Here is a 483428-nt window from a genome sequence, read left to right on the forward strand (position 1 = left end):
TATCAAACTTTTCTTGATAAGGCATTTGAGTTCATTATTTCTAATTATCTCATTGACTTAAGGGATTGAAACTGTTTTCTCTAAGAGTGGCAGCTCCCCTGTGAGTTTTCTTAGTATCTTAACACAGACAGTAACATTTCAAATAATGTAATCTCATTAAAACCCAGATGCAGCGGCTGCTGGCTTCCACCCAGCTGAGTCTGACGGTGCTCCAGGCTGACAAACATGAAGGATCCTAGATTCAGAGCTGGGCACAAATACATCATAAAGTATTTTGATACAAAATACAAATACTTGATCAAAAAATGTATCAAAATAAAATACAAAAATACTGGTCTGGAAAATGTATTTAAATACAATACAAGTATTTTGTATTTTGAAAATACAAAAATACACGCGAGATAATGCCTGTATTGAATGCTGTCTGTAAACTGAGGAATGTACAATAAATAAAAAAGGAGACAGCTAACGCTACATTCAAATCCATTTTATTTTATCCATATTAAACAGAAAAACAGATCAGTTGTTCTTCAGGACAACCAACTTCTCCAGCATATCTGGTGTTAATGACCTTCTGTGAGGCCGGTTCACTAAGCCAGCAAAAGAAAACAGGCGCTCAACCGGGGCTGAGGATGGTAGGGTTGTGTTAAATCTCACAAAAAGCTGTTTCATCAAAGGGTATGCATTTAGTGAAGCCAGGTCTTTTCTGGGATCCTCCAAAAAATGAAGGGTCTCCAGTTCCGCCTTGCTGTGGCTGGGCAAGGCCTCGGCCTCCAGCTGGTTGACTGTTCCTGTAGAGATTGAAGACAACAGAAAAAAAACAAGAGCAATCAGAGATGGCAAGCTGGCCTCTGCCAGACACTATGCATGGACAAACAGACAGATAGACAACAATCAGACAGGGTCATAGCAATACCTAGCACAAACTCCCCCCCGAGGACCAAATAATGCATTCTTCAAAGTATAAATACTGAAATTGTCACCAAAAGGTAAAACATGCTATTGTAAATTACATAATTAAGTATTTTAAAGTGTAAAGAAATTCTTCTCACCTTGATCAGTGAACACAAAGAATTCGTCATTCTCCTCTGTGCTCGGTGTGGTCCCGTCACTCTCTGAGAGAAGTCCGAGTTCGTCTGCTGAGTGCAGCATCAGTTGCTGTATTCGCCTCTTCTCAGAAGCCAACCTCTGGGGTAACCACCTCATCTTAAAGTATGGGTGTGTTGTGGTTGCCAGGATGGCCTCATTCACGTCATGCTCCAGCATCAGAAAATTGTGGAAGCGTTTTTTGAACCCTGCTATGGTTGCTTGAAGAACGTGTGAGCAGTACCTCAAGTTTGATGCTTGCAGATCCTCCAGCTTGGCTTGAATGGTGAAAAGTGTTGGCAACAGCTCACCATAATAGCATGCAGATTGCCCTTGAAGCCGATCTATTGAGATGGCAATCGGTCGTAACACTCTGCAAAATTCCTCAATGTAGTCCAGTTCGACTTCCCTGAATGGTGGAAGTTGCAGGGCAGTCATGGCATCAGGGAGCTTGTCACGCAAGAATGACAACTGACTCAAGGAGTCATGCAGAGAATTCCACCTTGTAATGCAGGGTGTCTTGAGTTGCTGCTCGATTACTTTGCCTAGCGTTTCAGCACTCTTTGGTCTGCCAGATGCTGTCCATAATGCTGAGCACTTCGCCATCGTTGAATGATTCAGCCTGCTGAGAGTTGCATTGCTAGTGATCGATTTCTTGACATCAGTAGTTGAGATTAAACTCAGAGTATGTGTCGCACACCGGAGGTGTGGTGGTAAAATGATGGAACACTCAGATGCTTCTTCTCTCTCAGGATCTATGACCAGGAAGGACAGCTCATCGTCCAGCTCTTCAACTTCATCTGGGTCATTTGTTTTTCCAGTGACACTGAACTCTTTAAAGGCCTTTGCAAAGTTGGATGCATTATCAGTAACTGTAGACACAATGGTGTCTGAAGACAGCCCATATTCTGTGTGAATCTCATCCAACAGTTCTGCTATTCGGTTATAAGTATGGGGGCTGGGAAAATGCCTAACGGCAAGAGCGGCTGACTGCCTTTCCAGCGTGTCTCCATTGATCCAATGTACTGTTGCTCCCAAATAACTGGTTTTCTTTGTTGACCAAATATCCACTGTTGTACAAACACGGCGAACATTTTTAAGCGTCTCTTTTAGGAATGCTTTTTTTGTTGCAAATTCTTCATCAATCCGTCGTCCGAGTGTCCGTCTGGACATTACATTGGCACCTGGGTGAAGTCCCTGCACAAGCTCGATGAATTCTGTTTGTTCAACGGTGGCTAATGAGTGCATTCCTTTGACAACAAAGGATTTCACAAGGGAGTCGACTTTACTTTGTGATATTGTTGGGCTAGCATGGTCAAACAAACGAGTCTGCCTTAATGATGTTTTGGCTTTCTTCTGCTGGCCACTTGCACTTTCCTTTTTGTAATTTTCAAATTCCTGTAGATTCTCTGGGTGTTTTCTTTTCAAATGTGTCTTGAAATTTGTTGTTGCTTGATAAGAGCCACAAATAATGGCTTTCTTGGTTGTGCACAGCTGACACTCAGCTTCTATCTTTCCACTTGGATTTTGAGATACTACTTTGAAGAATTTCCCATCCAATATGGCACACCTAGGCCCAGTGGTACCTTCTGAAGATGTGGTGGCTTGAGGCTCACCTGACGCCTCTTCATCATCATGATTGTCACTCATCTCAGTTCAGTGGGACATCCTCTATTTCAAACGAAATTGTCAAAAAAAAAGTTGTTAGTCAGTTACTCTTCAACAGACACACACTTAAATCACATCATAAAAAAAGGAAAAACAATTAAATCCGAAACTGACTACTATATGCACTTGCATGAAAGGGCTCTTCTAACCTGCCAAGTGAAATATTACCTAGGATACTAATGATAAAGCGTTTGGAAGTGGAAAAACTAAAAGCCAGAGGTGTCAAAAGTAAAAGTAAAAGTACATTTTCTGGTGTAAGTACAACACTAGCACGTGGTAGCCTATTACATAGCTGTTAGACCATTTACTCCATTGTACCTAATGGGATAGATAGACTGCGTTGTTACTGAAAAACACTTCTAACAATCTAACAAGGACCCACCACAAACTTGATCCAACCAGTGTAGTCAGCTGATCGTAAGACAAGTACACAGGTCTACTGGTTACTCAGATAAGTTACCTGTGTTGGAAGGAAACTGTGTTTCTTTTCTTTCTTTTTTTTTTAACTTTTACTTTTGACATCTCTGCTAACAGCTGAGCTAAGCTCCATGCACAAAACTAACTACTATGCGCCATAACAGGCAGTGACTCCAAATCTAGTGATCTACAGATACTGAATTAGTTTTCAATAAATACAAATATAAAATAAATAATATGCCCTAGAAATGCTTAATACAGCCTACTGTATTGGTCTCTAATGGACTATTAAAAAAAAAAAAAGCCAAGTGTGAATATGATTTTAGAAGCTAAATGTGTAGTTTAAGATTATATAAAAGTGGGTTTTCAAGGATCCTCCCTAGCTTTGGTTGGAGCTCTAACAGGAACTGAATCTCCATATAATTAGTTAGTATGAATCAACATAGAAGACTTAATATTATTCAGAAATGCTTAGACCTAGCCTACTGCTCTATGATGGACATTTGTCAAGTGGCCCAAGCCCCTAAACAACACAATTTTCTCACGTTTTTTCACAATAAATAAATAAGTACTTTATTGACAGGTTATAGTTATGGATCGTTCTGGGCTCAAAACATTGTTATGAGCCCAGTTTAGCCTATCTCATTCTTTCGTTTGGTAATAGAATTTGGTACCGAGTGGAAAAGGAATTCGCCAGCTCGAGGTCTTGCCGTGGGAGGGAACATGCCTGCGAGGGCTCCTACAACATCACTAGGCCGATACAGGGGCTATTACGGGTTTAAACACAAAACTGGCGTTATTTGTTTTATTGGGGGTCATAGAAACGGGTCCTTTCTCGTTTAACATCAAATAATATGGCCGTGTTCCTCTACCGTTTCATCCAATTTAAAATTGGATCTCCTAACTGTCCTCAGTGAGAGTGACTAATTTAATCACCATATCTTACGTTTAGTACTAGTTTACCTTTTGCGAGTCAAGCATTCATGTTTGACCTCTCTGGTCTATATTTGATAAGCTACCTAGGCTACACTCTAAGAAACTTGCTCAATTTCGCTGACCTAAGCAATTTGACTGACCGTCATTTATCAACCCCTGCCTATCAAACACTCATCATTCAAGAGAAAGCTAACACTCGAAAATAGTCTAGTGCTTATGGTGTAATTCTGTTGACAATGTGTGTGGGAAGACTGTAGCATTTTTTTTATACAAAACATTTCACCTTAGTGTTGTTTCATGCCTCGAAAAGCCAGCAACAGAGCCGTGTAGGTCGCATTCAAGTCTCGATTGGGCGTGTCACGTGATTTACGTCTTGACCCAAAGATCTCTGGTGATTCGCTTAGTTTTACTGATTTAAAAAAAAGGTTTTTTGCAAAGTATTTTTGTATTTAAAATACCCAAATACAGCACCTCAAAGTATTTAAATACAAACTACATTTCATTTTTTCCAATCTTGTAAAAATACAAAATGCAAAATACTGAAAAGTATTTTAAATACGTATTTCAAATACATGTAGTTAAAATACTGCCCAGCTCTGCCTAGATTACAACAGCTGAACGCACTGAGGCAAAAAACTTTGAGACGAACAGACAAGGCTGGGATAATCACATCTGTGGCTACCTCTATTTATTCAGCTTTCCGTCTTTGATAGCAGAACTGCAGCTTTGTTTTGACCAGAAGGAGTGGAAAAGCTTCTCTATCAAACACAACAGTTGCTCTCTAAACACAACCAATTAGGATGACGGATGACTTGCGCCTCGGCAAGTATCCCACGAGAGACATGAACATACAACACGAATAACAACACAAACAAAGAAAACAAAGAACAACATCAGAGAGCAAAGTGGAATATCTTTCATCCTGGGAATTTCGCTGCTTTGATTCCCTCCCCTTGGTCGATTGTTCTTTATCACGCCTGACACTCAGTTCTATTTGAGGAGATTTGCAGCGCAGGTTTTGATGCATAATGGATGGGGGCTGACTCGGAGCAGTGCCTTGTGGGAAGATGGAAGAGAGCTGGGGAGGGCGTGCCGCTGTTGCTGATTGCTTCTTATTGAGCCTGGGCGCCCTTGGGATCATGTTTATGAAGCGCTCAGCATGCAGAAGCACTGTACTGTGTTATGACTCATTCTATGACCTACATGAGTTACAGGCAGTGTATCAATGCTTAGCATGTCCACAAAAGAGCCCCTTCCTCTGATTTACACTTCAGTAATGCACCATTATCGTAACTTTGCCACGTGCTCGGACAGGGAAGTGTTCTTGAAGAAATGAACTTGTAAACAATGTTGTGATGGTCTCCATGAAAGCAAACAGGATCCTGTGTGTTCTGCAAATCTGTTAAGAAAACTCATTACTGAGAACTACTGAGCGTTACTAGGGAGAAATCTGTTTAATGAGCACAATTTACCCTGAGGACAGAATGAACAACTGAGGAATTTCAAATTGTTTTTTACTTCTATATTTGTAGATTAATATTCCAAGAGTCCGCAGTTGCTTAGAGGTTGTTCTCGTTTATTAACTCCCAGGCATTTTATCAACATTTACTTATGAACTAATAATGTATGATGTTGTGTTCAACCAGGAATTATGTTTGTATGACACACAGATTTGGTTTAAATTACCAGCGTTACTTGGCTTTCCCTCCAGCTCTTTCCTTTCTCATTTCTTTATCTTTATCCTGTCCACTTCCATTTTCCCACACAGTGGTATCTTTGTCAGTGCTGCCACAGCCTACGCAAATGCCTTTGAGCCCTGGCTCTCCTGAGAAAGGGAGTTATGTTTAGTGATGAAAAGAATTGATTTCCAATTTCCTCCACAATGACTGCATCATTTCCAGCGACTCAGGCAATTTGGCCTACATTACTGAGGCTGCCGGGGGCTGTAGATCAGTGTGACAGCTGTCTTCACCTAAGGGCCCTGCTCATTGAGATCAGAGGGAGAGAAATTTACTTTTTCGTTTCACTGATGCGGCCTCCATCAGAAATGGGTCCTGTCCTTTTAGAGAGTTCAGGATTTGAACCCTTATTGTGGACAGAAACAAATCTGCTTTTGTGTTTGTATTGGAGTAAATACAGCTCTGTAAAAATTAGGAGACTACTGCAAAATTATACTTTTCTCAGATTTTAATTATAGGTATGGGGTTGAGAAAAGATTTGTAAAAAATGTTAATCCTCTAAACTACTGACATGTTTTCTTCTGAATTCCAAATAAATGAAGGAGCTTTATAATGTTTTATTTGGCCTTTAACACATTTCTTGCTGAGACTCGGATGGTTTAATTTTACATTTGACATTTACTTGTTTATCTCGACAACGTCTGCCAGCAGTAGTCACTTAAGGCTTATCGAGGCAGAAGGAGCTGGAAAACTAGCCTGTCAAGGTCTACTGAAGGAATAACAGACAAGTACAAGCATTCAGTGCGGAACTGCTCCAAACAGTGTTTAGGAAAACCCTGCCGGGACAAATGAATAGATTTGGTAGTATATAAATCAGGCAGTCTCAAGTCTCAGCCATGTCCAAGAGAGACAAACATTCACAACAATGTAAACAGCAAAACAAACAACAAATACGCAATAAAAATGAATAAAAACAGTTATAGAAATCATAAAAACAGCAGATAGTAACATTTTAAAGAGATCTCAGTGGAATGCAGGGCTCAAGTTTGAGGGCAGTTTGCAGTCCATTCAAAAGCTGGAAAGTACCTGATACCATTATATCAACATTAGTGCATGACGGCCATTTTTTATTGACTGTAAGGAGGTCCATTCGATGTTACAACTGACCTCATTCTCCTTTCCAGAGCAGACAAGTTGAAACTGTTTTAGTCCATCCAAACTCTTAATAAAGGGAATTAAAGTACATACAATGAAATGGTGGGACCATCTTTTATGTATGTTGCTGCTATCTCCAATAGATTGTCTGAAAAGTTAAACCAAAAGCAAATCATCTTAAACTTGAATCCTCTCTTGTATATTCAGCAGCGGGCAACTTCACTGCATGCAAAACAAAGTCTGGACCCTACTTCTTACTTGATATGTTACCTCAGTAAACATTGAGTTTATTCTCTCAAATGCAATTGTTTTTGTAAAGATTGTCCTGTTTAGACTAAAATAGACGATAACGCTGCATTGTCTTGTCACTTCTGATTGCAAAAATCTCAGACAGCAACAGCTAAAAACCAATATGGTTAAAATGCCAAACCCAAAGCTTTAAAATCTTTGTCCATAAATAGTGTAACTCCGTCCACTTTTGGTATAGAGTCTGTATCACAAGCTTTGCTCACTTACCTTTTCTTTGTGAGCCCATTTGTCTTCGATAAGAGTTGAAACCCAGAGATTCTTATGCTCAATCAAACTTATCCATCTCACAAAGTTTAGATTATGTAAAGACCAGTCAGGGTTTTAAGCCCATTAATGTGAGGATGGCTATTGACTTGGTGTTGGTGAAAAGCCAAACGTGTTCCAAAAGCAATGCTCTCTTCACTGATATGTCGAGGTTAAATATTAAAAGGCTGAAATACTGAACCAGGAGGATGTTTGTAGGTCATGCTGTGTTTGTTATGGGTCCTTGAACAGAGTTGTGTTGTTTTTGTGAGAGGTTTGATTGGTAGAGTGTTGATTCGGTTTGTTTCTGAGAGTGCTTCATGGGGAGTAGTGATGGGCAGGTCCTGTGGCTGGAGATGTGTGTGTATATTTTTGGGGACTGTGGTGATGGAAGGGTTGTAGCGATCAACCAGCCTTCAACAATCAGCCTCCAGCTGTCAGCTCTCCACCAGCCTCCTTCACTCTTGCTGGCAATTCTGCAAATATCAAACTGTTAGGACAAGAGGTTCTGTCAAAACTCAGAAAACATTCACTGCATGGTTTTATTTTTTTGTAAAGGGAACACCTGAAAAATCCATCCTTGGCAATAGCCACCCAAAGGATACAGTTTCATGTAGCACACTATTGCAAGTTAAATCTCATACACAACATGAGTAACAGACAAGTCACGCCACAATGAGTATCACAAAGACCAGGGTGACCGCCCATTAGAAAGCCATCATTCAATATATTCCACACGTTACATGTTAAATTGGGTCTATAAGTTGACAGGGGCTCCTATTAGACATGGTGTGGGGATGGAGCTTTATCATAGTGCTGGAGCAGAGGGATAAGTGGGAGGCTATCAGCTATAATGTATTGCTCACAGCCATTGTTATCAAAGAGCACTTTGTCCGTTTGACGAATGGTGTGGTGAGGAGTGTTCAGCACTAAAATCCTCTTGAGTTAGATGTCAGTTTAGGCTTCGGTTCTGTATATGCCTGTTAGCGTTGATTGTTCTGAATTTCAGGACATAAAGAGTGCTTTAGTGTATCATAGGTGCTGCTACTGGATAAAGAAATTCAATTTTTGGTATCAAGACTTATGACCCAGCCTTAAAATCCAGAGAACATTATGAATATTGTTAGCCTAGAGTGTTAAAATTTAGATTTGCCTTTTTTTATAAATTGTAAATCGTCTGCATTTTTATAGCTTATTATATTTTAGCCATCCTGCTCATCGGGAGCAGCTAGGTTTCAGGTTCTTGCTCAAGGAAACTTCCCCATCCTCTCTGGAGAGAGCCAGGGACCGAATCAGAAACCTTTCAATTACAAGACTAAAACTCAGCATGAGCCATGATGCTGTAGTGAAAGCATAGCAGTTAATATTTTGATTTGAATAAATCTTTATCTCTACATGTATGGCAGCCATTCCAGTGTCTGTTGTATTTCAACACAGAGAAAAATTGTTGTAGTTTACAGAATACAATAAAAAAATCATTTAACTCAAAGACATACCTATAAATAATAAAACGAGGGAAAATGATAATGCTGAAGTGGTCTCTTAATTCTTTCCGGGGCTGTACGCATGCATTCACCACTGTTGTGAAGTATTAGCTGCAATCGTTTTGCTATTATCATTATTTTATGCATGAAAAGGAACTTACTCTGCCAGTTGTCTTGTTTTCCTAAAGGCATAACTGCAGCAGATTATTGCCTTTGGTTTTTGTACATTTAAAGACTTCACATGTAGTAATACCCCCCCCCAATGGACCACAAAGAGAATGTGATATAATTAGACCAATCCCTAGATGGCTGTAACCGTTTATCGGAAAATTCCTTACCTCTTATTCAACTGGCAACGAGTTGACAAGTCATTTTAGTGACAATTATAGAGAGCTTTAAATGGTCTAAAGACATTTTTGTTTTGATGAAGGTGCTCTTGTCTTTAAACGATTGATAGGCATCAAGAGACTGAAGTGCTCAGAAAAGTAAGCATAGTTTGATTTAACGAAAGAGACAGTCAATTAAAAGAATGGCCTATTGCAATATTCTTTTTCCTGTTCCCAAAGACACTGGACTCTCCATTAAGTCCCCGCTCATCCTTGCAATGTCCCAAATCTCTTGTACTGTTGACTAATGAGGTGGCTCATCCAGAACATGCGGCCAATCAATGTGGAAACCAGAGTCTGGTTGAATGAAGCGCTATCAACGTATCTGGGTATTTTCTGGTGGCCAAGCCTATGATTAAACTAAAGGAGGCGAGGGGGGAAAAATCAATAGTTGAATTAATTTCCCAGATCACAGGAAAGTATTAACGTTGTTAAACATATTCCACTTAAGGCAGCAGATGAGCGCTTTTCAGCCACATAAAACGAGTCATCGTTTATCTTTTAGAAGTGTGTCTCCACGCCATTAAACGCCGCCAGACCGTCATTAAGCTACGTCTCATTTCTTGTCAAATGGTCATGTTGATGGCACTGATTCATAGACGCAGACGTCTCAAAGTCTCTCAGCTGAGAGGAAAGCACCAAAGGGTCTCATCAATTTAAAGTTATCTTCGCATTGGCCTTAACTTCCCCTGCCCCCCCTCACACACTCAAAGGCAACCGCCCACAAACGCATAAACTATAGTAGAGAGCATTAGCATATACAGAAATCCTTCAGGGAATGCTTTATCCAGCTGAGGTCATATAATTAGAGTTAGGGAATTATTTTATATTCTACTTAATGTGGTCATAAACATTAACATTGGTAATCACTGTTGATTGAGGGATGCATTGCAAGGGAACCCCCCCGGAGGATCATCATCATCATCATCATCATCATCATCATCATCATCATCATCATCATCATCATCTCCCTACTTTCTGGTTAAGTGAAACCTGTCCCTGGCCACAGGGTGGTGATGTTTGCTTGTGAATAATAATCTCAGACATGATTACATTCTGCTCAGGTGCACCATTCACTTTTATGGAAAGGTTTTTCATGGCTAGAAGGGCCCAGAACACAAGTTTGCAGTTAGGCCCCTAAACATCCTGCAGAACATAACTTTTGAGGCTTCATTAGCTCAACCTTTTTTCAGCAATCCCTGCTCTTCCACTGTCATCCTATTACAATCTAGGTATGCTTAGTTAGCTCATCGATATTATCGTCATCTTTGGACATCATTTCACCTAGCTGGTTAGCAGACTGTAGCTTTTAAGGTTTCTATGTGAGCTCTAGCAGAAAACTGATTGAAAATGCGTGTATTTACGTTGTATCACTGGATTAAGTTAAAAAGACGAGATAAACAGGAAATGGAACACTAACAAATTAATTATCATAGGAGAGAAGCCCGGAAAGATAAATTCAAACGCTCAACTGGAAAGCATCACGTGACCCCAGGCTGCCAGTCTTGTGGGCAATCCTTCCGTTTATTTACAATTACCCCTCTGTTGCATCAACATGATTAGGTTATGATTTATTAATGTTGTAAAATGTTACCCACAGGAAGCAATGCAGGCATAAAGGACTTTACAACATTTAAATTAGGATCTACTATCTGTCTGTTGATCATTAACAGTCTTTACTTCCCTAACCTTCTCTCCTGTCTCGCATCCGCTCTGTCTCTGCTGTGCTTCGGCTGAAAGGTGCTGCTTAGGAAGATGTAGCAGTCGAGCGAGGCATATAGTGAAGGGCACGGATGTTGACACGCTCAGCTATCAAAGGAAGTCATGTTGATTAGGCAGGAAACATGCCACCTTCTGAAGAATTACATTATTTATTTGAATCCTCCCTCTTTGCCTCTCAGAGTAAGCAGCACAGCAATGCATCACTTCAGTTTGTGTCTTACATGAATAGTTGATGTGCAGAGGTGAAAGGCGATGGCTGCAAACATTGTTCCAAATAGGATGTGTCCAATTTAAACGTCAAGGATAGGACATTACAGGCATTGGAGTTGTGTTGATACATCGCATTGAGACTAGACATACATATGAATGAGAATATGTGTTGTATATACTGTATGAAACTGACTATAACAACTCCTGTTGTGTTAATAACTGTGCATTACATATCTGGCTGCTATACTTTTATTTTTGTGTATTTTGTAATTTGTGTGATTCTTGTATATATATTTTTTTAGTATCTTGGGTGTAATATTAAGCTGTCTTTGGCTCTTTCTGCTGTAATAATGAAAACGTCCCCTCTGTGGCACGATGAAAGGTATTCTGATTCTGATTCTGAAACAAAAGCTATGTGTTTCTGAAAGTACACATTGACCTGCTCTTGGCTCAAGAAACGTCACCTTTTTCCTTTTTTATAGACTACCACTTTCAACAAAGTAGCTCCCACCGGCCTCATCAACTGTCTCAAGCATGGGCTGGTCATTGAGGGTACAGCTCGGGACTGGTTCTCTTCCTATTTCGCCAACAGAACATTCTCAGAAGTGATCAGTTGTCCTCTATTATGGCAAATCTCCCCTACGGATTTCTACAAAGGATACTTAGCCCAATCCTTCCTCAATCTACTTGCTTCGCCAAGGTAATAAGTATCTAACGTCTCTTAGCAGTGCTATGTTGATGATACTCAGCTCTACATTGCATAATGGTCTGCCCATCAGACCATCATCATTAGGGATTGCCTTGAGGATGTCAGTGTGGTCAAATGAGTGTGCTGATAAAAACAAACCAAACCTTCTTCTTCTTCTTCTTCTTCTTCCGGTGCATGCTGGGAGATTTTCGGAGTGCGAGTTGAAGAAAGGAACGACACTTGTTGCGTTATATTTCCGCTTATTTTTGTTTATGGGTGTTAGTTTCATATAGTTTATCGGTTATAGTTTACTTTGCTTAACTTTTGGGTCTTTTGGTGGTGGGTTTGGGGTGTTTTGCGGGCTTCTCCTGCCGGTGTCTCGCCGGCCGGCGTCTGACGCCATGGTGAATGGAGACTTTGCCAAACTCACGCGGAAGCACGGCATCAAAATATCGGCCGGCTTCCCATGCACGGTGGAGGATATCGGGCTGGCTGTGGCGGAGAAGGTCGGACACAGCAGCATTAAGTCCCTGGCGCGGATGAACAGTGCAGTCGTGATCTTTCTGGACCAGGTGGAGAAAGTGAACCGCGTTATCGAGACAGGCATCACGGTGAGTGAAATGTTTGTGCGGGTTCAGCCGCTGACGCTCCCTGCAACCAAAGTGGTTCTATCCAACGTCCCTCCCTTCATAACTGATGAGTTCCTCAGTAGAGAGCTATCCAGACACGGGAAACTTGTTTACCGGGGAAGAAGATGCTGTCTGGTTGTAAGCAGGCCCGTTTCTAGGATTTTGGGGGCCCTAGGCAAAGAAGTTGTTGGGGGCCTTTAAAAAAAAAATTTCCGCAATTCTGTGCGTTTTAATCACAAAAGAGGTCAAACATACACTGAAAAGTAGCCTTTATTATTTTTTTTATTTCCTACTGAAACTGCTGCTTGCGGCCCTTGGCCTCAGCAAATGCAGACACAATCCCCTCCAAGTCCAAAGACCTGCGGACGTCACTCTCAATTGACATGAGTGCCAGTCCAGAGAGCCTCTCTTGGCTCATAGTTGACCTCATGTAATTCTTTATGCGCTTCAGAGATGAAAAGCTCCTCTCTCCGGAGGCAACCGAGACAGGAAGGGTCAGAAGTAGGCGCAGTGCAATGCTTAAATTGCTGTACAGGTCCAACAGCTTCTCACTGTATATGTAGTCCAGCATTTTAAATGGGCACCTGGATACTTCATCTGGAAAGGTGTGGACAGCAGAGTTGATCTCCAATGCCAAGTCGTCTGCATCAATATCATGGAGGGTTTGTTCCACTTTCCTGCATCTCTCATGCAATTTCCCAGTCTTGATTGTGGCCCTCATGATATCAATGCTGAACAGGAAGTCGTACAGGGCATACACCCCCTCCAGTCTGGAAAATCTGTCTTTTAGGCTGGTGATGGCAGTGTCAACCAAAGGCAGGAAGAAGTCCCTTCTGAAGGCCTCTTCTGGGGTCGATTGGGTTTCATCTGTACTCTCGTAAAGGAACTGCCTTTTCTTTTTACGTTGCCTTTTCTCAGGCAATTTCCTCTCAATTTCCAGATCTTCTGCAATCTCCATTGCATCCGTTTGGCTTGATGCGAGTCCATTTTCCCTGAAATCTTCTAGGTACTCTGTCACTCCCTCGGTTTCTTTTTTCAGTGTTTGCATTGAAACATCCGGGCTCTGGAGGAGCTTGCTCATATGGTTAACCTGATACAAAACGTTGTACCAGGTTATTGTGCACAGAAGAAAGGACCATGTTTTAAGCTCACCATGTAAGCTTTTTGCTGAGGACATGGTCTCTGAGTCCCCCTTCTCTGTAGCATATGTCTCCAGTGCTGACAGTCCGTCTAGTATTTCAGGTAGATGGTACCGCACTACCTTCACACTGTCAATTCGGGCCTCCCATCTCGTCCCTGAAAGTGGCTTAAGGGTGAGCTGCTTCACATGCTGCTTCAAAATTGCCCAGCGGTGCACAGAGGAACTGAAAAGGTTGTACAGTCGTTGCAGCATACCAAAAAAAGACATGGACAACACTGAAGACTTGGCAGCATCTGACACAACCAGATTTAGTGTGTGACTGCTGCATGGGATGCATAGCGCCTTGTTGTTCAGCTCTAAAATTCTTGCCTGCACACCCTGTTTGTGGCCCATCATATTGCTGCCATTGTCGTATGACTGCCCACGGCAATCTGAAATGCTGAGGTTGTGCTTCTCCAACTGGTCAAGCAGGATTTCACTGAGCCCTTTACCAGTTGTGTCTTCAACATGTACAAATCCCAAAAAATGCTCAGCAATAGAAACAGGTGTTTCACAGTTGACAATCCTGAGAACAACAGAAAGTTGTTCCTTGTGGCTGATGTCAGGAGTGCAATCCATGATCACGGAGAAGTATTTTGCTTTGTGCACTCTTCTTGCAATCTCCTGTAGGATTTTGTCTCCGACCAGCTGAATGATTTCGTTCTGAATGACTCCACTCAGGTAATGCACCTTTGTCTCTTTGCATTGTATTCGTCTGATGTGTTCATTCATTACCGGATCAAACTGTGCTAGGAGTTCCACTTGAGCCAGAAAATTCCCATTGTGGCGATCATACACGGTACTGGTAGTTCCTCTCAAAGCCTGGTTGCGTTCTGCCAGATGGGAAACTATGGCAATCACTCTCCGAATCACGCCTTTCCAGTGTTCAACTTCAAGTTGCATCAACTCCATCTGTCTTTGATCAATCAGTGTACTGGTTTGCAGTCTCCTCTGAAGGTCGTGCCACTTTTTCACATTGTCACAGTGCACCTTTGTGCACTCGTGTTTTTTTAGGCGATAGGAAAGGTTCTTCCATCCACCGTAGCCACAGGTCGTTAAGGCATTGTCACGCTCACGCTTCCCGAAAACAGTACAAGGGAAACAGAACACTCCATCTGTGTGGATGGAATACACCAGCCACGATCGATGTATATTCTCACCATTTTTCATGGTTCTTTTGTAACTGTCCTTGGTGAATCTTCGAGGAGGATTGTCTAAGTTTTGCGGGAATTCAATGTCCATGATTTGCACAGGTCCTTTTTTGACTATTTCACAGCGCATACTGCTTGTTAGGACACTGGGCCAACATCCTGGGTCATCACTTAATGTGGTGCTTGCAATACCTACAGGTACCCCAGTTCTGGATGGTGGGGTGGTCTCTGCCATGTCAATGTCATCTTCCTCTTTGTCCTCCTCATGAAGTGGAGATGGAGTTGATGGCACTGTTGAAAACATATAGTTGCAAATTAATTTATAGCACAATTGCCATGTGGTAAGTACAGCAACTAGGGAATGGTGATCTACTTGTATAATGCTTTAAAAAGAAAGGGTCATTTTAATACACTTTCATAGCACATGGGTGTTAGGTGATAAGTTGAAATTGTGCGGCTTAATGCACCTTCTGTTGAACCACTGCTGGGAAGTGGTGTGGATGCTTCCACTTGCTCCTCCTCAAGTCGTGATGGAGTTGATGGCACTGCTGAAAAATATGTAATTACAAATTAATTCATGGCACAGTTTCATGTGTGAAGTACGACAACTAAATGCTTAAGGTATGGTGATCTACTTGTGTAACGCTTTATAGCAAATGGTCATTTTAATACACTTTCACAGCACATGCTGCTATAACTTTGGGTCACTATGATAGGTGATAAGTTGAAATTGTGCGGCTTAATGCACCTTCTGTTGAACCACTGCTGGGAAGTGGTGTGGACGCCGCAATGTTGTCTTCCACTTGCTCCTCCTCATAAACATGTGACGAAGACGATGTTGATGGCCCTGGTGCAAAAATAAATAAATACATAAATAATATTCTTTTTATTTATATTGCACATTTTGCATGCATTGATCTCAACAACTCAGTTATTCATTAACATTAGTGAATGTCCCACATATTTGAAATGTCCAGAAGACTCTGTGGGCAAGTGGAATGAATACACACAACTATGACTTGAATTAGAAAAATGTAAAGTCATTTTGATAACATCAAGTGTGTTGATAGAAGGCACTAATAATAGGTAGAAAAGAACGTTACCTTCAGTAGCACCAGAGACAACACTTGGTAGAGCGGGATGAAGAAATTTCAGCAATGCCCCTTGGAGAAAGAATAAGTACTGTATGATTAGCTTGGTTATTTTTCAAATGCTTTTGAAATCCTATCATTTTACAGTCTGATAATTGTGGTGAAATAGATATTAAAAGCATTACACACAGTTCCTACTAGGCGGTTTAGTGGCGGTTTCTATACGACTACAGGTGAAGCACTGCTTCACCAAAAAAAAGTAAAAAAAAAAAAAAATAATAAAATCTTACAATAATCCCGTTTTCACTGGTTTGAAAACAGAAATACAGTCACTAAGACGAGCTGTTTTCCTGAAATCAATTCTGTGAGTGGCAACAGCGCCATCCCCGCACCCGTGGTGTGTCTGTGTGTGTCTGTGTACTGTCTGTGTCCCATAGAAAAAGCTCAAAGCTATCGGTACAGTTTTTAACGGTGGTCCAGTGGTATTTACAGCTATCATGGAGACCAACAACAACAAACAGCAGAATAGGTTTAGAAAAGGATTAATTGACACTAAAGTGGCTGTTTTCTTCATGTGGCTGATCTGCGCCGGGATGTTAACCGTTAAAATGTAAATAAAGTAAGTAAATCAACCCAATGGTATTCTAGCAAAATTATTGTAAACTCCCATGTTAATCTCCTATTAAATAGCTAGCTACTACAGGAATAACTATTTCACTGGTTGTCTCAAGGCTCTAACGACTGAAAACATATGTGAAGTTTATTTAGGATATTAAGAGGAATTAATCGTTGATCAATTTGGCCAGCTGATAACGTTATGAACTTATAGTGAAGTCAAAGGTAGCAGTTTAAGTTTGGTTAGCATGCTAGCATGCCAAACCACTGGTTCCTAGCTAGTCGTCGTTACAACCTCGCTACTCTAGCAAAATATGGTATACCCTGCCTGGCACAATTTTCATGTTGATTGTGTATATTCTACTTACCGGTGTCTTGTTTTCTTTTCTGCTCCTCTTCCCTTTTCTTCTTCTTTTTTTGATTGCCGGAGAGATAATTTCGCTTCATTTTAATTTTTCACTTTTCACTTGCACTTGACGCTGTCGCGCTAATGCATGGGAAAGGGGGGGCCCCCTCGAGCTGGGGTATTTCGACTACAATGTGTCGTTGCGCTTTTCGGACATCGCATGCTCTAGGGAGGCGCTGTTGCTGCCCTCGCAGTCGCAGCAGAGCCCTTCATATACAGATGACTGCTTATTATTATGAAGCTATTTAAAATCGTCATTGCTGTTGAATACATGACCTGTCTTATTGGTATGCATGTTGTTTGATTCATGTTGCATTTGTATCAGACTTTTCTTTGAATTTTGAAAAAAAAAAAAAAAAAAAAAAAAAAAATCTTAACCTGTCGTCTTTGGGGGGCCTCCTCCTACTCGGGGGCCCTAGGCAATTGCCTACCATGCCTACCTGAACGCGACGGGCCTGGTTGTAAGTCTCAGTTACTGAAGCACGTGGTGTCTCATCGCAGACAAGTCTATATGATACTTAACAATCGGAACGCGGAGCTCAACCTCCGTTTTTACGTTAAAGTAGATGATTATGACTACGTGATTTTTGCAACCTCGTCAGTTATGAAGTGTTTTGTTGGGGGTGTAAGAAATGTTCGTTTATTTGAAGCCCAGGAGTCAGTTTAAAAGAAAGAAAGCAAACCTCCCTTAAAAGTTATAAAAGGAGTGTTTAGTAATGGATGCAGTAGTAGGTTTTACAAAAGTTTCACAGCTGTGGCTCAATAGCCCGGGACACGCGTCCACAGGCCACTGACTGAGTGGAGCTCATCAGTAGTTACTGTCTGGCGGTCCGGAACAAAAGAGAACTCGATTTCACAATCCTAACATGTTTTATAGAACCACCCCTTTCCGACCATACAATAAACAACTTCAAAATAAGACGCGCTCCGCTCTCGTGCTTTCATTGGTTGGTAGCGGGGCGGGGGGGGGGGGGGGGGCTGGATCCTGTTGGCCGCTTGTCACATGGGGTTCTCCGGACTCTTCTATAGGCTGACGTCGTCGGGAGTGGGTCCTCTTATGACGTCACCGTCGCCATCTTGTTAGCGAAGTCCTGGTGCTCTCAACTACAATATTCTATTATGCAATAGCCTCGTTGCACGGTAACCGTAAATTCTACTTCCGCTGTTACTGTATGCGCTTCTAAACTTCCGGTGTGATATCGGTGAACGTCAAACATGGCGAGTTTCTACACTAGATGCCTGCAGGATCTCCCAAACATTTCCATCTCAGATGTCCACCGACTTGTTCGGATGGGCAGTTCTACACCGAAGAGCAAACGTGATAAGGGATACAAAATGTACCTATCCAGTTATATCGACAATTATGAAGGTAAGTTGTAACTATGGCACAATATTATTGTAGCTACATAGCTAACATTAGCGCTTACATAGTGATATTACTGTGGTAATAGCTTTACTTACTTTTATAATTTAACGTGGTCTTTGCTCGACTTTTCAATGTTAGAAAGATATAAGATTATTGTTTTGTATAAAATAACATGTATGCCGCGGGCGCCTCTCCCAAACACTCGGTCTAGGTGCCGATAGCTCAAACCCGTTCCAAGAAAACAGAACAGGGACTGATCCCTTTTGGAGTTTTCTTAGTCCCCCGGCTGTCACGACAAAATCTGTGCTTTTAAAGTGCCTACTGCAGACCTTTGAATGTTTCGTCGGACTGAAATTATCCCTTCGGATTCTCCTCAGCCACTCGGCCCGTACCGCCGGGTCAACGGGAAATGAATGAAAGGAAAGTAGCTTATTGTACCTCGAAGAATTCGTACACTGAGGTACACAACAGTGCAGTGCCGATGTCCCCACCCTTTGAAAGGTCAGTCGTCTTTCTTTTATTGTGAACACACTCATTGTACACTTCTAAATAGTAAAAGCCGGTTACCGGTATCCAGCTGTCAAACGCTATCATAACACGGAAGTGTTCGACCGGAAGTTTAGACGCGCATACAAGTAACAGCGGAAGTAGAATTTACGGTTACCGTGCAACGAGGCTATTCTTCTGAGGTTTATCCAGGGGTGAAAGTAGTTTTCATTTCTTACAGGTGCTACAATGTCCGGTGTGTCACTCACTGTATTATTTTAGACGGGGGGTAAGACGGGGGGGGGGGGGGGGGTATTCTTAACTACTTCACATTCTTGTGGGCCTACCTAAGTGTTCTATGTGAAAAAATGACATTACAAAATATTTCAGTTTGTAAATATTTTACTGTGAGTACTATTTTCAGTACATTTGGAACTGGACTGAAAAATGCAAAATCATGGAAAAAACTAAAAAAAATATTTTTAAAAATCAAAGTAGGCCTAATTGTCTTCTTCAGGGTGCTGGTGAGCCATGCCACATGAACAATTCAAAATGGTGGATTCCCTCCATCCAAACATATTAAAAACACATTCCAGATTAGTAACTTGACTGAAAAATACAAAATGGTAGAAACAAAAAAATATATATAAAAAATCCAAGTAGGCCTAGTTGTCATCTTCAGGTTGCTGGTGAGCCATGCCACATAACATGCAAAATGGTGGATTCCCTCCATCCAAACAAAATATTTAAAACAAATTCCAAACAGGGCTGAAGTAGTTGTCCTCTTCAGGGTGCTGGCGAGCCATGCCAGATGTGGAATGTGCTGCTCTTCTCCCTTTGGCAAGCCAGGTCTTCACATATGGCAAAGGATTCCACTGGTTGGTTGGGGGGCCAACTGTACTGATGAAGAGAAGGTTTGCAGCATTTTTGGTCGTCAGTTTGCTCCTGTACTCAGTAATGATATTGTTCATCGCGCTGAACCCCCTCACTTGCTGAGAGGGTGTCTACTGCTATGCACAACTTTTTCATGTTGCTTGGAATGCTTCTCCCCCCACTTGCCTTATATTCAACAAATCCAAGGTGTGTTGTTTTCTCATTTACATGTAGAGTATGACACAAAGCCCTCACCTCATCCTCTCCATGTCTGGGATTGGCATGATCCCATTTCTTTGGGTCAAGGGCTGCCATTTGGTTCATCAGTGTGGTGTAACTTTCTTTTCTTTGAGCTGCAACACTGGCCTGTGCTCTGTTGGCTGTGGTTGTGAAGAGCCTCTCATTCAAACTGTCTGCCACTGCTTGGATGAACTTTGATGCATCAATGATGGGGGACCTGCCGACTTTTAAATCTTCTTCCTTGAATTTCATGTCTTTCTCGGCCTGACTTGCCTCAACTGCATGCTGTCCTGGGTATGTGATAAGGCTTCCTACCCTCTTGGTGTATGTTAGCATGATGTCATGAGCTTTTGGCAGAGTGATCCCCCTGTTCTGAAGTATCTCAGAGAGATTCTTCAGTTCCATCAGGACATCAGCCATCAGAGCAAGATTTTTCACAAAGTTGATGGAGCACAACTTAGAGAGCAAGCCTTGAAATTTGGCCCTCTCTCTGCCATCTTTTGTGCGGTCTTCTGATGCTTCACGGAAGTGCTGTGCCAGTGCTCCATAGGAATACCAGACTGCATTAACAGCTCGCCATGAGGAGGCCACCCATCGGACATTGAAGACTCTTCCGATTCTTCTCAATGTGATATGGAGATTGTGGGCGCACTCACTCAGCTCCCGCATGGTTTTTGGGGACTGGCTGTATAATGTGTACAGGGCATCAAGGAACGCCTGGAAGTCCTTTGTCCCTCCAGTGGCTTCCAATGCCTGAGCCACCGCCAGCTCCAGCCTATGATTCAGGCAGTGCCATAGAACTATATTTGGGAAGTCATCTTGGAGCAGCTTCCCAACGCCTGACTTCACTCCCAGCATCACATTGGCCCCATCACTGCAAAATCCAATAAGCATCTCCTGCAGGAGCTCCATTGTGAAGCCATTGTTGAGGAGACAGTGCATTATCTTGCCTTTGATGTGAGCAGCAGACAAATTGTCCAGCTCAATCAAATCTAAGGGAAAAGCAATGGGCTCCATCTCGCCGTCAATGCTGGCCTTTAAAAACACAATCAGTGTCGATTTGTGCCCCACACTGGTTGACTCATCAGCCAACACAGTAATTTTACTTTTATTTTCAATTATCCTCCTCACAATTTGATGTTTCATTTGAGTTGATACATGGTCAATTATGTCAACACAGACTGTCTTGCTGTGCAGAATGCGACCTAAATTGAGTGAATTTGCTTCTTGAAGATCAATTAATTTCTCAAAATCTGTAAAAGGCTTGTCATGTTTGGCAACAAAATAAGTGGTCCTGAACACTTTGGCAGTGGCCTCAAACGCAGACTCCTGGCTGGTGGCATTCATGTTTAAAAGGATCTCTTTCTGTGCAGTTTTAAGAATCTTAACAGCTTCATTGTGCATAGCCGTGGGAAGATGATTTGGGTTGGGGGTGCTGAAGACTGAGAGGTGTTCCGATAGGCTAAATAAAAGACAGGCATACGTGTGCGCAATATTTAAACACCACACGATGTATTTCATTGTAAACCAGATAGGCTACTGTGATGTGAACACTAAAACAAAAGGCTACTTATTTCAATAAAAAAATGTTTACAGCTTTAAAGACGGTATTGTAAATGAGCGACTTCCGAAAAAACATTAAACCAAACAAGCATCAACAGAAACCTGCAGTGTTCTCAGGGGCAGGGAAGAATGCACAATATGTCTATTAGTATCTGTTGAGCTGTGGTGCACTACTGTTGCACAGGTAACGTTGCATTCGGAGGAAAAGCATACACGGAGAGTGAATTATCTTTAGCCGTACTTGGCGTATTTATTCGGTGTGCTCTGACACATCAGTCTCACGGTCAGAGCTACTACGGCATCAACTACTACTGAACAAGCATTTAGTTCAACCTTTTATAGGCTGTACCTTAGAATCGCACACAACTGAGAACAGTTATTATATCTCAACAATCTCAACTGACATGAAAAACAAAAAAGTCAGCGTCGAACTATTTACAGTACACTGCTCGGCGGCAGCTGAGCTGATCAAATCAAGCGCTTACCGTTGGGCCTTTCACAGTACTACTCCAAACACGGACTGACGCTCAGGCGTCATGGAAATAAAATCTCTCATGTCCACATCGTCCATAATGTCTTTGTGGACATTCATCAATGAAAGATGCGTCAGCCTCTTCTGTGTCATTGTGGACCTTAACCAAGTCTTTAACCTTCTCAAAGTGGAGAACGATCGTTCCGATGAGGCCACTGATATTGGCAGAGCCAGACATAACTGGATGACTTTCTCAACCTCAGAAAAGAGAGCTCTCGTCTGTGGATGGAGATTACAAAGACGTGCTGCTACATCTTTAACTGGTGCACCGAGACTCCTTGGTGACAGTGTTCAGCATTTTAAGCTGGAGATCAAGGCGGCAGTTGTCCAGCTCCATAGGAAGCTGAAGGCTGTCCAAGTCCACTGTTTCTCCCTGTGCTGCTGCTATAACTGCCCTCTCTCTTTTCCCCGCTAGCGTCAAAGTCTCTTGGTCGAACCTTCTTTGAAGCTCCCCTGAAACTAGATCGACAGCCTCATAGAATTCCCGTTTCCAAGAGGCTGTTGGTGCGCTGCGAGTGAGTGCTTCTGGCTCTGCAGTTTGCCTAAATCGTGCCGGGGTTCTGCTCTCTCTCGTTTCTGGCATTTTGAGATCCATTCTTGAGGAATGTTCTTCCACCTTCTGAAACATCTGCACAACATTTGGGTCGTCTCGAAGGGCCGCAATGCTGTTTTTCAGTACATTTGCGCACTCAAGTGTGCCAAGCGCACTCATTGTGGAGCTCTGCAGCTTCCGTGCCACAGCCTCACACGGTTCAAACAGTGCCTGGCAACAGAGCAGGCCGAAGAGAGTTCTGCCTTTACGGGCTTGCTTCCACAGCCCGACAATCTTTGCTCTGCTGTCACCTCTTGTGGTTTTGTCATCTTTCAACAACGTTAGTGTGGCCAGCAGAGTGTTGTAAGATGAACATATGCGCCTGATGGCTGTGGCCCGCACACACCACCTGGTTGGGCACAGGCCTAGGATGTTAACTGCAACCTCGTCGCAACTACTGAAAAGCGATTCATAAAGCTGTTTACGCTTTGACGACTCTCGTATCACACCAGCAACACCCCGCACAAAGTTTAATGTATCGGCCACTAGGCCAACTTCGCAGGCGACTTCTTGGAGAACTAAATCAAGTGCGTGGTTGTTGCAGTGAACGTACATGGACAGAGGGCACAGTTCTTTCAGACGGGCCTGGACTCCTGAGAAACAGCCGGACATATTACTAGCGCCATCAAAACAATGAGCAATAAGTCTTTCAATCGGAATGTTCAGTCTCAAAAACACATCCTTGATGCAAGAAAATAAAGTTTGTCCGGTAGAGTCAGGAGCATTATAAAAACCCAAAAACAAGCAATGCGCCTCCAGGCTGCTGTCAACAAACTGCAAACAACATGAGAACTGTTCTGTAGTGCTAATGTCAGTAGTGCCATCAGCAACTAGTCCATAAAACATGGATTCGGAATAATTGGCGACAATGTTCCTCTGAATTGCATGCGTGAACTGTTGAATGATCTCGTTCTGTATGGTGTTTGACATCCAATTGTCTCGTCTCATAATCCACTCTCTTTCCTTCGGAAGATCATATGTTCGCTCCAGCATGTATCCAAACAGTATACCATCACGTGTAGTGTCTCCCCTGAACGGAATACCTTTGCTGCCCAAAAAACGAATACTTCTGAACAGTAGTTCCAAAACATGACGAGCAGTCGCCTGTTGTTTGCAAACCGCATCAGATAAGAGAGCGTTAATCGGTGTGCCTTCCAGTGCAGCAAGTCTCTGAATGGAGTCTGTGTGCAGTTTAGATTTTTCATGTTCGTTGAATTTTGAGGTAGCCTTACGCCAGTTTCCGAAACCACCCGACAGAAATGGGTTGTCTGCACGAACACTATCAGCATTGATCAGTCTTTTTTCTTTGGCTCTCAGGCAAGCAAAACACAAGACACGATCTATCTCTGGAACATAATGTAGCCACTTCCACCTGTTAAACCAGGATGGTGAAAATGTACGACTGTACGTTTCATTCCCACAACGTCGACCAGGAAAATTAAAGTTCAACGGTTGGAAAGGCTCAGTGGGTACACATCCACTGTCAGTGGCAGCAGCATTGTGCAGAGACGTGGCGGGCTTTGGAGGGCCGTTATTACCGTCATCATTTGTGTCAGTGATCTCTGCATCTTCTGAAACGGAGGATGAACTGCTGCTGCTAGCTGGATTTGTTTCCGTTTCTCCAATCTGGAGACACTCTGGTGGTGTAGACCTACTGGTTTTAGACACTGGTATTGGTAATCCACTGAAAAAATCTGAAATTCGTTTCTGTGCCATTTTAACGTTCAGGCTGCCATTTTAGCTTAAACAATCCCGTGGCTACTTCATATGACATCTGATATAACCAGAATGCACAGCGCTATCGAAAACGTTTTGAAGATTATTTTTGTAATAATTAAGAAACTGTATTAAACCATATTACACAACATAATTTTAAATTTTAGACATTTTATGCATTTAATAGTTTATGTATTTTATCGTTAGTTTTTTTTTGTCAACTGGCGGGGCTGCTACGATATTCCAACTGTCGGGACCAGACCCCCAGCACCCCTACTTCCCACGGCTATGTCATTGTGGGCTGCAGATTCTCTGTGCTCATGAATTTTTTTGCGGAGAGATGACAGCTGCACGGTCCTTGAATGGCCACATGGGGCGATATTCCCCTCTGCCCAATTGCTTACGATATTAACACCTCGAGATGCGCTGACACCAAGGCCCTTAACATCACGGCATGAGATGCAGCCAAGCATGCCATTTTGGGCATACAACCATTCGTTTTTTGTTCTGAACTGTTCAAATTGCTCCTTTGACCAAACAGGGGGGTAAGCGGTAGACCTACTTGCAGCAGGCCCAGCATCACTTGTTGACGGTCCTGCACCTGCAACGTTACTCTCATTCACACTTGCGTTCTCATTCACTTCCTTCGCGCAAGGGACTGCATGCACTGAGCCATCTGTTTTTCTGACTTTTTCCTGATTTTCATTTTCAATAACTCGGTCCTTTCTTTTAAATAGCTCGGTTATTCTTTTCTGCATTCTTTTATCTCTCCGTATCACAATGCTTTTCTTCACAGCACGCACTTCCTCAATCAGCTTCTGAAAACATTCCCATATATTGGCTGTCTAGTTGATACACTGTAAATATTTTAACACGTGATAATGTAAATATTACAGGGAGTGAGAGGGCTCATATGAATACTTTTTAGGGTGTCAGGAAAACGCTTGCTTACTTTACAAAGCATGCTCACATTTAAATCACAAGCTTACGGTCCTGTAGCCCACTAAAGCGGACGCTCTGCTCAGCTGTGCCCCCGTTACAAACAGCGTGAACAGCCTATTTGAAGAAGAGTAATTTATTATTTGTCCGAGTAGAAGACATGTCTCAGTATGCCACCCAATCACAAAATCATGAAGTTTTTGAAAAGCCGATTTAACATTTCGCTGACACAGTTTTAAAGACGAGAGTCGAGACGACTTCATTCACTAGAACTAACTGCGGAGCAAGCGCGGGCAGGAGATGGAATCAAACGGAACGCAAGCTCCAGAAAGGCACCAACAGAAAGACCAAAATATATGGGATATTTGCAGACGTTTTGAAAACTGATTACCATAGGCTACTGGATGGCTTTCCCATTAGTACAATTTAGTACCATTATTTCCAAATATTTTTTGTTGGGGTCTGAATAGGGGTGGATTTGAAAGCGTCAGTCGATGCAATTGGAAGCTGCGCACGCTGGAGATCCTTTGACTAATGACTATTTTAAGCAAGCCAAGCTGTTATCTTCATCGGAGCTGGTCAAAAATGACATATTGTGGGTAGCCTAGATATGTTTTCTTCTTAAAAGGCGTGCGTTACTGCATTTTTTGGATTAAAAAAAAAAAAAAAAATGTATTCAACATAATAAACCCTTATCAAATCTTACCGGTGCGCCGCACCGCCGCAAAATCTTTTACAGGAACGCAGCACCGCCTCGCACCGGCTTACTTTCACCCCTGGGTTTATCAGTTATTAAACAGGCAACTGTATCATTGCAGCATCAATGAGTGAGAGGTAGAGGCGGTGTGTTTAGTATGTAACTCCACTGGTCCTTCTCCATCTACTCATATATACAATACAATATTAGCTTTATGCTATCTGAGGCTAAAAACAACATCCGGTAATACTACCGGAAGTGGACAAATATGATCCGTCCAGAAACAGTGAATTATCTTTTAAAGTTTGGCTCCAATATATTGATTATTTCTAACAATCCCTCCTTTCACACCTTTTAAAGGTGTGTATACTATAATATAATCAATATGTTCTTTATTTGAATATTGCATAATACAGAATTATATAGTTAAGTTATACATGATCATACAATCTTTTATTATTGAATACTTGTGGCTGAAATCCTGGAATGGCACCTAGAACAATAGCAGCAATTTCCTAAATGCGTAAAATCTTCAATTCCCTCCTTTCATATCTTCTGATGAGGTAAACAGATAATTTTCGATTCTAGTCCTGTGTAAATGCACTTATTCAATATGATCATGTAAAAAATAAATGAACTGTGTGTAAATCATAACAGGAATCAACTCTACTATAATACCAAGTTGTAATAAGTGATTAATCACATCTTAGGAGTAGTTTATAGAGCATTTCATGTATGCAGTAATAAGAACTTATAAGGCACTTCCTTCAGACAAACTCATCTTGCTCATGGTCTGAATAAGGGATCGGATCATCCTGCTTTTCAATTAAGAAATGTAACTGTTCTCTCAAGAGAAATTGAAATTGATTTTGCTCATTAGAGAGGACCGTGGTGACCAATCGGTCCGCTAAAGTGCGAATACATGGAATGTAACAACATTCACATAGTACCAAGATTGTATCCATTCCTGCATTGAATAACATTGCATTCATTATCGGAGTCTAATATTTACTGAACATTCTTTCTAACGTTCCTACAAAGGGGTCCTCTACTCCACTATTGTCTGCTAGCTCGATGATCAGGGCGGTAAGTCCTTCTAACGCTCTGGTTACTGATCCATCTGGGGAAGGGTTATTTGGGATGAAAATACAGCACAAGATTCCAAATAGTCTGCAAACACCCCCTTTATTAGACAAAAACATATCTAAGGCCACCCTATTTGCCAGGCCATCAGACTGGTTCCGTCCAACTGTACGTGCAGTCCTGAAAAGAATTGTTAAAGGAGCTGTGATGCTGAGACTATGTTTCCGGTGGCAACCACTGTAGAATGTCCGATTAGAACAATAAAAGGAAACGGTGTCCAAAGAAATGAGTCTTTATTGAGTCTTCACACCCACAACACAGAGTAAGAATGATCAATGTGTGATCAGAGTTTGTTTGTATTTATGTGTGTGGTTCTGAAATAAAGAAAGCAAACAAAAGACATTTGGCTAATGTCCTTGAATGACCTTACAGTTAACACAATGGTATTTAGCATCGCTAACTTAGCAGGGCTACATGTAACCTTAATAATAGTTAACTGAAACATGAGGCTAAACATGAAGCTAACCTATGGCTTGCGCCCATACATTATCAGTTAGGCTACACCTAGCATGACATAGCATTAAATAGCCAAAATTAGCCTAAACATAGCAAACCTAGCAATAGCATGCTAATCGCGATTAGCATAAATTAGCTTGAAATAGCATCTGAGGTAAAATACAAATTAACCTAAAATATCCCTATGATAGTTATGATTTTAGACTAAAAACTGATACACAATGATGCCCAAACACAAAAAACTCACCACTAGATGCACGCACACCATCAAACACAAAAGAATCAAATTACTTCAACAGTCAGCCTGCAACAGCTGGACTTCGATCCCACTCCTGAAGATGCCAGAAAAGGAAGAGGTCCTAATGAAACCTCAGCTTTATAGTGCTCAGCCATAGGTGGCCAATTAACTGCCTGACCAAAATAACAATAGCACAACTTACACATTACCAAAATAATATGAATCGATGGGCTTTTGTACAGCCGCCCCCAAATCTGTTGTACGGATTTGCTTCTAAAAGTCCTTCTCTCCATGGTCGTCTGGAAATGCAGGCAACTTAATCAGTCTAGCCACCGGGCGAAGATAGGTGCGATCCTTCACTTTAACTTCTGCTGCCCTTACTCTTCCATCGGAGCCAGGGCAGACCGTCTTCACTGTTCCAACAAGCCAGAGGGCCCTTGGAGACTGAGGATCCACAATCATTACGACTGTGCCGACGGTCAAATCGTCTTTCTCCTTTTGCCACTTCTGACGTGTCTGTTGGGCAGGCAAGTACTGTCGGATGAATCTGGACCAAAACTGGTCAGCCAGAACTTGACTGTGCCGCCATCTCCTGCGAGTGAGTAGCTCAGACTCTGGGTAGATCACCTGAGGTAGAGAGCTGTCGGGCCGCCCCATGAGAAGAGTATTTGGAGTCACGGGGTCTGGATCTGAGACGTCTGAGGATACGTAACCCAAAGGCTTGGAGTTAAGAATGCCTTCAATCTCAACCAGGACTGTCCTGAGTACTTCTTCTGGCACGGTCTGCGCTCCAACAACGGTGTACAGTGCTGCCTTTATGGACCGTATTTCCCTTTCCCAAGAGCCGCCAAAGTGGGGAGCACTTGGCGGGTTGTACTGGAAAGCGATCTGTTGTGCAGTCACATGCTTCTGGAGAGCAAATGTGGCACAGCAGGGGCTTGATGTAGTGCCGAAAGGCAGGACCTGCCACTGGTAGATGTCCGGGGGGTCGTTCCTCCTCATCTCTCTCCAAAGGAATCTCAAGAGTGGCTGGTCCTCTGGGAGAAGGCGGACTTGATGAAACATGCCCTTTATATCCGAACTGATCGCAAAGGGATGTTCACGGAATCGGATGAGAACACCTATTAGGGTAGCACCCAGCACAGGTCCAGGGAGCAGGTGATCATTCAAGCTGATGCCCTTGAAGGAGAAAGAACAGTTGAACACTATTCTATTCTTTCCATTATGGTGGACCATGTGGTGGGGGATATACCACCCCGAACTACTAGCTGCCTCATCCAGGGGTATCTTCTTCACATACCCAACTTCCACCAGCTTCTTGATCTCACCCTTGTAGGTAGCCGCCTTATCAGGATCCCCAGCCAGCCTCTTCTCCGTACTGCGCAGTTGGGCCATCACAGCTTCCTTAGGCGCAACCAGTGGGGGGAGGTCCTTTTTCCAGAGCAGAGGAGTGGCGTACCGCTGAACTCCCTCTACCGTCACCCTAACGGTCTTCTCCTCCAGAATACGTACTGCCTCTGTGTCTTGTCTTGAGCGTGTCACAAGCTTCTCACTCCGGTAAGGCAAAGTGTCTAATTGCCATAGCTTTTCGACATGACCGAGTAACTCAGCGGTGGTCGGAGTGCTCGATGTCCAAAGGCATTGCTGAGTGGTCAGGCTGTGCCTCAGCAGCTTAGAAGGACCTTGGAGTGCCCATCCCAACTTGGTCTTGACCGCAGCCGGCCCTCCCGGTGGGCCCAGGCGAACAGGTTCAGTTGGGGTTATGAGGTGTGGATGGTCCGATCCAATGAGCAGCAAGGGCTGCGCACGGTCAATGGGCTGCAGAGGTAAGTTCTTCAAGTGACAATATGACTTCTTGAGGGCCGCAACAGGGTAAGTATGGGGTGCCAGACCTAGCTCTTTGGCTGTGAATGCTCTTTGAATGTGGAAGGTCTTACTTGGTTGGTTTGCAGGTGAAACTGTGAACGACACTGTGGCTCCAGGGATGACTCGCACATCTTGACGCACTGTACGCAAGGACAGCTCCTCAGGTAAACCTTGTAGGCCGAGCTGTTGTGCCGCTTCATACAGTAAGATGGTGCGCTCCGAGCCATCATCTAGCAGTGCATATGTGTCCAATGAGTTCTCACCATTCTTTAGGATGACCCGACTCATCTTCAGTAGCACCCTGCTGCTACCAGTAGGTCTGTCCACATAGAGGGTTTCAGCAGTGGAGCTGGTGGGTTTGGCACGCTCCATGGATCCAGTTGTGGCTTTCCTGAAAGTGGTGGTCTTACCGCTACCTCCGGTGTTCACCTCATGAAGGATTTCAAGATGTCGCTTGTCGCATTTCTTACATTTAGCCTTCAAAGTGCACTCGGAAGAGAAGTGTTCGCGTCCACACTTCCAACACCTCTGATTGGCCCGGATCCATTTCTCGATCTGCTCCTTGGACAGTAACTGAAAATTTGCACACTGATTCAGATAGTGCTGAGGTGTGTTGCAAAATGGGCAGAATTTCTTGGGCTTTTCTCGTGGCTGATCTGAACTACTTGACTGTAACTGAGATGGACACTCTTTTGGCTCACTGTTGTGAAGAACCATTGTGGACTGTGACTTTCGGTCCTTGCGGTGTTCTTTGTAGCTCTGATGTTCCTTACCGTGATCACCAGTGAACTGTGAACCATCAACTTGCACCCTTACCTCATATTCTAGCCAGTCAGCTAGGTCGAGAAGAGTTGGAATGGGAGTTCTTATGGGATTGATATACCTCCTAAAGCTTGCTCTTAAATCATGAGGCAACTTTCCCAGACGCCGTGAAACATGAGATCCACACCACAGTTCGGTTCTTCCACTGCTGCCAAGTTGCTCCAACATCCCTACTAAAGCGCGCACTTTCAGTGCGAATTGACGAAAGGCCTTAGTGTCACCTGCCTTGACGTTCGGCTCCTCCATGAGCTTGGAGATGCGCTGAAGTGCAAGTTGGTGCGGTTGACCATATAACTCTGTGAGAGCCTCCATGGTGTCAGTATATGGATCCCTGCTGTGACTGTATGAATCAGCGATGAGCATTGCCTCTTCCAGTTTGAGGTGATCCAGTAGAATCTGAAACTTGAAGCGCTCTGTGGCATCGGGCGGAAGAAGGTTATCAAGAGCAACTTTGAGTCTTGCGAACTCACGAGGATCTTCATGAACGAAGTCAGGAATCTTTGGCTTCGGGCCCCGATATGAGTGCTCTCTCTCCACTGAAGGATGTCGAGAATGACGCCCAGGTGAGTAAGAGGGTTCGCGGCGTCGGCTTGACTCATATCCCCTTGGAGTGTCATATTTGTATTGGCTTGAATAGTCATGCCAATAGTCAGCAGGTATACTTGAATACTGGTGTTCCCGTGATGGAGAAGATCTGCGGGAACGATGTTGCCGGGGCCAATCCAGGTAAGGATCCTTCCGTGAAGATGAGCTGTAATGAGGAGGTGATTCTCTGCGGCGACTTGTCTGTCTGCTTGGGTAGTTTCTATCAGGAGATCTGCGGTCGCGGCTAGATGGCCGCCCCATCCTTTCTAGACCTCTGGCTATCTCATCAACTTCTCTTTCCCTTGCATGTAGCTTGCCCTCAGTCGCTGTCGGTTCTAATTTATGCCATGGAGGACGCGGATCCTGTTGATCTCTTGGAGACGTCTCCATACATTGTGAAACCGGCGAGCTTGATCTGGAGCCTGCAGCATAGCCTCTCATGCTATTACGCCTTGAAGGGGGGTAGGAAGAAGTGTGATAATGAGAATCTTTCTCCCTCATTTGGTCCAGACAGCGCCTCAACAGTGCATTCTCATCAGAAAGGATGCGGACACACCTCTCAAGCCCTGGGGAGTTTGACCTGTCTCTGTCTGGGTCTTCATGTGTTGTGGGTGACTCACTCTTCTTTGGTGTTGCCATTGTTAACTAGAGAAGTTTGCCAAATCCGGCTCGAAGGACCATGAAAAGAATTGTTAAAGGAGCTGTGATGCTGAGACTATGTTTCCGGTGGCAACCACTGTAGAATGTCCGATTAGAACAATAAAAGGAAACGGTGTCCAAAGAAATGAGTCTTTATTGAGTCTTCACACCCACAACACAGAGTAAGAATGATCAATGTGTGATCAGAGTTTGTATGTATTTATGTGTGTGGTTCTGAAATAAAGAAAGCAAACAAAAGACATTTGGCTAATGTCCTTGAATGACCTTACAGTTAACACAATGGTATTTAGCATCGCTAACTTAGCAGGGCTACATGTAACCTTAATAATAGTTAACTGAAACATGAGGCTAAACATGAAGCTAACCTATGGCTTGCGCCCATACATTATCAGTTAGGCTACACCTAGCATGACATAGCATTAAATAGCCAAAATTAGCCTAAACATAGCAAACCTAGCAATAGCATGCTAATCGCGATTAGCATAAATTAGCTTGAAATAGCATCTGAGGTAAAATATAAATTAACCTAAAATATCCCTATGATAGTTATGATTTTAGACTAAAAACTGATACACAATGATGCCCAAACACAAAAAACTCACCACTAGATGCACGCACACCATCAAACACAAAAGAATCAAATTACTTCAACAGTCAGCCTGCAACAGCTGGACTTCGATCCCACTCCTGAAGATGCCAGAAAAGGAAGAGGTCCTAATGAAACCTCAGCTTTATAGTGCTCAGCCATAGGTGGCCAATTAACTGCCTGACCAAAATAACAATAGCACAACTTACACATTACCAAAATAATATGAATCGATGGGCTTTTGTACAAGTCCCTTTACTGCATCATGGGTGTAATTTATGAATCTCTGCTGGTCATAATCCATTCAACATTCTTCTTGATTGTAGACCAGAGAAATATCAATTCGAACCCTGCGGTTATCTGATTTCTTGCTTCAAACTCGATCTCCCCGGAGCACCCCAATATGGTTAAAATAAACTGTATAAATAAAACTCCCTCCTGGAATTGACCTTTTCATTCTGCTGGTCTTGGGGTGCTGTGCAAGCTTTATTAGCGGCCTGGCTGTCATTGGTACTGCATAGAAAAGCATCACCAACTACACCAGTGCAAATGTTCCAGGCCAGTCATGTGGAATGACTGGACACAAAATTTTAGTACCACTGTACCACCAAACATCTGCCCTGGGGTATTGCATGTTAGCCACAGCAATTCCTGAAGGAAGGTCCTGGCTGGTTACTGCTGTTGTGGAATTTCACCATCGTAACGTTCCCATATTGCCTTTCGTGTGGTTCGTCACAATGCAATCATAAAGTCCCTCATAGGGAGTGAAAACAGGTGGAATGTCGTTTTCTTTTATGATGGGGTACATTAATGCAATATCTGTAGAGCCTGCTTTGTTCTACCGCATACACAACCCAATCTAACCTGCATTAGTGCCTTCATACCATGTTTCCACCGCTGTAACCCAATGCACAGTCGATGTACTCAAATATGTCACCAGTCTATTATTATCCAGTATATAAGTCTGCGCTGTTCCTATATTAGGGACTGCATTCAGGGAAGACTTCGAATCTGCCATTTCTTCGGGGGTAAAAATCGGGGACTACCTCCGCTTGGGGTTCAGCTATTTCTATCAAAACCAAGCCCATAGGAACTTTTCCAGGAACCTCAACCCCTAATAGTAGGTGAAATGAAGTTGTTTCTCCCCTTGCTTTGAATAGATCATCCAATACCATTTCATGCTTTCACCATACCAAACACACACTCTGTCATTTACCCTTTCCTCTTATTTCATGTCTCTCAGGGGATAACACTTCATTTTACCCAACTTTGTAACTGCAAGCTTTCTCTTCTTTTTATCCCAACCAGTCACATAATCAACATACTTTGACTTTCACCACTTACTCAAACCATCCTCTGGATCGTTGAAACAACCTGTATGTTTCTTATCTGTTTCAAAACACTAAATAAGTAAATAATGTAAGTTATGCTCATCTTTTCCAACTCCCATCTGGTATTATCTGTTATGCAACATTTGTTCCTGTCATTGAAAATTCCTTATGGTCTAACGTGACTTCAAAACGTTATTGGCTTGTGCCATAATTACAAAAAAAATGAAACTCCAACTTCCTTCGGTAAATTATGTTACATATTGCAATTAGCTTTGAATTTCCAATGAATATCCAAATTATTCCTACATTTTAAAATCCCCATTTCAAGTCAAAATGCAATATGTCAACAACTCTCATTTCTGGAGAAGGAAACACTGACTGTGTAGATAGAATAGGACCCAGTAAAACCATGATGCAGCCAGAATGAATGAATTTCCTGGCTGTTGTTCCTGAAAAGGTGTGGATGACATATACTTCTGTATCAGAATCAATTACCCAAGGCTTCCCTTCCTGCCAATCACATAACCTCTTTAGATGTATCAGCTTTCTCCTGTGCCAAACTCCATGTCGATCTCTGCCTGAATCGTGTGCAGAAATCCCTCCTTAGGCACCAGACAAACTGCTTCTACCTGTTAGTGTTTAGAAGTTAGAGAGCTGGGACATGAATTCAGAATTCCAACATAATGTCATCACATTTTTCCTAGGAACTTGGGTTACCTCTGTGAAATTATTGTTGTGTTTATCACCCTCCTTATAATCTCAACCTGTCTGTAGTTGAGCCTTACCCTTTGTTCCACTATTTTATTCATCTTACCTGGACCATGTATATCGAGTAGTTGGAGGAGCCTGGGATATAAGATTTACATTGTCAACCTATATACTGTATCTGCTGTGCATATTACAAACAAAACCTCTGAACCTTTGATACTTCTCAATCTCTACTAGAGAAAGGGCGCTGACTAACTTAGTTCCCATTTCATCACATGATATGTTTAGCTTAACTTTAACTATTCTTATCTCCACATTTTCTAACCCCAGGTATCATATCTGCTAAAAAAAAAAACCCATTTACAAATTCAATATCATTATCACAGGTCAACTTCTTTCATAGGTTTCACTCTGCAATCGTATCTGTCAGCAGCCTCTCGGCAACTGATTTTTCTTTTTCTGTAAAAAATGTAAAGAAATGGAAACAATATCATCATTTATAAAAAATTGAATTGTTAATCATGGAATTGTAATTTAAACAATCATGTTGAGCAAACATGTTGCCACTCCCCCTTTTTACACATCTTAACAAAGAGGTGTAACAAAAACCTGGTCGAGAAAAAGAACTTCAGTTAAGCAAAAGTAAAAAAACACATCACTCATTATTCAGACACTTCAAATCATTATTGTTAAAACATCAAACTCTCCCATTAAAGAGTGTCTCTCTCCATCCATCAGTCCTGGACGAAACAAAATCTCTGGATTTAGTTTGTGTTAGTTCAGAACATGCTCAGTTAGTCTCTGTTCCTCTCTAAACTCATGCAATTGCATTGATCAGATGCAAACATTCATTCTCACTGACACAGTCGGGTCTGGTCAGGTTCAGCCCAGAGTCAGTCATCAACAGTGCTGTTGTAAAATAACACTGTCAGCCCCGGTCAAAGGTCATTCGGTCTCGGTCTTCTGGTCACATCATGCTCTGCAGAGTCTTTAATTATTCCGTCATACTCTTCATTTACAAAAAGACTTGTACGTTTCCTTTTAATTAGTACTGTTTTTAAAATATGTCTTATCATTCTATTAGGACAGTGTCGTGGTTATGTAGAGACGTCCCGGACGTATGCACATTCCAATCTACTTATATTAACCTGTCCAATGAACATATGCCAGATGTGTAGGTCACTGCCTTTTGACCTCCTAAAGCGACAACTTTATTCCCACAATATTTAATGTCAAAACTGTTGAGATATTGCACACATCTGGTGTCGCACCTTGTGTGAAACCTTCTAAAGAATCTCAGTCCCTGCTTACTTCAAGATACTTTACTTAGATTACATTAACAAAAACTGCTTCCCTCATGTTAAGTTAAGTAATTGTTAAGCCATCACTTCCTTTTTAAACTACTGGATCTTTATCACCACCGAATTCATACAAAAATCTCTAACAGATCTTATTTCCAATACTCTTCACATACCCACTATCTTAAATCAAAACATTATTAGGATCTGTATGACTCTGCTCGATTCTCTTAATATCCTCAATTATTTATTATCAATTCCAGTCTTCAAAAATATTTCAAGTCTTTAAGCGGGAAAATAATGTGTGGAACTATGAGAGCTTTGACATGTTATAACTACAACTTCAATCCATAAGAATTCTTAAAGTAGGAGTGACTTTAATAATGGTTTTCATTCACGTGGTTAATTATATTTGACATGGTCTGTTATCTAATGTTGGAGTTATCACTATAACAAGTTTGTTTCATTTAAGTATCATATCTGAGATCAAGTGTGTACTGAATCTCTCCCTCCTTCTGTAGATCAAAACTCCCACAACTTAATTTAATTAAAGTCACACCTCGATATAGGCTCTGAAATAATAATAGGTTAACATGATTAAAATGTTCCTACCCTGTTCTCCTGACTCCTGAACAGTTTCTGCCAAAAGTGTAGTGGATCTTGCGTATCTCTATAATTTATATCTATATTATAGAGATACGCAATATTATAATCTATAATAATCACTACAATAATAACAGAGACACGTCTATTTGCAAAACTCTACGGGAGTTGCCGGTAGTTGGCATGTTGCCCGGATGGTTTGTGCGTTCTCTTGCATGTTTTCTGTCATTACCATTTGGACCTCAATGTATACTATTCAATATCTCCACCAGAGGGTTGTATTTTATTTTCTAAAATGATGCTGGAGAGACGTATTAATTCGTCCAGCAAGGGCACTGTTTTATCTTTGACCCCATCTTTATAGGCTGCTGCCTGACTAGTTTAGCCTCTCTGAACATTACTTCCAGTATAATGTCTTTCAGTTGACCTCATCTGCTCCTTTTGTACTTTCTATTTTAAAGAATGAGTGTTTAGTCTTAATTAGCTGTTCCTTAGAACACGCCTTACTGTGTTTTAAATCAATTGTTTACAGGATGTATCCTTGAAACTATTTCTTTAAAAACTTTACTTCCTCTGAAGTCTTTCTGTTAATGATTAATGCTAACAGCTATGCTAAGTTAATTAAACCATTGTCTAGAACCCCACGCGTAAGATTTAAAGACAAAGGACTTTGGGGGAGGAAAATACACACCACGTTTTCAGATCGATTCAAGCAGAACAGCACAGTTCAAAAAAGCCCAAAACTGCTTGTTTTTAAAATCTCCCTGCTTACGATTACACATAACACTTAACCTTACACTAACAATTTAGATATTCTTAATTCTCCATGCCCTAACAATTTAAGTATTTGTCAAAACAACGCGGAAAAGGGGACTCTAACCTCCTAACTTCCGGTTGACTTTGACAACATCGAACTTTATCCAATCTTGTCTAAATCTATGTAATATGCTTTGTTAAGTTCCAGAGTCAGTGCAGAAGACCGGACTCTAACCGGTGCACTCTCACTGATCACCTCCCTTCAACAAACAGTAGTCTGAGGGACTTTAACCCTGAGTACTACGCCTCTTTTGGCCGAGTGGTCTTCCTTTTAATATTAACACTATTTACCAACTATGGCTGTTCAATAACGCAACACGCTAATCAGAGACTATTGGAATGTCGTCACAACTCTCAACGTAATTCTGTCGCAAAGCTTACGTTTACTGACCCACTCACTAATCACTCTATCGATCAGGCCTTAACCCATTAGGACTTTTTTAACTTACTTTCTCACAAAATTATACTATCAATGTCGAAATACGCTCCAGAACCTTAATCTGGATCTACGCTGCCAAATTTAATTAGCACTACGTTACCGAACTCTAATCGGTATTTACGTATTAATTTACCTAAATCTCTTTCTAATTCCGGCGTAAAAAGGACAAACAAAGACAAACAAAACAAAACAACGAACAAAAAAACTTTCAAATCCCAGGACCGCACCCCAGTTAATATTTAATATATTCACTTCTTAACTTTAAATAGACAGTTCATGATTAACGACTCACCTCCAGACACTCACATATCAAAATGCTATATATGCTATGCAGATTTAGAAATCAACAGGCTCTGCTTACCTTTTTAAATGGGATCCAATCTGAGTGTCTGGGGGTTATGCCGAAACTCCGCGAAATCCCTCTCTCGTCCTGGCACTTCAAATCACGTCGGGGTCACCAAATTGTAAGAAATGTTCGTTTATTTGAAGCCCAGGAGTCGGTTTAAAAGAAAGAAAGCAAAACTCCCTTAAAAGTTATAAAAGGAGTGTTTAATAATGGATGCAGTAGTAGGTTTTACAAAAGTTTCACAGCTGTGGCTCAATAGCCCGGGACACGCGTCCACAGGCCACTGACTGAGTGGAGCTCATCAGTAGTTACTGTCTGGTGGTCCGGAACAAAAGAGAGCTCGATTCTACAATACAAACATGTTTTATAGAACCACCCCTTTCCGACCATACAATAAACAACTTCAAAACAAGACGCACTCCGCTCTCGTGCTCTCATTGGTTGGTAGCGGGGGGTTTATCAGTTATTAAACAGGCAACTGTATCATTGCAGCATCAATGAGTGAGAGGTAGAGGCGGTATGTTTAGTATGTAACTCCACTGGTCCTTCTCCCTCTACTCATATATACAATAAAATATTAGCTTTATGCTATCTGAGGCAATACTACCGGAAGTAGACAAATATGATCCGTCCAGAAACAGTGAATTATCTTTTAAAGTTCCGCTCCAATATATTGATTATTTCTAACAAGGGGAAGAGGGGCACACCGTGATTTCCTGTCCGGGGCGCGGGGACTCGACTCCGCCTGGTCCGGATGTCACTTCTGCCTCCGCGCCGGGGCCGGCTGCAGCCGTGCCGGTTGTAGTGGAGCAGCGGGCGGCTGCTGCTGCTGGGGGTGTCTCCAGCGGCGGTGTCCGCGGGTGCGGCCGCTGTGGTGGTGGGGGGCTCCCCTCCGGAGGCGGCGGCTGCTGCTGAGGGAGGGGTGTCTCCAGCGAAGGTGGCCGTTAATGCGGCCGCTGTGGTGGTGGGGGGCTCCCTACCGGAGGCGGCGGCGGCTGCTGAGGGAGGGGTGTCTCCAGCGACGGTGGCCGCTGTGGCGGTGGGGGGCTCCCCTCCGGAGACGGCCGCGGCTGCTGACAGCGCCGCTGCTCCGGAGCAGCCGGCTGTTGCTGTGTCCGACGGGGCATGCGGGGGTGTTGCACAGGGTGTGGGTGATGGTAAAGATGTTCACGAAAGGGAGGTCGTGGTTTTGTGTAGAGTTGAAGAAAATCAGGTGGGGGGAGAAAAAAAAAAAGAACAAAAAATGGTGAAAAAAACACAAGAAAAAACTGAGATAATCGAAAAAATGGTAGAGACGGGTGAAGTCTGCCAAACACAGGAGGAAAATATGGTGAAAACAGGAGAGGAGAGGAAAACATGGGGTGAGCAGGTGGAGATTGCTGAGATGGAGGATGAAGAGGTGGCAACAGCAATAGCAACAAAAAAAAAGACCGCTAATAAACGCAGAAGCACGAGGAACAACGTACCTACTGTTATAAAGAGCAGCAAAGGAGGGAGCGAGGGAAAGAAAGGAAGAGAGCAATGGCAGACAGATGAGTGGGGATGAGTGTGTGTCGGACGGCAGTGACGTGATAGGGTTCAGTGACAGTCAAAAGGAAAAAATGTACACAGCGGAAATAATTAAAAACTATCTACTCCAGACAAAGAACCAGCATGGGGTAGTTGTAGAAGAGTATTTCCCTGACTTGGTCGTTTTTTGTTCTTCGGCCAAGTTCCATCTTAGTCGAAAAGAGGAGTCTGTCTTCACAGAACAAGAAGTTTGGAGACTAAGAAAACTTGTGTATAGAGTACGAAAACAAATAAGCAGCAATGAAGTTAAAACCCCTTATGTGTGTTTTAATGAACTTATTTGTCTTTATTATTGTATGCACTACCTCACTCACAATGGACACTTTTAGAGTGGGAAGCCTGAATGTCAATGGAGCCAGAGAGCTAAGAAAGAGGGCTTTAATTTATCAAACAGCAAGAATAAAACAAGTCGACGTGCTTTTTTTACAGGAGACGCACAGCGACGTTGGTAACGAGAATGACTGGAAAAAAGAGTGGGAGGGGGAAGTCATTTTAAGCCACAGCACCTCTCTCAGTGGAGGGGTGGGCTTCCTTCTCTCCAAGTCTTTTAATCCTGTCTCACTGGAGGTCGAGCAGTTTATCAAGGGGAGGTTGCTTTTAATAAAAGCAAGGTTTGACCTTTTTACGGCTGTTTTTATAAATGTGTATGCTCCAACAAACGGTGCAGAGAGGAAGCTGGTTTTACAAAAAGTGAATGATGTTTTAAACGGCTGTGCCACGGAGGATTTTTTATTTTGGGTGGGGATTTTAATTGTACGGAAAATGCATCTTTAGATCGCAACCATGCAGAGCCGCATCCAGCCTCCCAGCATGCTCTGAGGCAGCTGGTCCACTCCCACGGCCTGGTGGATGTATGGAGAAGGATGCACACAGACGATAGGCAGTACACCTGGTCCCACATCCGAGAGAATAGGATTTCATCAGCCAGACTAGATCGCATTTATTGCTTTAAGCATCATTTTAATACTTTTAAAATGTGCAGTATACTCCCTGCTGGTTTTACAGATCACTCTTTGCTTCTATGTAATGTTTTTATTAGAAATGTTTTACCGAGAAGTGCTTATTGGCATTTTAATTCGGTTTTAACATTTGATAAACATTTTAAAGAGGCCCTTACTTATTTCTGGAGTGTTTTTAGACAGAGGAAGGGAGAGTTTAGCAGTCTTAGGCAGTGGTGGGACCATGGTAAGACTGAGATAAGAATGCTCTGTCAACAGCACACCCTCAATGTCACACAGGACAACATCAGATCTATGAAAGACCTGGAGAGTGATATAGTGGAACTAGAAGCAATAAGCGAGTCCACAGGAGATCGAGGACATATTGAAATCCTCAAAGAGAAAAAGATGGCTCTAGCCAGCCTGCTGGACATTAAAGTTCAGGGTGCACTGGTCAGGTCCCGGTTTTTAAACATAAACGAGATGGATGCTCCCACTAGTTTCTTCTTCGGCCTGGAGAAAAAGAATGGACAGAGGCGGGTAATCCACTCGCTGCTGTCAGACACAGGGCAGGAATTAACAGAGCCAAGCCAGATCAGGAGGCGAGCTGTGAGTTTTTATTCCACCCTCTACACGAGTGAATACAACGAGGACGAAACGCTCTCAGAGGAGTTTTGTGCAGAACTACCTCAGGTCTCTGAAGAGGCCAACTCACAGCTCGCAGGGCCGTTGACAACGCAGGAGTTGCAGGCCGCACTGCAAGGCATGCAGGGACGGCGGGCTCCTGGTATCGACGGCCTCTCGGTTGAGTTTTTTGAAGCGTATTGGGACATCTTGTCTCATGACCTGTTAGACGTTTTTAATGAGAGTCTGGCCTCTGGCTCTATGCCAATGTCCTGCAGCAGAGCGGTGATCACGCTGCTGCCAAAAAAAGGGAACTTGCAGGACATCAAAAACTGGCGCCCTGTGTCTTTGCTGTGTGTGGATTACAAGCTTCTGTCCAAGGCTTTGGCCACCAGGTTGGGGAGAGCTATTGAGCAGGTCATCCATCGGGACCAGACCTACTGTGTGCCCGGCAGGTCCATGGTGGACATGGTTCAACTGATTCGAGATGTTTTGGAGGTCTCCAGCTCATTGGGCATTGATACTGGTCTGATTTCTCTAGATCAGGAAAAGGCTTTTGACCGCGTTGAGCACAGCTTCCTCTGGAAAGTAATGGAGAAGTTTGGGTTCAGCGCTTGTTTCATAGCTAAGATCAAAGTGTTGTACAATAAGATTGAGAGTGTGCTGAAGTTCAACGGTGGGCTGTGTGCTCCTTTTAGAGTGTGTAGAGGGGTCCGGCAGGGCTGTGCTCTGTCTGGGATGCTCTATGCACTCTCCCTAGAACCCCTCCTCTGCAAAATACGCTCTAAATTGCAAGGGCTGTTTTTACCTGGTTTTAATGGAAACACGGTTTTATCTGCGTATGCGGACGACATTGTTGTTTTTATTAGTGACCAGAGGGATGCAGACATTTGAACCAATATTGTGACAGATTTTGGTTCAGCATCGGCAGCGAGGGTCAATTGGAAGAAGAGTGAGGCTCTCGCTGTCGTTGAGTGGCGTGGCGGTCTCCCAGTTCTCCCCAGGGAATGACATGGAAAAGAGATGGCATAAAGTACCTGGGGGTGTTTGTAGGGAACACAAATATAGTCCAGAAGAACTGGGAGAACGTCACAGAGAAGATTGAGGAAAAACTGTCCAAATGGAAGTGGCTGCTCCCGCAGATGTCTTTTAAAGGTAGAGTTTTGGTTTTAAACAACCTTGTGGCATCCCAACTGTGGCACCGCCTTACCTGTGTAGACCCTCCCTCAGGCCTACTGGCCCAAATACAAAAGAGATTGGTAGATTTCTTTTGGGATGGGCTACACTGGGTGCCACAGGGGGTGCTGTTTTTTATCTAGAGAGGAGGGGGGACAGGGCCTTGTCCACCTGGCCAGCCGAACAGCCACTTTTAGAGTGCAGTTTCTGCAAAGGTATCTTAGCGGCCCGGCCGGTTTGGTGTGGAGAGATGTGAGCAGCTGCATCCTAAGACGCGTGAGTAACCTGGGGCTGGATGCTGCTCTGTTTTTAACTGATTTAACCATTTTAAAGTTAAGTGGGTTACCTCCCTTTTATCAAGGTGTTTTTAAGTCTTGGGCCCTTTTTAACCATAAAAGGTGTCCAAAGACTGACTCTCTGCACTGGTTGTTAAAAGAGCCTCTGATTCATGGAGCCAGGCTGGACATTAGCTGCAGCGAGACACCAGGACTGGCGGTGGCGCTGCGCAGATCTGGGACCCTGAGCCTTCAGCAGGTGGTGGAAGCAGTGGGGCCGGAGCTGAGCGATGCCCGGGCCTTGGGCTCTCTGCTGGGTCTACACTCTGTCCGGGTGGCCCAGAGGATCCTGCAACTCTGGAGCCGGAGCCTCTGCGCTGAGGAACAGAGACTGTTAAGGAGCTACGGACAGGGCAGAGCCAAACCAGACCCAACAGACCCTTTCCCGGAGATATACCTGAGCCCAGGGCTCGGAGAGCTGACGGGCCCCCTGCTCAAGGTTGCAAACCCAGAGAAAATGACCATGCACAAGCGGACAAAAAGACTATATACATGAACATTGTAAAAACCATAAACAAAAATGGACTGAAGGACAGGGCCTCCACTGTGTGGAGCACTAGACTGGGTGCCGGAAACGGACCAGGCCCACAGTGGAGGATTCTGTACAAACCCCCCTTAAAGAAACGTACTGCCGACCTCCAGTGGAGAATTTTACACGGCGCTATCGCCTCCAATTCTTTTATCTCTGTCATTAATCCTGCTGTTAGTAACAACTGTCCATTTTGTGGTTTTAGAGAGACTGTTTTCCATGTTTTTACAGAGTGCCAGAGACTCACTGGTTTCTTCTCTCTTTTAACATTGGTTTTTAGTCTTTTTAGTATAGCTTTTACCGAGAGCGTGTTTATCATGGGGGCTCCATACAGAAAGACGAGCAAAGAAAAGTGGCAGCTCCTAAACTACCTTTCTGGTGAAGCTAAAATGGCTATTTACCTAAGTAGGAAGAACAGAGTGGAAAACAGGAAGGGACAAGAAGCAAAAGCGATCTGGCTGTGCAATATCAGAGCCAGACTCTGGCTAGAGCATCGTTTTTATAAAAACATCGGGGACTTGGAAGCTTTTAAACAACGTTGGTGCCATAAAGACATTGTATGTTCCGTGGTGAATGAGGATTTGCACGTTACACAAGTCTTTAAGGCAAGGCTTTTTTATTTATCTATTCTAGGTAAATTGAGTTGTGTTGTACTTGATGTAAATGTACATTTGCGAAACCTGTAATAAAGTGTTTTTGTAAAAGTCAAAAGTCTTCTTCTTCTTCAGGTTAAAAGCTTAGCAAAACTCCCTGCAAATTAACTTACAGCAATGTTCATATACTCTCCTTCTCAGATTTTGGAGTTGTCATTTGTAGAAATGTGGAGGAGACGTGGCCTGATGTGCCTACTCGTCATGGTGGCGTAGTGCTGCAAAATTGTGATTCTAAAAGCAGCAGCCCCATTTTCCTGTTCAGATTTAGGAGGAAGTTACAGGATCATGTGTGTGGTACTAGATTGTTATTGGATTCTTTTTTTTGTGGTCCATATATTGAGTGAAACTTGATTCTGTATCTTATTTATAACGCATATCAAGGCATAATCTAATCAGAATCCACCTCTATATGCAAATAAAAGGAAACGGGATAGACAACTTTTAGACTTCGTTCAGGTCTATGAAAGATAATAAATCTAAATGGTCTGTCTGAATGCCACTAACGTTTAATTTAACGATGTAATACATTTAGAATTCAAAAAAAGTTCCTTTATATTTATTAAAGTTACAATTACTTTTGTTGTAAGGGTTACCCAATTAATAAATAATAATAATATAATGGCCGGTTGCTCTTGGGATGACAATGCTGTTGCTCATCCAATACTGAAATGCTTCTAGCTGTCCTTAAATTGTGCACAGATTTTAAACTCTTGCTCCCTTGGTGCTAAAAAAGGTTATTCAGCAACCAGTCGCTGCTAGTCTTACCTTGCGTTTTTAGGTGACCCAAATGTTGATATTATAATTGAACTGTACTTTATTTTAAAGACTTGTTCTTTGATCTCTTTTAATGGTTTGTGTGATAGAGACCATGCAGTTTTCTTTAGTGTTTGTTGATTGTTGTGTGTACCCAACCAGGGACTGCAGATTGGAATGAGCTATAAGCTCAAATCTTGCATACTGTAGGTCATCTTTTCTCCTTTTGAGATTCATGTATTTTTATGCATGGTCCTTGTTCGGTAAAGACATCATATTTGTAATAATGCTTACACGATTAACTACAATGTTGACAATAGTTCACATTATAACTGCTAAATATCAAGATGTTTAAATTCAGTTTGCCACACCTAATGTAGCTACCATATAACTTTTTTCTTCTACCTCACACATTCCACATTTCTATGACTGCCTTACTACATGAGGGCAGTACTGCTGGATAGGGATGAGACAGTAAGAACGAAGGGAGATAGGTTTGGAGCTGCCGATCAGATCTGTCATTCACCGTTCAGCTCAGTGCCTCTCATCATCTGCAGCCTAATCATTTTCTTCTGGCAGATGATTGCCTTTTATTACATGCACCACACTAATAATCCAGACGAGAGCCTCCACACACTCGCCCACACACACACCGCATATCAAAGAACGATGTCTGTTGACGTCTGACAGCTGTGCTCCACTCATGATCACTCCACCATGTTGAGCTTCTGCCAGGAATCATAGAGAAAGCGTTTGATTTCTCATGCAGCGTGGGGAGGAAAGAAAGGGTGGTGAGGGACGGCGATGAAATTCATTAATTCCAGCAATTTGCCAGTCAAAGCTTCTTTTTTCCCCAACCAGACCGAACATAAACAAACACAATCAACCACAAATGAGTCCAAATGAGATGTGACAGTTCCATTGGGCTTAATTTATTAGCAGTGATTATGAAGGCCTGCTTTCCACTGACAGCCAGCAGAGACGACTGAGCGTAAATAAAAGAAATCAGCAGCTTTATGAAAAGTGGATATTATTAATAGTGATGGCTAAAGCTGCTGGCATGATGAGATTCATTCAAGCACTGATACGCTCAGCGTTTATGAAAAGAATTGTATTTTCAAACCATAGAAATGAGCTATTCATCCCCTACTCTAGGCACTATTGTCACAGCAGGGGTTAAACTGACACTATGAATTTGTAATGTAATATTTTGGGTTTCAACATAATAACACCCAGTGTGAAGAAATCTTGAAGGCAGGTTTGCAGCAGATTGTAATGTTAAGATTGCTTTTGCTTGACATTGTTGACCTCAAGCTGTTTATCTGAAAGATTTGCAACCGTAAGTGAAGACACAAGTCAGGAACATACTTACTGTATTGAGTAAAAAAACTTCAACCAAAGTAACAGAAGTGTATAACGTTGCCAATGTCTCGCATTACAAAAGTGACAAATGTTTTGTTCAGCCGCCATTCTGATCTGCTCCAAAATTAAGTGTGTTCTCCCGTGGCCTATGCTAAAACCATTCACCAAGTATCATACAAATCAGGCCAATAGTTCTCCTGTTATTCTGCAGACAAACAAAGTGTACTGAAAATGATATTGGTTCCATGCAGTGTTGGGGGTAACGAGTTACAAAATAACGGATTACACTAACGACATTACTTTTTGGGTAACGAAGTAAAGTAAGGCATTACACTAAAAATATCGGTAACTACACTACTTTACTAAACTATAGGAACGCGATTTCCTGCGTTTCCCAAGCCGTGTTTGCCTATGTGTGAAGTTCTGTTTAAGTGTTGCGTGCATGCGTGCTGCCTGTGTGTGTGCTGCTGGCCTTTGCGCGTTGCCATAGCGATCGATTTGAGTGAAGTAGCTGCTGGTGCGACGGAAAGAGGGAGACTGAGACGGAGATAGGGGGTTTTGGCCAGTGGCGATAATCTCATTACTTTCAATTTATAGCTCGAAAGGACAAAAATATTAGAGTGAAATGCACTCTATGCCCAGGCGAAAGGAGTCTTTCAACTGCTGCCAACTCAATGAGCAACCTGTCCAAGCATTTGTCATCCCTGCACGGCAATACAAAACTTGTGGCGAAAGATCCTGCTCTCCGGTCATCTGAAGGCGTCGATCAGCAGCCGACCCCGCCTAAACAGGCAAAGCTTTTTTCAAGTGTTGGAGCGCAGAAGCAGGTAACACAGAAAGGCATTTACAGGCTGGTTGCAGGGTTCATAGAAGACATGATTCCCCTGTCGACTATTGAATCGCCCAGGTTTAAAAAAATACTAGATAAAGTAAAGTAATAAGTAGGGAAGTTACTTTTCAAATGCAGTAACTAGTAAAGTAATCTCGTTAAAATGTACAGAAGTAACTAGTAATAAGTAACTAATTACTTTTTTTGAGTAACTACCCCAGCACAGGTTCCATGTAGAACTTAAATTCAAGATTCACAGATTCAAGATTCAAAGGCTTTATTGTCATCTGTACAGTAGCTACAGTGTTGACATGGCAATGAAAAACAAACAAAAACAAAAAGTCCCAGGCCCCTCTAACCATGCAACATGAATAATGACATAAAGCAAATAAACACACTAAAAATAGTGAAAGAAATAACAGAATAGAAATAAAATAGCGCGAGAGAATGTTGCAAAATGTGAAAGTAAATACAAATAAAATAGAAATAGTGCAAGAAGAGTATATATACACATAGACAGATCTATACATAAATAAATTGTAAGATGACAACACATGAATGCTTATGGAGGCACTTCCCAGAGCTCAGGTGTTTAGCAGTCTTATGGCTTGTGTGATGAAACTGTCTCTCGGTTTTAGTCCTGATGCTGCGGTACCGCCTGCCAGACAGCAACAGACGGAACAGTTTGTTGCTAGGGTGATGGGGGGTCTTTGATAATCCTGTGGGCTTTCTTCCCGAGCCGCTGGGACTAGAGGTCCTTCATGGATGGCAGCTCTGTCCTGGTGATGTGCTGTGCAGCTTTCAGCACCCTCTGTGGAGCCTTCAGTTGAGGGCGGTGCAACTGAATTACAGCCCTTCGTGTGGACTGCTGTTGAGGGGGATCATGTCTCCGTAGTGCTGCACTGTGGGATAGTTTATATTTGTGTAGATAAAAATCAAGGAGCATGCCTAAGACTTGTGCACATACAGTACATGTAACACCTCATTTGTCCTGAACTCAATCTTAAACTATAAACGCCTCTCCCTATAATCTAATGATATGCACTAGGGTTTACTGTGTGTTTGAAGTGAATTTAGACACACAAAGAGAAAAGGAGGGTGACATGCACGGCATTGATTTCACACTCTGATTACACTGCGCTGGCAGCATGCCGTTAATCATCGCGGTTGGCGTGGAGTAGCTGATAAAATGCAGCATTATCACAGAGGGCTTTCCCCTGTCACCTGGAAAACCTAATTCATTGAGTACTTGTCCATCACCACTGGGATTCCTTTAATCCGATCTCCAGAAGCACTGCCTGCACAGGGGTCTAAGATTACAGGCCCTGTGGGGGTCTACAGTGTAATATGTACACAGAATGATGGCGGACTGCAACAAAATATGCTTTTGAATTTTAGTGAACATGCTTTAAATACATTACTTTTATTGGCTGTGCTTGGACAAATAATCAATTACATTTTATCAGAGCTTTACATTTTGACCATGAGCCACAGAGTTCAAAATGACTCTCACATCATCATCATTCCACAGTCCTATCGTTATCCAATCTTTTATCTGTGCAGGTTTGTTTGACAACGTGTTTAATTTGCTGGATTAGCATAAATGCATGTTAGACATGAAAACGAACAGACAGAAGAACTGTTGAAGAGCTTTAATTAGGTGTGTGGAGGTGCTCCATAATTGCTGAAGCTTTCTTGTTAGAGTAAACAAAGTGTGTTTGTGCTTGTTCGTGAATATGTACACATCTGTTCAGACTGCACACTTTCAGATAGATGTTGGGACATTGTAGAGGGTTGATGGACAGCAAATGTGACTATTATTAATGTTTATTCATTTTAATGAGTGGGTCTTTACAGTTTTCAGAATTGTACATAAAAACAAACACACTGTTAAGATTTAGACAATAGTTTATTTTACTCTTAATGATGCTTCATTTCTATTAAAGTGCCCTAATGTGCTTTACTATGGGTGATAAAAATGTTCCTCTCTATGTTTCTGAAATGGCTATTCTTGTTCGATGCAGCAGTGAGTAGAGTCATCTAGAGCAGAGCAGACAAATGTGTCTGGACCTGCCAGGGTGTGGGGGCTCTGGGTGGAAGTGCTGCATGTCACACATATATAAAACCAGCTGAAGGTTCTTGGATCAGTTTGCTCATAATTACCTTTTTGGAGCATTCACGGTTGTTGAGTGATGAGCTTGTAGCCAAGACCTAAAACCCATTACATGTTCTGATTGTGTCAATCTAATGTGCTAATTGAATGCTATCCCTTAGCCACTTTTCATCAGTGAGGAGCCCACGCTGGTGAACTGATTTGGATATAATTTGCTCAGCGAGAGCTTCAATCGCAAGAGACAAACATTTTCCCTCTCATTAAAGAGCGCATTAAAGATTATCTTCTCTAGTTGCCACAGTGACTCCATTTAATATGATTTGCTGCGAGTCTGCGGAGAACATTTTTTCCTATGTGATCCAGCGAGACTTGTATTTTCTCTCCTGTGTTCTCTCGCCTCCTCTCTCTTCTGCAGTAAGTGGGTCTAAAGAGACCTCTTTGATCTTGTCTCATTGCTCTCAATACTCCAGACTGAATTTAGATCACAAGGACGACTATTTTAAGAACAAAGCTGCTGTCGTGCTGAACAAGGGAAAGGGGGGCTTGCTTTTATTTCTTCCACTATCCTGTCAGAACAGAATTTGCTAGATGGTAGCTGGAGCTCTGCTTGTTAGTGTGTCATTTGAATCCGTCACAGAAGCATATGAAAAATTAGTCTGGCCACACAATGTGACGGCTATAGATATGCCGTGATATAAGCTACTGTTTTTAGTTGAATTACAGAGTGTGTACATGTAGATGTAGATGTAAAATGCTTGCGCAGAGAAAGGTTTAATGTGTAAGCCATAAAAGTTTTCAGGAATCCTAAACTTTGCAGACAGTTGAAACATTTTTCTGGAATTGCGTTTGTACCAGCCTTTCTTTTTTTTCTCATGGAAATGGGAGAGTAAATCCCAGACCAGCATGAGAGGATCTTTGATATCCTCATATACGACTTATCTTGGCTTATGTCTGATACTACTTCTTGAACAGTTATTCGTGAAGTGGAGTCCATGCTGGGTGTCTTTTTATTTACTGCCTTTACCCGCTTTTAGATGGTCATTATACTTGTAAGGGTCTTAAACAGTGGAAAAGTTTCTACCCTTCAAACATTTTGGTTTGCCCAATCTGCATCTGAAGCAGTTTCTCATTATAAATGTTAAAATTTAAAATTGATCAAGGTGTTGCATTTATGTAAATGTCCTTATTGCTGAAGTAGTAGGTCCCTTGTGATTTTGTTTGTTTCTGTAATGGCTGGGATGTGTCAGCGGCAGTTGGTATCAGTAGTGTAATCAGCTCTACATGCATAACAAAACCTGTCGGCATTTAAAAAGGCATTCCCCTCTCTCTGTTCGCTGCGTGTATGAAAGACTTGCTTCTATTTTTCAAGGCTGCCCTTTTCAAAAAAGCCAGCAAACATGCCATGTTAAAGGTCAGGTAGTTGTGATACTATAACATTGAACATCTTCACATCCTCTATTCGGCTTGCCTCTTCCAGCCCCCCAATAATACATTCCTCCACTCATCCCCACAACAGTTAACTCATAAAGTACTGTCTCCAAAGCAATTCTACAGTAGACTGAAATTGTTGTCTCTCCTTCCTAACTCTCGCCATGACAGATTCTTGGCACAGCTCTTGCTTTTATTTTGCTGACTGACATGAAATCTACTGGCAGAGGGTTCCTCACTGTAAACATGGAGGGGAAAGTGTCAAAGGTGGGAGTGATGAGGATTTAAGCTTGACAAGGGATCTAAGCTGAAAGCCACATTAAAGCCCCACTCATAAAAGGGCATGGCTCGCTGTAGCAGGTGTCGAACAAGGAAGATGCATGTAATGGCTCTCAGCTGACGGACAGAACTACCAGGAGAGAATAAGAGAGCCCAACATCCACTCAAAACCTTGGGATCGTCTCACATGGGGGCAGTGTTGCACCACCTGTCACACTTCCTTCTTCCATTCCCACAATCTTCTCCCTCCTCCTCAAATGTTTTTCGTCTACCTGTACTGCAGACATGAGGAACTGCTGGATTTCAATTACCCAGATTTTATAAGCCAGATAACAACATGTTTTAGTCTGAATTAGTCATATTTGATAAACAGAGCCTGGTGATGACAGCTCCCCCTGATGTCAAATTCAGATGTTTGATTAAAGCAGCTCCGAAATTTGGTCCCATTATTTTCTATCATCTCTAAATTAACTCCATCGCTGAACAAATATGTGCCAAAAATTACAAAACTCTATTTAACCCCCCCCCCACCCCCCACCCCAAATGTTTTTAAATCAATACAAGGACATTCTCAAAGTAACAAGGGGTCCTTCAGTTAACAAACAATGCAGTATCGATTACTTCTTAAATCAAACTGGTCTCATTCCTAGATCGTCAATAACAACATTTTGTCACGTCTGACATTTGCCACATGGGACGCTCAGATAAGGACTTTTGGAAGTCAGATGACTTAGGAAAAGGAGCGACAAAGGCTGTTTAAGGAGGAGGACAAGGTGGAGGGATGAGTCGAGGTAACACACGATTTCCATCCAGGAAACATCTGCAAAAGTTTAGAAGTCAAGGTTGACTTTTGGATTCATACTGCACACAATGTACTTGCCTTATGCCAAACATTGAGGTTTTCCATAACTTAACAAAGAAACATTTGTTGGGTTTTATTTGCTTTTAATCAATTGAAGAGCCATTGAGAAAAAGGGGGAGAATTGGGGGATGAAATGCAGCCAAGGGCGATGAGTTGACTTCAAACAGGGACTCGGCATTAATACACGGGCCCCTGACTAAGTATTAATGATACCTTAAGACTTTTTTACCTCACTGACTAATGGCTTGTGTGGGATGAGTTAAGAACAGCTGGCTGCAATATAATCAAGCTGTGTTTATTATCCATATGTTGTATATATAGAAAGCCCATTACATTTATGTGTTTAAGAAAAGCTATTTTACCAGATACTTCAGCAAACAAACAGCAAAACCATATCATAGAAAAACCAAACATTTCTCCACTTCCTTTATCTTTTTTCCTCTCACTATCTCCCCTGCCTTCTTTCCTCTCCTTAAGCCTCCAATGTGAGGTTAATTATGGTTGTGATCGAGGCCAGATTGTCTAAAACCACCCCACAATGTCCTCTCACACAGGTCTGTTCCACAGGTGTGAGAAAGCGATTGCAATCTGTTTGAGTGAATCACAGCAGGCTGCTTTTCTCCATGGTTCACAATACCCACTGATTTGTGCTCTGATGCTGTGCTGTTCTCTAGGCAGTCTATGGCATCTCTCTTTATTTCTCCCCCCCCCCCCCCCCCAGCATGGCAGAAGTCATGCGAGGACAACTGCAGCGCGAGAAAACTGCAAGACATTGACAGTGGGCGGGTGTTGTTTGTTTCATTAAACATGACCCCAGTGTGCTGTGAAGGAGGTGGATCTTACTGACAGCACGTACATTTATTTTGCCGGGGCTGGAGGGAAGGAGACGCAAACAAATTGATTTGGAAGAAGCTTTAACAGCTGTGCATCTGGGTCCTAATGAGAAATGGGGATGTTTGCTAAATAAACTCAGCAGGAAATATTTCTCATATGTGGCCTGTGATTAATTTGCTCTGGCACATGGGCATAATTTGCATTTAACTCCTGAAATGTTGCCATAAAGGAACAGTTAGATTCATGACTGTGTATTACCCTTTTAAGCCTGCATGGGGTACACAAATTCAGACTGTGCCAAGCGCTGTAGTTGACCTATGTCTGTCTAGACTGGAATGCAATGTGACCTATAACCTCTCTCAAAGACATTCCTGGGAACAAAGTCCTTACAGAGCCGGATATTGTGACAAACTATTTCCAGTGTGCTCAGATAATACTGATTCAACCCTATTTTATATAACTATATTTTCTCATCTGATCAAAATATTCCCCCCCTCGTTTTGTTCATTCTTTCTCTCAATCCCTCCATCTGTAACAGCCTGGCTGGGGCTGCTGGATCACCAGGATGGATCGTGGGATTTAACGATAGACGACTTAGAGGGAAGCCATGATCAGGGAAACAGCGCTAAAATGGGGGCTTGGTTTAAAGGCTGTATATCCCCACTAACAGAAAATAAGTGAGAAACAGATAACCATACTTTGCTCTTTTTCTCCTTACTCTTATGTCCGCCTTGCTTCCCCTCATTATTCTCTTCGGGAACCCTGACATTCCTGTGTAGGAAAGTCACTGCTGGATCCTATTTCCTACAAAACACATGGAGATTGTTACCTACTCAAAAGGCCATGTAATCCAACTAGTTTCCTTTGGGACTTTTCCACCCTGACTGTAAAACATGTTTTGTTTCAATAGAGGTCTAATCTAAACGCTGCAGTGACCTCTGTGAACTAGAATGATTAGTGGTTAGATCTATCATAACCTTTCATTTTGCCCAAGGTATGTACTGCACCATAATGATGGGTGGGTGAATGCCCAGGTTATTGCTCTGGATCACTTTCCATTAGTGTTGAGGGAGCGTTGCAGAAGTAGATGACCTGTTGAAGTGTCTTTGAGAGGACATTTAACTCTTAGTCTGTCCATGATCTGGATGTATTTGACAGGATAAGAGGAAGAGTAAAACATGTAGTATGACCTGTATACAGAGAGATGTACAATAAATAGGAAGGTAGTGGGTCACACGTTCAGGCTGTCTCTCTTCTAAGGCTTTCATAGCATTGCACTGGGATGTCATAAATAGTGCAACGACTAAAAACATGAGCCAGATAAAGAAGTTTGAATTCCTTTGACAGTTTCACCTTCGTACAGCTGACCAATCACAGGTGTTTGTCAAAAGACAAAATATCTGGTGAGTCTTTTGATTTGACACACTCCATCAGACATTTAATTGTCTTTATCTAACGTATCATAGTGTTGGTGGCAGTGATGCACTCACTGGAGGAGTTATTCACTTTGAACACAGGGATGTAATTCATGTTTTGATTGGTCTCACAATGTTTTAATTGCAGCATTTTTTAGAAAATGAATCTGACATTGGCTATACAATAATAAAATTTGTTACAAAAAATGATTAAACTTTGTTACACTTCCATCCTCTTAAAATACAAAAAACATTTCCATCAGAAGTAAGTGCCCTAATAGAGAGCCTAAGTCCTTCCCTTCTACTTCCGAGCCATGGGACCGTATTTCGGAAAAAATATGTATGGTAGGCAATGGCGAGAGAGAATTATTTTTCGATCCCGTGAATTACACATATGATGTTTGTCAATTTAATAATTTTGCAAGTAAAAAAAAAAACGTTTGTTGTAAAACTGTGAAGTAACACTTATTTTTGTGTGAAACCGCTCAATGAAGTACATCTCTGGTCTCGCACAATACACGTTACCAACACCAAAAGCGAAAGAACGTGCAAGACCCATTGCTGGTATGCGTACAACTTGGTACAGAGCACACAGGCATCTTGTTAAAGTGATCTTCATGTCCCTTATATTTAGTGTAGGGAAAAAAATATGATATCAGTTCAGTCAGACAACTCAAGTGTTTCATTAATATGTTTATTAGAAACAGTATATAGTTGAGTTTGGCGTCTAGGCTCTAGGCCTCATCACTCCACATATTAACATAGAACATTGAGTGATGATTAGATAACTATCACCCGAGCGTACAGGTGGAAGCTGGGGAGGAAGCTGGGGTAGTGGTGGGGCAGGCGAGCCAACGTGAACGCAGCAGCAGCAGCAGCAGCGTGGAAACAGCAATAGTAGCAGCAGCATTAGCGAGGCAGAGGTAGGCGGATCCAACAGTTTAAATAGAGAGCCAGATTTAGGAGACTATGTTTGGTTGGCTGCAAGTGTGACGAGGGGCGTTATGTGCGAATGTATCATTGGTGCTCGAGTTGACTGCCTGAACTAGCTCGCAGGCTTCGCCCCATTTATGACATCACTTACGTGACTCTTGGATTTGTTGTATTTCTAGTTGCGTATTTTCATAGACTTATATTTCAACTGTTTTACAACAAACTGTGAGTTTCTTGAATTGTAAATTATTTTTTAAAGATTGACAAACATCCTATGTGTAATTCATGGCACAATTCAAACGGGATCAAAAAAAATATTTCTCCGAAAATAAGGTCCCATGGTGGTCCATCGGAAAGGGAGGGACGTAGGCTCTCTATTGCTATTTTTCAATCCTTTTCATATCTTATTTTTGCATTGTATTGTCTGATTAAGTGTATGCTGGAAAAAATATATATTGGATCTTCTGGCACCAATGATTGAGAACTTGAAGGACAGCAATTAGAAACTATTTTCAATGCCTTATTCATTTGTACACAAAAAGCAGGTATGCAGTTTCATCCATGCAGATATCCGTATGAATGTAATCTCAGTCTATCACCAGTGGAAAACCTGAACACTGTGTGCCTCCATCTGACAAGTGTGACTACTATTACCCTGTTCAGTGTTTGATCACCTGCTCAGGTCAATTACTGCTCACTTAATCCTCTCTAATTAAAGTATTAGAGGGTGGAATGAAAACTAACAGACCTCTCCCTCCTGTAGGACAAGAGAAGTCCATCTGTTCCATAAAACACACCCCATATAAAAACAGGAAAAGTCTTTATTACCGCTGCAGCTCAAAGCCTATTATTATCTTTTACCTGCCCCCTGTATTATAAAACAGCTGTCGTTTTGAGATGGAGTAATTGGTAATTAGACAGATACAACTGTAATTTTACACTTAGTTATTCTTTGATCCACACACACAGTTCATGTTTACATTATGTACAAGTGTGGGTGGTTCACAGCAGGTGTGTCTGCATGTCACATAACATTGGAGGATGTAATATAGAGTCAACATAAAGGCTGATTGCAGAGCATATTTCTCCCAAATCATCATACATCACACTGGTCTCTTTTACAGAAAGAAAACATCATAAGGGAGGCATCACAAGATGTTTACACTGCAAAACATATTCATCTTCCTTTAGTCTCGTTCTGGTTCATACAAAAAGATGAATGAATCACAATTTGCCGAAGCAGCGTAATATCTGCCCCGATTTTAAGTTGCTTCAAAGATTTTGCAGAACTCAAGTTAAGGCTGTTTTCCTATTAATATAAATTAACCCAAGAACCTTCTTGAAGTGAATTACTTTATTTTGGAGTAAAGTGTAATTATCTTACTCCGCTGGCAGTATCCTACTTGATTCATGAAAATAGAGTTTTATTACCCAGCACCAGTGAAAATTAAGTTGCTAAGATGGAAATGTTCTGTCGGGAAACACACTGAAATGTGTCTGCATTCCTCACAGGATGTTTGCTTGCTATCTGTCTTTGCACAGTGTTTTGCCCAAAAAGCCAATTTTGTGCAGGATATAGTGAATTCAGAAGACCAAAGGAACCTTTCCCAAACCCAATATCTCACACCTGCAGGGATCCTGAGGTTACATGTTAAAGCGCCTCCATCTGACAACTCCCTGCAAGCTGTTTGGATTTTTCTAAGACAGCACAACACCTCCAAGTGTTATGGTTGAGTAGTATAGCGTTCCTGCTGATGTGAGGGGATCGAAAGAGATGTTTATTACATATGAGGACAGTGTCCAGTGTATGTGGATTGAACATGTGAGGAGTTAATCTGTGTTGAAGTGATCTACCATCTCTATCAGTTAAAGCAGCACACCCTTCATTAACTTGAAGGCTTAATTTAATTTAATAGGTGAATGGTTTAAGTAAGGACATAAGCTATTGAGACATAAACTGTTTTCTATTTAAAGGTGTAAAAATGAGAATTTCAGCTGTAAAGTTGGCATTTTAAAGGGGCCCTAATATTCTTACATTCAGGTTCATAATTGTTTTTAGTGCCTCTGGGACATGTCTCCATGCTTTAATGTTCAAAAAGCTCTTTATTTTTCTCATACTGCCTGTGCTGCAGCACCTCTTTTCACCTGCATTCTGCTCTGGTTGGTAAGCTCTGTTGTGATTGGTCAACTGCTTACAGATTAGCCGCCCCTTAGTCTATCATGTACAATGTCCTAGAACGCTAGCCCATAGAAGCACGAGTGTTATGTAGTGATGACACTATGTCGCACAAGTAAACAAAGAAGTCCAAGGGATGTTTTAACATAGGAAGGAGAGAAACTCCCTCTGGCAGACCATTTACATGCACAAACACCTATATTCCCACTAAAGGAAAGGGAACATCCAAAAAATGTACAATAGAGTAGCAGCAATTTTTTTCTCTTCCGCAATGGCTTTATTTTTCAGACATTTTCCTAAAGGTTACAAACATGTTGATTACCACTCACACATATTTATATATGATAATTACTGTGCTGAATGTAGTGGTAACAAGGCTAATGTTAGTCTTGACAGGAACTGCATGAAGTCCATCCATCCATCCATCCATCTTCTCCCACTTTTCTGTCAGGGTTGCGGAGGTAACAGCTCCAGCAGAGAGCCCCAAACTTTCCTTTCCCTGGCCACATCAACCAGCTCTGACTGGGGGATTCCAAGGCGCTCCCAGGCCAGCGAAGAGATATAATCCCTCCACCTGGTCCTAGGTCTACCCCTCGGTCTCTTCCCAGCTGGACGTGCCTGGAACACCTCCCTAGGGAGGCGCCCAGGTGGCATCCTCACTAGGTGCCCGAACCACCTCAACTGGCTCCTTTCAATGCAAAGGAGCAGCGGTTCTACTCCGAGTCCCTCCCGGATGACTGAACTTCTCACCTTATCCCTAAGGGTGATGCCAGCCACCCTGCGGAGAAATCCCATTTCGGCCGCTTGTATCCGCAATCTCGTTCTTTCGGTCATGACCCATCCTTCATGACCATAGGTGAGGGTAGGAACGAAGATGGCCCGGTAGACAGAGAGCTTTGCCTTCTGGCTCAGCTCTCTTTTCGTCACAACGGTGCGGTAAAGCGACTGCAGTACCGCTCCCGCTGCTCCGATTCTCCGGCCCATCTCACGCTCCATTGTTCCCTCACTCGAGAACAAGACCCCGAGATACTTGAACTCCTTCACTTGGGGTAAGGCTTCATTCCCTATCTGGAGTGGACAGTCCATCGGTTTCCTGCTGAGAACCATGGCCTCAGATTTGGAGGTGCTGATCCTCATCCCAGCCGCTTCACACTCGGCCGCGAACTGATCCAGTGATTGCTGAAGGTCACAGACCGATGAAGCCATTAGGACCACATCATCTGCAAAAAGCAGTGGTGCAATCCTAGCCACCGAACTGCAAACCCCCTCCCCCACGACTACGCCTCGAAATCCTGTCCATGAATATCACAAACAGGATTGGTGACAAAGCGCAGCCCTGGCGGATGCCAACCCTCACCGGAAATCGGTCCGACGTGCTGCCGAGGACCCGGACACAGCTCTCGCTTTGAGAGTACCGAGATTGGATGGCCCTGAGCAGAGACCCCCTCACCCCATACTCCCGCAGCACCTCCCACAGTATCTCCCTGGGAACCCGGTCATACGCCTTCTCCAAATCCACAAAACACATGTAGACCGGATGAGCGTACTCCCAGGCCCCCTCCAGGATCCTTGCGAGAGTGAAAAGCTGGTCCGTCGTTCCACGACCAGGACGAAAACCGCATTGTTCCTGTTCAATCTGAGGTTCGACAATCGGCCGGACCCTCCTTTCCAGCACCTTAGAGTAAACTTTCCCGGGGAGGCTGAGTAATGTGATGCCTCTGTAATTTTTTTAACTTTGTAAAGAGAGGAACCACCACCCCGGTCTGCCACTCCTTCGGTACTGTTTCCGACTTCCACGCAATGTTGATGAGACGTGTCAACCATGACAGTCCCTCAACACCCAGAGCCTTCAGCATTTCTGGGCGGATCTCATCCACCCCCGGGCTTTGCCACTGTGGAGCTGTTTAACTACCTCAGTGACTTCCCCCCGTGAGATTGGAATTGATCCCCCTTCATACTCCAGCTCCGCCTCTAACATAGAGGGCGGAGTTGTCGGATTCAGGAGTTCCTCAAAGTGTTCCTTCCACCGCCCTAACACACTATCAGTTGAGGTCAACAGCGCCCCATCCTTACTGTACACAGCTTGGATGGTACCCTGCTTCCCCATCCTGAGGTGTCGGACGGTTTTCCAGAACAACTTTGGTGCCGACCGAAAGTCCTTCTCCATGGCTTCTCCGAACTTCTCCCACACCCGCTGCTTTGCCTCGGCCACAGCTGAGGCTGCTGCCCTTCGGGCCTGTCAATACCTTACAACTGCGTCAGGAGTACCCAGGGATAACATATCCCGGAAGGCCTCCTTCTTCAGTCGGACGGCTTCCCTGACCACCGGTGTCCACCACGAGGTTCGAGGGTTACCGTCCCTTGAGGCACCTAAGACCTTGAGACCACAGCTCCCTGCCGCAGCTTCGGCAATAGAGGCTTTGAACACCGCCCACTCTGGTTCAATGTCCCCAGCCTCCACAGGGATGCCTGAAAAGCTCCGCCGGAGGTGTGAGTTGAAGGCCTCCTGGACATGGGACTCCTCCAGACGTTCCCAGTTCACCCGCACTACACGTTTGGGCTTACCAGGTCTGTCCAGAGGCTTCCCCCGCCACTCGACCCAACTCACCACCAGATGGTGATCAGTTGACAACTCCGCCCCTCTCTTCACCCGAGTGTCCAAAACATGCGGCCTCAGGTCCGATGATACGATAACAAAATCGATCATGGACCTTCTGCCTAGGGTGCTGTGGTACCACGTACACTTATGAGCATCCTTATGTTCGAACATGGTGTTTGTTATGGCCAATCCATGACTAGCACAGAAGTCCAGTAGCAAACCACCACTCCGGTTCAGACCAGGGGGGCCGTTCCTCCCAATCACGCCCCTCCAAGTGTTTCCATCATTGCCCACGTGTGCGTTGAAGTCTCCCAGCAAGACTAAGGAGTCCCCTTCAGGAGCCCCATACAGGACTTCTTTCAGGGTCTCCAAGAAGGCCGAATACTCTGAACTGCTGTTTGGTGCATAAGCACACACAACAGTCAGAGTTTTCCCCCCCATGACCCGCAGGCGTAGGGAGGCAACCCTCTCGTCCACTGGGGTAAATTCCAACAAAGCGGCACTCAACCGGGGGCTTGTGAGTATCCCCACACCCGCTCGGCACCTCACACCTTGGGCAACTCCGGAGAAGAATAGAGTCCAACGCCTATCCAGAAGTAAGGTTCCAGAGCCGACGCTGTGCGTAGAGGTGAGCCCCACCAGATCCAACTGGTAACGCTCCACCTCCCGCACAAGCTCCGGCTCCTTCCCCCCCAGAGAGGTGACATTCCACGTCCCCAAAGCCAGCTTCTGTCGCCTGAGTCTGGTCCGTCGAGACCCTCTGCTTTCACTGCCACCCTTCTGGCAGCGCACCCGACCCCATCGTTGTTTCCCGTAGGTGGTGGGCCTGCGGGACGGAGAAGCGGAGGTGTTACCCACGTTGCTTTTTCGGGCTGTGCCCGGCCGGGCTCCATGGCAAGCCCGGCCACCATACGCTCGCTGACGAGTCCTCCTTCTGGGCCTGACTCCAGAAGGGGACCCTGGGCTTCCTCCGGGCCGGGTATCCTCGCTTCCAATTGTGTTATTCATGGAGTCTTTTTGAACCAATCTTAGTCTGGCCCCTTACCTGAGACCAATTTGCCATGGGAGACCCTACAAGGAACACAAGGTTCCAGACAACACAGCCCCCAGGTTCATCGGGGCACACAAACCTCTCCACCACGATAAGGTGCTGGTTCTCGGACAGGGTTTTCTTCACTGAAGTACAAATTGTGCATGCAGATATCCTATATGCTCAGATCTATCAACAGGGTTGTTACAGTATGATGTGCTCTATCAAAAGACTGAATTTGTGAATGGATTGATATAATCTGTTAACTCACTTCAGTCAGCCAGAGTTGAAGGTGAAGATACTTTAAACATGGATTTTTATTTAAGCTTTGCGCCATGGAGAGCACTTGGTGCACTATAGTTTAAAAAGTGTTTTTAATGCAGCACTCCTTTAGACGCAACATTCACAGAAATAGACACCAGCTAGTGTAACTCAGTTGTCCTTCCATTTGAACAGTGGGTAATAAATCTTCTGGAGAATTTTCCATGGCAACCAAGAATGTCTGTGCTTTGGCTTAATGATATGCCTCGTGGGAGAAAGTGAGAGAGCGAGAGAAATAATGATAGCCTTATGAATAATCATTAGATTAATGTCACCTACATCAACTGCATGTCAATAAGTGTGAAATGTAACTTGACGTTTCTTTTAAGAGCCATTAACAGTCAATCCAATTAGCCAATTGGACAGGGAAATGTCTCATTCTTTAATTTGCTCCTTTCCAAATCAATCTCATTATAAATCAGAGGATGAAAAATGGGCGCATCAGGCAGTACCTACTGCGTAGTCACCTTGTGTGCATGCGCAGTGGGATTGTTTCTGTGTTCTCCCTCTCATTTCTGCTCTTTAATTCAAGTTGGGCTCAAATAGATCTTAAGAGTTAAAGCTATTTTGTCACAGAGATAATGTTTCAGTTTCATGCAGTTATTTTCTGTCAGTATGCTGTACATGGTCAGCAACATTTTTAGAAAAAAAAAAGAAAATAGTTTTATCCCACGGGCCATAAGACTGTTTAAGCCTTTTTATGATAACTGCCATTAAATGTGGTAATTGCAGATACATTATAGTTCACATATTAAATACCTTAGTCTAAATAATGCCTTCATTTACATAATGCATTTAGACTATATATATATATATATATATATATATATATATATATATATTCTGTTCCATGTACTGTAAGTAGTAAAATACGTCTGCATGATTACTGAAAAACCTGTCTGTTGTTCATTAAAGTTACTGGTTCACTGATCAAATGTGTTGTAAACAATACCTAAAACCAAATAAATAAGCCTCTTTTTTTAAGTATTTCTCTTGATACTGTTTTACAAGTAAAAGTCATGCATTCAAATTATTGAGAAAATACTCAATATGCATAATATTCCATTTTAAAATTATGTAAATTATATAAAAAATGGTCTTTATTGGAGGCCTTAGTGGGCGTATTAATTACTAATGTTGCAGCTCATACATTTGGGCTAGTTTTAACTACTTCATACTGCCGGAAGCTTGTAAACTCTCCCCTGGGGATCAATAGAAAATTAATTTAGGTCTTGGTGAAGTTGGTGCAACCACTTCTTTGTTTTCCTCTTGGAAGTCAAACACACAAGGATCAGTTCTAAGGAGCTCATAAGCACAGTTTCCCTTAGATTTTATGTTCACAAAGTGCATGAACAGTTGCCAGAAGCAGAGAGCATTGTGTTTAAATGTGGATGTTGAGTGTATGTCACTCTCTCTATAAACAGTGATTCTCATTCACTTACTGACACCCCTGGGAGTCAGCGCCCTTCATTTGCAATCCCTCTCTCACTTGCTGAGTGAGGTCAGGGGTCAAACAACGTATATGCTAAGTCAACAAGTGCTACCGCCTGCCTGTTCATTAGTGCTGACCTTTCACTAGTTAAGTGGGGTCACTGAGAAGCATAAACAGAGCAGTGTCCGTTCACAGTATGTAGACTCTTAATGGCTTGTGCTAGTTGTGTGGGCTGGAAGAGCTTATTACAATATGTCCCTTTTTCGGGTGAGTCTGAACATTTAAAGCATGGAGAGATGTTATGTTATGACAGCTTTTATAAACCATTCTGATGGAACAAGTTTGTGTGCATAAAAAATGAGAAAGTGCCAGTAAAGCAGTTAATACAGAGATGTGTAAACAATAAATTGTAATCACTTGCGGTGACTTGCAATTTTTGCTGTATTTGAATGACAATGAAGCGTGACATGTTCACAGACTCTATGAGTTGTGAAACACACACACACACACACACACACACACACACACACACACACACACACACACACACACACACACACACACACACACACACACACACACACAAAGGATAGCAGTTATACTGGAAGAGATGTGGATTTAGTTGACAACAATTTACTGCTGATACAGAGGAAGGGGTGAGTGAGGGCAGATTGAGGAGTTAGCCCAGCGTAATGGCCTTCACCCGACCACCTGGCCTGATTTTACAGAGTCATGGGGAGGAGGAAAAGAGAGAGAGAGAGAGAGAGATTTTGTGGCCTGGCCAGACATGAGTGATAGGAGATGAAGATAGCGCTGATAGAGGGTAATGATTGTGATCTCTCTTTCTCTATCTTGCTGGGCCTGTGTCTGGGTTAATGGGAGTCAGGTCATGGGGGCCTGGGGCTTCAGTGTGATGGTCATCTGGTTATCTGGACTGACTCATTGTGGTACGGATGGATGCTGATAGTGTGGTCACTGAGAGGTGCAGGTGTTTGGCAAGGTGCTTGGGTGAAATGCAGCAAAAATACAGAACAGGAAAAAAGGGAGTAGAGGATTTCAGCTGCATTCAAATTCTAAACAGTTCCCCGCAATTATTATGGTCCAGTGGCTCAATAGATGTGTTTCATTTGTCTTTGAGCAAATATTTAATTTACAAAGAGTGGATATACTTTTAAACGGTGAAATAAATCAGGTATTCCATTAGACTGAGGACATAAATGTGGTCTTTCAGTACAAAAGTGCAATGAAAAAAATAACAGAATGTGATGTAATACCTGAAACATGTGAATTTAACGTCAACTAAGGATTCTGCTCCTCTGTTGTAATGAAAAATAGCAGCACATTAAAGTCACCTCCAGGCTTTAAAAGAGCACTTAACCTAATGTTTCTAGCATGTGACCATTGAGCTATCAAGAGGAAGCATAGATCGAAGAACTATGGTGAATAGAATAAGCGTTCATCCACTATAACTGGAGATACAGTTAGAGAGCATGTAATGTTCTATCTCGTAGTAGAAAAGTTCAAATGTGCACATATTCCTCTGTAATATAATTGCCAGGAAATAAAATGTTGTTACAGGCTGAGGGAGCACAGGTGTATACAGTTAGGTCTTGGTTACACGAGTACCCAACCAGAAAATCAGGCCTCATTTTCACTGAACGACACCTAAGCTCAGAGGCCGTAGTACTTCTACACTTGTTCCAAGCCAGCATGTTGAGCATTCCTCTCCTGTCTTATGCCATTAAGAAAACAATTACTCTGCTCCCCATACCTCACCTGGGCCCGCCGGCAACAGTCTCAGCCACCATGAATGCTGTTTATAACCAAGACACTGATGTAGGAGACATGTGACTCTGTACTACTGACTGTAGATACGAGGCTCTGCAAGGGATTATGATATAGGGATGGAATGTGTTACGCAGGGGGTGCAAATCCGGCAGCCATAACAAAAACTCTGTCGATTAGGATAACCCCCTGCCATTTTATAAACCATGTATCCACAGTAAAATGCTTTTGTTTGCTTAATGTAGAGGGGAATAACTAACACCAGTGTGATTTTAGTGAGATTATGCCCATCCTTGCCAAAGTTACAGAGGGGGTGTCAGCTCCAACAGCCATAACGCCAACTCTGCCAGATTAAGAAAGCCCCTTTTAAAAAAAAATAGAACTGAAGCAATTGAGATTTTAAAGCATTGACACAAGCAAGCTTGTTCCCAGCTAAAAGAAAACATCAAATAAAGTAGAGAAATAACTGTTCTCGGTTTTCTTTGAAGCCTTTCCATTGGCAGTGTTGCATCCACTTATTTTCCTTGTTTTGAGCCCCTAAGACCACAGAGTGTGAGAGCTATTAGAACCGCGGTGCTTCAAAGCAATGAACACTTTAAACTTGCCTTGTATGATATATTTTATGCCTGTAAGACTTAATTATTCTTAATGTAAAGTGGATATAAACCATGCCAAGCAGAATATGTTTTTTTTTGCAATTATACTATGCTAAATGATTAATTTAAGCCCACGATATTATTATAGATGAACCTTTTTTTTTTTTTGCACTTCCTTGTATGGTCCTGACTTAACTGAACTACCACGTGATTTTCTCTTAATTTCTCAAAAGAGGCTCAAAGAGCAAGCTCTATTAAGTGAACGACGGGAGCCAGCTCACTCCTGTGAATGAAAAAAAAGTAAAATAAACCTGAAGCTGTGCATCAGGTCATGCCACAAAGCAGGGAGGGGCGGGGTGCGCTGCTTTAACTGAACAGAGGAGGAATGCACTGAGTAGTGTCAGTTTGAGCCGCGCTAATACGATCATGAGTGGCAGCTGAAAACGAAGCAGCTTTTGGCTGCATTTGAACAATTGTGCAAACACAAAGGCTGAATACATAATTTGCTAAATTAAGCTATCATATAGAGCAGGGTCTACAAATAACCCCCACAGGCACATGAGAACTATGCATCCAACAGTTCAGTTGGAAGAAAGACGGCAGGCCAGCGTGCCTGATTCTGCCAGTGCCTCTATTCCTCCTGTTATTGCTGCTGCTACAGGATTTACCCCCCATGCATCAGGTACAAAACAAGCAACAGCAACACAGAGCTCAATAAGTCAATTTATGTCAAAGCCAATGACGCCAGCAAGACCGAACATAGGTGTTGCTATCTGCTTTGTGTAGCGTGGTTCTACAAGCAAGTCGGTGCATTCATTGGGTGGTATCAGAGAGTTACAAGGGTCTGTAAATGCAATGAAAACAATTGGCCACAGCAATTCATTGATATTAAAGTGTAATTTTTACTTTTGAATACTTCAGTACAAAGGATTTATTGATTACATTAAGTGACATATGTGTACACATATAAATCATTACTCAAATCAGGGCTACATTTGATTGAATTATAAAAGGTATATGTGGTAACATCAAAAGCCGTTTGGGAGCCAAAAGAGCTGGCTCTTCTTGGTGAGCCGAGCCAAATGATGAATGAATTCCCATCACTACGAGCCAGTCCCATCACTCCAGCAGCCGGCTTTAACCGCACCCTACTGCCACAGAGACCCATCCACCCGTTAAATCTTTTCATAGTAGGAGATTTTAAACGATACACAGCCATAACCACATTAACAAGACACTGAAGATTTGGGATTCTAGGATTTAGCCTCTTTAATTGTAATTAATCCTGAGAGCCAAGAGTTTAAAACACTGCATTTAGCCTGAGAATAATCAATGCACTATTGTAGCAGCCACTTTATTAACTCCACAGATGAGAAAAGATCAAGGACTGTGCCCTTGCAATGCAGTTATTTTGTAGGTTTATCCTGGTTCATTCTGCACTTCAAAAAGCAAATCTTTTTAAAAGGGCTTGCCAGAATCTGACTCACAACTTTATACAACTCCCAGCTGAGGTGCAGAACTCTGCCTACTGCCAGTGAGATTTACAGAACTGCGACTGTGCAGGTGTCAAAAGGCATTTTGTTCATACTACTAGCCTGAAGTGTTTCTTAAGTCTTCATCTGAGGCAGAGTGAGCCCTGAGTTAGCACTTAGCAAGACTATGAATAGAGCCCAATCATCTGAAGTTTATTCTGTAGTGATCAGGAAGGTGACACCACTGCTCTTTTTAAAGCAGTACCTCTCCCCCAGTCTTTGTTGTGAAATTCAATTTTATAGGCTGTAAGAGGAACATGGCATTATTCTCATAGTCTGTTTTTTTCCTTATATAGGAAGGTTAAGTTTCAGATGATCTTAAACATATCCAAGAATCAGGCCTGTCTTTCGAACCAAAACACATCTGTTTTAAAAAGAGGGACCGCTCCTATTTTGGGTGCTGCCTCCTGGCCAAGCTTCTTTGAGTTTTGAAGGGCTGCTAGTCACTGAAGTGAAGGTTCTTTGCCTTGGCATTGCTGCAGGCTTACTCAATAGAATGGCTTCAGGCGGCTCTAACTCCTTTTAACACAAGGGGAGTTTGACAGATACAGTTTCAGCCCAGTTGAGTCTACAGAGAATCAGAATCACTGCAGTTTACTTCACAAAATACAGGCCATGTGTGTAACTACAGATCACAATTTCTTTCATTTAACAAGGAGGTTCCTATTGACTCCATAAGGTGAGATTCCCTAGAAATATGACCTCATTTGCTCTCTAGAGAAACACTGAAATCAGTTTGATGGGCTACAGCTGTGTTATCTTGGGGTGTTGCAATCACCTTGACCTTAAATTGGTCATATAATCACACCTGTACTTTCCCTCTTGTATCATGTCAACATGTTTCTTTGAATATTTCTAGTGGGTTTATAGACCATTTTTCATACACAAATGTAATTTTAACTTTGGTGCATTCTTGTTAATCCAAGCAAGGTTCTATCCAACTTTACCCTGAGAATAGCTCTAATTACGGAAGTCAAAAACATTTTTACCCACAGTCTTTATGTTTTTATAGTATGGAACAATGCAGAAATATGTGATGCATAATTTATGTACTGGAATCATGTTGCTTCAGAAGAAGACAAAGCTGTGTTTTCATGTTTGCAGGTTGCTCCTTCTGGCTTTTGAGCATGAACACATCTGTAACACAGACGGAGTTTCCTGTATGTTCTGTTTGAGGCTTAGGACTGCAGCCTTTATTCATGCCTATGCCAGGAAATACTAAACTCTGTTAACTGCCCTACATTCACAGCCTATTCACACAATGATTCTCCTCCTGTAATGGCTTTAAAGAAAAGTCACCATGGCATTCATATGAAAAATGTTGCTCGTTCATATACATCCAAACCCTAGAAAAAGACTTCAACTGAAAGCAATGGATTCATGTGACAGGCAGCTACACTATTTATATCTAAAGCCCTCAGCCATCTATGATGGCAATCTGTTATTCCCTCCAAAGAAATTATCCATCTATTTATTATTTACCCGGTGCATGTCTGACTTGTCATAGTTTGCTGCTGCATATCAAGCTGATCGCTGGGTTAACATGTATACTATTCTTCACAATGTACTAGATAGTATATCTACGGCAATAATTAGGTGTGTTTGCTTTGGGACCGGTACATTGTCCACATGCACGGATCTGCTTTTATGCGTGTGAAGTATGTTTATGGGGATGACACTGAGTATGAAACCTGTTCTTCTGTCTTCATTAGAAAATATGTTCCAGATTGAAATAATGATGACAGCAGGAAAACTAATTTAGGTCACTAGGATTTTCCGCCCCCTATACTGTACAGGAACATATAGGCTCTTGTATGACCTCCATGTCCTTGAGATCATACAAGAGAGATTATACAAATTAAAGATAAAGGGTTGAGGTTTAATTATCAGATGGGGAGATATTTTTCACAGGGTCAAGGACAATGTTTATGAGATTGGGTTGTGAGCTGTCAATGTGTACAGCACTGGGGAGGCGTATATGCTCTTCTAATACAATAGTATAGTGTGTGACTGAAGTAAATGAGAAATACATAGTTTTGAAGAATAACACTACAATGGCAATGGATTGCAGTTCTGCTCAATATTCTGTAGATCATTTGACTTCAAATCATAATATTATTTTGTTTGATTTGGATAAACATACCTCATCTGTTTCCATTAAAATTATATTAAATACCAATAAATGCTCACAGAATTGCTATTATCCTTCTATATATATTGCATAAGTCATCTTAATCGAGGCCAACATCAATTCAAAATTTAGACGCAGCATGAAGAGGATATATTTCAATCACCAAATTAGAGGGATATAATAAATACACTGTGTTCTGTTTGTTAGCTCAGTTGGGCAAGAATATAGGCTTGGTCTGACACACTTTGACATATTTTCACGAGTGATACAAATATGACCTTTATAGCCTTTGCAAATCCTGACCTGAAAAGTAAATCATATTAAAATAGAAGCAGCTTTCTTTAATTTATCAATCCACAGATCCATATGTCCTCAATATGGATTGCTTTTTCTGAGAATCAGCAGTTTAATTTACAGAACCCTTCATTACTTCTTTACATGGTCATGGGTAGCAAATTAAGCCTCACTGATGCCTCATATAGTCTCATTATATGGTGATAATAATGCCAAGCTTGCAGTTCGTTTTAGATTTGACGATCCCCACAATCCTCCCCACTAAGCCGTGGGTTACCAGAAAAGTCTTTTCTACTGTTGAAAGCATGCAGTAGGCCGGTGCAGTCCTATAGTTCATCCAGGTCTAACCTTGAGAAGTGCCTCATGGGGGCCAAGCACTGCCCCAAGCTAAAGAATGACAATGAAAGACTTTATCCAAACTGGTTTGCACCATCTCCTAACCAGTGGAGCCTCCCTCCTGGATGAACTTTTATGCCAGCTTTGACAGGAACATCCAAGAGGCGGGCATCAAGGCGGTTCCGGCTCTCTTAGATTTATGACTTCATCCTGTTTGGCATCACTGAGTAAATACCACTTTAAGTTACTGTTACAATGAAAGACAGCATCATTGATTTTTCTCTTCGATAAGAACCGAGGACAGTTTGTAGGTTTCCATCTATTGAGAGCCAAGAGATCTGAGAGCCCCAGCTGGGCTTAGCAGCCTTTCAGCTCCCCTATGACAGGAGGTGTCATACTGAAGCCAGTTAGCTTACTCTGCTGGATCTTCCTGTCCCACTGGGTTTCCTCGCATGGAAGGGTGAGTAAGTGAGGGTGAGGTAGGGCATGAAGAATGAGAAGTAGAGTTTTCAGAGTCACTGCAGACCGGACCTCCTCTCATCTTGGGATCTGGAGGAATGATTGTGATTAGCTTGGAATGAAACTTACTCTCTCTTGGTTTCAGTGTGAGCTCGGTATGCAGGGAGGATGTCGTCCCATTGAATTGGAGCTTACAGACAGCTGGCCCTGAGCTCACTACTGGGTGCTGGAGCTCCCTTTAACTGTTGTGGTTAATGAGCGGCACTGTTGCCCCTGCTAATGTGCTGACCTAAGTACAAAGTTGATTGGTTATTGGCTGACTCTGGAGTGCTTGCGTTTTTTAAAAATACAATTTGATTCATAAATTGGCCTTTTGAAATTGACTTGAGTTTGTTTACACATTACACAAATTAATCCTAAAGTTTTCTTGGTTTGAAAGTAACTGCATTTGCAAAATAGGTCCAGATGAATGGTAGGCATAAAGCAAATATACATAAGCTGTAATAAAAAATATCCCATTTCTACTAAGCTTATGCTGAGCTTTTAAGAATCCTATTTCCCACAGCACAAATGAAATATTGAGTAATGCTTTCAACTCAATTATGGGCAGTGTGCAGCTGCATCCCCCAAGATTTTGGTTGCGTGATTCCTTGCAGACTTTTATTCCTGCCATAAGCTTCACTGAAGAGAGCCATCCCACCTTGTTCTTGCCTCGTTTTGACAGTAATGCCTGTCAGTACCGATGTCTACCAGTCTGCCTGTTGTAGAGGGTATACTGTGACCACGGAGCTGAGAGAATCATTCCCTCTGCCTGGCATCGTGGAGAGAGAGCTTCACTCTTATCCTCCAAAGGCTCATCAGATAATAATCGGGAAAAGGCACCAGAGAGTCTCTCCCCCGAGGGAAGAGGTTTCAGTTTCTTTGTGCACTCTCTTCTCTTGTGTCTTTTTTGTTCTCTTCTTCCTCTGTGTGTCTCTCCAGCAGGCTGAGGGAGAATCCTACCCTCCCAGGGGCCTATGATGGTAGGAAAACTCAGTAGTTCAGAGTATAAACAGACGATGCTAACATTTGAGACTGTGGGAGTTTGGAGCTCATTGTGTACTGTATGCAAGGGAAATAGTCCCAAGCTAAGCACTGTTCTCCACATCTACTTATGAGAGTTTAGGGATATTAGCGTGATCAAAAGTAGTTGTGACATGCTTCACTGGAGGAGCAATTTTTCAGTCCCAACAGTGAGTTACTTTCACTTTGTACTGAAGACCTGGGAGATTTGCTGAGCCTGTCTTGGAGTTTTGTTGGTGTGTTTCACAGCAGAAATGAATACACTTGATACAATACATCCGCTACAAGCGTTTTACTTGTGTTGAGCATTTGGAGCTTTTATAGCAGCCCTAATGTTTTCAGTTTTACTTTAATGTTTCTCCACCTTATGCAATAACTCCCGTTAGAGTTACGTCAGAAACTGCATACTGGATAATGTATCATCAAGGTCTGTCTAGTGCTTCATTTATTTTGGGGTAAAAGCTTAGCTGTCAACGAGGGATATCCTAGTTTCTGTAAGGAAGCCTTTGTGTCTGCAACAGCAGTGGTAAAAAAACGACTCCGAGAACATTTCAACCAATGAACAGCACCACCATAATAACCTTTGTGTTGAGCACAGAAACCAGCAGAAAGTGGGAGCAAAAAGCTTGAGGCCCAGAAAATTCATAGACTTAAAGGGGCTAAAAATACACCTGACGATAAAGAAATGATTGACAGTCCAGTAACCCCGCACACGACCTTACATTGATTGCCCCTTGTTTTGAGTCAGGTGTGTTTTTTGTTTATAGAGTAACTTTAATAAAAGTGCTTTAAAGACAAAAGATGTAAGAATAGACAAAAAAGGAATGATGATGGAAAGTTGAAGTCAGTGTTGAATAACTTGGCCTTGAGAGAGGATGTTGATATTGAGCAAGGCACCGGACACCTCCAATCCACCCTCCCCATTGCACCCCGGGTGCTGCACAATAGCTGCCCACTGCTCCTAGTACTAGGATGGGTTAAATGCAGAGGACCAATTTCACTGTGTGTTCACTCTCTGCTGTGTGCATGTATGTGACTAATAAAGAGGGTTTCATTCTACTTCTACATCTATTGCTAAAGATGAAGAATTTTCTATATTTACGTCATGAGGAATCGTTCAAAAAACCCTGAACTTTTTTAGAAGGTCGATGGCCAAGCCAAAGAAAAGATGATTGAAGGCATGACCGAGCTTCAAGTAAAGCACATCAATAATTGGACAGACATTCTTTCATTCTGTAGGTCCAAGCTGGAGAGAGTCTAAACAGATGAGTGGCCAACTAAAGCAGGCTGGGAGACTTGGTGTCAGAGCAACCAGGGAGTCTGTCCTCCATCTGCTCAGATCAGTCTCATTAAGTCGAACAAGTGGCCCACTGCTCCTCCACTCTGTGCGCTCTCTCCATCTCTCATAGCCCACTGCTGTCCTGGGGCAATGATTATATGAAGCCTAACCTTGTAGAAAATGACATTAGAGAATGCAGAACTATGGTAATGACTCAGCCGCACGGTCCACTGGCTGTCAGTTAACCCTGGCCCTCATGAAAGCAAATGCTAATGTTTGCATTTAATGTTAGTGATTCAATGGTTTTCACAACGGCATGGAGTGTCAGACACAATGCATGTGTATTTTGCTCGCTAAAATGTGAATTATATATTTATATACAATATATTATTACAAATTTGTTTTGCCAAATAGTGTTCTGTATTTTTTGGTTGTTCGTTTGGTTGGGTTTAGGTAATAGCACTTTTTTGGTGGGGGATAGGGAAGATAGTGTTTAATATGTTTAAGTTCCTTTTTAATATAACCATAACAACATTTTATGCCTTTAGTGCTACAAAAAGAGTTTATATTGCAAGAGCATATGTTGGAGGAAAGAACAAATTAAATGTGGTGTCAGTGAAAATGTTTCTGATATTTTCGATGTACATTTTCTAAGTTTGGATGTGGTTATGGAGCTAAACACAGTGGCGAATAATATGGACCTTAAGGCAGGACAACTGGGAGTATGAACAGATGTTTGATTTAAGAGGAAGTCAGGCTTCAGATCAGTCCGTGTATGATGAAGAGAGTATTACAAAGTTGAGTGTTGCCTGCTGGCAATGATGTGGGTGACGGTACTCTTATGGGAACTCTTAGTGAAGTGTAAATAACCGCAGAGGAGAGGTGTGATTACACAACATGATTATTTTTACATTTAGTTTTCCGAAGGCCTCCTCAAGGACACTGCAGCAGGGTGGACTGCTGTTGCAAAGGAGGAAAGCCTCCTGCTCAACATGTCTCCATCCGGCTTCACTTTTTGGAGGGATGGATTTTTAAAGTTCACTTAAAGGGAATGCAGTGTGCTGCAGGAATGGCAGTAAGACAAGCTTCCTTGCTTAACAGCAGAGGACGGGAGTCAGAGGAACTGTTCTATGCTCAGCATCTCATCTGGAGTGAGAGTGATGAATGGACTGTTTCAGAATACTCAAACGTTGAGACCAGTCAAAGGTTATATTATACATATAGGTCTGATTAACTCAAAGAGTTGCAAAACAAGCAACAGTGTGAGGAAATGTAACTGCTTTTAAAAGACATTTGTAATTCTATACTTATAGTTGAATCTTTGCTCAAGGTTTTGGTATTGCATATTTTTCTGCATAATATTCTTTGATGTTTTTTTACTGCTTGGTTTTATTGGCATACTTTAAGTTTGAAATGTGTTGATGATGACAAGTCACAGGTTTTCTACTGTCAACTTACCTAAATAACTGCACATGGGTCTGAAAAGTAAAGCCAATGCGGAAGTGTCCAGGAAACGGTCACTGTTTTTATCTTACCAGGCCCTGTACACACAGACGCACGCACACACACGCACGCACACACACACACACACACACACACAAACACACACACACACACACGCGCGCACACACAGGGTTTTCAGTTAAGCTGGCTGATTAGACCTTTTCTCAGGACCGTGTGGGCGTTTATAGAATAATGTCAGTCAATAATCCATGGCCTCATATTAGCTACGCTGCACCTATTAAAGCGGGACAAATGACCTATACATCCTTTTGTAAATGCCCCTTGTTTACTGTATGCAGTTTGGAAGAAACATTGTTGATGTCGGATATTTTATCTTGGCTTTATTATTGTTTGCTTTAATTAGTCAGCTGGATCTTTGCACATGTTCCCTGAATGAACAGGCTGACAGTGGAGTACATGCCACCGTGTTGCTGTGCAATGGCCAATGCCTATTATGGGAACACCACCTGCACATTTAGGGCACCTTCTGTTCCCCGCCTTACACTTTCTTCAGTGTTGTTTCTGTTGTAGAGCATTTTTTTCTAATCAAGGTTTAATGAGAAAGGGAATGCTCAGCTTCTCCCCTCCTAATGATCGACAAGGCAGCTAAATTGTCAAGCCTGTGGAGTCTCTAATATGAAAAGTCCAAAGGCCCTGGGTGGCAATACGGCCAATGAACCGACAGTATGAAAAAAAATATCATGAATCTTTACTGTGAAGCTATTACAAGAGCCACTGAAAGGACATTCTATAACCATAAGTTATTTCATTTGTCTTTGTGGAAGACGTTTTTTATAGGCGCCCAGACCTGAAATGTGAAGTGGAAAATGTTGCGAAGACAGATTGTGGATAGATGGAAAGGACTCAATGATCATTTGCTTTTTGCTCGAAAAGCCACATAAAACACTGTGACAGATGTGGCTGGAATGGGGCTAATATCTGCTGAATGCCATTGCACTTTGGGTAATGCAAAGCAGCTTGACATTTAAGGACCAAAGGCTGCGTGTAATTGAAGCTGTGGCCTCTCGGTGGCTACTTTCCAACAACTGTAAAAATACTGAGCTCACTAAATTCACAACAGAGTGTCAAATGAGACCAACTTCAATTTATCACGTGTTTTATTTTTTTTAAACAGGTACACAATTTAAGTATCTCCTTTGTGGTGATGGGTAATTCAATGTGGAATTCAAGGAGGTAAAACATTATTATAGTCAGGGCTTGGAACTCGTTCCTGATGCTTAACCCTGCTAAAGACTTAACATTTGATTGAACTCTGCACTGTTTAATTTGTCACTTCAAGTAGTGAGGAAAAGCATAATTCTGATGGCATAATAAAAGGGCAATCAACTGACATTAAACGGCATATTTATGTATGATCCTGCTCATAAAATGATGCAGATTAATTGCCTATTTCTCTGAGATAAAAGGGCAAGGGGCAAGAGAGGATTTACTGCCTTAATGACCAACGTGACATAATACTAACTGTCCGCAGGCTACCACCGCCCATATGTCATCCCTGAGAAAATGTACCAAAGCCAAGTGAGCAAATCAAGGTCAAAGACCAAATGTTGTACTTGCAAAACCGACAAAGAGTGAAAGCCCATTTCTAAATCTAAGTCTGTAGTGCCAGCATAGGGCCGTTTTCTCACATTTTATGGTCAACTTAACACAGAACAGAAAGCTGGCAAGTTAATGGAGCTATGATTGAAATCTCCATTAACGATACATTAAATAATGTTGTAGTTTGAAGTTGAAACATCATCAGCTTTGTGTAGCAGCCAATACGCTATTTAACCAAGTGTTTAATACATACTATCAGAAGTATTTTTTTATATTCAATTACAATCATATGTATGTTCAATACACTTTCTTGAAACCCTATATTATATGTTTATGTTTTCTGCAGAGTGCTGTTTGCAAAACCCAACGTCTACATTATTTATACTGTTAGCAGGCCTCCACCATTTAAAGATTAAATCCAATGCCTGCATGGCTCTAAATCAGAAAGCTTCAGTTCCCTTGAATGGACTGGAGCAGCTTGCTCACTCATGTATAAAACCACTGTGTGAAATCCACAGTCATTTCCTCCAACTGTCTGTGTGCAGGGTTATTTGAGTCTGTGACCCTGTAATTCCCCTTCTCGCTTTTGGAGCAGCCCACCCAATTACACTTTTACAGACTGCTGTTGCTTGGTTCACTTCTTCTCAATTGCCCCTGTCCGTCAATATGAATTGAGATCTTGCACAGATGGCCCCACTGTGGCAGTCAAAATGATATATTATATTCAACGCGTATCATATCAAATTACCTGCAAGGAAACAGGTCATATAACATGCCAGTGAAATGTTGACTGTGCCCAAAGGCTGTCACTGCGATGAGTCCAAAGGGTAGCTGGAAGGAGGAGCGATGAACTCTGAGGACCGTAAGGAGATGTTCTTTGTATAGGCCTAATGATAACTGTGCTTTGTAGCCTTCACATTAGTACACATCGTCACTATCAAATCAAATTGCTGCTGGCTAATACATTAAAACAACAGGGGTTGTAGCGCCCCCACTCCTCCATGCCCAAATCAATAGTGTACCCCCTTGGCTGACAACTTAATCGCCTGTACTCCCTGACCCAACAAAATAAAAGCCCATTGTGCTGGCCCAGCACTTTTTTCTCTCCTCTCTCCCACTCTGACCTTGCTCAAGCACATAAACTCCGCTCTTCCTCCTCCTCACTTTCCCCAAGCGGTGTCTCATTCAGAGGACGGAGACCAGATAACACGTGTAATTGCGTCCATCCTCCAGATCGATAGTGCCGATACAAAGTAGGTATTAATAAAGAATGGGTGCTTGACCGAGGCACACCAATGATTTTGCTTGATACAGATATCGATAAGAAACTCAAAAGTGGCTGTTGTCAGTAGGAATCAGCCTGGTATTGGTCCATTGTTCGCCTTAGATCGTTGGGCATGCTTTGGCTGATAGCAGGACAGAACTGACCCCAGCGCAAAATCGATGCAGCCGCTGTATTCTGGGAGCAGAGCGGTTTTTACCCTAGACTGCTGTTTAGAAAAGCACAATCCAATCCATTTGTTTCACATGAGTGTGAGGTGATTGCCGCTTATTTGGTCTGTTGGTTAATGGGGCTCACAACTTTAGATTTAGAGTTGAGATCTATAATTGTCATAATGCTCCCTCTGCAGTAAAGATGACAAACAGTCCACAGTTTCCTCAATGTCATGTTTCACATTACCAGCATTTTAGTAAAGTATATGTCATGGAAATACTGTAAAAGTACTATCTCTTAAACCACCAATGTGTATTATTTGAGCATTTATTTAAAATTAACATTCATATGTTTTCATTAGTTATTAACTTGAAACTAAGAATTGTTGTGTTTACATAATCGGAGAAAGATCTGTTCATATCGAGGGCATCCTTCTGAAGGAATCTTCCCTACAGCCCAGGACAGACAAAGCAAACACTGGACCTGGACCTTTTGCATTGTTGCTTTACCTGCTTTGGAAGGGAGGGGTGAGCAGTGGGGTATTCAGTTGGTCGCAATCTGCAACCTTACTGCTCAAAGCCAAAAATTCCTACTCAATGAACATCATAACTTATGGGAAGGTCAACAAAGATTTAATGTCAGTTTCAATGTGAGACACATTATCAGCAGGAATGATTTTGGGAAAACTGAAGATAAGTTCCAGTTTTGGCATGAATTGGCTGCATTACTTTGCCACATTTGGAGGAGCTTTTGGATTGAGCCATCCTTTTTGATCATCGTGAAGCATTAAACACTGAAAGCACACATACAGGAGGGTGTCCCTGGGACGTTGTTAGTATTTCTATTTTGCGTTGTTTGTTTAGATCTCCCATGAGGGACTCTGAAGTGTAATGGATTAACATTGCTTGTGAATTCAGTTGGCACAGTCCCCAGATAAAAGTGCAGTCTGATAAAACATGTTTACTCGCCCACGTCTGTCTACCCGCCTCACATTTGTTCGCTTGTTCTGCTCCAATTAATACCCCGCTAATTCTATAAATATAACAACAGTTTTAATTAGGCCTGCCTGTAATCTCAGCACCATGAAACAGATTGCCACAGGTAAAGAAACACTCCATAGAAATGATACGACATCCTGCTGGGGGAGGGGGAGTAGTAGGAGGTGAGAGTAGGAAATGAAATGGAGCGATAAAATTGAAATGTGATCCCAACGGAAATTAGAATGCTAAAATGAGTCTGAAAATATTTATGATCCCATCACAGCTGTTTTCCTTTTTTGTTTGTAGTTTTTTTTAATTACAGTCACTGCCTATTATACCTCCTTCAGAAGTGCAGCGGCGTGTGCACAAACTCAATCAAATAAGAAAATACACAGCAAGGTGCATCAGCTAAATATTTTGTTGCCAATAATTCTGCAAGTGACCAAAACATAATGAGTAACTTTGTGAGTGTTGTTGTTGACACTAGTGTTTGTTGCTATCCTCTGTTCTCTCCAAGGATTCTTCCATTTCCCCCCCCAATAAACGTGGGTAATCTTTGGGAGTTTTTCCTTCCTTCCTCGCTGCGGGTGTCTAAAGACAGAGGGTGTTGTATGATGGAAACATGGAATTTGTGATATTGGGTTGTATAAAATGTTATTGGTTTGATTGATTGATTGATTGTTTGATTGATTGATTGATTGTTTGATTGATTGATTGATTGATTGATTATACATTTGTTGAGTAAATCTATAACAACATATAAAACTGAGAAGGCTATATGTTATTCCTTTGTATTATTTCCGAGGTTTTCTTGTTAATTTTTTATGAGAAATACCCTTAATAATCAAAGTTCCTGATGGAAAATGTGTTGCGGAATAATTCTGTATGTTAATGACTTGATAAACTAAGCTTAGTATGATATTTATCATATTCAGTACACATAGAAACATGTGTTTGAATATTGTCCAAATGCTGGTTGTATGCAATTTTAATGAGAGCATGGGAACTGTTGCCTGTTGTTTTGAAACAATGGACCCTGATTAATAATTATGGCTCACTGAATTCTTTTTAAGCTAGAGAGATTTACAATTGACTCACATTTTCAATAAATTATGTGTATTACAGTAATTAGCAGATGTTATTTAGAATACACTTATCACACATAAGTGTCATAAAAATAAGGTACATCCACAGCAGAAGAGAGAAAGGAGAAGCATTATTCTTCATAAAGTCACTCGTGATTGAATAGCAATCCACTGTTTTTCTTTAAGGCATAAAGACATTCAGTAATTCCCTCCTGCCTGTAGTCTATTCTAAAATGATTTCTACAAAATAAAAAGATTGAGAACAGAATGTCATGGCAGTGGTACTGGTATCCATTTAAATGTGTTATTTATAGCAGAATGTGTGGAAAGGTCTGAGGAGACTTGACAGAAAACTCCACGATGAAAGGACAGGTTGGCACTGAGACTGGAAGCTCAGTGGAGAGTGTCATCCCTTGAATTAAGGATAGTTATTCCTCATGGTCCTGGCAGATGGTCCTTGCTGCAGTAATACACATCCTTAAACAAGCATGGGTTACTGCTGTAGTTTTGGTTTCATAGCAAAAGACTGCACAGCACAGCACAGTATAGTTTGTTTTCTCTCAATACTACAATACTACAATGTAAGTATTCCAGAGTTTTTTATTCTAATGTCACAGGATTACACTTCATTAATTCACATTATTTTAAGTAAATCCAGTACAAAAATGTATTGTGTTTATGCACTTATATTAATTCACAGTCCACTGAAGCGGAATACGTTGATGAGCACTTATGCCTAGGAGCAACTTTTTGAGTTTTCTATCATTTTTGTTAAATTGCGAGACATAAAATTCTCCCAAGACTCTGGCTTCTTGGCTTTTATAGTCCACTTAATTGACTCTAGTTTCCTAACAATTCCCTTCTTCTCCATACAGAATGCATTCTTTATACCGGTAATCCCTCTCAGATTCTCCCATGTGTTCACTTCCAAAGATCTTACCATAAACTGCATATTGCATATTCATCAGTTAGAATTTGCCCTCACTCTCCTCAGGGATATTTTCTGAGTCAAATGCTCTTGCTCCCTCTCTCCTCCCAGCTGGGATGCTCAGTCTTGCATTGGCTGAAAACACAAGGAGGATTTCCATGTCCCACCTGCTTCCTGCATGTTAATTTGCCATGGTCACAGAAAATCCTTAACATGGTCTATTCTGATACGACAGTCCTCCAACAAGAATGGCCATCCCTATTAGGGAAAGCACAGCTATGGTGATCATGTGGGGATTAATATTCATAAGTAAGGAGTCATGGAAGAGCCACTGACTGCCTGCCAGCTATTTTACCTGGTCCTACATGGGTTTTATGTAAATGCCTCTGCAGCTCTGTATACATTATTGAGATCAACTGGGGAAGTTCGAGGACATATGCTCACAGATGTTGTTAAGGCTTAATGGGCATGGTGCTTAAGGTCTTTCCAGAATGTACAGAGTTCTTCATATCCTGTACTCCCCAGCTCAATCATCTTTAAGTGATGTTTTCCTCAAGGAGAATATTTTTATGTGACTTGTATGCCGCTGTTAAGTATTCACTTCCCAACATCTAATTGGTTCCTCCGACTCGCTGCCTCTCTGTGGGAGCATCTACTGAATAAACAGCGGTAGTAGTGGCTCGTTCGGAAATAATTTGAGATATTTGCAGCAAATGTTTTTTGGAAAATAGAGCCTGGACATGAATTGCGACCACAGAAGCCAGAGGGTTGTTTAAGGGGGTAGAACTGGTTGCAAAAGTGAGGTTCGTAGATTACAAATGATTTTAAAATTAAAAAGGTAATTGGAGGTTTACAGTGAGCTGCAAATCCGTTTTAAGAGTGTGTATTTGCACGGGTGTTTTTCATATATTAACACATCATCTCAAAAGCCATCTTATTTGCATGAAATGTGTTAGGCTGGCTGTTAATGAGATATTAATTTTTTATTAACCATTGATCCACTTATACTTGTCTTTCGAACTGATAATTTAATTATATTTCCCTCATGCTAGTGTTCAGAAGATCTCTCTTTGACGAGTTGGTAATTATTCTGTTTTTGGACTTTTCACAGCCGTTTATCCTGATAAGCCAGGATGATAATTCCCACGTGTATAGATGGTGACCTCTCTATCTAGAGTAATTCAAGTTTGACTGTATACACCACATATTTATTCATCTTTGTCTTGATCAGAGTCACCCTGGTCCCTTCAACGCCTCACCTCCTCTCATTCCCGCCTGCATTTCTCATTGAGTCCCCTTATTAAAATGCTGAAAGGGTCACGGGAACATGCCTTCGCTCAGAATTCGCTCTTCATCAGATGCAGGCTTTGCATTCTATATGCACCAGTGGGTCATCCTTTGTCATGTTCCTCTGGGTAATAAGAAAAGAAACACAATGAGATAGCGTTTGGCCTCCTCTTCATAACAACCTTTGGTTTTTATAGCAAGGCCTTTTATTTTCTCAGGGGTTTCATTCATTGTTAGTGCATTGATGTCTGCTGCACATTTGGAATGCCTTCATACAGATTTGCAACCGCAGAGTCGTTCTTCTGCTGGATCCGGTTTGTATGAGTGTGGATGATCCAGGCAGGAGCTTATTGGGTTTTGGAGCTACAAAAACTATCTTATTAATGCTACCTTTTTTTTCCTACATTGTACGATGTATGTTCAACAGTACACAAAAGAAATGTTGACAGTAATTGGAAACCTTTTGGCAGAGATGGAGAAATGCTCATATCTTGTACTTGAGTAAAAATAGAAGTAAAAATCCTGCATTCAAAATGTTACTCAAGTAAAAGTACAGAAGTATCAGCATCAAAATATACTCAAGGTACCAAAAGTAAAAGTAGCCATTGTTTGATTGGTCCATTTCAGAATAATATCTCTGATATGTTTTATAATGATTGATCATTAAAGTGTTCTCAGAGCTGGTAAAGGTGCAGCTAGTTTGAATGGCTTTGTATACTGCAGGGTAGCTGCTGAATTTACTGCAGGTGAACTAAAGTCTGAGTTAAGGGCTGATTAGAAGTACACAATTCAAATCTGAATTGTAGTGAAGTAGAAATATGCAATAATAGTATCGCAAAAAGTACAGTATTTGAGTACATGTACTTAGTTACTTGCCACCTCTGCTTTTTGGTAGATCCTTTTAATACAGTTTTCCCTTTGTACTATTTTTATCTGACTTCATAAATGTTATTTGTTTCTATATTGTGAAATGACATGCAGTACACTAAATGCAACTGATTTATTTTCCATGTTTATTTCTACTGTTTTAGAAATGATACTTTATTAAACAATGTTAACTGTCCTATACTACCTGGCTGGCTGGAAAGGAGATAACATGAACGACAGAGTAAATCTTTCTCTCCCTCTTTTCTCTTCACCTCTCCATCTCCATTTAGTGCTTTAACAACTCTGCTAAACCTTAACGAAAAATCCTAAGAGTATAACGGCCCAGTGACATTCAGCCCGTTCAGGGGCAGCCACAGATCAGCAGTCAGGCGGACATGGTTGTTCCATATCAGGAATCCTGGGGCGAGGCCTTTTACTGTGCATCAATGGTGTCAGAGTCATAGCTCATTAGCTTGGATTATGGGGCTCTGCCAGGAACATAGTCCTGCAAATACAAGACGGGAAGAAATACAGAGGCTTATTATGGAGGCTCCCATCAAGATGTATTTTTTTAATCATATAATATTGATTGCAGGAATTGTGAATGTGTGAATTTATCCACGCTAATCCTCATGCATGAAATATTTATTAACACCTCTCACAATACTCACAGATGTAAAAAAGAAAAAAAGCTGAAGCATATTTTTGACTCGTTTGTGCTTTAAGCGTATTATAAGCTAAATTAGCTTGAACAAAAACTGTGCTATGATATATGTTTTTAATTTCAAAGTGAACCATCATGGAGTACAAACTAAATCTGTATGCCATGAAAATCATTCTGTGTACCGCTAGTCTGAAGACTCAATTGTGTTGCTTCAATCCTTGTGAAATACAGTGCGTTTCTATGATAAGCAGACTGCAGGGCTTCTGGGCTGGCTTTTTTTTTATTACCATGGTCTAGGCTAATGACATCTGTAAGACTTACATCTGAGAAGAGGTCTGGGCTAGCATATCATTAGTAATCCATTAAAAAAAGATAATTGGAAAACAACATTCACAACCTTTCTCAAATAAATGTATTACGATAACGAGGACTAACAAAGAAAGTTGGATTAAAGTTGGGATTTTTTAAAACATATTTCTGTAATGAAACAACAGCTATCTTAGATTACAAGCAGTGTCTGACAAAAGTGCACCACTGCACTAAAGGTCTCATTAAAGTCTACTCATTTTTAGCTGAGCTGCTACAAAAAACATTCCTTTAATACTAAGCCCTGGGTGAAAAATAATAATCAGTGTACTCTCACTCCTCTTTAACAAAGAATTCCACACAGCCCTTTAGGAAGCGCTGTGCACTGCCTCATTAAACTTCTGAATATTATGCTGTTTAAAGTGTTCTGATGTTCTGTTTTTCCCAGAGGGCATGCTTTTTGCAACAACCAAACATGCAATAAAAAACCCCACATAAACTCTCACAGACATTTATGATGACAGCTGTTATGATGGACTAGCTTTCAGGCGCCCTTAATGTGATTTTTACGACACAACGGCTGACATCCAGTGTGTCAACAGGTGAAAGGCTCGCTGTACTGTAACAGGCACATCGGTGAGGCAGCTGGCGAGGCCCTTTGGGACCACTTGGGATCTCTATGGGACTGTTGCCATAGAGAAAACAGAGCGTTTCCACATATTGACTCTCCATTATCTAAGTGCTAAAGATCAAATTGCCACTACAGTCTCAGAGGGGCTAACACTTAGCTTCTATTGGACCTAGGACTGACTAACATGAGCTCTATGTTCTTAGTGTTACTGTACTGCTAAACTTGTTCTGCAGAAGCAGCACTGCAGGGTTAGAGATTCAGTAGCTGGTTATGTTTTTTTTTAAAGGAATTCTTTACTTCAAGCCTATCTTATGATCCCATTGACGGCTCTGTTCAAGTGTGTATTCAGTGTGGCATTGACCCAGGCCAACTGATGCTTCCTACAGATGGCAGAACCGTGAATCAGTTGCAGCGATACAATACTATAGTAGTAGTAATGGCTTCAAAGGGTTGTGTTTGTTATCAATGGGATGTATCAATGTGTTGGTATAAAACAGACCTACTGGTTGCTAGAAAAAGCTTGTTCAATTATTCGTAAACGGCTGCAGCAGTGAATTTCAATACCCTTACTGAATGGTTCACTTGCTTGTGTAGAGTACATAGCTCCGTGCGACATATACCTGTAGACAGGCGCAGCAAAACCTGAGACGGGGGAACTAAATTGGACCAATTCAGATTTTATGGAGCAGCTTTTATTTTGTATTGAATTCCATTATGGGGGTCTTGCTTTAGTGGCTCAGTGACCACTGATTTTCTGCCAGAGCCCCTCACATAGCTCTGACTCCCCTTCCTCCCACATAATGACAGAAAACATTTCTCAGGGCTTCTAAAGACTTATCTCTAGCCCTGATGGCCTGTCCACACTAATCCATTTCAGCTGTGCAACCCCCTCATACCTTCTTATTGATAAAGTGGTACTATTTTTTATTAGACTTGAATCTGGCAGAACAGCTCTTAAGGGAAATATCTTGTTTCTTCTTTTTAAAATAGTTTGAGAGGAGGGTATGGAAAAGCCATTTGAATTATATGAGCTTTCATTTCATAAACCCAAGATCCTCCTCTCTAGTTTCCAAATAGCAGTCGAGGCATATCATATTTTAATAGTCCCTAATAAAACTCTTGTTTAAGTTAATGTATCGTTAAATTGAAATAGAATAGTTTATACAGTGTCATTTTCTCTGTTGTGCTGAAGCTGCTATCTGATTGTGTGTGTGGGTGTGTTAGCTGGGTTTATTGACACTTAGCCAGAGAAGAGTAATTGGAGCTCTGAAGAGAAATGAGAGCGAGGGAGACTCAGGGATGGTGGGTAAACGCAGGGAAGAGAGATGAGATAGAGGGTCTAATCTATGAGGTGTCAGCCCAATGCCAGATGAAATCCACCACTGCTTTGATGACAAAAGGCCTTGAGGTGCAGATCTAATGGGAGGAATTGGGAGAAGGATGGCTCCAATCTACAGGTCAATCCTGTTCAGGGCTCCCTACCACTGAAAGGACTTAAGGATTATTAAAGCTGGAGGCTGAGGAAAGCCGTTTTTGTTAAGTTTAACCATTGTGGATACTACTAGGCTGGAAAAAAGGGCTCCACACCTACTGCTAGTGGGCATCTATGGAGACAGTTTTTGGAAAAGTGTAAGGTTCAGTAAACATTTCACAAAATCTGTTTTTATGCTCACAGCAAGGGGAGAGATGGAGGATGGATCATGATGGATAGCATGTCTTGGGCCAGCAGTTGGCTTCATCTTCAAGGAGCTAATGCTGTTATCTCAGAGAGTGTACCCGTCACTAATCTGATTGTGGTCTTTTCTTTCTCCCCCTGCCAGATTGATGTTGAATAATCAAAGGTGGTGGTGCCCAGACAAAGCAGAAGGCCACAGGGATTAGTTCCCGTCTAGGAGACATTGATTTGGTTTTAATGCCCACATATATTGATGCAATGCAGTGGAGAGGCCCAAATACAAGGTTGGGTTTCTCTCAGAGCAGAAGCTCTCTATTCCCCCTCTAGATTCTGTGGTGTTATTCAACCACAAAAAAAGACAGATCACCAGAGCTTGGAATGAAAAAAGTCTTCAGATACACATCTCCTGAGCCTTGCTATTTGTAATGCCTGCTGATTGTGGGTGGCCCTGCCTGGCTCCAGCGGAGTTGGTGTGCTGCCATGTTTGTACACCAACTGGCAGCAAAGTAGGCACCAAGGGGCCAAAGAGCTTTGATGATCACTGAAGCAAAAAAGGAGAGAAACCCCTCTGGAGGAATGGCTTTCATCCTTTCTCTCTGTATCTCTCTATCACTAGCAATCTCTCTGGTTGTGATGATGTGTAGCAACACAGAATACACCAAATCATAAAGGACAGTTCTGAACTCAATTGCATGCTGTACAAAAAGGGTTTTGTATTCATTGCACAAACGCAAGCTGCACATCAAAGTACTCATTCAGATCATTCATTCGCACAATCTACCCGCAGGCTATGCCCCGTGCTTGTTTATACACTACCTGTGTGTGGTGGTGTGTGAGAGCCTGAGGTTGTGTGTGAGGCTGTTTCTAAGCTCTTGTGTAGGACAACCTACTGGTCTGCCCGAGGTAACCGGTGGAACGTCAAATAACTGAGCGATGCAGGTCAGTCCCTGGGAAAATCGGAGGCTTCATGGAGCTTGGCTGCAGGGTCCTTAAATCTCTCATCCTCCCACTCTTCCCCAGAGTCAGTTCAACTAAGTTATCACACAATACATCCGGGCAAAGCCTGGGAATTACATGTTACACGGCAAAGGGCCGTTAAACCTGTGAGGAAATTGTTCATTACTATAGACTCGCTTCCCTTCTCTCCATGCAGGTCTAATGTTATTACTGTGCAGCCTCAGTCACTGTCTGCTCTGTGAACTGCCAGTCTGTCTCCTATGGCGTCATCTCTCAGCTCCAATGATAGGGGGATTGAGTTGCAGCTGTAATGACAGATGCCTGTCAGTCTCACTGACTCTGATGGATAGGGATTAGCTCTACAGTCAACACGCAAGGAACACAAGGCTTTTCCAATTGTATCCACCCACTAAACAACAGGGTCTATATAACTGAAAGTGACTGCTAAAAAATAGCCCACTAACTTGCACAGAAGGTTGGCACTCAATGTAACAGAAAAAAAATTCATCCGATTGCAATTTTATATCTTCAAGCAGCTGGCACAGATTATTTTCCATTTCTCAAACTGTGGCTCAGCATGCCTGTTGATCAGGCTTTCTCTGTGGTACATTTTGGGACTGATGGAATAAGAGTCTATTCTATAAGATGAACCAATTAATTTCCTAGAATTAGTTTTCAGTGTGATTTTATCTCACGTAAAATAAGTAACTTCTAACTGGTCTAAAACTGAGAGATGCTATTTTTCAATTTGAAAGTCATGCTAGCACCTGTGTGAGGCTTTATCTGAGCTACATGCTTACATTAGCTAACATGATTATAATGATATTTGATATGAGCAGGCTATTAATGACATCTGGGGAGCATGGATGTGTTTTTCTAAATCTCACAGTCAGATTTTTTTAATAAAGAATTACAAGCTCATATCATTGGCAGTATTCGATAAGTCAGAGGGCTTATTGATGTGAGTTGATGTGTCCCAAAGGATGCTTGAATATCAGTTTTAGATTTTAATACAATCCCTCTCTAACAAATTCTCTAAGATGCAAGACCGTGAAAGCCTGTACAAAATCTTATAGCAGTCCATCAAACAGTGCTATCTCTACAACCACTAATATATAATAGCCTCTTAATTATACAAAAATACACATAAAACATTCTCTGCAGTTCCATAATTTATTCCATTTTCCAAACTATCTTACAGCCATTAACTTAATAATGTGTTATCGTCTTCTATGAAGTTGATCATAGTACTTTGATGTCGTATAAGATATAAGATACAGATGTGCAAAAGTACAGCATTTAACTTAAGTGTCCAAAAGTTAGCCTTGAATGTGTTATGGATCAAGTGAAGTTTGCACCATGGTCAGCACTGATAAATACTAGATCCCCTTATGGGACTCTCTGATGGTAAACCTGACTAGCTGGTTTCTTGTCATCTCCTTGCGAAGGATTGTCTGAAATAATGATAACGTTATCTAAAATCATGCAGAAAAAGAGCTCTTGCTTCACTGATACCAAATGAGTTTAAAGATAAAGTTTCCCTGCATCCTTCAAAGTCTAGGTACAGAAACACAGTTTCTTTCTTGTTCAGATTGCTTTATGCCTTTTCCCTCTTCTTTGTGTTCATTTTGTCCCTAACAGATAAGGGGCAAATCATCGTTTGTCTTTGTAGAGCAATACAATAATAAAGTCAATTAAATTGAGCCAAATTTCTTTGATGAAAGCTTGTTAGCATTATGGAGGCTGGGTATTCCCTCACCCACAAGCACACACTCTGTTCTTTAATCTGTATTCATTTATCAAAGAACAAGAGGACACCATGTCCAACACTGAGATGAAATAATATACACTAAAACAGATCCATATTCATCTGAAATCCATATAAATCAGTTGAGGGAAAAAATGGGTTGATTTCCACCAGTCAACACCAACACAAATTGTTTTGTACCAAGGAGCAACCTCCACTCAAAAGTGAAGCAAATGTGTAAGTGTCTCAAATCTGCCTTATCTCAGGGGTGGGGGACTGCTTGCAAAAAGAACAATGATTGTATAAAAGTCTATGAAAGAAATCACCGTATTTCTCACTTCATTTATTACGCTATTAAAAATGGTCCTAATTAGTTTATGGAGGAACAGGAGGATGCTCAATTAGTAAATGATTAGCCCACTTACAGCAATAAAGCAGCGTATTTCTTAAGACGTGGCTCGCTTATGATTGACAGGTTGCTACGACAGTTTTGGCATTCAGTTTGGGTCAACTCCATGTTTTTATGTCTTACAACATTAATCCGTTAAAGTGTGCTTTTAGTTTATTTGGTTCATCTTCGATTGATCAGCATTTGGTTGTACTTCATACCTCTGATTCCAATAAAACAAGATGGTGGTGGTCAAAATGCTAAAGTTGAGGTTTCAAAACTGCAGTCCTTAATCCAAGTGGTGACATGACGCTGATGTCAATTAGCAAAAGGTCACCTCACGCCTCCTACGATGTAAAGGTCTGCCATCCTGTTTGTGTGTGTCTGTCAGCCTGGGTTCAATGACAGAGACCAGGCTGTGAGCTATCACTCCAGTTTACAACAGAAACCATCTGTCCCCCTGCTCATCATTAACCCTGCTGGCTGTGCTCCGGCTGCTGTGCTGACATAGATAGAAGAGAGAGATGGATGATGCTCCGTGCTGAAATAAATGGCAAAAACTTGATAAATCCAGGCACAGACGGATGATTGCGTCATGGCCTGGCACTTGTGTTGTGAGCAGCAACAGAATGATTCTTGACGTTTGCCTTTTTTCAATTGCTGTACTGCCAGTAAAGAATATCTTCTGCTTTAGCTGATATGGATATGTCTGTCAGCGAGGATGAGGATTTCTCTCTGCAGCATATGCTGCGATGCCAGCTGTACACAATGAAATCCTGCTAATAGGTATTCGGTTCCCAGCCATTATTTTATACGTTATCTGTTATCTATCGTTAGTCTAAATCTGATGTAAATCCTGATGCAGCTATTTATTTTACAAAATTAACCTAGCAGATTAACACATTTTTTCATCAAATGATGACTAATCTAGAGTTAAGCTGCGGCATCATCCAAACATTTTTTTTTGAGGAAACATCATCTTGAAGATGAAATAGAAAGAGAAGTACAAGGCCAGCTGAAGTAGATTTAAGAAGAACAGCTTGCTTACATATAAGAGAGTGGTTTTGTACAAGTAGTGAGAGTGCTCCATAAGAGATACGACCTGCCATTGAGAACATATTTCTCTCAAAAAGCTCGGCCGAAGCTGTACTATAAATGTCATGACAAAATAGCAGCTGTGATTAAAGACAACCAACATGCTGCCTCCGCCACATATATATGATCACGCTGTGCCCCTTATGAACTGACCCTGCCCCTCAAGATAAGAGAAAAACCTCTGCCAATGTCTTGCAGGTTGTAAGTGTCAGCTGGATGAATGGGCCATGATAACATGTCAGGACTTTAAATCTCTCTACAGCCAGAGAGAAACGGAGGAAGGAAATATTGTGTGTACTGACCTACAGTTCATCACCACATTAATGGGTGTTTTCATGATAAAGTTATGATGCTTTATAAGATATCTTTCACTTTAATTGATGAAAACAATGTGGAAATGTTTATGCTGAAGTATGATTAAATCTTCAAAACACACTATATTAGCAGCCACATCAAGACTGGTAGTAGCTGTTTATACTGTTCATGTGCTTCTGCCCCGTTTTGTTAATGTCTTCCTCACACAGTTGTCCCTATATCTCAGCCACACTCACTTTTTTTGTCGGAAAACTTTCCCTTGAACGATATAAGTTAGTGATGCGGAATTCCGTTGTTTCGAGCTGGTGTGGAAGTAAGCATTAAGGGGATCAACCAGAACTGACTGTCATGAGGAGTGCCCTTGATTGTCCATAAGTGCCGTGAACAACCAGTGAAGCATCCTCATCATGTTTGCCTCTTGAACATATTGGCAGTACTTGGCAGATTGTAGAGTGAGGTGTGTTTGTGTGTGAGAAAATGCAGAAACGAAGACAGAAATGGAGTGATTTGTAAATGAGAGTATGGGAGTCACAAGAGGCTAAAGAATGTTTTCTTGTAATAAACATAAAATAATTCTTTCCAAGTGAAAGCCAGCATCTAATGTTAATTAGAAAACACATTCCTCTGAGATTGTAGTAACACATACTAATTGGCTCAATATGAAAAGGAATGGAAGCTCTCAGTTTTAATTAATGGATTGAAAATTACCAGGTCAGTCAGAAAGAGGTGTCTGGGTGTTTGCAGTACCATGTAACATGTTAAGAAGGGGGGGGTGACGTCCCTTAAAGTTAACTTCCTGTAACCCCCTTTCCCTACCTGATCTTGTCCCTGTTTTACCTTCGTCTGATTGGTCTTTTTGCTGAACGCGGATTTTCTCTCATCCCTTTGAGATCCCCTTTTTAAGAAAAGAGCTACTCGCGCACCTTTGGTTCTTTCTGATCCACTGAGCTTTGGTGCTGCAGAACTTGATAAAGGCTTTGCCGCTGTGACTACCTGATACGTCCCTTTTGGTAACTGAAGAACACAGTTTTATGCAATACTCAATTTGAAAAAACAGAGTCAAAGAACATCCTAGGCCCCGCCTCATTGGGCCTTGGGCAATCGATTCCGGTTCTGAGAGAAAAAACGGCCATACCGGCGGCTACCAGGAAGAAGTAATCATGCAATTTTCACTCCGAACTTGGACCCGCCAGCAGGCTTCCTCCGCCACACCTCTCCAGTCTCCTCTGCCTTCTCCGTGCCTCTGCGACAGACCATCATTCGAGTAGGTCCAAGGTTAGTAGTTTCTGTATCTTGGGTTGGTGTATAAGCTGCATTGATTAAAGGGTTATGAAATAGGAACAGGGATTCCCTTGAAATATTGCCCTTTTTAGTCTTTCTGCTGTCAAGAACCATAATTTGGTATTAATTTCCATCATCTTGCCATATTTTAGATTTGCTGTGTTGATTGCCTTTCAATTTGCAGTTTTACCCCTTTCATTTTATTATCGTGTTTTTGATTGTAGGTTTCTCTTTTTAGTGGTTAAAAAATTCCTCTTTTTTAAAGAACTGATTCAAGTGCTTTTGTGTGATTTAAAGTGAGCGAGCCTCTGAACTCTCTATTTTCAGACTATTGTAGGCTATTTCTGGTTGTCAGTGGTGCCACGATATTCTAATTCTTCTTAAACGTAAAATTTAAAAACCTTTGTCAATAAATAAATATATCATCTCAGTTAGTTCATAATTATTAGTAACTGATCATTTGGATGTTCTACCGAGTCATTCACGCTGCAACAAACAAAGTGTGCCTGTAGAATCGGAGGATGAAACCCTCTTTATTTGTCACATACATGCACACAGCAGAGCACACACAGTGAAATTGGTCCTCTGCATTTAACCCATCCTAGGACTAGGAGCAGTGGGCAGCTATTGTGCAGCACCCGGGGTACTATTCCATGCATATGTTTATTGTATTTAGAAAGTTGTCTTTAATTAGATGTTGTTTATTGCTTTCGATCTATGTACTAGACAAGGAAAAAAAAGCTTTTCCATGCTCACACCATCGATAGATGTAGTAACACTACCACTAGAGTAGGTTTCTTATAAATTATGTAGTTTATTATTGGAGCAGAATACAGTGTCAGCTTATTGTATTATTGCCTTCTTTGCACCTATAGTGTAAGTGTTTTTCCACATACTCGATTGATATAGTATCTCACTGCCAGGCAGTTGGCAGCTCTCAAGACAGATTTAAAAATAAGGTCACTAAGAACTGCTAAATCTCTACTAAAGCAGCTGCGTTATCTTAACTTTATCGTTGTAAAACTGCTAATTAGACCTAAGTGGCCATTTTAATCAATGTCCTTTATTCACCCCCCAATTGTTTTAATCATTTTGCATTTGGGATGAGGGTAAATTTGTTCTACCCAGTCAGTGGTGACTGTCTGCTGTAGTTGACCGCTGCTGGGAACAGTTAGCTTAATTGAGCTTACAAGTTTATTCTTGAGCTTGGAAACAGTATCTTGACAATAAAATCTTTATTGAGTTAAGGATTTCTATTCTCATCTTGAAGGGGCACTAAACTGATGATTTCATTACAGTACTGAATGCGTCACCATGTGGATTTGTGGGATATGAAAGAAGGGCACATTTAGGAGTCAAGATTGTCCACTGCAAGGTTTTATTAAAATGCATAATGGGAAATACAGGATCCAGTGATTTGGAACCATGACTCATCTGGAATACACATCAGTATATGTCACCCTTTGCTGCACAGGTTTGTTGCTGTGTGAGTCACCTATTGGAAGCTCAATACTAAATTGCTGAAATAACCATACATTGTTTCAGTTGAACTGAGTAGGAGTTATAATTTCTAAAGAACAACCTTCTCTTGCAGTTTTTCTTCGGCTTCTTTTCTGGCTCTGGGAACAGTAAACCTGCCTTTTAGCTATGATTGGCCTTTTACCCCAGCACCATTTCCTGATTGGTTTTCTCAGATTGGTTTATTCAATAGGGGCAGGGCTGTCATAGACAACACAGAATGAAAATAAGTTTTTTGTTGTTCACTTTTGCCATTGTATTTCTCCCATTTTTAGAGCACTTTATTCTTCATGAGGGCAGAAGGCTTGATCAAATAGTTTTCACATTGTATAACATTTTGCACAAAACCTCTAAGTGAGAGCGATAGAGTTGAGCGGAGGATCCCAGCCAGAGAAACTGCTCTTAAGAATTACAAACCGGGTGAAGGGATCAGCAGTCTGTGGGTGGAAAACAGTTAGAGACTTTACAGTTAAAGGGTTTTATTCAAACAAACATCTTCTGTCTTCAGCTCCTCTTCTTGGAAAGAGAAGTAGTTGTTTTTCTTAGATTGTTCGCTGATATGCAGCCTCTGGTCATGACAGAGGATACATTGTATCGGCATAAAAGTAGTACATGTTTTCGTAAAATACACTTTAAATACACAGCATTGATAGAGTATAGTTTCAGATAGATCCGGCCTCTGTTTAAGCCAAGCAGCAGACGGCAGGCAAATCCTGCACCTGCTCTACAGACCGTAAATTATGAAAGTCTCTCAGTCTCTTTGACAGCGTTGCGAATATTTTACTGGAATACAGCCTCACATTATAAGCCTCACACTCAAATATAATTCATTTGGTTGAAATAAGAACTTGAAAAAAATCCCACTGTGCTACTGACTACTTTATTTGAAATGCATGCAGTGTGTTCAGTCTGCACCATTAATCCAGGTCTCGACAACAAACAAATAGAGGCAGTTTTCCTTTTTGGGGGATATTGTCCAGATTCTCTGCAATCAAACAACATTATTTTTGTTTTATGGTGAATTCTACCCTTAAAATGCTCTGCATGGCAGCTACCGAGAGGGAAGAGTGATTAATGGAAGCAAGAGCTGGAACACCACCATATTACATCCTGTGTGCCTCTGGAGTCTGTGTGTGTGTGTGTGTGTGTGTGTGTGTGTGTGTGTGTGTGTGTGTGTGTGTGTGTGTGTGTGTGTGTGTGTGTGTGTGTGTGTGTGTGTGTGTGTGCGTGTGTGTGTGTGCATGTGTGTGTGTGTGCGTGCATGTGTGTGTTGTATTGGGCAATTGGGTTGGCAGAGATTTAGTTCTCAATCAGCATCTTCATGTTTATGTCTACCTCAGTTGCTTCTGTAATCATTCAAGTAAAAAAAAGTGAATTAAACTCAGTGCGGTGGTTTTAAAATGGTGCTTCATTTTACACACGCATACATTTTATAATAATCTTTCTTATTTATGGCAACTTATCCAGGCAAGCTTCTAATAAAATGTGTGCAAATAAAGTGTGGTTGCTGCCAATATTATTTACTTTAATTTTTCAAAATAAATTCTGAAAAATGAAGTGATACAGGTGAACACAGGTGGTCCTTATGGCGTACAACATTTAGAATATACGTACAGATCTATATATTGATACCAATAGTGGGAGAAATACTCAGGACTACTGGGAACACGATCTGTTCAGCAGAGGATTTTTCCAAAGAAATATCTAGCAGAAGGTTCAAACAGCATGTAAAGATTTGATACCAACACACAGCAGCAGAACAAAACCCCATTTACATAATGTTCTTCTTCCTTAGTTTAATTATTCGTTCAATTTGTGTTGATGTACTGCAAATTCCAGGATAGCCTATTTATCCCTTTGCGTATTAATGAACAAATATGAAGAACACCACAAACAGAAAACCACCATGTTTGTTTTCTTTGCTCTGCTACTTTGATTTGTATGCTAGCGTTTGATTATGGTTGCTACACTCTACCTCCCCCACATTAGTAATGTAATGATTGATGCAAATGAGGCCTGTCCTCTCTCTGAACCTTCCCATGCACACAGTTGAGTATGTCTATTATTCTAGTCTACAAAATGTGACACACTGCAAGCGAGACATACTGTATATAAACACAGCCATTTCCTTACGCAAGAAAAATGGTATACTGAGCCACGGTTGCATAATAAGGCAAACAGACTGCAGGCTACATATTTACATAAACAGGGGTCATAAAACCAGTCCCCCTGAGTCATTTGTGCTCTGGGCAAAGTGTTCTCAAGGAAAGATTTATCTGGCTTCATTATGTTTGCATGGTGAGGCTGGTGCAGCCATCATTTCTATTAGACACTTTTCTGGGCCATTAAACCTCATTATATATTGATCGTGTTCCTCATGATGATAATATACCATTTATTTCCATCTGTTCCACTTCCACCTCTTTATACTTTCATTGTTCATAAAGTGTCATTAAGTGCCAACACACATGCATGCTGTTTAAAAAAAATGAAATGACAGATAGAGCTGTTGTTTTGTCTGAACAACAATTACACATTTAATAGCGTTTTTGAAATGCTAGTAAATAGCAGTAGTGTTTACAACCCTTGTGTGCTTTATTGACTTTAACTCTTCTCCAAAATCAAAATGTAGCTTATACCCAAACAATGATTATTCTCATAAAGGCCCTTATAGAAGGCTTGTTTCCTTGGTTTTCTGATCACTCTCCTTCTCTGCCGCAGAAACCCTCATCCACCCATTCATCACGTCAAGAATGGATTATTGTAACAGCATCCAACATCCTCAACAAACTCCCCCACATCCAGATTGTGATGGAAACTTCTGGAGCAATGGAGATGAGAAACACGGTAGAGCTGGAACTATGATAGCAAACACTGAAGGTTTGTTATGAAGTTATAGCCTGGAGAATTGACAAGACATTTGCTCCAGCCACGAGTTGAGACAGCGGTTGCCCGACCAATTCTGAAGATCTCTTCCGTAGTCGAGGTAGAGGTTTTAACCAGTTCAGAATGAACAATCAACATTCCTCATCAGCGAGACTAAACAAATATGGATACTATATCTAACTAAAGCTGTCATCCATGGAAAAGAATGTACGCCAGGGAACCTAAGTTCCAGATAAGAAGGGCTTCTAGATGTCCCTAAACAATAAACTCATGTCAGCTTGTGCCCGGTCAGAAACTGGCAACAACAAAGCGCCCAAGCTGCCCCTCCTTAAGTGAGATAACAGCAAGCCCGAAGACTTATGCTATGGAAAAGCAGACAGAGGAAGGAGAACATTATGAACTAGGTCACAGGTTAAACACCTAAGCAAAATATTCCCTAACACAGTTCTCTGCTGCCCACCTCCTCACCCACTCTCGGAGACCACATCACCCCCGTCCTTCAAAACCTGCACAGCCTTCCCATCTGTTAAACAAATACATTTCAAAATCCTTCTCCTGACCCACAAAGCCCTTAAAAACCAGGCCCCCTCCTGCTCCACTGACCTGCTCCACCAACACACACCCCTCCCGCAGCCCTCGGTCATCAGAAGCCAACCTCCTGTTTATCCCCACATAAACCAAGCACTGACATTGGGGTGACAGAGCCTTTTCCATCGCTGCCCCCCACCCTCTGGAACTCACTCTCACAACATATCAGATACTGTACTGACCCCCCCACCTTCAAAACACTGACCAAAACTCATCTCTACACACTGGCTTTTAATGTGTGATTGATGACATGTCATTGTGATAAATGTGGTTTTATTGCTCGATTTTAATCAGACTTTTTTATCTTATCTTATTTGTGTTACCTGTCATTATTTATCAAGCACCTAATAAAGCGATTGATAAATAAGAAGTATTATTATTATTTATTCTAAGGACGCTATTCAGTGTTTATTGGCCGGATTATTTCTGCATACATTAAACATATTATTGAGATCTGCTGCACAGTTGCAGTCACCATAATTTCACAATATAATATTTGTGATTTTGTTCAGCTTCACCCGCTGTCGATAAAGTTGCTTATAGCACATTCTACTCATTTTGAAATGAAGTTCTAGGGGCACATTTGCATATTTATTTGCAAACTCTGCCGACCGAACATTTAACATCCCACCTGTAAAAGTCTTCGGTTTTATTTATTGAAGCGTCTTTATTTGTGGTGCTGCTGCCCATATCCCAATCTGCTTCTTGCCATCACTATCTACAGAATATTCCAGTCTTTGATTTATTTTATGTTCTTTTTTTTTCTGTACTTCTCCTGGTGCAGCCTTGCAATTTCCAAGCATTGATCATTAAAGTGTTATCTCATCTTCTCCTTACATAAACCTGTTTTACTTCCCCAACCCTTTTTAAATCACCCACTGGTTGTCCCTCACAAGCACTGCATCATCAACACCCTTTAGAGACCCAAAAATGAATAATTTTAGAACACAACAACACTAAACAGAGTTGAAACCCATTTCATTATTTGCTTTGCCCATGATATGTAAGTGATAATATGCATTGAGCCAGTCAGTATAGCCAAAGTAACCCTGACAAGGTGATCAGGACTCCCAACACGAAATCGAGCAATGGTCTGTTATCCTTAACAGTCAGCTACCGCTAAAGAGCAGACCACTGAGTGTTTAAATTGACCAATAAGAATCGAGTATTCCACAAAGCTGTGTAATATTAAAAATAAGATGGTAACTCCATATGGAATGGGAATTTGGCCATTACTGTTAACACAATGCTAAGCTGTTGCTGTATTATAACAGTATTCCATCACCCTAACTTGGGTGGTGGTGGCAAAGTACATAGGGACTTGGCCAGAAGGTCACCAGTTCAAGTCCCTAAAAGACCATGTGCTACCGATGTGTCCCTGAGCAAGGCACTGTTCCCTACATTGCTCCCTGGGTGCAGTACAAAATGGCTGCCCACTGCTCCTAACACTTGGATGGGACGAATGCATTGTGTACATTTCCCCTCGGTTGGACCATTAAAGGTATTTTCTATTCTATTCTCAAAAGACCATATTCAGTCAAATTTGTACAGTTTCACTTCTAATTATTGTTAAAGGATTATCCAGAAAACATCTGTTTAGTTAAAATAGAGTCCTATAGCTCCCAGTTCTAATACTTTTAGGTGTCTGCCATCTGTGTTCTGCTCCAGTTAAACCAGCAGTTTGAGTAGTTTCCTTCCTTGCTGTCACTTCACTTCACCCTCAGTCTTGATCAGCTGCCCAACAAACAGTATGCAGTGATTTCTGTGTGCAGGGCAGGGACACGAACAAACTGACAGCCCCTCAGTGGCCGCTCTCGCTGTCACAGGGGTGAGGTCTCTGTCTGAGGCCACCTGGCTTCCCTCGGGGGACGTAATTTATGATGCTAATGAAATGTGAGCATGCATAGGCCATCGGATAGCAAGTGATGAATCTCCTGCGCCTAGCTAGTCATCCATCACAGGGGACCCCCCCTCCCTGTGGAAGCCTACAGGAAGCCCAGGCCTGTTCTTCTCTGATTAATGTTTAGATTGATGCACCTACAAGATTATCTCTTTTGATCGTGTCATCTCTTTGTTATTGCTGCTCCAAGGCTCTCTCTGATTAAATCACTGACTCATACAATGTCATTGTGAGAAATACTTGACTTTGCCCATAGAGGAATTAAATCATCAAGCAGAATACAACATGTACTGCTGCACTGCAGGACTGTTCTGCCAACCAGAATATCCTGCTGCTATAACCTCACTTAACCTTTTTTCCATTAGAGAAAAGTTTAGTTACATGCCAATTGTTGCAGATAAATGGTTTTGTTTTGAATGCAGATTGAATCCTTTCATTTCACTCAAAGGGAGAACATTTGAACAGACAGTGGGGATTTTTGTAATTACATTTATCTGCGAATGTCTGTTGCTTTGTACACTGAAAAGTAATTTTGGTCTGCAGAGATTTACAACCACTGCTACAACTGCTGAATTTAAACACTCTTTTAAACCTCAGCGGTGTTTATCTATGTGAAAGTAGTTTCACCCTCCAGAACGGCTGCCTTAATAAAGGTGCCTCAAATATATGCAAATATGACTCTTTCCTTCTCTCTGTCTCTTTCTATCCTTGTCTATGTTTCATTGGATAAAAGAAATTCCAAATAGCTCAGTGATGCAGGGTTACTTTATTATAACCATATTTTGTATTATAATTTATTGAGTTTTCTCTTTTGATAAAGAAACCGTTATCTGTGTTTGAGTAAATAATGAAAAAAATACCCAGAGTTTCCCAGAGCCCACAGTGACTAGCTACTGTATTTTTAACCATGCTCTATAACATCCAACAACTATTGCATGGATTGATACAGTTTAACTTTTTCTACTGACATCAGAGGTGGTAGAAGTACTCAGATTAGTAAAAGTCCTGCATTCCAAATGTTACTCAAGTGGATTTTACTTCAGGTGTAACTAAAGTCTGATTTAAGTGTTGTTTATATTTCACATTATTAATCCAAATCTGTAAAGTAACTAAAGGTATTAAATAAATGTAGTGGAGTAAATGTACACGATTAACCTCTGAATTGTAGTGGGGTAGAATTGCAAAGTAGCATAAAATGGAACAAGTACAAGTATCTCAAAATTGTACCCAAACACAGTACTTGAGTAAATGTACTATAGATACTTCCCACCTCTGCCTGACATGCATACTTCTAAGACAAACAGGACTTTGGTATCCCCTTGACATTTCCTCCAGCGTCACCAACAGGTTGATATTTCTGTTCAGAGTGATAATTATCTTATGACTGGATTACCAGGACATTCATTAGAGCCACCAATGTGTTTACATTGTAATAACCAAGGTTACTTTCCCAATATATCAATAAATTAAAACTAAATCCCTGCAAAAACAAATTCTTACCCTTGAGGCTGAGTTGTTTTATGCATTTATTGTTATTAGAAAATGTTAGCATGCTTTCATGTTAGGTGAAGATGGAAAACATTATATCCATTAAAATCAACATCACTTTGTAGGTTTGTTCACAGAACCATTGGGCAAATGTACAGCCTCACATAGCTGTCACATAACCCAATTTAAGATTAATAACAAACAGAAAAGTACTAAATCCTCACATTTAAGGAACTTGTGCCAGCAAATCCTTTTTTTAAATTTGTGACTAAATAAGCAAAGCTTCCAAAGAAGCCCACATCAATGCAGTGAGAAAGAACAGACATGAATAAATCTCAAATAACCAAACACTTGAATCGTGTAGAATTAAATAACTCAAAGTAAAAAGATTGATAGAAAATAATCAAGTGTGGAAATTATAGTTCATCAACCAATTGATTCATTAATCCAGAACTCATTTTCACTGTCAGTCAATACAATTACGTTTAATTATTATTAATAACGACATAATCTCCTTGTTGTACGTTGGCTTTATATTTGCTTTAACAGAGAAACAAATGATGAACAACTGAAATGAAAGTCATTGATGCAAGCAGATACTGTAGCACTGGTATCGCTGAGTGAACTCTGCAATGAGTCTGCATGTAAGCTGTATTAGGATCATGGTTAGCATAATAAAACAGAGGTGGTAAAACTAGTTAGACTATGTTAGATTATTCCTGTCATGACCGGTTACGGTTAACTGAAGCATCTCTCTTCCAGTTCCCCTCTCACACCGTGTTCTCAGTAATAAGTCTGCATGAAACAACTCTGCCAAGCTGCCCTCCTCCATCCCTACCCCATCCTGCCCACCCCTGTCATCTCCAATAGCTTTCCATCCTGCATTATGAAGTGTGGGCCTTGTTCCCGCCCCTGTTGCACCCCCCCCCATGCATGCAGACTGGTGTGCCAGCAGAGAAGGGAAAGCAGGCACAGCTGGTGTGAGACATGAGGCAACACTTTCCACACCTACTATGGATGCTATGTAACTGAGATTCACAGCATTAAAAGTAAACCACTCCTTATTTAATTAACCGCTGTCAGAATGGTATATACTTTGAAAGTGCCAGGGATTTACTTTGTGTGAGACAAACACTTGGACAAAAAGGGAGCGAAAGGGAATGTATAAAGTGAAGAACAGCGATAGTTAGAAGGAGAGGAGGAGGAGTTGTCAAGTACTTCTGCTAATTCCTCTCCTCTCTCTCTGCAGATGTTGTATATACTTGATGCAACGCTGGCCCACTCTATCACAGTTCTTTTATTTAGCATTCTTTGTACTTAAAGTACAGTATCTGTGCTAATATTGTGTCTGCACATTTAACAACCTTGAGGCTGACACTAATTAAAGAGTGAGATGAAAATAAAACACCCTTTCTCCTGTAAACACTTTTTAATGATTTCCTGCAGAAATGAGATGTGAAGGGGATAAATCTCTCATCATTACTCAAGGTTTTTCTGTTATTCCATTATCTTGTTTGTCGATACTGAAAGCACGCCTCGTGTAAATGAACAACCTTGATGCAGTTAGAGAATATTAATTGGACATGAGGTGTTAGTTATTTGCTTGTTGGAATCAAATAAAGGATCTGCACAGAAATCAGCCACCTCTTCTAGGTTATTTTTGCTGAAAAACCTGGGCTCTGCAGATGGTGTACAGCTGAATGACACACCAATTGTTTGGTTGTGCTTGACAGAATAACTGCATGTACACAATATGTGAACCAACTTGCTGTGTTTGTACCAGCCTTGTATTTGTCAGACGGGGCTGTTTTCTCTCCCACCATTCTCACCCTGCTGTCTGTCAGGCAGCCCGCTATTCACAAATGCATTTTTCTGCTGTGTGGGTGCTTAGCTTACATAGAGATTTTACTCAAAATGACTTGTGGCATAACTCAATTTTACAGCAGTCAACTCCAGTCTGTCACCTTGTGCGGGAGGAAATTGTAAATGTGTAAACTATGCTGCTTGCTGACACATTCATAACCATTCAACATTTGAATAGCTGCAGCAAAACACGCAATTTAACAGTCACTTTACAGCTTACACAACTGGTTTCATTCTTATTATCACCACCCCCAAGCCTGTAATTCTTTCAGCAGTCAAATCTGTACTGTAATCATTATAGTAACTTCAAATATATGTGTCTGTAAGTACTTTTTTTAATGAAAAGAGAAATGCTAACTAATGCCTTTTGGCAATGCCAATGTTTGTGGAAATGTATCCACATTCATTAAGGCATGATTGATTTTATTTGCACAGAAATTAGGGGCGCAAATGAATATAAAACTAGCATCACTCAGAAAGCACAGACCTTCGTAAAAGCCAATACTGGATTCTCATTCTCCTTGAATTGTCCAATTTACTTTGTTAGGAAGGTGTTTGAAGTGGTTTAAAGGTCTCCTATTATGCTATATTTGAACAATATATTGTAGGACCATATCTATACAAAACCTGTCTGAAATGTTTTGCTCAAAATACAAAACAAATCACCCATCGTATCATGCCTCATCCCCCTCTATTTCAGTCCTGTTCCTGAAGTGCTGATTCTGTGACTGTAGCTTTAAATGAACTAGCTGCTGGCCACGCCCCTTTAGAGCTGCTGGCCACGCCCCTTTGGAGCGTCACGATCTCTCCTGTGAAGAGTTTCCTACCGAGAGAAACTCAGCTAAACGCTGCCGTGATTAAACCCCATGTTATGTTCCAAACCACATCCAGCATTATTTCTGAAACACTTCTCAGTGTTTACCACTAGAACAGAGACATTATATGTATTATATATACAACAACTCGAAGTCCCTCCTGCAGACATCCTGCTGAATACACACACACACACACACACACACACACACACACACACACACACACACACACACACACACACACACACACACACACACACAAACAAACAAACAAACAAACACATACATAGGTGCTGCGGAGGGGATTCAGCTCGCGAATGTAAACGGGGGACGATAGGTTGGGACGTGTCACATGGGCGGGACGTTGCCAGGAGTTCAATGTAAAGCCAGCCCACATTTCAGTTATGACCGAAGCAAACCTGGATCAGCTCGTTGGTACCCCCGTTTTTAGAGATGTGGGTAAGGAGCAAAAGAGAGAGGGTTGTTATTCTAACACTTTGTGAGTCTCCTTACACACCGGGGACACATATTAGTGTATAAAACACATCAAAAAGTGCATTTTGCATAATGGGGGACCTTTAATAGCAGCAACATGGACGCTACAAAGATGTGTTTTATTTGTTTTGCTCATAGCATTTGAACAACAGATTTTTACCTGTTTCCGGGTTATTTTCCCAAGGGAACGTTTCAGTGGCGGCTGGCCAATAGAGGGCGCTAGGGCGCCGCCCCACCACTCACCTCTCACCACATTTCCTTGAATAAGACATAAAGAAAATGAAATAAAAATGAAATAATAAAATAAAAATATTTCAAAATATATGTATATACTTTTTTAGATGTGCAAGATAAATATTTCATAGTTAATGATGAGTAAAGTTGTTTCGTTCGTTGACATTGTCTGATTGGTGACGTATTTCCGCCCTGGTGCGCAGGAATCTGACTCTCGTTAAAAGTTGTACATGCGCAGTAGCTCCTCTTCAATACAAGAGATAGGACGATGTTGGGGCGCATTGTCCATGTTATATATGATATATATTATTTAAATATATAGATATAGAGATATATCTAGAGATAGATGGAGAGATAGATATAGAGATAGATAGAGAGATATTTATTATATATGTATATTGGCCATCTGTATAGTAATATAGCACATCTGTATATTTGTTCATACTACATCTGTTTATACTATGCCAATTATTCCCACCTCTTTATACTGCCCTTATCTTTACATAAACACTCTTAACTGCATATACTGTACATACTCTATATATCGCACTTGTTTCTCTTTGCCCTTCTATCTATCTATCTATAATGTTGTTTTTGTTGTTTTCATTTATGTAAATACACTCGTTTGATACCTTAGTACATGTATGCATGCTTTTTTTTTTTTATATATATACATTTTGGAGTTATAGCCCCCCCTGGAGAAAACTCCACCAGCCGCCACTGGTTCATGTGTATTATCCAAGTCTTAAAATATGTTTTCCGATAATGCCGATTCAGAATGAGCGTGGCACAAATGCTTATCTTACAATGAAAAGAAACATTAAACGTAATTATTGTATCAGCCCAGTACTTTAGAAACCCTTTTTAGGCCCAGGCTTAAACCTTCCACTAAGTTTCATGAAGGTCGGGGAAGTTATCCAACGATAATGCATACTAGATAGAATCATCATCTATATTCGCCTCACACCCTAGCGACCTGTCCCTCGATTGACACCCGCACCAATAGTATTTATTTTGGGGGACACTGAAAGAGTGCTCAGAAGAATACATCGTAACAAAGATTCAATTCCTGCAACATCAGCAGATGTTATGAAGGTCTTCTCTAATCTCTGTATCTGCTGACTATCTGATACTCCATACCAGCCATATGGAAATCTTCCATCATCTCTCCGATACCCCAAACAACAATAATTATCGCCCTGTGGCCTTAATACCGCTGGTGATAAAGAGCTTCTTATTGTACCCCCAGATACAGAGGGAGGTTTGTCTGCTCACAAACCCACTCCACTTTGCCTAATAGCAGCAAAGAGGTGTGGATGATGCAGTGTTTCATCTAGTGCACCACACCCACACACATCTGGAGCAGCCCAAATCATTAGCTTGGGGTTTTTTGTGCATTTAACAGCATGCAACCTCACGGGACATAAACTCAAAATCTCCAAAATGAATGCCATTACCAATGCACACAGCAAACACTCACCATGTCTAAATGTTATTCTTCGCAGATTTCTTTTCACTAGTTGTTTTCTGTCTTTCTCTTTGTGCTGTGGTGCAGAGATATGAAGGGGGATGTGTAATGGAAACAGATCTATGTTCAGGTCTTAAGGCTGTAAAGCCACATTGAGCAGCACTTGCGTCCAGAAGTCCACTCAAAGCTAAGCAGCTAGCCTTCATGTGGTCAGCGTGATTACACTAATACGATTAGCCCTCGCTTTTCTATCCTGTCTGGATCAGAATATTGGATAGCTAGGTTGAGAGACACATCTTTTTGAGCATAGTGATTAAAGAGATTACCAACTTGAGTCTGACTGGACCGCTGCACACCCTGACATGCAGTGTGGAGTATGTATGCAGGCCAGTAAGATGTATTCATTGTGTAACCTATCTTTCCATCAAATACCTATTGGAGCTTTGTTATGCTTGCTTTCTGACTTAGTGATTTTTAGTTTTTGTAATGCCTTTGTTTATAAAAGGTTATCTTGCAACAATAAACTTTGACTTTAACATTCAACTCTATTTGTCCCCAAAAAGCATTTGGTTTTGCAACATAAAATAACTAACAGAGAATAATATTAATGAGAGTTACACAGAAGCAGCAGTAATGCATCAATGAACAAGCATTATCATCTGAACAGGAAATAACAACGAGCCATGATAACTATCCCATCATTCCCCTACATAACGGTGGGGGGTGAAAGCTAATATGGCCAGCAAAACAATATCATCAAAGTCGACATACAGTACATCAAACACAATACATTATCAAGAACAATATAAGATCAACATAAGATCAAGATAAACATAAAGAAGGACCAGCTTGGCATACATATTAAATGTTACTTACACACAGCAGACAGCTGTTTTTGTGAATGCAAAGGTCAACGTTGACTTTTAAATGAAATTGCATATGATTGTAATTTACATTTCCAACATTATTAACCGTAAACTAAAGTTTTTTTTTACCCCAACAATTATGTATTACTTAATCTTACAAATGCAACGTTATTTCTCAGGGGACAGGGTTGACTGTGGATAGACGGAGACACACTCCTCCAGTCTACCCGTTGTTCCTGCCTCACCAGCTGAGTGCAAACTTGCTGATTACAGACTTGGGTTCCAGTTAAGAGGAAGTGACAATGTGATGAGTTTCTAGACAACAAGCAGCATTCTGGGGTAATGCCTATATTTGTAGCCCAGCGGGCCGAGCCATAACACTTACCATTTAATAAGCAGCAGCCTGCAGGGAGCCCAGGGCTTATTCATCCTCCAGCAGCTTTCTGCTTAACAAACGGCGCTCTGCTGCGAGCAGGGGAAGACCAGTCAGCTGCGAACAGCACCGGACTGGCCTGCAGCATCAGTGTTGTAGCTCAAACTATGGTGTGTGTAAAGTCCTGTGAAACACGGGTCTGAACTTCACACCAGAGACTGGCCCATGTTTACTGAAGTGATAAATGCATCAGCGGTCACATTTGCTTGTGCTGACCTTTCTCTTGGCCAGACTCAAGTTAAGGTTACATATAGTAGGTTAAGCTGTTTACATAGGCCTTTGACATTGAGTTTGCCTGTGTTTCAGCTCATTTACTTTATATTTATTTCAGGCAGAATCAGGCCTACAGTGGGCTGCAGCCAAGCCATGCTGCTCATGTAACGGTTGCTGTTTAATCTGTAAAGGTGGGGGCCGAAAAATGAGAAGCAAGAGGTTTTGTGACCCAGTTTGGCCCACTCAGGATAGATCTTCATGAAATCCCTGACGAGGACTTTGCAGGATGCTTTGGCTGCTTCCCACTGTCTTGGCTATAATAATGAATAGTTCTTCCAATGGCCGTTCCCACAGAGTGCTAAAACACTGAGGGGACGAAGTGATATTTAATTGTGAAAATCTAATTTTAATACAATTTAAATTGTGCACAAAGGGAATTATTTTTACTGGAAATGATGACGAGATATGTAAATATCAGACCTCAACAGATTTTCCCATTAAAATAATTGGATAAGAGTAACCCAGATAACAATATTATATTATTTCCTAGGACTACACACTGGCAGGGTTACAGCAGTTAATTCTGGTGTGAGATTGCAATCTAATGAACCAAAGGAGCATGAAGTGACTGAGTGTACATGGAGTAAATCTTTACATTTGAAAATGCTGCAGAAGTCTGAGTTTGCCATTGTCAAAGATAAAAAGGACTACCTGCTAATTCAGAATTTCTAATTGTATATGCATTGACACAAGCAATGTTAATTAGATAACGTGCTCAGATTCACTGCATGAAAATATAATCATTGTTGTTGCCACTTCTCTTTTGGAAAAGGTTATTGGTTTCCTTTATTCAGACCTCTGTTTTTGGTAAGGATGCAACATCATTGTCAGTTTAAGGAAATCAGTATTCATAGCACAGACTCACCCTGGGAATCTCCTCTAGTCAACACCCATTTTTCCTGCATGGATGTCTCATCTCTCCTGCCATCGTTGCTTGATGTCCCTGCTTCTTTTTCTTCTTGCCTCTGTTTTTAAATCTGGTCTCCTAGGACAGAGATGTGATGTGTAGTGTGTGGAGAAGACACGGCAGATGTAGAGTAAAAAGCAGCTTGTCACACTAGCTTCCTTTCAACCTTCTAACAGATGCCAAACTTGCTCTCACAGGCCTTTGTCTTCATATCTGAAGGAGAGATGGCTCTTTTCAAATAACCAGAAAAGGCATCGTTTTTTTCAGTGGGTTATATGACAAGAAATCCAATTTCACGTCATAATTGCAATCACCTCCTACAGAAGTACACGTGTTTAACAGCATGTTTATAGGGCAGACTTTGTCCTCACTTTACTCTGCCATTTATCCTCCAGCTTCTTTCTTAAATAAACTACACAGGTAGATAAATGCTTTCCACTTCCATCCTGGCCAAAATGTGTTATATAAAAGCTTGCACTCTCCCTAAGGCCCATTTCCTCTTCTTTTCAGAGTCTGCTAAGGGATAAATCACCACTTGGAAAATGCCTGTACCACCATGACTTATGGCCCATAATCCTCCACTTATGCATTGACAAAGCATCCCAAAAACACCAAGCGTATCCATCTCTATACACACAATCTGAAGTGAATTTCCTAATGCGTTTCATCCTCAGTTCTCTATCGGGTTCTCTTTTCCTCCACAGACCATGGCAAGCCGTCCTGTTACATTTGTTGCGGTGAATTAGATTAGCTTCTTATCAGATGAAGTGTCAGTCCCACTGAGTTTCACCTTGAACAGCAGTGGTGTTAGGGTTGATAACAACAAATCTTCCAGCTGTTAAAACATGGCAGAAAAGGTTTGACCAGGTCTATCAGTAAAGTTAGGGGAGTGTTCATTATAGCTCCACTGCATATACAAACCTGTTATTACTTTAAAAAGGCTTTACTTCAAATTAAACAAAATCAAATCAACCCTTTCACTCAGGTTAGCATAACTGAGGCTAAAGTTGATTTGTCCTTACCTAGAGGATCAGAGAGGATCCTCGGTTCTTAAAGGTTTTACTGTTGTCTTTTTCGTGTAGCCTTGGATCACTGCCAAAATCTGCCCGAGCTGAGAGAGGATGGAGCTAAAGGAGGTATTGTCCGTGCAGACCCCTGATGGAGCGATACCGTGGCTGTCTGTTACATTCAAAGAAACACTGGGCAGACTGGGAAGGTGAAATAGCCAGCTCTGTTAATTCTGTGTTGCGCCATTTTCCTTCTTTTTAAAACGTCAATGACATTTTCCACTTCACAGCCCCGTCCTCCTGACGTCTACTGTCACTGCACTTCACCAAAGGCCTGTGTCGGGGCTGTGCAGCAGGGTGAAATCCTATCATATAGAGCTGGCTGACGTACATGGGAGGCTTTGCTTGGATTAGAAAACCATCAAGCATCTCAGCCGTGGTGACATCAGTGGGATGGTTTACACCAACAGAGCTTACCATAAATCCTTTGGCTTAAAGATCCTAAAGCTGCTGTCGTCATCTTACGGCAGTGAGATAATAGAGCCAAATAAGACCATTAAATATGCCAATTTATTGAGTAGTCAATAGTTACAGTACACAGAAAACACATACATTGCTAAGTGATTCCTATTAAACAAGGCTCACACATTCAGCTGTGCCATTTGATTTCACGTTTCAGCTGTCTTCAGCGCCTGTTCAGCATGACACATCTCGAAACATCTTTCATCTTGAGACTAAATCAAATCCAATGCTCAAAATCTACAGAGCATACAAAAAATGTAACAGTTAGCAGCTCATCTGTTATTGTAGATTTTGTGAAGGTTACACACAGTAGATTTGCTGATAATTTCAAATAGCCAGTAGAATTGTGCTTTTGTTGAACTTTTTAACAGAAGAAAGAGTTATATTGATACAACAGGTTTAGTCCTTGGAAGTACAGTAGCCTGTTGCCCATAGACCATCTAGGGTGCATGTGTGGGGGTAATAGCACAACAAACAAGTCTCAGTCATGGATAAGAATGGAAAAGGATCTTTAAAGAAAAAAGCACACATTCGCTTCACTAAACCTCTCTATTAAGCCACTAAATTAATTGTCATTGCATTTTTTTCTGAATATGTTATCTCCAGATTTTTCCTGTAGGTCCTCAAGAAACTCCAAGTGTTCACCAATCCCATGAAATACCTGAGTTGTTTCAATACATTACATCATATCTAATTTCAGTGACGCTTCCATACAAAGCCAAGTTATATGTGCTGTTGCATTAGTTTTGAAAGAGCTAAACCTTTAAGATAGTACAACTACTTTCTTTCTTATTTTTTTTGTTTAATGGCCAAGGTGCAGTTAAACCAGGTGGGTTTTCATTTCATTTAGACAAAACAGGCAGAAAGATATCTAACATTGGATCAGGAGCTATATACATTTCTTTTCTAACGCTAGATATATAACATTCAGGTAGACACAAACACACACACACACACACACACACACACACACACACACACACACACACACACACACACACACACACACACACACACACACACACACACACACACACACACACACACACACACACACACACACACACAAACACACATGCCCTCAGTACCTGATTAACAAGAGCATAGCCTGAGGCATTTACCACCCCTCCATTATTCAGTTTCATTGTCTGGAGAAAATGATAGAGTATTAAAGCTTTTAATGACTTTGGCATCCCCTCGTGGATTACTTGCTGATGAGGACGGTTTTAATCATTGTGCTGCGCTAACTTGGTCCAGGATCACAGCAGCATATTAATGCAATGTGTTGCAAACTATACACAAACAAAGGTTAATGGCCTCATAAGCAGAAAAGAGCAACAGGGGGATGCTAGCAAATTAAAATATGTGATTAATACGCCGATACTTCAGAGAATCTGGGAGTTAGTTATATTGGACCTCCGACACTGTTAGGAAAACTACCAACCCTGCAGAGGTAAAGAACATTACACTGACCGTGGATGCACATCATTTCCAATTCCCAAGGTCTGCCACTTTATGTAATACACAAGCATGAGTCACTAAAACAAGCACATGCTTTCTGTCTTCGTGTGGAAGTAGATTCAGAAGAGTTTTCTCCTTTTGTTGTATCCTAAGCAAAAGATGTCTGTAAATTGTCTGAGCATTTTAATGGATGTTTAAACCCATTTTGCAAATATAAAACTCTATGTTAGTCATAGTGGGAGCAATATTTACTATATACTTACCTTTTTGACAGTGTAGAGAATGTAGAGCTGCCAAATGTAACACAGTGATACATTTACTGTGTGTGCTTGTATAAATTCCTCTGATGGCATTGGAAATAAATGGAATTAGAATTACCCATTTTACAACAGTTGGACATCGAAATGACTCTGAGTGTAACATGGTTATTACTTATAATGGTGTAACAAAAGCTTTTATGAGCTCTTCTATTTGCTGGATCAATAAAAAAGCAGATTTCTGTTAGATCCTGGTTAGAGGCCAAATCTCTATAAAAGAGACTTGTCATCAGATGAATTACCACTAATGGGTGCAGGGTCACAAAGCCTGCTGTCAAATGAGTTGGAGGAGTTGTATGCAAATGTAAAATGTCCACTTAGCTCTATTACATCCGAAGTATTCCACTCTATCAGCCCCATTTCCTTGGAAATCAATCACTATGCTCCACACATCACTCTTATTCGCAAAAGTTATATTTCTGTATGTGTAGTTTTCAGTAGATTTTAAACAATTAATGGATTAGTTCATTGACAGTCTTCAAATATTTTGATACTAATCAATTAAAGAAAAATCCTAGGAAAAATGCCTAACGGAATGTGTTTAAGCTCTTCCTTTTTGTTACAGCTTACATAAGTACTCGGTAAACACTAACCCTAACCCTAACTTTTGTCCAATTTTTTAAAGTTTTTGTGTCTAGGTGTGCCTGCAGATTCGGTTCAAATGTAAAGTGGGATTAAGAAACAATTGAGAAACATGTTTTGAAACTATTCGACTATGTTGTCAGCGGCGATTGGAAAATGAGCTAAGGATTTAAGTTCAAGTTTATTTCAGTTTCAACATACATCTACAGCTATGGGAGATATTTGCTATGCATCTAATGTATAAGTAAATGCTTTCAGCTTCAGTTTTTCTAGCAGAGTTTCTACAGTTGCATTTGATTGTGTTTTTGTAATGTGTTTCTTTTTGTGTTTGGGGTATTTGTAGAGTGTTTCCTGTGGCTGAATGTGTTTTGAATTAGTTAAACGTCATTTGTGTCATTCACGTTAAAAATGACCATAATTTATTTGTTCTCGTCAGTTCTTGTGATGTTGCCTGCAACTGCTCAGAGCTGATACACACTCCAAGATGCAACTCATGACAAATAACTCCCTTCATGTTTTATTTTTCTCTAGATACAATTCATAAACAGAATCCGACCCTGACACGCTATATTTTACACACTCAAACTGCAGAGTGGCTCTACACATACTGGGAGTATATGACTCTAGCTCTGTTATCCGGATCCAGCACATAAAACACGCTCACCACTGAGGTGGTATATGTTCAGGCGTTTCTGCCACCATCATAAACATAACTGAGCAGTCGCACAATGATAATGAAGCCTTGTACTGTAAGAACATACTGCATACTCCTAACTCTGCCCCAGGCTTTACAGATGAGCAGTATGATCTCCGGCTCTCACAGTGATGGAAACCTGATATAATTGACTGAAGGATCATTTGATTGCTTGAATGTGACATTCATTTACACAGCTGAAGTGATACAGAAGGTCATTTTCTGTTCAGTCAGGAGGATGTGTGAGCGCTCTGACAGCCCAACCCTGTGAGGTTAGCCCAAGCGTTGCTCACCAGGACAGCAGGCCAAGAATTAATGTGACACTTAAATGACAGTGGTTTCCTAAAAAGGGTTGAGAATCAATTTTCAATATGCCTCTGCAGTGACTGACCCACACTGGCAGGCAACACCCCCCGACACATGCTCCCAGCAGAGTGTGTTAAATCCAGTCCAAGCACGGGGCTTGAATAAATCTGCATTCAATTAACGGATTAGCCACTGTTTAAACATGGCTTGCTCGCTTTGCCACTAATCCGCCAAGTGGGTGTCTGTGAATGGCACAACGCAGCAGTTTAATACGTTCATGTTTGAAATGGCTTGAAGATGAAGTGAAGGAAGCTTCCTGTGTGTGATGGAGAGAAATGAATATCTTTACAAGAAAGAAAAATGGGGGGTAAATATTTTGGGGAAGGAAGAAAAAACCCAATTTGTTGAATTTGCAGGGTAATAAATCATTTTGGACAGTTACGATGTGGTAATGTAAAAGAGCTGACTGATAGGCAGTGGCAATTACTGTGACTGTCAGAATACAAACAGGTTATAAATACGGATGCCAGAGTAAGTTTGTTTTGTTTTATAGTTGTTTTGTCATTATTTATTTTTGCTGACACCTCCACGGCCCTTTGAATTCGTACTCCCTTTTGCTGATCCTAGATTAACCTTCTGGTATGAGGACATTTCCTCACAAGATTAGTTCGCCATCATTAATATCTGTTCGTCCTTACCCCTGACCTAGTCTTCTCAAAAGGCTACATCCTCATCAGCTCACCCTTTCTTCTGCCCTGTATTCATCCACGCTGTTTCCTCCTGCTTCCTATTAATTGTATTATGACGGTTAGCCATCACATCACCCATCCCTATTTCAAGGCATATAGTACATTAAATGATGATAAGATTGGTTTAAAAAAAGATTTGGTCTGTTTTATGGATTACCTTGTTTGGGTTACCAAACGATGAATCCTACTGACTTTTCCTCTTAGTCCAGTCCTTAGTGCTTTTTATTGGGAGGAGGAAAGCAGAACATGGTGTGCATCTTAACCACTAGGCTAACACAAACGACCCACAGTTTTTCTTATGTTTGTTTCGTTCTTGTCAAACCCACTGCTGTTGCAACAGTGCAACATGTCTCTGCCTGTGTAGGAGGTGGTGGTTTAGAAGAGCAAATATAAGAGTTGTTAGTGTCTGCACTTTTTTAATCATTGTGTAAATTAGATTGTGATAAATGTGATGGAAACTTCAGGAGCAATGGAGACAAAACTCAGAGAGACACGGGAGAGCTGGAACTTGATGACAAACACTGAAGGTTTATAATGAAGTTATGGCCGGAGAATTGACCATTCGGGATTGATGGATGGATGGATGGATGGATGGATGGATGGATGTCCCTAAACAATAAACTCTAAAGAGACTAAACAAATATGGATACTACATCTAACTAAAGCTGTCATCAATGGAAAAGAATGTACGCCAGAGAACCTAAGTTCCAGATAAGAAGGGCTTCTAGATGTCCCTGAACTAGGTCACGGGTTAAACACTTAAGCAAAATATTCCCTAACAATAAAAAGGACAACATACATATTTTATTTTGTAAAAATCTGATGGATCTTTCAGTAGATAAAACCACTGTGATGTGGATTTAAGGGAAGAGAATGAATAGTTGGAATCCTTTAATCACCATGCCAATATTAATGGGTCCCGCTGCTTAAGTAGCTCACTACAACAGCTCACCCGCTTTCCAGAAACAGCTAATTAATAGAGCCCCTATCTTTATTCCGTGATGGAGTTAATGTGTGTCAGACTCTAGCCTGAACCCTCAAAGTAACTGCATTCACATCGACATGTATCCATTTACACACTTCAACACAGCTATGCGCTTGCACACGTATTGACAATTTTTCATGCACATCATTTGACGGGCTTCTTCAGAAAAAATATTGAAACTCAAGGTAGGAAGAGCCACACACACGCTGCCAATCCTTATCGAGGAGACAGATCTTTTGAGCTGTAGCCGACATCATGTACTTAGCGTGACATACAGATGTCACAGCGATTCTTCTCAGATTGCCAGACAGCGCAGTCGAGTATGAATGGCAGAGCCTGCAATGAACTTCTCCGCCTGCCACAGTCAGCGGACCGTCTCACGCCCCCACAACCCCAAAATGACTTACTGAGATAAGTGGCTTTCATAGGCCTTGTACCTCACTGTGTGTGTATATGTGTGTAGCTCCTCGGCCGGTGAGAGTCTGTTTCACAAGACTGGTAATATAAAAAAGTCACATCGTTCATTTTGTACAGGCTAAAAAACAAGAGGAACACCACGTTATGTCATGTTGGATAAGCTACAGCTTAATTTGAGTGTGAGAGACCGCATAACTGAGAGAGAGATGGGAAATTAGTAAAGCCAAGCAACATTTTTCATCACTCCTAAGTGGCTTGAAGTTCTCTTAAGCACTTAAATTCGACACTGAAATTCATCTGTATTCAGATGAACCCATTAACTTATTCATGCTCTGGAGCTGCCACGAGGCTCTCTCTCATTTCCCTCGCATTTGCATGCCTCCTTCTTTAAAGACTATACTTCAAATGCCGATAAATGATTGCCCTGACAGTGCCAGACAAATCACCCTCAGACGACCCAGTGCAGAAACAAGAAGATAACACTTTGCCTGATGCACAAATATTGCTCGATGTTAGGAAAAACACTTCCTTCCCTGCCATGGCTCTTGGCATGCAGACAGGTGCGGTGACTCTGTAATAGGAGCTAATGAAGCAGTCATCAGGGGAGATTATGTGCTGCCTAGATGTTGTGTAATATTGATGACAGAGGTGCAGGTAGCCACAACAACGCATCAGACCACCCATCACATCCTGCTGCCCCCGGAGGGTGGAAAAGACCAATTAATTAGTGACTGTTAGCTCAATGGCAATTAGATGCTTGTAAGCAGGTATCCACTCTAGTTTCTACCTCTCAGTGCTTCGATCCTACCAGGAAAATTATTCAAGCTGCACTTGAATGAACTGCTCGAAAAGACATAATGTAAGCATGGACGGAAATTCAAGAAATGAGAACACGGAGAGAGAAGGAAACTATGAGTGAGACATATGCAGTCCTAAAGGAAATGAGAGTGGATCTTAAGGTAGAACAAAAAGCAAAGAAAGCTATTTAGTCATCCCTTGGCAGAATGACAGTGGAAATTATGTTCCAGAAGTTTCTGTTCCATTAAGATGCATCACACAGAAAATATATGTTGCATAACATAATTAAATCCCACTGTTGCTGTCTTCTGTTGTCGGTTGTAAACTCACCCTGTGTTTGTGTGAGTGATTATGGACCAGTGCCGTGTTGGCTTCCAAAAGCACTGACTCAACCAGATCTGTGGAAATGAACAAGAATGACATATTTCAAGAAATGCTCTCTGCAAGTTTACTATTAAAAACAAAAATATGATTGAAATTCACATCCAATTATATTACAGTAGTCCCAGATAGTAATAGATGGACAGCGTAAATCTTTAAACATTTGTCTGACTTGCAAAACAGTGAGATTATTTCTATCTTCTATCCTATTTTTTGACATCAATACATGCAACAAATTCTGTCAAATGAAATGGCAACATCATTGTCTAAGGAGTCACTCTTTAAATTAAAAAAAGACCAACTTCCCAAACAGTGTAATGCTAGGTCGCAATTTTATTGCTCACATTATTGTGTTTTACATCAGAAATATGCATTTAAAAAAAGCAAAGCTACCCATTTTGATATTTGGAGAACACACTGCTGTCTGAACAGACACAACAATATGTGATGTGCGTACATTTTCACATTTTTCTTTTTCTTTATTCAATTATCTGTCGGCCTCACATGGGAGTCCACCAATACCCATCCCATGTTTTTGATTTATTGGAGTCAGTATAACAAACAGTTATACTCAGACACATGTGTTGATAGCGGTTGTATATGTGCATACGAATGGTTGAAATAGGGAGTGACTCCTGCAAACAATTGTATTGCTTTTCTTCCAAATCAAAAAGAATGATGCCACATACCTGTGGACTTTTCTGTCCATTCCCAGACAGGAGCAGAGGGGAATAATTACATTTATGTTACATTTAAATTACAATCAAAACCTTGTTTTCATATTTTACATGTTTACATTTCACACTCAGCCCAGTCTGCAGAGAGATAAATGGAGAAAACTCTTCCTATCTACCTGCTGTACAATATGCACCTGTCTCTAATACCAAGGGCAGTGAGGCTGCATTAAAAGAAACATTTCAACAGTGCAGAGGTAATACTGACACAAACTACCAAAAGAAAATGTAGCTCACAATCCCTCACATTGGGGACATTAGTGCAAATATTCTATATACTCACATTCTTATGACATATGCACCACTGATTGTCTGCAATGCCGGACTTCTCTCTCTCCTCTCCAGCATGTTAATATAATCACATCTCTGTGTCTGGTCTTGCACCAGTGGCTAGTGCATGCTGCTGATGGTCTGGTGTCTTTCTGTGATGACTATGTCACAGACCTGTGTAAGTCTCCTCTCCTGTGGACACAGTTTTCTCTTTGAGCTCCATTAGCCCAGTCTTCTATCCTCTGGTTGAGTCAGAGCATGAAGGACTTCATTAATCGTCCACAGAGAGCTCCCAGGTGTTGGGTTAACAGGAGGAGGTGAAACACAGGCTGCCTCTGGCACTGAGGGGAGATCTGTGTCTCACAGCTGTCCAGAGAGCAAAGCCATGGAAATAATGACTACAGAAGTCCACACAAAGTGAATATACATTTGATTAACGTTGGTAAGAACACCTGGGGCCGGAACAGTACACTACATTAATGAGAAAAGGTTGGAATTGGCTCAGATAGGCAACATTGGGTATTCATTTTATATCAGAGACAGAAAAGAAAATGGTCTTTACCCTGAATGGCCTGCAGAAACTGTCACACAGGCTGCAGGATTTTGCGATCTCGGCTATTAAATATTCAGAGGGCTTCACATTAGGCAGCTGAGCCTTTTTGAAGGTCATCTAAATCCCTAAAAGTGCCCAGTTACTCAGTTAGAATCACAGAATAGTGCTGGTTTAAAAGTAATTGCATTTGGAGCAGTTTTGCAGAACAGTAGCATGTGAGCTCGAATCCTAACTATAACCCAAATAACTTTCTTGAGACTAAAAGGTTAAGGCTTGAGACTTGCTTGAACATGTGGGATTTACTCCCACCTCTGCTCATCAGATTTACAGTTTTACACTTACTTTGTCATAAACATAAGTATTCAACAAGACCCGATGATGGCTCTAAATAAAAAGTCAGTAGCATATAGTGTCTTGACATTCATGGATGTGTGTTAAAAATGTAATGGCAATCCATCCAATACCCGGTGAGATATTTTAGTCTAAACCAAAGTGGTGGATTCAAAGATAGATATATAGCAGTCCCTAGAGCCATGCCACCACTGTGAATAAAATGACAGAAAAGGATGATGTTTTTTAGAACAGCTTTTTATCTACTCACTGACAGAAACAAGCAGTAGACACATTTAACTTATTCTGTTAACTTAGATTGTTGGCATTGTTTTTGAACTGGTCGGGTAAGATGTTTACCTCTATTTACTGCTGCCTTTTGAATTCTGGCACAGCATGTTTTATTCATGTAAAAACTATCCAGTCAAGGTATTGGCTAAACAGATATTCAAAAAGCCATGATAATGAAAAGGAGGAAAAAGACTGGAAGAGGCAGAGAAATTGAGAAAAATATAGATTTATTGCTAGCTATAACTCACAAACTAATACAAACAGTTAGCGAATGCCACAAAGTAAATCTAGCAGAATATTAAACGCTTTTGTTTTGATCTCAGGGCTACATCACATGCCGTTTGTTTAATTAGATCTATCATAATCTGCTGTTATATTAAAAGCAGCTGAATGCAATTACCATAACAACGAGCACATGAATAAATAATAGATTCATGTTTAGTGTTGAGTTTACATATGGTTTGCCTGTATGTGATGACAAGTTATGTTTTATCCTGCAGGCAGAACACACACATGTTGCTTGTTATGAAGGCACTTCCAAATGTCTCAAGGTTTCAAGGTTTCAAGGCTTTATTTGTCATATGCACAGCAGATACAGCGTATATGTTGGCAATGAAAATCTTATGTCGCGTGCTCCTCCAACAACTCAACATACATGGTGCAAATAACATAAATAAAATAGTGCAAAAAGAGAGAAGAATATTTACAGTAACAACAATAAAGATTTGAGGATGTGAAATATATACATATGTGGAATACATTGAAAGTATTTAAACACTTTACACTGTTGAATGAGGAGGTATGGACAGATGCATATATTATGTATAGCAGATATATATGGCAGATATGTACAATATATAGATATGTGTACTATAAACAGATATGTATGGCAGATGTGTATAATATATATATATATGTATGTGTGTACTATAAACAGATGTGAGTAGACATTCACACAGCTCAGGAGTTCAGTAGTCTTATAGCCTGTGGTATAAAACTGTCTCTGAGTCTGGTGGTCTTGGTCCGGATGCTGCGGTACCGTCTGCCAGACGGCAGCAGACAGAACAGATTGTTGCTGGGGTGATGGGGGTCCTTTAATATCCTACCGGCCTTCTTCCTACACCGCTGGGTGTAGAGGTCCTCCATGGATGGCAGCTCCGTCCTGGTGATGTGCTGAGCAGTTTTCACCACCCTCTGTAGAGTCTTACGGTTGAGGGCGGTGCAACTGCCATACCAGGCGGTGATGCAGCCAGTCAGGATACTCTCGATGGTGCACCTGTAGAAGTTGCAGAGTATCCTGGAGTCCATGTTGAACTTCCGCAGCCTGCGGAGGAAGAAGAGCCGCTGTCGAGCCATCTTGGATATGACCCTGGTGTGATGTGTCCATGTCAGGTCCTCACTGATGTTTACCCCGAGGAACCTGAAGCTGCTGACTCTCTCCACAGGATTCCCGTCGATGGTGATGGGTGTGTGTGCCTCTCTCTGCCTCTTCCTGTAGTCCACAATCAGCTCCTTTGTTTTGCTGACGTTGAGATGGAGGTTGTTGTCCTGGCACCAAGATGTCAGGGCTCTGACCTCCTCTCTGTACGCCGTCTCGTCGCCGTCTGTGATCAGGCCGATGACGGTCGTGTCGTCAGCAAACTTGATGATGGTGTTGGAGCTGTGTGTGGCCACGCAGTCGTGCGTGAACAGGGAGTAGAGGAGAGGGCTGAGCACACAACCCTGAGGGGCTCCGGTGTTGAGGGTCAAGGTGGAGGATGTGATGTTCCCCATCCGCACTGCCTGGGATCTGCCCGTCAGGAAGCTCATGATCCAGTCACAGAGGGCGCTGTTGAGCCCAAGGTCCCTGAGCTTAATGATGAGCTTGGAGGGCACAATGGTGTTGAATGCTGAACTGTAGTCAATGAACAGCATTCTCACATAAGTGTTCCTCTGGTCCAGGTGGGAGAGGGCAGTGTGGAGGGTGAGGGAGATGGCATCATCCGTGGACCTGTTTGCTCTGTAGGCAAACTGCATGGGGTCCAGTGAGTCAGGGAGGGAGGAGGTGATAAAAGTTTTGACTAACCGCTCAAAGCACTTCATGATGATGGAGGTGAGTGCAACTGGGCGGTAGTCATTGAGGCAGATGGGTTTTGTCTTTTTGGGGACAGGGACAATGATGGACTCTTTAAAGCATGTGGGGACTACAGACTGGAGCAGTGACCTATTGAAAATGTCTGTGAACACATCTGCCAGCTGAACTGCACACACCTTGAGTTCAGCTTAAAACACACCACTTCCAAATGTCTGTGTGTGTTTTAAGCTACAAGTGTGTGTGTTTGTTGTGTTTGAGCTGAGTGCCATCCTGATGTATCTGGGCTGGCCACCTGTCTGAGCGGCTGACAGGGGCGGTTTCTAATCTGACAGGTAATCTGCCCAGCAGACACAGTGACAAACGACTCCCAGGGACACCCCCATCCCCCCTATGCTCTCAGGCCGAGACTGAATTATTCACACGGCCAAATCAGACCTCAGGTACACGAAACTAAGACCTGATGGCGTAACTACAGAAAGCGTGTGTGCACTGAGCAGCCTCTTAGGCCTATTTGCTGTAGACAAATGAGCCTTCTTATAATTAATGGAAGCAAGTAGATCCAATGTAATAATATACTGTATGTTTGATTTATATTGTTTGAGAGGGAGTGTAGAGAAAGAAAGAAAATATCCCGTTGAGACATTTAATGTAGTCTCTAATTTGATATTTACAGGCAACATGTTTGTAGAAAGGGGCAGCTCAACAGAAGCTTGTTTAACCTTGGATGCTATCCTCTTTCAATCCATCTTAATAAGGGTCACTTCAGCTAGCTGTTCATGCTTTACTTATCCTAGTTTATAGCAAAACAATGATCTACTTTAGCTGTGTGACTGATGACTGAGACCTTAAGAAAACAAACAGCAAAACCTTGCAGCGCATGACTGAATACCTGAGAACAGCCTTGCTGGGAATCCTTGGGGAGAAAAAGGAAGCTATCTCATGTAAAGCAAATTGAACAAGGCAGCTAGCATATCTAAATTTACTATGCAAAGGTAAATTGCCCAAGGGGCAAGCAAGCACTACTACAAGTTCATTTTCCCAATTATAAAGTGGCCACTAAAAAAACCCTCCTGCAACCGTTAGTTAAAAATTGCTGGAGGTAGCTTTTGAGTATTTTAAAGAAATTAAATAGTGTGGTTTTCGTGTGACACCTGAGGGTAAAGCCAACATTTTGATTAAACACTAATATCTAGGTTGAGAATATTCTATTATGTGGACCACAACAGTCCTGCAAATAATGAACAAAATGTTAAAGAAATACAATACTGTTAATGCTGTTTTTCTAATACAGCAACAGATATCAATAACTGGATTGCCACTTAGTGTGCTATACTTACTTCCCATCTGACTGTCAAATACATACCATAATACACCTTCCAGTAAAGAGTCTGCAGTCTGAAATAAACTTTAAGCATGAGAAGCGAATGGTATGCCGACTAATTGAGTAGAGGAGTGTGTGATTGCTTCATTACAAAGTGAGATGTTTTATAAAATAATGTAAAATGAGCATCAGCATAAAGCACAGATTACATGTTGTTGACAGGATTCAAACAGTGACAGTTACACTCTTCCTCCACCAGAGTATTAATAGCATGCACACACCATTTGGTTTGGTTTTTGGTAATCTTTTCAGTTTACATATGGCAGCTTTGGTTTGCTGTAGTGCTAGAATATATGTATAGAATGTCTTAAAACATACATCCAGTGATTTTAGTTACACAAAGCATGCCAGCCGTCAAACATGATTGACAGTCGCTCAATTTATTCAAAATTGGGCCCCTCATCCAAGGCCCCTTTTTTACACTGTACTATATTATATATACATTTAGGAAATCAAATATAATGCCTGTCTTCAACGATTTGCCTTGATTCAAAACCTTATTGGCCTGAGCTTTTGTAAAAAAGTTCTTCTGAGTAAATCATTCAACACTTTTAAAAACAAATTCATTTCTCAAATTCAGATTAGCTCAATCTCCACAGATAACAAAATATCCAAATATACAGCAAAAATCAAACATTGCGTAGAACCGGTACCAAAAAGTTCCTACTTGTTTTAAATATATGTTAGTTCAATTATATAAAGGCTTCACGTTTATCTTGCTCAGGTCCGGGGCTCCTGTGAGTGACAGAGAGCCATCTCACACAACTAACCATTTGCTATCTGCTCTGTTGCATCGTCTCAACCGCTTCAACTCCACCGACACTGGCAATGTCCACTGCCTTTTGGTGTTTTAAAAAATGAAAGCTAGACTTAACCACCCACTTGTACAATCCCTTGATGCCAAATAGCCTGAGTTATAAGACCAAAAAGCAGCAGCTATGTACAAATTGCATGATATTTTGCAGTTTGGGGGAATCAGTCATACAAACAGAAACAGCGCAGAAAAATACAACATAAAAAGCAATTTGTATTTGTCACAATAAATACAATCGAACATGTAACACAGCCACTGTTCTGTGCAGCAGAAATAATGGCAGACCACATTCTCTGTTTTCATGCCTCTTCCTGCTGCTGTATGTTTTTGTCGCAAATTAACTGCCCAGATGAAGAAGCTATAACCAAAAATGAGCCGGCTACATTACCCCCATTCCCTCAATCTCCCCAGCTTTGCAAATGCTCCTGTTTCCATAGTGCATTGCTCTGTCACTCTCAATAAACACAGGAAAGGCACAAGCACAGTTTAAGAACTATCTAATCAAATGTAGCAATGCTGGCTGGGCGGTATAAGCAGCTGTTATTATAGCACTCCCTAGTGTTATAGGCGTTTGGAAGGATCAGCCCAGTGTTCTGAAGAAGGAGCCTTAAATATTCTTTCCTACTCTCTTGGCTTTGTGAGATTGGTTATTTTCATTTACATATATGGGTGAGAATATGCAAGCAAATGAGGCAGGGAAATTAGAAGAGAGGAAAGCCAAAGTGGTTCCAGGTGGTGCACTGTGATTTTAACAGGGGTGGAATAATTGGATCTATTATGAAATCATAAAAGATTCATTATAGCCGCTATGCAGGAAATGGGATGGGAGCAAGGCTGTTTGTTCTGCGCAGTATGGATGTGCAAATCAGGCGGCTCAGACAGGGGGACGTGTAAGCCAGTGCAGTTGAGTGACAGTTTATTTTTGTGGGGAGCTAGTGAATAAATCATAACTCTCTTGTTGGCATTATTGTTTTTTGCTATTTATTATGCTATCTTAAAGTGTTATGGGCATGATTGGTTTGTAATTGATTGTATCTGATGGTAAAATCCTATATAATAGAATATTTGTCAAGCCAAACAACAACATGAGCAGTGCTGGTTTGGACCATTTTGGGGCTCTTTTGATTGGGTATCAGCCTGATTCACTTAGATGGACAGTTTCCTGTCATCATTTTAAAACGAAGAGAAGAAAGAAATTAGGGAAAAAATGCAGCATCACAGGCTTTGGAGGCTTTTTTGTTCATTTTTTAATACAGCCAAATCTGAACCCCATTTCCACACCCAATATGATCTGCATGGATGATTGCTGGTGCAGGGGAGTTAAAGGGGGCCTACTAAGTGTATGTCTGGGGTTTGATCCCTGGCCCCTGTAGTCAAGATATCAAAGTGTCCTTCTCAAGATATTTAACCCTCATTGGCCCCCGCTTTGGATACAAACGTCCAGTAAATAACATATAATGTAATGTGGTTTTGTTTGCTTCAATGATTGATTCGATTCACTTCTTTCATATCAGTGTACCAGTTACTGAAAATACACTACTGAAAAGATTGGGCCAATATATAAATATCAAGCAAGTGTGGATTGTGAAGAATTTATGAAACCAAATTCAATCTTGTCTGTTTAATGGGCATGGAGTATGTTCATCATTAGGAGACTCCTCACATATTAATTATCAACCTAATTGTGTGTCTTCCTTCCAGCTTTGGTAAAAAAATAAGCTTTTATGTAGAGAAAAAGCTACACTGCTTTGATCCATACAGTATGTAATGGCTTGCATGTTGAAATGACTGTTGTTATTACGGGTTACTGTAGCTTTAGGCACTGTGCATTAAGCTCTGCCTCGTTCCTGCTGACTGCAGCACTGAGCCCTCCGGCAGCTGCTTTTCTGAATCATCAACTACTGTCAGACACAAACAAAATGGAAGCAGTTAAATACGCTATGAAATATGTATCCTGAGCTTTTAATGAAACCTACTGTTTGTACTGTATTTTTATAGACTACATATGTAATAAAACAATGTGTTTGAAGCGTTCAGTTAACTATCATGTCACTACTCTCATCTGAGGTTATTATTTTGAACAGTAACATTGCAATCCTCTGTACAGACACAATGCAACACTTCATTGTTATGTTCACAGTATTAAATATGACAACTGGCCAATATCTGCGTTCTCACCGTGAAACCAACACATGGTGATGAATAAAACTGCTGATCCCTGAAGAGTTGGGGGGGTGATGTGGGATATTGTTCATGTGCAACAACCTTTAAATCTGAACGAGCTGAACGCATACAGGGGGGCCCCACTCTCCCCTGTGGCTCATTGATTTCCCAGTTTCCCTTGAGCTATGCTCCATTCAAAGTGCTTAAGTATGTGGATGAATTATACAACAACAAGCTTCTTTCTGTAATCTCATCACTGTGTGCATATTGCAGGTTATTTCAACTTTGATCGAGTATAGTTTTATATCACTGTGATTGTGTTCAAATAGAAACAATTTTGTATCTAGTATAATTTTGCACAAAATTGCTAATTTCATTAATTGATTCACAAATGTGCATCTCTCTTTGTGGTCTCCTCAATAAAAAAGTTAAAAGAAAATTGCTTTGACACATCTTAATTGCTATTGATGCAACTGTGTCGTCTCTCAAAATCCGGACATGCATTTGTACTTGTTTTTTTTGCTGTCTGTGTGATGCTTTCCCACATTCTAAGTCTAACTTTTAGATGATGTAGTATAACATCATGTTGAACCCTCTTAACAACTTCTATGGTATCTACAGGTATTACCTGTATCATGAATTCAATGTGGAAATGTGTGAAGTTTCTGTGGAAAGGATCTGATTGCCACCACTATGATCCAGCAGGATGCTGTCTGTCGAACTGAAGCACCAGGAATTAAGCCAGAGAAAATGTTCATGCAGTATGAGTGCAACACTTTTCTGAGTGTGCAGTTGGAAGACATGACACCTGTTAGTATCTCCATACATATTACAGCACACAAAGTATTTAACATATGAAAGACATAGCTGTTCACAGACGTGTATGGATCCTTTTCATTTAGTGGATGTTGATGTTGGCACGCTGCTTTGAGACAGCAGGTGGAATCCCTCAACCACTGGGACCATGTACTGTTGTTGTATCTGAATGATATTCACACAACATTTGTTTTCTTCCCCTCCATATGCTATTGTTGCATGAGTTGTTGGACAGCGCATAAACCTTAAGCTCCAGTGCGATGGCATGCTGCATGATTTTACAGCCTAATGTAAACAATAACTTTGATGTAGCAGTGGTAGAATAAATAATGCATTTCATAAATAAATGCGCAGGGGATTGCGAAAGGTCAGGGAGAGTTTACACAGCAATATGTGGCAGATGGAGGGCAAAAAGCATGAGTGAATAATTTAAAAGGGGAACTGACAGTGTAGTGACAGAAGGACAATTCAGAATAATCCAGTTTACTAACCTCGTCTGCCAGCATATCTCACACGTCTTCAAGGACCCATGAGCAAAACACAATTTGATTTAGCCTTCTGTCAACTTTGTTAAATTCAATGTAGCTCGATATATATCAGACACACAGCTGCTGATGTAGTGAATGGTTTGCATAATAGCTGCTTGGCAAGCCACAGAGCGATGCAAGCTAATGCGACATCAATAGCAGTAAATGTAATAATTGAACCAGCCTGCCATTGGACTGGCAAACACTTATCAGACGAGCACAATCACCATTTGATTGCAGAATTGTGACACCAAATTCCCCATTGATTTCCACTGACATACCATTCATACCGTGAAGAAACAAAGTTGTCTCTTGCGCAATTAAATCTATAGCAGCTCATCGATTCTCCTCGTAGACAGAAAGGCTGAAAGTGAAGAATCTCGCTTCTTTCTCCTTTCACATTAAGCAGTAAAACAAAACCCCAGCAATGCATTTAATATGCCAATCTACTAATGTGAGTTCCTGCTGAATTTCTTCAGGCCTTGTAACCTGAAGACAAGGCTTGTTTGAGCGTTGTAATGTGTCTGCATGAGGTTGTACCTGCATGTGTTCTTGTCTGCTGAGGGCTGTGACTGTGCGCCTGTTAGTCTGTTGGAGAATTCTGGACACATGTCAAGTCCTTTCATGTTTTATGAGGGTGACGGCCGAGGGCTTGTTCACAGTGTGAGCTAAAGGCAAAACAAGGGCACCTGTCACTTGATAGCACACCTATTGTGCTTTCCTTTCTCCCAGCCATGTTTCTATGAGAAGTCCTTATATGATGGAAAGGGGAAAGGAGTGGGTGAGAAGGAGGGAGAAGTGGTAGGAGGACAGAGTGAGGGAAGAAAAGAGGAAAAGCCTTTCATCTCTTACTTCTGTGCCACTACTTTAATAGTGGCCAGAGTTAATAATTGACAGCTCAACAAAGTGAATGAAAAACACTCGGCTCCACAAAGGATGGGTCATTTTATTTAAAATCTTAAGCTCTCCTGATGAATGGCTTATACTAGACATCACAGACATTTAAACTCACCATCCTAGCATAAGGAGTAGTGGACAGCTCTTATATACTGTATGTTGCTTTGCCTGCGCTTTGCTTAAGGCTACCCCAGCAATGCCCAGGAAGCGAACTTGCTGTCACTCTATGCTTGTTTTGTATCCTGAATTTGAACCAACAACTCTCCAGTTCCCAATCCAAGTCCCCACATTGTCACTGATGTAATTTTCTCTTTAACAAACTACAATCTATATGCCTTAAGAAAGACTTCCTTTAAGAAATATTATATATATTTCCTGCTGTTGATGCATAACTAGAGTTATATTTAAGAAGGTCTGGCATACATGCCACATTCAATGCTGCTATAAACAATACAAAGCTGCTAATTGACACAATTTAATATTTTTGCAGCATGACAATTTCCGAACTTCACAACATTAGTTGGGCACATTTCTCTTTGAATACAAACTAAAGTGATGTGTGTTTTTAAAGCAATTTTTGTTTAATTTGTCAGTTGCTCGCATTTTTGTGAGTGAAAGCTCCTTAGGCAAAGACTGAACATTTATTAGGAACAAAAGGAGATGACATTGATAATACTATTCTTTTAAAAGAACTCTTGAGGCTTTTTAAAATCCCTTGACATGTGTTCTTGTTAGTACATTAGTGCTCTGTGTTATCTGCTAGAGCGAAACTGGTTTGGCGGAAGCTCATTTGCCCCTTATACAACTTAACAGTACAATACAGGCGCTGAAATATAATATGCAAGTGATGCAGCAGGCTCTTATTTCTGCTGTGGATGCAGCTTCCTACAAATTGTAATTTAATCCAGAGTGCTTTAAAGCCTTGACTGCAAGTCATCCGCCTGGCTATTAGGCTGGGTTTTAACTGTGGCATTTATGGTTCATAAACAGTGTTTTGCGTTCAAACACTAATGATCATTATACACTGTTAAAACCAAGTGTCACAGCTTGTTTTGGCACTGCAAAGCTGCTACAATAGATGTTATTTCAGGCTGGTTAGCGTATAAGTTGGCTGCTTGAGGATAAATCAGGATTATACATAAACACCACTTGATGCTTTGCTTCTACATTATGATTACTGTTTTTGTTGGTAATAGGCTTTAGAGGAATGCGCTGCCTTACAGCCTTACCTATCATCAAGTGTAGTTCTCACTTGCAGCTGTAAAACATACACACTTTTGGGATAAAACTCAATACAAGGGCGAATAAAAACACGCATTATCGCTCATCATGTCTCAGAGAACATACAAGCACATAAAGGGCGAACTTCTACGTGTACTATACTAAACTACTTTAAAATTAGCACTACTTTGAAAGGACTGTGGTATTTCCTCTTTTACTCTTCGATTACTGCAAGCACATGACTTTAAGATGCAGGCAAATGCCTTCTTTATGCTCTTTTTAAACTGGTGATGAACAGCATGTTTGTCCTTCTCTCTGCTTCAGTCACTCATATTCTCTCAGCTGTTGGTCGGGCTCAGTGCTGTGGGGGAAGCCTGGCGGCACCAGGATCTGTGTGAGGCTTCACAGGCATCGACAGGGAGCTCTGACTGATCTCCGGGAAGAAGATTTAAACTCTGAGCTCTTTAATGTGTTTCTGGGGAGGCAGGCAGGTGGGTACACAGGCCCCTTCATCTCCCCCCGGAGATAGTGGTGCCTGAAATGTGAATAAATTAGGAGTGAGGCACTGTGTTGATGCTCTAGGAGATAACCTGGGAAAGTGGGGATAGTTTTTTCTGCAAATAGTTCCCTAAGGTGTGAGCCGTGTGAGCAAAAGCCAACTATTCATCTTTGCACGTTTAAACAGGGCATAGTTATGATCTTAGCCTCGGTGGTGATTTATTTTCATCTCCTCTGCTCTGGGTCATTTCTCGCTTTCCTTTTTACTCACTTTTCTTCAGGTAGATTGCAACTCTGGAATGCACACACAAAATGTCCGGTGTTAATACAGGAGCTAAGAAGTTAATACAATGAAACAGAATTGCACAGATGCCAAAAAAATAAAAGATTGACACAACATCCATCTACCACAACAAAAGCCCAGGCGTCTCATTAAACGACAACCAAAATGCAAATAACCCTCAAGGCTGGAGACCTCATCAATAATTCATGAATTGTTCCCATAAGCAACAACGAATCAATGATATACCCCGTCCTCATTCAGATCTCAGGGAGCTGTGTTTTTGCAACATGGTAAAACAAATTAAATCATTTTGCGGATAAGTAAAATCACTATAACCACAGAAGTTTTTCTAATGGACCTGATAAAGATTGCACAACCATCCTCTAGAAAAAGTGAATACATCCACAAGTTCAAGGTAAGTATCCATAGAAAGACTTGATAATATCCCTCTAACTGTACATCCGGGTATTCACCTTTCTCTTAACTGTCACTGTTATGTACTTTTCAGTGTCATTATCAACCCCGTCATCATCCCCGCCAGTGTCCTCTCCTCAAAGTCAGTAGCGTTCTGATTGAGATCAACTTGCCCGGCAGTAATACAGCAGCTTTATACTAAGAGTGTGATGCTGTCAGAGCAATATGCTTCAGATGCCTCACCTAGAGCTGTGCAGATGTTTAGTATGCATGAGCTCGCAATGGAAGACTGATAGCCGTCTGCCTCGGGTCTTTTAGCTTTTACAGCCTCCTCCTCTTTGTCCCTATCATCCATAATGATTCACTCAGGACCTGATCCGAAAATCAAAACCTGATGCAAGGTTTAGAAGATGCCATTAAACAAGCAACAACACATTATGCCCAGGGTCCGTCAAAGCCATTAGCGGAATTGGATCAGTCTTTAGGTTCATTACCTCTGTGTGAATTGGATAGCCTCAGTGGAACACTTTGCTCTCTAGACTGCTGCTGTTCAGGCAAGGCAGCACAGGTGCTTTGGCCTATTGAATACACACTACGCTACACAAATGGTTTTCACAAAGATACTAATTAATTGGATATTAGTCTTCACACCTCTTACAGAACCCTCAAAGAACTAGTACACAATTACTGTAAATAACTGCTTGGCAATGGAAATAGACAAATGTCATTGCTAAAAAGCAAAGAAGTACTATTTTAACTGTCAGGCTCAGAACGATGCTAAATGGCTATTCATACCTGTGTAATTTGACATTTTGAAAATACACCTATGCACTTTCTTAGAAAGAGTTAAATAGATGTGCGATATTTCTCTCAAAACTGTACTGTATGTGAAGCTACAGCTAGTAGCTAGTTAGCGTAGCACAAAGGCTGAAATGTAAGGAACATGCATGCCTGGCTCTTTTAAATATCATTAATGAGCTCAAGAGGTGCCTGGTGGGCTAATTTTGTTCGCTATTTGAACAGAGCTTGGCTAGATACAGTTTCCAGTCTTTATGCTAAGCTAAGCTAACTGGCTGCTGTGGTTGTCTTCATATACAATTTACAGTTATGAGTTTGGTATCAATGTTCTAGTATAACTGTCAACAAAAAAGAAAATACATGTATATCCCAAAATGTAAAACTACTCCCTTATGATTTCTGACACCAAACCTATTACAGTATGTTCTGTGATTGTCTCCAACAAATCGCTGTAAGTGTTAGACACTTGTGACATCAATGGTTTGGAGCTTTCAAATCGATGAAGGCCATTTCACATTCATAACACTGGCTCATAAAGCAGCTGTCAAGAATGTGACTCACTCAGTTGAAAATTGAACATAGTATTGTTCGCAGGGTAGTAATAACGTTGTGAGTGGAAGAATTTTGAGTATTTGATATTTTTCGAAAGACTTCAAGACTTGATGAAGGATATAGCTGTCATGTCCTTATTTGAACCATTTTCACCGCCACTGGCAGTGCTTGCATGTCTGTGTTCTCGGTCACACCAATAAACCATCACACTCAGAATCGCTGCGTTGGTCAGCATACAGTAGCTCAAGTGTCTTTTACAGTGCCCTGGGAAAAACATTTATTGCCAATAGGATTTGATAGCTTTATGCACCAATAAAAGCAGTATCTCAAAGAACAACTATTAAATACTGCAGAGAATGTAAAATACACTTAAACTGCAAGCCTTAAGGTTATATTCAAGCACAGTGTTGCACTCTGAAGTTGCTTGTTTCAGGCACATTGCATCATATGTGCTACATCACACAGAAAGTGTTGCTTCCTTTGTATAAGCTATTCACTGCACACTTCTAGGAGAGGTTACCACAGAGAAGGTTGTACAGACCGCCAAAAGCAAAACTCTGCAACACTCCGAAAGAACTATTGCTTTGAAACTCAAAAACAAGATTAAGATTGTATCTGCAGCATATTGCTCTCAACAAAAACATCTCCAGATAGATTGTATCATGACGCAGGGGTATTGTATTTTGGAAATCATCCAAAAGGACTTTCTATTTTACAATTTTTATCCACAACTGGAGGCAAAGAATGACAGGGAAAGACCATCTCATCAAAGTAAATATCTGCAAAGCCATTCATACGCTGTTCATAGCTCCACTGATCCATACAGGAGCACAGGCACAATACAGATGCATCAGTCTGGAAATACCAGATCGACATACTTACATGAGACGTTTATTGATTGAATTTGAGGTTAGGACGATTACATTAGATGGGCTATTCCTGTGAGACACGCCATCAGGGAAATGTTTAAGCATTCTGGGTTTATTTCACGCCAAGAGAGTCATACTTCACATACTATTTTTGGTCAAAGTTGACCGGTGTGTTTTGCATAGTGATATCTCTGGAACCCCTTATCCAATTTTGATGGTTCACATCTCATTTGAACAGTCAAAGCAAGTAGAATCAAGGGTTGGCAGACAGAATGACACCATGCGTGAATGTTATGTTGTAATTTTGCAGTAAGTTCAAAGATAGTGTTTACTGTACATTACTATATATTATTAAAAAATGCTTGCCATGTAGGATGTGTTAACTGGAGATGGAAATGATTTCGTTAGTGTTGTAGCTGAGATTATTCCCGTTAAGATGATGTATGGAATGTATTGATTTGATACAAGCAAGTCAGTGTTTCATTGTGTTCTTTCAACTACATTATATGGTCCGGACCCACCGGTGGGCCCATCAAGTTCAGCATTCAGTCTAGGGGGGCACAGAGCTCGCACCTCTTCCTTTGGTCAGGCTTATAGTCTGGATCGCCGTTGTCTTCCATTTCTGAGACATCTTTTTCTATCTCTGATTCAATCTCCTCTTCATCTGGTTCAAAACATTTGTCCAGAGCCTCTCTGACAGAAATCGCCTGATTGATCACCTAATCATTGTGTCACAGAGTCAAATGTGAGCAAGGCACAAATATAACTGCATGAGAGACAGTAAGGAAGGGGCATTTAGCGCGAGAAAGTGAGAGGTTTTTCCTACTCGAGGGGCACAGAGCTCGCACCTGTAAGAAGATATGATGCATTGTATCATACTGCGCGAGAAAGTAAGAGGTTCCCATAACTTAGAGTACATTGTTTTGTCTGGAAGGTGTGGGGGGACATAAGCACAAGAAGTGTGTGTTTGTATGTGTGTGTGTGTGTGTGTGTGTGTGTGTGTGTGTGTGTGTGTGTGTGTGTGTGTGTGTGTGTGTGTGTGTGTGTGTGTGTGTGTGTGTGTGTGTGTGTGTGTGTGTGTGTGTAATATACTCCTACCCATTCATTTTCTATGGCGATCAATTCTGATCGAAAACATCATAGGTGTTTCACTGTTGAATAAATCACTCAAGAACCACTGCAAGTGGTGATCGTCAACTGTATATGTTCAGATGCCTAGTGTGGAGGAATACATAAGGTCTTAAGGCAATTGGATAAAAACACAATATTTATGATAACAAACAAAGTCACTCGTCATATTTGACCCGAAACGCAAGAGAAGGGTTAAAGGAGCCCCAAATAAGGCAATTCAGCTTGTTTCATTCTAGGACCAAATCATAGGGTTGTGAATTGGTCTGTAAAACTGCATCTGGACATTTTTTGGATCAACCACAGTTATATACCTTCTTTGTAAACATCAGAGAACAATTCAAAATACCAGATAGATGCTTTCTATGGTAGCTTTCAATGGGTTTCTGATGATAATTGAACTGCATGCTGGGATTGTGTTTTAAATGGAATCTGTTTTGACTGAAATGTTGGCGTCCACCTTAAGTTGGTTACTGGATGTAAATAAAGTGCACCCTCACTCATCACTATTGTTACCAGCTAACAGTGTGGGTCTAGTGATGGCTTGGTCTATTTGTCAGTCCGCCACTTTGGTCCAGACTGAAACAGCTCACTTCTTCTGAATGGTTGGACTTGAAAACTTGTGCCTAAAGTATGAATCATAATAACTCTGATGATCCCCAGATTTTTCCTCCAGCACTTTCACAAGGCCTACATTTTTGGTTTTGAGTAAAATGTCTCTGCAACTATCGGATGGATTGCCTTGAAACTTTGTAAAAACATTCACTTCCCCACAGAATAAAATGTAATTACTTTGGTGATATTGTAACAAAATGTTGAACTCCCTTGATATTAGAGTGGCACCTCACTTCATCCATCTCCTTTAACCACTCTATTTAGAAGTGCTATTGGAGACTGACACTTTCCTGTGGTGTGCATCTCTGCAGGAAACTAGATAGATGCATGCGTGTGTGTGTGTGTGTGTAGCTCAGCTGTATACTAATCTCATCTTTTATCCAACTTATGTCTTGTTTGATCATTGACGTTTATCTCTAGTTTATCTTTTATTCCCACAGCTCTTGCAGTATCCAGCGTCAATGGCTTCTTCATTTTTTTCCCATGATGACAAGGAAAAAATGTTGTCTATCAAAGAAGAGGCCACTTCACATAATAGACAAGGGCAACAGCCACCTTTTCACTCAGCTCCCAGCTGTTTGTTGACTGGCATCGGAACACAAACTCAGCCCCCCCCCCCAAAAAAAGACAGGGTATTACTTGACACATGGTTAGCTTGGCTGGGATGTACACAGTGGTGGGCCTTGTGTAGTCAGAGGTGTTTCTGACTCCCCAAGTGACATGCTATGAAACACTGAGTTGTCAAATAAATGGTTCTCTGTGAAGTGCATTTAAAGAATCTCCTTGTGTGTTATGTTGGAATTCCCTATTGTGCTTTGCAGAATAGATTTTTTATAAGCCTTCAACTCGCTAACAAAGCTCTTGCTTTGACAGCTCTAAAGATGCTTTTCTTCTTCTTCTGTTCCTATGTGATGCAACATCTACCAACAATATGCGCAGGCTTTGTTATGCCGAGAAACCTGGAATCCTTCCTGCTGCTTTGTTTCCTCTTCTGTCACTCCTCCCACCTTTCGTTTCTCTGCTGCTATCTTTCTCTGACATAGCTCATCACATTAGCAGGGCTGCAAACTAAGCACGCACACACCTGATTCATTGGACTATAGCTGTTGCGATGTCAAGCACGAGAGGGGGTTGGGTAAAGGTTTGACAGCAGACAGCGGGTTGTTGCTTAACAGACAAGCGGTGAAATGCATGACAGTGTAATTGCAATGAAGGGATAATTTGACAGCCGCTTGGTTATGATAGCCTGCAATTCTCCTTGAATACACACACACACACACTCACACATACGCACACACGCACACACACACACACACACACACACACACACACACACACACACACACACACACACACACACACACACACACACACACACACACACACACACACACAACCAATGTGCATTCAAAATGCAGATACCAAACCCATGCTCGCACAGACTCAGTTTTTGGTAAAGCCCTGTCATTTTCTCGATGATTTCTGTCTTCACATAAAGATCCTCCTTGTTTAAAGTACTATATTCATCCAAACATTTCAGCACAGGGTGACTTAATACTTGTGTGACATAGTAGTAGATATTGTTTTCTCAGACAAAGGTTTCCAATTTTCATTTCATTGAGACTGACAGCGCAATTCATCACTTGCAGGTCCATGAGAATACCTTGTTTAAACAATTCTAGTGCATCATTGCTCAAGGACTGAAAAAAATGAGCACTGCATACCAGCCAAAGGTACACTTACATTTCATCTTTTTCCTCTCTTTTTCTTTAACAAAATGAAGCCGTTTCGCTTGTGTTTCTGTCTGCACAGGCTCCTGCTCTGCTCAAGGACACGGATGAAACTGAATAAAATATGACTGACATCCAGTCATCCCAGAGAGGACGGGCTGTGAACAGGAGAAGGAATAGTTGTCACTCTCACCTCTGCTTATTTGTCAGCATGGACACGAAATCAGGAAGAAATTGTACATGTGAACATCTAGGGAGCCTGAATATGTTTTTCAGGATGTACGATGTGAAATGATTTCAGGCTACAGTAAGCACTCGATGTGAAAGGAGTTCAGTACACTTGTCTACCAGCTAACACCCTTCTTTTATCTCTCTGATTGCTGGTTTCTTAAGCTCAAACATTAAAACTGTAGATTGTCTGATTATTCAGGCAATTGCCCTGCCTTGTGGGGGCTCTGTTAATAGTAATGCCCGAATGTCTCTGTAATCACATTGTAATCTTGTTCTGATCCTAATCCAACGCTGATCTTTTCCATGTTGATAATTCTTCTCCTTCCATCCCAAGTCCCAAGTTGCTCATTTCCTCTCTAGTCTTGTTCTTCACTCACTTGTTTATATTCTTACATCATAAGAGTACCTCAGAAGGAAATGCTTTCCCGCACTGTCACTTGTTGTGTCATGATGTATTGCTCAAGATATTGACATGAGAAAGAAATACACCTCCAGTATGTTGTGTAAACAGTAGACCTTGAAATAGCATAATGATAAACTATCATCAAGACTAGTGCTACATCAACTACAGCAAAAATGACTTATCAGGAATGTGCAAAACACACTTTACCTAAAATCTTAACTGGCTGATATTGGGAAAGAAAAACCTGTCAACCAAGTGTTTGACTTTTGCTCAATATGAGTAGTTTTGATGATTTATAGTTTTAATTTATGGTGCATATCAGACTGTCATTGCAGCTCTTCTCACACATAGCAAAAGATGGCCATGGTCCCTTCACTGCATCCTCAAATATACATGTGTACCACAAACCATGTACCATCATTATAAATAATGTCTGTGTGTCTTTCAGAGGGCTTGTTGTGTTTTACAAACATGTATTGTGAGCCCAGTGGAGAATAAACAAACATTTTGCGAGCAACAGGATGCAGTGATTGCAGCTCTTTCACTCAGCACAGCCATCAAAGCAAACGCTTAGCTTGGTAATCAGATTGTTGTTGTTCTTATTTCTGTCTTTTTGTTTAAAACGTATATGTTGTTTAATAGGCAATATGTTGTTTTAATTACTAATATCTTGATGTAAGTGATACAAAAATATTCACTTTTCAGACTGCTTGGCTCTGAAATGTGATCACTTAAAGTCTCTCCAACAGCTGTGCTGCTGACCTTACAAGTGAGTTAGAGGCATCTCTTCAACTAAAGCAATTAAAAGAACAGCGGGATATAGATTTCCGTTGGCTCCGATAAATGTGGTTGGGAGAATTATAATGTGTGTGACTAATGGTACGCTCACATTATTCAAGCATGGCTCTCATTAATATGTTAAGCAACCAGCACTAGCTCTGTCTGACAAACTCCTCCTGAGATCCGTTGTTCGATCAAATGATTCACTCTCCCTTTTGTTCTGTACATATGGGTGGACAAACCTATCAAGCTTTCTCATAGTTTAAATGACATTTACATGATGTTAGATGATCAAACAGACACTGAACAGCCTCTCAGGCTACAGGGTATTATACAATTCCCCTAGATGAGAATCAGTCACAAAGGTAGAAGAGCAGGATTTGGAACTGGAAAGAGATTTGATGGGGGCCTATAATCCTCAACATCATTCCACAGCTATGGTTAATGATGGATGGCTTATTGATAATGTCACACAGGGTTATTCATCCCCTTCAGGGCTGAGATGTGAATGACTTAAGCCGTGAAATGCACCCAGAATCTGGCAGGCGAAAGACAACCTGCAATATTTCTCCTCTATTTGCCAGCTTGGCCCACTTCACTCTCCATCTGTTACAAGCGCTCTATCAGTTTGTTTTGTAGCCTGCCATTCAGAGCATGCTGATGTTTCCAGCCCTCCTGTCAAATAGTGTTTTAATGTAAGTGTCAAGATGTAGTAGGCTGACAATCAATGCCCTGAATGTATTAATTATACCCCACGGGCTATCGAAGCCTTCAGAAACATCCCATTACCTCTGGGCCTTTGAGAGGCCTGCATATAACTACAAGCTGTGTGTGATCACAACCTGCGAGCTCAGAGATAAAGAGGATAAAGACATGTATACTTTACATAAGATCTGAGGCAGATCGTCATGGCAACTCCCAGAATATAGTGTAAGTAGTCACATCTGCTTAACAGACCTTAGTTTGCCTTAAACATTATATTCACATTTGCCCTGTGCTTAATGATAAAGGTCTCCTATTATGCTCTATTTGAACCATATATTGTAGGACCATATCTATACAAAACTTGTCTGTGAAGTGTTTTGCTCCAAATACCAAACAGATCCCCCATTGTAGCATGCCTCATCCCCCTCTATTTCAGCCGTGTTCCTGAAGTGCTGATTCTGTGACTGTCGCTTTAAATGTGAGCTGAGCTGAAGCTGGCCACGCCCCTTTGGAGCGCATGCAGCTCTCTGTCTGAAGAGAGAAGTTTCTAACAGAGATACTCTGCTAAACGCTGCCGTGATTAAACCCCATGTTATGTTCCAAACCACATCCAGCATTATTTCTGAAACACTTCTCAGTGTTTACCACTAGAACAGAGACATTATATGTATTATATAAACCAGGGGTTTTCAACTGGTTTTGTCCCAGGGACCACCATTCGGACTAGAAAGCAATCCGCGGCCCACTGATGTGCCTGCGCGTGCGCGTGTGTATTTGGTGTTACATGCATAGCTCAATGCATGAAACATGAAAGAGAGGCCACGCAGATTTTATAATAATAAAAGTAGATTTATTAAATTAAATTAAATTAAAGATTATTTTAAAGAAAGAATAAAGAATAATAAAGTGTTGTGCAATTCAGTATTGGGAAAAGTAACTAAAAATGTCATGCAAAGTCAGTCTAGGTGTGTGACAAAACAACAACGGAGAACAAAAATCCAACAACACCGGAGAACCAAAATCCAACAAATGAAGACCAAGGCAGCCTCAACTGCTGGCTGGTCAGGGCTTTTATAACCCAGCCAGGACAGACCTGTCACCAATCACCTGCTGTAGAGACAGAGAGATTGAGAAAAGCAGAGAGAGATTGAGAAAAGCAGGGAGAGAGAACAGGCTTACCATTAACACAGGGCGGGGCCTAAACCCGCCAGGGTCGTAACAGTGAAAACATGGGAGAATTAGGCCTACCTGTCAGTGTGATATCTGGGCGTGGTGAAGTCCACACAGCCTGTCTATTCGTGGCGAAATGGTAGACAGAGACAGTCTCATGTCATTCTCTGGATCAAGCCTAGCCCTGTACTTATTCTTTAAGTACGCCAGTGTAGAAAAACCACTCTCACACAGGTATGTGGTTGGAAAGGGCAAAAGACACCTCATTGCTTTTGCAGCAAGCTGTGGAAATTCTGTCTGGCAACTTATCCAGAATTTAACAAGGGGCTGTGTGTCGTACATATGCCTCCTGACAGAGTCTGTGGACATCTCAATCAGCTTATCCTCTTCCACAGCCGTCAGACTTGACCCTACTGATGCATCGTCACTGAATGGGAGCAGGATCCACTTGCTGTCACGGCGCCACTCTTCCGAATCAGTGAAGTACTTTGCGAATTGACGCACAAGCTTCCTCAAATGCTCACATATAGTGTCGTTGATGTCAGTGCTGTCAGGGTATTCCTCAACTGAAGGAAACATCGCCAAGTTATTGCTCTCCACTCGTTCGATCCACTTTGACATTTTTTTCACAAATGCGTCGAGCTTCTCGTAGAGCTGCATGACGTTTGCATCTCTCCCTTGCATGGAGCTGTTCAACTTGTTCAGCTCTGCAAAAACATCTGTGAGGTACGCCAGCTTAGTTAACCAGTAACTATCGTTGAAATTGGAAGCCAGATCAGAATGCTTCTCGCACAAGAACTCGTAGATAGCTCCGCGTAGTTCAAACACACGGGCGAGCACAGCGCCGCGAGACAGCCAACGCACCTCTGAATGATAAAGGAGAGAGCTGTGTTCACTTCCCAAGTCATGGCATAGGGATGAAAACAGGCGTGTATTCAATGCGTTTCGTTTTATGAAGTTGACCGTCTTGACAACGACATCAAACACACCACTGAGCTCAACACTGAGATCTTTGGAGGCGAGAGCCTCTCTATGAATCAGGCAGTGTGTCCAAATTACCCCCGGAGCCACCCTCCTTACATGCGCAAACAGTCCAGTCTTGCTGCCACTCATGGCTCGGGCCCCATCGCTGCATAATGCAACGCACCTCTGCCACGAGATATTGTGCTCCGTGAAAAAATCGTCCAGTGCTTTAAATATTTCTACACCGGTAGTTCGCCCGGGCAGTGGTTTGCAAAAAAGAAATTCCTCGCACATAGTGCCACTGTCCTCGTATCGCACAAATGTTAACAGTTGCGCATCATTAGTAACATCTGTCGTCTCGTCGATTTGAAGGGAAAACAGAACTGTCTGAAGTTTTGCCATCAGCTGGTCTTTGACATCATTTGCCATTTCCCCAATTCGTCTTCCGATTGTGTTGTCTGACAACGGAATAGTTTTTAATTTGTTGGCACATTCTTCGCTTACCATAGCTCTGCACATATCTATGGCTGCTGGCAATATAAGCTGCTCTGCAATGGTATGGGGCTTCTTACTTTTTGCAACCCTGAGAGCGACCAGATACGATGCTTTCAGTGCGTTTTCATTTATTTTTGCACTCTTCCTCATGGTAGCCTGCTGTCCTTTGAAATCACGCAACATCTGTTGCATGTACTCAACGGGTTTGGCCTTCAAGTGGACGTGATGCGTCTCCATATGCCGCGTAAGTTTCGACGGCTTCATAGCTTCATTACAGAGAATTGTTGAACATACGAAACACAGTGGTACCTCCTCTCCTGCTCTGTCTGTCGTCACTGTGAATCCATATTTAACATATTCCTCATTGTATTTTCTTTTTCGTCTTTTTTGCGAAGTTGACGCTTCGGAAGCCTGTCCTTGCCCTATCGTGGCGGCCTGTCCCTCTGTCGTGGCAGCCTGACCCTCTGTCATGGCAGCCTGTCCCTCTGGCACTTTCCTCACTACAAAACGATCCATTGGTGCTAGATATATAGCTAGACTAGTACATATGTAACAAATGTTTGCTGTACTACAACCTATCTTAAAATACTCTCGTCGGCTATGCTTATAAATGTGTGTCAACTTTGCTCGCAAGACTGTACGTAATGAATAATAAGTGAGGTTAGCGACGCAACTCATTACCATTAGCGAATCACAGGCTACCATAGACTGGATAGGCGCAAGGCTACATTCTGTCAGCTTGAATTTCCTTTATATTATTTTAAACATATTTTTCACGATATGTAACGGTATTCTGGAAATGTGTTGAAATATCAAAGCGAATTTATATTAAAAAAAAACAATGGTGAACTGATCAACATAGGCTCTTGTCACGGACCACATGCAATGCCGCCGCGGACCACCAGGGGTCCGCGGACCACCGGTTGAAAACCCCTGATATAAACAACAACTGTAAGTCCCTCCTGCAGACATCCTGCTGAACACACAGACACACAGTGGTGCTGCAGAGGGGATTCAGCTCGCCACTGTATATAGGGGACGATAAGTTGGTACGTGTCGCGTGGGCGGGACGTTGCCAGGAATTCAATGTAAAGCCAGCCCACATTTCAGTTATGACCGAAGCAAATCTGGATCAGCTCGTTTGTACCCCCGTTTTTAGAGATGTGGGTAAGGAGGAAAAGAGAGAGGGTTGTATTTTTGTAATTTATGTATAAAAGACATCAAAAAGTGCATTTTGCACAATAGGTGACCTTAATCAAATTCATCAGAATCATAAATGTAAACAGGTTTTAAAGTGCAGGTTTGTGTGGAACTATGGAAGCATACTGTATTTAAAGAAAAACACCTGCAAAGAGAATGCTTTGCATGGTTAGTTTTTAACAGTTATATATTTCCTTGCTTTCTTAATTAGTTAGTTGTAAGAGCACAGACAATGTTAAATAGAGGAAGGACAATAGATCATTGAATTGTATTTCTGCTTTCTATCAAATATTCAACAAAAACAAGATGCTGCACTTATTGTACTTTTACTAACGGTTTCAGTTGCTTGTTTACTCAATAATTATATTTATTCAGCATCTCAGGAAAACAGCCTGGTAACTCAAGTTAATAATTATTCGTTAGTGATCTACTGACAATGGAATTCATCATTTAAAGATGTCCTCTCTAAACCCTTAAATGGGCATCCAATATTTTGGATAATTAATTAATTGCTATTTTCTACATAACACCCTTATTACACCCATTTCCACAATAGTACACCCCTTTACAGTTACACCCACGCTACACTGTTATTACAGCCATGTTAAATTATGATTACACCCTTTTTATACCCTTGTTACACTGTACCCGTGTTACACTGTTATTACTCCCAGATTGCACCATTATTACACCACTATTACTCCCGTATTACACCCATGTTACACCCATGTTACTGTCATTACACTGTTATTACTCCCATATTACTCGCATAGTAATCCTTGATTACACTGTTATTACACCCATTTTACACATGGATATATTTTGTCAAATAAGTGTCTCCCCCCGAGCATACAGAAACCATTTAAGGGATAATTTACTCATGAAAGAGTTGAAATGTTTCTGCCTCTGATTTAAGTTAACAAGGGTTCACAAGGACTAGATTCTAAATAATTAATGTTGAGTGCTGCATGAATTCATTGTTTGGGCATATAAACAGATGCTGTCAGATAAACATTCATGTCCTAGAGATGTTTTGCTTTTACACATTCATATGTTAATAATATATAATCAAAAGAAACATTTGCATGAAATGATACTGCATTTTTTGCTTGCTTTGAATTATTTATTTCTACTGATTCGAGTTTGCTTAAGTGGGTGTCTCTGCCTCATGCTTTGTTTTTCCAGGATGAGGATATTGAGTGAAGCACTTGCTGTATATAATTTTACAACGCATGACTCTCGAGGAGACTGCAGCTGCATGGTCAGCTGTTTTTAGCGTGTGGTGCATTTAAGCAGATGACTCCATGCTTATGAGGGTAATTTTTCCTCTGATTTGAAAATTCCACTTTTCAATATCCACCTAGCCAGCAAAATCTGAACCTGTGAGCCGTGTTCCAGTTCATTCACACAGACAGCAAGGTAAAAGCAACCTGACTCCCTTTCAGCGTAACTCTGAAGTGCCTCACCTTCAGAATAAACAACTCCTTTGCTGCCTTGGGGGATTAAAGTGAAAGTGTTTTTCTATCAGGTGTTGTCATCTCTTCAGATGGATGATTGATTTGTCTTCACAGCTTCCAAAACCTTTAAAATGCTTAAAGGTTAAGTCAGGATAACTCAGATTAAAATCTATCTCTTTATTAAGAAAGACTACACTGATGTTTTCTTGTTTTTACTTGAACTATTCAGGACTACTTTTTTCCACTCCCTCATGGTGTGCTTTGAATTGAACAGGCTTTTTCTAGAACTTTTACCAAATCGAAAAATACTGTAAAAGTTAAAAGTAAAAGTCCTGCATTCAAAATCTTAAATTAAAGGACAAAATATTGGCATCAAAATATACTTGAAACTGAGACTGGCTATATGATGGCACCGATGGCATGGCCAACGGTGTATGAATGTGTGTGAACGTAGTTACCTAGAGCAAAAAGTGTACTGCTCCGTATGAATGGGTGTGAATGGGGTGAATGACACGTAGTATGTAAAGTGCTCTGAGGGGTCGAAAAAGACTGGATAAGGCGCTATATAGGTACAAGGTCCATTTAATCTATAATTATATTTTTATGTTTATTTATTAGTTAATATATGTTGTATTAGCTAATAATCTGAATCTAATAAGTAACTATTAACTTAAGCTGTCAAATAAATGCTGCAAAAAGTAAAATGTTGGCAAAATTGTACTAAAATACAGTACACCAGAGAGAATGTACTTTTTAGTCCACCACTGGTCTTTGGCAAGTTTGAAGCAATTTATTTGTCAGTGTATCAGTCTGAAACTGACAATCAATTATTTATTTTGTCTTCCTTTCCTACCATTTTGATTTATCAGATGATGATTAACACATATTATTATCATAAGAAGATACCTACAGCATGTCTGAAAGATGATAGCTGCCTCAACCCCACATAATCCAAAGGTATTTTATGTTGAAAATAAGTCAATCTCTTTGTATTAGCCTAAGGACATTTTAAATGTATATTCAAAGTAATTTGTTCTGCTGACAACCTCAAAATCCAGTGTCTCTCTTTCGCTGCAGCAGTTGGTATCCTGCAGCAACAGGATGGAACTATAGTTGTAAATACATCACAGTTGTCATTTATCTCAACAAAAAAAAGAAATTGTGCCTTGAGAGTGGCTCATCTAAACTGCAGCATGCAAAAAACCAGCTTGTTGGAGAAAGAGATCTTTTCAGCTGCTGGAATGTGGAGGAGATGCAGGCGGAGGACGTGGACTGATAGAAAATACTTTAGTAGTTTCAAACTACAAAAAAGCTGTAGCAGTATTAAGCCTTTAAGATATGCATGTTGTTTGTTCTTCATTTAAATAATGTCAGAATGTCACTAAGGACAGAGCGGCAAAACAGGGGCATTGGTTGCGGTCGAGATTCAGTTCCTACCGTCTTTTCCTATCCACTATCTTTTCATTTCAGCTTTCATTACTTTGTTCAGAATGAAAGATAAGTGTGTATGTGGCTATGGATGCTACTCAGACCATTTTAACCACTGCCACGAAGTTCTGATATCTATCTTTTCATGCTTTTTCTGTTTACATTGCGACTGTTTTTTCATTTGAGGTCCTTTACACAACACAATGTACCTTTCTGGCTTTGAGTAAAATCCTAGGAAGAGTAGTACTTCAAAGAGATCATCCTTCTGATCCTCATAATCTGTCCAAATCCTTGGGAACAATGTCTCTCCATTATGGAAATATAAAACATGAGCATTATCCTGGGGGCGTCCTGCAAGACTATGATATTCGTGAGTCCACAGTTTTTGCATGGTCCAATGTTTTTATTACATTTTCCATATTTATGTTACATTGTGTGTTTATGACCACCTAATGAAACACAATATGTTGTAAAAGCACAGTCATCCCTGAGGATCCATTTTGATGACACCAGCGCCCTCAGTAATGGACTGCTCCAGTAGGTGGGCCAGTAAATTAATGACTGTAAAACGACTCATCTCCAATAATGCAAGGCGGCAACTGTGCAGTAGGAGAGAGATGACAATCAAAGGGAGTCATGATGTATTCACCTCCCTTTTTGCTGTCACTTTCCCACCTTTCGCTCATGAATTGCTTCCCACAGAAACCCCCCGCCTCAAAAGTAAAAAAAAAAAAAAAACAGTACTCATGTCATTTTGTCTTTTACCTTCCACTTAATTTGGAGGCTTACAAATTCTATTAAAGTGATATTGTGTGCATTGCACCGTTGCTGCAGGGGAGAGGGGGGGAGGGGGGAACAAGCCCCTAATACTAATAAACGAGCGCGACTTTGCCTTCCCTGCCCTGCGAGAATGGGCAGAGTAATTGGAAAATATCCCCAACTCGTGCTACAGTAAAACCCCTTCACCACACACAAAAACACACCAACCCCTCTCCGAGCCTTAACCAACCACTCTCTCTCTCTCTCTCTCTCTCTCTCTCTCTCTCTCTCTCTCTCTCTCTCTCTCTCTCTCCTGCTAGATGAAATAGTCCCTGTTCTTGTTTTATTGTTTAAAAAGTGCAAACATCCCAATTAGTCTGATTTCAGTATCCTGCCTCTGCATGGAAAACCAAGGTGGACAAAAGGACAGAACATATTATAAAGGCTTTATCCGACATGCAATCTGCAAAGAGGGATCAGGGGAAGAGGGTGGACAGGTTCAGTGGTTGCAGTGATAGACTATAATGTCAGTGACAACGCAACAAAAAAACAAATAGCTATGGAAAAAAGGAGACAAGGAAATGATTGCCTTGTTACCAGTGGTGATGTAAATGGCATATGGCAGCGTGTTGTTCATATTTACAGTGCAAACTTTACAATAAGAACACAAGGTAGAACAAGTCAACCGTGTACAGGGAATAATTTACACACGCTGTACGAGAGCGAGCTTTCATTTGTAACCTCCATTATTTATGAATTTGACATTGTAATAGCAGAAATACTGCAACATATCCCTCGACCCCACAGACCCGAAGAATACCTTGCATGACTTCATTATGTTGGATTTAAAACCACACGCTTCCATCAGGCCTCTGTTGCACTTAACACCAGTAAAGCAGGCTGAAATCATTCTCTTTTATCTCAAGTGGCTGAACTTGATGTTGAACTTGTCATCTCATGAATTAGTTAGAGTGGAATGTTTCTGTAATTGAGCGGAGATGTGCGGTTTAAAAGAGGACATTACTGAGTTTTGTTTGCAGTGCCAAAGACATCCGACAACATCGTTAGTTTATTTAAGACATGTTGTTGTGTTAGTAGGTCAGCTATCATTTTTAGTATTTCTTCTTGTCATTCAAGGAGGCTATCAGCAGTCTTTTATTTTGGTTCCACATTGTAAAAGATAGGTAAAGAGAGCGGCATATTGGCTTTGTGCTATTTCCTATTTCAATCTACTTCTTTTATCCTTTCCGTTAGATTATATTTCTTTTATTTGCACAGATAACATCCACGGAAAATGACAGTACTTCTCTGAGGCAGGAGATAACACAGAATAACAGCTTAAGTGCATCGAATCATCCACTGAAATAAAGAATACAGGGGTTAATGACCTCCTCTTCGAGCTGGAACATGCAGTGAAAGGTCAACCTTGACATTTCAAATGAGGGGGAGTTCATAAAGAGACCATCAGTCATGTATTTAAAACTGAAAAGTCAGCTGTTGATAGAAACCATGAATACTCTTGTGCTTCACTTTGAAAAACCTGGGAGAGCAACCTTGTACATATTTGTCTGTTCTTCAAAAGGTTTTTTTCACACCAGATTATTTCACTTTAAACATTAATGATGCCTCACTTCTATTCAAAGGCCACAGTAAGCCATGTCAGTGTGAGACAGCATGGTCAAAAAACAGTAATACTGTAAAATGTACACATTCCTAGGGGTGGAAAGAAAAAATACTATGTCCTTTAATGTACTTGAGAAAAAGTACCTGTACAAAAATGTTAATATACTTTATTAGGAGTACATCCTTGTGCTAGGATAACAATACATTACATTGTTATCAATTAAATGAACTTACAGCAACGTGTCAAGTAACCCTGAGATACATTATTGTATATTATTTAATAAGATTGTTAAGGTTAAACAAAAATAAGTTAGGTGATTGAATGTCAAGTGTTAAGTGTTAAATGTTTTGGAGTAGAAGTTAAAAGCATAAAAATGAAAATACTAGAATCATTTGGGCATCGACAGCAACTGGTGTGTGATCACATAGCAATTTAAAACTCGATTTAATCATCATACATAATCAGTCCTCTTTTTTAATGAATGTCTGGTCTTTATTCTCTGATGTTGAATGTGGATCTTATCCAATAGTTATTAAGCAGTGATTGATGGAGTGAGCCAGCAGAAGTACCATGAGCTAAGATGATCTGGACAAGCTTCAGATATTAAGACCAGTGAGGTTCTAAAAACTTACTGTTATTATTCCAGGTATAAGCCTCAGTCATATTGATCTTGTATGATCAATCACTTACTACAACTCACAGTTCTGCTCTATGGGTTGTTTTATCTTCTACTGAAATGTATTCTCACATTATTCAGGTGCGCTGTACAAGCCGCTTCTTTCTGTCTTCTTCTGACAGCGGGGACACGTTGACACTATTCATAATTAAGGTCTGCTCTTGAACAGGTGGTCATGGGCCACAATTTAGCTGTGAATATGTCATGTGTTTCTCATGTATTAACATGCACTCTAAGGGCATTAAGCACTTGTTGATAAATGTTAAACCTCCCACACAAATGTGTTAAAGCCAGTTTACCTTTGATTAATAGCATCAACAAATCACGTGTCATTGCAAAGAGGATATAATAGGAAAGAACAATGTAGCTTACTCTTCACAGTTAAATGGAGATATACCTTAGCAAGGACTATTGTTCTGCCTGCACAGTGCAAATAATAAGTGCTATTATAGTGCTTGTAGGCAGACCTGTAGGGGGAGAAAAATTAGCTCATTCTTGTATCAAGAATATCTTTCTCTTTGCTTTAAGTACCCAGCAATTCAACTTGCATTACGCTCATAGTGTCATTACATCCCACTCGAGCCTCTGTCCTGACAAGTAGAGATAATAATGATGAAGATGAACACAAATAAGGTAAAAGATGGTAACAGGCAGGTGTTAGATAATATGGGGATGTGTTTCTATTTGTGGATTTGATTCTCTAATTACCACCATCTGCTGTCTGAGTTAAACGCAGAACAGGAAGAGAGGGAGTGAAGTGTTGCGATCAGCGTTGGCAAATAAAGATAAATAAGTACTGTAACAGGAGACATGCATTATGTTACTTTCAAAGGTAACACTAGGTGCAGAATGGTTGGCATGTGATTGACTTCTCCCAGGGGCTTCATCCTATTATGAGCTCTTTGCAAACTGGCATCTTATGACTAAGAAAAAAAAAACAGTTAATCTTTATTAAAGCTTAATTGGACTTAATAGCCCATTAGCGGATTGTTGGTAAGTTTCTTTTCTAACACAGTCATTTGTTTCCAGGAAATATGCTTTCTTTTTCTTCAGTTCCTTTCTATACACAGTTTTTTCTACAGTGATTGACCTTTACCCCAAGTCACAGATGGAGGCCAAGGGACCATTATTCAAGGGATTAGCTCTATTGCTTTGAGACGTATTGAGTCTTGAAGCCACGGTCAGTCGTAATGTTATAGACACAATAGCTTTACACTCAATATTACCTCCAAACAAGAGGACATGTTTTTGGCTTGGATTTAGAAAAATGTTTATGATGGCTGTTTTTGAGAGAGAATACGTGAAAACTACTGGCATGACTCAAGAAGACACCGTTTGTGAAAGAACGTCTTCAATCTCTGTGAACATGTAAAGGCAGCATTGGTCTTGTCCCAGGTTTTCACTCTTAAATGCCTTTCTAGTTATATCAAGTGCAAAACAATAGACTAATGTTGTAAGAAAATACGTTTGAAATCATACATATCTGTTGTTTCCATAATACATAGTCATATAATCATATTTTCAGTTTTTGAAAGGCCCAAATGCAGAGTTTGGTGTGACTGTGAATGAATTTGAGGAGGCAGAGAAAGTTAGGGCGAAGGTGTAATTAAAGCTGATTATGGTGAGGCTGAGGGGAGGGGGGGACAGAACATTCTTCTTCCCCATCTAACGAGTAATGGCGGGGAGAGCTGAATTAGCTGACTTGCTGTCGTCTCTCCACTGCCATGCAACTTTGTCACAAGGACACTCCTCCTGGAAGATGAGACAGGGTCAAGTGCATGTGTATCCCCTGGCATTATTCTTACAGGCCGGTGGGGTCCTTGTTCTGGGAATTGAGGCACTTTAGCAAGCTCTGAGCCGCACCACTTAGCCTCTGCATCATTAAACTGAGCTAAAAATACACAGTACACCCGTGGTCCTCTGTTCACAGAAGACCAGTACATTTGCACTCTGAAACAATCGCTGATTCCTTTTCAGGAGAGGTGTTGCACCATCATTTTTCACTCACTCTTTATATTTGATCATTGTAATGAGGCCATGGCAATACAATTGGTATGATTTACAACACACTATTAAGTGCCCCTCTCTTTCACCGGCTGGTATTATTACCATTACCCACCATATACAAATTCACACTGTTGTGTTCACATCATTGTCAATGCTTATCCCCTGGGCATTAATGGACAAACAAATCAATATGTGTTGATGGAAAGCTAGTGTGACATCTGCTACAAGGCAGCACAAATGAGAAGGCTCATACTTTACCGCAAAACCAAATATTTATGTATTTATATATTTACGACTGCAACTAATATTTTTTTTATCATCAATGAATCTCATTTCAATTAGATGTTTAGTCCATTAAATATCAGTAAATACTGAGAAACGCACACAATAATTTCCAGGAGCCAAAGGTGAAATTCTAAGTCTATGCATAACATCATATAATTAAGATTATAATACAAATCCAGTTTACACGAAGGTTTTACTTCTTATGAGTTTGTTAATGTAATACTGGCCTTTGAACCAACAGTAAAATACTAATAATTGAGTCCTGGCAAGGGATTATACAGATTTTGAGAAACTGCCCTCTTACATAATCATGTTTTTCTCTAAAGGGCAACTTGATGTCAACACAATGAATCAGCTACAGAGGCTTTACTGTCAACTTATTTGTGGGCTAAAATGTGAAGCATTTTGAAATCAATCACTGTACTAGTGAGAATAGCACTTAAGCTATTTATTTGTCTTTCATATACTATTTGGTGGTAACCTGCAATACATTGGGCACTGCACTCACGGGATAGTTAACCCTACAGGGGCAGCTAATTGCCTGATTGCAACGGACGGAAGTGACGAAATGCACAAGGCAGAGGATCAACCTTCCAAGGTATGCCCCCTTTTTTTCAAACAGTGACAATATTGTATGATTATTCATAAGTTTGACATTTCTCTGGTACTGTAAGGTCACACTTCTCTGTAACTGAGTGGGGAGATGTGTTAGTTGGCCCCCGGTGTCCCTGAAGCAAACGCTTTCATGCACCAGCTAATCAGATAGTGACCTGAGCTAGCGCAAATAGCCTACAGATTTACAAGTATATTTAAATAGTATAATATATTCAAATAGATGACTTGGATACTAGCAGGCAGGTTGTGAGATGAACTCAGTCACTGAGCACATATGAATGAAAGGATTAGCTACTTGTTGCGCTCTTCAATAAACACAAATAATTTGTCACTTTATTGGTGCAGCTAGCTTGTTTGTAAACAGCTTTGTAGGTGAAATTAGCATAGCCTAATTTTCTATTTCCCGTTAGCTCCAGTAATTATGCTAATAAATGCATATTATTTTTTAATGTATTATCCGACACAGTTGAGACTCACCTTACAAAGGCCAGTCATTATGTTAGTGTTTAATTTTTATTCACAACTTGCGTTATCATATCAAACAAACTTGATACTTTTACACCTTGTTGTATTCACTGCCATAAAGTGTATGCCAAACTAAATAAAGAATACGTTTGTACTCCGAAGGTTAAATAAAAGATGTAAACTAGAGTGTCTGGCTTGTGTTCCGCTATGTTCCTGGTTATTCTGTCTCTTTATTTTAACTCTTAGTCTACCAAATGTCCAGAGACAGCACTATTTGCGCCGAGGAGGAAGCGTGCAGCCTGTAAAGCGGCACTGCGGCATCACCGTATCACTGCGCCCCGGTCCCCCTTCTCCGGGATCCTGAAGCTCGGATCTGGGGAGAGGAGGAGATACCCTATGGTTTTCCGTTGCGGGATTTATATTGCCAGCTTCAAACCTTCTTGTGCGTTATATCTTTCAATAGTGACCGAAGGCCTGCAACTTGTCCGGACGGTCCCTCCCCACTCGCAAGGGTTTGCATTTCTTCGTTTTGCATGACGTGTCTGGAGCAAAAAAAAAAAGAGAGGCTTGCTTTTGTTGTGTGTCTTACAGTGGAAAATGAAGCTTGAGAGCCGGAGCAGGAGGCAGTGCCAGTCCGCTGCTGCTGCTGTGGGCTGGACTGGATTACAGAGCCCGAGATCTCTACTGACAGGCAGTATAGGCAGACAAAAAGGGACTGTGAGCGAAGACAAGGGAAAGAGTCTTTTGCTGAGCTAGAAAAGCCAGGGCGAGTGCTGGAATACAGTTTATTCCCCCTATGAGCGATATTTTGAGAGCTATTTGTGCAGTGTGTGTATGTGTGTCATTAGATGAGTGCTGGCACGGGGCATCAGGTTAAAGGCATAGGTACTCATAGTAAAGGTGGAATTACCTTTTTTGGATTGTTAGAAGGAAGAACATCTGAATGGAAGGAATCTTTTTTTGAATTGTTGCTGCATAATTAAATGGTTGCACGCTGGTTTGTTGGATATGCCTTTTTATTTTTCATACATTTTTATATTACTGTAACTATATAACTGTGCATGTTATAACATGTGTTGTTGGACTATATGTACTGTATGCTGCAGAAACCACATGCGCTACATTGCTTGACAACCTGTGTCCAAGGAGACAATGTAAAGTTGAATATGGTGGTTGACTGTGGTAAATTGCTTTTGGTTAGTGTGTTGATGCAGAAAGGTGTGATTTCTCTGTGTTTGATGTGTCCACCAGCATTTGGAGGCATGGTTATTCAGGGAAAGGATTTGTAAAAAGCCTGCATTCTGTTGTTTCAGTTTTCTTCCACATGGAATACCATTTCTATGATGTAATGGATGAGAATTGATATTCTGGACACATAGAGAAGCCATATGTGTTTTAGACTACAATGCCAGATTGACTTTCAGTGGCTTTAGGCCTAGGCTTTAGGCTATGCCTTGAGAACGATCCAGAATAGGACTGCAAGCTGTTGAATGTTGCATCTAATAATGTTAAGCAGCCAGATGCCATCGGTTTCAGACAGTAAAGGCATGCCCCCTAAGATCTATAGTGAAGTGCAAGATGGCATTAGCAAAGGGTCTTGACATGTCTTGATTTCTTTTGTGTGTTTATAAGCTCAAGCACATCTCCCTGTTCTATCAGATCTGCTTGTATTTATTAAAAACTGAAATATTGATCTAATTTATTGGTGGAATATGTGAGTGAGATATTGTGTCCATTGTGATATTTTATTCATTCAGACAGATTTTTTAAATATTGATGCTTATCAGAATATTTTTTATTCAAGAAAAGCATTAAAAGCACTTCTCTTACCATTGAGAGATGATATGTTCTGCTATATGTAAAAAAATGTAAGTCTTAAGTGTATAAGCTTTAACAACTGAACTAAATGTGTTCAAAATGACAGTTCATTTCTAAATGATTGAATATAGATATGAATGCAATTAAAATGTATTGCATTTGTTCATAAATGAATGCAAACAAATAAATCTGCAAGTGGGAGGATAGAATGAATAGACAGTTGTTCTCAATATAACATTTAATTGAATTAAGGCTCAGTTTCATGTGTTAGAGCAATCTCCTTAAAAGAACCAGTGTACAGTATGTTACTGATTGCTACACTTTATATTTGCGTTTGTTGTGACAAACAGTGTCTCTGTATGTTGATTGAATTAAACATTGGCAGTGCCAAAGACAACAACAAGTTCATGTTGTGAGGCTTAAAACAACAAGCAGCAAAGGAAAAGATTCTGGAACATGATTTATCTCAGGGCTTGATTGCCTGGCAGCGTAATAAAACACTATATACTAAGCGAGCCTGAAGCCAGCCCAATTTAACATTCATTTTGCATCATGTTGAATGGCAACAGCCTTCTGTGTAGTATGCAGTTCCTTTTATAAACATCTTGTTGACTAAATGCACTGTTTAAATTGCAGAGTGAACATGTGGCAAATGCTTGCGCTCTCTCTCTCTGTCTTTGTCTTGCAGGAGGGAGAGTTTACTGACCTTCAATAAAGGAGTAGGTTCCTGAAGAAGAAAGATGTGGCATTACCTGCTCAACTCACCGTGGCGGGACATGTTCACTGAGCAGATATTTGCTTTAACTTGAAAAGCTCTTCCTCTGGCGGAATTGACAGCTCGGTGATAACGTGTTTAATAGATCATTTTACACCTCTGTCTATTTGATGGACTGCCTTTGGGGATTTTTGCTCAGAACCTAGTTTGGTTCAGTTACTCGATGCATTTTTGTGTTACCTGTTAAAGGTTTCATCTGTTGGATATTACATGGTTACCTTGGATATAATACATCAATAACATTTGCTTGGATATTGTGGAGATTCTCTTCTGGGATTTCCAGACAAGTGGAGGTCAAGCAGTGCCAGTGTTTGGCTCTTGAAGAGTTTGTTTCTCTGTAAGAGGTGCTTTATCTGGATGCTACCCATGAAGGGCGTGGATGGCCCTCGATCTAGTGGCCTCCGCAAGAAGAGGAAGTCAAGGTCGGTGAGGGATCGAGACAGGAGATCAAATGGGATAAAGAACAACCATGTTAAGGGCTCGGTCTTTCGCTTCTCATCTGACTCAGAGAGGGAGGGCAACAGGGAACCCTCCTCGTCCCGCCCTCGACCCCCACGAAGGAAGCGAAAGGACTCTACTTCTGCTGAGGAGGACATCATCGATGGCTTCTCCATCACAGGATTCGTCACCTTGGAGGCTCTGGAGGTGAGTAAAACACTCTGTTATACGTGGTGTGTGTTGAGTTTTTGCCTGACAATCGTGTCGAAAATCTGTAACACTGTGTAAATATGTGTTTGTTATTGTGTGCTTCTCTGACTTGGCTGGCCAAGTGTTTTGGCTCCTGTCTGCATATTTGGCTGTTGTGTGAGCTGGAGTTGAACAGATGTAGCTTTAAATGTAGCGCTGCAGCCAGAGATTTCTATCTGTGTCACTGAGAGTCTGTTCTTTGGTGTAATGCTCTCGATTGGTTTTCAACAAGAGTTTTCCAGCAAAGCCTTACACCAGATGAGGGATGTTCAGGTATGTTTGTAGTGCAAAAAAGCTATTTGATCTATGTTACATTAGTTTATTCAGAGTAGGAGTCATTTACTGTGTACTGACTATCCATTTTCTCTGGATTGCAAACGGAGCACAAGCTGCATTCCAACAATTGTATTATACAGTATGTAACACCTCTGCCATTTTTGTTTATAATGATAACTAACAGATTGGTGACAATCGAAATTACAAATCAAAAGTTTCTTAAGGCACATTTATTCTGCATTTGACGACTCGGTTCTACTCAACTAGACTCTCATTTTTATCCTTTTCCATTAGCCAAAGTTGTGGTTAGTATCTGGTATCTGGTTCACTTTTAGTTTATTCAGGTTCTTAGCGAGCTGAGCCAATAGTTGAGGAAGAAGTTATTTTTTTTATTTCCAAGCTAATAGAGATGCACATAACATCCAATGAATTGGATGCATAAATCATCCACATTCGGTTTGCTCGAAATGTATTATTTTCTCCTATTAGGATTGCAAGCATGATGACATATCACACTGAAGTAGGATGTATTTTGTACACCATGTTCAACATTCACTATGCTATAGACTACATAAACTATGCCATACACTTTGCTATACACTACGCCAACCAATAAGCTAAGAATCTGTGCCATACAATGCATCACGCAACACCTATGCTATGGCGTACACCATGGTGTTGAAGATGGTGTCAAAGCCGTTTCAAGCAGCAACTGTCTCAGAATCGTGCCTCTACTGGCTTAAAAACACACAGTGGAATACAAAATACATTAATTTACTTGGTACCAAAAATGAGCCAAAAGAGACATTAGTAAGGTGTTGGGACACATGAGCCAGAGCAGCCTCAGTGCTCTTTAACATAGATTTTGCAAGTTTTTGGAACCATTTTTCCTTCAGTTGGTTTTCGGTTAATGCTGATGTAAAGCACTGTCTAACACAACACTTAGGGGTCTGTGACGGCCAAACATATATATTACATTATGGGTTTTCCTTCTGCATACCTTTTTTCTACTCATTACACCACTCAGAGTGCTTGGCCCTTGCATTAGTGTGTTTACCACTTCAAATGTTGCTTTTAAATCATACATATACCATGGAAGGGGTATTGTTAATTTGGGTTAGGGTTAAATATTACCAATCCAACTGTAAGCTTTGCATCAAATATTTTAAGCATTTAGTATCGTGTTCACCCTGATCTTATTGTTTGCATAATATGAAAATAGTTTGTTACTTTTAAAGGTGAGACTCAGGGACGTACTAGGATAACACAGCCTGACTTGCACTTTCTAATATATGCACTGTGATAATAATCTCTTGTTGGCTGGCGTTACCCATCTCAAGGATATGTACAGTAGCACTGACTTGTCCTTGCTGTACCTCTTTTGATAATCAGATCAACTTTTTTCACATCTCAAGAGTGTCATTTATTCAGAATAACTGTGACAGTCTTTAGCGTGCACGTCTTTCTATTTATTCTTGTTTTGTTTGGCCTTTTTTTTGTTCTTTCCATTAATGTTTTCTGCGTCAGTCTGCTAAGGCACTGATAATTACAGTTTGAGGGTCTCTTTAGAGGACACATATTGATGTCAACAGTTAATCAAACTGATCACTCTTGAGGGCAATATACAGTATTAATCACGTTTCATCTATCCTTATATGAATCTTATATTACATATTATAAAGCTAACCCCAAATCCGTGTCAGTACAGTATATCATTGAATGGAATTAGGATATTTTAGTTAGTATTCATGGTTTTTAATAAAACATTCAGCATGATGTTCTATAAATGTATGAATATTTAATAGATGTGGAAATGATGTTGTTGCCTTTTATAAGGCTGATGTAACTGATTTACAGTTTAATGTTCTTTTGTAGAAAATATTTTAACATTAAATTACCCTATGGTTTTAGTTTTAACCTTTTACTGAAGTTAACCAAATTACTTGTAAATCAAAGCATATTAGAATATCGAATTACAGTCATTTCAAATCACAGTAATTTGAATGGCACTTCTTACACAACAGTGTTTATACTGGGAGATTTAATATAATTTTATAGAGTAATAAAAATGCTCAGTTCACGTATGAGCAAGAAAGAAATATATACTCATGTTTGTGTGTGCAAATATGTGACAGCGTAATAATACAGTATAATATCATACAGAACTGAAGGGAGATGGCGATTTTGTTTTGTGTCACATCTTACATAGTACATAGAGAACTTTAGCAGTTTGACGCCTTGTGTCCAAAATGTAATGACAAAATGAATAACAGAAGTTGGAGATTCATATTTGTATATGCAAAACCACTGAAAGTAAGCTCTTGACTATGGCGTTTAACCACAAACCTCCTACCACATGCTAAGATTAGTTTACACTACTATTACACAAACAAAGCAGCAAATCCTTATACAGTAGATGCTGGAATGAGAGAATCTTTACCTCTTTTTCTTCAAGAGATTCATTTGATTGTCCCCTGTTTCCATACTGGCCCTGCTCTGGTCTGAGAGAAACAGGTGGAAATGAAGGGTCATTATATCCAACACTGCCGTGGGATCAGTCAGGCTAAGAAGCCAGGCTTCTGATTGAAAGGTTAGTGATGCAAAGATCAGTCTTATATGTAGTTATGGAATAAGAATTAACATCCCACCCTTACTGCCTCTGAAGTACCACTTGACCTCCACTTACTCATTATAGCTGGTCACAGGCTAAATAGAAGACAACTTTACTTGGCAGCTCTCTGATGTGACTGTTAACATTATGACTGAAGGTTAATCAGCAAGTGGCTGATACAAAATTAAATAAATAAAAGTTAATTAGGATAAAATTCTCCAATAGGATATATTTGAAATTCAGACGTGTTGTGTGTCCCTCTGTTATGACTCTACGATGACCATTTATTGAAGAATTTCATAAACTGATTGTTTCAGAAATACAAAAGATTACACCCACTCAGATTATTCAAGATTGTTTCCTCGCTTTAATTTTCAACTGATGATCATAATTGTCACTGGCTGTAAAGCTTAGTCATTTATTTTCAGTTTGATATTGATATGTTCAGTACAGTAAATGTTCTGTTTCCTTACCTACCTAAACTCCGTATGTAATATAGGTAATGTGGGTGGGGATTTTCCTTTTACAACCTTATTTTGTCACCTATATTTTCCTTTTATGTTTTTACCACACTGTGATGAAGGACTATGCAAAAGCATGACATAGCACCGGTGTCTCTTTTTCTGTCTGAGTAAAGTTAAATTCTGATGAGGTCAGACCCCTGGAGGTATATGCTAGTGCTCTCCATCTGTCACCACAGTGCTGGAGCTACAATGCTCCCAGGCCTGCTTTTCCTGGGCATGCTGATATCTTAGCTTTGCCTTTTCTCTTTTGCAGTCTCAGGACTGACAACTCCATGATCAGGCACTTCAACATTTCTTACAACATTTTGTTGTGTTGATTATCGGGCCGTTTGTTGGTGTTTGGAGTAACTGACCCATGTGGGAATATTGTTAACAGCAGATGAATAGGAAGTTACTCTTGGTAATCATAAAGAATATAACTGCTTTTGGTGAATTTTCTTTGACCTTTTTATGATTAGTATTAGGCACCTACAGCCAAGTCTTAATATAACAATGATTTGCTTTTTACTTATGCAGGATACAGAATGTGCTTTTAAAATACTCGCTGCAAATAAATGATTCTGAAGTTTTACAATGCTCTTAGTAAAATCCTCCATATTAGCTGTAATCGATCCAAACTGAGATCTAACTCTACATTCTTTGAAATGATAAACACATTATAATAATAGGCCTATTCATACTTGCATATGATTTAATTACAAATGTGAGCACAAAACCATGCTACAGATGAACTGTTTAGCAGTGAATAAACAGATAGAATTCTCATAACATATGATCATATGGCTGTTTTTTTCTTGTCAGACGTAAAAGGTGCCAGAAGTCAATGGGTAGCTTGAGGCATTTTGAGCTTATATTGATTGGAAAATAATTATGTTGATTCACATTGTAGTTTTTTCAAGCATAACATATCAATATAAAACATATAATGAGCTATTAAGTGTGACAGTGTGTTGAGCTTAGGCACTTCAAAAGATTTTACAATCTCGGACTGTTGTTGCCCTTCCCCGCTTAGAGTTTTAGCTCTTTGTGCTCATTTTCCCAAACCTAAAGTTGTCTACATTTAATCGAATAAGAAATGAAAACAATATTCACTAATTGTGCATTTTTTGTATTTAACATCCTCATCTTCCTTCTCAGCAGGTTAACAGCAGTTTATTACATGATTGACTGCCTGTGATAATACGATGAAATGCATAAAAGCAGTACTTTTTAAACAAGTACATTTGCAGTGTCTGTTTTACTCTGACTTGTCATTATGGAGTCTGGAAAGGCTTTCATTACAGAGCTCCTGCAGCTTTTGTTGTTCCTCTAAAAGATTTCCCCTCTATCTTAATTAGTTGTAAACACCAACACCCAAGAAAATAGATTCAATAGATGGTCCAGATGAAGGTATTATTAAGATGTCTGGAAACAAAAAGCTATATTATATATTCCGCGCCAGAGGATAAATCCTCTGTGGATTTTGGACCATGAGCAGAAGTGTTTTTAGCTGTTTTCTGAAACCGTCACTGACAGTCTGTTTTTTTGTTGGCATTTTGTTTAATTAGCTTTACTCAAGCAAAACATTTAAAGTTACTAACACAATTAGTTTCATTTCCCGTGCAAACTCACAGGGAGATATGTGCTAAACCGATTTTGGTTTCTTGTAAATGATATTGAATGGTTGCATCAGGTTGCAGACAATCACAGGATTTAACATGTCATGCCGAACCGCACAATAGCAGCCTACTAGCTCCTGACCACCAGAGAGAGCAAGGGGAAAGGCAATCGATTACAGAGAGCTTCAATGCTTTTCACTGAAGGCTTTACATCAAACTAACAAAAGGTCCATAACAGGGATATGCATAAACCATGTGTCTGCTGGTGGAAAACCTGTTCCATAAGAGCTGTGGCAATCCTCTGCCTGTGCTTTACATTGCATTTCAGTACCACTGATGCACCAGCAGGTCCTTGTTGGTTCCAATGATGTGCCATTTCCTATTTATGACCTTTTCTGCATTCTTTAGTTATTTAATTGTGTGCACCAGCTTGACCCCGTATGTCACATCAACAGTGGCGTTGTATAAGGGGCACATAAACCAGGGCACAGTGGAGCATCATAGGTCATGTTTTTAGTTGAGTCATCAGTGCGTGTGGGTGGATGGTGGAGGTGGTATGAAGAACAAAATGATAATGGGTTCATTAATGAGTTGTCAGACCTTCAAATAACAAATAACAGTTAGCTAATTAATGGCTATTGACATTTAAAGTGAAGTTAAGGACAGGACTCTGTACTTAGCTGGAAGGATCAACTGCAGTAATAATTATGTCAGCAAAGGGCATTCCTCTCACATTTGGCCAAATAAAGATGATGAATTGCAGTTTGACGGTATGGCATTTTTCTTGTCTTGTATGCTGTTTGTAAGTAAGCTCTCTGCTTGCCAGAATTTCAAAAGCAATTGATTCTCTTTGGCACAGCTCTCAGAAGTCGGCCTGGCGGAGGACTTGTAAGTGCAGGCAGAGAGGAACACATTGATTGGGACTTCATTGTACGAAAGAGGCTAATGTGAAATCAAATGTATTGACGGCTTGTTTCCAAAAAACTAAAAAAGAATGACATTTCAAACAATTAAGACACATAACTATCAATCCAGATTTTCTTACAGCTTTGTTCCTGAGAGAATTCATGTTGATGAACAAGGTGGCCTTTGGAGAAAGCTTTTTTCTTTTCTTGACGGCTCTCCTTGTGCCACGCTGCCTTGACAGATATTCCTGTCAAGCGAATAACACCACTTTTCCTGCCTTTTAATTAATTTTCCACCTTCCACACATGTACAATATTTATTCCATTCACTTAGCAGTAGTGGCAGATATTCATTTGGCTGCATTTTGAAGGTGTCAGGGAGTGATATATGGTATGCATTAATGTGCTGTAGCCCAGTGAATGACACATCAATGAAATAAGATGTCATCTCTCAAAGTAAAAAGCAAAATAGATCATCTCTGTTTTTCGGGATTTCTGGAAGGCTCACAGCATTCGGTTATCAAGCCTTTGTGAGTGTGTAGTCATCAAAAGGATCAGGGCTGCCCTAGTTAAAGCCTCATTGATCTCCTACCACTGTACATTCAGTATCTTGGCTTTCCAACCGACCCCTCTAGCAGGTAGTCTATTGTGGTGTCCCTTCGCTGATGCTGTTGGTAGACATTTAATGCCGTAGATGCAAAATCATTTGTAAGACTTACTTTGTCTGCAATATTGAACCATGTTACATGCTTTACAACTCAGACGTTATCTTTTCCGGCAGATTTCTCATTTCCCAGCCTCAGGTACTGTGACAGCCTTTCCTTCTGTCACTTACATGGTTCCAATTGTGATTGGAATGTAACTGCACAGAGCTACAATGCATGAAATCCACTCAGGATGCTTTCAAGATCTGCATCTGCCAAAGTAGGAGGTGCTTACAAACACATTAAATCGCATCATAAATACAGATTTATATTTATATAAGGTGAAAGGTCACATTCAAAAAGATATAGGAAGTATTCAAGTAAGGACAGAAGCCTGATTTTATTATACAAAGTGAAGACGGTTGTTAAGTTTTCTTTCTACTTCATATTTCCTTAACTTGCGTATAAAATGCAAATTGCTCAGGTTTGGATTGTTGTCATGCTGGTGGAAAGGCTCATAAGCACCTGAGTCACGTGCCCCAAACCGCCACCCTAAACTCACTCATTAAGGCAGAATCTGACACCGGTGCGCTCGTATGTACTCAGGCAAAACAAATAGCTCTGCGTCAGGGGAAAAGTGCCACAAGCAGCATTAATGTTTGAAGATGACACACAGCAAAATAAATGGGACTAAAGGATGCTACAACGAGGCAAAGTTATGATCTGTCTTCAAATCTCATCTCATGAACATATTTTATAATAAGATTTTAGCCACAGGGAATTGGTAACTTATAAAATGTTAACTGTTTTAAATCAATAATTCATTAAATAATCAGTATTTCCCAAGAAAAGCCTCGAAATGAGCATAATTCTACTCTAAATTATTGTTGCTCTCGAGTATGCACTTACCACCCACTTTACAACGATACAGTGCCGGTAGAACATCCTCTGTTATGTGGCCATAAGTCTTTCATAACTATTTATAGCATGAATGAGTGTCAAAACGGTGCTTTGGTAAGTTATTTCGACGTCAGTTCTCTCTTGTTGCTTAGAAATGCTGCTCGGAGGCAGTGAGAGAGTGTGGCAAATACAACTGTTATTCATTAAGCAGCGACTTCCATCAACATGTTAGATGCCATCATCACTAATTAGTTAACTGAAATAGTGTGTGCATTTGGCCTATTTTACATGCTACTGTACAACTTTTTTAAATTTCAGGTTCAAGATGGATGCTATTTTTGTTAAAAATGATTTAAAATGTCAATCATGCATAAGAATGCTAAATGAAAATGTGTTTCCCGGTCCATTTTCAGTTGGTGTACTGTGTAAAACTTATTTGCAAAGACTGAATGCTGTTGTTGCAGAGATTTATGAGTGACAATACCAATGAACAAGAGACTACCATCAATTTATGTCTACATTAACGGCAAAGCTTTTGCTAATGGCACACCCGGAGAGGCTAAAGAACACTGGATTAATGGATCCAGCTCTTTAAGACCCAAGTCTCCCTGACACTTGTTAATGTAGCATACAGCTCTGAAATGAAATCATTGTGTATCTTTATCCCAGTATGAGGCAAATCACACCCTTATCCTGGTATAATTAACTTGCCTCAGTTAAGAAAAATGTAGTTCTCTTGATCTATGAGGCACCAGCTAGCTGAGCCCACTCTCTTTCCCATTTCACCTTTGTTTTTCTTTTGGCAGGTTCCAGTGACAGATGTGAGGAGGGAAAAGATAAATGTTGGTTAAGGTTGATTGTAAAATGCCATCTCTGAAGTAGAGCTTTGGCCACTCTCTCTTTAGTGTTTAATGGCTACCATGATGATGAATTTGGACAGGTTTTTTTTCTTACTTGACAAAAGACCCTTTTCCTGCTTAACTGCACACTAATGATGGTGTGTTCAAGAATGTGTGTGTGACTGCACCACATGCTGGTGGACCGAGCCCTGTTGAGATCTCTACCTGCAGCTTTGAACCTCTGATCCCCCGTCACTTCTCTGATCCTTCTTTCAACCAGAGCCAGCCTTCCCCTGTTTTATTTCCATCTGTTTCCAAGCCCGCACTCAGATAAGCTTTGCTAAAAAAGCCTGTACTGCTTCAGTTCTTTTTAAAAAAAAGAAGTGTTTACCCTGGACTGAATGCCAGACTATATTCCATAATCAAAAGCTTTTTGCAATATTTTGAAAATTGGTGTATATCATAGCAGCTAGTACTGAACAATCTGCTTTTTTCCCAGCACATTAGTTTTCCCCATGCTGGGCTATGTAGCACAGGATGCAGTTTCATCTCTTTCAGGTCAGATGATGTTTAAATACTAATTAAAGGCTCCATGTATGATGTCATCTCTGTTGCCTGTGGAAATAACTGCTCTAGATGCTCAGTAGGAGGTTTTCTGTGGAATGTAACTGCGAGTCACTTCGGTCCCTTTTTGGATACAGCTTTTCAGTTAGCCGTGTTATGCACTCTGTTCGGCATCCACTGTAAAAATGGTTTTGGGCCATCCACTTAAAAACATGTGGCTTTTGGACGTGGCATTTGATATTTCACCCAGTGGAATACAGTTACAGTAGAACTTGTTGGATAAAGACTTGTAGTTTGAGCTTTCACATCTGCTACCAATCTATTCATCCAATACTTATAGCTTTTCTTTTTAACACTGTATCATTACTAATCAAAAAATGTGCACTGTTAATCCACCAGTTGTAGCTGACTGTTAAACTGCAAATTCCACTTAAGAGCCTGTCAAAATAACACTGCCATCTTATGCCCATGAAATATATCAGCAAACAGTATCACCGATTCTGGCTGCATGTTGATTTTAGCATCAATTTTTACAATTCTATGATATCTTTACAATCATGAAACATGTGCTTAATATCTTAAAACAAACAAGACAAATGTCATATTTCACTTATTGTAAAACTAATAATTGTTTATGTTAATGAATGCTTAAATACCTGATTAACGTGGTGCACTTACGTTCCATGCCAGTAGTTTGAAAAAAAGCTGCTATTAAAGATAAACTATTAGGAAATCTGATTCAATCATAGTCTGTACTTCGATTGATCCCAGTGTACATGCCTTTGTGTTTTCCTCTGTTGGTGTTTGAGAGAAAAAGAGACTGCAGAAAATATACTTCATGGTGTCTGAGAGAGAGTAAAGTCAGACGGTGTTGTGTAAGTGTGTGCAGCGGGGACAGCTACACTCCGGAAAGCCTAAAGGATCCGGAGCTTTACCCCAAATGAAAACACAGCCTTGTATTGTTTTCAGTAAGTGCTTTGCAGTTCATGTGCCTTTTTGCTTGAGGGGAAAAGAGAAAAGAAAGCCAGATCCCACAACATCTCATCCACAAATAACACATCTTAAAGAAAAAGTCACTGTGGACAAGTGTTTGCCCAAGGAGGACTTTGCTTAAGAATTCATTAAAAAACCACACACTTGGTAATTGGACTATTTTCCAGCAAATTACAGCTTTGCGTTTTGTTCATTAGTTTCTTCACAAGTTATCATCTGACAGCTGTTTTGTGTATTACAGTATATCCAATGGTTATTTTTTAAAATAGTTGAAAATATTTTTGACAACTTCTTTTACTTTTCTCATATCTTAACTATCATGGCTAAACTGTTAGTGATGAACCTAAGACTGGCTGTAGCTCGAATGACTATTGTACATTGTATTGTCAGAGTACTGCATACTGTGCAGGCATCATATTTTTTTGTGAATAGTCTCTTTTTTTTATAATAATGCCCTCACATATTGTTAAGTTATGCAGAAAGCAGTTTTAAATGATAATCAAACATTATCACACAAACATTTTCTCCCTGTGAGGGAATTATTATTTTAGATTGACATCTTTGAATTTCTCATTAGATAATGTTGATGACTTGAAAATAAAACGTGAAATAATCGCACACAACAAAACAGCTTTTCATGTGAGATAGTAGCAAAATCAGCATTCATGTATGTAAAACAATTGTATTTCCTCTGATTGAGAGTTAAAGACAGTGAAAAAGGAGAAGAGCAGTGGAGTCCTGGATAAATTACAGTTTTGCAAGGTTTCAAAATTAACATGATTATAATGAACAATCTGCTACTGGCAGTGATGGAAAAGGTTTATGCTCAACTAGATAAGCTCGGGCTAATAAGTAAATATGGAAAAGCAGCCAACCAATTCAATGATATTTCATAGACTGAGGAAATGTAATGAAACTATAATATTTAATTTGAGTTTTTTTAGGTGAGGTTTGTTTCTTCTTTTAATGCACTGCTTTGGACACAAGTGTGACGCTCTTCATTACAGCTGAGGCAGGTTATTGTTGCAGGGTGCTGGATGGACTGACTGTATACCCTGAAGGGGTAGGGGGTTATGGCTCACCAAAACCTGCATGCACTTGCATCTACACTGTACGGCATCATTCCCCTGGTAGTGTGTTTTTTATTAATCCTTTGCAGAGTTTATAAATGGAAGGCTTATGCTTCGACAAAAGGTGCTCTTATTTAAATGCCAGCATGGTTTTGTTGATTTAACACATCCCAGGGTGTGCTTGAAGCATGTAAACACACAAATGCTGGCACACAATAACAAACACACATACACTGTAGCAGGGCAGGGTTTTAGGCTGGATTTAGTTTTACCAGCTAATAGGGTATCGCTGTACTGTAAAAGCAGAGAGTGGAAACAGCCGGTGGGCTATCCACACAAGCCTTATCACTCAGCCAGCAGACCCCACGATAAGGCATTATATTTGATACAATAGTCTGTTAACGTTCTCCTGTTTGTGCAGTTTCCCCGTAGTGCATGCTGCAATAACCAAAGGCTGCTAATTACACAGACTGAGTGTGCTACCAGTGCGTAAGCCTCTTTCGTCACATCTATCCTGTTATGCTGGTGGTGAGTCAGTCGTGGGAATGACAGTGAGTGATTTCCAGAAGCCTGAATGTGTAGTGCCCATGCTGTGTCAATACAAGATTTCCACCCTCTGTAAATGTAAAAGCACAGTTAGCCCCCACCCCTCATCTATCTGCTCTGCAGGATCACATCTAGCTGAACTCTCTGACTCCTCCAGAATATCGATCCCATGAGAAATAACTCATGACAGAGAAAAAGACATTGTTGCATTGTAATTCCTTTTGTACTGGCATTAGTGGATTCCTTCTATTCATTAGGGATAAAGCTAAAAATGACTCTAATTAAGGATTGCACTGCTAATTATTTTATTGATTTATCATATGCTCTTCCCAGTGCCAGAACATTTAAAATAGATGCCTACCACATCTTCAAATGTCATGTTTGGCGGACAAGCTGCTCACTCTTTAACCAACTTCATTTACAATGACCCTAAAACTGGGTAGAGCTGAAAAACCTTGTACTGGAGTACCTTAACCGGAGAATTTGTATTTGTGTGTATCAAAATATAAAAAATAGTTGATGCTTAAACGGGATTTTACTCTTGCTGTACAATTCATACGGTCAAAATATGCACTTCTAGTTTCTCCTTCGAACAGTCAGTATGGATTATGCTGATTAAGAAATTGCTACAATAATAAGTAAGGTTAGTTAATGGAGATGAGAAAATGTTATGAGGAAAATATAACTCAAAAACGTAGGGTCCTGCAATAGGGAGTGTTTCAATCACTTGTCGTGTAGTGCAGTTGCCCGAGGCTACTGTGAAGGTAAAGGGAAATATGTAATGAAGGATAGTAAGGATATGGTGAGTCACCTCAAATTTGCCTTTGTCTAATAGAAATGCGTCTCTTCAGTAAAAACGTTTTTTCAGGCATTGGGTGAACAGACAGAGGGTTGATTTGCTGTTCCTCCACTAAAAAACACACTCACCTCTTCAACGTGAGACAAAGCATCAGTTAAATTGATCAATCCACTCAGTTGTTCCTACACCTGTGAGGTTTTAAGCTTTGTCTGTGAGCTTGAGCCTCATCGGGTTTACCAGACAGTCAAACCCTCCTGCAATACCCTCCTGTACTCATCTTTCAATCCCTTGTCAAGTGTAAACCTGCAATGTCTGGTTTGCTGCTATGTTAAAACTTTAACTCATGTCTGTACGTAATTCACACATGTCAAAACTATTTAGGAATATTTTGACTATTGACAAATATTTATGTCAGATTTGCTCTCTGTTAAATATTTGACAACCTACCAAAAACAGAAATGTGCTTAATCTGTGTCCCTGTAACTTCATGTTCCACACAGAGTGGAAAGTGTTTTTTTCCCTGCCCTCAAGGCACTTGACATTAGATAAGGCAGCTGGCACAGATCCTCGCGCTGTGAAAGTAATTTACTGCTGGCTCTGCAGCCTGTGAAAAACATCACAGTGGAGCACATATAGAGAACAGTGTCGGCATAAATGCACCGCTGCTCATCACGGCTCCCACGGCCTGTACATTACAATACAGTGTCACAGTGGAGTGCTGCTCTCTGTGGGGGCCCTGCTTCTAAAATGGTCTTGTAACTGTAGTACTGCGAAGAGGAGGGTAGGAGGTGATGGCTGTGGTGGTTGTGGGAGGGGGGGGGGCATCCTGCTTGTCAACAGCTCCTCAGTGTCTGCGAGGCCGCCGTCATCCCGACTCTCCCACAGGGCCCGGGCTTCACTCTGCACTGGAGGCTTGCGCAGTCTATCTTTGCGCCTGTCTCTCTTGCTGCCACTCAGCCATCCCCCTTCCTCCTCCCATGAGCTGCCTCTCCCCCAGAGAGACTCCTGTGTAATGAAGCATTGATTGCCCCTGTGCAGACAGAGCATAATACATAATGATATTGCTTTGATCATCCCTCTTGCACTCTCAAAGGTTAGACATACCAACACATGCTATTTGTGCAATATTAGGTTTTGGAGATTACTTTTGAAAATAACATCTGATTCCTTGATTACACACAATCTTGGGTCTGTTCTCCAACTTTTTCCCAGATGGCCACCAGACATTGTTTCTGAATACAAGCAAGTCAAATCCAAACAATGGCTCTTCATCAGAAATGGCTCTGTTTGGCAGGTTATAACTGCAGTGCACCCTTCCTGCTGGCCCCATTACACTGTAGCACGCTGCAGTTCTGTGTTCAGGACCATGTTTATATGCATTACCACTGCGGCTTCACAGCAGGAGAGATCTGTACTGATCCTCTCCTGTACCGATCCTGGTCCAGCTCGGAAGCATGGCCAAACTGTGTGGCACCGTATATTGCTTGGCACATTGACCATAATGTCATTTCCAAACACCAGGTAGAGAGGAATGGAGGGAAAGTAGAAATCTGAGCTATCTACAAGTATCTACATTTATCTGATGCAAATTCTAACTGTAATTGTTCTTCTGCTTTCATGACCAATTATATAACCTGAAAACTCTACACTTTAACAACCAAAGTGACCCGTTAAAGGCTGTCATTTTACCCAATTAAAACATTCTGGACTTCATCCCACATTGTGGAGAAAGTTCAGTTTTCAATCTGAGAAGCATCAATGGGAAAAAATGATACAAAATATGCCCATGAAAATGTTATCAGGATTAATTTGGTGTTTTTGTAATTCTAATTGCTATTTTTTGGTTGTATTAGACTGTGAACGATTGTGCGATTTGTTTAGTTGCCATAACACTGGCAGATAGTACCATCCAACAAGATGATGAAGATGATGATCTTAATTATTGTATTTGCTTCCAATTGTTGTAACAGTTCCATTTTCTATTCTGTTCATTAGGAGTGATTAACAGTTTACAGTGGCATGCTGCTGAATGCCAGCCAACGGTTTGGTTAAATAGCCCGCTCAGAGTGGTCCAGGGAGAGGGAATATCGCTCCCCAGCACATTTCTCCAAATGTGTTAATGGTGTATATACACACACACACACACGCACATCACACACACTGTTTGAATGCACAAAGTGAATGGCATTCTAAATAAACAGTTTACTTAAAGTGTAGCTGTAATCGTACATATGTGGTTTGTATTTCCCTCAGTTTAACTTTGAAAGTGACAGCACAGCAAGATATTTGAGGTGTTTTGACTTCAAATAATGTCTTTTACTTTCCATTTCATCCCAGCACCGATCAACCTTACTGACAAGTTCATTGATAGAACCTGTGATCAAACTACGATGGTCCACATATTGTGCCCTTTAAGTTTAATGATTACTTGTTAATTAAATTATACGAAAAGATACTCCTACAACTACATACCCTTTGCCTTTTATTTAGATGGAAAGTACACTGCGACGGCATGTCTAAGGAGAGAGAGAGAGAGAGTTTAATTGGTTGAAACACAGTTTGATCCCTAGATCCTTCATAGTGTCCAACTGATCTTGAGCAAGATGCTGTACCCCTAATGGCCTCTGATAAGCAGATTACTGAGGCTACAGTAGTAGGGGGGACTTCTGAATTGCCTTTTCTAGAGGCTGTGTAGCGGGATTGGTATGATTTGAAAACATTATTGAAGTTGTATAGCTGACCCACAAAAGTCAGAACTTATCTTGTGGAGTTGTTTAGCAAGGATTCTTATCAAAAGAAACATAACTACAGGGCAAGAAGGCAGTTTAGTGTTCAAACTGAAGCTTGATTACTATCACAATACATGAACTAGCAAGCATTGAGTCCTCCTCTTCTTTGTCTGAAACTTAAGCCTCTGTCCACTGTCAGCCGATGTTTGTACATTTGCATGCTGATTAGGAGCAGGAGTGACTGAGACTGTGTGTGTGTGTGTGTGTGTGTGTGTGTGTGTGTGTGTGTGTGTGTGTGTGTGTGTGTGTGTGTGTGTGTGTGTGTGTGTGTGTGTGTGTGTGTGTGTGTGTGTGTGTGTGTGTGTGTGTGTGTGTGTGTGTGTGTGTGTGTGTGTGTGTGAGGTGGTTGTAATTGGGTGCAAGTGTTTATTGAAAGCCCCACTGAGCAATAAGTTCAAAACTGAGTGGTGCTGTCAGACAATTTTCATTAGATGTCAAGGCATTCAGCAAGTGTAAATTCCCCAAACTTTTTATTTATTTGAAGCGACAGACCCTTAGGATGAGAAGGGTACACAGTTTATCTTAAGCTGAGCACAGCTACCCATGTTATTGTTTGAAAATCAACAAAACCGGAAATGTAATTGCAGATTGTGTTGATCCAGTAAAAGAGCATTTAATGACAAGTCGAGGCTGGATGACTAACTCCAAGCTGCTTAGATAGTTTAGGACTGACTTTTACATTTATACTTAGGTTCTTGTACGAATGGCTGTTGGCAGAGGCTCGATTCAAATCAGGGTTGGTCCTACCTTGGTCTAGAGGGAGGCAGTAATGCATAATGTTTGTTAAAACTATGTTCGTGTTTGGTTTCACAAACACATACTGTATATTGATCATATCATATTTTTAAAGAAACATTTTCCTTTTGTTGCTTTGTTCTCAAGACAATAATAAAAAAAGATAATCGTAAAGGTAGAGTGCAGGTATTATGTTAGACCAGTCTAGAAGTAGTGCAAATTAAGGTTTTAACATATCAGAGAAACAAATAAAAACAATAAGCTAAAATATGCATGGAATGTAGGAAGGGATGAAGTTTATGCAGGATTCTATGTACATGTAAACGGAATAAAAATAAACAATAACAGGATGTGGGATTAAAGACTAAATATTGTACAGTGAAGTACAATTAAATACTGTTTGTTCGGCTTATAATTATTAAATAAGTGGTGAGATGCAACCAGATAAATATTTTGGTTTATGGAGGCACTTTACAAAGCTCAGGTGTAACTGTCCCTGAGTCTAGTGGTTTTACTTCTCACGCTGCGGTACCGCCTGCTAGACGGCAGCAGAACACTAGGAAGGAGTAGAGCTAGTGTTGCAAATTTGGATATGAATGCATCTTGAGTTCTTCTTGGATACATTACCACTTAAACACTTCCAGCATGTATGCATCTGTCTGTGTCTCTCTGGCTGCTTGTAAATGTGTCTGCAAATTGTTCCGCTCTATATGTATGTACATGTTTGTCGTGAATGTCAAATCCAGCGAAGCTAGAGTCTGGCAGCCTGAGTTGTTGAATGTGCTTCTTGTCATTGCATGGTCTTTCATCTCTGGGTGTCAAGAAAGAGCTGCTTTGCAAGGGAAATTGGTTTTTGGCAGACAGATCAGTAAAATATAATCATGCCAGAGATGGAACTAGCTGGCTTTGCCTTCTCCCTTCCAGCTCATATTCTGTATGCTGTCAACATCATAAACATGTTGTACTCCTCTCTCAATGTTGAAGATAGTTGTAAAATACAGCAAGCAATGTAAAGCGCTAAGCAGTGGACTGAAATACTTTGCTCAGAAATTGATTTCAGAGTTATTACATCTGTTAAAAACACAGTTAGATCTGGTGTCCTAGAGTTGTTATTCCTTAAAACAATCAGCTCGAAGAGCTTGGATCATGATTAAACCTCTATTGCTGCTTCTCAGGGAGGCTAATGCTAGTTCATACAGGGTTAATGCCTTCATACACAACATCTCTTGAGACTCCACTAGTGTAATGATGTACTAGAGACGGTGGAGCCTCTGTATTAGATGAGCCCGATGGTCTCTGGGAAAGTGAAAAAATCTGCTGTGTCTGCCTGAGATTAGTTTATTGAGTTCATGTGTGGAGACCCATCCTATGTAGTGTCTTATTTGCTGTAATGCAGAGCTGTACAAAATATTAAGCCACCATTGACAAAAAAGCCTGGAGTGGAGTGCACCACCGGGGCATGAAAAGGTAGGTCTTAACTCTAACGCCGGGCTAAGCTACGTCCGACTTAGTTATTAGAATTTACACCGAATGCACCAAGCCTGACTATTCACGGTAGTAGCTTTGCCTAGTCTTAAGACTCAAGCGTCTCCATTCAAAGCAAGCTGTAAACTTTTTAGACATTAAATCTGAGCACAATCAGCACCTGCAAGGTTGGGGAGGGCCCCGCATTTCTGTGTGATCCATGCTGTAGTTGAGGGGAGAGCACCTCCGTTAGTTCAAAAAGGGCTGGTCCAGTGGGTTTGTTGGATCACGGACGACTCTTCCTCATCTTAATGCCCTTTTGTTGTAAAATCGGTAAACAAGACGCACTGCCATCGTTATTTTCCTTCTTGCCTGTTTTCCGTTACTATGGATACTGTTCTGTCTTTCCGATTCATGCCTGATCCATATTAGGCGTAAAAGTTACACCCAGGCGCAACGCATACGGGGCTTGAGTCTAAGTGGTGCACTACTCATAACTTTAGTTTGATCTTAACCTTTGGTTCTACGTCGGATGTGGAGTTAAGCCCAGTCCTACGCCCAGCTGGTGCTATCCCCTCCTGGATCTTATCCCCAAACTGAGGTTTAAAGTCACTGTTCTGTTGACTGATCAGGCCTCATGCTTTGTAAGAGAGGCCCACTTAAGCAGGAATGTAAACAATGGTGTTGGCAAGAGAGTGTCAAAACAATTCAGAAAATGATAATACAAAATTTGAGATCAGTAATGCATTGAAAGAAAAATGTATTTTCCTCCCCCATATACTTGGCTGCACCCTTTTTGTTTTTTATGCGGCATTTTATCTCTAATATTGGTCATTTATGTCTGGAAAACACGCTTTCTACTGCAAGACTCCCATACTCACTGTAGTCAGCCGTTCACAACTGTTAGGGCAATACAATTGTTTTGAGTACACTGTTGTAAACTAGATGAATGTCTGGCACATTTTTCCCCTCTTCCCTAAATACATCTTCTAGCTACAGTAATTGATATTGATGCCTGCTACCGGAAGTGCTCCTAAATCAAGGCCAGACTTAAGGCAGGGCTGTGGGTTTAGCGGCTCCAAATAGTGTGAGTTATGTGTGAATAAGTACCCTCCGTCTTTAATGATGTGTTGTTGCCTTCTGCTCCTGCTGGGGAGCTCTGACAGGCCTGATGGATGAAGTGGTCTTGATGTGCCCTCCTGCAATCACCTACGTGTGGTTTCAATCAATAGTTCTCCAGCAGTGGAATTTATTCGTATTTGTTTTAGTTCTCATTTTATGACTTGCTGCACATGTTTGTATAATAAACAGTCAGTCATATAAATGCCAATGTTTAGCTGTTTAATTTCACTTTTAAAATAGTTTCACTTGAATATTGTTTTTTGTTCTTGGACCAGAAAATCAATCATGTTATTAATCTGCTCTCCTCCTGAACAGTCAGCATATGTTGCTTACACTTCAATCCAGTGCTTACATTGTTAGCGTTCTCTACGTAACTCACCGTGAAGCCTGCTTGTTTTGTTGATGTGATTTTCACACCGGTTGCAACAGTACGTTAATCAGTCTGGTCAGAGCCTGTGTTTAACAACAGCCTCATCCTCTCCATTTCGCCCTCCAAATGAACGGAAAGGCAAAATAATTTGTGCGCTCCAATGCTTACGGTATCGACTTGTTTCCAGTTTTGCCTCGTTGTTAGCAGCTAATAAGGAACCAGAGCTCAGGGTAGTCCAACACATCCATCTTATCTTGCAAGTCAATCAACTGGAGGATGACTGTGGGCTGTTCGCTGTGGCTTTCACCAGAGGTTAAATGGTTCCATTCATGCTTAGAGGATCGAGATGCTCGAGGCCTGTGAAGGATGTATAGTTACCCAACATTTTCTGGGTTGAAAAAAAAGGTTTGGACAGTATGGGTTAAGTCAATCTTTCACAGTCTGTGCACCAAACCGGTTTCTCACTTGTGTAGTGTTTTTCTGGCTGGAATATGTCCATTTCTGCAAGAACAAGAACGCCTTAGCCAACTCCTATCAGTGACTAACAATTCAAATGAAATGAAGCTTTTTTTCCCCACAAATGCTCCCAATCCTTAATATACGTATGTCAAAGTGCTGTATCCCTTATACTTCCTACTGTGACTATTTCAGTGCCATTCTGATTTTGTAATTTATAAATTAGAAAACAGTATTATGTGTATGTAGTTTTGTGTCATTTGAACTTAAATATAATAGAACAAATGTGACAGTTGATGATAAATAATAAATATCCTTAGTTTTTCATCCCCATTTATCTGCGCTCACAGTGCTTGCATCATCACTCATGTGAAACACCCCAAATGTAAGTTTATTGTGGCTCGGTTAGTTAGTCAGAAACAAACGCAATGTTCTCTCACTAATAGGCCGAGGTTAATTAAATCACCTCTTTGTCAGCCCTCAGGTACTAATCTGCTCTTAATTGAATGGATTGTGGTAAATCAGGGGAAATGCGCCCCTTGAGCTCTGAATTAAACAATCCTTCCTAATTGTGATTGGATTTAGCGAAGTAATTGAACTCTGTTACTTGGTAGGGGTCAATGTATGGAGGGAGAAAAAGTATGTTGAGCCATAGGGGTAAAATAAATTGTATTTTTGCTAGGAGGCAGCAATTTTTATTCAGTAATAAATGACTCTGTCTGTCTCATGTGAGTGCTGAAAGGTATTATAGTTTTCTAGTTGTCTGTTTTGAGTGTCTTGTGGGGAGTTGAGGTTGTAGTGGGCAGTTTGACGGCATTCAGAGGAGAGAGATGAAGGGTGGAATAGAGAGCAGAAGGAAGGGGGATTTTGCTGTTGTTGCACATGCCATTATTTGCTTTGTGCAAGGGGGCTCCTCAGGACACTCAGAGTAGGAAGAGACTGATGTTAGCTTTCATAGGAGGCTTTGTGTGTGGCAGAGCAGGCCAAGTCAGCAAAAGGGTGGGGGGTGGGGGGTTGACTACTGCTGGAGATGGACAGACGGACAAGAGGAGATAGGAAGGAAGGTGAAGGCTGACTGACAAGCAAACACACAGAGAAAGCAGACAAACACTCTTGACAATCAGTGGAACTGTGGGCTCATCTCAGCACACACACGCCGTTGGGGAAGATGGACAGCGCGTTCTCAGACAAATACAACTGACAAACACAAAAATAACGGGAGTGAGGGAAAAGTGTCTCAGCAGCAGACAAATCAAAGTACACTTCTTTTCCCCAACCCCTTATTTAGAAACGCAAACAAACAAACGAACAAACCACCTGCTGCATTATGCATCAAATAGCCATTACCTTTGTTAATCACATCCTTCTTTTCCCTCCATGTGGGGGTGTGATTGTACACAGGAAATCATGGTTTGGCACAAGTTCACCACAGTCGAAAAAATAAATATTGCACAATTAAAAAGAAACCTTGTATGTTCAATATCTATTAATCACATGCACTTTGGTTAACTGTTTGCGGCTTTCTGTTTCCTGGTTGGACTTGAACCTGTTCCTTTTCTGCATGCACATCCACAAACACACTCGCACCGACACATACACAAGCTTTCTCAGCAGGCTAGCACTCACTGCCGCACTGTCTTCTGAATTTTTCAGGTAATTGCAGTATCTGTTACAACTGAGGGGTAGTTATTTCTGAGAGGTGTAAATTGTGTCTGCGTGTGCATTTCTACTTTGAATGTTTACCGAAACCCAAGCAGCTCGGCGAGTGGCACTGCCTCAGCTTTCTGGTAAGAGTTACAGATATTTCACAGAATCTATTAAAGCAGGGTTGCTTCTCTCCCACCTCCTCCCCCATGAGACAATTCCCATCTTCTTGCGGCTGTCATCACGGGGAAGGGAGGTAGAGGGAAAACACTGCCCTTCAAGTTGTTGCTGATAAACATGGACAATAAGCTGCACATTCTTTAGTGATTACATAGGAATTAGGACACATATGGTTGTAATGTCTCATACAGTAACAGATGGTTTATGACATGCTTAATGCCAGCATATGTGTGTAGTCAGTTTAGGCCCTCCCATGGACAGCTTTTTTTACACAGACATCCATTGGGAATATAACAAAAATAGCCCATCACATTTCCCTCTAATTCCTTTTATAGTAAAATGGGTCAGAAAAAAATCCAGTCAAAGATGGATGTGATTGTCGTATGCAGTGTGAACTAATGTCTTCTATCAGTAGATAGGTGTTTGAAGTGGCTAACCCTTATTCACATGTGTTCATCATGGCACATCTATACTGTATTGACTGTTTTTAAACAGTTTAGAATATTGGAGTGTTTCCTCTAGGCTCAAGTGAAAGTCAGTTGGGATGCTTAAGTTTTAAGTTTTTTTTAATGACTGTTTTAAATGCAATTTTATAATGTGTTTCTGCTGCACTATTTCTTAATGTTCTTAATGTCTTTTATTTTTCTAAAGCGCTTTGAATTGCCTTGTGTTGAAAGGTGCTATAAAAATAAACTTGCCTTGCCTTTCCTTAAGGAGGCCCCGCTGAGCTATAGCAGCAAAAGTCTTTCTGGAACACGCATCCACAATGCTATATGATTCTCTTATTGCTTTTACTTAACATAAATGTTCACTAGTTTTTAAATATTAACATATGCCCATGATGAAACTCATAAGAGTCATCCCATTAAGCGGGAGTTAGCGGTTCTACATGATTTATCTAATGCACTGTCACTAGAGCATGAACTAAAATCGCATAGAATTTGGCAGCCTACTGCTCTTCACTGGCATGTTCCCTTTCTCTTGAAACAGTTTTAAAAGTACAGTGAAATATTTCTCTTTATTTAGATTGTTCTATATTTTTAAACTTCAACTCACACCTAAACTGCTGTGGCCAGAAGCTTTTTGTTAAAGTGCTCGCCTTTTCGAGGTGACAAAATAACCATCGTTTCCACTTGCCCTTGCTGCTGTGACGATATTGCTTCGGGAGCAAGACCTCCCTAGCAGTGTTGTCCACAAGTTCTCTGTTGAAATGTGGACTTTTGCCCTCCAGGGGGATACCAGCATCTCACTGGTGGTGTGAATTACACAGTTGGAGACAGAGCGGTTACCGTATGGACTGCGATTTGTGTTCCATAAACTGCAGGAATACAGCCGAGTCTCTGCCACGTTTAACACATTAATAAGTCCACTGGTTAAACGCAGCCAGTGGTTCTGCAGAGCCAATATGCATAGGCTACTCTAATTATAAGTACAGGCTCATTGATTAAATGCAATTGATCTTTAATGTTATGTAAGGACAGACTTTAGCTGTGTAAACTACTTTCTTTTCTATGCCATCGACAGTAAAAGGTTTTCACTCACACATAATGCCCCATGGCTCCCTTAAACATAATTAAGGACTTTGAATGCATGTTCTTTTTTTTAAAGTGCATTTTGTAAGAAGTCAATAGCTACATGTGATGAGTTGAATAGGACAAAAAGCGGGAAACCAGAAATCTGTCTTCCTTGAGATATTGTAGTATCTTCTTTTACTCATGTGAGGAAATTATTGAAATGTTGAATTTGGCTAAAGTTATCAAACGGCTAGCAACAGTAGCAAAACCACTCATTGCATGGATGCGTTTATTTGCTTATAAATTAAACTTTTGTGTAACACTCATATAGTGAATCTAATCATTTGAGGAGATTTCCCAATCATATTGCTGAGCTTCCATATCGACACAATGCTGAGGCTGATAATGCTTTCGAGCAACTAAAAAAACCTTTCAGTTATCACATATAGGCTGTTTTTTACCTATTCTTTGTTTCTATTGTAAGATAAATGACTGGACTCCCATTAGTGTCCTAGAGGAAGTTGTAAGTGGGGTAAACATTCCCCTTGTTGAACTCAAACAGTTGACTTCCAACAGAAATGTGTTTCTACTTTAAACTATTACATGGGGAGTCAAGTCATTGTGTTTCAGACAAAACCGTCTTTTCATAATCACAGCAACCTTTTTAGTGTTGACAATCTGTAATTACAGTGTGACTGTAAACAATTTACAGCTGTACTCATAGATCATCTACTTTAGTATGACCCTGCTAATCACATATGTTCTGTTATGGTATGCAATTGTCAAAGCAACATGCATCACTTTGTATACAGGAGTCAAATATTAATGTCAACCATTTAGCTTTTACAGTGAATATAATAGCTCAGTAAATGTAATTTCATTGCTGTAGACATAGGCCAACACATATTCACCATCACAGACACTCTACAGTCATTTTGGTGAATGGCCCATTCAAAAGCAGGAAGGCTTTGACTTCTCCTCAGTCTGTGGTTATTGTTCTCCCCCAGAGGGGCTGTGTTGGTGCCAGGCAGCCAGCAGCTCACCACCATGTCCTTCCTCAGCATTCAGCTGTCATTCTCTCAAGGACAGTGCTGTTTGGCCACCAGTACTAAGCTGTCTGTCTTTTTCTCTTTTCCTACTTTTCTCGCTATTGCCTCTAACCGCCTCCCTCTCCCTTACTGCTCCCATCAGGCACTGTGCTGGCAATGCAAACAAGCCAATTAGATTAAACAGCATTACTTTGCGGCACTATGATCATTAAGAGCTCATAATCCCTCAGTAACTATTGCTTTTTATGATAAGGATTTGGTTTGCCTCATTACATTACTGCTGGATTTTTCTTGGCATACTGAATCGTAATGAAGATGTTAGTATGTGTGTGTCTGTTAAGTCGTCTTAGTTGTATATTGCCTGCATGGAGCAGCACTTCATGGGGCCATCCTTTATTTTAAATTCAGAAGCAGTTGAGCGCATTCACACTATGGCAGCAAACATGTTGGTTTTATAATTTTTGGAATGAGAACTCAACGGCTGTATATTATTTCAAAGTTGGCAGAAAGTGTTATAAACAACAACACGGGAGAACCTGGCGACAGAACTGCTGAGGAATGTTGGCAAAGGCTTACAATCACATTCCTGCATTGTTCACATGCTCTTTTTAATGTCCTTGTCCAATAAAGATAAATAACTTCTTTTATCGATTGAATAGGCTGTAGTCCAGCAGAGAAACATGTTTGTGTTCATATTAAACTGGAGCAAAACAACAAGGTACATGTTTTTTATCATACATTTTTTATTGCAACATTACAAACTTACAACACAGTACAGAATACAATACATTTTAGATTAATTAAATCCCTCTACCCTACACCCATCCCGCCCCCCCGCCACCAACCACCAGGACAACAATATCCCCTCAGGGATGGCATTCTTATTCGATCAGGAGCTCTTTTAAGTCAGATATCAGACCTGTCAGGTTTTGCATCGTTGATTCCTGCCAAAGGTAGTTCAAGGTAAGAAATGTTCAAAAAACTCCGAAGCCAGTGACAACTCGAAGTATCGTGAGGAGGTTTCCAACGTTGGACCCTAATCTTCTTAGTTGCAGTCAAGCCTGTCTGCCAGATTTTGTGAGGGAAAGGTGAGATTCGTCGATCAGAAGATGTACAGCAGGTTCCATTGGTAATCTTAACCCTATTAAATCTGTAAGGGTACTAATAACCTTCCCCCAAAAGTATAATACTCCTGGACACTCCCATACAAGATGTAAGAAAGAGCCAATGGTTCCCTGGGGACAAAATGAACAGTAAGGGTCAGGTACCAATCCCATCCTGTGCCTAATTATTGGTGTTAGATATGCTCTATAGCAAAATTTCAGATGTATAAACTGATGGTTTGGGTTTCTTGAAGCACCCGTAACACTAACCCAAATTGCATCCCAATCCCATTCTTGTCCCAAAGTGGATATCTTCCTATTCCATGCTTTCATGCCTGATGTGGGCATATATTTCTGGGAGTTAAGATTGTTATAAATAAATGAAACTATTTGTTTGGGAGCACTCTGCACCCAACTCAGAATAGGATGTTCTTTCAAATCTGACCCCGAGGGACCCCATAGGCTTCACAGGCAGACCGTATTCTAAAGAAAATAAGAGAGAGTGTTGATCAATATTAAATTGAGAGACCAGTTTTTGAAAGTCAAGAATACAATTTTCCCCATTAATGTCCTGAAGAGTTTTAATACCTTTATCCTCCCAAGCTTTGTTGTTAAATGGTTTGCCCTCAGTCAATAGGTTATGATTGTTCCATTATGGAGATGACTTACACCACACACTTTTAAAATGTAGGAATTTTGCTGCTGCTCTGAACACTTTAATCATATACGTTAAAACTGGACCGTACATTAAATCACATTTCTTGGTAGATATACCTAAAACGAGAAAGTCCCTTAATCTTATTGGTGCTATTAATTCTTCTTCCATATTCTTCCAAGATGAAATTTTATCCTAATCTACCCAATAGCTGAGAGATCTGAATATGAATACCCCATGATATAGTTTAAAGTTCGGGCATGCCAATCCCCCGTCAGATTTTTTTATACTGAAGAGCTGAACATTTTATTCTGGGTCGTTCACCATTCCAAATATAGCCTCTTCGTAAAGAATCTAGTTTTTGCCAATATCCTGTTGGAGGTGCTAGAGGGATCATTGAGCCTACGAAATGGATGCGGGGTAATATGTTCATTTTAACAACCGATAAACGGGCTGGGACTGATGCTGGAAGGTGTTTCCATCTTGTAATATCTTCTTCTATTTTTTTTAAACACTAAAGAGTAATTTATTTTAGCTATAGATGATAAGGAAGTACTAACTTTAATACCTAAATAGAGGACCTCATTTGAAACATTAATCTGGGGTGAGAGGGACACTTTACTTATGTCTGTTTTAATAAGCATCATTGTTGATTTTGATAGGTTAATCTTGTATCCCGAAAACTGCCCAAACTGCTCCAATACCTTTAAGACACAGGGGAGAGTTTGCTGAACATCTGCCGTACAGATTAATATATCATCCGCATATAATGATGTAGAATGGGACATTCCACCTATTGCAATGGGGGAATCTGAGGGAATTTTCGAATGAATTGTGCCAGTGGTTCGATGGATAGGTTGAAAATTAAAGGAGACAGAGGGTCTCCTTGCCTTGTACCCCGTTTTATGTCAAATAAGTCCGAGAAGCTTCCTCCCACACATACTCGGGCTGTAGGATTCGCATACAGTGTTTGAATCATGTTTATAAATGTATCTCCAAATTTAAATTCTTTCAGAACCTTCCATAGATATGGCCATTCCACACAGTCAAACACCTTTTCAGTGCCTAAAAACAAAAGGCCAGAGGCAGGTGGAATTTTATGTGTTGCGCCAAGTATGTGCAGGTGTCTGCGAATATTATCAGATGCAAGTCGCCCTTTAATAAAGCCTGTTTGACCGGGGCTTATTATTTTCCCAACCTCCCTTGGTACGCATAGCGTACTCGGTGTCCAAGATCTTCTTGCATGTCCAGCACCATTGTTTTAAGGGCTTCTCTGGCCTCTTTTGCCGAGTTAAATGACATCCTCTTGCCCTTGTTGTTCACTCTCAAAATCGCTGGATATATAGTGAACGAGTCGATCACCTTCTGACGGAGTTTAGTGCGGATCTCCTTGTATTGCTGTGTCGTACCAGCTTTCCTCGCGCCGTCAAGAATGGCCTGTCCGTCAGTATAGCGTAGAAGTTTTAAAACCACAGTCCGAGATCTTGAGGTGTTGTTGGAGAAAATCCGATGCGCCCTATCGATTTCTAATGGATTACTGTTGGAGCTCTTGATTGAAGGTATCCAGATAGCTAGCATCTTTTGAAGGTAACCCCTGGGATCATCGCCCTCGACGCCTGTTGGTAAGTTGACAATCATCACATTGTTCCTTCTGGACCTGTCCTCCGATACTTTGAGCATCTTTCTCATCTTTGTGACCTCCATGATACATGAGCTAGTTTCCTTCTCATTCTTGCGCACAGCGATCTGAATGCCATCAATCTTATTGAAGACTGTGTCAAACTTTTTTGCGTGGCAGACAGCTTGTTCTTTTAATGACCGGAAGATGTTGCCGTTTTCGACCAAGTGCTTCTCTATAGGATTGAGTGCCTTCTCAATGGCATCCTTTAGCATGTCACCTACTGTTTCCTGTAGAGTTTCCATCTCGGCCGAGATAGCTTGCTTGACTAGCATAGCTATATCATCGGGTGACTCACTAGCTCGTCTGTTAGATTCTTGATTTTTAGTCGAGCTTGGAACCTTTGTTGTTGAAGAGATGTCTTAAGTTTCGTTCACTCGTAGTTTTAATTAAATCAAAAGTGTGTTATAACTGTCTATGAGTTGCAATTAATATGAAAAGGGGGGGGATTCTGTCAGCAGCCTCGTGCTTCACCGGAAGTCTTCAACAAGCTACATGTTGAGGAGTAGGCATCAACCCCCTCAATGACAGGTAGAGGCTCAAATGTGATCAATCCTCTTGCATTACTTCAACATTTCAACCTCATTTGTTTGTGGACATTTGCTACTTATGATGCATTAGTCCACTGTCTTAAGACACTTGTTGAAATATGCCATGGATAAAGTAAAGTTTTTAGTTTGCATATAACTTCTACCATTACATTTACACATCTGTCACCTGTTCATCTTCCACTGTTGTACTTGAGTAAATCCATTTAATGCTTTTTTGTATACAACTCCACAAAATTTAAGAAGGAAATAATGTACTTTTTACTTTGCCACATTTCTCTGACAGTTTGTTACTTTTCACATTAAGGTTTCACATAGAAAAACACATGATGCAACAGTAAAAGGCCGCCTGCACAATGATGCCTCATTATTAATTATCTAGTAATGTTATCTAGAAAATAAATCGCTCCCACCGACCACCGGGGCAACCAGTGCTTTTAATTTGATGATTTTAGCACAACAGGAGGTTTGCTACAAAGAAAGGTCTGGTATATGATCAGGATCTCTAACCCCTGTAGTTCATTTTAATAGAAAAAAAGTCCTGTTGTGAGAAATGTTACTGACAGTTAGCTTGTTCTTGTAGTTCACAGCAAGCGTTTGAAAACCAAAATCATTCCCCAGGCTGACTCAGCTGGTGTGCTCTGTTTTAATGGTAGTTTCAATGTTTTTCGGATGACGGCCAGCCGGCTTTAGCCGCCATGAAGCCGACGTACCTTTCTGTTTTCCTTCATGTGCCGAATGTAGTTCTTACGTCAGCTGTGTTTCCTCTCAGCGGTGACAAAGGGTCGTCCTGTTATGATGAAAAACATCTCAGCGGCGTGACTCTCCTGTTCCTGACTCACCCCAGGCTCTGTAACTCTTCTAAAGACACAAAAAGCTCTTTCGCCTCATGGGGACATTTTAATGGCTGCAAACCACATATCCATCTCCTCCTACATGTCACCTTCAAATAGGCTAGGAGATGGTTAAGAGATTGAAGGGAGAGTGGGGAGGGGAGAGTGGGGAGGGGGGGGGGGGCGGAGGGGGGGTTTGCTGTTACGGGTTTCTCTTTCTGTGTGTGTGTGTGTGTGTGTGTGTGTGTGTGTGTGTGTGTGTGTGTGTGTGTGTGTGTGTGTGTGTGTGTGTGTGTGTGTGTGTGTGTGTGTGTGTGTGTGTGTGTGTGTGTGTGTGTGTGTGAGTGAGTGAGTGAGTGCAGGGAAACAGGGCCAGCCTTGGTAGATTTTTCATTCCTGAGCCCTTCACCCCTGGCAGTCGCCACAGAGCGTTTCATCTTCCTCTTCATTCATCTTGGATACATGGAGCCACGAAGAGCAGGAAAGCATAAATAATGCACCGCTGGGCCTCTAGATACTTTAACAATTCATGCTATACAATACATTCAGTTAATGATAGCACTGCTGTTTATGGCTCAGCAGTATACATTGCTGTATCATATCAGATAAATGCCCAGTGATAGCTCTGTGTTAGTGGTGTCCTGCGGTGTAATGATGCACCATAGTGCTCCTGAGATTACATTTCATCAAATCATTGCGCTCATTTAAGTAATGTGTATTTGTGTGTATCCTTAAATAGCACTCATTGACCATCCATACATTGAGTCAACATCAAACTAAAGCCTCTCCGGCCCTCTTATGGATATGTGGAGGAGCATCTCTGTAGCACCGTATGTGAGGAAGTGCCCGGTAAAGACTTTTTCACTTTGAGTGAGAATCAATCAAGCTGCCAGTTGCTCAGCTGACAGCTTTATTGTGGGGTGGGGAGATCTGCTCAAATAACAATGATAGAGTTGAAAGAGGCATGTCATAGAAAATATGGGGAATTGTGTGTGTATATACATACTATATATATACAGTATATATATATATATATATATATATATATATATATATTTCCCTTTTACTGTTTCTGGTCGGTTTGTAATGTATTGTGCTTTGGTCCTATGTTTAGTTCATTTCTGAATAAGCCTGCATGTGATAAGTTAAATCCTGTAAACTCTGTTGTGCTCAAAACACAGCACATAATATCCAGGCTGGCACCTACACTTACAGAGTTAATTGCCCTAATTAGAATATGCAAATGTAACCAGCATTTGAAGTGAATGTCAACATTTATTATAATGTGTTGATGCTGTTGAATATTTTTTTATGAGCCTTTATTTTTGTTGAACAAGTGCCAACATGAGTGTTGCTGTGGATCTGCAGTCATCCATCACTGCTTAGTGCATAGTTCTGTTCATATCAGGAGCCAAGTCTGTTCTGATACTAATAATAACGTTTGGATGGATAAAAGAATACAACCTGAGCGTAAAGGTATGAGGATAATGTAGAACGGAGAAGACACCTGTTTTTCTGATAGCTATTGTGTGTTACCTTACTCAAACTGGCTCTTCATAGAAATGACCTCCTCTTGTTTGAGCCTACCTCATTGGTCATGATACGTTGTTTCCTGTGTTTGTGTGTTTTGTGGCGCGCTACCTCAGCCCTGCTGGCTGGCAGACATTGTTCTATGGTGGCGAGGGTTTGTGTTTACATTGGCAGACAGCACTCTGCTGCGGGCTGATGGGGTGCGACTGTCTGGATTAGTAGGAGGGCTTCCATTTGTCTTCACCAGGGACTGAGCCCAGATAATGAGAACGGATTGCTGCAGACCTGATTAGCTGAATTAAAATGGCAACATAGTGTATTTACAGAATTTACATTTGGTTATCTTACGACCATGTACAGGATATTGTCTATTTGTAGACGCAACAAACCACATAATTCCAAACATTACATTTGATGAACGCATATCCACTGAAGCCCAGGGAGGTATTTAAGTGTTACAGGTGATATAAGGTGATGATCAATGATGTTGCTGTTTTACTCTTATCATACTTTGACCTTTGAAGACACTATTTAATCTATTTAGTTTTCATATCCCCCCCATGTCCCTTTAATATTGAGGGATTATTATTATCTTAAATTCAAATGGTTTGTTCTGTATCCCTCCATGTTTGGAAGTTGTAACTGTTTTTCTCTTTTCTACTCAAACCACTTTGGAGTGGTTCATTAATGTGGCATCACAAACTAAGGATGCCCTTCTCATTACGGCTCAACAAAGCAGTGGTAAACCGTCAGAGACAGAGTCCAAGGGAACAGGAAAAAAGCATACTTCAGAGATGGAACTCTGGTGTGGTTTTTTTTAAGAGGAAAAACCTCACTGACTCTCGTAAGGTCAGAACACATACTGATAAAAAACATGATGCTTGTATTCATTATAATTCAATCGGAAGAATTAAGTGGGCAGAGCTAAATCCAAAACACAGACGTAGTTAAAACAAATAAAAAGGATGGACTGCACAGTTTGTGTGTTCAGAGATTTTAACATTGTTGATTGCTGCAGACCAAGTGGATTTTAAAGCCTGACTTTCTTATCTTCAATGTTTCAGTGTCAATTATCAGTAGAAAGTGAATATGCCCAAGGTATTTACTATAACATTATAAGACAGAGAAAGACAACAAATCTTATCATTTCGGAAGCTAGAACCAATGCTTGTTGTTTTATATTTACTGAAACAATTATCTTTATTTAACTTATTTACATTTTTTTTCTGATTGATTAACTGAATTAGCATTTCAGCCACAAAATAAACTTCTGCAGGCACTTAGCTACAGTTAAAAGCTGTTTGATGTGGCTTCACAAATCAGGCCGACCTTTTACACTGTATGTATACATCTTCTGTACCCTCAAGGCCATTTACATACTGACATTCAATGTGTGTGTGTGTGTGTGTGCGTGTGTGCGTGTGTGTGTGCGCACACGTGCGTGCATACATACTTCATAGCCCAATACATACCGAGTATCATCACTCTGTTAAGGTCAAAACCTGCTGACTGCATGGAGACTAATAACAACCGCCAGGCAGCTGAAAGTTTCCATTTGTCATGCTGTTCTATCCCTTTTGTGAGCGGCTGCTGGTGATTCCTTCCCGGTAAGATGTCCTCTTTGTGTTGTTTCTGTTGGCTCTGTTGGTTCAGGTTCAAGAGATTTCACTGGCCTGGCCAGATGTTAGTTGCACCCGGTTCCAAGACAAACACAGGTGATGAGCTAGATCGAGCCGAAAGCAGGGACATGGTCTCTGACGCTGTTCCCACACACTCCCCTTTGTGAGGGCTTTCAGTGTCTGCCATAGTGTTTGAATGGGTCCAGCTGATGGGGGATTCTCCAGTTAATCCACCCTTAAGACATCGATCAGTCCATCACATGGCAGAGGGTAAATTATTACAGATGGAAATGCCTGCTAGCTACATCTCTTCCTTTCTCTTTCTTATCTAGCTCTCTTTTCCATCCCTGCTTCATTTTTCGCTCTTGTCCGCCCTTAGTAAAATCATTGATGCGTTTTGAGCCTGCACATTCACTGATTGATTTCTGCCTCTGTTTTCAATCTGTCTGTCAGCCAAGCTTAGTGTTCCTGCTCCCCAATCCATATACTTGTTAAATTCCCACTCTCTGCAAGCTTATAAGGCCATTTTCTCTTTGTGCAGGCAATGCGCTTTTGGCAATGGTTTATTATTCAAATGCATCAATCCTTTGTATTAAAAGCTTTTCAAAGAGAACATGAGCCTTTGAAAGAACTGAAGAGCCTTGTGGTCTTACTGATAAACTGAAGCTTTTTATGTAAAAAGATATTTAGAGTAGAAATAATTTGAAAAGCAGAAACAATCAATAATGCAAAGAGAGAACATAGAAACCAAATGAGAAAACAAAAGATTGACTTGAGTCTGGACCTTTGACCTTTTTTTGTTTTAGTCTTGGCAAGTGATCAACACGCTCTGTAGCATATTGTAGATGGGTGTCTAAATGTATCAAATAAAAACATGCCATACAGCCATAATCCTTCAAATGGTCATGGAATCAGACATTATTTTGAGATTATATGGGATTATCTAGAAAATAGATCTTTAATTTTTTTACAATTTCACATTTCTTGAAAAAAGCAGGAATGGCGTAGACTGTATAAAATATACCTTTTAAAATGTAAACTTCAAAATGATTTCTACAGAATCCATCCTGTTACAATAATTACTTGATACCCGACTTAAAGCTGCTTTACAATAAATGAGTTGAATTGATGATCACACACAATAAAAAATATTGTTGCTCTTAAATAATTAAGTAATAGGATGGACATATTATATTCGCCAATGACATTCACACTGAAGGATCTAGTGCACTTGCAATATCCGGATTGTGTCAGCATCCAGCTTTTTCGTGCAGGGTGACAATTTGTGACCAAAGTCTGCATTCTGCAATGCACTTGAGAATCAGATATAGAAGCGAAAAAGTATGTGGAGAGGCTGCACAATCTCACGATACAATCCCTCATTTAATTATTATTATTGAAGTCAAGAATCTGAAAAAAGAATCCTTGCTTGGTTAATAGCAAGAGATAGTAAATGTAGTTGCTGACACACTGATGACTTGACATTTCTTCAGAGCGGTCAAGGACACATCTGCACTCTGACTGGTCTGGTCCTGTGTCCTTGAACACCCTCTGAATGAGATTTGAGCCATTGGATTCAGTCTTTTCTCTCCCTATCGGTCTTGTCTGTTTCTTTTTTTTGGACAAGGCCTACGTGCTGCTTCGTAGGAATCCACAAAGGTGTGTGTGTGTGTGTGTGTGTTTTGTCAGACCCATTGTTTCACTCACCACTCAAACACTCATAAGCAGGGGGACTCAATGTGCCAGAAACTGCAGAGCTTAGTTTTGCTTGGGATAGAGTCGACATGTGTGTGTGTGTGTGTGTGTGTGTGTGTGTGTGTGTGTGTGTGTGTGTGTGTGTGTGTGTGTGTGTGTGTGTGTGTTTCCACCTGCCAGTGTGCATCCTGTTACGGCTGACATGGAGGAATAATGTTTCGTCTTCCTTCTTTCTCCACGAAACACTTTGAGTTACTAGGCTTTCAAGTGTCTTGTGTTCCAAGAAGCTACATCAGATGTGTCTCCTTCCCAGTGTTCACTGCCTTCAGAGTCCTTTCACTGGCTTTGATCTTCACACAAACGCCTCATACTATCTGTGTGTGTGCTGCTTAAAAGGTTTCAGTCAGCTGTGTACAATACCACGGCAGCAAACGGCTGGCTGCATACAAAACAGTTGGTCTGTATTTCAAATTCTCTGTGCTTGGTTACAAATGAGTTTAGTGTTCTGTCATTGAAGCGATGGTGTTGAGAAATACTCTGTCAAGGTTTTTTTGGTTTGAATTCCTTAGCGGGTATTATGAATAATGTCCAATGTTGCTTCCTCATCATGGATAGAGACGTTTTGTCACTGGACCCTTTCCTTTAACAGAGTGAGTGCCTGCTTCAGGCATGGTGAGCATACACACAGCATTACAAATCAAGTGCAGGTCAAGGGGACAATACTAAGAGTGTAAGGACAATATAACATGCTGAAGTTCAGCAGGTACTGTTTGTCTACCACAGTCACTGTCTTCATTTAGGAGATTAGTGTGTTTCATGCTATAGTGCCTTAATTAGCATTAAATATTAGACAAATTAAAGTGTTTAAGAAATAAAATGTGGAAATCACCAACATTGATATTCACCCTGTCGAGAACACAATTATGCTGATTACACTTCACAGTGATCCCTTTAATATAAAAGAGACACCTTGTACGTTTATCTGTGGTTTATCTCATTACTTTATCTTTTATTCTTGAAACTTAGTTTTTCTCAAACAAATGCTCTTTTATTTTCACCAAACCTCTACATCCTCTTTCTGAAGCTTTCGTGTCAAATAGCAGTGTTGGCATACATCATTTTCCACTTATCATCTTCACTTGATTTCACACAAGATTCTTACCCTCTCAACACCAGTATTTCTGTTTAAGTGCTGCTCTCTGAAGCATAAGCATGCTGCCCTTGCTAGCTTCCACATTGAGGAGCTTTTGTGTAATTGCAGTAGTGCAGCGTACAGCACTTGCCCCTACGGTTTCTCGTCTTAGTCACAAAGCCTCAGATGCCTTTTTTAGCAGCCACTTATCCCCTTTCTTTCCTCTACCTGTTTCCTGTGTCGTCGTTGTATCATTTCGTCTCGCACTGTCAGACTTACTCAGCACACACACTTTTTGTGATTTCTCCGTGCAATGGCTGTCTGACAGCTGACAGGTGGCACAGATTTCACCAAGACAAGATGACACCACTGCAACGTGTTGTCTCTGCTGGCTGATGTATGGTGGAAATCAGTCCCCTGACAAAGCCATTAGTTATGCTCTGACTCAACTGACATCATCAGCTGCATGCCATTGCTCTGATAATTTGATAACACCGTACTGTAGCTGAGGCGAGTTTATCCCAGGCTGACACATTGTAGCTCTTCAGGCCTCTCACTGGTGCTGAAAGCTGTCATCTCTGTTTAGCAGTGACCCCAGGGTAGTTTGACAGACAGGTGAAGGAGGGCAGAATGGACTGTCATCAGGGTCACGGAGCCCTGTCGTACTTTGGTCACACAGCCTATCCTCCCAGGAGACATCCCGTCACAGAGAAAGAGAGAGAGCAGTGCTGAAGGCCAGCCTTTGATATGCAAAGGCAACAGAGTGACAGCTCTGTAAAACGTCTCCGATTCCTCTTCCCTGCAGACGCACAGCCTGACCCACAGGATGTTGGTTGTAAAAAGCAACAACACCCATATTCCCTGCCAGTGTACTGTATGTCAGGTCATTTTTCCAGCAGTTTCTTTCAAGTTGTAAAAGCTGTCATTTCCTAGATGCTGCTCAGCTTGCTTTATCCTGGGGGCACACTCCCACCAACGTAAGTGCTTTGAGCTAAATCACGCAGCCAGGCATGCGTGCTAGAGCCAGAGGGAGGGCTATGGCTAGTGCATGCTGCACTTTGTGTGGTTACAGAGCAGTGTACTGCACCCCCACCCCACAATAACTCTCTGTGGTCTACTCTAGATAAAGATCAAGCCAATATGAGGCCATTGAAGATAAGCGCAATTGTGTTTATTTATTTTTTATCTCTGCTGTTTGTTCCAGCCATTTAGTAGGTGGATGTTTCAAGTTTCCACTGAGAATGTCTTTTAGTGTGTTAAGTGAAAAATTGTAAGTGTCCTTTTTTTATTCATGTAATCATTGTTTAAAATGCATCCAAAGACACTTTTAAAGCAGTGATTTGATATGTATAATAAGCTTTACTGTACCTCAAATAGCTTGAAATAAAAAGAGATACATATCTTGTAAGGCCAACAGAACTGGGACGTCTCTCTTTGTTCTTTTTCTTTGTCTTTTCATATCTCACACACTGTCTCTCTCACCATATTTCTGGATGTTCTCCCAGACTGTGTCTGCAGTCTGTGTAGAGCTGACTATAACACACATTCCTGACTCTGCAAATCCTGTCACAGCAATTGATTTGCCTGATTAATGGCAGGGAAAGAGGAAAGTGGGCCATGTAATAAAGAAACAGAGTAGTTGTATAAAGATATTTCCTCCTCTGTAATATTTCATTAGCTGGGATAATTAAAAACGTACTTTTTTCGGTACCTGTTGTCTGGGAAAATGAATTCTTAGGCTTAACACAGATGCTTCACACTGTTGAGAAGCCATTGAGAAGCCTCATTCGTATTCAGTGTTGAATTTGATTGAATGAATGCTTAGTAGTGTTAAATAGATGAAACCGCTCATTTTGGCATTGTTTTCTAGTCTCCTGAAAAAAGACATATCAATCTATTTCATATATATTTGTTGTCAATATTGCATTCTGTGGGTTGTGTTGATGAAGGAAAAAAGGCTCCGTCTGAGTGCAGTCTCTAGGGACTACAATGGCTGGCTGAGATAACATGATTATACACAATGTTACCTAATGTTCACATCTGCTAACCTTAGCAGTGCTTCAATGATTTATTTCTGTTGGCATATCTGCTGCTGTTAAGTGAGAGAGGGTGGGCTGTGAGTTTTAATGGTACAATGCTGTGTTTGTTTCTATATGACCTCAAGTTTCAGTTCATGTTGTGCAAAGTCATGTCAACACAACACAACATATTCAAGACCTCAAGCCGCATCTTCAGTATTACCTGCAGTTTTTACTTAAATTTGCAAATAAATAGCACCTGCAGTTTGGTTGGACCACGGCCCTTAAACCACCTTCAGAAAAAGCCTTAAGCCCTCCAGCTTGTATGACATCGCATGTGTAGGAAAGAGAGTCAGAAGGCAGAATACATTATCTACTTACGTTCCAATCAACATTTGAAAACTAAAACCGGCCAGGTTCAATGAGTTAGAGTTCTTTAAATCTGTTCTCCATCAATTCAGCATTGCTTTTACATGGAATTTGGACTTACCCCTTGCAAAAATACAATTTATTCTGGTGCTTTGTTTTAAAATACAAGATAACACTTTTCTGCTGTTAATTAGAGTAACTGAGTGCAGGTTAATATTTACTAAAATAATTTATTCTGTGGTTTAATTATAAAAATCAACCTCCAATTGCTTCAGATTTCCTCTCTGGAATCCGGCGCCCGGAGTGGCTGCCTGTTACAGCAGCTCCTACTCACACTGAGTAATTTCCTGATATTTACTTTACCTAACATACAGCGAACATCCCATTGTTTACACTCGCGACCAGCTGTTAGCCTCCCGTAGCATGGCTATGCCAACTGGCAATAGACCTGTTGTTCCCCGCGAGCGGAGAAGAAAGCGACGGGGACGCGGTGCCAGGGCAAAGCTGCGAGCAAGGAGGAGACGTTACAGACCTGTCCTTCCTTCCGTCATCATTGGGAACGTAAGATCTCTCCCTAACAAGATGGGTGAGCTAGCGGCGTTGACCCCAGTCCCGGCTCCAGCTCAGTACAGAGGGGCGGGCAGCTGAAAACCGAGGGGGGGCGGTGAGTCACAGCATCATGTGACATGTCACCGGCGGTGACATGTCACATGATGCTGCATAGAATGAGAAAACATAACAGAGCAACATCAAAACAGACTCCACAGATCAGAGGCGCTGATCTAACATATCCAACAACGTATGATCAATAACCACATTGCTAACAAACAGTAGCAACAATACAAATGATAAAATAACCAGCTCTTACCTTCAGTAGAGTTGCAGTCTCCTCTTTCCTGACGAGTGGAACCTCCTCAGCAGCATCTCCTTCCATTCATCTTTGAATTTCCTACTGAGGTCATTCTCAAAGGCCAGCTGGATGAGATGGGCTTTGCGTCGATGCAACATGCTGCGTCTGTGCTCACTAAATACATTCTTCAACGTGGAGAACGAGTTTTTACATGTAGCAGTTGATGCCCCGAATGTTAGTGCGTGTTTGAATGCTGTCATTACCGCTGGCATGGCACTTAATACCCTGGACTCCTTTGCAACAAGGTGACTCAAAGTCACTCTCACTTCTCCCTGGCCTGTGCACCGGCTTTTCAAAAACTCTCGCGCAACTGTGAACTGTGCCTCAACCATGTCTGTGTTTGTTAAATCCAGTAGTGGTTTCACTTTCTCAGCCTCCAGGAAATTCACACTGGCGGGGTCCAAAGCGTCCAAAGCTGACATATATTTCCCGTTACGCTCGCTGAAACGTGCAGCCATTTCACTCAGAATAGAGTCGATGATGCCAAAAAACAGCCGCTTGCACTCTTGTTGAATGTCCACTTCGCGCTGCCAAAGGCTTTCACTCACCACGTAGTCTTGTAGCGTCCTGGTGGCCTGCCGCTGCCATTTTGGAGGAGCAGGCACGCCGGCGCCATCACCTGCATTGCTGTCAGACCACAGTTTCTGAAATTCCGCATCTGATCGTAGATCCTCTATGCAAGAAGAGGCACTTTGAATGAGCTGGACTGCAGTGATTAGATCTGTTTCTTCGGCTTGCAGCATCCGATTGGCTGGGTCCATCAGCCCCAATAGTTTGTGCATCACACCGGTGAGAAATGTGAAGCTCCGTTCTGTAATGGCCTTGTGAAGTCCAACAGATTCAATTTTCACATCAGCACTTGCTCCCATGGTTCCGATCTCTTTCAGGAAGTCCACCAGTGCAGTGTGTGACTTCAGCACCACAGACACCGTGTCAAGGTGTCCGGTCCATCGCTGCTCTAACAGCCTTTTAAGCTTCTCTCCTTTGTACTGTGCGGCTACAGTGGGCTTTTTCATAAATTTATAAAGGGAATTGCACACTTCAAAAAAATCCCCAACTGCACTCTCTGAGGAAATAGCATGCACGATCACCAAATGTAATTGGTGGTTGAAACAATGGATGTAAGGCACTTCTCTGTTTAACTTATTTTGAATAAGCTTCTGCATGCCTCCCTCTCATCCCGACATGACGCTGGCTCCGTCATAACACTGACTAAGAATTTTGTTTGCGTCAAGGCCAGCATTTGACAGTTCATCAAGCACAACATTAGTGAGTGACTGGGCATCACATTTGTCCGTTGTCTGCATTGATAACAGCCTCTCTTGCATTTTGTAGTCCTTGTCCATATAACGCACAACTATAGATACATTTTCACTGCCTGTCGGGTCTTTAGTTCCATCCACCTTGAGTGTAAACCATGACTCCCCGACATCTTTAACAATTTGCTCTGTTACGATCGTGCTCATCAGTTCAATGATGTGATTTTGAATATCATGTGATGTGTAAGTTGCGTTTTTTGGAATTGTACTGAAAGCCTTTGCAAGCTCTTGGTTTTGCCTCAGCGTGTAACCAAACAGGGAGAGAAACATTCCGCTTCCCAGTTCATCTCTGCTATTGACTGAATCCACTTCACCCCTCAGTGGCAGTTCGTTTGAGACAAGAAATTCAATTATGTCAACAATTGCAGACACATACAGGCGGTTTCGCGCAAGCTGATGAGAGTTAACCATGGTTGAAATTTCACTGCCTGTGTTGCATCGCATTTCCTTCTCTTTCCAGCTACCATTGCATGCTTGATGCTCTTTGCTGTTACTGTGCCTGCTAAATCCCTTTGCCTTATCATTAGCATGCTTCCAATTAGTATATCCAGTTCTTGTGAAAACGGAGTCACTCCCTCCAAATTTCCTGCAGGGAAAACAAAAGGCTGCATCCAATTGCTGCGAATATTCAAGCCAGTCTCTCTCGTTGTACCAATTAGCCGAAAATGACCGTTTACCGTCATTATTATGCTGTTGCTTCTTTGGAAACTGCCTGAGATGAACCTGAGCTGGCTTGTCAACTCCGAGGTCCTCTGGTAGGCCTAAACCATGCTGTGAGTGCGACAGCGGGCTCTCCGGTCCCAGTGAACCCAGCTCACTCTCCTCACTGCGAGGCTGAACCCGCGGCTCCTCCCTCGGCAGGTGTTCCTCGTCCTCTCCGGTGCTCCTGCTGCTGCTGCTGCCAGGCGGCGGTGATCCCGCCGACGGTGTGGTTGTTTCTGGCTTTTTCAGCCATTTGCGAATATCCATTCTGTCCATAGACAGAGATGTATAAAATATTCTGAATGTCCGCTTGAATTAAAATAGCTGCTACGTTGCTTCGTTTGTTTTTGTTTTATGGCGGGAATCGGGATGACGCACTGACCGTCAGTAGGCTAACCGTCAATTTGACGTAGCCTAAACTGCGTAAATTGCAAAGCTGTTTTTTTATTTACCCATGCTGTTCATTTTGGTTTGTCAGTGGAGTTTTCTGTTGTTTTGAACACATCATAAACTGTTGTAATAAAACTAAAAACAATAAAAAATACATAAAAAAAATACTATTTTGATTGAGGGGGCGGACAGTCCGCGTGAGGGGGCGACGCCCCCTCACGCCCCCCCGTGACGCCGGGACTGGTTGACCCGGCATCAGAGGGAATATCGAGAGAGCAGCATCATGGTGTTTACAGAGATGTGGCTAACGGAGCTAACCCCGGACACTAGTGCTACACTGGATGGTTTTCATGTGTTGCGGGCCGACAGGACGAGAGAGAGTGGTAAAAGGAAAGGAGGACTGGCTGTGTTTGTAAACGATAGATGGTGTCACCCTGGGCACATCACTATTAAAGAAAGGATCTGCAACAAGGACATTGAGCTGTTAGCTCTTAGCATGCGGCCACACTATTCTGAAATTCTCGCATGTTATAGCGATAGCGGCGTATATTCCCCCTCTGCCAAAACTGAGGAGGCATGTGACGTCATCAGCTCTACTGTAAGCAGACTGCAAACGCAGCACCCAAAGGCCCTCATGCTGATCTCTGGGGACTTCAATGCCTCTCTTTAAAAAACTCTGCCCACATTCAAAAAATATGTCACCTGCACCACCAGAGACAATAAAACACTGGATTTAATGTACGCCAACACCAAGGAGGCGTTCAGCTCATCACCCCTTCCTCCCCTGGGCAGATCTGACGATAACTTGGTTCACCTCCTGCCTGTCTATCAACCTCTGGTCTACAGACAGCCGGTGCCCACACGCAGCGTGAAGAGGGGGTCTGAGGCGTCTGAAGAGGCCCTTAAAGACTGTTTCGACACTACTGCGTGGGATGTGTTCACTGACTCTCACGGGGAGGACATCAACAGCCTGATTGACTGCATTACCGACTATATTAACTTCTGTGAGGAAAACGTCGTACCCACCAGGACTGTACAGTGTTTTCCAAACAAGAAATCCTGGATTACCCCAGAGATAAAAGCTCTCCTGAAGGACAAGAATAGGGCCTTTCAATCAGGCAACAGAGAGGAGCTGAAGGTTGTACAGAGGGAACTGAAGTGGAAGATCAGAGAGGGGAAAAACAGCTACAGGAAGAGGATGGAGGAGCAGCTGCTGCAGAGGAACGTCAGCGGAGTCTGGAGAGGCCTAAATACCATCTCTGTCTACAAAGGGCCAGACTCCCAGGTCTGGTGGGGACCATAAGTGGGCAAACGACCTGACAATTTTCTTCATTAGATTCTATCAGAGGTCCCTCTCCCACCTGGAGAAGGCTGGGGGCTCTGTGAGGATCATGTTCTTTGATTTCTCCAGTGCCTTCAACACCATCCATCCCCTGCTCCTGGGAGACGAGCTGCAGCTCTCGGGGGTGGATGACCACCTCACCTCCTGGATCCTGGACTACCTCACCAACCGTCCACAGTTCGTGAGGACCAGGGAGTGTCGATCAGACACCATCATCTGCAGTACAGGGGCCCCCCATGGGACAGTGCTGGCACCGTTTCTCTTCACCCTCTACACTGCAGACTTCATCCATAACACGCCGACCTGTAACCTGCAGAAGTTCTCTGATGACTCCGCCATCGTCGACCTCATCTCCAATGAGGACGACAGGGAGTACAGGGAGTACAGGGAGCTGACGCAGGACTTCATCCTCTGGTGCCAGAGGAACCACCTCCAGCTCAACGTAAGGAAGACCAAGGAGCTGGTGGTGGATTTCAGATGGCGCCAACTCTCCCCCCCACACCAGTGAACATCCAGGGAGTGAACATAGAGATTGTTCATCTGAACAACAAACTGGACTGGTCCGACAACTCTGCCGCTCTCTACAAGAAGGGACAGAGCAGACTCTTCCTGCTGAGGAGACTCAGGTCTTTTGGGGTGCAGGGGGCACTCCTTTAGACTTTCTTTGAATCTGTGGTGGCATCAACCATTTTCTATGGTGTGGTCTACTGGGGCTGCAGCATCACGGCTGCTGACAGAAAGTGACTGAACAGACTAATAAGGAAGGCCAGCTCTGTGCTGGGGAGTCCTTTGGACACTGTGGAGATGGTGTGAGACAGGAGAATGGCAGCCAAGCTGTCCTCCCTGCTGGACAATGTGTCCCACCCCCTCCAGGACACCCTGTCCGCACTGTGCAGCTCCTTCAGCGACAGGCTGCTGCACCCGCAGTGTCTCACGGAGAGATACCGCAGGTCCTTCCTTCCTGCAGTGGTCAGACTCTATAACCATCATGGCCCCTTGTAGACCCCCAAATAGGGGTGGGCGATATGAGGTAAAATTCATATCACGATATTTTTCACTGTCCAGACGATATCGATATTATATCACAATATATGAGGGGAAAAAATCTGAATCACATTTGAATAGCCCTTCTTAGTTAAATGACATTAGTTGAGGCAAAATATGTATTTTAACATCATAAATCGACTTGGCTGACTTCGCCGTAAACTCTCTCCCGACATTCCAAGTAAAGTTGAGGCAGGCATTTCTGGCTGAAGTACTTGCGGCTCGGGATCTCGTACCTTGGGTCCAGAGTTTGAAGTAACTTTTTGAAACCCACTTTCTCCACAGTTTGGATGGGTACCATGTCCTTCGCAATGTGATGGGTTATAGCCTCCGTGATGTCTCTCCATTTCTTGCTTGTCCGCTCATAGCGAGTACCGGCAGCGAATGATGTTTGTAGTGATTGCTGAAGCGATGGAGTGGAAGTCTGGCTTGTCTTTGGTCAAGCTCCTGGGCTGATTGCTTCTCGCATTTTGATGCAATCTGCATATTCTCGTACATGCATCGTTTTAAGGTGATTTAATAAATTGGTGGTGTTTCCACCTTTCGCTAAAACAGCACGGCGACACAATTTACATAAGATATTTTTTTGTTCGAGGTCGGAGATCTTATAACCGAACCAGTTCCACACCACAGAGGTGCCCCCTTTCTTTTTCACCAATTCGTCATCCTACACCTGGGTATTCTTTTCTGCCTGTTGACTCATCTGAAGTGCTGATTCTGTGACTGTCGCTTTAAATGTGAGCTGAGCTGAAGCTGGCCACGCCCCTTTGGAGCGCATGCAGCTCTCTGTCTGAAGAGAGAAGTTTCTAACAGAGAAACTCAGCTAAACGCTGCCGTGATTAAACCCCATGTTAAGTTTCCAAACCACATCCAGCATTATTTCTGAAACACTTCTCAGTGTTTACCGCTAGAACAGAGACATTATATGTATTATATACACAACAACTCTAGTCCCTCCTGCAGACATCCTGCTGAACACACAGACACACAGAGGTGCTGCGGAGGGGACTCAGCTCCGACTTCATACTGCGGATGATAGGTTGGCTTGTGTCACGTGGGCGGGACGTTGCCAGGAGATCAATCTAAAGCCAGCCCGCATTTCTGATATGACGTCATAACCAAAACAAATCTGGATCAGCTCGTTTGTACCCCCGTTTTTAGATATGTGGGTAAGGAGGAAAAGAGAGAGGGTTGTATTTTCAGATACTTTGTGGGTCTCCTTACACACCGGGGACACATTTATGTATAAAAGACAGCAAAAAGTACATTTTGCATGATAGGGGACCTAAATAATTTGATGAGTATCAACTTAGTGATTACATGTCCAATTTACTCCCAATAACTGTTTTTATTTCATGTTCCCATTTATTGCTTGGGATTTTGCAGACAGAAATTGATCTTAATAATACAAATCATTGTAAACATGCTAAATTGTTCCTAAATCACTTTTTGATTTATCTGTCTTTTTGTGTGATGAAAAAGCGGACGAACGATGGAAAAAGTTGATAATTTGATTTATTTCCCTAACAGTTTATATGCTACATTAATTGCTTTCTCTACCAGCTGCTAAAATGCCTGGAAATGTTCAAGACATTTTCACACATGGTTGCTGAAACTGGCTGAAAGTGGAAACAACAGAAGGCCAAATTACGCATTTTTCATTGCTTGTCCCGTTTGCTGTGAGGGCAAAGACTAGCTTAAAGAACACACAGTAGACTAACACGCACCGTCTGCCTTTTTATAGTACTTTGATTATATAGAGAAATTCCAGGCTTTATTCAAGGTGACTGATGCTTTCAGCTCCTGTTTTCTTCTGCTGTAACACGGTTGAAATTTAAATGTAGAGGAAGTGTCTGCGTATGACAGACTACAATTAGTTTTCTTCTATGCAATAAATTCTCTACTCTTTCAGACCAACTTTATCAATAAACATCATTTCTCTTCCTTCAAGGACTTCATCAACAAGAATGAAGCAGGTTTCGGGCTTGTAGTTCTTAGGAGACCTATTGCAGGATGTTGTTACTGTGCCAATCCAGACTGCACATGAACACTAAGCTCACTCCCTTGTAGTCTATTATGGTGCATTTCCACTGCATCTACTTGACTTGGATTGCCATTTTTGGTTTTTGGAGTTAGTGCCTGGTATCTAAGGTTCCAAGCTAGCTGAACTGGTACTAAAAGGATACAGTAAACCTCTTCAGACCACTCATTGCTCAGAGAAAATCATCACACATAACATCCTGCACTAACCCAGCATGTTTTAAAAGAGAATTACCTTCAATAACAATCGCTTTTGCCTTTTTCCAGTTAACCCAAATTTAACAAATGGCAGCTGACAAAATTACACCATATACAGTTCTATAAATAACTTTAAATATAACTCTTGCTGCAAATTATCAAACGTGTTTTGATTGACAGTTGATAAATCCAATTAGGCCTTCACTCTTATGTCTTCACTCTACGTCTTTAATTATTAATCCTTCTTTGGTGTTCAAGTAATTTTCCAGAGCTACACTTAATTGGATTACTTGTCTAAGTTTTGTTTGTAGTGCTACATGTTTTGCATTGATTCTTTTGCTAATGACGTTTGGCTTTAGATTCATTTATATTGTATGTGCTACTCTGTATTCATATATCTGATTTCCTGTGAGGATTGGACTCGGGAAATGTAGAGTTTTTAGCACTATTGAGCAATATTTTTATGAGTGGTTCCTTTTTGCATCATGCACACATGCACATTAGCAAGCATGCTGATGGTGAAATACACATTCCTTTCAACATTGTTATTCTATTCATCTGATCAGGAGCAGAGAGAAAAAAATCAGCACATTTGATCAACCTCAAGCTTACACACAACGCACTTTGGTTAAAAAAACGATGTTAACATATTGGTGTGCTCACTGTCTGGTCCTCAGCTAGCCTATTTAGCTCACCCCCCCAATTTCCGTGGTAAACGGAGATCTTTGTTGCTTTCAGAGAGGAAGCAGGCTGGATGTTGCTCAGAGATTGACTGCAAATGAGCAGAGATCAATAAGCTCTCTCTAATGATCGCTAATGCATTGTTGTGTCATTTAAAAGATTGCAATCGTCTTTCATTTTGAAGCGGAGAATACATAGCTAACCTGTCAGTTAAAGTAAAACACGCAGCAGTTTCACATGCAGCGTGCCGTTGTATTGCAGCTCAGCTGGAGCTGTCGGGAGGGGGGAGGGGGGGGGGGGGGGGGGGGACACACACAGTAATGATTACTTGCCAGCGTTTTGCCCTGCTAGATTTCACGTCTCAGATGCCTGGGTTGCTCCCAAAGAACACAATGTATAAAATACCATGAGTGGCCAAAAAACTTCATCACAACAAACTTCATTTATGACACTGTTGGACAAACACTTATCTGTGCTGGTAAATGAAAGAGTTTCAATATCACAGTTAATGTGTAAATTAAGACATTTCAGATAAGCTGTGTACAATGTTTCCTTAAGACGTTGGCACACTGTCAACACAAAACATGAAGCATATTATTATCAGTCTTGGTTTGCCAGATGCCTGTAATAAATGTTTTAATTGCCTGTTTGTGTTTTCCTGTGTACCTTCCAAGCCTCAGCTGATCCTGTTACATCTGCCTCTGTCAGACAGCCTCCCACTCTGTAGTGCTGTTTATGAAAGTTTTTTATTATACACCTTTCTGTCAGTGGCAGTTTATTATATTTTCACAGTTTGGTTCATACTGTTGGACGGCTGATTTGTTCTCCTAACTGTTTCCATGATTTACACTGTTAGATTTGTGCATGTTATTTAGCAATGAGAAAGTCAATGTGTGACGATGTGTTAAGGGTTTTTATAGTATATAAAAAAAAGCTTATGCAATGTGGCATATAGCCAGTCTAGTATATTATTTAATTAAGATAAGATAGCTGTTCAAGGTTAATTGAGGGAATACAAAAAAACAAAAAACATGTGTATTTGTGCATGTGATTATTTTGGAGTCACATACAGGCAGTGGCTGTCATTAACTAAAAAACAAACAAAAGTACAGCTCGAGGTTTTACTTTTAAACATACATCCGCGGAAAGAATAAAGAGACCACTTCAGGTTTATCAGTTTCTTTTGTTTTATTATTTATAGGTATGTCTTTGAGTTAAATGATTTTACATTTTTTATTGTGTTCTATAAACTACTGACAATTTGTGTTGGAATTCAACAGACACTGGAATGGCTGACATACACGTAGAGATAAAGATTTAAGACACAGTTGGAGTGGTCTCTTCATTTCTTCCGGAGCTGTATATCCATATCAACAGTTGATAAATGTAAAATATGCGTGCAACGTTGTACACTTGAAGACCACCATTTTTAATGACTTCAAATAATTTACACTCCCAGGTGTTTACTTACGCATGAGTGAATTTGTTCCAAAGCCCTCCTATTAGCCCTCTAATATTCGTCTGACTGAGTGTTTAATCGACTGGCCATCTCATAGCATGCACGGATGTGTCGGCACCACTCAGCCATGCTTCACACCACATTCTCGGAGAGAAGACGGACACAATTATTTTGCATTTCTCACTTTCCACATTCTCCTCATTCTATGTACGCACCTTATACTCCTGTAAGCGAGTTTTCTTTGCCTTGATTTAACTCATCTCATGCATCTTAACACCCACCACTAAATCCTCCCTCTCTTCACAGTGAGGGGAGAGTCCTCATCGCTGTCTGTGATATGCAGAGACAGATCACATACAATCTCAACTACATCGAAGGGAAGACTTTTTTTCCATTGCTTACCTTTTTTCCCCTCTATCTTTATATTTTTGCAATATGAGCGCCATTATGAAGAGGAGAGGACAGCCAGAACACTTGTTTTTTGGTCCATTTGAGCCATTGACTATTGTTAAAGACAGACCTGGAACGTTGCAAGCATATCTTTTTTTTATAGATATTTTTTGGGTTTTTTTTTGCCTTTAATCGGATAGGACAGTGTAGAGTGACAGGAAAGTGGGAGAGAGAGTCGGGGTGGGATCCGGAAAGGACCACTGGTCGGGATTCGAACCCGGGTCGCCGGTGTACGGTGCAGGTGCCCCAGCCAGTTGCGCCACGGCCGGGGCCGTGAGCATATCTTTTTATTGTCAGCTATTTTCTCCTTTGGACTAAGATACCAATAACACTCAAAATACAGGAGTACATTTAGTGATACTACTTAAACTTAATGGTGACGCCATTATTAGAAGGCAAAACCCTTTATCTCTGCTGACTCCTCTTTATTAATGCTGTAACTTAATAGCTTAGTTATAAGATTAATTATTTAATCTTATTTATTGATTTGAGATATGTTTTCTGTTCTATTGCCTAACAAAGGGTTAAGAAACTACCAGAATGCTTAGCGGCTAAAACAAGAGTTACGCGCGTTTTTCCTTAGTATAAATAGAAGTGCCACATATACGAAAAACTACTAGCATACATGGAGCTGTTGATGATATGTTTTGTGAAGTTTGCGGAACGTGTAATGGTCGCTACTGATTTCCCTAAATAAAGAAGCCTTTGTTTCATATCCGACGTCCTGCTGTTTATTTTGGAGGTAGTTAATCTACATTTTTGGTGCCGAAACCCGGGATAAGATGAGCCAGGAGGACTCAATCGGAGATGCAGCCGGAGCTGCGGGAATGACAGGAGACGAACGTCGGATAGAAGCGGAAAGAATGAGACGAAAGCGAGGTACAATCAGAGGTGCCACTACAAGACTTATTAATCAGATTGACTCAGAAATGGCCAAGCCAGATCCAGATACTGATCACTTGAGCACTTTATTGGAAATGCTGTCGGCTAAGGAGGACAGTCTGTCTGAACTCGACCACGGAATAGAACGGCTAACTACGTTGGATGACTTGGAAACGGAGATCGAAGCCTCCGAGGAATACAAGGAACGCGTCATCATGTCCAGGAGCCGTGCGCAGCGCACGATAAAGAAAATGGAGGAGGTGAACCAAAGCGCAGCACATCCAAGAGTGAGTGACGCTTCAGGTAACTCAGTACCACAGAGACAATCAGTAAAGCTACCAAGGTTGATTATTGACAAATACAATGGAGATGTCAGTATGTGGCAAGAGTTTTGGAGCCAATATGAGACTGCTATACACGAAAATGATGCACTGTGCAAGAGAGAGAAATTTACCTATCTGAAAACCTACCTCACTGATGCAGCTGCAAAGGCAGTAGCAGGACTGGTGTTAACAGATGTAAATTATGACAGCGCAATCACTTTACTGCAAAACAGATTTGGAAGGAAAGATCTGGTGATCAGTGCTCACATGTCAAAGCTACTAAATCTAAACCCTGTAAAGAAATCATCTGATGTGAATGCATTAAGGCGGTTATATGATGAATGTGAAATTCAGATTAGGAGCTTGGAGTCACTGGGTGTAGTGTCAGAAACCTACGGAAGCCTACTATGCCCAATCTTACTGCAGATGATTCCAGATGACATAGCTCTTGAATATAGTCGTCAGAGGGGAGTGGATGATGAATGGAAGGTTGCTGAAATAGATCACATTCCTACAGAAGGAGGTTCAGAGCAGGGAAAGAGCACTGCAAATGACAAATTCATATAGAACAGAACATAAAGCAGAAAACAAGCCATGGAAGCAGTCACGTTCATTCAATGAAGTGAAAATGAAAGGACCTAGCATGCAATCTGCTGCTGCACTGCACACAGCCAGCCAGAAGACATACAACTGTTTGTTCTGTGACAGTGCAGAACATAAATCTGAACATTGCCCAGATCACAACGTTCCTGAACGCAAAGACAAACTCAAGAAAATGGGAAGATGCTTTGTGTGTTTAGGACGGAAACACATTGCAAGATTCTGCAAGATGAAGGATGTGTCATGTGAAAAATGTGGAAGACATCACATTGCTGTGTGCACGGGTGAGAGAAATGAGGTGCAGCCCCACACTGTTACTGAAGATGCTGTTGTTTCCTCAGTCATTCCTCATTCAGTGAAGATGAAAACAGATGGACAGAACACTGTGCTGCTCCAAACTGCTAAGGCGTGGGTGCAAGGTCCATCAGGCAGAAAAATAGCTCGCTGCTTACTCGATGGAGGCAGTCAGAGAAGCTTCATCCATGAAAACCTAGTGAAGAGCCTGAAGTTACCAGTAATCATACAAGAGACACTCACTCTTCACACGTTTGGCTCCTCTGTCCCCACAAGGTCACAATGCAACACAGTTAAGGTAATCATGGAGAATGTCTGGGACAGCCAGCAGAGAATTGAAATAGAAGCTGTAGAAACCCCACAGGTGTGCTCAGCTGTGATGAAGGTTCCTGGTGACCAGATTCAACATGAGTTTAAGAAAAGGGGACTGCAACTAGCAGACTTCCCCGGCGATGACGGTGATCCTGAGCTCTCCATCCTGATAGGAGCAGACTACTATTGGCAAATAGTATCAGGAAGAGTGGAGAGACTCACAGAGACATTGGTTGCATTGGAGAGCACCTTTGGATGGTCTGTGCAGGGACCAGTGTCCATGTCAAGTGTCACAGAGGCTGCCTGCATGTTCATACCACTTGATGAAGACACACTTGTCTCCAAGCAACTGAATGCATTCTGGGAAATTGAGTCTCTGGGTATCACAAGTGACAAAACACAGAACCCAGCAGAAGAAGAGGCTCTGCAGATGTTCGAAAGAACGACAACCTTCAAAAATGGACGATACCACGTGGAGTTGCCATGGAAACCAGAAAGAGCAGAACTCCAAGACAACTACAGAGTTGCCAAAAAGAGGTTTGAAGGTCTGAAGAGAAGACTAAAGAAAGATGTAACATTGTACAGCAGATACAATGAAGTAGTGGAGGACTACTTACAACAGAACATTGCAGAGGATGTGCCAAAGGACAATGCAAATGCAGACAATGTGAAATACTACTTACCTCACCACGCAGTTCTCTGAGAGGACAAGGTGACCACAAAATTGAGAGTGGTATTTGATGCGTCGTCCCATGAAGATGGCTATCCATCTCTCAATGACTGTTTACTCACAGGACCAAACCTAAATCCGGATATTCTCAGCGTCCTGATTAGGTTCAGAAAACATGAGATCGCCTTCATGGCAGACATAAAAAAGGCGTTTCTGCAGATATCACTCGCCGAGAAAGACAGAGACGCAGTGAGGTTCCTGTGGCTCTCGGGCCCACCAAATGGAGAACAGGATGAAAGGCTGCGGATGCTGAGGATGACAAGAGTGGTGTTTGGAGCCTCCCCAAGTCCCTTCTTACTCGCCGCTACAATCAGAAAGCATCTGCAAAATTATGAAACCGAACAGCCACAAGTTGTAGAGACAATAAGAGAGTCACTCTATGTTGATGACTTTATTGCAAGCTCACGCACTGTGGAAGAGGCTTACTATGTAACAACCACCGCTAAGCAAATGCTGTCAACCGCAGGCATGGACCTCTGCAAGTGGATGACCAACTCTCCTGAGCTGAAGAGGAAATGGGAGGAGAGCACAACAGACCACACACTGGCGCCAGAGACACACGGAGCAGTGCTGAAGGTGTTAGGCTTAGTGTGGAGACCAGAGACCGATGACTTCACCTTTGACCTCAGACCGCTAGTGAGCATTCTAAAGCAAAAGAAGAACACAAAGAGGAGCATTCTACAGTCATCCGCACGTATCTATGACCCGCTTGGGTTCCTGACTCCCTTCACCATCAGAATCAAGTGCATGTTTCAAGAAATGTGGGAGAGAGGACTCTCCTGGGATGAGGAGCTACCACCCGATCTGACTCGAGAATGGCAACAGTGGTGTTTAGAACTGCCCCAGCTACACCAACTCGCCATACCAAGGTGGTACCGAACGCAGTCAGAGAACAAGCATGCCCTGAAACTACATGTGTTCTGTGACGCCAGTGAAAGAGCTTACAGTGCTGTAGCCTACCTGCAAGGTGAAACTCAAGATGGAGAACCTACAATGAGCCTAGTCGCGTCCAAATCCAGGGTGGCCCCTCTCAAGAAAATGACACTGCCACGCCTAGAGCTCATGGGAGCTGTGATCGGAGCGAGACTAGCAAACAACTTGATGATTACTCTGAAAATGGAACCAATTCAGATAAGAATGTGGACAGATTCTATGATTACGCTGCATTGGATCTGCAGCTCTGGTCAGAAGTGGAAACAGTTTGTCGCAAATAGAGTGACCGAGATCCAGTCACTGACCAACCCAGAGTCATGGTCACACATCGCAGGAAAGATAAATCCAGCTGACCTCCCCACCAGAGGACAAACTGTTGAAAACTTGAAACATAGCCATCTATGGTGGAATGGTCCCAGCCTTGTGACATCAGCCGATCAGTCAGAGGAGACTGATGATGATTATGTTCCAGAAAGGGCGACCACAGAACTCAAGTCGAGTCACCAGGTCACTGTACAGCTTGCTGCAAATGACGCAGACCTCACTGAACCAGTGCTGGAGCTAGCCAGATACAGCAAACTGAAAAGAGTCTTCAGAGTGACAGCCTGGATAAAGAGATTCATAGCAAATGCTCAAACAAAACCAAAGACAAGAGGAGAACTGACTGCTGACGAGCTCTTCGAGGCCGAAAGGTACTGGATCAAGGTAACACAACAACAGAGTTTCAGTCAAGAGATCAAACAACTAAAGACAGGAAAGGGCCTCAGTGACTGTAAGATTAAAGAACTCAAGCCATTCCTGGATGAACATGAACTGCTCAGTGTGGGAGGAAGGCTGCAGCAGTCTGACTTCACATTCAGAGAGCAGCCGCCATGGATCCTGCCCAGCAAGCATAAATATTCAGAAATGCTCATACAGTACTGTCATGAGAAGGTGATGCATTCAGGAGTGAGAGACACCCTCGTACAAGTTAGGGAGAGATACTGGATCATGCGCGCAAGGCAGCTGGTCAAGAGTGTTGTGGCAAGATGCACAATCTGCAAAAGATTCAAGGCAAAGGCTGGAAGGCAGATCACTGCACCTTTACCAAAGGACAGAATAACTGAATCCCCACCATTCGAAGTCACAGGTGTGGATTTTGCAGGACCGCTTTATGTGAAAGCGGAGGATTCTGTAAAAAAGTCATACATCGCGCTATTCACCTGTGCGGTAACCAGAGCCGTACACTTGGAGACATTCCTGTTAGCGTTGGAAAGATTCATTGCTAGAAGAGGATTATGCAAGGTAATCTACTCAGACAACGCAAGAACGTTCAAGAGAGCTGATCAAGACTTGAAAGAGCTGTGGAAAGCCATCAAAGACCCTGAACTGCTGCAGTTCTTCTCAGAAAGGGGAATCACTTGGAGATTCATCGCTGAGCGAGCAGCCTGGTGGGGCGGATTCTGGGAGAGGCTCGTCCGATCAGTAAAAACATGCCTGAAGAAAGTTCTTGGAAGAGCTTCACTCAACTTCGAAGAAATGTGCACAGTCCTGACAGAGGTTGAGGCTACACTAACCTCTAGGCCTCTGATCTTTGTGCATAATGAAGTGGATGAGCCACAGCCACTGACTCCAGCTCACTTCCTGGTGGGTAAACGACTGACCTCTCTACCACCCAAGCCATTCCCAGCTGAAACACAGCACCCAACTGCTAACAAGGCAGAGATCACACGAAGATGGAAGTACAGGCAGAGACTCACAACCAGCTTCTGGAATACCTGGCGCAAGGATTACCTACTAGACTTGAAGTCAGCACAACGCTGTGACACACCGACACCCACCCCACTGAAAGTGGGTGACGTCGTACTCATTGGAGAAGATCACACACCCAGACAAACCTGGAAACTGGGAAGAATCAAAGAACTGTTTCCAGGCCAAGATGGTCTTGTTAGGTCGTGCTCAGTTCGCACTACATCAGGGACTTTGTTGAGGAGACCTATTCAGTTACTGTATTGTCTGGAGATTTAGATGACCAGAGTAGTTCATCGGGGGGAGAATGTTGTAACTTAATAGCTTAGTTATAAGATTAATGATTTAATCTTATTTATTGATTTGAGATATGTTTTCTGTTCTATTGCCTAACAAAGGGTTAAGAAACTACCAGAATGCTTAGCGGCTAAAACAAGAGTTACGCGCGTTTTTCCTTAGTATAAATAGAAGTGCCGCGTATACGGAAAACTACTAGCATACATGGAGCTGTTGATGATATGTTTTGTGAAGTTTGCGGAACGTGTAATGGTCGCTACTGATTTCCCTAAATAAAGAAGCCTTTGTTTCATATCCGACGTCCTGCTGTTTATTTTGGAGGTAGTTAATCTACATAGCTGTTATAAATTCCTTGGGAAATATTTTTCATGGCTTACATTAAGTCCAACATGAGCTGCATTAGACTGTTGGAAACTTAAATTAAACGTTGCACGGTAACTGTTATTGTGACTCAGCTAAGCTTCAGCATATCAACAGCTCTAAATCCACTTGCAATTACTACAGTCATCCTGGAAAGACTGTAACTGCAATGTGAAGCTATATCTGAGGAGTGTGAGAGTGTATTCTGGGTCATGCTCACTCTGTCTTTACTGGCACAGTCTTCCTACTCCATTGTAGGGATTGTGATCTTTTGCTGGGTTTCTAATTACTAGTGGAGGGGCAAGTCTGCGGTCTCTGGTTCCAGAGTTGGCTTTAATGTCCCCGGGCTATAAATAGTGCAGGTGTTGGCTCCCTGTGAGCTGCAGCCTCTGCTCATGGTCTCAATAGAGGCAGAAATAGAGCTCTGCATGCACAAACACAGCATGCTCCATTGATTTAACTTAATGCAAGCTGGGCTTTTTTTTGCAGAACCCGTTACAGATATAACTATATAGACCCAAATTCATCCTGGGTGGAAATTAGATAGGTCAGATTTTCTCAAATAAACTCAAGACTGTAAATATGGGACACGAGTGTACGGGTCTGACCAACATATTTCTATTTCTGAATATTACTATGAAATATTAAAGCATTTTCATAGTTGCCTTCACAAGGACACTAAGCATTTTGGGTAAAATAAGTCTGAACATTTTTTCACAGCAAACCACAGTAAGCAAATGAACTATCTGAACTGCTGTGATATGAAAGGTTGAACATTTCCCATTGCTTCTTCATCCGTCAGTCAGTCCTTCATTTATTTACATTTCCATTTATCATTGTTGCTGAAAGATTATTATTTTTGAATGACCTGCGGTGTCTTAACTTCCGTCTGGGTCGTGCACTGCACTTTTGATAAATACAAGTTCATCCGAGGGAAGCTTCTTATTCACTGCAGGTCGGAGCAACAAGTTTTCAGATACATAACAAAGGAGTAAGTGAGCATCAGAGCAATTTAATGATCTTCGTTCCGTACCCAGTTGCTAAGCAACCTGCACTGTTCTGTCTGAAGCCACAGTGTCCCAAAAGAAACATCACGTCATTGGTCTGAGGAGGAATGGTAGCAGGGAATGCGAAACCATGGGTTAAACCATCATCGCTTTACTGCATGTTGACCCTCCCAGCATGCCCACATGATACATTTTCAAAAGCACCTCTGTACGCTTAAAAGAAAATGTTCACATTTAACCAAAGTTTTGAAATTATAAAGAGAGTTAATCGCCTCCTGCTTGGTGGTCAAACATGAAGATTGACTGTTACGTATTCCAGGCTGCAGATAATTGTGTAAGCCTGCTGGGCTAATCTAACAATGATTTCTTTGCTGGAGAGCCCTTGGAGAGAACCTGTTTTGTTCAGATGCCATAAACTGTACACCAGTGCACTGTATAAAGGAAAAAAAGAACAATATGAAACCACTGCTATAAGTTCCTCCCTCTGAAAAACATTGCTTTACAACAGTCTTGTTTTGGAAGCGAGCAGGAGAATAGAACATGCAGAACAGGAAGGCTTTGGCATCCATCATTCACTCCTTCCTTCACTTCGAGTCAATTTTCTGCTGTGAATCATAGAGGTGGAGGAGAAAAGAGATTAATAACTGGGAATGAGAGCTGTTCCTACAAAGCTTCAACAAAACCAAGCATTTTAGTTTCCTTTCTCACCAAATCCCAGGAGAGGGCTGCGTTTCCTTCTGTGGTTATTGTTCTGGCTGCACGGCGCACAGAAAACACAGCTTGTTCCAAGACAACAGTGGAAGAAATGGGCTTAGGCATGTTCTGGGAGATTCTATATGATTGTAGGCATTACATGTTATTCATTAAACACTTCTTCAGGATAAATGTACGTTCTAAGTCCTTTTTCTTGTTTTTGTAATGTCCTATATTCAGTTTAGTTTGGGTGACATCTCTAATGCATGCACACAATGTTTAAGTGCTGCAATAGGCCTCATGCTGTTTCTGTTGTTTCAATTACAATAATGCTGTTACTAGTGCATTCTCAATCCAACCTTAACAGATAAGATGAGCAGTCTATTGGTTATGCTCAGAGGTTTTCCTTCGAGGTACTAGATGGAGGCTCTCACGATCAACTAAAGTCTAATTAGAGCTTCCCCTCTGGCAATACAACAACACTTATATGCTTCAACAAAGCTCCCATCCGCTCTGAATCCAGGAGGAGGCTGGGTAAAGCTTTGCTCCTCTACTGGTTTCTAACCTCCAACCGGATCACACCCAGAAACAAAATCCTATTTACAAACTGTCCCCTAATCAGGAATCTCCAGGGATTCAGACATTACAATAGAATAGTTTAAAGGACACGTATCATACACAAACAAATTGATCCAAATATATCTACTCCTTTAGATTTAACAGATGATTGCCTCTGATCAGACATTTTGACTCCATTAAGGGAAAAAAATAGATGGAAGTGTAATAGAGTGGCACAGGAACGAGTCCTAAAACCCAGAAGTGAGTTAGCGTTTTACCACTTCTGGTTCCCTCGTCTCAGAGTCAGTGGAATTTCTCCGTAGGATTTTGGAAAATAGCTTGAAATAAGGTCTGTGGTTGACACAAATTCAAGAGACGGATCACGTTTTGTTCTGCGACATTAAATACATCAGCAGTGGAACTCCCCCCCTGGTGATTTTAAGACTACAGAAGTTGTCGAGGATGTTGTACGTCATTACGCCGAACACGTAAACACTCCCGCTAAGTTTGTTTGCCCCTGTTCTGCTTAACATAACATCACTCCTAGTTAAATTCAGTGTGGCTAAAAGGAAAAGATTTGTTAAAATACGCAAGCGCGCAAAAGTCAATTGAAAGGATCTTACATTGGCGTGCCGTTGAAGTCGTGTGACCCTGCTGTACTTTTCTGTAGTTTGTTTATAGCATAACGTTAGCATTTCTTCATGTACCTGCAGCTCATCGTCAACTCACTTACAGCTCTTTAGTCCCTTCTTCCTTAAAAAACTTTCACTGAATCTTTCAAGGGAATCAGTCTCCACGGCTTCACTTCTCCAAAGCAGATTTTCTTTCACCATGTGGCAAGCTTATCAATTTATAGTAAGTTGAAAACAAGCAGCATCACGAGCACTGTGTCTGTGTGTTTGCTGTGCGTGTGTGGGTGCCAGTGCTGCTGGCTGCCTCCTGAATGTTGCTAAAGCTTGGAGGCCTGTCGCTTGAACATGTTTGGTTTTAGTTGGATGCGACACTGTAGACAGAAAACGTGTGATATGGGAATTATTGTACTCTTACATAGGCTATGTTGTCGTTGGTGATGCATCAGACATGGCACTTGTTGCCCAGGGATTTGCTTTAATGACGTTGCAGCCTGGTGTATGTGCGGTTGAGTACATTAGTGAGAAAATTAAATCACTCGAGTTGGCTGGCTGAGCTTTGTTTTCATTTGAAGTTATTTCACTTAAATTAATGTTTGTTTTTGTGTGCTATTGCCTCAGGGACAAAAACTATTTATCAAAGTGTTGATGATAATATTTGAATCAACATGTCCCCGCAATGTACTTATCCAGAATAAATATATTTTTCTGAATTCTCGGCTCTGCACGGTGGCAGCATGAGTTCTAAGATTACTTGTAAAAATGACTTTTGGAGCAGTATTAGACTTCATCTGGATGTCACCAACACTACGCCAAGTAAATGTTGCTCTTTAAATGTGCATGTATGATCAACGACTGCTGAGTTTACTATATAAACCTAGATGCTGATAATGAAGCAATTGGCGATTTATATATCGTTTCTATATACACTTTATTATAAAGCCTAAGATTTGCTAAAGCCAAGACCTGTAAAGGAATATAAATGCATTGACCTTCACAAGGATCTCAAATGATGACAATTAATAACCAATACATAACCTAGCCAAAAGTATATTAAGTGTAATGATCTGCTTGCATAAAATTACAAAAACAGATGTTTTAGTAATATTATGTAATTTCTCTAGAGGTTAACATGAAATGTTGATATAAGAAATCATTGCAATTGTATTTAAATAGAGTACTTTTTGACTAATGACAGATAACAATTTACTCCCATCATGCATTGCCATGAGGCAAATTCAAGCAATGGGTTAGTTGTCAGTTGTAGACCGTTAAACAAATGGGCCCTTCTCACAGAAAGGGAATCGTCTTTAGTAATGGTGAATGTCAGAATCCAATAAAAGCTCTAACCCAGTGTGGTCACTGTCAGCAGTAGTGTGCCTGTTCAGGCAAACGGTTCATTTGCCTGAACATCTGTCAGCAATTGGGTGTAATTATTAAAGCCAACAAGGGCAGCTTCAAAGGCTCAAATCCGTCCTGCAGTGCGGCTCGGGCTGGGATCCCTCTCAGCACATTATTTCCTTGTTGCTTGTTCTCAAGAGGGCAGCATGCACCTTGTCTGATTTCGCTCCATGCTTTGTTTATTCATTGTTGTAGCGTTTTATCTTGCTGTCGCTACATATAAGGCTGAACCTTACAACCAATATCTGCATCCAAAATGGTCTTTATTGGCTTTTACACAAATATGCCGTTTCAGTTACACAGCAACACAAACTGTGCTGCTTTACGTCTTTCGACAGCCATAAAGGGCCACTCTGCCTGCTCCGCTTACTCAGTGATTAACATGAAAAAAGCCAGGCTGTATCTGCTCCTCATGTTTATTTAATCAGAGTAAATGTTGTGGGTTCTTGTGGCTCATGCTGTTTGTTTTTCATTAAGTCCTGGTCTCTGCTGGCGCTCTGCAGAAGGCCTGATTTCCCTCCTGTCAAGATGCTCAGTGAAAACAAACGCATGAACACAAACACATATGCAGTGCCATAAATACAAATGTGCAGGAATAAAGATGTGTTCTCTTTGATGCGCAGAAAGATCTGGTGTTTTCAGTATGGAGATATTTTCAGGACCTTTTTAGCAGCAATAATTTTGGGAATAATGCCAACCTCCCTCACACTACTGGCCTGTTGGCAAGCATGTTTATGGTGGACACAATAGAGACGTTTGAATGCCCCCACGGTACAGTATGTCAATTAAATGTTCAATTTAATGTATATAGCCCAATGTCACAAATTACACATTTGCTTCAGGGGACTTTATACATTTTTAAGGCTCTCACCCCTTTTTGGGAGAAAATCTGTTGTTGTGTTCCTTTCTGGAAGCGTGATTTAACCATGTTGCTAAGATTCCCCATTAGCTCAGCTGCCTTCGCTCCTGAGTCCTGTCTGCCCTCACAGAAAAGGAAAAGAAAAACTGTATTTGTTTAACAGCCAGACACAACCATGAAATCAGATTGGCATACACAGGATATCCCCTTGTCTTTTTTCACGCACCCTCCTGACTCAAATGGAAGGAGAAAAAAAAAAAACTCTGCTATGATGAGATTAGTGCCAGGAAATTGGCTGGGTGTCTCTGTCTGTGTGTATGCGAGTGCATTTCTTGAAGTGGACCCTTTCTTATCAGGCCCTGCTATTGCTGTTAGAGTGCTGTGATGAGAAAGATGGTGAACAAACAACTTGTAGATGGTTATGTCTGTCAGGGGAATAATTTACTGCCGACCTGAAAAGCTCTGCCTGCCTCAGTCAACTCTCCCGCTACTTCTGTATATCAAGGAGTTAGAGGCAGGTATTGAGATGCATAAACTGAAGGCTTAGTGAGTGTTTTCGCCCATGGTCCATTTTATTGCTGAAGCCAGTAGCGGCTAATTGTGAAAAGATTATTTTTGTATTTAATACAAAGTAAAAGTGTGTGTCTTTGGTAGAATCAAGGCATTGTGACTCTGACTCCACAGAAAGACTTGGAGGTTACCCATTGCTTTTCAATCCATGATTGTGGTTTTAGAAAAGAAGATTAGAAACAAGTGGGGTCAGACAAACATGTTATTTTTCCCACGTTTTCGATGCCAAGCATGGTCAAACATTGCATTTCTGCATCTAACATTAGCTCTGAAATGTTTTTACAGCTGTCTTTAATCTTAAGAATATAGTTTGTACCGAGCAATCTGGAAAATAAAGCAGAAAGTAGTTCAGTAGTATTTTCCACTGTTACACAAGAATTGAATTAATCCTCGTACTGTAGAACGAGTTTCCATGCATCAGTGGGTCATCACTGTAAAACTAACTTTGGTGTTTGCCCTGTGGATTTCTACTGTCATTTTCAATTTTTTAGAACATTTGATATCAATATAAGTTCAACTATGACACAAAGAACACACTTTAATTGTATTATTATATTGTATTCCTGAGTTGTAATGAACTCCTTCCTGGGCTGACAACAAGGTTTCAAGGTTTCAAAGTTTCAAGGTTTTATTGGTCATATGCACAGCAGATAAAACGTATATGTTGGCAATGTAAATCTTATGTCCCATGCTCCTCCAACAACTCAACATACATGGTGCAAATAAGATAAATAAAATAGTGCAAAAAGAGAGAAGAATATTTACAATAACAATAAAGATTTGAGGATGTGAAATATATACATATGTGGAATACATTGAGAGTATTTAAATACTTTACTCTGTTGAATGAGGAGGTATGCACAGATGCATATATTATGTATAGCAGATGTATATGGCAGATATGTATAATATATAGATATGTGTACTATAAACAGATATGTATGGCAGATGTGTATAATACATATATATATATATATATGTATGTGTGTACTATAAACTGATGTGAGTAGACATTCACAGAGCTCAGGAGTTCAGCAGTCTTATAGCCTGTGGTATAAAACTGTCTCTGAGTCTGGTGGTCTTGGTCCGGAGGCTGCGGTACCGTCTGCCAGACGGCAGCAGACAGAACAGATTGTTGCTGGGGTGATGGGAGTCCTTTAATATCCTACCAACCTTCTTCCTACACCGCTGGGTGTAGAGGTCCTCCATGGATGGCAGCTCCGTCCTGGTGATGTGCTGAGCAGTTTTCACCTTTCAACAACCTTCAAAGTGAAAGATAATCCTAAATACTGAAATGCAGATTTTGGGGAATTGTTAAAACTTTTACAACTCGTGTTTATGGCAATTATTTTTTAAAAGTTTTATTAAGTATAATGTTTAAAGGATATTGTAACTTTTTGAAGAAATACTTATACCTGAGCCAGACTGCATCTCCATATAGCTCCTTTTTTTCTGACCAAAATCGAAAGATATTTTGTATACAATAATGTTTAAAACAGAGAGGAAGAACACATTATCAACAGTCATCATAGTGTTTTAAATAATGTTCTTCTTCCCATCACAATTGGCCAATATTCAGTAAAAACATGCGATTGGGCGAGCTGCGTTAATGCTTTCAAGTCGCTGATCCATGATAGTGTGATAAGTAATGTGATCCATTGGGCCCCTAAATAATAGTCATGCTAATTCCATTGTTTGAATATTCATTTAGAAGATAGCTTATGTTCGAGTTATGCCCCAACAAGAAGCACCTAAGTTCACCTGGCTATGAACCATTAGATCACACATGGAGGTCAGCTGTAATTGGTTGCATCTTCTCAAACAGCTGTAGCGAATCACGCATCAATGTGTTGCACCCAACACTTGCTTACTCCTATTTCACACTTACTAAAAATGTTAATACTAGTTCAAGGACTCCCTTAAGAATGAGAGACATTTCGCTTCACAAGAAACTAGACAGCTGAAGCTGATGAGGGCTGTATGTCCTGGAGAGATTGTGCTTGTCAGTCTTAATTAGCATTCATCAGATCTCCTGTGACTGTTTACTGTGTCTTTTGTTGTGTAGAGATTTGAGACGTGTGTTGACGATGTACTTGGAGCTCGTGCCTGTTCATCTCTCATCAACATCCGCTGTTCTGCCACCAGTCATCTCTCACTTTTACTCTCTGCTGGGAGTCCACTCTGTATACTCATTAAACTGTCTCAGTAATACAAGCTGGTAAGACTGATGGATCAGCCCCTGTCATACGTGTTTGTTTGGTGGCTCAAATGCCATCAAAGATACATTGTCTGGTTGGTTTTATCTTTTTTTGTAGATGTTGAGTTCAGGGTGCTTCTGCCCACAGAAAATGGACATGACAAAGGTGTGAGGAGATAAAGGGAGACGGCTGAGACGAGTAGGAGAGAATGAATCAGATACAAATAGGACAGAAGAAGAATGCTGCATGATTTATTAAACCCTGCTCCTGTCCAGTTGACCAACCTAGCTCTTCCAATTCATTCCAGTTTATATTTTAAAGCGTAATAAAGTCTGAGGTGTCCATTGTTACATTCAACGCCTCCACAGCTATGAATCCTCAGTGACAAACCATTTTATTGAGTGCACCAGACGAAGCACAGTGTGATGTCTGGTCCTTTACAAACGTACTTTATAACAAACGCTGATGAGGAATGTTCAGGAGAAAATTGCATGCAGCCGCGATATGAATACAGTGCAGGTGTCTGGTGTTTGATAATGTACAGTTTTCAGGCGTCTGTTATAATGACACATCAACAGTGATTGTTCCCTATTAAGCCGTCATTTTAAAATCCTAATTCTATACATTTGCACACTTCAGCAGTCCAATAAAAAATCTCTGCACTTTTGTCATGTTCAAGGGTTTTTATAATTATGTGCACAGTAGCTACGTACAGTGTACTTATGGCCATGAACATTTTAAGTCCCAAACTCTTCCAACAATGCAACATATTATAAATAGGACATAAGACAAAATAAGAACAAAAATAAAGAAATAGTGCAAAATGTTAAGAATTTAAGATGCACAATGGTTGTGTATTTGGTGTGAACTGTAGGTCCTGCTGTGCACAGTATGTGTTGTCCTATATGACAAATTATTTAAAAAGTAATGTTATGCTTATATAATGGCAAATAAAGTCATCTGAATGCACATTGCATCCTTTGCAAAGTGAGGCTCAACATAAAACAATAAAAACACTAATGAGTAGAGGGCGACTTTCAGTAGTTAGATCCTTTTTGTTTTAAATACCAGGATTTGTTGTGAATTTGTTATCTGACATTGGACATGAAACATGTACAAATCCAAAATGTACCAAAATAATTGAATTAAGTTAGATAAAAAAGCTGCCTTTTAGATTGTAACCGGTTGTAAGGGTACCTGCAAACATGCATTTCCACTAAATGCCACAGTGTAATTACACTGTACACTGCCAGACAATCACAGAAATGAAAGCTTGTTGAGAGTGAGCCATATCGAGTAATTAGTTTCTTTTCAGTGTCAGCCCAATGCGCTGAAATAAAGAATTTGTCTTGCTATTGTTCGTAGGGCAGGCAAAAAAAAAAAAGCATAATTAATTCCAGGCAATCAGTTGATTCTGAGGCTCAGACGCATGCAGAAAGCTGGCACAAAGGAACTCAGCCCCATCATAACTTTGTCACTCAGGCTATTCTGTACAGTGACAATGAATGTCATGTTGCATTATTTGCCTTGGATCAGTGTGGGCGGGAAAGGCAAATAAGATTAGCTGATGCATGCACTTGTTTTCTATGAGTGACTTGAGGCCTTTAGAGATGGTTTAGTGAGTCAGTGGCAGTAGCACACCACACAAACTGACAGCATACATATCCATAACACTGGTGATGTAATTCTCTACAGGCACGCTAAGGCTGCTTCTAGGTGGTCCTTCAGCCAGTAACTGCTGCTGCTTGAGATGTGCTGGATTTCTTTTTCTCGCCATTATTTGGCAGAAAGCTGCCTGATTTCATTCCTTATATGCGCTGCACACCAAATATGAGTCACACTGCGGTTTCTGAGGGCTGTGGGATAAATCCTGGACTGGGGCAAGGTTTTGTAGAGTCCAGCTTAAATGTTGCTCAACAAATAAGCCATAAACCATTCCTAAATATCTTACTGCAGCATGTTTTAGCCGCAAAATACTTAAAAGTAAAATAACTCAATTGGAAGAAGGAGAATAAAAGAACAGCAGCACTAAGAATATATCTCTAATACGAATGCATTATATGCAGTGTGACACGTCATGCCTGGTTGAAGTAAAGCTAATTTCACTACTTTATATTCTGTGGGGCGGATTAATATATTACCATACATCATATTTGATAACACTTAACTAGTATTTACTTGGATGTAAAGCCTTGATCTTCAATTGGACTAGTAAATGGAGTGTGTTTGTATAGATTTTGAGTAAAGCTTTTTATAGCACATTTAAAGAAAGGATAATTAAAGTGCTTTAGCATTGTCCTGTCTTTACATTTAAAACTGTAATTAAAATACAAGAAAATACCATTTAAACAAGCTCATAGTATGAGACGGGTATAAGATATAATAATTTAGGTAGTATGACAAGACATAGCACATAGACATTAGACACTTCGCTGAGGACTTTTTAACTGGAAGCACATTTGTTTCCGTTTAAAATGGAGAAATTGATATTCACTTTAGGCGTAGGACTAACCTTTGCTGGAAAAGAAAAAACATAGTTTTTTCCCCGATGTCTGAAGGATTGGATTTACTTCTTTTTTTTCAAAGCATTAATAAACAAAAACAAATGATGTCTGTGTATGAAGAAAATGGACGTTATTTTTCCTCGTATTTTTTTGTTAATTTCTTTGTTTTGTGTATGTTTTTATTTTTATTGGTTTTCCATTATTTGGTAGGTGGTGTATTCTTTTTTATGATTTGTTTGTACAAAAGTATTGATGTCCTTAAAGGATACTTTGTATTAAGGTTTGTATTGTGTCAAATTTGTAAATAAAATCTAAACTGCCATTTTTTCATAATAAAAGATAAAAAAACTAAACAAAACAAGACATCACGAAAGTATTGGAAAAACAGCAACAGCATCCAGTCTCGTCACTATAATTAAAACGATAGCTGTACACATGCACTCAGGGAAAAAATCCCCATTCATACCGTAGATGAAATACCTTGACCTTTTTAAAGAGTCCATGTATGATTGGTTCTGCTGCCAATATGTACTCTACCTTGTCTTTTCAGCTTTCCTGTGAAAATGTTGCATAGACATGTCATAAGCTCCGCTGTAGCAGCTTTTCACCACCAGTCAGCCTCCACTCTCCTGGCTGCTCCACCAGCTCAAATGTCTCCCTGGGGATAGTACAACCGGTGCCTCTTTGGTCTACAATGGAGCAAAGCAGGTCACCAACTCAAATAAGAAAGCTGATTTGTTCCATAAGCTTCACTGTTCACTGCTGTGATACATAACCCAGTCTCTCGGTAGCAGATGAGTGGTTCTATTGATCAGCCCCGTCAAACTCCATTAACCTCATGTGTGGACCCTGCATTGCTGGAGTTGTAGCTTATCGGTTTACTTTCAGAATACAGTTTACTTTTGAAAGAAGAGTCCTCTGATGTGGTTTTTTATGCGTTAATGGACAAACTGAACTGAAATGTTTTGATGTCTTTTGCTGTGCCTCTGCTGATCTGCTTCCTTCTCAGAAATGTGCCTTTAGGTGAAAACAAGCTGAATGAAAGTTACTGATCATTATCATCCTTTTCCTTTCTACTTAAGGCCGAGCTTGAATGTTGTTTACAGTCTTCTGATCTGATGCTCCCTGTATCTTCAATATCCTAGTTTGCTTCTTTACTGTTAACTTTTAACAAAGCAACATTTTTTGTTGTGCTGTTCATTGTAAAAAATGTGTTAACTTCACTGCACTTCTTTTCTAAAGTTGAGATGTGTTATCTGTCTCAGGCTTACCAGAGCATATACTGTCCTTTTTGTAAGCTCTGGAGTGTTGTATTAAGCAGATTTACTCCAGGTATAGAAAAGAAAATGATTTACATGTTGATGATCTGAACTATTGAGAGAATATACTCGGTGGCTTCTGTCATCTAGCTTTCAGACGTTATTGCTGTATTGTCAAAGGACAGTCATAGAATACACGCTCTAACACACCTTACCAGAATGTTGGTTTTGGCCTAATCCAGCTTTCTCTTCTGTCATTTTCTCTAAAGAAGAACTTGACACTGATGCCCCAGGAGTGCAGAGAGAGCCAGGCAGGCCCACTACGCAAGAAAAAGGCTGCCAGGGTCCTCAACGGCCTGAGCCTGAACCCCTGCAAGAATCACCATCAACAGTCTTCAGACCAGGAGAACAACCCCCGCCTGGTACACACACAGGGCAAGAAGAAGAAGAAACACCTGAACAAGAAACACAAAAGGGTGAGTTTAAGATCTTTCTGTCGCACAGTATTGATACAGTTATCATATCTGCAAAAGATCATTTATGGCAAATGTAGCAGAGAACTACAGTTACATTCTGAGCTGTTATACATACGGAAACATCTTGTCATTTCAGTGAGAAGTTAATATTAGCAATTATCTTTTCTCTGAAATGCAATTAGATTTCTGTTCCACTGGTTCAGAATAGCATCTTATTAAAAGTGTTTATACAAGGAGCATGCATAAAAAATCATTGATGTTTGAAGATTTTGCTATTTTCCATCTGCAGTCCAAAGCAGGTACAGTTTCCATGTAGAGGCTGTTTGTCACAACCCATAGAGAGAAATCAGAATATTCAGACAATCTGGATCATATTTCTGTATTTATTTCAGTATGACAGCTTTAACAACATGACATGCATGTACAATACACCTGTGAGCAATGGTACAGAGCAATGGTTAACTTGCACTGGTTGAACAAATAAAGTTAAAGTGCCCTATAGTCATGTGAAATGGAGCTTTAAGGGTATGTCAGTGTGTATCAGTGTACTGTATGCCTGAACATATTTTTGTGTGTAGCAAGGTGACAAGGTCACTAATGAATATTTATGTTACACTGATGCATTGGTGTATCTCTACCAGCAAGGACTATCTTTCTCAGAACTACACACACAAACTGAGGTTATGCTCTGCAGTTTCTCTGGGAGGGGCTCTTCTTGAGCTGCAAATTCAAGGACATGTCTGAGTGGGTTGTTGCAGGACAAACGGCCATGAGGGAAAACAAAGACACAGGTTACAAGGCACAGCATTCACCTGATACACCGTACACTGTGGACTCAGCAGTGTTTTGTATAAGCAGTGTAATGGTTTCTGTTCCACCTTTTCCATCACAGATTGGAAGGCTGTGTGTCTAGCTCAGACCCATACAACATTACAGGTATTCAGTGGTGAAATGAAAGTAATTACAGGTACAGTCTGTACTGAATTAAGTACAATTTTGCAATACTTATAGTATATTGTTTCCATTTTGTGCGACTGCTAACACTGCACTACATTTCTGTAAATCCTATTTCTTAAATATTTTGTGAGAGCACCTTTAGACAACCCTTTTCTCCACTCCTGCAGTCAGTAGTTAGTTAAGTTGGTCCCGCATCTGCTTTGAAAGGTTTCTATTTTTAACAAGTCACATGACAGAGAGTACAGTAGTGTGTGACTGCAGTATTACAGTGGCTGTATCCTGTAGCTTAGCAGCAGGCGTGTTGGGAGGGTCATGTCTGCTCCTGTACTGGCTAATGGACAGATGGTGCTGCCTGCCACTCTCAAGGTTGTTTTATAGTGCTGTGATGGCTGTGATTACAGTACAGAAACCAATCAATCTACTGTATGTGAGACATGTGTGCTTGAATAACTCTGTGTTGACCTGCATCTTTATTTCAGTGTCTGGTTATGTTTTTGTTGCATATTTGGCAAAGGTTGGCTATGTTTGGGTCCTAAGTGTTGTTTAAGGAGCCCAACACTGATCTCATCACAGATGCATTTGCACACATGCAAGTTCACACACATTCTCACCCACTCTGTTTCCCACCTCCCTGAACAACTCACACTGAACGCAGCATGCACAGCCATAGCCCTCCACACACATTATAGGTGGCTGCAACAACAGCGATGGATTAAATGCAAGTCCTTTCAGCTCAGTCACCAGTAAGAGCTCTCTCAATTACAAAGAGACCTTTTTTGATAATGATTGTTAATGATATAATGATCATAGTACTGTCTGTACGCTACAGCCAGACCTTTTTTACGATTTGTCATTTTTTTTGTTCCCTTCATAATGCAGATAGACAGATCAACCTTGGTGCTCAATAACACCCTAATCTATCACGCTTTATGACATATGCATCATTAAAAAGATCATCATCTGCACCCTATGCCACCCCTTTTTGTCCCCTCTGCAGAGAGACAAGCTGCAGAGTTATCTAGTGCAACTATTATCTTTTCTCTGCCTTCACTATAAATAAATGTTAAGGCATTGTCCTCCCACAAGGTTACGTTTTAAATGTCAGAGGTCTATCTCTAAGTTTAATTCTCCATTTAGAAAATGCTTCAGTCTGGTGAGAGAGGGCGCCTGTTATCAGCACTTTTTGTTAGCGATGACTTTAAAGCAGAATGAGGGAGGAAGAGAGTAAGAGAGAGAATAAGGCGAGAGGTGGGTTTTTTTCACTCAACTTGTTTTTATGTTGCTCTTCCAGCCGAGCTCGCAGATTGCAGCAAATGTTTTCGATCTCTGGCACTGACCCAATGTACTGAACTATGAGATATTGTAAGCTCAAGGGGGGGAAAATAGAGAAATGTTTATAAGCGCCTCTGACATATCGCCTCACAGTGAAAAACAGCCAAGATAGAGAAAGCTCCAGCACAGATGGATGAGAGAACAGTGGGAAGCCACACATTATATGACTGACTGTTCTGCAGCATTTATTGCATGTCGCTGTATTTGTTTAATTGTCCCCATAATTGATAACTGATCTTTGAGAATTTGATTATGTTATGCAAAACACATTTTTTTGAAGCTTTAAAAGTATTTGTGATTTGTGAAGTTGAGGTTAAGGTTTAAGGGTGTGTGTGTGTGTGTGTGTGTGTGTGTGTGTGTGTGTGTGTGTGTGTGTGTGTGTGTGTGTGTGTGTGTGTGTGTGTGTGTGTGTGTGTGTGTGTGTGTGTGTGTGTGTGTGTGTGTGTGTGTGTGTGTGTGTGTGTGTGTGCATTGGAATCAAAATAGGTAGTAAGGCTTACCTGCATGTATGTGAGAGTTCTACCTTGCTGCTTTTAAGTAAATAAAGCATGTCTACAGTTACATTTCTCAAGGACAATATTCAGGTCAGAAGTATATTTCAAACACAAACAATGAATGTTAAGTGTGGGGTAACAGCAGAACCTGTACCACGTAGTTGATTCCTCGTACTGTAGTTGTACGCTATTTTCAGGAGCTCAGCTCAAATCTAAAGACATGCACCCGCTTTACAAGTTAAGAAACATGGAAATGAAAACATTTTGGGTTTTTCTTGTTTATTTATTCATGTTTTCCAATTGATATTTCAGAACAGGCTTTGACAAACTGTTAGGACATTTTACATCCCACCAGTAACATATTACACTCACTGGGCCAATGGGAGTGCAGCATCTACAGGTCACACAATAACTTCTGTCACATCTTAGACTGGCAGGATACTTGTTGCGTCTGTCTGTCTGTCTGTCTGTCTGTCTGTCTGTCTGTCTGTCTGTCTGTCTGTCTGTCTGTCTGTCTGGTCTGTCTGTCTGTCTGTCTGTCTGTCTGTCTGTCTGTCTGTCTGTCTGTCTGTCTGTCTGTCTGTCTGTCTGTCTGTCTGTCTGTTGTCCCTTTGTCTGTCGGGGGGGGTTGCTGTTCTTTTAAGACTCTCTTCAGCTCACTGATGTAAGATGACGGCCTGTGGTGTGTGCTGCTTTGTGCAGTAGCTCTGCTGAACAGAGCGGCATGCTGCGAGGCCCATCTGCTCTCTGGCACTGGGTGAGAGGGGAGACGAATAGTGCGAGGGGGGGGCGGGGTGAATAAGGAGGGCTCAGGTTAGATCTCCCTCTGATTCTCAACATCTCTGTCGCAATACCTGCCTGTCAGGCTTTCCGGCTGTCTGTCTCTGCTTTTTAGTCTTTTGTGTGCAATGATTCATATTGGTCTGGAGTCGAAATGGAAGCAATCGAAGTTTGCACACATATATCAACTCAAAATGTATTAAAGCCCCAAATCACAACAAAGGGCTATAAATACACAAGACTTTATGAGCGATAACATTAGTGACATTAGATCAAAGCATATGTATGCTAAACCAGACAGAAATGATTCTATTGGATGTATACAAGGTGATCAAAACTAGGTGATCAGGTAGACGGATGAGAAGAGGTGTGTTTTGAGTCTGCTTTTGAATGAATCAACTGAAATTGCTTGTCTGATCTGAGTGGGAAGAAGATTCCAAAGAAGTGGTGCTCTGAAGGAAAAAGCTATACCGTTGTTTTGTTAATTCTGAGGATGGAAAGGTGACCGGCGTTATGGGCTCGTGGTAACATGGTATACATGCGCAGGGTTATTAATGATGACAGATATGGAGGAGCGAGTCCATGTATGATTTTATATGTTAATAGGCAAATCTTAAAGTCTGCTCTTGTGGGAATTGGGAGCCAGTGCTGTGAGATGAGAGCAGGGGTTATGTGATCAAATGTTTCTGGTTCAGATTAATATTCTGGCAGTGGTGTTTTGAACAAGTTGTATTTTCGCAGTTGTTGTTTTGGGTAGCCTGGAGAAAAGTGATTTGCAGTAGTCCAACCGGGATGAGACAAAAGCACGGACTATAGTTTCTGCATCGGATATGGAGAGGGTGGGACGCATCTTGACTATATTCTGAAGATGAAAGAATGCTGTTTTGTTTTTTTTTGCGTTGATGTGATATTTCAATGACAGATTATCCAATATAACCCCCTGATTTTTGGTTATTGGACTTTGTTTGATGGTGGAACCGGCTATGTTAAGGCTGAGGTCGCAGAATTTATACTTATATCTTTTGGACCAAGAATTTACATTTCAGTTTTTTGTGTTCAGTTGGAGGAAGTTCGATGACATTCATATTTTGTTTTCTTTGATGCAATTGTCTAGTTGGGTCAGTTGATGAGAGTTCTCGGACTTTTACAAATTGGTGATATTTCTCTCCCCCTCTTGTAAAATAACCGATATAGTATTGTTTGTCAAATCTAACACTATTTCAGCAAACACCAAAATAAGTAACTGGAAACATGTTTGAAAAAGGAACTACAAAGTAGCAAACAGGTTTCTCCATGTGTTCTGAAGTGAAACCAATACGTGTGCCATCGGGTCCAATTTTGGGATCAATGTTTGCGTTAACAATGATATCGTTGGTTTAAAACAAATGTATTTTACTCCGCCAGAAACGTTGCGCAGAGAATAAAAAGGGGGAGAATGTCAATGTATGGTAATATCATAGAAACCCATGCTGTGGTGGTTCTGCTGGGAGGAACTGTATTGGCAATGATGACATTTAAAAGCTTCTAATTTATTTGGCAAGTAAATGTAATGTCAATTAAAAAAAACAATGTGATAAAGATATTAGCACTACTAAAATGTCATTCTGTTACCCGACCATTTGATTATTCCTCGAAAAAGTCTTAGCTTGATATAAGGTTAATGTGACTAAAGAGACTACAGGGTACCTTTAGCTAAAGTAGCTGCTACATACATAGCTGATGTAACGCTCCTCAAAAGAGAAAAGGTACATGCTATTTCTGACTTCACTTAAAGTGTGTTGTTCCGCGGCAATTTAGTTCTGTATGTTATCAACCTTGAGCACAAAATGGTATCTTCAAGGAGATAATCAAGACTACAAAACAAATCTACATGATTGCTTTCAGGTAACCAGAGCTCCAAGTTGTTTTGCCTTTATTTCACAAAGAACATGCAAATAAAAAGATGTGCTGGATGAAGTACTTTGCACCATAACATCCTTATGTAAACCTCTCATTAAATGAAATGTGGATTAGGTGTGATCCTGGCATCAGGAGCAGTCAGCTGGTCGTGGTGTTGGCTCATAATAATTAAGGCAGTGTATTGTAATGGGGATCACAGGCACTCGTTGGGCAGAATACCCTGCTGTCACTTGTGGTCATTCTTTGAAATTAGACTGTCTTTCATGAGTAATTCTGCAAAATAAATCCTTTTTAAGGCACATACAGTACTACCACCACGTCTCAGATGTTGTTTTTCTAGTTTTCTTAGAAGATACAAAGCCCAGGTTAATGCTGGCGGATATCTGCTCCATAGGACTGACATGACATGAGTTATTGTATTAAAAAGACAGTTCAGGTAAAAGCCTGCCACCACTTCACAGCTGTCCCCATTTGTCAGTCACACCTAAATCATGTGAAAAAAGAGCTGTGGGGTTCATCCTGTCCCTGTGGTGAGGAGTAATTGCTGTGGAGAGTGGCTGAGTAGCCCCGGGGTTGGAAGAGGTTTCCTCGAGAAGCTCTAAGCACGTCAGCCAGTCAACCAGAGGACCCGGGTCTCCAGCCTCTGGTTCCCTGAATCATCCAGTGAATCAGCCCTTCCTTGGGCCCGCCAGAGGCTGTGTTATCATTCTACATCGGTCACTTACCTACACTGATCTCTTGCTTTAACCTGCTGGCTGCCACATGTAATGAGATCAAGCTGAAAGCACTAATGGCAGATCTCCCAGACTGCTTATGCTGTGTGTGTGTGTGTGTGTGTGTGTGTGTGTGTGTGTGTGTGTGTGTGTGTGTGTGTGTGTGTGTGTGTGTGTGTGTGTGTGTGTGTGTGTGTGTGTGTGTGTGTGTGTAAATGTTTGGACTGAAGCCCTGATTCTGTCAGGACGAGGGCAAGTTTACATGCTTTTCAATCTGCAGTGAGACTGTAATATAATGTTTAGCTCTTACAGCTTCTGGGGTCACCCTTAATAAGCTTATCCACTAAGCCAATAAGAGATTCAAGGAAAGCGATGTCCTGATTGTCAGATAAGATGCTAAATCCAATCTGATGGGGGCCTTGGTTGTGGTGATGATAATTGTTGCTGTCACGGTGGCGGTTTATAGCACTGGATCTAATCAAATCCAATCATGACGGCTTGTTTTGTGGTCTTTGTGTCTTTGTGACACACAAGCCAGCAATCCGTAAACACTTAAATGCATCTGGGGGCTTGACAAGACTGCGTTTAATTAGTGTTTAAATGTGTCTTTACAGCATTATATGATAATTAAATGGTTACACAGTAAAAGTGTGCAGCCATACAACTTGTAACTATGGCAACATGCCGGATTTAGATTCACTGCTGACCCCTTAACCTCTGCACAACATCACCATGCACTTTGTGCTTTTATGTAAGTGTGTCTCTAATACCAGCTGGATGAGCACGTTGATGGAAAAGCAGCAGTTTCTGACAAGAAGTGATGCTGAAGTTCCTCTTAGCTTAATATACTCGTATCATTTTTTTCTGTAGCAGCCCCCACCCACAACTTTAACTACATACCTTCACCAGCTCTGTGCGTCTCCTACTGATGACTTGTGTGTTTATCATGTTCCCCACCACCAACCACTCTTCATTAGACCCTGATGCTGTTTTTTTTTATCTCTCTGCCCGCTTTCCCTGCGTTCAGAAAGCTTTCCTTTTGAGGTGTCACTTTTCTCTAACGGAGGACAGCCGTGTGTGTGTGTGGGGGGGGCTGGACTACCCGCTTGCATGGTTGTTAAACAGTCGATGAAGACTCTGTAGCGACTTTAGGGAACCAGAGCAATGAAGTGAAAGGCAGACAGCATCTGCTCTCACCAGTCACTGTCCAACCTGACACTGGCTCACACTCTTGACAACCCCTCGCCGTCAATTTGTGAAAAATGAAGTGGCTGCACTCTTAAACCAAAGTGTCGCGCCACCCTAAGCCCTGGCCCATCCAAACTGTCAGTAAGAATTAGGCAGTGTGCCCGAGGTGTTTGAAGACATTTTTATCACAACTGTCCCAGTACCAGGCAGACAACTCGTGCAGCATTCATACTTTCATCGTACCCAATCCGCTGACATTTTTCAGGCCCACTCATGAACGAATATCAACTGTCAGGGCCTGAAAACCTATGAACGTCATGCAGAAGATTAATTGTCATGATGTTGGTAACCCTGTGGTCTGCTAAAGTGTCCAATAGTGGATACTAATGGATACTGCCAACCTCAAGGCAAACTGCCCTGACATTTTGAACATAATATTTCCCAAACTAATCTAACGAGACAAAACAATTGAGCAAATACTTTCTCTCCACAAGACGAAAATGTTCCATTTGAGTTACCTCTGACACAACATTCCATCTTTACCCATTGAACACAAGATAGGGAAAGTGGAAGGTAAAATGTTGGTTAAGGAATCCTTTTACTACAGTATTTTCACCAGGGCTGCTTGATGACGATGATTCAAAGCATCAGTCAAGAAGAACTGAAGTAAAAAGTAATAATGATTGAACTTTGACCAGGATGTTGTTTAGAAGTCTGACAGATGATCGAAGACACTGTGGAAGTGTAGCGTGGGGCTGCAGTTTGACTGGGCAGCAGCCATGAAAAATCATAAACTGAATTGGAAAAAAAAATGTGATCTGAAAGCACAGTACCCCATTGAACAATCTTCCCACTAACCTGTGGATAAAGCATCTAAATAAGGGACCTTTGCTGTGACTCTTCAATTCAACAACTTTATTTCATGCTGTGTTTGAGAATTACAGCTTGCAGTGCTGCTAGTGTAGAATTTTGCAGTGTAGTGTGTTGGCCTTAATGGTAAATAATATGAGCATTTTGGTCAAGTGTAAACTCACTATATAAAGGACCACCCGGGATGTAGCCACACAATGAAAATACACACTCACACACACTGTGTTGCTGCACTTAAATGGGCTTTAATAAGGTGTATAATTGCCAGTACCACTTTTCCTGCTGCTCTTTGATGCAGCCTGCACATTACAGAAACAGTTGCTCTTTAAATATCCATTAAGCATATAGTGGATTTTAAGCTAAGCCTAGATACATTGAACAGTGGTCTATAGTTAATCAGCTGTGGATGGTAGGTGGGTGGTGAGAGCTCTTCAGACATCCGTTTTCTCCTGCTGGTCCTCCTCCTCCTCTTCCTCCTCTTCGCTGTCTTGCCTTTGCTACACTGTGTTGCCCCCTGTAAAAGAGGAGGTCAGGGAGCAGGTGCAGGCTGGGAAAGTGGATTATTTATAGGGGCACCACCAAAGGCTCATGAAGGGAAATATTACCATATGGTGGCAACACTGACTGTTAAAGTATCTCCAGCTTAAGAAAGGCTGGTATTTACCCAGGGTGTGCCCCACACAACTATTTTGTTTGAATCCTGCCCCGGCCGTGACCTCCTGCCGACCTGCCCCCCCCCACCCCCCTGACTATGCCTGAGTGTTGACTAAGATGTGACACACCTTGCTTTTTCAGAAAATGTAATTACAACAGGGGGCCTGCCATGATCTTTCCTTCTTTTTTCAATGTTCTCCATATTCCCAAATGTAGTTTCAGGACGGATTGAGTCTTCTTGTTGGTAAGATTTGCCGAGAGGGACGGCCTCCCCAGGCAGCTTCTCAAACCAGGGAACATATGTTCTTAATTTGAATGCAGTGCTCCACCATTATTACAACATTTCCTCATTTGTGTTTTGTTGACAATGGAGAAGTGCAGAGTGAAATAAACATTAGTAGTAAGAATTAAAAAGTGCTTCAGACAACACACACTTACTCAACAGTGAGTCTCAAAGGATTGTGTTACCACAGTTATACAAGCACTTGAATCTAAAATGGCAAACGTAATAAGTGATTTAAGCCAACAGAGGGTTTGAAAAATAGTATTATCCTACTTGGAGCATATCCAGATATTACTAGTGGAATTTTAATGAAGAGTTCTGGGGCATTAATACAGTGTAAAGCAAACATAAAAGCAACTTAATGAGCTATTACTCTCCCTTCCTCCTTTTTTTTAATGTCTACTGTATTCTGCTCCAGTTTCACTGAATGTAGCTCATGTTTGACTGCAGTTACAAATCTACGGCTAATATCCTCTTTTCATTATGAAACATTATACCTCTTTTAATTGTATATTAGGCTCCTTAAGTCTTGATGTGCATTAGTAAGGACATGTGTCATTGTGGTGATAGTGTGAATACTGTAGATTGATTTGGAAATTGGATTTGGAGTTATGGCCTGGGATGAAGTTGTGAAAACCTTCTTGTGGGAAATAGGCAAGGAGAGGAACAGCTGTTCAGCTTGTGTGTAGGATGATGAGAATAATATCAATAATATCCCTGCTATGTCACTTAAAAAAAAACCTGAACCCTACATTGTCCTGTGTACCATCAACTGACAGAATGGCCTTATGGGCACCAGAGAAGGCACATGTGTCAGCCTAAATAATGTGTTCTGTTTCTGTTTGTTTCCATTTAATGATCAGATTCAGAGGCTTTTATTAAAGGTCCCCTGGTATGCATAATGCACTTGCTGTCTTTTATACATAAATATGTGTCCCCGGTGTGTAAGGAGACTCACAAAGTGTCCGAAAATACAACCCTCTCTCTTTTCCTCCTTACCCACATCGCTATAAACGGGGGTACAAACGAGCTGATCCAGATTTGCTTCGGTAATGACATTATATTGGAAATGTGGGCTGGCTTTACATTGAACTCCTGGCAACGTCCCACCCACCTGACAGAAGCCAACCTATCGTACCCCATATACAGTCGGAGCTGAGTCCCCTCCGCAGCACCTCTGTGTGTCTGTGTGTTCAGCAGGATGTCCGCAGGAGGGACTTAGAGTTGTTGTTTATATAATACATATAATGTCTCTGTTCTAGTGGTAAACACTGAGAAGTGTTTCAGAAATAATGCTGGATGTGGTTTGGAACATAATATGGGGTTTAATCACGGCAGCGTTTAGCTGAGTTTCTCTGTTAGAAACTTCTCTCTTCAGACAGAGAGCTGCATGCACTCCAAAGGGGCGTGGCCAGCTTCAGCTCAGCTCACATTTAAAGCGACAGTCACAGAATCAGCACTTCAGGAACAGGGCTGAAATAGAGGGGGATTAGGCATGCTACAATGGGGGATCTGTTTGGTATTTGGAGCAAAACACTTCACAGACATGTTTTGCATAGATATGGCCCTACAATAAATTGTTCGAATATAGCATAATAGGAGACTTCTAAGTGCTAAACATTTTCTGTAATCTCAACATTGATTTAATGATTGCTTTTAATACATTTATAACAGTGATCAGCATTTGTTTAAACCTTTTCTCAAATTAGTGCTTTTTTATTTCAGTAGAGTACTTTTACTCCTCTGTTTCATCCTCCTCTCCACCCCCCTGCTGCTCTAAACTGGCACTGAAATAACACTGTCTTGTCCATTTTCCTTTCTTTTTTCCAACCAAAACCACTTAAACGCATGACAAGTCCTATTTATGACTCCCACACTTGGAAGTAGGAGCTGATGATGAGTACTTGAAGTCAGCATGAGTGGTCCTTCATCATGCTGAGAATGAGAGCAAGGCTTAATGGCTTCAGGGGGGAGGAAGATTTTCTGAAAGCTTATATTTACATGTGTTGAGTCATTGCTGAAAAGTTCTTATCTCTTTTCATCGGATTCCTCAACACGGGTGAAAAGAAAATCCATCTCCCTTCATTCCCTTCCGCCTCATTTCCCTGCTTTGATAACAGAGTAGACCATAGTCATTTGTCCTATAGGAGTGTCATTATTTCCAGTGAATTGTCTCTGATTTCTTGATTACTCTCAGTCCACTGGTGGTGCAACTTAACTTAGCTCCATGAAATTGAGTGTAATAATGGAGGATAATGTTCACAGGATCTCTGACATGCTGCTTCTGATAAGGGCACTCTCATGCCTATTGTATAATTACTACATGCCATCTCCCGGCTAATTGTCTGTAATGTCATGCTTAGTTACCCTATCATCTGACAACAGGTCACCAATTCTGAACCAGATGCAGATAATGTGCCTGACTACCAGCTGCCAGACTACAATCATGTTTCTATGCTGGTGTTTAATGAAAAAGTGAAAGGGTTTATCATTTTCACCGCTTACATAAACTGAACATCTGCTCAGTCCCGACTGCTTTGATAAAGGTAAAAATATCTATTAATATTTATGTCGAAATCAGGACGGTAGCCTTCCAGTCAGGATGTTTATACATTTCAGGCTCAGGCTGAAGTAGAGTTAACTCTCTCTCACACATCCATTTACACACACATTCTTTATAAATGGATAAATAGAGGTGGAGAGAAAGCAAACATCTTCAGAGGAGAGCTGCCTGGTTCACTCATTCCACTTTACTGCTTCTACTTTAAATTGAGTTATCAACTCTAGAGCAATAGCTGAGAGGAGCAAACACCAAAGGGTGGAGTTTTACATAAAGTGTGCATGGGAAAACAGAAGGCTGTGCTGGAGATGCATCTTGCATACAGAGTTGGTATTGGTTTAATATTGGACTGTTTATGATGTAGGCCTTTGATGAAAGGGGTCTGAGTGTATTGTAAACTCACCAGGTCATTCTATCATGTAAACTAAGATTTCTATCATGCAAACACAACATGTATTCTTTTAAAGTAAATGAATGCCTCGATTTGACATAATTAGCTCCCACCTGAAAATGTCAAGAAGATTGTTTATGTGTCAAACATCACAGGTACTTTAAATCTTTACATCAGTAGTGCTCAATGAAGCCCAAACACGGATTTGAGGATTGATGTGATCGAAACACAAATAAAGTGTAATCTTGACATTGACACATTGCCCTGTTTTTCACTCTTGACTGATGGCCAGGGAACCATGGCAACAGCAGCATGGACATAAAGAACAGAGCCTGTTGTTTTCTCTGTTTACTGTTCCCTGACAATTTCATGGTAGGTCAGCACAAGCTGTTTGGATGCAGAGTTAAATCAGAGATAAGAGCCTAACATCTGTCAGATAACAGCAGGACTCATTCTTTCCAATTCATTTCATTACATGCACTCAAAATGCACCCTGCAGCAAGTCCCAATTATTCAATTTTGTACTGCTCATCACACCTTCTTGGTGTCTCTGTGAACTCTCTGTTTCACTTCCACTTTAATCCAGACAGATCTTAAGTGACAAGGGGGATAACACTTCCTGTCCCCTGACCTTGAGCTCAGCTGCTGCCTCTGCTGCTCTTTCATCAGATCTGTTTGAATACTCTCTCTTAACCTGCACACGGGCAGGGATTTAAGGTTAAAAAGAGGTATTGATCCTGTAACCTTACAGGCCACTGGATAGGGAGGAGTAGAGCTACAGATAAAAGGTACAATGTACTGTACATATCTTATGTTCACTGAAGGAGAGTGGTAAAGTGTTGCACACACTGAAAACAGATGTAAAGATATGTATTCTGTGAGTCCAAACACTAGCTGTTTCCCTGTTGCATACTCACATTCACACACAGCAGAGTGTCAAAGGAAGCACAGATGAGCAGATGGAGAGGGTTTCTCTGAGAAACCCGCAAGGGAGGCGAGACTCCATCCCCCTCTCCCCGTCCTCTTGACAGTGCCAGCTCTTTACCACTGCGGGATGAGGAGGTGGCAGTCTCAGCGTGGTTTTCCAGTCCCCTTGGGGCAGGGATGGAGAAATAGCCATCTGTGATTTACCAAGACTGTAAGCCTCGTCTGCCAGGGGCAAGAAGGAGAAACGTTAATTCTTCCTGAAAACACATATCATTTAAAAGCATTCCAAATCTCTGCAAGATAATACCGTGATTAGGCATCTATTTGCATCTGTGTTATTATCTTCTGAGAAGTACAGGGCAATTTTCTTGCAAGAACTTATTTTCACTTTAAATTGCCTTTTTATTTAAAAGTTTCAGCTGACAGAATGCTTCGTCAGTGATCTAAAGCTGATGATATGAACTCACCATGTGAAACACCATGATAGGATTTCCTGGAACAAACACATCAAGTCTAGACCATGTGTCCTCCAAGGTATAGCGCTATCCTGGCTGCCGGTATACATGGGATAAAAAAGAAAGGTCCAGCCTCTCTCTCTCTTTCTCGTCCCGTCTTTGTCTGGTTTTTCTATTTGAGTAAACTGGACTGAAGTTGTGTGGCATGCTGGGTTACTTTTGTGGTGTGCTGGCACCCTCTGCTGCTAGCTTAGGAGAATGCTTTGGAACCTCTTTATAGAGGAATCTTATTTAAGGTTTTATAGACCTGGACTGTGGTATTTTTTTTGTCTTGCATTGGATCCCCTCTTCCCCCCTAATTGGCTGCGGTGTACCTTAGCAGGATTTGTTCCAAGGGGCAAAGGCAGTGTGTGTGACTACAGAAAGGGTTAGAAAGGGACAATTGGCATGTTCAGTCATTTTGAGAAATGTACCAATATTACCCACAAAAGGTTAATGTTTAAAGGCCATGTCTAGAACAAAGCAGCCTTTTTTAAAGTACACACCTCTGGGTTTTAGCCCTGTGGATTTCCGTGTGCTTCATTAAATGAAGGCACAGTGGCACACATACTGTATGCTGAAAGTCACACACACATATCCTGTCTCTCTTGCTCTCTTATTACTGTCTATCTCGGAGCCAATTTTCTGTAATGTTCTGTGATGCAGGAGAGCTGGTTGGCCATAATGAAGGTAAAATAAGTAGAGCTTATTATACAGTGGCACATTGGGACTATGCAGGGCTCCCTCCATACAACCGCACACACAACAGTCATTTCTCCAGCAAAAATATGCCACTCTGCAGGGATCAGCATGCAGGGACGCGGGCTTGTTAGTGGAGACGGCTGAAGCACCATGCGGACTATGCTGGTGTAGCCGAGGCTCTTCTTTATAAAGCACATATCTCATGTATCTGAATGTCGCACTTCAGAGCTAACTGGGTATAATGAGCAAAAACATGTTGCAGAAGAAAATTCTATTCTTTTGATTGTCAACAGTTGCACATATCTTATAGTGGTGTCAGGAGGGGGGCACATCTTTAAAAATAAGTCATTAAAATCAGTGACATGGTTTTAATGTGATGAAAAGGTTTGACTTGTGTATTAGGTGTATTATATGCTTTAAAATGCTGTACATTACATAAGATGGTATGAAGAAGACCATATCATTTCTGAATGAAAGTGCTGTACAATTCACTTTTAGGTTTAAAGGTTTCAGTAACTTTGCAAAACATTATCCCTGCAGAAGTTACTGATATTATTGATTTCAGCAATTTAAGCTTTACTACTGTAACTCGTCTGGTTAGTATTTCATGTTTGGGCATACAGTTGTAGAGAGGACTTACTAAACTGGGATAAACAGCTCCGGGAAAGAAAAAAATAAGAGACCACTCCACATGTTTCTTAAAGCTTTATCTTAACATGTATGGCAGCCATTCCAGTGTCTGTTAAATTCCAACACAGAGAAACATTGTCAGTTCATACAATACAATACAAAAAAATAATTTAACTCCAAGACATATCCTTAAATAATAAAGCAAGAGAAAATGATAATGCTGCAGTGTTCTCTTATTTTTTTTCCCAGGCTGTTTATAAATGTATTACACCTTTACCTATGTATTCCACCAGGGCTGAAAGCAATCACTTGAGTTGTCCCTAAAGGCAACTGTTTGCAGCATTTAAACACAACCAAAAATAGGACTACAACACAAACAAAAATAAGGCATCCAGTAAGAGAGATTAACAGTACATAACTTAAAAACATAATAAGGCCTATTTGTACCATATCACATTGTAAGCTATTAAATATTTTGCTTTTGAATGGGATACATAGTCTGCAATCTATTTGTTTTTTAAATGATATTAAAACAACAATCATTGTTTTTGCAATGTTGTATAATGACACAGAAAATGATCATATTTTCATCACTTCCACCTAGTCAAAGTCAATGCTGTCCAATGCAATTGTAACTCAGTGGTAATTACAATTTTGATATAAAATATGAGTTTTATATGTATTTTTATTAGGAAAATAAAAACAATCTAAAAAGGTAATGTGATGGCTTAGCTGCACAAACACGGATGTATAATGTCTATATTTTTTTATAAAGCAACTGAACTATACACTTTTAGTCTTGATGTGTTTCATTGTTGAACATTTACTCACTACTCTGCTTCCTAGTAGTACGTTTCATTCAGTCATTTACTGGTACAGTGTGGTGTTAGAACCATGATACATAATGTGATTCAATATATAACACACCATCTTCGCATTAAGGGTTAAGAGCAACCATCATTATTTTTGAAATACAGATCCAGCTTTGCACAGAAGGTGAGATTCACACAGATCAATATAGCACCTCTAATAGGATCTACCTTTATTCCCTTTAACTGTGCTTTACATCACTTTGATAGCCCCCCTCCCAAGCCGCCGTTAACCTTGATTCAAGTGTCTTTAGCTCACTGCTGTCCCTCAGTGTTGACCCCCTAAGAGATGTGATGAAGGTGGCTGCTTTGATGCCTTTATGCAGCATCTGCTGCTTCTCCGACTCGCCTCCAGCTATACTATACACTCACTCACCAGACTGTCAGAGGAAATGGTGGAGAGAAACCAGCCGAGCAGCGGGGAGGGTGTGATGTTCGTCAGGGAGCATGTACAGCACACACGTATGCATTTGTGTGTGTTGTGATGCTTTGTTGTTTCCTGGAAGAGAGCAGCGTAAGAGTCGGATGTGATTCATAGGCCGCAGCCCCATCCCCACCCCCCTGCCCTGATAGATTTTCCCGTGTCAATGCTACACATGTAGTTCACAGGTTACGATCAATAATTTGTACTCTCCACCCCTCTCAAAGAGATGTAGCCCAGCCACCACACATCCACTGTAATGGTTTTTGCTAAGGAGCATGGGTAATGGAATGCAGTCTATTTTTCAGGCATGTTTCAACGTTTTAATGGTGCCGCTTGGACATAAGAGCCCCGGTGTGGATTGTGGTAATAGGCCTCCTCTCCGTACTCTGACATTGTGAGCGTTACAGCTCGGAGGTCATTATCCTCTGCCCCCATGCTGACTTATCTTGTGACAAATAAGACTGAGAGGTTCGCAATGGGTCATGTTGCCTGTACGTACAAAGAAAATAATCAGAACTGAGAAAAAGGTCACTCGTGTTAAAATGTAGTCCTCACATTATTGTCAACATTGGTTCATTTGTTTCAAGTACTTCAGATAAGGGTGCTTGTGATTGAATTCAAAGGCTTTATCTAGCACCAGTTGTATAATGTTGGGAAGACAATATGTCCACCTCCTTTTTTGATTTTTTTATCACTGTTCAAGCTTTCTTCTAAATCAGTTTCAGCCTCTTTGTGTTTAGAGACAATAAGAGAATTCTGGCATGCACACTCTCTAAGTCGACAAACATAAAACACAGTCTTCCTGCCAGACATTAGCACGTTAGAATTCTCATAGTGGGCATGTTAGACTGATGAGAGTTCTCTCAAAGTAACATACAGTTAAAAGCCACTTCTATGGCTGCTGTTGTGTATAATCAGTTTTTCATTTTTTACATGTGCCTGTGCAAAATGATACCTTGCTAATTTATTGTCCATCTTCAAGCAATGTGTGTTTATAACTCTATATACAGGAACACATTAAGAGCCTACTTCAGCATTTTCAGTTTCTTTGGTTTGACTATTTATATATATGTCTTTGAGTTAATTGATTTTTACATTTTTTTATTGTATTTTATAACCGACCTACAACATTTCTCTCTGTTGGAATTCAACAGACACTGGAATGGCTGCCATACATGTAGAGATAAAGATTTGAGAAAATGTGGAGTGGTCTCTTGATTTTTTTCCAGATCTGTAATCCCAATATATTTCCTGCATAAAGCAAATGCAGTGTTTGTAGGATTGAATGAATTATTATGTGAAGATGCCACATGAAATAACTGTTTAATAGTTATTACAATACATTCTGATGTAGAAATGTTTCTGTTCTTTAGAAAACAAGGTCATTAAGACTATTGAGAATATCAGCTGTAATGTAATAAGAGTATGTAAACAGATATACGGCCAGTTCACTCACTGCATCATTGTCTTTATCAATTAATTAAGACATTGCAATATAAAAGACCCTTATGCTAGATCATTTTTCACCCTTGATAGATTCCGAGGCCCAGTTGGTGTGAACAGTACAGAAGGTCACTCTGAGTACAGAGCAGTCTCTCTCTGGGACTGTTTGCTTGTTCATTACTTATCCCACCCACTCAAGCTTCTAATTAGGATATTGCATTTTTTATTTTGTGTTCCTTGCTCCAGTAGATTTGTTCAGCAGCTTGTGTTTAATCCCCTCGATATTTCTGTCTGGCTTCACAAGACACACACACACACACACACACACACACACACACACACACACACACACACACACACACACAGACACACACACACACACACACACACACACACACACACACACACACACACACACACACACACACACACACACACACACACACACACACACACACACACACACACAGAGCGAGATGCACCGCAATCAGGTGAGTATTTACAGAGGTGGGTCATGATCCAGTATTATGTAATGTTGTAGAGAGTTGCTGCAGGTCAGCGTGATATTGTATTATTATGGAAGATTAAACTCAAGATACTTGTTTTAGTTTCAAATAATCATTTTCTGGCATTTTACAGCTACTACTTGTGTTTTGCTATTGGAAAATAAAAAATTAGATTTTCACCAACCGTCATATAAAAGAGTATAAAATAAGGGCTTTTAAATGGATCTGTAGCAGTTCACAGCTCAGCATGTCTCAACACTGTTAGCTTTTAAGAATTAATCTGGAAAAACTGTCTATCCATATGTTTATGTAGACACTGATTTCAAGTCTTGATGTTCATTTTGAAAATAATGGTCCCATGTAGAGTACAATACATGATGAAGCAGTGCACGCTTTAGGGCGGGGCTTATTTACAATTCACCGGTTGCTACAGTAAGTGGTGTCCTTGTTTTTCATATTAATGTTTACCTTTTTTCAAAGTGTGTTTTCAGTGTTTAGTCTATGCCCATTTTTGGAGGAAGTGCTCTGTTGAGTTGCGAGGTTGAAGAGCTTGCTTCCTCCCTCCATGATTCATGATACTTTTTAGCAGTTGAGCTATTTTATGTTGTAATTAAACAACTCTGTGTTCTTTGTCTGGCTTCAAGCAGGGTTCCTGATTTCATATTTGTTTTTATTCCCCCCTGGAAATGATCCGGAAGTGTTGTTGTCCTGGGTGCACATGTAAAAGATTTTGAGGGCCTGGCAAGCATCAGCCAACCCAGCAGCAGTCCAGTTATCCTGTTTTTGAACCTTTGACTTACAACTCCCAAACTCCCATACTCACCCTGTCCAAAGTCTCTGCTGTCTGGGAGCAATTAATCTGTGTTTACCTCTATTTCCTGCTTTCATCTGATCCATCCACCAGCCAAAGCTGGGACTGTAAAGTCTGTGGGCTGCTTCCCTTGTGAAAGAGAGGAGCGGGTGGTTTCGTGCGAAGGCGTCTAGGCAGGGTGGAGGTGAACTAAAACATCATGGAGCTGGCATCAGCTCATGCATCTGAAAGTCATTGGAACATGGAATCAATTACGTTACTTTTTCTCTTGTGTTTTTCTCTCCGGAGACCATCTTTTATTTCCCCTCCTCATCCAGACCCCTGTCCTAATCATCCGCTGAATTGTGTCTGGAAATGAGTTCCAAATAAAGTCCTGGCTTTGGCCTCAATCCGACTGTACCTGTGTGTGTAAATCTGTATTTGCAATGGACTAGCATCCACCTGTCACTCTGCCCCCTCAGTTTTATAAGGTCATGGTTAGGCACCTCATGGCACTTAGCTTTTAGGTATTTAGCTTATACTAAACTTTAACAAGCTCCATGCAATGTAAACCAGTCAGGGCATGCTTTACAGTACGACGGTGCCCCGACTGTCCTCCTGGGACCTTGATCTTCTTTTGTTTTTCTCTAGGGAGTTTTTACTCAACACTTAAACATTAAACAAGCATAACTCTTCAATTCAGTCTTTTATCTCTGTCTGTATGGCACCTCTGCCTTGTTGCAGAATAGCTGGTCATTTTGGCCATGCTAGTTGTTTGCCTGTCCAACCCAATAAACTACTATTCAAACCACACAAGATTAAAAATATACTGTACATTTCATCCTGTGCCAGTAAGCATGCAGCCCACCCTAAAGAAGAAATTCAGGTTATTACTGCAACTTGTGAACCTTTTAATACAAGTAGTCTTACTGCTTACAGAAAAAGTAATTTCTGCCAAGGCAACCTGGTGCCATAATCCCCAGTATTAGCAGCAGGAGGAGGAGGTGTGTGTGTGTGTGTGTGTGTGTGTGTGTGTGTGTGTGTGTGTGTGTGTGTGTGTGTGTGTGTGTGTGTGTGTGTGTGTGTGTGTGTGTGTGTGTGTGTGTGTGTGTGTGTGTGTGTGTGTGTGTGTGTGTGTGTGTGGTGGGCTAATGTGATTTCCTGGCTGTGGCCTAGATGGAACTGTAGCCTGTATTATCTGGCAATCAGAAAGAGTCAGCTTCATCTCTTTACTGTGTGTGTGGAGAGCAGGAAATGGCCTTTTGTGTTGCTGGCCAATACAGCCCGCGGACAGGAAGAGAGGAAACATGCACTGTGTCGTGCCATGTCGGGCCACTGCCTCTGCGTGCAGCAGAATTACAGGGAAGAGGCAGACAAAATCACTTCTTGTATCCCCTTCCCTCCTCCACTAACCTTTCTTACTCTAGGTGAAGCTAATTGTGGTCTGACAAACCAAGAAATATTGCTCTCCTTTCTATCCCCTAGCATTTCCCTTTGTCTCTCCTCTCATCATTTGGTTTTGTAAGACGCTTGCGCTGTATTTAACATTACAGAGCTGTGTTAGCCCCGAGAGCTTGAAGATTAAAGCAACCTCTAAGTGCATTTAAGGAGGTAGAGAGAAAGTTTTGCACAGGAGGGCTTGCTGTTTTCTCCTTTGTACTCGCTGTGTTTCTCATGCCAGCAGGTTTAATGGAAATTTGGAGCAGCTGAGGCGCCGCAGCCCTGAGGGGGTTGAACATCTGGGCTGCTGTAGCTGGAAAGAAAGAAAGGGGAAGTAGTATCTGCTCTGGCTAGTACCCTGACAAACAAACACAGCAATGTACTTCAGTATGTTGCATACGTCATGCACAACGACACACTCGGATGAGCATTTACAACCACAAATGCCAAGTGCACAGACAAGGGCATGTCCATACAAAACACACAGACACACAGAGTTGTGTCTTAACCCCCAGGAGAAGCAATGCCTCCAGCGGGGAAGTGTCTGTGCAGGCAGGCAGCTCCAGGGCTTCTGTAGTCTTCTGAAGCTGCTGCTCTGTTGGGCCCTGAGGAATGGATGGATTCAACAAGGTAGAAATCAAATAAAAAAATATCATCAAACCACACGCACCTTTGAGACATATCATTGTATTAGATAGTTATCCAAAAACTGGGGTATGAAAACCCAGTTTCTTCCTCCTGGGCCCCTCTTGCTGCCTGATGAAGCCATGCGGAAACAATGCTCCTTAACCTCTTGTTATTCCACTCTGTTTCCCCTCAAGTCAATTGTTTTGATATGATCCCTTTGCACGCTATGTTTAATTGTTTGACTAGAGTTGCAAAAGGATCTCGAGATAGCCCTATAATCTCCAGCAAGGTTGCATTAAAGGCCTTAACACATTAGCAACAGAGCAATGACTTCATCTTTTCAGCCTTGTTCAAGTCTTTGTGTTGTTCCTAAATACACACCAGGCGCTGGAATGATACCCTGAGCTGCTTTTCTCAGCGCTTTGGACGCAGGCCCACAAGCCCTTGCAGCTCTGTTATCCGGGCACAGCGATGGCCATGAGGGACATGGCCAAGCGTAGGCATGTGTGTGGGAAGTGAGCAGGCAGGCAGGCTGTCACTTAGCATTACAGCACCGCAGACTCCCTGTGGGTGACATGAGGAGAGTGGAAAGTGAGAAGCCGCGAAGGGTGAGAATGAGAAAACAGTAGCGGGGAAAACGATGTACAACTCCCTACACACCACAACGCACAACTCCAAGTCTAGCAAACCTGCTCTTTGTTTTTCTTTTGAATACAACAACCTCCAATCCTCTGAAACACTTTTTGTTGCCCTCTGAAAAGAAAAGTCCAACTGATAGGAAACTAAGAGGTGAAGGGTTGATAACTCCTGGGTAAAGAAGAGTCAGTTCATATTGATCATCTCTTTGGCTGCTTCAGTAAATGAAACAAGTCTCTCAGTTCCTACTTTATTACTGTCTGTTCCAAAATAAGCTGTTGAAACAGCAGTTCACCCATAATTACTGGCCCTAATAGAGTGGTGCAGGAACTACTCCTAAAACTGAGTGAGTTAGCATTTTACCACTTCCGGTTCCCTCGTCTCAGAGACAGTGGGATTTCTCCATAGGATTTTGGAAAATAGCTTGAAATAAGGTCTGTGGTTGACACACATTTAAGAGAAGGATCACGTTTTGTTCTACAACATTAAATACATCAGCAGTGAAACAGCCATGACTCCTAGTTGAATTCAATGTGGCTAAAAGGAAATGCTTTGTTACAATTTGCAAGCTTTCGAAAGTTGAAATGATCTTAAGTTGGCATGACGTTGAAGTCGTGCGACCCTGCTGTGGTCCTCTGTAGTTTGTTTATAGCATAACGTTAGCATTCTGCTTCTGCCGATTATGATTCGAAAAATTATAAATGTAGGCTAGACATGTGGAGATTATCCGGCTGAACAAAACGTGCATTTATCAAACCGGTTCGTTTTCCACAGATCTTATTTTTTTACAATATTCCCAAAATCCTATGGAGAAATCGCATTGCTTTTTTGTCGAGGGAAACTATGCACAGTTTACTTCTGTGTCGGCCTACAAAAATATGTCATCCTGCACCACTCTATGCCAAGTTTGTTATACATTACACGTATCAGGGCCACATGTTGGCATGTTACGTTTTCATGGTTGTTTTGTTATTTTCAATTTGTTGTTTGGATAAAAGTTACGTCAGTTTGATGTGGAAAGATCTTCATCTACATTATTCTACTGTCCACTACTCTTTTCATACCCGTTGTTTCGAAGGATCTGCACCTTAGCCGCAGGTTGTCAAATGTCAAATATTATTTATTTCTGGCAGCAGCTATGTGGTGACACTCACAAAACATCAAACAAATGCTCTTTAAGTTAGCCTCCTGAAATACGAATTTCAGAAGGATCTTTTTTCTTTTTGATTATTTCTTTTGAATCATCTCCCTGTCAGAAATATTGAAGTTACAGTTGTAGCAAGCATGTAAGGAGCCTAGCTCATCCGGGGTAGCTGGTTTGTCAAGGTTAGCATGCTGTAGATATGCTTGCACATTAAAAATGTCAAGTAGAAACACTGCATTAGTATGTGCAAGACAATATTACCAGAGAAACATTTAGTCCTTTAAATATTTTCCATTTAAATTGACTAATTAATTATCTTAAGACATCCTCCCAACAGTATTATACGCATTTATGTTTCCTGTTTCTCACTCATGGCTGCACATCATTTATGTCCTCCCACCAAACATGTTGCCCCAGGTTTAATTTTGTACAGATATCAAACAACCCGCTGGTTAAGCCCAACTGTCCTGAGAGTGACTTGTGTAAGAAAAGCAGCCAAATTAAAAGTTACCCCTGTCCTAAAAGATCATTTATTCTTCCAGACTTTTTTTCCCTGCGCTAGCACAAAGTGTTGGGTGCAAGGTTTTTGCAAAGGAGGGCTACACAGCTATTGGCACTGCTGAGGATGATTGGTTTGTTTATAACCCACTGCTGTCCTCTGATAGAGGGGTAGCCTCAGTGTAATTCAGGAGCTGCCAAATTTGGCTAAATCTAAATCCAGGAGCACATTGTAGCGGGCAGACATCTCAAGCAATAGTCAAAGGTGACATGATTATATACACAGCAGTGTTGTGCGTATGGGATCTGGGCCCTGTGCACAGAGGGGAGTGGCAAAATGTAAACACTGGCTGGGTGGCCCAATCTGTGCTCCTCCTGTCGCCTTTTTAGTCCTTAAGCCTTGGCAGAGTGCAACTGGCTGTTTAAATGTCCAAATCTTCATGTGAGTTTGCCCCGGGATGACTCCGGCCTCCTTATTGCTGGCTTAGTGGTGGCATGAGTAAATGTAGCTTCTAAATGCACCAGGAACTCAAATCTTGTACAAATATAACTGGTTTCACAATGTCATATTCCAAGCTGATGTAGTGGCATTAACATTAGCAGAAAACATAGATAAACCTGTAATATGCTGCTTCTAAAACATGCTGGCAGTGCAATATAAAATAAGCCTTAATACTCTATTAGTCTCATCTGGCCAAAATGAACCTTTTCTTCAATTAATTCTCACTTTTATTATATTTTATTGTTGGCAATTTGTGGGATATTGCTGGTTCCCTGTTGCTGCTACAGTATTTTTGGGATAGGATAATATGACCTGCTGACAGCAGAAGGAATATGTAAAACGCACATTTGAGCCTTGATGTACAGTTTGTTGTCAACATCTGCCTCACCCAGTAGATTAATCAAAGTACATGCGTTCAGAGGTTTACTTTGATGAACAAACTTTAAAATCCAGCTGAAGTTGTGACTGTCGACCCTACTGTGCATTACGTACTATACTGTATGAAAATGTGTTTAATACCTCTGTTTTTTAAAAATATATAACATTTTCCAAAACAGTACTGCAAGCACACCGTTGCTCTTCAACATCATGAGGTTGTGTATGTTCTTCTTTTGTTTAAAAAATATGTATAATATTAAGAATAAAACATATTGTAAAAGGAATCCTTTCCATTCCATCCACCTATTGGTTCAAGTTCTGGATCAGATCTTTAAAGAGCTATCGGTCCATTGTTTGCACACTCACAGTAATCCGTTTTGCAATACTTGAAAATATTTGAAACTACCATGCAGAGTTGAGCCATACACACTTTGATCTCTACATAACTGCATTTGACAGAGCATTTTCGAGGCACATTTGTTCAGCCGTCAGAGTTTATTTTGCTCGTGGGAACATTGCGCCTTCGGGGTCAGACTAACATCAGGGGCTGCTGTCTGTAGAAATAATAAAGCAGACAGTGTTGCTTTACAGAGGGCAGAGAAAGGCAAGATTGAAATAGATACGAAGGGGGGTTAAACGAGGTCAGACTGAAAGAGCTTAACGGTGCATAAAAGAGAGCAATGGGAAGCACTGGGGGGAGACATTGAGTGAGCAAAGGGCTAGAAAAAGGGAACATTTAAAAAAGAAAAAGGAGCAAGAGAGAGAGAGAGAGAGAGAGAGAGAGAGAGAGAAATGGAGCATATAGGATAGATGGTTAGATAGAAAGTTAGAGGAGGGAGAGAGGGCTCAGTGTAAGGGAGTCCAGTGCGCTGGTCTCAGAAGAGGAACATTCTCCTTTGCTGGCATCTGCCACCACTGCTGAACACAGCTGAAGCCCATCTGAGGAGCGCTTCTGTTAGCCTTCCAAGCCCACCACGCCACACACACACACAGACACACAGACACACACACACACACACACACACACACACACACACACACACACACACACACACACACACACACACACACACACACACACACACACACACAAACACACAAACACACAGTCCATACACCACGAAGACGAGGGAGTGAAAACCGTAGCAGACTCAGAGGCTTGAAGTCAGAGACGGAGCGAGAAAGAACAAGCGCAAAGACCAGCAGGATAAAGTAGCAGAAGTAACTCAGTGTCGCCGCACTGCACATCAACATCAGTGTTTGGAGGAGACTTTGACTCGGCACACTGAATCCGTCAGGAACTCAGGGCAGGAGGATGATCAAGTCCAGTTGGTTTTATGTCAAGTTCAAATACAATGAGAAGGTTAGTACTCATGTAGACTTTTGTTCCTGGTCCTGAGTGTACTTTAGCGAATATCTTAACAAAAGATGTTGATTGATTTTGACTTTTCTTTACATTCTTTATCCTACTATTTTATACGTCTATCAACTTTGTAAGCCTGCGTTGAAAAGTAATTCATATAAAGGCAATACCCCTGTAAACTGCCTAATGCCATTTGTTTGATCGTATCTTGTTTTTCAAAAGTGATGTGCTTATAGATTATGCTTGTTATGACTGCTTGCTTAAGCGACACCTTATTATAACACATTTAGTTGAAGCGCTATACAAATATAAATATATACTTTTTTTAAAGAAATGCTTAATTGTCCATGCAGTATCCTAGTTGAGAAAAGTATGGGTGATATTTTATAGTCTCAAAAACAACCCAGTTCCTTGTCCTTACAAAAAATCTAGCTTTCCCTACCTGTAGAATCCATAATACCAAATGTCTGGTAACATTTAATAAAAACTTGTTCGCTTTCTACCTTAATACAGTAGCATGTTACATGTTACGTCTTCCAGTATAGACCACTGTATTGTGAACAAAGATCCAGTGGAAAATAAATAGTTTGTACAGAAGACTTGTTGCACAAACTTTGATGCACAGTGAGGGCATGCCCTTTTCTTGTGACGTAAGGCACTTATAAAGTCCTAATGCATTTATTGATGCCAGCGTCTGGACATTAGATCCTATTGCTTGTGTGATGGGAATGAATCTGAAGGAGACACAAGTCCTCGGTGTGACTGCTCTCTGTGAGGATGGGGTTACACTGTGAAAGCCAAGCTCTGGGTCAGCAGCTAGCACTTTCCCCAAATGTCCGCAGCTATGCTAATGAAAACGGCTAGTTTTACAGTCAGTTCAACAGCCAGTTAGCCAGACCAACGGTAACAATCCAGTCGGACAGTGCGCCAATCAGGTGGCGTTTATGCCTCATCTCTCTCGGCGTCATGACAACAGTTTTAATGATGACCCCTTATGCTGCTGAAGTTCTTCACTTAGCATCAGGTGTCTGAACTGTCGAATCAATAAAGCTATCTCATTACATAAAACACAGTGAAGCAGAGCTCTGTTTACTGGGGTTTGTGCCCAACTTCTCACAGTTTAGTTTGAACATTTGGTGCTATAAAAATATAAAAGCGGAGTATGTTCTTGGACTGGCTTTGCCATCATTAAGGTTATCATAGTGGATAAGTGAGAGGGTGCCAAGTGGCCTCATGGAGCATCTGTCGGTGCCCGAAGTGCTGTTTCCATCTGGTCTGCCATTTTGTACTTTGGCAGTCTTGAGGTGGATAACAGAGAAGATGGCAGCTCTTTTTATCTTTCAGGACCATATCTATTTAATGGTTTGTCTTTACAGCTTGTGTTTCAGCAAAATGTGTCGAAAAACAGTGTCATTTTCTTTCTTGTCTTAATCCTGATAATTGATCATATAAAATATTACTGGAGACATCACTGTATTTTTGTTGGTCAACAGAGGAGACAGCCAACAAAAACCTAACAAAAGGTGTCAGATGGAAAAGAAATGTTGGTGTGAAACTTGCCAAGGATGCAACAGTGGAGACGACAAGTCAAAGCAACCATGCCAACGCATCTCGCAGTGTCTGTTGTTAAAGAACAAGAAGGTGCTATGCTCTTTTCATTTCCCCTCGTTATCATCACATTACATTTGGTCAAAGTTAAGTGAGAACATTTTCACTTCACATATTCTGAAGTAAAAAAGACGTAAGAGGAGAATAGAGGGAATTGAAACAGAAAGAACCGAGAGAATATTGCTGGTTGATTTTTCTTCTAATCTTGTTAAGTAAAGGCACAAAGTAATACAGATCTAACGGTCAAGCTGGTTTGTTACAAGCCTCATTGAATCAGAAATATCTCTCATTTTCACTGAATCGATTTCAAGTGCACCAGACAGTATCTGTACTACAAAGATATGAAACATTCAACAGCTTGGTCAGCTGGTGTTGAACGTCTGGCTTCACCGATCCTCGTGGGCTGGCTATTCTTTTTCTATTTTCCTTCATGTCTTATAAGAAAATGTACACGAGAACAGAATGTGTGTGTCAATTGCTTATGGGGGTTTTGGGTGAGAGCTGAGCGTGTTGGAGGAGAAGAAGGGCATAGGCAGCCGTCGGCTTTTTTTTGCTCCCAGCTGTCCGTCTTCGGGAGCAGCCAGCTCTGTGTGATTACACATGATTGACAGGCACCCTTCCAGCAGCATGCCAATAGGAAGTGACCTTAAACAAGTGCTGCCATTTCTGACTGAGTGGCTGTTTTTCCTTTGCCCACCCCCTTCCTCCCTCGCTCTCTGAAGGGAAAGGGTGAGAAGGGCACGAATCACGGTGGCTTCTGGGTCAAGAACTCAGGGTCACGCATGTCTGGGGAAAGGGTAATTGCCACCCCTGTGTGTGGGCTCATGTCCTAAAGTGAGAGGAGAGGGAGGTGGTGACTGGAGGGAGTCTGGAGGTGGGTCACATTCCTATGAGTGGAACGAGAACACAACACTGAAGTCCTGCTCTGTGTGTCTGCTCGCAGCTCTTTGTCCTTCTAAACCAGTGCCAGGACCCCCCAGTGGGCCAACTCTGGGGCCGCAGACCCACAGAGGGTGAACAGCAACCTGACTCACTCTGGACTAATTCAATTTAACACACACTGAGTGCCCTGTGATTGGTGTGTTAACTCTGTCCTCTCCGATGGCCAGATGGCTGCTCTTGGAGGGATGCATTTACAGTTAAGTCTGTTTGATGGATAGCTTTATGAACACAGAATCTACTGAGAAGAAACACAAGGGAACTCAAACTGTAACTTGACATACCTATACAACAATATCAGAAATGATACCATTAACATCCTTTATTCCAAACCCTACTTAAGATAAAGAGCAGAGTTGTTATCTGTGGCGACATTATACAAAATAAATAACTGTTCCTGCAGAAAACTATGATTTGTCATTTTATATGACAGTATTACATTTTTAATACTCGTGCATTGATGTGTGAGAATTGTATTACTGTTAGCTGAGGTGAAGCTAGTTTTAACTTTAAAGGGTTTGGCCCCTCCACTGGGTCACCACATAAATCTGATGGGTTGAAGAATAATGGAGTGGAAAAGAGAAGGTTAGATTTTGGTAAAACTATTCATTTGTGTGAAAAGTTTAGAAGATCACTTACGCTGGTGTAGCTTTTAACAACTCGTACATCAGAAACATGATGAGGGGCCCCAGCTACAAAGAGCTTTCTGTAAGAGGTCACAGGCCACAAAGGTTGCAAGCTATTGGTTTAACCCTTAGCATGGCATTTTATTTTATTAGCTTGGCAGGTTTTTTTTCTTTTACAACCCTGTATCCTCAAAAATGTAGAGGATACAGGGTTGTAAAAAAAAAAAGAAAAAGCTGCCATATAATTGAGAGTCTTAATTATATAAAGCTTACATATGACTTATGTTTGAAGGCATTGGATTCTTAGGGAGGTTGTCGCAGTAGGCATACAATAGCTGAGGGCAATAGCTTAGACTTCAAGGTCACGTCCGGGTTACTTTCTGTAGAAAAGTTAGGGAAACAAAAACTTTGGTTAAGGTTTGGGAAAAGATGTTGGTTCTGGTTAAATGTTAATAAACCCTGGCATTTCATGTCATTGTAGACTGTCTTTGTATAAAACCAGACCTCGTTCTTTTCCTAACCATAGTTCTTCCACTGCCTCATGAAACAAACAAATCTTTCTGGCCGGCCTCAAGCATAGCAAATGATGGGGAAACGTATGTGGAGTGTCCTTACAAATCAAATCAAATCAAACTTTATTTGTATATCGCAATATCACAAAACATGTTTGTCTCAGTGGACTTTACAGATTAAAAACAAACAACAACATTGTATATGATGGAGTTACAGCAAAATGAGAAGACAAGATAGTGTATGTAATACAAATATAAATTAAAATAAAGTAAAATAAGATAACAACAAAAAACAATAGAAACACATAAAACATTGAAATTATTCAAATTAACTACCAGCTAAATAAAATTAACAACATAAAATGCCATCTCTAACCGAAGGCTTTGTTTAAAATGTAGGTGTTCAACGCACTCTTAAAAGTTTGGACACCCTCTGCCTCTCTGATTAAAACAGGAAGTTGGTTCCAGAGCAAGGGCGCTTGGTAGCTGACCGCTCTGACTCCTGATCTTATTTTGTGGACTCTGGGCACCATTAACAGACCTGCACTTTAGCAGTCAAATAAATGTAGAAAAGTAAAAAGTACAATATGTTCATTTTAAATGGCTTACCATCACTAAGCAGTGTTACAAATAATCGTTTGAGCCACACCTGAGGAGAATCATACACCAACAAAGAAAGCTTGAGTTTGTTTTGGGAAAGATTTGTCGCCTAGCATTTGGCAGCGGGTTTCTGTGTCTGACTTCTGTTGCTTGTTGTCTTGAGTATGTGAGCAGCATACTGATAAAAATATATTTTTCAACAGACATGCAGCACATTTATGTAAACAGCAAAACAGGGCTGTGTAATATGTTCCCCTTCTCTACATGTTCCCACAGAGAGAGAGAGGGTCCGTGGATTGTTGATTGACTCTGTATTTACAGAGCCTGTGAGCCAGGCCGGGTTTGTTGAATACTAGTGACTGTAATAACTATAATGAGTGAGTGTGGGGTGTGGGTTATCATTAAGGGAGGCTTATTGTAGTCTCTGGTGATGCCGCAGTATGTTATATGAGAGAAACATGATGTGGAAACTTCTCTTGGGTGGTATCGCTTATTTCAAATGTTAACTCAAGAAGAGGGTAATTTCCAATGCTACACATTCCTGTGGACTGTAGGAACATTCTTAAAGAGCATAATCCTCTTTTAGAAATCTGTTGGGAGATGGTCCCTGGTTTACGCCCAGGTGTGTAGCTGGCATCTCATTGTGTTCTCTGCTTCGGGGGATTTCTCTTGTTTAACTATTGCAATGGCGGAAGCAGTTTACATTTCGTCTTTCTTTTAGATCTGCATCACAGTTTTATTTCCGCTCATCCATCCACGCTTGGAAGACTTTAATGATAGTTTATCGGAAGCCATTTTAGCCAACCCAGTTTAATTTATTTATACTTAAAAGCTTCAGCGGTAAGAGGCTTACGGAACTGTTAACCCTGCCAATGCTTGTCGCAAAGCGGGTCCTGTCAGTTTTTTTTTTTTTTTTTTAATTCTTCCCCAGAAAGGCTTGCTCACTTTACAGACACATTGAGATTCAGGGAGAGCGCTCCACAGCTTGCCGAAGGGATTACTGGTAAATCCCTGCAAACTCCAGATGTTTTCCCAGGCAGCACGCACTGAGGAAACATCGCCCATCCCCTGTAAACATCTGTCAGACAAAAGCCTCCGCCACAGAGGAGACAACACAAGCTTAGAGGGAGTAAAGTAGCTTGACTAGTCAGATTTTCACTCTGTTAGATCTGTTTGTTTGTGAAAAGCTAAGTGGTTTTGCGGGGTGTCTTCTGTGCCTGCTTATGCTAAGCTTTGAATGGACGAGAGGACAGTAGAACTGAGAAATCTATCGGTTAAACAGAGGAGCAGGCAGGACTATCATGTTGCCAACCTTTCTTTTATACATCACCAAGAGACACCTTCAAGACACCAAATTATATACACCTGTCCTTTTTAATAAATAAGAAAAAAAGCTCGGTTGTACACTTCATTGTGTCTGAAAGGCCCTGATAGTGCCAGTTAGTTCTAAAGTCACAGGAGGTTTATTTGTGTGTGTGTGTGTGTGTGTGTGTGTGTGTGTGTGTGTGTGTGTGTGTGTGTGTGTGTGTGTGTGTGTGTGTGTGTGTGTGTGTGTGTGTGTGTGTGTGTGTGTGTGTGTGTGTGTGTGTGTGTGTGGCAGTTGCTGTTGTGTTCAGGCCCCAGGTAGGATCTCATATCCCCCTGATATGTTTGCATTAATGAGCTGGATGTAAACTCAGTACGTGGGCTAAACAAGGCAGGGCTGTCTCTGTGTGAGTCTGCTCTCAGCCTCCTCAGTGTAAGACAGAACGCAGAGAGCTGACCAGTGTCTGGATCACTGAACAATCGCAGGCCAGAGAGAGAGAGAGAGAGTGGGAGAGAGAGCGAGCCCTCAGTGCAGCCACTAGGGACGGTCCTGACAGATGGATGGAGCGAATGACTGGATGCTTAGCCAACTGGAAAGACAACTTTCACCCACACAGGCTGTATGCTTTTTGCCTGTCGCCTTTTATCTCCTTCTCAGATACAAAACCTCAAGGAAGGGAAACAGGGTATGTGTGCATAACCATAACATTACATACATATAGTGTACTGTATATGTAGGCTGTAAGTGGTGCAGACCTCACTTTTATTCCTTCATCAGGCTTGTCAAACTGGACTATATCCACTTGAGTGCAACATTAAATAAGAAGTGACCTCACTTCATGTGCAATATTACATATGCATACCCTGTGTTATCAAAAAGTAAACTCAGGGGTTGCAAACTAAATCTCAACTTAAACATTTAGGACAGTAACCAATGGTGAACTTATCTGAATAGATATGGTAGTTCCACATTTAGAGTACAAAGTAGAAACTATACTTCTATCTAAACTATCTTTATTTTCATATTTCCCTTTTTGTATGGAAATAGTCTAGCACACAACCCTGTAAAACATTGATATCTGCACAGATGAACTATACAAAGATCTAACATGAACTTTAAAGGTTTCTGTTAAGCAGATATTCTAGTTCAGTTCAGTTTTCCAGTAAAACCTCTGCAATGCTGTCAGAGATGAGTCCACAAATGGCAGTGCATAAAGGTGTGTGTGTAGAGCTGCACAGTGAATGTGTGCCTCCATTTCTCCTCCGAGGAGCCCTCCCAGAGCTCATTAGCCCCAGTTAAATTCCCTCTGGAATGCTGGATCCTGCCTGCCGTCTGCTGCCCGCTCTGGTTTCAGCGTGCTGGTTGACCGGGCACGGGGATGGTTCCCATAGTTGAGCTGCCTGAGCCGCATGGGCAGACCGTGGTACCCTGGCTCAAAGAGCCCTCTGTTGTCCCGTGCACGCGCTCACATGCAGGGTAGAGACACTCTGCACAGAGAGGCAATGTGAGCTATGGGAATGTCACAGATTTGTGGAAGGATGGGTCACATGCTCACTGACTGATGCGAAGCAAAGCCCAACAATTCCTTTTTGTCTGAACGTAAACTTGTCTGGCAATAGAGCCTATGCTGGCATGGTCCAAAGAAACAATCCTATGCTTTTTTGTGCAGCCTCCCTCTGTGATTGAGGCTTTGGCTTCGAATCGTTTTTAAGTTTGCCAGCTTGGCGGAATAGATCTGCATACACACGTGGACCCGCTCCCACAGTCAAATGCATAATATCTCAATCTTTATTTCCCATCAGATCTTAGGGGAACAGTCTGTTTATTATGCATCAGTATGTTCTGCAAATGGCCAACAGTTTCTCCGTGTGACCAACTAGCTTTCCCTGTATTCAGCAAAATCCACTGTAGTCCCCACACCAAGTTGGCTGTTTCCCTAAAAGTTTTACCCAGTGTAAGGGCGGGGGGGGGGGGCAGAGGAGAGTGCATATCAAAGAGGAGCAGCCATCTGTCAGCACAGGCAGCACACAGCTGCTGGAGGAGATGCAAGATGTCTGAACAAAGACTGACAAGATGGAAGATGACAGGAAACAGATTTCCATCCCTTTTACCCCTCCTGCAGGAGAACAGGTTGACCATCAGAGTGCTGTGATGTCTCTCAGTCTCCAGATGCTGGCTTTCCTCTCTCCTCCTCATTCCTCTCATCTAGTCTCCTCTAATCTTCTTGCCGTCCTGTCCCGCTCACCCTCTCCCACCAGCAGAGGGAAGGTAAAATGTCTGTTGGACTCACTGTACTGTATTTTTCCATGACTTGTAACTAGAGAGATTCTTCAGTCTCTCCCTTGTTGCTTGCTTTCCTCATTTGCATTTTTGTTGCGCTCCACAAGAACAGAGAGTCTCTCATCTCTCGCATGTAGGCACACACAAAATTAAACTAGCTACCGGAAGTATCATGTAATAATTAATACATGATACGCTTTAATTATACTAATTAAAATAGCATTTGCTTAGTGTAGAAGGTTTCTTTTTAAATAGGATTTTTGTGAGACCTACAAATTACATTATGTGAATTATTTAGCTTTAGTAATTGACCTGCTGTAGCTTAAGTAGATACACATCTCTCTGCTCATTTGCCCAGATAAATGAAGCAGTGTGAGTTGTGTTAAGCACATTTTTAGGAAATGAGCACAGCCTTCTGTTAATTTGTGTTGCAGCGTAAGCCGCCTCACATCGGGTCTTCTTCTCGCTCTTAGTACAGTCTATTCCCCTTTGTGCTTTTCCCCTCTCGCAACATTAATTTGAACAGAAAATGCTGTCTCTTCCTAAATAGGGCAGTGGTGCACACTAGCTGCAATCATTAAGCCCATTTTCTGCCAGCTTAGAGCTTTTAAAATGTCGGTAATGGAGGGAAAGCAAGAGAGTTTTTGTCGAGTCTCTATCCACAGTGTAATGTGCTAAGTGTGACATTGGCCAGTGTAATACTTTAATGGCCCTAATTGTCTAATCACTCTAATATGTGGCTGTTGCTCTTGGACATGACAAGGGCAAAGTGAGCTAATAAACTGTGATTACTGTCACTGGAAATCAGCACATAGAAGCTGCAGGGGGATGCTTTTTTTCTCTACTTCTCCCTCTCCTGTTTTGTGCTTGATAGACAGGGGAAGCATGGTGGCGGTGAAAGGTCAGCTTGTGCTTGCACACCACAATTGATGGAATGACAGAGAAAGAAAGGAAGAGGTATCAAAGAAAGAGAGGGAGATGAAAAGCTGTCATCTCCAGATCTTGTCCCTTCAGTCGGTTAGATTGACAAGCTGTCAGCCTGGCCAGCTCATACTCTGTGGAACAAAGAATAGACAAGGCAGAGCTTTCAACATCCCTGACCATCTGCCTCTGTATCTGTCTGCCTCCTCCTGCTTCTCTTCTGTATACTCAGTCAGAAATACAATTTGACATATAAGCTGAGGCGATTGAAAACGCCCTTACAAGGAAGTGCAAATGCCAGGACTTTATACTCACTGACTTGAATGGAATTTGTCCATGCCAGCAGGGTGGAGGTTATGGGTCACTAGTGATGGACCGAAGCTGAAATCCAAAACTGATGTATAAATAAAAATAAAAATAGATTGTTTTATTAAGGAAAGAAGATTATTTTTTAGCAACAGAAACATAGTTTGGAGGAAGAATTAAGCTTTTTCTAGCCAGTGACGATCTTACGTTCATTAAAGATTTTCACACTCCTACTATTTTCAAAAAGCATAATAAATCACAGAAACACAACTACATTGTGGTTTGTTCTGTTTGTTAGGGTTCTAAACTAAAAATACTCAAACTTATGATCATTTCTAGATGTTTTCATGCTGTACTTGACATCTTGTTCTTTCTGCTTTTACAGTATTTATTATAGAGGGGCATGGATCTATGATAACCTTGGCCAGTAAATGTTCAATAAAGCGTATGTGTAGCGCTTTATCCAGTCTTTACAACCCTGCGCTTTATACAAGTCATACAGAGCTATGTGCCACTTGCTCGATGAAGCTTACCTTCACACACATTCACACACTGTTGGCCATGGAACAACTTGGGGTTAAGTATCTTGCCCACAGATACATTGACATGTTGACTGCATGTTCTGCCCTCACTAAAGAGTTCCCCTTCTTCAATTAGACAGACAGATGACTCCCATCACACACCGGTCAGATTTGGTAGATTTATTCAAACTGACAGCATGTAAAAGGTGTAAAACTAAAATGAAGAAAGAAAGAAAATACACAATCAGCATAAAATATGTAATAACTAAGATATCAGATACACATCCCCAAAGATAAGGCCTACAACAAGCCTAGAAAGTTACTACAGTGACTAGCTGGATATATGAAATCGCATGTCAAACATTAATTGCTCTTACTTCGCTGAAATTACAAAAATATGCAGAAATAAACACATCAAGTAATTACACTAACAATATCCTGCAAAGATACTCACAGACGATGCTCCTATAAAGTGAATTCAAAAGAGGATGGAATAAGATGTAGCTGCTGCTCACACTACCATGCCAAAACTGGTCTGATAAACAAAGCATTCCAGGTGACTTCCTGTAAGTGTCACATGACTATCATGAATTTCAATATGCCCAAATGTTAAACCCAACCCCAAAGCAAAGACACCACCTAGTGGCAGGAGTAGGAAATGCACATTAATTACTTGTAAAATAAACCCAGTCCAGCACACTCCCCGCCTGGTATCTAAAAAGATGCCACCTTTAACAAGGGGAGCTAAGAACGGTAACTCTAATCAGTCTCTGGGGAGAGGAGTAGGACGACCTCTGAGACAGGTCGCAGAAAGGTCTTGCTTGACCCATCCCTCGCAGTCTTGATCTCCACCTTTCTTACCCTCCCGTCGGTGCCGGGGAAGGTCTTGACGATGACGCCCATGGGCCAGTCGTTTCTCTGCAACTGGTCGTTTTTCAGGAGGATGACGTCACCTTCTTTCAGATTGCGTTTCTCTTTTTCCCACTTCCTGCGTTTCTGCAGGGTGGGGAGGTACTCTGTCCTCCATCGATGCCAAAAGGTGTTGGCGAGGCTTTGGACCTGCCTCCACTGCTTGCCGTAGAGGTCCTTCTCGTCAAACTCACCCTTGGGAGGAGGAAGGGCACTGACCTTCTGTGTGAGAAGTGTCGCTGGTGTCAACAGGAATGGTGGTCCGCACAGCCATGAGGTGTGAGTTAGGCTGCCTGCTGGGACTGATCGTGAGCCGTGGTCTGCAGGGTTTTGGCTGGAGGGCACGTGCTTCCATTGTTTAGGGCTTGTTGACCTCCTGATGCGCTGCACCCTGTTGCTCACGTAGACGTAGAATCGTCTTGACTCATTGTGAATGTAGCCTAGGACCACCTTGCTGTCTGAGTAGAAGGTCACAGCGTCAAAGATGGTGTCCATCTCATCCACAATCACGTCTGCAATCTCTACAGCCAGGACCGCAGCGCACAGCTCGAGCCTTGGAATTGTCGTTTCTGGACGTGGAGCAAGCTTTGCCTTGCCAAACATGAAGCCAACCTCAACATTACTGCTTGCATCGGTTGTTCTCACGTAGGCGACAGCAGCTATAGCAATGGTGGAAGCGTCACAGAATACACACAGCTCCTTACTGCATGCTTGACGGAGAGAGATGGAGGTGTATTGGCGCGGAATCTTGAGCTGTTCAAGCTCCTTCAGAGAGTCCCTCCACAGCTTCCATTCTCTGTACTTTTCCTCAGGGAGAGGGGCGTCCCAGTCGCATGACTCTGTGGTGAGCTCCCTCAGTATGGACCTTCCTTGAACGCTTACAGGGGCAGCGAAACCTAGTGGGTCGAACAGACTGTTAACAGTTGACAGGACCCCACGTCTTGTGTAAGGCTTCTCTGCATCAGCAACTTGGAAGGTGAATACGTCTTCCGAAACATCCCAGCTCACCCCTAAACTTCTCTGCATGGGAATGGGGTCTGTGCTGAGATCCAGATCTTTCATCCCCTTAGCCAGATCTTCAGGAGGGAAGGTTCTCATCACAGCCACCCTGTTCGACAAGATCTTGTGAAGCCGGAGGTTGGAGAGGGCCAGCATACCTTGAGTGTTGTGAAGAAGAGTGATGGCTTCCTGTTCTGAAGGGACAGACAGAAGGCCATCGTCAACATAGAAGTTTCTCTCAACGAACAGCCTCGCCTCTACGCCGTACTCCCTCTCTCCCTCTGCAGCAGCTCTTCGGAGCCCGTATGTGGCTACGGACGGTGACGGGCTATTTCCGAAGACATGTACGCACATCCTGTACTCAATGACGTCGTCATCCAGGTCATTATTGCGATGCCAGAGGAAGCGCAGAAAGTTCCGATGGTCCTCACGTACGACAAAGCAATGGAACATCTGCTGGATGTCAGTCGTCACGGCCACTGGCTCCCTTCTGAAGCGCAGCAGTACCCCGAGCAAACTGTTGTTCATGTTTGGGCCTGTGAGGAGGACATCATTGAGGGACACCCCTTGGTGTTGTGCACTGGAGTCGAATACCACCCTCACCTGTCCAGGCTTCTGAGGGTGGTATACCCCAAAGAACGGTAGATACCAGCTCTCCTCATCTGGTGGTAAGGGTGGTGCCACTTCAGCATGTCCATTCTCGAAGAGCTTGCTCATGAACTCAGTGAAATGCTCTCTCCTCTCAGGGTGTTTCCTGAGTGTCTTGGTGACCATAGCGAGACGGGTCCTAGCCTGCTCACGGTTGTTTGGCAGACGCTGGCGTGGGCTTCGGAAGGGGAGTGGAGCCTGCCAGCTGTTGTCTTCACCCTGTTTCAGTTCCTTGTCCATAATCCTCAGGAAGGCAAGATCCTCCATAGAAGGTGCTGTCTTGTCGTCGTCCTTTGTGTGGCAGAAGATGGACTCCCCCATGAGTCGCGTTTTGTCACTTGGTAAGGACTGCCGCTCTGAGGCTGAAGGACTTTGGAACTGACAAGTGTGGTTGAGCTTTTCTTTGATTTCAATTTTGTTGAGGCAGGGACACAGAACGCTGGGACGCCCATTCTCATGAATGTAGGTTCTGTATGTGTTCACAGGTGAGGGTACGTGTGCACCGTTAATACACACATCCCCTACGATCACCCAGCCGAGGGCTAGCCGCTGGGCGAAAGGAGCGTGTGGGGGGCCATTGCGCTGTTCAAGGACCTTGTGGACCTGAATAATGTCTCTCCCTAAAAGAAGTAAGATCTCGGCCCTCGGGTCAAGGGGAGGTATCTTGGAGGTTAGGGATTTCAGGTGTGGATGGTACTTCACAGCAGCTGGCGTAGGAATCTCTGCCCTGTTATCAGGCAGTTGATCACACTCGATGAGTGTAGGCAGAGCTAGACTGGTCTTTTCATCAGCTGACTCCACTATGAACCCCCTTGCCCTGCGGCCTGCAGCCTCTGACACACCCGCACAGGTTTTGAGTGTGTAGGGAGAAGTGTTGTCAGCTATGCTGAACAGCTCAAAGAATGATGACCTGGCTAGTGACCTATTGCTCTGGTCATCTAGGATGGCGTATGCTCTTGTCTTCCTCTCGGGTTGGTTTTTAGGATACACATAGACGAGACAGATTTTGGCACAGGATTTGGTTGCCGCGCTGTCGCCACAGACCTCAGTGCAGATTGAGGTAGTGACTGAAGCCGGAGTAGATTCCTCTCCCTCCCCGCCATGCTCTTCAGAGGGGCCGCTAGCTGGCTTTGTTGTCCATGGTGCAGGGCCGGCATGAAGGGCTGCAATGTGCCTATCGCTGTTGCACTCAGAGCACTGGATGATAGCCTTGCAGTCCTTAGCTTGGTGGGAGGTTGAGGAACAACAACGGAAGCATATGCCATTCTCCTTAAGCAAGGCCTTACGTTCGTCCAGCAGTTTGGCTCGAAAGGCTCTACACTTAGGTAGGGGGTGGGGCTTTTTGTGTATGGGACACTCTTTCTTCGGGTTGTCTGAACCCTTGGTCTCATCACCCTTGGCAGGATTGTCAACCTCTGTTTTATGCACAGCTATAGGGGTTTTAGCTGATTTTGTTGGGAATTTCTCCCACTTAGGTGGCGTGTTGCTGGGCGTGTTGCTGGGCGCTGCAGCAGCGAAGCTTGGATCATTTCTCATCTTTGCTTCTGCACGAATGAAGTCGGCGAACACTGAGAAGGGTGGGAAGATGGTGTGGTGTCTTTCTTTATACCTTGTACCTTGCACCATCCACTTCTCCTGCAGGTTGAATGGCAATTTCTCCAGGATCGGATGAATGCCTCGCGCCGTGTCCAGATAAGCCAAACCAGGCAGGAACCCATCCTCCTTGCCTGCCTGTATCTCCAGGAGAAGATCACCTAGTTCACGTAGCCGCTTGGGTTCTTTATTGGAGAACTTGGGGAACCGTTCGAGCTTGTTAAAGAGTGCTGTCTCCATGGCCTCTGGCGATCCATAAACCTCCTCTAGTCTTCTCCAGACCATGCTGAGGGCCTCACCAGGGTAGTTGATTCGAACCGACCTCACTCTCCTTGCATGCTCTGCAGATTCCGGTCCAAGCCACTTAATCAGCAGGTCAAGTTCCTCACTAGGCTTCAGACCCAGATCTTCAGTAGCGTTAGAGAAGGCGGACCTCCAGGCCCAGTAGTTTTCGGGTTTGTCATTGAACTTCGTGAGTCCAGCTGCGAGTAGCTCACGGCGAGCTAAGAACCTTGCTAGCACTGATACATTAGAAGTGGATTCTCCTCCCCGTGGATAGCTGTAATCTGCTGTATCGTGTCTGGGTGTCCATTGGTTCCTTGGTTCAGATGCTGGTTGTGGTGCAATAAATTCACTTTCTCTTTTTGGTGTGAATTGCACTGGCGGCCGTTTTGAATGAGCAGCTGTTGCAGTTGGCATTGTGGCTGTCACAGATAAACGTTGCCTCTCACTTTGCCTAGGTAGCTCATGATGTCTCTGAGAATCATCATTAGAGTTGAGGTTAACAGCTGCTGAGGGAGTAAAATCAACCTTTTTATCCTGCTCTGGATCGTCTGTGCGCTCATTAGATTTCACATAGGCATACTGTTCTTGAACATATTTCTCTGTTCTCTCAACTGAATGATAGGATGAGCCTTGGTATTCATCATGAACAGTGAGCTCCCCTAAAGCTGCCAGATCCACTGCCGATTCCAATATATTAGCTTCAGCAAAAGCGGCGTCGGCATCCTTCTCTTGCTGTATGGCTTCCAATGTGGCATCAAGACGTGTCTCCTCCACTTTCAGCTGAGCCTTTTTTACTTTAACATCAATCTCCCTTTGTGCATGTAACGTTCTCGCCCGTGCACCTTCTGCCTTTGCGCGTGCTTCCAATGCAGCCTGCAAGCTAGCTGAAGATCTCACAGAGCGCTTTGATAATTTTGATGTGCGTGAGCACTCTGACCTTGTTTCATAGTTCTTTTCTTCTCTTAATGACATCTTGATACTGGTAGATGCAGAACAGGCTGGATATCTTACTCACTGCGGTAGAAATCACTGTTGAGTCCGTCTTTTTACTGTTCTGCCCTCACTAAAGAGTTCCCCTTCTTCAATTAGACAGACAGATGACTCCCATCACACACCGGTCAGATTTGGTAGATTTATTCAAACTGACAGCATGTAAAAGGTGTAAAACTAAAATGAAGAAAGAAAGAAAATACACAATCAGCATAAAATATGTAATAACTAAGATATCAGATACACATCCCCAAAGATAAGGCCTACAACAAGCCTAGAAAGTTACTACAGTGACTAGCTGGATATATGAAATCGCATGTCAAACATTAATTGCTCTTACTTCGCTGAAATTACAAAAATATGCAGAAATAAACACATCAAGTAATTACACTAACAATATCCTGCAAAGATACTCACAGACGATGCTCCTATAAAGTGAATTCAAAAGAGGATGGAATAAGATGTAGCTGCTGCTCACACTACCATGCCAAAACTGGTCTGATAAACAAAGCATTCCAGGTGACTTCCTGTAAGTGTCACATGACTATCATGAATTTCAATATGCCCAAATGTTAAACCCAACCCCAAAGCAAAGACACCACCTAGTGGCAGGAGTAGGAAATGCACATTAATTACTTGTAAAATAAACCCAGTCCAGCACACTGCATATGAAATAAACAAAAAAATACATAACTTCAGGATCTAAAAGACATGAAACCATTGGTTAAATTTTCAACAATATCCGCAGTAGATCCCTGGTGCCTCTGAGGTTATTGAATATGAAATAACATATTAGACATACAAATAATCTGAAGTTGTCCCCGTCTAAAATCAGAATGAACTTTTTCTATGGATGTTATTTATTAACATATAAAATCGACTAGGTAGGCCTAGTCAATTATCGGAAATGCTACTCAAGCAGTCAATCCCATACATTTTAAAACAAATAATAAATAATTATGAAATGAGCTTTTCGTTGTTACAACTAGCCTGAGATAATAACATTCAGTAAAAAGTTTCTGTTTGCTCTGTTTGTGACTTGCTAGTCTGATGTGTTTGTGTCTGTTTGGAGTTGATGTTTTATGCACCATCTCCAGGCTATGAAGTCCTCATTCCACAGCTTCCCAGAGACCAGTTAACCCCTCATTTCCTCCCCAGAGCTTTCAATAAGGACCACAGATGTTGTGTATGTGCATACGCTTGTTTGTGTGAGTCCTTGCTGTATCTTCTGAGGAGCAGACTACAGTAGTCGGGCGCTCTGATAGCCCCCATTTATTATTCAGTTCTCCTCCAGCTGCACCACACCCCCAAGCATCACAGAAATAAAACAAGGTTAAGAATTGGCATGAAATGTGTCTCGGCGGAACAAGTGGTGGGGGAGGGTGGGTGGTGGTTTGGGAGACGGGGGAGGTATGGGCCTTTATCTGCGCGAAATCTTTTATTAATTGCCCTTGTGCTTAGACTGTGAGTTTCTCCGTGATCATTAATGCATGTGCGGGATAACGTATTTACATGTTCTCATGCATTATTCATGCGCAGGGAGGGGGCTACAGTGTTGCGGAGGATCCTCTGCCCACAGGTCCTGTTTTTTCATTTTTTTCTGTGTGTGTTCGTGTCTGTGTCTATGTCTGTGTGGGAGCTGATTTGCATTCAACCATGCTGTGAAATACAGTCGCTTCCAGGCCCCTGTGCTGCTACAGGAAAGCTATGGAACATCGGACAACAAACAACATTAACATAGACCGGGTGTGACTGTCTGACAGCGGCTGACAGGTCTCAGTGTCAGCATCAAGCTGTAACAGATACGTTTGCTTAAGGAGCATGCAAACATTTAGGGTCTCTCTTTAGTACAAGTCTCGCTGATGTGCGCTGCAGTTTTAATTTGCTCTCTGTATTAACCCATTCTACCTCCCAACTCCTCAATAACAGCTGCTTGGTCAGTTGGTGTTGATGTCTACAGACACACCAAGGCTCCCATTGGAGTGTGGGTGAGACACACCAAGTTTCAACTAGCTTCAATGTGAACCCATCTGCATCACTATTAGCTTTCAGAGCAATTGACGTAGGAAAAAGGTCCAAGAAGGGAGGAAGTCAGGGTGGATGATTGGGTCAAACAAACACAGACTGTTGTCCCACCTGAAACCAATTCATCATTAACCATTTTTACCTTGGTCTTTGTTATGTAACTTACAAACTTCACTATTGACATGTACATAAGTTACATATGCACTTACTTTACATAGCAAATCAACTGATCAGAAACTGACACACCGTCCGACACGTGTAAAAATGATGTAAGAGGGGGGCTTCGAGTGCTGTAGTTTGAAGTGTGGGGCCACAAACCAAGCTTTCTATAATTGACTATTTACAGTATAAGTAAAATCATGTAGAGTCTTTGGAAAGCCTTTGCTGCGTGCTGAAAGAAAATGTTTGAATACATCAGTGAAGATCGGGGGAGTATTATGGTGAAAAGGGCTAGGGATCCTCTCTGTCTTGCTTTAAACACAGCCATGTTCATGTTCTTTTATCAGCAGGGGTTCTGATTGATCGATTCAAAGCACATCTCCCCGAGATTGATTGATCACTGACTCCTGTAGTTCTTGTATTTCCACAAACTGCAGCTTATTAAGTCAAGTCTCTGCACCAGAGTTGCACTCTTATTTTACTTGTGTTTAAGTATCACCTATTCCTCCTCTCCTGGCTCGATGATCATAAGTCCAAACTCAGCAGATAGCCCTGATATCGATCAGCGACTGGCCCCAACCACCCCCGTTTGACTTGTCGTAGGTGAGCACTGTGTGTCTCATTATCTTTGTGCTGATGGCTGTGTGTTGTGATTTGTATGTTGTAATTGTTTCAGATAACCGTGTGGTTGTTGGTCGTTGAACTGCCAGCTGCCTTACATCCGAACCAACCCTGCTGGATAATTACAATTGATTAGGTTACAATTTAATTAATCACACTGTTAAATCCTTGGTACTTACTGCATACTCACACTGTTACAGGAGCTGTCTGTGTGTGTGCATTAATCGGCAGAAAAAAGAAACAATTTAAGAACCTGGCTGCATAAATCAAAGTGATTTTATTTATCAGTCACCTTTTTCATACCTAATGAGTTTGCATCCCTGTTTTTACTCCAACTATAAAACTCAGGATTGCAAGATTTTCAGAGCTAAAGTTAATTGCATAAACGTAAAGTGATGGGATCACTTTCTTTAACAGTGTTTGAAAATCCTGCATACAAAATGCAAATATTGTGCATGCTGAGTTACCCACTGTACTTCAAGAGTCAGGACTTTTAGTTTTGTTAGTTGGACCTTTTTGACACTTTGGTTTGGGTTGCTACCAGTGTAGGCAGTACAGAGATGTAACACTTCCTCTTCCATGCTTAATGAAGCCTCTTGACACACAGTATACAGCTAAAATGCAAATAAAACTTGCTGCAGTTGTCCAAGTGGCTCCTTAAATAGCTGCTCAGGCGTGTACTGCAGCGACAACAAGAGAACCGCCACGGCTGTTGTTGTTCTCTTCAGGTTTATTCATCCTGAAGAGGGTTGGAGTGTGTTTGCATTTCCTCGCCTCCTCCACAACATCGCAGGAAACAAAGTCGTCCTCGCTCTCTTGCAGGCCCTGATTGCAGTCATTAGGATGCACAGGCGCTCACGGTGTGGCGGGGCCTCTCCTCGAGGGGATTCAGCTCGCAAAGCGCCGCCGCTCGCCTGTTTTTAATAACAATCATATAAAATCGCTGCAATTAGCCAGCAGCTACAAGGGGATGGAGAGCAGAAAGATGTGGAGAGGGAGCGAGAGGGAGGCAGGGAGAGAGGGAGGGAGAGCTACAGGCTCAGATTCAGTGAACCTTTCCAATGTCAGCTCCTCTTTCACATGGAAAATTCAAGAGGGCCTTTGTGTTCATCAATTATTAGCCTTGAAAGTTAAAAAGATCCATTGTGTATTTTTAATCAGAGTTATATGGGGGATCTTTGAACTGACTCCCAGTCCCGCCCGGGGCTACAAGCTGAGTTACAGTTCCTCTGCCAAGTCTGCAAGTTTTTCATAAGAAAGAGAGATTGAGCGAGGTGAATGTAGGTGTCGTCTTCAGCAAGGTAGCAAAAGAGGACCAGAAATAGACAGTTTCTACCATCATGGGATGTGATATTCTGAGCTTGTTTTTCTCTGTTCTGTGGAGAGTACGTTTAAGTATTTACCATCTAATTTGGAGGGTGCATGATCATGTACTTGATGCACTACATGTTTGCCAAAAGCTATACTGCACCATGTTGTCATACATTACTCAATTTTAATGTCAATTTAGTTTAGCAATTTTGTTGTTTGTTGTTTCCATCATAACCTTATGTTGGTCAATTTGGAGATGTATCAGCAGTCCAATGAAGTTCTTGGAAAATCTTCAGGGAATTGTAGCTGCAGTTTGTCCCGGGCCAGCAGTGACAGAAACAAGTGAACAGTGAGTCATGTGGTGGCGTGGGGACCAAACTTTTCTTTTTTTTATTGACTTACATTGGAAAAAAGACATTTCCAAAGCAACCCCTCATTATTTTTGGGGTAAACCATAAACCAAACAAACATCTTTGCAGTGAACATCTGCCTGGTTTGGAAAGTTGTAAAGTTGTAAATCTTCTGTTGCAAAGATGTCCACTGTTTGAACACACACAGTGACAGCAAGCATAGCCAGTTTGCAGCGGACTGTCGGAGAATTCAGTTAAATAGCTCAACCATACAGCAAGGTTAAACTTAAATACCTGAGGGTAAGGAGCAGTTAATCGAAGTGAAGGCGAGAAATGATCGGATAAGGATGTTTGTTTAAAGTATGCTCTGTTTAGTTTGCAGCTCCATGATTGAATATTGTAGGGTAGTGAAAGGTGTGTGTTTATTTCTCCTCTCCTCCTCCTTTAACTCCTTGATGTGTTGTCATGTAGCACCACCCACAGGTCATCAAGAGGGTGACAGCCTGGTGCGCTGCAGCTCTCCGTCAAGCAAGGAAAAAACTAGGGTCTGACTGAAGCCTGAGCAGAAGCTTTGGTTTCCTACTGAATATCAACTTTGAAAGCAGAGAAATTCCCAGTCACGAACAGAGAGAGTGCCCGCGTCATTGTTCCTTCTTGAGGGATGGGGAAAGAAAGTACAGCGCACACCAGAGAACCCAGCGCTCTCTCAGATTCAAGCTTTGCTCAGGCTGTGCTGAATTATTTAGCCCTGTGTTTAAAAGACGGCTCGGGGAATTTTGACATTAGCTCTTCAGAGCCCGCACTTTAGTCTCTCTGGCCTACAACAGCCGGGCGTTCTCTCATGAAGCGGAGTGTATACAGACAATTGCAAATGAAGAGTTATCAGGAAAAAAAGTTCTGATAAAAAGCATTGTTCAAAGTCTGCTTTTAAATCAGTGCATGCTTGTTTTAGCCTTGTTCTTCGGCTCACATGTGCTCTCCTGTGAGACTGCAGGGAAGGAAAAGCAGAACCCCCAACGCTTGCTGGTACTTTTATGATTGTTCCCCGCTATGCATGTTGTCTCTGCTTCACTTCTCTTTCGGATTGAAAATAAGCCTCATATAGTTCTCATTAGCATTCACTGAGCTTCTCTATTATTTATAATACAAGTACCTTTACACTTTTTGGAAAGTAATGCTGTCTGAGAGGGTTTTCACTTTGCTAAGTTACTGCTGTTTATATTGTAGTCTCTGTGTTAGGAACAAGATGTCTGCAGGTGCAAAGGAATATCTTATTATGATACAATATGTCACAGCTTTGACCTTGTTTTATGTTATGACGTGATTGGTCTGGGAACTCTCTGATCCTGTAACTTAGATTCCACAAGGCTTTTTTTGGGTCATGGTTACAGATTAGCTCACAATGAAACATCAGTGTATCATGGAGGAAGGTACGTCAGCAGTAGTAAAGCAGGTCACAGGTCAGTCTGAAGAGCATTTGTTGAGCCGAACTAAATTCCAAACTCATATCAGTGAAACCCTGACATCCCTTTCCAAACAGCTAGTAACACTGCTTTGACGTCATGCTTAATATTATCAGCAGACATGATGGACAAGGTCTTGTGATGCAGGTCTCCCCCTTTTTTATTGCTCATTAGCCATAATTATGTAAAAGCTGCCACCATGACCATTTGTTTTTTTTTGGCATCATAATTGATTGTGGTTGTAATGTGTGTGCCGCAGCCAAGGTAGTTCAGAGCCATTTGACACAAGTCCTGTCACAGAAATGCAAAGTATAGCTTCCACATTCAGTATTTCTTTGATTAACCTCCGTTGATTCTTGCGCTGCTAATATAACATCTTCATCTCATACTGGTCTATTGGAAATGATTACACCAGTTTTGTTTCAGAAAAATGCCTGAAGTTTCAAGTGATGAACCTCAGGCTGAGAACCCAATTTTCCCCAGCAAATTCAGAAAGCCACAGGCAGACTTCCACTCCTGCAGCGCCTGCCTTTTAAATTGGGTTTTATTCATTTTCTGTGGGCTTTTCACCAAAATTGCCACACTGAGGGTTACAAAATAATTTTTTAGTGTTTCCTCAGGGGGGGAAAAAGCTATATACTCCCATTTTTTTTCAATTTTGTCGCGGCGCGAACAGTGTTGAGCACAAAAGAGAGACAAACAGCTCCGTATCAGCCGTGATTTCCTGAATAGCCCAGTGGGAGTGCGGGAAGTCGGGGTGCATGCAGCAGATCGGCGTTGCCCTAAAACATCAGCCATGCTGTGAGGGAGATGGCTTTTCTCTGCGACAGTCCGACTGTGAGCCACGGGTCTGCAAATGAAATGGGGAGGGGGGATGCAGCCTTTGCAGATTCAATGCCCCTGTTACCTTGATGGGCATGTCTGCTGCTGTGGGGAGGCAGGGGGGATAGCATTGGATAAACAGACAAAAAGCTGCAAATAATCCTGTTGAAAATACAGTGGCTCTATTTCCTGCTGTTTTTGAATTCATCAGGCCCCATGCTGGGCCACTAGTGATTTCTAAATATATGCAGCTCTTCTGATGTAGATGTGTAAACTATGTGTGGGGTTATGGATGGCTGTGCAGACAGATTGTTTGCTTTGGGTTCTCTGTGGACCTGGTGGGTGGGATCTGCCAGCATCATCTCGCATTGTTTTCCACATGAGCTTTATTGAGTTCCCAATTACAATGCTGGTCCTCTTGTCTGGGGCTCACCGCTGCTGTTGAATTGACCTTGCATTTTTGCAAGGGAGTGTTGTTGTGTATTCAGGTCCTGCAGTCCTGTTAGGCAGACGAACAGTAAGGCAGACTGAATCCTTCGTTCCGGCCTGGCGCAAGACCCTGCTTAACAGGCATCAGGTTTACAAGCTTGATGCTTGGGAGGGAAGAGCAAGCTTAGCTTTTAGCTCTCATTGCAGCTGACATTGTATCAGGCGCCCAGGCAAGGCCGGACTGCAGCAGCCTTATTAGCCTTATCTGGATTGGCTTTTCCACAGTCTGACACTAATGTAGAATGAGAGAGGTTAGGAGAGGTTTGGAATTTAATGGAATATGTAGAAATGAGCCGCACACTGTACATGGACAGCCATCCTCTGCCCGTGTTTTCCCAGAGCTCCACTGTCTGAGCACAGAGGAAGTGGCGCAGAGGAGGACTTGCAGTAGGTGGAGCTCTTGCGTTGGATTTTGATGTTGAAGTTTGATTCACCTGGTGTGTGTGTGTGTGTGTGTGTGTGTGTGTGTGTGTGTGTGTGTGTGTGTGTGTGTGTGTGTGTGTGTGTGTGTGTGTGTGTGTGTGTGTGTGTGTGTGTGTGTGTGTGTGAGAAGATGCTAAGATATCATCTAACTGTATATTTACGAGCGGCCCTACACACACTACCCAGTCATATAATCACATTAAACACATTTTCCGTGTAGAGCTGATTGACATCTCTTGATGGGTGGTGCAATGCTGCCAACTGTTTGTGTTTACATTCGAGCCATTAGTTATTGTAATAGGACTGTTGTTTTTTCAGCTGGTGATAGTTTATGTGAGTGTGTGTGTGTGTGTACACTTTATCTTCGTGCCTGTATCCACACGCTACTTTTTGCTCCCTGCGTCATGACACCTCTGTGTACTGGGATAAACGTTAACGTCTCCCTCACAATTCCTTGCTGCTCTGCATGTTTTACCCCCCCTTATATGCACTCCCTCCTCCTTCTCTCTCTCTCTCTCTCTCTCTATCCCTTGTGCCATCTCCTTTCCACAATCTACCGCAGGCCCTCCATCTCTCCGGCCTGTCAGCGTGCTTTTTCATTTGGCTTGTTGCTACAGGGGGCTCGACACTGGCAGATTACAACTCGGCAGCCAGTCATTTTCGATTTATCAGAGCCCCCCCCCCCTCCCGCAGCCGGCCACACTCACTACCCTTGCCAGCATCAATCCAGACACATACCAATTGCTCACCATCCCACCACCCATGTTTCCTCCCACCTTCTATATCTTCCTCTTTCGATCAGCGCCGAAAATGTAGCTTCCAAGCCCTGAGACAAAAAACAAGAAGAAATATTGTGGCAGTGGAAGCATTTAAGTTAGAGAGACAGCTAGAGCTGTATTATTACTTAGGCCTCTGTCACTGGTGATGACCCGGGAGAGTGCAGAATATCGATCGTGTGTCACTCAAGGCATTCAGCAGATTGCATTGACAAAGCTTGTCGGGGGCTTTAATAGCGAGGTTAGCAGCCTCGGCTGGGACCCAGGAGAAAACTCTAACTGTGCCCTATTTCATGGTGGCTTTTAACCATTCCCTGGGTTCAGAGAGTGGATTGATAACAGTGAGGAAGTAATTTTACTCTCATAATTGCCTTCCTGTGGTTGACATTTGTGGCCCTCAGCGCCTATAAAAGTGCCTTTCCAAGAACAAGGGGAAGAGGGCCAGCATTGTCTGGCTGCTTCTTGTGACAGAAAATAGCTTCACACAAACAAATATGTGGTGCCCTTAACAAAACAGTTTGGATGAAAAGGGAGAGAAAAAAAGGAAGGAAAAAATCAAAAGGGGTGTACAAGTGTGATTTATGAGTTGAAGGAAGTCCATTACTCGCTAGAGGAAGCCCAGACCAAAACATAAACAGGGTAAGGGCATGGCTTGCAAAGAGGGTCATGGAGTAATCATTTTGTCCTGCTCAGATCGCTGATAGAAAACAGTGCTTGTCTGAGGAGGACAAACTGACAAGATTTGGATCTCACTGTAGTTCTTAACATAAAGAACTCTCAACCACCTAAATAGTCTCTCTTTAAGCCAAGTGATGTGGAACTGGTCCCCCGTGAATCGTAATATGCCTTACACACATGTTGGGAGCTATTTCTACAAGCAGCAGAGTCAGTGCTGGATGCTGTCAGGTCTGGCAGCTATTCTCTGGGCTGTGCAGGCTTAACTCATAACGCTGGAACAGATTTGACTTCCATTATTTCCACAGTAAAGCTGTGCCATTGCATAACATTAGTGTTTACTTTGCATGGTTGCTGTTAAAAGTTATTAAAAGTTTAGAGAAATAAGGCAATGTTCCATCTTTCAGTAGTGGTTTATTAAACTAAGACTGAAAGTGCATTCTCAAGTTTATGCTGCTGTACATAAACAAAGAATAAACAACATGCATTTGAGGCCATATTAAAAAATGGAAATGGGAGGATTTAAATCTATAACAAAATGCGCAAACTTGAGCAATTCTCGAACATTTATTTCATATCAACTTCTAATATTTTTCACATAGCAACTCCACTTTGTGTAATCGTCTTTTGAGGCTGAGTATACTTACAGAATAAATGTGAGCTCTGATGGTAGAATACTTGTCCGAAACAGACAAACTTTAAATTGGCAACCCACAGTTTTTCTGCTTTAAAAATCTAACGGCTATAGAATAATGAAACCATCCTCATTTACATAATTTTTAAATAAAATCCTAACTTTCACTGCAATTCTGTCCACCTATGGGTACGGGAAAATGATTACTCAATTATTTTGCATTAAAAAAGAGTAAAGCGTTATTTTAACTTAAAGTGATTAAATAATCTATATTCCTTTTGTGTTACTATCCCCGGTAGCTGAAATGCACATTGCAAAAAACAAGGTAACTATGGAAAATGAGATGCTCTTTTTCCTGTTGCCCAGTCTTGTACCACTAGCTCTAAAAGTCACTTAAACCTCACAGATTGCATTAAAATTAGTTGTGAGCGAATACTTGGGTGGGGGGTAAACATATTTCTTACAATCCAAGAATAAGATATATAGAATATTTACCTATTGCCAGTTGTATTTGGGTCTTTTACATGTGGTTGATAATGGCGATACTTTTAACAGCACATGAAGGCAGCCCTGAAACAATGCAGGGTGTGTTCTCTGAGAGATCCCAGCCAGTCTGCTGCCTACCAGTCCATTATGGGCAGCTGCTTCTTTATGGCCAGTCAGATGAAAGGGAGTCAAGTACACTTTCAATGTGGTATTATGTTAATGGCCAATGTTCAGTCATCATAATGGCTTTATGTACCATCTTACATCAAAAAAGCAGAGTATGTTAACATGTGAGTTACTTCCTGTCTCTGAAGTCCTGATTATTTCAATTACAATCATGCTGTTTGGCTGTATTTGTGTTGCCCTTGGCTCTTTGCTGTGTCCCATTACCAGTCTGTTACAGCAGCCAGAGCAGATGTTTTCCAGCATAGTCGTCACGAAGCAGGCAAACTCAGGCTGTTATTAATACGGTGGGAGCATACTGCACTGTCTTGTTTTATGACTTGATAACAGCAGATGTGAATTTCAGGAAGGTGGCTAAATGAGGACATTTACAGCGGGGATTAGGGATAACAGCGCCAGCCCCAGGTGGACACATTGGGTCAGCCAAATAGGAAATGTATATCCTGCCATCAGGTTTTACAGCTCCCTCTAATCCCCTGAATAGCAGGTAAGGTGAGACGCAATCATACTTGTTGGTTTACACCAGCATGGAAGCCATAGCAGAGTGCATGATAGGCAGTTAACTAAATTGCAATATCCACCTGCTTACCAGAGATCAGCTATGACCCTTTGACCGTCACTTAAATGCCCAGTGGATTATTATAAACTGTAATAGGATGATTACTCACTAGAGATATTCATCAGTTGATCAAGGAGGGCTTGCAGTTATGAGCTTTCAGGAAAGATAACTGATATGAGTGAAGAAAGCTCACAAAGTCTTTACTGTTGCAGTCTGACTTGATACAGTTTGAACTAATGTGTGTGAACTGCATTGCTGTACTGTAGGTCGTGTCTGTTTTGTTTCAGAGTGGGTGTAAATAAATATAATTAATATGTTCATCTAGTGGCCTTCTCTAGTGACTGGAATGTCTTTTAATTCATCTCAATTAGTTTATCCGCTTTCTAGCTTTGTTTATCACTTTTAAGCCAGTAGTTATTTGATGCCTCAGGGTTTAGCATAGATTTGACCTATTTAGGTTTTCTTAAATAGCCAGGGCTACAGTGCTCTGCCATTTAACGTTTTATGCATCTATCTTCTCCTCCTTCCTGAAAGGCGATGGTTTTGCACATTTGGATATTCTCTAGCAATGCGTGTCATACCGAGCACTCCGAGATATTCCTGTAACATAATAGAGCTTAAACAAGAAGTGTTTGTCTATCATATTACCAGCACACATGAGCCCCACACAAGGCTTGACCCAGTGTTAAGTGTCTGCGCTAAATTTCATTGCCTCCATCTACTGGAAGGCCTGCCAATAAACTGGCAGTGAATTCCTGGTGGAAAATAAATGGCAATAAAAAAGAGAAATGATAGCCCCTGCAAGCCGATAGGAGAGGGCTCTTTCTCAGCTGTCTTTTTTTTCAGGCTTCTCTTTATTGAGGCTGCCCAGCTCGGGGAGCTGTGATTTGGCACACTGACTGTGGCTTTAGTTGGATGGGTCCCTGAAAGCCAATATTGAAGTAACGACTCAGTAGCACAGATTGAAGAGCTGGGGAATCATGTAATTAATTGCATGCAAATTTCTTTGATGAGCAGTTATGTGGTGATGAGCGCGCGACCGGGCAGATAGAGGGATCTTTTTGACCTCCCCCAAGTTCCAGCACCCTCCTCCCCCTGTCCCCCTATGCATTCTGGGATCGTAGCTAGTAGTAGTATCCTCTTTGCCTGCCTGTCTGCTGTACATGGGAAATGTTAGAGCGCTGGAAATTGGAGGTGCGTAAAGTGGGCAGGAAGGTTATTTTACTGCCACGCGGGGCTACTATAACAAGATGTTCAGATATGATCTGAGAGAGTAGAGGTCTCCCGCTGCTCTTATATTCTCTCCCCCCCACCACCACACAATTTTTCTCCACCTGCCCAGTTCATTATTAAATCTGGGAATTGTCCCCATAACTCAATCCACCACACTACAGCATTATATGACCATTTGTGAGAAGGAGGAAGGGTGATTGCGACGCGGGGCGGAGGATGGATGTTAAAAGCATATTGATTTGTCTGTAATGTCGTCATAGATCAGAGATTTATGGCAATATATAAATGCAGCCACAAGCTCTATAGCCTCCAGCCTGCGGTTGAGGAAATGGAGTCCTTAGGATGACTGATGAGATCAAGACAGTGCTCTCAGCCACGTTTACCCCCCTCCTCTGGTCCCCCACCCCCCAAGCCTCCATTTCCCACTACTCCTCCTCTCAGGATGCTCTCACCCTGCGGCTGCACTGACTATTCCTCAGTGGCTCTATATCTTTGCTTTGGCTTCACATTCCAGCACAGAGGCAAGGAAAGCCTCCTCTGTGGCCTGAGATTGGTCGGAGTGAGTGCATTTGGCCTCACTGATCTCTCCCCTGCTAGAAAAATGATGTCTGACAAGGTCGCCAGAGATCACTGCCGCTCAATGATTAGAGGATTGAAAGGAAATGGAGCTTCTCCATGGTTACATTCTTAGGGACTAATAAAAACTGCTTTACTGGCTGACTGCAAGTGACATCTTATCCACAGGCAAACAGTAGGCTTCGGGATAAACATGACAAGTATTTTTAATGTCATTTAGTCACAGTGATGAAAGTACACACGACATCCATGCTACAACTCCAGGGATAAAAAGAGGTATTAAGGGTTATTTTCACACTGTAGGCTTGTGATTCTTTGCCACACAGATCTAACAGTAAACAAATCTGGGGCAATGGAAGCCAAGCGCTGATGCTCAGTGACAGGCTGTGAGCGAGGGTGGCAAAGGGGGTTATGGGTGACGAGAGGGCCATGCGGGGCTCCTGTCTGCGGCAGTTAGAGCAGCTGGGCCTCAGATCTGAGCACAGGGTCAGAGCCAGGCCACACTGGTGGGCTTGCCAACACAGCCACTGTCATAAAGATGACGTAGGGCTTGTTGTCGCCCCCGCACAGGGCCTGACAAAACCCTCAGCCCATTTTTTTTACATAACCGTCTCTTCAGATAAACCCGACTGCGAGTTAAACAGGCCCAGCTGTTTCCAAATGCTGCTGTCGGCCAGCCCACAGTGGGTTTACTCCACGGGCTCGCTGTGAGGCTGATGTGATGTAGAGGCTGGTATGGACGTAATTAGCAATGTTTAATGTGGTCTAATGTTTGGCAATCGTGTCTCCTAAGGCTATCCGAGAGCGCCTTTATAAAGTCGACAGGAATTCTTCAAGTTGTTCATTTTAACTGCTGAGTCGTGAAGCTCACAAGCACTTTAATAGCCTTGGTATATAGACCTCTGAAGGCAGCATAAAGGAGATATTCAAAGAGTAGTCAGTGGAAACCAAGGGGATTTGACAGTGCCGCAGGAAATAGACAATTTATTATCAGCAACACAGCCTAGGTAGCGGATTATCTATAAAACTTTCATTGTCCTCCCTCAGTGGCAAGCAGCCATAAAACTTCCCAAATGAGGGACTTGTTAATTTACTTGTTAAAGCAAATTAAAAATGTATAAGCGCTTTTAGGTAAATGAGATCCTCTTTCATTGCTGCCCTAGTGGGATTCTCTCTGCCAGATCCTGAGAGGACAGGTTAGCTGTTCTGAAAGCCGCAGAAGAACAATAAAAGCCGTTAAATTGTTCTAGGTTTTATTACCGCTGAGCTCCACAGCTGCTGTTGTGCGTAACTAAGGGAAACCAGGAGCTGATGGCTATCCCACTGAGACCAGTACAGAAAACTGAGCCCGCTTCTCTCTCCGTTTTCCTTTTTTTTTTTCTTCTTTCTGTGGGATGAGGTATGGGGGTTGGCCGGGTGGGGGGGGGGGGGGGGGGGGCTGCTGTGTTGTGTATGGCTCTGTTTAAAAAGGCCTTTGTGGTTAGAAATGTTAGCAGGCCTACTTTTGTGCTTGATTGCATCGCGTCTGTAGTGCAGCCCTTGAGAATAAGTCAATACACTTGTAAAATTCCACTATGGCAACGGTGAGCACTTTTCAGTAGGTGAGAAAATAATTGACTCCACATGTTCAAGACAATGTTGTAATAGCTGTACTTTTCAGGGGAAACCATTTAAATGAGATCTTTCATAATTTATCCGCACTCTGATCTGGGGACGTACTGCAGTGTGTGTTCTGAATTATGCTTTAGTGCCTGCAACACAATTAGCTCTCTGCTGCCATTCACCTCAGAAACTAAAATGAAAATATTCCATATGGATTTATTCTTTTAATGACATTTCTTGTATTATCAGGATGTGCATCTTGGGCTTTGGTAGACAGCGTTCATGACATTCGATAGCACCTTTGGTATTTCCTTTTGCAGTTTCAATAATGCTGCTGTTAGGTTGCTGTTTGTTATCTATTTGTTTCAGCCAGACCTTTAAAGATATGTTGAAAAGAAAGGTCCTACTGTTATTTCTCATTTATGTGAGGACTTATTGAAATTCAAAAGTGTGGATAATGTATTAGTGAATGTAGAGTAAGTTTTACAGGAGGAACTTACTTCAGTCAAAGGCCGGTCAAGAAGTAAAATCTACTGACACATTACTGGAAATGAAGTCTATGACAGCTCATTTGTATGTATTTAGATAGGTTGAAGATTAGTAATTAGTGATATGCCGATTTTCTTCCAGATAATATGGACGCTTTGATTGTTTAGCTTCGTTGGGATTAGCATGCTAGCGTACATTTCATACAGTATGACGTCTTGAGATTATATTGCGTTTCAGCTGCAAAGCTCTTGATTTTGTGTAAGATAAGATATGATAAGAAGTTCTTTATTAATCCCAAACTGGGAAACTTTTTTTTATTGCAGCAGCATAAAACAAAACAAGGCATTGCACGTAATTGGAAATAAAAAATGAGAAACAAACAATTCTAAAATAAAAACATCTCAAAATAGAAATAGAAAATAAACCGCAATTAGATTATTAGATTATTTATCTTCATAGTCAACTGTAAATGTACAGTTGACGATAAATAATCTGACAAATAAACACTATTGAAGTTAACACAATATAAAGCAGGATATGAACTATAAGAGTGCAATGAATGGAATATTAAATTAAATACAAATGTACGTAACAAATGTATCCTACATTAACAAGAACTTGTGTTGTCGTTATGATTTAAAGAGAATTTGCAACAAAAGTCCCCAAATGATTGTACATCAATCAATCAGTGGATATGTGTAGGTGTTAGTGTACTACTGCATTAAAATGAAAATACTCACTGCGAATGACAGTAAATTAAACTCTGTTAGACTCAGTTATGAGTATCACTGGAAACTCAGACATTACAGATGCATTGTAATTGTTTGGGGATGTTCAGTTGTCACCACTGCACTGTTCAAATAAAGTATGGCAGTTACAGTTAGAATAGTTTCTAGTAACTTAAGATCAAGCATTTCTATTATTTTCAAAGAATGATTTATAAGAATCGTTAAATGATGTCTCATACTTGCGGGCTGAACTGTTTCATGCTGAGGTTTCGGCTGCTCTTTTCCAAAGCCTCACGCTGACTGCTGATTGAAAACAGTTGTTGATGCTCTACTTCAGTGAATTCAGACTGGTAAGAGAGACAGGGAAAAAAAACCTTATCCCTTAACACAGAACAGATTGCAGGAAAACAAGACCTCACTGTGTGGAAATTAATGGCAGATGCACTTACTAGTAGTTTAAATGTTTCATTAGACGCTAATGTCTGGCTGTGTCTTTAATTGTTGTGAAATTAGCCTCTGGAATATTAAAACCATCTGTCTGTTATCCTCCTGCAGGGCCAGTTCTTACCCAAGCTGCACAGATACAGTAAGGTCATTAAATAAATGCGTCCGTATGCCTCGACCTGCATTTTAATTAATGTCTTTATGCTATTGCAATAGTACACGCCAATCTGGGGCATCTGCACACACACACACACACACACACACACACACACACACACACACACACACACACACACACACACACACACACACACACACACACACACACACACACACACACACTCAAACGGCTCATCTCCCTGCCTTTGATCTCTAGTGCATTGGGTTTCATTACACGTTTGAAACTGAGGATACGTTTTACAGGCTATCAAAATAAACACAGTACAATGACTTGCATGCAGTAGGAAGTTGGAATGATCCGACCAGTGGTATTAAAGCAAAGGTCACAAAGACTGCCCCCCTCCCTGCACCCACACACATGGGCTTCTCATTTACATTTATTAACAGACAGCAGGTCATTAAATATCAACTTTACTTTTTGATGGCACTGACCACCGGCATTCCCTCCATTTGTTGAAGACATCCATTAATCACACCATAAAAAAGAAATGAATCCATCATGTGAAACTCCGAAAGGAGAGAGCGGACGAAGGAAGGAAAAAAAAAAAATCACAATTCTCCAAAGTAATTTAAAGGAGCTCAAGGGGAAATTAAAAGGAACAAGCTGAGGGATACGTTTTCAAATAGCTGTGTAATCAGGTCCCGAGCTATGTAATAGCCCTGAAAGATGAGCCGCTCTTTATTGGAATGTCTTTATTAGACATGTTCTTCAGACATTACACAGATTTAAATTTGTGCAAGATTTCTGATTTCATGGAGTACTTTCCCACTGATAAGCCAGGATACAGACGATGTGATTATACGGTTTCACTACTACAGAGTCACTTTGATACCACGTTGATTAATAAAATCTCCATATATCTACCACCCTCACCTGATAATATTCTTTATAAGCTTTCTCTATATGAGTTCGGTTGGTGTGTGTCTATATATATATATATATATATATACAGTATATATGTGTGATGCAGGAGTCAGCAGCCGCTTTCAGTAAGGCCTGTGTTTTTTTGTGTGAGCACATTCATAAATGCATGAGAATGCTGCTGTGCGCTGCCCAGTGTTGTCAGCAGGGACACAGCCTGGTTAATAAATATTATAGGTCAACATGTTTTGATGAAGGAGCCACAGACCGGGGAGTAAACACCTTCCCTCGCTCTTTCTTCCAGATTCAGTTCACAGGCCAGGGTGGATGAGATATTATTCCCCTTTTCTCTCAAAAAATATGTAAACTCCCCTCAGTCAAACTGGCATTTACAAGAAAGAGAGAGGAAATGTGCCCCTGGTTATTGTGGGAATAAAATGTGTTGGAGGTAATTAGTGCTATCACAGCGCGGGGCATTGGTGTGTCAGTGCATGCGCCACATTTGATCCTTGTGTGCTATAGTCTCAGGAGTGCGTGGCTACATAGACACACACTGATGCACACAAACGTATTCAGACACGTGCACATGCACGCAAGTCAAACAGGCCCATCAGGCATTCCCTGTGCTCAAAATCTCTTATCACATTTACACTCTAGCGAATCCACCCGCCTTCCACCCATCATGCAATTCTCCCAAGGAATAGGATTCCTTTCACACCGCTAATGGGTACAGAAAGGGGAACATTTTCATTTTAATTACCCGCTCAACTCAAGGGTTCTTTTGGTATTCCCACAACTTGTGCCCTTTCCTCACACTAAATGATGGCCAATACCTGAAAAGAGAATACTGAATGAGAGGTAAAAAACATACTGTAGCGCTGTCACTTCCCTCCCTCCAGAGCTGAAGAGCGGAAAGGCGAATGCCATCATATTATAGTCCAAGTCCTTTGTGTGTGCAGCGCCAAGATCTGCTTTTCCTATTATTTGGCAGAGCAGCCGTTCACTAGAGTGTCCCATAAAGCCATCTTTTTATGAGCTTTGAAATGAAACCTGCAGTGTTTGTCTGGTCTGGAAGGAGCAGCCTGGGAGCTTCAGACGACATAAATCGCAGACTTGGCCACGAAGTAAAGACCCCACCTCTTCCTTCCACTCATCTCTGCACTCCCAAGAGTCTTTTATTGTTCTACAGATTTTGAGCGGCCTCAGATGCTGGCCAGATTGGCACATCCTCCTTTTTATTCCTCTAATTTTGCAGCATTTCCAACAGAGTGTCTAGAGGATGACACTTGCTGAGCTCCTGCTGCCTCGGCATGTGGTGTCTGCTTGGAAAGGATAGTGGCTCCATTTGAAGGTTCTGGAGGGGTCTTTGTCCCTGTTCTCTATTTCGTGGGCTGAGAGGAGTCTCATACTGCGAGATCAGATGGCGTCTATCATTGGCAAGCGGAGTGATGGCTGCTGAATAGGCTCAGAAACATGACAGATTTACAGAGACAGCGCCGCGGCTCCGGCCAGTTCACACATATTCATGAGCCCATTTGTGTGTGACGCCATCGCTGCGCCAGCGTTATACATGTTGATCTCTAAACAGCAGTGTAACCAGTTTTGCTTCATGTTGTTAACCCTTGCTATCATTGTGTGTTATGTTTGGCAGCTGAAACCGGGGCAGAACAACTGTAAGGGCAGCGACAGCGAGAGTGTAAGCGGAGGGTCCAAGCCTTCCATCAGGAGCAGCTCCAGAGACAGGCTGACAGACGTGAGTACATTAACACTTAAACGTACTGATTCAGGGGCATTTGAGGTCCTGTGTTTGTAGTGATTCATCTTCTTAGAAATAATGGCAAAAACAAATATCTGAGATCATTGCCAGTCAGTCATTTTGTGTACCTAGTTAGGATTTCAAATATATACCAAACGGAAAAGAAATTCTACAGAATAATACAAACAACTTTCATTAACTAACCTTCTCAAAGTAGATTTTACATTTACATCCAGTGGTCTAAGTCTCAAATAATATGAACATACCAAAAATATCTTATATTTGATCTCAAGTTGGACTAAAAAGCAGTGGTTGAAGTTCCAGTATCTAAACAATAGTTACATGCGTTATGTTTGAAAATCAATCTTTTAAATATTTGTTCATAAAGAGAGATGCCATTACTCAAAATATTTATCTCCCAATTCATTAGCAAGTAATCTGCTTGGGGTATTCATTTGTTAAATCCCTTGTTGCACAACATTTGCCTTACAAGCAACAGTGTCATGTAGGAAACGTGTACAACTTCACCTCAAACCTTGATTCTTCATCATCACATGTAACAGTTATAAGTAGTACTTTAAAATATCAGGCTTGGATTGTCAATCAGAGCATGATCTATCAGCACAAATGTTATAAATTCTCCTGCAGTTTCAATATCCAAGAGTCATCATGTGTGTGTGGCCATGCATGCACCTGCGGAATGTCCCAGACAAAAGGTGAGTTATGGATGTCATATCATCTATTTTGTCAGGATTTCTTTTGGTGTTGAAACGTGAACATTCAGCCTCAGCAGAGCACTTTGTGGTAAATCTTAAATGTCTTCAGTGCCCTGTTGAAGTAGTTCAGGTAATGAGCACTATTTTCAACACACACACATACACACACACACGAGGAGCTGAAGGCGAGCATTAGCTGACAGAAGAAAGAGCGGGGCCACACACCCCCCCCTCGCCCTGTGACATATTCAGGATGTAAAGTGAGAAGGCTCGAGGGACCTTGCTGCCAGACTCTCCCGGCCCTTCTCTCTGATTTGTGTGGAGACTCTACAGTGAAGCAATCAGATATCTGGCCATAATTAAAGCTGTCAGTTGAGAGGCGCGCAAGTCTTTGAGAAAGACATGGTCGAACAACTGAAGCAAAACGGATCTACGTGTAGCTTCACGATGCTTGACTGGGCATGAAATGAAATAAGTAATTTGATCTTGACAACAGAAATTGAAATGATACTCGTGATTTCTGTCTGACTGCACCGTGGCAGCAGTACACCATGACAAATGTTGCTTAAACAATGGGGGTTTGACATTCAACCTATGGATGGATGCTTTAACATGGCTGTCATACCGAAGGATAAAAGCATTCAGTCTGTCACTTGTTACCTCCTGATCTCTAATCACTAAATACTGTTACAGCAACAAACTGTAGGTCTTATGCAACAGCACACACTGAAATACAGTTTGATCATTGGGAAATTACCCCTGGATTCCTGTTTTTAGTTTATGCAAGGTTAATGCATGTTATAGCTCCAAATCAAACCCTTTTCATTACCTTAGGACAGTTGGCACCAAAGTTTTTAATTTCAAGTTGGTCTTATCTTAAAGGGACATACAAGTATTCATCTGTTTTCATATATTCTGATATTCATATATATGTTTTAAAGGCCTTTGCTTCAGATAAATCTTTATTCACTGTTTAAAATGACAATCTTTTGCCATAATTTGCAACAGTCACAATCTCACTGATCCTCACTGGCAAACCATTTCCTGCCATTTACATTACATGCCTTTGATACACTTTGACTTGTCATACACTAAAAAGTTACATCATGTTATGGTATGCCACTATAACTCAGGATCACTGTTACTTCACTTCATCTTATTGCAATTTGAACATTGAATGTGAAATTATTCACTACATTGAATATGATTAACAGCTACAGTCACATGTGTTTACTGTGATTTATTTTATTGAAACATTTCCTAAATTCAAAAATAAATCAGTTTGCTTTAAGGATGTCAGTTTTCCTCAAGCAGAAACTCTAGTTTCCTCTTTATAATCACATCGACCTGAGCTGACTTTTAGCCTCTCCGTACACTCTGGAGGTTAGAAAAGAACTGCCGCGTTGGTTCCCCCTGCTGCGTCTGGTCAAGAAATCTCGCAGGAGATGGAGCATGTATTCTGAATAGCTGCTGAAAGCTAAACAGCATGAGGAAAGACTTTTAGACCCCTTGTACACCTTGTTTGGTCCGAATGTGTGTGTCTTCATCTCTGGTCTCCACAGGTTTCTGAACAAGTCCCTTCCAGCTCTGCTGTCAAAACCCACTTCAGACGTTGCAATGGGTGCAAGTCGTAGCATTTGTAGCAGACCTCTGTTCCCTGGATTGAAGGGAGGACAACAAGAAAATTGGTGAAAACAGAAACTTTAGTTTACTACTGAAATTCCTTTATTTTATAATGAAAGAAAACATTGGTTGACTTTAAAATGTTATGTTTTCTTCTTTGGAGGTCAATGTGCTTGTTCCACTGAAATGTTAAAAGTATTGTGATTGTAACACTGCAGAAAGCAACTGTACTGCTCCTGTGGTTCAGCTCCTGTACAGTGCAAACACAAAGATAAAGCATCTAAGTCAGTCGTTAGTACCAGGGAGCGGTGTGAGACTGGAGCAAGCTCTGACCCGAACTGTTCATTAGAGCCAACAGTTTGCTAATGGTATTTGCTCTAGCACTCCCTTCCCCTCATGGAGCGACCACGCTCCGATGAAGCAGATGAACCGAGTTTGCCGACCTGGCACTGGCTGGCAGGGAGATGGAGGCCAGAGGAGGTCAGGCCTGGCAGCTTCCTCTCTCCCGCTCGCCTTCCCTACTCACTCTGCCCTGCCAGCTCATTAAGGCCTACAAATGGCACATCAGCTCGTCTGTGTTTGCTTCAACCCCAAACCCCAGCTAAATTGGCAGGCTTAGCCGCATTTGCTCTGAAGCGCTGGGTTCCCTTTTGGGTTTTGTTTGAAGCCGACATGCCCCCCCCCCACACACACACACATCCCCCACTACACCCCACCCCTTCAGTCTGGGTGGCAGACATTCATGCAGGCAGCAGTCCTGAGCAGAGGGAGTCTGTTGGATCAGGGAGGGCAGGGAGCTTGGGATGAATCACTCCCGTTTAGTCTCTGCGGCAAGGGGTGAAATGCCATCATTACCCAGCTGCCTATCAAATAAATTGGCAATTACTGGCCCGGGATTGCGAGTAAACAGCATGTTACTCCTTTTTTTTCCACCCAAGGCTCTTGATGAGAGGTGGGTCCATTAGAGAGAAGCTCCGGAGTACTGGGTCAGAGCCCGCCAGTCAGTGTTAGCCAGCCTGATGATGGCACAAGAGGCAGACTATAATGAATGCACCCCTATATTTCAGTCCTCAGCCAAAACCGTTACATTGTGCTGTAGATGCTACTTAGTCAATTCTGTCAAATTGAAATAGATGCAATGCTGTCAGTGCTTTTGGAAACCATGTTTATATATAATACATATACAGTATAAAGTAATATATACCACTGGATTGGTGTTATTCCAGACATTTTTTCATGCTGGTTCTTCCAACTGAAATGAAAATGTAAAATTGTGGGTTCCTGAAATCCATACGTGTGTCCTGGCTCCACTCGCACAAAGTGAAGGTTTTCTTGCGGTGAGGCCTTGGAAAGTTGTTTTGTAATGAAACATCTGGAAGTGATATTGTTAAAAGTCAAGCACATCGTCTTCCCATGCTTTTGAAGCGGGTTCAGTCCAAACACAGCTAAATTCTCTCTGATGTCTAGTAAAACTGAACTCAGTTATTACTGGCTTTCCACTGAAAACAGGACAGCCTATTCAGAATCCTGTGTGCATGTGGTGAAACCATTTCCAATACTCAAATTACAGCTTTTGGAAGCAGATTAATGTCATAAAGTATTTTTGTTGTTGTTAAAATCACTGTTATGATTGAGTTTGCTGGAGCATACCGAGACTGCACATAATGTTTTGTCCTTGACTCGAGGTGTACAGTCTTTGCATAAGCTTCTTGTTTGGAAGAAATCTCACTGTCCAAGTGAACTGCTTATGTAATCCCACCTCCTCAGTACATTCTCCAATTATTTCCTGACACTCTGATGTAAATGAGGTCGCAGTCCCCCTACATGTCCAGATATGCTGGCCAATTTGCTCCGACACAGGACTTGTAATTGCTTGCATCAATTATCCGTCTCTTTCTCTCTCTGCCTCTCAATAATTTGAAATGTTTCCTATTAAGAGAGAAACATTTAGATACGGAAGCAGGAATGTTGTACCTATAATTAGCTCATTATTGTGGGATTGTACTCTTTGCTGAGGCTCCAGTGTGTGCATAGCTGTGGTGTGAAATGAGCAGCACATGCAGTACAGGCACTACTTGACAGTCTCTTGGACTGTTTAATGGGTTTTTCAGCAGTGATGTAAATAAGTCAGGGCAGATTGAAATACCAAAAACAATACAAATGCAGACATATTATTGGGGATTCTAACTTGTTCTAACAAACTGGTTACACCCACAAAACCCTAGAAAGTGGACAGACATGCTTATTATCACCTCTGGCTCTCCAAATCAACTTCCCTTTTGTCTCGTCTCCCTCTCTTTTATTTCTCTTTCCATTTTCTCTCGAATTGCCTGAAGAAGGGTGGACAGCGACAGATTGTGACACTTTGTGACACAGCAGTCGGGCAAAATTATCCTTTGCCTCCATCGCCCTGCCAGTACCCCAACAGCCGAATGTCCGTCAGGGGCCTGTGAGAGGTCCCGCTGGATGGCTTGTCTCTACAAGTGCTCGGGGCACGCATGCCTCCCTGCCCACGTTCACAAGTGTTTAACTCAGACTCTGTTGCATCAACTCTCCCGAAATCTAATCAGAAGGAGAGAAGCACGGTGTGATTGTGTGCAGTGACCTCGAAGCAGGCCCCAGGTTAAGAAGACATGGCACTAGTTTATCTCTGCTAATTATTTACCACAACTACAGGCATGAAACACAACATAAAATATGAGGTATCAGAGGAACATTGCGACCTTTCCTGTTTGTGTGTTACTGTACGCCTGGTAAAATAAGGCCCTTTAATTGTTGAAATTGATACAGAGTGAGGTTGGTGTGGTAAATACTGTTCTGGCTGATGCTGACTCAATGCAATCCCTCAATGCTGCGGATGATAAATCTATTCTCATGGAAGATTAATGGACTGGAGAAGTGGTGTTGAATGTCATTGTTGAAGGTTGAAAGTATTGAGCGCCTGAATCCTATCCATATGTTTTCAGGAATGACATAAATAGGCTCAGCCGGAATCCATTTTGACTTATCAAGCTTAAACCAGTGCCAGAGCCATGCAGTACTTGCCAAGTATTCAGGCACTGAGGCTTCCAATAACAAATCCTATTCCACATAATTTCCACTGAAATTGGCCATGGCAATGCGCTGCCACCCTGTTTTTTGCTTTTGCTGTGTGTCCCGCAGCTCTTGGCTACGCATTACTTCCGCATTCCCTGTAACCCAACCCTGTAGCCCCCAATTTTTGATGTCATACCAAGCTCTGGTGAGGGAGTCTCTCTGCTCTTTGTTCCAGCTTTTTCAGCGTGGAGGCTGTTCCGGTGGGGTAAGTTGAATAAGTGGAGCCCGGAGGAATCTCTACAAAGGTCTCACTCTGATTGGATGCATGCAGAGCCCAAGGAGAGAGCGCCGGTTGCCATAGCAATGAGAGCAATGTGGGAACTGGCTGCATGAAGGAGAAAGGGGAAGTGGTGCTTTCTTTTGTGATGGGAGGTCTTCATCGACAGACATTTCTCTTTATGAATACACACAGTCCAACAGGAACATAAACACAAATACGCAAAGGCACACAAACAGTATTACATGTACCTTTTTACCCCCCAAGGAGAAACTGAGATAGAGTGCATACTTCAATCACAATGGCCTGGTAGGGGTGTACTCGGGCCCAAGCTGGGAGCCAGAGAAAACACAATCAGACACACCAGGAGTCCAGAGCCATCTCCCCCTCATGAACATGATTACTGGCCATTCACTGCTACATATCGCTTACCTCTCCTGAGCCGACAAATCATCCTTACCGTCTCTCGTGGCTCATCACAGCCACTATAAACAAAGAAATGACAGGAATATCTCTTATTTTCACCCAGATCTCTTTTTGTGTTGTTGCTTGAATCCCTATCTGACTTGGATGTGCTTTTCTAACTCGTTAACCCATAGCATTAAGGCCACATATCAGGATAACCAAGGGCTGATGCAAACCTCTCCAAGGAGCATATGTTTGTGTTCATGCATGTGTTTTATATATGTGAATACCCTGGTGTGCCTATGTTTAAACTGTGGTGTTACGCTGCAGGGTTTAGAAACTGTGTGGGAGGGTTGAGTTCTGTTTGTGTTGTGTCGAGTTTTGTTGAGTCTGTTTGTGGTGCACAAGGGGCTGCACATTCTGTATGGGGATTACACAGGAAGGCCTGCTGGTTCATGAACCCTTTCCGATCCGTCATGTCTATAGGCCAAAGCACAGCAGTTGAATATACATTTTCTCTCATGCATGTGATGATCCTGCAGTTTTTGACGGATGAATAAAACTCAAATGGAATCAGATAACTATAGAATACCAGATCTGCTTCTCTTCACAAACTACAACCCAATGCCTACAATGATCTTTGCTACAATAAAAAACAATATGTTATTTTCAAAATGCAGTCCATAAGCTGAGTTTTCCATCCTTTAAGTAATTCACAAGTAGTGTGCTGTAAAATACTTTATGATCATTGGACCACACTTACTCTGGAAAGTTCTTAGAGTGTATACTGCATTGTAGTATATGTGGCTTTCACAAAACAAGTTGTAATAATGGAAAAACACATTTAGAGAAAATAACATTACAGGACAGTAACTTGTTAACAATAGGTTTACCTACCAAGAATAAAATGCTCATATCAGTGCAATATTTCAATGACACACATGTCAATTTTGCAAGACAAGATCGATAATCGCCATATTGAAATGCTGAAGTTCATCCTTTGATTCTTTGGTGGTGAAAACACCTGGCATATCGTTGCATAGTGTACACATTTTGTGTTTTTCATCGTCCAAAATGAAATTGGCAACAGGTGAAAAATACTATTAAAGTGATGATTAGCAGGTGAGTTGCACAGGGACGCCGTGCACACAATATGAAAATAACTAGCGAATTTGGTTTGCATGTGCCTTGCATCCAGTTTTTCAGACTACCCTTCACACACTGTGCCAGCTATTCTTTTCTCCTGTGCTGGAGAAGGGCATGTTGTGTCTTATTCAAGGCATCTGCGTCTGACAGCATTACTGTGAGGCATTGGATGTCACATCACTTCTATTTCAGAAGCCAGTGCAATTTTCCTTTAACCACAAGGCAACAGCTCCAACAATAAATAAATACATTGTTTAGATAGATGGAAAGAGAAGACACATATATATACCGAGAAAGACAGAGAGAGAGAGAGAGCGCCCCTGGAATTACAGTTGCGAAAGATTATTCCAGAGACATTATTTCCCTCAAGTCGTGGGCTTAAGTAACATTTTGGAAGAGAAATGAAATTGCCAGCAGTGAAAGCCCAGACTATGTAGGAGTTCATGAGTAGAGAAATAACATTTTCATTTGTTCCTGCCCCACTGGGAGACATGCAGCCTTTCAGTAAATAGAGACAGCTATGAGAAATGATTTTTTTGGTCTGTGGGATATTGTTTTAACGTGCACTTATCCATCTGCAATCTAGATGTCAGGCCTCAGTAATCCACAGGATGACCATTCTCACACTGTTGTCTTTGTGACACACAAGTGCTGGCCTCGTCTCGCTTCCAATTGTGTTTGTTAGTCTGTCATTTCCAGGGGAGATACAGTCCTATATGTGGCCATTTTTTCTAACTCGCTTTGTTAAGAGCAACCAGCTGATGCTACAGTAATCTTTGGATTTCACGCCTTTTATATTGGGCGTTGAATTGAAATGAAAAATTCAATCCTGGCTTCTGAGATTGTCATCTCCCAATGCTGTAGAGGTGCACTATACAGTATTGTTATTTGTTTCACTGCAATAACAATAAATCAAGTAGGGTGGGGTTTTCTTTATCAGAGATTGGCACAAGGTATCACTTTTGCTAGAGTTTTTCTTTTTTTTGCCAGCATTGTTCCATTGTGTTCTTCCTTGTTTTTTGTTCTGGTGTTTAGAAGCCGGCTTTGCCTTTGGTAACAATGTGTCACAATCCATTCTTCCTTTGTTTATGGTGTCAACTAAAAATCTTAACTTGTCACATGCTTGGTGTGCCTTGTCTTATCTTGACAATAATTTCATATATTCATGACTTTTCATATTCAGGGTATTGTACTTTTGTGTCTAACAGTAGTGTACTTGAACCTGGATAAAAGGGTCATGCTGTATCATCTCGGTTAAGTGTTATCTGGTTTTAAAGAGATATCCTGGGGATTATTAGGGGATTACTTCCATGTTTGCAAACTGCATCTGCTGACTTCTTGTTCCTGTATAGAGTAAATTGGCTCTCTATTGAAGTTATTTTTATGGGGCATTACAATTCATGATTAATCTGCGGGAGCAAAGCTTTGATCCAGAGCTGTCAGCAGTGATGTACTCCCAGGTGATTACGTCTTATTTCTGTCATCCACTATCAGCCAACACATAAAGCACTTGTCACATGGCCCATTCTGATTATGGTTGATATTGACACTGGAATTGAATAAATGTACGCAATAAGAAGATTGGTGTTTCCCAAGAGGCGTGTGTCCCCATGCTGCATTCATTCCTGATGAGGCGCGATGAGCCTTTTGAGAGAGTCGTTTCATACAGGCAAATCCCATCTCTGACTACACAATGTGCAAATAGAAAAGAGCGCTGAAGATTAATCTGCCGGCCATCTTAAATGGAACAGCAATGGTGTCCCTGTGAAGCAGGGCTGAAATTGTACTTGGGCTTTTTGTTGAAAAAAAAGTGTTTTGCATAATCCCAAATTCGCTCCTCTATGAATTGCATATGCATATCAGGCGACCCCTTCCATGACATATTGCAGATCCCTGCCCTCAAGAGCAGGATTTCTGCTCTAATAAAGGGACATTTTGCGGAAGAGGTTTTTTATCTGTCTTTTTTGACACATTTCCTCCCATGATTGCTTCTCATGATAACATTTGTAAAATATCTTTTAAGTCATGGTATATGGCTTATTTTTAACATTTCCAAGTATTACTTAGCTTATAGTCCAAAATAATATTAATGGCATTGTAGTCTTTATTTGAATTTGTTTGCCTGCTCTAATCATGTCCCCTTTGTCTTCAAAGGAACCTCTGTATATTGGACAATATATACAGCTGCGGAAAAATGCGGAGACCACTTCGGCATTATCATTTCCTCTTGTTTTATCATTTATTGACCAGATTTTTTAAAATTGTATTTTATAAACTACTGACAAATCTCTGTGTTGAAAATCAACAGACACTGGAATGGCTGCCATACATGTAGACATAAAGATTTAAGAAAAATGTGGAGTGGTTAATTTTTTCCAGAGCTGTATGATTGTAGGGCAAGGGTGTAAAATCTTCTGTAAACTAATTAGAGGATTGGATCCGACCCGTTTAAGGGGAGTCACATCAGCTGTGTTTGGATAGCAGTGATAGGTCAGAGGGCATCACAGGGCCACATAGTACAGGGGATTGGGTAGGATTAACCTTGGCTCCCCCTTTGGCCCCGGGCCCAGGCGGCCCAGGAATAGAGGAATTAGCCAAGGCCATCTGATTCCAAGCCCTCATCCAATTACTTCCTTATCTGCTGGCCAAATGAGATCAATGCATGGAGGGCAGGGAGACCTGGCAGGCTGGCGAAGGTGCGAATAATCAGCAGTAGGGAGCACGGCACTTAACTCCCCTGTGTCCCTGAAAGAGCCAGAGCATGTGTTCCGAGCTACACTCTCTGCCATTAGCTCTCGGTGCCTGCTGCAGCCTGACCTGCAATTTGCATGAGGACAACCTGGTGTAGTGCATTTAGGCATCTTAGCTTTTTCTGTTCAAGTACCGCACTTAGGAGGATGAATAATGTGCATAATTACAGTTTTACTTCTTATCCTTGGTGAATCTACCCAGTAGATTACACCGGCTAAAAGGTAGTAGAGGGGAAAGAAAACGGCGTAATTGCCTTTTATATGTATTGCATATAAAAGCCACTTTCAAGCATTTTGAAGTGGCCTATAACGTCCCTGCACAGTTAATATAGTCCACTGTTAATTGTCTTGTCAATTAGGGGGAAAAACAAATGTTTGACGTTTGGAAGTGTAATTATGAAAATAATTAACCTCTGTGTGCCATAAAAGCAGACAGTTTTGCTCTCTGCTGGCTTGGCTGAATGAGGCTGGTGTTAGGAGGACTTTAGTTAACTGAAATATTTTGATTCTGATGTTGAATTATATGTTCCTTGAAAACTAAATTACTAAAGAATGAATAACAAATAAGCTACATTTAAACTTTTTTTTTTTTTGTCTTTTCAGATAAGTGACCAACAAATTGATAAACCATCGCTGCCATTAACCAAAACCATACTAAAGAGCAGCAAATGGATTTAAAATGTGTTAAAACGAATGTGTTGATAAGAAAAGTCTTTGCTGGCTCGAGCCTTAATTTTATATAAAGCTCTTCATATTTATTCTTGATATTTCTTCAATGTCGGTGATTGTATTGCACCACTGGAGTGTCCCTGAGCCATCTGGAGGACTGTTCTGTGCCCACACTATGGCCGGAGAGGGACCCATTTGGGTGAATTTATGTTCTGCTATTTGTTCTCATGCTTGTGTTGCTGGGCATGAGTATCCATTGGAGAGCAATACGAAGCCCTGAAAGAGAGTCTGTCCTCAGCTGTGGCCCTGCAATTGTACATCCACTGCTACCCTGCAGTCGCCCCCCCCCCCCCCCCCCACATGTCCCTGGCCGCTCCTCCTCTCCTCAGCCCAGTTAGATTAAAGTCCTCTTAAATTCACCGCAGCAGGCCGGCCGCACAGGGAGAGCTGGCATCACAGGGGCCCTCTGACAATCAGCACCCGGCTAGAAAGCACTAATGAGCGCTGGGAGGGCGTTGGCGGATTGCACATACACAGCAGCAGTAGTGGGTATTTGGGGGGGTTGTTATAAAAAGGGAGGCAATGGGCTGGCATGTTGCTGTGCTGGGTCCGGTACAGCACTGACTAGATTAGCTTCCAGGGGGCAGAGCTGCAGTCAGTTTGGGAAAATATCACAGCCCATTAGTTAGGAGCAATGAAATGGAGTCAACTTCTGGGACTCCATTAGGCACGCTGCGCTTAGGCAGACAGCGTCCCTCGGTGTGATGTTGCTATTCTGGAAGGATTGAGCACAGAGATATAATTGGACTGGGGAAATCAAGCAAGTTTCAGTGGTCCTGGTGGGGCTCTCAGACAGAAAATGAGAACACAGGCCTTTGTATTTTCTCTCCCTCTCCCTGTTAGCTTTACAGCTTTTTGAAAAAGAGGAGAGAAAAGGCAGCCAGTGTGCATGGGCTTTTCTTTTCATTTTTATTCCTCCTCTCGTACTCTCGGCCCTATTCTTTAGCTCTGTCTCTCTGTCTGCCCCCCCTCCTTCTGTTTTTCTTATTGGATTTTACCATCTGCTTTAAATTCATTTTTTCATTTGTGGCTCCAGCTCCGGCTAACCCTAAGCTAAACAATATGCATTTATTCATCCTGCTTTTCTCTAAGCATTGATGAGACTGAGGATTGTGCTTGATAATAAACACGGCTTACTCGAACACAGGCTGCTTGCTAAGCCTCGCAAGGCTGTTTACTGCAGATCATTGCCAGCCAGTTTGGAATATACAACTACCAATGAAAGCAGTGCCCTGCTATAGAATGCCATATTTTCTTTGGAAATGCCCTTTCTCCAACAATGGTGTCCATGTAGCTATAGCTGACATCTTGGTTCCTTATAGGCACAGTGTAGATAGAGCAGATAGGCCTCAATGCCTCACGTAATTGATGTGCAGTTTTGAGCACCACCATGGGACATCGCCATCCCTCCAACTTTTAAATGGCATGCCTCACTTGCTTTGCCCAGAACGCTTGATGCATTCTGTCCTAAATAAAGGATATTTAGCCAATTACCACATATACATTATAGTAGCAATCTGTCATACCCTTCTCATGCCTTTAGATTAGTGCCTGTGGTGTCATTGGATAGAGTCTCTGACTGGACAGTGACATTTAATGTTCACTTCGTTTACAAATGTGACATGACATTGGCCAATATATTATTGCTGATAAGATGAAGAAATATTGAATCTCACTGTTAAGTGAACCATTTATCAGGTGCTTACCAAAGCTTTTTTTCTAGGGATTGCGAAGAGATCAATCAGGATCTATCCATTTAGTTTAACTGGCTTTGTGAGGGATTGATGAGTATAATTCAATTGGATGATCAGATAAGGTTGTAGTCATTGAGACAAGGAGACACTCAATCTGTTCGGTGTAGATACCTGTGTTTTTCGGCTTAACATTTAAAGGCAAACAAATGGCTTGAAGTATTGAGAAGCTCAATGTGTTAATGTGTGATTCACTGAGATACTGCTTGACAAAAGGAGTGCGCTGCATCTCTCTTGCTCCGGCTCCTTGTCCTTTCTGGTGGTAGAATGATGTGCCCATAGCAGAAGAGTGTTGACATTTGTGCAGCTCTTGGGAACCCATCACCATGAATGTTATCAGCACCTTAAAGACAGCCCTCAGCCCCCATGCATCCCTGGTAGGCACTCTCAGCCATACCTCAAGGGGCACACCCCACCTCAACCTTCCACCCCTGACCCGTCTGCCAGCCTGAAGAAAGAGCCCCTGACAGTTCCTTTGATGGTAGGGGGAGGGGGGTGGCTTGTAAAGAATAGGTGAAATGGAGGGTAAAAAGGGGGCCAGCCATTTAGAATGTCTGCACTGAGATCTAATCAGGTTGCACTGGCTGTGGCCCTTTTTCAAGAAACACCGCTGCGTTACAGCCAGCCGCCTCTCCAGGGTCCAGGCCTCACAGGGCGTCTCATGTCAGCTCCCCCTCCCCTCCCTAGGAGTAACCCTCTGGAACACATCATCCACCTCAGTCCCTGCTCTGGATTTATTCCCCCCCTAAAGCCGCCTTGACAGGTTTGTTATCTGTTCACCCGGTCGGCGAGCCCTGGAGAGTCGCAGCACTGGCAGTTAGGAAGGAGAATGCTACAGGAGAAGCGGGGCAAGTAAATGTCAAGTGAACCGCCAAGGATGGATATTATAGCTTCTGGGGACCACAGACGGAGAGAGAGAGAGGGAGGGTGAGAAAAGGAGAGAGAGGGAGACACAGTCTGTCTTTTCTGTCTTTTTATACAGCCCACTGCTCAAGATGGCAGCCTGAACTGAATTTTATTCTATCAATTTTCAGAACATCTAGACTCTTCCTTTGCATGCAAGTAACAATTATCTCACTGATAGACACTATCCGTGAATATAGATTATCTGGTAATGAGTTGCAAACATATAATTAAAAGTCTTGTGAAATGATGCATCATAATGTACTCTTGGCTATTTATGGTTGTCCAGTCAACAGCAAAGATCTAAATGATACGATTTCAGTTTTGTTGATTGTCGTATTTGTAGACTGGCTTCCTTTGGGACATAATTTACTTTAATAACCAAGCCAGTCTATGCTTACTTCTTATATTTAGAAAAAAGTTTATTTTAATATGCAGTGGCAAGGCACCAACAATAAAATCTAGATGTTTACTTTTTGCTTTACTAACGTCTAATTGAATTTGGAATCTGTGAGTAAGAGTGTTTGCACCACATGTGAGGTTTCCTTCTGGGCTCTCAACAATGAATGTATCCCTACTTTAACGTGAAACATACCTTTAGCACTACGTCAGTATGCATAAACATAGCAGCCAGACATTATGTTGCATTAAAATATTTTTCATACGCTGTTATTATTAAAACAAGAAATGCTGTTTGTATGACTCACATCCTCTTCAAATGCCTAACTTGATTGCATAATAAAAAACAGATCTCGTCCTCTAAAGTACATCTTTGGAAAAATAGTCTCACATAGTGCCAACTACTTTTAATCAGTTTAACTCCAAACATCTGATTCGCAGGCAGCAGTATTTTCATGAGCTTGGAATCATTAGGTTCTGTGTGGGTGGAGTGCAGCGCTGAGATACTTGCATCAAAGATTTATTACATCAACTGTGAAACTGTCGTGTACTTTTTATATTTTGGAATATTATTCCCTCCAGGCCTTAAGTAACATTCAAGGGGTTATCTGAGCAAAACACAATTATTATGTCAAAACTCAGATGGATGAAAATTGTGGTTCACGATCATACCAACATCTTAGTTGCCCTCTATGGTACGCGGTATGATGCCAGATGGGAACAAAATGTTTGGAGTGTTTTTGTGTCATACAATAGACCAAATAAACATAATCTAAAGAAATGTTCAATAAATAATTGTTGGGGGGTATTTTGGGGGGTTCATTGCCTTGAGGCGACACTCTACCATTATGGTAAGTTATGAAAGAAGAGAGTTATTGTTTCAAATCTGAACCACATTAAACTTTAAAACAAATGGAAAATACTAAATAGCCTCAACAGGTTAAAATGCTGGCCACTTAAAATATTTAAATAGGTATCTTTTATATTTTAAATAGATAACGTGTTTAAATGGTGCCTGCAGGCAACATTGTACCATTGTGGAACAACCTATTGGAATAAATGCGTCCAAGAAACTCATGAAGCAGCTTTTCTCAGCAGTGAACTATAGGTAATTGACACACTTTGAACAGCCAGGGTATTTGCACCGGCCCTTTTTCTGCACCCACACAAGCCAAAGCTTAGTGTTGTCCTGACGCACAGGTGTTGATGGCACTGGCAGGAACTCTGCGCTACTACTCAGCCAGGTCTCCATCACTACTCAATCCTAATTCATCTTCCCTATCATCAACTGGGAGTTGTAGTTCTAACATATTTTTCCTTGAAGAGGCATAGAATGATGTTCTGTTCTTTCTGTAAATGGAGGAAAAATCTGTGGAAAATGTTGTGCTCTGCAAAGAAGACTCACAAAGTTCACTGCAATAGTAGCCTATAGCCTACAGTTTACAGTAATAGCTTAAACTTTATTTTACTACAACTTTAACATCATATCTATCTATGTTACATTGTAGAGATAAAAAGAAAATAGTGATGACTGTTATGCTTTTGAACAATTTCTATATACACAAAACTACAATGTCATGGTGTCATGGTGAATCCATAATGATATGGTGTTGCCTCAAGGCAACATTTGCATTTGAACAAGTTTCCATTACTTGATTAGCAAATAAAGTACATTAAACTATTATAAATTAAGGTTGACTCACTTAGAATGGTGAATCAATTTTCCAGACTGAAAAAGGGCAGGAAATGACCTTCAAACTATTTTTGTGGCTGATCCTTGTTGGACAGTCTGCAAAAAGGTCTTGAGCATGGCGCCCAGAGTCATGTGACAAATTCAAACCATGCTATTCGTTGCTTACGGTTCTGCCTCCTTTTCAAAGTATGCATCAAAACTTGGGATGTATTGTGTGAATGTAAAAGGCCAATACCATAGAGGGTATGAAAAACACAAGTTTTATGTTAAAACTCAGATGGATGGAAATTCTGGGTCACAATCATACCAACATCTTAGTTAAAAACACTACTTGAGGTATCATCTCAGTAGTTTTATGCATTAAACTTGCTAAATAGCACATTCCCATGGGTCACACACCTGATGTCAAACAATTATTATTAAGTAGACTACTATATGTAACACATTTAGCTTGGCTAGCATACTGCCTCTGAGCATCAAAATCCTTTGTTTGTACATTTGAACGACCTTTATTTTCAAATCATTTACAAATGATACTGAGACTTTTTAATGAAAATGTCATTCAGTATGTTTTGATTAATATTTTAATTCATTCAAGTCTTCAAGTATTATCACCATACAGGATTTACAGCCATGTTATTAAACCTGTCCGTCTCATTCCCTCACATCCTTATTTTGACCACATAATCTTGTAGAGAGGAATCCTCAGATGTATTTTGGGAATGAGTTTTCTGTGCAGCAGGGATTGGATTTTCTCCTCTTGATTAACTGACTCACTAATAGGGCTTGTCACAACAGTTTGTACCCCCTGGACTTGTAGCAGTATCTATTCTGCAGATTTAAACCCCAACCTTGCATCTTTTCTGTTTGGGTATGTTAGTGATGAATTAGTGTGGTTTCACATATTTCCACATTAAAACGTTCACCTGGTAGTCCTTTCCTCCTCCCTCTTATTTAAGAGAGGAGAGTAGGATCTAAACTGTGCGATCATTTCTCTTGCCTTAATTGCATATCTCCAGTGAAAGCTTTGCTGCTCTCCCAAATCCTTTTACAACTACTTAAACGTTCCGCTCGGGTGTGGATTAGTGGATAATGGGCCTACTAGCAGGCCAGGTACAAGCTATTGAAGTGTTCCTGAGATAGCCTCGCCAGGCCCTAGGGGAAGTGGGGGAGGGTTCATTGTTGGTGTGACAGTTTGGCTGAGTGGATTACATGCAGTTTAGGGGACTGTATTGGATTGGGTCTGAGCCCAATTATCCTCCTGGATTGGATTGCAAGTGAGTAACCTCCTATCCCAATTTCTCGTGCACCAGGTGAAGTCTACAGAACCTGCTGTTAGGCGTTCCCAGAAACCATTAAGCTACTGAACCCAAAGATACAGTCATCATATTCACAGCAGGATGTGATCACTCATATTACACTACTCAATGTACTGTAAAAATACTACTTATCAGTATTTTAAATTAAGTGCAATAGCGTTGGTCATCTCAATAGGTAATCATGTCATCAGTTTGACGCAGACTGCATAATTTGTTTGATTTCACAAATTTTAAACATCACAATATAATAGATATTAATTATGAATGTCCATTTTATAACATCCTCTGTGGCTGCAGAGGAAGCTCTAAGGTCTGGGGGAAAAGCCCTGATGTCATATGAGTAATCTCTTGCGGAGATACAGTTTTTAATAGAAATCCTGCTTTACAAACTGGGGGCGTGGAGTTTCCAAGGCAAGAAGGAGCTATCAGTGTTAACATTTATTGTAGTTTTAAGTTTTCCTCTTCCAAATACCGTTAATTTTCAAGGTCGTCTACCCTCCAAGGGAAATCCGTTCAGAAATACACAATGAAGAAGAAGAAATCATAACTACTCATGGTAAACCTGGGATTTTTATGAAAGTTTAGATTTACCCTACTAAATGGAAGCACATAAAAATCTAAAAGAAAATTGAGCTAAATTACAAGAATCAAGATGCATTATTGGAAATGTATTATCCAGTGTTTTTGACCGTAACCCATTCTTCGACTCAAGACATCTTCTGGGATGATTTTAAAGAGCTGGGCATTGTTATTTGTTGTCTAACTTTAGATACATGCAGTTTTGTTCTGTACTACATTCAGTTTCCCTTTGGTGCTTTTTCTTTCCCTTGCACTTTTAGCATCATCAAGATAGAAATACATTGTCCAAATGAGATTTAATTATTTTCTCCGCAGCCTTTGTGTATGAAACATTGCTAGGAGTAAAATAATGTATCATGATATACAATCTCAAATGCTGTTCTTGAAAATGCTCTTCCTCTCCCCTCCCAAGAATTCTCTACCTGGATAATGGATGTCCCATTTTTGACAATCAAATCACAAGTCACACAGTTAGTTTAGCCACTATGTGTCACCGCTGTGTTGTGTGAATGCGATAAACAGTATTTGCCATCCATTTATTATGAGATGGAAAGTCAGTCTTGCCTATCTTCTTAGCAACAGAGGCTCACAGAAACCCAGTGTTCCTCTCTCTGGATTTGGTCTGAAATGTGTGAAATAGCTTCTTGACATTATTGATTTGAAAGAAGGGTATATATATTGGAAATGTTTCGGTTTATTCAAAAATAAATTGTCTTCGTGCATTGAGCAGTGTGTGCGAAGCTTTACTTTACTACAAGTGCAATTTGACAGCAAAGTAAAAGTGTCCATGTCCCCCCCCCCTTGACGTTGATTCTCATATGGGGAGCTGTCAGAGTCTTTTTACTTTTTTCACTGGATGCTTGCAAGTGGATAGCAATGAGTCCCATGGCTGTGCTCATCTGATTCCATCAAGAAGAGGAGAAAAGCACCACAGCGTCTTGGGAATATTGTGCCTGAAAATGGTAATTTGCCAGCTCGAGCAAATCCTTGGAGAACAGGGAAGATGAAGAGTAGACAGATTTCACTTGCTTTATTTATTAAATTTGATAACCGGTACAGGCCTCCAGAGAGGCAAAAACATTCTGCTGTATGTCATTTGGAAGGAAGAAGAGAATATAGTGGAGATCCGTCAAAGAAATCCTCCGTCAAAAGCAGCCTCGCAATCAGTCTGTTATTCTGCAGCACTGGATAAAACAACCACCTTCATTTAGGTGATATTACTCTCATACCTATCAGACATTTGGCTCCCTGGTATACTTTGAAGTATTTTTCAGATTCTTTGTAAACTGCTCTAGGTTTGTTACAGCGGATCACCTTCAGGCAAATCCATCCTGTTGAAAGAGGTTGAAATATTTAGAAGCAGGTCAATAATTTGAAACAACTTGAATAGCTCAGAAGCATCTTTTCAATACTTGATGTCTATGAGAGACAGTGCATGGCTACTGAGCCTCCCTTGGGCTGGTCTTACGGTAAAGAGGAAGTAAACTAATTGATAAGCTTACAGGGGATGCTTGGTAAAGCAAACAAAAAGGCTACATCTGTTTTGTTCTCAGTTTCCTTGCTTTGTCCAGGTAAAGCTCCCTGCCCTCTCAGTCCTCAGAGGGCTCCTCAGTGACACTTCACACAACTCAGAAAGCAGGGGGGGAAGAAACATAGCCACAAAGCCATACTTGAGAGGTATCACTTTGCAATCTGCCCGTCTCCCAGCTCTGGCGTCTCATTTGTTCTGTGTGCTGATGTGCATCATGGCTCCGGGGCAAGGTGATAGTCTCCAGGGACGAGTTGCAAAGGAAAGTTACCTGAGGAGATAAGCCTGTAAAAGGAAAGAGGGGGGGTGGAATCCCTTTGTACGCTGTCGATCTTTGTATTTCTTCACAAAAAAAAAAACAGTAGCAGCAGTTCACCCCCGCAGAAACTTGACTGCTAAGCCAGAGGTTGTTGAATGGGTTGACTTTGAATGGCTGGGGTCTTTTGAATGTGTTTCGATTGAATAAGAGGACGAGTGAGGGGTTTTTGATTTTCCTCTGCTCCTCAGCTGTTATCAGCACAGCTGGCTCTGTAGGAATATATGAGTAACAGCTCCCATTGGTGGTATTCTCTGATGGCATTTGTTTATGGAAGGATATCCTTCATGTTTGAAATGCTCATTAGGTACTATTGTGCCTGAATGTGTCAACACTGTGACTTCAATGTTTTATTTTGTGTACCTACAGTACATAAATAAATACATGTATACATACAGTCATTCACATGGAGACACACAGATCACACACACACACACACACACACACACACACACACATACGCATACTACGTATATATAAATATACAGCCGCAGAAAATTAAGAGACCACTTCAGCATTATCATCTTCTCTTGTTTTATTATTCATAGACCGGTCTTCAAATTACATTTTATTTATTTTTTATTGTATTGTATACACTGACAACATTTCTCTGTGTTGGAATTCAACAGACACTGGAATGGCTGCCACACGTGTAGAGATACAGATTTAAGAAACATTTGGAGTGGTCTCTTCCCCTCTACATACATACATACATACATACCATACATACATACATACATACATACATACATACATACATCCATACATACATACATCCATACATACATACATACATACATACATACATACATACATACATACATACATACATACATACATACATACATACATACATACATACATACATACATACATGCGTACATAGAAAAGTCTGCATAGTAAAGGATTGACACACCAAACTTACAAGCAATTGTAATAGTTAATCCCTCTCGCTGAATTCCTGAGCCTCTTAATTCTTTAAAATATAGACGCTCGTATAGTTTTTGTAATTAACAAATCACAATTTAATCCGCAGTGCATGACAATTCAATTTGTTGATGGGGCCCCCCTCACTCCACCCTCCTCTCTTCGTCTATTTAGGAGTGAAATGGAAAGAAAAATAATCTCGTTGAATGTATTAATTCAACATGATGAATCCTGTATTCAAGTCAGTGGAGTGAATAATTAAAATTAGCTGATAAAACTTTCAGCAGAATTACTTTGCCGAAATTGCTGAACAGATGTGTCATTTTAATGAAAATCCATAGCCAAGCTCCTTTCCCCTTCCCCTCTGTCGGATAAAAATATTATTCCCGTGGCACATTCTAATTTGGTGGTAAATACACTGGCAGCAGTCTCCATAAGGGTGGGTGGGAGCGGGTGGAGAGAGAGAGGAAGAGCAACTTGTCACACTTAGTAACTTGATTTCTCCCCCTGCATGCAGTTACATCTATCTACAGTAATTCACAGCACTCCATTGTTCCAGCAAGTCCCAAGGAGGACTTATTAAAATGCAATAATCTCCCTATTTAAACAGAAACAATAACCATTAGAATTCCCGCAGATCTAAAACAGAGCGTAAGCCCCCATCTGCTGTGAATGATTAGAGTCTTGACGAGGGAATTTAATTTGCAACATTCAAAGATGGGAATCTGAGCAGATCTCCCCTCCGAGGCTCTCACCCTCATACTCATTTGCCTCTCGCTTTATTTGTCTTTTTAATTATTTATTTAGCTGCCACTAACGTCACTCTAGAGAGAGGCTAGACAACAACATGCTTTGCAGAGCTGCGGCCCTTTATACTACTTCCCTTCAGTGTTTTAATATAACATGCTGTGAATGTGCTGAAACATTAGCATACCCTCTGATATTAACATATGACCGGGTGTATATGCAGCATAAGATGCTAACAAGGACAATGGTGATGTGTTGATATCAAGCAATTCATGTTTACCATGTTCAGCTTTGCTTTTGCCTGTTAGCATGCACTTGCAAATTAGTACTAAACACAAAGTACAGCTGTGGGAATGTAATTAGTTTTGTAGGTTTTTGGTCAAAGATATTGAACAAATCTTAAATATTTACCCGATCATGGTGCTATGAAAAGGTGAAGGGATCACCAATGAATTAATCCTCTGGGAACCATGAATGTAATTTTGAGACTAGTAGTGATTTGTCAGATAACTTTAGGCAGAGCTTACATAAAAAATGGTACTGCCATGACATTTTCTCAGATCTATCCAGACAGCAGAACACATAAAAGAAATGATGGTAATGCATGAACCATGAAGTGCCTGCTGATGACAATTGCTAATTCCAAATGCATAGGAAGCAAAGATGGCTTGCTGAATAACAACCCTGTTTGTGGTCTAATATTCACCTGTGGCTCCCACCATCATCGCAGTTTCTTTGGAAAGAAATATCTTGCCTTGGTCGTGATGTAATGAGAAGGAGAAACCAAGAGAGGAAATAATCTGACCTTTGTGACAAGGTACAAGCTTAATGTTTGACCTCCAGACCTTTACTGCCTGTTTTAGAGCATCAATTTTGGCAAAAACATGACCTTGACTGTAACCAATAGAGCAACGGACATGTTCAACTGTAAACACACCTAAGCAAAAGAGGAATGATAAATATTTACAGTAGATGTATTTGGGGCGGCAGGTGGAACAAACTCCTACTGTTGGTTTCTACCTGGAAATCCGGCGATAGCACCTCCTTCACAGTGGCATCACGTGTGCAGCAGTGACAGCTAGCACTCATTTCCACAAAGTGCCAGAGCCTTTCTATAACCTTAGCGTAATGAAAACAAATCCCTTCTTTTTCTTGTAAAGCTTCAAGTCTTGCACAGGTGCACAGCTTACTGGAGGTGCGATGCTCCACCACTGACTTTTGGATGGCGATAGCATCAATCCATAGAGGCACAGCAGTTCTTTATCCCATCAAATGACTGCCAAAGGCAGAGCTGCACCCTCCATATTGCACCTCAGCAGGTGCAATGCTAAATATATATTAAAAGTGCCTTACTCTGCAAGTTGCTGTAATCCCTTGGGCTCCTTGCGCTACTGATCTCTTCGCCTAGTATCATCCATTTCTGGTTGTGAGTGTTCCGAGCGAATCCTAATTCCTGTCTCTGGTTCGCAGTGCACCCTAGAGACTTCTGATAATGAGCTCTGAGGTTAAAAACTATGGAAAGCCAGTCCCAGAAGGTGTTGTTGAGTTATGGATGGAGGGAGGGGAGATCATGGGAGCCTCCTGAGACCTAGTTAGGGCCAAACCTTTGGCAGAAGGCACATTATTCCTCAATCTGAAAGAAAAGCTGTGCCATTTTGAATTGCAGCTAATTGGCACTGAATGGAGAAAGACTTCAGAAGGAAACCACTTTTCATGCAAAAAGCACAAAGGTCCTGTTCAATGTGCTATAAGCACCATAGCATTCAACAGTTAATGAATATATGTCAGTGAATTAGTTGGTATAATCATAAATCACATTAATACTGAAATCTTAATATATATGTGTTATTGATGATTTTAAAAGGCACTGACCCAAAGGTTAACGTCTAATGATGTCATTATTAATTTGTCCTGCAGTCAATTAAAAGCTGTCTGCTATGTTAAATCTATTTGAAATATATCAAACTAGGTGCCCTTTTAATGTGTGGGTGGAATTGTACACCATGGAAGAAATCACACACTTACCACTTTATTTAACCAATATATAACAACGCACATTCATCCCCCTAACATCTTCTTTTCCTTTGGAAGTGCAGACAGTGAAGCAGTTTATCTCATACCGCTTCACTTGGTGTGTCACCACCAGCCCACTGCACAGAGAGAACATGCTAACAGCATGGTGGGATGTGATACCTAACAGTGCTCCATCGGCACTGATCCAATACACTATGACAAAGTTGGTTCACAGTGATGAACCTAACCTAGAAATATTAAATTCAGCAATGTTGGCTATGGACATGATGAGCCATTGTTTTCTTCTTGTAGACAGCGTACTCACACTCGCACAAGATTACCATTTCTGTAGTGTACTCTGTATACAATTGTGGACACAAAGCCATGTGGAAACTAGGCGATGAGCTGGTAATACCTTATACTGTAGACAGTGAGTTACTGTGCATCGTCCAAGTCATCTGATGAAATATGGTTATAGGCATCATTCATACACACTTTTCCTGCAGCATGGCTTATGAATTTAGTCTTGCAACTAACTTAAATGCAGATTTATTCTTTGGGGTAGTTTTGTATACTTGCATATCTTGTATTTAAAAGTACTTTCACTATTCTTCTTTTTGAGACAAATACTTAACACTTGCTAATTGTTATGCAGACTAGTTACTAGTATTGATTCTTTAAAGCGTTTTAATGCACTTCAGTCTGTATCTTCCCCCAAAAGATTGCTTGTACGCAGTCATATGGATAAGCTGTTTAGATGGAGGACAAATATGATCATATAGGTTCATAGTATAAGTTCACTTTTGACAGTTAGGTATCACTTTAAGAAAAGATAAATAATTTAGATTTGAATGTTATATTTTAATGTGCTGCATCTCTCTGAGCCCTGTCCATGTGAATTTCTTCAATAAAAAGTGGTTACCTAAATATTACACAGATTCCTTTGATGAATAATTCTTCTTGACTACCCTCGTCTTTAATGTTGCCTCTCCATATTCTACTCATCTTTTCCCTTTCAAGATAAGCAAGAACAACAGCCCCAAAACCAAATAGTTGCCATGATGTATAAAATAACTGCAGCTAGTGCACCTGTACATTTCACTGTTGGCTACAAGACAGATTCAATGTGTGGACATACCTTACTCTTTATGCAGTGAATTAACAGAGACAATTAGAAGTGTTTCATTTTGAAATAATGTAGTAAAGCCCTGTGGTGGCTCTTCCTAATAAGGCTAATAATCCATTGTGGATGTCCAATCCAGACAAGGCTTTCTTTTGATTGCTCTGATTAATTACAACACACTCAGTGTTGCTCTTACAGCCTGTTAGTATGGCAGCAAGTTAGAGGCACTGCATTTAAACTGGGCAAGTGGCAAAGGATTTGCAGCCAGGAGAGTACTGAAGGACCACAGGACAAACATCTAGATCGGCTCATTGGATTTAGGTAAAGTACTATTAAGCTGGGTTATCAATGTGCTTTATCTCGTTAGAAAACAAATCAGGCCCATTCATTTCTTTGAGGATGTTATTGCAAAATGTGAGCATTTGCATATGGCTGGCTAAAAACAGTTTCAAGTTACATTTAGAAACATATAGAATATTTCTGTTTCATATCATAAATAACTGCTGACTTGATTGTGTACTAGCTACTAGGCATATGTGTGTTGTGTGCTTTAGTGGCATGCTAAGATGAAATGCGTCTTTTTCCCCCTCACTAAGAAGGTGGTGTTGGATGCCTGGGTCATTACCTGTGCTGGTGTTGGTGCCGGCGCTCATCACTTCCCATGGCCAAGCCCAGCAGCATGCAGCACATAACAGCTGGCAAGTCACTCTCAGCTGCATAAATATGTGTTTTGTTACACTCCTCTGCCCAAACTTTGAGAGCCATGAGTAATGTTATTGTTATAGGACTTGACCAATTAAACTCCTGAGCTGAGCACCTTATATGACTGGTATATAGATTTTTCTGTATGCTATTTTGATCAAGTACATCTTATTTTATTGTAATAGTGATGCATTTCCCCTATGTGATGATGTGCAAGGCTGTGTAAATGTGTGAAAGGTAGCTCTCCTTCGGAAACTCACTCCTGCAGAATGTCACTGCATCAATATGAATGATAGATCACTGCTAATCAGAGATCAGATTATCAATCTGTACCGATATTCCTCATGTGGGCAGCAAGTCGAATTCTTTAATTGTGACTCATGCATGGATTTAACATCCATGTAGCTGAATGTAGTGGAGAATCTGTCCAGTTTTATGGTCTTAAGGAATAGGCTTCACAGACATTTGGTTCGAGCATAGTGTGGAAAATGGTAATGAAGAAAGGCAAGTGAGGGAGAAAAGAAATCTTGACCTGAATTTTGTTGGTTTTGTGACAATGAGAAAGATAAGTGGTTGTGACAGTTGTGAATGATGTTCTGCCACAGGCCTGTGAGCTCTGCTTTGGATAAATTGACACCGTTGTCAAACACACTTTTCCTCGATGCCCAAACCTCCCGTGAACCATCTAATGCGGCAAATGGGAACCCTAATTCTTCATTAACTCTGAGGGAAAAAGAGATTTCGTCATGTAATTTTCTCCTCACTGGCTGTTTTAAAGATTCCAATAACCCAGCATTTACAGTTGACTGAGCGAGAATGACTCCCTCGCCCCTCAACCTCCTCTTCTTCTCCACTTTTTACAACGTCGACAAGCCGGCTGTTAAACCCAGTGATGCTTATAGCCAGACTTATTGCCATGGTTAATCTTTAATGACTTTGAAATGTATTGGCCTCGTTAATAAGCGGTGAGGTTATCAATTCCTCTAATTAGGCTGCATGTTCCCCGAAGAAATTTCACATTAAAGAGCCAAAAGATGAGTTGGAGGCGAGGCACGGTCTCCGGCAAGAGGTGGGGGGTGGGACGTAGTGGTGATTTAGAGCTAAAATTCAAAGTCTCACCCCATCTGAGAGGATTAGCATTAAATCATTTTACCCCCACAACCACCTAGCCCCCATTCTAATACAACACCCCCACCTCAACTATCGCCACCACCACCATACCTTCTTCCTCTCCCCTTGAAGATGACTGTTTCACTTACACATTATAGCTATCAGTGGATGTGTGTGTGTGCAGGAGGGGTAATCACAGTCAGGCAGGGCTGGGTGGTGGTAATGGGACATGAGCACTGCTGAGGTGTGTAATACGATCAGGAGTTACTGTCACAGAGCACTGATGTGCATATCTCAGCCTGACATGTTGAGGCCGCAGCGAGGCCATTTGGGTAAGCTTTATGTGGCGTTCCAGGGGAGCTTCAGTCAGCTGCCAGCAAAGAATATTGGCCTTTTAGATAAAATGGATGTCTGCCTTCTGTCTCTGCCACTTCTGAGTCTGTGTGCTTGGCAGCTCTGATGTACAGCATATATGCATGGCTTAGGGTGACAGAGCCTATTATTTGTATAGGAAAGAGTACAAGACATAATATACTGTGTCATGAGTAAGCATTTTAAAGCAAAGATAATTGCCTATGTAAATATGTACTGTTCCAAATGATATTACATTTCCATACTAGTTGTTACACAACACAGCCACGCTTCCATATATATTGCATTACTGGTATATCCATCTAGCAGTGACAGATTAGCTTATTATACTAATATATTTCAAGGTAACGGTGTACAGATTTTTTAAAGGATGTAAACATTTTGATCAACTACAGTACATATAATGTTTTTGTGTGTACACACTTTTCATACTTTGAAAATGTGTGTTTCGTCCATGCACACATCTGAAAATACAGATTAGCTATAAACGGCTGTGATTTATTCGTGCCGCAGCCCCGGCAGCCAGACTGCGACTCCTGCAAATTTATAGCCAAACGTCACTTTTACATGATGGGTTTGTAACAAATATCTGCTGCATATTGTTAAATTAATCTTCCATTTAAAATTAATGGAGTTAGACTCCCCAGGTTCAATGTAATTTGGTGTTCACAGGCAGCAAGTAACGCAGTGTGAATACAGAATGAGCTGAGGCCAAACGGCCTAATCTTCCATCACCTTGAACCTGAGAGGAGAGGACGCCTCATCCAGCAGTGGCTAATGAGATTGTGCTCACCTCCTGGGAGAAAGAGAGACAGGGAGGGAGAAAGGGGTTGGTGGGCGGGAGGGCGAGTTAGAAAGATGGAATGAAACAGGATGGATGTGTTGAAGCATGCTACGGCAGAAAAATGCAAAAAGGATATGAGGTGAGAGAATGACGGTCCAAACGCTGGGAGAGGGACGTGAAAAAGGAAGCTGGGCGATATATGGAGCAGGTACCTGATAGCAGCTTGTAGTTTTCCACCACCTCTCACCACTCAACTCGAAAGTCCTACGTTAGGACATGGCTGATGTATGTATGAGAGCTAGGGCATGTTGAGATTAAATTAATTCTCTGTCATTATTTCACAAATCCCCACCCAGCCATGACAAAGACAGAGGACATATTTCACTGCTAAGGATGCACCACCCAGCAGGTGTGTCTGTGTCTCCATAATTCATCAAATGAGAAAAAGGTTCCCCTGTGCAAGCTAGTCCATATTATTGTCAAAGAATCCACAGGGAATAGCTCTCTGCTAACAGAGTTATCTATGTATCTGCTGTTCTGTTTAGGTTCATATTCCTGTAACAGTAGAATCAGGCAGTTCATGTCTGCACTACTGATATTCACGCAAATGTGATTTTGATAATACATTTCAATCTGCATTTAAAAATCTCCAACTTGCACGCACAGCAAAACTGTATAATTCCTGTTTCTGCTGTGGATACTGTTATACAAACTGTATTTGCGATGCATTGCCCTCCAGCAGATGGTGGCAGCAGTTGTGAGCCAGCCTGGATTGAGCTCAGCCAGCATTTAGGGCTCATTTCGTTGGTTTTGGACAAGGATGTAGCTATCCTGGCCAACAAGGTGGATTAGCTGCTAGAAGTCCTGTACAGCGCAGTGCTTCAGCCCAGACTTGTCCCACTGCAAACGCCATGGCATTCATCACAGAGACTTCTGTTCAGTCTGCAGTAAAATCCCTTTTTACTGGGAAACAATGTGATTTAGTGTAGTCCCTGAAAGTTCAGACAAAGTCACATTGGGGGGGTCATGTGATGCCAAGACTAGATGTATTGATATGTGGATATAAAAACTAAAGTAAGCCTGTACGAGCAACAGGTAATATTTGTGGAGTAGTCTGCAGATAACCAAGATCAAAAACTACTTTCTCTGCGCTGCCGAATGTTAGCAGTCTGATAAGCAACTCGAGGCTAGAGTAACCAACCTTACAACAAGCTAAGTTGTTGTGAGAAAAACCTCAGAGATTGCATTTTAACCAATTACTCCTGTTCAGTCTCCTCTTGGACTGTTATCCTGATATTAACAAAAGCCACTCAAACATGACAGGTAAGTACTACTTGGAATACAGACATAAACATAACACTTCTGCTACCAAAATATTGGTTTAATTCTGCATTCATATACAGATATCTATTTATAGAAATGAGTCATTGTGTAGCCAATCCATTATTTATATATTTAACATCCTATTTGATTTCATCGGTGTATTTTAATGTAATTCATTTTAATATCCATGAGTTTCAACATGTCAAAAAGCATGATAGAGTAAATGTAATTAGTTCTGGGCCGAAGCCTATGCTGTTTGCCTGACTCTACCCCTATTGGCTAATGATATACTAATAATAATATTAATCTCTTCTTAGTTCTACGTGCCTTACTTTGCTCATCTTTAATACATTTTAATTTGTTCATTGATTAGCTCTTTCCTTTTATTACCTATTAATTCCGTCACACACTCAGCACTATGTCCTTTCACTCCCTCTCCTTGTTTCTAATTTTTCATGGCTGGTTTGTAGTCATTTACACACCTACACACTGATTTGTTTGTCCATTCGTCCATTGATTACATAGATTTGCTACATTGATCCCATGGTCTCATTATCTTTATGCCCACACATGATCGATGCTCCTCTCTGTTTGCTTTTGTTGTTTAGAAGCTAAGCTGACTTCGACAAAACAACTGACGAAAAAGAAGTTGCAATCAGCTTTTAAAAAAGATTAAGGAATTTGTACTTGTCTGTAAAAATTGGCCTGTATGCTCCACTCTGATAATTGCAGCCCCCCTGCCTGCCTCTGCTCTTCCTCCATGGCTCAAATCCATTGAGTGGGCTGGAGGGTTATAAAGTTCCAGCTGGCAACATTTGTTTAATTACTTAAATCCATTCGATCAAAGCTTTTCAGGCAATTATGTCAGTGGCCCTAACAAGGCAATAAATGGATTCATTCAGCTGGACTGGCATACAGCAAACATTCCCCTTTAATAGGTCAAATGGGGGTCGGTAACAAGTGAGCTCAGTGCGGGGGTGTTGTATTAAATGTACGAGTAAAAGTGCATTGTGAACTGCACAACAGTCCCAGCCATATTGAGAGGATAGCAACCTTGTGATGGTTCATGTTGCAGCAGGGTCAACATTAAGAACAGAGATAACATTTACCTAAAAGCTTTTGATCCATATCCTGCCGTCTCTCATAGCCAATGACAGATCAGGGAGACAAACACCAAGAGGAAGCTGCAGAGTGGTACAGGAAATAGTCTTGTTCAGGAAACAAAGGCATGTTTGTATATATGTCCGCCATTAATGGGTGAGGGACGAAGTGATGATACCAGATAGAAGACTTGGGTGTAGCAATCTTCTACCTCTACTTAACTGTGTGTATACGTGTGTTGGTGCTGGATCAGATGTTCAGGGGACAATAAGGAGCAGGTGGAGGGTAGCAGGGCCTTATGTTTTAGGGCCCAGGTCTACAGAGAAAGTCTTGCTAAAAGCCTCGAGTCCTGGGAGTTTCCCCTCAACATTAGTGGCTTTTAATTAATGATCACTTAAATAACCTCTGGACTTGGTATTCCGGAACACTGATGGTCGTTTCAGGACTCGAGCAAATCCCTGCAGTTGCCCAAACCCAATATACATAATGGAGTTCTTATCTCATCACTGTATAGGCTTGCAACAGTGTCCGCCTTGTGCTGCTTTGCAATGGAGATACAGTGCCATCGTATTTATTTGATTAGTAAAATGTTATAACGCAGCATCATAAGGAAGCCGTAAACGCAGCCTCGCAATAAACAGTAGCTAGTACGAGTAATGGCATTGTAGAAGTAAGAATGAATCCTTTAATGTTTGTCTTCTGATAACGGATGTTTGTTATGACATTTACAGTTGAACGTTTTACTGGAAAACAAAACAAAATGATGGGGCATTTCTTTTTGGACACCACCCATACTGCTGACAAGACCTACATGAGGCTGTGTAGCCATCAACTGGGTCCTGTTTTACAATATACAGTTCAGTGAAATGTGTATCATAAAGTCCCTCTGCTGTTTGGAGTATCTTATAGGGTTAAACTACAGTATAATACATAGTTCTCATGGGATGAAGGGGTGGTAATTAATTAATTAATGTCCTTTTCTAACCCTTTCTCCTACAAAATTACATCACAGAGACCTTATTGAATTAGCTGGGTTTAAGTCTTGCTCATAGCCCTTTGCGTGCACTTAAAAAATGCCTTGGTTTTGTGTTATTGTAACATAGTTTTTAGGCTCTCTTTTCTGTATCTAGAAATGTTTCCCATTTAAAAGGACTTGTTTTCCACCATAACAAGTCAGCAGGGTAGTCCTATTCAAGTAAGAGATGCAGACGGTGTGATAAACCCTAAGGCAAATGAACAGGGAAGATGTAAAGTATAGTACCGTAGAGTTCAGCGGTAGGTGTGGTTTTCCTGTTTGACGGACAAAGCTTTGGAACTCTAGTATATTGCCTTTTAAGATATTCAAAAAGAACAGGGTTCAAGCTAACATTAGCTTACAGAAACGTAGTTTACCCAAACCGTTGATTCTGCTGAAGTCAACATTAAAGGTCTCCTATTATGTTCTTTTATGGCATATATTGTAGGTCTCAAATATGTAAAAAAAACAAAACATCTCTGACTTGTTTTGCTCAAAATACCAAACAGATCATGCATTTTATCATGTTGTCTATCCCTCTGTTTCAGCCCCGTTTTCGAAAGTGCTGATTCTGTGACTTTCCCTTTCATGCAAATGAGCTGAAGCTGGCCACGCCCCTTTGGAGCGCATGCAGCTCTCTGTCTGAAGAGAGAAGTTTCTAACAGAAAAACTCAGCTAAACGCTGCCGTGATTAAACCCCATATTATGTTCCAAACCACATCCAGCATTATTTCTGAAACACTTCTCAGTGTTTACCGCTAGAACAGAGACATTATATGTACTATATAAACAACAACTGTAAGTCCCTCCTGCAGACATCCTGCTGAATACACACACACACAGTGGTGCTGCAGAGGGGATTCAGCTCGCCACTGTATATAGGGGACGATGGGTTGGGACGTGTCACTTGGGTGGGACGTTGCCAGGAGTTCAATGTAAAGCCAGCCCACATTTCTGATATGACGTCATATCGGCAGCAAATCTGGATCAGCTCGTTTGTACCCCCGTTTTTAGAGATGTGGGTAAGGAGACACTTTGTGAGTGTCCTTACCCACCGGGGACACATATTAGTGTATAAAAGACAGCAAAAAGTGCATTTTGCATAATAGGGGAGTTTTTGCTGGAAGCGTAAAAGCTATACAAAGAGCTGTAGAAGACATCAGCATTAGTCAACAAACAACTTGCCCTCTTTAATCCATAAGCCTTCAACCTACCTCTTTTACCTCTTCTCCCTGAACACCACCTTTGACTCTTTCTGTCTCACCTCTCTTCTCTCCAAACTGCATGTAGTGGCACTATTCAGGCCTGAAAATGAAAGATGCGCATGATATTTGTAAAATTGATTTAACATAATGTAAAGCATTATTGTGTCTTCTAAATTGTTTGCAGATTATATTTATATATATATGATTATATTCCAGTCCAATTAGCACTGCAGAAAACATGAATAGAGGCTGATTGTTAACAAAGGAATGATCTCTACGGTGCAGCTTTGTGATGTATTGACTGTCAAATTCCTGTCACATAATTTTCTCAGCTTTAATAAAAACAACTTAGTTTACTGCTCAATCAACTCACAGGAAAATGTATTTATTACACATGTTTAACTCAAACTCTATGCCATCAGCAACATCAGGATGTGATTCATAGGATAACGTTGTCAACCTATCCTTCATGTACACACATTTCCTATTGCACACAGGGACATATATGAATAATTGTACCACTATCTCCTATCAAATTTTACCTCATTCATTTTTCTAATCTACTCACTTCATCTCTTTCTTTTCCAAGCCTCACAAGTTTTGATTTAATGACCTGCTTAATGATCCGCTTGGGGGAGTTTCCAAAGACTAAGTGCAGATTCACATTTTAAAATGCAGGCTTAGCAGTGGCAATCTCCACTGCCAAGAATGGATTTTCCCTGGTGCCCTGATGGTGAAGTAGTTAAGCTCCTCGTTGTAGTCCATCCAAGTCTTTATGCTCTGCTCTGCATTTATTTCTGTCTCTCTCTCTGCACTAAAAATGTCAAGAGAGGAAACCACAGAGCTTTGTGTCCTGTCATAGACGAAACCCTGACTATTCTAATTATCCTCAGTCATATCTTTCCTTGGGGAAGGCTTGAAATTCTGTTGATCATAGGAGTACATTCTATGGATGTATTTTGCATTATTAAAACCTGCAGAGCTCCTGGAGCAGTGGTGAGAAAATATAAATGAGCAGGGTATTGAGCACTTGCTGAATGTAAACTCCCCGTAGAGGAAACTGTGTATTGCATTGCATAGTGTAAAGAAAATTCTCCTCAGTTTACAGTGGGATCAAAAGAAACAGGAGGAAGAGGCCTTGAAACATTTATGAGTTGTGATGGATCTGACCCTGGGGGAAAACATCCTTGATCCAATTGGGGGAGTTGGAGTGGATCTGCTGGCTCTCGTTGCTTGGAAAGGCTACGAATAGACCGGGAGCCTCAGTGGTTTTCTTAATTTATATCCCTCGCTGCTGACGCATACTTCCGCCCATTGGAAAATACTGCAGCCTCCCCCAGTGAATAGCTTGCAGGTGACAAATAGCTCCTGCTTCACACTCCATTTGCTCCGAGGCAGCTCACACCCTCCTCCCTGTCTTCCCCGCTCACATCCTTGAGCCTCCATCATAATCTGCCCCTCCTGTTTCCTCTTCAGGCGCTGACCTTTCAGATGATGCCTTTCCCGGCCTCCCTGGCCAGTAGCACCCCTGGGAGCTATAATGGACTCCGTGTTAATTGCCTGTTGAAGGACAGAGGCAGTTCTGCACAGTCTGATTGCAGACTCCCTCGAGAGTGCAGCTGTCTGTTTGTGTGATTGTTGCTCTAATGCAGCACAGCTGGAAAATCTACCCAGCATGTGCCTACACATATGTAGACAGACACAGTGAACATAATACACACACATTACTTGCAATGTACACATTTAAGTTGTGTAAACCATTTAAGGTTTTTTTACAACGGAGGGAGACGACAAATTGGTCTGGTGGTGCAACAACATTGTGATATATCAACTCCAAATTTCGTCGCATTGTTAGTTTTCTGTATATTTCAGTGTGTATTGAGCCACTTATTTCGGTATTATACTTTAGCTGGTACTTGCCTCTAAAGTGGCACAAGCCATGGTTCAAATCAACTTGGCCTCCCCCTGCAGCCTGGATGTCAGCCTAATTCATAGCCACGGACAGGAGCCAGAGAGGAGATTTATCACCCACTCCCTGGATTCTTTTTTTATCTTTTATTCAGGGGAATTGAGCGGGATGTAAGGTTAACTCCTCCAGCCCTCTGAATCTTGAGGGTCATTGAATAATTCTTGCTGCCATTTCCATGGATACAGCCCCTTGTGTACTGCAGCCCTCACGCATAGTTGAAAGGATAAAAGCCTACCATAAAGAAATGGGGTGAAGTAGTACCACTTCCAACACAATAGGCCAGTAAAGGATACCATTCCCCTAATCCTGTGTTTATGACTATCCCTTTAAATAGATTCACTATACCGACAGACCCCCGACTTTAGGTCTGCTGGCAGCCTGAGGAAAATGCAAGCTTAGATATGAGCTTTTAAGAAAATATTAGGAGAAGGGACAAGGTGAAAACTCACCACTCCTCCCCCCCACACCTGAAGAACCGGCTCTGTGTGCATGGCCCATGGCTGGACCTTGATCTCCGTGGTTTGAAGTTGAAACTAGGTCCCATGGCCCTGGCGGCCAGAGAGTGATTCCTGCTAGATAAGGACCCCCCTTTCATCCCCTGTTCCTCTCTGAGATGTGCTGTCACGGTGAGGCTGATTCGCATCAGCAGCCTGCCTCCTAGGCAGACCAGGCCAGGAGACGGCCGTGCTGGGGATTTATTTTGACATGCTACCAAATTCCCGCTAACTATCAATGTGGAATTTCTCGAGAATTCTGAGTACTGAATATTGACCATGACCGCTGTAAATGTTTCGCCAGGGCACAGTGAAGGCTGTGGCTTTGATACAGTAGAGATTCTTAATTTTGACTCATATCCTGCTGTTAGAGCTGCAGGAGGCAGTTTTTATTTGTGTCATGCCAAATCACTAAAGGGGAAGACACTGTGGTAACATCACAATATAATATAGGATATCTTCTGGCCATGCATATTAATCTGTCAAATAAAATGTTATTCTGATGAGGGCTCTTTTTCCTCATTTCCAAGGCTTTTTCCAAGTAATTGGCTTACTTATGTTTCTGTGTCTGTTTATTTCTCTCAATTGGCTGTACATTTCTCTCTTCAGTAACTCTGTAGTTTTAACTTGTTTTCATGCACGTCGTTTCATTATGGGCTCCAACCACCATCATCATTCTCAGTATGTTTATGTTTTCTGGGGGGAGCAGAAAACAAGTGCCTCAAAACGAGCTCTAGTCAACTGGAGATGCTTAATGTTTTCAAAATCTGTTTTGGTTAAGTGGACATGATAAATCATTCCCATTACACACATGACTAATTTTTTTTAATTTAGCCGGGGATTCAATTAGCTGGGGTCTGATGGGAGGACTGGAGGAGGAAGAAAGGTCCAGCATACTACATACAGCAGCATAATTACATTAAAAAGCCATGAAGGGGTCCTTGTTAAGACCAAGAAATCACCTTGAGTTAAGAAAATAATAATCTGAGACATCATAGAACTCATTGGAAAACCAGTTTAGACTCAAAGCTCAAAGGCTTCAAATATTTTATTGTGGAGAAATGATTTGCAGCTAAATAATCGACATGGAGTATATTCCACTAGGATTGTCCAGTGGGTGTGGCAGTAAACTGCACAGCTGTAGTAGTGTATGATGGATCTAGGTTAATTGAACTCCTCTAGAATCTGACATTTATTCTAAGAATGATATGTACATAAATACATTCCTCTTAGCTTTAAAGCAAAATAACAAAAAGGTTTTTACAGCTATAGCACTTATGTGCAATTACAGAAACAACAACATATGACTTTGGCATATCGTTTTTAAAGTATGTAGAGAAATGAGAACAATCAACTGTTTGTGACTGTACTGAAACACGTCACTTAATTTGGACTATTATCGATTTAATTCAAAATACCACAGTAGTTATAGTCTTTCTTTCTTTTCAAAACTCAGTATCAGTACACTATGCTCCAAAAATGTCAATACTTTCCATTCTTCTATTACATTCATAATTAAAAGGCATTTTACTATCCGTAGTTATTGTAGTCAGAAGTGCATCCCTTTTGTTTTTGTGCAGAATAAGAGCAAGATCTGCCCTGAAAGACTTTCAACAAATAGATGAAGACATTTTGCACCCAAACACAGCTAGAGATGTAAAAAATAAATAATGATGGTGTTTTGGAGTATTCCTGCCCTTTTTGTTTTGCTCTGAGGTGACGGGCGTCTCTTGCTTGGCCTGAAGTGCCAGCAGAGATGCTTTCAATGTAAACTAGATTGGTTAAGAACCTGTTTATTTATTTGCTAGTGAACAGCTGCGACATTTACAGAGAAACCGTTTGATTATATTATTGTTTTTTTGCTGTTGGTCTGTAAGAAATGTGTTAATATTGGTATCTTAGCTCTATTATACACAGATTGTTTTGCTGCTTTTTAAATGCTCACTCTCTGTCCACTCCTACACTACACATGCTTACAAGTTGTGCTCACAAGCCCTCATCCTGTGTGTGTGGTGACTGCCTGGAATTCAACATTGTGGTGTTAGCAAAAAGCAGATTTGAAAGGAAAATTAGATTTGTTCCCAAGTGACTGAATGCTGTGAGCTCACAAGGCAAATTGCAGTAACGGTTGTCGATCAGGAGAAAGCATAGCAAAGGTTGGTGAGGGTGACGGCTTTTTGTCTTCAATCAGCATTACCACGCCTGTTTAGTTTTTTGTTAAAGCAAAGGAATCCATCAGCAGCCTCCCATGAGAACTGTAAGAAAGCTAATAGCAGGTGGCAGTAGATGTGAAATGGGCCTTTGGACTGGGCAGCCATGAAGAGGATAATGCAGCCATTCAGGCTCTCTCTAGCAGGGGCCCCCTTTGTCCCCGGAGCTGACATGCTACTTCGCTGTGGCTCCTGAAAGGGTCCATTTTGTTCAATTTGTCTAAAAGCTGCTGACTTATGTGACAATTTAAAGACTTTGGATGTTAAAGTTTCTTTAACCCACAGACACCTGAATGGTTCTTTTGTCCTGCCCTGTGATCTGTCCCGTCATTCTCACATGACCCTACCCAAAAGAGGAGAGTTGAAAGCTTCAGAGAGGGCGCCCCGGCGGGAGATCCTCAGCTGTGGCCAGGGCACACTGAAGAGGCCCAGATGACTTTAATTTTGTGAAAAATGTGAGAAAGAGAAGGTTGGATTAGGTTCCAAGCTAGTGCCTGCAAATGTGCTCATTTCCACATGAGGCGATACATTATTCATCAGCCCTGATGGACTGGACTGACTCCACCAGTGATCCAAATGTGACTTTTGGCTTCTCTTGTTTTTTATAGATTACAGGAAAACACGTTCTGATCCCTGACAAAGCTGACAATTGTGTCACTAACCTAGATAACAAAGATGTACTCATTAGCTAGTTACGTTTAATTTAAATCCTTTACATATTCCGGTATATAATCATGCTTGTAAAATTGTTGCTGCCTCTACATCCCGAAAGGCTCCATTCACTTGGCAGGATGCGCCTAAATATTGAGCCTTATATTTGATTCTTTTTTTTATTTACGACGCCTGTCACAATTTAAGCAACCCAACTCTGCCGTTCTTGCAACCAGCGGACCCCGCTAAAGTGGGTGGTCATGTTATCGGATAAGAAGCACCTTTCAGGGCCAGAAATTCAACAATATTTTCCCTCTGAAATCAAAAACGGGCTCCAACATTACCATACATTGTAAAGCCTCCCTACCATCAGGGACTGTACTGCCAACACCAATGTCAAAAACCTGCAGAAATATCCAGCTTTTTTCTACCCACTTTCAGGTATTTGAAACTTGTCATTTCAAAGTGATGAATGTACACCATGTGACGTCATTCTGTAATTCTGTGCCAGGCCTTAATATTGGGTGAGATGAGACATTCAATGACAGTTATTGAAGAGAGTCCCTGTGCAGTCAAGCATCTTGACATGGATACAACGACCTCACACACATGAAATGTAGATCATGTCCACAGAGCCTTGTCCCTCTCTCTGGCTTTTGATTCATTATTACTGGCTAACCATAGAACTGTCCCTGATGCACATGCAGAAGGGCCGCACAATAGAGGTGCAGTCAACTGTTGAAAGCTATTATGTCTGAAATGAAATGAATACAGAGTCAAGGTAAAGCTGTATACTGTGAAACAATGTAGGAGTTCAAGGTTTAAATAAGGCCCAGAACTCTGTGGAGGATTTACAATGCCTAAATAAAAGCAAAATATCATTCATTTTATTACATTTGTATTTCCCATGCCACATTAAATTCAATCATAACCTAACATTCATGCATAAAACCAATGTCATTATAATTGTTATCAAATATTGATACGGGTATTATTTCTGAACATTACTTTTGTAATTCTACAGTAACTGCTGTGTTAACTCTACTTAGTTCCTGCTTGCGTTTTTTTGGTTTACTGTTATCAGAGGAACCTTCCAGTACATTTGAAAGGGAAAGAGTGGAATTGTCACAATTAGGTGTGCTGTACAATCATATTCAGGATCATTATAAAAGGTGATTCATTTCAAATGATGGATCATGTTTGTCAGTGCAGCAGCACGTCTCTGAACGGTTTCTGATTTTTGGAAACGTAGTGAGCATATGACTTCCAGGAGGTGAGGCAAACCTGCAAAACAGTTAAGCGAATTTAGCTCGTGCAAGCTCATTGCAAAGTTTTTCTTCAGGACATGGAGGTTTAGGGATGAGATGCTGATTATCACCTACCAATGGACTATTCTTAACATTTGTCCACATATTTATATATACATACCTTTTATATATTCAGCCTTATGCTTAGAACCTTTTCAAAATAGGAAATTGAACACCATTTTTTGAATGATGTGTAGTTTAAGCATAATCTGTTGACAGCTGTTTGTAACATCCATGTGAAGATACTTTATGAGGAAAATGTACAATCTGTGTGCTTCATAATATATGGTATGTATGTATGTATGTTAAGTTCAACCCTGAAATGGTTAACTGGCAGAGTTGGGGCAGGGATGGCTTGGATATTAGAGGCTGAATTCTTCATGTGGTAATTAAAACGTGCAGGTCAAGTCTCCTATGACACCTATTTCTATTGGTATAGGGGGAAAGCAGTGATGCCTCCCTTTAATGCGCCTTCTTCAGCCAGCCTAAATTTAAAGGATGAAGGGTGACATTTCCCCCCCGTTTTGTGAATTAATGCAATTGATCTGCCTAACAAGAACAAAGTTAGGTTTCCAAATACTGCATGATAAAGAGATTAAGCCTTCAAATGGCTTTCCAAAGGCAATCTTTAGTGCAAGCCGTAAAGTAAGGGCATTGAACTTTCAATTATAATTTCTAATAGGCTATTGACTGGAATGCATTAAATGCTGCTACACAGCTATATAGATCCTAAGAGGGGATTTTTCACGATCCAGGTTACATGACCCCAGAATCCCTCAGAGGGAGATACACAAACATTCACCAGTCACCTGACGTGTGCGGTGATTAAGTTAAACATGTGTTTTTTCTCTGTATTTTCACATGGTTGTTATAGTAAAGGCTCGATGTGAAGGTGTTTACTTTAAACAGCATTACGCCGGCCTTACTTTGTAATCTATGGTCATTTCAGTAAAGTCTTTTGATCCTTGTATTCTCGTATTTGTGGTCGGGAGTTTTTTTAACTGACTGTCAGCTCAGTTTTTTTCTTGGTTAAGCTTTGATGCTGCTCCAAGACCTTTTGTTAGTCTTAATTTCTGAGTTTCTTGGTATCCAAGCTCATGAGCTGTTTCTAATTTTCTGTGATTGATCTCCAGGTCTGAATCCAATTTAATTGCCTTTAATGCCGCATTAACTTTTGTCAAAAATATTTTGACTTGTCATCCTAATTAAGCATGCTACTCCTAACATAGTATGGTCAGGGAACAAGACATCTGCTTTTCATTGTATCTGCATTCTGCTCTTCGATGCCTCGTGATTTTTCCTTATCCCTGCCATCATTTTCTAGGTCTTTGTTTTTCCCAGCCTCTTTTTCTTTCCCTAACGCACACGTTTTAGCTGCAGGTGATTATAAGCTTTGAGAACGCTGCATCAGGATACAATTTGTCAGGGCCTAACAGCCCATTCTGTTCTGAGGGGGTTAACATTCTGTTTGTGTTACAGTGCATTCGAACTCTAATTAAAACAACATTACATTCCCCATCTGCCAATCTCCCATAATCTTCTTTAATTGCTGTAATTAAACTATATTTACATGTGCAAAATACTTGTAATTTAGCAAATTGCACTCTACTCTCTGCACATTTAATCAGTGGCGCTGCAGTGGAAAGGAGTGATTTCAGTGTTTTGATTTCAGCGGTAGGCTGGTTCTGACGGGGTAAGTGGACCTCTGCCTGAGGTCTCGCAGAGGTTAGGAAAACAAGCCATCGGAGCAGTATTGTCATTGGGCTCTGATTGCAGCTCGTGTGGCTAATTACAAGCCTGAGCTCTGCTGTGAGGCCAGGCAGAGCTGAGGTATGTGTGTTTGTGAGAGCACCTTTGTACAGTATGTGTGCTTCAACAAGGCCTAGTGTACTGTATTCAAAGCTCACTGCTGCCTCATGATTGACATCAACAATCCCTTCATTCATTTAGTCAAAATGCTAAGTGAATTTGCAGAGATGTTTTTGCCAACCTAACAGTGAGAACTGAGATGAGGCGGTAAATACCTATAGTTAAACCTGCAGCTGGCTGAGCAACTGCTGCTGAGATAAGCGTCAAAGACTGGCTCATGCTGAAGAGGAACAGCATGCTTGCTTTCAGATTAATGGTATTAGATAGGGATTAATCTAGAAGAGGGAATTTGTCAAGCTATAGGTTTATATTAGCATCGCTAATAAGCTAGCTTTTTTACGCTCAACATCATTTTAGAGACTTCCTTGACACTTGTGGTTTATTCAGTTCGTCAGTTACCACTGAGGCCATGAGCTGTCACTCGGACAAGCTGATGTTCATCCTCAGAGTTTGTAGAGAGTCCTAGTCATTAGGAAAAGTCTCAGTTAAGCCTTGTCAGGCAGATCAGTGGGGTGTAGCTTCTGAATGACTCCATCGCTTGCTGTCTTGACTGTTGCTGAGCAGCTAGCATTAGCCATATCTTCTTGGCCTAATTATATTGCTGTTTGCCTTTCTGGCTGAGAAAAGTACCAGTCAGGCCAGATGGAACACAATGGAACAGCTCAGCAGTTTAGAGTCAGGGGTCCTGTCCTTGACATCCCCCACCCTCTCAACTTCAGGTATTTTCAGGTGATGGCAGATCTGGCAGAAAGAACCAGCGCTGAGGTAATTGGTCGGCTTTTCGTAGAGTTTCCCCTTTCCTGCTAGAGCTGCTTATTAACTTCACGGCAGCAGTATGCAGATCATTAGGACATCCCACAGAGGAAAGAGAGAGAACAGAAGGGAGATTCTGCAGAAGAGAACTCTGTGTACCCAAACGCAACGCTTAGATTCAATGCTCTCTTAATTTCCATTTGAACTCTTTTCCCCGGTAGTTGTCCTAATAGATGTAGGCCCTGTTCCTCTAACTGAATTTTAATTGCTCATCCTATTACTGCTCATTTGTGACTGACACACAAGTGATGATTTCATCTGCTTGCTTTGGATATAAAAGGTGTCTGTGGCTCTCTGAGGTAGAATATATGTTTTAAAGGAGAGGAGTAGTAGCCGGCGGGGAGTGCATTGCAAATGTGGTTATAAGATGGACACAGCCCCAAATCCTCATTAGCTGACACATAGTTCTTCTTAATTAGTTTCCATTCACTGTAATTAGCATGGATGAGGCTAATCATCAGATGTGAAGGCAATCTAACGCTTGGGATGCAACGTCCTTGGCCTCACTTTCATGTAAGGTTCATAGACATTTTTTGTCTTCAGGTGCTGTTGCTGTTATTAAAAAAGGCAGCATTCGCCAGCTTTTATTTTTAAAAGGTTATGGTTTGTGTCTCTAACAATACGGTTTTGTGTAATTAAAGTAAGTGAGGCCATTATCATGGTTTCAGGTTATCTTGAATGATTTCAACGAATAACCCTTTAGCCAAAGGGTGTTTCTGTACCAGGTTTGAAAGGATTTTATCTTCTTTTATGAGATTTTCAAAGATCTCATATTTTGACTTTTTCAAGACCTTACATGAAGAAGAGAATGAAAAGTGTATTTTGCTTTGACAGCACTGTGACGTTTAACGCTGTTTTCCCAGATGAAACAGATGTGTGTTGTGTAACATCATAAAACAGGACTAGGATTGTTGGGAGCATCCTCTGCAGCAGAGTGATTGATACTCCCTCTCTACCTGTCAAGCACTTGAGAGAGATATTCCTCCCATTAATGCTGCGTCTGCTGCCAATCATCCTTTGTCTTCCATTGGTTACCAAGCCTCTATCTTCATGTCTACCATTTTCTTCGATTAGTCTTTTTTTAAAACCTCACGTGACAATCTTATTTATACAAACTCTATGAGCACTGAGTTGGGGCTCATACCGATGCCTAACTGTTTTACACAGGATATGAGTTTTGAGTAGATTTTCTGCCTGGTGGATTATAGTGTTCTGCTATCTGTGTCTTTATTGATACCAAATCCCAAAAGTGATCTCCTCAGATCTTAAATATGTATCCACTCACCACAAAATGTCCTTGCTTCTAATCTTTTGGCCGCAGTCAAAAGGATGTGAGCCCTGACCAATCCATGATAGTGAAGTCTGATTTTCCCAGAGTGCTGAAGGCGCTTTCTCCTTCACTCAGCCCCTCGGTGCTGTAGATTCTTCCCTGATCTAAAACAGAACCCTGTTTAACCCCTCTACCCCATCCTATTATGGCAGTGACTCTTTAAGACAGGAACGATCTGGATGGGCTTTTGGTACATTACATGTGAATAGACATAACAGGATCATATTTCTGCGATTTTGCCACATCTAACTGTCATTCCCTCATATCTCTGTCTCTTATTAGTTCTTTCCTAATATGCTTTTGCTTTCCTGGAGGCTGGATCTTTTTTTTATTGTGAAATGGAGTGTTTGGCATGAACTTTTGCCATATGCCTGTAGATTTGCCAAAAAATATTCAGAGCAGCTCTGTACTGCCCTCGCAGTGCATGTGCCGATGCAAGGCTAGACAGTCAGATAACGGTTAGCTAGAAGCCCTCCAAAAAACCACAAGGCTTGACTTTTCTTGTCCTTTAATGAAGTCTTCTTTTTTCCAACATCACCGTAAAACTGCAGATTACAGAAATAAACACATTTTACTTACTTAAAACACAGTGTGAGTTGGCATAGAATGAGTACATTTCAATTAGCCTCCACAAATGAACAAACTGAAAAGAGTTAGCATGTTAACACAAAATAGCATCTCAGCATGAGCTAACGTTAGCGGAGTAGGCTATACTCATAAAAACACAACAAGTAGGTCTTGATATAAAATACACATTTGACCACTTATAATACTTACAGACAAATATTCTCCAAGGCAAAAGCGTTTGTAACCTTTGACAATATGATTTTAACAGTCTGCTTATCTGTCTGTGCGTGCCTCAGCTCTCCTGAGCATGTAATGAGGAGAACAACCGCGCTGGTTACATAGCTGCTGCTAACGCACTGAGCGCTCACTACGATGCGGTTTCTCGAGACCAAAGAAAAGACCACTCACTCTGACGCAGTTTCTTACAACCAAGAACATACACTTTTTAAATCTACGTATGAACTGATGAATTTTAACTTAACTTATTACTTTTAACTTTTTCATCTGCAAAGGCAGAACACTCCCCGCTTGATATGATTACATTATATCACTCCAGATACACACAAATTTTAAAGCGGAATGCTTTCTGAAAACAACACACATTAAGTCTCTGAAAGAAGGACTACAATCTCCGAGACCGGCCTTAAGAACACCTTATTTGTCCCATCTTTCACAATCCGCACTTCGACTTTGCGGACTCTGTTATCACTGCTTGGCAAAGTCTTCACGACTAGACCCATAGGCCATTCGTTCCTGCTGACTTGGCTGTCTTTCAGCAAGACGACATCTCCTTCTTTCACATTTGGTTTGTCCTCTGTCCACTTCCTGCGGCTCTGTAGCGTAGACAGATACTCTCCCTTCCATCTCTTCCAAAACGTGTCAGCAAGACACTGAACGTGTTTCCACTGCTTGCTGTACAACTGAGCTGTGTCGAAGTTTCCACTGGGGGCTGAAACTGCACTCATCTTTTGAGTAAGGAGTGTCGCTGGGGTGAGCACCATAGGCATATCCGGGTCTGTGGATATGGCAACAAGAGGTCTCGCGTTCATGATTGCCATGACTTCTGCCATGAAAGTACTCAGGACTTCATGAGTGAGACGTGTTGGTCCTGCCTGAAGCAACATCGCATCCAGGATACGCCTGGCAACCCCGATGAGCCTTTCCCAGGAGCCGCCCATGTGGGAAGCATGAGGGGGATTAAACACCCAGGAGCAGCCTTTCTCCTGGAGGTACTTCTTGATTGTTGTGTCTTCTGTGCTTATACCCAGTTCTCCACAAGCTCCCACAAAATTGGTCCCTCTGTCTGACCGCAGATGTTTTGCTGGACCTCGAACCGCAAAAAACCTCCGGAGAGCGTTGATAAAGCTGTCGGTTGACATGGTTTCGATTAGCTCGATATGTACTGCTCTGGTCGACATGCATGTAAACAACACAGCCCAGCGTTTGCTGTCTGCCGATCCTCCTCTTGTCCGACGTGTCATGACGGACCACGGACCAAAGACATCGAGGCCAACTGTGGTGAATGGGGGCTCAGGAGTAAGTCGGTCGGCAGGCAGATCAGCCATCTTCTGATTCTCCAACCTTCCTCGTAGCCTGCGACAGGTAACGCACTTGTAAATGACAGAAGACACTAGACGCTTGCTCCCAATTATCCAGTATCCAGCCGATCTTATGGCTCCTTCTGTAATGTGTCTTCCTTGATGAGCTACTTGTTCGTGGAAGTGTCTCACAAGAAGTGTAGCGATGTGATGCGTGTGTGGAATAATCAATGGATGTTTTTCTTTCTTTGAGAGATCAGCATGAGAAAGACGACCTCCAACACGAAGCATACCATCTTCGTCCACGACTGGATTGAGTCTTTTGAGTGCGCTCTGCTTGGGGTGGGTCTGTTCGCTTTCAAGACACTTGAATTCCTCTTTAAAGGCACTGTGCTGAACAGAGCGGATGATCACAGCTTTGGCTTGTAGAAGCTCACTCATGCTGGATGCGTCTCCGAAACACTTCCATCCTTTCTTTTCATCCTTGTCTGACTTTCCTTTGAAGGATGCTGCAACGTGAATAAGTCTGGCTACGGTGTGATAGAGTGTTCTCCAGCTTGAACATCTCTCAAAGTGTTGAGAGCCCAACTGAGACTCTGATGCCTTGGTTGCCAGAACTGTAGCCTCCGGACGAATCTCCTCATCCACTTCAGGCTCAATGAGGGCGAAGACACTAGAATCGGATATCTCCGCTGCTTTGTTTTGATAGAGAAAAGCTGGACCTGACAGCCAGCTGCTCTGCTGGAGTTGGCGTGCTGGCATGAACCTTGTCGCATGATCAGCGGGATTCAGATCCGTCGGCACATAGTGCCACTGACTGGGGTGTGTAGATCGTCTGATCCGAGTTACCCGGTTGGAGACATAGAGGTAAAATCTTCTTGTACAGTTATGAATGTAGCCAAGAACGATCTTACTGTCCGTGAAGAACTTGACAGTGTCCACTTCCACGTCCATCTCATCACTGATCAGCTCGTACAGCTCAACAGCCAGCACAGCTGCGCAGAGCTCCAAACGTGGAATGGTGTGAGCGGGCCGAGGAGCTAACTTTGATTTCCCCATGACAAACCCAACGTGATACTGTCCCTCGGCGTCTGTAGCTCTCATGTAAGTCACTGCTCCTATGGCTACTGTGGAAGCGTCTGAGAAGATACACAGTTCTTTTGTCTGTGTTGAAGACAGCGAAACTGGTATGTAGCATCTCCTTATGTGCAGGTCTTCCAGAGCTTTCAAAGAGTCTCTCCACGAGTTCCACTCTGCCTCCATTTGTGGAGGGAGAGGAGCATCCCACTCACTCTGCTGAGATGACAACTCCCGGAGAAGCGCTTTTCCTTGCATGGTAATAGGAGCTACGAAGCCCAAGGGGTCATACAGACTGTTGACCGTAGACAACACACCTCTTCGCGTGTATGGCTTTTCTTCGCGTGACACCAGGTAAGTGAAGCTGTCTGATTCCAAGTTCCAGGAGAGGCCTAGACTCCTCTGAAGAGGGAGGGGATCCACTCCGAGATCCAGATCCTTGAGATCTTTGGCTCGGTCCTCGACCGGAAACGCTTCCATCACCTGGCTACTGTTCGACGCCAGCTTGTGCAGTCGCAGGTTGGATTCTGCCAACATTTCTCTGGTTCGTGTGAGGAGATCTATCGCCTCTTCTGGTGTGGCTAAAGACATGAGACCATCATCGACGTAAAACTGCCTCTCAACGAACTGTCTTGCGTCAGAACCATGTTCTTGTTCACCTTTCTGCGCTGCTCGTCTCATGCAGTATATGGCCACCGCAGGTGAAGGGCTGTTTCCAAAAACATGGACCTTCATCCTGTACTCGGTCACATTCTTGTCAATGTCATTGTCTTCATACCAGAGGTACCGTAGATAGTCTCTGTCCTCTTCTCGGACGACGAAACAATAAAACATTTGTTCCACGTCTGCTGTAAGAGCCACGCGTTCTTTACGGAACCGCAGAAGAACTCCTAGCAGAGTGTTATTCAAATCCGGTCCACTCAGGAGGACGTTGTTGAGTGAGGTTCCATCACACTCGGCGCTTGAGTCGAAAACTACACGTATCTGGGTAGGTTTCTTCGGGTGATACACACCAAAGGTTGGTAAACACCAGTGTTCTTTCTCTTTGTCCAGAGCTGGAGCAAGCTCGGCTTGGTCACTGTCCAGCATTTTCTGCATAAACTTGATGTAATGCTCTCTTGTTTCCGGCTTTTTCTCCAGGGTTCGCCGAAGTGAGCAGAGGCGTTTCAAGGCTTGCTGCCTGTTGCTTGGAAGGCGTCGCCTGGGAGCCCGGAATGGTAAAGGAGCCACCCAGCTATTTTCTTCATTTTGATAGACGTCTGTGTCCATGATAGCTAGGAAGGCTTTGTCTTCTATGGACAGCGCTAGCTTGTTGTCATCCTTGGACCTGTCGAACACAGAAGACCCCAAGTTGTCTGTGTCCACATGGAGACTTGTGTTTACGTCACCTGCTGGTAAGGTCGTGCTGTGATGAGGAGCCATACCACCGTAGTCTTCCTTCACGTGGATACTGTTTGGACATGGCTGTAGGTAGGACGTGCGGCCGTTGTTCAATACGTTTGTTCTGTAGACGTTCACTTTTGATGGCTTATGAACTGAGCCCAAGCACACTTCTCCCACAATGACCCAGCCTAGGTCTAACCTCTGAGCGTAAGGTGCGTCCTGGGGCCCGTTGATTTGCTCACGTACCTTGTGTACGCTTAGGATGTCCCTCCCTAAGAGCAAGAGGATAGGTGCGTTGTGGTCCACAGGCGTGATTTTACCAGCCACTGACCGTAGATGGGGGTGATAGTGTGCGTCCTCTGGGGACGGGATTTCTGTCCTGTCGTCAGGCACCATGTCACACTCTATTAAGGGAGGTAGGGCAAGCTTTACTTTTCCGTCCATGGACTCAATGACGAAGTTAGTAGCTCTCCTGCCAGACGTGTCTAACTTCCCAGCACAGGTTTTGAGAGTGTAAGGGGCAGAGCTAGTTTTTACTCTGAAGAGACTGAAGAACTCTGTCTTGGCTAGGGACTTATTGCTTTGTTCGTCTAGCACTGCATACATGTTGATTGATTCCTCCTTTCTCCCTTCAGGATATGCTTTCACCAAGCAGATCTTTGAACAAGAGCGTGCACCGTCTGCATTCCCACAAACCTCTGTACATTTTGAGTTGACAGAAGAAGGTCGGCTTTCGCTCTGCTCCCCGCTTTCGTTTCTGTCGTCAGCTGCACTCTGCATGGTCAGAAGAGGAGGACCGGGGTGCAGAGCTGTGATGTGTTTGTCACTGCTACACTCAGAACACTTGACAGTCATTTTACAGTCTTTGGCCATGTGTTGAGTAGACCCACAACATCTGTAGCAGATGTAATTCTCTCTGAGGTATGACTTGCGCTCTTCTAGAGTTTTGTTTCTAAAGAGCTTACACTTTTTCAGTGGATGGGGCTTTTTATGTATCGGACACTGACGATCAGGTTCTTCCATTTTCTTCTGAAAAGGACTGGCTTGGTAACCTGATGACTCTGCAGGGATGTCAGTTTTATGTACAGCTACAGGCCCCCTACCACTGTACTTTGTAGGCCTTTCTGTTCTGGGAGTGACGTGACTGCTGATGGGGGTTATAGCGAAGCTTGGATCGTTTTTTATCTTTGCTTGCTGTTCTACGAACCTCGAGAAGACAGAGAAGGGAGGAAAAGCCACTCTGTAATCCTCCTTGTACTTGCTTCCGAAGCTGGTCCATTTCTCTTGGAGGTTATACGGGAGTTTCTCCACTATTTGTTTCACACCACGTGCTGTATCCAAATATGAGAGCCCTGGGAGTGCACCGTCTTGCTTAGCACCCTCCAGTTCACAGAGAATGTCACTTAGCTCTCTCAGCTTAACAGTGTCTTTATTGGTCAGCCTTGGGAAGTTCTCAATCTTTTTAAGCAGCGCGTCCTCGATGACCTCAGGAGTCCCATAACACTCTTCGAGACGTCGCCAGACCATCGCAACACCTGCGGCGGGATTGAGGACGTGCACTGCGCGAACTCTCTTGGCCTGCTCCGACGATTCAGCTCCCAGCCATTTTGTTAACAGGTCCAGTTCTTCTCTGGCTGAAAGATTCAAGTCTCTTGTGGAGCTTAGAAAGGAAGCCTTCCATGACCAATAATTTTCTGGTTTGTCATCATATTGCAGAAGGCCAGCACTAACCATTTCTTTTCTGATGAGATATCTTGCGAAGTCTTGTGCGCCGCTAGTCTCATGTGCGTACTGTCTTGTATGGTTAGCTGTGTACTGTGCACCGTAAGGTTGAGTGTCACTCAGTGTCCTTGCTGGTTCTTTTTTCACGTCTTCGTAAACGTGCTGTGTGTTTCTCTGAATGTCATGAGAAACTCTGGGCTTAGTGTCAGGTGTTTCCTGTTCATCTAGTTTTATTCTATGTGTCCCCACGACGACAGGTTCGTAAGGCAGTTCCTGTATGAACATGTCTGAGTGTCGACGTACGTACTCACTAGTACGTTGAACTGCACTGAAGGGCTCTTCTTCGACATCTGGAAGCTGGCTGAGCTTCCCGCTTTCGACCTCTGCCTCCAGAAAGGCTGAAGCCTCCGCTTCAGCTGCAGCCACAGTTTTTTGACTCTGGAGGAGATGGAGATCAGCGTCAAAGCCAGCTTTTTGCTTCAGCAGGTTTGCTTCAAGTTCAGCTTTCTGCTTCATGACGTTAGCCTCTTTTTCAGCGAAGGCTAACGCAGCCTTTGCAGCTTTCGCCTTAGCGAAGGCCTTTGTAGCTGAAGACGTTGTTGATGTGTAACTACCAGATGCTCTAGATGACCGAGACTTAACATCTCGTGCTTGATGAGTCTCTTTTTTCTTGGTAGCTTGATCTACAGTCTCTGTTAGCTGCTCTTCACCAGCTGCTTCTTGCTGTGTAGTGGTACAGTCTTTAAGATAGTTTCTTCCTGAGCGCAGACTCATGTTGCTGAATATTGTGTTTACTGCTTGAGCCCGCCGTGTGATGTCTTTTTACTGTACTGCCCTCGCAGTGCATGTGCCGATGCAAGGCTAGACAGTCAGATAACGGTTAGCTAGAAGCCCTCCAAAAAACCACAAGGCTTGACTTTTCTTGTCCTTTAATGAAGTCTTCTTTTTTCCAACATCACCGTAAAACTGCAGATTACAGAAATAAACACATTTTACTTACTTAAAACACAGTGTGAGTTGGCATAGAATGAGTACATTTCAATTAGCCTCCACAAATGAACAAACTGAAAAGAGTTAGCATGTTAACACAAAATAGCATCTCAGCATGAGCTAACGTTAGCGGAGTAGGCTATACTCATAAAAACACAACAAGTAGGTCTTGATATAAAATACACATTTGACCACTTATAATACTTACAGACAAATATTCTCCAAGGCAAAAGCGTTTGTAACCTTTGACAATATGATTTTAACAGTCTGCTTATCTGTCTGTGCGTGCCTCAGCTCTCCTGAGCATGTAATGAGGAGAACAACCGCGCTGGTTACATAGCTGCTGCTAACGCACTGAGCGCTCACTACGATGCGGTTTCTCGAGACCAAAGAAAAGACCACTCACTCTGACGCAGTTTCTTACAACCAAGAACATACACTTTTTAAATCTACGTATGAACTGATGAATTTTAACTTAACTTATTACTTTTAACTTTTTCATCTGCAAAGGCAGAACAAGCTCTTTTCTTATGCCAAGTATTTGGCCATCTGCTTAAGTCTTTAACCAGCAGCATCTAGGGACTTCATCAAGCTTGAACTGTGAAGTGAAATGGTTTTCTTCAGCTCCCAAATCAAGCTAGGCACTGCTGTGCAGATTTACTGCACTGGCAGATCCAAGCAATGACACATATATCTTATATTGCCATCCATATTTGCATTTATAGGATTTCCCCTTAATGACAGCTAGGTGTTCCCGATGGTGTCTTTATGTGGTTAAAAGGAATTTATAGTTAAATTAGACAAAGTAGTCTATCTTTGTTAGTTTGATCGTAAGTGTTTAGTATCTACAAATGAGTTTGCAGGCAAACAGCTGCAACAGTCATTTCCCAAAGATGCTTTTACAAGCTCTGCCTCGAGTTTCTACGGGACACACCGCCTCATACACACTGAGGTTTTCAAAGCAGGAGAATGCTGAATAATGGGCTGTTCGTCAAACTGGCAAAGAAGGGGAGATAGCTTTTCTATGGGGGTGGGGTTCATTATGTGATGCAGAGGACACCATTATTAGCCCCATTACACACACTGACAGCCGCACATTCATTCTCCTATACCTGCTTTTTAAAGCCACCCATAAATAATGAGGGCTGCAGCTCGCCTCGTCTTGGAGGAAGGGAAAAGGTCATTATAGACCCGGCCTCCATTTGTCAAAATTATTTGATAATTTCAGGTCACAAGGAGGGTTTTTGCTTTAGCTAATTGTAGAACGGACCACTGAACATAAATTTCCATTAGCAATAATTTGTAACTCTCTGCAGGTTCTGACCCTATCTGCTCTTTGTTTTGTCCGTTAATGACAGCCGCAGACACACTGCAAAGGGGACTGTGGGTAATCTAGAAAGCCTGGATGTTGAATTTAAAGAAAATGATGTCATGAGGCAAACTAATCATTTTAAACTTCACCATTATCATATACATTGTTTAATATAAATATTGTATAACACTGAAGCTCTCACTCCATTGTGATGTGGAGGTCACAGTGCTCTGCTGGTTAAATGTGCTGTGACTGGTAATCAGTGGAGCTGTGCAGTATAATTACACCAGCTTTTATCAGAATGACCTCTCTGACAAACTTCCCTGGTGGAAGGAGACACCTGAGAGCCTCCACACTTCCTATCTGGCCTTGTTTTATCGAAAAGGCCCTGCCTGAATGGATAATAGGGCCCCTGTTCTCCCAACAGACGGATAATGGAGGGTGGAGTGGTCCTCTTTGGCAGACTACTGCCTCTTCCGTGCACTAGAGAAACCAATACTGGGGCTATCGGCTGATATATGACACTAATACACAGGCTGACTAGGGCCCTAAACAGAAAAGAGGGATTGTTCCAACTTTCGACTGGCTGTAGGATCCATGACTCACAGGTACCACACTGTCTGGCCCCTGAGACCGCTCTAATTGCTTTACATCTGTACAAAGGTTTCTTGTAATCGGGCCTTCTGCCTCCATTTGTCTTCCTTTCAGTCTTCTAGTGAAGGCCTTAATTGGTCTTAGTGGGGCTTTTTTTCCAGTTAGCTCCTGGGCCTCTGCTAGTAGACTTTACCTCAGGGGCTGTGGGCTTTGCTGTCTGTTAGTGGTTTGGGAGGTTGCAGAAGAGAGGAAGTCAATACTTCTTTTACCTTTAACACTATAATTAATATTCTACTGACAAGTAGTTGTTACCCCCCCCCCCCCCCCATGTAGGGCTATGGGGTGGGGGATGGGGGTTGAGCTCCTGGGATCCACACAAGAACCAAGACTTGTACAGCTTTGTAAGAAAACCTCCCTTGCAGTCTCCTGTGGCCAATCGACATTTGCTGAGGATCCAATTCTTTTTTTTTTGTATTGTCAGTGTACATGTAACTGCCAGTGTCTCTATGACTTAGAGCTCTTCGGTGTACGATAATATGTTTTGTTTGTAAGGCTCTCCAGATGCTATCAGGCACATTTCAAAGTGGTGAAGAGCGTAGCTACAACTGCTGGTGTAACTAATTTTTTGTTTTCAAATATTTCTCGGTCTAAGCTTTGGATTTTGTTAACACAAGCATCAAAGGAATCAGCATTTTCCCGGTCCAAAACCTGTTGTGTAATTTTCTCACAATGCATTTCATAGACTTGCAGTTGACATTTAAAATGTGTGGTCGGTACGTTTTACAAATAACTTGGTTATTGTCTTTATTCATTGAAGCCAATATTTGAGATGACCTCACATCTCTATATCAGTGCTTAATGTTTGGTAGTTCTATGAAAACATATCGCTGGTGCCTTAAAATAAGATAATGGAGATGTTGCTAAGCCAAAATGTTTTTTCTCCCCAAATGTTATCCAGGACACTATATTATATATTTTTTAACACAGCTTCACTGTATTTCAAAGGTTTCTTAAAAAATGCAAGCTTAATCATTAGTAATCTCAACCCATACAAATGGTTAGGGTGCTCACAGCTGTGTACAAGTATAAACTTACTTGCATGTGTTTTGAGGAAGTCTGTAAGTCATCAATCTCCTCCCGTCTCTGTTTGCTTTCATTAAACTACTAAGGAGTGTTTACATGAAGTAAAGAGCTGCTGTAAACTGAAGCATATTCCCACAGCGTAATGCGACCTGCCTTTCTGTATCTGATTCGACCCCATTCACACTTGTCTTGGCCTAGAGATAACATCTCATGTACACTGTACCACAAACCACATTTCACATGTTTAATTTAAGATAACATGACATGGTCCTGGCTCTGTACTTGCATTCTAATCTTAACAAAGGTTTATATAAAACCGTATATTCACTTAACGTTCCCAATATGCAGTGTTTTTTTTGTGACTTACGTTGGAGGAAATTATGTAATCTACCACAACAACGTTTTTTCGCAACAAATCTTGTCTGGCATGATTCGAGATGCAATGATTGGACTGAACAGAAATTGTTCTCCTCAATCAGCTGCAGATATTTTGGCTGCACTTTTTTTCTCTGTGATTTAGTATGTAAAAGACAGAATGAGCTCATGTCAGTAGTGTGGCACAGGAGTTTGGTGTCGTGAGCTCTCCTCTGCTAGGTTCTGCTCTGCTGTGCTCCCTGCATTTCCTGCTGACTGACTGATATGGAGCTTTGCTGCCAGGGCTTAAATAGCAGCTGTACGCGTCCAGCTGCTCTGTGCCACGCTCCACTTCTCCCCAGATGGCTTTGAGACGTTCCAGCAGCCCTCCGGAGGAGCGCTCATAAGAAAAGTGTTATGGAGTGGCTCTCTGAAACACCAGGGAGCATCTTTCGCCACACCACATCCACCCTCCTCCTTCTTCAACCCCCGGGCCCAACGCCTAAATCAGGAGGGGGCGCGTTTGCCAACTTACCGACGGGAGGCAGCACAGATGGTAGTGTCCGCAGCATAGGCCAGCATGCATTAGGGCCTGGGGGGCATCCTGGAGAGAGCACATGCCATGCCTGGCCCGAGATGCCACTGATATCCCTCAGGACGAGCTCTCACTGGCCCTCAGCAGACGACCAGCAAGAGCCTGGCAAGCTCTGCTCGGCCCAGAGATACTGGATTGTTTTTCTTTACCTACATGGGCTTCTTTGATAAGTGGGTTGTGGCAGAGCACTGTCAACCCAAGAAAGAATGTGTTGGGTGAAAAGGAGCGCTCTCAGTCATTGTAATTTTCCTTGAACACACAGTGTTCATATATTATGTCAGCTGTAGTGCTCCAGGGCAACAGTCTCTTACCTTGGCTGTGTGTTAAAGTGATGAATGGTCCATCAACTTCAATCCACTGAAGCAAACCGCAGGGTTCAGTTCAACCATGACATTGCCCACAGAGATCCTGTTTAAAATATCCTGCAATCACACTATTCTGAAAATATACTTAGGAGATTTTGACCACTAGAGGCACTTTACAGTATAGCTTTGATTTAATGATTTCTGCTTGATATCAATCATTGAAATTGTATTCAAATATATTTTAGCCCAATATCAAAAGTTACACATTTATGTCAGGGGGCTTTTCGCAGATAGTACCGCTTACAACACACTCTGTACTGAAAGGAAAACATAAATATGATAAGTAGATTTTACGTCCATGATCCATCCTGTTATTTTTGCCACTAGAAGATTTATTTTTGAACTTTTCTGTAAGTCACCTACCAAAACGTTCTTGTCTTTTTCTACCTTGTTTCTCCCTTCCTCACCAATCTTTAACTCCCTGGCCAGAGAAGGATAATGTGCTTCAGGGATGGATGCGGGGCTGCTATTGCTCCCACCAGGGGAGGGGGGGTCCTTGCTCTGCTGACCTCACTGTTATCCTTGTCGTGACAGGAAACATACATCACAGTGGGGCCTCTAATGCGAAACACATTCTGCCACAACTTGATCAAAGCCAGGCTGCCTGGACAACAAAGTGCCCTGTAATGCCATATTTTGACCATATAATTGGAGAGTAATTACGGCTGACAAAACACTCCAGTGATTTTCTCTCCCTCTCCCTCCTCCCCAGTGGCTTTGGGCTGTAAGAAAGCCCAGACAGGGTTTGTCATAAACTATGTGGGAGATTGTGTGCTGAGTTGGCTTGAAAGCTCTTGAGTGGGGCTGAGGGTAGGTCAGTTTTTATTGGAGCATGATCGTTTATTCAGAGACACTGTAACAACACACAAGGGTAGCAGTAACCAGTGGCCTAGAAAAACACCAGTGCACCACATGACAGCTGACCCCCAAAAAAGCTGTGGTCTCCAACTCTTTCTACTTAACATGGATTTAGTCTATTTTCTTTTTGCTGTTAACAGTCAAAACTTAAATGGCAAATGCAGAGAGCAGACCTCCCCAAAGTTATCCAATGGTGCGTTCATTGCTCCTCGGATAATCCCATATCTCGATGTGCAGAATCGTTCTTCTGGCTTTTGCATATAAATGAGCCCTCAGTTATTATGTAGGAAAAAGATGGAAGCTAAAAAGAAGAGCTGTATTGTATTGCTTTGAGCATTTTAACAACACATTGATATCTGTTTTCAATTGTTGTAACAATTTGAGGTTACATTCACATTCATTTTCACATTCACCAGTACTGACAATGGTAGGACTTGCTTGAAATATCTGCACTTTCCTTGTTGTTAGGTGTTTGATTCTCTATGGTTTTTGAACTTATTGTAAGCCAGTTTGGATAAAAGTGTCAGCCATATGTAAAGCAAAGAGATGTAATGCAAATGTTCCTATTCGTCTGACACCACATGAATGTATCATCCTTTGGACCATGCTACACCCTTCAACCAAGTGTAAACAAAATTGGGCCAGGGGTTTGCTTTAATACTGCTCACAGAGAGACCGACAAAGAGACAAACCAAGCTTTAGCAGAGGTGATGAGGGCAATTAGCTGTATTTCTGATTTGGCCAGGCGCTATAACCAGTAATTCACTAAGCATAGCTGTTTGACGAGATGGCCCCAAAAACTCATCTACAGAGAAAAGGTGATTGTTCATAAATAAGAATATAAGCAAATTACACTTTGTAGATATTCGTGAGTATTGACATTCTAGCACACAAGTTATAAATAACTGCAGCTAAAGACAAAACAAAACCGTTGACCGAGTCTGAAATGTGAATTTGATGCAGAAGCTATCCGCTATGTTCATATTTTACTGGTAGTCGCAGATTGCTAGGGGAACATTTGTATTCATTACCTGTCTTTCAAGCCACAAGAAATCAAACTAAAATCACACATGATACATTGCAAGAGAGCGTACTTCCAAAATCAAAGTTTCACATTAGCAATCACAGTTTGACAGAATGTTTGCAAATTGGTTTCAAGGAGCAGAAAACAAGCCGTCATCATTCCTTTTGTTGAACTTGTCTTTGGTTATGTCTGCAATCCATGAGTTGTCTTTCTGTTGAGTTGAGTCCTGTTATATTGTGGAATTACTTGGCATGTTGACAGGCTATTTACTACTGAAAAGTGAAAGAGAAAGCTTTTGTTTTTAAGAAGACTGAGGAGCCTGCAAAAATATCCACAAGAATTGTCATGTTTGAGACATTGTATTTATAATTTTTTCACCAAAGATGTGCAGATATGGAATTTATATTGAGCTGGGACCTCTGCCTCAGACAGCCTCAGTCTACTTATATCTGAATGTGTATTTGTCAGGGGTTAAATCAGGCTTTGGGGGCCAAAGGTGGGCTGGACTAGTTTGAACCCTGATTGTTGTGCTGGATCTGTGGGAGGTGGTGGATGTCAGATGGCTCGTCCGTGGCTTCCAGCCTGCTATCGTGCTCTACCACTTAGCATGCTAATTAATCCTAACCAAAGGGCTGCGTCAGTCACCCCACGCTCCGCCAGGGACGCTCCCACTGGGCTCATACTGCTTTAATTGAGCACGTTTTTCAGAAGCCCGCTGTCCCTGGGATTACATTAGATCCCTCTAATTCACCCAGCCTGCCACCGGCGTGGGCAAAGTGAACGAGAGAGAGAGGGAGTGGGATGAGACTTAAAGCTGGGAAATGTATAAATAAACCAAACAAACAAACAAAAAACCAGACTGAGTGTTTATTAACACCCCTGGGATGAAAAAGGAGGTGAGTGCAGGAAATCATTAGCGCAGGAGAGTCAAACTAGGCTCGTTTGATCTTGCTGATGGAGGAGCAAATGTAATTTAGCGCGCTGCGAGTAATTTGTTTTAGCAGTTAGCATGGGTTCCTTTTAATTTCATTTTGCCTTGCATCAGTCTTTCAAATTAAATATTTTTATTTTGTACAAAGCGGATCTTTGTGAGCCTGGCGGCTCAAAGACCAGCCCTCGACAACAACTAATGTTTATTCATCTGCGCTTGTTTGCATGTGTGCTAGACAGAATCTTGACAGGAGTGTGCAGTGTCGGCTTTTATTTGAGCATTTCTGTATAATGAGGCAACTCAGATGTACACTGCGACAGCTAGCAAATTATAGTAGGAGAATAACAAAGTGTTTTTGTCATTGCAGCTCTAATTATTTGGAAGACGGTGCTGAAGCGTCTGCATCTGTTTTGGTGTCTCACCTTCTGTTCTCATTCTTACTGAAAGTTGTTGACTCTGCAGTCTGTTTATGAAATCGAGACACCATTTTCAAACCCAGGTAATGAAATAGTTCCTAACTAATAACACCCAGCAGTCACTAGAAATATAATATGTAAACTAAACAGACTTAGGACGTAGGGAGTGGCTTCTCCCATAATTGTTTAGAGATTAAATGTTCATGTTTAATACATGGAGGAGCACCAAGGGGGGGGGGGGAACGAGATGTAGTGAAAGAGCAAAAAGGTGAAGTTTATCTGGGTCTGTCAGGGTGTTGCTATTTAATTGCTGCTCCCACCCGTGACACAGAGGAGGCATCCCCTTGTATCGGGGCCAGCTAGTGTCATCCTGGGCGAGGGGGGAAGAGAAGGTCTTATCAGCAGAAGATGCCACTTGGACACCGTTGCTTGAATGCACCTTATCAGGCCTGTGGTCACACTGTGTGGAGCCGAGCCCTTGCTCCTTCCTGCTGGCAGCAGAGATGGGAGATGCCCTTCTCTGGTAACACCAACTGGGAACTGGATCATTTTGCTGATGAGATGCACTCAATGGGCAGCCATTTTCAATGCATGGGGAGCATTAATTCAGACTTCTGGTGTTTTGATACATGCCTTTTAGTTTGAAGATATTATTGAAAAAAATAAATAACCAATAATTCTTACCTAATTGATTTCAAACCTTTCCAAGGCAACCTATTCCTAGCCGCCATTACAGACTGATGGACAGTCTGTGCTCTAATGTGAGAGCACTGATGGAGCTCAGCATCAGCTGTGTCCCTGGCAGAGCCTGCAGGGGTTGTTAGCTTTGACAGTGGCGGCCTTTATGCATAAGACTTCCAGGCGGGTTGTTGGCAGAGCCGGGCAGTTTCTCTCAGACGGGCGTCAGCTGGCTGCCAGCCTCACAGCATTCTCCTCCTCCTCCTGCACCTTGCTCTCCTTCCCATCATGGCAGACCTAAAGAAAGAGCTTTATGGAGCCCCATAATGATACGTGGCGAATGTGCAGCACCGGGGTGGTTGTTAACGGCAGCAGCTGCGCAGATAGCCTGGATGATGGAAAATCAGTGGGACCTCATTTTAGTTTGCCAGTATGAATATTAATGGCTCGTTTCCAGGCCATGGCTAATGATGAGGAAAATTCCCTAATAAAAACTTGATGTGATGGGCAACGACCCGCAGGGTCACTGGAGACAGTCAAAGTTAATAGTGTGCCATCAGGTGTGAGGAGTTAAGTGATTAGAGGCACAGAACCTAATCCTGATGTTTTTCTCCCCCCTCAGCTATGAGTCAGTGTAGAGGGAGGGAGGGCTGGAAACGAGGGGCTGAGGGGGGCAGAGGAGTTTTATATCTTGACAACAAAGGGTTTCTGCCTGTTGTTAGCAAACTTGCAGGCTATGGATGTAACACGCGTTTTTAAAGGCTGCTTTATTGCACGTTATATTACAATGTCAGATATATAAATACAAACCAGCAGCAACATTTAGATTTTTCAAAACCAAATGTGACACAAGGATGGAACATTTCTGGGCGACCAAAATTACATTTGCCTGTTTAATTCCATCTAGTCAGCTGTACAAATCTTCCCCATGACAGCACAGTCTACAGAAATACATTTTGACTGAATGATACAAAGGAAATTCTGCTTCTTGAGGAGCATGCCACAAACTGATTGGTTATGCGTGTGTCCTGATTGCTATAATGAAGATGCCATATCACATCACTTTTAATGTCTAGCATGTGGGGTACTTAAAATACACACTGAAATGATTTATCTCAGGGGAGTCCCCATAACCGTACAAACAATGCAATTTAATGTATGTAATTATTTCAAAATCCATCTATTAATCGTTGATTAATCCAGCATCTGCTCTGTGCCCCAGTCCCCTGTTGGCTTATGGAAACAGTGCAAGAGTGGGATGAGGCAAGGTGTGTGTTTGTGAGTGTATGTGCCCACACTGGTGTGCTGCAGCTGTGTGTTGTTTTTTCCATTTCTATCAGATAACCAGTAAACACTTTCCACCTCCAGGCGCCTGTAGCCAGGAGATCCACACCGATGATTGTAGACGGAGACACACTGAACTTGCTTGTATAACAATGGATTTTTAAGAAAGCAAAGCACCTCTCTTCCTTCCTACCTACCCTGGTCCTTGTCAGGTGTGTATGTGTTGGGTGGGTGGATGGCACTGATCAACAGAGAGCTTTACCCTGCGGCAATATCTGTTTTTGCCAAGCATCACTTCAGTAATGCACTGCCACATCCCCGCTTGAGTTAAATGTCCTACCTTCCTCCACTCTGAAGAAGCAACATACACCAACACCTCTTGAAGGTCTCCGGAACATATCGTTTTATCCAAGGCATCTAGAAGTATGCATCCTGTCTTTATCTGCTTTTCAGACAGCGCTCCTTGTCACTTCTCTGCTCACACCTCAACACTCAACAGTCCCTTTGCAGACGGTGAACAGCCACCTCTCTAATGTGACATTGTTGATGCTATTTTTACTAAATCGTTAGAGCTTCAGCAATGTCAAACGTATTTTAAGAATATTCAGGTTAAGTTAATGGTCTCAAACTTTTTTACACTAAAGTTTGGCACTGTCCAGTGAAATAAATAATTAAAACATACTTGAGAGTATTTGAGTCAAAGGTCATGGACCATAACATTTTTATTATTTTATGAAAATCTTTACTTTTCTGCAATCCTACTCCAAAATGGTCTCTCGCAGCAACACTGCCCTAGTGAGAGGAATCCAGAGTTTGCGGTCAAATTGAATTTCTACTGGATGAAGTTTAACATTTGAAGGGAAATTGCATTCAGATGTTGGCCTGCTGCATTTGGCCAGCGCTGCGCATGTGGATCAGACCTGGTTATATTAGTCCAGACAGAAGTCTGATCCTCCCTGACGATACATTCTTGGCTAATGAAAGAGGCCTTTGCCTTATATGACTGTATGGACTGTCTCAAACACTCAAGCTGTGCTGTTTTCTTTTCCTAGTGTTTTTTTTTTAGCTCTTCTCTTTCCTACCACACTTTTATATGACAGTTTGACATCAAGCAGACGCTGTGGAAATGAGATGTTCGATGTCATCGACTTAGAATCCTGCTTATTTTAATGATCTGTCCCAGTCAGGCATGTCATGTTGAATTTCCTTCCACTGCATGAACTTTAGGTGTATTTACTCAACTGATTTTAATGAATATCTTTTTATGAAATATGTCCACTGGAATTTTTTGTAGTTTATTTCATGTTTACTATAGTCTGAAGTGACTTGAGCATTGTGACAGTTGGGCATGTGTGTGTTTGAGTCACACTCATAATGAACTCAAAAAGTGCCAGTCTGTCTTGTGGCGGTGGACAAAGTCTTTCAAGTGGATCATCATTCATTTCACCAGTCACAAAGGGTGAATGAGCTACAGTACATGAAGCTAAATTGAACACAACAGGCGTTTTGGTGTTTGGATTAAACAAACTGAACCATACCATTGCCTCTTTTTTCTTAATAGTCTTCATTTAATGTAGCCAAGTCCTGTCTATTTTTGTTTCTGTTTTATAAGAAAGTTATATGTGAGTTTATTGTGACGGGGCCTGCTGCTCCAGCTCTGTGTGCCAAAGCAGGTGCTGTGTAGCAAACCCTGAGCTCATCAGTCTCCTCCTGCCCGGCTCTATTTGTTGTTCCTCAATTCACAGTGGCGGGACTGGCAGACTGTGTAATGTGTGGGTGAGAAAGGGAGAGGGATACGGGAGGTGTGAGTGGGGGATTTGAGAATAAGCATGGCACAGATCTCCATTTTGCCATGCTGGTCTTCCTCTATTCCCCATGAATAATGCGGCACAGCCTTTACCCAGCGGTAGGCCAGGCATGCCGCCATATCAAGCCATGTTGGAGAGTGAGGCCACCAGCTTGGAGAGTCTGGGCTCAGTCACATTCTAGCCCAACAAACCCCCACCCCCATCCCCAACCTGCAGAGAGGAGCACTGGGCTCCAAGATGGCAATCAAGGCTTGATTTGCCAACACATTTCCAATGATTAAAATGTAATTAGCACAAGCGAGCACCTCCTCCCCAGCTAATTTCCACGCACGCTGTGACAGGCAGGCGGTCGGCGGCATCAAGGCCCCAGCAGCAGATGGAGGAGGATGCAGCGGGAGGGGGGAAAACCATTTTGCCATGTGACTGTTTCCTGCAAAAAAACACCAGGACGTGCAGCTATATCAGGAAGGAGCTGTTAGGAGGAGGGAATGAGGAGCCCTTGACGACAACACATCAAATCGGCATTGTCATAGCTGACCCTGGCAATGGCGGCTATCCTTCATGCTGTCTTTGCAGCTCCCAGGCATGCAGACAGATTGGCTTCTTCACTTGGCTTTAACCCCCTCAGCCTTCCTGCAGGACAACCTGGCTCAGGCTGATAAAAAGACACCTCCCTCTGTGCAGCGGGGCGCTTTAATGAAGCCCATATCAACCATAATTAATTCTAAGGTCATGGATGGCAACCAGGATAACCTGAGGCTAACCTCACTCATGGGGGCGACAACACATATCCGTTACAGTTATAGATAGATTTTTGAAAATATGAGATTGGAGACAACATGTAAGACAGGGGAAACAAAACTATAATAAGCCTGTTAAACACACGGTTTGCCTTCAGAATGATCCTTTAAGCATGTCATCTGTTAATATTTGTGAACCGGAGGATTTCCAGAAGGTTATGTTAAAAAAGGGGAACATGGCATACTAACTTTGCACGCATCCCTCTGTGATGTGGTTACCTCTTTAGTACAGACGTTTTTCTACAGGCTGTTCTAGCCGAAGACTTTTTTGTGAGCCCTGCTGTTATTGACAATAGCATGGCTGCATCATTTAGAATTCGGCCCATGGCTCCTTATGTTCCTCTTGTATTGGGCCAGTATTACTCTCAGCTGGAGAGGATTTAGGACAAGAATAATTTACTCCTACTTTCAGACCAATATAAACAAAAGGCTCAATGCTTGGACAGAGCGTAGGGAAATGTGTAAGTGCACTCAGCCAAAAATGAGAGGCCCGCGTGAGAGCATGGGCAATCAGAAGTGCTCCGGATACAGGCCAACATCAACAGCTCTTAGAGCTGAGGCTAATGTTTGACATTCCTGCATTACTTAAACCTAACACTGGAGTCTAGCTGTACAGCATATTGCTGGCCCTGTGTAAATAGCAGTGGGCCTGGGTAGAGTATCACTTTTCTTTGTCTGCCCCCTCCCAGGAATAATGGTTTCCTTATTGTACATGAATGTTGCTTTAAATAAGACCCATTTCCTACCGCCTGTCAGAGAGCTAACACCAGTGATCTCAATAGCGCTATTGTTGTTGTGTTTTTCATCTCTTCTGTATCATCTATTCAATTTGTATTTCATTTGAAATCTTTGACATACGTCTTTTCATTAGACATGGCCTCGTAGGATTGGTGTAAAGTGTTTTTGACATTACAGTTAACCATAGCTCTGCGGATTTATATACTCAGCCGTCAGTAGCAATAATGGAATTTTTGAGCTCATGCTTACTTCCAAAAACACGACCATGACTGAGTTATTAATGATGAGGTGTAGCAATCCTTCATGTTGTTTCCATGCGAAGCCAAGACTTTTTAGCTTTCCGTCTTTGTTTCCAATGGAACAGTCAGTAAGTAGAAATACAAGCGAAAAATTCCAGATAGGCAGGGATTCTTCTCCCCCGCCTCTGGTTGCTTTATGCATGAGGCAACGCATTAGTTCACTATGATCACTTATCAGTGAGTGACAGCTTCGACTTGTTTATATGCCTGAGATGTCTTTTTTTTATCTTTTAGAGATGTTATTATTTGTTGCTTTCGTCTCTATACTTAAGCAGTGAGTTCAAGGGAGCTTGGCATAAGAACGATCAAATTGCCTGCCCTTGCCTGTCAGGTCTGATCTCAGGAATTTTTACTTTGCTCATTATAAAGGTATTTCCATTTTATTAAGTTGTCCCTTTTTTCCACCCTTTGTCGCTCTAGGAAATTTGCATACCTCTATTCCTAGGGAAAAAAAATAATGACAGCAATTTCTTTTCTTTTCTCTCCCCCACTAGCCGTGTGAGTGCTTCGTTTAGTGGCACCTGCGAAAGCGACAGGCGCAGGGATGAGAAGTGAAAGAGAGCAGTTGATTAAATCATCATCAAGTCGCAGCACAGAAAGTCAATTCTGCTTGCCGTCTACAATGATATCCTTTTATCTTAAAGTAATGAGCTATGGCACTTTTGCATCGGGTAATACGATGAGTTCCATTAGCATGTTCCATTTGCTTCACAAGCAAGGGCAAGTCATTCCAGCCTGCTTCTATCTTGGCAATCAAAGCAATTGGCTGCACAGCCAGCGAACAGGGAAAGGAGGCAGAGTGGAAAAAAAGGGAACAGAAAAAAGAAAGGCTGGTAGAGTTTTTTCATGGATCACAACACAGTGGAAAAACTCAAATGACGTCCATTATTGGAACCCAGCACATGCCTGTGTTCCCGGGTGTGTAGTGTGCACAGGCAGAGCAGCAGCTAATGAGTGCTCGCTCGCATTACTGTTGTAATGTTTTGAGAGGTCTGAATACATAGAAGCAGTTGAGACGGCTAAGGCTCCTCAGATCCTGTTTTGCGTTACTCAGTCCTCTGCAGCAGGACGAGAGAAGGATAAATGGCCAACACGCCTATTTATTCACAAGCTACAATAAATGTGCAAAAATGTACTTGGTGTGTAGCTTTCTGTATTACACCAACATTCACGTGTAATCAAAATCTGCTATCATCTTTCATTGCCGTTATTTACTCTTCTAGCTGACAATCTATGGGGCGACTGGATCTCTGCACACTGCATTAAGATGGGGGATGGACTGTTGTGGGTTGTGGAGAAAGAGAGTGAGGTAGAAATTGAGAGCAGGGAAACGTCTGAAGAGTGTTTGCCCAGTGCGTTTATTGCCTCTGCATAATTTATGAGCTGCTGGAGCTGACCATCATGGCAGTGTGCCGCGGGCGGCCCCTGGGGCCATGTGGGACAGGCCTGTAAATTGGATGCTATGCTCCTGCTGAGCTCGCAAGGCCCCTTTTTCACCATCTAGCCACAGAGACAGACCAGCCACAATCCCAGCCTGCTACCTTTGAGCTCTGCAGGGCCCCAGATCAGCAAAAAACAAGAGATGGAAGAAAAAAAAGAGAAATGGCAGGGCCTTCTGTCGCTCAATCCCTGAGCTGTCAATCATTTCACCCCCTTCACTCACTCCCTCCCTACTTTAATCGACACTCACCAACCCCTCCCTGCACTCCCTGTCCCCCTGCTTACACACATACACACACTGTGCCAACCCCTGCCCATATTCCCCCCCAGTGCCTTCTTCATTACCGACTCCAGTGCTTCTCTGCACCTCAGCCATATGCACAACGTTGAGGGCCGCCAGTCACCCAGCATCACACTAATTAGTTGATAAAGAATTAAGTGGACCTTGAAATTGAAATGGAAAGAAAAATGAAATCCAACCACTTTTTTCTCCTCCGTCCATTACAAAGTTTCCTTCCTCTACTTGTCATTTCTCTATTCCCAGCCTCAAGCAGGAACACACATCATGGAATTATAATTCTAGTAGTGGTTCGTGTTTGGAGATTCCAGCTTGGTCTGGATTTCACATAGGTTTCGGTGTTAACAAGGGCACGGCTGCTCGTGAGAAATTACCTTTTTTTTCCATTCCTGTGCTCGTGTCAGCTAATGAAGTGATCTGGTGATATTCAGACTGTATATGAGGATGTGATAAGTTCGGCATTAAAGTGCTGATAAGATATGAATACATTTGCAAAAGTAAATTAAAATATGCAACTCAGGGATTGGAACTGATACAGTCCAAGCAGGGTCTCTAAAAAAGCAAGAATGTAGACATATTTTCAGCTTTGCCTTTCTCTTTCTTTTGCAGTGTGACACAGAGAGTGACCAAGACGACAAGGTGAGTCTGCCCTTCAGTGGGCTTTTTAATGTGCTTTTTAATGTGCCTCTATAATTTCAGGCGTCTTTTATGTGCTTTCAATAAGATGCACATATAAGACTTTCTTAAGGGCTGAGAATTTAATGTAATTAGAATTAAACATTCTGTTAATAAGTATGAGAAAGCCTTAATTAGCTACACATTAATTATAAATGACTTAATGATGTGAAAAATCTAAATCGAACTGTTCTGGGTTTTTAGGATTTAGATCACATTTAAATGAGACTGCTGTGACAGCCAGGGTACGCGCTTAAACTCTATACCCCATATCAAAGTATTCATTTCAGTGCTTGTGTTTATCTTCATCCACATCCATCCCTCTATTTATTATTTGACCGTTCTGCCTGTGCCTGTCTGCTGCTCGAGACACACTCTTCCTAAGTTGAATTACACAATCCCTTTATCACTAATAACACCGCTAACTATCAAGATATATATTTGCTTTAAGGTTCATTCATTTTAATAACTCTCTTTTATATCAATTTTACCAAAAAAAAACACAATAGGTCACAGACAACCACATTCTACAGGTAAAAGTGATCAAAATGTTAATAGAAGCAATCAAATCCATTTCTGTGTTGGGCTAGCAAAGGTTTGACTTAAGCGTGGCATTACGGAAAGATCATAACATTCTTGTTTCTTGCACTTTGAGCATGATCTCTGCAGGAAATGTGTCTGATGTCCCCTGGGGACAGTTATAGTGACTGTATGTTAGTATGTGTTGTTAACTCTTCACTTGTAAAAGCACACTCCCGTTACAAACACTTGTTATTGCTTAACCCTTTAGTTTACAGTGTGTGTCCAAATTTATGTCTATTTTTTGTGTACTCCATTATTCATTATTTCCAACAGTCTCTTTAAGATGTTGAGTGAAGCCTGATTCACCCAAGTATTTTTATGTCCACTTTAAAATATTCATCAAATACACTGCCCGGTCAAAAAAAAGGTCACACTCTCTAATATTCGTTGGACCGCCTTTAGCTTTGATTACAGTACGCATTCTCTGTGGCATCGTTTCCACAAGCTTCTGCAATGTTATTTCTGTCTTGAATTAATTTTTCGCCAAGATCTTGTATTGATGATGGGAGATTCGGACCACTGCGCAAAGTCTTCTCCAAGCACATCCCAAAAATTCTCCATGGGTTCAGGTCTGGACTCTGTGGGGGCCAATCCATGTGTGAAAATTATGTCTCATGCTCCCTGAACCACTCTTTCACAATTTGAGCCCGATGGATCCTGGCATTGGCATCTTGGAACATGCCCGTGCCATCGGAGAAGAAAAAATCCATTGATGGAATAACCTGGTCCTTCAGTATATTCAGGGAGTCAGCTGACCTCATTCTTTGGGCACATTGCTGAACCTAGACCAGACTAACTGCAGCAACACCAGATCATAGCACTGCCCCCACAGGCTTGTGACCTTTTTTTTGGCCGGGCAGTGTATATTTCTATTGTCAACATCAAATTCTCAGACTGGTTAGGATTGGAAGTAAATAAAAATAGATCTGTAAAACATCATGGCTTAAGGTATGCCTACATTGGTTTGAATAATTGTTGCCACATTTGGTCAATTATGGATTATAATAGAGAGTAAGTGCTTATACGTTGTTATTCTTTATTTATATTCACAGCTTCTCCATTACCAATATCAAAGTAATAACAGTTTGGGCATGGATACAGAGAGCAGCCCTATAATCCAATGATTTCCAACCAGAGATCGAGATCCACTCTAATGATTTAGTAATGCCATTTGCTTGTGGTGTTTAGACTGTGCAGCAAATAGAGTCATTACTCAGTGTTGTCGATTTAAATTGCTCCTGTCTCGGTGGCAATTCCTTTTTGTTCCAGGAAGAGAGGGAGAGAGCGAGCACGGTTAGCTGTATTCCCCCAAGTGACTGTATTAATTCAGCCTGGCTCACGTTACGCTCCTGATGAACAGCGCCGACTACACCTTTCTGTCATTGATTAATTGTGTGTTAAAGTAACAGAGGAGTGAATTAGTAAATAGGGGACCCCTATGACAGGGGCTGACTCATGTGTTCTTCCTCAATGTGAGGGAGTAATTGGAGCTCCCGCTCAACACTTTTTCCCCCTCCGCAGTCCACGGCACCTCTGCCACTATCTGCACCTGCCAGGCACCAGGCACGCATACGCTCACTGCCACTGTTGTCATTTGCATTCCGTGGGCGACACGGTCTACTTTACAACACGGCAGCACAGAAGGACGGGGGAGAGCAGAGTCGTTTTAATGGGTCAAATGTATTCAGATGAGGACAAACGTGGCTTATTTAGTTTCCCTTCAAAAGCAGGAAATGGAAAAAGTGTTCCCAGGAGAAATCATGTTCTGCCTGGTGTAGAAGGCCTCTGCCGTGTCGGCGGGAGCTGCCAGCCTCTGATAAGAGACAGCTATTCGCATCTCAGAGTGTGTGCACACAATCCTGCTCGTGTGTTCGTGTGTGGAAACTGTCAGAGCGTTTGCTCATTATAAAGTGACCTGTAGGACGGGCCCTCTCCAACATGACATGTTAATGACATAGTGGGAGACAGGTATGAGGCAGGCTCACTGCAGTCACTCGTCACACAACACTGGTATTATTAGCTCTATACGCGTTATCATTAGCATCTGTGCTTAGGCCCCCATTAGCACGGCTCTGCCAGAATCAAGCATCCAATCAGAACTCAGATAGTGAGAACGGAAACACCGTCTGTGAAATCTGAAAACGTTAATGCACGTTAAATATTTAAAATTTGATGTTGCTGATGGTGTGTCTAAGTGCATATCTACACATGTCTGGTTCATAATCTACACAAAAACCCAAAGTAATGGAAGTTGTGCATTTGTACTGACTATTCAGAGCTCCTTTCATTACTTTCATTACTTATATCATGGAGGTCATGTTTATGGTTCAATGGTCAGATGATTTTTCTACAGGATTTCAAAAGAACTCCTCTCCCAGTCTTCATGGAACTTGGTTTTAGGGTGTTGCGTGTGCTAATGAAAAAGCCAGTACGTTTTTGGAGGTGTTCCAAGTCACAGGGTGAATAACCAAATTATGGATCTTGATGGTTAACATTGCAAGAAAAAGCATTTATCTGCTACAACAATGTGGTGTCGGAATATTTGAGGAAGTTAGTTCCCTACCTGTAAAATGTATTTGACTTCAATTTGAATGCAATGACCTGGATCACAGCGTGTTGATTAAAATCCAATTAGCGTGTAAATATACTATTGTCTTTGTTGGAGGTCTGCCCTCTAAGAGTGCCATACCAGTTTGAATTATGTTTCAAGTTTAAAATAAGATCATTTTCCTTCTACCTGAACATACCTCCTGGCTTTTTAAGAGTCATGTGGTCTTTTGATTGGCAAAAGTATGTTCCAAATACTTCTCAAAGCTTCTGCTGGCGAGGATTTCCATGTGTGTCTGCTGCTGATGCTTGGCCCCATCTTCCACTCCTGAAAGGTTATCAAAGTGTGCTCTTTGTCTCATCATCTCCACACACTGCGCTTTCGGTCGATCCAACCAGGAGCAGGATGTTTTTTTTTTATCGCACCTGAGCAGGCCTGGACTTTGCATTGGGAGCAGCTTTTTGGTAGTTACAGTGGTCCACTTAAATGGCAGAAATCACTCTGAAAATAACAGTGTCTTGTTTCATGAAGTAGTGAGGACCAACAGGTTTTCCACCATCTGAGAGCTTTTAGGGGGGCTGTGAAACATCCCTTTAGTCAAACAGTTACTCAAGTTAGTATATGATCACAAGCTCTAAATACTTCATAAGTCAACCCTGCCTCTTTAATGTGATGTGACGTGATGTTTTTCTTTGCATAAACCTATGCAGTGAATCATTCACTCAACATTTATCGTCTCTGATTATAATCTTACAGTGGCACATTTCTGTGCCTATAGTCTTAGTCGCCATTGTTATATTGTCAAGGCTAGGCACTCACTCTGGACTTGCTTAATGCTTAAGTGATTTTTTGATAGTAAGTGGCACCTTGAAACTGCCAATCAAACTGTTTGGTATGAATATCTGCTAGTGCTCAAGTGCTTTCTGCAGTTAACTGTTCATCGGGGGGTTACTTATGCTTTTTGTGAAGACTCCGAGCTGTAATCTGCATGACTTTATCACTCTGTCGCTTTTTTATTTCTCTTCCCCTTGCCGCTGGGCTTTCTTTTATAGAGACCACACCTTTCCTAAGTGTTATTTACTCACTCTATCAACAGCCACAAGCTGTAAATGCCATTTGAAAATGCTTTGCGTCTTAATAATGTCCATGCAGCGGTGTGCTGTAATTTGCTGTGCTTTGCTCTTATTGGAGGCGAGGGATCTAAATGGGTGCTTTAAAGCAGCCAACAGAACCTGTTTGTCCTTGACATAAAATAAAGATCTGAACTGATAATATATTTGCTGTTTCTCTTCCTTTATTGTTTTGCTGTGTTTGCCCTCAGGCAATTACAGCAGCAGAGTCGAGTTTCTCAATCACTCGGCAGCACTGTACATAAAACCATTTTATACCCCCAACCCTCCACCTCTCCTCCGCAGTGGGAAGGATGAGTAATAAAAAGGAGAGCAACTTGTCAGCGTTAAAAGATTATGTGTTTTGCCCAATCCAAAGGAAGAGAGTAGTGTTTACAGGCTTGAGTGGGTGCTCGCTAGGCCGAGGCTGAGGCTGATTGCACTAGAGTACCCTGTCAGCCAGTGATTTGTCATGTACTTTATCATCCTTGTCACTCTGCAGAGCGTTGTCATAGGTAACGTTCCTGCCCGCCCCCTCCCCCTCCTTGCTTTGTACCCAGTCAGTGTAGGAAATTTGTATTTACTTTGGGGGAGTGTAATTTGTTCCTCATGGATAATATGACCCTTAGCGGAGCCGGATCACGGGTTAGTTGAAGTGATATTTTCCGGTAATGGTAGTCGTACATCATGGCTGTCAGGCCGGGTTAGGAGGCGAGCACATTACAGCTCCATTTTAGCACTGCAGGCATCTGGGATTATTTTCCATAACCAAGTATGACATGACCGCTCTGCGGAGTGCATTACATTTTTACTAGCTTTTTTCCCTCCCCCGGCAACTTCTGTGGCTTTTCCCCCGGTCTGAGTCTCGAGGCTGCCACAGTGATGGATACCCCCGAAGTCCCAGTAGCCCTGGCCAAGGTTAGCGGGTGTCACAGACCTACACTGCTGCCCTCCATCCAATAACCGGCAAATCCCTGCTCCCTCTGAGGCGCATGCACTCAGACCACTGCAGCCAACCCAGAGGCCCCACTCCCCTCACACACACAATCACACACAAGTTCAAAGCAAAGGCACAAACATATTCTCCTTCAGGAAGTCATTCAACGAGGTGCTGTAAATATGAAAAGTAAAAACAGGAGCACACATAGGGGTTTGTTTCCTCATTCAGTGTCACCAAAGCAGGAAAGCAGCATGCATGGATGGATATTTGGACACTTAAAACAGGAAGTGTAAGACAGCCATGAATAAAGATCATCTTACACACGGATGTACTCAGGTGGAACAGCATGACTCCCCAAAGCTGTTGATTGCTTTGCTTTTCTATTCTTTCCCACTCTCCACTTTTTTCTCCCCCCTATCTGATTCCTCTCTCCTTGGCAGCAAGGTCAGCAGTGTAAATGCCACCTCTTGCCATTGACAAATGGTCGCCCCCCTGCCTGATAATCAGGAGGGTCTCAGAGGTGGACGAGCAGGCGGAGCTCATTAGGGTGCCACAGATGAGAAATTAATGTGGAGATTCCGGGCCTGGCAGAGAGCCGCACTGATGGGCCCTGGGTGGGGGGAGGGTGGGAGGAGGGGAGGGGGTGGGTAGATGGATGAACCCTGTCTGATGGATGACCAGGTCAGCAGGCAGCAACACTCCCTAGACGGTCCCACACATACACAAACATACACACTCCCAAAGCCTGTCCTCCCCCTGTCTCCTCCCCTTCGCCTTCCCCCTCTCACAACCCACCTTGTAGTGCAACTCCCCCGCCCTGCACCACAGTAATGATACTGCAGAGAGTAAGGCCACAGGAGAGAAAGTCAGAGAACAGACTTTTTCCCCTTTGAATGACATGCTGGTTATTAATTGGAAACGACCTAATTGACATCCATTTCCCCTTTTTCTTCAGAAATATAATTGTGGCAGAAGTTGAAGATATCATCCTGTCAATGCTCAGCCCGTGCAACACATTGAACCTGGTTTTTTCTTCATTTACACATACCATTGCTAGTAATGTGCCCTTACATGATATATAAAACGCTAGCTAGCCTTGTTTAAACTGCACCAGGTTGCTTCCAAAGGACTTGAGACTTGAAACTGAAATTGAGCAACCCCTCATCGTCCAAGCAGGTAATTCCTGGTAATTTCCCTGGAAACACCCCTAACCTCAGATGTGGATGGTAATCAACAAGTTATTAATGGTGTGTTTGTAACAACCATTTTGAGATCAAGCTTTTATAGTACATAATGGTTAATTAGAAAGGATAAATGAAAGAAACACCCTTCTGTGTCTCCAGCTGCACACTGATTCACTTTCCAGCTTCCTTTTCTCTACCTCTTTACTGTATATCCTAGTATCAACACATCTCATATGAAGAACAATGATCAGGTCAGTGTTTGTATTAATGTTCAGCATTCAGATTTGTTACGAAAGTAAATGTGGAAGCCCTAGCTAACTAGCCCTAAGCTAACTAGTTAAATATTGTAATGGTACAGCCAATTCCTATTACTTCGATACAACCATCAGCACAAGCAATTATTTCCTTTGATGTAAAATCCTTCCAATGTCCCACTCTAAACTCACTTTTTACCAAAATGATTACAATTGGCATTCAATCAGCATGCAGGAGCTGTCTTTTAAGGTGTCAGTTCACAAATGCATGCTGTACCTCTGTATTTATTAAATGTTAATATGACATCCGGTGGCTCAAAAATAAACTATAACTCGGCTGTCTTAAATTTAATCTGTTAAATATTTGTTGAATGGTCTAAAGAAGTTATTTATGGTTGAAATATTTGAACCCATGCTGATTACATTCACACAGCTTACAGGGCTGTGATTATTATTTTGATAAAAGTGCTAACACGCAAATCTTTATTCTAAAGCATGTGGAATGCAATCTAAAAAAGAATGTACCTACAAAAAGCATTGCTATTGCTTTTGAGATTATCTTCTGATGCTTCATAATAGCTTTCAGCACAACAGTTTTGATGTTGAGACACAGGATTGCAGAAGGTTGACTCTTACCTTGAGACGTGAGAGTATACAAGCCCTAATGTATTACACTTGCCTCTAGAGTGCTCAAACCCACCATGTATTTATGGCCAACAATAAACGGTACTAATGCACACGTTTGAATATAACAAGGTTGCCAAGTCCTTGAAATTGAATGGGGGGGAAACAGTTGCAGCATCAAATCATGTTTCAAAGTCAATGATTCAATTCCCAGCACAAGCTGAGAATACAGGGAATGGAAAATAATTCAATCAGCAACAAAAACCATAAATATGCTGTTTGACTGAGATGCTCACTCCCACAAAAATAGGATCCATTTCCATCTTCCGTGACCTGGAAAAAAAAAGTCTCAGGCAAAATGTATACATATATCAGAGACTTGATGACATTGGCCACATACAGAGAGGCTTTGATGTGGACATTTACCACAGTTAAAGAATGTCATGTCCCACATTAACAAACTGAGAATTATTATCATTATAGAAGTTCTGCTCACATGAGATACCAATTAGCAGTGAGACTCTTTTATCAATAGAATATAGAATGAAAGGTATATTGTTCTTGGTAACTGATTGAAATATTTTCCTAGCCATCTGTTAGGCACAACATTAGCTCCCCAAATTTTAATAATGTGCACTCACTGTTTTAGCAGCACTGCTAAAATTGGCCTAAGCTCTAAGCCAAAAACAACAGCCATGCTGCCACAGATGTTGAGTCAAACTAAATGTCATGCATTTTTTATACAATGGACGTGTGCTATAATGAACTTACTCCATGTGGTGCCATTTGTCAGGTGTGAAGACAGAATCAAAACATAGGGCTGCTGGGTAAAGGCACTGTGTATGTAGAACCCTCTGGGTCATGTTAGGCCGGTGGATTTGTGGCCGATCAAGAGTGAGCAGCGCCCCGGCTCCTCGGGTGTCTGTCCTCATCTCTATTTATGAGGCAGTGTTGCCAGTTACCGGTCTTTAATAATGCATGTAGTAAGACCTTAAGTTCAAACCAGTGTCTCTGGAAACAGGCCGCCTATGAAAAAAAAAATGGTTGTTGTTATGCAGAGCGCCTTTCGCAGCGCATATTTTTCTTCTCACACACTCTCTTCATCCCTCACTGTTTCTCGATCTGCCCTCTCTGCCTGCTGAGAGTGAGTTCTCCAACATGCCAAGGTTAAACTTTCTCGCTGTGCTCGGCAGATGTCAGTCAAGGCCCGGCTCACCTGCACATAAGCCCCCCCAGCAACTGGGCCAGTGACTCTCACACAAACCTCTGCCCTCTCATTGCCCTTTTGTCAAGCCAATGATTTCTGCAGGCAACTTGCTTCAGAATTGACTGGCTCCTGGCGCTCTCCACAGAAGCCTCAGCTCACCCACATAAAATGTCTCTCCCTGCAGCCACGGCAGGATTTCTCTATCTGCAGTTTGTTAGATGGCAAAAGCAAACCCAGTGCCCTCGACACAAACACTGTAAATAATCCCAAATGAACAGTGTTGCTGGCAGTTATTCACTCTATGGCAGAGGTAATGTATTACAATTTGATCGTTTCCCACAAAAAATCTCTTTTTGAGAAGATTTGAGATTTAGTTTTGTACTTAGCAAATTTGAGTGATTTGCTGTTTGGGTTTCACTATGTACTTTTACCTAAGTCATCATTAAAGGTCCCCTATTATGCTATATTTCAAAAATATATTGTAGGGCAATATCTATACAATGCATACATCTGTGAAGTGTTTTGCTCAAAATACCAAACAGATCACTCGTTGTAGCATGCCTCATCCCCCTCTATTTCAGCCCTGTTCCTGAAGTGCTGATCTGCGACTGTCGCTTTAAATGTGAGCTGAGCTGAAACTGGCCACGCCCCTTTGGAGGCATGCAGCTCTCTCTCTTCTGTGAAAGTTTTCTACCTGGAGAAGATACTCAGCTAAACGCTGCTGTGATTAAACCCAATTATGTTCCAAACCACATCAAGCATTATTTCTGAAACACTTCTCAGTGTTTACCACTAGAACAGAGACATTATATGTATTATATAAACAACAACTCTAAGTCCCTCCTGCAGACATCCTGCTGAACACACAGACACACAGAGGTATTTTGGCTAAAAGTCTGTATTGTTGTGGACATAAAAAAGAGTAATATCCACAAAAATGTAAAATAACTTCTGTAGAGGACATTAATCGGCTGTTGCGTAAGCCACCAGAGGCAGTGAGTCACTGTAGAAAAGGATCCTAACGGAGGAAAATAGAGAACAGGCTTGTCAAAATGACGGCGCTGTCCCAGCATGCATGGCGGCAGCAACAAACAATCCTAATGACATCAGGGGCTCTTCGAAGGGGCTGTACGCTGTGGACACCCCCCCCCCCCCCCCTACATCCTTCCCTTACAATCGCCAACACCACCACACTGCCTGTTAGAGGCAGTGTAATTAGGTGACTGAGCTTGTTGCAAGTAGCCCAGGTCACAGAGGCATGTCCAACCCTTGTCCTGATTGCTCCTTGGGGAATTATTGACAAAACACAAGGAGCAATGCATGTTGGGCTCTAATTATGTGTACAAGACAGAGACAGCCCAGGGGAAATTAAATGAAATTCCCCAGCTTGATGGGCCCTCCACACTCATGGGATCCATTCTGTTTCTTATTAAGCTCAGCCATTGTCTGGCTTTATGAGGCTGCAGTGTGGAGCTAGGCACCAGCTTTTAAGTGTCTCTCCTTTCACATTGGTGTTACGTCAATGACTCACGGTGGAAGATCGCATGTCTATCAAGATATTCACTGAAAAGAGTGTAAGCAATCAAGCAGCAAATATACCAAGTTAATGCTCACTAATATTGTAAATATAGGGTGTGAAATGGAACACCTGCATGGTGTTCAAAGTGTAATCAGTTTCTTGTCACTGCAGCTTGGTCTGAATACATCCAAACACCTCTGCTCTAATTCCCCCGGCCCACATACTGAACAGGAATTGATAGTCTCCTGCTTCTGCAAATGAAGTGATAAGGGGTCTCACCCAGATTACACAAGGCCTAAGTGGCGCTGAGAAAGCTTATGGAGATGAATGAATTCATGAGGCCGCCTGACAGATTCTTAAGAAGCAATGTAATAAGGGATAAATCAAACGGCTACCATTTTGCCTTTGAATGATTTCAAATTAAAGCAGAGGGAGATGGCAGACCCCCTGGGAATGGGTGAACTTAACTATAGAACTGTGGCTGACCCTTATGTATATTTCTCTATCATTAGAAGGCTCTAATGGCTAATGTACAAAAAAGCTGCATAAGCAATAAATACTTCATTCCTTTTGATTCAGCCCAGTGGGGTGCTAGCTCTCTTTGAATTTCCAGACTGTGGGGGCAGGCCCCATGCTAAAGGACTGCTCACGGATCATTCTTTACTCCCTTAATTATTGAGCATATTATGTTGTAAGATGATGGAACATCCTGGACTAGTATTGAAACATTTGTGATCTAGTTAAAATACCTGTAGCTGTGTCTTGCTGAATATGTAAGTCATGGTTAATACAACAAAGTTACTGTTAACACCGGACATCAAACGGACCACACCAGCTGATAGGTACTTAGTCTTTGAACTGTCCGATTGAGCCCGTGTTTGAATAGTGCCACTCTCTCAGAGAATAGACGGTGAGCTGGTGGGCATGTTGATTACGTTTCTTTCAGGAACTGGTGAACCTAATAAAAACAAACATCCAAGGGTAAAAAAGAAGGGTCATAAACAGGAAAATGCCCCAAAAAATGTCTAACTGGAGGTATGATGGATTCTATTATTTAGTTCCACTGCCAATTTTTGTTTTCAAAGTCAATGAATGGTATAACACTTGGCTGTTTATGACCAGTCTATGAACTGGTTACCTGACAGCTGTCCAATCAGTTTTTTGCAGAAAAAAATGACTTGTGTAGTGTAAGCTGGTTAATAAAATCAAGAAGAAAGTGAGTACGATACAGGCTTGTGTCAAGGCTAATATTAGCATTTGCGGAAGTCATACCATGGCTCGATACATGGCTCCAGCAAGCTGCACACAATTAGGTCAGATGTTCCGGTACAATACTCTGGACAACTATGTTGCCCACCGTGATTGGTCATATGAACATTTGTGCAAGCAGACACTGAGACGTCAGGCAAACACAAGCCTTAACAAACCAGAATCATACATAAAAAATGTCAGTTCAACTCATTGATATGACCCGCAACACAACAACACATAGCTCTCTGGGCAATTAGGCATGGGCAGAGCGAGCATCTTATCAACCCATTCCACCCAGTCTCACATGCCCCATGGCTATGCAGACAGCCAGCTCACTAGTACAGTCAGCGCACACACACTGAAAATGTTACCAAGAGCAGCATTGGGAGAATAATTGGCAGAAGATGCAGATGTGCTGGCTGCCGTGATCCCAGGCCAAAGAAAGGAATCTGATGTGTTACGAATGGCAAGTAGAGGTGAGTCATACTGACAGTGCTGGCCATAATGATATTTCAGCTTGGCACTGCTACACAACCAGGGGAGAGAGACAAAAAAATTGTGAGTGTGCAAACTAATGCGAGGATAGAATTTGTTGGAAGCTGTCATTCGTCTGCATCAGGAATGTTAGCATCAAGTCGCAGCTTTAACCCTGATTTCGTGATGATAATAAATGCTACTCTACCTTCCCTTTGCTAAATCCACCACTTCATCTTCAAACACAATGTGTCATGACAAGCAAACTATGCTAGGCATACAGTTCCAAATAACAAAGCAAAAAGACATGTGCCCTTTGGGTGGTGAGATAGCTCATTACCTATGAGCGACCTTCCATCTGCACTCATGGCTGCTCTGGGAGCCATTATGATTATGATGGAAATCTCACAAGCCATTACTGGGAGACAGCACAGGGCTCACTGCAGACACACTAATGGACTCATTTGTAATTGGGAGAGAGGGAAATGACTCTGTGAGCTAGCAGTGGCTTTGTTTGATGGAGTATGGAGGAGCGCATACTCGATATGATAAATTAAACGGGGTAAGTTGTCTATGTGAACTAAACTGCCGTGCTTCCCTGATCACTGCACACATCCACACACACAAGCACAATACTTTCTGTTTTGTGTCCAGCAGTGACTGTGTTGATGTGGGTAGGGCTTTATGGTTTGCCCATCAATCTTTGAGACCCAAAGGGCCTGTAGGAAGAGTGGTATATTTCTAAGAAGTGATACAACTTTTCTTTTTCAAGTTAACTGCTTTGTGTTCGATGGCAGACGCGTTCCTAAATCTTCAGAAGCTAAATTCATGCAAAAGGTTATTTGGCCTGATCAGGGGACAATAGCAAGTACAGGCCACAGAAACATTTAAGTGCACCGCTGTTACTGGCTGTGTTTTCTTCTGGTAATTCATCTGCGCCTGTACATGAAATCCATATTGATCCACTCTCACTGTTTAGAGAGAGTCTGTTGAGCATTCTTCAGCCCGTAACATATCTATTTTCCTCAGTTTAACTCAGCAACATCTGGGAAGTAAACTGCTGAGGTTCATTCCCTATTTCTGATTATTTTATTTAACGGATTTCCTTGTTTTCTATTTGCATTGTTCCCACAGTGTTGTTGCACTCTTTGATTATGATTTTCTGGTTAAGTCCAATTCCAGGAGGATTAGAAAAACCATTGTGGTCAAATATTAGCTCAGCATGTGTTTACAACAATTACAATAAACGCTTAAAAAGCCAACTTAAAAAAATAAAATCTCTTTCAGAATTGGTACTGGGCCTAACGTAAAGTTTGCAGAGAAATGATTTCAGCAAAACATTTTGAGAAAAATGAAATTTTGTCTTGAATCAATGTATTTAGTATAAATGTACACTTGAACAAGAACACCTAGTGAAATTAATTAAAGTAACCATGTTTAGTTTTTGTATAGGGGTACGCCTTATGCCAAGTTCACACTACACGATTTTTAGCCCAATCGGCCGCTCCCAGACGGATTTTGGAGCTCGGGGACGAATCGGAACCAAATCGGCGCTCGGCAGTCAGCGTTTGATCGTTATATGTGAACCACTCAAGGTGGTGAAGAAAAGCCCCGGGGAGGAGCTGCACAACTTTCAAAAAAGAAGAAGCGTTGTCCAACACAACAAGTCGACACAGCTGTTTGAAACCTGATTTTGAACTGTAAAGTTGTAGCTAGGCTACACAATTCACTGAAGTTAACGTTAGCTGATGTGCTAACAAGCTTAAGCAAAGTAACTTATTGACAGTTTCTAGGTAAAACATAATAACGTTCGAAATCCGCGTCATTTCCCGTGTCACCTCTCGCGTGTATTTGTGAGAAAACGTAGTTTGGAGATCAGACAGACTCCTCTGGGATTTCGTCTGGTGACAGATCGTGTAGTGTGTGACCCCCTGTCGCCGTTCAATCGCGTAGTGTGCACACCACAACGACTTCAAGACTTCCAAGCGAGTTGTGTAGTGTGAACTGGCAAGCGATCGTACGTCTTTGAAAGTCGTGTAGTCTGTGCAAGGCATAAGACAGACTATTAAACTACTTTTAAATATAAGATGCAATACAAACAACCTAACAAAATATGACCTTAGCCTTAACCAACATCTCTCAGATATGACAAAAATGTATGTTTTGTCAATATATTGCTTTGTCGTAAGTTGTCAAGGTGTTTGATATTTCACCCACCTTTCTGATTTAATATTTCAAACTAATTTAATGAAAGACAGTTTTCAAGCAATTGCTCACTTCAACCTCAGTGTGAGCTGCTGCAGAACGCATTCAGTTCTGCATGGCATGCTCCCTGTGCTGTCCTCACCCTACACACTGAACCAGCAGGACATTTAACCGCATGTTTATTCAAGGAAGCTCCCTCAGCCGGAGCCTGACAGGGACCAATCCGACAGAGACACAGGAAGGAGGTTATTTAGGAGGGTGGGCTAATAAGACTGCTCTGACCTGGGTGATTTATAGATTCATTTGTGTGCTTGTTTAGGAACCTGATCTGCATTATTCATGTCCACTGAGGACATTAGCAGGCTAACCCCTGCTCAGGTTAGGCCACATTATTTTAATGGCCATTGCGAGGGCAGGCCTTTCAGCCCCATTTTCAGAGCGAGAGAGGGAGAAGAGGAGGGAGGAAGAGGGAGAGCACAGCTCATTTATTCCAACCAAAGAGCTATCTCCCATACACAGGGAACAGGTGGGGCAGCAACATTATTATTCAATTACGTCTGTTAACGGTAAACAATGCACAGTGCTTTAAAGCTCACAAGAGAAGGATAATTGGTAACCAAATGCCTGGCGACATTTGACTGCCACACTTTCCATTATTTATGTCGCACAACACCTGTCATGCATATGGTGCGACCGCAGCATCCCCATGTTTTTCTGCGTGTGTAATTACTATTTGTGTCTGTTATGATGATGCCTTGTAGCTATAAAATCGAGCGACCAGCTTTGACATGAGTCAACGTGTGTCATCGTCGCTGTAGATTGATGTGACAGTTATGAGTGACACACCATCCTCCTTACATGAGGCTGTCACAGGAAACAAATATATAGGATCACGGTATCCGTTTCATTTTGATGTTGCACACCTTTCGGCTTTGTATGCCTCTGGTCAAATTGTTGATATTTTTTAAACAGTATCTTTATTTTTATTTCTTTACAATCTTTATTTAAATGTTGTTAGAAGCACTAAGTGTATAGCATTAAATGTCCTGTTGTGTTGTTGTTGTTTATCGCGTAATTTACCATTTACCATAACATTTTACTGCAATAAGGGACTAGACGTTTATCCTTTACTATTTGTGAATGATCTTGCTACTATGTATCATAGTATTACTACACTGTTACAAATGACACACATACAGTACATGCATGTACACCCCAGTTTAAGAAGAGATGATAGTTTTTCCCTCCATCTCCCTGGTGAGGATAATCCACCTCATCCTCAGCTTTTTCTCTCCTCTCTGGGGAGAAGGCCATCATGCATAAAGGGAGACGTGGCGAGTGGCAGTAGCATATGTCTGCCGCGGTGGATGCGGCGCTGACAGGCCAGGCTTATCGTCTTTGCAGCTCTTCAGTACAAGCGTGATTACTGCTGACAGCTCCGACTGCTGATAAAAGCGGGGACATTAAAGAAAACAGAAGAGCTGCGACGTCGACGCACCAGACTTTCTTCTCATCAAGCCTCCACCCGCCTCCTCCCCTTCCCAGACACCACCTCCACCAGCACTCTAGCAGCTCCCTCTATTCCTCGCCTTCCCAGCACCCCATGCCAGGGTGTCAGAGCTGTCGAGAGCGGGAAGTGACATCACAAGATTTTGCCAGCAGTCTCGAGGCTCATCATGTCAGCGGCAGCCTGTCTTGTGTCAGGCTTCCCCCAGGCAAGCTGTGATCCAGCCCGCGTCTATGCACATCAAGACTCATTGCTGAGGAGGGGAGGGAAGAAGGGAGAGAAAAAATTAACAGAATGTTTTTCCATCTTGTTAACTGACAGCATCGTTTGTTAGAGCGCTGTCTCAGCAAGCGCAGGACGTGGAAGGCTTTCAGATTGGCAGAGGGAAGACTTGGCAAGTGAAAGCATGGTGAATAATTGAGTTGGGATGAGGTGTCGGAGCTACCGCGTTGTTTTGCGTGGGTTTCCAGAAAGGGTTTGAGGTGTGATAGGAGAACAAGTGTGGAAAATTGTGTGATTTAAAAAAAGCTGCGAGGATCACAGGGTATCGTTTTGTTGGGATGGTCAGAATATTTGTGTTTGTATGCCTGTATATGTTTGCATACTTGATAATTACTATGAACATCCAAGTTGAAGACAATGGAACAAAAGCTGTGCCTTGTTTCTTCCAGAACTACTTCTGGTCTGCCAGAGTGAGACACTGCTTCCCGAGTCATGGAAAATCTACTCTATCTCCTGAGTAAATCTCCACCTCACAGATCTGGCCCTCTGTCAGCTCATTTGGACAGAAAGAGGGGCTGCCTCGGCAAAGAATGCTTTTGATTCTCTTTTCATTTATTTGAACTGATCTGCAGTGATTAAGAGCTCCGTGTCTCATTATTCTCTTTTGGAGAAGAGCGGGGCATTGCCTTTTGCCAAAATATTTGAATGATTAGAGCCCAGGCACAGGCCATGCCAGAGCGACGGGAAGCATTCACTCTGCTTATTAGATTCACTTAAATGCTGTTGTAAATCATCGCTGCCAGTGCATGCTGCCAGGCCCAGGCTTCAGCTCGAGAAGCTTCCGCTGCCAATGCCAGAGCACAGTGTAGAGCCACTAGAGGCAGCCAAGGCTGTTGGTCTGTGCTGCTGTTTGTTTTACCTCGGCCTCATTATACAGCAAGATGCTTGTTTGACCAGTTTTGGATGCATTCCCCAGATGAAAATGCAATTAATCAAGCAGCTGTGCGACATGGGTGAGTTGGAGAAAGCTGATCCTGTTAAACCATGAGACAACAGCTGGAATTGAGTTCTGTCTCTCAGCAGTCATTTATTAAAACTAAAGAAATGCTAACTTCAACTTTAAGGCACGGGAACGTGTATTAATACCAGGACATTGATTGTTGAATGGATCCAGATCTGCCATTTAAGAACAAATTGTATTGTTTAATGTGAATGTGGCCGTAGGTGACTGAAAGGGCGTGATTAGCACTGGTGTCAAACTTAAGTGTTTGTGTATTGTTCTGGTAAATGTAAGATTGCAGAGGGACAGAAAAGAGAAAACAACAGCAACTTGCTGGGCACTCAAGGAAAAATACTGCCTTGGGTCCCAATCAGGCCTTCAATTCTGGCACATTGTCAAGAAGCAAATGCAACAAATCAGAACATATTGTTCCTCAGGGGCGTAATAAGAGCCTTTCAACCCTTTCCTCATGCCCTCCTGGTGACGAACTGACTCCATCACTTTCTTATTCATATTAACCCAGTCAGTGTCTGTCATGAAAAGCCATCTGTGGAGAAATGGCTTCCCTGCTTGTCATTGACTTTCTTCACAAATACCATGAAGGGTATGTCCTGTGTCTGTCTGCTGAGTTACAGGTTAGCATTTGGGGGGGGGGGATTTCCTTAGTTGTCACCACTGGCTTTGGCTCCAGTGCTTTTCGATAAAAGCTGTGGTGCAAAGGAGGACAGATGAGGATCATGAGGTGTGACTGGGGCTGGGGAGGTGGGGGTAGAAGAGAAAGAAGAGGAGGGAAGGGGACAGGCAATTTAACTGTGGCTGTGACTCTGGAGGAGGGGGGAGATGTATGGCGCCCAGCCAGCAGAGCAGTGGAAAACAGTGGTCCAGACTAATGATCCACAGCCTGATCGTTATGGCCCCCACAGAAAGGATGGGCACAAGGCACAGTTCCCGGGAAATCAATTCCCAGGAAGCGCATGAGTAATAGCTGTAAATCATGGCGATATGGAAGGATGGATAGAAGGAAAGGAAAAGGTGGTGGTGGAAGAGGAGACTGGGTAGACAGGGAGCTTTCTTGGGTGGATAGATAGTGCATGAATGGGGAACTCTTTCGATCATAAAACCTGAAGGCAAAATATCTTGTGCACCCTGGCCCCCAGCAGAAGCAAACCAATGATGTAGCTGTTCCAGCCTCTTTCCCCTCAGCCACCCATCATGATGGCTCCATCGCAGGTTGAGGCTGAGGTTAAGAAAACTCTTCTCAAATTGATTTATATCCCTCAGAAGAGCCCCATCAATCCTAATATGAAACTAATGAAATCAGTGAGTGTTGAGGGGAGAAGCGTAGGCAAGCGTGCAGGCATTTTAGAGAGAGAGAGAGTGTGTGTGTGTGTGTGTGTGTGTGTGTGTGTGTGTGTGTGTGTGTGTGTGTGTGTGTGTGTGTGTGTGTGTGTGTGTGTGTGTGTGTGTGTGTGTGTGTGTGTGTGTGTGTGTGTGTGTGTGTGTGTGTGTGTTTGTGGCGATAGCAGTCACTTGAGAAACCTATCATGATAAAAAAGGCATTGATCAAGGGGAGTCCAATGATGACAAATGCCACAGCTCTCGAGATAAACAGCCTGAGGCGACATTAATGTGATGCAGTCCCATCAGCCAGCACGTCCTCAAGGCTGCCTCAGTGAGAGCCGCCGTCTCACACCTTGGTCCGACGCTTTCAATTAATTGAAATAAAGTCAACTCAATCAAACACTTTGTGAACACTTTTTAGTTTGAACAGAAATGTTCATGTTATTCAACTTAACTAGTTTTAAATCTCTTTAAGAGCATTTAAAGCTCCGGAAAAGAGACCACTCCAAATTGTTGTTAAATCTGTATCTCTACATGTATGTATGTTGAATTCTAACACAGGGAAATGTTGTTCAGTGTTTTATAGAATACAATAAAACAAAACAAAAATGCACTTAACTCAAAGACATCTATAAATATTAAAACTGGAGAAACTGATAATACTGAAGTGGTCTCTTAATTTTTTCTGGAGCTGTATATCAGCTATATAAACAGTTCTTTACCATTTTATGTATTTAAATCTAAATGTGCTAAAAGAAACTGTAGTCAGATGATCAGAGAGACTTTGGTTGTTGAAAAGTACTTTTGGAAACAATAATATAGGGGAATGGTGGAAGTATTATCTAAATCGTCCGTTGTTAACATCTAAACCGGTATCTGGTCAAACTCAACATGCTTCCACAGAGTTCATTCATTTTTTAATTTACCTCAAAATTAAACGGTTTCCTTATTGTTTTAGGGCGATAACAATGCTATAATAAATGAAGGGAATCATGTCCTAAACTACAAAATATAAGACTCAAGTTGTAAATAACTTGAGGTTTCTTTTAAACAAAGGTAGGTGATCGAGGTATCATGCTGTACACTTGTTCAGAATGTTGACCAGTGTGAGAGTACAGACTGCAGAAAGAAAAAAATCCCGTGTTAAAATAATAATTAATCAAGCCACAACGTTCCATCTCCTCCTGCCTGTGAGCTGAGGCTCCTGCTGCTTTTCAGATGGTGTTCGAACCGTATCAGTTTCAGCAATACAAAATGAAACCATCCCTTTTCCTATTTTTTCTTCTCCCACCGCCGTTCTCTTCACTTCATTATGCAGGCAGCCTGACACTATTTGACAGAATGTGCTATCTTCAACCCCCAGCTGCAGTAGTCCCCCCTTTCACTATCGCTGCATCGCTGGCAGCTTAACCCCACTGCTGCCTGCCACAGGGAAGCAGGCAGGAAATGATGATGATGCCGCTGTCTGAAGCAAGAGTGAGAGGGAAAAAGATAGAGCCGAAGCACCTAGCATGTGGTATGTGGGTATCGGTGTTTGCTGTGTGGCAGGGTTTTGGCACAGGTGCCTTACAATATGCGAAAATAACTCTCACAATATACCATAAAATAATTAGCTTTAAAAATGTGACAATTAATTGATGATAGGCTGCAGTTAATAAGGAAGTGTGTAACATTGTACATAATACATTGACAACACAAATAACGGCCTCTTAAGCATTCTAATTATAAGAGGGCTAACAGCATTAACTAAATAAATAATAAACATTTCTGGCATTAAATCAAACACACCCTTCACACAGTCCCTCTCCACTCTACATAAACTTACATATTGCTTACTGCATTGATACTGACTTGAATGTAAATATACAGAATCCTCCAATCTAAACATAACTATGATGGAGCCCTGGTTTACATACTGCTTCTAAACAGTAGGCACAGCTGAGTATATACAGTATACAGTATGTAGGCTGAATTCATTCTGTCTCTCTCATAAAACAAATACTTGTAACAAGATAGCATCCAGCTCAGTCTCCAGAGAGCTGTAAATGAGCTTAATGAAGAAACAAACAAACAGCTTTAATGGTGAGCCTCAGAAAGCTCGAGCTCTGGAAAGCGTAGCATAGCTAATTTGTAGGTTAATGTTGGTGAAGGCTTATTTATCTGGGTTATCCTCCGCTCCAGATAATTAGATGTGCAAATGTACAGTAGCATTAGCCACAATGTCAACAAAGGGCTTGCTGGCGTTAGGTATCTGTAACTGAAATTGTTTCTGACCTTTTATGAGTATATTGTAAAGTCACTGTATTTAAAATCTCATTTATATTGCAAGGGAGGTTTCGTGCTGCAGGTACTGAACAAATAGCTAATCAGATTGTAACATGTGTTTGATTATAATAAACATATTTGTAATTATGCATGATGTGGAAACATACAGTAGGTTCCAGCTGGTGCATTTAAGGTAGAAGCATATAAATATGGTTTGAGATCAGCCAGTGACAGGCCTTCATTCCCTGGACTGGCTCTGGTCTGTCCCTCCCTGTGCGTGTTAACTGTCAGGTGTTGAGAGCCAAACTGCCGTTGAAGTTTTTTTTCCGTCCTGTCTGCCTTTGATTTCTTTTCCCAGAGGTGTTTATAAAAGCAACTCGATTGTTAGTGACAATCAGCCGCTCTGGCCCTTTTGAGCAGAAGGTTTGATTTAATCGCAAGGCTGTCATTTATTATTCCGGAGCGGCAGCCGCCCCTGTGAGGCCTGCGCCTGATCAAGCGCCTCGGAGCTGTCCCCAAGATCTCACTCTTTTCCCTTTCCCCCCGTTATGTCTAAATCCTCAATACAAATCGCAGTGTTTCGGCTCTCCCAGTGGGGCCTATTACTGCCTGTAGGGCATTAAAGATCATTAATAGCGCTGTCAGAGAAAGAGATGGAGAAAGGCAGCGAGGGGAGGGGGGTGTAGGGAGCAGCAGTGAGTTGCTTAGCTGCTCATAAATGGAAAATTAATACATCTGCTTCATTAATGCTGCCTCGTGTTTGATGTTTGTTAGCTGGCAACTTTAATGATGTAGGTTTGAGCCGACGGGGCGCTTGACTAAATTTGATTTCTCCAATTAAGTAGTCAGGCTTCTTCTCTTTTGGGAAAATGGTTAGAAAGGAAAACTGCTGCCTAATTATGGACTGGAAACCTTCAGTTGTGTGGTTCATGCTCTTTCCCCCCCCCCCCCTCTTTCCCTCCCTGTTTTTTTTCTCTATATCTCTCACTCCTCCGTCAGCGACTGATTGCACAACACGTTCCTCAGCAATGGCCTGCGTTAAGTTGTTTACTGTTCACTAATCAAGGGGAAATATTTTAATCAATGCCTGCAACTTTCTTAATCATTAACATCAGCAAACAGTGTATCTTAATTGATATATAGTGCAAGGTGATGATAGTCAGTCTTAAGTGCAAATGATGAAATGAACACTATCAAGGTTCTAGATAAGAGCGACTGCATCTTGATCGCAGCCTTGGATAACGAACACGCAGGAAACATAAAAGCCTCTGAAAGCTTTTTCTTATGCATGAATTCCATCCGGCCCTACTTAAAACAATAATACTTACAGTCCATTAAAAGAAGAAATATGTTGAACCACATTTTAGATAATTCTTTGATGTATTTGAAAATGTGGCTCAGACAATAAAACAAACCTAAAAAATCTATCTGATTATTGTTTAATCACTTACTTGGACACAACTCATGACTCGGATGATGAGCAACTGGTTTGTCCAGTTGTTGTTCATTAGCTGTAGGGGACAGCACATACTGTCCTCTAACAGCTCATAATTACTCTTTATTTACGGACTATCTGCTGAGGGGAGAGGAGATACTACCTCCCAGTATTCCTATTAGTGACCTTGTTTACATGTGGTTAATTCTGTAGAAGATAATGGTACAGTCAACCAATTAATCTTCACTTCTGCCTTCAAGCTAAATCATCCATATAGAAATGCACTGTATGAAGCAGCAGGATGTATACAAACTAATAAATAATTATAATAATAACCTGAGAAGAATTGGCTGCAAAAGAACCTCATTTCATGCATGCTGGAGCCTCAGATTGAAGTTGTGGGGAGGTAAAAGATATGGATATGTGTTGGGCCTCGCTTTTATCTGCCTTAGATACCAGCTAAGCTCTTAAAATGCTTGAAATAATAATAAGGGCATTTATTTTTGATTGAATGTCTGCTTAGCATTTAAAGATACATAATGCATACAAAGTGATTTTGCTTATTCTGTTTGAATATTTGTTTTTTGCAAAGTTTATTCCCAGGTAGACATAACAGTTCATTTGAATATGCCACACAAGCATATTGTGTTGAAGAGCTGTTCAAAAAAATCATGCTATGAATTAAACTAAAGGCTATTTCTCCTGCCAGTTTCTGAAATCGTCCTACCCCACCCCTCAATCTGAATTTCCAAAAACAAGGCAAATTGCTCCATTTATTAATGATAAACCTAATGTTCAGGTATATCAACACACATGTATCTCTTAAAACAAATGAGTACTGTTAGCTTTGCATTTACCAATATATCCATTCATATATGGACGCACACAATAAATAAATAATGAAGAGACCTCTCCAAATTGTTCTTAAATCTTTATCTCTACATGTATGGCAGCCATTCCAGTGTCTGTTGAATTCCAACACAGAGAAATGTTGTCAGTAGTTTAGAGAATTCACTTAACTCAAAGACATATCTATAAATAGGTAAACTGGAGAAACTGATAATGCTGCAGTGGTCTCTTCATTTTTTCCGGAGCTGTATATATATATATTTCCTTTATTTTCATGTAAAGCCTGGAGAGTGCAATGACAAAGTGAAGTGGACATCTGCTGGACAAGAACGCTTTCCGCTTACAGACAAACACACTCTGATAAATATCAGTTATGCAATGTTGAATGATATTTAGCAATTGTATTACATTTTAACATGAGAAAATTGACGAAGTGTCCAAAAAAAGAAATTAAGGGTGAAATGACTTTGTCAGAAATGTGCCAAAATACACAGGTAGCATTGAGAAACAGTGGGCACAAGGGAAGTGGCAAGGGTAGCACAGCGTAGTCTACAAGTGTTTGGACAGTGATTCACTTTCTATTGAATTTCAACTAAATGTTGATTAAATATATAATGCTGCATGTTAGCCCTGTGATTGCTTGCATCAAGTAAAGTAATGATTGCAATATAACACATAGTACCCAAACCATGATAGAGCTTTAACTCCTAAACAGTATGGATGTAAACACTCTTTAATTAAAGCTGAGAAGGCAGCAATTCAACCCCATGGTGATTATTTAGTTGTAAATCCAGTGTGCTGAAGTACATGTTGTAGTAAACATGTGTTAAAAATGTGTGAATTACAGTCTTCTGCGTTTATAGAGACAATTCCTGTAAAACATGTGACCCACATGTTCAGCATTGATTAAAATAGAATTCACTTCAAAGTTATCATCGTTTTCGTTAAGCCCTTTCAATAATTGTGACTACTATTTTGAAACATTGGTATTTCTGTCTAATGATTGGTGTGTGTTTTTCACCAATAGGGTGCCAGTTATCTTTGGTTTTATTGGCTGTTTTGAATTCTTCATATAATATCATCAGAGCCAGATGGTTGCACCTCCAACCTCAGAATAATGCCCCACTCATGTTAAAGATACACTCAGCCCAATGACCATCTTCTCCAGTCTGTGAATTATTCAGCACATCCATACTGGCAGAAGCTTGTTGGCTCGGGGCAAGGTATATTCAGGTCGGCAAGCAGGGGAGCACATTAGAGGACTGGGCCTCGGGCTCTGCAGACCTGGGACTAATGATAATTGTCGCTCTTGAACAACCGACCAACTAAGACCTTTATTCTCTCTTCCCCCCTTTTTACACTCTGATCCTTTTAGTTTACCTGGCCCAGGTTTTGCTTTGGAAAACAAAAGGGAAATGGAGTTGAATCAAAATATATGCAACGTAACTTGTGTTGAGCTTTATTTATTGTTGTAAAGACAAAATAGTCTGTATTATAGCAGAGTTGATAACTGTAGAATATGTGCTATATGTAGATTCACTTATATTAACTGATGTCGTTTGGTGATTGCTGCAGTGAGCCGCACAGTCACCACCCGCAAACTTAGACTTAATAAAGCTTTAAAGGTCCCCTATTATGCTATATTTCAACAATATATTGTGGGGCCATATCTATACAAACAGGTCTGTGAAATGTTTTGCTCAAAATACCAAACAGATCCCCCATTGTAGCATGCCTCATCCCCCTCTATTTCAGCCCTGTTCCTGAAGTGCTGAAGTTCTTCTTCTTCTTCTTGTTCTTCTTCTTCTTCATCTTCTTCTTAATGCTGCTGTGATTAAAATCCATATTATGTTCCAAACCACATCCAGCATTATTTCTGAAACACTTCTCAGTGTTTACTGCTAGAACAGTGACATTATATTTATATGGGGGACGATAGGTTGGGATGTGTCACATGGGCGGGACGTTGCCAGGAGTTCAATGTAAAGCCTGCCCACATTTTGGTTATAACTGAAGCAAATCTGTTTTTAGAGATGTGTGTAAGGAGGAAAAGAGAGAGGGTTGTATTTTCTGACACTTTGTGAGTCTCCTTAAACACCGGGGATATTTATGTATAAAAGACAGCAAAAACTGCATACATAAAAGGGGACCTTTAAGTCACTGAAAAGGCCTCAGAGGTTTTTGGCTTCGTCGTCAAATTATTGTTTACCAGGAAAACGTGTTATTGTGTAGTTGGATTGCGTCAGAGAACACTATTCCTGATGCTGCGGCCATTGATCATGAAGAGACTACTTTTGTGGTGGTGCAAAACAAGATATGAAGCAGTTCGCCTTAGTTTCCACCTTTCCATTTAAATTAATGTGTGGTTGTAACCAGATGGCAAATGCACTTTACCTTTGTAAAATATACATTTGATCCCTTTAATGTTTATTAGTTAACTTTATCATGTAGGGCTGTTATTGTAGTAATGGTGGTTCCCTGTGTGATGCATGTCATAAAGAAGGAAAATGTACAACCCTGCTCAAAGTGTTTTTTGCTGATGCATAACCAACATCTATTACCAATGTAAATGAGCCGCCAACTTTCCTATTTAAATGGGAACAAAGTGGAAAGTGCACTTGCAGGCATGCTAAGGGAAGACAGAGGGAGCAAAGAGGGAGATGAGCGCTGCACACAAACAAGCCATTATTAAACACATTTCTTCTTTAAGCTGCTTTCTGAGGAGCATCAAGCCTGGAGCACTTTAACTTGCCAAAAACAAGCTCTTTTCTGTGTGCTTTGAAATCGGGAGGTAAGATCAACGCAGGATAAAAAGCTCAACACACAGGAAAGCAGAAGGACCCTTTATTTGTTTACCATGCGGCTGGCCGAGGGCGATAGTCAGACTTCTCTTCATCCACAGGAGAGCTCCTGCTTGGCGGCAGCGCCGGTGCAGCACATTGCCTCCCACCAGCATAGCACACAGCGCCATCTGCTAAGACCTGTTGGCTTGTTTGTTTTCCAGAGCAAACAGCAAATCATTTCTTTCCTGTTCCTGCTTTTTACCATATGCCACTGCCTGTGTATCAGAGCGAGGCATGTATATTAATGAAGTTAATCAAAGAGACGCACACAAACACATCTGCCACGGGAATTTACAAAGGATCGCACCCACAATAACATCGCTACCTTCGCATGTCACTTTGGACATCTTTGATGTATATGAAACTGCAATTATATAATCTGTATACAATATTTGGCCAGAAACCTTTCTGTAATAAGTATTCGTAAAGTACAAATAGTCTTAAATATATGTGGCTACAATCCCAGTGTTATGTGCTCCTCTTATCATTGCCTCTCAGCAGTGTGTGCAAACATATCACATTTGGAAGCTTAACCAATTAGCATGCTGCATTTATTTATATAGTAAATACAGCTGCATATCTGAACGCTCACAGTGATCTGTTACAGCAGCAGACAAACTGTTGTTCTGTCAGCTAATGTAGTTTACATTAAGTGTATAGCAGTACTTGAAGAGACTGTCAGATCCCAGTGTCAGTGCAATTAGTGGCTGTGTTAAACAGCAGGAGCACCGCAGCTAAACACTTCCTCCCTGTACAGATGGCAAATGATCCTGCTGACAAGCTGCAGAAACCCTGTGAGCCCGTCAGGTGTTTTGGTGACGTCTATTTACCCTTCCTTCTAGTGTGGACAAACAACCATCCATTCAAACCACTTTATCTCTAATTCAACCCGGCTCTTAGTCTATGCTACTCGCTTTGTACCTACTGTATCATGCTTTAGTTTTATAAAATTATGTGATACCAGATCCACAATTGATCTGATTTTCCAGCACTCACACTCTCCAGGCCTGAACGGTATAGCTTTCCTATGTCTCTAATCTGGCCTTCGCTTAGCGTAGGCCCTGTGGTCAGTTTAATGTTGCAGATGAGAGAAAATGATTTCCAACATTCTTCTATTTGAACAATGGGATATTAAACTGAACACAATAGAAACTAAGAAAGTGTATGATACATTCTTTTGACTAACTCCAAACAAATTCCCTTAGACACATTGCTCAATCTGTTGCAATGCGTTATCGCCCTAAGTTGATAATGCATTGAAGATAAAACAATCTAAAAAGTGTACAGCCCTAGTCACATTATCATCTTAAATTGAGTTTGCCTTGGGTGGGAGCTTGTTACTGTGGATTTTAAAAAAAGACAGGTACTGCTTTTAAGGCATTTCAGTCATTATGAGGGTCAGAGCTTCTGCCTTAATGTTCTGTACACAATGTGTCTGTCTTGATCATAAGACTGTTCTTTTTAAATCATTTTTAAAACTCCTTATCAGAATCACAAACACAAGTACCAACCTGAAACGAGAATTTTAAAAACATTGTAAAAGGGAATGTCATTCTTAAATCACAATAGAAACCAAAGCCATGTTCTTTTCAAATTATAGAAGGTTTGGAACCATTTTTAATTATTGTTCTTATTCATTAAAGGGGCTTGTTCCTTTAATAGCTAATTGAAACTGACAGTGGAAAAGACAACTTCTCCTCTCCTGGTCTAATACATCCTATTCAATCTGACTTTGGTAAGAACTGTGTGTCAGTATTACTATGGAACTGCACTACATGTGCTGATTTGTTCCTACTTAGAGCATAATTACACTTGTGGGTTTGCTGGGAGGAACTTAATTTGATTGTTCTGCCTGTCACTCAGTATCAAGGAAGACAAATATGAAATGACGTGTTTGAGGTTGTTTGATTATTGCCTTTGGTTTGACATAATTGAGGAAATATTTTCTGGAATTCAGTTTGTCGTTTAGGCTTCTTACGTCGCCAACTGCTCAACCACAATGGTACTGTAAAGCATCTTTTAAATGTGTCTGCCAAGTAGCTAGCTTTGTTATGGACTGTATGAGGAATCTGTTTTTTTCTGAGGTATCTGAAAAAGCTTTCCTGTGCTGTCTGGTCCAATAAAGTCTTCTCAAATACAGACATGGATATCAAAGGGTTTATGGACCAGAGCTGGACCCACGTGTCTGTGCCTCAGGCTGTACCATGCACGATTGCCTACAGGAGTTTTGGAAAGCAGAGACATCAAAACACGATACAACAATATGACACGGCTTAACCCCACACTTAGGTAGATCTCAGGCATCAGAGGAAGAATGCTCTGTCTGTCTTAAGGTCCAGGGTCCTTGCTGATGAGTCAGTCCAAGAGTTGGCAGGTTTCCAGGAGAAAATGTTATCTCCCCTGGAGCTATCAAAAAACACAAACTGATCTCCTTCTACCACAAAGGTTGGCTATGGGCAGCAGTGTAGCTGAAGGCAAAACTGTGATCAAGCAAGGTAGTGGTCTAACATTCCCCACTTAGACGGCTATATACTGTGGACTGTGCAATGCATTCTGGGAGATACTGACCTTTTGTTTACTTGACTGCTTTATGCTTCCTTAACACAATATAGTTGCAGACAGCTCCTTCAGAAATACTCCAAAATATAGTGGATCTTTTTTTTTTCTTGCCAAAAATGACATGCAACTTGTAAGTGTGCAGACATCAGTCACTCAGAATGTTTCATCAGCGGGTTCAACTAGGGATTTAATTAAACCTTTGTCTTCCTGTTTGATCAGTTATCCATCTCTGCTCCCCAAATAAGGTTTGTGTGTGTCTGTCCATTTGGCACATTTTTAAGAACAAGCTGATTCACATCTTTCACACTGTGCAAGGAAGCACGTCACTTTACAGTTTGACCCGTATGAGCCAACACATTTGATGGAAAGCCTGTAAGTGGGGGATGGATAGCTCACCCAACACCCTTCCCCTCTAACCATCACCCCAGTGCTGACCTCGGCCTCCATGGTCAGCATCACAGCATGCATTCTGCTGCTGGCGGGGCCACTTGGTGAATCAGGCTGCATGGTGAAACCCAGGGCCAGGGGTCACTATGAGCCGGTCCAATATATATTCACACCCCCACTGTTGCTTATTTGGTTTCCAGCACATAACCAACACTGACCACCTGCGAAGGACTTATGCTGCAACAAAAGAGGAGCCTGCATTGCTAGTGTGCTGACAAAGCTGGTAGTTATGTTAACTTATGTATTTTATATCCTCTCTTCTTGTAAAATGATATGAAAACAGTTTTTAATGATGTTGCATTTTTTGCTTTAAAGAAAAAAAATCACACAAAGATTTAATCAAATATAGAAAGAAATCGTTCTCATATTGTAGCTAAATTCTTATAAATGGGCATGTACAGTATAGTATTTTTGTACATTCTTTCACACCTTTCTGACAGGGTGTATGGCCAATGATGGTATAAAAAAGCAGTGGCTTGTCAGTCCATCTTAAGTGTTATGTACAAATAGTTTGCATGTGTTGGGTTGTGTTTTTGCAACTGTTTTCTTTTTAGAACGGGAAAAGGCAAACACAATATAACTCCACAAAGTGTTGTGCTTAGTGATATACATTTAAAGCGGTACACTTTACAATAAGACGACCCTTATAAAGGGTTTACGAATAGTTCATTATTAATTTTATTAATTAAGTTGTGAATACTTTATAAATCATTAATACGCTTTTATAAGACAAAACATCAAGATAGATGGGGGGAGAATCAACTCAGTGAAGAACAGATCCCAAGGAGGTTGGCTGATGAAGAAGATGGAGTAAGCTAGGGAGCCAATATAAGGCTTAGTCATCTTGCCAAATAGTGAGCCTGTCTTGATGTATGAAACATGTTAGAACTGGTTTATAAATGGTTCTTAATGATTAATTAAGTGTTTACAACCTAATTAATAACCTTATTATAAACCCTTTATGAATCCTTTATAAGGGTAGTCTTATTGTAAAGGGGATACCTTAATAGCTATATTTTGCTGAGTTTGAGAAAAAACTGATTTAATCATGCAGAATGCTTTAGGCCTTACCATGGTATTTTATAAGCATATTGTTTCAGGAAATGAACTTGAAGCTGTTTTAACACCTTGATAAAGGCTCATTAAACAACCCATATGGAGATTTGTATTCTAATAATAACCCAGTGTTTTAGTTCTGATCACCCCTAAGGCCTCTGTGCCTCTTCTCCACATCTTCCCTCTGTCACACACACTCATGCTCACACCCTCCACTCCTGCTTTGACAGGCTGCGTGGAACAATAACCACGCGCCAGCTGAGGCATGATCCATGGGTTTGACCTGCTGACCCCTAACACACATTGTTACAGCCTGCTTACATTGTGCAAATTGACAAATGTTTTCATGAGGCCTTTTAACTGGCAACCAACAGGTTCCTGACATGCCCGCTTAATCATCTTCCTCTGCCTTTCTCACTTCCTCTGTGACGAGCTATATCCTTTCTTGCAATGCGTTATTAGCTGAAGATCGCATGGAAGGACTCCGGACGAAGACAAGGAGGAAATGTAGGGAGCAGAAAGAGCACATTTGTATTCTGCCCATGTTCCTAAACATTATGAGGGCATCAAGGTGCAAATATGAGTCAGACAGCTCTCATAATGAAAGAATCGAGACGCATTAGGACATAAGTGGAAGTGACCAATGAAGAGAGACGCGCCACCAGCTGCTTTGAATTCCAATTACAGAGAGCAATAGCGGGAGAGAGGTGCCTTTAATGTCTCTTGAGGTGATATGGGGCTCGGATATGGAGACCGAGCCTCACACAAAGGTCATTGTGGCAGAGGTTGGCAGGTCACAGAAAATGGACTCGAGACTATCCACTACATCAAAATGAGGAGATGAACCTGCCACTTATTAAATAGATGAATATATACCAGCGTTCCCCTTTTTCTCTGCCAGGGGTGAAAGGGAGTGGCGAGGCCTACCATTGAGAAGAGTGGATTATCTCACGAAGGGAAATCAATTAAAACGTTACGCTGGACTGTGAACATTTATCCATTTAGCTTGACCACTATTGAATTTCCATGATGGGCTTTGACTGTTCTGAGGGAGAGATCAGAGTTAATGGCGGTTGTTCTGCACTCCTCCAAATGTATTATCTGCCTTATTCAATGAGAGACACTTCATCAAACCAGAGAGAGCCCTGCGGCCTATTGATAGATGGGCTTTGTGTGGGGTTTGAAGAAAAAAGATGAGGCATGGGGGTTGAAGGCTAAGGGGAGAAATGGGAGGGAGTGTGGGGGGTGTCACAGATGTCCAGCCCTTTGAAAGAAAATTAAACAAGTACCTCATTAGCCAACGCTCCAGTGCTCCCTGGAGGTGGCCACTGAGCCAGGCTTTTTAATGAGCTGGGAACTTAAACGCTGCCAAAGTTTAAAACCGGCCTTGCCTTTCTCTGTTAGGCCACTGGGAAGAGCCTTGCACTCCCCCTTCGCCCCTGGTATCCTCCAACCCCCACCTCACCCCGGCCCTCCTCTTCCATTGAGGTCCGCTCATGCAGAGGAGAGAGAGGCACCACGCTGATTCCCTGCCTTTCAGCTCCGGAGAGGGGGATGATGCTGTTTTTGTACCACGCATCCAGAGGAATTATGTGCGCTAATTTGATTAGGGGAAGATTTGATTAACTGGAAAATGAGGGCTTTGCTTAGACTTTCACACGCTTAATTTATCCCTTACAAAGCAGACGCAACATTGTGTCATGAAACTCAGAAGGCATATGAGAAGCCCATTCACCAACTAGATGGCCCTTTCAGACTCAACAATATCTAAGACTGCCACGGTTTCAATTGGGATAATCAGTTTAGAGCTTTTTGCCTGGCCTCAGAATACAAATTGCATTTGGCATTAACAGTGAAAAGGTTCAAAGGATAATGAGGTTAATGTAGCGGGGAATTGAGCTAAGGCAGAAAAAAATCTGAAGAAAATGCAAAACTAGTGGCATTGTTGCAAGGATGTGAAGATTTATTTTCCCTTCTGTGATTATTGTTTTTGTGTGATTCCTACTGTGGTTGCTAGGATATTATGATAATGCTTTGGCAGCAAATGTCAATCAAAAATACAGTATGCCAAACAGTTCAAAAATACCAGAAATTGTTGCAGCATTTAACACTAAAACCTGCATGTTCATTTACATTTCTGTGCAAAGGGCGGTTATACTACGTTGCCTTGAATTCATTTAGTGGTGTTCGCTTGTCTCTATGATCCCTTTGTATACTCTGGGATGGCAACAGGGACCCAAGGATCTGGATGCTTTGTTTTTGCTCCTTTCAACATGCAGCCATGAAGGTCATATTACTGCGTGGTGATGATTACATTTGAATGAAAAGCGACTTCTTCTGGGAGAGAGAAGAAAAAAGAGCCACAGGCGGGCTTGATCTTTTTCTGATCTAAAACCTTACACTGCGTGACCTTCCCCTCCGTCTGCCTGGATCTGCGGTTGGTGGTTCTCTATTTTAAACAAATAGCTCTTTTATTTTACACAGGGATTGTCTGGATTACCTTTTAATAAGGGCTTAGCCACTCTCGGCACAACGTCCTAGGCTCAGCACTGGGCTGGCCAGCACTAGTCTATCCAAGCCCATAATTATTCACAGCAAACTAGGGCCCACGCTCCTTCAAGAGCCAATCTGAGCTGTGTGTCTCGTTTTTTTCCCCCTTGTTTCTGTCATCTGTCACAACGCCAGTGTTGAAGCTTTGAGTTGGGAAAAGGAGCCAAGAATTTATCTTTTAAATAAATAACAGAGAAGAGAGTCAGAGAGGCGGATGGAGAGAAACAGAGGGATGTAAAAAGAAATGTGGAAACCCAGACAGATGAGCTGTCTCCTGTTGGACTTCACTCCATCTTCCCCATCTGTTCACCCCAGTTTTAATTAAATCTACTGAGATGATGATTTCTCCCTCTCGTGCCACCTATTTCTCTGCTCGTTCCCCTCTCCCTGCTTCGCCTCCATGCAGTACTTGAGTGCAGGTGGGTTGATGCCAACGTCCACTCATCTCCCCACCTCGCTGCCAGCTGCTAATGAGAGTGAGCCAGGGTGGCTCGAGGACTTTGCCAGCCATTATGAGCTGTTAATGAGGAGCATTCGAGAAAGGCCCTGGCCTAGGCCTGCTGCCATCAGCTTCTGCAGCCCTCATATCCTGCACACACACACACACACACACACACACACACACACACACACACACACACACACACACACACACACACACACACACACACACATACACATAATGTACATTAACAGACACGCAGATACATTTAGTTACATATGCATACATACATACAGTATACTAACAATGAAAGTGTGTTTGTCGCTAATCAAATTTGGCTGTTTTTTGGCACCGCTTGTGACAGCGTGTTTACACACCTCTTAGCACAACACAGAGCATATTTAATGAGCTATTTCCCAGGTGAAATGGTTTTCTTTGGTTGGCTAACCTCACACAACCTTGTGCAAGAGTCCTCTGGTCTTTGTTATTGACAAGTCCCTGGCAGACTGCTCCCCTATTACCATAATGGCCTTCACATCCCCGCAGTCAGCCACCACAGTGCGCCTCACCTGCACTTGGCCGGGAAAGAGGTGTCTGCTGAACCGGTTGCAGTGAGCACATTGTCTTTTTCCAGCTTGGCAGAGGCGCCTGAAGCCTTAGTCTGCCCTGGTGGCTAGCTGTACCGCTTCGTCATGAAACATTTGGCTGAGAAATTCAGTGAGGGTGCCCCTCTCCATTTAAGACGCAGTTATGTTTGCTTACTGTAATCTTATCTTACCAATGCTATAAGACAGGAAGTGAGCTGGCATTCAAGTATTTCCTGTACTGTTTATACATCATTTTGGTTTAAGGAGGCTTGTCTATGTACCACATGTTTTTATTTTTATAATATTGTATAACATTGCTTCCATTTAATAGAGTTTCCCCCCCTTCACCAATTCACAAGTGCTAACAAGCATCTCTTGGCCTTGTACTTTTCCAATTCACTAGCCACCTCATTCTGCTCTTGATATTATATGTCTACATCTACTTTGCTGATGCTCACTTGATAAAATAAGAGAAGAGAATAGGTACTTTATTAATCCCAAATGTTTGCATTTCAGCTGTGTAAAACAAAACTAGGTATTGCACATAATTATAAATCATAAATAGAAACAAACAATTCTAAAAAAAAGAAACATCTCAAAATAGAAATAAAAAACAATGACCAGCATTAAAGTAAAAAAAGGGGTGCAGTGTGCTGTTTGAAGGAAATAAAGGATAAGGGCCAGGGTTTTTTGCAGAACAGTGTGGTCAGGTGAGGCCACTGTTACACTGTTGTGTGTAAAGACTACATTAATAATCTTCTTTGCTGTCTTTTGCCTTTTTTAGTGAAGGATTTAGCTTAATATACAGTAAGTCAAAACCTGTCTATGTCCATATGTCTGTACAGTTTTTGAGATATCAAGCCAAAAATATATATTTTGACCTTTTTACTTCAACATGCTATATGTGGCTTCATCTTATTTATCGAATCAATTTAAATTTTTTCAGTTTTTTTTTTATGTGGGTGGTACATGCAAATGAACGATGTTTAACTTCATGCTCTCTGCTGAACAGCCTGCGATCGTCCACCGGATGTCATGTAATCTGATAAACATATGCACATACCACCCACATTGCAACAATATAAAGGCAATATTATTGGAAAATGTATTCTTTAAGAGTTAGAATTATCTTTTTGTTTTAACTGCACATATTTCCTGAATATTCTAGATATCTTGTTCAAACGTTTAGTTTGAGTTTAGCTTGACAGACAAAATGTGGTATCTTTTGGACTTCTAGATGACATTCAAATTTCCCATGGGCCTAAACGTAATGCTACACCATACTGTATGAGTTTGGGCAACCTGAACTGCCAAAGGGTATAAAAGTTATTATAGTACCGGCATATTCTTGTGTTTTCAGTAAGAATGTAAAACAGGATGTGGACTGTAGAATGTATGATTATTTGCATTTTTGATAAATAATGTTGGGAACTACGCATTGAAGCTTTGAAACAGGCAATAATGTAATTAAAGCATGTGTGTTTCAGAATCATATGGGCTGCATGCTGCACACTTGACACAACTGTTATGTCAGTTGGTGGCAAAGCTGATCTTTCCATGGTGGTGATTAATATAAAGTCTGACAGATACTTCACTGCAGTGACAACATAACAAGTGTTTTCATCATTCCACAGACAGGCGCCCAGGGCTAAACAGCTTGCACTTCACGTGATTACAACAGCCAGATTATTGGCAGTGGGTTCCATAGTTTTCTAAGTAAACTCCACATGTGAGTAAATTGTCGGGCTTGTAGTATATCATTAAGATGTTTTCAGAATAAACACACTTGTCTTGTTAGATTCAGACATGAAAAAATAAGGAACACAACTATCTCCTATTTGTATGTCAGTTCACTTTATCGCAGGGTGAATGAAATAGAGGAATGATAAGAAGGTGAAAACACATTCTGAGGGTATAAAAGACCAGTGTACTAGCATACCAATATGATGCCTGCATGCCTACCACTGACTCTTTGATCTATCTGGAAGGATCTGCTGTGTTTATACTAAGGATGTCTTCAAACTCGGAGCTGCCTGGGCACTTTGCTGAATAGAACGTTGAGGGCAACACTCTCAGTGTATGCAGACACCGGACTGTCAAGGCCCTTTCACTTTCCTTTCTCCATGTAACTGTTAAGTGCTTTCTGTGAGGATAAAGGCAACATCGCTCTTGAATAGAATAAACATTAGTCCTCTTTTGTTAAATTAATTTTCTTTTCCTCTGGAGGATTTCTTTTTTACCTCTTGGGTATGTCTACATTTGTTACAGAGGAAGTTAAAGAGGAGCGAAATGTAATAGTTGGTGAGGGTCGAAATTAAAATAAAGTAAACTGTGAGTTTGAAAACCCAGGTTTTTCCAACATGGTCGGACCGTTTGCATTTGCTTGCCTGAAGCCTTTTTCTTTTCTTTTAATAAAATCTAGCACAATTTGGTCCAATTTGTTGCATTACAGAACTGCAAATGCAAAGGAACATTTCAATTCCTTCGTTCCACATAACTGTCATGGCCACAGGTCTGTTTTCTCTCACTGCTAGTTTCACATTTTTTATCTGGAATTCTTTTCAAAGTGGATAATTGACAACAACAGCAGCATGAAGTCCAAACCAAGACCCATTCCAGCTTCAAAGCTTCCCGGTGTCCAAAGGAGCTCAGACTTAAAGCCCCTGTGCTGCGTCGAAGCATCTTCAATTCCTTTCACACACATAGGGGATCATTAATTCTTGAGTCGATTGTTCTAGTCTAGTCATCGGGAAAAGCCTGCCTGTTCCGTCAGCAGTGTGTGCAGCTGTGAGTCTGAGTGTGTATGTGTGTGTGCTCCTCTGTGTAAATGAGATCCAGCTAGATTTAGTGGAGGGTTTTAGTTCTAGGCAAGGCTGAGCCCATGGCACAGCCAGAACAGGTTGAGTTTCAAAGGGGCTTATCAGGGGAATTAGGCAAGCCTTTGGAGTTTGAGCATAGCCTAATTCCTGGTGACCTTTCCCTGGCTCTGGTTTGACTTTTTGTGGTGATCAGCAAGTGCTCTAACAAGCTTTTCCGTCTGTGTGGCTGGGGATTACTGTGGAGCAGCCATGCCCTCCCCTGCACTCACAAGAAGCCATCTGTGGAGGAGAGAGAGAAGGTGAGAGAGAGCGAGAGTGAGCACAAGTAGGCAATAGCCTGAAGGGGCATTGTCATGCCTGTCTGTGTGTTGGTGAGGATTCTGCGCTTGTCAGAGTCTGCTTTTGTGACAAATTGCTATGTTTTGTTCTGCAGTTTTAAACTGCCAGGCACTGCAAAGCCTTTCAGCCAGTTATTCACGCCTTCATGGACATTTAAATTATTTTACTTTTTTCAAAAGTGTTTATGTATAGAATATCACCTTGATATTCATTTCACCTTCTCTTCGGCACAGAGGCTAGGATTAACATTACTCTCTGAAAGGGCTTATTGAGGTAAGTTCACTCTTTTTTCATCATCGTTATGAATCATCTTTCACTGGGTCTGATTGAAATACTTTGGCTCAGGTAAAGAAACGTTTCCCCGATGGCTTTATGAATCCAGTATTTATTTACACAAAGCTCATCATGCATCATCATCATTGGGTAACATTTCAATGCCTTATATTCCTAAAGTCGAAGACTATACATACAAATGAAGCATACGGTTTAATCAGGCTTCAATACAACAATATGCAGATGAGATGTTATGTCATTTGATTGCATTCATTATACTTCCACAGATGATCTTTGTTCAGCAAACCCCTGCTGTGTTAACAATTGAATTGATTGCTTTTAATCAGAGCACTTCTGAATTAATTATGGAAACACAGAATGTCACATCACTTGTAATTAAACAGTAGATGGCTTGTTGACTGAATGAAAAAGAAAGCAATGCTTATTTTACTCATTGAGTAAAATCCATTGTATATGGACTACTCCAGTCCATCAGTACTTCTCTGCGGGTCATGTGGTTTATATAGTAAGTGTCTTCTTTCTGCTGTTGAAAGGTTTCATACAGAGCTGTCAGCTGTTGCACAGTTGCTCCGTCTCGTTTCTGTGGAAAATTATACTTTGATTATTGCTTAATATTTTGTTCATTAGAAGTCCATGTTTTTGGTATTGACAGAATGCAATATGGTTTATTGTTTTAAAATGCCTTTGAAAAACATACTCAAAATGCTTCTTAAACATAATTTCACCAAATACTCCTAAATATGTTTTCAACACAAATGTTGAGGATCAACTGTTACAGAATGCAAAACATTCAACAAAAAATGTTGCCTACAAGAAGGTTTAATCTTAGCCAAAACATGAATTGCTGAGTCTATGATTTGTCTTTGGAACGTTAGTGGATCAGATGGTGTACCCAAGGTTGTAAAAGTATGGGTTTTCTGAGGCCATGTCAGGGAACACTGTCGTCTAGTGCTGATGGTGTATCCCTTTTAGAAACCTCCAAGGGTGCAAGGGTGGGAGCGAAGAGCCTCATCATCATCATCATGCAGGAGTCATCTGGGTAGCCTCTCCTCCCTCTCTACTGCATTATCATAAAAAGTGATTTAGGGCTGATTGATGCAAATGGCCCTCTGTTCTTTTCTATCATTAACGGGCCCTTCGCCGTGGCCACAGGCGGTGATTAAAGCTGTCATTTCCAGCTACTCATTAAAGGAGCATGCAGGGCCATGGGAGGGCTGGAGAGGAAGGGAGAGAGGGATGGAGGAAAGAGGGAGACAGACTAAAGGAGGAGGAGGAATTGAGCCATTTGTTTCCTGGAGAAGTGCTGTCTATAAAATACCTTTTAAAAAATAGAGGCCAATGCAATGCTTTCATAGTTGTTGTATTCCCCCGAGCCTGGCTAAGGCAGAAAAAAACATCTATGGTCAAAATCAATTATAATAGAATGTTTTATGATTCCCCAAATGCTTTTTTAGTTTAGGCAGCCAGCGGGGTTGCTTATGAAAAAAGCTAGCAATAACAAGCGACAGTAGGGTTCAAATCGAAGTCACTTTACAGTTTGTATTAATTTTCACATTTTTTGTAGAACTAGGAAAAAGTTATGACGCACAGAGACAGTAAAAGAAAAAAATCAATAGGACTCTGTTTTATATTTCTGCTTTGCTTCTGGCAATAAATCACAAACAATGCTCTCAAAGAAAGTGAAACTGTTGACAAAACCACCACAGCAACCCCAATACTGAAGTGTGTCTGCAGCCGCCCCATGACTCCTGGCAAAGACATTACTCTGTGCGGCTCACACACACACTTGAACGTGAATGTGAGTGTGTGCTACTTGCCGATAGGAACCGTATCTACTCTAATGGGGGGTTCTTGGCTGTGAGGTAGTGAGATGTGAAGCTCCAGCTGAGCTCTTCTCTGCAGGGGCCAACAACACTGCTGTGTCCTAGGGACCTGCGTTAATGGCCTGGGGAGCCCTTACTGCTATTGTGCCCAGCAGGCCTATCCCCAGTGCACCTACCCAAACCCAAGCCTACTCCCCCTTACAGCTTCTTAATCTTTCAGTACGATTCAGTCTCCCTCAGATCACATGCTGAGTTTCTGGTCAGGGGGTGCACATGGCTTATAGCAACGGGTCTCTGGGGATTTGGGGAAGACAATGAGAGGAGGAAGATATGTTTTCTCACTGGCAGGACACAAGGGTACTAAGCTCCAATCAGAGAGGTCCATCGATCAACATAATTCTGTAGCAAATGTTTCCTGGCCCAAGATGTGATACCCTCTCTAGAGCCCACCATGCTGGCTGATCTCAGAGTAATCCCACTGCCTTCCCCACACATGCTGCCAATGTTCTCACTGCCCTGTATCTGACATGCGCCTATGCTCATGAGAGAAGGGGAAAATGGATCGCTGCTACATTCTTTTTAACTAGGACAAACCAACAGTTTTTTTGCATTGTGGGACCACTTTGACCCATAAAAGCACCTCATGTTTCTTTCCATCGAGTGGGTAATATTGTTGCAGAGACAGGGATCAGTGCGGCTCTTATGTGTAGATCTCTTGTGAGATACATTAGTAGCAATTAGTCGCCACATGAAAGGTCATTAATTACTTGCCAAAGGCAAACGTGTCAAATAATTTAAGGGGAAATTACAAGCCGAACTGCTTCCTTATTTGATGTGTCAGATCTTTAGATTAAACATCATTGTTTTAACAAAACTTTACAAAACAGTCTTACTGTGTTCATAGTATTTCTAAAAAATATTTGGTCCTAGAAAGTAATGGGACCTCTTACCTTTATTTATTACCTATTAAATCCCAATTCATTTTTGTCTTTTCTTAAATCTTTTAAACAAAACTGTATTTCCCCTACCAAACTTTCTCTCTAAACTGGTTTTAATGAAGAGGATAAAGTGGTTTCTTGTGTGTCTCTCAGGCTCCGCAAAGTCACTTCATTTGACATTTTTGTGGCTGAATGGAGTAAGCAGCCTGCCTCCTCCATTGCTCCATGTTGACAAGCCAGTAGCTCCCTCCTAGGGCTGCTGTAATGAGGAAGTATCTCCCTTCCAGCACCAGGGCCTATACAATGAAGGGGCCATAGCATAGTCATTGTTAAAGCATTGGTAAAAGAGGAAAGGAAAGGATGAGGCATCCTCCTCTCTTTGCAGCCTTAACCCCACCTTAACATGGATTATGTCATATGTCAAGTCATGCCACACTGCTGTTCCAACCTTATCTGCAGTGGGCTTAAACCCTCAAGGTGCCCGGACAGCTGAGAGGGGCATTAAAACTCTCCAGAATATGCCTGCAGGGCCCAGCTCTCAAGGGAGGGTCTGCCTGCACACTGTGGTGCCCGCTGAGGGGAGGGGCTGACAGGGTCTTTATGACTAGACACACTCCCTAAGGACCACTCAGGAATAAATTAGCATGGCCACAACCCGTCTGGCATAATGTGTTTGGACATGTGGGAGTCGGACCCACCCCTTATCCCTCCCAGAGGACAAGTAAACTCAGTGTTCAACCTTATCTTTGTTGAGTATTAAAATACATGATTGCACCTCCAGGGCATGCACAAAATCTGTCCTTTGTGTGCGTTCGACTTGCCATCTACCCAGTAATCATAGATCATAAACTCTGCAGCTGTTATAACGCAGGACATTGGGCATTATTAAGTAAAATGATCTTTATTTATCAAGCATTTTCGCTTAAAGTGTTCAACTCTATATGTTCCAAACATTCTTTACCAACCATTTCTGCTCTTACCTTGGTAAGGTATCGTTCATGTGGGTGATTGATATTATTAGCAAATATATACTATTAACACTAAATAAAGGCAGGTGTTGTGCCATGTGCAGATTCAATGGTACATAGCTCAGAATTGTAATAGAAATGGCACCATAATAGGCTGTAAAAAGAATAGGAAGTTCAACAGCAGAGAAATTGACAAAACATAAACAAAGTTAATATGGGATTTCCCGTGGTGTCAGTACTGCCATTAAAGAACAATCAGAAAGATTTGCTAGGGTTTTAATCTTATTTTGGATGAAAGCTATTTCTTAAACCCACACATCTAATAATCCTGTCTTTATAATAACTCTAAAACATATAATAATCTAAATTTGACCAAATGTTATTCTTGCCTTTTTGGGATATTCTTGCTGACTAAAAACTAGATGTTTGTACTTCTCTTGGTACTATTTGATCTTTCAAAAACATTTATTTTTTTAGAGCTATTTTCCTCGTGTTTGTTTGGTGCCTGAATATGATCCAAGGGAGGAAGGGAGGAATGGAGCATGAGAACAAGAAGGAGAGTGGCTTAGTGTAAGACATTAAATCCCCAGCTAAAATACGTAGCCCTCAGGTGGTGCAGCTTCTTAACCTCAGCCTGCTTGGTCTGATAAGACGTTTCTTTGGTGTTGGTTGGAGAGTAATGCAGACTAGCTAAAGGCTATTAAACCAAGCTTTGCCCAGAGCGTTGTTAATCGATAGATTTCATCACCCCTGCTCAGTATTCGGAACAGAAAACAAGTCTAAATAGTGTTCACGAGGCGAACAAACCAATAAATATCTGTTTATTTTTGTGCACACTCATGGTTATATCCCATATTAAAGGTATGTCATACTTTGTCAATACAAATCCCTTCCCAGGATGGCACTGTCTGTGACCTGTGGCCAATATTAAAGAAAGTGTTTCACAGGAATTTGCCACGGCCTGTTCCAGCTGTTTTTATGTAAGTCAAACTCCAGCTGCCAATGATTACTGCTGTGCACCGTGCCCGGAGCTCTGCCGGCCGTCCCCTTTTGATAAGCAATTATCCTGAGAAAAGGCGAGGGGAAAGTCAGACGCTCAGGAGAACATGGTCCCAACCTGTTTTTCCATTAAGTAAAGTTCTGTCGGGGCACGCTAGGGTTGCTCTGGTTCACCGGGGGTCTGCAGCACCACTTGGCTTTGATTCTCCCATGCTGCCCAGATGTTGGGATCTGGCTCTGCACCGTTCCATATGGTTCCACTTACTCTCCGGGGGAGGAAAATAAATGGTTTGTTTTTCTATTGTGGTCTCACTCATTACGCACTTATAAAACCAGCTTTTGAAGATTAGAAACTTGTGCCTGCGTTGAGCCAGATATAAGCTGGCATGTTAGCATGGAATGTGTGGCTTTTCATTTGGAGCTCAACGTTTTTTCCTGAGTTCAGTTTTATACTAACAAGAACACAGATTAGTACCGTGTACTACATCGTCCACTCATTTTGGTTGTAGTTTTAGCTGTGACTGGTTTGCTTTGTGTGTACCCGACCTTGGGATGTTGAACAGTTCAAAGCCTGATGCTTATATCCCTTGACACATATGTTTCTAAGAAAAAACCTTCTATAAATAGACTAGGATGATGGAGCAGTGAATGATGGCTGACCAGATAAAGCAGATGGATCATATAGCCTAGCTTAAAGATCACAAGAAAGATATGTGTTTCATGCTGAATCTTGATTTACATGTGTAGATTTAGATAAAGCTTTAAAAAAAATGCACCTTTCCATTTTAAATGCTAATATAAGATAGGATCTCCAACTACTGAAAGCACACCAGACACTGGCATGCTCAATTGACCCTTGTAACCCCATCCAGTCTTAACGGCTGCTGGCCCATGGAAGGAATTTCCATCCCTGTGTTTTCCTTCCGAACTGCTGCTTTCAACTTCTTTTGACTGACAACAACTTTGTTTTGCTCTCCGACGTTCCTTCCCGTTTACAAAAACTTGATCCATGGTCCCACAGTTCTTCCAAGCACTTAGAGAAGTGTTAGGTTTGTTGAGTAGCAGGTGTTCCCGGCCTCGTCTGCCCTGACCTTTCAAGGGTTAGTCGTCTGTCAGTGGGTGTCAGGTCTATGAGTAAGTCCCAGGTCATCCTCCTTACCGAGAGGTCACACAGCAGAGACGCTATGAAAGGAAGAGAGAGTCTAAAGATGAGAGGAAGAGAGAGGAGGACTGACTAGAGAAGCCTCCCTTCAGACACAGACCCTCTTGATATTTCTTACCTTGGTCTGTTTTCAGTTCTTGAACAATGGAAGCACATCTGGCCGCTTCTCTTTGGTTTTGTCACAGTTTTCCTTCACTTATGAAAGACATTGCCTGGGAGAAAAACAGGAGCAGGACTGTCAGTGTTCCTTTTACTTTAACTGCTCTTGAAAAAAGGAGTGTTAAGAACGTGGACATTTCCTGGAATACAGCTTGAGGCAATGTTGTGCAGGTCAATACAACATTAAATTGGCCATCATTGAGATGTTTTAAAGCCTCATTTAATGGAATCTCGACATTCATCGATATGTTTCTCATGACTCTGGCATTAGTTACAAATGGCAAGACAACAGTACGGTGTCAACAATGTGTTAGTGTCTTTGTTTTCTCTATAAAAGCTTTTATTTTTAGACACCATTTCTTTGATAGATTCCTTTAAGCCAAATTGTCAATTTATCTTTCAAATTGGAGTGCCTTGTCAAAAACACAGAGAGGAGGAGAGACGTAGCTTATTTTCATTAAACGTCCTTTAATTGACTTTGTTAGGAATAATCTCCGCATCTCTCTGAGCTCCTTGGTTAGCAGATAGGCTGCATAAAATCACAGCTCATCTGTCAAAACGTCAGCCGGATCTCAAAAATAAAAAGCGACACATGCCAGCAAGTTGTTCAACACTGTGTACAAACACTCTAGATCAGACGTCAATAGAAAGGCCTGTCATGGTGCTGTTTCAAGGAAATTAGATTTTGGGTAAACACGACTGCCATGTGCAGTGTTCGTCAGAGAAGTTTTTTTTCAGTTCCTTGGCTTGTAATCTTTAAAAGACCCTGAGCTCTGAATATAGGCAGGTTTTCATTCATCACACAGCTTATCTGCTATTGTTAGAGAAACACTGACAGTATCGGCAAATTTTGAAGGCCCTGGAGCGCTTGTGTTGTCAAATTGAAACGTGGGAAGCGGAATTGCTGCCCACCTGTGTAGCTCAAACAGCGCTCCAGGGTCTTGCCTTGATGTATGATAGAAGTGAGGTACCACAGAACCAAACAAACCTTACAGTGTGCCTTCCTCTGATTAGCAGACAGCAGCCTGATCTCCCATGTCCTTTACTGAGGCTTTATGCGGTGACAAGCACACACTGCGGCCCCAGTAAAATAACAAAGAGCGACATGCCTCCCTGTCAGTCTATTTGCTCTATTTCCTGTCTCACGGCATTCTGCGTCTCTCTCTGCCACACTGTATCCTGGCGCTTAATAGACTGTATAGTTCTCAATTGAAAATGTGAATGTGCCGATCAGAATGTGCAGCCATGTTCGCCGGGGGTATTTAACACAGGACATCTGAAGGCAATGACTTGACCGAGGCATGTCAGGGACAAATGGAAAGCTATTACCGGAGACATGCCATTGTGTGTGTGTATGTGTGCGTTTGTGCCTCCCAGCTATCCTTCCAACTCCCTCAATTTCTAGCCAGTGCATCAGTCCAAGCAGGAGTGACATGCGATGGCATTCTTTGTATATCTACTCCAGGGCCACGCTCTTTATGTCTCTTTGTGTCGCTGTCACTGGAGCAGTAAGCACCAGAGGAAGGCTTGAAACACGGTAATAACAGAGGAGACGTGTTTGTTTGTCAAGACAGCTCTGGCTCTCCAGGCGAGGGCCTTGCTGGATTCATGAAACATGACAGCTGTTAGGGAAGGGAAGAAAACATCAGCCTTCGCATCACTTCTAAAGAACTTTTACGCTTAGTAGTCGAAACACTATTTTGCCATTTTCATGTAAAATGCATACTCATTATAATGGTCATGTACACAGTAAACACTTCACTGTGGCAAAGCAGTGCTAGATTTCCAGATAAAAATCCAAACAAGTAGAGATCAGGGTTTTGTTTTTTTTCAGCAGCAAAAGCCTCTTTATTTATTTGTGTTTCCTCTTACAGCATATGTATAGCCCCTTTTGACCCATAGCATGAACTATAACCAATAGAAATTCAATAAATTGGGAGACAGTATTGTATATTGCAAGTAGATTTTCAAAGCTTAAAAATAGCCTCACAAGCTAACTGTCGGTGATGGATCAAATAAAGCAACTACATCGGTCCTTAGAAGGGAAATGAGTCAGGGGTCAGCGAGGAAAATCAGACCACCTCGCTGACACACCATCTTGTAGTCCGTTGCAAACATTATTAGCCATTTATGTGAATGTCTACCAATGGATTTGTGTGAATACATAAACATAAGAACGATCCATCAAGCACTCTGAAGATTTCTCATTAATCATCATGAATATGTCCTGGCTTTCAACACAACGTTACACAGGGTCGTGCATGTCAGCGCAGTTTTTCGGTGAAGGATGGCTCCAAAGCTCTCTAAATGCACAATCACACAGGGGGGAGAGCCCACACCAGGCACTTTGCTTTTAATGAGGATAGCTCTGAACACATGCATTCCCCTGTCATTGCACTAAAGAGCTTGATTGCAGACGCCAACGCTTTCGATGACAACAACGACATCTGTGAACATCTGCTTTGGAAATTTGAGCTGGCCTTGGAACGGAACATTGACTTTGTTTTCCGTCTTCATGGACCAATTAGGGCTAACGGATTTACACAGCCAGATCAATTCTAAAACAATAACGGCATCGCCATTATTTCTCTCGTTTGATAGCATTGTGGCTCCACTATGCCCATTAGCATTACACAACAGCAAGCACCCTGACCTCCACAACATCTTCGCTCCCACTCAGATACATCCCTGGAGATGCTTTTTCCTTTAATCTAGAGAACACACAAGGCTGTGAGTGTGCGTGTGTGTGTGTGTGTGTGTGTGTGTGTGTGTGTGTGTGTGTGTGTGTGTGTGTGTGTGTGTGTGTGTGTGTGTGTGTGTGTGTGTGTGTGTGTGTGTGTGTGTGTGTGTGTGTGTGTGTGTGCATACCCGCCCTTGCTTCCTCCTCTCTGGCATCCTTGCTACAGTTAATTAACAGTTATTAGTGTTAGCGCAGAGCACCGGATAAGATGTCACAAATCATCAAGTCTCTAGGTGCAGTTCTAGCAATTAAGAGCTCTGTCGCACCTTCCCTCTCCACAGTCATTTGGTACGCATCCAGGTTCCTTTTTAGACCTGAAAGCACTAATCAAATCATTTCTGCTAAGAGATTTTGTCGTCATTATTTCAAGCCCTAACGACATGACACTACCAGCTCAGCACCTCCCCCCGGCCCAAACTTCTGTCTGCAAAACAATGCATCCCTTAGCGCTGTTTACAGAGAATAACAACTTGAAATTCTTTGCTTTTCTTTCCTGAAAAGAAAGTTTCTAATTATACCCAGCAGGCTTTTCTCTTCACAGAAATGGACGTAGATGTATAGCTGCCCAGTCAGCCGCAATTGTGTGAGTGTAAGCAAAGGAGAAGAGATGTAGCATCAGATTAGGATTGTTTAGTTTCTGATTTTAATGCTGGCTGTGACTGTTCCTCTCTGATCAATTTGACATCCCTCTAAATGGAAATGCATCCGTCTCCTGTAAAGATACCTTGAGCTGTGCTTCTTGTTCTTTTGAGCTCTAGCTCTGCATGGGCTGCTATTTATTTGCCATTTATTCGCAGGTTGAACTAAGCTCCGGCCTCTTAATGTTTGTGGCCCAGAGGTGAAGTGCAGCGGAGTGGTGCTCAACTATGGCAATGGAAAGCCTGTTTAATAACCCTGTAAACCACTCTTCGGGACTCTGGATATCGAATCTCTTATTGTGTTAGAAAGCAAATCCATGTCGTGTGATATAGCTGCACAAGCTGACAGCCTTGATCAAACCCTACTAGCTCTTACTCTTATATTTAGTCTAAATTAGGTTGATTTGGGAGCACACTGTTCAGGGTTGGCCCATTGTGTGTTGTATTGAATTCGCCTAGCCCCAACGCCTGAGACGGGATGTGAGTAAAACAAACACTTAAAAGCCATATCACAGCTACAGTAGGTTGTTTTAAAGCAGGGGTTTTCAACTGGTTTTGTCCCAGGGACCACCATTCGGACTAGAAAGCAATCCGCGGCCCACTGATGTGCCTGCGCGTGCGCGTGTGTATTTGGTGTTACATGCATAGCTCAATGCATGAAACATGAAAGAGAGGCCACGCAGATTTTATAATAATAAAAGTAGATTTATTAAATTAAATTAAATTAAAGATTATTTTAAAGAAAGAATAAAGAATAATAAAGTGTTGTGCAATTCAGTATTGGGAAAAGTAACTAAAAATGTCATGCAAAGTCAGTCTAGGTGTGTGACAAAACAACAACGGAGAACAAAAATCCAACAACACCGGAGAACCAAAATCCAACAAATGAAGACCAAGGCAGCCTCAACTGCTGGCTGGTCAGGGCTTTTATAACCCAGCCAGGACAGACCTGTCACCAATCACCTGCTGTAGAGACAGAGAGATTGAGAAAAGCAGAGAGAGATTGAGAAAAGCAGGGAGAGAGAACAGGCTTACCATTAACACAGGGCGGGGCCTAAACCCGCCAGGGTCGTAACAGTGAAAACATGGGAGAATTAGGCCTACCTGTCAGTGTGATATCTGGGCGTGGTGAAGTCCACACAGCCTGTCTATTCGTGGCGAAATGGTAGACAGAGACAGTCTCATGTCATTCTCTGGATCAAGCCTAGCCCTGTACTTATTCTTTAAGTACGCCAGTGTAGAAAAACCACTCTCACACAGGTATGTGGTTGGAAAGGGCAAAAGACACCTCATTGCTTTTGCAGCAAGCTGTGGAAATTCTGTCTGGCAACTTATCCAGAATTTAACAAGGGGCTGTGTGTCGTACATATGCCTCCTGACAGAGTCTGTGGACATCTCAATCAGCTTATCCTCTTCCACAGCCGTCAGACTTGACCCTACTGATGCATCGTCACTGAATGGGAGCAGGATCCACTTGCTGTCACGGCGCCACTCTTCCGAATCAGTGAAGTACTTTGCGAATTGACGCACAAGCTTCCTCAAATGCTCACATATAGTGTCGTTGATGTCAGTGCTGTCAGGGTATTCCTCAACTGAAGGAAACATCGCCAAGTTATTGCTCTCCACTCGTTCGATCCACTTTGACATTTTTTTCACAAATGCGTCGAGCTTCTCGTAGAGCTGCATGACGTTTGCATCTCTCCCTTGCATGGAGCTGTTCAACTTGTTCAGCTCTGCAAAAACATCTGTGAGGTACGCCAGCTTAGTTAACCAGTAACTATCGTTGAAATTGGAAGCCAGATCAGAATGCTTCTCGCACAAGAACTCGTAGATAGCTCCGCGTAGTTCAAACACACGGGCGAGCACAGCGCCGCGAGACAGCCAACGCACCTCTGAATGATAAAGGAGAGAGCTGTGTTCACTTCCCAAGTCATGGCATAGGGATGAAAACAGGCGTGTATTCAATGCGTTTCGTTTTATGAAGTTGACCGTCTTGACAACGACATCAAACACACCACTGAGCTCAACACTGAGATCTTTGGAGGCGAGAGCCTCTCTATGAATCAGGCAGTGTGTCCAAATTACCCCCGGAGCCACCCTCCTTACATGCGCAAACAGTCCAGTCTTGCTGCCACTCATGGCTCGGGCCCCATCGCTGCATAATGCAACGCACCTCTGCCACGAGATATTGTGCTCCGTGAAAAAATCGTCCAGTGCTTTAAATATTTCTACACCGGTAGTTCGCCCGGGCAGTGGTTTGCAAAAAAGAAATTCCTCGCACATAGTGCCACTGTCCTCGTATCGCACAAATGTTAACAGTTGCGCATCATTAGTAACATCTGTCGTCTCGTCGATTTGAAGGGAAAACAGAACTGTCTGAAGTTTTGCCATCAGCTGGTCTTTGACATCATTTGCCATTTCCCCAATTCGTCTTCCGATTGTGTTGTCTGACCACTGGCGTAACACAAGCACTTGGGGCCCCCCTGCAGGTACTTAGACTGGGGCCCCCCACCGCCACCTGCCACGGCCTCCTTACTACTAGCCTACTCCTACTTCTCTCTCTTTATATATATATCCTAATATATATATAGGCCTGTGTGTGTGTGTTTTGATTGCATAAAATAGTGAAAAAGATGCTGCAACTCAGCCCCTGACATCCCATGCCCATTTAATCCATAGGCCTATATAGATGTTTTGTTAACCCATTAATATTCTGTACACAGAGTAGGCTATCCAATCCATTTATTACATATAATTCTAACAATGAAACAGTCAGCAACAACAGTCAGCAATAAAAGTAACATTAATGATGATAAACAGAGCATTTACATCTTTGGATACGAGTATATGTGGGCACTCCTCCTAGCGCACCTATGAGCGAAGTCTCTAACCACACCGTTTAAATCTAACTTGCGAGCGCGCCTGTTCTCTATAGAAATGATGGCTAGGCCCCGTAGCCTATCTTGCGACATAGTGCTTCGCAAGTATGTTTTTATCAATTTTAGTTTAGAAAACGACCTCTCTGCTGTTGCAACGGTTACGGGTATGGTCAAGAACAATTTTATAGCTGTGGCAACGTCAGGCAGACTGGACAATATGGAACTGTGTTTCACAAAGAGAGTGCGTGCCAAATCTTGTACCCCACCACGTTCAATTTCTTTTAGAGCGGGTAGTAATGCGCTTCTAAATGACAGGATCTGATCAGGAAAATCAGCAGATAAGTCGTCATTATATTGCGCAGCCAGAGTACTTGCTGATGCATATAACTCACCATCGGATTTCGAGATGAGTTCCTCGGGGCGTAAAAACCCAAACCTTCGTGCCACTTCTCGCATGCTTTCAAACCTGCGACCCACCTGCGCAACGACTATGTCTAAAGTGGCGTAGAAGACCGACACTTTAAAATTCTCCTCTGCATTCGTAAGCCTTTCGTCCTCACACAATTCGTCGAAATAGGTTTTCGTACGCCTGTTGCGTTTCTCGGGAAATACAGGAGAGATACCCCACAATTTGGCCAGGTCTTGGGCAGCTTCTTTGAGGCTGTCATATTCACCTCTGAGTGACGCAAGGCTGTCAGACGCACTTGAGAGATACTGGCTTGCCTGTAGTATGTCCACGTTTTGTTTTTGGAGATGTTGGGAAACAATGTGGACTGACTCAAGAATTTTTCCCTGTATGACCGTTTGAAACACAAATTCAAAATTTTCCATGCTGGCTTTGAGACCAGTGGCCTCCGCGCGTTCTTTGGGTTTTTTGGACAGCAGGGATATTTTAGTGAGCGCTTTCATTACGTCTGGGTAACGAAACCGAAGGGCGCGCACCGCATCATTTCTGGATGCCCAACGTGTCGGGCATAGACGTTTAAGAGTTGGCTGCCCTGCCACTTTGAACTGCACTTCCAAAATTTCCCAACGTTTAATGCTTGCGCTGAAGAAGTCATACAGTTTCTCTACTGTATCGTAGTACGCTCTCACCTTTGCCACATTCTGGCACGCATCGTTTAAAACTAGATTTAGATTGTGAGAAGCGCAATGAACGTACATTGCATTTGGTTCCCTATCCGAGATTCTTTTTTGTAAGCCAGAGTAGACCCCGCTCATTGTGGCTGCGCCATCGTATCCCTGTCCTCTGCATTTATTGACCGAGATTCCTTTCATCTCTAACAGCTCGAGAATAATTTTTTCTAAGCCGTGTGCGCTTGGTCGTGGACTGAATGGAAACCCATGAAACTCTCGTGAATTTGCACGTCTGAGGGCACATCATTGTCATCTTTAGGAATCGTGACATAGCGGAGCACTTGGCTTAGCTGATCCACTTTGGAAATGTCTTGTGTTGTGTCTAATATGACCAAATAAAATTCTGCCTCATGGATTTCTTTCACTATTTCGTCTAAGACAGTTTGTGCCATGATTGAGATCATCTCGTTTTGAATTTTTGGGCTTAAGTATTTGATTTTACTTTTACTTCTGATCAACTTCTCCAACACGGGGTCGTAACGCGCAAGGAGTTCGATGTGGGCCAGAAAGTTTCCATTATTGATTTCTCCTAGTTTCTCGTGGTGCGCACGGAAAGCGGAGTTACAGGAGGCAAGGGTTAATGTAACGTCAGCAATCCTTTTTAAAACATCTGACCAAAAACTAACCTCACTTTTGAAATCAGATGAAATCCTTTCGTCGATGGTTACATTTTGCTGCCATGTATCATACACAACACAGGCTGACAAGTGGCAACGGGCATGTTCGTGCTCTCTGATCTTCCGCGAAAGACCTTGCCAGTCATTAATCCCGGTTGTCCATGCCAAATTATGGCCCACAGACGTTCTGTCACCAAACAACCAACAACACTGGCAATACACACGATCCATTTTAGGAGAGTAACACAACCATTTGCGTGATATCTGTGTACCTTTCTTGGACACACGGTTATAGTACTCTTTAGAAAAGCACCTGCCTCTAGCATCCCTCGGATAGGGGCCTTCGTATTTGCATGGCCCCTGCTTTATAATCGATCTCTTAACATCACTGTCAGAGATGTCAACAGGGAAATTAGCCCTGTCACTAGGGTAAGGATCAGAAGGCCTATCAACAGCGCATTCAAGATCAGAAGAAGTCCCACTCCCAACATTCTCGCTGTCCCGGATTTCTTCTTCAGGCCCCGTAATGGTCTCTCCCTCAGTTGAAGAAGAGTCAACGGCACATCCAGAGACATCTTCCTCACCTGCGGCTGCGGTACACGCATCTCTGTCATCAGCAGCCATCTGATGCACGGCATCTCCTCCCTCATCCGATGCACCTGTGATTTCAGCGTCTTTTCAGGCTCTTTATTTAATTGCCACAGGCTATTTACTGCTTTTCAATAATAAAAAACAACAACTTTGATGCTTTGTCTTTATGAAGAAGAGTCAACGGCACAGCCAGAGCCTCACCTGCGGTATGCCTATCTCTGCCATCAGCAGCCACCCGATGCACGGCATCTTCCTCATCCGATGCAGAAGGGCATGCGCCTGTGATTTCAGCGTCTGTCTGATGCGCAGCGATCCCTCCCTCCTCGTCTGCTGCTAACCCTTTGAAGAGTCCGATTGCATTTCAGAACTTATTTTGGGTTCTCACGGCCATGTCACAAATTCTCCGCAAGTTTTTAACACAGACGCCTACGAGGGAGCTGTAGGGGCCTACATGTTAGCTTAAGACATTTCTGGACGGATGGATGAAAATCCAATTCCCTTGCGTTTTAAATGAGAGAAACAATTAGACGTTTTACTTAAGTATTTTTTTCTCTTTGTTTAATTGTCACATGTTATTTACTTCTTTTCAATACAAAACGTAACTTTGATGCTTAGCTTGCATGGAGGCTAGTGGAGGCTAGAGGCTGCCTCAGGCCACTGCCTCGTTTTACTGTAACTGCGCTAGTTTTTTTTTTCCACGACCCTACCTGATTGTGCATCCTGAAGTGGAGAGTTAGGCTGCACTCTCCCAAAAACAGATGAAATTTTGGGCAGTGTGGATGTAAATTCATCTCTTTTCTTTTTGTTTTGTCGCTTTTGAGCACCACTTTTTTCTCTGGTGCGCTTCATTTCTGCGGTGAAATGGCGCGTAATATTAGATCGCATATTTCGTGCATTGAATCATATCGGGAGACGAACACGGGCCCCCCCTAGCGGCCCGGGAAAGCTGTATACAACACAGCTACTGCTTTTACAATGAGCTTACAGCTAAAAAAAAAAGAATGGAGAGTATTTGAATAACTTGTACTAGTAGACACAAACGAAGAATAATTAGAAGTGAGAATGAAACAGTGACTCATTTTCACAGTTTTTTTTAACTATACATGTTTATCTATACATTTATCTAAATATGATCAGTTTAGTAAGCGATGAGGCTGATGCATTCAATAGCTAGCTAGTATCAACCTCGAACTCATCAGACTAATATTACCTCAGTCTAAGACAAGTAAATACAAGACAAGCTAGCAAGTTTGCTGGCAAACTAGGCATGAAAAGTGAGATGACGAACGATAAAACATTTTAAAATACGTTTCTTCAGACTTTCATAAACAGAAAACACATCTGATTACCATCGTTGTTACTTGTGCACAAAATAGCTTTCACCCACAGACGCGGGAGCTTGCTTTGGAGGTTGCGAAAGTCACGAAGTGACAGACATTTCCATAAGCGGTAACGCGAAAATTAGCTTTTTTGAACGTCCCATACAGACCAATAATTAAATGTTACATATCTCTGAACATAAAAGTGCCATGGGTTTACAATCCATTCAAATGTCGTTGATCTGGCGATGTCTTACCAATTTAGAGAACGATGAGGCTGTGCTAGTTATAAACCAACACTTCTGCGACATACGAAGACTTTAGCTAGTCAGAGCAAACAGGAGGATACTAATATTACTATTTTGAATAGGTATTTTTTATTTAGACTTTTCTTACATCACTGCCATACAAACGTGATGATTTGTCATCATTGGTGCACAAAAATACGGTCTCATCCTGTGAGAAGAGATGTGTCTGCTCTGATTGCTAGCCACGACGGCATCTGAAACACTGTAATCTTCAGGCGATCAGTCACAGTCAGTAGCGAGGTTTAGCTAAGAAATACTTCAGAAAAGTCAATGACAACACACCCAATTTCCGGGTTTCAAAATAAAAGTAAGTTGTTCATGTATCCACTGGCGCAGTATTATTTCATGTAGTGTCTTTCAAAATTGCGGCCGGCCGCGGCCGCTCTAGTAGAAATCTAACATGCTGTCGGCGGCCGCTTTGGGGTATAGAGGTAGGGGGCCCGTTCTCATATGAGGGGGGCCGGGGCCCCCCCGCCTCGCGGGGGCTGCGGGGGTATACTTTACGCCAGTGTGTCTGACAACGGAATAGTTTTTAATTTGTTGGCACATTCTTCGCTTACCATAGCTCTGCACATATCTATGGCTGCTGGCAATATAAGCTGCTCTGCAATGGTATGGGGCTTCTTACTTTTTGCAACCCTGAGAGCGACCAGATACGATGCTTTCAGTGCGTTTTCATTTATTTTTGCACTCTTCCTCATGGTAGCCTGCTGTCCTTTGAAATCACGCAACATCTGTTGCATGTACTCAACGGGTTTGGCCTTCAAGTGGACGTGATGCGTCTCCATATGCCGCGTAAGTTTCGACGGCTTCATAGCTTCATTACAGAGAATTGTTGAACATACGAAACACAGTGGTACCTCCTCTCCTGCTCTGTCTGTCGTCACTGTGAATCCATATTTAACATATTCCTCATTGTATTTTCTTTTTCGTCTTTTTTGCGAAGTTGACGCTTCGGAAGCCTGTCCTTGCCCTATCGTGGCGGCCTGTCCCTCTGTCGTGGCAGCCTGACCCTCTGTCATGGCAGCCTGTCCCTCTGGCACTTTCCTCACTACAAAACGATCCATTGGTGCTAGATATATAGCTAGACTAGTACATATGTAACAAATGTTTGCTGTACTACAACCTATCTTAAAATACTCTCGTCGGCTATGCTTATAAATGTGTGTCAACTTTGCTCGCAAGACTGTACGTAATGAATAATAAGTGAGGTTAGCGACGCAACTCATTACCATTAGCGAATCACAGGCTACCATAGACTGGATAGGCGCAAGGCTACATTCTGTCAGCTTGAATTTCCTTTATATTATTTTAAACATATTTTTCACGATATGTAACGGTATTCTGGAAATGTGTTGAAATATCAAAGCGAATTTATATTAAAAAAAAACAATGGTGAACTGATCAACATAGGCTCTTGTCACGGACCACATGCAATGCCGCCGCGGACCACCAGGGGTCCGCGGACCACCGGTTGAAAACCCCTGTTTTAAAGGACTGTAATTTAGGTTAGGTATGCACAGTATAAAATGATAATTGTAATTATATTAACCCTTCTGCTTCTAGTATAGAGGTTATATATTTGATATCTGTCCTTAGGCTTTGCATGTAGTTTTAACACAGAACAACATAATGGTTAATTCTTGAAACCGTGTGGAGAAAAATATATATTATTATTTCAAAACCATTGCCAACTTTTTTATAGGCCTGTTCATGAAATGCCTTTCACGTACCTAAACAAGACTCAGTTTGGTTGCAGCACATGTATAATTCAATTTAATTGCAGTGTGATAAAACATTGAATCAAAGAGCTAAAAAAAAAACTGTGTAATGAAAAAATATGATGTGGGAGAAAAAAACCCACAGAAGCTATGCAATTTGTTAATTTGTGCAGATGAGTTCATCCCATGGGGATTATACAAATATTTCATCACAAAACAAAGCGAGGCAGAATACGAACAAAGACAAAGATGACAAGCTAAGAAAGTGGATATACATAAGTAAAATAAACAGCATGAGCCTATAAAATGACAAAAATAATACAAACGTAATATATTCACTAGAATCTCTGATGCTGTAAATGTAATTATATGGTGTGTATCATAGTATGAAAAGGCTTCATCTAGTTTAGAAGCGGATTCGACTCATTACAACAGGAAAATTACAAGTATAACTGACACCAGCATGAACAATAATCTGCACAACTAATTAATGTTATTAGCTACACCTGAGTTTGGAAAGTCCCAGCCTTTTTTGCCTTCTTTACTGATTAAAGTCTGCATTAAATGGTCATATCTATACGAGCCATTCTTGATGCCTCCAAAATACGATCGTTTTCAAAAGCAGACGGTCATAAAATGGGAGTATCAGACACTTTTTAAATGCATTTCGGTTAGTTTTATAGATTGAAAATTACCAAAACATTTAATCACAGCCACCGCTTTTTTATCTTTTATATTCCATCACCATCTCGATTGTGTTTCACTTGGTGTGACCCACTTTAAAAGAGGGATGATACATGTTTTTGTTTGCCCAACCACCACACCAGGAGTGTGAGCTCCTCAATCACTTTCACTTGTGCAAATGAAATGAGTAGACGGCCATTTGCTCTGCGTTCATTTGAATGTGGGCACACTGCCAGCTTTGTTCTTGGCTTTTCATTTCAGAGACAGCAAGCATCCTTCTTGCTCTTCAATGTCAAAATCCCTCCTCCCCTTGGGGCCGATTCCTGTCAGGTGTCAGCAAAATGATCACAAGTTAGCAGTTGTTAGAAATGACACAGGAACTGCCATCGATCAGTAGTCATGAATCATCTGCTGAATGGAGAGAGACGGACAGGCAGTGTGTTTCAAGAAGAAAGAGAAGAGTGGGGGGTCATGGCTAAGTGCAGACTGGGTACAGACAGGCTGTGGTATCTACCTGCTTTTTATTAAAGCTGATACAAAGATGAGATCAAGGTGCAGGGGACGTCCGTATGTGTGCTGGTGCCATGCTGTGTGGTTATATTAGCAACAATGATAGCTATCACTGCTGAGAAGGGTGATATCACTGGCAGCTCCTGAAGGCCGTTATTACCCTGAAGTGATCCGGAGGGGTCAGACTGACAAACACAAAATAATGTTTCAGCATCATAGCAATGAAAAATTAGACAATGCTAGCAGTTTCTATACAAACTAGGCTTGGTTTAATAGAATGTGAATCTATTATATATACAAGGAATGTAAACAGTAGCAGGAATACATTAGACTATAATGTAATCCCATAGCAGGTGGGATGTGTCTGGGATGGCTGGTTTTGCCGTGGATGAAATGAAAGAATGATTGTTCACTGTTATCTCATCACATCGCAAACCAACCATTTCTTTGTCAAAAATAGATTTGCTTTCTGCTTCACTTCCATCATTGTGTTCCATCGTCTGTGACACCAGCAGTTAACACCAGAAATGTAGTAGTCAAATTTCTATATTTTAAAAAACATTTCTATGTTTTATTGCTGTAAACGCATCTCCTTCAAACAACTGTATTTATTCAAGATCTCCACAAAAACTATATTTAACAAGATGACAATTGTACTCATAAAATTGCTATTGTTAACTTTCCCCCTGTTGTTGCTTTTACTGAATAGAGCTTAAACACAACATAATGTAACTCTATGGAACGGTACATAGAACATTAGTAAAGGGATTAGTGTTTTCAATAAGCAGCAACCTTTGCTGCTAAAAGAAGTGCCAAAACATTCAGTTTCTCAAATGACCTGGGGATGCCTCCAAAGGGAAGCCCCCATGTTAAAACAGCACATTTTACACTATCTATAAACACGTTTTTAGCCTGGTACACAACCTGTTTTGGTCATACACTTATTGTAATAGAGCTGGGTAAAATAATTAATTTTGTTCAGACTTCAAGTACAAATAATGTGGCTTTCAAATACGTTTCAGCCTTAATAGTTAAGGCAATTGGTTGCCTTAAATTGTTTAAGTAAACTGTGCAGTAGGATAAGCTCGTGCTGGAGCACCTGAAGGCATCACAGACTCTGGCCGATGTTGTTTCAAAAAACAGTATTTAAACATGTTTAGTGCAGTGTGGTTAACCTTCTTCTTTGCTCTTCCTCTCCAACATGCTTTTATCAGCCAAAAACACCTTCACCATATATAGCTTTTGGACACAAGCCTCATGCCCCATAACCCAGTTAGACACTGACTGCATTGTACATCTCAGAGGAAGAACAGTAATTTCAGAAATCCCAAATGGTCTTATTCATAGAATCTACAGTGCCGATCTCTGGATATAATGCATACATCTCTATTTCCAGAGTGTTTCATCTGAAACACATGGTCAAGTACAGAATAAGGGCTATTCATGTAATAAAGTGAGAGTTCTCTGTGAAGGACAGGGCATTGTGGCCAATGAGTATGTAGCATTAAGGAGGTGGAGAGCTCAAGTGATGATGGAAATGTAGATGGTGAATTTATAAAAACACATCGGCATATTAAACTGTTCTACAACCCCAACTGCATCTACAGTACAAATTTTAACATGCTTCCTGCAATTAGTTTGAACAAGTGTTCCTTATTTGGCCTTTTTTTTATATAGAATACACTGGGTTGGCTGGTCATGGGCTAATAACAACTTTATTTTCAGTTGTGATAAATAATGGTGTACCCATAGGTGCTTCCAAATGTCTAAAAGTGAAGTTCTGTCCCCTGAGCTAATGGCTGAAGATGGATGAGTTCATTTTAAATGCTCTCTCTCTGTCCGTCCGTCTTTCTCTCTCTGTCGAAAGTCTCATCAGAGGGTTAGTCAGACACTGAGGGAACGGTTTCATTTTCCCCTCATTACAGCAGGCACTGGAGAATCACAGCGCTTCAAAGCTGCTTGATTGCATTATCAGGCCTTTGGTGTAACACGGTCATAATCTATGCCATGTGACGGGCTGGATGGAGGGAGAGTGGACCTGCATATCAGGCTTTTCTTGGGGTCGGATTCACTTCCTGTACAGATTCTGAAGTTATTTTTTAATACAATGCATTATATATCATTCTGACTGAAATAGTTGCACATACTGAAATTGTGTTACTGATCATTTTTGATCAAAATAAAAATAAATAATGGTGCAAGTCCCTCCTTTTTTCCATTACAAGTCGGCAGTTGCTTAGTAACAATATCCCTTACATTGCAGACTGTATGCTGCTATATGTATATTAAATGCAACACGCTGTGTTGAAAAAAAAGGAAGAAACAACCATGCAAAAACTCTCCATCTTGTGTTTGCTTCTGTGTTATAGATGTAGCCAATAAAGAGAGTCACGTGATCGGTTGGACAAGATGGCAGCATAATTTTTGCTCTCCTCAACCCAGACTTATAAAGTTCGCTTTTATTAACCGTTACTGGAATTAATTTGAGTTGATTTAGAATTTATATCCTGCTTTATCTATTACGATGTCCGAATTAGGCAAGAAATCAACAGCATTTTCCACAAAAAAGGGAACACATGCAGATGTGGAAGCCATCGCTGACCTTGTGCTTGAAAAGCAACGTGTCTATCTTGAAGCACGTTTTAATCAACTGGAGCAAATTGGGAGAGATACCGAAGGGACATTGACTTGACGACCTTAAGAGGAAGTATTGGGACTGTTAAAGCAGAAATGGGGAAAATGAACGCTGAGGTGAGAGACAATTCTGCTCTGCTAAGCAACCATGAGTCCGTGCTAGAACAGATGCAACTCAAGCTAGCCGACATGGAGGATCGCAACAGGAGATGCAACCTCCGCATTATCGTTCTAGCTGAAGGGGTGGAAGGTTCGAATGCCATACAATTCCTGACAAATTCCCTACCACAGTAGTTTCCCACCTTGGGGGATGTTAAAGGCGAAATCATGAGGGCACACCGGATATATAGTGATAACGGCAACAATAGAGCCAGTCCCCGCACCATGGTTTTTACTGTCCTTCGCTCTACCACCCATCAACACATCCTGCGGGCAGCGAGGAAATCACCTGCTACAGTAAACGGACGGAGGATTCGCTTTTCCCCTGACTACAGTGCCTACACCCTCAAGAGACGTCAGGCATTCTCGCGAGCCATGGATGCAGTCTTTCTCAAAGAGTGGTCCGCGGACCACTGGTGGTCCGTGAGTGACCCCTAGTGGTCTGTGAGTATTTTGGTAAAATGTCACATTTGAAATTAATATATTATAAGTTTAAAGTGTTTCTCAAACTGTCTTAAAATGACTAGTATAGAGTGTAGCATAGATGAAGCGTAGCTACGTAGGTTACGATCTTACGTCATAAATGATTTGCGCGGTCAATTTGAGCTGTCAACTGACAAGATGGACCGATGGCTAAAGACAGGGTCAGTTAAAAGAAAATTAAATGACAAATCTGACGTGACAGTCAAGGTGCATCGTCCTGATGCAGGAGATCCAGCAACTACAAGTGGTTCAGCCGCAGCGACAAGTGATTTTGTGTGCGTTACTGAGTCCCAGGAGAGCGGTTCGCCGTCTAACCACCACCCGGCTGAAAGCTGTGAAACTCGGCTTGATCGCGGAAAGTCCAGCGCTAAAGTGAAGAGAAAATATCACAGCGACTACATAAAATTCGGATTTTTCTGGACTGGAGATGAAGAGGATCCCAATCCACACTGTGTTTTGTGCTACGAGTCGTTGGCTAACGAGGCTATGAAACCCGCCAAGCTCAAGCGTCATTTTGAGAGCAAACACAAGGATTACATCGGGAAACCTTTAGCATTGTTTGAGAGAAAACGTGATGAACTTAAAAAACACATGACGAAGGCGCCCTCACATTTTTTTGCGACGGGGGAAAATGCGAAGGCTACAGAGGCATCATACAAGGGTATCCCTTCTCATCGCAAAAACAGGGAAACCTCATTCGATAGGTGAGAATTTAGTCAAACCAGCTGCCAAGGTTATGGCTAATGTGTTGTTTGGGGAGAAAGCAAGCGACGAAATTAACAGGGTCCCCCTCTCCACTGATACTGTCCAGCGGCGAATAACAGCCATGGCCGAAAATGTGAAAGATCAGCTGATCACACGTTTACGCCAAAGCCAGTTGTTCACACTGCAACTGGACGAGTCAACTGATATCGTGAATGAGGCAAATCTGCTGTGTTTTGTAAGGTACATTTATGATGGCGGTGTGCAGGATGAATTTCTGTTTTGTCGTTCCCTGCCGACCAACACCACAGGGGAAGCCATTTTTGACTCAGTCAACGATTTCATCCTGCAGAATAATATCGACTGGACACGATGTGTTGGTATTTGCACAGATGGTGCAACTGCAATGACTGGGAAACACAAGGGACTGGCAGCGCGCGTACACGCAGTTGCACCTTGCAGCCACAGCAACACACTGTTGCATTCACAGAGAACAGCTGGCTGTGAAAAAAATGCCACCATGCCTCAAATCAGTACTGGACGAGTCTGTGAAAATTGTTAATACAATAAAAACCAAAGCACTGAACACACGTCTTTTTAAAGCTCTGTGTGATGAAATGGGAAGTGAACACACAAAACTGCTTTTCCATACTGAAGTTCGCTGGCTGTCGCGTGGGAAAGTTCTCACCCCTCTATTTGAACTGCGCGATGAGGTGATGTTATTCTTGCATCATACTGATGAACTGTATGACAGACTGCATGATTTCCAGTGGCTCTCAAAATTGGCATACCTGGCCGATGTCTTTAGCGCTCTCAATGCTTTGAACTTAGCGCTGCATCGAAAAGCCGTCACCGCCTTCAATGTGCAGGACAAAATTAAAGCCGCACGCCTCAAGATGGAACTGTGGTGTGTCCGTCTGGATCGCCAGGAGTTTGACTTGTTTTCCGACGCTTGTGGATTTTCTCCTCGCTGCAGATGAAGAGCTGGACAGCGGCACAGTTGCAGCCTTCAAGGAACATCTGCAAGGCCTTCACTTTCAGCTGGGAAGATATTTCCCAGAACTAGATGCAGGCTATGAGTGGATCAGGAATCCATTTGGGGACAAAACGCACATCGAACACGTCAGTTCCAAGCTCCCATCAAGACAGGTTGACAGCCTTGTGGACATCGCATCTGATGGGACACTGAGGACGACTTTCAGAGAGAAAAGCTTGACGGACTTTTGGGTCCACGTCCAGCCTGAGCACCCAGAACTGGCTGACGCTGCTCTGAAACTGTTGATGCCGTTTCCAACCACATACAACTGTGAAGTTGGTTTTTCTACACTTGTTGGTCTGAAAACAAAGCAGCGTAACAGGATCAATGTGGACTGTGATATGAGACTAAAACTCTCCAGTTTGGATCCAGACATTGTTTCACTGATGTCTCAGCACAAGCAGCACCATTCCTCCCATTAGGTAGCAACAGAGACATGCAGTGTATGAGTGAGTAAACAATGCTATTTGTAAATGTAACAGTGTAAATAATTACCTTGTGTTTATTGTTAAATTCTTGTTAAACTTGGGCCTGCAACCATAGTTTTACTGTATTTTATTTTTGAAAATACACAGCAGAAGTTTGTGTCGTACTAAATGCGGTGCATTTTGCGTATCCCTCTGTTTGCTCGGACATAAACTCAGTAATAAATGTAGTCTATGTTTCATATGATGTGTAAAATCTATCAGCATTTACCGTTTAAATCGCATGTGAACGAAATGCTTGTAGAATCCGTAGTTGTATTTGTATTGTTGATTTAATGTGTGAACGAGCGATATAGAGAAGGTCACATAAAGCTGTTATTATTAGGCTGTAATTTGTAACATACTGTTGGAGTAGTAAGCAGGCCTATTGTATTTATTCTAGTTTATATTTTGTTATATTTGGTGTATATTTAGTTATATTTAGTGTATATTTCTCCTTCCTTCTTTGTATTGAACTGTTGCGCCTCAATTTCCCTCGGGATTAATAAAGCTTCTTGAATCTTGAATCTTGTTTTGGGATATTGGGGGAGTTAGGTGGTCCGTGAGTATTTTTTTATTGGTTAAGTGATCCTTGGTCTGAAACAGTTTGAGAAACACTGTGCTAGAGCCAAAGGGGTTGAATTCTCCCTCCGCTACCCTGCCACTTTGAAAATCAAAGCAGGTGGGAACGCCGAGTCGGTTCACTCTTCTAAGGACGCCGAGGACTTCGTCAATTCTCTGCCGAACCTCAACACACAGCCCTCTTTTGCTACGGATCTGCAGGACCGCGTCGATCAGCTGGATACGGAGTCGCGGCCAGCTAGCGCTACTAATGAAGACGAGTAGGCTGAGCGAAGAGAGACGCTAGACTCCCATCCCTCCTCTTTTTGCCTTTGGTATTTTTGCAGCCCTCTGTGCAAGGCCGCCTTGTTCACATTTATTTCTATTATTTTATGGATTTTGTTACTCTGTGGATTTTATGTTAGTGCTCCCAGTAGTTTTTTTTTTTACTAGATAGCCTGTTCAGTAGCTAGGCTGAAATAGAGCTAGCTAGTTTATGCTTTAAACCTTGGCACTGAGGCTAGCACTAACTGTCCAGTTAGCTAAGCCTCTTTGGGCTGCACTTGGACATTTGTTTCTCCTCAATTTATGTGGACTGCACTCGGATATCTACAGATTTTTTGGATTTCCATTTGGACCTGGGAGCTCCTACATGGTCTTTTTAGTTGTTGGACTGTTTCTTCCTCTATTGAAAGGTGAAGGGTAAGGATAGCGTTCTCTTTTGTTTTAGCCATTACGTTACCTGCATGATGAATGCTACTTCGGTGTGGTATAATGTTTGCAGAACTGATGTATTCTGCTGAGTATCATGTTATTTAGTTACGGTTTGTTATGCTTAAATTAGTAACAAGTCATGGGTTGGGGTTTGGAATGTTGCTGCCCCATATCCATACATGGTCACTGATCAGCTAAAGGTTAAATTGTTTGCCTGCCTAGTTTATTTTATGCATTGTGTCTCATGTTTTCTCTTGTCTTTTTCGTCATTGTTTGTCCCTTTTTCTTGTCTTGTCTTTGTCTACGGGGGATATGTTATATTGTGTGATGACAAATCTTGAATGCTGTGTGAGGAAATCCAACATGCATGACATGGGGGGGAAGTTTGTCAGATGTTAGCGTTATGCTTGGGGTAGTTGGGTCCGGTTGTTGCCAATGTTTTCAGTTATCCTGCTTTTTTATGAAATCTGGTCCATACGATAATGGGTGATCTGTCTATCTTAGTTTGGAATGCTGGCGGTTTAAACGCACCACATAAGCGAGCTAGTGTTTTGTCACTGCGCCGTGGTAAAAAAGTCGATCTTGCCCTTTTGCAGGAAACTCTCTTGCTAGGTCATGATTCCAAACGCCTTGCTAATAGATTCTACCATGTCTTTGCGTCTTCGTCAGTGGACACGAAAACTAGGGGAGTGGCGGTGGTAGCTAGACGTAATCTTCCGATTAAGGTGCTGGACATTAGGACTGACACAGTGGGCAGATTGGTAATTGTGAAAGCATAGCTTTACGGGCGGAAAGTCGCTTTGGCTTCGATTTATGCGCCGAACAAATTTGAGAAAGGTTTTTATGACTGCTTAACGCATCATATGCTAGAACTGACCGAGTATTCATTAGTAGTTGGGGCTGACATGAATGCTGTATGGGATTTGGCTCAAGATCGTTCCCATCCAAGAGCCTCAAGAGACCAAGAATCGGCTACTGCTGCTCTGCGATCTTGGGTCCAAAGCCTAGGTCTTGTAGATGTCTGGCGATCAGTTAATCCTACCTTGGAAGACTATTCATTTTTTTCTCACAGGCATAAAACATTCTCTAGAATAGATTTTCCTTTTTTCTTCCCAAACCTTTTTCAAAGCATTGATAATACTATTTTGCTTCCCATTGCTCTGTCAGACCATAAAGGAGTGTTCTGTCGCGGCTCTCTGAAATACCTATCAAAACAGGCCACTAGATGGCGCCTTAACACTTCATTATTAAAGAATGGGGATTTTAAAGCGCAATTTCTATCTCAGTTGGACGAGTTTCTTTCTTTTAATATGGGTTCAGTAGATGATCCTAGGATATTATGGGATGCAGTGAAAGGTTTTATTAGAAGTAATGTCACATTGTTCACTTCCGATTTGCGTAAGGCTAAATCTGCCAGATTACAAACCCTTGAAGCTGAATTTTCTAGATTAGATTGTCTTCTGCAAAATAACTATTCCTCAGACATAGAGACTAAACATAACCTCATCAAAAAAGAAATTAATGACATTTTGAAACAGCAATCTGAATTCTTGTTACACAGAACTAGACAGAGGTATTATTTTCAGGGATCCAGACCCATTCATTAATTGGCCATGAAAATTAGATCTAGTGACAACTTTGCTGACATCACTTCCATTAGAACGACTGAAGGCCTCATTACAACAGAACCCAAAGAGATTAATAAAACGCTTAGTGAGTTTTATTCCACTTTATACCAATCCGAGGGCCAGCTGGACCAAAATGGATGTGAGAACATTCTTGGACAGCTAAATCTACCATGTCTATCAGTAGAAGATTCCTTGAGCCTTGATAACCCTGTAACGGTGGATGAATTAGAAAGAGCGGCTTTGTCTATGCATTCCAATAAATCCCCTGGCTTAGATGGGATACCTCCAGAGTTGTATCTGTTGTTCTGAGATAAATTAGGCCCTTTACTTCTAGACATGATCAAAGCGTCAATTGAGAACTTTTTCCAAGAGATGTCAATACAGCCCTTATATCTTTGCTCCTAAAGAAAGACAAAACCCCACAGACTGTGCTAGCTACAGACCCCTGAGTTTGTTAAATGCGGACCTCAAAATCGACGCAAAGCTAATTGCGCGGCGTATTGAAAAGTTTATGCCATTTTTAGTTCATTGTGATCACACGGGATTTATCAAGTCCAGACTTGCCTCTGATAATGTTAGGCGACTTCTTCACATAATTGATACTGCAAAAGATGCAAAAGTCCCACAAGCTGTGCTGTCGCTTGATGCCATGAAGGCCTTTGATAGGCTGGAGTGGTCCTTTTTGTGGTCTGTACTGGAAACTATGGGGTTTGGGAAAGGGTTTGTCCATATGATTCAGGTCTTGTACTCTAACCCCACTGCACAAGTTCTAACTGGGCAGTTGTTTTCCGTTCCATTCCCTGTCACTAGGTCATCACGACAGGGCTGCCCTTTGAGCCCTTCACTCTTTGCCCTTTCGCTCGAACCCCTGGCTCAAATTATACGAAAGTCTACCTCCATAAACCCCATTTCGATTCTTCAAACGGAACATAAAGTAGCTCTTTTTGCAGACGATGTCTTAGTCTTTATGGAAAATCCTATTCAGTCAATACCAAAGTTATTATCAATTTGTGAGGAGTTTGGCTCTCACTCTGGATTTAAGATCAACTGGTCCAAATCTGCTCTTTTGCCTCTTAATGACTCAGCGAAAACACTGCCTTTCCCCGCTGATGTCCCTGTTGTCCAGCACTTTCAATATCTTGGAATTAAGATTTTCCCTTGTTGCATCGCATTACAACTCATAACTTTTTGGAAATGCATAAAACCCTGAAGAATGATATGGATAGGTGGGCTATCCTACCTGCCTCCCTCCAGGCCCGGACCGCTATTGTCCATCCATCCATCCATCCATCTTCTCCCGCTTTTCCGTCAGGGTCGCGGAGGTAACAGCTCCAGCAGAGAGCCCCAAACTTTCCTTTCCCTGGCCACATCCACCAGCTCTGACTGGGGGATTCCAAGGCGCTCCCAGGCCAGCGAAGAGATATAATCCCTCCACCTGGTCCTAGGTCTACCCCTCGGTCTCTTCCCAGCTGGACGTGCCTGGAACACCTCCCTAGGGAGGCGCCCAGGTGGCATCCTCACTAGGTGCCCGAACCACCTCAACTGGCTCCTTTCAACGCGAAGGAGCAGCGGTTCTACTCCGAGTCCCTCCCGGATGACTGAACTTCTCACCTTATCCCTAAGGGAGATGCCAGCCACCCTGCGGAGAAATCCCATTTCGGCCGCTTGTATCCGCGATCTCGTTCTTTCAGTCATGACCCATCCTTCATGACCATAGGTGAGGGTAGGAACGAAGATGGCCTGGTAGACAGAGAGCTTTGCCTTCTGGCTCAGCTCTCTTTTCGTCACAACGGTGCGGTAAAGCGACTGCAGTACCGCTCCCGCTGCTCCGATTCTCCGGCCCATCTCACGCTCCATTGTTCCCTCACTCGAGAACAAGACCCCGAGATACTTGAACTCCTTCACTTGGGGTAAGGCTTCATTCCCTACCTGGAGTGGACAGTCCATCGGTTTCCTGCTGAGAACCATGGCCTCAGATTTGGAGGTGCTGATCCTCATCCCAGCCGCTTCACACTCGGCCGCGAACCGATCCAGTGAGTGCTGAAGGTCACAGACCGATGAAGCCATTAGGACCACATCATCTGCAAAAAGCAGTGGTGCAATCCTTAGCCCACCGAACTGCAAACCCCCTCCCCCACGACTACGCCTCGAAATCCTGTCCATGAATACCACAAACAGGATTGGTGACAAAGCGCAGCCCTGGCGGAGGCCAACCCTCACCGGAAAACGGTCCGACGTGCTGCCGAGGACCCGGACACAGCTCTCGCTTTGGGAGTACAGAGATTGGATGGCCCTGAGCAAAGACCCCCTCACCCCATACTCCCGCAGCACCTCCCACAGTATCTCCCTGGGAACCCGGTCATACGCCTTCTCCAAATCTACAAAGCACATGTAGACCGGATGAGCGTACTCCCAGGCCCCCTCCAGGATCCTTGCGAGAGTGAAAAGCTGGTCCGTCGTTCCACGACCAGGACGAAAACCGCATTGTTCCTCTTCAATCTGAGGTTCGACAATCGGCCGGACCCTCCTTTCCAGCACCTTAGAGTAAACTTTCCCGGGGAGGCTGAGTAATGTGATGCCTCTGTAATTGGCACACACCCTCTGATCCCCCTTTTTAAAGAGAGGAACCACCACCCCGGTCTGCCACTCCTTCGGTACTGTTTCCGACTTCCACGCAATGTTGATGAGACGTGTCAACCATGACAGTCCCTCAACACCCAGAGCCTTCAGCATTTCTGGGCGGATCTCATCCACCCCCGGGGCTTTGCCACTGTGGAGCTGTTTAACTACCTCAGTGACTTCCCCCCGTGAGATTGGAATTGATCCCCCTTCATACTCCAGCTCCGCCTCTAACATAGAGTGCGGAGTTGTCGGATTCAGGAGTTCCTCAAAGTGTTCCTTCCACCGCCCTAACACACTATCAGTTGAGGTCAACAGCGCCCCATCCTTACTGTACACAGCTTGGATGGTACCCTGCTTCCCCCTCCTGAGGTGCCGGACGGTTTTCCAGAACAACTTTGGTGCCGACCGAAAGTCCTTCTCCATGGCTTCTCCGAACTTCTCCCACACCCGCTGCTTTGCGTCGGCCACGGCTGAGGCTGCTGCCCTTCGGGCCTGTCGATACCTTGCAACTGCGTCAGGAGTACCCAGGGATAACATATCCCGGAAGGCCTCCTTCTTCAGTCGGACGGCTTCCCTAACCACCGGTGTCCACCACGAGGTTCGAGGGTTACCGCCCCTTGAGGCACCTAAGACCTTGAGACCACAGCTCCCCGCCGCAGCTTCGGCAATAGAAGCTTTGAACACCGCCCACTCTGGTTCAATGTCCCCAGCCTCCACAGGGATGCCTGAAAAGCTCCGCCGGAGGTGTGAGTTGAAGGCTTCCTGGACATGGGACTCCTCCAGACGTTCCCAGTTCACCCGCACTACACGTTTGGGCTTACCAGGTCTGTCCAGAGGCTTCCCCCGCCACTCGACCCAACTCACCACCAGATGGTGGTCAGTTGACAACTCCGCCCCTCTCTTCACCCGAGTGTCCAAAACATGCGGCCTCAGGTCCGATGATACGATTACAAAATCGATCATGGACTTTCTGCCTAGGGTGCTCTGGTACCACGTACACTTATGAGCATCCTTATGTTCGAACATGGTGTTTGTTATGGCCAATCCATGACTAGCACAGAAGTCCAGTAACAAACCACCACTCCGGTTCAGATCAGGGGGGCCGTTCCTCCCAATCACGCCCCTCCAAGTGTCTCCATCATTGCCCATGTGTGCGTTGAAGTCTCCCAGCAAGACTAAGGAGTGCCCTTCAGGAGCCCCATACAGGACTTCTTTCAGGGTCTCCAAGAAGGCCGAATACTCTGAACTGCTGTTTGGTGCATAAGCACACACAACAGTCAGAGTTTTCCCCCCCATGACCCGCAGGCGTAGGGAGGCGACCCTCTCGTCCACTGGGGTAAACTCTAACAAAGCGGCACTCAACCGGGGGCTTGTGAGTATCCCCAAAAAACGTCCCAGACTGAAACTTTCCACCTTGCAGAGGAGTAGAGGGGATGGTGGTTTAGCTGTACCTAATTTTAAGTGTTACTTTTGGTCATTTGTGCTCCGCCCTATTGTTACGTGGTGTGATCCTGACACCCCAGTATCTTGGCGCAAGTTGGAAGGAAAAATGGTACGAGCATGGAATTTGGGAGATGTCGTGTTTTCTAATGTTTCTGACAAGCAAACCATGTTACGCTTTGGTCCCTTAGTTTCAAATGTGATTCGAACGTGGCACTTGGTAGAAAAGGAATGTAAGATATCCTGTAAATGGCATACTCTTGGTTCCTTCCAGGATATTAGAACTTCATTCAATCTTCCAGGATCCTCTTTCTTTTTTTACTTACAGATCAGATCAGCCCTGCAAGCATATGGTGTGCCTTGGCGGCAACCGTTACCCATTCATCCCCTGAGCAGATTGATGTCAATGCAAAATAATACCAAGGGTATGGTATCTAGGTTGTACATGTTTATTCTAGGATCCTCATACCCTGACTTGCCTTTAGACAGATTGTGGAGACAAGACTATCCTGCTCTGGATCCAGAATTTGACTGGGAGGATGTTTGGGATAGTGTAAAGGAGGCGTCACGTAATCCTAACCATCAACAAATACATTTTAATTTCATACATAGAACTTATTTAACCCCTCGCAAACTTTTCTACATGAAACTGATAGACTCTCCCTTGTGCTCCTTTTGTACTCTAAAGTCTCCAGGAACGTTCCTACATATGATGATGGGATTGTCCACCGGTAACACAGTTCTGGTTTGATGTTGCTTCGACACTGTCAGATCTAGTGGTTGTGTCGGTACCAGCGGCTGTCCCTGTTCTGATTCTGAATGATTTTTCAGGACTTCATACTTCTAGACTAAATAAGCGCATCATCCTAGCTGGGCTCACGGCCACCAAAAAGATGGTTGTTACGCGATGGAAACCCTCACAGATACTTAACATTAGACAGTGGATTCTTACCTTTTTAGATGTGGTATATTTGGAATTGTCAACTGCCTGTATTAATGGAGCTACTGAAAAACTCTGTCCATTTGGCAGACAGCAGCTGAATCTTTGAAAGGCTTATTGGGGTAACCTTATAACCTTAACTATCATCACCCCTTGTGACATTCATTTTATGAATCCTTCTTTCCACTGAAGTTTGATTGTGTGTGTGTGTGTGTGTGTGTGTGTGCGTGCGTGCGTGCGTGCGTGCGTGCGTGCGTGCGTGCGTGCGTGTTTGTCTGCGTCTTTGTGTATGTCTGTGTCTATATCTTTTCCATTGTGTTTTGGATGCATCCCTTTGCATACAGGCAGGCGTGCATGGGGCTGCTTTTTTGTTTTAATTTTCCCTTTTCTTTCCTTATCACGTGTTATTGTGCTGTGTTAGTTTTGTTCTGGTTAGATTGGTTTGGGTGGGTTGGGTGGGGGGTCATTATTTTTCTTTGCGTCACGAAGTTGTGGTATTTTATTGAAATTTGGTTGCATATTTTTGTGACAAATGGCCGACCTTACACTTTTCATGCCCACTCAATACTGTATTGTATTTTTGTATTTTGATGTGCAATTGCTTAATAAAAATTTGGTCACAAAAAAAAAGATGTAGCCAATAAAAGCATACATTGTACAGCACATGCAGTCCTTCAACTATCCGCATTACATCTTCACTGTAGACAAACTGATTTAAATATCCACTCTTCAACAGATCTGTCCAGATGACTAAAACTGGCTGATATCCTGTTTCCTCTGCTCCTAAATGGCCATGAAATCATGTATTTTAGCTTCAAGTACATCATTCCTGTTGTATTATGTAATGAGGTTATTTTCAAGCATCACTAAATAACTTTTCCCCCCATTTTAAGTAATGGTTACCAAGTCTTCTAAAGTAAGCAGCTTGTCTCATCCTGGAGTGCTTTATTTGTTATGTTGGTGTTTCAAAGGTCAAACACTGGCAATCACTGTTTATCTCTCCGACAATCATTATCAAGATTGGCTGCGGATAAGGAGCTATAAAAGAATTGTAATTATCACCATTTTAGAACGGTAATTATGGGCATCATTAGCATCCATCATTATGTTTAAGTGGGGCAACGGTCCACTAAACGGGTGTTCATCCTGCTCCCTTTATCTGCTCTCTACCATCGCTTCCTCAGTGTAGTGCGAGGAAATATTGGAGGACGTTTTGGCATTAGGGACAATTTAAACAGGCCGACTGTTTCCCACAGGCCAACAGCTCCCTCATTCATTTTTAACCAGATCTTCAGCCTGTTTTAGTTTGAATCAGTTTAGGACGAGATCACAGATGTTCATAGTGCAATTCTTCTTCAAGATCAAAAGTATGGACAGTAATTGAATTTGTGGAATATGGGTTGAAGGACGGTTCACAGCTTGTGTAAGGGAACGGGAAGAGCTGAGCTTAACTGAAACGAAAGAGAGGTGAGGAAGTAGATTACATTTAACAATCCCTGCTGATAGAACCTAGTCTTCACACTTTCAACAAGACACAGAAGAGCTTCGGCTGCAAGGACGGATGTTTGTATTCAGCAGTGTGACTGGAGAATTGTGCATAACGTCTCAACCACAGCTTTGTGGATGAATTAGTAATGCTAAAAGATTCCATTTCGTCTATCTAAATGCTGCTCAACGCGCTCAACCTGGTTAATATAAAGAGCCATTCAATTTTTCATGCCCACGCCAAGTGTAGCCTTCAATTTAACATTCGCTTTTAATCCTGGGAGTGCTAAATAGCTTTTTAATGTCGAGGTACATGGGGTTTTTAGAGTAACTCGTGAAAAATGCATCATCAATATGCACAGCAAATCAGATCCCTTTTCCTTTTTTTTAGGGGTAAAGGAACAAATCAACACTACACAAAAGAGGAGCGAAACCAATATGTTGTTGTGACACATGTCACCCCGGGGGTCTAGGGAGGACACCTCCCACGGGGTGAGAAGATGTTTGTGTTTGTGTGTGCGATGGTGTGATTAATTGTGCATCACACATGGATGTTGTGTTTAATTTCAGTGCTACATACATGCAGATAACCAGCATATGGCTCTAAATAGGAAAACATGCCAGTTGGTATATCATGTGTGTGCCTGATGTGTGCCATGTGTGAACTCATGGTCAGTGTCAGGTGTTATTGTGCCTGCAGCGTAATGGGATGACAGGTGTTTGCAGGCCTCTCCGGCCCGGTTAGATTCCCTCTAATATTCCCGGCCACAGAGTCAGGGAACTCACTCCGAATGACTTCCTCAGGGCCAGCCAACCAACTGCCATTTTTTATCACGCAACAATTTGGCCGTTGGAGCAGACTCCTCAGTGGACAGCAGTGATGTTCCAGTCACAGTTCCTTTCAACACCATATTGTCGAGGATAGCAATCAGGCTTTGAAATAAAGACACTCTGAAAACACGTTGTAAAATGTGATAAAAAAGCAGACATCAAGTTAGTAGCTTGATATAAAGTCTTTCATTGTTGTATACATACATTTAAACTATTTATTTACTCTTGAGTGTGTGTGGTCACTGTGCACCCAGGAACTGTTCATTCGTGCCTTCATTAAATAAAATAGAAACATTTATTATACAAGAAAAAAATTATATATGTAGTAGTACATACTACAACCTCAGTGGACCCTGTGTCTGTTCATCTGTGTATTCAGGCATGTGAGGAGAGGTCCAACAGTGTGTAGTGCAGCAGCTTTTTCTCTGGATAAGGAACACAGCTTCCCCGTTGCCGGTGCAAATCCTCTTATAGGCTGTGTGTGTGTGTGTGTGTGTGTGTGTGTGTGTGTGTGTGTGTGTGTGTGTGTGTGTTTGTGTGCGTGTGTGTGTAAAAGAGAGAGTGAGACAGACAGTTAGCTGCCCCAGATCATCTTGTTGAAGCTTGGTGTTGGTAAACACAGAACATGATAAGTCCAGCTGAGGCAGGCACACATGATTGGGCTTAGGGTTGGCCGGCCCTCAGCACTGACAGCCCCCTGTGGCATGTGCTGACACCAGGCCACAAACACACACATGCTGTGAACTGCAAATCTCAGTCCACATCACTGTTTTGTCACACACACTGGCACTACTCTGTGCCCCTGCTGGTTTTGCTTTAATAGCAAAAACAAACTCTTAAGGTGGCCTCTTATCCACAATTACATAAACACAAACAACACACCCACTCACAAAGAATCACACACACTTCCAGAGAGAGAACCCGCTCTATCTGCGCCCTGGGAGCCTGGGTCCACTCAAATAACCCCATGTTGAATGTTCTGTTGTCAGGCGGCCAACGGGGCAACCTCACAATGTGCACATTTAGGACCCAGAGCCTGGCGGCGGCGCAGAGTTTGTGGAGGAAAGCGTGGAATGTGTCCCGCGGGCAGATGCAGGCCGCTCTCAAAGGCATCTCTATTACAAGCAGACAAGTGGGGCCTTATGTCATGGTCACCGGCCCGAAGACACATTTCCAGACTGCTGCCCTACACCATGCCAGCACACGCCCTCGTGGAAATGTACTGGCCCACGCTGCGCTCCACTTCACTGCCGAAGACACATCTTTGATAACCAAGATTGTTTACAGCAAAAGCAGACAGTCATGAGGGCTTCAGTGAAGTGTTTCTCTGTGAGGCCTTTGACGATAATGAACTGAAATAAGGGTGTGGCAGGCTGTGATGTTCTTGCATTTGATATTATTGATCCGTCCCTGGGACTTCTTTTAAAGTTTTCCATCAAACCCAGTCTACTTTCACTGCGGCTGGGTACCATCACACGATCCGGTGCCAAGCATGACAGCTCTGCTCAGGTCTGCCTTCAGCCGGTGGGCTTTTATCGATAGTGACAGATAAGAGCCCTATGATCTTGTGAAGCACCAGGCTCGAGCGTTGATTGCCATCCCTGCTGACAGCGCTGCATGCTAATCATTGTAAACATCATGTTGTGGCTTTGATACACTTAGGCTTATCTGTAATTGGTGTAATTGTTACTAGCGTTTAACGAGATCGTCTTCCAGATATGCGGCATGCCAAAAGGGCCCGGCTATGTGAGAGGCTCCCTCAGATCTGCCTCGTTGATGGGGGCATTAGATCGACACTAACTCCTCTCACTGTGCTATTAATGAACAGCAGCCACAACCCGGAGCGCAAACCTGATAAAAGCGGCTCGAGATGAGGGGGTCATGAAATATTTAAATATACAGGGCTTCAAAGCAGAAGAGGCCTCTCTTTCTTGTCAACAGACAGACCCCCTGCAGCCCCGTCGTGGCCCCAGCCTCTTGCCCCCCAACTGTTTCCACATGTAGGTCACAAACCATAACCACACTGTTCCGCTGTACCGGCCGCCAGGGAGGGATTCACAAATGGAATGGCTCCTGTCTCTAAACACACTTACTCTCAGTCTTCCTGTTTAAGCGTTCTCCCATGTTCTAGTGTTTCACAGAGGGGGGATACAAGGTCAGAGAGGGTTTCCCAGCAACGTCTCAATGGACTCTGACATGTTAAAGCACTCTTTCACATGATTCCTGCCAAACACACGCTCACACACACCACCTTAAGGCCCCCTTTCCCACTGAGATATGCAGGTTTTTGGCAGAGCCTGATCCTCTTCTGAGGTAGTCTTGTGGGGGCGCAGCAGGGATCACCTGTCAACTAAAAAACAATCAGCATTCCATTTTCATCGGGAGAGGTCGGATATCATCTTCCTCACTTGCCAGGCACCTTGTGTTCGCCTCGATCTTTTTTATATCTCATAGGGGCCTAAACTCTCCATTTCTCTCCCTCCCATCGTTCAGCCCCCCAGCAGGGAAGCAACTATACACAGAACAGTGACCTTATTTAGCTCAGGCCTTGCAAAATGCAATTAGAAACCTCTCAATGGCCAGCGGGGGCCTGGGATGAGATGGCGGGAGAGAGAAGGACAGCGACAGAAAGGGAAGGCTGGGGGAGGGCGGGCAAGACCTCCCTGCTGTCTGTCACCCTGCTGGCTTTTGATGTCCGTGGCCAATCTTGTGTCCCTCTAGAGAACCTATCATCAGGCCCCCACTCCGGAGCTGTTGAGCATAGAGGAAGCTGTGGAGAGGCTTGTTTGAGTGGAGTGTGGGGGGTGTGGTGGATGACTGGGGCTGTCTCCGGCGGTGCCTGACAGAATGGTCTTGACAGAGCGTTTCAGAGGCCTAATCCCTCCAACCATACTCCTCCAGCCCAGTGGGTCGCTCTGGGGGTCTACAGAGGGTCAGACAGGTTTTAATACAACGCCTTAGTGGTGATTTCCTCAGTGCTTTCCTCTAGTCATTCTTTTTAAAGAACACAGCAGGCTGTTTCTCTTCCTCCCTCTTTGGCTCCTTCCCCCCCTCAGTCCTGTCTGTCTCTGCCCGTCTCCTCCTGTTGTGTTTTTTTTTCTCTCTAGTTCCTCCTCCTTTATCTCCCTGCCTCCCCTTGTCTCCTCGCTCCCATCGCTCCTCTGAGAAGAAAGAAACAAAAAGGGAAAATATCATCCCTGCCAGCGCAGTCGCTCTTGCTTGGTATTAAGGCGAGGCCTCACGGGGGCTCCAGCGCCGCGGCTCTTTGCTTGTAGAAGTCTGCTGGGTCTCCGCAAATATAAAGACATGCAGATTAGGGAGAAATATTAAAGCTGGGGGTTCGTCATGCAGCGGTTTATCTGTTAAGAATGTTTTGTCTGTCTGGGATACGGCTCCACTGTAGCTTCAGAGAGGAAATTGGGGTCAAATTAAAAGAAAGCTTATAATTCTCCTTTTTGTGTCATTGAGATCAAATGACACAACGGCTTGATGAGGTTATACTGACTAATCCTATCAATAAAATGTGTGACAAGCAGCACTAAGTCCTTTTTACAAGGACACTGACGTGATGTAAAGATGGAAGTGAACATCACAAATGATCTCTTGGAGTATTGAACATTGAAATTCTGATTTAATTTCCTCTGTTTATTTAATCTCCACGTAAACATTGACTGACAGGCGTATGAATAAGGACACAGATTTGTCCTTTAAAATAATTTGACTTTTGAGAATTTGTAATTATACTCACATTAAATGAAATTGTTGAAGGTAAGTCATGCCTTGTGTGTGTGTGTGTGTGTGTGTGTGTGTGTGTGTGTGTGTGTGTGTGTGTGTGTGTGTGTGTGTGTGTGTGTGTGTGTGTGTGTGTGTGTGTGTGTGTTTGGCGGGTTACACATATGCTCCTTTCTGTTTGAAGGGGAGGGAGTGATTGACTGGTCTGAAATTATCCACGGCATCGCAGCCCGCAGCCAACATTCCACGGCAATGTCTGTAATTTAGGCAAAAGGGTCTCCCATTTCTCTTGTGAGCTGGCAGAGTTATAGTGACTGGGTGTGTGTGTGTGTGTTGGAGGGGGTTGCATTAGGGATGTAACTAAAGCATTTGAGGCAGCGAAGGTTAAACCAATTTTCTTGTCTGCATTGTTTTCTAAAGTGAGTCCCACGGCAGCGGCATTAGACTGATGGCCGGTGGAGTAGGTTTGTTCCCGTCGACAGGCCACTTCTCTCTGTGCTCAGAATGTCAACTGGATCTGATTATTGCCTACCAGATCCAGATAATGTCTGCCATTGATCAGGCCATTTATCTGGAACTCCTACAGCCTCGGCCTGCTTTCAGAGACTGCTGGGAGATGAGCAGATACAGATAAGCAGATAACAAAGTCTCTACAGGCTTTTAACAACAGGAAGATATATTTTGCTGCTGCTTCCCCGGCTGACATGTGGTGTGAGTTTCATATATCTCGGCTCATGGAAGCCATATTATAACAAAAAGGATGGGCTTTTAGAGGTCTCATCATCAGATCAGATAGACGCTGTCACCCATGTGTACTTCAATCTTCCAAAATGGAATTCCCAGAATGACAATCACGTCCTGTCTGCCGAGACATTGGTTAACCTAAGTAAGTCAGGATATGCAAAGTAGAGATTATATTTTGGCATTGTTATTTCCAGCTTGAAATTCTAAAAGTATGTCTTTGGCGATACTGATGGAAATTCTCAGGTCTTAAATCTCTCATTCTCTGTCAGGGTATTTGATTGATGCATTTTAAGAGAAAGGAGTGTTTCATTCCAACGCCTTCTTCCACTTCGTACTGTGTCCCAGTTTGTGAAACGGTTTAATGCTGGGTACATTTGTCTTTGTCTCCGTATGTGTGTTTGCATGCACAGCCGTGTGTCATCCCCACATTAATACAAGCACTGAGTGACACATTAATTTATGTCTGGCTACGTGTCTGAGGAATTGGGAAGAAAGAGCCTGTCAGTGCTGCTTGTCAGGGAGGGGTAGAGATTAGAGCCCGTTGTCATTGACAACCCAGTGCAGGCTCTGAGAGATAAGGTTGGATGTAATGACTGTTAAAAAAAACAAATAAATAAGAAAAATTAATTTCAAAAAAACATCCTCACTCCGCCCTCGAAAGCTTGGGGAAGAGGAGATGTTGGCATTTACAAGTGTGTGGGTTTATGTGTTAGCAATTAGAAATATTTCACAGTTCTTGGATTGCACGGCAACATTTGGACAATTCAGATCTTAAGCAACAAGCAGGGTGTGATCTAATCCCACCCCCTCCTCTGAGAAGATTTGTTTTTTAAATATCCATTTAAAGCAGGTTGTTTTTACTTTGAACTGTGTGCAGTGCATGTTTTCATCAGGCTTTATTTGTTCTTTCCAATAGTCTGATTATTGTACGTAAATATCCAGTGAAACATGACCTTGCTCTGGTTCACGTTTTATTGTTTCTCAGTCAGATTATTGGCATGGATAATAATGTGGAGCTCTTATAATTTATGCATTTTAAAAGACATTTAAAAAAACTGGAAAATCTGTTTGTCAGTTTTTTTCTTCAGATTTATCTTACACTTCTTATTTTAAGCAGCTCTAGCAGTGTTGCAATGTTGGTCTGTCATAAATTGGTCCAAAATTTGTTCCAGACATACATAGTTTTGGATAGATATCCATTTGACTTATCTGAGACATTCATCATCCCCAGAGGTTGATCCTTACACCTTTATTGGTCATGGCATTATATTTATTGTTACTGTTTGGTTTGTATTGTGAAATGTTACAACCATTGGATGGATTGCCACGAAATGTAGTGGCAGTAGTTGTGGTCCTCAGAGGATTGAACAAACCCTTTTGATGACCGTGCGCGGGTAATATTTGTGGTTTGAATGAAATGTCTCACGGTGAACTGCTATGATGCTGCACACATTCATGTTCCCCTCATTACGCTGTAGTCCTTTGTCTAGCTCAGGCGTTACCGTATTTTATTCTCAAAAAGATGACTGATCCTCACCACTCACGATGACTTTGTTCAATGTCATTCACTTTCCATTTCCTGGCCCCTCTATTCATTCCTACTTTAAATCATGAAATCTTTTTTGGCCATTGTAAAGCAAAGCACGATGTCTGAGTCAACAGGCAAAAGTAAGGAGAGCTTTTAACATATTACTAGTCGGCACTCATGTTACACTTATCAGTAATATTTTAAACGAGAGTAGATTTGTCATAATGGCAGGAAGCCTCATAAAAGCGAAACCAGTCCCCTGTGATTGTAATCTAGGAGAGAGTTCCTGTAAAATTAAACCATGGTTGTGGGGGGAGAGACAAACATGCCTCTGGTTTCTTTGAAGTGGGGAATCAGCATCCAAAAAAACGGAATAAAAGATGACAAAATGTCAGAGGGAAGCTGATGGTCTGAAGACAGAACTTACGTGCCCAGACAGCAATTACTGAGATACATAGCACACATCAAGACATTGTGTTTGATGTCAGTGCTTCATTCTCTTGCTCAGACATTGTGAGAATGTGCACTGTCCTCCTTTTTGTGTGTGTTAATCTCTGACGACCTTTAATTTGAATTCAAAAAAGTGTGCAGAAGCGATCTGTAAGCCGTTTGTTTGGCAGTGTGGTGGTAATCACAGACTTGTGGTTCTCTCAAATCTGATAATGACCATTTCAAATGGAGAACAGCCACTCCTTCATATATGCTTGTGCATTGGCCTGTGAAAACGAATGGTAGCCATTTTCTGTTGGTGGTGTAACCTCATCAATAAATACATATCTTGAAGCCAGCCATGTCATGCTTCTGAAGCCAAACCACCATTCGCTCTTGATGTTTCATCACAATCACCGCTTCAAACATAAGAATCCCTGTGATGTAATTACATCCAGCCACAGTTGGTACATTTGCAACTAATTTTAGAAATGATTTACTGCATTCTGTTTTCATGAACTGAGGCACTGTAAAGCTACATCATGTCACTGTCGTTATCTAAGATGTATTCCCACAGCCTGTGAGCAACAGTACGCCAGAGGTTAATGGCTTTATTAGTTTAATGTTGAATGCACAATGCTTACAACTGTGAAACACACAAGGGTGCATAGCAGGCGCTTCCAACTTGATGACCACATAATGTTCTTTCTCCCAGGCCTTTTGTGACCACAGCCTTTGTCCTCTGTAACTGAACCAAGTGGCTGGACTTTAACCAGCCATCTGAGGCCAATACCCTGCCTGCCCCCTGATGGTACTTCACTTTTTGTCCTTCATGTCCTCAGTGTGTCCATAAACAGCTATGCCAATCCCATTGTAGCTTGAAGAAAATGTGCTTTAAAATGAGCATCTGACTGCGGATTGGAGGAAAGTGCTGTAGAGTTGCCGCTCTGAATCGAAGACAACTGTACAGAATATCCCATTTCCCATGACTTCATGTTTGAATGGCCGGTCCAAGCAAGCCAGCGGACCGTCGGCCTCTCTGTTACCGAGGGACGGATTAGCATCTCAGCTATGAGCTAAGTCTGTTTTTTGCTCTGTGGTTGCTTGGGCTGCACTGGCAGGGAAATGCTTTGGAATGTGACTCTATTGTACACCCATTGACCTCCCAGCCAGTGGGTTAATACTCATTAGACAAGCTAGAGGATGCTAGGAATTGCACCATCAAGAGGTTTTCTCAGGAATGTCCAGCATTAGATCGGGATTCGCCCTATATGACAGATCGAGGCGAAGAAGGATGAGTGCTGTTGCTTCTCGGGTAAATGTTACTTTCAGGCCTGCAGTGTGAATCCTAACAAGAAAGTGTACTTTAAATCTGTGCGATTCCTTCTAAATACACACTCCATGGAAACGACTAGGAGCTGGCCACTTGAAGAAAGATGCTGAGCTCTGCAGGATCCAGCAGAGCTGTTTTTTGTGACCCTGGGTGGGCAGGCTAAGGAAAAAAAATCTTGGTGAAATGATCACAAAATTATAAACGTGGTAGTCATGATTTATGTCAGCAGTGTCAGTGGTGGAAGCTCGTTAGGTTTTCAGACTCTCCGGGTGGGCCGTGGAGAGCTAAAAGCTCAAATTGAAGGCTGAATGACCCAAAGTGCTTTTTATATTAGCAGCTGACCTCCCTTCAGGCCAGTGGGGTGGGAGTTGATCCAACAGGAAGAGCAGCCTGTGGGCTCCGAGGAGGTGCATGCTGCTCATAAAGGAGCGTTTTGTTTTTCCTCCCCTCACGGTAGCAGCACCCTACTGGGGAATTCATTAGGGGCTGACATCATCTCACTCAGTACAGAGTGAAAGAAAGAATATCTTTCTGCCTGCGCATTCCCCTCCCTCCCTGCTTTCTCTCATTCTCTCTCTCTCTCTGCCTCCTTATCTAGCTCTGGTGCGCTGCTGACTCTCCTTTTGCGCGCCATTTACGCAAAAGGTAGGGGAGAGTGGGGACGGTTGCAACACTTTTTGCTTTTCCTTGTGTATCTAAGACACCATTTGCAGTAGGAAGGCCAAATCTGTATATAATATACCCTCATCTGTCCCCTATCCACCCATAATTATATGACATGTGTAGGTTTTATTATACTGGATATATTTGCAATTTAATGGAAAGAGTGAAACGGTGCAACCGTCCCCACATAAGGGACGGTTGCAACACTTGTGTGGGACAGTTGAAACACGTATCAATTTGTTTTTAAAAATCATTCTTGACAATCATTTATCCTTTTTTATTTCATTATCTTAGTAACAAAAAGAAAAGGCAATAGTATAATAATAATAATAATAATTATCATTATTATAATAATAATAATAATATAAGCAATAGTATAATAACAATAATATAGCCTATCATAAGAACCATACAAAATCACAGACTTTTTTTTCTGTCAATTACATTTTAGTTGTTAACAAATTGATAATAGAAATAGAAATAGAGTGCCTGGATGAACTTTTTTGTCTTGAATTAACTGAACATAGCATAACAACATAACATAACATAACAATATAACATAACACTAGACATTGGAAAACATCAGACACCATCAGAAAATTAATCACTTTCGGTCTCACAATTGTGGCAAACGTACACTGAGCTGCCATCAGTGCAGGCTTCATGAGCCCACTTCTGACACATTAGACATTGTAGCCACACCTCCTTGGGCTTTGAGTAGCTCTCCAAGCAAACAATGCAAAAGGCCTCCTCTGAATGGCTATCTCTTTCAATGTTTTTCCTCTTTTGCTTTTGCTTTTTCTTTCCTCTCATTTCCTCAGTATTTCCAATTGGCTGCGGCTGCAGTGTGCTCTGGCTCAGCCTTCTCTTTCCTTTCTTTGTTTTGTTTTCTTCCTCCAACGCCTTCTTTTCAGGGGTATCTGTCAGAATTGTTGACTTTCGTTTTCTCCTGCCGTTTTCCTTTGCCTTGCGTTGGGTCGCTTTGGGATGGGGTCGGATGAGCTCAGGTGAAAACATGTGTACATCGAAGTACTGGCCAGAATTTGAGGGGAGACCACCTTGCACTGGAGGGGACACTGAGGAGGAGGACTGACTGGCAGGAACTTGAGGGGCCACTGAGGAGGAGGACTGACTGGCAGGAACTTGAGGGGCCACTGAAGAGGAGGACACACTGGCAGGAACTGGAGGGGCCACTGAGGTGGAGGGGAGAATGGCAGGAACTTGAGGGGCCACTGAAGAGGAGGACAGACTGGCAGGAACTTGAGGGGCCACTGAAGAGGAGGACACACTGGCAGGAACTGGAGGGGCCACTGAGGTGGAGGGGAGAATGGCAGGAACTTGAGGGGCCACTGAAGAGGAGGACAGACTGGCAGGAACTTGAGGGGCCACTGAAGAGGAGGACACACTGGCAGGAACTGGAGGGGCCACTGAAGAGGAGGGGAGACCACCTTGCACTGGAGGAGCTGTAGAGGGGGAATTGGACGGGCCCAGTGGCACTGTAGGATCAGGCCGGCCTGTAACCATGGATGGAGCGAAATCAGCGTCACTGAATTTCAGCCTGTCGAAAGGCCAAATTCCAGTGGTGATGAAACCTGCTGAGACATTGCCAGGTGTTCCGACCAGGGGGAAGGCAAGTCGAACAATTCCAGGGATGTCATAAATGGTCATCGGAAGGCCTGGGTGTGATCTCATCCATGAGTCACAGAAGGAGTTAACTTTCCCTTTGAGAGGGCCAAAGAAACTCCGGTCCAGTGGTTGGAGCCTGTGTGAGCAGTGGGGTGGGAAGGATAGCATTACAATGCCATTGGCACGGGAAAAATCAATTGCCCTGAGAGAGAGGTGAGAGGAGTGGTTGTCTAAGATCAGAAGGACCTTCGTATTCACTGATGCTCGTGTGTGGCGCTGGAAATGATGGAGGAATTCGATGAAATGTTCCTCCACCATCCAGCCTGATTTGTTTGCCACACCGATGCAGCCTGGTGGGCCATCTCTAATGAAGTGATCTTTGAAGTTGACCCTTGGGAATATAAACATTGGGGGAATCATGCTCCCCAATGCATTCCCGGCGCATGCCACTGTCACGAGGGTCCCCCTTTCTCCCGACGTGGCTGACCCCACCTGTCTGTCTCCACGCCTGGCGACAACCTGATCTGGCCTCTGAACAGTGGTAATGCCAGTCTCATCCATGTTCCATATGTCCTCTCCCTGGAAGTTGTTCTTTCGGAGGACTTCATCTAAATTATTGAAGAACAAGGACACATTGTGCCTATTGAAGTGTATATTACGGGCAAGACTGGTGGCTTGGGGGCGCCTTATTGACAAGGTTGGCTGGCGGTGTAGGAAGCCCATCAACCAATCGCGGCCAGCCAGGCCTGGCTCATCCCATGTCCCTGGGTATTGGCATCCATACCTGACAGCCAGCAGATAAGCCAGACGACGAACCTGAGAAAACGAATGAAAAACAAAGGATTAAAAACGAAAATAGGCTAAATGTCATGTATCTGGCGAGAGTCAGGGTAATTTTGCCTTACTCTGTCTCACAATGTTGTTGTTTTTTTATCTACATCTCACTCAGTCTTCATTAAATTCTGCATACACATCTAACTTAATAAGCAACTATCCTGCTTACCTCTTTAGTGCACAGCCCATAAAACATATCTGCAGCTGTCTTAAGGTAATTCGACAAAATAGCTTCCTGTTCAGCTGTAAAAACCCTCCTTGGCGTCCAGTATCCTGTCCTGATCTCTTCACCTGGACCTGCCCTCTCTAATTTCTTGCAGAATCGGTACAGTGTTGTGTGACAGATTTCAAACTCCTTCGCCACAGACCTCGCTGACCTGCCCTCACTCCTGATCACCTCTGCCGCCAAACGGAGCACTTGTACAGGGACACCCCTATCTGTCTTTCGCTCTCTGTTTCGTGGCATACTGAAAAAAGCAACATAATGAAATATATTGAAACATATGTATATATTAATTCTCTCTCTCTCACTCACTCACTCACTCACACACACACACAGGCCTATATATATGTGTATATATATATACTGTATACATATACAGAACATGTATATACATAAACACACGATAGGCTATATATTTATTTATGTAGGCCTAATATATAATATATATTTAATATATATTTATTTAATTTATATAATTTATTTATATATTTACATATTTTGAAACATTTTTATATCATATTATTCATTAATTAATGTCATGTGGGGCAGTTGCAACACATGGGGGACAGTTGCAACAAAGCGTTGCAACTGTCCCCACATAGTCAGACATTTTTATGCTAGACATGCAAACTCAACAGATTACCTCAGACACATGGTAGAAACTGCAATTTAAAGCTAAGATTCTGCAGATTTAAATGATACAACTTTAAAATATGTTGTACAAAACATTTAGAAACTATAAGAAAAGTTGTAAAAGTTAAAAAAATTACTTTTGTACCTTGATTTCTGGTTCTTCCAGAACAGATGCTCCAATCTTGCTGAAAAGTTGCAGGAAGAAAGAGGGTCTCACTGAGCATGTGCAAAATGAGTGTCATCACTGTAGCTCGTTTCTGATTGGAGGAATCCTCAGTGTTGCAACTGCCACATGTTGCAACCGTCCCCACTCTCCCCTACACGCGCTGATGTGCGCCTCAGAAATGTGAAGTCGAGCTCCAAGCTTCCCAGAAGCCCAAAAACACGCGTATGTTTGTCTGCTGAAGGAGCACGACTGAGGTTGAATTCAAGTTCGCCTGAAAATCAGGAAGTGGGAGGACCCGACCGTGAAGGCAGCAGCAGCAGCAGCAGCTCTCAGGCAGTCAGTCGCTGGATGAATGGGAGTTTGTCTGGTGCTTGGTAGCGGATGGGAGAGGCTCTCGAGTGCCCACGACCGGGATCCGTCAAAGAGAGCAGGGCAAACAGGCTCTGAAGCTGAACACACAGCGACAGCGGGCTCTTACCTGGTGAAGTTTCGCTCACTGCTTGTGTGATTTGGCTCCGTCTCCACAGAGGAAACTGGCCGTGCGCTTTGTTGGATTGGTTTGCTCCGTCGGACGCAGCCCCTCTTCTCTTTGCGCACCGACACACCAGCCCACCCGGATCCTGTTGGTTACTTCTCCTGGATATTTACGACAGGAGAATATAGGCGAAAAAATTCAAATTGTGTCCCTTGCAACCGGAGAAAGGTGGACCAAAGGATTTTTTCTCTCTTGTCGCCTCGTCTTGTTGCAGAAGCTCTCCGTGGCGAGACACATGGTTCCCTTTGTCCAAAAGGCGCAGTAGCTTTGTGAACGGCTTTGGGGTTTTTTGTTTTTTTTCTTGGAAAGGCTTCTTCTATGTTTGCATGGCTGTCCTCAATTTAAACGGAGTAGACTTCGCCGCCCTCTGTGTGGATTATATTATTTGAAAAGCAGAATGTGAAACGAGGCCATATTTAGCAGACCGAGAAAGTAATTTCCTGACTTATTTCCCTTCCTGCTAACCTTGCCACATCAAAGGTATGCTCGCTGGCTCTGAGCCGTTTATAATCTAAGATTTCATTGTGTGTGAAAAATGTCTACGTGGAATTTTTATAATAGTAAGCGTTTCTATGACCCCTCTTTTGCTGTCATTTATTCTGTAGCTTCATTGTTTACATTCTGTCAGTATTGCATTAGTGGAAAACACCTGATTCCTGACAAGGTTTTCTATCGAACAAACAACAACATTCATTTTGTTGCCCCTTCTCACGTTCTAATTTTTTTATTTTCGTTTGTTAAAATGAGTTGCTTCTCCTGCAGCCTTAATACATGACATATAAGATAAAAGACACGAGTTACATAGAAGCTGTCACAGCGCGCTGATTTTAAGTATCCCTAACATTAAGGTCTTTATGTCCCAAGGAAATACAACCTTAATGCCAAGGTGCAATGCTTTAACATAATTGTCTGATGTTTTGCATATTGCGTTATATAAATCTGAGTTGAGGAAATCCACAAAACCAGTTCTCAGAATATAATTGTATTCAGAGAAAGCTGTCAGTCTTCTTCCCATGTGCAGCTGAGAGGGTGTTGTTTTGTTGTTTTTTCCCCCTGTCGTTGCAACCTTTTTGTTACTTTGCAATATATTGTTTTTAAATATAATATTATTTATACGACTTAGTATTTTCACCCATATTACATTTGATTCAGATATAAATCCCAACTCGCAAATCTTATCCTCACTGTTGCTGTTCTTGGTGCTGCAGGAGGGCTGTGCTGTGTAGTCACGGAGCAACAGTGCCATCAAGTGGCCTGATAATGAATGAAGAGCCACTTATTTTTGTTTCAGTCTGATATCCAATATTGGTTTTGATCATGATGCTCAGGTTACCCCAAATTATTCAGGACAGAATTTTTGGCAAGACGGGAAGTGGACACTGGATATGTTTTCTCTTTCAGGCGCTTTAATTTGACATTGAGGGTTGTTGAAATTGAGATCATATGAAGTACAAATTATAACACTTATATTAAAAGCACCTAATAAACCTTACTGAGGCGAAATTAAGGATTTAGGTTTACTTTATCCAAAATGACAGTTTAATGAGTGTAGTGTAATGGTAATTTGCCCTAAGCATGTCATATCCTCCCAGTCAGCAGCCATTTCTCTGCACTGAACCAATAAATGATATCCAGGAGCAGGTTTGGAAATGTTGCTGTAAAATGATATGGTACTGTGATGATATTCCTCTAATTGCACTCTCTTCTTCTCAAGGTCTCCGATGCCAGCTCAGAGAAATTCTTCAGCACAGCTGCAGTTAAAGGTACAGACATTTTTTCTTTTTACCGCGCTGTATGTTGTCAATATGATGGTGCAGGTGTAATACCAATCTCCCGGTTGGCATTGCCGTCTTGAAATTGGAATGCGTTGTCCCAGTGCGGCAATTTGTATTTATGGTTGTTAGAGATAATGCCACAGCAATAACGCATCACATCCATAAAAGTGATCCAATTTACCCACGGTGCACAGGTATGAAATACAGAAAAACAGAGACATGAAAGGACCTTCTCTCTCTGCCAGAATGGAATATGCATGATCCACCCTAAAAAGGTCATGCTGTTGCTGTTACATTTATGTACCATGTTGCCCTGTGTGGTGTTGGTGACAATTTGTTGCAAAAGTGCAGGAGGACTTGTCCAGAAGCCAGAGGAGGAGGAGGATGAGGAGGATGTACTAATGCTGCAGTGAATGAAGAAAGGCCAGGGGAGGCATCTGTTTGGGGCCTCGCTGTGCCAACACCACATGTGACCTCATTATCAAGTCACTAATTTGCTGTTAAAAGCATCCCCATTTTTTCGGCTCGGGCATAATGGAGGTGCCCTGCGTAAATGGACGTTTCTCTGTAATGGGAGGGAGTTATCATGCAGTGCGGGAGGGAGGCTCTGAGATGAGGGGTTATGACCCCTTCAGGGCTGTGGCAGGAGGGGGACGATGATAGTAGCCCTGCACCTTCCGCCGCACAGACCTCTCAACACATTTCCCACATTCTGGCCTTTGATTCCCTCCAGGGCTTGATTTGTGGCGTCCATCAGGGGGGGCTCAATGGCCATGCTTGACAGGGAGTTTTCCTTTTGAACGTGCTTCTCTGTGGACTGATTTGGTTCCCTTGAAAGGATTAAGGCCCCCTTTGTGCAACCTAAATCAACAGAGGGCCCCCCTCTAAGAAAGAACCTGAGTGGGGAAACAGTACACAAAATACGCTTTCTCTCTGCTGCATGATAGTCCTCTGTCTTGGCCCCTATTCCCATTTAAATATCCCCTCCTTTCTTCTCTTTTACCATCTCAGTCCCCTCCTCCTCTCCTGCCATGTGCTAATGCTTGCCGCTGTTGCAAAAGGCCAACAAAAGAATCCAGGTGCAGGGAGAGCCAGGACCACTGGTATTTTTATGGGGGACAGTGTTGAGATTGAAAGAGTTGGGTGAGTATTTGTGAGAGGGACTGCTATGTCTCTAATGCAACCAAACCCCAGACCAAGCAACAGCTCCAACAAATTTGGCGAGAGGCTTTTTTGTGTGACGCTGTGTCAATATTTGCCAAAAGGCAGGTGCAAAAAGACCAAAAAAAACGATAACCTTGATGCAGCAGAGCTAAATGGAAATATGAGTCATTCATTTGCAAATGATGAAATCTATAGACATTGGTGTAAAAATGCGACTTTACTACTGATGCAAATAACTTCATTGGCACTTGGAAAAAGTAAATAGAGTTGTATTTATGTTATATAATGTTTATTGTTCTGGATGAGCCAAAAGCTTATTTCACATTGTGACTGATAGGGACAAAAGTGAGACACATTATTATATCCTAACCAACAGAGCTTTGAGAAGGCTATTATAATTCAGCAGCTGATGTGTAGCTTTGGTAATGATTGACTGTTGGCTTTTATTCTCTGCAGCAAGACTGGAAATCAGCCCAGGGCAACCTCGGGTCTCTTTGAAGACTTAGTGCTGGTCCCTCATCTTTTAATCTCACAGCCTTCTCACCTACTCAATAATTACAGTGTATCTTTCATGCTACCTCAAAAGCAATGTGTCTCTTTTTTCCTTTCTGCCTGAGGCCTCCGCTGCATTTTTAAAAGAAAATCCAACTGATGAGAATGTGGCTTTTGTGTTTTTTAGACGTTGATTTTGTTTTCCCTGCCTCTTGTGTAAGCCTCACCTCGAGGCCGTCGCTGTCAGCTGTGCATAGCTGTCTAATGTGGAGCTTACAGTCGCCATCACTCTGTTTGCCTGGCTGTTTTTCTCCCGGCTCACTTTGGGTTCAATTTACCCAGGAATGGATTTCATTAACTGAGAGTCATTAAATGTTAGCCCTAATTACCGCGCTTGTCAATGTGCCTGCAGGTGTCAGCCAGCGAACCTGATTCATTGGCACTGCAGGAGAGTAAGCACAAGTTAAAACGATGCCGTGTAGTCTATTTGCCAGCAGTGAAATAAACAACTTTTATGAAGCTGCTTCCAAGGCGCCGTGGGTGAAAATCGGTAACCAAGCCTTATTAAGGCTGAGACTGCTGCCCAGGGAGGGGGTTGAAGTGCTGGGCCGCACAGATACTGATGATGACAAACCAGCACAGCGTGTCACCACAAAGGCCTGCAGACAGATCTATCAAATGATTAAAGCTGTGTCCCCAGGCAGTAATATCTTGTCACCCGCTTACATTCCCATCCTTTATGATATTGTCAATCCACAAGTCATCCCAGAGACTCTGCCAAGTCATTGGAGAACCGAGACTAAGCTCACTGTGCATTGTTTGGTGAGCGTAGCCCCAGCAGCCAGATTAAGATAATGCTGCATGACATTTAAAAAGCTCCCCAGCCGTTTATCAAGAGTAGGTTTGAGCATGTTCTCATCAGTGAACTGTTGAGATGGGTGTCTATTTGGAATAGAAAAGCTGCTTTGGACTGAAAATAACTAGATAATGAAATAATGCTATAATCCCAACGCTTTTTATTGTCTTTTACCTACCTACACATTAGCAAAGTTGCACCTCAACTTATTGAGAAAGAACTTCCTCGTTATTTTTCAGTTAAAGGTAGAGACTGAGCACTTGAGATTTGTATTTGTTGGATAGATGAAGAGGCTAGTCCCTTGTGAGAAATATCCTGCAGCTGTGTCTAAGATGTGTGACTGGGTGCAGTGCGGGGGTAAATGAGGTGGACAGCGTAGTGATTCTCCCTCCCGCCTCAGAACATCGCTGATTTCACAATGCTTTACTGGAGTTAATGTGAAAATGAAGCGCTGCTACAGCGAGACCTGGGGCTGACGCCAGCGTGAAGAGCGCCGCTGGTGAAGTGTGTCAGGCTTGAGTGCGTCTGTCACCAGGGGAGAGAATAATGTGCGATGTGGAAGGTGTAATTTGCAGTGCTGATGGCATTGTTTAAAAAAATAGTGGAAAGAGGAAAGCAGAGGTGAACTTTTGTGGCAGATATCACAGCTGAAGAGCTCCCTGGATTGTCATAGAGAGCTCTGCTGCCAGTAAAATTGCCTGTGAGCATATTACTGTTGTGTGGGAGGGAGCCGAGGGCTTGTTTTTCTCTCTCTGTTTCCTAAGAGCTGGACTGGTGATGGAGTTGTGTACTTCAGGCTGTGGGCCGCCACCTGCTGTAATCTCAGGTGATACAGAGAGCAACAATCACGCCACAAATCACCCAGGCAGCTCCCTAACTCATTCAGTGGACTGGAAAGAGAAGGTTGGCCTTTCACAGCACCAGTGTTGGTTTACTGCCCCAGGCTCCCTGCGCTGGCCTCCTGCTGACCCCTGCCGTCTGTGTGGGTTTGTGTGTCGAGGAATCGGGGCCGCCTTTGGAACTTGACCTGATGCACAGTGGAAAGATGACCTGACCACCATTGGCCTTGCATACGTTCTTATTTAGTGCTGCAGTCAAGATCACTCTCTTCTTCTGCACCAGGAGCAGCAAGGCCACAGAGAGGTCGTGGCCCCCTTTCCTCTAGACTGCTGGAATAAAGCATTGTTGTTTCGGCTTACAAAGGCTTTACTCAAATCGAAATGCTCTTTTGATATTTAGTAACCGTGCATGTTTGGAGAAATAACACAGGGATCTGAAGGATACTTCAATGAAGCAGGCTCCAGGCATTTCACCAGAGCTCTTTGCTTCTGTTGGTTACCCGTACCATGCTAGGAGCATTTAATGTATCTCTAAGGGGTAAAGGAAGCTTACCGTAATATTCTGTGCTGCACAGAGGGGAGGCCTGCCCCTTTCTTCCTCTCCATGGCTGTAACTGTAGAGAGAAAGGCTGTAATTCATGGCCATGAAAGGGGGGGCGCTCCAGCCATGCCTCATCTGCTGACACAGCCAAACAGAGGTTAAGAAATCAAGGACAGCACTGGCAGATTTACTGCCTCGCTGTCGCAAACAATGGTGAAGCCCCCATGTCTTCAGTTCACATTTACTGTGTCTGTCTGAAAAACAAGTCCAGCTTTACATAAGTAGCACAATCAGACCAATATGTATCCTGATTGTCTCCTTTTGCCTCCTGCTCACCTGTTACAGTCATAACATTTGTACTATGGTCTAGATCTTGAATTTCTGGCATATAATCAGTCTAGAAAATACTGAATGTGAAACCAAGGGTCCAGCTGGTGCCCACTTGGTATTTTTGTTGATTGAGGATCAGTTTTAAGGAAATGTTCTGCATGGGTCTGTTGAAGCACTGTGGGCCAGTCTCCTGCCATCCACTCCGGCAACACAAAGAGGTCATTCAGAGTTTGTTCCCCGTCCTGAGGTTAGAGACTAAGTAAATCCATCCATCTTAATGCACTTATTTCAGCACCAGGAGAGCTGGAGGGAGACTGTGTAAACACTCCTATATCCGACATGCCACACTAAACCCAAAGAGCCTGGAACCCATCAGGACAAAATGAAAGGTCTAGCTACATCTCAAACACAAACATTTAAATGGGCTGCACTCCAGAGATCAAAGTGAAAGGCCTTGGTTTTCCTGCTGGCCCCCTTGCGTCTGCCACACAGAGATATGTGGCGGTTTAGCAGCCAGTCAGGGTTGAATGCTGAGCAACTGTATAATGTACACGTCTGTTTCTCTCCGGTCTCTGAGGGAACGCTCTGTGGCAGATTTTCTGTTGGTCTAAGTAAAGTAGAAGGATTCCTGTAAGCATGTTTATTCAAAGATCCGGCTGTGTTAACAGGATAATATTTAGAATTATAATGACAGAGACAAAGATTGTTTTGTCTTTGCTGATTTAAAGTGGACCCAGTTTGGTCTCTTTAAGCCACGTCTTTCACTTGTATGGAGGATGGAGATGCTAGAGTAGTGGAAGTGGATGGAAGTGTTGAAAGCAGCAGTCTCCTCTTCCCAAGAGATGTCCTCCCCCATCACCATCACCAGCATCTACTGATCCAATGTGACACCAACCACTCTCTTGCCAACTTTGCAGCATTAACAGGGTCATAACACCACACACACACACACACACACACACACACACACACACACACACACACACACACACACACACACACACACACACACACACACACACACACACACACACACACACACCAATTATCAACACCCAGCCATTCCCAGTGCGCTGTTGGTGTGTTCAGGCCAATTATGCCTGTGTCAGTCTTTGGTCCCTGCGGTAGAGGTGACATTGCCAAAGAGGCAGATAGAGCAGACTGCCTTAATGAGGCCTCATGGTGGCTTAGAGGTGTGTGTGCATTACTGTGTGAGCACCTGTGTGTGTGCATAACATCCTGAGTGCTGGTCCAGAATGATCTGTCCTTCTATCTCTGTCTTTTCCCTACTCAAGGTCTTCCCCCTCCAGCCATTTCCACCTCGCCGCCTCTTCAGTGATTTTAAGTACCCGCTGCTGCCTCATGATGTCATTGCAGCAAACAAAATTTGGTTCTGGTGAATAACTCGAGGGCCTCTGTCCCAGAAATGCAGCATAGCAGCTTTTGCAGATACATGCACTTAAAAGGAGATGGGATTAACACAGCGGATAAGATGTAAGTGTTGACTGGGAAACGATTTCCCCAACGGGGCTGCTGTGAGCAGCATGAAGTAGGATTTGGTCTCTTTTGAAACTAAAATAACCCCTGATGTATATAACAAAGCATTTTGCATTAAATAGTGATAAAGAGAACTAATGAGACAGTGCCAGAAGGCCACCAATAAGTGTTTATCTGTTCAGACTTTTTTGAGTCTGTGAAAACTACAGGGCAATCATGTTCAGGCTTGTTTGTCCTGCATCAAATAAATCGCCACTACTGTAATCCTCAACTGGCACTGTAGGAATCCTGTGTGTAGAGGCTTTGAGTCAGACTTTGTGGTTTAACACCTCCATATACTGTTGTCAATTAGGAAAAGGGAAGAGGTTGGGACAAGGAGTCTTTCTGTTTGCCTCTCCACTCCTGCAGTACCAGACCAGGGTAAGCACGCTGGAAGTGAAAGTGGTGTAAGCACAGCCTTTAAGACACCCAAAAGGCTGAGAGAGAGTCTGAGCAGGATTGATGATAGCAAGGCTTTAATTGCTCCCACAAGAAAAGAGGTTATCTTTTTTTCTTCTGTCTCACCCTCTCTGATTCTCATAAATATGCAGGGCAGAAATAAAGCCCTGATGAGCCACAGGGCAGATTAAATAGGACTATAGAGCAGGACTCTGGTTTGTTAGCAGCAGTTTTTTAGATCCCTTGCATGTGTTTCTGCTCTGCACACACATTGCCTGGCTTTCATTTGTCTCAGCCCATTTCCACAGGCTACTGCTGCTGTTGTGATGGGGCAGTCAGAGCTTTAGTGCAACATTGCCCCCTGGTGTTGGGTGTCATCTCTTCATAGATTGTAACTGCTTTAGAGAGTGTGGGGAGAGGAAACGGTTTATTTGGGATTTATTTTAGGACTTTTGAAGCATGTCTGTTTGTTATACACAAAGTGTAACACAATGATCCGTTTTATCTCCATTCTTTGGACATCATCTCTGGCGTTTGGCCACCTTTTCTTAGCAGCCATCCCAAACCCATCGAAGTCCATCAGACTGTCACCATCTGTTACAGATTAAGCTACTCCTGAAGGAGGCTGTTTGAATTCGGGGTTCCAGCAGTCCTTCTTTATTCCACGTGTCAGGTTTTACTGTAAACACTGTTGTACAAAAGCCAAAATCCCAGAAGGGATTGCTTTTTCAGGCCTTTCAAGCCAATTGCAAACGGGCTGTTGCGCCTTTACAGGCTGCACGTCTGGTTTAGCTCTTAGCGTGCTGAGACGGGGGCTCTTCTGGGCCATTTAGAGGCAAAGCTGGGAAGCCGTGTTTGGAAGCTTTTTCCCCTAAACCCTACACACAGTTAGTGTGCAGTGTGGTGTTGTGATGTATGAATCCCCTGGCCATGCCTGACACTAGCAAGCCTGTCTGAGCCCATGTCTTCGCAGAGGAGGAGGCCGCGGACAGAGGCAGCATTGTTCCCCTAAAGTAACCCAAGCTTAGGGCGGCTGCTGCCCAAAGGGGGATATCAAGTTGTTCTCTCCCCACCAACAACACAATCCCAGCTTAAGCTCTGAGGCTTGACGAGGGAGCAGAGAGGCAGCTGAATGTTTGGACGACGGTGCAGTTCAAATAAACAGCTCAAATCCTAACCAGCCTCCTCTACACCAAACCTCCCGCGCCAAGTTATGCAGTCCCACAGCCATGGCTCATCAGCCTGAAGCTTGCCAAAAGCTCTCAGCTAATTTGCGGTGTTATTTTTGAAAGCATGTTGATGTGGATGCACTGAGGTTTCCTGAAAAAGAAGGGCTGTGAGAAAAGGGTGAGAACTTAAGCCCAGTAACATCTCCCTCCTTCCCCTTTTGTGAGCGATGGGTCGGTTTACCACCACATCAGCAGACCACACAGCATTTCCAGGATAGAGGGAAAGAGGGATGAGAGTATGAGGAGAAGAAGGAGGGCCATTAACAGCTTTGTTTCTGCCCTGGGTGTCCGGCTAATCCAACTGCAGTGAAACCTGAGCGACGGGTTAATGAGACGGCACTTGCCACACTTGCACAAATGCACGTAGGCTGCTTCTGTAATGCCGAACATTTCAAAAAGAGAATGCTATATGCAAATTGATAATTCACCAGATTTTCAGACATTTGATCCATGCATTGATTTGTTTCTGGAATGAGTTTTTCTTATACGGTGTTAACTCTGCAGGCTTTTTTGAATCTGAGCCTTACATGCGGCCTGTGTGTGAGGTGTGTAACACCAGTTGGCCCCATTTGAAAGAGAGTGAAAGAGGCCCAGACTGATGACTCTCTGGGGAGAGATTTCTCTTTCCAGCCTTCCATGCCTCTCTCCCTGGTGAAATCATGGTGGTGTCAGTGTGTCAGCTCGAACTGTCACTCTCCCTATTGCTGCTAGCCATTTACTCTCATGCTCTGCCTCCTGGCTGAAGAGAGGGAGGGGGGTAAGGAAGGAATACAACAGAAAGGACTTTTTCTACATTTCACACAATGGGTGAGCAAACCATCAACACCTCTTGATGCAATTTGAGGGTCTCAAATGAAAAAAGATAGAGGTAAGGGTGTCAATCACGTCAGGAGCCTTCAGTACAGTTAACAGGAATCCCCCATGGATTGGTTTGGTACAGTCCATTAGGATGAGCTGAGAGAGCTGCATGGAGGACAGGCTGACACCGAACAGATCCAGGCAGCCACATACAGTAGAGCTGCACTTCATGCATCTCCACCACAGTGGCATTGGACCTGTTGACCGGTAGAGTTTCTTTGTGTGTGAGAGAGTAAAAGAGTGAGTGAAGGTGTTTATGAGCGACTGTGGGTTTTTATGAGCATGTGACTGTAATTGAGAGTTAGGCATGCCTGTGTTTGAAGTCTGTTGGCTCAACTGGCGATTGTCTTTTGTTTCCCTCAGCTGCCACAGTAACTGACAAGAAACACATGTAGCAGTGGCAGCCAGTGTGTTGTGAAACTCTGGGGTTGTGCTGATCTCTCAGTTTTCTGATATTCTGGTTGTAGATGTGTGATTAACTAGCTCCGCCAAGCAGGTTTAATGTGGTTAGTTGGTAGGTTTGTTTGTCTTTTGTCAGGATTAAGGATGAACTTGGTTGAAAGGTGAAGCATTGGCTGTGTAAGAACCCATTACATTACTAATGGAAACAGCCTGTGCCCTTCTAGTTAATTTTGTGCCCTTCTAGTTAATTTTGCTCTGAGCTTGTGATTTGACACGTTATTTGAATTACCATTCTTGAGACACTGTAATGAAAAAGTGCCTGGACATTGTATTTGTTGTATCACACATTGCCTAAGGTGGGCGGATGTGTTACTGCAAGTTATGAAGCTGTGTTTAATGTGGGGGAGGAATAGCACATCTTAGAACTCACATCACAAACCAATCTAAAGTAAAAGCATTCAACCCATTGCCTTTATTTTTGCTTGAATTGAAAGCACCCTGTTTGGTAAAGGACTAGACACATAATTGTGGTGCTTTTCAACACAGAAATATAAAAAAAAAATACATGCACAGTTCTATTCTCCAGCCTTGGGAAAGAATGCATATAAAATCAGCTGAGCTTTGCAATGGAAAAGATGCATGCTAAGCATTTTAGATAAAGATGTATGCTTTTATGTTGTGGTCAGCAATGTCTTTTAGCTGTAAATGTATATAGATAAGATGAAAGCAAATTAAATATAACAAAGCAATATTTAGATAAAATATATTTGTTATTTCACAATGCCCAGCGTTTTTTTCACCTTTCACCTGTTTAAGCTTTGTCAGTCCGTCCCGGTAGCAAACAGTACCTTTTAAATACCTAACGTATCAGTGAGTGTCTCGTGTCCTCAGCCAGACATGATGCTTCTGTGTGTATCTCTAGGGAGTGTCCTGCACACAAAGAGTGAATACCTACCATTCCTCACTGGTAGAGATATCAGGCCCTGTGAGGAGTCCTATCAGCTGGATTGTGTTCATCTGACATGTTGAGGTCAAATGTTCTGGCTCGCTCCACAGCTGCCTTGTCTCTCGGTGTAGTTTTACACCACTGTGACAGTGTGTGCTGACCAATTGCTGTGGACTGGATGGATCCTCATTACACGCTGCTGTTATTTCAAAGCCTCAGTGAGCCTGGGCATGACAGCCAAACCCGCAGAGGATCTGACAGTTGCAGGCAAAGAGGGTCCCCCTGAGGGCTGCCCTGCATAGGCTCCTGGCAGGAGAGACTGGCCCTGTTGGCCGGCTATCCATCCGCCCCTTCAAGCAGTCACCTGTGCCAGCATGCCCATCATCAAGTCCTTGACCCACTTGCTCTTCTCCCATTACGTTCTCTGCAGCCTGACCGCACACCCTCAGGGATATATAAAGATTTGTTCTCTAAATGAGAGCTTGAAATGAGACACCCTGCTGCCACTGATCCCACCGATACATCCTCATGTGCATGTTAAAGATGGTAGAAGTGATGGTGTTTGTTTGGGGGGGGTGGGCGGTGTTGGCTGAAACCGTCTAAACGTTTAGGCCCCAGGAGCTGTCTAAGGCAGCAGATTCTCCTCCTGCTGGTGGGGTGTTACAGCAAACGAGTTTGGAGCCATTAGAGGAGCAGCTGTGGGTGGGAGCGTGTTGCTGCTGCCCTCTCTGTCAGCTTTATTATGACGAGAGAGGAGACGCATTAGCTCTACCAGAAAAGTATGAAGGGAGTACGGATGGATGCTGGTGAAGGTAAGATACAGGACAGAGCACGTTTTTCCCCCTCTCTGCTCTTCCCTGACACTGTATTACCCTTGTCCGTTTCTCTCTCGCACTCTGTTGTACTGTAAACATGTGTAAGTGCTTGTTGTTAGTGGTCTGGCAGCCGTTCTTCTATGGCCTTGCATCTGTCAGAAGAGCTCAAAACATTTAGTGGCTTTCCTAAGCCCAATTACCCTAGATTGCTACCATTTTGCAGATGATTTTAGACAGTTGCAGGAGTCAGGGCTTTATGTCTGGGTGAACCACGCTCACCATGTACCATGACATCACTGCATACACACTATTTATATTAACATGCACACTTGCTTTGACTTCAAAATTCATAAACCAGATGAGACAAGCATGACATATAGATGTTAAAAGGGGCGACATAACAACCCTCTCCCGCCTCCAGATTGCTTTTGGCCTTTGGCTCAATCACGGCTTGTTAAAGCAGCAGTTTGTGTCACTGTGAGGGATATCAGCACGCAGTGGTGTTCTCACTGAAAGTCTACACATGTCACGCTCTCGCAGCCAGAATAGTTGGCCTGCTCACCTAACCCCACCTTAATTTCTGTTTAGCTTCCCACTCCCCTTCCCCAGCCACCCCTGGGAGTCTAGCACTAATAAAACAGCTCCAGTCCAAGACCCTCCACCCGGCAGGATGTCCAGGCAGTGTAACCCAACACCCCTCTGGGCACTAGCTTAAGAGAGCTGCTGACATGATGGAGAGTCTGGGAGGGCCAGCAGGGGAGTATCCATCAGTGTCAGACCCCAGCGCCCTGAGCTCCCATCTGGGGCATGTCCAACACGCATGCCTGTGAGCTGTGAACTCATTGCTGGGAGGTGCTCGACACTCTGGAGACACCAGAGGGTATCACAGAGTGTGCTGTTACTGCTCTTAGAGCTACTAATGCTGTTAGAGTATTCAGGGCTGAAGAAGGGGGGGATAAGGAGTTAATAGATGGAGATTCTCCAGAGGATAGCTTCCCGCCTAAGTTTACCGACACAAGGTTTCAACTTCTCAGTGAACTGAGATCACACCAAAGTGCAAACCTTAGCTCTTCTACTTCACAACAGTACATTTGTAAACATTTGCATTTAGCTTTTTGCAAGACAGGCAACATAGACTGCATGCTGACAGACATGTGAAGTCTGTGCCGATGAGGAAATGATTCCCTTGGTTAATGTGCAGACTTTTGCCACATGGGCTGTCTCCACCCTGGGCAGCAGACCTGACCAGAGAGTAGTCTAAGAACACCTTCCTGTCCCACAGATGGGGGAGCTGAGCTCAGATGTCATCCATTAATGTGTACTGCAGGGTATTCAGCTGATCTCCCAGAGAAGGAGCACACACACTGCAGAAAGACAAACTCTCCTGAGTGCGTGGACTATGCAGGTTAAACACAGGTAGAAATTGTATTGGACAGTATAACGGTGTAGATTTGTACCTGTATATGCTGACAGGTAGCTCTCAAGACACAAACACCTGGAGAGAGAAATTAAGTGAGAGCGAGCTCTGACAGAAACAAGCTGTTTATTGTTCTCTTCTATGTGGGAGGGAGATCTGTTAAAGATGTCTGCCATTAATGCGACTGCAGGCTTCATTAAGAACAAATAAACAGTCTGGTCCCTCAATGAGAGCTCTTTGGGGAACATATGCAGTTTAAAGCACTCCTGAGGTCAGACCACTGTCAACACTTGCTGCTCAATTACAACTATAATTTTATTGTCAATATGGACATAGAAGCGTAGCGAGTTTGCAGTGTTTTCCTTTTTCTTTTTTTTCCAATGGACTAAATGGTTTCCAGATTATGGCCCGAGGCAAATTGTCTTTAACGCTCTCCATAGCTGGGGACTTGTTTTATTTTTAAGGGGAGATTTTACTTCTCCAGCTCATGAACGCACTGAGGGGGATCCTGATTGTAATTAATGTTTACTGAGACATACCAATGCAAGATGGAATTTCAATGAGTGCTCGAAATCCTTGTTTAGCATAGTGTGCACTTTAATTGATTCAACTTGAGCAAACAGTCTGTCTCGCTTTGTTTATTTTTCTGTTTTCTGAGGAGAAGCAGGATAATGATGTGTGAGGCAGAAAAAGGACAAAGTAAAGGGCGGGGGAAAATGTGTGTCCCGACAACACCAACAACATCCCAGTCCAACAGTCTTGTAAATAATTTCTCTGGACCAAAGTATTGAGTTTATGACTCACAGGAATCAGGGTACAGTTTTCAGGAAATGCAGTGTGTAGGTAGTGTGATAATACTGTAGCCTCTGGAAGAGTGATGTCATCTGTGAGAGGTTAGGGCATGATTCTGCTTACTGGCGCACAACAGGGAGTTGGATGGAGAACACCAGACGGAGATAGAAAAAAGGAGTTGCAGGGGCGACAGTGAATAAGTGCAACATGGAAGGTCTCTGTCAGCTGTGACAGACAGCTCTGGGTTTTGGAGTTGTCAGGGCTTCAGCTTGGAAATCCTTTTTTTTCCCAGACTGTAGAGATACAGTGCTAAGTGCTACAGGCTACACGTTCTGTCCCTAATGCTGCCACGGTTTGGACTGACAGTAAGAAATATATTCTGTTATATAATCCACCATCAATACATTTAATACGATATACAGTGATGTTTATTTATCTCACCTTGTTTTGTCTATAACTATAACAGATTGCCGTGTTGGTCAGACGCTCCTTCACTTTGGTCTGTTCCCTTTTGTCCGTATTTTCATGACAACAAAGAGTCTTTGTAATGAAAATACTGACAAAAATCCATAAAATAGGTGTACAACATATCTTCTAAGTAGCTTCCATGTTTATCACATACTGTAACGACCTAAAACTCTGGAAATGGAATCCGAGGAACATGTGATTGCAGCATTGACCTTTATGGGAATCAGCGCTCTCCAAATTACAATGATTTAATGTTATCATACAAAATAAGACTTTAACATTCCTTACCATCAGCATGTTGGAATGCCCACATTAGCATTTAGGGTTACATAATCCGGCCTCACAAACCTTTGGCTGTATACTCTTAGGTGATGTTGCTGGCTACAAGAACACATCCAGTCCCAAAGGTGTTCCCCTCCCACCAGAGGATGGTAGTAACAGCTAGTGATGCAGCATGACGCTGGTATGGGACAGACCTGCAGTCAGCACCCATAGGTTACCTGCCATTGCATCATCTGGTGCCCTTGGGTCCATAGTGCAGAGCAGACTGCCCCCCACCCTCCCAGTCAGCACCTGTTTCCTCTCAACAGTGGTGCAGCTGTCAGTAACTCTTCCCCGCCATTGTGAATAGAGACATCAGTAAAGCTGGCTATTGTTCCGAGCATATCTGTGACTATGTTTGGTGCTGTTGTGTCTTCAGTTTAGTACCACTAAGGTCACAGCACCAAGCGTAGGTACATAACAAAAACCTAGATATGACCATCATCACAAGGCCGACCACCAATTTTAACAAGTCATTCAAAGTTAAATGTACATGTATTGTTGTTAGCCTTTTAAAATCCTGTGTGTGTATTATGAATGTGGTTAAAGTGTGTTCCTGTAACAAAGTACATTGTCCAAGACCTAAGCACAGTTTTGAGGTTTTTGTACCTTTTCTTCACTGCATTATTTAACAGTTGAAGCTTGTTTTTAGTTTTTTCGCGAAACAGCTCACATTATCAGCATGTTTCTCTTGATACTTAAAGTTCATTTTATAGCTGGCACTGACTGTACATGCTTCCAGCGCTACTTGATCTGCTACTTTGACCATACAGCGGTCTCGCCTCTGAGGCAGCAGCATCAGCCAGGCCTCTGCTCAGAGAACAGATCTGACGCACACACATTGGCCCGGGCTCAGCTGTCAGTCTCGTGGCTCCTGCTATGTGTTAGGTTGTTGGTTTTGTGTGATTTGAGCTATGCGACCCCTGCCAGGATGAAATCCCATAAATAAGTGTAAGGGGTTTAGAATGTGTTGAGGCGCTATTTTGAGGAGGATGAGACAGCAAGGGGATGGAGGCTTCGGATGTCGCAGAGGTCTCAGCAACCATCAATCTGTCAGGATGTCTCCAGGCCCGGGTGTAGGCTGTCACATCCACCCACTCCCACCGAGAGAGAGATTAGCGAGGGGTTTTGGTGCAAGCTGGCCGCTAATGTATTTTTCAAAAGGACAGGTGAAAAGATGATGTTGTTGGCGCTCGTTTGTTAATCATTTATACGGGGCCAGGCTGTATCGGAATGACATTGAAATATAGTATGCTAACTAAATCCCCTAAGTCCTGCAGTAATGACCTAACACCATATTAAACGTCCTGTTCTGCATCCTGTCTCTTGCTCTTGGCATCAGTGCAGAGATTTGAGCCGTTTGTCCTGCACATGGCTGCAGTAGTCCAAACACCTTGCAGATGAACCACTCATCAACCTATACACAGGCATATTACTGCAGGCTCAATGTGATATAAGCAGCACATTAAAAAAGGCTAATATAGTGATAATGAGCCATGGTCCACTGCGGGGGCAGTAACAACAAAGAGCATTGCCTTCATAAAAGTGGCAGTTTTAAATCATATTTTGGAGGATTGAGGACAATGTGGAGATTTTTCATCAACATTTGTTACACAGTAAAAAATGTATGTTGTATTCAGTTCAGTCAGATCAGAGTTGATCTAAGGATCTGTGAGAGAACAGTAGGAGAAGGATCACTCTGGGATAATGAGTTACCCTCCTAAGCCCCTTGCTGGGTCCTCTGACATGAATTAATGAATGGCTTTCCTGCGCACACACACACACACTCACACACCCAAACAAATCCCTGCTGTACCCCCTTCCCCTCTTAAATCTGGCCTCTAGCTTTGCCTTTCTCCACTAACTTGAACACCCACAGGCCTCGTTCTCCACTGCAATGCTTCACTGAGCAGCACGCACTTGTTAGAGACGGCACCACTACTGAAACGTTGAGAAACAGCAGGGCTCCGCGTTTCGAGCAACCCAAGCGGGAGTTGCGCTTATTTGTTTCCAGGGATGAAGAAGACTGACAAATGAACCCTCGTGGGAGGGAAGCTGGCGTATGCTCCTCTTCTCTTCTTCCGCGCCTCCGCTCCGCCCGGCCCTGGAGTCTTCATTATGACCAGAATAGACACCCTCTTTTTATAGCGTTAGCACATTCTCAAAACAAGCCGTGGACCTAAGGGAGGGAGAGGTGCAGCGGGAGACTTGAGAATTGGGAGTTTCTTTTCTCCCCATCTGCTGCCGTGAAGCTGTTTGCCAGCAGCAGTCTCTCTTGACCGGTAATAGCATACGTAAGTGGAGAAGATTGACATGGGTGAGGGAGATGGATTGAAGCGCTGCTGTGCTCCCTGTTCATCGATGCACTTGTTTGTTTTGTGTACACACTGACAAAGACGAGATTGAGTTTCTCAGTAACGATTAGTTATCTTTGAAAACAGACGCCTGTCTGCTTATTGAGGAGACTTATCTCATTTGTGCTTTCCCAAAAATAACATAAAGACACTATAGCAGAACACTTCAACTGGCAAAGTGTGCCTTTTGTCTCCTGATGGCAGATGTCCATGTAAGCTCTCCCACAAAGAGCAGGAGTCAATAGCTCTTATTGTAGATATTGATTGTGATTTTGTACCATGAATAACCTCCTCTGACCCTTAACTTTGATATCACATGCACCTGTCGTTGCTAATACCTCACTTTGCATTTTAATGCTAATGGCTGAGGTTGTCACAGAGCCCAGTTAACGCAGCATGCTCCCAGGGGACTATGTCCGAAGAGAGAAGTGTGTCAGGGAGATTTCAGCCTGCAGTGACAGGCTGCTGCGGGCCCAATCCACACCTCTTTGGTAGGTAAAGGATTAAACTGGCTCCCCTCAGGGGGAGGTGGAGCCCGCACTGCTGCCCCTAAACCCTGGGGAGGCCTGGGGAGAGTTAATTGCAGTTTATGTATGCACTGTCATTCCCCATGAGCCTCTTTGCTTCTGGAGCAGCCACGCTGACTGCTGAGGTCTGAGCACTTAGTTCTGTAGGAGGAGGTCTCTGCAGAGAAGTCCCCCGGACGGAGCTTATTAGCTATTGCTCTGTGTGACTTCAACATTGTACTGTGGTTATTATTCATTCTCTGGATTAATTCACAATTTATACATAATGGGGCCCAACAGGGCTTTTAATGGCAGGTAATTGCTGGTTTTTGGCAATTACTGAAAGCCCATAAAATCAATCCTCACCTTGTCAGACAGCAGGCTAAATGTGCACCCGTCCTTCATGCTACAAGTGAATGAATAAATGTGTTGTTTTTCATCCTGCCGTGCCCTTTTCATAACAGTCATCGCTCTCCAGCCTGTTTCCATGTGGTTAAGAACAAACACCAGTGTCAACAAAGATGATGTTTAAGAATAGTGCTTATTTCATTTGGATAAAGTGTCTTCTTGTCTTTCGAAGAACTAAGAGTGATTAAACAGAAGTCTTTTAAATGTCAAAATATCTGCATCTATGTGAAAGTCCATACAAACCCATATACAGATACATTTCTGTATACAATAGATATGTTAGAAGAAAAAAAAGAAGAAGAAGAAGAAGAAGAAGACATACTTAATTAATCCCCAACAGGGAAATCACTTTTTACATCAGTAGGTACATGCACAAATGCAAATGAAATAACAATGTGACTTGAAGCGTTACATTTGTTAAATGAAGTTTTGCATACAATGCTGACTGATTTAGCCTGAACAAAAAATATATTTCAGCTGTGTAGTATGTCCCCGGGGACGGTGTTAAAGACTTGAGGGGCTCAGCATTGTGTGGGCACAGCTGCCAGCACCAGCAGGGGGGTGTCACTGAGAGTGGGGCAGGAAAACATGTGTGTCATTCTGTATGTCAGCTAAAAACACAGAATAGGCATGACAGTGGAGATGGCAGCTGGTTAGACAAAGACAGGGTGTGAGAGCTGAAACTGTTTTAACCTGAGGGAGGGGGCCATCATGCATGTGTACAGAGCAGGGCCCCCAGGTGTCAGCAGCTTCCTTTATATTCTAATTGCACGTTCTTTGCATCCAATAACATGTCGGTGATTAACACTTCCACCAGCTGGAAATTAAGAGTTGTTTCTCTCTCTGTTTTTCAAAGCTCCAGATTTTGGCCTCCATGTGCTCTCCACCAATGGCAGCCAGGAGCCCCATGGGCCGGGCCACCTCAAGGTATCAGGCCTAGAGCGCAGTCAGGAGAGGAGCCAGGAGACCTGTAGGGACCCCCAACCACCTGCGTCTAGCAGCCCCAGTCAGCCTCTGCCCCCACAAGCCCTCCCCCTTCTCCAGCCGTCCACCCCTAAGCCCCTGTCTCCTCATCGGACCCACACTCAAAGCTCTGCCCAGGCTCCGGCCTTCACTCACCTGCCCCCCCGCTCAGAGGCACTCCCCAGGCCTCAGACGCCCGCAGCCCTGCCTCTCGCCCAGGGACAAGAGCCCTCGCCGCCTCCCCCTCCCCGGCCCCAGCACCAGCCTGAACTGCTGTCACACCCTCGGCCTCCGCCGACTCCCAGCCTTCACCCACACCCGCCATCGCCTGCCCTCCCCACCCATCACCAACAGCACCCCAGTCAGGCCGGGGCCCACCGGCCCCCATCACGCAGCAACCCTCGGCCCCTTTCTGCCTACAACGGCCTCAACCTCAACGGTCACAGGTAAGGCTTATAACACAACCTTTATTTTGAAAAATTCAGGGCTCATGTCCTTGGCTCTGCAGTGCAGCACGGCCAAACCCCCACACTCACACACACCTGAACATACTAGAATATCTTTGAGCTGGAAGTACACAGGCTGCCGATCAGTATGCAGATTGCTATGAGGGAGAGCTGGAAGTTCCAGAGCAGAACAGAAGCACTGATTATTAACAACAGAATAAAAAGGGCCTGTGATTTATTAGTCATCCACATCACGACAAGGCTCTGTATAGACTCAAGCCTCGAGCAATCATACTGACTGTATGTGCAGAAGTTTAGCACAACTTTGACATTTATTGATGATAGTGTATCTGTGCATGAAAATAAGAGAAAAACAGCCTTAAAGTTCCAATATCCTTCCTGGATATGTTTTTAAAGTAACCTCAACTGAATTCCGTTGGTAGGACCACTGTCATTTTTCATATTATAAAAACCAGAGAGCTACTCTGCTCCTATCTCTGTGGAGAAGCTCTGCAGCCTGGGAGGCTCCAGGATAGCTCCTTCAGAATCCTCTCAGTCACAATAACAGCTCTGCCTCGCAGGCTCTCAGGCCTTGGCTCGGCCTCCCCCTCCCTGTGCCAGCCCTGCCAGTCTGCCAGTGTGCCAACAGGGCCTGGCACCCACTGTGAATAATCCCGGGCCGGGGCCCACAGCGGAGAGCGGGTGCTGCAAATGAGCTTTTATGCTTAGTGCACAGCGCTGTGGAGAAGCAAGCTCTGTGACTGCCCCCGGGGAAAACCCACACACACTACAAAAGACTGTTTGCTTACACATGCACAACCACCCTCCCTGCCGCTCATCCCATTTCCGCTGCACATGTTCACTACCTGGCTCTGGAGGAAGTGCCTGAGCTGTGCACAGACAGATGCACGTTCGGTTGTGCTTGCCAGCTGTGTTTTATTTGCATCTGAGGGTGTTGTGAGTGTGGTGTTTTCCTCGGATCATGTGTTCCCGTGATTCTCTGAAGCACAAGGGAGACGCAGGGAAGCGTTTGTAAATGGAGGACAGTTGAGGTGTGAAAACACTGTGCTGGGAATTGGACATCGGAGTGTTCATTTTGACTGATCATGCCTGGCTTAACATGGCTCCTTTCTCCATCTTTCTCTGTCTTTACAGCAGCAGCAGGAGCAGCACCCCAGGCGCCAAGCCCCAAGGGCCCCCAACTCCCTCTTTGCACCTCCCCCATCACCCGCCACCTCCGGCAGCAGCATCCCCCTTCCCGCTGCCCTTGGCGGCTAACCAGAGCACCCCCCACAGCTTCCCCCCTGCCTTGCAGTCCTCGCCGCACCCACATCACCCCAATATGTTCGCTCCTCCAGCGGCCTTGCCTCCACCACCACCACTTACGTCAAGCACCCTGCCAGTCCCCGGACATCCTGCTGCTGGGACTGCCTACTCAGGTAAACACACACCCGGCACCCCCATGTGATGTGGCAGAGGACAGCACATGCAGCTGCCAGAAAAAACAGATAGCTGACTCTTATTTTAGCCAGCTGCTGCATCAGTTTCCCTGGACGGTCGAGACACATGAGAAGTACTCAAGGAATGAATTCAGCAGCTTATGATTTGGAAGTGTTCGAGATGCAGAGACAGGCAGAATGATCCCCCGGCAATTATTTAAAGGAAAGCGACTGAGTCCAAAATCATCCACATGTTGTTTATAGTCGCGTGGACAGTTCAAGTTCACACGTTCCATCCTGCTGTGATTGACTGACTCACCAGTGATATCTACCACTGGGTCAGGACACTGCAAAAACGATTGCAGACCCCGTGCACATTTCCCTGCTGTGGCGTCAAGCTAAATGTCAGGGTCAGTGTTGGAAGAGGAGGGGGGCTCAAGCAATGTTCCCACAACTTCCCTTTTCACCTTGAATAATGTTCATGTGCGAGAAATCAATTTGGTCAATACGGAATGGAGCGAGCTGGATTTTGTTCAAAAGATACTAATGAAATTTTTATAAGGATAAAATTCCACCCCCTCTCCCAGCCCAATAAAAGCTTGAAATGAATGCAGAAAATATTGCTGTGAGTCACCGTGGAATAGGAAGGATAAGGTTACTCTGGAGGAGATATAATCTCTCAAGGCACGTTTTGTTGAATTTAGAAGAAAAGCCAGCGATTACTTGAAATCCATTCTCTCTCCCCTGGCTGTGCAGAGGTTATTAGAACAACAGATGTTGTCTCTCGGGGGCTGGAGTGTATCAAATCACAGCGTTTGACAGATCCAGCAGTCAGACACTTCTAATCATCTCCAGCCTTGCTTCAATTTAAAATGACATGCGGATAATCACAGCCATTTTCTGGCTCGTTTCCTTTTCTGACATGGCTTCCTTTTTATGACATTTGAAGCTCTCACAGTCCGGGCCCTCCAGGCGCCGCTGGGGATCTTCCTGCAGGACCTAGCTTAATGTGAATAGTAGAATATATCCAAATTGTAATGGACTAACTGAGAAATACCTTTAAATAATATGCATTTATTTGTATAATTGGAATGGTTATAGTGGGGGTTCAGATGGTGTGTAAATGTAGATTTACAGCTTTTATAATTTGTATTAAATCTGTAGCATCTTATTGTGTCTTTTCATTGATGTTGCCTCTCTTCTTCTAAAGTTATAAATTAGAATGAGGCTTAATCCAAGACACATATATATCAAAGGGAATGTATGTTGTTTTTATAACTAAACCTACTGCCGGGAAGAAGTTCAATTCAGCAAAATAACTACCACTACAAAATGCATGCCACATGGAAGTCCCCGGGACAAACTTCTGCCATGAATTCGTACGAACAGAGTCTGTCATGTAAAATGCTCTTGACATCCCTTCCTCTCTCTCTCTCTTTTCCAGAGCAAGAACTTCTACGTCAGGAGCTTAACACCCGTTTCCTGGCTTCTCAGAACGCCGACCGCGGCGCCTCGCTGGGCCCCCCACCCTACCTGCGCACAGAGTTCCACCAGCATCAGCACCAGCACCAGCATCAGCACCAACACACCCACCAACACACGCACCAGCACACCTTTACGCCCTTCCCTCACGCCATCATGCCCACTCCGGCACCGCCCATGGTTCGTACCCCTGCCAGAAATGTGAGGATAAGTAAAACACACACTGGGTTGGAGAGGGTCAATGGGGGGGAATTCAAAGAGAAAAATCCCTTTACACGTCTTCTAATAACGAGTTTGACATTTTTAAGAGTGGGCGGGCATGGCACTGAAAATGTGAGTGAAGATTTTACACAGTTGGACGTGTGTGTGTGTGGCACGCTGTAGCCTAGGGGTTTCTGTGACGGCCATCCAACGATGACCATGTGTGTCTGTCCACGCTACAATCGTGCCTTTATTCTCAGAGAAAGCCCTTCTAGTGTTTTCTCTGGCATACTCTAGGACTCCAAACTGGAGTTGCCGTTATTTTCTAAATTGGCAATAACTTGCCCAGAGCATGTTAACTTCAGAGCCAGCTTTCAGAACATAATACACTTAATTCATTCTGAATTTAATGACATCATTTGGTCCCGTTTGAGGCTTTTCATTACTGGCAGAGGCCTTGCATTTAGAGACGTGCTGTTGGTTGGGGCTGACCACAGGCAATGGGCGGCTGGACCTAAAACTCACACAGACACACACACACACACACACACACACACACATTTGTAACTGCCTGGCCCGTAGAGGGTTGGCTTGGCTCTGATGATACCTCAAAGGCAGCATGGCGAGGCCTCTGACAGCTAATGAGGCCATAAAAAGGCTCTTTATGGCTGCAGTGTTTAGTCTTGACTAGGGAAATGTTCGCTCTGAGCCCGTGCTGCACCACTAAAAGGAGACCAGATGAGAAACAGAACCCACGCTAGTTTAAAAAGTCTTCAGATGATCACCAAAGGGGAGGATGAAAACAGTCTGTTTGGGAAGTGGCTGAACTTTTTAATCTCGAATCATAATTTGTATCCGTAAGCATTTTCTTAGTCATAAAGTGCTTTTTGTGTTGGCCTGAAATGACCCTGACAGAGCCCGATATATGTTTAGGTTCTCATGTTTTCTCTGAGTCTTTTTACTTAGTTCTGTTTCATTTCTCCTACAGTTTGAAAAATTTCCAACAAAGGTTGACCCCTTCTACAGACACAGTGTGAGTTTCCCTACTGTTCACTGTCTGCCTGTTGTTTGTCCATTATGCCATTACCTGTGTGTGTGTGTGTGTGTGTGTGTGTGTGTGTGTGTGTGTGTGTGTGTGTGTGTGTGTGTGTGTGTGTGTGTGTGTGTGTGTGTGTGTGTGTGTGTGTGTGTGTGTGTGTGTGTGTGTGTGTGTGTGTGTGTGTGTGTGTGTGTGTGTGTGTGTGTGTGTTTTGTGTTAAGACCAACCCTGGGTCAAATAGATGCTGTAAGTTTGTTTTTAAGTGCTTTATTTCTGAATCTTAGGATTTCCTTGATGTTATTATGGTAGCAGCAAGTGCCCTGAAGCCAATTCCTCTCTTTTAAACATAGAGATGTATCAAAACATGATGCTTAAGGAAACACAAGTTGCATTTAAATCCTCACAGCATCTCCTCGAGCGCTTTGAATAACTCACCCTGCAACACAAGTTTAAATAATTGGGTTGCAATATTCATGATTAAAGCGTTGCAAGTATGCACATTCACAACATGAAAGACTGTGTCTTTGCACGAAGGCTGGTGTGATTGGCAAGAACAATTATAATGAGAGGTTGATTACATATCTGTTTCTCCAGAGGAGCGGTTTAGGGAGGAATTAAGCACTTGTTGGGTTTACATGTTTTTTGCTTGTATTACAACATTCTAGTTTTCACATCAAAGGAATGTTTTTACTTATTTAAATCCAATGGTAATGAGCAGGGATATATTATTAACTTGCAGTTTGTGAAACATGTAGGCAATCATTTGTAAATAAGCACTCTAGGAAAAGGGAAAAAGATGCATCAGGTTAATCCGTCAGTCCTACGTGTTACATCTCCACTGTCTTGTATAACTGCATTTCAGACCCAAATATCCTCACACCTCCTCTTTGTCTTTCCTTGCTCAGCTCTTCCATGCCTACCCACCGGCCATGTCTGGCCTTCCGCCCGTCATCCCCCCGAACGGGCCGTTCGGCTCGCTGCAAGGCGCCTTTCAGCCCAAGGTAAGACACACAGAGACCCCACCACACTCCTACATCCTTACACACATCTACAGAACTTTTGAAAACAGGAGTTATTTACAGAGATTATCGTTCTATCTCTGGTGCTCTCTAGACCTCCAATCCACTCGATGTAGCCGGAAGACCTGGAGGCGTCCCACACACATTCTTACAGAAGGACCCCAGGGTAAGACCTCACACACACAGTCACACATACCACAGTGTAGAGGTGGCATTAAGATCCTCTGTATGTTTGCATAAGTCTCAGAGTCATCAGGTGGAGCTTCTCAACAGAAACGATGTGGCTTTGTCACTGTGCAAGCCTTAGTGCTCGATATCGATTTGATATAAGACAGTGTAAGCCAGCAAATGTGTCGGCAGATAATGACAAAGAAATAGTTTTGTGGAGAAATGGTGGCTACCTTTATTCAGATTTCATCCAGGATTTAAGGCAAGTCACTGCCTCCAGTGGATAACTAACTCAAATGTTGATCTAGGGAGGTAAAGGTTGTATGATGTCCAGTTTGACTGGTATCACCTTGCAAAAAGGTCATTTGGATGTGATTCAGGACCATATATGAAAGTGACAATAAAAAGATTTGAAAAGAGATGAGTTTTGGACCCTTTTTCCCCAAAGTAAAGTTGATATGGATGTTGATTTAGAAAATAATTAGAAATGATTTGATTGATGACAAAAAAACTCGAAATAACCTCTTAATTTCCTCTCCCTCCTGCAGCTAACGGATCCATTCCGGCCCGTTCTCAGGGTGAGTGCTCAACCCCTCACACACACACACACACACACACACACACACGCACACACACACACACACACACACACACACACACACACACACACACACACACACACACACACACACACACACACACACACACACACACACACACACACACACACACACACACACACACACACACACACACACACACACAATAATACTGTCTGTATTAAAGCTGCAAATGGATGCGTGTACTAGTTTATTACTAGTGTAGTATGTTGAAAACAGTACAATAAAATTAGTACATTATGTCGAAAAAAAAATCACAAAATAAAACGTCATTATATAGTATGGCAAAAATATCACAAAAAACCCCACAGGGTTTAGTATGTCGAAAAAATACATTAAGTAGTCATTTTAAAAGGTCTGACACGACTTCTTAGTGTAGTATGACGAAAACCTTCAGAGAAAAGGGCATAGTATAGTTTGTCGAAAATAAACAGTAAAATGAGAACATTATGTCGAAAATATCAGAAAAAAAAGTCATAATGTAGTATGTCAAAAATATGAGGAAATGGCGTCGGAAATATCACAAAAAAAACAGCATGATAGTATGTCAAATAAAGTAATGGAATACTATGTACACAAATATCAGAAGAAACAGCATATTATAGTATGTCGAAAAAATCTGAACAATTTATAGAGTATCTGAATTTGACAGTGTCTGAAAAACGACATAGTTTAGTATGTCAAAAATATTTACAAAAAACGTCCTATGTCAAAAAAATACATAATGTAGTATGTTTAAAAAATCTGACACAACTTCTTAGTATGTTGAAAATGTCCGAAAAAATAACATATTAAAGTATGTCGAAAATATCAGAGAAAACAAACACTATAGTAGAAAAAGATCAAAGTTAAGTATATCGTATTTATCAGGAAACATCATAGCATAGTATATCAAAAACATCATAAATAAGATCTAGTAGGACGTCTATCTGCCTTTTATGGCGCTCACTCATTGAGAGCCCATGTGGAAATGCCAGTGCTTCCTATAGTTTCCTATAGTTTCATGAACACAGCGTTCTCCACTGTTTAATATGTTCATTACTATCAGGAATGGCATCAATGTGCTGATGTGTAAGAGTAATGTTGTGGCGGCATGCTTTTGTGTTGTTCCCATAGAAACCAGGGAAATGGTGCGCCATGCACGTCCACATCGCCTGGCAGATATACCACCACCAACAGAAATTAAAGGTGAGGACTCATCTGACAGCACAGTTTACTGTTTCCCAATTCCATGCTATTCTTTATAGCACACTGTTTAATGCATGCAATATATCCACATGGGTGCAAAGGATTCAAATGCACCTAGACTTAACAAAGAGACAGCTTTTGGTCAATAGTTGTTTGATTACTGAGGTGTATCTGAAGCCTTCTCCACAATCCATCTCTGGTCACCATTTATACTTTATTTGAAAAGTTCTGTGAATATTCTTATTATCATAACACTTAATAACAACACGTTGTTAGTTTAATTATATCCAGCACCAGTAAAGACTGTTACAATGTTCTCACCCTAACTTAAGTAGATTTACATCAATTCTATAAATCTATCAAATGTACTTGCAGTGCATTGTGGGAGAATAGAGCACATTTACATCATACTGAAATCAGGAGTCAGAATCAAACTACTTTACTAATCCCAGGAGAAAATGTAGTTTTGTGAAAGATGCGCCAAATAAAACAAATAAATATGTATGCAGACATCACGTCCTCCACAGCGCTTTTCTCCATGAATCCGGACCCACAGCTCCTTGGTCTCTTTGGTTTAGTCCCTCTGTGTCCTTCTCCAGATTTCTGTGGGGCTGGAGTTGTTCTGAACACAAAACTGGCCTACTTAGCGTGATCAGCTGTCCCTGGTGTAAACAAGGCGGCCATGCAGTTGGTTTATAACAGCGGCATGCACAAAAGCAGCAACTTCACATTTAGTACTCATACAGAGACCAAGGTGTACCAGGACAACGCAGACACTGACTGACTTACAGTATTTACTCATTATAAAAACTGCAGTGTGTAACAGTCATGTGTTCTCTGTCCATCTGCTCTCTTCCAGCAGCAGACGCAGGTCGACCCTCACAAGCTAGACTTCGGCCTCAAGCCTGAGTTCCTGAGTCGACCTCCGGGCCCCAGCCTATTTGGCCCCATCCATCACCCCACAGATTTGGCACGGCCTGCAACACTGTTCTCCGCTGCAGGTGAGTGTGTGTCAGACCTCTGGGGAGACAGATTGATGGATGCTTAGCAACAGTTACTCTGACACATGGCAGCAGCCTGTCAGTTCCTGCTCTTCAGAGCGAGGATGCTTTTATTATTGTAAACAAGGTCAGCTGTAGACCAAGACAGCAACAGATGACCATGTAGTTCTCTGATATTAAATAAGCCAACTAGTGAAAAACCACTGGGCATAGGCAAAATATCAACATAGATATAAACAAACATAGTTAACCCTTGGTCAGTTTACTATGTTTCTCTTTAAATACACAGTCATTTGATTGTGATCCCTTATAAAGCTTTTTACAGAATGTTCTTGATAAAAGTTTTAGAAAAGTAAGTAAGCTTCTTCAGTGAGTATTGTTTTGCTAAATTACTGTTTAAGACTTAACTTCGCTCCCTCCTCAGGTCCCACACACCCGTCAGCAGGGCCTTTCGGGCATCCGCCCCACCATCCTGGAAACTTCCTCGCCCCAGCATCTCACTTAGGTAAGATGACCTTTCAGTTCTCCCGTTCTGAAAAATACAAATAAAGACTTGATCGTGATCTTGGAAACATTTGGAATCCCCCTACAGAACACTTCAATCGGCCTGCGTCATTTGGAGGACTAGGAACCCTCAGCTCATCGGCCTTCGGGGGCCTGGGCAATCCAGCACTAAGTGAGTTTTACTGTTGGTTAGCCTACAGTCTCATGGCTGCTTTTGTACTGTTCCCAATCTAATAATGAAATGTTTATAGTTGCTCATGATAAGCATAAGAACATAAGCAGAAAATTCTTTGAAAACTTGTATTTGAAAAGTTATCGAGATACGCATTTAACTTGCGTCTTGCCGTGTTTTTCCACGTGTTGAATCCCTAACAGCGGCCAACGCCATGTTCGGACATAAAGACGGCCCCAATGCACAGCAGCACTTCAACAGTGGCAGCAACAGCAGCCATCAGGAGCCGTGGAACCGCCTGCACCGCACTCCGCCCTCCTTCCCCACACCTCCACCCTGGCTGAAACCCGGGGACTCTGAGAGGAGCGCCTCGGCCAGCTCGCACGAGAGGGACCGGGACTCTGACAAACGGGACTCATTGGGCAGTAAAGACGACAAAGACAGGTGGGTGATAAAAAGGAGTTTGGGTAAATATTTAGATTTTGTTGGATCAGATCAGTGTAGTTTTTTTGTGTTTACATTTAGTTTGGCTTATTTCAATTTCAAATTGAAGGTTCAGGTCACTTCATGGTGCTGATGGATGGACTTTGTTTATGCTTCTAGGGACTCTTTAGAAAAGCGCCATACGAGCCATCCGTCCCCGGGGCCTGTCAACCCCATCAGCCTTCTAGGCCACAGTCGGCCGCCTGAGCACCACAGGAACCACCTGCCACCCACTGCTGGAGAAATTCAAAGGGACAAGGAGACCAAAGCCAAAGACAGGGAGAGGGAGAACTCTGACTACAACGGCACAGATGAACATAAGCTCAAAGACAACCAGCACAGCGACAAGGACACACCTGTCATTCTCGACGGCCGGGTGTCAGAGGACAAAGTGTCCAGCAGGGGGACACCGTCGCCCTACGTCCGGCAGACCAGCCTGGAACGTCCCAATGGCGGGCTGAGCAGGGACGTCCTGGAGAAGAAGGTGGAGCTGCCGTACGAGCACCAGAAGAGGAGCAGTGAGGTGAAGGTGAAGGAGGAGCGGAAGGAGGAGCAGGATGCAGCTGCAGAGAGGGCAAATGAGCACCCAACACAGGCACCGTCCACGCCAAACCTCCACCCTCCCTCGTCAATGCCTATGCCCATGAGCATGGCTGGCGTTCACCCCATGAACAGCATCAGTGGTCTTGAGAGAACTCGAATGGTAGCGCCCTTCATGGGGATCAGCCCCATCCCAGGAGCCGACAGGTTCCCTTACCCTGCCTTCCACTGGGACCCAATGAGGGACCCCTACAGGGGCCTGGACATTCACAGGCGGGACCCTTTGACCAGGGATCTGTTGCTAAGGAACGACCCTCTGCACCGGCTAGCAGCGCCTCGACTCTACGAGGCGGAGCGCTCCTACCGGGACCGCGAGCCTCATGACTTTAACCGGGATCACCTGCACTCTCTGGCCCTGGAGCAGAGAAGGGAGCAGGAGCGCGCCCACATGGAGGAACGCGACCGACTCAACATGCTGAGAGAGGACTATGAGCATGGGCGCCTCCACCCTGCAATGCACCATCCGGCCCTTGACGGACATCTCCCACACCCCGCCCAGGGCCTCATGGCCCCCGGACTCCCAGGCATGCACTATTCCCGGGTCAGTCCCTCGGCTGCAGCGATGGCCGCAGCAGCCGCTGCCGCCGCCGCCGCCCATCAGAACGGTATCCTGAACAAAACACCCCCCACCGCCTCTCTGAGTGCCCCACCCCCTCTCATCTCCTCACTGGGGGCCCGGCCCGGCTCACCCAGAAGGACTACTCCCCTGGCCACAGATATCAGAGACAGAGCCTCTCACAAAGACATCGAGGCACGGTGAGCCTCACTCTTTGAACACCAAGCACTTAGCTCTGGGCAAAGCAGACTGTAACATAGCTGTGAATAACTTATGTGGGCAGAGACATGCCCACACAACACCGTGTTTTTGTATAAAACTACAAAGAGACAGTAATCATGGAACAAAAAAAGATTTTTCAAAGATGTTTTCCCGGTTTGCTCCAGCTTTTTGTGTGCATTCTTCCTCCTGTATAGCGAAGTCACGCGGAGTAAGACTGAAGACTTTTGGAATGTACAGGTACTTTAGCACTGACAGCAAAGTGTGTAGATAATATGTACAGTCGCTGTGCTCACTCTTTATGGATTAAAATCATGGTACAAATATGCAAAAGGGTGTTTTGAAAGCTTTACTTTGAACACATGTAAATAGAGGAGTATAACAGCAGTGATTCAGAATGTGCTTTTTGCTATTTCCTTTTTTTTGGGTTGATGCAAATGGTTAGCATTGTACCAGATACCCCATATTCAACTATGCAACAAATGCCTGGGCTCCCTTTCTAAAAGCTCGCCTTCTCATTACTACTGACTGTGTAACAATACAGGACAAAAGCTGTATTCTCTCCACAACTCAGACACACACAGGTCCATGCAAACACTTTCAAGCTTTAACAATTCAAAGGAACAATTTGGATTTAACAAAAGTAACGTTTTGAGAAATAGTTTTTCAAACATGATTAATTGTGTTGACAATCCTAGAAACAGCTGATTCAATTATTGCGATTTATATTGTAAAAAGCCAGCAGCACAAATGTTAACTCTTTTTCTCACTCAGTTATTACCAGTGTTGTTCTGGGGAGAATGCAGCACACTGAACATCACTACAGCACATGTGTAAAGTACATGTTTTGGAAATCGGTTCTGTTGGTCAAACAGTGTAGTAAAGTGCTTTCCTGAGTTGATGTACTTACAAAAGCAAAAGACAAAAAAGCAAGTCTGAACTATGGACCGTTTGTTTCTAATGAGCAGAGATCTATTTTAGTAGTCCACTGAAGGTTTAGTTGTGCGCTTCAAACTCTGTGATATCATGTCGTGCAGTGTTTTTTAATCTAACATAAAAAGGTCCACCGGAGCCATAGTGGTTAGTTGATGCATATTGCAAAAAGATTGTTAAATGAGATTTTTTTTTTTGCTGTTAACCATGTACAGGGAAAACAAGTGAAGTCTTTCTAGATCATGTACAAAAATGAGAAAAAATGAAGCGACTGAATCTTCAGCATGCTCCTCATTTAAACTTGTGTTATGTAAATTGTGCCATGTTATTAAAAAATGTGTACTAACTCTGTCTGTGGGGCTTTTATTCCTCCACCTACTGAGCTGAGTAAACAGGCAATATTTCTTTTTGACACTACGCTTACACAGTTAATGACTTCACACATTAAACACCCATGGAGGATAAACTACCTTGGGTAGCCCTCTCACTCACATCAGATGTATTTTAAGTTCTAGTTATGAAGTAGATATGAAGATGTTGTCACTTGATATTCATTTCTAATCATCCTTAATTATTTGCCTGAAGAGCCACAAGATTTAAACTTTCTCATTCCTCCTGTCTGCTGAGCAGTAGGTGCTGAAAGAAACTGCTCTGTAATGGTAAAAAAAAAAAGAAGAATAATACATCACACCACATCAGCTATTGGACAAGTGAGGGCTTGTGCTCGGTTCAATAACAGTGCTTTAAACATCAGCAGCCTTCACTGGTGAATCATGGCACGGTACTTGTGTATTCATCGGAGGATGCAGGAGTTATTGACAATCCCATTACACTGAATAAAAACAGCATTCATGCACCTTTCTCTGGCACCGAAGCACCCAGGTCATGCATCAATCAAGTGTTGGCTCGATTCGTCACTAGTGGGAAATGTGGAATGCCTGGATTTCCTCCTGCCAAGTAATGCCTCCTGGAGGCTCCAGGGATCAAAACTAGTTTTCCTATCAGACCTGCATGTATGTGCTTGTGTGTGCTAACTCAGGCTGTACACCAGCAGAGGGCGCCAAACTGCAAGGTATACAAAGACACTCATAACTGCTGCCCCTGATGAAAGGACCCATCTGACCTCGGTCTGCATGCAATGGATATTAACATTAACAACAACAATTAGCACATTAAGTGGCACGGCGAGCAATGGAAAATATCCCCACAAAATAGCAAGCAATGGTTCCAGCTTCTCAAAAGGTGTTTTTGTTCTGATACATTATACAATACCATAATTGTGGATGTTTTTCAAGCGTTAGTTATTGTCTGGTTTTAGCATAAATAGAATACCTTTATATTTGTGACTTTTGGTGAGTTAAAGCAACACTTTGGAAACATCACTAAGGAAAACTATTTATCCTTTAGTCGACAAAGAAAAGTATGTATAAAATCAATAATGAAAATACTCAAAATACCCAAATTAAATACTGATTAATATGATAAGAACATGTAATGAAGAAGCAGATCTTCACACTTCAGAAGTTGAAATCACAGACCATAGTTTTGCTTGACCGTTAAGTGATAGCTGTTGCAGATCATGTTTTCTAAATTGTTGATCAATTCATCCTTTCAGCTCTATTTCATGTCACTGTAATAACTATATGCTTCCAGCCTGGTCAGCAGTTCAGAGATTTACAATGCAGGATTGTTGTTTACCTCAGTCATGAGGTCCCCTTTAAACTCTTCATCACAGCTATTGTGTTCTCCTTCAACTGCAATCTACTCCTATCAGCAATTTCTGGAACCGCCTAATCTAAGCAGTATCCAACAAAATCCTAAACAGTCCCAGTAAACTGCTTTTGGATGTTACAAATCCTTAAACTGCTTTTGGATGTTGCTACAAAACTTTTAATATCTCTAAGCTTCTTCCCTGGATGTGCCCTCTCTGCACATCCTGCCAGAGCAGAGACACAGCATAGGGAGGGGACCATGCTCCGATAGACAAACAAGAACGCAAATACCAACAGATTTAAATAACTACTGGAGGATCCTACAACTCCCATTATTTCTGTGGCAAAGGTACACAAATTGAGCATCCAGTTCGAGCATTCACAATAATTTCATTCCTCCGAAGCTACTCATTCAGCCAGAGTGATTATAATTACCCCAAACTACAGCCACATCTATCGTTATCAAGAATCACATGAAGTCACAGCCTGGAAGCAATAGAGAAAGCATTAATGTGCACAGAGAGATGCTATCCACTGCGCTGATAGACAGAGGCTTCTGATTAATGAGCTCTGACAGCAGGGTGTCTGATGGGCTTTCAGTGCAAATGGGATCCAGAGAATGTAACTTCTTTATCAAACAGCACACTGACAACTGACAACAACAACAACAACAGAGAGGACTGATGAGACAAACACAACAAAGCTCTTTTGCTGTTTCCAGATCAGTTAGTGATGGATGTTTTTACTCCATGGATTACAGAATTTTCATGTAATGAAAGCTTGACGCTGGTGTATGTCGTTTTTTTCGACATGCTGTATTATGCAAAGTGTGTTTTTGTGCATGTTCTAGCCGTAATATGCTACATCATGTTTTTCTATTTTCTCAACATAGAGAACATGTTGTTTTTCCATGTTTTTGATACGCGGTTTTTAAGCCTTATTTGGACAGAATAGACCGTTCATTGCCCCTACGCAGTATTTTTTTGCCATAATATGTTTCCTGTCAATTTAATAATGTCAGCTCTAATATTTAATTCAAACTGTTTGATGCAGATTTGAAATTTAAACTCAGCATATTTAATTAAAATCTTGGATAAATAAGAGGAGTTGTGCTAAAATTGTGTTTGTTCCTCACTTTAATTGTGCAACTGGTAAAGGTAAAGCTCCTTGTAATATTCATTCTTATAAGGCTGGGTAGTTTAATTAATAATAATAGGCCTTTTCATCATTAATGAGTTGATGTATTTTGTTTCAAAGTAACTAAAGCTGTAAAAAATATTGAAAAACATTTTCAATAAAAAGCACAACATCTCCCTCTGAGTTGTTGTATATTAGAAATATAAAGTAGCATAACATGGAAATAAATAGATAAATGTATTTGTTACTTTGTACCACTGATTTATACCTGAAACTTTTTTAAAGGCAACCTTATTTATTTCACCTGTACATTCATAAGCACGTCTCTTTGGTCATGTAAGTAGCCTTTTGAACACTAGGTGGCATCAGTGCACACTCCTACACAGTGAGGTGAGACAAAGGACCAACACAGGGAGGTTCAGAGGATGGATGCTGTTCAGCAGGTACACAGTGGCACTGTCATTATTTGTCCTGAGAGAGGAGAACCAGTTTGGCAGGTTTACTTCCTGTGACAGCATCATATGTTTGGTATTTACCTGGCTTCAAGAGAACACCGTCATCACACATGCTGTCAAACAGGAAGAGCCACGACTCTCCTTTGGGTGTCTCGTTTTTTGTGTGTGCTCAGCTAAGAAGCAAATAAAGCCACGGTCCTCGCTGTCAGCTGTCTGACGCCTGGAGCCTGGAATTCATCCCAATACTGAGAGTCATCCGTCACATAACTGATAGCACACCTCGCTCTGAAATCAGCAAACAAGAACATCTGACACCTCAATGCTTTTGTAAACAAAACCTGTCTCTGGGAAATGACATGCAAAACGCAGAGTATCATATACCGTAAAAGGAAGGGAACTCCCAGACACCTGCAGATATTTGTCTTTCTTACTAATTATACCTACCATGCATTAACTCCAGCTCCTTAAAACTGCACTGGTTCTGGTGAATAAACCACCCTTTTCCCCTGAAAGAAGACAATTATGTGGGAATGCTCATAGTCTTTTCTCCCTGCTGACAATAGTTCTAATCACATCCAAACAAACACACTCAGACGCTACTAAAAATACTTGCCTGTTTATAAATGGGCAGGCATCCCACTCTCAGTGGTAAAATTCCCCTGGTGTTTCCACTCTCCTGAGAAAAAGCCTATAAACATAAGCGTACCAGTACCACTGTCGACTCCTCTACTGGGATTAAGCTGATGCTCAGCCCTCGCTAACACAAGTTCATCCATTCATCAGTTTAATGGTCGATGTTAAATTCTGGAAAGAATGAGATCAAAAGAGCAAAAGCTGGCCTCAAAAATGAAATGCTGTATAAGTGCACACAGCAAATCCAAGGAAATTAGCTTAATGCTGTAGACAAACTCTATGAGTCCAATACTCTTTTACTCAGACTGCACACAGTGGTCAGAAAGAGACAAGCTCTGCTGTTAGAGCCCTTTCTGAAGAGAAGATGAGGCTTCAGATATAATATTTGCTTAAACCATTATGTAAACGTATTCTGACACCAGGTTCAAGCCCAAAGCAGCTGTACGCCCCTTAGCAAAATACAGATTTGTTTTATTGCCTCTGATAGATTCTTTTGATCCACCAAAATCATGTTCTGGATGTCCATGTGTTGTTTGTTGTCTGAGGTATTCTAGAGAATAACTAACTGCTCTCATGGAAACTGGAGAATGTAGAGATTGAAATACGCTAAGAAGCTGTGTGTCAAACATACTTGAAAAACAGGATAAACAGGAATACAAACACTAGTGAAGCCTTTCTGCAGGCAGGAATGAAAACAGTAATGTTCTCACAGCCGTGACCTTCAAAATGCAAACACACAGCTCTATTGTGACATTAGAAAGCAGAGTAGAACTGTTCACAACTGATTAAGGCAAAAGCCTTTTAATTCAACAGCACCCTGGAGGCCTTCAGACATGTTGCATTTTACTATACAGTAGCTACTTGTTATGTAATCCCGCTTCTCAAACAAGATATCTGAGGTTTATCATGCTGACCCAGATATTAACTAAGGATGAAAACAATGCTACTTAATCTCATAGTGTCAATTTTCACCAGTTAAGAACAACCTTCACACGGTCCATGCAGCAAGGCCTTATTAGCCGTGAAATACAGACGGATGAACTTTAATTATTGGGCTTGTTCGTCCTGTACAAGAACATTTCAGTCCGCCAACTCACGTGGAACGCATTATTATTTGAATGCAGAGAATGTACAGAATTGATATTGGGTGTCGAGGCTCTGACCTTCTCATTTCCCAGGTGCATTAACCAGCAAGTGCAAAATGAGGGTAATCATTTCTCCAAAGAAATGTACTACATTCAGAGCATGATCCCAACCATTGTGTGGAATATTCTTCTATCTGTATGCCAGTGGAACAAACCAACAGGTGGCCATTACCCTGCTGTGCACCTGAGGCATGGAGGTATCTACATCACTAAGATGAATACATGATCTCATCATGACCAGCCACGCCACTGCAGAGAACCATTAGGTTTAAGATAATGTAACCTCTTTTTTTTTAATGGTCTTCTGCAAATACAGGAATTCAATATAATATTCAGCAGTAGGCTAAGAAAGTCTGCAGTTTATGGTGTAGCTAATAAAAATGAGTAATGGCTCATTTGCTTCTGTGAAATCAGGCAACATGTGAAAGGCTCCCAATACAATGGTCAACCTACACTCTAGTGGAAATACTTAAGCAACATGATCGCTTGTGTCTCAAGCAACAAATTTCAAATACACCTGTGCAACAAGTGAAAATGCGAAGAAAGGCCTCTTTTGAGAACAAATACACAACTTCCTCTCAGTGACAGAGATGCAGTGGGTGATAAAGAATGAAGGAAAGCCACATAACCATTGTCAATGCATGTGTTTACCTACTATATCAATCAATGGTATAAAAGCATCACAAAGCCCCCGTAAAATAAACAAAAGAAGAGCAAACGCGCTAAGCCGCTACAAGAACTTCACTCAACCCAATCCAATGTAGGGCAGCTAGCATAGAAGCGAAAGTTAGCAAGCATGTCCAGCAGTCTGTGAAACAAAAGCAATCATTTTAAAACACAAGCCAAGACAAAAAGCCAAGACAATGTTAGCAAAGACTTACCTAGCAGGGGCGTGTCTACGGGTGGGCTGGGGTGGGCATTGCCCAACCAGAGATAAGCCCTGCCCACCCAGGGGAATCATCTGCCCAGTCAATGAAAACTGGAAAAAATCACTGTAATCGCTCATTTTGAGCGTTCATAGTTTTCTGCAATTTTGTCATTGGTCAGCAAATATGCACTGCTTTCGTATTGGCCATTTCAAAGGTGTGGGTGTGCTCCTTCTTTCCATATCGCCATTCGCTAAACCAGACACTTCTTTATACATGCGGTAAAGAAGCTGTGTGTTGCTAGCAGCTCTACGCAATCAATGTGCCTTATAACTTTGATTCTTGATCATTCTTTACTCTTATTATACATTATAGTCATAGTCTTGTAGTTTTGAGTTTTTCTTTTAAGTTACTCATTTGGTGGTTTATTGATACCCAGCTAGCTTGCCTGATTTGTTGCTAGTCACTGGTACCTTATTTAGCTAGCTAGGGGGGCTACATTTTCCAGCATGGATAGGTGGCTCGTGAAAAAACAGGCACCCTCAAGCTCTGTGCGTGCTGTCTGCACTGTCGAGCCCAGCAGCACATCTACCAACACCGAGCAGAGCGTTACTGCCTTGGAGTTAGCGAACATCCGTCCTACACAAAACCCAGACACACCATCATCCAGTTCTGCCTTGTCCGCTCAAGACTTAATGATGGATAGCCCAGCCCATTATAAGTAGTTATCCCAAGCGCCCAATTGGACAAAAAGAGAGAAGCTTTTCTGCAGGCTGGTACCAGGCTCGGCCATGGTTAGAGTATTCAGTCTCGCGTGATGCCTGCTTTTGCTTTGCTTGTCGCAAATTTGGTGTTTCCAATTCAGACAGAGAGGAGATATTCACGAAACGTGGATACACTAATTGGAAGAGAGCCCTAGAACGAGACGGTGGTTTTCTTAAACATGCTTCTAGTATTCCTCACGTTAGAACGATGTCTGCATGGCAGGAATACCAGCGTCACTCAGAGACGGGTGAAAGTATCCTGCAGCTACTAGGTCAAACCCAGATAGAAAAGAACAGATACTATGTTAGAAGCATTGGGGAAGTCATTCAGTTTCTCACTGTAAATGAGCTAGCTCTCCGTGGGCATAGTCATGGGGATGGGGATGAGGGAGGTCTTTTAATTAGGCTGTTTGATTACACTATTCAAAAAGACCCAAAACTCGCAGAAATTGCAAAATGCATCCCCGACGTGTGCAACCAAATTCTCTCTCATCTCTCTGACCTGGGATACAATGCTGAGGAATTAGTGTCTCAATGTTATGATGGTGCTTCAATGATGTCTGGGGTGAGGGTCGGTGTGCAGGCTTTGCTGCAACAAAAAGTAGGTAAGGACATTCCATATGTACACTGCTACAACCACCAACTCCACTTGGCAGTGGTACATGCGATTCAATCAGAACCTCTTGCCAATTCCTTGAATACGTTCTGTCACAGACATTATGTTGCAAACAGGTTCAATACTCCCACACTCAAAAGGCTAAGAGATTCGCTGGACTAGTCGACATCATGATGTCACCAAGTCCATTGTTGACAATGAGGAAAGTGTCATAAGTCTTTTGTCTGAGGTAGCAGAGGATGACAGTGCTCCTTTTGATCTTAGTACAGAGGTGTGTGGTCTTTTGGCAGAGCTAAACAGACAGAACTTATTTCACATTGGCAAATTTCTCCTCCATGTGCTTAGTGTGCTGAAGCCAGCCAATTAAATTCTGCAGTCACAAACCGTGGATTTGTGCACTGTAGGGGAGGTGGTGACCGCTTCACTGGGGACATTGAAGGAGATGAGCTGTGACTTGTTCTGGGAGGAGCATTTTTCTCAATGTGGAAATGCCAATCCTCCTAAGAGGAGAAGGACAGTGAACTCACAGCTTGGCAATAGTGGGACAAGGTGGAGTCGAACTACAAGGGCTCCAACGCCAGAAATATGTGGTCTGGACTAAAAACAATAACAGACTACAAAAGGACAACGAGTGGTGCTGAGGAAGTGTCTGCATCTCTCCCAGATGAACTGAACACATTTTATGCACGCTTTGAGAAGCCCCTGGCTGTGGAGGCACAAAAGGCCCAGGATCCCTGCTCACTGGTTTTAACCAGTGCAGATGTGTGTAGATCTCTGAAAAGGATCAACGCACACAGGGCTCCTGGACCTGATGGCATCCCTGGCCGTGCTCTCAAGGTGTGTGCAGTTCAGCTGGCAGATGTGTTCACAGACATTTTCAATAGGTCACTGCTCCAGTCTGTAGTCCCCACATGTTTTAAAGAGTCCATCATTGTCCCTGTCCCCAAAAAGACAAAACCCATCTGCCTCAATGACTACCGCCCAGTTGCACTCACCTCCATCATCATGAAGTGCTTTGAGCGGTTAGTCAAAACTTTTATCACCTCCTCCCTCCCTGACTCACTGGACCCCCTGCAGTTTGCCTACAGAGCAAACAGGTCCACGGATGATGCCATCTCCCTCACCCTCCACACTGCCCTCTCCCACCTGGACCAGAGGAACACTTATGTGAGAATGCTGTTCATTGACTACAGTTCAGCATTCAACACCATTGTGCCCTCCAAGCTCATCATTAAGCTCAGGGACCTTGGGCTCAACAGCGCCCTCTGTGACTGGATCATGAGCTTCCTGACGGGCAGATCCCAGGCAGTGCGGATGGGGAACATCACATCCTCCACCTTGACCCTCAACACCGGAGCCCCTCAGGGTTGTGTGCTCAGCCCTCTCCTCTACTCCCTGTTCACGCACGACTGCGTGGCCACACACAGCTCCAACACCATCATCAAGTTTGCTGACGACACGACCGTCATCGGCCTGATCACAGACGGCGACGAGACGGCGTACAGAGAGGAGGTCAGAGCCCTGACATCTTGGTGCCAGGACAACAACCTCCATCTCAACGTCAGCAAAACAAAGGAGCTGATTGTGGACTACAGGAAGAGGCAGAGAGAGGCACACACACCCATCACCATCGACGGGGCTCCTGTGGAGAGAGTCAGCAGCTTCAGGTTCCTCGGGGTAAACATCAGTGAGGACCTGACATGGACACATCACAGCTCGACAGCGGCTCTTCTTCCTCCGCAGGCTGCGGAAGTTCAACATGGACTCCAGGATACTCTGCAACTTCTACAGGTGCACCATCGAGAGTATCCTGACTGGCTGCATCACCGCCTGGTATGGCAGTTGCACCGCCCTCAACCGTAAGACTCTACAGAGGGTGGTGAAAACTGCTCAGCACATCACCAGGACGGAGCTGCCATCCATGGAGGACCTCTACACCCAGCGGTGTAGGAAGAAGGCCGGTAGGATATTAAAGGACCCCCATCACCCCAGCAACAATCTGTTCTGTCTGCTGCCGTCTGGCAGACGGTACCGCAACATCCGGACCAAGACCACCAGACTCAGAGACAGTTTTATACCACAGGCTATAAGACTGCTGAACTCCTGAGCTCTGTGAATGTCTACTCACATCTGTTTATAGTACACACATACATATATATATATATATATATATATATATATATATATATATTATACATATCTGTTTATAGTACACATATCTATATATTATACATATCTGCCATATACATCTGCTATACATAATATATGCATCTGTCCATACCTCCTCATTCAACAGTGTAAAGTATTTAAATACTCTCAATGTATTCCACATATGTATATATTTCACATCCTCAAATCTTTATTGTTGTTATTGTAAATATTCTTCTCTCTTTTTGCACTATTTTATTTATCTTATTTGCACCATGTATGTTGAGTTGTTGGAGGAGCATCGGACATAAGATTTTCATTGCCAACATATACGCTGTATCTGCTGTGCATATGACAAATAAAACCTTGAAACCTTGAAACCTAGTGTTGTCTTGTCAACTATTGGGCATTGTGACTCTGATGGCCAAACTAGCACTCCAAATCAGTCTTTTAAAAGAGCTATGTTTAGCATTCTTGATAGAGCTATTGTGGAGATGGAGACAAGATTCTCACTAAGAAATATTGAATTAATGAGGGCCACATCATTTCTCCTGCCAAAATCAGCATCTTTTCTTGACCACTCTCTCCTGAAGCCACTTCAGGTGCTTGCAGGCACAGAACAAAATAGTATGAGCTTGCACAATGAAATTGCTGTGGCGAAAGTAATGTTGCTCAATAAACTGTCCACTGATGCAGACCTTTCTTCAGTATGCAAATGCATCAGGAGTACAAAGAGACCTTCCCCATATTACATAGGCTGTATGTCACAGCACTAGTCATTGGTGTGTTATCAGCTGCATGTGAAAGCTCTTTTTCTACCTTGTCCCGCATTCTCACCCCTCTCCGCCGATCAATGCTGCATTCAAGGAAAAGAGATTTAGTCATTTTGGCACACGAGAAAACCATCAGAAAAAATCTAGACATGAATCAGTTTGTTTCAGAATTTGCCAAGGCTAACCGCAGACTGGTCCTGTAATTAGTTTCTATACCCTGGGAACTGGCATCCTAGCTTCCCATAGAAATGGTACTGAATTGAGCTATATTGCTGTTCTAGCTTCCCCATTGTCAACATGCTGTATGTTATATGTGGTGATCCGATCTTACTTACTTACATTTACTACATTATCTTAAAGCTGAACGCAGCATTCAGCATTGCCTGTGTGGTTTAATTGCACTCAGTATGCAAACAGAACCTCTTTATACTGTCTCCATTCTAGCTTACCCACCTTAGTCTTCTTTACCTTTATTGGTGTTTACCCTAACTAGCTATCAATGGCATTCTAGGAGTTCTACATTCTACAAAAATAAAAACAGTAACAAACAAATATATTTTTTCATTAAAAAATGAAAAAAAGTTCCATTGCATCTGCTATTCATATTGGACCTAGACATTGTTCTATCATAGGCAGAACTAATCTAGTTCATCATACAGGCACTGCTGCCTGACCCTGTGCATTCTATGTTATTGTGGCCTACTGATGATTCAAACCAAAATTTGCTCACAAGTGTTCCTCTCTAGTTCATCATAGAAATGTTCATCAGAATATCTAAATTTTACACTTCAATTGGTTTTTTCCCCTTTTTCATGAGGTAACCGCATTAGGTAACCCAGAGGAAAGGAACATTCAAAATAAGATCTTATCTTTGTCTTGCCTAATTTTCATAGACGAAACTAGGGTCAATTTAAGATCAATGTGAGATTTTGACCATTTTCTTACTTCTTAAATTTGGCCCCTAAGAAATAGATTTCTCTTGTCTCAGCCCAATCCCGATTTAAGGTCAATTTGAGATCTTCAAATGCTTTTTTTTTTCTCACACTTTTCTCAATCTTTATGTTGTCTGACAAAATCAGCTCTAGAGATAACAGTAAGATCCAAAAGAAAACTTGATTGGCTTACATTTCTCAAACTGGTCTTAGAATTGATCTATTCTTTTGCTCCTTATTTGTCCTAAGGCGGTGTTTAGGAGAGAGAGGGCAGACTTCAGTAAGCTCTAAATAAGAGTTGATTTATTTCTTGCCCACCCAACGATGACATCCTAGTAACACCTCTGTTACCTAGTAAAGCGTTGACCCCGGAATCTGTACGGAGAGTCGCGGCTAACAGAGTCAATGCTGGGCCGCCGCAGCATGGAGTCTGCCTGAACATACCGCCCTGTACTAGCACAAACTGGAAATGCGTAAATAAAACTGGCCTGCACTAGAATTCATAACGTAATGTAAGAATAAGCGGAATTTCATGTTAAATAAAAACAAATGTGCTGTAGACCTCATTAAGCTTCCTGACTACAACCCAGCCTGTGTGCCAAATTGGATTCACCTTTCCTGTGAATCCTGTCTGCTTTCTCAACCTCAAATTCGGTCTTTTTCAAATTATATATTTCATGGGTTGTCCTGACTTGAACTGCAGCAAACAACTGCTAGTGGATGGACACACAAACAACCATGTCTGCAAATATACAGAAATACACATGAGTAGGCTATGTGTTTTTAATGCAGAGGGTCAGAAAGGTTTTTAGCCAAGGTCAGTTGCCCAATAAAGCCCACCTGTAAACCATAACAAGATCATTTTGAGGATGACATCATTAATCTCCATCAACATTGATCATTATAGTACAGGGCTTCAAGGCATTAACTGCAACATGTCAAGTCTGTAGTATAGCTAGACAGTCCAATAATGTATGGTGAATCTTATAATATTTACAATTTATTCAGACATCATCATAGTCATCATTTTAAAAACCTTTGTATGAAATGCATTAGGAATCAACTGTATATTGAGCTTGAGACAACAAAATGACAAAATGAATTATACTATATTTACTCTATTAGATTAAGTTTGTTTAAGTGGAAATAGTGTTTGCTTGAATTCCTGGCAATACAAAATCCAGATTTAGGATTTTAATGGGAATTGTACAGCAATGAATAACTAGAAAATACAATTTCCGGTTAAATGTATACTCCGTAGTGATATTTTTTTAGCTTTATGCACCACTGAGTAACTTTCCTAGGAATGAACACGAGCTCTCTGTCAACACTGTATCCAAACCCAATAAACAGAGCTTCAATCTCATGCTGCACCTGTGACATCTGGAGTGCTGCATGGAGGGGAGGAGGCAGTCTGTGAAGGTGGCCTGAAGTACGTGTCCAGCATGAAGAGAAACATTGTCTAATTGCTGAACTGGAAATAGCCTGAGTTGGGGGGGTGGTTGCTCTGCAGAGGGAAAAGGGATTGCCCCATCTTGTTAAATCAACACCCTGACCTTTGACCTCACTGTGGCCACTAAGGGTAATGCTACTGCACATGGATACGCACGGACAGCACTAACACGTATGAACACATACATGGGCAGACACTGGAAGACACACATTCGATATATCACTGCCCTCACTGTGGTAATAATAGAGATGACCCCAATCATCAGAGGGAGAAAAAAGGGAAACTGATCCCCATTCCCTTGCCAAGGCTACATTTTATTGCTGGCCTCCATTGCACCTTCCTGATGACATGGCATTGGAGGATGATCACCTATAATAGAGTCCAGCCGTGGCGCAGATTAAAAGTACAAATCACATTGTAAACGACTGAGTGGAGCTGCACTGTGCAACCTCCATCTTGGTCTTAAACCAAGGCGCTCCTCTGGTTCTAATCTCTCATCTTAAATGATGAGAAGAAGATAGGAAAAGATCAAAGGAAGTGTGTGTGTATACTACAGTCAGATCAGAGAGAGATATTAAACCAAATGTCCTGCCTCTGAACCTCCTTGTATTCCCCTTTCTTGTCTTCTCCAGCAGCATTTGGCAGCAGGTGGGGGAGGAACTCTGAAGATGTTAATTTCCCCACAAGAGGGGTGTCTCCTGTGGTAAGGAGCTAAGTGCTGCTCTCTCTTTTACTCATGCTACACGCAAAGAGAATAAAATGTCACATCTGCTGATGAGTGTCACCTCAATGATCCATGAAGCTCTCCAGACAAGGTCTCGCCAGAGAGAGGGGGATCTTGTTATAACATGATGTTCTTGGACTGAGTATAATCTCAGCATGCATCCACAGCCACAACTTACTTCTCCCTAGAGCACAGAAGGGAAGGTCATCCATCAAAAGTCACATATTAGTCATAGACATGTGAGCAGCGAAGGGTCGAAAAAGTGACCCAAAATGATGCTGAGATGCAGCAGGCGTAGAGGTCGGCCCTTAACAGATGACTCCATATCGACCAAAGGAAGGACAGGACAGGAGAGGTGGGGAGGGATGTCGGATGCTGCGCCAGAGCTCTACTCCACACTGCAAAAACTGATTTCTAAGAAAGTAAAATAGCCTTGTTTCTAGAATTTATTTCTAGTTTTTTGTCTACTTAGAAAAATAATCTTGTCAAGCAATTTTTACGTAAGAAAACTTTTCTTATTTTAAGAACATATATCTAACTTTTTCTTAATAAGATTTTCATGCTAATATCAAGCTGGATTTAACTAGAAACAAGATTGTTAAACCAGGAACAAGATTGTTAAACCAGGAACAAGATTGTTAAACCAGGAACAAGATTTCTTTCCTTATTTTAAGACTGACACCACTTACACAACTTCTCAATTTAAGAATCTTAAGAAATGACAGCATTCCCCCCCCCCCCCTTTTAGCAAACATGACAAAAAATTATCAGTTAAACACAAGCTAATTTAAGGGTGGGAAATTATTAAACAGACAGCAGACAACGTGCAAAGTTCTGTGTTTCTACTACCTTTTACATAGCAAGAATTACTATTTTTATTATTTGCCAAAAAGTTGGAAAGAGTAATTTCATTACGATTAATACATCAAAAGTCACAAGAAATTTAAAAAGTGCCACAAATACACAAAACACATACAATTCATTCAATATACTATATACATTTCAACCAGTTTGCCCAACAGATGACAGAATTTACAAGTGCGCCTTTTACAATGCGTCAGATGAGGCTTGGTGTAGCCCAATCACATCCCCGAGGTAATATTTCATTGGGACATAGACAATATCTTTGTGAGTAAAGCTGTAATAGGGACTGAAATCCACAAGGCTATCGGCAGATATCAGTGCAGTTCCTTGAGCAAAGTTTGGAATCTCTATTTTATAAGCCATATAATCCCTGTCATAACAAATGGTGTTGTACTCCTGGAACTCAAAACAATACCATGATGAATTTATCACATAGATATTTCGTACAAGTCCAAATTCAGGCAAATGAGAATTTACAGCAGTCACTAGTAAGGTCTTTTCCCGTATATATTTGTTGCCATTTAAATTAATCCATTTTACAGACACTGCATGGTTTAACTCGTCATTTCCAAAGAAGTCTTTCATTTTTTCTTTTAAGTATGACATGTTGCTTATTTCGGATGTTGGTCCTAATGTACAATCATTTGAAAATATTGGGTGTTCAGAAGAACTTACATTCTGACAACATTCATACATTTGATTATGCCTCATCAAAGACTTGCAAACATTTTTAAAATTGAGTTTTGAAGCCCACTGTTTGAAAAAGCAATGCTTCGATTCGAATCTCATGCACATATGACGAACCATTGGTCCCAGTTGTTTAATCTGAGATGGCACATGAATCAAATAATGTTGCTTTGGAAGAATGTTGTTATCTGGGAAAAGGCTCTTCATATGTGTTAAGTGCTGTTCAATGAGTGTTTTCAATTTGTTAATGGTCTGTAGACCAATAACAGGAGCAAACAAAATTTGAACGATCTCTATGAGCTCAAGAATGATCATGTAGTATTCATTATCTTTATCAGCATCCATCAGAAATGGTAGAATTTTTAATAAAACAATCATTTGCCCTGAGGACTGCTTTAATTTATTGTCACTAGAAGCTAATGTGCTGTAGGATATAGGGCATGGTTTGTCTCTGACATCAAGTGGAGAGTAGGGAAATCCAAGTAATGCGGTATTGAGAACATCCAAGTCAAGTTGTCCTAAAAGAACTAACTGTTTTATCACACACTTTATTTCAAATGGAGCAATACCTTCAAGAATGATATGCATGAGGTCTTGGGGTGTTTGTTGGATCAAGTTAAAATTCGGAAATTCTACCAGTTTGCTCCTTCTGTTTATCCCAAATGTAGTTCTTAAGCTGTTTCGTAGATACTCAGTACTGGCCTTCTCGATGTCGCTACACTGCCGAACATGTCTCTCCACTGTTCTTTCCACAAAGCTATCCTCATCAAAATGCACTTGCATGTCCTCAAATGAGCATTCACACTTCCGACATTTACTATAAGCAAAACCAACACCCTCTTTAAATCCACAAAGCTCATGCTGAGATAAAGTGTCCCCACATATTGAAACTAATGCTCCATATATTTTACGTTCACCATTACCAATTTTAATTTTAACACCTTCATAGAGTTGTACTAGATCCTCTTGCAACCTTGCCAAAATTCCATCTACTCCACATTCAGATAGTTCACTTTTCTTTGCAATGGCCAGTAGTCGTATCGCAGCGAGTTTCGATCTATATTTAGGATTAATGTTTCCAAGTGTATAATAAAACATTACCAACTTATTCTTGGAAGCGTGAGAACCGAGCGGGTTGCAAAGGTCAATATCATCTGCGTAAAGAACTATCTGTAATGCAGAGGGATGGGCAGAAAACAAAGGGTGTGATTTTACGAGTTCTCCATCTACAATGTCATACCAATACCCACTTCTATCTTTCTGTGGCTCATCTATCATTGCCAAGACTTTTGAATGGGACAACAACTGTTCCAGGCTTTTGATCAGAGGCACATAATGGAAAAGTTTGGGTTTGGTAGATAGGACTCTTTTGGCTCCTTTTTTAAGAAAGCACGCAGTATACCCAACAGAAACTTCCTCTGCCTCTACAAAATGGAATAAGTCCTTAATTACACTGTCCTGTCTGTACGTAGTTGAAACGGAGGAAAACGGATCCTCCAACTGATCAAATACTGCCATGGCCTCTTTTTCAAGTTCACTTCCTTGATGTTGTTGGACTACTCTTTGTAGCCGACTCCTCAGATTGGTAACCAACAAAGCTTGGTACTGTTGCATTGCTGCCACAACATCATTCACACCAGTCTGAAAAACAAGCCAAAAATGACATTACCTCACAATAATAATAATAATAATAATAATAATACATTTTATTTGTATTGCACTTTACATTTCAGCAATCTCAAAGTGCTAAAATATAGTTATAGTGAAGAGTTATGTATGCACACAATAAAACCGAAACACTTGGAGACAGTCAGATTAAACACTTAAATCAACAGTTTAAAGTTGAATGAGGACAGACCTGTGAAAGATGGTGTCTTTCTCTTGCAGTCAACACTATAGCAGTAGCTTGTCTGGTCAGAACGTCCTGGCAGGAGTCATCCTTTAAAAATAACATTCAATAGCAGATGTGTGTCGTAGGTTTGAGTTACTTTTGGTCATTTGATTTTTCTTGTAGAAACAGTGGCCGTATACTAACGAGTTACACTTTGCTGCAGATATTTCACCTTGATGTGACAAGTATTTGCGTGAAAGAGCTAGACCATAAGCTACTTCTAATATTTTCATAATATTCATATGATTATTGATTCACTAATTTGCATTCTGACAAAGACACACTTACACAGAATAATCAAATGTCCCAAAAAATTCACAGACTGCATTGAACTTCATCAACATTGTTACTGTGTGCTCAAGAAAAGTATCAATACGCATACCACAGATTGGTGTGATGCACAGGGGCTATCTGCAGACTCACTGCAGGTTGTTTGTATGGTACAATCACCATTCTGGCACGTAGCAGGGTGACATGGGGAGGTGAGGTTGCTGTTGTTAAAGCCAGAGTACAATGACAACGAATTGTCAAAAGCGCCAAAATGCTCTGGAGTGACAGAATCAGGACAGGGCTCGATGTCCTCCACCACTGCATCGTTTGTTGGTTGCTCTACATTCTGCACTGTTGCATCCGCTGACCTGTGTTCAGAGACATGAAAAAGATGTTAAAGGAGCAGGGGCCGAAATTAATTTAAGGCTGCAAATTATGCATCAAAATACTTTTGCTATGCTGTAATTGGAATATTAAAATATATATATTTTAAACCTATAACTGAGGTTGTTTCAAATGATACACATCATACTAAGGCTTGGAGACCATGAATTAAAGTCAATATTCTAAAAAGCATTAGTTCTCAAAATACATTTTTCTCAGTCTATCGCTTTGCTCTATCTATCAATCAATCAATCAATCAATCAACCAACCAACCAAACAATCACTATCTCAGTCACACTTTGAATTCGACCAGAGGCTAATCTGAGGCTAGTTTCTATTTGAACACTTTGACTTTATTTTTTACAGGAGTGAACATTCTGCTTGGTCTTTTTCAGCCTACATCGCATATGCAAATTATCATCACAAGTTAATTAAAGTCTCGGAGTGAGCGCCGCAAAGGCCTCGACATTGGTAACCGCTGATTTAAGTGACATAAGTCCTAGGCCGTGCCTACCTGTATGCCCACACATTGTTAGTGCTTCGGTCCACCGTGGATGTGGGTTCTTGACTTGAGGTTTCCGTTCTTCCTTGTATTCTTGATCTGCTGTTGCGACTGTCAAAGTGTTCTGAGTGGGTTCTTCGAATATGATACCAAAGTGAGTTGTATACTCGATATTCTTTGACACAACCATCGATTCCACAAACAACGCGAAAATCTGGACTACGACTATGAGCCAAATGTATATGACTCAATAGAGATTTGAGGGTTAGACCTACAAATACAAAGCAGATAACACAGCGCCAAATCATTATGATTTACTAGCCTAACTAATAAACTAATATCTAATAAACTAATAAACCTGTACTGCACGCTGATAATGGACCCGGTCCACGTGAAACATGCTTGAGACCTGGCTAGGTTATCACATGAGGTTATCTAGGGGTAATAATTTTGTTTGTCACAAGAGCAACAACAAACCAGTCATTAATTAATGAGCACATACGTAGGCGTAATATTTATTGTTTATGGTTAAATAATTTTAGAGAAATTCATTTTGGAGGAAAAACTGCCAAGCAGATCTAGATTATTTCGGCTGGCAGCACCCCCGAACCACACGTAAGAAGATGGTATAATCCAAATGTTTCACCGCCAACCGAAGGTTTTCTGCTGAGGAGAGCTGCAGCTCGCGCTAACAGAAGAAGAGGGAAAAGAAGAGAGCTTTCAGACGGCACAAACTTGGTACATGGATTCGTTATCGGTTATGGATTTACTTGACGAAGAAGCGATTGCGACACTAAAAGGTATGATGTATTGTCTTGTTTTATGTTGTATGATATGAACATTGACTTTTAATCTTTTTTTTTATGAAGCTTACCCGTCTTGGCAGTTTGGGAACCTGTGCTAACACCAGGTCCTAGCTATAACTTTAGCCTGTTGGACGTTAACCTAGAACATTATTGTTATAAAGCTCAAAATGTCATTTTGTAAGTGTTTAAATGTAACATTGGGCATTGTATTATCAAACATGAAGCAATATGAAGGTTTTATTTTTTTTTACACGGAGTACGGTCAAACTAAGAAAGTTGTTCAAATGCTCCATGTAGCACTAGCAGTTAACCCTAGGTCTGGCTTCAGATGAGTTGCATTGTAGCTAGAACCTAGCTAACTACCTTAGGTTCTACCTAGATGTTTTGTGGCTAGGCTAATTTTAGCCTCATAGCTAGAGCTCAAGCTACATAGCATAGCTTTTTTACCAACGGTCCATAGAAATAATGCCAACGGTCAAGGTGACCTACAAAAGACTAGTTTAATGTCTTACTAAAGTGAAGCGTTCTAATTTTTTTTAAACTAGAAACCGGAAAACGTGTCTTTCATGGTCTAGTTTAATATTGTTGAATTGTTTTATTTAGAATTGAGGATTTATAATAGATATTTAGAAAATTAGTTTTGTTTAAATTTGTGATGAAAAGAGTTCTTTCACTTTCAGTGCCAACACTATAAAATTAAAACAAATCTGTGTAAAACACGCATGTAGTGTACATATATATTGGTTTTGCGAACTTAGGAACGTCCCAATTCAAAATGTATGTAATTAGGACATGCTCATTGGGCATGAATGGTGCGCAACGGTCACTAAGAAGAAATGAATGACCTGTGAATGTTGGGGTGGGTGGCCCATTCAAATTAACGGACCTTTTTGGTACATTCTGAAGAGCCCTATAATAAGATTTAGGTATGCAAGGCTTTGGTAAGCTCAGAATCTTTGCAGTAATCTAATCCTTACTCTTCTACTGTAGCTGCAATGGTTGGAGAAGACTTGCTGCTGTCACTCTCACGAGATGACATCAAGGATCTGTTTCCTGGTCCTGAAAACTTTCTGCGACGCAGGGCTATATGGCTTGTAGTCAATAAAGATGATAAGGTCAGTTATACCTTATTTATATTAAGTGAAGTGAAGATAAGTAAAATTGAGTAGTGTAAACCCCTTTGTGATATCATTGAAATGTTAAGTATACATTTTCATTTCAACAATATGTTGTTTATTTTAGCTTAAGTGAAATTGTTTGATCAATATAACAATAATTAACTGTTACAGCTGTCCTATTATTTGCTTTTATCTGCTTAGTTACTTATTATATAGCCATTACTGGTCATTATGAATAAAAAATCTGTGCATGCGCATACACTATGATGGATAGTTATCCTATCCTTTTATTCTTTTTAATTTTATTTGTATTTTCTTCTTCTATGTTTGTTTCATTTGTCTTCAATTTACTATTATTACTATTGGTGTGAAATTATTTATATTATTTTCATTTAATAGGTTTTTGTGTTCAAGCGCATTGAATTACACTCTGTGTATGATAATGTGCTTTATAAATAAATTAAACATAATTGTATTGCAGGTGGAGACTGCTGAACTACCACAGCCATCAACAACTGGGGGCAGTGGCCTGTCTCGAGAAGAGCCCAAAACTTCCAAATTTGTCACTATATCTAGACCAGAATACATTGTCTTCACAGACAGTGAACTTGAGCAGGTGCGACACTTCCACTTCGACCAGAAACGGCTGGGGTCAGCAAATGTTTTTGATTTATCGAAGGAGCTCTTCTGCCGGCTAATTAGAAACACCATGACCAACATGATATCTATCGCAAGAGCCACAGATGATGCCAGGTACCCCACCAGACCTGAAGTAGATGCCATGGCGAAGAGACTGGTGGAGTACTACCCAATGCTAAAACACTGGGTAAGTAGGGTTTTTTGTCTTTTGCTCATTTCCATGGTGTTAACATGGATGTTATTTGTCATCGTTTAATGTTGACTATTTGTACCCGGCAGGAGCATGTTGCCAAAAAATTAATGAAAAGACTTTCAAATGTGAGAAGCCCAATGAAGCCAAAGGCACCTCTTTCGAAGAAACCACGTGAAGAGTTTGACACAATTAGCGACCATGATGCCGATTCCAGCGCATCAACTGCCATTCTGGATGAGTCCCCAGTCAGAGCCAGCACCCCAGTGCAACTCCTGGATAGCGATGAAGCATGTATGTGTTGCATTTAATAAACTTTGTATACATGAATGACATGAGCGTATCTTAACACGGTCTCACCTTGTAGTGATTTCTAACCCCAACCTATTTTTATTCCTTCAGCTGCAGCTTGTTTGGATAGCCAGAAAACACAAGCCAGGCATTACAAAACACTCCAAGAACTGTACCGGTCTAAGAAGCCCAACAAAGCTTCAGTCATCCATTTACTTAACCTGGAGTTTGAGTCACGGAGGCGCTTCATCGCCGATGCTTTGAGGGAGCAAGACAGGCCAATGAAGATTTTGGAGGCTTATCCATGTTTTAGAGAAGTGGATCATGTAAGCACTTGCAGCCTGTCCTTGCTTGTTTAGTTCTTCCAAGTACACATTTCGGCCATCAACGTGTTGGACCTGGACTGGTGAATGTTTGTAATATTCCATCTGTTTTTGAATGCATCTCTTAGGTCCTTGACGAGTTGCAGAGGATCATTCAGCCATCCAATGCCTCTTACATCTCAGAGATGAAGGAACGATGGGGCAACTTCTGTTCGAAGGTCTCGTTTTACGGGGTCATGAAAAAAGCAATGAAACCGCCAAAGACCTTGGATGGAGGTGAGGGCACTTGATTTGACCAAGTTTATATATTAAGATCCCATGATGATTGGTTATTTAAAATTTCCCTGTGCTTCTGTGCTTTCTGTCAAAACAGTTGAACATGCCACAGCCGTTTTCAGAGCCCTGCCGTTGCTCTTCCCTTCAAGCTTCATTCCACCAAAGAAGTTGGGTGCAAGCAGCGAGGCTCTTTTTCATGTCCTCACGGTGAGACTTAATATCACACATACAATTATATAGTGAAAGTATTACAATCCAGGACAAGTTATGAGCTGCGTGCTTTCCTAATCTTCCACTCTTGTCATCTAGGCTTCAGAAGACCCTCAATCTTTTCTGCGCCAGCGGCCCTTGTCTTCTCCTGTTCTGCTCCTCGCTGAAGACACCTGCATGATTGCTGTAGGAAACATGCCAGTGACCACCTTTGACAGTAGCAAGTTTTATGAGGGCCTGCTCTACCTTTTGGGGTACTATTACGCTCTGCACCTCACGTACCCTAAGTGCATTTCTACAGTACTTTCAGTCTTGCAAACTGAAGTTTTGCAAGACTCAATCCATGACCAAGACACAACCACATCCTACAGGAAGGCAATTGGGGAGTGGAGATCATTTGTTGAATAAATTGTATTATTATTATTATGTGATGATTAAAATTTGTCAACCCAAAACCGACTGAAGCATTTTTATTATGCCATTTGAAGACATTGCGTCTTATTTGAAGCTTTTTTTGCTAGCTTTGCAAATCTTGTATCAAGGTATTAATTTTTAAAGCCAGCTCAATCACGAACTTAAATTACTTACTTTAAGATTTCTTTTCTAGTTACTAATCTTATTTTGAGATATCAATTCTTATTTTCAACCCAATAAGATTATAAATTCCTCATTTCAAGCAATTCTGTCTTACATAAGTCTGGTTTCATTGCTTGTAATAAGCACAGCTTGCTTAATTTCTAGCATTTTAGTCTAGTTTTCAATCTTGTTTTAAGATGAGAACTCTTATTTTCAACCCAATAAGATTATAAATTCCTCATTTCAAGCAATTCTGTCTTAAATAAGTCTGGTTTCATTGCTTGTAATAAGCACAGCTTGCTTAATTTCTAGCATTTTAGTCTAGTTTTCAATCTTGTTTTAAGATGAGAACTCTTATTTTCAGCCCAATAAGATACAAAATTCCTCATTTCAAGCAATTCTGTCTTTAAAAAGTCTGGTTTCATTGCTTGTAATAAGCACAGCTTGCTTACATTCTAGCATTTTTGTCTAGTTTTAAGGCATATGACAGTATTCCATTGGCTAGACATTTTTGCTAGTTTTAAGAAATCTAGCCAAGAAAATTTGTCTTACCCCATTGGCAGATTTATTTGCTTAAAACAAGAGAATTTGGCTAGATTTAAGAATATTTGTCTCGTTTCTAGAAGGGCATTTTTTGCAGTGCACCCAGACCGGGAGATGGGGAGGACTGACAAATGAGTGCACAGCAGCTGGGTAGGCCTCCTGAGAAATCTGGGCTGTCTGCAGGTGTGGCAGACAGAGTGGGAAGATTGGCTCAGGTTTGGACTTGACTCCCTCTCTGAGAATATCCTGCGACGTCTCTAGCCACAACATGCAGGTTGTTCAAGGCGATGTAAGGTTGAGTGCCGTGAGTGTTTGCATGGTGACACATTGATTTTGTGCCTCCTTCTCCGATTCCCTTTCATTCCACATGGCACAGTGACTGTGCATTTAAAGATCACACTGTCAGCTCGAATTTAACAACAGTTAGACTGGTTGCGGTGTTGAAATAACTACACGCATGTATTTGCTTGCTCAGCCTCCCACATGTGTTATAATAATATTATAGTAATTAAAAAGGATAGTTCTGTTTGCTGAAGTGATGTTGTATTTCAGTGTATAACCTATAGCTTGGAGAAAAAGGACTACCCGCACGGAAGCTAGGCTGTATTGCTGTAGAGAGGGGCTGCAGTAAAAAGGATTTTAGCCATATAAAAAAAAAATCTGTCAAAGTAAACACTATATTTACAATATCCTTACAAATGTAACAACTCATCAGACAGCCCTTTCTTGCAGGGATCTGAAGCCATGATCCATTCTCTCACCAAAGCTGCAGGTCTACCTCTACCTTGAGGGGTCACATTTTATGCTTTGGTGTTTTTTTGGTTTTGGAATCACACAAGTCATACAAAAACACAAGCAACCAACCAATTGAATCAGCAGTAGACTTGCAACATTTAGTGTCAAAATCTAGTGCTGATGGATAAAGCGGAAGTTGTGCCTTTAAAATATATAAAGGCATACATTTGTGCATAATTAAGGGCACGGTCGCTTTGAGTGACTGGGGGGTGCTACGTATTTCAGGGTTGCTAGCTGCTAGCTGTCGTCTCGGGACCCCCAGCTAACCAACATCTCTTCAGAAATCTGTGTGAAACATCACAGAGATTACATTCTAGTCAGTCCATGCCAGAAATTCCCGTGTTCTACAAGTTAAAATAAGGTTATTATCAATGGACTCTGGTATCTCTGGTAGAGCATACAGTAAATGGTGATTATAGTAGAATAATTTTAAATATAGTTTGATATCCATATGTTTTAGGTGGCTAAAATACATTTCGATGCTGCCCCCATCCACAGCAGTACACTGTTCAGCTTCAACGCCAGTATTCCTGTGTGTTTCTCTAAACTGGGGGCAAGCCAACTACCATCTCCTGAAGGTAATAGGCTGGCTAAGGATAAGTACCTCATTCAACCACTCTTCAAACAAACCAAACTATCCCTTTATGAAAGGATGCTGAAAAGAAAGTTATAAGAGAATTATACACCCACATGTACTGTATAGCTTTTAGAATTACTCCAAGAGTACCTATCTAAATACTGTTGTAACAGACAATAGAGGGACCAGGTCCAAAAAAACAATTTTGTTACCCAGCCAATTATACAATGTAGCTGCAAAAGCTTACAATCACATCATAATCTGTGTCATTTTACATCCAGAGTGCTATGAGTGCCGAGCCAAAATGTTAATGTACTGCTGTGCCAATGGAGACGATGGAGCCCGCCCTTCATGCATATGCATTTTCCTCTATCCTACCCAGAATTCCCCCTGCAACCCGCTCCCAACCTGGCTGAGGTTTCTAAAAATGGCAGAAAGCTTAACGTCTGTGACAGCAGACGTCATACTGGAAGAGAGCGACTTTCATGAGACCCATGCTTTTAGAGGCCTCTTTTGTTAGCAGGGAGCGAATAGCGCTTAACAAGATAAATCATCCCGCTAGCAGCCGGCTTAGACTGTGTACAACCAGATAAGGTTGCCAAGGAAACCCTTCTGGAGAACCAATGAGCTTTTTTTTTGCCATACCAACCTCCTTGATCTGTGCAAACAATTAATACCTTACCCAGGCAGAAGGGAGAGAGCCGGGGAAGTGGGAGGCAGGCACAAATCCCCAGGTGCTTAGCACAACACTCTCTCCCTTCAGCTATGTGAATGAGGACATGAGGTAAAAAAAAAAATACCACAAATGGATATTGGGCTGGAAGACACTGAGGGATGATGTATGATTCATTGTATATTAATTCAATGAGAACAGCCTTTAGTCCATAAATCTAATCTGCGCACGGGAAGTAGCACATATCACTAATATCCTTTTAATGAATGTTTTGAATGCAGGGCCATAACAGTGCCATTATATCCAGCCACATCCATTAGTAAGGCGGTTGTGATTGTGCAGGTAGTATCACTGCAGCTGAACAGACCCGGCAGCAGTGAACCCCTGATGTGCAGAGCTGCTGTGGAGCCATTAAAATCCACAAGGGACTCAAACTAGCCACAGATCAATGCTCTGGGGCCCTATCTATTACTGACATCCAATTATAGCAATGGACGTCCGCTTAGCACTGCCACTAAGTGCTTTAGTCTTTTTATTGACAACCTGTCAGCAGCCTGCACACAGTGGAGCTATTGGCTGATAATCGATCTATCCACATGTCAAGATAACCAGCATGTATTTAAGTGTATAAAGAGTGAGGAGGGCGACAGGAACATGGAACACCAACATGTGCATGATCTGTCCCTCAGTCATTAACTAGGCATTTCCCACCATTCAGCAAACTTAATTAGAAGGCTAATTTTGCACAACTTTGATTAGTGCTGGCTTGCAATGACAGTAATTACCCACTGCATTAACTAAGAGGAGTAATGGGCTGTAATTAAAAAAAAAGCTAGGCAAATGTTGACACAAATGACTGTGATGCCATGGACATTACAGTGTGGCAGAGTGGGTTCATGTCAGTAAGAATCCTGTATATAAACTATATATAGCCTATATATAGACTGTTGCACACTGTAAAATAATATTTAAATGTGTCCCTGTTTATTTCCTGTTGCAGTGTATGTGATTGACATCAGCTGACAGGAAGTAGTCATGA

The 483428-nt window shown here is 42.1% G+C and overlaps 7 protein-coding genes, 3 long non-coding RNA genes and 1 pseudogene across 16 annotated transcripts; 3 read left to right on the top strand and 8 right to left on the bottom strand.

The window, feature by feature from the left end:
* Nucleotides 1-466: 466 nt before the first annotated feature.
* Nucleotides 467-4438, bottom strand: LOC134871521 (uncharacterized). Of its 2 annotated transcripts, XR_010166706.1 has the most exons (3): nucleotides 4391-4438; nucleotides 1053-2757; nucleotides 467-791 (listed from the first exon to the last, which is right to left on the bottom strand). It is a non-coding gene; the product is annotated as an uncharacterized LOC134871521 (long non-coding RNA). The 2 variants fall into 2 exon arrangements; XR_010166705.1 differs by having other exon boundaries at nucleotides 1053-4421.
* An 8319-nt stretch (nucleotides 4439-12757) lies between these two features.
* Nucleotides 12758-16137, bottom strand: LOC134872482 (zinc finger MYM-type protein 1-like). Its single transcript, XM_063895805.1, has 4 exons — nucleotides 16047-16137; nucleotides 15692-15790; nucleotides 15411-15491; nucleotides 12758-15234 (listed from the first exon to the last, which is right to left on the bottom strand). Exon 4 carries the CDS (start codon nucleotides 15176-15178, stop codon nucleotides 12902-12904), a length of 2277 nt encoding a protein of 758 aa, XP_063751875.1. The 5' UTR covers nucleotides 15179-15234; nucleotides 15411-15491; nucleotides 15692-15790; nucleotides 16047-16137; the 3' UTR covers nucleotides 12758-12901.
* Nucleotides 16138-31944: 15807 nt separating this feature from the next.
* LOC134872493 (uncharacterized) lies at nucleotides 31945-32641 on the bottom strand. The gene is made up of 2 exons (XR_010166804.1): nucleotides 32432-32641; nucleotides 31945-32042 (listed from the first exon to the last, which is right to left on the bottom strand). It is a non-coding gene; the product is annotated as an uncharacterized LOC134872493 (long non-coding RNA).
* A 103386-nt stretch (nucleotides 32642-136027) lies between these two features.
* LOC134871696 (protein FAM200A-like) lies at nucleotides 136028-138919 on the bottom strand. Its single transcript, XM_063894516.1, has 2 exons — nucleotides 136603-138919; nucleotides 136028-136464 (listed from the first exon to the last, which is right to left on the bottom strand). Exon 1 carries the CDS (start codon nucleotides 138685-138687, stop codon nucleotides 136606-136608), a length of 2082 nt encoding a protein of 693 aa, XP_063750586.1. The 5' UTR covers nucleotides 138688-138919; the 3' UTR covers nucleotides 136028-136464; nucleotides 136603-136605.
* A 12529-nt stretch (nucleotides 138920-151448) lies between these two features.
* auts2a (activator of transcription and developmental regulator AUTS2 a) lies at nucleotides 151449-457732 on the top strand. 6 transcript variants are annotated; one of them, XM_063894507.1, is made up of 18 exons: nucleotides 151449-151736; nucleotides 217492-217698; nucleotides 276977-277078; nucleotides 342080-342109; nucleotides 427650-427698; nucleotides 445240-445792; nucleotides 446948-447231; nucleotides 448676-448914; nucleotides 449903-449947; nucleotides 450859-450954; nucleotides 451067-451138; nucleotides 451689-451718; nucleotides 452877-452948; nucleotides 453808-453949; nucleotides 454374-454454; nucleotides 454542-454625; nucleotides 454817-455069; nucleotides 455229-457732. In XM_063894507.1, the coding sequence occupies exons 1-18, from the start codon at nucleotides 151449-151451 to the stop codon at nucleotides 456466-456468; spliced, it is 3867 nt and encodes a 1288-aa protein (XP_063750577.1). In that variant the 3' UTR covers nucleotides 456469-457732. The 6 variants fall into 6 exon arrangements, with proteins under 6 accessions (XP_063750577.1, XP_063750579.1, XP_063750578.1 ...); XM_063894509.1 differs by having other exon boundaries at nucleotides 151618-151736; nucleotides 454829-455069; XM_063894508.1 differs by having other exon boundaries at nucleotides 151618-151736; nucleotides 453811-453949.
* On the bottom strand, nucleotides 319722-325635 carry LOC134871690 (uncharacterized). Its single transcript, XM_063894506.1, has 2 exons — nucleotides 320094-325635; nucleotides 319722-319861 (listed from the first exon to the last, which is right to left on the bottom strand). Exon 1 carries the CDS (start codon nucleotides 325613-325615, stop codon nucleotides 320486-320488), a length of 5130 nt encoding a protein of 1709 aa, XP_063750576.1. The 5' UTR covers nucleotides 325616-325635; the 3' UTR covers nucleotides 319722-319861; nucleotides 320094-320485.
* On the bottom strand, nucleotides 388557-390461 carry LOC134871694 (zinc finger BED domain-containing protein 5-like). Its single transcript, XM_063894514.1, has 2 exons — nucleotides 389129-390461; nucleotides 388557-388990 (listed from the first exon to the last, which is right to left on the bottom strand). The coding sequence occupies exon 1, from the start codon at nucleotides 390440-390442 to the stop codon at nucleotides 389132-389134; it is 1311 nt and encodes a 436-aa protein (XP_063750584.1). The 5' UTR covers nucleotides 390443-390461; the 3' UTR covers nucleotides 388557-388990; nucleotides 389129-389131.
* Nucleotides 400752-404114, top strand: LOC134872120 (zinc finger BED domain-containing protein 5-like; annotated as a pseudogene).
* On the bottom strand, nucleotides 422181-425549 carry LOC134871693 (uncharacterized). Its single transcript, XM_063894513.1, has 4 exons — nucleotides 425380-425549; nucleotides 424548-424845; nucleotides 424055-424360; nucleotides 422181-423307 (listed from the first exon to the last, which is right to left on the bottom strand). The coding sequence occupies exons 2-4, from the start codon at nucleotides 424842-424844 to the stop codon at nucleotides 422519-422521; spliced, it is 1392 nt and encodes a 463-aa protein (XP_063750583.1). The 5' UTR covers nucleotide 424845; nucleotides 425380-425549; the 3' UTR covers nucleotides 422181-422518.
* On the bottom strand, nucleotides 452037-463457 carry LOC134871695 (uncharacterized). The gene is made up of 3 exons (XR_010166725.1): nucleotides 463380-463457; nucleotides 454358-454481; nucleotides 452037-453968 (listed from the first exon to the last, which is right to left on the bottom strand). It is a non-coding gene; the product is annotated as an uncharacterized LOC134871695 (long non-coding RNA).
* Nucleotides 463458-476059: 12602 nt separating this feature from the next.
* LOC134872193 (uncharacterized) lies at nucleotides 476060-482007 on the top strand. Its single transcript, XM_063895372.1, has 9 exons — nucleotides 476060-476172; nucleotides 477169-477293; nucleotides 477778-478122; nucleotides 478215-478419; nucleotides 478528-478742; nucleotides 478868-479015; nucleotides 479113-479222; nucleotides 479325-479503; nucleotides 481998-482007. Exons 1-9 carry the CDS (start codon nucleotides 476115-476117, stop codon nucleotides 482005-482007), a joined length of 1395 nt encoding a protein of 464 aa, XP_063751442.1. The 5' UTR covers nucleotides 476060-476114.
* The last annotated feature ends 1421 nt before the right edge of the window (nucleotides 482008-483428 follow it).

The sequence above is a fragment of the Eleginops maclovinus genome, chromosome 11 (genome assembly GCF_036324505.1).
Source record: "Eleginops maclovinus isolate JMC-PN-2008 ecotype Puerto Natales chromosome 11, JC_Emac_rtc_rv5, whole genome shotgun sequence".
NCBI lineage: Eukaryota > Metazoa > Chordata > Actinopteri > Perciformes > Eleginopidae > Eleginops > Eleginops maclovinus.

Bases quoted from the DNA above. Each gene is read 5' to 3' on its own strand.
- auts2a (XM_063894507.1), top strand. From the start codon at position 151,449: ATGCTACCCATGAAGGGCGTGGATGGCCCTCGATCTAGTGGCCTCCGC. The intron at 217,699-276,976 runs GTGAGTTTAAGA...TATGTTTGGCAG, and splicing joins TGAACAAGAAACACAAAAGG to CTGAAACCGGGGCAGAACAA. The intron at 427,699-445,239 runs GTACAGACATTT...TGTTTTTCAAAG, and splicing joins CAGCACAGCTGCAGTTAAAG to CTCCAGATTTTGGCCTCCAT.
- LOC134871696 (XM_063894516.1), bottom strand. From the start codon at position 138,687: ATGGTAGCCTGTGATTCGCTAATGGTAATGAGTTGCGTCGCTAACCTC.
- LOC134871694 (XM_063894514.1), bottom strand. From the start codon at position 390,442: ATGGCAAATGATGTCAAAGACCAGCTGATGGCAAAACTTCAGACAGTT.
- LOC134871693 (XM_063894513.1), bottom strand. From the start codon at position 424,844: ATGCCACGAAACAGAGAGCGAAAGACAGATAGGGGTGTCCCTGTACAA. The intron at 424,361-424,547 runs GTAAGCAGGATA...TCGTTTTCTCAG, and splicing joins ATGGGCTGTGCACTAAAGAG to GTTCGTCGTCTGGCTTATCT. The intron at 423,308-424,054 runs AGGCGTGGAGAC...TCCTCCTCTTCA, and splicing joins GGCCAGATCAGGTTGTCGCC to GTGGCCCCTCAAGTTCCTGC.
- LOC134872193 (XM_063895372.1), top strand. From the start codon at position 476,115: ATGGATTCGTTATCGGTTATGGATTTACTTGACGAAGAAGCGATTGCG. The intron at 477,294-477,777 runs GTCAGTTATACC...ATTGTATTGCAG, and splicing joins TAGTCAATAAAGATGATAAG to GTGGAGACTGCTGAACTACC. The intron at 479,016-479,112 runs GTGAGGGCACTT...CTGTCAAAACAG, and splicing joins GCCAAAGACCTTGGATGGAG to TTGAACATGCCACAGCCGTT.
- LOC134872482 (XM_063895805.1), bottom strand. From the start codon at position 15,178: ATGGCAGAGACCACCCCACCATCCAGAACTGGGGTACCTGTAGGTATT.
- LOC134871690 (XM_063894506.1), bottom strand. From the start codon at position 325,615: ATGGTTAGTGCTGGCCTTCTGCAATATGATGACAAACCAGAAAATTAT.